At 42.1% G+C, this 569,099-nt stretch overlaps 33 protein-coding genes, 1 long non-coding RNA gene and 3 other non-coding genes across 63 annotated transcripts; 15 read left to right on the top strand and 22 right to left on the bottom strand.

The window, feature by feature from the left end:
- Window positions 1-25,940: 25,940 nt before the first annotated feature.
- On the bottom strand, window positions 25,941-47,054 carry mfsd3 (major facilitator superfamily domain containing 3). Of its 2 annotated transcripts, XM_034595098.1 has the most exons (6): window positions 46,999-47,054; window positions 45,678-46,488; window positions 36,638-36,785; window positions 32,110-32,210; window positions 29,425-29,534; window positions 27,125-27,331 (listed from the first exon to the last, which is right to left on the bottom strand). In XM_034595098.1, the coding sequence occupies exons 2-6, from the start codon at window positions 46,375-46,377 to the stop codon at window positions 27,125-27,127; spliced, it is 1,266 nt and encodes a 421-aa protein (XP_034450989.1). In that variant the 5' UTR covers window positions 46,378-46,488; window positions 46,999-47,054. The 2 variants fall into 2 exon arrangements, with proteins under 2 accessions (XP_034450990.1, XP_034450989.1); XM_034595099.1 differs by lacking the exon at window positions 46,999-47,054 and having other exon boundaries at window positions 25,941-27,331; window positions 45,678-46,377.
- Window positions 47,055-48,097: 1,043 nt separating this feature from the next.
- On the bottom strand, window positions 48,098-54,066 carry anxa1a (annexin A1a). The gene is made up of 13 exons (XM_034595096.1): window positions 53,916-54,066; window positions 53,096-53,176; window positions 52,313-52,403; window positions 51,811-51,905; window positions 51,587-51,700; window positions 51,058-51,148; window positions 50,777-50,856; window positions 49,314-49,458; window positions 49,114-49,209; window positions 48,973-49,031; window positions 48,771-48,893; window positions 48,453-48,623; window positions 48,098-48,388 (listed from the first exon to the last, which is right to left on the bottom strand). Exons 2-12 carry the CDS (start codon window positions 53,153-53,155, stop codon window positions 48,564-48,566), a joined length of 1,014 nt encoding a protein of 337 aa, XP_034450987.1. The 5' UTR covers window positions 53,156-53,176; window positions 53,916-54,066; the 3' UTR covers window positions 48,098-48,388; window positions 48,453-48,563.
- A 6,625-nt stretch (window positions 54,067-60,691) lies between these two features.
- On the top strand, window positions 60,692-68,600 carry LOC117767724 (kinesin-like protein KIN-14E). Its single transcript, XM_034595558.1, has 16 exons — window positions 60,692-60,829; window positions 61,279-61,339; window positions 61,424-61,557; window positions 62,635-62,811; window positions 62,969-63,132; window positions 63,232-63,344; window positions 63,920-64,026; window positions 64,616-64,715; window positions 64,793-64,985; window positions 65,229-65,409; window positions 65,520-65,757; window positions 66,272-66,432; window positions 66,508-66,612; window positions 67,005-67,102; window positions 67,193-67,271; window positions 67,804-68,600. Exons 1-16 carry the CDS (start codon window positions 60,692-60,694, stop codon window positions 67,852-67,854), a joined length of 2,100 nt encoding a protein of 699 aa, XP_034451449.1. The 3' UTR covers window positions 67,855-68,600.
- Window positions 68,601-69,657: 1,057 nt separating this feature from the next.
- On the bottom strand, window positions 69,658-76,403 carry LOC117767454 (cytochrome P450 1A1). Its single transcript, XM_034595095.1, has 8 exons — window positions 76,130-76,403; window positions 75,643-75,934; window positions 74,932-75,552; window positions 73,983-74,106; window positions 73,777-73,866; window positions 72,288-72,411; window positions 71,861-71,947; window positions 69,658-71,740 (listed from the first exon to the last, which is right to left on the bottom strand). The coding sequence occupies exons 2-8, from the start codon at window positions 75,910-75,912 to the stop codon at window positions 71,458-71,460; spliced, it is 1,599 nt and encodes a 532-aa protein (XP_034450986.1). The 5' UTR covers window positions 75,913-75,934; window positions 76,130-76,403; the 3' UTR covers window positions 69,658-71,457.
- Window positions 76,404-81,844: 5,441 nt separating this feature from the next.
- Window positions 81,845-88,504, top strand: LOC117767453 (retinal dehydrogenase 1-like). The gene is made up of 14 exons (XM_034595094.1): window positions 81,845-81,982; window positions 82,849-83,021; window positions 83,798-83,902; window positions 84,223-84,363; window positions 84,501-84,630; window positions 84,922-84,983; window positions 85,372-85,500; window positions 85,680-85,793; window positions 85,928-86,030; window positions 86,288-86,472; window positions 86,557-86,721; window positions 86,884-87,041; window positions 87,248-87,322; window positions 87,497-88,504. Exons 1-14 carry the CDS (start codon window positions 81,922-81,924, stop codon window positions 87,567-87,569), a joined length of 1,674 nt encoding a protein of 557 aa, XP_034450985.1. The 5' UTR covers window positions 81,845-81,921; the 3' UTR covers window positions 87,570-88,504.
- A 112-nt stretch (window positions 88,505-88,616) lies between these two features.
- tmc2b (transmembrane channel-like 2b) lies at window positions 88,617-98,734 on the bottom strand. Its single transcript, XM_034595093.1, has 20 exons — window positions 98,598-98,734; window positions 98,429-98,470; window positions 97,891-98,274; window positions 96,332-96,497; window positions 95,317-95,407; window positions 95,122-95,203; window positions 94,907-95,013; window positions 94,707-94,805; window positions 94,184-94,326; window positions 93,942-94,089; window positions 93,020-93,214; window positions 92,722-92,901; window positions 91,541-91,699; window positions 91,235-91,363; window positions 90,787-90,854; window positions 90,417-90,656; window positions 89,711-89,836; window positions 89,144-89,222; window positions 88,924-89,053; window positions 88,617-88,822 (listed from the first exon to the last, which is right to left on the bottom strand). Exons 1-20 carry the CDS (start codon window positions 98,641-98,643, stop codon window positions 88,617-88,619), a joined length of 2,820 nt encoding a protein of 939 aa, XP_034450984.1. The 5' UTR covers window positions 98,644-98,734.
- trnaa-ugc lies at window positions 93,543-93,614 on the bottom strand. Its single transcript has one exon. It is a non-coding gene; the product is annotated as a tRNA-Ala (tRNA).
- A 2,789-nt stretch (window positions 98,735-101,523) lies between the features above and the next one.
- tmc1 (transmembrane channel-like 1) lies at window positions 101,524-110,411 on the bottom strand. The gene is made up of 20 exons (XM_034595557.1): window positions 110,321-110,411; window positions 108,770-108,793; window positions 107,934-108,414; window positions 107,632-107,826; window positions 107,450-107,540; window positions 107,276-107,357; window positions 107,063-107,169; window positions 106,589-106,687; window positions 106,275-106,417; window positions 106,046-106,190; window positions 105,767-105,961; window positions 105,096-105,275; window positions 104,853-105,005; window positions 103,870-103,998; window positions 103,674-103,741; window positions 103,321-103,560; window positions 103,116-103,241; window positions 102,891-102,969; window positions 102,333-102,441; window positions 101,524-102,046 (listed from the first exon to the last, which is right to left on the bottom strand). The coding sequence occupies exons 1-20, from the start codon at window positions 110,409-110,411 to the stop codon at window positions 101,820-101,822; spliced, it is 2,964 nt and encodes a 987-aa protein (XP_034451448.1). The 3' UTR covers window positions 101,524-101,819.
- Window positions 110,412-119,431: 9,020 nt separating this feature from the next.
- On the top strand, window positions 119,432-127,706 carry zfand5a (zinc finger, AN1-type domain 5a). Of its 2 annotated transcripts, none has more exons than XM_034595091.1 (6): window positions 119,432-119,792; window positions 123,111-123,266; window positions 124,548-124,650; window positions 124,777-124,862; window positions 125,396-125,518; window positions 125,699-127,706. In XM_034595091.1, the coding sequence occupies exons 1-6, from the start codon at window positions 119,723-119,725 to the stop codon at window positions 125,845-125,847; spliced, it is 687 nt and encodes a 228-aa protein (XP_034450982.1). In that variant the 5' UTR covers window positions 119,432-119,722; the 3' UTR covers window positions 125,848-127,706. The 2 variants fall into 2 exon arrangements, with proteins under 2 accessions (XP_034450982.1, XP_034450983.1); XM_034595092.1 differs by having other exon boundaries at window positions 119,602-119,719.
- A 2,879-nt stretch (window positions 127,707-130,585) lies between these two features.
- Window positions 130,586-143,221, top strand: snrnp200 (small nuclear ribonucleoprotein 200 (U5)). Its single transcript, XM_034595088.1, has 44 exons — window positions 130,586-130,933; window positions 131,122-131,285; window positions 131,851-132,022; window positions 132,133-132,325; window positions 132,464-132,519; window positions 132,624-132,722; window positions 132,839-132,991; window positions 133,090-133,189; window positions 133,284-133,420; window positions 133,517-133,594; window positions 133,764-133,937; window positions 134,035-134,172; window positions 134,262-134,417; window positions 134,528-134,698; window positions 134,809-135,002; window positions 135,105-135,228; window positions 135,406-135,555; window positions 135,642-135,884; window positions 135,974-136,162; window positions 136,251-136,448; window positions 136,540-136,692; window positions 136,791-136,871; window positions 137,212-137,295; window positions 137,557-137,663; window positions 137,745-137,863; window positions 137,950-138,104; window positions 138,184-138,373; window positions 138,462-138,635; window positions 138,750-138,910; window positions 139,013-139,240; window positions 139,354-139,545; window positions 139,631-139,809; window positions 139,924-140,075; window positions 140,168-140,276; window positions 140,361-140,469; window positions 140,585-140,774; window positions 140,888-141,052; window positions 141,153-141,274; window positions 141,383-141,526; window positions 141,632-141,808; window positions 141,903-142,063; window positions 142,175-142,256; window positions 142,347-142,439; window positions 142,528-143,221. The coding sequence occupies exons 1-44, from the start codon at window positions 130,889-130,891 to the stop codon at window positions 142,675-142,677; spliced, it is 6,411 nt and encodes a 2,136-aa protein (XP_034450979.1). The 5' UTR covers window positions 130,586-130,888; the 3' UTR covers window positions 142,678-143,221.
- A 4-nt stretch (window positions 143,222-143,225) lies between these two features.
- Window positions 143,226-146,845, bottom strand: ciao1 (cytosolic iron-sulfur assembly component 1). The gene is made up of 7 exons (XM_034595089.1): window positions 146,455-146,845; window positions 145,152-145,300; window positions 144,952-145,063; window positions 144,722-144,810; window positions 144,428-144,629; window positions 144,071-144,140; window positions 143,226-143,624 (listed from the first exon to the last, which is right to left on the bottom strand). The coding sequence occupies exons 1-7, from the start codon at window positions 146,591-146,593 to the stop codon at window positions 143,390-143,392; spliced, it is 996 nt and encodes a 331-aa protein (XP_034450980.1). The 5' UTR covers window positions 146,594-146,845; the 3' UTR covers window positions 143,226-143,389.
- Window positions 146,846-147,357: 512 nt separating this feature from the next.
- tmem127 (transmembrane protein 127) lies at window positions 147,358-149,956 on the top strand. Its single transcript, XM_034595087.1, has 3 exons — window positions 147,358-148,170; window positions 148,258-148,422; window positions 148,521-149,956. Exons 1-3 carry the CDS (start codon window positions 147,927-147,929, stop codon window positions 148,829-148,831), a joined length of 720 nt encoding a protein of 239 aa, XP_034450978.1. The 5' UTR covers window positions 147,358-147,926; the 3' UTR covers window positions 148,832-149,956.
- Window positions 149,957-150,536: 580 nt separating this feature from the next.
- es1 (ES1 protein, mitochondrial) lies at window positions 150,537-154,236 on the top strand. Its single transcript, XM_034595086.1, has 7 exons — window positions 150,537-150,826; window positions 150,912-150,964; window positions 151,047-151,160; window positions 151,299-151,430; window positions 151,527-151,619; window positions 153,708-153,873; window positions 154,000-154,236. The coding sequence occupies exons 1-7, from the start codon at window positions 150,710-150,712 to the stop codon at window positions 154,132-154,134; spliced, it is 810 nt and encodes a 269-aa protein (XP_034450977.1). The 5' UTR covers window positions 150,537-150,709; the 3' UTR covers window positions 154,135-154,236.
- A 320-nt stretch (window positions 154,237-154,556) lies between these two features.
- On the bottom strand, window positions 154,557-183,406 carry igsf9b (immunoglobulin superfamily, member 9b). 3 transcript variants are annotated; one of them, XM_034595083.1, is made up of 24 exons: window positions 182,888-183,406; window positions 176,987-177,076; window positions 175,029-175,235; window positions 166,642-166,788; window positions 165,092-165,243; window positions 164,772-164,889; window positions 164,233-164,374; window positions 163,719-163,864; window positions 163,436-163,578; window positions 163,199-163,339; window positions 162,999-163,115; window positions 162,761-162,911; window positions 162,531-162,642; window positions 162,248-162,423; window positions 161,912-162,144; window positions 161,599-161,683; window positions 160,868-161,038; window positions 160,681-160,717; window positions 159,716-160,361; window positions 158,338-159,670; window positions 157,029-158,295; window positions 156,694-156,863; window positions 156,311-156,522; window positions 154,557-156,088 (listed from the first exon to the last, which is right to left on the bottom strand). In XM_034595083.1, the coding sequence occupies exons 2-23, from the start codon at window positions 177,039-177,041 to the stop codon at window positions 156,323-156,325; spliced, it is 5,949 nt and encodes a 1,982-aa protein (XP_034450974.1). In that variant the 5' UTR covers window positions 177,042-177,076; window positions 182,888-183,406; the 3' UTR covers window positions 154,557-156,088; window positions 156,311-156,322. The 3 variants fall into 3 exon arrangements, with proteins under 3 accessions (XP_034450974.1, XP_034450972.1, XP_034450975.1); XM_034595081.1 differs by having other exon boundaries at window positions 158,338-160,361; XM_034595084.1 differs by lacking the exon at window positions 156,311-156,522 and having other exon boundaries at window positions 158,338-160,361.
- Window positions 183,407-186,671: 3,265 nt separating this feature from the next.
- Window positions 186,672-190,630, bottom strand: tmem230b (transmembrane protein 230b). Of its 3 annotated transcripts, none has more exons than XR_004614887.1 (4): window positions 190,323-190,628; window positions 188,475-188,597; window positions 187,646-187,866; window positions 186,672-187,609 (listed from the first exon to the last, which is right to left on the bottom strand). XR_004614887.1 is itself a non-coding variant. In XM_034595085.1 (3 exons), exons 1-3 carry the CDS (start codon window positions 190,416-190,418, stop codon window positions 187,726-187,728), a joined length of 360 nt encoding a protein of 119 aa, XP_034450976.1. In that variant the 5' UTR covers window positions 190,419-190,630; the 3' UTR covers window positions 186,672-187,725. The 3 variants fall into 3 exon arrangements, 1 of the variants encoding a protein (XP_034450976.1); XR_004614888.1 differs by having other exon boundaries at window positions 186,672-187,615; window positions 187,661-187,866; XM_034595085.1 differs by having other exon boundaries at window positions 186,672-187,866; window positions 190,323-190,630.
- A 7,422-nt stretch (window positions 190,631-198,052) lies between these two features.
- On the top strand, window positions 198,053-206,971 carry adra1aa (adrenoceptor alpha 1Aa). Its single transcript, XM_034595080.1, is given in 5 exon segments — window positions 198,053-198,248; window positions 201,410-202,031; window positions 202,033-202,582; window positions 202,585-202,893; window positions 206,098-206,971. Coding segments are annotated over 4 exon segments (1,449 nt in total). The 5' UTR covers window positions 198,053-198,248; window positions 201,410-201,995; the 3' UTR covers window positions 206,652-206,971.
- A 5,011-nt stretch (window positions 206,972-211,982) lies between these two features.
- On the bottom strand, window positions 211,983-219,642 carry dpysl2a (dihydropyrimidinase like 2a). The gene is made up of 14 exons (XM_034595079.1): window positions 219,283-219,642; window positions 216,083-216,171; window positions 215,542-215,726; window positions 215,206-215,370; window positions 214,872-214,933; window positions 214,641-214,721; window positions 214,481-214,549; window positions 214,281-214,401; window positions 214,043-214,199; window positions 213,662-213,803; window positions 213,370-213,540; window positions 212,501-212,680; window positions 212,224-212,410; window positions 211,983-212,133 (listed from the first exon to the last, which is right to left on the bottom strand). Exons 1-14 carry the CDS (start codon window positions 219,322-219,324, stop codon window positions 212,042-212,044), a joined length of 1,743 nt encoding a protein of 580 aa, XP_034450970.1. The 5' UTR covers window positions 219,325-219,642; the 3' UTR covers window positions 211,983-212,041.
- A 7,172-nt stretch (window positions 219,643-226,814) lies between these two features.
- On the top strand, window positions 226,815-227,446 carry LOC117767441. Its single transcript, XR_004614886.1, has 2 exons — window positions 226,815-227,261; window positions 227,359-227,446. It is a non-coding gene; the product is annotated as an uncharacterized LOC117767441 (long non-coding RNA).
- On the top strand, window positions 226,818-226,884 carry LOC117768595. Its single transcript, XR_004615097.1, has one exon. It is a non-coding gene; the product is annotated as a small nucleolar RNA SNORD78 (small nucleolar RNA).
- On the top strand, window positions 227,066-227,138 carry LOC117768590. Its single transcript, XR_004615092.1, has one exon. It is a non-coding gene; the product is annotated as a small nucleolar RNA SNORD47 (small nucleolar RNA).
- A 2,198-nt stretch (window positions 227,447-229,644) lies between the features above and the next one.
- Window positions 229,645-230,924, top strand: LOC117767722 (homeodomain-interacting protein kinase 1-like). Its single transcript, XM_034595556.1, has 3 exons — window positions 229,645-230,031; window positions 230,176-230,357; window positions 230,921-230,924. The coding sequence occupies exons 1-3, from the start codon at window positions 229,645-229,647 to the stop codon at window positions 230,922-230,924; spliced, it is 573 nt and encodes a 190-aa protein (XP_034451447.1).
- Window positions 230,925-239,451: 8,527 nt separating this feature from the next.
- On the bottom strand, window positions 239,452-280,623 carry si:ch211-106a19.1 (uncharacterized protein LOC561797 homolog). 4 transcript variants are annotated; one of them, XM_034595074.1, is made up of 15 exons: window positions 280,145-280,623; window positions 273,617-273,825; window positions 252,176-252,426; window positions 248,403-248,601; window positions 247,131-247,251; window positions 245,952-246,018; window positions 245,201-245,353; window positions 244,869-245,114; window positions 244,613-244,733; window positions 243,949-244,052; window positions 243,289-243,384; window positions 242,723-242,907; window positions 242,370-242,590; window positions 241,236-241,253; window positions 239,452-240,601 (listed from the first exon to the last, which is right to left on the bottom strand). In XM_034595074.1, the coding sequence occupies exons 1-15, from the start codon at window positions 280,303-280,305 to the stop codon at window positions 240,459-240,461; spliced, it is 2,295 nt and encodes a 764-aa protein (XP_034450965.1). In that variant the 5' UTR covers window positions 280,306-280,623; the 3' UTR covers window positions 239,452-240,458. The 4 variants fall into 4 exon arrangements, with proteins under 4 accessions (XP_034450965.1, XP_034450967.1, XP_034450966.1 ...); XM_034595076.1 differs by lacking the exon at window positions 280,145-280,623 and adding an exon at window positions 279,972-280,115 and having other exon boundaries at window positions 240,000-240,601; XM_034595075.1 differs by lacking the exon at window positions 241,236-241,253 and having other exon boundaries at window positions 240,000-240,601; window positions 280,145-280,621.
- Window positions 280,624-282,130: 1,507 nt separating this feature from the next.
- Window positions 282,131-297,240, bottom strand: rasl10a (RAS-like, family 10, member A). The gene is made up of 3 exons (XM_034595078.1): window positions 296,146-297,240; window positions 286,324-286,448; window positions 282,131-284,198 (listed from the first exon to the last, which is right to left on the bottom strand). The coding sequence occupies exons 1-3, from the start codon at window positions 296,359-296,361 to the stop codon at window positions 283,928-283,930; spliced, it is 612 nt and encodes a 203-aa protein (XP_034450969.1). The 5' UTR covers window positions 296,362-297,240; the 3' UTR covers window positions 282,131-283,927.
- Window positions 297,241-299,739: 2,499 nt separating this feature from the next.
- ap1b1 (adaptor related protein complex 1 subunit beta 1) lies at window positions 299,740-323,293 on the bottom strand. Of its 5 annotated transcripts, XM_034595073.1 has the most exons (24): window positions 322,854-323,058; window positions 320,686-320,746; window positions 319,497-319,602; window positions 319,276-319,411; window positions 318,615-318,860; window positions 318,198-318,388; window positions 317,865-318,086; window positions 317,570-317,690; window positions 317,362-317,457; window positions 316,755-316,870; window positions 315,528-315,693; window positions 314,561-314,659; window positions 313,069-313,328; window positions 312,525-312,723; window positions 312,300-312,320; window positions 311,985-312,071; window positions 311,440-311,469; window positions 311,211-311,351; window positions 310,964-311,109; window positions 310,745-310,874; window positions 308,861-308,945; window positions 308,263-308,349; window positions 307,471-307,625; window positions 299,740-301,222 (listed from the first exon to the last, which is right to left on the bottom strand). In XM_034595073.1, exons 1-24 carry the CDS (start codon window positions 322,878-322,880, stop codon window positions 301,148-301,150), a joined length of 3,003 nt encoding a protein of 1,000 aa, XP_034450964.1. In that variant the 5' UTR covers window positions 322,881-323,058; the 3' UTR covers window positions 299,740-301,147. The 5 variants fall into 5 exon arrangements, with proteins under 5 accessions (XP_034450964.1, XP_034450962.1, XP_034450960.1 ...); XM_034595071.1 differs by lacking the exons at window positions 311,985-312,071; window positions 322,854-323,058 and adding an exon at window positions 323,164-323,293 and having other exon boundaries at window positions 299,840-301,222; XM_034595069.1 differs by lacking the exon at window positions 311,985-312,071 and having other exon boundaries at window positions 299,840-301,222; window positions 322,854-323,057.
- Window positions 323,294-324,284: 991 nt separating this feature from the next.
- On the bottom strand, window positions 324,285-348,121 carry gas2l1 (growth arrest-specific 2 like 1). The gene is made up of 5 exons (XM_034595068.1): window positions 346,807-348,121; window positions 336,866-336,973; window positions 333,008-333,104; window positions 331,401-331,707; window positions 324,285-329,099 (listed from the first exon to the last, which is right to left on the bottom strand). The coding sequence occupies exons 1-5, from the start codon at window positions 347,512-347,514 to the stop codon at window positions 327,026-327,028; spliced, it is 3,294 nt and encodes a 1,097-aa protein (XP_034450959.1). The 5' UTR covers window positions 347,515-348,121; the 3' UTR covers window positions 324,285-327,025.
- A 3,788-nt stretch (window positions 348,122-351,909) lies between these two features.
- On the bottom strand, window positions 351,910-360,742 carry ewsr1b (EWS RNA-binding protein 1b). Of its 7 annotated transcripts, none has more exons than XM_034595043.1 (15): window positions 360,635-360,742; window positions 360,164-360,200; window positions 359,454-359,505; window positions 359,009-359,153; window positions 358,405-358,600; window positions 358,047-358,306; window positions 357,771-357,927; window positions 354,563-354,600; window positions 353,964-353,993; window positions 353,721-353,836; window positions 353,505-353,634; window positions 353,270-353,380; window positions 352,991-353,117; window positions 352,539-352,895; window positions 351,910-352,343 (listed from the first exon to the last, which is right to left on the bottom strand). In XM_034595043.1, exons 1-15 carry the CDS (start codon window positions 360,648-360,650, stop codon window positions 352,307-352,309), a joined length of 1,809 nt encoding a protein of 602 aa, XP_034450934.1. In that variant the 5' UTR covers window positions 360,651-360,742; the 3' UTR covers window positions 351,910-352,306. The 7 variants fall into 7 exon arrangements, with proteins under 7 accessions (XP_034450934.1, XP_034450933.1, XP_034450937.1 ...); XM_034595048.1 differs by having other exon boundaries at window positions 351,915-352,343; window positions 358,083-358,306; window positions 360,635-360,679; XM_034595045.1 differs by having other exon boundaries at window positions 351,968-352,343; window positions 359,009-359,150.
- An 832-nt stretch (window positions 360,743-361,574) lies between these two features.
- rhbdd3 (rhomboid domain containing 3) lies at window positions 361,575-365,073 on the top strand. The gene is made up of 5 exons (XM_034595052.1): window positions 361,575-362,043; window positions 362,132-362,515; window positions 362,901-363,027; window positions 363,114-363,371; window positions 363,533-365,073. The coding sequence occupies exons 1-5, from the start codon at window positions 361,893-361,895 to the stop codon at window positions 363,699-363,701; spliced, it is 1,089 nt and encodes a 362-aa protein (XP_034450943.1). The 5' UTR covers window positions 361,575-361,892; the 3' UTR covers window positions 363,702-365,073.
- emid1 (EMI domain containing 1) lies at window positions 364,059-415,718 on the bottom strand. Of its 3 annotated transcripts, XM_034595049.1 has the most exons (17): window positions 414,975-415,716; window positions 407,325-407,438; window positions 406,347-406,450; window positions 376,947-377,036; window positions 376,769-376,830; window positions 376,521-376,653; window positions 374,858-374,902; window positions 374,650-374,757; window positions 372,512-372,619; window positions 369,931-370,020; window positions 369,528-369,580; window positions 369,351-369,413; window positions 369,210-369,254; window positions 368,930-368,974; window positions 368,763-368,774; window positions 366,714-366,798; window positions 364,059-365,306 (listed from the first exon to the last, which is right to left on the bottom strand). In XM_034595049.1, the coding sequence occupies exons 1-17, from the start codon at window positions 415,133-415,135 to the stop codon at window positions 365,173-365,175; spliced, it is 1,452 nt and encodes a 483-aa protein (XP_034450940.1). In that variant the 5' UTR covers window positions 415,136-415,716; the 3' UTR covers window positions 364,059-365,172. The 3 variants fall into 3 exon arrangements, with proteins under 3 accessions (XP_034450940.1, XP_034450941.1, XP_034450942.1); XM_034595050.1 differs by lacking the exons at window positions 366,714-366,798; window positions 368,763-368,774 and adding an exon at window positions 366,427-366,517 and having other exon boundaries at window positions 414,975-415,718; XM_034595051.1 differs by lacking the exon at window positions 368,763-368,774 and having other exon boundaries at window positions 414,975-415,715.
- A 1,490-nt stretch (window positions 415,719-417,208) lies between these two features.
- On the bottom strand, window positions 417,209-442,815 carry LOC117767712 (dynein heavy chain 10, axonemal-like). Its single transcript, XM_034595537.1, has 73 exons — window positions 442,645-442,815; window positions 442,116-442,346; window positions 441,742-441,932; window positions 441,387-441,585; window positions 441,082-441,276; window positions 440,740-440,910; window positions 440,207-440,383; window positions 439,966-440,124; window positions 439,666-439,844; window positions 437,825-437,976; window positions 437,551-437,715; window positions 437,260-437,467; window positions 436,976-437,132; window positions 436,389-436,868; window positions 436,134-436,292; window positions 435,934-436,050; window positions 435,750-435,852; window positions 435,446-435,624; window positions 435,143-435,354; window positions 434,894-435,050; window positions 434,543-434,776; window positions 434,341-434,463; window positions 434,015-434,248; window positions 433,679-433,902; window positions 433,075-433,344; window positions 432,812-432,995; window positions 432,552-432,686; window positions 432,052-432,204; window positions 431,736-431,924; window positions 431,266-431,412; window positions 430,853-431,044; window positions 430,604-430,722; window positions 430,349-430,507; window positions 430,088-430,223; window positions 429,879-430,001; window positions 429,663-429,794; window positions 429,315-429,531; window positions 428,856-428,975; window positions 428,611-428,756; window positions 428,382-428,534; window positions 428,018-428,278; window positions 427,750-427,922; window positions 427,566-427,659; window positions 427,269-427,436; window positions 426,715-426,903; window positions 426,164-426,335; window positions 425,875-426,078; window positions 425,711-425,791; window positions 425,420-425,617; window positions 425,160-425,321; window positions 424,869-425,043; window positions 424,420-424,601; window positions 424,179-424,315; window positions 423,870-424,087; window positions 423,478-423,699; window positions 423,178-423,325; window positions 422,738-423,017; window positions 422,416-422,645; window positions 422,045-422,318; window positions 421,844-421,948; window positions 421,590-421,744; window positions 421,345-421,499; window positions 420,948-421,131; window positions 420,613-420,813; window positions 419,969-420,178; window positions 419,755-419,850; window positions 419,489-419,660; window positions 419,265-419,396; window positions 418,859-419,070; window positions 418,597-418,764; window positions 417,958-418,138; window positions 417,739-417,884; window positions 417,209-417,645 (listed from the first exon to the last, which is right to left on the bottom strand). The coding sequence occupies exons 1-73, from the start codon at window positions 442,813-442,815 to the stop codon at window positions 417,499-417,501; spliced, it is 12,984 nt and encodes a 4,327-aa protein (XP_034451428.1). The 3' UTR covers window positions 417,209-417,498.
- Window positions 442,816-446,244: 3,429 nt separating this feature from the next.
- Window positions 446,245-448,294, bottom strand: LOC117768248 (V-type proton ATPase 116 kDa subunit a-like). Its single transcript, XM_034596462.1, has 4 exons — window positions 448,215-448,294; window positions 446,852-446,972; window positions 446,553-446,763; window positions 446,245-446,411 (listed from the first exon to the last, which is right to left on the bottom strand). Exons 2-4 carry the CDS (start codon window positions 446,920-446,922, stop codon window positions 446,283-446,285), a joined length of 411 nt encoding a protein of 136 aa, XP_034452353.1. The 5' UTR covers window positions 446,923-446,972; window positions 448,215-448,294; the 3' UTR covers window positions 446,245-446,282.
- A 1,424-nt stretch (window positions 448,295-449,718) lies between these two features.
- On the bottom strand, window positions 449,719-476,402 carry LOC117768249 (dynein heavy chain 10, axonemal-like). The gene is made up of 78 exons (XM_034596463.1): window positions 475,916-476,402; window positions 475,267-475,376; window positions 475,028-475,136; window positions 474,828-474,943; window positions 474,479-474,695; window positions 474,142-474,299; window positions 473,665-473,895; window positions 473,323-473,513; window positions 473,046-473,244; window positions 472,741-472,935; window positions 472,399-472,569; window positions 471,866-472,042; window positions 471,624-471,782; window positions 471,324-471,502; window positions 470,837-470,988; window positions 470,563-470,727; window positions 470,270-470,477; window positions 469,994-470,150; window positions 469,407-469,886; window positions 469,152-469,310; window positions 468,952-469,068; window positions 468,768-468,870; window positions 468,462-468,640; window positions 468,159-468,370; window positions 467,910-468,066; window positions 467,559-467,792; window positions 467,357-467,479; window positions 467,031-467,264; window positions 466,695-466,918; window positions 465,502-465,771; window positions 465,237-465,420; window positions 464,977-465,111; window positions 464,463-464,615; window positions 464,147-464,335; window positions 463,671-463,817; window positions 463,258-463,449; window positions 463,009-463,127; window positions 462,754-462,912; window positions 462,494-462,629; window positions 462,285-462,407; window positions 462,069-462,200; window positions 461,721-461,937; window positions 461,262-461,381; window positions 461,017-461,162; window positions 460,788-460,940; window positions 460,424-460,684; window positions 460,154-460,326; window positions 459,970-460,063; window positions 459,673-459,840; window positions 459,135-459,323; window positions 458,573-458,744; window positions 458,284-458,487; window positions 458,120-458,200; window positions 457,820-458,017; window positions 457,560-457,721; window positions 457,269-457,443; window positions 456,820-457,001; window positions 456,579-456,715; window positions 456,270-456,487; window positions 455,878-456,099; window positions 455,573-455,720; window positions 455,133-455,412; window positions 454,811-455,040; window positions 454,441-454,714; window positions 454,240-454,344; window positions 453,986-454,140; window positions 453,741-453,895; window positions 453,344-453,527; window positions 453,009-453,209; window positions 452,370-452,579; window positions 452,170-452,265; window positions 451,904-452,075; window positions 451,680-451,811; window positions 451,274-451,485; window positions 451,012-451,179; window positions 450,371-450,551; window positions 450,152-450,297; window positions 449,719-450,046 (listed from the first exon to the last, which is right to left on the bottom strand). The coding sequence occupies exons 1-78, from the start codon at window positions 476,142-476,144 to the stop codon at window positions 449,900-449,902; spliced, it is 13,752 nt and encodes a 4,583-aa protein (XP_034452354.1). The 5' UTR covers window positions 476,145-476,402; the 3' UTR covers window positions 449,719-449,899.
- Window positions 476,403-477,046: 644 nt separating this feature from the next.
- LOC117768242 (V-type proton ATPase 116 kDa subunit a-like) lies at window positions 477,047-488,989 on the bottom strand. 2 transcript variants are annotated; one of them, XM_034596453.1, is made up of 20 exons: window positions 488,364-488,989; window positions 488,038-488,116; window positions 487,432-487,529; window positions 487,092-487,229; window positions 486,877-486,974; window positions 485,768-485,894; window positions 484,698-484,780; window positions 484,465-484,558; window positions 483,486-483,698; window positions 482,958-483,108; window positions 482,460-482,599; window positions 482,176-482,333; window positions 481,905-481,995; window positions 480,218-480,336; window positions 479,918-480,128; window positions 479,668-479,787; window positions 479,434-479,553; window positions 479,208-479,325; window positions 478,818-478,989; window positions 477,047-478,711 (listed from the first exon to the last, which is right to left on the bottom strand). In XM_034596453.1, exons 1-20 carry the CDS (start codon window positions 488,478-488,480, stop codon window positions 478,609-478,611), a joined length of 2,550 nt encoding a protein of 849 aa, XP_034452344.1. In that variant the 5' UTR covers window positions 488,481-488,989; the 3' UTR covers window positions 477,047-478,608. The 2 variants fall into 2 exon arrangements, with proteins under 2 accessions (XP_034452344.1, XP_034452345.1); XM_034596454.1 differs by having other exon boundaries at window positions 478,410-478,711; window positions 479,918-480,101; window positions 480,278-480,336; window positions 488,364-488,982.
- Window positions 488,990-490,351: 1,362 nt separating this feature from the next.
- Window positions 490,352-495,451, bottom strand: tctn2 (tectonic family member 2). 3 transcript variants are annotated; one of them, XM_034596455.1, is made up of 18 exons: window positions 495,298-495,451; window positions 495,030-495,143; window positions 494,406-494,476; window positions 493,775-493,976; window positions 493,579-493,682; window positions 493,281-493,480; window positions 493,061-493,181; window positions 492,802-492,955; window positions 492,628-492,711; window positions 492,417-492,539; window positions 492,231-492,305; window positions 492,013-492,111; window positions 491,781-491,898; window positions 491,599-491,702; window positions 491,323-491,470; window positions 491,049-491,192; window positions 490,847-490,935; window positions 490,352-490,680 (listed from the first exon to the last, which is right to left on the bottom strand). In XM_034596455.1, exons 1-18 carry the CDS (start codon window positions 495,383-495,385, stop codon window positions 490,565-490,567), a joined length of 2,154 nt encoding a protein of 717 aa, XP_034452346.1. In that variant the 5' UTR covers window positions 495,386-495,451; the 3' UTR covers window positions 490,352-490,564. The 3 variants fall into 3 exon arrangements, with proteins under 3 accessions (XP_034452346.1, XP_034452347.1, XP_034452348.1); XM_034596456.1 differs by having other exon boundaries at window positions 492,417-492,536; XM_034596457.1 differs by having other exon boundaries at window positions 493,579-493,679.
- A 318-nt stretch (window positions 495,452-495,769) lies between these two features.
- si:ch211-225b11.4 (thyroid adenoma-associated protein homolog) lies at window positions 495,770-509,219 on the top strand. Of its 2 annotated transcripts, XM_034596451.1 has the most exons (31): window positions 495,770-495,963; window positions 496,060-496,237; window positions 496,321-496,407; window positions 497,118-497,145; window positions 497,227-497,375; window positions 497,468-497,590; window positions 497,681-497,801; window positions 497,984-498,129; window positions 498,215-498,299; window positions 498,375-498,511; window positions 499,319-499,516; window positions 499,605-500,316; window positions 500,613-500,765; window positions 500,880-500,989; window positions 501,081-501,241; window positions 501,327-501,490; window positions 501,572-501,736; window positions 501,820-501,968; window positions 502,558-502,695; window positions 502,796-502,900; window positions 502,981-503,181; window positions 503,268-503,418; window positions 503,841-504,093; window positions 504,347-504,586; window positions 504,711-504,915; window positions 505,195-505,383; window positions 506,200-506,462; window positions 506,561-506,722; window positions 506,987-507,253; window positions 507,342-507,544; window positions 507,888-509,219. In XM_034596451.1, the coding sequence occupies exons 1-31, from the start codon at window positions 495,842-495,844 to the stop codon at window positions 508,133-508,135; spliced, it is 5,613 nt and encodes a 1,870-aa protein (XP_034452342.1). In that variant the 5' UTR covers window positions 495,770-495,841; the 3' UTR covers window positions 508,136-509,219. The 2 variants fall into 2 exon arrangements, with proteins under 2 accessions (XP_034452342.1, XP_034452343.1); XM_034596452.1 differs by lacking the exons at window positions 496,060-496,237; window positions 496,321-496,407 and having other exon boundaries at window positions 495,837-495,963.
- Window positions 509,220-510,890: 1,671 nt separating this feature from the next.
- pik3ip1 (phosphoinositide-3-kinase interacting protein 1) lies at window positions 510,891-517,888 on the top strand. The gene is made up of 6 exons (XM_034596461.1): window positions 510,891-511,224; window positions 511,412-511,540; window positions 512,033-512,149; window positions 513,706-513,894; window positions 514,048-514,126; window positions 516,149-517,888. The coding sequence occupies exons 1-6, from the start codon at window positions 511,113-511,115 to the stop codon at window positions 516,399-516,401; spliced, it is 879 nt and encodes a 292-aa protein (XP_034452352.1). The 5' UTR covers window positions 510,891-511,112; the 3' UTR covers window positions 516,402-517,888.
- A 1,006-nt stretch (window positions 517,889-518,894) lies between these two features.
- limk2 (LIM domain kinase 2) lies at window positions 518,895-537,583 on the bottom strand. Its single transcript, XM_034596459.1, has 16 exons — window positions 537,206-537,583; window positions 536,867-536,963; window positions 530,564-530,699; window positions 525,562-525,671; window positions 525,135-525,320; window positions 524,706-524,811; window positions 523,741-523,955; window positions 523,433-523,619; window positions 523,254-523,340; window positions 522,861-522,992; window positions 522,286-522,342; window positions 521,838-521,903; window positions 521,297-521,471; window positions 521,147-521,202; window positions 520,710-520,867; window positions 518,895-520,150 (listed from the first exon to the last, which is right to left on the bottom strand). The coding sequence occupies exons 1-16, from the start codon at window positions 537,219-537,221 to the stop codon at window positions 519,937-519,939; spliced, it is 1,998 nt and encodes a 665-aa protein (XP_034452350.1). The 5' UTR covers window positions 537,222-537,583; the 3' UTR covers window positions 518,895-519,936.
- An 8,229-nt stretch (window positions 537,584-545,812) lies between these two features.
- Window positions 545,813-564,467, top strand: si:ch211-225b11.1 (uncharacterized protein LOC561694 homolog). 2 transcript variants are annotated; one of them, XR_004615029.1, is made up of 14 exons: window positions 545,813-546,160; window positions 547,407-547,541; window positions 552,853-553,063; window positions 553,547-553,679; window positions 554,451-554,585; window positions 555,628-555,731; window positions 555,934-556,058; window positions 559,954-560,066; window positions 560,649-560,789; window positions 560,894-560,993; window positions 561,247-561,347; window positions 561,466-561,633; window positions 562,005-562,564; window positions 564,457-564,467. XR_004615029.1 is itself a non-coding variant. In XM_034596460.1 (13 exons), the coding sequence occupies exons 1-13, from the start codon at window positions 545,944-545,946 to the stop codon at window positions 562,116-562,118; spliced, it is 1,797 nt and encodes a 598-aa protein (XP_034452351.1). In that variant the 5' UTR covers window positions 545,813-545,943; the 3' UTR covers window positions 562,119-563,259. The 2 variants fall into 2 exon arrangements, 1 of the variants encoding a protein (XP_034452351.1); XM_034596460.1 differs by lacking the exon at window positions 564,457-564,467 and having other exon boundaries at window positions 562,005-563,259.
- Window positions 564,468-569,099: the final 4,632 nt, after the last annotated feature.

Below are 569,099 nucleotides of genomic sequence, written 5' to 3'. Positions count from 1 at the left end.
TCAGTTGTGTCTGTATATAAGGGATAGTCAGGAGTTTTGAAACCATTGCAGGAAGTTGAGACAAAATTCAACAATAGAAGAAGAAAAAGAAGCAGAATGAGGTTGCAAGCTTGCATGCAGTCCTGGCTTCTGATGATATGATGCTTGGACTGTGAGGATGTTCCTTTGTGCATTCAAAAAAAAAGCAAATACAATAACCAAGCTGACAACACACTGACGTCAGATGCGTCTACAAACCAATCAATGTCAAGTATAGTTGGACACGGCCCACGTAGGTGATGACGACAGGAAATACGTACGTCACACAAAACGTTTTGGTGTGCTCCCTTAATTACAACGTGAAACCAAAACTAACCAGATCAAATGTGAACAAAGTGACAAAGACGTGAATCTTGGGCTGAACTCAGCTGTGAAAACACTCTGACTGACTCTGATACAAACACAAAAGCACATAGACAGACAAACACACAGACAGACATCCCCATAGAGAGATGTTTTTTTTACAGCCAGTATCAAATATTATGGACTGTTTCTCATACAGTATCGTCCTACTGCTTCTCAGTGTATTGATTTATCTAATTCAACAGTTAAGACAAAGCTATAACTGTCCCTTTAATGAACCCCTACAGAGAACATACAAAGCTAATAAACTATAAAATATTGTGTTTTATTTGAAATATGGAAGTTAGCCAGCACAGAGCTGATTTGATATTCTGTTCTGTAATTGTGTTAACACTGTAAACTCCATCTGGCTACTATATATACTACCCACTGGCATAATGTACATGCCTGGCCAAACATACACATGGTATATACACGGAGGAAAAGACACATATATGAAGATACACACTGACAGTTTGAGGCACACACAGGATCACCACACACTCACCAACACACGGTCTCCAAGTGAACCCCAACCTGACAGAGAAGTACATTATGTATAATTGCACTCAGCCATATGGCCATGGGGACTGTTGGCCAGGCCGAGAGGGTTCAGCTCCGAGGAGAAAACACACACACACACACACACACACACACACACACACACACACACACACACACACACACACGCTGCCGAATAAACATTCAATAGCTTTGCTGTGGATTCATTCTCTCATTCATCGATTCATATTCCTGTGTGCAGCCACAGGGCTTCCCAGTGAAATCCGGCGTGCAGGCCAGTATGGCTGGATAATGTGGTCTTTGTTAACGATGATCAGTAAATTGTGCCTCCATCCAGCAGGAGGTAAACAGGATTCTGATTAACATCTGCTGGGAATTACTCATTGATTTTGTCTCCTGTTTTTGTGGTGATTACAATGTTGCTGGAAGCAATCAATCCATCCTGTGCTGATGCAGAGACTCAGACTGTGGACCTGGTGTCCCACATGTGTAGACTAAAAGTTGTAAAGCATTGGGATCTGGAGGAGATGAAGATGAGTTTTTTGCAGGTCTCAGCCGCTCAAATTGTGTGTATGTCATATAACAGGTTACCATATTCTAACGAATGTACAATTTCAGACTTTTCAGGCAGCTACTTTTCTCTAAAAAGCTGCTTTCAGACATGCGCTGAACTCCACAGATCCTCTGTATTTTCCCCAGAGGAAGTTAATGTGTGAACGCAAATGTCGGAGTGACAGGGTCCACAGTTTCTGCTGACTTTCTCCACCCGGCCCCCAAAGTCCGTAGAAATTCTGGAGAATTGGATGTGAGAACACAGCAGGGGATCCCCCACTAGATTCACAGCGAAAAAGAGGTTTGATGACAATTCATTACGCGCAAGACACGCAAAAATTAAATAAACAAATATCTCTGTGTGAAAAAGCAGTGTGATACTCGTAGAAGACACGACAAAGACGTCAAGAGAGTTTGTGGTGATAAGAGCTGACGACATTTTAAAGGTGTGTGACATGTTGGTTTGCTGTTAACATGATCACGTGATCTCAGCAGCAGAGTTAATATGTCCCCTCCTGTCTCTCTCCCGCTGCACCCAGCTGCTCCACCTCTCGCCTGAATAATGCGGAGGATTTGCTGCTGTTGTGAACGCGCCTGCGCAGAGACCCTCCGTCTGTGTTGCGCATGTGTGAAAGGGAAACTGCGGGTAAACTCCGGACCCAGTTCTCTGGATTTTATGTCTTGTCTGAAAACTGCTTCACAGTTAACATCTGCATTATGATTTACTTCAGCAATTTTTATTTAGTTGCTATGGCCACAATCTCAAACTTTCACTTGGCTCAACCCAGGACGCCTCACCAGAGTTAGGTATAAGGCACAAAGAAAAACATGGGAGTTTGGAGGCCTGGTCAAAAACAACAAAACATGAAAAGACCATTTACTAAATACCATTTACTGTGGGGTTTTAGTGTATACTGAAAATTGCTTGATGACATGCTAACAATAATGACAATGTTAACACGCTGACATTAAGTTCGTGTCCAGAAACAGCATGAAACTCGCCCAGCATCACTTTTGATCTTACGTTAAGTGAAAAATTAATGTGGGACCATCACACAGCAGGACTTTGCGAGGTCACCCTCAGACTGACGCCTCGAAAGTTCTGTTTTCTTTGTAGAACTGAGTAGAAATATACTGTTTGTGTGTATGCAAACCCTTGAAAGTTCAACACCAGCAAACAAACAAAGTGGGAAACACTCACATTAATAGCTATCCTGTATCCGCAGAAACAGAAAAGCCAGGATGTGATTATTGGAAAGAATGAGATTTTCCATCTATGTAACTTAATGAAAAGGAAATATTCATATTAGGGGAAAACAAACTATTGAAAAGCTGCTCATTAAACCTCATAAATAAATGCAAATCATCTTAATTAGTTCAAGGACCTTGGGTGCCTCTGAGCTTCTTCTGCTCCTCTCTCTTTTCTCTCACTTGTTTTTTTACCCCGTTGTTTGTTTTCTTGCCGTTGCTGTTGTTGTTGTTTTTGAAGTCCACCCCCCCCCCCCCCCTCCATCTCCTCCTCCTCTCCATCGCTACCATTCATCTCTCTCCCCACTCCTCCCCTCCGGTTTGGTCTTTGGACTTGTGTCTCATGGTTCTTTCATCATCGCGTAGACGACCCGGTCTGACCCCTTTCTGGACGCCTGATCCAGAGGAGGGGGACTGGGAGGTGTGGGTGGAGCGCGTGGGTGGGGTGGGGGGGTGGGGTGGGGGGGTGGGGGGGGGGGGGGGTGGGGGGGGGGGGGGGGGGGGGGGGTTTTGGGATTCTGGTGCCACTTTTTGGCATCTCAGTCGTACATGAGCTGGAGCCAAGCTCTCTGAGTGAAGTCAGGAGTGCTGAAGGAAAAATAAAAAAAAACGCTCACAGTGGGCTTTGGGAACGGGATGAATTCCATGTGCTGCATCTGAGTGATACTTTGAAAGTGTAGCGTCAAATGAACACGGAGAGGAACTGATATCAGAGCATTCACTTTTACACGTTTCAAATGCCTCTTTTATTGCTAATGAATATATGGGAAACTTTTTGTGGTGTCAGTCAAGATGTGTTCATCTACAGATATGTTAAATGCACCAGTGCAGACTGGGTTTGTTAAGCACAACTCTGTGACACACGCTGCAGTGAGAGGGAGATGTAGGTTGGACGCCGGTGTTGTCGCTCGTCTACCTGCTGTTATTAGTTAAGGGACACCTAATTGGTCTCAGGTCTATCTGTGATATCTTTATGGACCACTAATGGGGCTCTTTGCTTCAAGAGGTGGACGAGAGGAGCAGATAATTGGTCCTGAGGTGCCGCACAGCCACGCGCTCGCTGCTATGCTCAATTTGCAATTTACCAGGAGATCTCACACCTTTTCGCTTTAACAAGGTGTTGTAAATCACAGGGCTCCGTGCTCGACAGGGACCACAGCAGACGTAGAAACAGATGCAGAATACAGTAGACTTGTTGTTTTCATTCATCGTTAAATGGCGATGTGTTGTTGGAACAAATATTAGCTTTAGTTTGCTCTTTATCTTCCTGGAATTGGAAACGTATAAGACTCTGGTGCTGGTATCAAGATTCCTGTGATCGTGGGTCTTTACACCTGAGAATGAACGAGTGAACAACAGCATCTGAGTGCAGAAAAAAAAAAAGGAGGCCAGTATCCCCAGGAATTACATCCACGCTGGGTGACTTTACATCACGGGATTTACCCGATGCCAGCGTTTGATGCCAAAGCAGGAAGTACAAGTCAAATTGTTGAATTGTTTTTCTCTTTTGAATAATTGCGTTACTGATGCCACACTAAATCTTATGCTAATTTGTTCCTTACAATTAATTTACATGTGCATAAAGTGTAATCTCATGCCGTTTTAACAAGCGCTCCAAAATATATGTTTATGTCAAAGCTCTCCAGCAGCCAAAACAATTCAAACTGGAGCAAAGGGGGAATTCAGGCGACGTTATTTTGAGGCAAACAAAGGTCATTTATTGAAGAGGTCAGGTTGGATGGATTTGTTTGCTTCACATTTCCAACCGGCAGTCACTGATGTGTTTTTAAAGCATGACCGCAATTGTTTAACAACGCATTTTAAAACAAACCAAGATTTTTCCCTGAACTAAACTTAGTCCTGAAACAATAAAAATGATTGATTAAAATAATAACAAAGGACTAAGTTTGATGGCTTTGTGAAGCAGCATGCATCATGGGAGTTGTTGTCCTCACCACCATTCCCTATGGAAATCTACCTGATACAACTCAGATGCAAATCAAGTTCACGGATGAGATTTTTATTCACCTTACTCAGCAAACAGTAATGAATAATCTTAATAATAAAATTAGAGATATCTCTGGGTTTGAATATTGTTGGAAATATTTTGGAAGTGCACAAGTCAACAAAATCTATGTTTTTAGACATTTTACTGAAGGATTGTAATATTATATCTTTTCAAACCTAACTAAGCATCAACTACAGCATTACGCTATCAAACAAATTCATTTTTGACGGCAATTTGTAAGTAGCAGTTATTTTGTTGTTGACCTTGGGCGACTTGTGAGCAGATATGACAGAAAAGGAGGATTTAAAAAAAGAAAAGGGCGACATTGAACACAATTCAACATCATTGTACTTGTAGGGTTGAGACAACATCCGTACATATGTTTGTTGAACCCCACATGTAGTAGGTGGTCTGACGAACAGGGTGGAGAGAGGAGAGCTATGGGATCTGCGGAAGTCAATGTGTTATGCAACACAATAGTAGGGTGTGACCTCTGGTATCGCTTACACCGACCTACATACTGCGTACAGGCCACTGACACACATACACACACTGACACAGTCAAGACTTAACCACATACACAAAGTCACTACAGGTGTTAAACATGCATGGCTGATGCTGCACAAAATAACCTGCAGTGTCCGACGTTACAGGCAACGTATCAGCAAATGTATAAAAGAAAGTGGATTTCCTATGATGACCAAACCAAGCCAAGCAGTTGATCATTTGGAATGTATTTAATCAACCAGTAAATTAGAGCTGCTACTGGTCACAGAGCTGCCTTCAAGCAGTTATGATTATTTCAATGTTACAAAACACCCAGCGGAGGTCTAATTAGATTAAATGACCAATAAGTCACACTTATTAAGAGCGCTCCTCAACCACGCTCCTCATAGACAGACCTCTTTCCCTCCATTGGCTCGGAGTGCTTGTGATTTCTCATGTTGTTATTCCCTCTACGATAAATTATTCAATATTTGTTTGAATAAATGAACATGAAAAATAATCTCCAATGGCTACAGAAGGCAATAGTTAATTGGAATTAAAGAAAAAAGTTTGAGCTTTCTTTTTTTTGTTGTTGTTGTGCTTCTTTCTTTCGCACTCTTGCCTTTTATACTTTCTCGCATTGTACCATTGGACTTTTTTCTTCTTTCATGTCAGTTCATTACGTTTAATTTATTAATGTCCAATATTTAATGTGCCAAAAATGTCAGATTCAAACAGATGAAAATGGGGCATTTTCTCCTGGTATGAGGGATGCACAAGCTGTTTGCTGCTTCTTGTTGTGACTCTGGGGGCCGAACGAGGGATGGGAGGGGAAGAAACACAGAGAGAGACAGAGGGAGGGGAAGAGAGCGGGAGAGAGTGAACTCTTCAGTCAGACCTGAAGTTTATCTTTAACGAAGCTTCGAGCTCCCAAACCACAATGCTGCTCGGTGCCAAAAGGCACAACTTTACAGAAACTAACCTCAAAACGGGGCTGGAGTCGGCGGGAGGAAGACAACTTTACAGAAGCAAACAAACCTCACAACCTTACTGTAACTCTGAAAAAGAGCAACTTTCTATGGACTAAACTTAGTGTTGCTCAGAAGAACAAATCAACTCCACTTCAACTTTTGTATTGCAGCGATAAATTGATAAATAAATAAAATAAAGTGATGCCTTACGCAGCTGCAGTTTCAACATGAAATGTTTTATTCCAGAGCAGGAAAGCACACACGCACACATACGTACCCACAAAGAGTGCAGTTGTGCATTGATCCATAAGCACTTTGTCCTTGATGTCTGTCCCACTGTCACTGTGATCGATGTCTCATTGACTCACAGTGGGGAGGGTCAGCTGACAGACACACACACACATAGATGTGTGATGTGTGATGTGTGATGCTGTGCAAGTGTGACTGTCATCACCTTCTCTGTGACATTTCTTACCTTAGAAAAGCAACAGACAGGTGTGAGGACGGACACTTCTTTCATGCAGGGTTGGATCTAACGTTTTAAATGTTGTTTTTTTATACATTGGACGTTTTTTTAATGTGTAAATTGATATGTGTCGAGGAAACTCAGAAAGTGAAATGATTTGGCATGTGTTTGAATGCCGGAGTGAAGGATGAAATAAAAAATGAAAACCTCAGAATTAATCTGTGTGTGTGTGTGTTGGGGAGGGGGGGGGGGGGTGACGTGACGGATAATCAGTTGTGACTTTTAATATGGACACATGACACACACACAAAATATAGACACAAATTTAGAGTTGCTATAGCAACCAAAGGCTAGCACACAATGTTCAAGAGGCGGTTTGTCGAACCATTTGCCAATTTGGTTAATTATGTCTTTGTGCTGGTGAATAGGCCTTGACTCCCTCCTCTCTCTTCCCCACCACCCCCCGCGCCTGTCCGGGCTCAGGCCCGAGCGCAGCCAGCTGACACACACACACACACACACACACACACACACATTGTTTGGGGGGCTGGGTCCAGGAAACTGGGAGCGGGCGGACGGAGGTAGGAACATGGAACAGCAGCTCTAATGAGCCACTGGCTGTCAGGAACGGTTAGGCTGCTGCGCATGGAGAGGCGGGGCGAGCGGAGGGGCGGGGGCCTTCACACACACACACACACACACACACACACACACACACACACACACACACACACACACACACACACTACACACACACACTACACGCACACAAAGTAATAAAGAGTGAGTTGGTCAAGCACAAGTCGTGAGAGTTGTACTGTCTCAATTCTGTTTTCACATCGTTTCACATCTGCCTCTTCTTGTCGCCCTCAGACATTCACTAGTTGTTTGCCTTTTCCCGATGTTGTCGTCATCCATGTCTCCGACACCAACCCCAGTCCGACATGTTGACAATTAATTTCATTTAAACAACACATTTCCGGAAGCAACACACATAATTCCTGCCAAATACAATTTTTACAGGAAAGGAAATTGATCTTCCATTACACAACATGTTACACATGAGTCACACAAACCTGCGTCACAACACGCTGACATGCAGCTCATATAATACTGAGCATACATGTAATTGATGCAGCCAACGTGTGTTTGGCGTGTGTTGTGAACGTGCATCATTTAGTTCCAGTGAGCGAGTCCTGCTGTCCACTACATATGTTTGCTATGTTTCTTTGCGTCCATTACATGAATGTGCAAACCAGCTCTCATACAATGACAACCATCTGTCAATACACACACACACTCACGCATGCACACCCGAAACGCTGCAAGCTCCGCCTTCTAACAATATTCAAAGCTGTCTATAAAGTCAGCAGAAAAATCAATGGAGTTCTGACAGAGACAAAAGGCCTGGGAGGACGAGCAGCTGAACTGTTCCGTTTGTGTCCACACTTTCCTCCGCTGCAGATGTCCCAGTAAAAGTTGATGAGCTTCTCGTCCATCCGTCCAGATGAGATAGCTGGAGTAGTGGCTGAGGCTAAAGGGATGTGAAAACACACCTGAGACTCGAGCACTCCACTGTCGGGTTCATTTTCCCACTTTGGTTTGGAGGTTGTTGGTGGGAAATGACCTTCGCTGAGTTCTCATAGAAAAACTGGATTTACTGCACCGGGCTGTAGTTGTAGTTGTGTTATTGTACTTCAGGGCTGCAGACGGTGGAGGCTGTTTGTCCACAGCAGGACAGAGCTCGGAGCAGACTCGCCTCAAACTGAAATAAAGGCACAGATGCTGTCAATTATCACAGGCCTCGGAGTCATTTAGTGCACACGTCTGTGCTCCTCACCCCGTCCTTTTGCTTAATTACAACTCTGTCTGGTCTGCGGTCACCATTCGTCCGGCATTTTGGGAGATAATTAAAGTCTTGAGATTTAGATGAGAAGATCGACCCTTCTCTGGGTTGTATGGTAAATATGTAAATACCGTCAGCAGCTGGTTAGCGTATCTCAGGTTATTACATCATTACATCTAATACAGTTTTGTTTTTAAACTGAAACGATCTCTGTCCACACAAGCGTTTTAGGTTCAGTGCTCATCTCCATCTTTACTAAATCACCTGAAAATATATTCCTCTTGTGGTCCCTGGTGGTCCAGTGGTCTGGATTTGGCGCATTCACCACCGTGGCCTGAGCGAAAACTTAAAAAGTATAATTTACCCATTGTTGGACGAACAAATGATTAACACATCTTATCTTACACTGGGCATGTGTGTGCTGGTGTATACAGGAAGCAGATTGTCTACTCTGCCCCTGGTTGCAGCAAAGACTCTGAACGAGAAACAGCAATGATAATAAGATGCAGGATTTATTTTCTTGTGCTGATGATGAAGAGGAGCTGTTACTAACATTAAATGTTAGCTACTTCTTTTCATCACAGGTAGTCAGGAAACAAACCAAAACTTTGGGGAAAAATAGGTGAAATGTGGAACTATTTCTTGGCTGGGTGCATCTTCTTCCTGGTGAAAAGGAAAAGGAAATTTGAAGAAATCAATCTTTTTCTTCTAACCCTAACCTAACACTAGTTGGTAGAGCTATTTTAGTTTAGCTTTTTCCAGTTTTCATGCTAAGCTAAGCTAACAAGGTGTCGGCCATAGTTTTATGTTTATTGTACACACATTTAAGTGGCATTGAGCTTCTCATCTAAAAAAAAAAAAAAGCTGCATTTCCATGAAGGTTGAACTCGTCCTTTAACTTTCCAAGTATCTGCCTGCCTTTAATCATGCCATGCCTTTTTATTGTCATTTTTTCTGCATGCCTCTCAGCATCTGTTTCTGCCTGTCTGTTCTTGTTCCAGTGACATGAGCAACATGATTTGATGATGAATGTGTCAAGGCCTATTCTGTATCTTTTTTCTTTTTTCATTTTTGCTTGGCAGCTGAGGAGCCTCTCGGTTATGTAAAAAGATTACCCCTTTGCCGGAGACTCGAGCCATCACTCCGCTGTCCTCGAGCAGGACAATGAACCCCTGTCCAGCTCCAGGCAGAGCTTCTGCACTGTCGCTCTCTAGCCGACCCTGACCTTTGACCTTTGCTGTGAAACACAAATTATTCTGCAGAAGCGAGGTCTTTTGCTCAGACTCATTTCTACGGGGATCTTTCGTGGGAGGAACAGGAGGAGCATCGGAGGCAGCCAGTTAAGTCCAGTGACAGAAATGAGAAGTGATAAAAAATAATAATGGAGTGATGAGGTGAGCTGATAATGACACCCCTGGGAAACGGAAAGAGTCTCACATCTGCATTATTTTCAAATCCACTCTGTCACCAGGTTGAGTTTGTAAACCTGACGTAGATCGAGACCGACACTCTGAATGAATGAGAGAGAAGACGGAGTGGAGGAGACAGTGGTACAGGATGAGATGGATGAACAGGGATGTAGGCGAAGACGGAGGGATGGATGAGCAGACAGAGGGATGGAGGGATGGAGGAAGTTGACGGTGGGTGAGAGGGCTGTCACTGAGACTCTGTAATGATGTACAGATGGCCTGTGAGTCTCCCCTCCCCCCCACACCAGTAATCTAATGAAGAGACGTGGATTACCGCTTAACTCAGATTAATTTTTAACATGGTGGAGGAGGCGGAGATGACAGCCATGATTATTATCATTACCATAATCATTCCCACTTTGTCTGCCACTCTGTGTGTTGGGTTTATTGAATGTGTGTGTGTGTGTGTGTGTGTGTGTGTGCATGCTCGTCGTCACGTGGCTTTGAAAATACTGTAGGCACGCTTGCGAGAGGTTTTTATGAACCTTGTTCATTTGCATGGAGTCTAGACATGACATCACGTCATCATCCTTTTGTTTTTCATAAACAATATGTATTGACCCTCAGTCAGGCCGGGGCAACATCTCTACATGTAACACCAGCAGAAAACACAACAAAACATAAAAGGCCTTTTGTCTTCAGGACGAGTGAGCGAGGAGGGGAAGCAGGAATCTGGAAAAAAACGAGTTCCCATCTCCTCGCCTCTGAAAAGGATGTAATGTGGAGTTTTATGAAGTTAAGAATGCATGGATAATGTGACGAGAGGAGGGAGGGAGGACACCGGAAGGAATGAAAGAGGTGGATGTGTGGAGGAGGAATGAAAAACTGAGGTGAAGGTTTGGATAAAGATGTTTCAGAAATTAAATAATAGTGAACAAGACTCCTATTTTAACAACAATATTTTTCAATGGATCTTGGCAATATTTCAGAAGGTTGCGCTTTTAGGTGAAGGAAAAACCATACTGAGGAAATATCATATTCATATATTAGTGTCATTTATCCATTGTCTGGTACCTGTTGGCAGGTCAGCAACAACATGATTGGTTCATAGTAATCGCATGTGAGGGGAAAAAATGTTTGTGATAGGGGGTTGGGAAAGTTTTCTTGTTTTCCTTGTGTGTGTGTGTGTGTGTGTGTGTGTGTGTGTGTACGGTTGGGGGGTTAGGCAGAGTCAGACAGTGTCTAATCCTCATTCCCTCTCCCTTACAACAACAATAAAGGAGGATGAGACAAGATAAAACAATCTCAGTCATTGTTGCCTCAGACAATGTATTAAACTGCTGTTTGTTGTTAAGCGAGGTGGGCTCACACTGAGCATGCTCACAGAGCGTTTGTTTTCAGAGGTAACATTCTCTGGGAATAAGATTATACAATGGCATACTTATTATTTTTCAACCGACACTTTCTAAAACAATTTCAGAGGTTAATCCGTAGGCTGTATTGTTTATATCAGATATATAAGAATATTTGATGTTAACTGTAGATCAGTGGTAAATTAACAAAATAACACACATAACATTTTTTTAATCTGAAAAAGAAAAGAAATTGAGACATTTGTAAAATAATGCCCAGAGCTCAGCGTTTTTTCCTCACCACAACATTTACCTCATCTCCATATACAGGCATAGGCACTGTATCACTGACACATTTAAGTATTGTTAAACATTGTTAGTGTTAGCGAGATGTCATCATCAGACACACAAACACACACACACACACACACACACACACACTAATGTGCGTGTACATTCATGATCATACACTGCCTCCCCACCTCCTTATTCGGGATCTTTGACACAGGGATGTGAGCGAAGGCATTGGGTGGCGAGAGGCAGAGCTGTCACTTTGCCTGTCTGTCTGTCTGTGTTGAGACGTCTGTGTGTGTGTGTGTGTGTGTGTGTGTGTGTGTGTGTGTGAGGGGTTTCTCTTGATAAGCAGGTCCCTAAAAGCGCACCGATTACCCCAATTAAACAGTATTCCCATCACCATCTCCGGTGCCCCGAGAGCCTGTTAGCCTGACTGAGAGAGTTGACAATAGGCGAGGCTGACACACCCAGTCAAGTACATGCATTATACACACACACACACACACACACACACACACACACACACACACACACACACACACACACACACACACACACACACACACACACACACACACACACAAAGCACAACTAAATAAAAATACCCTGGAGGAAATAAATTCTAGTAAATTCTTTAAATATTTCGTAAGAAATCTTATTTCACAAGTAGAAAACACAACTTTCTCTACAAAAAAAGGATATAAAAATAAAAATGACATGGTGTTTACAGATTCATACAAAAGGCTGATTTAAATTATATTTCTCATATTATACATTATTATATCTTAAGCAAGATGCAACTGATGCTTTCATTGTCTGACAAATCAATCCACTGTTCAAACAATATCTTTGATGGAACTGTAGCCAAGGAAGCGTTTGTGCAAAGATGTGCAGTACTTGACAGTAGTTTTCAGAATATGCTGTGGATTTGGAAAAGTCTTTTATAGGGGACACAATAAGCCTAAAGACTGCACTGAGGTCAACAGTGATGCAGGCCACCACCTGGACGTCCGTTTAGCACTGAATTGTTTGTACAGAAGATACGAGAACAAAATTCAAAAACCAACCAATGTAATGGAGTTTTTCCTTTTTTCCTCTTAAAGTAGAGTGGCAATAAGTTACAGCTAAAGAATACAGTGAAGTGTGTTTCCCGGGGGAGTTTGACCTGTACACACACACAAAAACAATTTCACACCCCCACACAACCTCAATATTACCATTCCCACAAGCTCAATTATCAAGCTCAGTGCCTGTCTTGATTTTGCACATGATACCTGTCATCAAATGGATTTTTTTTTGTATGCATCTTCAATTTATGCATAATAGACGTCCCAAATGACGCACTGTGTGTGAAGCTTTTGACTTAAATGTCACTCAAGCTTCGGTTCTACTGAAGAGACGATAAAAACGGCAGCAGACAAAAGCATCAGAGCAATGAGGAGACTCTCAACCTCACACACAATAAAATTGACTTTCCATCATGTTTTCTACATTGTTCACAGTTTGACTGGTGCAGTAATTTTTCAATAGTTTATCAGTGTCTAACTAGATAATTAATGCTCAAACTGTTTATCTCCTCCCAGGATGAAAACACACTTAATACCTCTTTTAAACCAAAATTTGTTGGTATTCACAGCATTTTTTAAATTATATACGCTGAATAAAAAATGGTCTCCCTTCCCATTGCAAGTAGAGGAGTCTCCCTTTCAGTTTTATTGTTATTTATGTTAGACGTCATGAATGCACCAAAACCAATGAGTTGAAAGCAGGAGAAACAAACACACAACAGAAGAAAGCACCATCAGTGACAACGTTACAGTGGTTACACTTTGTTATCTTTCTGAATGATTTTAGATCGATCGCATCTTTCACGATACTGTCGCACATTGTTCCCAAGATGTACACAAACGTTGCTATTTACCCGGATGCCCAGAAGTTCAATGTGCGTCATAATGTTGCGCGTTAGAAGAAATTAGCACGTTCAACCAGGCAACATGTTTTCACTACTGCCGATCGGCTATTTGACCCGGGAGTGAATGCCCGTTGTATCCATGTGTAATGTAGACAAAAGACAGATGTTAGCAGGTGTTGGTGGGTTTTTCGACCAGTGGAAAAGGGACAATAGTCTTGTTTTCTTTTGACAATTTTCTGGAGGCTTGGTTGAACTTTTCACCCCATTTGTCTCAGTTACATCACAGCTGTCACCTGAACGTAGCCCAAACACAAACTCATGTTTGGCATTCGATGGAAATCTGAAATGAAAACTACAAAGTTTATCTGACACTTGTGTCGGCGAAACTCGCAGACATTTTGACTGCCTGTCTCGTTGTTTGACTCTTTTCTTGTTTCTTCTTTCACACAGATGCATGCACATATTGCTCTCTTCCACACATCCACACACAAACACACACACGAGCGGTGTCATCTCGAAATGCTGTGGTCCCATGCTGTCGTCTGGCTGTCACAACCCCAGTGTTGGGCCTGCTGTTTGGGAGAAAAAGCTTACATTGGGCAGATCCTATTTAGAGAGATTAAAACATCCATGTCCAGCTGTCTACATCAGTCAACAAACTGGCTCCGCGATGGTCCCACCAGATTCGCTGCCGCTCTGCTGTATCTCTGCCTCTCTCTTTCCCTCTACCCTACATCCATCTCTTTTTATCTGGATGCATTACCCTCTCTGTCTCCACTCGGCGTGTATTCTCCCTCTCATCTTTGTTTTTGCTGCCATTTCCCTGTAAGACTATAATTTAGCGCTTGAAGCACAGGAGTTGCTGTCACAGGGGTTTTAGCGGTTGAATCAGATTAAGCAGAGCACAACAAATGCTGGTGGGGATGAGTTGGCTTTTCTCTGCAGCGTGGCATTGTAAGCCTTTTTCCCTCAAAGACTGCGAGAGATGCACGAGTGGTGTGGCTTTCAAGGTACGGGGTGAGAGAGAGGGGCTAAACTGTTCCTCTTTTGTCTCAGGGATGACACATCAACACTTACGTAAATCAGAAGACAAGATTACTCTCCCCGTGAAGCGACAAGAAAAAAGATGTTTAGGACCATGGCGTGTAAAATACTGAAGCGATTTCAGTGCATCGAAACAATATGTACAGTACAGATTTGCACCGAAATTAAGGCAGAAACAGTTTGAGGCACCAAAAGGAAGTGTGGATTCAGCTATTTGTTATTTAAAACTCTGCACGAATACCTTATTGGATTGGACATGGCGGCTCAGCTGTGTGTTGTGTGTGTGTGTGTGTGTGTGTGTGTGTGTGTGTGTGTGTGTGTGTGTGTGTGTGTGTGTGTGTGTGTGTGTGGTGTGCGTGTGTGTGTGTGTATAGTTGTGTCCATGTATATTCACATGTCCGCTTGTATAGCTCTAAGCACTGAAGCATGCATGAATTCATGTAGTGTCCATTATGAATGTGATTGTTAGTGTGTGTGTGTGTGTGTGTGTGCGTGTGTGTGTGTATTTGTCATGGTTTGTGTGTGTGTTGGGTGCGTGCTTGTGTGTGTGTGTTTATGTGTGTGTGTTAGTTGAGTGTGTGTGTGTGTGTGTGTGTGTGTGTGTGTGTGTGTGTGTGTGTGTTGTGTGTGTGTGGTGTGTGTGTGCGATAGAGGAAGAGGGAGAGAAAGGCAAAGAGACCCCCCCCCATTAGTGGCTCTGGCCTGAGGCTGAATCACTGATGATGTCTAACAGTGTAGTAATGGTCCTGTATCTCCCCCCTCTGTCCCTCAATCCTCCCATTTTCGACTTCCCTTCCTCCACGGATCTCCACCCTTCCTCTACTGTCCGCTCCATCACCTCATCGTTTCCCGTTTTCTCCACATCAACACACCATCATATACACAGCAGTTCAGGAGAATGGCAGTTGTTTGGAAGTTTCTGACATTGCCACACAAACCCCATGCCACCCTATACACTCTTATTTAATCAATGGAAAAGAAAACACTGGAGGTGAATCCACTTGGAACTGCCACATGAGACAATTAAGGATTTCATGTCTTCTCTAAACTGTAATTTTTTTTTAGTATTTGAAGAATTGCTTTAATTATACAGCTTCCTGTGCTTATTTGGAGATAAGGCACCATTTATCTGATTCATTCTGGTAATTTGACATGCTGTCCCTTCACTGATCATATCAGAAAGGAAACTGACTCAAGTGCAGCTCAGCTGAGCATGTTGATTTGCTTTTATGTGACCTGCTCAAATTAGTGTGTAGAGACAATTTAACGTACATTTATATTTACATTATGACAGCTTTGGACTGTATAGATATAGCTCAGCAGCTGTTACGCTATTTCTGAGTTGTGTTTTTGTGAATTATAGGACACATTGGGAAAAAATGTAATTATTACCTCGGCGTTTGTTTGTTAGTTAGCTGGATTACGCAAAAACTAAGGAACACATTATCATGAATCTTGGGTGAAGGAGTTTCAACCAAGAAACTCATGTTTCAGAGAAAAATCCATTAAATTTTGGTGTAGATCTGGATCAGGGTGCAGATCCAGGAAGTTGTTTCTTTAATATTTTGACACAGGTTATTTTTCAGCATTTTCCTTCATTTCACTGATAATATTTCATGAATCTTGATGAAAAATCAGGCATATTTAGGAGACATGAAATTTATTATTGTGTGAAATTTAGTGCATATCCAATTGGAAATCTGGATCGAGTGAATTTAAAGTTAGGGTTGGTAATCTTGGAAAATCTAGCAAGTGCCGGCTTCATAGAATAAAAAAAACCCATCTGGCTTCTTGTCAAACCTATGCCCAATATGAACGTTGCACTGACAGACAACTGCTGGACTGGATCTGACTTTTCTGTGACTCGCTCACTAATTTCTGCATAACCCTACCTGTAAATGTGGTGTTAGGGGCCTTGACGGAGGTACTCTACTAAGTGACATTCTAGTTATTAATGAAACCCTCTGAGTCTTCTATTCAGTGCTAAACACACAACAGTGTGATAATTGTACATTAATGTTGTACGAATGGAAACCGTTTGGGGACCAACAACTGTGTGCGTCGCTTCTCAACTGACACAATATCACAAACTTTTGTAAGTGATACACAAAAAAACAAATTTGACATTTCCCATTCATTCATAGCCTCAGTTTCATTCCACAGACATTCTGATATGGGATTAATAGAAACACGAGACGATCTTGTGCCGACTGCACTCTAAGAAACAACAGGGTTTGGTCTCAGCCAAACTCTGCCAAAGAATGATTTCCCTGAGAGATACTGGAAATAATAAAGGCCTGGAATACGATATGATCCAGTCTGCCAGCAACAACTCCTCAATGAACCGAGTTTCTGCTTCTATGAATGAGCAGAGACAGAACATCATTGATAGATGGATGGATGGATGGATGGATGGATGGATGGATGGATAGATAGATAGATAGATAGATAGATAGATAGATAGATAGATAGATAGATAGATAGATAGATAGATTGACCTATAAAGGCTCCATCACCAGGAGGCAGGGAGTCACTCATACAGACAGACAGACAGCCATATAGAGTTGGAACCCTTTAAACTCCATCACACTGCGCTTTTAACTCCCCCATCAACAACTAGTCCCGATGGGTCGTCCGCATGTGCAGCCAGCGAGATGAAGGAATGGAGGCGTCGGGAAATAAATGACAGAAAATGAAAGAGAAGAAGTGGGGTGTGTGCAGACGGACGAGTCTTCTCCTGTCTTGGCCCTAATGGTCCAAATGAGGCAGGGGGAAAGGATGAGTGAGGGTGTGTGTGTGTGTGTGTGTGTGTGTGTGTGTGTGTGTGTGTTGTGTGTGTGTGTGTGTGTGTGTGTGTGTGTGTGTGTGTGTGTGTGTGTGTGTGTGTGGTGACTGAGGGAAGGAAAGTGAGGATGCGGGAGGGTTGGGCTGAAGGGGTCTGAGGCTGCAGACTGAGGCAGACCAGAGCTAAGTGACTCAGGCTTAACACCATATGAGCTGGCAGCTTGTCACATCCCAGCCCGTCACTGCGGGACCAGATAACAGAGGCTGTTTCACCACAGAGCAGCTACTATCACTTCAAACATACACACATGGCTGTGATAATTTCATCGTCCTTTTGGAAATCTCTATAAAGACACGGTCACACCAGCATGTTGGCAAAATCTGTGGCAAAAAGTCATGTCTTTCAATGGAATGGCTCCAATCAGTTGATGCACTTATATATCAACTTTAGTGAAGTGTTCAGCATGAACTTACACTTTCTGCAAAGTTATGATTAGGACAATTCTTTTGAATAAGCCTCAATGAGAGACGTAATTGAGAGAGCTATATTTGCTGAACTAACCGTCCAGTTATATTTAACACTGGCCCCGCGTACGGAGACTAGAGTCCTCCTGCAGGTGCCGTGGATTTGGCCCCGGCCCTTACTGTCATTCTTTCTCCCCATTTCACATTTGCACTTTTCTAAGGCCCAAACAAATACCTTTTCTCTTTTCTCCCTTTTCTCTTCATTCCATTTACTGTTATCACAACAGAAAACAACAGCTAGAAACTTGAACTGAACTGAAATTGGGAAAATGTGCCATAACTTTGTGGTTTGTTTTTGTTTTGTGTGATTTTGTCTTATTGTTGCTTTCTCCCTAAAGAACACAATCCCCACCTTTTAAATCTTCTTTTTATATTTTTCAGTATTAGACAATTAAAGAGAATGAATGAAAAGACGTTAAGGAGATGGCATCATCTAACTGGTTTTACTTCTTTATAAAGAAGAACAGTAACATTTGTTTTGCAACACACCTTGCCTGCAAATGATTTCTTAGTCATCCACGAACTGAAACTTGCATAGTTTGCAGTATTAGATTCTCTGTTACACAAACTTCTCTGTGTTTCATGTACACATGGATTTACTCAGCAGGGATTAATGCGATTTTAAAAATAGACGATATGAAAAATCAAGTGTCATACAGTTGTTTATACTCCCAAAAAATCTGCTGTACTTTGTTTAGGATTAAATTGAAGTAAAAAGAACACCAATTAATCGATAAAGAATAATAAACAACTCTCGGTTGGTAACGATTGATACACTCTGGAAATGCCCTTTAAACCTCTCCTCATCTTTACTTTTATGCAGGAGCAGCTATTGCTCAGGAGGTAGCCGGTCGGTGGTTCGATCCCCACCACCTCCAGTCTGGATTCCAAAGTGCCCTTGGGCAATATACAGAACGCTCTGTGTATAGAAGCACTGTATGAATGTGTGTGTGAATGGGTGACTTGTACTTTGAGTGGTTGATACCTGCTACAACAGCAGAGTTTCTTCCTCAAACTACAGTGTGATAATGAAGATGAACTCTGTCTGTGCACATGTGTTTGTTTACTGTCCTGTATGTAGGATACTTTCTCTCTTTTTCTCGGAGAATCCCTCAGTGTTTACGCTGCCATCTTCAACATGCTCTTCTTTGTCTCTCATTGGAATATTCATGCCAATTAAAGCCCTGCACCTAAAAATAGACAAGTATGATTATGTTGGCAGTGAGCAGAGATCCTGTATGAGAATTAGCTGTGTATTATTAATGAAATGAGTACCGAACATAAAATGTATTCTTATGTTAAGTTATTCAGTGGGGTCATGCTTGTAGTTATTGCTCAGAGGCTGTTTTAAGGTGAACTCGTGGCATTTCTGCACAAGCTAATTGAAAATTTTACTCAGGCTCTCATCAATATGGAACGGCTGTTTCTAAATTAAGATCAGAGGATTATACATGTGTGTGTGTGTATTTTTTAAATTAACTGTATTCAAGTACTGGTAATTCCCATAAAGAAAATTTTCCCAAACGTGATTATCTGACACCCTGAAATAACAGAAAGGGATAAATGATAACATGCTGGATTCATTTTGCAAATTTTCTCTGTGTTTCTGTGTGTGTTTCAAAATTTAAGACACAAAACAGGCAATTTTTGTCTCATTAATATTTTCCGTTAGAGTTTAAGAAGCTTTTCTACCACAAAAACACATCTTACTCCATAAAACTGCCATAGAAACACAGAATCAGTATTATAGCGAAAATATAATCTTAAATCATTTAGCTCAGTAGGTCTGAGTTCGTCCTCTGCTCTCCTGAGTGCTTGTTCCCACTGTGGTGATCAGGTCATGTGATCCACAAACAGGTGTGTGTGTGTGTGTGTGTGTGTGTGTCAGTGAGCAGCAGGTAAAGATATCTGCCTGCCTGCAGTGGAAGAAAATACACCAGTTCTCCTCTCTCTGGTGGCTAAAGTTACAACTTGTTCCTTGTGTCTTAGCAAACAGCAAACTGAACCCCACTGCTCCTCTGTCCGTCCTGCATTAACACTTCCTCCATTTACCCTGGTCGACCATGTTTCTGGTTTCTTTTCCCCGTCCGCTTCGAGTTACTCCTGTGGAAGGAGCATGAGTTTCACAAATATGACTCTTATCATTCTTTACATCTGAAGTACAAACTTTTGAGTATGTATGTCCATCTTTTTTTCACAAACCATTATGTGAGTGCAACAGAAACTATATGTGTGTGTTTTCAGGTAACATTACATTACATTATTACATTTTATTTTATTCAGCTGACACTTTTATTCAAAGCAACTTCCAATAAGTGCATTCAACCATGAGGGTACAAACCCAGAACAACAAGAACAACTAGAATCAAGTGAGTAAGATGATACTGGGATCTTTCCATCATTATCAGAGAGGATTTCTCACACACTCTCTCAACTGAAATCTCTGGATATATGATTTGAGTTACTTTCTCTCGCTGTCCTACTTTCTATGTTTTAATGTCTTTTGCCTGTGTGGGTAAGCGTGAATATAATTACATTGACTGTGAAACTGCAATGTATATTTATTTTGTTTGCATATTATATTCAAAAAGTTTGAACAGAAGATGTTTTATGTGAATAACTTCCTATCTCAGAGTTTTCCTACCAACTGAATAGTAGGTGTAATATCTGCCTGTTTGAAAACACTTCCCTAAATCCACATTTAGTTTTGCATCATGATCTTTCCCACAAAGAATGAATGTTTTACATATAACTGTTAAGTCCGACCAAGTGTGTGGCAATAAAATGCAAGAAAATAATGATAAAAATCCAATACCTGTAAAAATAAGAGCTCTTAACTTAAAAATATATTTTTTTAAAAATGTAAGTAAATGTACCTTTATATAAGCCAAATGCAGAAATAAGAGTTTCAAGTTTAATTTGTCATGTGCAAGTTAACACAGGGTCAAAAAGTGCAATGAAAGGTGTTGGACGAGAAGAGACAGGTCAGCTCGGCAGTACAATAGTTAAAATAAAATTTAAATACAATACAATACTAAAACTATACACATTTAAAGGTGCAGTGTGACATTTGTTGCAAATGTGGTAACAACTTTAACTGTATGGAGTGTGTGTGAATAAGTTATTTCACATGTGATTGTATAGTTACTGCACCGTGTGTGTGTCAGTCATTTCATATTTTTGTTAGTCATGAGTTGACTACAAGTTTAGAAACCTGACGACCTGGTGGTAGAAAACATTTACATTTTATTTCATGAAATAAATATACTATATAATGGCTTGTTTATTTCAGTTTTTGATCTATTTGCTCTTTTTTGTTGTTGTTGGTAATAAAATTTTACTCACATACATGAAATGTTTGTGTTTTTTCAAACAAAAAAACTGACCCAGAGAACATAACCCAAAACAACCTTGTGCTTCTTTCATATGAAAGACTGTGGGAAGAACGAGAGAGAGCGAGCGAGAGAGAGAGACAGAGAGAGAGAGAGAGAGAGAGAGAGAGAGAGAGAGAGAGAGAGGTGTCCATGTCTCTCATTCTGCAAATAAACAAAAAGTAAACACCAGTAGAGGAAACAGTGTGACACTTGACGCTGCTGATTGCCCCTCCACCTGCCCACTCATGTTTCCCAGAAGGCCATTCTGCCAGCCACGGGACAAAAGCCGCGCAAAAAGCCAACACCTCTCTCCACCTGAGGCGCTCGGAGACAAAGGAGGGAAAAAAAGCGATACAAACACCTTGTTTGCTGAGATTAAAACATGTTGCATTCTCTCCCTCCTCTCCTCCCTCCTCTCCTCCCTCCCTCTCTCCCGGGGGGTAACTGTACCGGGCACAGCGATGTAACTGCCAGTGAACTTCCTCCCATAAAATCTGCCTCATTGTTTTTGAGCTGTATTGTTTGGGTGCCATTGTGGTGCATCTTGTGACGCAGTGATTAGCAGCTGGGTCTTGGCACAGGGTGAATGAGCCGGCCTATCCTTTTGCTGCGCCTCCTGTGTGATACGGGTATAAAGTTGGTGATGTGACCAGACTTGTGGCCCAGCCTGATTGTTAATGAGTGAAACGGAATAGCTGCGGACATAAAAGAATCCCCCACATTGGGGAATCTAACTCTGACGATAACAGCTCAGGAATTCACACATGGAGGAACATGAAGTGCCATGTGCTATTCTGTTTTCAAAGTGAGGCTTCCACTGAATAATTGCCTGATACCGTGATAACACTAAATGTGAGGGACCCGTTACGTGTGCAGCACATGCCTGATCAACAGAGCCAGCTTCAGGTCTTATGCAATGAAGTTAACAGATGACATGTGAGGGAGCACGCACATCAAATCCACTGGTAGGTGGCCACAATGGTAACCATGGCAGGGATGGTGGCCCCGAGACACGCTCAGACACTCCACAGGGGGGTTTCTGCCAATCTGGCAACCGCAGCGGGAGTTCTCACTCTCATCAGCACCGTAGGATCCAGACCACCTACCACCCACCTTTGCTCACGCTTGTGTGTGTGTGCACAGGCCTTAAAACTGCAGGCTCCCAGATGATGAACCTGCAGTTAACACATTTCTCCTTTTATTTGTTTTCTGCTTTCACAGGAATTACCTCCTACAGAAGAAAATAGTCCCAGTGGAAGCAGTTTACAGTGAGCTCTGTGGATGAACCAAAGTAATTAAGAGGAGGGACGTGCTGCTGTTCAGTCTTGAGTGTGATAGTTATTTGTATTAATCTGGAAAACAGTAAATGACAAAACAAACTCACCAGAGACTTTGTTTTTTAGTACCCACCAGTTATTTCTGATTAGAATTAACACTGTTGTTATTATTGATAAGATTATTGCATCTATAAGTAACACTATTATTGTTTTCCTGACAAGAACCAGTGTGTCAGTGCTTGAATACAATTATACAACTTTATACACCTATAAGGGTTAGGGTTGTGTGAAGATTATACAAAAACTACAGGACGGATTTTCATGAAACCTGGTGGAAGGATGCAGTATGGGTCAGGGAGCGGATCCAGAGCAGGACATTTTAATATAGAACTTTCTTTAAAGTAATGAAATGTGCGTGTGCTGTTTTCCCAGGAAATAATTCATTGATCTTGGTGAAACAAAATCAGGCACAATTTATGGGACTGATATCTGAGTGTGTCAAATTTGCTGCAGCCTGATTGAATGGAAGGAGACTGTTGGGCCTTGGTGGAGGTATGCTCTTCGAAGAGTGCCAGTTTGTTTGTGTGTCAGCAGGATAACGCAAAAACAACACACAGATTGCCCAAAAACTTAGCAATAGAATGTGACATAGGTCAAGAACGAACCTATCAAATTTTGGTGCAAATCCGGGAAAAGGGGCCGATCCAGTTTTTTTTTTTAACACTCTCTTTAACATTCAAAGCATTTTCCCCAATTTGTTAGGGAATAATTCATGTCTCGTGAAACTAATTGGGACTATTTACAGGACTGATATCTATGATTGTGTGAAATTCAAAAGGGGACTGTTGGGCCTTGATGGAGGTATGTGCTCTAGTCAGTGTCATTCTAGTTTCAGCTATAAAAGATGATAAGTCCTTTAAGTTTTCAAAAGAAAAAAAAATTGAAAATGTAATTTTCCAAATATCATCTAGTGAGGAAAAGATGTTATTATACTATAAAAAGCACAAAATCTTATAGTTAGATTTTGTCATAATCCATCATTAATTTTTCCCTTTTCCTTGGTTGAATTCTACCACATAATCATTCAACATCACTAAAGGAAAACTAAAGTGAGACTTTCAGAGCAGCTACAGGATCTTTGCACCAGCTCATTCCTGAGCGGAGGAGGCAGATGATCCTGTTGGTTGTGCAGAGATTGAGGTAATTCTGGACAGTTTGGTGTCTTTTAAAAAAATGTATTGATCTCTCTCTTCCGGCTGTCACCCTGATTATTTTGAGAAGGCCAGCATTCATACTGAAAAAGCCAAATCAATGATCAATCACTCCCACAGGATTATAGGCCCATTTCAAAACCCCCGTTCATATCCCAAATCCTTGAAAGGGTGGTACCAACCCAACTTTTAGCTGTGTGTGACAAAAATAACATTTTCAATATATTCCAGTCTGGATTTCGCAAACGACACAGCACTGAAACCGCTCTCTTTAGGATTAAAAATGATCTATTGATGTCTGCCGATGCTGGTGATTGCTCCGTCTTACTGCTCAAACAAAACAGAAATAATAATCAGCTAGCAGGCAAATTACTACAATTTCTCGGTCCCCTGGCAACCAATATAAAAGCAACAGCTAAAAATCCCAACAGCTAAACCACATGTCAATGATGTCACTAAATCCTGCTACTTCCACATCCAAAATATATATTTAAAATTAAATCAATTTAATCTCTAATCGTACATTTTTTGCCATGTATTTTGTGAAGCACTTTGTTACCTTGTTTAGATAAGTGATTTACAAATAAAGTTATTATTTTTTATGATTTATAGGATCTCACACTGCTGAGACGACTGTAAAGAAAAATATCCCCTCCTCTGTTTCGTACAGCACTGAGAGGTTTAAGGACTTGTGGTTTCATGTGCCTGTTCAAAAGACACCGAACTAAACAGACCTATCGTTTCCGACGCTCGCTCTTCTCTGAGAAAGGCGTGTGGATAAAACATAAGCCTCTCTCCTCAGACCCTCCCTCTCTCTCTCTCTCTCTCTCTCTGCCTGTGCGTCGCCGATCCCACTAAACAAACAGCCCACCCAGATAATGAGGCCTGGTGAGAAAGTATAAAGTGGAGGTGTATTGAGGGGCTATGTAAGCTGGCCTAATCCTCCTTCACAGCATTTGTTGTGTCATTAGAGCTGTATGGGTTGTAGATCCTGTGACACAGCCCCTATTCACTCCTGTAGCCCTCAGCCACTACACAGCAGAGAGAGATGGTGCTCAGAGCCGCTGTAAACCACAGTGGATTTTCAGTCCTTAAAGACCACACAGGACCTCTCCCCTGAGGACAGAGTGTGGTAAAGATGCTGACAAGATGTCTCTCTCTTACTTACACACACACTCATGCACATAAAGAAACAGACTCTAGGATTCACTCAGCAGCTTTATTTCCAATCTCAGGCGACACAGTAGCTGAGAGACAACAGATGCGCTTTGCAACATGTGGATGAACAAGTAATGACATGACATCACCAAAATTTATCATGTGGACAGCAGGTGACCAGTTGTCTTATTCCCCCTAAACTTGCACAGATCATTGCTTTTATTCAAACCAACCCATCCTCATCTCACCTGTCTTTCTCCTTTCAGCACAAATTACAATTAGATTAGATCTAATGACTTATTTTCTACTAATACATTCACCTGCATAAATTATTTAATTTGATTCTCCCAGAATGTGGTGAAAAAAACATTCTGTGCTGCTGTTTTATTCACATTTTAAGAGTAATTTAAGGAAATTACTTTCTAGAGTATACAGTACCATGAGAGTTACAGTATATTTTATAATACATATTCGTTTAATTGTACATAACACACAAATACTCAACTTACCAGTTGTTCTGGTCTTTCAAATTTTATTGAGAGCAGTGTTGTTAATGAGTTAAAAAACCGAGACAAGATGGCACCATGCTGTGTGTAAGGCTGAGGTTTCCTAAGGGAAGTAGGTTGACTGCCGTATAATCAGTACCATTTATTGCATTAGCCTTTCTTGAAACAACAATTTACAGCTAAATACCAGCAAATTTTTCAGGAAAGTTAATTAAGCTAGAAAAGGTGAGACCTGTAAAATAAAGCAGGATTTTACTCTGGAAATTCAGTGACTGATAAACAGAATAAATGTTCCTCATTCAACAACTGAAATTTTCTTTTGTAAAAGAGACAGTAACTGAAGATTTACATGGGCTACCAGCTAAAGTAACCAAGGCCTTGTTCAGACCTGGTGTTAACATCCATCCTGAGAGATCTGACCATAAGTCAACAAAGTTAAGTTCGTCTGTTCACACCTGGTATTACAATGTGTCCTGAGGGTGTCTCCTGTGAACATTTGTGATCACATGCGAATAAACACGTATGTCATTTGTGTTCCCAAAGAACGAATTATGTTTTTACCCAGTTGAATTTAAGGATGTGTCAGTTGACAATGTTTGTGTGTGTGTGTGTCGGTGTGTTAGTGCGAGCAGAAGAGAGAGATAGAGCGAGAGGGAGAGCGAGCGCAGTCGGGAGGGACTGAAAAAAATCTTGGGCAGCTCAGCTATGAAGCAAGATTTTACCAAATTGAGAAACAACGTCAGCCATTATGTGATTGTCAGTGTTGATATTGTGGCAGAAATCAACCAATCAAAGAATGGACACTGAGTGGCGTAAAAACACATTTAAACTGTAGCGGGTCAGAGACGTCAGCTGAGTAGCTGGTCCCTCATATGTGGCCTAGCGTGGAATTATTGTTTTTGAAAAGACTGTGGTCACATGCGTCCCAGACCTCCTCCATCTGTAGTGTGAGGGATCGGATCTCAGGACACATTCAGGATGCACCCAGGTGCGTTCAGACCTGAACTTAGCGCTGACCACTTGTGATCCCAACACTCTGATGTTAATACCAGCTCTGAAGTAGTATACGTATGTGTTGAGACTACTTTTTGTGAATGAGAGAACGCTCTACTTGGTGCAGTTACCGTGTAAAACATCTGCCTCCTGTGCCACGTACCATACGATGCTGATACGAGGAAGTAGAGAAGCATTCATTTAGAACTGTAAACCATAGAAACTCATGGGAATGACGCACATATTCATACAAAGCACAAAATGATAGAAGAAGCATCACAGAGTTGTGATATTGCTTTTGGCTACAGCTCTTATTGCTGACTTATCAAAACATGTAACATGGCTCAGATCATGAAAAAACTGCTTTGCTTATATTTCTTAAGGCCCTCGTACAGTATGACTGTACATCGCTGCCCCGCACATTGAACCCCAGCAGTTCATCTACCGACTGCATGTATCCTGTCCAAAAAACTGCGAACAACATGCCAACCCTCACCTACATCCGTATCTGCAGGTTTCATCGTGCTACTGTAAATATTAAGACTTTTCCAAATGTTGTAAGTGCAACACAAAATGTAAGGCCAGTTTTTCCAGTGAAATAAATAAAGAGTTTGCTCTGTAATAGAGTAAATGAGCAAATGGCTGATTTCTCCTTAAACATGGAAAACAAGAAATCTAACTTGTTCAAGTTCCTTTGTACTTAGATGATTTACTGAAGTCATGAGGGGTATGTTTGATGGGACCTCTGAGGTGTCTACATTCAGCACCTGCAGACGCCCCCGTATCACGACCTTTCACCCTCATGTCATTTGGGCTGTTCTTTGAGCTGGTGTTCCCTGAGAGCACCAGTGAACGTAGCCGTCCACACATGCAGGGCCGTCCCGGCAGAGAGGGTGAGGAAGAAGAGGAAGGCAACTTGGAACCCAAACCAATCCACCACGCCTCCAGCCAGAGCGCTGAACGTCAGCTTCCCCAGCACCTCCAGAGTCGCCAGGAAACTGTAGTGGGTCGCCTGAAGGGAGAACGTCAGCCGAGAGGAAGGAGGAGGACGGATGATGAGAAAAAGGAGTTGTTTAAAGGAGTTGGTGAAGGAGAGGAAATTGAGAGGATAAACAGGACAAGGGGGAGAAAGAGGGTTTGGGAAAGACAGAAAGACAATGTGAGTTAAAGGAGAGTGTCACATGGGTGGAGAAGGTCAAAGTTCTATCCTAACACAAAATAACTCACTCAAACCAAGGAATGTGTGATTTGAATTCTTCAGGTAGTGTAAAAAAGTGTAAAAGGGAAAAATAATACAGAAAAAAAGATTGAACAAAAAAACAAAAAGAGGGTAGCCTGAAAGAGACTGCGTGAGATCATGGCCTGAGACGATGGGAGGCGGCCAAATGTAGAAGAGTATCTGATCCCAGCCTTAAGGCTTTCAAGAGGGAATAAGAGTGAGAGAAACAGAGGGAGAGAAAGAGATTGGGGGGGGGCAGTGATTACCTAATCTCTCTCTCTCTCTCTCTCTCTCTCTCTCTCTCTCTCTCTCTCTCTCTCTCTCTCTCTCACTCTCTCTCTCTCTCTCTCTCTCTCTCTCTCTCTCTCTCAGAGGACTCTTGTGACTCTATTGATTCTGATTGGCTGATTCGTCTCAGTGGTTAAACAAACAATCTTCCCATCATACGAATATAAAAAATACTACAACTTGTTTTGAACTCACCAATTGAACAAGGCCATTCTTTACTTTGTCTACAAACAATACATAAGGCCTTCTTAAAAGGACAAATACCAAATATTAGCCGGTAAATAGAGTGGATAAAAATGAATTGGCAACGTTTGATGATTATTTAATCAATAGCTGGAATTGAAGTTGTTGTTTTTTTAGTCGAAGGACCACAGGCTTCTACAAGCACTAAAAAAAGTGTTTCGGTAGCATTTCATGACAGCCCATGAAGAACGTTTCTCACTGGAAAAGAAAGACTGGAAATGAAATGAATCCACTTCCATTAGAGTGGAGGAACTGGTGGTGAGCTGAGACCGTATCTGAGCCGTCGCTGAAGGTCTGCAGGCCGAAGTAGAGAGCTCTGAGAGCCGCTGTGACCACGGCTAAGTGAAGTGCCTTTATCCTGAGCAACTTGTTTAACAGATTTGGTTACGTTCTCCTGGGGATCGTTAACAAGCACTCACACTATCAGCTTTCTGTCATTGGATAGCGCTACCTTAAACAACACACACACACACACACAAGTTCAGGTGAGCTAATGCTCTCCCCTCCGCATACACACAGATTCACACACAGCGACACACTAAAAAACAAACAGTATTTGTGTCATGAGAACCTCGCAAACCCTTCCTGGTTCTCATCATCATACGTTGTGATTGGTTCTCTCCTCTTATTTATTTTCAGTGCAACCTGAAGCTGGTATCTGTACTGCAGCAGCCTGTGATTTCTTTTTTTCACCCTCCTCCTTCTCCATTTTGAGAGTGACAGCAATTTAAATGATAATTTGTCACCTTCAGAGATTGAGTGAGCGACGTCTGAACGGCAGTGCGAACAACGATCACCTCCAGGCAGCGATGGCCCAGTTACGGCAGGGACAAAAGGAGTTATGTCAAAGAGGAGAAAACGAAAGAGGAGAGGAAAAAGTCAGAGTGGAAAAGAGAGCATTTAAAGGACTAGAGAATGACAAAGAAGTAGAGTGAGGTGGTAGAGGAGACAATGCCACTGGGGGGACAAAAAAAGAATAGAAGCGATGAAATAGAAACTGGGTCTGCTTTGACTTTAGAGATTTTTCCGGTGGAAACAGCTGATGAGAACTGACGGGTGTAGGTGACAGAAGGTTTGGTACTGTACGCTGATGATTTCCCTCCACAACCCCCGATGAAAACCAAAGGATAAGACCTCACGATTACAAAATAGCGCAGTTAAACCGAGACAAACGGGAGGAGAAAAGGGAAGGAAGGAGGGAGAAAGAAAAGAAAGATTGTGTTGTCTGTTTGTTAAGCCACAGGAGATGAACTAAGACCACAATAATCCCTGAAAATACTGACATGAGAAGTATTATATAACAGCAACGAGGGTCTCCAGAATAAGTCAGGTACATGAGAAAAGTATTTTTTTACCTGAATGCTTTCCTCAGCTCTCTGAGTGCAATGCATCATAGTTGTAAAGGTGAGCGTGGTGATGAGACCACCCAGGAAGTGTTGAGCGCTCATGCTGAGGATGGCCATACCTGAGGGAACGGACACATGCCAATAGAGTCAATGACAAACACACGACTGAGAAACACTGCAGTAAGTTTTACTGAGAGAAGTAGAAAATTGTCAATTTTACAACGTTGTCTGCTCGAGTCAAAGCAGAGCGGCAAAGCAGCTGTAAACGGTGAGCCGTTTGGAAGCCTCTCCTCTCTCCCATCACCAGCCCCTCTCCCCCTTGTCCCCGAAACACAAGCAGTGTATCCTCTGAGGGGAAGTGGCAGTGCAGTGTTAGCGGGGGAAACACAGAGGAACCACAGAGCCTATCTGTCTCTGCTCCCGCTAACACTGAATTATTCACTCAAGCCGCCAGAGTTTTTTGCCGAAGACTCTTCAGTCAGCGACACAAGACTGTTGGAGTCACACAGATACACCGACTGATCATACTGGAAGAGTGGGAAGCGGAGGGTTATCATGTAATATTGAAAAATCGGAAACTGAATGTTTTTCACGGTTGAGTTTTCCTGAGATCTTTGTTCTGGGTTGAAAGTGGAGGAGGGAAAGGCCCCAACTTTCAGTCTGAGAGGTTTGATAGGGGAACAGACAACTCCGACAGAGATGAATGATGCGGATTTGAATCCCCAAATGCTTTGCGACTGTGCCGCGTGACAGAATCAGATGTGTCATTCAGACATTAACAAGTGAATGGCTCTCTGGAGAAAGACAGCGTGTGTCTATCAACTGCCTCTGCATCATGTACTCTTGTGCTGTATTAATGCTGAACATCTGACTCAAAGGCTTGTACTGCAGGCCAGTGGTTCACAACCTGTTTTTGGAAATCCTTTCATTCTTTATATATTTCTGTCAGTTTATAAATCTGTGTGTCTTTATACCCGTTTAAACATTATCTTGCCCCTCTTCATGTTGACAAGCTATTGTACATGGAGCTGTGATTTCTGACTCTATTCCTGTAAAGGTAAAACAAAAAAAAGTAGAGAAAAGACATTTATTATAGGTGGTATAAATAAATAAATTATTCCTATCACTTAATTTTCATATCCCTCAACAACCTCTTGGGACCCCGGCCCAGTTTGGCAACCACTGCCATTGGGAACTGATGTAACTCCACTCAGTTTTACACGTGTCTGAGTATCGAGGGGAACTATACAGGAGGTGACAGATTTACAGCTGTCAGTGTGTAGGTCTATTGTAAAGTCCTGCTGTTTGGATGTTACTTAACCTTTATATCAAATTACTCACCTGCCAGCGACACTGTCAGAAAACAGACTTTTTTTCCCCTTTACTATTAAGAATGGACAAAACAAACCTTATGTTACAAATATCCAGGGGCTGAACGCACCAAGAGAATCCCACAATGCAACAGTGCAGCAGTAAAGTTGGTGAATATCAGTGTTTACTGTAGATGCTGTCTTTGTTGAATTTGTCAGTTGTTGCTGGTGAAAGCATCATTGTGACCATTGCTCCTCTTTGCTAACACACAGTTTCACTGTAGACTGTAGAGCATTATGACTTTTAGACATTTAACAATTCTGTTGAGTCTCAATTCAAGTTCAGTCAGTGTGACTGTATTTGTGTTTCGTCAGGTTATACATCTATGGCCTAAAGTCTATTTACATGTAACAGCATCTTAGTGAGTGTGGGTGTTTATTCAAGGAAACGGTTTTAAAATGACCTTGTAGCTCTCTGTCAGAAATAATCTCTGTCCACACTAACTAACTAGAAATACATTAAACCTGACATGTTGAGGAGTTGTACTGATGTTTCTTTAAAACACTGCTCCTATCAGGCTTCTTCAGTTCTTCTCGAGTAAAAGGTGAAATGTCTTCAAGAAACACCAGCCAGTCTAGTTGTCTGTGTACTCATGTACAACTGCTGGATGATACCATGAGCTAGAGGATTGAGAATCAACATTCATGTACACAGCTCATGTGCACACAAGTTCCAGCAGGGAAGACTGACTCCTCTGGAGGGGGTTTCTTAGTTGCAGAAAATAATACTAAAAGAAAAAAAATATTTGAAAAGTACGAGCAGGGATTTCTTTGCTTGGATTGACACCAAGATGGAACTGTCACTGGCAGTAATACGTCTTTTACATCAAAATTAGCAGGTATGTGTGAGTTTTATTAAATGTGGGTAAACCTCTTAAGAAAAGACAATTGACTCCTTTAAACCCCTGTCTACTGCAGAGTCAGTGGACCTGGGAGTGAAATCCAATTGCATCCACTCCATTACAGACAAAAGTCCTATCTTAGTGGGTTTTTTGATCAGTGAAAAGGGGTTTAAGTATTAGCGATGCACCGCTGGTAATAAAGGCATGTCAAACCCAATCAGAAAGCGATGAGCGTGACTGTGTCATTATTTAAAAAGTCTCAAAAACTGTAGAGTAGAGTGGACATAAATGCAACTGTTACGCATTTTAAAAGTAAAATGCATTAGTGTGGACATAGCTTAACAGGGTCACTCCAATAACAATTATATTTCTTCACCTCCTGCTAATCACCTGACAAACTGAACTAAAGAATCATGCTGACACTGGGTTCCAGTTCAGTAGTTGCCTGTCGTCTTGTCTGTGACTGTATTTCTGTTTCTCACCTTTCATGAGTGGTGATGGTTCCAGTATGGTGAGTAGAGAGCTCTGGAAGACCATGCTGATGGTTCGCAACACAAACACACGTCGCATCAGAGCCCCGATGCTGAGGAAAGAGCAGCAAACGAGCCAAATATCAGAGAGATACTCACCAACTTTCAGGAACAAGTGTTAATGTTGAGCAGTGTGATACGTGGTGACAGTGACTCCAGGCTGGTATCATTAAAATTAGACACATTCTATGTTTCTTTTCATGTCACACATAATTATACACACACACACACACACATACGGATGAGCACACACACTAACATGCTAACATGGAAGTAAACAAGTCCCCAGACACTAATTGATCCCTGTTAGTGCGAGAAAATCATCCCCCTGTGGGTTTTGGTTCATGACGTAATCAATAACCTAAGGAGATCCCCAGCATGAGGACGATAATTAATCACTGTTAACATACATGCACACACAAACACACACACAAAAGAGCTCGCACTGTTGTGTGACATCAGGGATTAATAATGCCAATCACTCAGAGGACGCCTGCCACTCACAGGACTAAGTGTGTGTTTATGTTTTTTTTTTTGCATGTAATTATTTATGTGTAAAAAAGACTGTGAGGAAGAGAGAAAGGGCCTGACACACACAGAGAAGGATGACGAATAAGAGTAACACTATGCGAATGTCTTATTCCACGATCGAGAAGTTCCATGCTCGTCGACCAAACGCTGATATCACACTCATTTAGTCGAAAGAAAATAAACATTATAAAACCAAGTATGCCCGAGTTGAACTGCTCCCTGTCCAGCTATTTTTATTTATTATAAACTTATTCTAAGGATTGTATAAGGATCAGGTTCAAAGTTACTACAATAGTAGTTATACAAGTTGCTAAATGTGGGAAATTTCCTTTTTCCCTCAAAGAGTTTTTAAACATGTCTGCTACAACGACTGACTTGAAACAAAGGTCCCTGACCACACTTGATCCAGGGATCGGCTGGTTGATTGGGTGGTTCAGGGTTGTAATGAACTACTTTCAAAGTCAAATAATCTGCAGATTCTTTTCTAGATTAATCTTTTGATTTGTAAAATTGACCATCACAGTTTCTTAGAGCTCAAGGTTGTGCGTGTAGTGCTATTACAGCCTACAAATATTTCCAATTATTGAATTTTTGACATTTTAAGACCCCATGGAAATCCTAAACAAGCAATGAGCAAAATAGTCGTAAACCGACTGATTGATCGACTCATTATTTCAGCTCTAGTACAAACTGCGTCTTTGACATTGAGGCCACAAAGTCAAAGAAAAGTATTGAGTACACCTGATTTGACTTGTTCATAACTATTTCTATATATCCAGTAATACTGACCTTAAATCAACTGAAATCTCTCTCTCTCTCTCTCTCTCTCTCTCTCTCTCTCTCTCTCTCTCTCTCTCTCTCTCTCTTCTTCTCTCTCTCTCTCTCTCTCTTCTTCTTCTCTCTCTCTCTCTCTCTCTCTCTTCTTCTCTCTCTCTCTCTCTCTTCTCCTCTCACCATCTCTCCCTCTCCACCCAGAAAACCAATCCTTCATCATTCACATGCTAAAGACATTCTTCTCTCTGCTGCTCATTTACCTCCCTTCTCAATGACAGTCTTTCATATCACACACTCTCAAGAGATTCGGAGAGGGGTGTGTGTGTGCGTGCATGTTTGTGAGAAAGAGAACCTGCCTGGCTGCTACCTCACATGGGTCGGGCCCAGATAAGAATAGCCATCCTCTCAAGTTGCCAGTGGCAGTTGTAAAGGGGGTCAGTCACTGACCACTCAGCCGTTTCTGATGGTGGGGAGGACAAACCTTCCAACTGAGCTTTTAGAGGTGGGACCAAGCCTACTGCACAGACCCGTGTGTGTGTGTGTGTGTGTGTGTGTGTGTGTGTGTGTGTGTGTGTGTGTGTGTGTGTGTGTGTGTGTGTGTGTGTGTGTGTGCTGAGAAGAAGTAATGAAAGGAAAGTGTTCATCTGAAAATATAAGGTGGATATAACCGAAAATATAGACTTTTACACCACTGAGTCATAAATATAACATGTGCTTTTAGGAATTGTTGGACATTTCTCATTTTTAACAATTTAGAGGACAAAACAAATGTTTCTATTTTCCGGACCCAGTGAATACAAGCACATTTTCCCTTATCACACTGGATTTTAACTTAAAATTATTAAATCTGTATCCCTACACTATACCAACTGTAATATTGCACATACTGGTGGACCAAAGGGGCTTCAGTAACATGTTGTATAATTTGTCTCTTCAGATTACTCCATTAATTGTGGGTTTAAATATCTTACTATTGTAATAGTCTGATTCTGACTGTTAAGTTAGTTTAAAAAAAAGTAATTCTCAAAACATAATTAGAAACATAAACTCTATTGAGAAACAATCCAAACCCAGTGCTCCTTGTTCTGTATAAAATCTTTCAACTTAACTGGATCAATCAGAACTCATTCTAATGCAGGCTTGGAGATTTAGTAAATATTTAACAATGATGATTGGTTTAAATCTATAACCATAAAATGCCTTTTTAGTTAAACCTGGTTTTCCCACAGAATGTCTCCCCATCTTTAGCAGAACAAGATGTTTATTCAATATACTACAGAGTAGATTTCCCATCTTTGTCAGTGTGTGAACATATTACTGCCTTTACAACTGAGGGAGTCTTTTTACAGGTGAGATGGAGAGAAAGAACGAAAGATCAAAAGCCAAAATATGACAATGACATCTTTTGAGAGTGCTCTCCCTTCAAAAACATTTTGCCTTTGGAGAAATGCTCTTGTTTGCTAGTGTCACTTTACAGGAGGAAAAAAAAACCTGGGAGCTGAAAACACAAAACAAAGACTAAAAGACTGACATCAGACAGAGCACAGAGCAAGATACATGTCAACAACCGGGCAAGCACACAAAGTCACACAAAGTACAAACACAGATACCAACAGAGAACCAAAAAACACAACTTTACCTCTTTTTAACAGACAAACTGTGGCTCCCTAATCTGCCTAAGATCTTGATGTAAAGGGGCCAAAAAGCTAAATAGCTAAATGTTTTCTAAGTGTGGATGGAAGAATGCAATCATGGATGTTTTCTTACAAATACAGTAACACCCGATGAGGAAACTAACACATTATCTTCCATAAAGGCATTGTTATTTATAGTTTCCATTACATCACACTGGCCATAGGCAGAGCTGTGCTATAATGTGATCCTAGTATAAGCAGACGTAGACTTATGCAACAAAGGCTGGGCACAAACGGCACAATGTCAATATGCTGAAGGGGAAAACATGTAAAGGTTCAATTCAATCATACGATTAAGACACAGAGATAAAAATTAAACTTTTTATAGACATTTTTCTAAAGGTAGTTTTGTATACCAACAGCTTTTAAAACACTATACCAGAACAACAATATTACATATAGGGATAATATTGGTGTTTCAGCACAGTGGTTACATCTAATCTAATACAATGTAATGCAGCCATTTTAATATATTAATCATCATCAGAGTTTAACATCTTAGTATCCATCTGTAAATCTGAGACTTAAATTCAACCAGAGTCGCTTGTCTCAGCACACAAGTATGTGTGTGTGTGTGTGTGTGTGTGTGTGTGTGTGTGTGTGTGAGAGATGGATTTGCTGCTCATGCTGTTCTCAAACCACACGCCAAGCAGAGGGGGTCCCTGAGCTCTCAAACAGAGCTGTGTTTACTTAAATTACTGCACGCACGCACGCACGCACGTGCACACACACACACACACACACACACACACACACACACACACACACACACACACACACACACACACACACACACACACACACACACACACACACACACACACCTCAGCAAAGAAAGCTGAATGAATTAGAGAAGAGGAGCAGGGTGAAGAGGAGGAAGATGATGATGATAACATGATTAGAGGAGAGAACGTGTTGATGACTGCGCCCCAGTGTTTGGATTCTGGAAGACGGTCACCTCTAACCTCTTCATGCTGTTTGAAATGCTCGTCCATTACACTTAAACTGAATGACTTCTAAAATTAGGGTTTTACTTTAACTATAAAAACAAATTCTTCTACCTGGCGAAATAATTGGTTGCCTAGCCTCCAAAGTCGCTATTCGCTATTGGTTCTGCGCTGAGACTATTCATTGAACATGTGCTTGTATTTATTGCTTTCTATTAAAACCTTTGGAGACATGTAACAGAATCCCTTTTGTGATGATATGTTTCATATTTTTTATGTTTACATGTATCAACAGATTAATTGAATTATTGAGAATATCACATTTAACTTTAGGTGAATACGGGAAAATGTGGATTTGGTGTTGAGAACTTTCAGACTGTGTAGTCTTCTCCATCTTCTTAACAAATTTCACTCCGTTCCCCAATTAATTTTATACCCGCAAAGCCTGCAGAGTTGCCAAATAACACTGCCAAACCAAAAATATTGATGTCAGTGTTGACCAAAAGAGTTGGTGAGAGCGATAATGGTGGCTACCTGAACTGAGAGAGCAGCAGGCCTCCCAGGGACGACCCGCCGATGGAGAAGCCCATGGCGATGACGCCGTTCCAGAAGCCGAGCTCCCTGGCGGTCATGTGGTGATCCAACAGGAAAAGAGGAAACATGGTGACTGCACCCTGCTCACCTGCAGTGACAGGAGGAAAAAAAAGCGACAGAGAGAAGGACAAGAAGATGAAAAAGGGAAGACTTGAATGAGATATCCTGGCAAATGGAGTGATGATAGAGTCTATTGCTGCAGAGTAAAATGTGCAATTAATACACTGTGTGTTATGTGCTGTCTGTTTCTGACTAAACATTATCATTTTCCACATACAGTCTGTGAGACATCTCCTGAGTACACGTGCCTGCTCCAATCACAGTCAAATACGATGAGCATGTTGAACCAAACTGTTTAGCCTGCAAGACTGAACAACACGGTTTTCCTGAGATGACGATTGCAGAATCAAATACAGCACACTGACACGCCGCGCACCTATTCCTAGAAAGTGTCAATAATAGATGCCTGACAAGAAAAAGAATACCCTCAGTCACTTTATCAAACGGGGGCCTAGCACTTTTCCTAAAGCACAAAAAGGAAAACACAACAAAAACACAAAAACTTCCGCAGATGAAATAGACCTCACAAAGACCTTTCAGTCAAAATAAAAAGTTTCTGTCAAGCAGTCAGACTTTCTCTGCATGGCGATGAGTGTGGTGGTAATGTTCTGCTGAACACTACAGTAAAATATTCAGTGGCACTGACTATACGCCATTATTATATTAATGGAGACTGACTTCAGAAAGACAGTGGGACCAAGGAGCTGTGTGAGTGACAGCTTGGCTCCCAGACTGCTGTCAAAGACGACGCAACACAACTGACGACTCACACACTCAGTCAGCCAGGAGACAAACAAAAATAGAGAAAGAGAAAAAAAGACATGAAAGACTGAAAGAAAATAATAATAAGAGAAAGCTGAGAAGCTCCCAGTGATAGGGAGTGCAGCAGGCGGCAGAACGAGAGTGTCACCGCTGTAAAACCCAGCAGAAAGGTGGGGAAGGAAATGTGGATTCTCTGTGTAGGAAACACTTGTCTCTCACTTCTGTCACGCATGTTTCACTGATGGCAAATTACACACTGACAGGGACGACTACTAGGTTCAAGCTGGTTAAAGTCAAATTAATCAGAAAGGCTTGTGGTTACTAATCCTAAACATATCTACCTGTCTGACTTACAAATGTGTTTGTTTGTTTTCTAGATTGTCAGTCATAAGAGGAATATGGAGACAAGATCAGCCAATGCTGTGAGTTTACAGACGTCCTTCATGTCACAGAACTGAACAGTATTCTGCCTGTATCAGCCGGACAATAAACCAAATTTACCAAAAGAAGAGCTGCTCTCAGTGGAGTTCATACCGCCTTATAAACACATTTCAATTCAAAAGATCCAGATTTGTATTTGGATCTGCACTAAACTAAAAAAAACAATACTGGATCTGACCCCCGATCAGGATTTGCACCAACATTAAATGGGTTCTTCCTTGGATCCCCCCCCCATGAATTGGTGGAGCAGTTTTTGCGTAATCCTGCTAACGTACAAATAAACGCAGACAAAAACATAACCTCCAAGTCAAAGATAAATAAAACTCTGATCCAAGTTGATTCAGTACAGTTCTGTACAGACTGAATCCCAAACTGAGAATAACAACAATAAGCAGTGAGGAGGTCAACCTGTCATTGAACGCACAGTCCAGTACAGACAGACTGTGCTATAGCTGTAATGGTTAACTGAGGAAAAATGATCATCCACTTATGTATTAATAAAATGATATTACTATACTATAGAGGGGAGATTGAAAAAATAACAAAAAGCATCTTGTTTGGTATTTTTCATTTCTTTCTAACATGTTATATAGTCCAGGTTATTGATCAATTCATTACAAAAAACCATGATCATTATCACTACTTGTAGCCCTGCAGAATATAAAGACTAGATCATATTGTTGAGTATGACACATCATTTAAATTTGTAGAACAAAAGTGTTGGGAGCTACGTATGTCGATTTGACTTTAATTATGAGTCGATCTTCCTAATATAAATACATTAGCATCACTCCACACACCCAGTGGGAGCTGCACTGATACCCGTATACCCTCCCTGTGCATTATTCACATCGTAATCTGTCATCCTCGGCACTGAACTGTTTGGAGCTGCATCAACTGCGCAGGAACCATATTAGTCATAATAAAGTCAACATTGGCAACAGCAGTACCCATGATGCCTGGGTTGTTTACCCATGGTTCTGTGCTCCTGTGCCTGTCTGCTGCCTGTTGTTTAGCTCAGAGCTTTCACAGTCCTGACTTCAACTAATTATTTCTTTAAAGTGGGGGAGGGGATGGGGGGGGTTACAAACACACACACACGAACACACACACAACACCAGGCTGATTATTCCTTTCTATAAATATTCTCAAAGCAACAATTGTCCATTTCAGCAGGGATTTCATTAAACATCCGCAAAGATTAAACAAGCAGAGAGGAGGGGAAGGAGGAAAGGGTAAAACAAGAGAGGAGGGGAGAGGATGAGAGTGATAGAGCAAGGGAGAGAGAGGGAAAAGGAGGAAAGAAAGTGACAACGAGACCAAAAAGAAATAAAGAAAGGGGCAGAGGGCAGTAGGCGAAAAAAGAGGGAAGAGAAGAGAGATGTGGTGCAGGAAATGACAAACATAATGTATTCTTTTTTTTTTTTTTTAAAGATGTGAGTTAAACATGACTGGAGAGATAGGAGAGCAGCCAGGGATGGAGACAGTTGAAGACAGAGGGAGAGGAAGGGGGCAGATGAACAGAGACATTGTTAGGAGGTTAGTGAAGAGGAAACAGAGGCGAGGTGGCAGCCTCAAAGAAAGGTCTGTGTTTATGTTTACATTGAGCTCAGAGAGACAAAACTGTTTAACATTAAGAGAGCGGGAATGACAGAAAGAGACAGGGCAAAGTTGTTTTATCTTTCCCACTTATTTAAAAGGTGCTTCTTCACAACATCTACTTGGAAGCACGAAGTAGGGTCCGAGACATCTGACACAAAGACATGAAGAAAGGGGAGAGAAATAAATTATAGAATGTATTTAAAGATGGATGATGTATCCACTTCCTCCCTCCCACTATCCACAAATAAAGCCAAAATATGCCAAATAAAAACGCTGCCATCTTGCACATTTGAAGCCAGAGTCTGCGTGGTAGTGATCGCGGGATGGAGACGCAGAGGTCTCACCGACACATGCGCTCCAACAATCATGAGTTTCATCCTGTAATTATAGCATCAAATAACTATATCAAATTAAACTTACACTTGAATACAATTCAGTGTGATAAGAACTACTCAAAATGGCAGAAACCATCTTTGACAAAAAATTGAATTGAGGTGAACTATGACTTTTTTGTCTTGCCCATGTCTCATCCACTTACATGGAGGATGCCAGTTTTAAGACCATTACTGCAGCCAACCACCAGGTGGCGAATTGAGACGCATTGGCTTCACTTTTGAGAATCAGTCATGTCATCCATCTTTAAAGGCAGACTATGAAATAAGCCCATGTAGATTAAAGGCCCTGAAAAGCTTTTTTATTCATCAGCTTTTAACTATGAATAAAAAAATAAGAGAAGTTTTTAACAATTTGAGTTATTTCACATCATTGCACCACAACCACGTCGTCCTGATGAGACAGATTAGCTGAGTTATTGACCGTTACTCTCTTAGTGTAATACCTTAGTCCAGGTTTGGTAACATTAATTTCTTTGCTTCACATCTTTGATTTCACCAAATAGATATAGATCAGAGGGCAAACAGAACTAGTGCCAGTTGTTCAAAACAGGCGTCTCAATAAGCAATACACTGGGTGACACTGGCACATTTCTGTATTTTGATAATTGTTAATGTATTACCAAAACAATTATCAGTAAAACAGTTAAGATGGGAAAAATATGAATGTGTTGCGTTGCATGTCGTTGTAAATGGTGCGCCTACATTTTGTGCTGGTGATCTTTACTTCAGTATAGCCCCACTGCTACTAGTGGAAAGAGTTAGTCTGGAGCCCAGGGGTTAGATGAGGGCGAGAGGTCAACAAGGACAGTGGGGTCATATCACGACCTCCTTGCTCCAGCTTCGACAAAAGAGCCGGCGGAGCAGGAGAGATCACTGAGGACACACAGTCACCCTGCACAACATTATCACTCCCTGCTGCGTGCAAGGCAAACAGAGGCAGGTTTATACATACTGCATTTTACACACACACACACACACACACACACACACACACACACACACACACACACACACACACACACACACACACACACACACACACACACACACACACACACACACACACACACACACACACACACACACACACACACACACACACACACACAGGCCTATGTGCATACACATGTCAGCTCTTTAAGCTCCCTGAGGAAAAAACAGTAAACAGAGCCTTGTCTATACACAATTTCACAATATCCTATGAATACTAGTCTTTTGACTTACACACACCCATACGCACACACACTAGTGTGAGTCCCTGCAGATCAATGCAGGTGTCAAGATGTTCTCTGTGGCCCTCCGGGCTCACGAACATGGGAAAATTCACTTTGCAACTCGGTAGAAGCAAAAATAACCACTATGTCTTCCCGCCCATCCCAATCTTGTTAGATTACAGGGTTGATTGTTTGTTGTCTGTGTTTATTTTCTGAGAAATAGCCATTCAGGGTCTTACAGCAAATACACTGTCCCAATCATTTTCAATTATGTTTTAGATATTGCATGAACTCTGGGTTACACAAGTCTTTCCAATGATAAAAAGACAGCGCCTTTAGAAAATATTCAAACCCCTTTCCTTTTTGCACTTTATTGTTGCAGATTAAAATTTCAGATAATAAAATTGCCATTTTCAAAACCAATTTACTCTCAATTACCATCGACACATCTCAGGGATGCATCAGAACACAATATAGCATCACAGAAAAGGGTCTGAATACTTCTCTAAATTACAGACAATTATTTCAGTTATTCATTTTTAATCAAATCTGCAAAGGTTTTACACTTTATTGTGAATTATTGACAAAACTTGGCAATTTATCCATTTACGATTAAACAAAACAATAAAGAGGGCAAGAATGCAAAAAAAAAAAAAAAAACACCAACCAAAACTAGGAACACAGTGGGGTAAATACCCACGCCGGGGCCCAACAGTTCCCTATAAACTCACCCAAGACGCATCAAATTGCACACAATCATAGATGTCCCCTAAATATCCCAGATTTTTTCATCAAGATCCATCAAGATCCATGCTTTATTCCCTGGCAAATGTCAAAATTATCCAAAAGCCCATACGTTTGAGTTTTGATCATTAACTCAAACAAAACTGAAAACACTGCATTTGGATTTAGCTCATTATGTGAGATTTATGTGGCAAAGAAAACACGTTGAAAGATCTTGCACCTGTTTGTGTCAGCATGCATAAATATGTTTACTTCTACAGCCATTTTGCTCTTCGTCTCTCTCAGGGCACCATGTGGTGGTTGTTCATTAATTCATCCCCTCCTTCAGCCTCCCTCCGCGCAGTCCCTCTTTTGCCCTCTGCACCCCCTTCTGTAAGTTTGTCTCTTTCCCACTCTTCCACCACCACTCCATCTCTCACAACTCCATCACCTCTGCCCACTTGCTGTCATCCATCAACTCTTTCAACAGACTGGACCTCAGGTCTGAAGACAATACAGGGTTGATGCAGGGCAACAAACATGTTCAATATGCAGTTAATGATACTGTTCCACTGTCCTCTTTTAATGAACATGTCTACATGTACCCCCCCCCCCCTCTTTTCATCATGATGCTGTCCACCACAACAGTCCTGCAGGAAAACTTACCTTCATAAAAGGTTTTATCAGTCTTTGATGAAACGGTTGCGACCATGTGTTATTTCAAAGGCTGTAGATGATGGCGCTATTGAGCTGCATTGCCTCATACTGAGATGTGCCCCTATTATTTTGTTTACCACATTCATATCAACGAGGACCTTTACCTCTATCTAATTTAATGAGAGCATATTCTAATGTTATTATTAGATCTCCTAGCTGTCATTTTGGAGGTTAGGTTAAAGCTCAGTATTGGATCAAGGCTTTTCTCTTTTTTCTCTCCATCCACCTGCTGAGTTCTTAGAGAAAGCCACCACCTCTTCTCACTATAGTTTACATCTCTTGTCAAACATACAGGGTCCCTACTTTTAAAAAGTGCCATCACTGATGTGTGCACCACTATATCATGACCTGCACTAGTGTTTCCTTATTACAAACTATTTAGATATGGCCATTAAATAATATACATTTATAGAAGGCAATATACTAATAATTATCTTCTTCAAATTTTAAGTAATTAACTAAATTAACTAACTTGAGTTTGCACCTAAAGATAATAAGAATTGCCATTTCAGCAACAATTGCTGTGTTTTAGCTACAGGGTTGTTTCCCCATATGACGACAACAACATGACACTAAAATATTTCTATCCGTTTGAGCATATTCACAACTCAAAATTTCACTTTTTTGCCTCCGTCTGTTCCTTTTTCCCTTAATACTTTATTTCTCACCCCCTCACGCTCTCCGTCCATCTCTCAGGGACTGTACCCAGACAGTTATCCCATCTTGCACAGGGGGAACAGTTCAGACATGAGGCCCTCAATGATTGGCCGCAGCATTGGACGCGGCACAAACTCAGAGTTCATTAGTGATAGATGAGGGAGAGGGGTCTGAGCTTGGTGTTTGTGTGTGTGTGTGTGTGTGTGTGTGTGTGTGTGTGTGTGTGTGTGTGTGTGTGTGTGTGTGTGTGTGTGTGTGTGTGTCAGAAGGGGGGGGGGTTCAGACAGGCAGATCACAGTCTCACACAAACATACCCACGCACCCCCTTGAACAAAAACAATACTGTCTCACATTGACAATTATGCTGGCACATCCAGGCATAATCTAAAATATTACACAATCCTCCCTGTCTACAAAGGTGGGAAATATGTTGACGACTACAACAGGAAAGGCTAACAAGCGACAAGGCCGTCAATGTATGTCCAGAGCTCAATCACTGAAAACACTGGGAGTAATTATTGTTGTAATCATGAGCATCAGCCGATAGCGTGTGTGCTCGTGTGACAGAGAGAGTGCTGGGGGGCTGCTCCCTAGACAGATTAAGGGGTCCAGCCAGCCTTCACATTTTGTCTAGTAGTGTCGTCTGCTGTGGCTCATCCGATTACTAAGCCACCCTTAACACTCTCTCAACACACACACACACACACACACACACACACACACACACACACACACACACACACACACACACACACACACACACACACACACACACACACACACACACACACACACACACACACACACACACACACACACACACACAATTTAAAAACAAAGACATATACATTCATGGGCATACACCAATAAAGACTATGCAAATGTGAGGAGACAATTATATTCCCACCACCCACGTACACATAAACACACATCAGCATGATGCGCCGTCTTTCATTTCAGTTTCTGAACGCCACAGACACAAAGACACTAATCCTTACATAATCCCCTTCTGCTACCAAACACCAAACTCTGGTCAAATCAACTCTCTCTCCCACACACAAGCCTTAACTGTTTGAAAACTACTTAATTTTTTTAGAAACTTTCTTACTGGAATTAACTGACTGACAAATAAAAACTGTCTGCATGAACTTAAAGGTAGTGTCTAAGTTTTCCTGACTGAGGCCCCAAGTGGCCGCAAGTGGCCACAGCAGCACAGTGGTGAATATTTGAACGCAGTGTTACAGTAGCACAAGTAGAGACGAGTTGAACAAGTCAGAAAACTGACTCCATAGCCCATCAACATCTATGAGAAGTTTGCAAACATAGCTAATAATAGCCATAAGCTAAGAGGGCAAGTGAGGGTGTAGCATCAACAGCCCAAGAGTACATTCAAATGAATAAAGGTGGGTTTTATTTCTTATGCATTCAACTTTTCATTTGCAAGGGGGAGAGTCTAATTCATTCTCTTAAGAGTTACTTATTTCAAAATAACACTGTCTTCTCATCATACTGCCTTAGGTTTACACTTTATGTGACATTACAAATAACTGTTTCATCTAAGAAGGGCCTGTACTTCTCAACGTGCACACGGGACCTGTTAAGACAAGATAAACTGCCTTACAACAATTACCCCACAGTCCTATTTCATGTGCTCACTCACGACTTCAGCCTTCATTGATGTGTCAACGGAGACATCTAGTGGTGATCTCTGGGCCCTACACTACAACTGAAGAAAGGTTCACAGTGGGACAAAAGAGAGAATTTCAGGAAATAGAACTGTCCATTGCTTATGGGAAGTTGTTTTCTTTTGCTGTCTGGTTTGTGAAGAGGAAATAAAATAAAATTGATCGATTGATAAAATGGTCACCCATTTCTACGTAGATGTTCAGCAGCTGTTCCTACTTCAGTCTTTTTCTTGCTCTCTTTTTCTAACTGGGTTCCTGTGATGATCATTCAACCTGAAAATTTGATAAGACCTGCCACAATTATTCGATTAATCAACTAATAAAAACAAAAGGAATTTATATATTCATTGTTTTAGTCATTTATCAAGAAAAACCCAAACCGCTCTTTTGTTTTTAGCCTCTCCAATGTGAGGATTTTCTGTTTTCTATCCGTTTTATATCATTACAAACATAAAATATTTTGACTGTTGGTCCAGAGAAAAAAGATTTGAAGACATTTGTTTTTGCCACACTTAAAAGGTCAGACAATTAATAGTTAATTATACATTTTTGACACATTAATTGAGAATAAAAATAATTTTCTGCATCAGTCCAACAAATAACATTTTTTTTCATTGGAAAATGTTCTGAAAAACTATTAGTGTCAATATAAGGTCTAATAAGTGAAAATATTTATAATAATAATAATTATAGTTTAACCATATAGTCATTTACTCAGACTTACCCAGTTTGTATGTCAGGACATACAGGACTGTCCATGGCGTGCCAGGCACTGCAAGCATCTTCCTCCACGCCCTCCATGGCGTCATAGCATCCGATCCCTGCACCCCCCTCCTGCTGCCATCAGCCTGCTGGCCCCTCAAAGTCTCATCATCCAGCACAGGTGTCCCCCACACAAACAGAGCCACCCCTGCATACACAAACGTCAGCAGCATAAACATCCAGCTCCATCCAGCCACGTCAATCACCGCCAGCAGCCCACCGCCAGCGAACACCGACCCAGCTTTGTAGCCCACGACCTGAGCCGTGTTGCCCAGCCCCAGCTCCCCGCGACCTTTCAACAACCTCACCGCTGCTCCATCTACAGCAATATCCTGGACAGAGGCCAGGGTGTTCATGGCCAACAGGGTTCCTGCCACTCCCCAGACATGTGCTTCTGGGGCCAAGGCAGCACTGGTGAGGCATGTCAGAGCCAGGCCAGACACTGTCGCCACCAGCCAGTAACGCTTTGTACTCAGCCGGTCCACCAGCGGAGCCCAGAGCACCTTGAGGACCCAGGGGAAGTAGAGGATCTTGGTGAAGCCGATGCGGGTGAGGGAGTGACCGGCTCCACGCAGGTAGACAGGGAGCAGGGAAGACTGGAGACCGTAGGGGATGCCCTGGACAAAGTACAGCAGGCCCAAAAACACTAGTTTGTCATTCATGATCTAGCTCCAGACGGGACTCTCTCACTGTGCTGACACTGCTGAGGTCCATGGGTCAGGTCACCGTCATCACACTGATGTAAGGGGAGAACCTCAGATGGACTGACTGACCTGGAATGAGAAGACAGAGTGTGTGAGGTTCAGGGACACATATGTTAAACCTATGATACTAATGATGAAGACACAGGGTGGATCAGTATCAGTATAGCTCCTGCCTGCTCAGCATGGTTTACTGCTGCTCTGCCCAGCTCAGGTTCCTGTATCCTGGCTAACGTTAGCCTGCTCAAAGTCAAACCACTAATGCACACAGACAGGATCAATACGGAGGCGACCACACTTTATTTCATCATTAAACTCAAACACAAACGTGACTTCACATCGCTGACATCACACTGACGCGTCTGACAGCTGAGGTAGTTGTCACACTGGCTGTTCAGCTGAGGTTAGCTAGCTAGCATGCTGTCATGCTGTCGTGGTGAAGGAGCCGCTTTACAGCACATTACAACACGTCAGAATTATTAAAGGATTATTTTTACAGCGAGACAACGCGTCCCGCATCCGCTAGGAGAGAAGCATTGACACATGCTGAGATATAAAGTTGTTAGCTTAGCAGCAGCTAACCTGAGACGGTGATCCGCTTGTTTACAGTTGAGGTCTGAATGAGCTATGAGGTTGCCAGGTGCGGTGACAGCAATCCGTATTCCGCAGAGGGAAAGTCAAGGGAGCAGAGAGCGTGTGTTTTCTGTTCACTGGGTAAAAAGATGTTTTATTTCTTAGACTTTTAATCATTTACACGCCAGTGCATTTAAATCTATTTTATTACCCAACCTGGCAACCCTCGTCCAGCATACCACATGCACTCACTCTGGCTGGTGTGATATGTACTTGTGTTCATGTGTAGGAGGTTTGAGTGGGGACACACAGCTTACTGTACCAAACATTAGTGGTGAAGCAAGTACTCAAACTTTTTATTCATGTAAAAGTACAAATAAATACACAATAATGTAGTTACAAGTAAAAGTAGCCTACCATAATAACTCTTCTACTTGTACTTGCTTCTAAAAGTGTAGAGAGTAAAAGTGTGTGCACAGTCGAGCCTATTAACTAATGCAACAATCTACTGTATGAGTCTTGGCAGTGACCTCTTCCAAATCAATTTTAGGAGTTTCTCTTATTGAAGGAGGAAGGGTCAAAATGTTACCTGCCCTCTGATTGGATCAGTGGATCAATTCCCCTCTTGTCTTGTTGATTGATTACTTTCACATTTTTCAATGTGAAGATGTAAAGCAATGCACCGTAAAAAAATATAGTGGTGTAGAAAGTATAATCGGAAAAGTACCCAAGAATAAATCTACTCGAGTAAAGTACAGATACATACAAAATTTACTTAAGTGATAATAACACTAATAATAATAAACTTTATTTGTATAGTACCTTTAATAAGTGCTATACATTCAATATAGTTAAAAATAAAACATTTATGTAAATGTACTTTGTTGCATCCCAGCTTTGCCAAAGATGGGATTGTCTGTGCCTTATGAAGACTGTTTCATTTTGCAAAAATCATTATAATTTTGCATAAAAATAGGAGAATACTAAAGTATATTAGTTTGCTAAACATGTTTCATTCTCTAGCTTGTTGGCTTGTGGTTGTCTGATATGAATTGCATGTGGACAGTGTGACATTGTGTGAGGTTCAAAACAACAGAGACAGCACGAATAAGCCTTCATACCAAAAGGTTTTATTTTCAGAATATCCAAGCTCCTTCAAGTTGAGTTCTACTACTGACTGTAACAGACACAGGGGAATCTGTGCACATCAGAGACGGTATAGTTTACATGTTTTCAGCTGCAATGTGACTTTAGCTTCCTTTCTAGCATCAGATACGAGAATGACGGATCATATGTCCATTATAACACTGCTTGGACAAGAGTGTTGGGAGAGAAGTAATAACTAGAAGAGGAAATAATCTGCTGAGGCAGTGCAGTGCAGACTCCATGTTAAACTTTGACTCATTGCTGTTATTATCTTCTAAATCTTATGACAGTCACTAAGAGAAAAGGACAGTTTTTTTCAGTTCTCCACAAGAATATATGGCACAATATGTGTCAAAAGGTTAAAGGTCATTTTCCTCCACTGGTGGTGGATCTTTGGTCACATGAGATTTAATACCATTGATTGGTGTTTAGTTTTCACCCCCACAGAGAGCGAGCAGAATCTTCTCGTAGTCTCCTTTAGTGTCATCCTGAAAAACAAACCAAAAAAAGTCAGTAAATATAGTAGCTCATAGTTTATTGTATTGTGAATTTCTATATGTATATCAAAAATATGAAGAATTCATAACACAGAGGACGGGTTTATAGTCATTATCTTGGATCAGATGTTTGCTCACCAGAATATCCTGGTACAGTGCTTTGCCGTAGTTTTTCTTGTACTCGTTCTTGATCAGTTTCATGTCCAGTTCAGAGCGGCTCACCATGATGCGAGTCAGGATGTGCTTGCGGGTACCGCTACCCTGATGGGCAGAAAAGAGTCCGTCAGGAGAGGTATTTATCTCTGTACTTTATTTTATGAGTATTCTCTGCATACTGTACCTTCATGGCCAAGTTGAGCTTCTCAGAAAAGAACGCAGGCCTACTTCCAGCACACTTCACTGTGGTCATTTAAAAGAATAGGTTACATTCACAGAATAAATGTTTCAGTGTTAAAGTTAGAGTAGAGCTTTATGCCTTTACCGACTGCAGTGAGACAGCTTTCAATGTCTCCTTTCATCTCCAGGTCGATAGCCTTGGCCACGTCCACTTTGCTGTACTTTGAGTATCTCTCAAACACTGAAGCAGAGGACGAAGAGGAAGAGCGTTAGAACCAAACACGAGGAAACACGAGGAAACAGGAAAAAGACAGAGGTTACAAATGAGGCAGTTTGCCAGCAAACCTCTGCGGAGGTGAGGGGCACTCCTGGTGGTCAGGATTTCAATGAAGACAGAGCAGTCTTTGCCCTTCCTCCCCTCGCCAGCCTCGTACAGAGACCTGGCATCACTGTCGACCAGCTGCTCGGAAACTCCTTCAGTCCTGCCGGCCTGTGATGAGCCGAGACAGAGCAACTTCACTGTAGTGAATCCAACTAAAACAATTTCTGGTATCTCTAAGGAAGGGAGGGTTTGGGATGACCCAGGCATTATACTCGCCGCACTTCAGTTTGCTGTCTGATAATAGCTTGTTTTTGAAAATCTAAATTTACTGCAGCAAAAGCCTGACTGATTATAAAGCACATTGTCACAGATTGTGAATAAATAAATGCAAAATATCTATGATGTGCAAGTCAGTTATAATGCTAGTTTCTCTGTTTGACCTCAGATAGGATCTGTGATATCTTCTTATTTCAAACGAGTCCTTATTTATGCTTAAATATTGTGATTATATCATATCACAGTAGGGAGTCTCTGGCTTGTGAGACAATTCAAACATTTTAAATACTCATCTTTTCTGCTATAAATACAAACTTGATAAAATAGTTGATAAAGGTTATGTGGCGAGTGAGATGACAGAAGATGAAATCTCAATAGAAATGAGACTTTGGGAAGGAGCCTTGTTGCCGCTGCAGCACAGCTCAAACCAGATACAGTGTATCTTCCTACTCTGCAAGAACTAAACCTGTACATCTGAACATGCAGGTTAGTTTGATCAACTTCTTCAGGCATTTGACGAGAGGTTTCAGGAAGGGAGATGTAAACACAATGATCTGTACATATTGGTTAAGCAATTACATTTGGAAGCAGCTGATATGTATGACAACCTATGACACGAAATCACTGAGAAGCAAAGCAACAACAAGCTCTAAGTACAACAACCTCCCTGAGCTCGAGGAGTCGAGGTCTGTAAACTGTGGAAGGATGTTCCATTCTGAGGAGACGTCAGTGAAGTGTGCATCTCTGTTTGGGACGAGCTGCTCCTGGGAGCAGTTCTTTACATCTGACTCTTACAAAGACTCACTTCTGACCCAAACCTGGAAAACCAGCTGCGTACCAACATCATCGCTTCCATCTGACATCAGACGCCTCACCAACAAAGTTTTTCCAGCCGTCGCATTTAAGAGGCTAGTGTGATATATGTATTTAATAATATAGTATGGATTATCAGTGGCCCAAATATAAAACCCCATTGTGTTGGTATGTATAGCATGTGTGTATAGAGGGAGTGAGATTGTTTATTTAATTTGAACAACTGTTACTAGCAGCTTTTGAAGGGAGTGTTATGTTGTCACAGAAAATAAGGACATCCTGGTACTGCGACTGGATAATTGTTTGTGCTACATGTGTTTGACTGAAACACACAGTGTAAGACAAAAATAAAATTTGACACACACACATACACACACACACATAGACATAAACACACCTTGCAGAGTGCAAGGAGAGCAGTCCTGAATTCTCCACCGGTGTCAGACCTGATGTCGTCCTCCAGATCCTTCTTGTATTCTTAAGTAACACAGAAAGCATAAAGGTAAAAGTTATTAAATTAGTGCTCAAAATGAAAAATTGTGTTTCAGCTAAATCATTTCTGATGTGTTAACCTTCTTTAATAATCTCCAGGCTCCAACTTTCCACTAATTTGTGTAATTTCCAAACACTTGCTTAGTGAAACTGAAGCTTGTTACTTTAGGATTTGTAGGCACTTACCCTCCTTGTAGACTTTCTTTATATCCACGATCTCTCTGTTGGTCCGGGACGCCAAAATCTCTATGAGGGTGGACTCTTCTGTGCCCATACCCTGAGACGGGGATGCATGGATAGATGAAGTGATACAGAGAAATACAGACTACACTTCACCAGCCTAATTCAGGAAAATTCCCTGATGTTCAGAAAACAAAACATGAATATGCAGAAGTGGGTGGATATAATTGTGCATTGAAGTTTTTATATTTAACTGTGCTAATTTATTGGTTTGGGCCGGTTCAAAATGTGCCTGTTGCTGCGTGACATGGTTACAAAAAAAACTCACAAAGCTGAAATGTTACTGTGATGTTACCCCATCATTAAAGTTGGAGGGTTGAGATTAAGTTTGATTTCTCAACAATCACTCACTCAAAGCACTTGTTTTGAAATCGATCAGATGTGCAGTTATCGAGAAAATTGAACGACAGACAGAAAAACATGTTGACAGATTTTGCAGAAGGATGACAGTGTTCGACTTTTTGCATTTGTGCACCTTCATGGCCAGTTTCAGCTGCTGGGCGTCGTACTGGGCTGGTGTTTTCAGCAATGCCAACACCACATCCTCCAGATCTCCCTTCAGGGCGCTCTTCAGCGCTGTTTCCAGAGGCTAGGAGGGAACGGCCAGTGTTTCATGATCATGTGCATAACAGTTCTGGATCAATGTATGAAAAGGTGTTCTGTGTTCTTGCTGTGACCATCTTGCGTAACTCTCACTACCTTGCCACTGGCCTGCTGGTAAGCCTGTTTAATCTGCTGCCTCTGCTCGTTGCTCCTTTTCACCAGAATTTCAATGATGGTGTTTTCATCCACGCCTGCAAAAATGACAGGATATTGATTAGATTCATGATCATTTTGCATCTAATGTGTGACAGAGACACATTTTCAATTCAGCTTATATTTTAAATGGTAAATGGTCTTTATTTATATAATGCTTTTCTAGTCTTGATGTGCCACAGCCACCCAACCCTTACTTTTATTTCCATCAATTCAACCCTGGTAATATTTGTTCTACAGTGTGAGGGGCCACATGGAGCTGTGGTAACTTTCTGCTTCAGATTACAATGTTTGTAGTAGTGCTGCCTGTTGGCCAGCAGAGGACGCTGAAGTTATCATACAGAAGCTAGCCCACCATACTTGAGGTAAAAGCCACATTGTGAAAATCCAGAACATGATCACACACGCACCAAGCGCTTGCCTGTGTGCATCATTTCAACTTCACCTTTTGTCTTGATGGCCTTATCCAGGACTGCTGTGTCTCCGTTGGGGCTGAAGTTGAGTGCTGCGGTCACTGTCCCTTCATTCTTTAGGACCTAAATGACATAACACAGATTATTGTGTGTTTGGTAAATACTTGACTGTGCATGAGGCAGGTCTTAAAAGTGCTCTTTAATAAAGTCAGGTAGCAGGTTTTATCCCCTTACACATTGCCTGCTTCCATATTTAGACATTCACAGGACATAAGAAAGGAAACTTGAGACAGATTTGTCTCCGAAAACCATGACTGTTTCCTGTAAAGTGCCTGTGCACACCCCTGTTGGACTGAACAGAACAATACCAGCAGAGCAGACTGAAATCGTGCATGACGACCTTACACAACCTTCCCTCGGTTCACTTTAAGAAACAAGGGGAAGCATTTTGTGCTGCTTGCAGAGTTTATAGAGGGAGGGGCACAAATTCCGGCTTCTATGAGTCACACACTCACAAGACTTAGTTTGGTCATCATTCTTATTGCACATAATATTTTATCAGCCAGACTCCCCTTTCACTTTAATAACAGTCCTCCTCTTTTGTTTCTGCTCCACTCCTTTTCCCTTCCATCCGTCCCGACATCTCACTCTTTTCTCTCTCTATCCTCTACGCCTCTACGCCTCTCTCCCTCCCCTCGTCCTAAACTCTAAATTTTTCCACCCCAGCATACCACAGGATGAGAGGGGGAGAGAAAAAAAGGAAAAAACAGGGTAGGTTGGCCTTAGCAACTGGAACTAAACCACAGAGTACGTACTGAGTCATCGGGCAAGCCCAGATAGACCGTCTGCTGCAGGAAGGCTTGGATGAAGGACATGGTGGGACTGCTGGAGTCTGTCTGCAGGGGGAGAAGACAAGAGAAGACAAGAGAAGACAAAATAAGACAAGAGAAGAGAAGAGAAGACAAGAGAATTCAAGAGATGAGAAAACAAGAGAAGACAAGAGATGAGAAGACAAGAGAAGAGAAGATGTCAGCACCGATGTGATCTTAATATGAGTACCTAATCCAGCATGTAATGTATTATTAGTCTGCAAGTCTGTTGTGAGACAGAGCAGATGATCTGAAGATAAAACTACAAAGTGAACTCACTGTATTCAAAGGTGAAACTATCACCACTCTTTATTGACTCTTCTTTATTAAAGTTTTCACAAGCTAAACAAATTAGCAGAGGAAAGACAGAAGGAAAGTGTGTGAACCCGCTGCTGGAGAGTAAATATACTAATATTTACTCTAGGTTTATATATTGTAGTTTTTCATGACAGCAAATATTTAAAGACTGCCTGACCACACCCACGTTCACCCCTGACACAGACATACACTTTGTTCTAGGCTACATTACACATGCAGTCTCCTTTATGATTACACTTATACATAATCAACACCACCTTAACACTGCGTAAATGTAAAAAAAACACATTACTGCTACTTTACAAACCACACCCTCGTGGGTTTAATCGTTACTTTGAGGAAGTTTTAATGAGAATAAAACATCTGGCACCAGACTTCAGCAAACACTCAGCTATAAAAAGTTGGAGATCTGATTTTTTTTCATTTTAATAGTAGGAGAAGGACTTACCGTGCGGCCTTGGAGAGAAGGAGGACTGGGTGACTAAGGTTGAGGAGATGTTGGAGCGATAGAGGCAGCGTATTTATACACAGCAGAAACCCCACCTAGTAACGGGTGCAGCCCACTCACTTCTCTCAGCAGCAGGGAGTGGGTTGAACTGCAGCCACAGCTGCAGCGCGCACAGCGGAGCAGCGTCCACAGCGCGTCGCCGTGCGTAAAGTACCGTGCGCAGATCCTCCAGCGGATTCAACAGTTAGTTTGAAACACATGCTGACTGAGTGCCAGACCGTAATGTTTCATATACACTGAGATAAACTAGAGAAGATTCCTTGGATATGAGGAAGCAGTGTGTTAGGGTGAATCACTGTAATGTACTTGAGCACTTCTGTATTTATTTTGGGTTTTAGTGCCGCATTTATTTTCTGTTGTTATTATTATACATTCTTTCCTTTTTACATTTCAATACTCCAGATTTTAAGAGAACTTCCTCAACATTTAGACATTGCAATGTTGGATTAAGAAGTTTAGGTGTCATTTAATTCATGCATTATTTTTGCTATTCAAACACGTTTAGCACAAGTCAATAGTTAAAGCATTCATAAGAAGTAGTAGTTTATTCTTTTAGTTCTTAGTTTATATTTGATCACAACAGAAGTAGAGATACAGTTTCATTTATGTCAAACTGTCACAACCACCAAAATTAAAGCACAACCATTCTCCTTTGACACTGAATATATGAAACAGAACTCTGGCACTGATTGTGCCTTAAACAAATCCAGTGTAAAGAGCCTCCTATACGCTGTTGGTATCACTCAACACAAACTAAGCAAACACTTTAACAGGAAGTGAATCCTACAGTCAGCAGACCTTCTGCAGACACTAAACGTGCAGTTTGTGACTGTGACAACACACATGCAGGTGTTTTCATCTGTTCTACAGGGAATGTGTTCACTGCTGGGGTGGATTATGTGTCCACGGGCAAAATCAACAGTTTCATGTTGACAGAAGACAGAGTGAAGTGTGTGTATTGCTCGTTTGACATTCCTGCTGTTAACAGTGTTTCTCCCTTTGCAAAATTGTTGTCAGGAGAGGAGGCCTCAAATCAATCCATAGCTCATTGTGTATCTATCCGTTATCTGTCCTATAGAAAGAAGTGGACATAGACCTACTGAAGATTCCTGAGAAGAGTCTAGTTTTTATGTGGGGAGGTAATGACTTTCTCTAAGGTGTGGCATGATGTCATGACTCTACAGCCAGGGCCTGACACCACCTGCAGACTGCTTGCCTCAACACACTGGCCCACTGAGCTCACAGACTGCATGTAAGGCAGCCAGGATGATGACACATTTGACTGATGACCTTGCAGAATTTAAATGTTACACTACTATACAGTGGAATACCGTCAGGGCACGTTTGGATTTGAAAAAAAGGAAGGAGGAGGCAAAGCTGCATTTTCATTAAAGTAGCATCATATCTGGATTTATCTTTAAGCAAGGTGTGTTGAACAGATGCTCAGGCTGTTGCCCAAATGTTCCAAATAAGTATCCTGGTCTTAGAAAGGAGAAAGAAAGAGAAAATAAATTCTCAGAGGAGCTTGGCCAAGAACAACAGGAAAAAGAGAGTAGCTTATGTTTAAGACCATGAAATAGATTAGTTTTAGGGTGTATATGAACCTACCACTGTAGCAAATATATTCTATCTATATACCAGATGTTCTCCTCTTCAACTGTAATGGTCGTATCCACAGCCACACATTTCAAATTAATTTTCTCACCACACTCATTACATTGGATTTAATTTAGGTTGATGGTCTCACACACTCACATCATCGTCAGAGGTTTTGTCATTTTCTTTGCAGTCACCAGTCATCAGTTAACAAACAGTTTTTGGGGTTTTAAAATCTTGTTTATTGCAAAATGTTTTGACACTGCATTGTATTCTGAATGAGGCACGCACCTTTGTATTGTTTTTCCCTTATTTGTTGTGTTGATTCATTTTTCTTTGTATTTAAGTTATCGTGTCTGATTTGCTGTCTTCCTTCCTGGTTTGGACAAAAAAATCACTGAGGGTGGAGTCTGTTTAAATACAGAGGCCCATGGGTCAGACCAAGTGTTGCATTTGCATGGGGGTGGAATGGGGTTTCTTTGTAGTTTTAGTTGTTGTCTATTTTGTTTCCTCCCTATCATTCCCAAATGGTTTGATCAGCCAGTTTATATGTCTCAGTGTTTTAGGTCAGTCGATTGAGTTAATGTCCTGTTTTGTTAGCAGTACTTTTGAGTAGACTTCTGTATGGTTGATATATGTTATGGGCCTAGGTCTCCAATTAAGCTGCTTATTTTTCATTCCTTTGTGTTTTGATCATTTTGGGGTGAATTTGAATCCCATCTTTTCAAAAGAAACCCTGTGCCTATTTGTCCTTTAACTGCTCGGTCCCTGACAACAACAGAATCACATAAAAACAATATCCCAATACGTTTTAATGTTGTCGACCTATTTCAGGCTCATACCCTTCACCCAAGCAGTTGAGGAAAGTGTGGGGTCCCAAGGTAAACAAACAGAATGACTGTGTGTGACCAACATGTGTGTGTCAGTATGTATGAGTAAGCATCTAGTTACAATCTCTATCTTACACACGGGAAACCTGAGGACTGTTTGGGGCATCTCTTTGCCAGAAGAGCTGTGTGGGGTTTGAGCCTGTACCTGGTGAAACTCCATCTGCACAGGTTTAATATTTAAAGACTGTTGAGAGTTTGGTTCCCCTTTGACATCAGGACCGACGTGTCCTCGTCAGCATAGCAGCACTCAAACTGCACTGAATCACACGGGAGGGACCTGAACTGTTCCGAGGCCAGGTAGCTCTTCTATTGTCAAGTTTTCTTCTCTCGTGAAAGTAGATGTGTTTTCTGCTGGTTTCGTGTATTTCTGTTTTTATAACATCAGTTTCATGGCTGTGTGGCTCATTTTCCAGGCAATTGAAATAACTTTATTGTGGCATTGTGCCAGATCCTACAAAGGGACGTGTAAGATTTGTTCTTTATAGCACAGTGAAATCAGAGGAACTTTGGGATTTTCAGTTTTTCCTCTAGTGAAGCTTGCAGCTTAGTAGCTTGGAGAGTTCTGACAAGAGGATGACACTCCCTGAGCAAATCTGCTGTGTGAGCTTTCTGACATCTGCAAACAGTTTGAGGGTTGAGCGAGAGTTTATGATATAGAAGAAACATTTCTGGGATTTGCAATAGCATTCATCTATCTTGGATCTGTGTGGCTTTAAACCAAAATTAACTATATTTTCTTCTGCAGGTTCAAAGAGCAAACTAAGAAAAGTAGTGACAGCGGAAGCACAATTATACACACAATGTACGTGAACTCTCCTGGAGCTGAGAGTGGATCATATTCACTGACCTTCCTGGGAAAGAAAGTCGGGAGACATCACTCTGTGGCTCCTGCAGGCAAGCAACGTGAGTGTAAGACACAACTAACATCTAGCAAACACCTCACACATCAGCAATGGATGCATCTGTAGGATGGCGTTGACATCCTCGTGCTCATTTCTGCAGCAGATATCGGACTTTGTTTAGTGGGAGCTGCTCTGTGTGATGAATGTGTTGCAGGCAGACAGGTGAAGTTAGACGAGGCTTAAATATTTCAACTGCTTGGCTGCCTCTCTTGTGAAGCAGTGGAGCAGTGAATGTATCAGAACCAACATGCCACACAGTTCCCGGCAGCATCTGGTGTGAGATCTGGACATGACGGCCTGCCAGCCTCAAACACACCTTCCAACACACGTAGATAACTACAATATTTGCACACTTTCCTTAGAATTACAGAAGAATTAGTTGGAAATGTTTTGTGTGATTTCAGACTTTCCATACATGCATGTGTAGTCACATGGTCTGCATGCAGAGGCAGTGAGTTTCTATATGGAAAGACTGGCTTCATGCCTGCATTGTGTCACTGTAAGGTCCACCATCTTCCATCCAGATGTTTTTGTTGCCTGAAAGTTATCTGTCCTCCATCCAGCTGTTTAAAGATTATACCTTGTTCCTCATTTATCTGTCTGTATGGACTTTTTTATTTTTCTTCTCTCAGGTGCCTGGGAGACACCAAACACGTCCACCGGCCCTGAGGACCCTCTGGTGTCCTCACGGGCCACACGGGCCCCAGTGGCCCCACATGTGCTGGAGGTTTTACCAGGCAGCGTACCAGAGCTGAAGGACGAGAGGCCATGTCCAATAATCCACAACACACAGTTTCCCCAGTATGATGACAACACAGCAGGTGAGACCTGCACAGTCCTTATCCGACACATTCATGCAATCACAGAGACCTAAACTGAAGCTTTGCATAATCTCTTACTCAAAATACACGACCCAGTGATTACAACCGATCATCTGATTAATAAACCCCTCATTAAACATTTTAAAGTTTCAACTTTGTTTTTCAGTCACACTCTACCTGCTCTTGAGCTTGTGCAACAGATAACCTGAATGTTTTGTTTTTTTAATCCAACCGTCTCATCTCTTTAATTCCTCACATGATTTCTGTCTCTCCACTGAAAGGTGTTTCTGGGAGGAAAGTAACAGCATGACGACACGCCCACATTCCTGTATGACGAAACACAGGGGGGAGAGGGTGGGATGAGATAAGAGAGTTATTAAATATTCAGAGGAACCTTGTCAGGATTTCAGAAAAACTTGACAACAGTCATGGATTAATTTGAAAATGAAAAATAAACAGGGCCTAAATAATACTAAATAATTGAACTACTGACATTATTTGATTATTTGAATGAATGTATCTTGAAAAATAAACATGGGTCTGTCAACCTACACATTACAATGATAAGGATGTAAATCTGTTATAAATCTAATAAATAAAATGTTGTCTTACTGAAGTATATGTGCTTTATTGTTTGCAATCAATGCATATGTGCAAATGCAATAAAATGATGATAAATACATTGGAGAACATTACATAATTGGAGTTTTTCAGAAGAAAAACTGTGAATGAACCAAGTTGAAACACTTGATGGAACTGCTTAGTTGACTTTAAATAATAAGAAGCGATGATCTGACACACACACACACACACACACAGAGCTGAAGGAGTGATGCATCAGCTCTTACACCCAATTAAGATTATTTGAAATTAAATGGTAATTAGTGCATTCCTGTAAAACCTTTTAACAGCGGAAAATGTATGCACCTTGCACTGACAGAGAAAAATACATAAATGACACGTTTGTTGAATTGATTTAGGGCTCTATAAGTTTTTATTACTCAAGATGTTCTAAAATGTCTTATCACACAGCACATTCCTAACATTGTAGGCAATAACAGAATCTGTGAAGTTGATTCCAACTGCCCACCAACGTTTGCTTCATTGTTCAAGCTGTTGCTCTTGACAAACCTCTGTGGATGAAGAGGTGGGCTGCGTTCAGGCGCTGGATCAGCATAGATCGACGGAAACAACCTGGACAAGAGGTCAACCAAGGTGGGGTAAAATAATAACGTGGAGCAGTATGTACAATGTATGTGTCTTTACATTAAGTTGTCAGGTTTTTGGGTAATTCTGTAAGAACTTAAGAACCAATATTGAAAAGTACCGATACTGATGCATGTGTCCACAAAATTTAACTGTTACTTTTCTTATTGTTGTTGATGGAGGGCGAATTGGTTATGTCTACTGAATCTTCTTCATCTAAAAAAAAAGTTTTGATAAAAGGGTTCAAAAACTATAGAAGGCAGAGACTGGAACTTGATGAGGGCCCCAACCAGACAACACTTTTTGTAATAGGTGCATGTAACGTAAAATAAATGTAGGAACCACTAGTTGAATTTTAAACAATGACAGTTAGATTGAAAAAAAATGTCATTGTTTAAAATTCAACTAGTGGTTCCTACATTTAGTGGACTTTCACTTTCCTAAAGTGTAATGAGGTTGAAGTATGAGGTAGTGGAAATACTCATGTCAAGTATAAGTATTAGTAATCTAAAGTATAACTTTACTACACTATAGTTTATTTCCATGGTTGTGCAGTGAATGGTTATTTCTCCAGGCTCCTCAGACTCTCAGCTGTCAGACAGCAGTGATGTGCGTCAGGCAACAGAAGCTGAGAGATCACAGTGTGTCAAGATGTACATCCCGTATGAGTCAGCTGAGCTCTGCATCACTCAGGTAAAAGAAAGAGCACACAACAATTACTGTCCCACACGTCAGTGTATTTATATTAAGAGTAGAATCTATTAATCAATTTATGTATTCTAAAAAATGTACGTGGGCATCTGAAAGTTACCCTCCAACATACTGAGAGCAGACAAAATTGTATTTAATCTTGTGAAAGTGGGAATATTAGTCAGACATGTGACTACAGGCTCTGTCCAGTTGTTCAGTGAGAGGGCATGCAGACACACAATGAAGTTGTTGTTGTGTTCTCGCTAACACTCACGTGCACTGATGCTGCAACTGTAGCCCTGAAGGCATTTTATCAGTTCCATGACTACATGTATTTCGTGTATGTGAGGTTCATGCAATCTGTGCTAACACGCAGATAGCCGAGGACATGGAAGCAATGAAGAGAAGACACTTGGACATGGTGCAAGAGCTGGAGGAGAACTTCCAGATCACAGCACGAGAGAATCAGGTGTGTGTGTGTGTGTGTGTGTGTGTGTGTTTAAGTGTGTTTAAGTGTGTGTGTGTGTGTGTGTGTGTGTGTGTGTGTGTGTGTGTGTGTGTGTGTGTGTGTGTGTGTGTGTGTGTGTGTGTACATGACAGTAATGGAAAGGATGCTATGTTATCAGGAATGGACGGTGCAGAAGGTCAGATCTCATTTCCAGAACAAATTAAACACCCTGCGGAGAATCCTGGACCTGTACCAGGAGAAGGTGGAGAAGAAGAACACTGAGTGGGAGAAGCGAGTTGTGGTCAGTGTCGCTGTCCATCTCTCCTTTAATGTGTCTCTTACTTAAGTCTCAAGACCCAAACCAACCTCATGTTCTTTTTTCCCTGTTACATAAATATCTGGCTCAACTCCTGCTGGCCTCTTGTGGTACACTTTGCTCTTCCGGGACATACACTTCAGTAATCAATCAAACTCTTTCTTTTTCAAAATGAATTCATCTATAGGTGACATAACAAACAGTAATTTGTGTAATTCTCCTTTTGCTTGACCCTGTCTGCTGCAGGCCCTGACTGCTCAGAAGGAGCTGCTGCTGGAGGAGCAGAGAGCTGAGAGGAGGAGGAGTAAAGAGGAGGCCCTGCAGTGGCACAGAGAAAAGGTAGAATAGGAATGGAGCACCCTCTTCTGGTCACTTTACAGTCAAACCTCCTTTCATATTTATTACACAGACATTGCTTCTCGTTTTCATTTTAGAGCAAAATGCTGGAGCTGTTCTCCACCAGGCTGGACGCCCTGCACAGCCACCAGGCCTCCAGTGAGTCTGCATGCATTCATAAGCATGTGTAACCATTAGCCTTTATATGACACCTTTATTAATCCTCTGTGACACCCCGAACAGCACTACAGGAGCTGCAAATGGCCCGACAGGAAGTAGGGAAAGTCCAAGAACTGTTGATGGCATCATCGCAGGAGCAGCAGGAAGCCACAGAGGAAGGTGCAAGCCCCGAGAACAAAGTACAACAACAGACTGTGGTGGGTTGGGATTAGTTACTATGACAATCTGCTGCTCGTATCTCAGAACAGATTGCAAACATATCTGGATGGTATTTCTGCGAGAATGATTAGCCAGTGTCATATTTTCTCGTTAACAATGACTTTGATCACCAGCAGGGCCGTAGCAAGAATTTGAAAAATAGTGGGGAATGATAAGGGGGATGGGGGGTATGAACATGAACACTGCACACTATCACCTGCACCCAATGCACATCGAAGGCACATGTGTGTGTCTGCTGAGACCTTTATACTTAGGAGTCATTTACTGTTCAAATATGAATTTCAATACTTCAATACCACTAATCCGCAATATTATATAGCCTCTCTATCCCAGCTGCAACTGAATGATAAACCTTTCTGATATTTCATGTTATATATGATGCTGTAAACGCTGAGATTATTGTCTTTAATGATTTGGATAATAGGTGAATGGACTGTGTCATGTGACCCCTGAGTTCACATAGCAGAGCCTGCTCTACATCTTCATTTTGATTTAAGTTTTTTTTTTTTTACAATACAATACAATACAATTTTTTTCATGACTTGGTACACAGATTCACACAGAGACCAGTCCCCCCAGACATTTTAGGTCATAGTCAAAATAAATAAACAATAATAATAATAATAATAATAATAATTCTTATTGTTATTATTATTATTAGAAATATACCCAGTGGTTTGGCACTCAGAAGAGTGAACAAGGCCGAACAATCCTGCACATGATTGTCTAGTTCTTGTGTAGAAATGTAAAAGAAAACAGGAAGTGGCCTGATAACCTTCATCATTTCCCTATCCTAGCTGAGGGAAATGAAAAAAAAAAAGAGGATCCGCCCTTTAATCCGAATCCACACCTAAAACCATTGGGTTCTTCCTGGCCCAGTACCCATGCCTCCCCCCAGGTTAGGTTAGGTGGAGACTAGATTTTGTGTCGTCCTGCGAACAAACAAACAAACCAACAAACAGACAGATGCAGGTGAAAAAATAACCTCCTCAGTGGAGATAAATATGTTTTTGTGACTTGGGTGTTTTGACCCTTTGCTCTGCTTCTATTTTCAGGATTGCAGTGAGTCAGATCTGCCACTGGAGGGGGCTAAAGCCCGTCTGGAGGATCTAAAGGAGAGTTTGCACCAGAGGGAGAGAGAGATCACTGAGCTGCTGGAGGCAGAGAGGAGCCCCGTCCCTCCTCTTCCTCAGCCACCCTGCAGTGTTCTGCTCCCCACTCTCATACACAAGGTACATACACAACTGTGAACCTGCCAGTGAACTCCTCTCAATATGACATTCTCTGTTATGCTCAAGTGTGAACTTTAGTCTGTTTTCTCAGACATCAGTCTGGTTTTATGACTTTCTTTTACTGGTACCCAACAACTGCTTTGTTTTGTCTTTCAAGGCTCATGCAATCTGCTGTGCAGTGAGTGAGAGCCGAGCTCTTCTGGACCAGATGATTGAGGAGAATCGTTTTGCTCTGGTTGAAGCCAGAGACAAACTGGACAGTCTACAGATGACTCCAGAAGACAGTACTGACAGACAGGATAAGACCACTGACCTAAAGCGGTTAGATCTCATGGAAGCAAACATTACATTGATTTTTGTTTGTTGGAATAGCCAAAGCCAGCCTAATTATCATTAAAACGATTTTCTTCCACATTATAGGTCAAGTGAGTATGAATCAAGTTTGTCTTTGCTCCAAGACAGAGTGAGGGAGTACGAGGTCTCTCAAATGGCTTTAGACTGCATCAGAACTGGAGAGAGCCCAGAAACAAACGGTAAATAAACAGCTTCAATCCACTGGAAATGTTACTTAGTACCGTGTAAGAGTCAGCAAAGCAGGCAGTCATCTGGGGCCTCGAACTGAGAGGGGGCCCCTCAGGAACAGCTGATTACATTAGTGCACGGCAATGACTTTTGTGAGAACCCCCTTAAATTCTACCACAACAAACCTTTCTGCCAAAACCTTTTTAATTTTAGAAGTTTGGTTGAAAACTAGAAAGACTAAATGTGTGTGTATGATGTTCCTGCTATAGGATGGAGATTTGAACAACTGATATGTGTCTGCACAGTAGGGCCTTTGTTTATCACCTGGATTTTGGAGATTGAAATGATGTGGTTTGGCATTATATATTTCTTTATGCTTCTATTTTGGGTTAGGGGTTACACTCCTGGTTACTTATGATACTTTCTTGCTAAATTCACTCAAATCACTTTACAGGCATCCAAGCAGTCATGTCAACATGTGCAGTAATGTAATGCATCACTTACTACAGCTGTATGTTTGTGCAACTGAGTATAAGGTGCATCTGTTATATCAGTGGTTTTAAGTTTAAACAATTGTTTTACTCAGATTGTGATGCGGTCTCAGAGCTGGAGGACATTTTGGGACAAGGGACGATCCGAACCACAGAGGGAGTGAAGAGTGTCGGTCAGCAGCTTCTCCTGATGCAGGATCAGGTTGTTGTTTCTTTAATCAGACAGGTCTCTGCTCACATCAGACCTCCGGGCTGATGATAATCTCCCAGCTGTCCTGCAGTGCATTAAACAACAGGAAGAGTTGTTTCTCATCCTTCTATAATGTCAGTGGTGAATTTAAGAAACTACAGCCTCCACTGTATCATTTCAGGTGTCAACTTAAGACATGATTTAGGATGTTTTAATCTTGATTAATGAAGCATCATACATAACCCTATAATATAATGGTTTTGGTTATATTTCATGGATATTGATGAGAAAATAAGGTATTTTTAGGACACTGTTATTCATGAGCACATGTAATTTGGTGCAGATCCAAATAGAAATTCTGGATCTAGTGAATTTAAATGTGGTTTCATGAGGGGACTGTTGGACCTTGGTGGAGGTGCACTTGAGTGTCTATAGTTGTATCGCTGTCTGTGAATCAACACTTTGAGTACACTGTAGCAAAGCCACTGACCTTTCCAATGTTTTTTTTTTTAAGTTCCAGATTGATTAACTGAAATGTTTGTCAAGGAATTTTAGTAATCTTTGCATTTTCATGCCTATTTTCATATTCTCCTCGCCAAAGCTCAAGCAAATGAAAGAAGAGAATAAGAAAACAATTGAGAACTACACATCAGAAAGGACAATGAGGATGAAGTATTACAATATGGTGGAAGATATGAAAGGTACAGAAACAAACAAAAGTTTTAAGCCTAACAATTTTCAAGGTTATCAAGGTTTCACGTTTTTCTTTTCCCCTCAGGTAAAATCCGAGTGTTATGTCGGATTCGGCCACCGAGCCGAATCGAGGCTGCACAGGGCGAGGCTGTGGTTGTGGATAAAATAGATGAGTTCTCTGTGAAGGTGGAAACCGCTCGTGGGCCGAGGGAGTTTCAGTTTGACAAGGTGTTCTGTGCAGAAACATCTCAGGAAGATTTGTTTCATGACACCAACAGGTGAGGGGAGAGATTACTTCTAAAGCAAGGAACCAATGCAGTTCACAAATTTACCATAACACACATATAATGGGCATCAAATGTGTTTCTCCACCGAAAACTAAAAAAATCTAATTGATCATGAAATAAATGTAATATTAATGAAGCAGATTAATGGAAGCCCCCCGGAGAGGCGTGTAATCCCTAAATCTACAGATTTAATGCTCTCAGCTAAGTAGTTCAGAGTATTTTTTCCCCCCACAGACTGATCCAGTCAGCCATCGATGGTTACAACGTCTGCATCTTTGCGTATGGCCAGACGGGCACAGGGAAAACCTTCACCATGGTGGGCGACAAGGAGCAGAAGAACCCCGGGATCTTGCCGAGATCTTTTCATGCCATGTTTGATATCATCAGGGAGAATAGCACCAAGTTTGACTACAAGGTGACGGACAGGATCTCACTGGGAGGAAAGATTTTAGAGAACCTCACATCATCTTTCACTCTCTGTCCATGCCCTCCTCCTCCTCCTTCATGTGCTTCCTTATACCTTAGGTTTCGGCCTATATGCTCGAGCTGTACAACGACAGGCTCCAGGACCTCTTCGTGAGCCTGGCTGGTGAGGCCCATGCACAGCCCCAGTCCCATGGCCAGGCCAGGCGGGTGGAAATCAAGAGGAACAGAAAGGGGGTTGTGTTCGCCCAAGGAGCAGAGACAAAGGAGGCTTCCAGTGCCCAGGAGCTCTATGCTCTGTTCCAGCAGGCCTGCGCCAACCGACACATCTCTGCCACCAGTGAGTTCTCTGTACCGTGCCATGCTGCCTAGTTCAAACAGGGCCCTGCTAAATGGTTTGGATTAATCGTGTTAGTTACAGTCAGTGTGAGGGGAACATCAGCTCGGTACATCATTACTGGACTGGACGTTGAGTGGCAGAGCAACAAAACTGTAAATCCAGCTACAACCTTATAAATAACAGTTACAAATAAAGTCGATTGACAGTGTACACTTAAAAGTACTGATAAAGAAATAGGAATAAGAATAACGTGTTGTTATCGGTAATTATGCAATGTCTTTCACCAGAAACTTGACTTTAGCTGAAATGATTAAATGATCAATTGATTTGTTGATCATTTGCAATGTTGACAGTTGGAGTGTTGATCTGTAATTGATCAAGAAAAAGGCATTTCTAAATATTTTATTGAAAAAATATATCTACAAAATACTGAAGATTAATTATTTATTGAAAATAGTTGTTAGTTGGGGCCCTAATAATCCATACTCCTTTTTTACGGTTTATGTTTTCCAAGAAATGAATGTGGAGAGTTCTCGCTCCCATCTCATTGTTGGCATCATGGTGGAGAGCAGGAATCTGACCAATGGGAGCGTGAGCACTGGGAAGCTGAGCCTGGTGGACCTGGCAGGCAGTGAGAGAGCAGCCAAGACTGGCGCCAAGGACCACCAGCTGAAGGTTCGCTCAAACCTTATGGCCCAACAAGTGACGAGTATTTCTAATGGTCTCTTTAAATTCTCTACTCCTCTGCAGGAGGCTAACTCCATTAACAAGTCTCTGAGCGCCCTGGGCGATGTGATCTCAGCCCTGTCTGCGGAGCTGCCCCATGTACCGTACAGGAACAGCAAGCTGACACAGGTTATCTCATAAAGCTGTGAATTCAGACCAGGGCTGGGCGATGAAACAACATGAATAATTATCGTAATATAATTTTCATCAATAGCAATATAATAAAAGTTCAATATATTGTCTGCTTGTCTGTTTGTCATTGTCTGCTCATAAAGAAGAGAAGCAAAACATAAAGGAAATAATAATGTGACATTTAACATGAAAATATTGTAATTATTGATATTAACTGATATGAAATGTATATCTTGATATCATTATTGGCCTTATTACCTGGCCCTAACTGTGACCATCCAGTTTGATTCAGTTTTGAGTGAATTGAAACACTTTGCTGTCATCAGACACAAATTACAAAGACGGTAGCGGTGAACATTAATTTGCTAAATCGTTGTCCTCTCCCTCAGGTGATGCAGGACTCGCTGGGCGGTAATGCCAAAACCCTGATGATCGTCAACATTTCTCCCTCAGAGTGCAACGTCGATGAGACTCTCACATCCCTCATGTAAGAAGCACAGAGAGAGGTTCTTCCTCTCATTTATCTGTCACGTTCACAAAACTCCCAAATAACACCCGATCCTCCGGAACCCTCCAGTTACGCGACAAGAGTGAAGGCCATAACCAACAATGCTCAGAGAAACGTGGAGAGCAAAGAGATCGCCCAGCTGAAAGAGGTACAGTGTGGTTTTCTTTTTTATTATTTTATTTTCAAATTTTCAGCTTAACAAGACATACAAAACCTTAACATGGCTCCTGATCCCCTGACCCACAAACAACAGAAGGAGCTCTCTCAAAAGGAGCAGGTAGAAGTCAAAGTTAAATTGAAGGAAAAAAAGATAATTAATATATGAATGGGAAGAACATTAATGAATAAACAAGAGGCAATGTAAGTAATCCTATAGCTTACTCTGACGACCAAGGCTGTGTCGATTCTGGTTACATTTTTATATCAGACCTGATATAGGTGTCTGTAATGTGTCAATACAGGTCAAATAGGGCTTCAGGATTTTCATAAAGGTATTATAGTTATTTTCTAAAGGTTTGTGTGAATTACTTTAAAGTGGAATGCAGCTATGAATTTCCCCAAAAAAGTTTAGTTATGGGGAGATGGGAAACGGATTTCCACAAAACAGCTATGCACTTCTTGGCAATGCACAAATACATTTTTTAATTATTTCTGTTTCCTTTTTCTGTTATTTCTGACAGGTGATCATGAAGCTGAGGTCGGGACAGACTGTGGAGGAGGAGGATGTCTGAACTCTACTACTCGACAACACTGCAGTGAAGTGGTTCGATTGGATTGTCTTTCTTGTGTCTTTTATGCATCGCTTCTTAGGAACGAGGACGCACTTTTTTAACAACTTTAACATTATATTTAGTCACGTGCATGGCGGGATGGGTGACATCACTACCGGGCACATTCAGGGGATTGCGTGCAGTTTGTTAATGGGTGCTGGCTGCCAGGTCTATAGAATGAGGCCCCCCACAATATGGGGGCCCCACATGTAACTGAATAGGCAAATAGGAAGTCAGTTGGTCATTCAGTGTGCCTTCTATTGTGTGGGGTAAACCGCAATGAGTTTGTAGCCCATTAGAACCTGAGAGGTTAAGTCCCCAGGGCCCATGACCTGTCCCTATATTGTTGCAGGGTCAGGTCCCAGCTGGGAACGGACGCTCTCACACACGCAAAGGCCTTGTTATGTGCTTTCTTTTTCTAGTTAACTAAAATTAGAGCTTTATGACAAAAGGTAAACGCTGCTTAAAATGTGCCAACATTGACGGAGGACATTTTTTTGTTATTACATTATTACATTAAATGAAGTAGGTCATGCTGTCAAGCATTTATTTCCCCACATGTGAATATGCTACTGTTTCTTATATAACAAGAAGGCAATTATATGATTTAAAGTCGTGGAAAGATGATTCATTCTGCTGCTTATTGGTTTGTTTTTCTCGCACTAGATGCCTTGTGTCTGACTAAAACTGTCAGAGCAAATCCAAGGCTTCAAACAGAAAGTGTTTGAGCCAGGACGGCACTTCAGCCCTGATGAGGGATAACAGTTTCTATAAGTAGGCTGTCTTTTGTCTTCTTGGGCCTAATCTTAATTGTTCAGCACTTGTAATCTATACCGCGGGCCCAGCAAGTGCTTTTCTTTGATACGCCACGTTAAAGCCATGATTCCTATAGCTTCTGTGTTTTATTGGGGGCTTTAGATCAGAGGACGCGCAGAGCATGTTCTCATGTGATTTGTTATTCTTTAATGAGGGCGATAGTTTAAACCAGACTGTGGATGAGAACAAAGTGAGGGACAAAGACGCACAGTGCTGCAGTAAGCGAATGGAGGTCTGAGGCCGAGGTCTCATCCTCTGGGTGTGTTTGTTTAATCAATCCACACGAACCAATTCATGGTCAATGGTTCGCATACATGACCACCCACAGCTCAGCTGTGATTGATGACTTCATACAACAGGGGAGCTGTCACTGTGACAGGGTGCTTTTGAGCAATGGTGTGATGTAACAAAGTACTTTTACTTAGTCAATATATTTAAGTATTTTTTTATGTATTTGTACTTTACTTATAGATGTATTTTCAGGTACTTTTCATTTATACTCCACTACATATAACAGGAAATGACTGCTCTTCCTACTCTATACTACTATCATTTAACAATGCATTGTGTTACATTTTCACTCTGTGTTTTTAGGTTTTTATAAGTCATAAATAACAAGAGGAGAATCGGTTCACTGATCCAATCAGAGCAGTAACATTAGACCCCGCCTCCTGCAGCATCACTGGTAAAGAAGAAACACCTGAAATTGGATTTGGAAGAAGCCTTCGCCGGGACTGTTGTAGACTGTTGTTTTGGGGAACTACTTTTACTTTTTATACTTTACGTATTGCAAAAAGTATAAGTACTTTTTTACTTTAACTCAAGTATAAAAGTTTATCTGGTACTTATACTTTCATTTGAATACATTTCATTGTACTTCTTTGTATTTTTACTTAAGTAAAGTGTTTTAAAACCTCCTCCACCACTGCTTTTGTTGACAATCTGAGAATTGTTATACGTACAAGAAGAGTCAGATGACAGTTACCTGGGAAATAGAAATATTACAACAAAGAGGTTAACCATTTCCTTTTTTATTTTCAAGTTACATGTTTTTCTACAGAAAATGTGCATCATAAAAAGACATTGTTAGAGGCAGTCTATACTGTTTTTAGTGTACATATAACTCATAGCTTATGATTCCCATTAATTTCACTGTTTTCCTCATTTTAAGTAGTTTCCCCTTTAAAATATACATAATAAAAGTCATTATCAACTACAATGAGGAGAAGCAGTTGCTGTGGGAATTATTGCTCTGAGTTCATCTTGTCAAGAGGTCATTCAACATGTTTGCAGTTATAAATAATGAATAACTCTGACAGTTATGATAGCACACAACAAATCAATTGGTCCTTGCAATGAATGTGTGTTAAAAACAAGAAGGAAAAGTCTTGAAATTACATGTCTACACCTTCTCATTCAAATACCCAGAATCTATAAACATCAAGTTATTGTTCTACAGCAAATTCATCTTACTTAGTACTTCCAGCCGTTGTCAAATGGTCACTCTGCACAGTAAAGGTCAAACATCCAATTATTCCTTTTATTGTTACTTTTGAAATCTTAGACAATTTTAGTCAATTTAACACCTTTTCCTGGCTATAGAGGTTAGTGAAGATAAGAGGGTTGCCAGTTTGAATCCTTGGGACAGACTAGTGCTCGAGTGGTCTTAAGGGATTTGTCAGTTTACAGGTATGAATCTGTTGGAAAAGTATAAGAAAGCTCAGTAGACTTCCCCAAAAGTTTAAAACAGAGTTGTTGTGGACGTAACTTTCAAACTTTCATTTTAAGGATAAAGTTCGCCACAAGGATTGTGCCCAGCAACCCCTTTTGTTCAAACTGCCATGCTTCTTTACATTTATCTTATGAAAATAGAACCGCCTAATTTCATGCTTCACTGTCCTCTTTACTTCGCTCAAAGACGTCTGGGACTGTATCTAATCTGAGTGTGTGGGAGGTCACAGTGCTGATGGGAGAGGAGGAGGAGGAGGTTAAAAATGTCTTAATATACACTTTTCTCCACTGTTCCCCAGGCAGCCACTGGAGGAGACCATGGAGGTGGGACGAGTTAGCTCGGCAGTGCAGCCCTCCAAGCGACTTTAAAAAGGAGGAGGAACCAGTAAGGGGATGGGGGGTGAAGACAGGACGAAGACGAGGACACGAGGGGGATGGGGAGATGAAAGGGAATGCAAGTGATGAGGAGGAGATGGAAGAAAAGAGGCGAGGAGGGGAAGAAGAGGGCGAGTGAGAGTGAGGATGAACCCTGCGTGAACACAGTTTGAGGCCTGGAGCAATGATCATCAATCTGAAACAGCCTCTCTCTCCCTCCCTCAGTGTTTAACTGTAACTAATATCTGAAGATAAAGACTTTTAATGAGGGTCTGTTTTCAGCTAGTTTCATTATTAATGTGGTGGGACAGGAAGGCAGAGGGACTTTACGCGCCCTTTCAAAATATAGGCACAGAGGCACTTTGAATGACCCTCACCCGGCTAATATTGAGTTCAATACATGAAGTTAGTTCATATTAAATGACATTAATGTCTTACATACAGATTGATATATAAAGTATACTTCATCTTATGTTGTTCATATTTGTGCTGATTGTTTTGACCACATTTGCCAAAACAAATATTCCAATCTATGAACAAAGGGAGGTGTTGGATTTCTGAGGTGTGATGAAGGTTTGCCAAAAACAGTGGCGAATACAAAATAATTAGTATTTGTGATATTCCAAAACGTCCACACCTGATCTAAAACCTGGAGGAGATGGTGATACTGTAAGGACGTGGTTTCATCGTCAGACCAAAGTCAGTGCTGAGATCCAGCTCCTGCCCCGGGACGTTTTCAATCCGCAGCCCGTGGAGCAGCGTGGTGAGAAACACAAACATCTCCAAGCGAGCAAATCCATCCCCGAGACAGCGTCTCTTCCCCATGCCGAAGATGAGAACCTTCTCCATCAGCTCCTTGTTGAGGAGTCCTGATGGACCCAGGAATCGTTCAGGGCGAAATGCGTCCGGGTCACCCCATTGATCACTGGGACAGAGGGAGAAACATGAGGACCAGTAATGTACACCATTTCTTATAATTCACACTATACAGTGTCATGTTAAATCCAAAGTCACGATTAAGTGATGATTGCTTGTGGCTACTCACACATCATGATTGACTTGATACTGGTTGATGAAGACACATGTGTCTTTAGGAATGAAATATCCATTCAGGGTGATGTTTCTTGTGGTGCTAAAAGAGCGGAAAGCGTGAACGACTAGAATGGCACTCTTCAGCTCCCCTATGATGATCCCTTAAATTCATTAGATCCTGATTTTTACTTGGATCTGAACTGAATTGCACACACTCAGGATCCAGGAAAATGTTTCAAAACACCCTATCTCACAATGTTAAAGAAAAAGATTCCTGGATCTGCCCCTGATTTAGACCCATATCATAATTCCATGTTCCACCCCTCCACAAAATTGTACAGAAATGGGTTTAGTAGGTTTTGTGTAATCCTGCTAAACAACAAACATAACATGCTTTGCAGATATACAGACCTTTACTGTACACAAAATGTCTGTCTTACCAGTGAGGTATGGTGAAAGGGACGTAGGAAGCATGACGAAACACTTCATATATGAACGCCTCCGTGTAAGGCATCTTGGTCTTATCTGAAAACCTGGGCAGTCTGGCTGTGCCTATGTGGTAATCTGCAAGAGAAAAGAACTATTCCTATAAGTTCCAAATGTAGGGAACTGGTGAGTGTTTGCACAAACTTTAAAACAACATATTTCTGAAGGATTGTTGAACTCTGTCGGTGAATGTTGAGCAATGAAACATCGCAAATAAATATTTCACTGCAAGACAGAGTGCTTTCGAAATAGTAATATACATAGTAATCTTATGTATATGCAATAAGGATGAACAATGATACTTTTCGAGATATATTTCTTTAAGTTACCACAGGTTGTTGCAACATAAACTAGACACATTACAACCCCTCAGCTACGATGCAGGTTCAGAGCTACTGAAGCTGGGGTCTGCAATGACATCAAATCACTCTATAGCTAATTATTTCATCTGATATAACTGCATGATCAGTAGTTTTCATTTGCTCACAAGTTCTTGTATGTAAAATATAGCTGCAGCTCAGTTCAATGCTGAAAGAAAGGACTGAGTTGTGTTGTCTTATTTGAGTTTCTAATGTTTCATGAAAACGCACTTCACAATTACAAAGACATAAATATGCTCGTCTTTCAAATCAATGTTGCTCGTATTAAATCACTAATAGCTCTCCATTAAAGTGGAGAAACTGCTTTAAAGAATAGAATGAAAAGCTTCACAGTCAATGCATTGTATTCATTTTAACTTAATTAAAGTGATGCCTACAGTAGGTGAAGAGTATTAATCTAAATGTGTTCAATGCCTTGCGTGTTACTGTCTTTGTGTTGGTCTGGTTCAACTCTCTAACCTTTCTGTCTGTCTTTCTCTGGCTGTTCGTGCCCCCCTTCTCTCTCTCTCTCTCTCTCTCTCTCTCTCTCTCTCTCTCTCTCTCTCTCTCTCTCTCTCTCTTCCTGATTCAGCCTGGTTCTTCTCTAAGTGTGCCCCCCTCCAACCCATCCCACCTCCCCTCTGCGAAAAGCGCAACGTGCCTCGGAACAGAAGACAGCAGCACTTCTGTCAGCAGACTTCAAAAGTAGCTCTGGCATCAGCAAATTGGATTGATCTTTTGTGAGTTTCTCTCGTGGCTGTCAGATTCTGTCTGTGCGGGGAGGGCACCCGGGTCGGCACATTGTTGTTTTTTTTGTTGCCGTGATTTTTGCCTAAAATGTTGATGTTTGACACTTCCTACTAGACTTCTGTGCCCGGCTCCTCCTGTGATGATGATACACTAGTTAGAAAGAGATGCATTTTCACATGTTTAGGTCCTTAAAACCTCACTATTCTGTTTTTATTTTCTCTATGTCTACTAGTTTGGTATAACCAATAGACTACCAGCCACAATATTTGCTCCATTATTTTATCAATAGTGTTATATTATTCTTAATATATAATATTAAAACACAAGACAGTACCTATCTCCTGCTGGATTCTGTCCTGGACGTCAGGAAACTTGATGAGGTACAACAGGCTCCACTGTAAACCAGCAATGATGGTGTCAAATCCTTCAGAAAATAACAAAGAACACTACTGCAATGAAAATAGATCAATGGTTTCGATCAGTACGATCCATTCCATGTCATTATCACTATTTGTCATCAATGAATGTGCTGTTTCTAACCTGCTCCAAAGATGTCTATAACCGTGTGAATGATCTGAGAGTTGGAGAGCACAGACGTTTCCTTATTTTCCTCCCTGTCCTCACAAAGTGCAATCAGAGCGTCTGTAATATCCCGGATACAGTTCTGCAATCACACACACACACATTCACATTCACAGACACAATATAACAGGAAATTTAATCATGTTTGTAATCATCACCATCACCTAAGCATCAAGCTATCTTTGCTAACAACAGGGTGATTTGTGATTGTGTAAAAATGGTGGTTAAAAATTTAAAAGCAATAATTAGGGAAGAGACAGTATAATCAGTTATGGTATGACGCGTGTCTTCCACTGGGTTGCCAATTCCTAATTAGAGTGTGTGCGAACATTTTATCCACTCTGCACAAGAACAAAGGTCCCTCCCAGGGAACTTGTTTGTTATTTTTTTGGCTACAGTCGCACTCACAACTACTACTGCATGAGTGCAATGTCAGATTAAATAGTGGGCAGCAAATTAGTGCGACAGATAAAAAGAAAATAACACTTTATATTACGTTATCCACCACATGGGACCGTCCTGAATCTATAATGTTTGTATTTTATGATCACCTTGCAATAGATGGTACCTTGGTCTTGATACTCATGAGATATGTTTGTACTTTTCTTTGAAATATACATTTTCTGTTGTCTGTCCTTCAAAGATTAAAATTTTGGCTTCACTCATGTATTTTTCTGTATAGTGTCCAACAATCATCACTCAAAATATGTGATGTACGTAGGTCCTGAAACACTCAGAAGCTGATTTTGTTCTTCAAGAAATAGAGTAATGTCTTTGTTTGTAAAACAATAATGTTTTCATTTTTGCTGTAGCTGCATTTATGTGTAATCATGCATTTCTTTTGCATTGTCCTCCATCTTAACTGATATAAATGATGGTCTACCAGTGAATCTACAGGTCTCCTTACCCTATCAAAGGTGTTGATGTGCTCCTCAATGCTCCTCTCCATGAATCCATTCATCCTCTGAATGTGCTGCACCATCTTCCTCAGAGATGGACTCGGAAAGTAGCGAAACACAGGGAAAAAATCGGCCAGATTCCCTGCTGCAAAGATCCTCAGGACCTCGTTGTTGATGTGGACAATAGTGAGAAACTCCTTATCATTGTAGTCATACCTTTTCCCAAAACAGAGGGCACACACAACATTTGCCACTGAGGTTACCAAGGGTATCACTGGATCAATGCCCATCACATCTTGGCCCATTTCCCTTTTAGCAGCAACCTGCTCCCGAATCACCTCCACCATCTCAGCAGCCTCCGCACAGACATGCTCCTCCAGCAGGCAGGTGGCACCAGACCCCCTGGGCTCAGTCTGGGAGAAAGACCTGAGGGCGTTCTTGCACAGCTTCTTATGGAGCATCCAGGCCGGTCCGTACTTCTCACTGAAGGTCATACTGGTCCCGTTGGCCACAGCAGAAAAGGTGAAAAGGTCAGGCCGCCCTGCAAAAGCATCCCCCTGTCGGACCAGTGCCTGTCTGATGGTGGCGTATCCACTCAGGACCACAACAGTCAAAGAGCCCAGACGCATCTGAGGTACAGGAATGATCACGTGATAGAATGAGCAAATACCCCATCATTAGACCATCTTAAATGTTTTCACACATTTAACTCTATATACCTTGAAAACATCACCATATTGGAGCCTCAGACGTGTTAGAGAAAGATGAATCTGGTCCCCCATCTGGAGCAGGTTACCGACAAGGGGCCACGGTGTGGGGCCAGGAAGAGGAGGATATTTAGTGTGGTCCAATTGGGAGGTGTGTTGGTGGCTCTTTCGGCCCCTGAGGGCCATCAGGAGGAGGGTGAGAAGACACAGACCGACAGTGACACTAGAAATAGAAGCGCATGGGTTCTCCTTGATGGGCAGAATTCCAAACGTGGGTTTCATCTTGCTTGGTAAACTGCAAATACTGAGACATAGAGGATGGAAGTGAAAACGTATGTTTCAGAGTGGAAAGAGACCAACATTCAATTAGTTTGAAAATGTAGAGAGAATTTTTCTACAAAAGACAAAAAGTATTCCACGGAAAGAAGGATGAAAACAAAACAAATAGACAAAGATAGAAAAAAAGAAATATCGGAATCAATTTTGTAATAAAACTCACCATGTAGGGTCCTCTGTAAATTTGGTGTCAAACGGTAGAGTCAGAACCAAACAACAGAGAGCAAAGCAGAGACAAAATGACAGGCAGGAGTCTGAGGTCTGATCCTGGGGAAATCAGTGTTAGTGAGAGTGGCTCACAGTCCGGGACGTCCCTTTGAGCAGCGATCGGGCCCCCTGCAGAGGGAGCTGCTGCCCGCTCACAATAGAGAGGCAGACATGGCGAGAAACTTGGCTCAGGCCTCAGGTCAGCCAGTGACCGCATCGACCCATTTACCGCAGACCGGAACCTTTCATAACACGAGTCCCCCGCCTCTCCTGTTCTTTAGCCCCTTATAGAGGTGGAGGCTGTTTGTTGCAGAACACAATGTCTTTTCAAGGCCTTACATATTAAGGAATGTGATTTAGAATATACAGGGTTGCCTGTGAGCATCATGCAAGTGCACCACAATGATTTACTGATATTAATAAATAATACACTTTGAAGAAAGGACGTTTAAAGCTTAAATGTAAGTATGTTTTTACAGCTTGCCTCTGAATTAGTGTTTTGGAGGAAAAATAACATGAACACTTTGTTAGTCAAATACATGGTTATGAGGAAAATGCTTTTATATTAGTGTATTAGCTACTGTATTAGTTCAGTCTTGCACCACCTTTGACACTTTAGGTGTAAGTAAAACTTGAATATGGAACGTAATCATTTTACATAAGGAAAGGATCTGAGTATTAATCCATCACAGGGTCACAGACCCCATCATTTTTATGAACAGTGTAATTTTCATATTGTGTCACAAGGGGGCGGTCTCTATCTGTTTGGGTTGACTTCATGTCCCCTGCACTTTGACTGTGGTTATGCTTTGAGGCTACATATCCCCATAGTTGTGATAGTGCTGATATGATTTCACACATGATATGTATACAGTACATCATCACATCCACAAGCCCCCAGGAACAGGCATGTTGTGTTTGTCCGAAGATCAATGTCTCTGCTGACATTTTGTCTTTGGGCCTTTGGTTTTGTTGACCCCAGTGCTCTGCTATTTGTTGTATCCATGTTTGAACCTATAATTTAATGTCTTTGACACACTTACCGCTCTCCAATCTGTCCCCGTCAGATTGTTTCAACACAATGTGTGTGCGTGTGCGTGTGTGTGTGTGTGTGTGTGTGTGTGTGTGTGTGTGTGTGTGTGTGTGTGTGTGTGTGTGTGTGTGTGTGTGTGTGTGTGTGTGCGCCTCTAAACAGTATGAAATGTGGTTGGTTGGAGAGATAGAAAAATTACTGAAAACGAATTATAACTCCGCACGCTAGGTGGCAGTAAAAGCATTTAGATGTCCAGAAGAACCACAGAAGAAGACTGGTCTCCAGGATACAGAGGAAGAAGCGTCCTCTTGACAGACTGACGGTGAGTTCTGACAAAGTTAGAGAGAGCTGTAAAGAACAGACTGTTTTTATCTGACGACCCGTTTAGGTCTTTTCTATGGTTTGTAATAAATGATGCTCACTCGAACCGTGACGAATACGTTGGTGTAGCTAGCTAGTTAGCTAGCAGATACTAGCGGTACATGTGTCATCATAAGTTTCGCATCGTTACGCATCGAGTTAACTGCGCTGGAAGGTAACAGATGTAACTAAACCGACAGGACTTGTCTTCGTGTGTTTGTTCGGTAGATAGTAGCAGTGAGTTGGTTACAGGTGGTTTAACACAGACTCGTGAAGTCAGATCTAAACTCTTGTGACACAGCAGCGTTTGTGAACCTGCTGAAGCTAAACTCAAGTGAGATCTCACATTCTTCACATGATGGACTTCACTCAACACTCAGGGGAACTCATCCAGTTCTGTTTGTGCCATTCAATGGCTTATGTGCAATCCGTTGCACTGAACATATTCTGTTTCACTTTATTTACTAGTTTTTTATTCCATTTAGATTTCTTATGTTTTTATTTTTCCTTACATTTATAAATATTGCATGTTTACTTATTATTACTTCACTGATGTCTATTTTTGACTGTCTTCTTGCTGCTGTAACATGGCAACTTTGCCTGTTGTAGGACTAATAAATGATTATCTTATCTTATCTTAAAACACTTACAGATTTACACTGCATGCTTTCATTAAAATGTCACATCCTGCAATTATGCATTCAATGCATGATTTAGTGCACATAAAATGTGTCTTCCCTTTATACCATACTGAATACCACATGATAAAATGTATATATAATTTTTAAGGTATTATACAGTTAATATTTAATGATATGATGTGAACTCATACATCTGTATAAAGTATTTATTATGAGTGATCATTGTGGTTACTGTAGTTGTTTGTGTCTATAACTGAGGACACAGACCTTAAATGTAAGCGAAAAGTCCTAAATAGACAGTATCTAACATCAGTTGTGATCAAAATCTAATTCTAATGTATCGATGATGCAAACTTTTAACTGTTCTGAGTCAAAAATATACATGAATACTTCTATTATATTGAACTTGGGCACTTAGTGCGATGCTGAACCTAAAGACGGATTGTTGGAAATGGGAAAATCCTAAATATATTGCTTGTTTAAAAATATCATTTGTATACGATTTTTGCAAATTCTGGTTTAATCCATGCCTATTAAATCTGATCCTGTTTTGTCTTCCAGGCTGTGGACATGTGGAGATGCTGCCAGTGGAGCAGCATTACCTCAGACCTCAGTTGTCTCGAGCTGTCTCTCTTTGCCAAGCTAAGTGGGACCACACCGGTCTCAGACTCCTGGAAGAGTGAACTAGTGAACTACTCTGAACTTTTGACGACCAATTTTTGCCACATAGATACATACTGTATGCAAAGAAATACGCATACACACATCATGATATTTAGAATGTCAGTGTTTTCTATGTCTAATTCCCTTCATGGAAATCAAAATGTATCTCTTTTTTCTTTTCCGCAGACATGTTCATGTGGCTCTCCATGATTTAGAGGAAAGTGTCCCAGTCAAACCTGAAGTCTGGTTATTCGTGGAGGGGCAAAAGGACCAGTATGCATGTGCGTTTCAAGATGTCCTCCGCATGCTACTAGCAGCTTGCAATCACATGGGTATGGCCGCTACGGTATCAAAAAGGACCCTGCAGTCACAGAAAAGCACATCTTTACATACAGATGATCACTCTGATTAATCCGCCTACACATCGTCCATTGCCCATCCCTCCCAGCAGTGTGTGTTGGAGCCCGGATATATTATATATGACAGATTTACTCCCACACTCCGTGACTTTTCCTGCAGATTCAAACTAGGATCCTCAGTTTTATTCCGAATGATTCCCACACATTCAGCCTCCTATATAAACTTAAGCCTCATACAGGGTTGTAGTACTAGTGGATTGCACTGTCACAAGTCTTCTTCAGGTGGAGCTGGGGGAGTTTTCAGTTGTTTTCCACTGTGCACATGGAAAAGCACCTGAATGTTTTCATCTTTATCAAGGCACCCACTTGCATCATATAAACTACTTAATGTACGTTGCCAATCAGAGAAAATGTAATAGTGAATTTGGTTAATGAATTTTAGTCGGTGACCTGCTGTGTGAATTTGAGTGTAACAGTGAGTGCAAGCTATAATGTGACAAGCATTGGAGGGGTGATGCATACACTGAGAACATGTTATACCTCAATCAGACAGTGCTAACTTTATTATGTTGTGATAATGCTCCGTGAACACGCATACAATGTGCACCATGCACAGTGAGTGCAGGTTGGTCTGCCTGCTGAGAGATACAGACCTCAGCTTAACACTGGCCCTTCTCTGTAAGAGCCAGCCTCAGGTTTATAAAAACGTCCCTCAAAGAAATATATGTAAATAATGTGTGGGACAGTATGTGGATCACCATCATAAAATAACTCTCAAGTCAACAGCTACCTATATAATACCTGACAGATTAAATTCCCTTTCATTCAAGCAGCCATCATTTTTATTTTTCATCATTTGCCATGTTTACCTTGTTGCCTCTCACTGATTAGCAAAGCCCTTTGTTTCTCTTCCTTCTTGCCCCCTCATCCCTCCTTTTCCCTCCTTTCATACACGCCTGCATTACTTCCTCCTCCCCAGCTCTCTCACTATCTCTCCCTCTCCATCTTTCATTCCTTTCATTCTCCTTTCTTTCTCACTCTCCATCGAACCGTCGATTCGGCTCAGGCTCAAACGTGGGACACCCGGTGCTGTCAGGCCGAGCGACAGCTCCTTTGACCCAGTGGTCCACGTCCTCTCGAGGCTGAGGCGGTCTGGTCTTGTCATTAACTCTGGCAGACAGAGACTCTGTGGAGACGGACTAGATGCTGAAGTGTCTAGAAGGAGAACATGTTGCTTCCAGTCAGACATTAGAGCAGGATTACTGACTTAACATACATACATGACTCAAAACACTTGCGGCAAATGAAGATTAAATACAAGTTATAATCCCTCATTCAGACTTAAAACTTTGCCTTCATAGCACAAATTTCATGTCAACAAAATAGAGCAATACACATCGGAATGGGAAGACAGTTTCCTCTGTGTTTTGCAACACTCCCTGAATGCAGTTCTGCTGATCATTTCATTGTTTAACAAGGGTTAATTACAGAGGTTGCGTTGTCCCAGGGGATATTTGTCAAAGCGATGTGTGTATTTCTAGATCAAAATAGGCACATCAGACAAAGTTATGTGATCACATTGTTCGCGGGAGACAGTGAAGCAGCAGGAGGCCTCTTATCAAAGCAAACATCTTCCCAATTATGTTTGCTGCCTTGTAGATGGGCCTGTCCAGGCTGTGGGGCTGAAATGATTCATGGACAACAGAAGTAATGTAACAATTGACCGAAAGCAGCTTGTGGTTGTATGAAGTTCATGTTTTTAAAAGTCTGTACTCTTGTAGAAATACATAGACATAGACAATGACATCATTTTCGGGGGGTAAATAAAACTTTCAACATGTCACTTACTTACAACAATAAACATATAAATATATAAAAATGTGTTAAGAATTTTATTTTATTTTTGAAGTACGCAATCTTCATCTTCAAATGTAAAAAAAACAGAAAATGCCTCCATACTGCTCCTGGGGTGTCATCCAAGTGACTGTAAGCCCCGACATCCAAGTTCGACTCCAAAGAGGTAATTTACACCATGTTTTTAGCCTAAATGTCCCCTGTTATCCTTCTCCATAGTTACTACTGCAGTGAACTATCCCTTTAGATGTGCACCTTACTGAATAAGGAATAGTGCATGGATGTTGGGCATATCATTTGCCCCTTTGTTAAAATTGGAGCACCTCAGTGGCTCTCAATTTAGAAAAATCCTAGATCCGCCAATGGAATGCACCATATTTTGTATTTTGTTTGCAGAATCGTAATCGGCAAAGTAACCAGTAAGTCGAGCTGTTATATAAACAGTTTGAAGGGAGCTATAAAGTTGCATGTAATGGAAAGACTCAAGTTAGAATAATTGCTGCAGGTTAAACTCCACCACAGTAAAATGAGCTGAATGCAGTGAGCTCCTGATCACTACTCACAACATGGGTTTTTTCTTTATGATATTTCAAATTGGAAAACCCACACTGCTTTTCACGGTCACGTCTCCTGAGCGGTGTCTGCCTCGCCCCGGGGGGCACGTGGGGTGAAGTGGGATTGGTTCCGTGTGAACGATAATTAGCGCGTGCAGAGGAAGGTGTGGGGGGTGGGGGGGTCCGGTACGCCCACAGTGCGGGATGATGCGGTCTCCTCCTCTTCTTATAAAGACGCGGCTCCGCTCCAACGCCGGTGAGAGGAAGAAAGGAGCAGCCGCAACATGCCGGTGACCGGAGGGGGAATCTGCCAGGCTGGAGCCTCCTCATCAGCCTCACCCACAGGTAACAACTCCTCACTTCATCTTATCATATGATTGGATATTCAATCCAAACCAGCTACTTCATTAATGATAGTTAAAGTTAAGATTTCCTGATTCTACTGATTATTTTCTCATTTAATTGATGCTTTTTCTCCATTTATGTCAGAGAATTGTGAACAATGCTCATAAAAATCTAAAGGTGATAAATTGTGTTTGATCAATAGTCCAAAATCTATATGTATTCAATACTAATCAATATAGAAGATGAGACACACTGACAAACATTTTTGGTAAGGGGCAATATGTTGTTTTCTTTCTGTGTGCATGGGTTAAATGCAGTTTTAAGTGTATGTGTGTGCAATACTAATAGTAATAAAAGTAATGATAATAATTATAAACTTTATTTATAAAGCACCTTTCAAAACACAGTTACAATGTGCTTTATACGTTGAAAATAGAAATTGAGGGCAAACAATAGGAAATATTCTTAAATGAGCTAATTTCTGATCACAGCTTTGAGTTTTTTGGTGAATTAGATGAAGCACACCTCTGTAGTATTCAGCAGCATCCTGCTGTTCTCTGATCCCCTCAGTCCAAATGAGGTCAGTCCAGTCCACCGCTCAGACCCAGCCCGACTTTACGGTGCCAGTCGTAACCCCTGGCCCTTGTGGTGTTACCCTGCCGACAATGCCAGTACCTAATTTGGCACGGCCTCTGTTACTCCACTGGGTTGGGAGGGCATCTCGTGCCAACACGAAAGGAACTATTCTCACTCGGTGAACAAGATAACAAGATTAACTTTCACAGTCAAGGGGTCACACCAACATGCACTACAGTATATGGGTAAGCACACACGCATGCACACAAACATTTGTGTCTGTTTTTCAGAGGGAAAACATGCAAACATGAACTCCCAGCCTGACAACGACCACCAGCAGCAGTCTGGCAACGGGTGCAACCACCAGGTTCCAAACCAGAATCACAGACCACAGAGCGTGGACGGACCTGAGATGCAGGCCCTGCCCATGCCGGTCCCAGAGCCAACCATCCAACACACTAAGGTGAGATAAACCCAGAGGTGATGAGCTAAAGCAGCACACGTATAATCTTAAAGGGATATGTAAATCAACCGCTGTAAGTACATGGTGGATTCAACTTTCCCAGTTACTATTATAAGCACTGTGCACAGACACATCCACGGCAGAGGGATCTTTGTAGGTGTTTTACATTCAGATATCAAGTTTTGATCAAGTTTGGTCAAGTTGTGTTTTGATTTTTAAAATATTCCAGATTTTGGTATTTTATCCAGTGCCTGTGTGTTATCAAGAAAATCATGCGATCTCCGCAGCGAAGTTAATATGTCACTTCCTGCCTCTGCCTGCTGCACCCGGCTGGGTGATAATTGGGAGGTTCAGTTGCCCTTTAATATGGCACGTTGAAGTGTAATAATTAAGTATATTTGGTTTGTGTCCAAAATGAAAACAATAAATGTGTCTGCTTGTAATTAGAGGAGAATGGAAATGTGGATTTAACAAGATAACTATGGGAAACTATTTTTATGGGCCCTTTATCAGTAGGTTTACTGATGAAAGCTACTTCCTGAATATACTCTACATGATTTACAGCATGCAGATGCACCACATTAAAAATATCAGGCAAAACACCTCCCTCTCAATCCAGCAAGCCTGTCATTCATTTTATCAGAGGAGCTGATGCACTTCACTGTGTGTTCACCATCTGCTCTGAGACAACAAGCGGGGGAGACACCACTTAAAGGAGAAAGAAAAACGAACTTGATAATGTATAACTTCTTTCTGATTCTCCTCTGGTGTCTTAGTTGTTCATCAACAACGAGTGGCATGAGTCATGCAGTGGGAGAAAGATTCCTGTGTATAATCCCGCCACAGGAGAGCTGCTGTGTGACGTGGAGGAGGCTGATGCAGTAAGTAGCACCAGTTAAATCAGAAGTGCTTCTTAACTCTGTTTGGGCAAGAATATGAGAATTAAGGTGGCAGAGTCAGCTCATTGTACCATATTATGCCTTTTTTTTTACAAATGTTTCTGGGTCTGTAGAGTTTTGTGTCCTGCAGGAGGGATCCCTAATCTGTTACTCTTCCTGTTTATTAATCATATTTGGGGAGTTTTTCTGTATCCAGTGTCTAAAGCTAAAGGCTGCATGCTTCACAAGTTGTCAATTTGTCATTTGTGATATTGGGCTTTAGAGCCTAGAAACCGACTTGACTCAAACTGAATCTCTTTTAGGAAGATGTAGACAAGGCAGTGAGGAGCGCCCGAGCTGCCTTCCAGATGGGGTCACCATGGCGATCCATGGACGCCTCAGACCGAGGTCATCTACTTAATAAACTTGCTGACTTAGTGGAGCGAGATCGGCTTCTACTGGCAGTGAGAAACACACAGACACACCCTCACACACACTAACATATATATACAATTTTGATTTGAAAATAAAGATCAATACTGAAGCAATGGCTTTTTGTTATTTTTATTTTTTTACTGATTCTTATGTTGTGTGTTTGTAGACTCTAGAGGCTCTGGACTCCGGCAAAGTGTTTCTCATGGCGTATTTTGTAGATCTGATGGCAACAATCAAAACTTTGAGATATTATGGAGGCTGGGCCGACAAGGTTCACGGCAAAACCATCCCAGTAGGTGAGTTGTTGTCGTTTTAATTATAGATTAAGATTATAGACAGATACGTTTAAACAGTGTGTTTGTGTGTGTGTGTGTGTGTGTGTGTGTGTGTGTGTGTGTGTGTGTGTGTGTGTGTGTGTGTGTGTGTGTGTGTGTGTGTGTGTGTGTGTGTGTGTGTGTGTGTGTGTGTGTGTGTGTGTGTGTGATACTGTTACACTGTTACACTGTTACACTGTATATATTCCGTTTACAGTGTATATATATATATATATATATATATATATATAACCACATATATATTTTTTTTAGATGGAGAGTACTTTACTTACACTCGACATGAGCCCATTGGAGTATGTGGCCAGATCATTCCTGTGAGTAGTAAAACTATTCTGTCTAAAAAATAGAAAGACATATGCAGCACTTTAAGAATGTAGTTTAGGAATAGCACTGAAATATTTACATTCTGTTTAGAAAATTTAGTTTGAGGCATTAAAGTATATACATCCAGTTTTGCATTTGTATGTGCGATAAAAAGGTCACAGGGTTGTGTGAGGTCATCAAATCTGCAGCCAACAATAAGAGTGAGCTCTGACAATATCAGACTTTATCTGTACAGCACTTACAAACAATGTAACACAATAATGTAATCTGTACACACTTTAACAACAGAGAATATTGAGTCTAGTAAAATGTTCAAACTTGTTTTAACTGACATCAGTGTTGTTGCATCTCAACATGTGTGTGCATATTGGACCACAGTGGAACTTCCCATTGATGATGTTTGCATGGAAGATTGCTCCTGCTCTGTGCTGTGGGAACACTGTCATCATCAAACCTGCTGAACAGACCCCATTGTCAGCCCTGCACATGGCTGCACTCATAAAAGAGGTACTGGGATTATAACTGTTAGTAAGAGAACATGTGGACAAAAGCCATAAACTCTCATTCAGACATTGTTGAGACCTGCGTAGCTGTAAAAGTAGCTGCTCTGAGATTATGACGACTATGATCATGTGCATGTGTGGTTCCTGTTTGTTATATCGCTCCCTCCAATTCTCCGGGTTCAGGTCGGGTTTCCTCCGGGTGTGGTGAATGTGGTGCCGGGCTACGGTCAGACAGCCGGCTGTGCCATTTCTCATCACATGGACATAGACAAAATCGCCTTCACCGGATCTACCGCTGTAAGTATTCTGCTGACATGAGAAACATTTCCTCTCCTCTCCTCTCCTCTTCTCTCCTGTTCTCTCCTCTCCTCTCCTCTCCTCTCCTCTCCTCTCCTCTCCTCTGTAAAGTTACTGTGTATCTTGGTCGCTAGGTTGGGAAACTCATTCAGAAGGCTGCCGGAGACAGTAATCTGAAGAGAGTTACACTGGAACTCGGTGGCAAAAATCCAAATATTGTCTTTGCAGACTGTGACTGTGAGTATTTTTCCTTCTTTAGTTTATAGTAGTTTTTTTAAATGTTGTTATCTTGCTGTACTTTCAGCATAAACATACTGAACACTATTGAAGGGATTGCTTTTTTCTCTGCACTGTTTAAGAGAACTAGATTCTGAACATGAACATAAAATACACACAAGTATACACTCTGATGATACTGTCTAACCTTTCTTACTCAATGTCAACAATCTACCTGCAGCCGTTCAGACTTCAGTGTGTACATGTCTGTCTTGCAGTAGAGTACGCAGTGGAGCAGGCCCACAGTGGTCTGTTCTTCAACCAGGGCCAGTGCTGTCTGGCTGGATCCAGGGTGTTTGTGGAGGAACCGATCTACGAGGAGTTTGTCCGTCGCAGCGTCGAGAGGGCCACATCCAAAATCCTGGGAAACCCACTGCTGCCAGGGGTGGATCACGGGCCACAGGTATACAGGAACCCTATGAACTGATGTTGTTTCACTGGTCAGGAAGCAAAACTACTGCTGAACACTGATTGTTGTTTTCTGCAGATTGACCAGAAGCAGTTTGATAAGATAATGGAGATGATAGAGAGCGGGAAGAGGGAGGGAGCCACGCTGGAATGTGGGGGGTCCGCGTGGGGTCAGCAGGGACTCTTTATCCAACCCACCGTCTTCTCAAATGTCACAGATGATATGCGCATCGCCAAAGAAGAGGTACCCTGCTTTCATACACGTCTGCACCTACACAACCATAATTCATGATGCACATGACAAGCACCCACATTATTTGCATCCTCATTTTAACACTGTGCTCTGAAATTCTTCTCTCTCTTTACATTTGCACCTTTTCCCTCCCGCATTCACACTCTTATCCAGATTTTTGGTCCAGTGCAGCAGATCATGTGTTTCCGTAGCGTCCATGAAGTCATCCAGAGAGCCAACGGCACACACTACGGCCTGGCAGCGGGCGTGTTCACCAACGACATCGACAAAGCCCTGACAGTCTCCTCTGCGCTGCAGGCTGGCATGGTCTGGTACGGATCAGATCCTCTACAGTTCAGCTTTTAGTTGATCTGTAGGATCTGCACAGCAAATCATCACAGACGCCTTCCTTCAAGTTTTACTACACTTTGTGATATTACTTATGATATCAGTACATAATAATGAAGACCTTTGGTAAATGAGTGTCAGCCTCTGATTTTGATGCAAAGAGGAAAATCTAATGGAGCCTTTTTTCTAGGGTGAACTGCTACAATGCCATGAGCGCTCAGTGTCCGTTTGGTGGCTTCAAAATGTCTGGCAACGGGAGGGAGCTGTGAGTGTCACCACTGTTTAATCTTTCATGCAATATTCCTTTATTCTCACTGTATTTACGGTATGTCCACCACATAGATACATGTAGTAGCTCAGTTCTTGGGTACATGTTGCTCATGTAATGTGAGGAAACGTCATGACAACTCAATGTAATCATTTGTTTGTTTTATTGTAGGGGAGAATATGCCCTTCAGGAGTACACAGAGGTCAAGGCAGTCACCATCAAAATCTCCCAGAAGAACTCGTAACACCATCATATCACAGGACTGACTTTATTGTGTCTTTTAAATTCTCGATGGCTTCAGACTTTCCGCGGGGCAGTCATACAGGTGTGTTTGGAAGCCATCTTTGATTCTGTGTCACTTCATGAACATTTATTCTTCACATTTCTGCTGAGATATTTCCTGTTTTTACCCAATATCTTGTCCGTGTTACGTCTCTTTTAGTTTATATATTTCTGTGACAATTTGTGTTCTTCTCCGATGTTTTACTTTAACGGTTTTGTGGACAGTAATGTTTTCTCCAGTAGTAACATTGTTGTGAGCCTGTTGTTTTTTTCTGAAGTTACAACTTAAATAGCACTTATACCATCATTTGAATTGGCCTCATACAAAAAATAGACAAAAGACATTGAACAAACTATTTACAGGGATTTCAAAATGAAATCAATAAAACTGTTCAGCCATCTTGATAACCAGTCAACTTTACACTGATTTCAATGCGGTTAATATTCCTTGCTATATATCTGTATTACAACCATAGACTGTATATAAGCTGAAGTTTCTTGATTGCCACCTGTTGGCTGGTTGCAGTATAGGTCATAAATCCTGCCTCCTCCATATTAATGGATGGGACATGGATCCCCTGATCAATAATGTGCAGACTCTCCAAAAACGCAAGATGGCAGAGTTCATATCCATAGCTTCATTTCTGAATTGTGGGAGGAAGTAAAGACGTGTTTTCCATCTTTATATACAGTCTATGATTACAACCTGGTACTGTGTCATAACATTTGTCGCCATTTTTGCTGTAATACTAGTATTTAACATAAAGCAGTAATTTCTGTCTTTACACTTCAGCAACTATAGACTTTTCAGCTGTACAATAGTGAATGCATGTTTATTATACTAATACTTTAATGCCTCTCATATATGCAGTAAAATAACTATAATAATATAATAAATTAGTGAAACATTATTATTATCCATTGTTATTATTCCATTATCCCAGTGGTACCTCCATCCTCCATATTATCATGTATCGTCCCAGTTTTGGTCCATGACCCATGTCTCTTATTACCTTGGCCCACCCCGACCCCTTCCTCTGCCCGGTTGAGGCCCCCTGGCGTTTCCAGGGTGCCCCCCTCTCGGCCCTGGTGCGCGGGTCACTGGCCCTCTGGGGTTGGTGGCAGCCAGTGACACGTCCCTTTGCAGATTTACCCCTTTCCCGGCTGCACCTGGCTTCGTTTTAGGAGACTTGCTTCCCTTCTCATTTACGACAGCTGAGAAGACAGATTGAAAACAAAAACAGTGGCGAGGATAGTCAGGTGCAAACTGACTGATAGCATGAGCAATAAAGGAATGTGTGAGTGTGTGAGAGTACCAGGTGGGGGTGGCTCCTCCTTGACTGGAGGCGGTATGAGAGACTTGTTTGGCAGCAAGTCCTCCAGGTCCTTCATCACTTGGTTAGTGCTGTCCTTGTTGTTCCTGCGGTTCTTCTCCTCATCTCGAGCCTAAAGTGTCCATCCACAAAGCAGACCGTTTTTTTACTGAATCTTTCACAAGGGAAATTTGAAAAAAGAGCGAAAACAAAGGGGACTGACCATTTGCATCTTCCTTTTAAGGTCATTGTTGGCTTGTTGGTATCCTTTTGACACTGCGTTCAGGTAGTAGAGGGCCAATCTGTTATAGAATTACACAACACTCTTTTAGGTGAAAGCCATTGTAAACCAGTCAACAGCTTAGACCACAGTGCAGTTTTATGACTTTACGTTCTACAGGGTTTTAAAATGTCAGACTTTAGCGCCCCCTGTGGTTGAACCAAAAAAGACAGTGGTTGACAGCAGATAATATGACTACAACTACTATGATCCGTTTCCCTACGGACAATAATTCATGCCATCAAAATATTTTCAAAGATGATCAATTTATAAATCTGCATGCACAATGTGTGCAGTCAGTTCACTGAATTATAAATGTAAAGCTAAAAAATACAAACAATGAAAAAATACATTTTCAGGGACATTTTGAAAGCTGAATTTCAGAGGTTATAATGTAATGCCTTCATACATTTCCCTTCCTCTACAGTACATGAAATGGCATTTCATCTCCTATTTAGTTTTCCTACAGACATAACACAGTATTTCACCTCCTATATAAATGATACATACACCATGAGGAGGACAGCAGGCATGATGAGTCCAGGGTTGGTGGCGTACGTAAAAATGTTCCCTATGAAGGCAGGTAGATCCTGGTCTATCGTCTCCATGACCACCTCATACATCTTCTCCTGACCACTGGAGGAAAGAGTCAAATACAGCACATTGTTTGTTGCATATAATGACTGGATTAAAAGAAAGTCCACCAAACTGCATATGTAAGACAAGACATTGTTACTATACTTGAGCATAAATGACAGCAGATGAAAACTTGCTTTATCAACTTTGAAACTAAATCCATCACAATACAATACAGATTTTTTTTTTTAATGCTTTTTCCAAAAATGTTGAGTTTAACCTGCAATAATCTGAAAAGTGTATAGTATGATAATCCTGCTATAACCCAATAGTATGGGGTGATCATCCTGTTGTGTTTTTAATGAACAGAACTAAATTATATGATATGTTTAACATATTTGACATCTGAGGGGAAAAAAAGGCTTTTGTTTTCTCGAAGTGGTTTAGTGTCAAAACCTCAGGAGCCTAAACCACCAGTAAATTTGGTTGAATTCACTTTAGATGTTCTTAAATGTATCAGGTAGACACTAAAATACTTAAAACTTGAAGAAGAACTCACCATGAACTATCATTATATTCTAATTGAGATATTCAATTATATTTCATCATCAAGTAGTCTACCTCTGTCAGTGCTACTGACCTGAACGGTCCACAGTCGAAGGAAGGGGGCATGGTCATGATAGTGTAGACGACTGGCAGCAGACTGAGGAACAGCACGAGCAGCAGCAGGCCCATGTAGAAGTTGTTGGAGCGCGAGGCCTTGAAAACTCGCTCGTGAGGAACGTTACAGGACATCACCGCCCAGCACTGGTAGTACATCGAGGACAGCAGACGCAACACGTTCAGACCCACTAGACCTGGAGCGTAGAACGCTCCCATCCTGAGGAAAACATGAGAATTTTTCATTAGAGGGCAGCTTATCAAACTTTAGACCCATTTGAGAATCCCTGCTTTTAGAGGAGAAGTGTGCAGACATATTTATAAGAGACATCAAATAAAGAGTGATTCACCAAATCATTCCTTGATTGAAGACAAGCCCAAGGACATTTCCACTGATGTCGAACTCTCCATATGAAGGCTGGTGAAAACACAAAAAACAAGTTGATACACTTTGCGTTAACCTCTCTCTCTCTCTCTCACTCTCTCTCTGTCTCTCTCTCTCTCACTCTCTCTCTGTCTCTCTCTGTAATTAACTTCTCATTGCAGTGTCTTCTTTCGCTCCATGTTAGGGATCACCTGTCATGCCAGATGTCATTGTATGGTATCAGGTTGACTTCCAATACGAACCGTGCTCACTCTGTTCCATTAAAGTTAAATGACATGGTCGCAGTATGTAGGGAAGCGTATTAGCATTTCGAGAATAAAATTTAACTAAAAATCTTCCTCCTCTCATTTTGTTTCTTATGCCTGGCTCAATACTCTTTTGCACACAAATGGACACACACTGCAAGTACTCACAAATCCAGCCTCCAGGTCCCAGCACCAGCAGTAGTTGAGGAAACGCACAATGACGGCTCGCAGGAAGTCACCAACCAGGATCGTCAAATAGGTCACTTGCATGTCTGACACAATCAGCTTCACAAATTCCTACACAGAAAAAGAAGCCAAAGAAATAAGATCAAATATGAACTGGCAAATGAAAGTAGATCAGTTTGAGGAGGGCAACGTAGAGAAATGATGCTGCAAATCAAGCAAAAGTCTGCATCCAAAATTGATTGTTATTCATCATTGGACAACAGTTGTCTATATTCTGCCATTACTCACTATTCCCACTCCAGTCTCCCAGCAGGGTCCTCTGACGACATCGGCTGGGTCCACAGTCGGAGGAGGCACGTCAGACGTGTTGAAGTGGAGGCTGTAGTTTGCATAGTACTGATTCACAAGCCATTCAGTCTCATTCTTGATTGACTTCTCACTCTCCAACTAAAGAACAGAAAATGTATCAAAGAATAATCAAGGCCGTGCAAACCTTATTTATGTCGCACAAATACACTATTTACAGCATGGTTGGGGATTGAGAAGTTTCCGGATGAGAGTTAAATGAGATCAATACCACTTTTATATCTGCCTGTTAAATACAGCTACAGCCGGCAGCTCATACACAGGAAGCTAGATACTTTCAGACAAAGCCACACTGGTCCCTGTTTCCTTTGGTAACCTGCTGGTGACTGTAGCGTTACATAAAGCCAACTAACACTGGAAGTATTATCAATCTTCTCTCTGGCTGACCACCAGCAAACAAATAACCATATTGTCCAATATCTCACAATTTAAAGGAGCCATATTCTGCTCATATTCAGGTTTATAGTTTTAAGTAGAGTTTATTACTGGAAAAGATTTACGTGCTTGCTGCAATTTATTGCTGCAGCTCCTCTTATCAGCCTCTGTCTGGATTACTTGGTTTTAGCTCTTGTCTTATTGCTGGCCCACTCTGTTGTTATTGGTCACCTCCAGCAGGTTTAGGAAATGTCCGCCTCCGGGCTCACTTTACCTGGCTTTGATAGGGGGCGTGCCAGACTAGCAGAGAGAAGAATTGTCATAAGTACTGAAGAGGTGTTTCAGGAGCCTCTGGAGCAGTGTTGTCTGTGAGAGGGAGGAGCTCCCGTCACAGCAGACTTTGGGCTTTTTTACTTTGCAAACCTTTTCACACACACAAAAATCCATATAGCACACTAGAGGATAGGGAAAAACGAAAATGCATAATATCGGACAGCGGTAAGAGCTGTCCCAACATAGTAACTGAGGGTCGATGCAGTATTTTAAGAACAGGTCAGAAATGCAGACTATTAGTTCTTAAATTGTAACATATCTACAAGAATGAATTCTATAGCATATCTGAAGCCGAGGAAAGCATCTCTTTGACTCTTGTCAAGTGAGACATGGTCCATTTAAATGGGAAATATTAGGGCAATTTCATATAAATGTTTAATGATCACAGGTCATACCTTGGCATTGACCTCATCAAACAGGGCAAAGAGGAAGGTGTAAAGGTTTCCCAGGAAGAGGGCAAAGATTCGACCCAGCTGCCACTTCAGAGCGATACGAGGGTGATAATCTTCCAACTCTGCAATGGTTTCAAAGAGAGGAGGACACACCAGCCCCAGCAGAGACATCACAAACTCCACCTGATACATCGGACAAGAGAGGAGGGGTGACACTCTTATCATCAAGCCTCAGATCTGCCACATTAATAAATATCGCTCAAACAGAAAAATCAAATTTTTAAGTTTAGTGTCAGCCTACCTCGTTCTTTTCAAACCACGAGAGATTATCTGCCTTCATATTAGCAAACTCCTGAGAACGTTTCACCACAAAGTAAATGAGGTATCCACTGCCTCCCAGGCAGCACAGGATCATGACGTTGGCGAGAACCCGGAGGAACCGTCGCAGATGGATGTTCTCGTCTTTCTGGTTCTCCTGTTCATCTACTATGGATTCCTACAGGAGGTAAATTGGAGAACATTAAAATAAAGGTTCAAACCTGTTTTGTGTATCATTTTGCACTTGACATTTTTCAAATAATTTCATATTCAAATGAATACCGTACTTAATCAGTTTATTCAGAGGCAGACTTTAATATATTCTGCTCAAATGAAGAAGTCTGTACAGCATCTTACTAGTGTTGATTAAACCATTCATACAGTGCATCCATAGTTGGAGGACAACCCCTCTACCACCTGAGCCCTGACATATTATTAGCATTACTCACGTTTTACAAAAGTGTCAGTCTCAGTTCACATACTGATCTCGGACACATTAGCAAGACTGGAGATGCTGGGGATTGAACCCAGGACCTCATACATGCAAAGCACGCGCTCTACCACTGAGCTACATCCCCACATTTGACCAAGCACATGTTTTGTTAATCAGCATCACCTTGACCTTTGCTTTATGACCACACATCTAATCAGTTCATGCAGGAGTGAACATTTGTGCCAGATTTTAAGAAAATATTCATAAACCGTTCATCTTTGCAACAGAGAATTTGCAGGTGAAACTAATGTCTTATGGTGAAAACACTGGTGTCCCAGCTTCCTCCTTTAGGATATTCCCTTTATGATTATTAGATTTTGGTACAAAACGGTTACTCAAAAAGGAAACTCTTACTCTTATTATCCTTTAAACACAAATATACACACACACACACACACACACACCTGCTAACCTTGAAGCTGGTGGTGATGGAGGCGAACTTATTGTCTGCAGTCTCAGGATTTCCTATCAGGTAGTCCCAGCTGGTGAACATCTTCCAGCTGAAGGTGAACTCTCCTTCCTCGGCCCCGTCTCCTCCTTCATTTGAGTTACGGGCCATTCTGAAAAAAACGAAAACACACCGAACAAAAGAAATCAACTATTTGTGTATATTCACTGTACATCTGATTTCCTGCATGTGTGCGTCTTGCCTACGTTCTAATGACAACCATCAGGCTGTATCCAAAGATGCCAACACCCACAAGCAGGTAGGAAAGAGGGAGTCTGAACTGCAGCACTCCGATGGTTCGCTCGCTGTTGTAGAATCCGTAGAACAAAAAGGAGTACTTGCAGTATCCCTGGTGATGAGGGGTAGAAATGTCCATTCTTACAGATACAAATCACAGTCGTTCAAGCAGATACAAAGGAACTGTACCATTTTTGTTAAACAAAACTAAGAAAATGTTAAGAATAGTAACATTAAATTTTGATTTGAAAAAAACAAACAAGACAAAGCCAAGCTAAAACCAGGCTAATGGCTAAATAGAGCCATACTTAGTCTGAAATCAAAATTGAGGGACGACTTGCCATCACTTTACCCACGCCTCTGCCAAAGGTGCCAAGTATTTAAAATGCAGCTTTCATACATTGTCTTTTCTATCAAATAGATTTGTTTTTGCCGCACACTCTAAATGTCAGGAAGGATAAATAAACCGATAAATGGAGCGGAGATCCTCACACTAAATTCAAAGAGCACAGAGAAGTCCATGGCTGTGGGCTGCTCCTCTCGGGGCACAGTTTTCCTGGGAATGGAGCCATAGGGCAGACCCATGAGGAGCTAAACACAGAGGAGAGGGGAAAGGTGTATGTGAGGAAACATGTACAATGTCTGCTACATCAGGTATCATCTGTTGACTTGTATTCTGACAACGTTTGTACCTCGGGCAGCATCACCAGACCGAACATGAGCCCAAAGAGAATCAGGTTCAGACCATACATCCACCTCAGAAAAATAAAGTAGGAAGCCACTGATGACCCAAAGTGACCTAGGATTAGACAGAGAACTTGACTCAGAATTTTAAGGACAGCTAAGTAGGAAGAGCACCATCATATCTCAGTGAGTATTTTTCAGATAAAGTTGCTGTGGTACCAACTTTCTACATCTTTTATTTTCCGCTCCCAGGGTATACAGGCTGTTTTGAAGTTCTCAAAGTCACGTTTAAACTTGATCAGTTTCTGGGGGGGGGGGGGGGTTAAAGTTTGAAATGGTTATTTCAACATTTTAAATAAATAAATTAAGCAGTTCTGTATTTTTATGTGTCAACAAAGCTATAACACGAACAGATTACCTTTGTCATCATGACTTTGTATGCATACAGCTTCCGGCCTTTTCCTTTCCCAAGAGCGCCTTCAAACTTTTCAACAAACTCCTGGCCCTCCCTGTGTGACCAATCAGAAGACAACACAGGAAACCGTGACCTCTCCAACCAATGAATGCAATAGTCTGTGGTAACAGGATGTTAAAACAGAAGGGTGTAGTATAATTTACTGATTGATGATACACTACTACTTAGACTTGGCAACTCAGCCGCTCACTGCATGCATTAAACAGTGTCAAGCTCATGAAAAAACTAATGCAGCGCACTTATCGGGTTCCCTTCCCAGAGCCTTGTTTACATAGAGAAACATACACCACAGCATCACACACACACACACACACACACACACATTAACCTACAACTCCTTGACCTGAGCAAGGTGGCCTGAACTGTTCGCAGCCTTCTCACACTGAAGGTGTCTAACAGGCTGAACCACAGGCAGCCGTCTGTGTTTTCCTGAGATTTATAGATGTTTCTCTTGTGCATCTAACAGTGGAGAGAACATGAAATTTAAATTGAAAAAATTTCAAATATCTGACTGGATTAGATATCAATTTCATAGTTTTCAGGGTCTGATGAGTTATTTGCTTCAGCTCAGTCCTGCCTGTGACCAGTTTCCTGAAAGTATTGATTTGTATTACGACAAACCAGGGTCGTAGGAAACCTGCTCTGACCTCTCTCTAAAGCATCCCTGTTTTAAAAAATCCAATAGTTTCGACTGCCTGTAGATCGCAGCACTGACAATGAGAAGTATCAAACACCTAAAGTCAATGAATCAAAGTTTTAACAATGCATGATCAACATCACATGTACATGACATGAGTGATGGTAGGCATAGAGGAAAGTGTAAACAAATAAATAAGAAACAAGAAAAACAGCAAAATAAAATAAGAACAAAACGCAGGTGCAACAACGAAAACCAGAAATTACAGTTATGACGAGCGTGTGAGTTACAGTTGGCCTCTGTTTGCATATTTGTTTTTACTTGAGCAGCACGAGCCTCCTCTTCATGCGCCACGGTTTGTTCCTTAATGTAGTGATCAGTTTCTTCTTCTCCTCGACCTGTTCCTTCAGGGCTTCCATCTCTCCCTCCGAGAGCGATTCATCATCGGAGTCAGAGGAAGAAGAGGAGCTGCTGAAGGGAGAGAGCGGTCACTTTGACGAGGCACTGCACCAGAATTACAACTTATCTGTATGAACAACTGTATAAAATAGAGGAACCTAAAATCTGGATGACACAATTGGCGACTAGCTGGTGAACGAAGTCATGCATTTAGCAGATAAGGGGCTGGACATTTCCCTCAGGATGTGGTGTTGACCAAAAACAGAGCTAAAAAGACAGAGCATAATCTGATTATGATGTCCTTCTGTCCATTACACCATTAACTCTGACATTAACCCACCATGGTTAAATGCTCGATTCTACTGTATACCATTTGAGATGATTTCTTTCTAATTTTGCAAAAAATTATTTGCAACTGCATCTTATTTTTCTATCCAATGACATAAAGCTACATGTCTACATAATGTGACTAAGGTCAGAATACTCTACAGGTCTTAATTTGGTTATGCTTATTTCCATTATGACTTTATTCCGGTTAAGGTAATTGGGTTAGTATCGGAATATTGCTGTGCATGTAAATGAGTGTTGTCTTTCCCCAGAGTCGCCACAACAATACAATCATTAAAGATTTAAAACAATTAGTTTAACTAATTTCCTGAATGGCAGCATGCATTCTCCTGTTTGCCACGGGGGTCACAAAAATCAAAAAATTACAAAGCAAACGCAAATTGTTTATTACAAAAATAATAAAAATTGTACAGGCTGTGAATGAAGGGAAGCTTGAGACAAAGGTTGTGCTATTTGGATAAACAGTTGTTTTTACCCTCGAGCACTTTTACCTTCTAAGCAGCACTCTGTTAAAACATTAAAAAAAAAAACGTTTTACCCAAATTTCATTATTATATCAATAATTGTGATGCGCATTGGTCTTTGAATTATGTTCAAATCTTCTTTCTTGACACTCTATGGTCAGAACTGGTAGTTTGCTACTATTGAAAGTGCAGCCAACTACCACACACCATTAAAACAGAGGGAAGGTATCGTGTCCCATGATGTTTTGTCCCTTTGCTTTTGTTTCAATGCAGCAGTAAGAAATGGATGAGGATTACACCACAGCCAAAAATCGTTATCACCTAAATTTGCCCACCATAACTGACTTCCATCTTTTGGATGCTGATGAACCTTTTCATACTGACACAAAGAAACTTGAGCTCTAAGAAGTTTTACAGTACTTTAAATAATCCACCAGATATAGTGTAAAAATACTACATCTGCTAACTGTGTATTTTGTGTTATAATAATATTGATGTAGTTAACAGTATGTCATCTTCCTTATTAAATGACACAAACATTAGCTTCATATGACCAGAGTCTGTCAGGTATGTGGATGAGTGCGTGGAGAAAGCCTGTACATGTGTGTGGAGCGTGCAGGTATGTGAGAGGCAGCTCTCAGAGAATACTGCACCTGTTCAACTTCCCATTCTTCTTTTTCTTGTCCTTCTCAACATCTTTATCCTTCCCTTCTTTCTTTTTAACATTCCCCTTCTTCCCTTTGTTCTGCTCCTCTTTCTCCTTTTTGGACGCCGCTCTTCCTCCCTTTTTCTTCTTCTCTCGGTCGTCTTCGCTCTCCTCGTCGCTCTCCTCCTTAGCAGCTCTCTTCCTGGAGGCCTTTGATCCTTTTCTTTTCACATTGCGGTCGTCTTCCTCATCATCTTCGTCGCTGTCTCTGGGCCTGGCCTTCTTCTTTCGTCCTCTTTTCCGTGGTGCCTCATCCTCATCCTCCTCGTCTTCCTCATCATCACTGACCCGTTTGGCTCTACGTTGTGGCTTGGTTCTTCTGTTTTTACTTCTCTTCCGGGCCTCATCTGAGACACAAATATACAGTGTGTATTTGTGCACAAAAGGCAGAAGCTTTCACCCACTGACAATAATATTTATACTCTCTTACTATCTTACAACAAGTACAAATAATAATAATAATTCTAATAATGCATACAAAAAATGTCTCACAAATCTTACCTTCACTTCCACTGTCTGACACAGCATCAACCTCCATCCCAACTGGAACATTTGAACGAAAATATAAAAACCCAAACTCAAATCCAGCATTCAAATAACTACTTTTTCCAAATCATTATCAGGTCAATAAGGTGAATATTTCAAGCTGAAATAAATGTGTTTTTCTCACCATCTTCAACGTTGATCACGGTATTGTTTTTCCTCTTTGGAGGCATCCTTCTGTTTCTCCTTCAGTTGTCTCTGTCCTCTCCTGCTCACTTCAGACTCTCCATTCATGAGTCACTGAGTGTAAGCAGCTGATACACCTGTGAGGGTATCATGTCAAAAAGCCAGGTTGCATACACACACACACACACACACACACACACACACACACACACACACACACACACACACACACACACACACACACACACACACACACGGGCGTAGGCTGTTCAGTGCCCTGGCTCCTTGACAACGGTCAAAGACACTCAGTCCATTAGATGATAATCAGGAGCCAGGCGAGGAAACAGAGTCAGACAATGGTATTGTCAATCAAATGGCTGATTAGTATTTGACTGGAGCAACAAGATCACATACACAGTTCACATGCTTAATCCCAACATTTATTCAAATTCAACCTGTACCAAATAACTTTGACTCCAACTGACGGTTGGACCTTTGGAATCATTCAGCTGTGTCCCAGAAACAAGACACCAGAGCAAATGTAGACATAAAGGTCAGGTCTCATTAAAGTTGGATGGAAGCTTAAGTAATCCTGAGTGCAAAGTGAAACAAGTCTCTGTATTTAAATACAGCCCACAGTGATCTGTTAGACTTATACCGTACTTCAGTGAAATAATGTGGAACACGATCCAAAGTAACGATTCTGTGTATTGATAAAAAGTTCAGCTGGAGCTAATATGACGCTTTATTAGTCAGACTTAGTCACATTAAATGTGGAGATGTTTTGTATGGCTGTATTTAAAACAGAAAACTCAAATAGGAGACTTTGCAATGAAAGGACAATTTGGAATAAATCCACTAGATTTGACTAACTCAGAATTTATGAGTCTAAACCTGTGGACCCATGTTTATCTTTGTTGTAAGACAGATATAAAAACTGCTTTTTTAAAGCACAGGGGTGAAAGGGGACGACAGAAACGACTGTGTTTCCAGCTCTAATGCATAAAGATGCAGCTACTACCTGGGCGGTTATGGTCAAATGTCAGATCTGACCCTCCTGAATAATGCAGGAGGAAACAGGAGACGCAGGGATGCTGACACAAAGAGCAACGCTCATGCGAGGGTTATATGAATGCTGGCTCGAGGGCTTGTACCTGAGAGACAAGCTTTTCATGTCCTCCTCATTTAGCTCCTCCTCCTGATTGTGCCCCTCCACTTCCTGCAATAACACACCCGTCATGCCTCCTCCTCACTATACTGTACTTAGGCTTAAAGAAGGCCTGGACGCATTTAGTCTCAAGATACCTCACTCTAACTTCCCACCCTCAGTGCTAATCTTTGCTCTCATAAGCAAAACCTGACACAATCCGAAAGAGTTGAATCAGCTCTTGTGGCCCCACAATGTCCCACTCCGCCCTTCGGTAGTGTTGGTGAACAAGAGATGCCCGTTGTGGTACAGTTGATATTGAGATATCCGGTCGCGTGCATCCTGTCAGGGCTCAGTTTTCTGCCACTTCGTACCAACATGGAGGGAAACTGGGACAGAGCCAAAAAGTGAATCCAGTAATAGGGTGAAACAGCGGACAGATAGTTGGTCGTACCTGGGCAAACAAGAGTAGGAAAGAGTCTCCCATTTACAGAGAAGATGGACATTTATTGTCTCCTCATAGGGCCTCCTCAGTCCTCATTAAATAACGTGACTGACAATCCTTGGCTCATGGGGAAAGAATAAATCATCGGGACGTTCTTCAATACTATCAAATAACTGCAGAATGAATACTTAATGCTCAGTTGCCATGAATTGATCATGAGCATCAATGGAAGTGGATCTGATTGGCTCTGTGATTTAATGTCAGTGGCTTTATGGGCTTATTAACGTGTTGTCTTAAATGATTTAGACCCAGCACTTATTCCTCAGAGGTAACCCCTTACATTGTGTGGAGCTTCAATTTCAATTAAATATGAACTAGACTTGTCAATGACAATCAATATATAGAATTTCCAGTTAATAGAGTTTGACTAATGACACAGCACCACGTGGACTGACAGCTGAGCTAAGTGACAGGTTGACTGACAGGACCACTCAGTGAACAAGTGCAGATCAGAGTCAGCTACTGGAACACCGACGGTCATCCAGTTAGCACATTAGACGACCACGCTACATGATATGAGAGAGACCAGTAGGAGATTTACACTGGATCTTAGTGAGTCATTTACATGTTACTCAGCTAAAAATCTGACTTCAGTAAGTCAATTCAGAGATTGAGTGATTGATCTTGTCAGTCACAGATCGAGTGACTGCTGCACTCAATTTCCATGAAGCCAAAAGAAATGTATTTGTCTGTGTAGTTTAAAATGATTATAGTTTGGAATATAACTGAAATGATTGGAAATTGAAACCAAATGTAATATTATCCTATATGTCTCTAAAGACAAAAATGGAGTATACAGAAGAATTAATGCAATCCAAAATCTAGAATGTCACTGGGTAGAGTTCATACCTCCACCAGGGCCTGACTGTCCCCTTGTGAAACCACATTTAAATTCACCGGATCCAGATTTTATTTGGATCTGAACCAAGTTGCACACACTCATAAATGCTCACACTCCCCTGAATCTATCAATTAGTCTCTGAGAAATCAACAAATATGTTTTGGGGTTATTTTTTTATTCTTAGATCTGCCCTCTGATCCAGATCCACACGAACATTTTAAATTCTAATTTCTGTCTAGGAGTTTCCCCATAATGCTGTTGATAAACAAACAAACAAATGTAGACAAAAACATAACCTCCTTGGCAGAGGTAATAATAGATTTGGAGCATTGAGCTGTTCTGATATGAAAGATTAAATCCAGCAGAGTTAATGGAGACCTCTGTATTCTCTGGATGGAGGCTGCACACCCATATTTGACTTAAAGACATGCACTTTTACATATTTCAAAAATAATACTGCAGATTTAATTCACTACTGATTAGTGGTTTCAAACAACACTGACAGACATAAGAACAATTGTGCAACATTTGAAGAAAATTTAAGTTATAAAAAATTGCATCTGTATTCACAAACACTTATCTCGCTTGTCTCTCAATTGTGAATACATCCTTTCACAAAAACTAGTGTTTCAAGTCTCTTCCCTCTCAGTTTACAGTTTGCAGCTGAACATCAATTCTCAGTAAAGTGCTTTGTTTTCAGTCTCTGTCAGTGCCGTGATGTTGTCACTGCTCAGTGTCTCTGCAGGCTCGGCACCCTGTACACCCTGGGTTCACTTTGCTGAGAGAACCCAGGCAGGTACCCGGGAGTGCCGTGGTTGTCGTGGTGATAGGGCCTGGGGACGGGAGCCCTGGTGGCCAGAGGTTGGCGTTCTTGGTCTCCAACAGGAGGCGGAGGGTTGCGTCCGTTCTTGCCATGATGAGGCCTCTGACTGCTGCCTTGTTGTTCGTCTCCATCTGCTGAAAGAGAAGGTCAAGATAGGAGGCATCTCAGATGTGGGTAGGAAATAATAACGCAGTTTATTGACATTGCAGGAAAAGTGCACTGGAAGAATTAAGAACAGATGTATTCAACAAGAGCTTTGACTGTTCTAATAATCTTTATTCTACTTTATTGTAATTTGAGACTAGGGCCTAATTTGTAAATTAAGGTAAAATAAGTCTTGAAATGACAAATTAATGTCATAAAATTGAACTATTATATTTTCATATATTTATTTAGAAAAGAACAGAAGTGAAGTCTCACTCTCTTGTTGTTGCTGTGCAGTCTGTGACGTTGCATTTGTGGCCTCCTCCAGATCCATTTGTGCCTTCAGCGCTGCTCGTTTGTTCTTCTTCTTGTTTTCCTCATTTTGCTTGAAAGAGACACACAATCAATTATTTTAGTTTATAAATGTAGAAAAAAAGTTAAAGAAAATATACATTACTCGTCAGAGGACTTTTATTTAGCTTGTGACACAGTGACTAGTGATGTATTGTAAAACTCAGAAATGTTACTCTGCTGCCCTCTGCTGAAGCAATGATACTAATACAACTTACAGCAGTCAGCCAGACACCTCACAGTGCATTGTGTTTTGTTTTTTAAACCGTGTTGGAAAGTTACAAAACTGCTCAAATTATATTGGAAAAGCTAATGTAGTAAATATAATAACAAACAAGAAAGCTTCTGCGATTTTTTTTACCTTTACTTGGCTAGAAATTAAATGCCCCCTTTTTTTTCTTCCACTCTCTTAACTTAATTGTGAACCTTATGTATTCAAAAGCACATAAATCAATATTTAATAATCAATATCATTTTGGTTACCGCTTGTAGTTTTTTCTTCAGTTCCACATTAACTTCTTTGTAGCTCTTGGATGTGGATTGCAAGTAATAGATGGCTAGTCTGAAAAATTAAATCACATTAATATTGTCATCATATTATCGAACCTGAAACTATATGACTAAAAGAAGACAAGCACAACACTTTGAACTGTGTGAAAGATATAATGTATGTTCATGACGTCTGCTGCTGGGGGTTTGCTGACTCACACCATGAGCAGTATGAAGGGCAGCACCAGTCCGGGGTTAGAAGCAGAGCTGAACACTTTACCAAACCAGGCAGGGAAGTCGGACTCCAGCGTCTCAGCGATGACATCAAACATACGTTTTTTCCCACTGAGGAGAGGAGAATGATTGTGTCAGAATTAAAGTCATCTCACTGTAAAATCCACATCCCACGAAGGAGCTCAATTACCTGAAGGGGCCACAGTCAAAGGAAGGAGGAATGGTGACGATGGTGTAAATGGCGGGCAGAGTGGACAGGAAGAGGATGACCAGCAGCATGGCCATGTAGAAGTTATTGGATCCCGAGGCCTTGAAGACTCTTTCCTGTGGCACGTTGCAGCACATCACCGCCCAGCACTGCAGGTACATGGACACATGGAGCCGGAGGACGTTCAGGGCGGGGAGACAGGGTGCATAGAACGCGCCCATCCTGGAGGCCAAGGAAAAGAGGGAGTGGAGGAGAGGCTCAAAGTGCTGCTTTTCATCACAGTATTGTATCACACTGGTGAAGGCACAGAAATGAGATATGTTTCATTTTCTTACCATATCATTCCTTGATTGAAGATCAGGCTCAGGACGTTCCCACTGACATCAAACTCCGAGTAGGAAGGCTTTCACGAACAACATCAAAGAGAGAAATAACCCTCTGCTGTGACTCATCTTTTCACAGCCAGGTGCACCAAAATGATACACACCTGAACTTCATGTGCACACTCATCAGTTATAAAAGATGACTCACAAATCCAGCCTCCAGGTCCCAACACCAGCAGTAGTTGAGAAAACGAACGAGCACGGCTCTCAGGAAATCCCCAATCAGCAGCGTGATGTAGGTTGTCATGGTATCAGATATGATCAGCCGGACAAACTCCTGCAGAGGATGAAGCATTACAATCAATATATTTGATAGTAAAATTATTTTAAAGATAGAATAGATGTTTGTCTCATGACAATCAACTGGGGTTATACTTCTTTGCATGTTTCAATATGTAACATGCATGTTAACATGTTGCAATGTTTATTGTATATGTTTATTTCTAATGACACAGTGTAACTAAGTATATGTCCTACCCAATACAAAATGTATTGTATTTCATCTTTAAAGGGAAGGTTGGTAATTGTTTGGTAACTTTGTATCTTATTTGTTTTAATCCTCTTCATGTCCCACTAGCCATCAATAAAAAAAGTTGTCTGGTCTGGCCTCTCAGGATTGTAATAAACACAGCAAATCATTTAATTCTGAGTGAAAAGACGTTTGTGTTTTTCTGATTTGTAGTTTTTTATAAATCAAACATTTCTAAAAGTGATACGAATCTAAGGTCACATTTCTATTTCCAACAGAAATCATTGTTGAATACAATCTTGATTATGGTGGCAAACATTGCAATGTACGGTGACATGATAAATAAATGGTGATATAATCCATAGGTTTTAAAAAGTCGTCTCAACTAAAAATGGCTACAGACTAAGTCAAACCATGTCAGCAGCAAGTTAGATAGAAACTGCCTGTGCCATGTTAGTGCTGATTGACAGACAAAAACAGTAATGAACTGAAATGAGATAAAATTATTTTGTTATTTGGAAAATGGTGTTGGGACATGAAAGCTGTCTTTGCTTTGTACTCATATAATCAAGCAGTCACATTGAGTACCCATACCTGTGTGCTGCAACTACAATTACATCATAGAGCTACATAACAGGTCACAAACACTCCTGCACACTGACCTGCCCCACCATGGTCTCCCAGCAGGGCCCTCTGGGCACGTCAGCAGGTTGGATAATGATGGGAGGAGCAGTGCTGTTTCCTGATACGGAGCTGTTGTAAAAACTGGCTTCCCACATGCTTATATTATACTTTATGATCATTTCCTCCTCCCTCTGAGACAGAAATACACACACACGCTTTCACATCAGTCAAAATGTGACATTACAAAAGTATCTCACACGTCCCCACCCACTCCCACTCACTTTCAGGTTGATCTCGTCCATCAATGCGATGATGAAGGTGTAGAGATTTCCCAGGAAGAGGGCAAAGATGCGACCCAGCTGCCACTGCAGGGCGACGCGCGGGTGGTAGTTCTCCAGGGCGCTGATGACGTCAAACAGCATGGGGCAGAACATCCCCAGCAGTGACATGACCATGTTTACCTGAGAAACACATGGCTCTCAGAAACCCCATGTCACATGTGGCAACACAAATAGACAGCCTAGATGTTTTTATAGCCTCTTTTGAGTCAGTATATTGTTATGTTTCTAGTCAGGCTAGACAATATAAACATTTTGTTCTGTTGATTTGCAGTGCGTTTCACCGTTTGATTTTTATGGCTCAGTCTTTATACCTATAACAATCAATACATAGCGCAGTGGCTTTGTCCCAAACATATATAAATACAGATACTGAGCATATAAAGTGTAAGTTGTTTATTCCTATTGGAAAAGTAACAAAATAAATGATCGTACTAAGATGTTACGATTTTTGAGTGTTACTCAAGTAAACTATTCCACCACAAAGTAATGCAAAAAGGAAAGGACACTGAAATGTTCAAAATCATCCTGTTGTACTAATGCTTTAAAAACTATAAAGGCTACCACAGCACACTGTGTAAATGATTCCCTGTCTCTCCATCTTTCATTTCTACCTCGTTCCTTTCCCACCAGGTGTGATTATCCAGTCCGTCTAGGGCAAACTTCTGAGAGCGACGCACTACGAAGTAGATGAGGTATCCACTTCCTGCCAAACAGCACAAGACCAGGAAGTTGGCCAGCACCCGCAGAAAACGGGTCAGATGGATGTTGTCGTCCTTGTGGCTCTCCTGTTCCTCTAAGATCGCCTCCTTTAGAGGAAGGAGGACGTATATGATTGTATCATAAATGGAAACACTTACTACACAAGACAAAAACAGTAACGCTGCACTGACCTTGAAACTGGTGGTGATGGAGGCAAACTTGTTGTCTGCAGTTTCAGGGTTTCCTATCAGGTAGTCCCAGCTGGTGAACATCTTCCAGCTGAAATTAAAGCTGTTATCATCTCCAACCCCCGACTCATTGGAATTACGGGCCATCCTTTAGTAAGAGATCATCACAGGTTCAGTAGAACACAGAGCCTCAGAGAGATCTGTTCATTGTTTGTAGTCATGATTAACTTACGTTCTTATGACCACCATGTAGCTGTAGGCCACAGTTCCCACACCGACCAGGAAGTACGACAGAGGCATACGGAACTTAAGCCAGCCAATGGCACGCTGGCTGTTGTAGTATCCATAGAAAAGGACGGAATACTGAGCATAACCCTGTGAATACAAATTTCTGTTGCCGTAATATCACAGATTTTCATATTCATGGGTGTAGTTGGAACTTTGTGCTGCAAAACCTCTTTATTTAAAAACTGGCAATCAGATATATGTAACAAGGCAACATAAAATGCTGTTTAAAGTGGGCGAGGTTAGCATGTTGTCACTCACCCCACAGTCCCATAAGACAGCAAAGTCCATGGCACTGGCCTCCTCGGCCCTGGGGACAGTTTTTCTTGAGATGCTGCCATAGGGCCTTCCCATCAATGCCTGTAACAACAACAATGATAAAAGATTGTCCCCTCTTTAAAGGGAAACAAATAATTTTGAACTGTACAGTATGTGAAGCCAATAAAATGATACTTGCTTTTTCCTCAAGAGGCATTTTATTCATTTTTACTTTTGTGGAATTTTAAGAGTTGCAGCAATCCATACAGGATGAAACAAATCATGAATAACTACTTGGGGTTCAATGGCTGAGATAAATTCTTTGATTTTAGTAATAACCAATCAACAGTGTGACGAGGGTAGGACTGATTCTCAACTGATAAAAACAGGAGGGGTATTTAAAACAAGCAAAAGCCTGCAAAAATCAGAACAACAAATATAATAATAAGGACGTTTTTATGAAAAATGGCACCATACCTCTGGAACCATCACGAGGCCAAAGGTCAGACCAAACAGGATCATGTTGATGCCATACATCCACCTCAGGAAGATAAAGTAAGAAGCAACTGAGGAGCCAAAATGACCTGAGAGGCAGAGGGAATAAATGGAAGGATGATCATTACACTAATGACTTCAACACTTTAAATGGGAAACTCAATCTATGTATTGTACATATACAAACAAACCCACTTTCAATCTCCTTTATTTTCATCTCCCATGGAATGCAAACAGTTTTGAAGTTTTCAAAGTCCCGTTGAAACTTCATCCATTTCTAATAAGAAATAAATTAATTGAAAATGCATCGTAGATTCCTTTACATCATGATCTAAATGATATTGTATATAAAGGTCAGTGATTCCTTGCCTTGGTCATCATGACCTTGTAAGCATAGAGCCGTCTGCCTTTCCCTTTCCCCAGAGCGCCCTCATATTTCTCCACAAACTCCTGAGACTCTCTGTAGGCGAATGATTCACAGATTTACAGGTGATAACTTGAATTGCATTTTGGGTGAAGTCCTGTTTTTGTCATACTACAAAGTAAAGTACCGTAAAGTGACAAGTTTCTTTTTCATTGGCCAGGGTTTCCCCCTCAGACTTTGGATCAGTTTCTTCCTCTCGTCCACTGCCTCCTTCAGTTTCTCCAGCTCCTCCGGCGACAGAGACTCTGGCCTCAACTCCTTCTCCTCAACATCCTCTTCCTCATTGTCTTCATTGGCTTCCTCACTCATCTCCTGCTCTGAACTGAGACACAGAAGAGTAGTGGGTTTAATGTTGCACCTCCACATGAGCATGATCCAATAGTTTTCTTCAGTACAGGGAACTGCAAGACTTGTGAGATAATACTTTACCTTGTTTCAACTACTTTCTTGTGTTTTTTCTTCTTATCTTCCTTTGCTTTCTCCTTTACTGTGTGTTTACCTCCATCGTCTTTTTTCTCTTCATGTTTGGCACCTCCATGCTTCCTTTTTCCCTTTGCATTTCTAACTTCAGCCTCTCCTTCCTCCTCCTCCTTTTCCTCCACTTTTCTTGTTTTCTCATTTTTGACATTCTTCCTTGTTTTTGCCTTCTTACCACTTTTTATTTTGGCCTGCTCCTCCTCATCCCTCTCTCGTCCTTTTGCTTCTTGATGGCGTTTTGCTCTCTTTCTCCTCCTTTCTCTTTTCTCAAGCCTGTTCTGGGATTCCTCTTCCTCTTCTACCGTTTCTTTAGATGCTCCTTTCCTCCTCCTATTCCCCCTCTTCTTTTTCTCTCTGTCACCATCCCTTCTCCTCCCTCTGTGTCTTCCCCTCTCCAGCTCCTCTTGAAAAGTGGACTCTTCATCCTCGTCACCTGCAGTAAAACGTGAATGTTGTGTTTATTCAGTGGCAAAATAACCATTAATATGCTGCACAGATTAATGGAGTGTATTATATATTGTCTTATCGACCAGTACAAGCCACATTCACCCCTTCATACACAGGAGGACCCAGGTCATGACAGACAGGCAAATAGGATTGTCTTTATTGAATAGAGTCCCAGGTCATGAAACAATATTTATATATGGTGGCAGCAGTGACAGTGAAGCCTCTGAGAAAAGTGGAGGAAGAACAGGTCCAAGACACTGAAGACTTTGTAAAGCAAAAAGTGATCCGAAACCATGTGACGCATTAGTGATTAATGTTATGATCTAAAAAAAAACACTCACCTTTAAACTCCAGTTCAATGTCACCTGTAAAATAGATGAAATTTCAATGTAAAAAATATAAAGGTGAAAAGTGTTTTGCAAAACCTTTTAATTTTCACTTCTCTCAGCTTGTGACGAATTGGAATCAATTTGTTATTTTAGGCTACGACAACTTTTCTTTTGTCTTCAGAGTTTAAACATTTTGTCCTCCATATGTTTTAGTTTATTCTCAGAATTAATTTCCAAACCTGATAAAGATGCCTCATGTGTCACAGCATCAAATCAGTGCATCGTCTGCGTCATTATAGTCAGATTCTGAGTAGTTCAGTTAAATGAGGCGATCATAACCTCATCGTCATGGTTCATATTTTTTTTAAGTTTTAGATCGTTTTATTACATTGTTTTATATCATATCTCTGTGAAGGAAAGTGACTTTGTTTTGAACTTTGTTATGTACAAAAAAACCTATTGTTGGTATTATTAGCATTTTTAATGATTAAATAACTCCTTAAATAACTACCTTCTCCATGGCATTACCAACAACTGCCTGCTCTGATGACCTCAACTCCTTAAATCCAGTGCATTTATTATGGCTATAAAAACCACCATGACCCTTTTCACTGGCAGAGTTGAATGACTAACTTATTGTGTACCTGGCACTATTGTCCTGCATTAAAGGGGATGAAGAGGAGAACAAAAAGGACCACTGAAAGACTGAACAGATATTTATGTAGTCGGCCCTTTGATGTGTGTCCTTAGTGTAACCGGAGTGGCCAGCACACGGGTCATTACGGCCATGTGCAGGAGAGGGGCACAAAAGAGACAAACAATGGTCTAATGAAGGGAGACGGGTCGGCTGAGCCCACGAGGACAGAGGAGACAGACGAGGGCCAGAGGCCAGCGCCCAAATATGCAGCCCAATAAGGGGGACGCAAGAAAGTAGTGTATATGTGTGTTAGTGGTGGTGGACTGATGCTTTTTATCAATCATTGAACTTAGAAACTCAAACAGTAGCTTTACCATTTTCACATGTATGTTCTCTTCATATAACTGAACTTGAGGCTCCACTAAACTCAATAAATATAGCACAAAATATATCTATATCGTAAAAACACACTCAGAGACTGGTCATTAGACAACATCTTTTTTTATTTTGTATTTCTATTGTAACAATGTATTGTGACCTTTTTATAGATGAGAAAAGTCTCACCAGGGACAGGGATTGCCACTTAGCCCCGGCTAGAAATCCTACATGCAGTACATGAGTATCAAGTTCCTGTTTCTCTGAATTGTCCCAGAATAAACAAATGAATAAATAAATATAAAACTAATCGGACTTGTATATTTTTGATAATCTGTAATATTTTCTCCTAATGAAGATGTTGGCACAAACTGAAAAATTAAACAAGACATATAGCGGATTATGGGAAGTAAATCTATGAAATTTTGTATCTGAACATGTACAAATGATAAACACCCTCCATTAAAAAACGCCCCGCAATATAAAAATACGCGAAGAAGAGCATCAATTTTGTTTTTAAATTTGAAATATAAAGATGGTCCTGGTCTTACTGTTGTTCTCAGTGGTGATCAGACCGTCTCGAGGCATCTTCCTCATTCCAGCATCCAGTGGGCATGTGAGGTGGGCTCTGACCTGCTGCATCGTTACAGGGAAGGTGTGTGTGTGTGTGTGTGTGTGTGTGTGTGTGTGTGTGTTTGTGTGTGTGTGTGTGTGTTTGTGTGTGTGTGTGTGTGTGTCAAGCGGCTGGAACGATGGTGAGCAAGTTCACTTTTTCCTCACCACCCATCGACCCGAAACAGGGACAAAGACGCCATGGAAACCCTAGAGCCACGCAATTTCACTGGCAATCAATTATTCAGAACAATTATGACAGCCTTTATGCAGCTGTGAATGTGTGTTTGTGAATGTTTTGAGTGTGTGTATGTGTGGCAGACAAACTAAACTAAACACAAAAAACACAAAGGCTGTGAGAGCAGTAGGCCTAAATGTGGGTCATGGCTCTTTTGTCTTAATGGTATCATAACAAATGACTCAGCTGTTTACTAAGAAGAGATATTCATAAATCACATTAACCTTATGTAGCTGTACGTCCTTGTGATCCACCATCTGCTTTTATTCATGAAATAAGGACAATGTCTATAGTGGCTTTTATCAGTGTACAGTCATACCCACAACCTCGTCATATCTGAATCAGCCCCTATGAATAAAATAGCTAAATTAATCTAGATGATACTGATCCTTGACCAACTACTTCTTTGAATTCGCTTTTTTAAAATTTGCTTTCATTAGAGGTTTGTATATCAATAAGCAGGGGTGAGCTGATACTCGAATAGTCAGTGTGCACACCACATGCCCTGTTTCTCTTATTCTTTACGTAATGCTAACTATTTATCTGTGAGTTGTTGTGCCTTTTGTGGTTATAAAACCTTTTCACAGTGTGATGAAGAATGAGAAACTGGTCACAGATATTGTCTTAGCCTTGTGTGGTAATGAAGGTTTCTGGATCCGTTCAGTCAAATGACACATCTGAATGTGTGTTTGTGTATACGTGGTTGTATAATAACAAGTTTTAAAAAAGAGACTCGCCTGGCTCCCACAACGAAAACTATTACATATTAGGTTTAAGGTTAGTATAAGGATTGATAAAGGTTAGTATAAGAGTTGGTTCAGGTTGGTATAAGGGTTGATTAAGGTAAGGGTTGATTAAGGTTAGTATAAGGGTTGGTTAAGGTTGGTATAAGGGTTTGTTAAGGTTGGTATAAGGATTGATAACGGTTAGTATAAGAGTTGGTTAAGGTTGGTATAAGGGTTGGTTAAGGTTGGTATAAGGGTTGGTTAAGGTTGGTATAAGGGTTGGTTAAGGTTGGTATAAGGATTGGGGTTGAGGTTGCATTTTGAATGTTATTGCCGTATTCTTTTTATCCCCAACGTTAAATATATCATCTTCAGAATTTCAGGGAGAAGTCAGAGTTTAAGAAAATGTTATTCCGTACGCAGCTTGTATGTGCAGAACAAATCATGTGGCCATTTGAAACATCAATGTTAAGGGTAGTGACTAATGAGGCTTGAGTCCTGACACGACATGAACCCACAAAGAAAAGCAAGGAGGTGAGCACCAAGCCAAGGAACCTGCAGAGGGCGGTGTTGTTCTACACGATCAGTAGAAAAAGATCTCTGCCTTGTGAAAGATTACTTTTATCCCAACCACATTTGTTTTCTGCATGTGTGTCTGAGTCTGTGTACAGTTTGTGCTGGCACATGTGGAAAAAGTCTAGCATGTGACAACTGTCTGTTTGTGTATACGTGTATGAACTCGTGTGTGTTCGTGGAGAGGAAAGAGCAGGAGACATATCAGTTTCCTGGTGCTAAAGTTGGCTGCAATTTCGAGGAATCATTGAACACAGAGGTGATGAGGGTCATCGAGGCCATCTGAGCAGAGAGTAGCATCGAAAAACAAACTGCAGCCACTACAAGATGCATCTGACTGTAAATGGATACATCAATGCGGCACATAATATATCAGGATTACCGACAGACTACAAAGCGGTTAAAAGAAGCAACAGGATATTTTATAACTGATACAGATAAAACTATATATCCAGTATCCAGTCAATTAGTGAAGAATGATACGACAATACAAATTTACCTCTTGTGAAGATTTGTATAGTCCATAGATGATAAAGATAGAAGACATGAAACAAAAATTATGCCAAACCGTCTCAGTGGCTGGCTGCAGTATAGGTCATTAATTCCACCTCCTCCATGTTAGGGGATGGGACATTGACCAAACATAAAAGTCAAAGTACACGTTAAAAAATGTCAAAGATGGTTACTGTCCTTCCACAAAAACGTTTTCATTTAATCTACTTTGTACTCCAAAAAATAGTCCGTGGCAAAAGATAACTCAAAAGTATCCACTTACGACGGGTTAAATGAGAAAACTCTTTATCCTTAGTAAACTTGGATGATCAGACAGAACATTTAAAGAGAAGGATTTGTACAGGTGACGTGGCCTTATGGGCAGATGCAGTGTTTCAATACTATTCCGTCGAAGCTGAGTATGTGCACTTTATGGTTTAAACTGTACATGTCAAGTCCTTAAAGAACTGCATTTCTTATAGAACACCTTTAATAATTATAGCAACCCTACAACAAGACTAACATGTGCTTAAATTAATCTAACGTAATCTTATCAAATGTTATGTATTTGAAAGTGCACTGTGTCCCGGTCTGTTCTGACAAATGTGTCTAAGAGTACGTATGTGTTTCTGAACTGGAATTGATAGGAGTGTATTGCTGTTCATACACAGTCTGTACTGCTTTTTGTCTGTCTGGTGAAAGACTCAAATCATTTGGAGCTATCAGTGTGCAGGGGATAGTCAGTGATTCATCCATCTGTTGGCGTGACAAAAGGCCAGTGAGCCCTGCAAAGTGCCTGAATGTACTGTAATGAGTCAAACAGCCGCTCTGCAACAGATGATCAGTCTGTCACCAGGCTCCGTTCACCCTAATGCAGGTCAGAGCGGCAGGAAAAAACAGCTCCCAAACAGTGGAACCCTATCGAGTGAGATCCGCAGGAATTGTACTGTATCTTTGTTTACAATAAATGTCAGAGGTTACTTCTTTTTTTTTTTCAAAACAAAGTGTACCTATTATCAGTCAAAACAAATGACAGTGGACTCCTATCCTTCTCCACTGATATCAATCCACCAGTGAACTTGGTATAACATTAACGTGTCCTCGGCTCGTGACAGTAAATGCAAAGCAGCGGGGAGTTGTGGCCTCGAGGGTTAATACCTGGCTTGTTTTTGTCAGAGGGAAGGAGGGAGAAGAGAGGTGAGAAGAGAATGTGAGCTATACACCTGTAACTCAGAAAACAAACACAGTGTCTCACGTGCATTCTCACTGGGACACAGGCTGTTTATCTGGAAGACTGTTGATTGATTGGGGAGAGGTTAGACTTGGTTTTTTTTACGGTTTACAGGGGAAAACAGACGTCTTTGAGTATTGATGAAGTTTATCATCTAGTTCTTAAAATGAGAACAACAGTGGTAGATTGGACCAGCCACGTGTCTTTACTTGGAAACAGAGGCCCCATTTGCTGGAATTTTTTTTCTTCTTCTCTTGTTTTCCCCTTTACTCAATTCCTCCTTCCTGTTTCTACGTGTTCATGCAGAGAGCTGACTGTTGTGGTGGAAGTCGAAAAAGAAAGAAATCTCAGCCTGCAACAAATCAAGTGCAGGAGAGACCTTTTGCAAAGCGTGTGCATGATGCTGCCAGTCACAGAGAGACAGTGTGTAGGTGTGAGTGAGGGAGAGCAAAAAAGAGAGAGAGCATGGTAAGTATGCGTGAGTAAAACCGCGTCATCGAGGGGGGCGGTCCCTGTCGCAACTGTGGGTCGTGCGAAGGGCGGGGCTTGGCTTGCTGCAATTGACAGATTATACAGACGGGGGCGTGGCTTGTCCTCACAGACAGAGAAGCACGTGGCTAGGCCCGTCTGCACGAGGGAGCAGCAACAAAGAGCAGCCAGTCTGAGGAGCAGAACACAGGACATCTGCTGCACACACATGTACACACACACACTCCCTCTCTCTCTCTCCCCTTCACACATGCACTCACATTTGTTCGCCACACACAGGCACCCAAGCGCCCATGCAGTGTCATATATCAGCTGCCGAGGACAGACCCACACAGAGCAGCCTGTAAACACACATGGACACGTTGGTTAAAAGCATAGTAAGTATTACTTCTCCTGCCACTTTACACAGGAGCCACATTTGCACATACACACACTTTTTTCACACGCACACAATGTGCTAGTCCAGCAATCACCCAGATGCCCATGTAAGGTGAAGTTTGTGTGTCTGTGTGTGTGAAGAAGGGAGGAGAAGGGAAGAAGGATAGAGCTTAGACCGAGAGCGTGAGCTGGGAAAGTTTCTGGGGGGGGGGACTCCTCCCTGGTCAGAAATAACAAGAAACACATTCACCAGAGGAGTGTAGAGAGGAGTCGTGTAGCAGCACAAGTGAGGGCCTGAATGGTCAGTGGCTGCTGAATCAGCACATCACAGTGAATCAAACCTGTTTTTGTTGCCCTCTATTCATCTCTCCATCGCTCTGTGAGTGTTTAGTTTGTTCCACCTTTCCTCCAGTGTTTCATCCGTTCAACAATTACAGCCACAACAGTGTGAATGGAACTGAACATTTCGAGGAATCAAAACAAAGCTGTCCCTCTTCTCCCCCGAACCACAGACAGGCACCCTCTGTTCAAGAAAATGCTTCTTTTTACTTATGTCAACACACAAACACACACACACACACACACACGTATACACGCGCACACATATGTCGTCACTTGCCTCATAAGGGGCTGCACGTGAACTTGAATGTTGACAGAGCAGGGTGGGGGGGGATCAAGTTTTCGAGCAATGGTTTTAGTCAACCTCGGTACAGAGCTTATCAAGCCCCACACACAGCTTATGTAAATGGTTAAGCTGCCATTTCCACCACTAGCCCCTTTATCAACAGTGTCTCACCACACTGACGCCAGACACTGGCAAGCTGTGTGTGTGTGTGTGTGTGTGTGTGTGTGTGTGTGTGTGTGTGTGTGTGTGTGTGTGTGTGTGTGTGTGTGTGTGTGCGTGTGTCTGGTGGCCCAATATCTGCCTAGTAACTACAGACAGGCTGTTCCAGATTCACATAAGTAATCCTCGCACCCCCCCACACACACACACACACACACACACACAGCACAACAAAAAAAGATACTGCAAATTGTATGCATCTGTTGTCATGGCAACATTGTCACTTTCACCTGCTCACGTGTGTCCATCATGGCTTTGTAAAAAAGAAAAATGCCCCCCCCCCTTCTCAATCCCCAGCCCCCATGCAACCACCAGCACCATAACCACCCACACACACACACTCGGTGGTACCAAAACCTAAAAACACAGACGCACACATATTTTTGGAAGCCAAGCTATGACAGCGAGGGGGGATGGGTAATGATACTCAACACCTCCCACTCTCTCCTCAGCTGCCCCCTCCCTCACTGAAACCCATGAACCTTCACATACTAAACAGACATACATTTCACACACTCCTTCTTTTCTGCAAAGTACAGGGCTGCGTTAACACAACACACACACACACACACACACACACACATACACACGCACACAAAGACCTCAGTGTAAAACACAGACTAGATTCTCCCTCCCTCCCTCCCTCCCCTGTGTTTTCTTTACTCACATTTGAAAAAGCTTTTCAGCTCATGCCTGTAAGTGAACCCTACGATTACTGTAGGTGATACTCGGAGGATAAACGCATCACAAGGCCACATGATGAGTTTTTATGAGAAATATTAAAAATTTGGCCTTTAAAATCTGAAGAACTGACTGTCAGTTGTTCACTTGTTTACCTGTTTTTGATTACGTTGTCTGTTTAATCAGAGAATAATGCTCCTTGTTTTTTAAGACCCCCCCTTGATACACTGGTGGTAAATTGTATGCAAATGACCTCACTGTCATCAAAGTGAGTCTTTGTGAAAAGCTCAAGAAAAAGAAGACAACATATTAACATCATGTGCTATTGAGTAATTTGCTGAAAAGTGTGTTACTTCTCTTTCTCTTTTTGATCATGCCGCACTGTAAGAAAGAACCCCTGACTATATGTGTCTTTTAAATGACTCAGATAATCACCAGCTGTCTTTACAGTTAACAGAGATTAACAATCTGACCAAACCTGATCGGTTTGTTGCTAAGCAAATATTCCCCATGAGTTTACTTTTGATCAGTTGCCAGGTCTCCTCGACACGCTCAATGTGTGTTTCACATTTTGTAAGTTTTATTGATCAGTTTCCTTTATTTTAAAAAGATAACAAATATAACATATTATAATGAATATATTCCCCTAAAATGTTTGTATGTGGTCCAGGTATTACTCATGTTGTAGGGACCTAAATGTGCTTACATGGTCATATTATGGCGATTTGACTTCCTTATAGGGACAAACGGCAAGTCCCCAAAATTTGAAAGTGAAGACATGTTTTGAGGTTTGGTTTGGGTTAGATTAAGATATGGGTTAGGGTTAGGTCATAACTATAAATAATGTTAAGGTAAGTCTCCATGAATTGAATGTATGTCAATATAATTGTAATGTATGTGCGTGTGTGTGTTTGACTGTATTTTGCGTTTGTCTGTTGACGTTGTTTTATATGAAAAAAGAATGCTATTTTTTGTCATTTTTTAGCTGATGCTTCATAATAAAACATTTGAAACAATAAAAATACATTCCCCTACGAAACTGTACAGGTTGAAGAAAAGCAGTAGTTCCTGCTTTTACTTTCGTTTGTCTACGCTTTTTATTTTTCAGTTTCACCATGAATTCTGGTTTGAACTGGAGCAAAACAGGTTATGTTAGCCAATGGCTTCCAGACTGTACTCTTCTTTCCACGAATCCCCTCACTGACAGATGACAACATGTTCCCTCAAACACACACACACACACACTATCCCACCCCAAGTATTTGTTTTCTGCTGAGCGTGGCCTGCAGTGCCTGGGGTTGTGTGTGTCACTACACTGACGAGGTGGTGGAATACGCTGGGACTTGTTAGATCTGCAGGATGAACCATACAGCTCCCACGACTCACTGCGAGTTACACGTTTTCATACTTCACAACTATATGACCAATGCATGATATGCTCTGCTGGCTGATGGTGTTAGAAATGGGGGGGTTATGTAAAACTCGATAAAGAGAAAGTGCCCGCATGATTTGTTTAAGACTTTCCCAAGAAATATGTACACCACCAGATTTTAGAAATACTGAAGACAAGAGTCCAGAGTTCCTGGTTTTATCCAGTACATCCATTACATTTACCGAATGACAACAAAAATGTCTTATGGAAACTCTTCCAGTTTTGTTTCATTTCTTTTAAAATATGTATTTAGCAAATGTATCTACTGACACAACTGTCTAAATGGTTTTCAATATATATATATATATATATATAATATAACACTAGTCAAACAATTCTTCAGGAAAAGTACCTTCTTTTGATTCATGTTTTTGACATAAAACTGTCAAATTTAGGAGTTTTGAATATCTGCATGCTAATTATATCCGCCTTCTCTCCATATGCCCTGAAACAACACTAAGACCTCAAGCGCCCTCAGTGCAGTAAGGACACTGTTTTCCACAACAGCTCCCTTCAGAGACGTAAATAGATTTCACAACCATTTTCTTCCTACAATATAACCCGATCTACAGGTGCTGTTCAGTTGTTGTTCACGTAACTGTGATAGTTTGGGCTAAGAATGGGGCCCAAGGGCTGTAGGGATGTAAATGAGGGTCCTCAGGGGTGGGTGGCGATACCTTTAGTATTGATACTACAAATTCAAGTTCTTTATTTAAATGGAGGGTTGGTTGTTGATGTTTCTGAAAAAACTTTTATCTTATTTGTTGAAATCCTCTTCACACGATCCCGGTAGCCTTCAATAAATAATGTCTTCTGCAGACAAAAGATAAAAAGAGGGTGTCCTGTGTCCCTCAGGACTGCAATAAACACGACCCACCATTTTATTTGAACCAACATACATGAGCAGCATACACTGCTGAAGCAGAGCCGACAGCTAGAAGTTAGCAAACAAAAATCGGCTTCGACCAGCTGTCAGGCAGTTTGCGTTCATGTGTTTTGGGGGGTAGCTTTGAAGAGAGGATCCGATGGTAGGGGATGGTATGTATCTGTGTAGCCTAGCCTTGCTAACTTTTCCTGGCTGGCCAACCCTTGCTTTAAGTCTTGCTAGTAAAAGACTGGTTGGTCAAACGAACACTTCAGACAATAAACATTTTTGATGTTACCTCTTAAATATATATATATATATATATATATATATATATATATATATATATATATATATATATATATATATATTTATAAGCAGATACATAGTGTTTTAACGTGTATTTCAAATAGACCAGTGGTAATTAAACATATTCTGAAGTAGTCTACTGATAATAACACATTCATAGGTCATGTAAGATTGTCTTCCATTTAATAGTATGTAAACTATTTTGATTATATATAAGTATTGTAATCAGTGATTGTGACCCTGGTCTTATCAGAGTATCAGTTTGAAAACAGTGTTAATGCTATCACCCAACCCTCTTTTCTGTTGTTACCTGCTGGAAACAAAGTGTGAGGCAGCCACCAACAAACAGGCTTGTCTATCTTATCTAGCTATAAATGTGGGCTTGTTTTGTTCCTCTGACATTAGTAATCACACTGAGGCAGGAGGGGCGAGGCTGTTTTCCACCAAACAAAATAGTTCCTCCTCTCTCCCACAGGCACAGGATGAGACAGCCCCTGGAGATCACCCTCCTGGTGACAGCATTCTTTTTTTATCTTTTGAAATTCAGTCGTGTCAGCACCATTATTCATTCACCCATTCGTCTGGGGTGGATTACTCAATAGACAAATAAAAAAAAAAATACAAAGATTCGTGTCCTTGTAGGACGATGACGAATGGATGTGTAATAACGCGACCCCTTGGCTACGCGCACGCGCACACCCGACCACCCTCCTCCTCCTCGTCTCGCGGAACTGTACAAAGCGCTCGGGGGCTCCGCGGGCAGCCAATGGCGACACGTCGTTTCACCCGTGACATCATCCGCCAGCCCTCTTACTAAAGAAGGAAACAAACATCCATCCAGAGGGAAGAGGAGACGGAGCGAGAGAGGCAGAGAGAGGCAGGAGGGCAGAGGAAGGGAGAGGTGAACCGACCTGAGGCTGTCTGACGGAGGACACAAGGACCTAACAACCAGGACCCTAAAAACAACATCAACAACAACAAGGACCCGTCCGCCGAGACCCTATTTTTTCCTTCTTCTTCTTCTTCTGCCAAGACAAACGACCACACGTCTCGCGAGAAAAACCTCGTCGATTTCCAGCAGGTGATGATCTCGGATTATTGTTTTGTTTTCCTCTTAACGACGCGGATGAGTTTCAGAAGTTCAGCTTGTGGAGGTAAAAAGAAAAGAAAAGAGAGGGGAGGGGGGGGGGTCCAAAAAAACACAAGCTCGACGGTCGCTCATGTCATGGCGACCTTTAACTGGGGCTCGAAAGGTCAGGTGGTGTGTGCGTGATGAGGCAAAACAAGTTTTTCTCCTCTTCTTCTTGTTTAATTCGATCTGGTCACTGGTTGAACTTGTCACCACCACCTCCCTCCTCCTCCTCTTCCTCCTCCGCCTCAATGGAAATATCACAGGCGCTCGAACGTGACTCCGTGTGCTCGATGGGGGAAAACAAGGGAGGGAGGTGTATAGATGGAGAGATGGCTGCTTACTGTCTGTGTTTGTCTGCTCGCTGGGGGGATGGGGCAGTCCAAGCTAATTCCTGTCCACAAGTAGAAAATGCATAAGCCGGAATGGACAAGTAGGGCGAGAGATTTGCTCTGGAACGTCTACGTGTGTCTAAATATTAAATGAAGTGCCAGCACAGCACGCAGCCTTCTGCCCTGGTTGTTTTTTTGTTTAGTTTCGGGTCTGCTCGTCCTTTTAAAGACCTATGTGGCTCCACCAAGTCGTTCTTAAGTACCAAAGTGTGGTTATATAACCGATGCTGTTCGTTGGGAACACGCAGAAATGGTTATTAGTGGATAATCGAGAGCAGGAGGACGATGTCTAAACAGGAAGCAGAGAGAAGGCAGACAAAGGGATAAAGCAGAAACAAAAGGAGCAGGGACCACAATGTCTAGACTGTGGGTTTATTTCACCGAACATCAGTGCTGCTGTTCCCTCGCTGTGATCTCTGATTTTATGCGATATTGGGTCCTATTTTCAAACACTATAATTTACTGCCTGTAACAAAGCGACAGTGGGCCGTTTCTCCTCTGTCCTTCCTTGTGACTCAGTAGTTTTCAGCCCAGCAGGGCCTGAAATACGAGCTGAGCTTGTGGCTGATACAGGAGCTCAGTCTGCCCCCCTTTTGTTGTGTTTGTTAGCCAGAGATTGATCACACCCATGTTTTTCAGAATGTGTCCTCGCACCAAAAGGGAGGATTTCGAGTCTGATCATACATTATCCGGCTGAGTGTTTTATGTGAGAGGAAGTTGTTGGTGAATGATTGTGACTGGTGATCTACCCTGTGCTGGAAAGCCCCTGACTTACCCCGCAGGCTGTGTTTTACAATACACAACACTCCAACTGGCATATATTGGGTTGTTTCCGCTGACTGTCAATGTCAGGAATGGGACACTGGTATTCGCTTGTGTAATAGAACCTTTGATTATTTGAGGTGGTGGTGATGACAACATAAACAAAGAAATGTTGTATTTCATGGGTGGTATGTGTGGATACATGTTAGGATGAAAGCTAGGCAGGTTTAACATGGGTATCCCCCCCCCCCCCCTGTCCACCTTATCCCTGCTGGTGAGGGGTCTTGCTAAGGGTTAAGTTGAGAGTGTGGTTGTGTGTCTTGACAGCTGGGGCCAAACGTGACAGCTGAGACACCCTGTCCATTGTTCCTCTGTGTGACAACGTCAACAGCCATGGTTAGTCTGTCGTTCTTTGTTCTTTTTGGTCTCATTTGTGACATAGTCTTAGTTTCAGTCCATATCATTCCCTTTGAGGAACTGTCTTGCCCCAGAAACCTTGTCAAGCGCTTGGGGTTTAGATGTGTAGCTAAAATCCAAATGCAGACATCAATGTAATAGTAAAATTGGTGGAGCTGGGTGTAAAGATAACAATTCTGCTGATCGCTTGTGAAAAAAAAATTCCTTTCGAGCTGCAAGGCACATACCAACCTCTGGCTCAGACCTCATGTCTGGGATTTTTTTTTTAGAAGTCAGCAGTTGAACACGTGACTGGACAGGAAAGACGGTCCTTGTGGGCTTTTCCAAGGAAACCCTTTGTTGGCATGACAGTAATAGCATGCATGGGTAAGAGGAGAGGGGGGTGGAGAGGATCGGTGTTAGTGGGGGTTGACTCAAGATTTAATGGCACTTGTTTGGTGTGTTGGTGAGGTCAGTACAGCCCGAGTGGACTGACAGGACGTTCTGAGACAACTGTCAGCCTCTCCCGGAACACTAAGCTCGCCTGCCCCCTGTTTGTGTCCCTGACCAGAATGTAGATGAGTAAGCAGCTGCCATGTTATAGCACAACAGGACCAAAGGTTGTTTACAGGGGAAATATGATACTGTTGCTGTGAACACTGGTTGTGTGTGCTTTTGTTTGAGTATCAGTTTGGTATCAGTTGCCTCTTGCCCAACTAATCCAGGCCTTCTTGTCCCTCCTGTTTGTTCATTCAGCAAGTTGTTTTTGATCTGTTGCCTTAAAGGCAGCGTCTCCCATGATGCAACTTCCTGTTGTATTACATTGCAGCACAAACGGGGCGACCACGTCACAGGGCTACACACGTTTTTCCAAGTTACGCACATGCTTGTTTTTTGGGCATATGTGTGGGGAGAGATGACTCAGGAAGTTTGGAAATACCTTTCGTGGCAAGAACCACAGGGAGGGGGGAATACTGTTTGTGAAACTGCCGACCTACTTTGTTCATTCTCAGTCACTATGTCGTCACTTGGAACGGACCAAAGGTTTTTTTACACGCTGTTTGTTCTTTTGAGGCTGAGCTGCTTCTTGTGAGTCAGAGGGAGGAAGTTAAAGGCCCGATGAGGAGTCTTGGTTATTGTCAGTTTTGAGTCATGATAATCATGACACACAGCGGTGTTGCATTAGTAGTCAAAAGATTTTGTGGTAGTGAGGAGGCCCATTGTTGAGCTTTTATTATTTTCTATCACATACAACACAAATAGCTTTTTAGGCGTTGAGGAAATAATAACTGTATATTACTGTGATTAGCCCCGAGAAAGGAGAACAACTAATAGAAAGACAAATTCTCCCTAAAGCAGTTCACGGATAAGAAAAAGAAAGGTGGGTCAAATGTTTGGAAGAACAATGCAAAATAGTGAAAAGGGGGTGGAAGAGCTGGAGGGAGGGAAGGGAAGGAGGGGACACAACAGTGAACAAAGCTGTGGGGCAGAACAGAGTCCAGCTTCTGCCAAAGGTGCTGAACAGAACACAGTGAGTGTTGTTTGTCCTCCAGGCGTCCTGCGGAGTAGCGTTCACTATTGCATTCATGCTAAAGGGCAGGTCAAAACAGACGAGCACACTCATATTTTCACAATATGACTCCGCTGTTATCTGGGAGCCCTGTTGACTCTGCTGCAACAAGTTTCTTTGGGAACACAGGGAAATGTGTCCTGTGATGGAAATTGATTTCTCTGTGCGTGTTTGTGTGACCATGTCTAATAAGCATTCTCATTCTTCTCTTTCATTCTGTTAGCAATGGCCCAAGAGACGAACCAGAGTCCGGTGCTTTGTGCCATGGGCTGCGGTTTCTACGGCAACCCAAGAACCAATGGCATGTGCTCCGTGTGTTATAAGGAACACCTGACACGACAGCAGAGCAGCGACCGCATGAGCCCCCATAGCCCAATGGGTAAGACGCTACACAAAAACTGTTATTGTGCAATCCAAACAGATCACAGGGGCCTTGTGTTTATGGTGTAAACACAGAAATGTAGTTCAAGCTATATATTACCAGCTCAAGATAAGGAGGGATTCGAGGAAGAGTTCAAGTCGAGTCAGTGTTTTCTCAGCTCTCCTCCCCCCTGCCAGCCCTCTCTGTTTTTCCACCCAGTGTAATGAAAGACAGCTGTTTTTCTTCAGGACACTGTTCAGGGTTTTGGGGGGGGGTTGTTCCCTTCTTTAGACATTTTTAAGGTCAAACATGGAAGTCTCCCTCACACTGTGACGCTGGTAACCTATTAGAACTTGTTCTTCACACAAGACAAAGGCATTCAAAGTTTAATTCAGCTTTGAGCAGAGAAAATGTCCCAAGAAATCTACACGTCTACTGAAGATATGTTAGATTATTAATCTTGTGTAGATGCAGTGAATTAGTTGTTTTTCATCAATACAGTCAGCAAGGGAGTAACTTTGGGTTGAACATTAGGTGGGTTGAGGTCAGTTATTCTGTATTATTATATGTGAATGTATCACTTGATATACCTAAGAGATAATCAAATAGCATATCATACTTGCCAGATAATACAAACTAGCTAGTAGCCAAAGTAGCTACTATAAAATCGGGGTTAAAAAGGTTTTTTTTTGATGGTGCTGAAAATGACATTAAATTGAGAAAACCAGCTACTTTATCATGTTTTGTAACCATCAATATTTGTCAGTGTGACTGTATGATTATTTCAGGGGTTGTACAGCAGTGGTTCTCAACCTTTTTTCAGTGATGTACCCCCTGTGAAATATTTTTTCAGCCAAGTACCCCCTAACCAGCGCAAAGTATTTTTGGTGGAAAAAAAGATGTAATACACAGCGCTGTGCCCTCAGTGTCTGATTTATTAAACACTTATATTTTATTGAATATTTATTAAATAACTATTTTTAAATGGATGCTTATTTTAAATCTATTTTTAAAAAATCTCACGTACCCCCTGGAGTGCCTTCACGTACCCCCAGGGGTACATGTACCCCCATTTGAGAACCACTGTTGTACAGCCTGTTGTTGATTATGGGAGGGTTACAACCCCTCCACCGCAACCCCTGGTAAATTACACCCCTAGCAGTGCAAGGCTCAAACCAGTATTTGTCTCCCTTTTCGCCTGTTATTGTGCATACGTTGTACTTGCATCTTGTATTCATTTCAAACTTGATTGTTTTCTTTGAGTTTTAGTTTAATAGAGTTCACTCTATTCTCTTCCAGCCTCAGCTAGTAGTCCTACCTCAGAGGCCTCGGCCATCCAGAGACTAGAAGCCAGTCTAGCCAAGGTTGATGCCTCCCCTGCCTCCTCACCAGACATGTCTAGGTCAGTATTTGATCAGTTTGACTGTTCAAGGTAGTTCTTCAAATTGCAGAACATATGAACTGATGCTTGACTGCCTCCTTTCTCCTGCTCATTCCTCCCTTTCTCTGTTTTTATGCAAATCTTCAGAACTGTTCAAGGATCTCTTCCTGTTACTCAACAAATGACAGAGATGAGCATCTCGAGAGAAGACAAGCCAGAAACCCTAGAGCCTGGTAAAACTCACAGATGCACATAAACACAATTGAAGCAAGAGACAGGCCAGTAGACACAAACTAGAAGATATTAGACACACACAGGTGACTCCTCACATGCAGACTTCTTAAGGCAAACATTGTAGGACCCTCTGCAGCCACAGTTTATTTTTGATGCCTCACTGCATACCCTAAGCCGAACTGTTGGTTTTACTTACTGCCTTCAAGAAAGGGAGGCTGTCTATAAATAACCCGGCTTAAAAATACCTCAACACCAGAGGGCTTTCTCAGATTTGATGCAGCCTGCCAGAGGCTTTCTCAGAGCCGTGCACTATTTTCAGCCAAGAATAAGAGAGGGCAATTTAGAGATAAGGGGCACTCTAATTATCATTAGACAAAAGTACACCATTCCAGTTGCCAGCATGTTTACATGTCACACAGATCTCTGAACAAAACTCATCTGCTGCTCCTACAAGTTAAAGTGTACAGATAATTAAACCTAGTAGGACTAATATGTATGTTTTTTTCCCCCCTCCTGTTGTCTTTATCTGTAGTTGTAAGCCAACCTGCTGCTTCTAGTCCTACTCCTGTAGCTTCTTCCAGCAGTGAAGATGGAAAAGGTGACAAACCCAAGAAGAACAGATGCTTCATGTGCCGCAAAAGGGTGGGACTCACAGGTGAGAAGGGGCTGGCGTCTGATGCAACACATTCACAATCACATTTTTATCATTACTGTTATTTTTAGAGCTGTAATTGTTTTACTGGAAAGAGGAAAAGGCAGAGTTTTCTCAGCACCTCTCCAGTGTAGTTTTTCACTTCTTGTTCTGGTGTTGACCCCCATATGTTTGTGTTTCCAGGGTTCGACTGTCGCTGTGGGAACCTGTTCTGTGGCATCCACCGCTACTCGGACAAGCACAACTGCCCCTACGATTACAAGGCCGAAGCTGCTGCCAAGATCCGTAAAGAGAACCCTGTTGTGGTTGCTGACAAGATCCAGAGAATATAGATTTGACGAAATCAGGAGCAACGACATCAATGAAAAACACCTTTGACAAAGACTGGAGTATGAGTGCGAACCTTTTTGAAATGAGCACTGGCACGAGTGGCCAAGTGAGGATTGAAAGGACTTGATTTACAAAATTACAACCTCAAGAAAACAATGGGGAAAAAATAAGTAAAAAATGAAAACATCCTGTCCGAGGGAGATGCATGAATGATCACTTTTCTCCTTTTTGATTAACTCATTAGTTTGTTTTATCCTATTTTCTGTGGTGTGATTTTGCTGCTGATGAGTCCTTTTTTTTTTTTTTTAAAGAATATGTATTGTCTTATCAAAAGCAGCCCAGGCTAACTGTCCAGGATAAGCTGTGCTCCTCTCACCCAAACCAGGCGCCATTTTGTGCCAAACCGTAGACAGCCATTTTACTCGGACCCTGCCATGTGTCAGAAACTGGCGGGTCTTTCACAGCATTCAGACAACACAGTGACAGTCCACACAAGCTGTGTCCCTCAACCTTCGATCTTCTTGTCCCGCGTTCCGTTGCTACTGGAGTCAATGTTTGGAGAGCCGTACATCTGTCCCCCCTCTGTGCACAAGGGACTGTGTTACTTCGTCTCTGTCTTTCCTAGCTTTACCTACCTCACAGCTGCTGTGTTAAGCTTTGTTGTTTTCCCGTTTCTCTTTGTGTCCATCAGCTTTGACCCCAGCAGAACAACGGATCATCATGATAGGCGGCCTCAGTGACCCAGTCATAAGCAAGTCTTCACTGTGACAAGGCTGTTTCCATTATGGCTGGAGGTATCACGCTAGGCACGGACAGACAAATGACTCCATGTTTCACTGGGTATAAACGTTTTCAGTGGATATATTGGGTGAAGAGGTTTCCCCTACTGGTCTTGAGCTCAGATTGCAATCTTAGACGCCTGGTGCAGGGCTGTGTGTACCGATGAGTAGCCTGAGAGGAAGGATGGCACTCTTCCCTGGCAGGCCTGGTAGGTGACTTTAGGCTACGTTATGGTAGGGGCATGAATGAATGGGATAAATGCATGACTTACACTTCATCTGCATTTGTGTTTCAGAAAATATTTGGTATCACTCAACCTAGGGTTTCAGACATTTTATTTGCTGAGAGACAATTATCTGTTATGTTACCTTTTTTTTTTTTTTCCCTCTTCCATTGATATTGTACTGATGTTAGCGCATGTATTCAGTGCATTTGTGGAATTAGAGTACGTGAACCATTTTCTTTTCTGTTTTAATTTTTTAAAATGCGCTAACAGAACATTCATGTGAGCTACGTGTGGGTGGGAGGATGTGGATGTGTTTGGATGTGTGTGTGTGCGTGTGTGTTGTTTCCCGACCCTTTTGTCTGTGGAGCTACCCGGTTTATCAGCACATGTTTACAGAACTACAGGAGCATGAATTATGAAAAATAATAGATTCCAAGATTAGATGTAACTTCTCATCTGTCTATCAGCTATTGGTCCGTGTGTCTGCTATTGAGCACCGTAGAGAAGTGTGTGTGTGTGTGTGTGTGTGTGTGTGTATTTGTGCGCCGGCTCGTGCACTTACCTGTGCAAAAGTGTTTTCATGGCTGCCTGACAGAGTGAAGCCCATGTATGTTTGTGACTTGTGTTAATCCCCCTTTTTTTCTGCCTAAGGATGTGTTTTATTTTTTTCATTTAAAAGACAACTGTATGTATCCGTTTGAGTTTTTTCCTTTCTGATTCTTAGTCATATGCAAATTTGTACAAAAAATGAAAAAACAGCAAACTGTGTTGATATTTATGTATTACATATAATCTTGCTATCCAGCATTACGACAGAATAGTATCATGTAAATAAAACTGTACAGAGAGACATTATCAAGCCTCATTGTGTATTGATTAACACAGCTAACTGTTTCTTAATATCTTTGAGTTTAAGTGTGTGTGTAAGTTTAGGATTTGTTTGTCTATTCTGACTGTTTGTTTTCCACATTACTATGGTCTTTGCTGTGAAGTTAAACGAGGCCAAAACACTTGATGACACTAAGGTGCACAACCCAAGTCATGTCCCTAACATCCGCTGGTGGCCACTAACCCCTGCTAACATCTACTGGTAGTTGGTAACCTAAATTGTGCAGAAGACCTTCAAACAAACAAGGGACATTCAACATCTTGTCCTATATTCTAGATAAATGGAGTCAAATGGTTCATTATAGTAAATATGACGAACAGAAATAGCTGTTTGGTGAAGACGGGCTGATGATGAATCTGCATGAGATGGTTAAGAGTGAACTGTGTGGATCTAATTTCAGTCAAGCAAGAATAGAGTCGAAAGCACATGTCAGGAGCTTCAGTGTTACCCTGTAATACCTCACCTAGCCTAACCCGGCTTGTTAAGCATCCTCATGTTAATACAGAGCCCTGGCAGCACAGACTGTTAACTTCACACAGGAGACCTGTTCAAACCAAACCATGTCTGGGTCACACAGGAAGTATTAATCCTAGAAGAAAAGCGATCCTGCTCCCTTCTTACCTTGGCTGAACGCTGTACATGCAGCATGCTCATGATGAGTGTATCGGGTACAATCGTGTTTTTCTCACACACCCATCAGGAGCTCCAGGGCCTGAGTGTGTTCACAGATGGCGTCATTCATGGCAGCAGCTGCTCAAACAGCTGAGGTGTGCTCATGTGGTGTTCCTGTGACAGAAAGCTACAGAGATCACACTGTCCAGACGCAAGACTTCAACACAATGGAGGATTTGCACAAAGTCAATTTGGCTGAGAAAACATCAGATAGTTTGCTTTATGATTGTTATTTTGCTGTTTGGAACCACACACTGAGAATGTATCATGAGGCAAATGAATCGCTGATCATGTGATCCTCCTCACTGATGATCACAAGTCTGCTTGTCCTCTAAACCAGAGGCGGCAGAAGAGTACACTTCATAACTAATGAGGTGACACATGAGAAGAGGATATACACACACCAAATATGACCTGAGAAAATGTGAGGCATCTTGACTCTTACTTTGTGTGTGTGTGTGTATCACTGGGTGTGGCTGAGGTTAAAGCTGGATGTAGACGTCAGAGATGTTGTTAACAGATGTGCAGGGGGGTTGGAAGTTACATGAGGCTACAGACAGTAAATACAAACATGAAGACACTCAAAAAAACACACAAACACAAATTTACATCAACCTCCTCCTCTACTTTTTTTTTTTATTATCTCACTTTTTTTACATTGTCTGGGCTCTCATAAAACATCAGTATCAGAAGTAATTTGGGCTAAAACACCAAATGTGAAATCCTTGCTCATTCATTTGTTAGATCACTTTGTCCAATCAGTTTCAAATTTATGGAAGATGAACACCCACATTCCCGGGAGGCCTTTGTACATATTTGCGGGCAGTTGTGACTGAGGAGGTTGAACAGGTCTTACATCAATGCCTGGATTGATAGTTTGATTTCTGTCAGTGTCCCTGAGCAAAACTCTTAACTCCAAACTTAACTCAATGCTGCCATCTGGATGTGAACACTGTATAGGTGCAGTCTATTTATTGGATATCTACAAAGCATCACGCATATCCAAGTGAAACACACAACACTAAATAAATAACATCATACTTACAGCATCTACATATATTGTATATAAACCTTTGAATCTATAATAACCAGTGTACTTAAAAAATCAATAAGCAGTACTTTAAGGAGGAAAGAAATATACAATTATGTCAGATTTCTTGTAGTATACATATGTTATGCGTCAGATTTACCAGAGAGAACTATATTTTGTTTTAAATTGATGTATTTACTCACATACTTCATAGATTTACTCTATGCAAGATATTCTTAAAAGCATTTTTCCCTTTTTTCCCCTAAAGAGTGTTTGGGATTAGTTGACAGTGGACACCTGAGGGAAATGAAAAATGAAATCTCCCACTTTTTAATAAACATTAAATGATTGATTTACAAATTGTTGTTAGATTATCACATATGTTGTTTATTTCTTGGCAAACGATTAGCCAAGTATCATGCCATTTATAAAACATGAACGACTGTATGTCACCTGTGTTATGTCCAATCTTTCTGTTACTATTGAACAATATAGGTTTGGTCTTTTTTGGGGTCTTTCATACTTGGTCAGAATCACTGAACAGGCCGACCAGACACAAAACAAAACAGAAACAAAACAAGACACAAAATGCCCACAGATCACCTAGAAACACAAAAAAACACCTTCAGTGGAGATGCAAAATGGCATAACAATTATAAAGTGATACAAAACAACAACAAAACACAGACTTACTACAAATAGAAATCACAAAAATTATGCAAAAATCACTTCAACGAAATGCAAAACTGATTCAAAGAAAGCCATGGAAAAATGACTGAAGAGGTGGAAATACAACCACAGAGAGAGATGTGAAACTAACACAATGAAATGATAAAGTCACACAAAACAGCTACACATGGTTGGTTGTATCATAATCTGTCAGTGGATGTGGTATCACAGACCATTCAGAGTGCATTTGTCTTAATAGAGTTAGTTCTTTGGGGGTAATGAGTTGTATTTTATCCCAAAATCAAAACCCAAAGGCTTTTTTAGATAAAAACACAATTACATAGCATTTTAACAGTGAATCGATACTTTCATTAGATATACATAAAGAATATATTACGTGATGCTTATGATTAGTAATGAACCCAAAACAACTTATTTTGCTTCTAGAGAAAACATGTTTGTTGTTTTTGTTTCACAATAGGACAGTCGAGCCTGTGGGGGGCGCTGCTCGTTCTTTCTCAGGGACTAAATCGTGAAACCGGAAGAGGAAACCAGCAGCGGCTTGTTGTGGGCTCGTGTTAGCGGGGCCATTGTAACGTAAGGGGAACGCATTTTCTGGTGTGAAACACGAAAACAACCCGATGCTACAAATCTGAGGACTGCGCCGATGTTTCCAGCGTCTGTTTAACAAGCAGACCGAGTCACAGTGTTCAGAAGCAACACACCGGTTCACTTTGAGTTACAGTGCGCTAAAAGCTCAAAGACAAAACACGCACCATGGCGGATGTTACTGCTCGTAGCCTGCAGTATGAGTACAAAGCGGTGAGTGTGGACACGCACACGCATTAAACACGATGCGCAACACGCTGTTACATTATCGAGATAACTGTGTTGTGTTTGTAATCCAGGCCACTCCGTGTGCAGCTAGCCACTCGGCTAACTAGCAGTTAGCTTAGCTTGAGCCGTGTGCACCGCTGAATCGACTGATCACCTTGTCTCTGTTTCGTCAGAACTCCAACTTGGTGTTGCAAGCCGATCGCTCTCTGATCGACCGCACACGGAGAGATGAACCCACTGGAGAGGTGCTGTCGCTGGTGGGGAAGCTCGAGGGGACCAAGATGGGTGACAAGTCTCAGAGGACCAAACCCCAGAAGCTGGAGGAGAGAAGAGACAAGTCAGTCTCATCTGCGTCAACAACACTTTTTATTGTCTTAGTCGAGGCAAAGAAGCATATACAAGTTTTTGTCTAGTTTGACATTGTCACCACACACTACTTTTACCTCATAATTAAAATAGATGAATGATTTTGACTTGATTGTTAAACGCTTTGCTCAATGTCAAATATTGAATTACAGATGATTAGGGTTTAATTTCTTATAAATAAAGAGTAATATAAGATGTCAATCCAAAAGTTATAGCAAATTACTGGTGATTTGTCAGCTGATTTTTTTTAATGCTTAAATGACGAAATTTCTCAACAACTTACGATCACATAAGGTAACATAAAGCAATTCACAGCTTGATTTGTTTTTCTATACATTTATGTTTTTGGAAAACTTAAAGTGATATCAAAATATCCACAGTGACTAGTCAAAAGCGCAGGACCATTCTTCATCTCCACTGTCTCGTTTGAAATTATTGCTCATTCATCATTTCACACATGCTCTGTTTTATTGTTCCGGTGTCTGCCTGATGATATGAATCATTTTTTTTAACCTTGTCTTGTTCGGTCCTAACAGGAGGCGAAAAAGAGATGAGGACAGACATGATATCAACAAAATGAAGGGCTTTACCCTCCTTTCAGAAGGCATTGATGAAATGGTGGGCATCGTCTACAAGCCTAAAACCAAAGAAACCAGAGAGACCTACGAGGTCTTGCTTAGCTTCATCCATGCTGCTTTAGGAGACCAGGTCAGTGAGAACTACAATTGCCGTTTTGTTTTGGAAAGACGGCTTGTGTGTTTATATTTCATCAGTAAACTGATTTGTTAATTTGCTTGGTGTTTATATCTCATCTACAGCCACGTGATATTCTGTGTGGAGCAGCTGATGAGGTGTTAGCAGTGCTGAAGAATGACAAAATGAGGGATAAAGAAAGGCGGCGTGAAGTAGAGCAGCTTCTTGGACCTGCTGAGGACACGCGTTACCATGTTTTGGTCAATCTGGGCAAGAAGATCACAGACTATGGAGGAGACAAGGATTTACAGAATATGGGTATGTACACAGCAAGCGACTCAAGTGTAATCACAAGACTGTAATGAAAATATACAGTGCTCTTTGGTGTAGTCTCATCTTCCTTGTCAGTGTGTTGTGGAGATGTTGTGATTGCAAACAATGTTTTTTATCTTCTAGACGACAACATTGACGAAACATATGGTGTGAATGTCCAGTTTGAATCTGATGAGGAGGTAAAAATGGGTCTTTTCTTTAAGAGTTTCCACTCTGAAATGTAGCTTTTAAACATTTGTGCTAAATTGGCTGTGTTTCAAATTTTTCTTTGCGTAATGTGTAGGAAGGGGATGAAGACCAGTTTGGTGAGGTACGAGATGAACACTCAGATGAAGACAGCGAAGGAGAGGAAGCAGGTGTGGGCTGTGCTCTTTCAGCCAATGTAAGTGCAACATTTACCTCAATACTTATTACTGCTTAGCCTGTATTTAGACTGGATCTTTGCAAATCATTGCACAGTGTCCTGCATTAAAGACAAATTATTGACTCTTCATTTAGCTTGGTGCCACAGGGGATGTGATGACAGTGAAGAAAAAGGATCTACATCCTCGAGACATCGATGCCTTCTGGCTCCAGCGTCAGCTCAGCCGTTTCTATGATGATGCCATCGTCTCACAAAAGAAAGCTGATGAAGTCTTAGAAATCCTCAAGGTACGTTTGTCTCCTTATCTGTTCATAGCGTCCTGCTTAGAGAAGATGAGTCTGTGTTTTTCCAACCATCTCATCCCTCGTCTCTTTGTATACCACAGACTGCCAGCGATGACAGAGAATGTGAGAATCAGCTGGTGTTGCTGCTGGGCTTCAACACCTTTGATTTCATCAAAATCCTCCGACAGCATCGTCGCATGAGTAAGTTTGTGTTGTAGAATCACGTTGTTTCAAATTGTTGTATCTTGTGCTCTCTGGTTTTGAAGAGATTGATTTTGTTTCCTCTGACTCACAGTTCAGTATTGCACCATGCTGGCCAGCGCTCAAAGTGAGGCAGAAAAAGAACGGATCATAGGAAAGATGGAGGCTGATCAGGAACTGTCAAAGATCCTTTACCAGCTGCAAGAGACAGAGAAGGAAGACATTATTCGAGTAAGACCACTGTTCATTAAATTACCTAATCACTTTGCAATTTTTTTTTTTCCCGTTTAGTCCATTTCATCTTTTTTTGAATATGTGTTACTTTAGGAGGAGCGCTCTCGCAGGGAGAGGTTGAGGAAGTCTCGTGTTGATGACTTGGAAGCTATGGACGTTGACCATGGAGAGGTAAATAATGCATCACTGTTCATAAAGCAACTGAACGCCATGTCAGCACGTTGACTACGTATGGTATTTTGGACTATGAGATGACCTGAGATTACTACAGAGGTGATAAAATGACAACAGTGATTCCCCCATATAACCATCTATATAATCCTTTCTTCTTTTCCAACAGTCGATGGCCCCTCGGCAGGTACTAGACCTCGAGGACCTGGCTTTTACCCAGGGCAGCCATTTCATGGCCAACAAGCGTTGCCAGCTTCCAGACGGCTCTTTTCGCAAACAGCGCAAAGGTTATGAAGAAGTTCACGTGCCTGCGCTAAAACCAAAGGCCTTTGGTGATGATGAGGTTTGTTGGTTGTGTATTTTATTTCTCAATTTTAAGTTTTCACCTTGATAGGGACTGAATTGAAGTGTTCATGTCCTAAATGTTCTCATGTCACCAGGTCCTCCTTCCTATTGAGAAGCTGCCCAAATATGCTCAGGCTGGATTTGAAGGTTTCAAAACCTTGAACCGCATCCAGAGCAAGCTGTTTAAAACCGCCATGGAGACAGATGAGAACCTGCTTGTGTGTGCACCTACGGTAAGACAACTTTGTTCAACCCAAAAGCATTGTAACGATTTCCCAATGTGTGTCTTAAAGTATAATTTTGATATTCTTTGTTTGCACAGGGAGCTGGTAAGACCAACGTAGCCCTGATGGCAATGTTGAGGGAAATTGGGAAGCACATAAACACAGACGGAACCATTAATGTGGATGACTTCAAAATTATCTACGTCGCACCTATGCGTTCACTAGTACAGGAGATGGTGGGAAGTTTTAGTAAGGTAAGCCTCGTCTCACCCATCCAGAGCTTTGTTTGCATTCTTTTGAGATCTCTTGACACGCTTGAGGGACACAGATCTAAAAATAAGTTTAACTCCTCTTCTCACCTCAGCGTTTGGCAAGTTATGGCATCACAGTGTCTGAGCTGACGGGAGACCACCAGCTCTGTAAAGAGGAGATAAATGCCACTCAGATCATCGTCTGCACCCCCGAGAAATGGGACATCATCACCCGTAAAGGTGGAGAGCGTACCTACACCCAACTAGTGCGCCTCATTATCATTGTAAGTAATGTCAGTGTGTTGAGGGTTTTGTCATGAAACACACCTTTCACAAATGTCAAAAAATATATATGATGTAAAACACATGGTCACTTGCTAAATGTGTTGTGCAGGATGAAATCCACCTGCTGCACGATGACCGTGGACCCGTGTTGGAATCCCTGGTGGCGAGGACCATCCGCAATGTGGAGCTGACCCAGGAGGATGTGCGCCTTTTGGGCCTCAGTGCCACACTGCCCAACTATGAGGATGTGGCTACCTGCTTGCGTGTAGATCCTGCCAAGGGACTCTTCTACTTCGACAACAGGTATATTGCTTTTAGAATATAAAAGTTAACACACAAGCAGTCATTTTCTATAACGCTGACAAGTTTTCTTTGCTGATAAATGTGTTTTTTTTCTCCCTATAGTTTCCGCCCTGTCCCCTTGGAGCAGACGTATGTTGGCATCACAGAGAAGAAGGCCATCAAGCGTTTCCAGATCATGAATGAGATTGTGTATGAAAAGATAATGGAGCATGCTGGAAAGAACCAGGTATGTCCTGTTCTTCTTAAGTTACCTGATTCAGTGACCTTATTTCTATGAAGAAACGTATCCACAATGACTTGTAACAGCCAATGCAGTTGTCCAACTCGACCAGCTGAAATAACACTGACCAACAACAAAATGTCACTGGATTTAAATGTATCCCTTCATCCTTGTCTACAACAGGTACTAGTTTTTGTCCACTCCAGGAAGGAGACTGGAAAGACTGCCAGAGCAATACGAGACATGTGCTTGGAGAAGGACACACTGGGTCTTTTCCTCAGAGAGGGCTCAGCATCCACTGAAGTGTTGAGAACTGAGGCAGAGCAGTGCAAGGTGAGCCGAGATTCACTGAGATGAAACTGCACAGCAACAAAATAAGAAAAAAAGAGTAACATTTACACCTGAACTCTTTTGTCCAGAACCTTGAGCTGAAGGATTTGCTGCCTTACGGTTTCGCTATCCACCACGCTGGTATGACAAGAGTGGACCGTACGCTGGTGGAGGATCTGTTTGCTGATCGACACATCCAGGTCTTGGTGTCTACAGCCACTCTGGCTTGGGGAGTCAACTTGCCGGCACACACTGTCATCATTAAAGGAACGCAGGTGTACAGCCCAGAGAAAGGCAGGTGGACTGAGCTTGGAGCCCTGGACATTTTACAGGTCAGTCTCTACTAGATTTCTACCAAAATGTTATAAATACCACTGTGTAACAACACTAACAGTAATAATTCTATTATGCCTGGTCTCAGATGCTTGGTCGAGCTGGTCGTCCTCAGTACGACACCAAGGGAGAGGGAATCCTGATCACGTCTCATGGAGAGCTGCAGTACTATCTGTCCCTGCTCAACCAGCAGCTGCCCATAGAGAGTCAGATGGTGAGCAAGCTGCCTGACATGCTCAATGCGGAGATAGTCCTGGGCAACGTGCAGACTGTAAAGGTGAGAAGCTGACAAGCACAGACACTTTGTCAAAGGAGCTGATCAAATGTCTTCAGTTTATGTAATTTGTCATATTTTCTTGTATCAGGACGCTGTCAACTGGCTTGGCTACACCTACCTGTATGTACGCATGCTCCGCAACCCCACCCTGTACGGCGTCTCTCATGATGACCGGAGCGCAGATCCCTTGTTGGAGAGACGCAGGACGGACCTGGTGCACACAGCCGCCAATGTCCTGGACAAGAACAGCCTGGTCAAATATGACAAAAGGACGGGCAGCTTCCAGGTATGAACGTGTTTCAGCTGAGTTTGCGTTTCCAGCATAAATTAGTCATGAACCATTGGTTTTAATGGCGGACCTTTCTCTTTACCTGAAGGTCACTGACCTGGGACGGATTGCCAGTCACTTCTACATCACTCACGACTCCATTCAAACCTACAACCAGCTGTTGAAACCCACTCTCAGTGAGATCGAGCTCTTCAGAGTCTTTTCACTTTCCTCAGAGTTCAGGAACATCAATGTGAGAGAGGTATGTTGACTCCAGAAGGACATGATGGTTTGAATCCCCTCAACAAAACCTCATAAAACATGTTTAATTAAATAGTAACACGTAGCCCTGTATTTTAGGAGGAGAAGCTGGAGTTGCAGAAACTACTGGAAAGAGTTCCTATTCCTGTGAAGGAAAGCATCGAGGAGCCAAGTGCTAAGGTAACACACACATCAAGTGATGACGATTATTAATCTGAAATACAGTGCACAGAGCACATTGTGCTATTCAGAGCACAAAAAACGAGTTATTTTTCAAACATAAGAGAAAGTGGTTGTTTTCAGATTCCAAATAGGCAAAACATTCTTCTAAGCAAAGTAAAGTATTTTATTTGTCACGTTATCTGGGTTCAAGATCAGCTGACTGTGTGCTTTGTACGATCTAGTCCTGATGGTGCTGTTCGTTGGTTTTGTCAGGTTGTTTTTCTTGCAGACGGATTGAACAAGCAGCACCGAATTCAGTTGAATGATAAACTCTGTATTTTCTGTGTTCTTATTTCAGATCAATGTGCTGCTGCAGGCGTACATCTCCCAGCTCAAACTGGAGGGATTTGCTCTCATGGCAGACATGGTCTATGTTACACAGGTATGGCCATTCACCCAGTGCTGTCATTACTCTGCTATTTCCATACATTCCCCCAAGTATATTTGTCAATATTTTTTGCGAAACTTATGTAATCTTAAATTGAGAGAAAATTAAATCTTTTGAAGATATATTCCGTACTCTGACATGTTTAAAATACGTTTCCCTGCATTAGTGCCTAATGTAACTGTTCATGAATACTTTGTCATTCATGATAAATATAAATGAATTTTATTAAATAGTAATCTTTCCCTTTTCTTACAGAGTGCTGGAAGGTTGATGCGGGCCATATTTGAGATTGTGCTGAACAGGGGCTGGGCTCAACTCACAGACAAGACCATGAATCTATGCAAGATGATTGACAAGAGGATGTAAGTCTGACCATCTTCTCTCTTGAATTAACATAGATGTTACTGTTCCAACGCAGTCGCTGATTCTCTTCATCCCCACAGGTGGCAGTCGATGTCTCCGCTCAGACAGTTCAAGAAACTGCCGGAGGAAGTGATCAAGAAGATCGAGAAGAAGAACTTCCCCTTCGAGCGTCTCTATGACCTCAACCATAATGAAATTGGTGAGTTTTCTCCTCCACGTCATGTTCATTGGATTCCCTCCCTAGTCAGGTGAGTTCTTGAAAGACACATGCTTAATTTTTCTCAGGTGAGCTGATCCGAATGCCAAAGATGGGGAAGACCATCCACAAATACGTCCACCAGTTCCCCAAACTGGACCTGGCCGTCCACCTGCAGCCCATCACCCGTTCCACACTGAAAGTGGAGCTCACCATCACTCCTGACTTCCAGTGGGATGACAAAGTGAGTAATGAGAGCCATGATGTGCTGCACCCAAAGCATCTGTCACCCAACCCCCTGACACTTCATTTTTCCCATTTAGATTCACGGTTCATCCGAAGCTTTCTGGATCCTGGTTGAGGACGTGGACAGTGAGGTCATCCTCCACCACGAGTACTTCCTGCTCAAAGCAAAGTACGCCCAGGACGAACACCTTGTGACCTTCTTTGTCCCAGTGTTCGAGCCTCTGCCCCCGCAGTACTTCATCCGTGTGGTCTCAGACCGATGGCTCTGTAAGTAACTTGATAGAAATGTGTTGTGCAATCTATATATACACATAGCATGTCAACTCCCTACTTTATTATTCCTGTTTCTTTTCAGCCTGTGAGACTCAGCTCCCGGTCTCCTTCCGCCACTTGATCCTACCAGAGAAGTACCCTCCGCCCACTGAGCTGCTGGACCTGCAGCCTCTGCCTGTTACTGCCCTCAGGAACTCTGCTTTTGAGGCTCTCTACCAGAACAAGTTCCCCTTCTTCAACCCCATTCAGACCCAAGGTACAGAAACATTTTAAATAACGTGTCTGCTACTTATCCCCAAAAAATTCCATCAAAAGCTGTGTGCATTTTGTGTTGCTGTCTTGACTCGTTTTTGTTGTTGCTTCCCCACAGTGTTCAACGCTGTGTACAACAGTGATGATAATGTGTTTGTGGGAGCCCCCACCGGCAGTGGGAAGACCATCTGTGCCGAGTTTGCTATTCTGAGGATGCTGCTGCACAATGCAGAAGGTCGCTGTGTCTACATCACCCCCATGGAAGCACTGGCTGAACAGGTGTGAAGTCATGTGGAAGCTGAAAATGCACTTATCATTACTAGCATTGCTTATTTTTTCAGATCTAACATCATCAATAATCGCATTATCGTTCTCTCTCAGGTGTTTGTTGACTGGCACCAGAAGTTCCAGGACATCCTGAACAAGAAGGTGGTTCTGCTAACAGGAGAGACGAGCACAGATCTGAAGCTCTTGGGAAAAGGTGACATCATTGTCAGTACCCCCGACAAGTGGGACATCCTGTCGCGTCGCTGGAAACAGAGGAAGAACGTCCAGAATGTCAGCCTCTTCATTGTGGATGAGGCGCACCTCATCGGAGGAGAAAACGGAGTAAGAACACAATACTGCATCATGCTGCATTGTCATATATGCAAGGCATGTACCATGATAGACATTTTTTTAGGCTGTGCATGATGCTAATGTCCCTTGTTTCTTTTCATTAGCCTGTGCTTGAGGTCATCTGCTCCAGGATGAGGTACATCTCCTCTCAGATTGAGCGTCCCATCCGCATCGTGGCCCTGAGCTCTTCTTTGTCCAACGCCAAAGACGTGGCCCACTGGCTGGGCTGCAGCACCACAGCCACGTTCAACTTCCACCCCAACGTCAGGCCCGTGCCTCTGGAGCTACACATCCAGGTCTGTAAACACTGTGTTTAGCTAGCAAGAGGACACAAATTCCTGTTGGGTTGATTTTGTTATTAACTTTTCTATGCTTGCTCAGGGCTTCAATGTTAGTCACACTCAGACCCGCCTGCTGTCTATGGCCAAGCCAGTGTACCACGCCATCATGAAGCACTCCCCCTCCAAACCTGCAGTGGTGTTCGTCCCATCCCGTAGACAGACTCGCCTCACAGCCATCGACATCCTCACTTTCTGTGCCGCCGATGTCGTTCCTCAGAGGTCAGTCAATACACTGAGACCATGCCTCTCGATGAGAAATGGACTGTGAACCTGGTCATGTGCCACTCATCTCCACACTACTGACAAAGAGTGAATGTCTCTCTCTCTTTGCAGGTTCTTGCATTGCACTGAGAAAGACCTTGCTCCATTCCTGGACAAAGTAAATGATGCCACTTTGAAAGAGACTCTGGCCAACGGTGTGGGTTACCTGCACGAGGGCCTGTCTGCGATGGAACGCAAAATAGTGGAGCAGCTCTTCAACTCAGGTAAGACCCACCTCCTGCCCCGTACCCTCAGCGCTGACTTTAAAGGTTAATGGCTGAGTAAATCTTTTCGTTACCTTTTTTTTTTTTTACAGGTGCTGTTCAGGTCGTGGTGTCCTCTCGTTCACTCTGCTGGGGCATCAACATCTCTGCACACCTCGTCATTGTCATGGACACCCAGTACTACAATGGCAAAATTCATGCGTAAGGCTTTTACTAGTTTATTTTCAATAGGTGTGTATGTGTCTAATGTATTGTACTAGTGACATCAACCCCCTGTTTCCTCAGATATGTGGACTATCCCATATATGACGTCCTCCAGATGGTGGGCAAGGCGAACAGACCCATGCTGGACGACGAGGGGCGCTGTGTGATCATGTGTCAGGGCTCTAAGAAGGTAGAAGCATGTCTGCTGTTTCTGTCCTATTCCGTTTTGAAAACTGACCTGGATTTAAAGCTGTGACTGCGACCGTAAGAACAAACCAAACAGACTCTTTGTTTTTTCTTGGTAGGACTTCTTCAAGAAGTTCCTGTACGAGCCGCTGCCAGTGGAGTCTCACTTGGATCACTGCCTCCACGACCACTTCAACGCTGAGATTGTCACCAAGACAGTGGAGAACAAGCAGGACGCTGTGGACTATCTAACATGGACGTTCCTCTACCGCCGGATGACCCAGAATCCCAACTACTACAACCTGCAAGGTGAGAGTCATCCTAGCGTTCAATTTTCATTTAGAATAAATCTAGTTTTATTGATACTGGATTAGATGTTAGAAATGATTTCTAAATGCTATGTTTTGTTCTTACCTTGTCAGGCATGTCCCATCGTCACCTGTCAGACCACCTGTCTGAGCTGGTTGAGAACACATTACATGACCTGGAGCAGTCCAAGTGCATCAGCATAGAGGATGAGATGGATGTAGCACCTCTCAATTTGGGCATGATCGCTGCGTACTACTACATCAACTACACCACCATCGGTTTGTGCCAACACTGATGAAAATCTCTTCTGTCAGTTCCTGACTGTCGGCCAATGTTTGGATTCAAACATAACTGTTGCTTAATTTTTGTGTTTGACAGAGTTGTTCAGCATGTCCCTGAATGCCAAGACAAAGATCCGTGGGTTAATTGAGATCATCTCTAATGCTGCCGAGTACAAGAACATTCCCATCAGGCACCACGAGGATTCACTTCTCCGACAGGTAAACGCAGCACACTGACAGTTAACCAGCCATCTTTACACAACAAGCACGTCCCTCCTGAGTCAGTAAGATGACATTTAAATTTGATTACTTGTCTTTGCATTACAGCTGGCACAGAAAGTGCCTCACAAACTGAACAACCCTAAGTTCAACGACCCCCATGTGAAGACCAACCTAATGCTGCAAGCTCATCTCTCCAGGATGCAGCTGAGCGCTGAGCTGCAGTCGGACACCGAGGACATTCTCAGCAAGGTACAGATTAGTGGTGATCTTACCACTGAGGATCTTGTATGTTAATTTCTCTGGATTTCATTCCATTCTACATATTTAATATTCGTGTGTGTGTTGCATTTGCAGGCGATCCGACTGATCCAGGCCTGTGTGGATGTGCTGTCCAGTAACGGCTGGCTGAGCCCTGCCCTGGCAGCTATGGAGCTGGCACAGATGGTCACACAGGCCATGTGGTCCAAGGACTCGTACCTCAAACAGCTGCCCTTCTTCACCTCGGAGCACATCAAGCGCTGCACAGATAAGGTACATCACTGTTTTGTCACCAAATGCATTTGTAACTAATCAGGGATCGTATGCATATTGAAACTGACCACGTGGTCCCTGCTCTTTTCATCAGGGTGTGGAGAGTATCTTTGACATCATGGAGATGGAGGATGAAGACAGAACTGCCTTGCTGCAGCTCTCAGACGCTCAGATGGCTGACGTGGCCCGCTTCTCTAACCGCTACCCCAACATCGAGCTGTCGTACGAAGTGGCAGAAAAGGACAACATCAAGAGGTACAGACTCTTTCTGTCGGCAGAATCTTTTCTAGAAGTCACAGATTGGATTTTATAATAGTCATAATGTTTTGTACAATTGTGAATGTGTGCTTCAATGTGTGTTTGCAGTGGGAGTCCAGTTCTGGTTCAGGTTCAGCTGGAGAGAGAGGAGGAGGTGACTGGGCCTGTCATCGCACCTCTCTTCCCTCAGGTAAATCCACTGTTTGTGCACTTCTTAAAGTCTCTGACATTTCTTCACTGAAAATGCAATAACTTTGCTATCAACTTTTCATTGTTACAGAAACGTGAGGAGGGCTGGTGGGTGGTGATCGGAGACCCCAAGTCCAACAGCCTCATCTCCATCAAGAGGCTGACTCTTCAGCAGAAAGCAAAGGTCAGTGTTCTTCTCCCACCAGAAGCATTCTGTGGCTTAAAATGCTCTGGACACCCTCATGTTAATCAGTCACGTTTCCCCCCTGCAGGTTAAGCTGGACTTTGTTGCCCCGGTGATGGGCGTTCATAACTACACCCTGTACTTCATGAGCGACGCGTACATGGGCTGTGACCAGGAGTACAAGTTCAGCGCGGATGTGAAGGAGGCGGACAGCGATGGAGACAGTGACTCAGACTAATCAGATCACTGCAGCCTCTGACATTTTGTTTTATATAAAGGATCAGTAGGTAGTTTTTCCTTGTTTGTTTTTACTGTAGATATTCAGCATGGTTCATGTCCCATGTCTTTGTAAGCGTGTCATGAATCATCATCTATGCTCTTGTGATAAGAAGTGTCATTTTAAAATCATCTGAATGATGCACCTCAGTCCAGATCAGTGTACAGCAGCCGTTTACAGCTAACATAGTCAGACATGTACTCGAGATACATGGTCAAACGAGGCCAGTTTGGGTTTTCAATGTTTTAAATCTATTACACACTGTGCTAGCTGATCTACTGTCAGTTTTCAGGTCTGACTGAAATTAAAAGAAACATTTATTAAGCTGGTTGACCAAATTTGGGTGTTACACTATTCTTTCAGATTTGAAATTTAAATTAAAAAAACCTCCACTTATATTTTTCGACTTTCTTTGTTTTCTTATGAAATCTACTTCTGGAACTTGTCTAAATGTTTTTACATGATGTTCTGTCTGGAATATTTTTTTGCAATAAAGAGAAGCCACATACTTGTTTTAAATTTATTTATATAAACATCATGAATGAATAATTTCTCAATTGGACAGTTATAAAATAGACATGATAGGTGATGTGGTTATACTGCTGAGCTCTAAAAGTTGACCGGACAACAACGCTCCCCGTTGTAACTTGGTTTTGTTCAGTGAGAAACACATTCACTCTTCCTCCTGGAACCTCCAGATGGCGAAGTCTCCGTCATCACTGCAGGTGGCCAGCAGTCCCGCCTCCTTCGGGTTCCAGGCCACACAGTTGACATCCTGATCGTGAGCCTTGGTGACCTGAGCAGCCAGCGAGAACACCGGCTGGTCAGGATCAGCCGACTCGTCCTCCTTGAAAACTCGCACTGCGTCGTCACCGCTGGCGGTTGCCAGGGCACCGGTCAGCCGACACCTGAACAGATTAAATTCTCAGTTTGATCTAACAGGATGACAAAATAAACTAAGTAAAGCTGTGAATTTGTACCCTCAAATCCCACATCCCTTGATATAACTGGATTCAGCCTATAGTAGATAAATATATAAATATTGGTGCTAGATCAAAGGTTCTCAGGTTTTTCTCAGCCTAGGGTCCACTTCTAGACACAGAACATATTCTGGGGACCCCTGTGTGTATGTGCTATAAAATAATTTGACACTTCTATTTATACAATCGAAAGAATAGCACAATAGAAATGTCTCAGCACAGAATACCCATATGATTATTTGAATGCATCAATCTGGAAATCGATTACAGACACGGCCGACCCTCATTTGAGAACCACTGATCCTGAGGAAAGAGCAGACTGATCCACACTGAGGTTACCATCATGGCTGTGAGAACATTGAGATGGGTCTTACCAGGCAATGTCATACACTGTTCGTGCATGGTACCCGGACAGAGTGCAAATACATTTCCAAGATGAGTCTCCTGTTAGACAAAGCAGTGACGAAAAATAATCACACTTCTTATACTGACAAAAATGCATTACATGTAGGTTTGTATAAACTTGGACAATCTAATTACTAAGTTGACAGCAATGATTTTATTTATTAAAAAATGACATAAGCTCAGGAAATCTTGAGACTTAGATATTTTCTTTGAAGATTGTAAAAGTGGCCAAAAGATGCAATGTTGTCTAAATCAATTAAAGTATGTGACAGCAAACTATGCTCTTTGGACTGCTCAGTTTTTTGTTTCTACTGCCAACAACTCACCCTGTCCAGCTTCATTTGGAAACTCTTTCCAAATCTTGACCGTGCGGTCATCGCTGGAGGAAGCCAGTCTCTGTCCAGTCCCATCAAAAGCCAAACCCCACACTGTGGATGTGTGTCCCGTCAGGGTCGCCCGACACTCCCAGTCATCGTCTTCCTCCCTGTAAATGCAGATGTTGTTGTCGTAGCTGGCTGAAGCCAGGAGCTGTAAACGCACACAGTATATTCACATAGTAAAGCAATGGTGTGAGAAATTAAGAAATCCTTCATGTGCATACAGAGCAGAGAATCACCTACCTCCTGGGTCGGGTGCCACACAACGTGCTTGACGTCTTGTGTGTGAGAGTTCACGACAGTAACGCACTCGTACTCGTCTTCTTCATCCACTGTGAAACCCAAATGAAAAGAAAACATTTGTATTACAAAACTGAGCTACAGCTCAATGATACATGAACTGACTTCCTTCTGTGAACTGGACTGAAGCCATGACTCTGAGGTGGTCACACAAACTGAAGCTTCACACGAACCTTCCCAGACCCAGACGCTCTTGTCTCTGCTACATGTCGCCAGCAGGTTCCCTGAAGGAGCCCACGCTACACATTTCACCTCATTTTCATGTCCTTCCAACACAGTCAGACTCTGGGGGAAAAGGCGAGACTCAGGGTAAAATCTACAAAAAGGTGCAGCATTGCACAAACATTGTGAAGATTTAAACGTCTCGTCTTACCTCAAAGTCGTTGTCCTTCTTTTTCCAGATGCATGTGGTCGCATCGAAGCTGGCAGATGCCAGATAATTTCCACAGGGAGACCAGGCCACCTTCCTCACGGTGCGCTGGTGTCCATCCTGAAGCACAGTCTTACAAATCCAAGAGTCACCTGAAAAATGGAAGGTTGCCAGCCATCAGAGAAGTTCATTGTTTTTACCTCCACAAAGTCAACGATGAAGTCGCACTTGTCTGTTTGTTTTTCAGCAGGATTGTTGAAAAAACTGAACAGATCTCCACACAACTTGGTGGAAGGATGGGACATGGGCCAAGAAAGATCCTATTAAAATTTGTATCTGGACAGGAACTTTGTGAAATCAGCCATTTCTATGACATTTTCACAGATTTTCCAGGGAATCATTTATGAATCTGGATGAAAAATCCGGCACATAAAGGGAACTGATATCTGTGAGTGTGCACAATTTGGTGCAGCTTGACTGATTTAAGGGGACTGCTGGGCCTTGGGAGAGGTATGTTCTCTACTGAGTGCCGTTCTAGTTTTCATTTTATACTCATTGACTTAACCAAAACAGACATTGCTATCTGATTATTATATGTCAGGGATGGGAGGCTCCATTTTTTAAAGAAAATAATTGTTCTGGTGTTGCCACTCTGATAGGTGTACTGCAGGCTGTGCTCTGTGAGCATCTTGGTCTGTATGAACACCTTAAAACCTTAAATAAAAAGATTTGATCACAAGAAATTGTTTCTCTGTTGAATTTCCAGATATCATATTGTATCAAGATATATGACTACGCACCCAACATGTGCCAATAACAACTCAGTTACTATTTGAACACAACCAAATGTTGAGATGTGCTTTAAGGCGATATCTCTGATCTTTTAATCTTCTGTAGTGCTCTTTAAATGAAGTTATGATTATTATTATTATTAGTAGTAATATTATTATAATTACAGGTTATTAGTAGTAGTAATATTGTTATAATTACAGGTGAACCCATTAAATAAAACCCCTCTGTCTCCAGAGAACTAGGTCCCATTCAAGTAACTGTTTGTTTTACTCTCATGCCACTGACTGAGACTGACGGTGAAGAGGATTTTCTCTGGTTTGACAGGAAACCCCATCACTGTCTGTATTTGATCATCGCTGAGGGAACAACTGTCTACAGCTGCAGGAGGAACTGAAGCGAGGAGATCAGCCTCGTGTTTCTGTTTGAAGACAACACACCCCTTCACACTGTGCTGGGCTGTGATGGTGTTACCAGACCGTTATTCAGGCGATGTCCCCTCGTGCGGTGAACTCACCCTCTCGTCCCCATATCCGGATGGCCTTGTCCCCGCCACACGAGGCCAGCAGCGTCCCTGACGGGCTCCAGCTGACGAACCAGCAGCGGGAGTCCGGGTGTGCGCTCTGTCTGTGGAGCAGGGTCAGAGCCTGCTTCATGTCTGAGCCGCTTCCCCCGACACTTCCTGACGGTTCCTGAACGTCTGACAGATCCGGAAACAACAACAACAACAACAACCCGCGGGTGACAAGCTGCACAAACAAGCAGCGATAAACACGGTCCTCTAACTCCACACCGGACCTGCTGCAGGTGCACTAATGGAGGCCAGTTTACACCAAAGTACCAAAGTTCACAAAACCATGGACATCACAAATACCGCCGCCATCTTTGATTATCCGGTGCTTCGCGCAAAGCATTGTGGGATTCGTTTCTCTCCGTGTTTTTTTTACTTTTTCATCCTTTTTGCTTTAATTTGAGAATATATGTTAGAGAATATATAAAATAAAACACATCAACACGGAAACATGTTCATTTCAGGATTGTAAAAATAATCATTTTAACCGATGATTAATATCTTCCCCATAAAACGTTTGCTTCTTGTGTTGTAGGTCATTCTTATTTTACTGATTGATTGATTTATGTTTTTTGACATGCATGATTAATATTTATTATTTATATTTGTTTGTACCTTGTCCTTAGCATGCGACTTAACATGTTTATACCTGTACCCACCAGTTTACATCATAACCTCAACCTTTGTTTTTATGTGGCTCATAAAATTAAAATAATAATAATAATAATAAACAACTACTGCACAATTGCTTCGAAAGAAAACTAGCGTAAATAAATAAAATATATAAAATAAGACAGCAGAGTATATTCACTTCCTTTGTTTTGAAGAGTTACCAGTAGGTGGCAGCACTGACTGCCACTCGTGTCTACGCTGCAGCTTATTGAAGCCGAGAAGAAGAATGGTGTGAACAAGGAAGTTGAGATATTTTTTACAGGAAGCTAGCGTAAGCTGCTTTTTGTTTTGTTTTGTCTTTGTTTTTCTGTAACAGATTGGTGGTTATTTTTCACCCTATCAGTTTGCTAAATTATTCAATATTCTTTAATTAGTTTAGTTTGCCTCTTTTAAGTTTATTTGTGTACGACGCGCGGCGACTTTTGACGTTAGCCGTGAGTTAGCTTCAGACGCTAACAACAGAGCGAACAGGCCTGAAGGCCATCTGTCCATTGTGTTCCCGTCAGATACTCGACCGGATTTTATCAAGAGGATAGTTGTTCGGTTTCGCCTCGTTCGGACACATTAGACACCGAAGTGACGGCCGCTGTCACCCGCCCGACGCCCTGGTGCCGTTAGCTCTGCTGGCTAACAGCTTGTATTGTTGTTGGTCAGTCGATTGACCTCATCGTCGTACAGGGAGCAGTTAGTGCAGCCACTTCACTGACAGTAAAGGGACTCACTGCCGCAGACCAGAAGGTGACTGGATGACCATGTATGCCCCGCCGGGTTCGACTGTTCCGGGAGGCCGGAGAAGGAGAGGGGGCACCTCCCTGCCCAAGCAGCCGGAGCGGAGCCTGGTGTCGGCTCTTCCCGGAGCTCTGTCCATCACCGCGCTGTGCACGGCTCTGGCGGAACCGGCCTGGCTCCGGGTTCATGGAGGCACCTGTCCCAGACAAGAGCTGGGGGTGGCAGATGTGCTGGGATATATTGACCCCAAGCTTCTGGACGGTGAGGACCAGCACGAGCTCGTTAGAACCTGCATTAGAGATTCATGCACTAATAATAATAATACCATGCTGTCTCTGTGTCCCGCAGATTACTGTGTGAACCCGCAGACCATACTGCTGCTGAGGGTGATCGCTGCCTTCTGCTTCCTGGGCATCCTGTGCAGCCTGACCGCTTTCCTCCTGGATGTGTTCGGACCCAAACACCCTGCGCTGAAGATAACACGCAGATATGCATTTGCACATATTCTCACAGGTAGTAGTCTGTCAAACTGCAGTTCTTTTTCCAGGTGGTTTCTTTGTCTGGAGAAGAAGGTGTCATTTTGACCTGTTTTCTCCCCTCTGTCTCCTCAGTGTTGCAGTGTGCCACGGTGATTGGCTTCTGCTACTGGGCCTCGGAGCTCATCTTGTCACTACAGCAGCAGCACAAAAAGTACCACGGCTCCCTCATATACGTCACTTTCGCCATCAGTTTTTACCTGGTTGCGGGCGCAGGTGGAGCCTCTATCCTCGCGACAGCTGCCAACCTCTTGCGCCACTACCCCACAGAGGAGGAGGAGCAGGCTTTAGAGCTGCTCTCTGAGATGGAGGACAGCAGTGAAACATTTCCGGCTGATTATGACATTGCCAATCAGTTTCAGCCACCGCCTGCATACACGCCCTAATGCGGCAGGACTGGCCCCTCTAACATGCGCTTCTCTTTCAGCACGGCTTTTGGCTTGATGAGCAAACCCCGCTCCTTATCAAATGGGTATCTTTGCAAACAAGCCGGAACACGGTGTGTTGCACTGTTGGTGCAGAAACGGTTTGACTGACAGTGCATGAAAGTTGTCTTTAGTGGTGGCAGAAATTTAGGAGATGATTCTTTCTTTAACCACTGAAGTTGTTCGTAAATTGCATGTAAATGGCTTTTAGGATTTGGTCCTTACATGTAAAGCAAACTTAACTGCAAGGAGGGCTCAACATGGCTCACCACAAGTAATTGATGAAACAGCCGCAGACCGATTAATGCCATTTATTGAAGCTCTTCTTTGGACATGGATGGAGCTCTTTTAAGCATTGTATTGATTTTATTTTTTAAGCTTGCCATATGTATGATTTTATTTTACTGATTCATCTAAAATGCAGAAAAACACAGAAGATTGTTTGAGACTTTTTTTCTTTTTTTTGTATAAAATATCAAATTGACTTTATTTATTATTTAGTCGTTTGTGCTGTGTCTTCTTTGCTTTCTTTTGCTTTGCAGACATCTTTCACTGGTTTAGTCTTATTTAATTACATCTGTACTTGAAATAACACAAGGAAGTTGTCCAGAATATAGACAGATCTTTGTGGTGTTTTAAAAAAGGATTATGTGATGTGTCGTGTGTTTTAGAGCTAGCAGCCACAGAAGAAATGGAGAAACATTGTTTTTGTATGTTTCACAATCGGAGTGATTCGTAGGAAGAGAAATCTCCCCACATAATTTGGTCATTTCATGTTCCTTGTATTTGATTTTTTTAAAAAAAGAACCCTTATTTGTACTTTGTGATTTCCATATGTGACCGTTTCATATGTGTTTGCTCTGCATGTGTGCAGATTTTCAACCTCCTGTCGGAACAGCTCATCGTGAGGTGCCCGCTGAGGCTTAAAATTGTGATTGACGTGGTGATTCTAGGTGGTTGTATATTGTTCTGTTTGCACCATTTTCTCCATTTTGCCCCTCAGACCCGTCACTATACTTTCATCACCAGTGTGTAAATATTGATCGTTTATACATAAAAAGTGGTCATAATAAAGTAAATGCCAAATTTTGTCTCACGTTTGTCATCTGTAACTTGACCCTGAATCTTTGGATTTTCTTCTGCCATGTGTAGCCTATAGTGTGGAGGTGTAGTTTTGATTTCACAGTATATTGACTTTGACATTTCCGTCTGACCAGGGTATTTCTGGGTTCACTGTCTAGACGTCGTAGACGCAACTTAGCATTACAGTGAGTAAGAGCCTTACAACCTAATGGACTTTACAGGGCATGCAGTATGCCTTGCATTGTATATAGATGAGATGTATAGTTGGAAGCAATATCAAAAACTCACAAATGCAGTGTTGCATAAAAGCCATTATCATTATTACATGATTATTAGAGCATTACATACAAATTAAAACTATATTCTAACAGGCATTTTGCATTAAATTCTTTAGTCTCCATTCAGGTACAATTCCAAGAGTTAAATTCTAAAGGGGTCAAGATATTTCACGAGTTACAGCACTACATGTGGAGCAATACTCTCCCAAAGCCGAAGGGTCACTCTGCTGCCAATTTACTTAAGCTAATCAAGTGAATAAACAAGGTATTAATAGGGAAGGGTGTTCGGGAGGGAAAAGGTCAGTGTCGTGTCTCTTCTCAGAAGATAGAGCTTACGTGGTAACGTCACTCGGCCGCGCTCTGGTGGTATATATACAGACTGCTACAGCAAGATCAATATTACAACCATTAAACCAGGCTCAGTGGTTAACTGTGAACTCTTGTATTCCTCCGGAAACAGTGAGACTGAAGAGAAATCATGCTGGCCACCAGGACTTTGCTGTCAAAACAAACGCTGGCTGTTATTTCACGACAGCCTGCCTGCTTCGTTCACCACGGTGACCAAGGCAACTGGGGAAATACTAACGTGGCAGTGGTAAGTGAGAGAAGTAGAAGTATCAGTGTGGGCATCATTGTGCTTTGTGAGTCACATTTGGTTTGTGAATCACGATGTATTCCAGGTTTTCTCAGGATGTGGCTGGTGGGATGGGACTGATGTCCACGAGGGAGTGTAGTGAGTATATGACCCAGGACAGGAATGTTGCATTTAACTTGTCATGGTGCAGAGATGGTTAATTCACAACTCTCGTCTTCAGCACCATGTACCACCTCAGCCGCAACGGGGCTCGCTTCCAGATGTTTGCTCCAAATCAGCAGCAGATGCATGTGATCGACCACATGAAAAAGCAGCCGGCCGCTGGTGAGAACCGGTAAGCTTGTTAGGAGACACTCTCAAAAGGATCAGGCTCATCGAAGGGTCCACTGACTTAATTAACTCTGTATGTTACTCACCTGACATGACTAATTACACAAGGTAGTATTTATGATTATTTCTGCCCTTTACATAGGAACATGATGATGGAGGCGGCCCGCTTCAGTCATGGTCAGGGCATGATGCAAATGCAGGACCTGTCCAAGCTGGACGTGAACAGCTTTGATGCTATCATCTTTCCTGGGGGTCAAGGCATCATCAAGAACCTGTGAGGCATCATTAAATATGTAGTGTCAGACATAGAGGTAAAGTGCAAACTAGCACAATGGAGCACTAATATTAAATCCTCTTCTCGGCTCTTTAGATCCACTTTCACGAAGGACGGCAAAGACTGCAAGCTGCATAATGATGTGGAGAGGGTGCTGAAAGATTTCCACCGTTTACGCAAGCCCATTGGGTATGTATCATCTGATCACTATTCAGTCAACCGGTGCTGAAGGATCAATGCTGTAGAACTTCTGACCAACAGGGAGAAAGAAGTTCACAGTTTAAATTCAAACATGAGGCAAAGTTGAAGGCTCTCATTGATTAGTGCCGGACGTTAAATCAGATTACATTAGATTACATTGGACTAGATGAACGCAAGATTTAACCAATCCCTGTAATGGAATTGGGACACTGGAGCTGTAGAAAGGGAAAAAGTAAGACGTGGAAAACTGAGATTTTTAAGATGAACAGAATTTTGTCTATATTTATATTTTTTGTTAAAACTGCTGCAGACGTGGATATGAAAATACTAAATTTTTGGTTCACGTGGTCAGTGCAGTGTTTCTTAGAAACCAAGTTTAACAGTCTCACATATTCCCCCCCTAAAAACTATTATGTCAATAGTCGTGACATATACATCACCGGAATTTGCATTTGCATTTGAAATTATCAAAACTATATAGAACATTTACAAAATGTTCAGGAAAATAGACAAAAAGGGCAAATCTGAAAATGAAAAGTCTGTGCTAAATAGCTGAAATATTGTTAGGGAAGAAATTCAAATTGGAGCTTTTCTTTTCTTCAATTTACATCAGAAAGTTTGTGCGTTTTTGAACTGTGTGAAACATATATTTCTCCTGTAAGATGATGGGCCATGTGAGAGATCATGTGGTTGAAGTCTGTGTCTCTCACTGTTCCCAGCAGACACAAGAGGAAGAGCGGGTGCAGAAAAACTAGTGTTAGAGTCAGGAACATGAATGTAGTGAGACCAGGCAAACTAATCCACAGGGTGAGAGACGGACATATTGACACTGAGGAAACTCAGTTTCTACCAGTGTGATCTGGTGGAAAGTGAACGATCCTTCATCCACTATATTGGTACGTGGGACTGATGAGGGTCACAGGGTCCTGTGAGGTGACAGCCGGGGCTCAGGTGCATGGCGAGTCTAACATGTAGGTGATGCAGGATTATACAGGAATTAGAGAGTGGAGTTTGAGGCTGAGGAGGAGGAAGAGGATGAGACGGCTGTCACCATGACAACACATGGTTATTTGACCGTGACCCAGCCATCATTTAAAGGATAAAACCCCAGTAATCCCTCCCCATTACCTTTAATGCCTTTAAATAGTTGGAGCAGTTGAAATAATTTGATTAAGATGTAGAAAATGCAATGAAAAAATTATTGAGAAAAATGACAGTAATGAAAGGCTGTAAGAAGATGTGCTAAGTGGGTGCAGCTGTTTAATGTAGGATTTATGAACGACACCTTCCACTGTGGTTTTCTGTCAGTGCTGTAAATTATATTCTGAAACTAATGTTTCAAAACAAAACAAGCGTTGTATGAATTTACGATAAAAGAATTAAAGGATAAATTAATAGATAATGAATTTGTCCCTAACATCTGCTGGTGGTTGGCCACTTATCGAATTAATGCGGAAAACATTCATATTTCGAGATATTTAATGTTAATATAATATTAATATATAATCCATCTGAAAATAAGCGAGCTTGCACATGAGCTATGACCAGCTTATCAGATTAAACTGCTGCTGGTTTCCAATCATCGACATTGCTTTGATTCATCTTCATGGAGTTGGAGGAGCCAACATTTAGCTTAGATTTGATGAGCTGCCTTTTCAACATCACTGTGGTTTGTTTGCTCAGTGTTGGCGACTGATAGCACTGTGTAGGTGATGGACACCAGTGGTGGAGGAAGGTTCAGTGTCTGGAACATGCTTTAGAATTTTAAAACTACACAAAATGTTTCCTAATTTAAGGTTAACGCTCAGAGTACCTGTCATGATTGTAATCATTGGAAATTGTTGACAACAAACTGCCTCATATGCATCTTTTTCTCAGTGATAGTAGTTAAACATGTTCACACTAAGAAGACTTGATTTGTTCCCATGGATTTATGCTTGGAGAGCTTTTCTTTTTCAGGCTTTGAATCTCTCCTTTTTGATACCTGCAATGCAATTATTCTCACATCCTGATTAGACCTGCCTCTTGATCTCGACTTGATCACAGCCTTAACTCACCGTCCACTCCTGTTTCCAGACTGGCCAGCATGGCCCCTGTGCTGGCCTGCCGGGTGCTGCCCAGCATCGAGGTGACCCTGGGCTATGAGCGGGATGAAAACACCCGCTGGGGGAACTGGCCTCACACAAACATGGTGCAGGCTGTAAAGAGCATGGGTGCACGCCACAATGTCCGTGAGCCATATATATCCTTTCAAAAGTCTCAGTTTAACATATGTATTAGTTAACAGCCTCTACACAGATCTGTGTTCATTTTGTTATTATGCCTGTTGTGAAGTAACTCCTGCTTTGACCTTAACCCTTTGTTCTACGAAGCCCATGTGGATGAGAAGAACAAAGTGGTCAGCACCCCGTCGTTCATGTGGGAAACAGAGTATCACTATCACTATATATTTGATGGGATTGGAAATATGGTCAAACATGTCATGCGTATGTCGACCAAGTGAGCTGTGACGACGAGCCTGAGAAATCAATAGAAGAAGTCGGTGTTGATGTACAACATACATGACTGTACTGTGATGACTTCTTACCTGCAACAATAAAAATGCTTTAGTTAACGAGCAAATGTGTTGTTGTGTTTAATTGATGGTGTTATAGTAAAACATGCTATGTATAGTGCGTAGGCCAAATGAGTCCAGATAATATTAATAATAGTAATACAGTAAACACAATGTGCCAACCAATGTGAAAGTGACTGTGATTGAAATAAACCAGCCTGTTATGGCACTTTGACCCACATCCACTGTTGTACTTACATATGGGATTGGACAGGGGTCACATGATCATATGGTTGGAATGACGTTAAAATCAGTGGACGTTATTAAGTTCATTGTCACATGTTGCGAAAAATAAACACTATTTCTGTATGTTACATTAAGAATAAAGCAATTTATTCATTACAAACTTATCAAAATGACAAACAACCAGGTGGCAAGATATAAAAATTTGCAGTTTGTATAAAACGTCATCAGAAATGCATACTCACTCCACAGGAATATTCTCATCTGGGTTATAAATTAATCTGAAACAAACGTTGAATCTTTCCTAAATACAGCAACAAAGATATTCTTTACACCTCTGTGCGTCAGGCGACATATAAAAACAGCTTTTGTCTTTTTGCAGTAGAAAAACAAATGGTTAATGGGCACAAATTTTATAACAGACTTGTAATTCAAATACAGAATCAGAAGTCAAAATATTCACAGTGCTGCCGTCACATCACTGATGTGAATTGTAAACATTTTTGCATATCGTAACTCACCTCAGTAAATATACAGAAATACTTATCACGTGAGCAAAAATTCATTTCAAACATTTTAAATCCTCTAATCAGTTTTGTCTGACAAGCTCGTCAGCTCAACCCTTTCAGGGTCAATCATCCAGTGTACGTACGACGTTAATAAAAATAAGGCAAAAATCTTTTCCCCCTGTGTTTTTTTCCTATTTGACCGCAGGGTAAAAGTTTGACAGAATCAAGTGGAGTAAAGTTACATGTTTTCATCTGATGAAATGAAGAAGAGGAACAGCAGGGAGCATTCACATTAAGGTTCATATAAACATTTGTACATTATGAACAAATATGGGCTATGTTAGGTGATTTGGTGAATTAAGTCTTGACAGTTGAACATTACTGCAGTAAGTCAGGTATCAAGTAAGTATGAACGATTTCAGGGAACCAACAGGTCATGTCAAATAAACAAGCTCTTCTTTTAAATATAGAAAATAAATGTTTGGGGGTATTAAAGGGAGCATGAACTGATAAAAGCATTTGTAGTACACTTATCAGTTACCTAATAATGTGATCTTTAAGTACTATTAGTTAAGTACTTGTCATACACAGAGGAGGATGGTGGTGAAAATGTTGTGAGCACAGGCAACATTTTCTACCTCAAACAGATCATCAACACGAACCTACGTAATTGTCATTAGCATCATTTTATTATTAAAGGGAGGTCTTTGATGCGACTGACATTAAGATGAAATTCAGCCCTCACTATGAAGCACGCTGCTGCTTTTATAAAGCAGGGCTTCCTCAACTCTCAACAGGAAAACTGTCTTCGTAAAGTGTGAACATTTCATTCCTCAGGGGGGCGCTGTGTGCCTGATTGTCATGGTATAAAAGCAAACTCCCCCAAACAAACATGCTTCTCAGAAAAATAAATAATCCCTTCCTGGCTTCATTTTGTGGAACAAACATGTCATTGGATATAAACTGAGGCGCTGCAGTCCATCACATTTGATGCAATACAGAATATATAATGTCTGACATAACAGTGAACAACAACTATAGACAACGAATGTTCTTTCACATGAGAAAGCTCCAGCGAGGTGTGAATATCCAGGGCCTCAGTGCTGTCGTCTGTTCATTAAACTGCTATTTACGATCTGAGTTAGATGTATCTGTGAAGACAAAGGCAGAGAGCGACGCAGCGTTAAAACCAATGCACCCTTAAAAACGGGTTTAAACAGTTTTAACTATAAAGTGATCAGCTCACATTTTGACAGGTACAAATTCACTGCACATAGATGATACAACAGCAGGCAAGAAAAGGATGCAGGCAGGCGAGCAGTGACAGGTGGAAAAATATGGAAAGAGGTGAGAGGGCAGGCAGAGTAACGGACCAGGTCAAACTGCTAGAGCAGTGCGGAGTTGGAGTCAGAGTCTGAATCGTAGCCAGTGGTGAGACAGGGCTCACGGGAACAGACGGATTCCTGAGCCCGCCTGTACTCTTGGTACTCCTGGCGGAGAGCGTTGAAGCGCGCCTCGCTTAGGGAGCGGCTGAGCCGGCAGCGAGGTGGGTTGGAAACTGGCGGGCTGAGTGAGGGAGGTGGGCCTGGGGAAGGCATCGGGAAGAGGAAAATGCATGGATGGGCACGTCATGGGAAAAGCTCACAAATAATCACAGCACGAAGGCACAGGAGGAACACATGCATCATCAAGCGTTACACTCACCATGACACATGCAACATCAAAAACATCACACAAAAAATAAATAAATGATCACCTTTCTGTTGCTGGTCCTGGACGCCGCCTGCTTGATCATATCTGAGCTCGCCCTTTCCTCTCCGTGAGCTCATTTGTGACTGATCAAACCTCATGGCGTCCAGGACCTCCGAGTCCACGCAGGCATCAGCAGAGTCCCATTCATAACTTTCATCTACTGATGTGTTCCTTCTAATGAGATAGACAAAATAAAGAGGTCAGAAAACAGTCATGACAAAGAAGAAACAAAAACCACTGAACCAAACGACTAATTTGGAAACACAAATGAATCCCTCTGCCAAGGAGACACTCCAGAGTGGTGGTTGTTATTGTCCAGGTGTGGTGGCAACGTTTCACCTTTTCGCTCTCCTCTGTGGCAGATCCATCTCAGCTCTGTGCCGCTCACCCTCCTCCGTCGTCTCGGGGGAGCTGAGCAGTGTGGGAGTGATGGACAGGGAATGTTGGAAGAGACCAGCGCTGCCTCTACCACTGCTCTGACTGGCATAACTGGCCCTCCCGCCCTCCCTGATCTCAGCCTCCCCTCCCCTAGCCATCATCCTATCTGGCTGTCTGTAACTCTCTCCCTCCCTGGGCGGGAGGGGGGCATAATAAGGGGAGGGCCAGCTGATGCCTCTGGGCAGGTAGGACCTTGGAGGGCCCCTCCTGGGGTCCATAGGTCTCATGCTTTCCCCTCTGGAGCCTGGCCAGTGTTGGTACTGGGGCACAGGAATGGAGGACGGCATGGGGACATATTTAGGCTGGGAAGACCTCAGAGTCTCTTGGTAAGAAGGAGACCATCTGGAGGACTCGAGGAAAACAGTGGCTTGCCGTCTTGGATCGGAGGGTTCCAGCATTGGGGAGATTGAGGTGTTTCTAGGTGGGTACATACCAGGAGTGAGGTAGGAGGGACTAGCTAATGGTCTTTGTGTGTGATGAGGCCTCTCTAAGCTCCCTATGCTGGGCCGTCTGAGCGGGACATACTCCCTCCATGAGGGGCCAGGCCTGGGAAGGTAAGATGGACTGCGGCCCAAACTGTGGGACTTCACCCTGACATCTGGGTTTGGGAACTCGTCCCAGTAACACCTCTCGGAAATATATGTCCTTGGGCTCTCAAAATGCTCCCACCTCTGTGAGCCTAAACTGATGGATTTCTTTAGGAAAGGACGAGGCGGTCCCATGCCTGAGAGCGTCCTACAAGGGCCAACACTTAAAGATTTCCTAAGAAATGGCACAGGGGCTTGATTTATCCGGGACGCAATGTTATTAGTCCTGCTGCCCTGAGGAGCATGTCTTTGGGATTGCTCTGGTAAAGACTCACTACTGTCTACAAAACCCCAGGAATGTTTTGACACTAAATCTGCCATGCCTTTTGCCGCACTGAGCAAGGTGTGAGCTGCCCTGGATCCAGGTCTGGATTCAGGTCTGTCTGTGCTTTTATTTGCAGCCCGAATTTGTGTTTTCTCATCATAGAGCTGTTTGCTTGTTTTCTCTGGACCATGTGATGAAGGTCTCATCTCATCAGGAAATCTCACTCTGTGTGAAGAATCTCTAGTTTCAACATGGAGCGAGCGTTTATAGCCTTGTTTTCTACAAGCATCAATACCGGGCTCTGCACCCCCACCAGACTGAGTTCGTTCAAGGCAAACCTTTTGGTTTGAGCTCATTTCTTGGATTTCTTTAACATGAACCTCCCAGTTTTTAGGAACTACGTCAGGCTTTGTCAACAGAGATGTTTCTGCTTTTAATGCTGAACTTTGTCCAGCAGTGTCTGTCGATCCAGCTTCTTCCACAGGCTCATCCACGCTCATTTCGATGAAACCTGGGAGGCTCAGGTACTCGAGAATTGCACTTGTCTGCAGTGGGGGCACTTTGGGCGACGGGGCAGCAGGTTTGACATTGAAGGACTCTGACATTCTAGGCACAGAAATTTGGGACTGATCGCTCTCTACCTCTTCTACGAGGCTTAGTGTGGAAAGAGGGCTGGGACTATCAGAGAAAAGACATTTGTCACTCCTCCTGGAGCGTGTTCGGACACCCTCTCTTTCTAACTCCGAATAAAACCCAGAGCTCAACCGGCCACGAGTCTCTCTGTCTTTGGCCTTTGCCCCTACGTCCTGGTGTTCATAGGGTAATGTAGAATAACTCGAGGGACTGGAATCCCTTTTGGCTGTGTAGTCTCTAGTTCTGTCGGGCTGATTATATTGTGGTGAAGCTGAACTTTGCGGCCTCTCACTGTCGCCTATGGGACCTCTGGCAGCAGAATCCCAGGGCTGATTGCCTGCATAAGCATATGAATGCCTGAACCCTGAGGAGAAACCCCCCGCCTGCGTCCTTTCTTGTAAGCCCTGCTCAGTCATGGACTTTCTGCATATAACCAGCTCTCTCCGAGGACTCAGTGACCGGGCTCCGGTTGGTGTTTCTAAACACAAAACGGTTTTTGAGGCGACATCAGGAGAGAGCATGGGGAGGGAGGTGTTCTGGGTGACCGGGGAGGATGAGGAATCAACGATTTCCCTACATGTGCGAGGATGCTGTGACATGGGCGACGTGGTCTCTCGGGGGCTCTGTGCAGGAACGAGGTTGGTAACAGAGGTTACAGGACTGATGTCCCACTGTATGCGAGATGTAGGGAGCCGGTCCATGGGACTGCTGCTGTTCCCGAAGTAACACGCCTTCCGATAGTCAGATACCCGACTTGTCTGGCCCGAGGGCCTGTGTTTCTGTCTGATACTAACATCTTGTGGCTTCCATACTGGCTCTTCCTCTGCATCCCTCTCCGTTGTCTCTCGCTCTTCTCTTCCCCGGCTACTGCTTCTCTGATCGGCTGTATAGCTCTCTAGCTCCCTCTCCATTTTCTCTCTCTCCTTTGCCAGTTGCACACACTTATTAATGTTATCCCTCTCCAGCCCACTGTCTAGCTGTGAGACCAGGGTGCTGTTATTAGTCAGCTGACTTTCCATTGGCTGGTAGCCTGAATGGTGAGGTCTATCTTGATCTCTATCCAGGAGCTTTGTTCTATTGCCCAAACCAGAGAACAGATCTTCGTGGCCAGGCATGCGATGTCTCCTGAGAGAATCGCTGGGTTTTTTCTCGCTGCTGTCTGAATAGAAGCTGGCTCTTTCAAGTAGAGCCTCTGAGCCTTGTTCATCGTCCGAATAAAAGCAGCCCTGACGGGAGAAGTTTCTGGCCATGGCCCGTACCCTGCCAGGTGAAGAAGGAGGTCTGTTGAGCTCTGAGACGTCCACAGTGAAAGGAGGATCCTTCCTCTCCTCCTTCTCTGAGATCAGTATGCGTGACTTTGGTGAGTCCCTGAATGACGTCCGGTTGCTCCCTGAGCCACTTGCCCCACCATTCATTTGCAGGACATCCTTCTTCAAGTTTTTATTATTTAAATGACTGGAACCCTCTAGCAGTGGTTGGATAATGAAGCGTCCGTCTGGCCCCCTGGAAATAGACTCCAAAGCAGTTGGTGAGGGAGCCTGAGACCCCAAGTGACTCTCAAAAAGTGTGTAATGAGGTGGTGGAGACGGTGTGGAGAGGAGTTGTTTCCGCTGGTCATGATATTCCCCACGGCTGCCTTTATCGAAGGAGGAACGGTCAGACTGTGAAGACGAGGTAGGGAAGAAGGGAATTGGTGGACACAGCTTCAGCTTCAGGACACTGTCTGGGCTGCGAGGAGGCGAGCGAGCTCTGAGAAAGACGAACACAAGAAAAGAGCTTAATACAACTTTATAGTACTGTGGATTATCACAAAAAACAATTCAAGTTCCAATTTGTAACGCATTTATACCACACTACGCATAGTAGAGATTGTAATGACAATTTTCAGTCAAAATGTAATCAACAACATGACACCTACAATAACAATTCATTACATTACATACAACATTCAAGCTTAAATATTTATAAACAGAGCTGCAAATACAGTGAGTAATAGTGAGAAAATCACATTTTCAATGAGGTAACAAAAATGTTGAAAATATACAGGTGTATTTAAGAGAAGACTTACTCTAGAGATGAGTTCTTCCGGAAGGAAGATGGCAGATCTAAGAACAGGTGAGGAAAAGATACAAATTTCAAACAGTTGCACAGTTGAAATTATCAAATCAATATGTATTTAATAAAAACAATTTCCTTTTTCTGGACACCAATACAAACAGTTACATATCTTTTTGCATTGTGTTCTGATGTTTTACCTTTTCTTCTCTTCCTGTGACGCTGCCGTCTTCTCTGACTCATAAAGCACGCTGTCACCAAGGAGAGGATGATGGCCACAAACAGGAAGCACACTCCTCCTAACACACCAGCCAACAGGGGCTCAGGGATGACCTCCAAGAAACTGGGGCGCAGAGGGTAAATCTCCATTCCTGTAAATAGACCAGAGTCAATAATGATACTCGAATTAGCACCTCACTGCTTTGCACCTCTGCCAACCAGTCAGGCTGCAGTTTACATGCATGTCTGTCCAGACTTATAATATAGAGAATTATATCATTATAGTATAGAGAATTTAATGAAACGTTGTTTAGGGTTTTATGTAATTATTAGCACTAGATTAATAGAGTTATGGCCAAAAATGTGTTTAAAAAATATTCCCTCCACACATTCCTTAAATTTTCCTGTTCACAATAATTGGACAGACATGAAGACACGGTGACCTTGACCGTTCACCAAAATCTAATCAGTTTATCCTTGAGTTCAATAGAGTGCTTGTAACATAATTTTACAAATTCCCTCTTGGTGCTCCTGACAATCAGACAAACAAACATGTCTATGTAGAAATATGGCTGAAAACATATTGTCTCCAGCCATATCTGTTGCCAGCTAATGTTTAAAAAATATCCAATAATAAACAGTATGTATGTCAAAACTGATGTTGACTCCACATGCATATAATGCTCGTGGTTATTCTTACAAAGCCACTTACCTATGGTGGATACATTGACAGCCTCACTGGGTTCACTGAGTAATTTGTTGCTGCAAGACATCAGCCTCAAATCATAACTAGAGTCCTGAGGAGAAAGAAATATGAGAGGTTTAATTTAACTCCTCAGAATGAAAGTACGGACTAGCGTTGAACCTTTTCATTATTAATCATAACATTAGTTTGATATAAAGGTTTCAGCACTAGAGCTGTTTCATTTGCATTCAACCAGGCTTTGAAAGCAGGAAACACGGAGGGGACACTGATCGATCTTTGGAAAGTACAGATTCAAAGTAAGATGAGAACATATTATTACCCGTATCAGTCCTTGTACAAGTAGTTCGCTCTGATTGGCACTGATGTTGTTGCTGAGGATGACCCAGCGGCCCTGATCCCTGCGGACCTGTAGCACATAGCCTGTCAGTGGAGAGGATGGAGCCTCTGGAGGCGACCACTCGAGGAGGACGCCTCGTTCAGTGCAGTTGGCTGACAGGAACGTGGGAGGATCCAGGATTATGCTGACAGCCGTAGGAGGTTCTGTGGGCACAGCTGATAAGAAGACCTGATATAAGTTCATACTGATATAAAAAAACAAAAGAGTATCATTTAGAGCAAAGGAAACTGAGGGTGTAACACATGTACTTGCACAAACCTTGTGTTCGCACAGAAACAATTTCGCTAAAAGGTCCAGAGCCAAGTTTATTCTGAGGTAGAACACTGAACTGATAGCTGGTGCCAGCAAGTAGTCCGGTTACCAGAAGGTAATTTTTGGATGTGGGAACAGGCAAAGAAGCCCATTCGTGTTTCCCCCTGGATGCCTGCTTCACCCTGAAAGAAATTTAAAAATAGACTGAATCAAGACCGAAACTATAAATAACAATGAATAAATAAAAAATACAATACTACAAAATTAAAGCATATTATATGTCACTGACCACACTGTGAACTTTTGGGTGTATCCTCCATCAAAGCCAGGCACCCAGGATACGTTGGCCTGGTTCATCTCCGTGGTTACAGATACAGAGAATACAAGATGAGGGCTGGTGCCTGAGGAACAGAAAAAACATGTTTGTAAGTTTGAACTGTTGACAATGCACATGAATACCTTCAGGTTAAGGGTCATAAATCAACAAAAAAGTTGTAGAACTTAGGTCAGACCACTCACCCAGCACCATGACCACAGTGCCTGCACTGACAGTCGCTACGCGGTTAGTGACCAGGCACTCCCAGCCCCCCTGGTGATCTTTACTGAGGGGCTGCAGCAGGAGGGAGCCATTGGCCAACACACTGAATGGAGATCGAGGGGTTGGGCCAATCTATCAGGAAAGACCACCACCAGTTAAATAATGAATAAGTAAGATGTTTCTCTGGAGGACACTAGAGTTGGAAATCTCCTCCTGTACCTTGCTCCATGTTATGTTTGGAGTGGGGTCTCCATTGGCGTCACAAGGGATGATCAACTCTCTGCCCACCTCCTGGACATACTCAGGTTGAGGAGGCAGTCGAAGCGATGGGGGGTCCTGAAGGAGGGAGGGGGCCTTGTTATATCTGTGCACTGATACTTCTTGTCAACCTAAGACAGAGACAAGAAGTCGAGCCTTACCTTTAGAATGACTTGTGTGGGTTCAGACTGGCCCATGGTGCCATAACTGTTATAGGCAGTGCAGGCATACATGCCAACAGCATTATCGTTGGCTGTTGCTATGAAAACGGAGCCCTCTGCGTTTACCATCCAACCTGGGAACTGGAGGAAAAAGGAGATAAAGATACACACAGTGACTCCAAGACATCCAGGCATTTCCCCTCTGGGATGGTTTTATTTCTACGGCACATAACTCACGTTGTCAAGATTTAAATAGTTTCCATCTTTGGTCCAGTTGACATACAGCACAGGTGGATCAGCCTGGACAGGACAGACAATGACCCCCTCCATGCCCGCAGGTAAGTATGTTTCCCGGGACATTCGGCCAACACGTGCAGGGTCTGGGGTAACGGAAGAAATGTTAATCACAAGATGGAAATACAAATATTTTATTTCAGGGCATGCTGGGAAATGCTCCCACCTAAGCAACCTCAACTTGCAGGGTTAAAGAAAATTGGTGTGTAATAGATTTAACCCTTACGTTTCACTTTCAGATGTGCAGAAGCAGAGGGTGGGGTCAGTATCCCATTAGTTGGGGTACAGGTGTAGTTGCCAGCATCTTCTGGGATGAGATTAGGGATGAGAAGAGTTCCATCCACCAAAATCTTCACTCTGGATTTAAGGGACCTAAAGTCAAAAGAGGGAATATCTATTGTTAAAAATGTATCATCAGAGCTTTACTTTGGTAGATCTTAATCTGAACGGCAAGATCCTTATCTCGGGGGTTACAATGTGCTCATCACCACACGATTTAATAGTCTTATAAATAATCTAATTAGAATTGATTGCATTAGCAGCATGCTTTGGAAATACATCTACTTATTCCATTGTGCCTGGCACAAGTTTAGCAGCACCAAGTCAGAAGATCTCCCTTTAAAAACAGCTCTTTGTGTTCCATTGAAGTAAATGTGTCTCACTATGTTTTACATCAGACAGAAGAACGATGTGTGAAATATCTTCTGCTCATGATACCGATATCTTAAACTTGGACTCACTCAATATGGTAAACGTTCTGTCCGTGTTTCAACCACTCATAGGTGAGATTGGAAGGGTAGGCATCAGCCTGGCACTGCAGAACTCCATCCTGGGACATGTTGAGAGTGGTGTCCTCTGGGGAGATGATGATGATTGGAGGACCTTTTTGGCAAAGGAAAAAAAAAAAAAAACACGGATGTAAATAGTATTCCTGTCTATAGAGATATAGTCAGTAATGACCAAGATGAGTAGAAATATAATTGTTGAGTCTTGTTTTAAATTGCAAGGCAGGTAATAGACTGTAGGTGGCAGTATAGACTGAGTAATCATCTGAGTAATTATTTTAACTGTAGCGGGATCAGAAACCCTTAAAGCAGACAGAGATGAGAAGACGGGTTCATCTATCTGAAATAACTTGTTCCTGGAAAATATGTGTGTTTGATGTTATTTTCAAAAACCCAGGAGCTGTGTTTTGTTACCTGAACATCACAGTACATGTTTAAACATGAAATAACCCAGGATTCTTTCTCTCCCCGATGATTGACACTTCATCACTGACCTTTGACCTGCAGCTGCAAAGAGTGGGTCAGGTTCCCCTCTGAGTTGGACACGTGACACTTGTACACTCCTGAGATATTTCTTGTGACAGAGGCCAAAGACAAGGTACCATTGAGCACCTAAAACAGGGGGGGGGGGGGGGTAAGGAGGAAGAGGATCAAAGAAGAAGAGAAAAGTTAGAGGAAGATTATGGAGCAGTCATGGAGAGAACAACGAAGCAGTTTTCTTTAAAGGTGCATCAAAGCTACTGCTGCTACAGGAAATGCTAATTAAAAAGAATTTAGTTAAACACAGCAAATGCCATCTGTTGTTCCTCCTCACTTTTATTTTTTCATGTTTCTCAATTGGGCTCTCGTCTTTGTGCCAGACAACAGTTGGCCGAGGGTTGCCATGGGCTCCACAGCTGAGAGTCAGCGAATCTCCGAGCAGAACCTCAACAAAAGTTGGCGGTTTCTTGATAAACACAGGTGGAGCTAGAACAAAGAAAGAAAAGATGGAATAGTTATTTTTATTTACATGACATGAAAGACAGACACTAACACTAACTTGATTTTGAGCTCTCAATGCATAAATTAACAATAGAGCCCAACTAAATCAGCTTATATGAGCCTTTCACAGAGATATCTGTATCTGCGTTTATGTTATCCTATATCCACCAATATGATTCAAACATTTTACAAACATGCATCCATGTGTACATTGTTTTAAAATGATGTTTATTGTCTTGATTCAACTTATACACATTTCGATGTATCTGCTTTCCTTTTATTTATGTTATTTATGAAAAAGTTAATGGTTAAACTCTAAAATATCAACCCTCAGTGGCATTTCTTTGTCATAAAGGTTTGATAATGACATTGCCATTTTTTAAAAATATATATATCAGCCAAATATATCCGTATTTGACATTTTTTTATATTTATTAAGAGTATTGGAAATTTTTTACTCCCCATTATTGAAATTCACACCATTCAAGCTCTAATCCCCAGTCAACCACATCATTGCCAAATTGGACAATATCTCAATAAATTATACAATTTCCTGACATTTGGTAAGCAGATTAAGATCAAGTCAGTCTATATCAATATATCTGGAAGTTGACACTTATTTCAGAATGTGGCATTTTTGAGGATCAGAAATGAAAAATGGAATAAACCTGAGGAACCACCAAACCTCAGCAAATGATATGTCATTGTGAGAGTAGAACACAGACCCAACACTGCCATGGTTGGTGTTTTATCTCCAGTGAGACCACCCATGATAAAAATACTGTATATGCAATCATTGAATTGGAGAAAGCTTAGAACTAAATATGTCCTCCCTGTCTATGCGCCAGGTTCAAGTTGGGGGTTGAGATTACTGGGTATATTCTTCTCATTTATTGTGATGAAATCCAATACATGCACTGATGTAATGCAACCTGATGCAACACATGTAGGCCTTTCAGTCACTGTAGTTCAATTATATCATATCCCTGCTTTATACTCTATATAACTCTGTTGTGGCTTGACCAGTGTGTGTGTGTGTTTGTGTGTGTGTGTGTGTGTGTGTGTGTGTGTATGTGTGTGAGAGAGAGCGAGAGACAGAGCTATTGACATTAATCTTTAGCTCACACAAGCAGCATTTACATTGTCCTGCTCCTGATATTCTTAAAACCAACTTATTCATCATCCAGGCTCTGCACAGACAGAGACAGGATGATGACCTCACACAGAACCTCCTCATACACTGCAATGACATTCAGCGTGCCAGGGCCTACAGAATGGCAGCCAACCCCATGCTTTGGCTGTTCTAAAAAAGGGGACAGTGCCAGTGATGACCAGCGAAAGGAGCAGCTCCTACGTCTCTCCCAAAACCCTGTAGTGCTGCACCTGTGATGGAGAGGAAGGTCCATGTGCCATTTCGAAAGTCGTCTGTCTTGCTGTCCAGGAGTAGGATGCGGCATTCGAACCAGCCCTCGTCCTCAAGGGTCAGCCGTTCCACCAGCAGAGAGGCACCCCGGGTCAGAGACACGCGACCTGTGGGTGGAAGGGGTGAGGGTGGGAGGGCCAAAAGGGGGAAAGGCCGGAGAGAGAGAGAGAGAGAGAGAGAGAGAGAGAGAGAGACAGAGAGAGAGAGAGAGAGAGAGAGAGACAGAGAGAGAGAGAGTCAGCACACAGACACACACAGCCAGACAGGCAGAGTCAGCACATGCAGGAAGAGGGCTTACCACGCAGCGGACACAAGCATCCACTGTCACAAAAGGCCACAGTCAAAGTCATGGACCTAAAGCTTGCAGACCCCTCCACACAGTGTGAACATCGATTGGAGCTCTAATGTTTGTAGCTAATAGCCAGTCACATAATTCAGATTCATGAAAATAATAGAGGTGGCGGACAGATGATGCAGTTCAGAGGAGGAGACGTCAGTGGCTGTAAGTTGCGGTGAAAGTACGCATGAATCACTCGAGTGATGATCGTAATGATATGCGAGATTACTGTTGAAGATGGTGTCCTGTCATTTCGGGTTTGGGTGGTGGTGGAGTGGAAAGCTAGACTGTGCATGCCAGGAATTCCTGAACGCGGCTTTATTTAATCACCAAAATAGGACAAAAATATGTTTTGAGTCTGTTTCCTTCTTTTTATTTTCTACAGAGATTTCTACAACACTTATATAATGAGATCTGTCCCCTGTTTTTGTTTATCAATGAGAGGTAATTGGGCAGAGATAAACAATAATTCATGAGACCATCTCAGACATATCTGCCAATTTGATAATGCCTAAATTACTACTCAAGATGGACCATGTGTGTGACACACATCAGTTTACCAGGCAACATTTCATGTTCATTCACATTTGTTTCAGAGGGATTTAAAGACAGACTCTGTTCTTCTATACTCTGAACAAAACTCCTGTGACATCGGTGATAGGATTTTTCAGGTGACTTTTTGATGGTGAAGAAAACGTAAATGAACGTTTCAAATATAAAACAAATTGATAAACAATGTGTGTCGTGGCAGATGCATGCTCAGAACTGGTGTGTGAACCCCCTCCAGCATACAGACGCACGATCACACACGTTTCCCTATCACACACACCTATATCCCCCCTCCTCCTCCTCCCCCTCCTCCTCCTCCTCTCTGTACTTCTTACAACTCCTTGTCAAGCTTTGAAACTTGATCTGTTGGTTGCCTGGTGACTACAGCCCGGTACTTTTCATGGTACTGAAGTTACAACCCCCCCTCTCCTTTTATTCTGTTTCTCAATGACCCCCCCCCCCCCTTCAATCTCAGAGCTTTAAACGACAGGAAGATGTGTGCAGGGGTGGGGGGAAACACACACATTGCTCATACCAGGACCTGGCAAAAGCAGTTTGAAAGTAAACAGAGAAATTAGAAGTTTCCGGTATCCAGTCATTCTCGCTGCCAACAAGTTGCAAAGAGTTTTTAAAAAAAGTAAAGCTGCAAATAGAGAAAACCCCTCTTCAGTAAATTTTTAGGTTGAGCACAGAACATCGATTCCAGAATTTATATTTTGTATATAACACAAGATAATTCTTGAATGCGCTGCAACCTCGAAGCAACAATATCACAAGAAACACAATATGCTCACTATTCACACGGTTTCCCTCCAGACGGCTGTGACGGGAGCAGAGCCTGGGAGCTAGGCAATTCATACAACTCTATACATGCCCCTAAGACAGGGTGAAACACACACTGAGAGTAAAGGCAGACATCAATAGCTAACAATTAACCCTGCATTCCTGACTGGGGCTGTTGCTGTGTGTAATAGTTAGGCTTAATGATTGACTGACCTACAAGACAGAGCAGAGTTTGATGGGCGGTGCTCACTTAGAGTCTCCATAAAACGAATGCCACTGATTTCAGGTCAGCATCTTTCAAACTAGTGGGTAGGGCTCGGAGAGAGGAAACGTGCAGACGGATGATAACAGGTATGGTGATAACTATAGGCCTTTTCCTTTTATCTCGCTGTGAGGGATCCTCCCTGAGGCGTCCGTTTCCTATGCAACCTTTTCCCATCCTATGCGGAATTCCCTGCCCACTGGCAGACTCAGAGGGAAAACACTGTCATGTGCAAAATCACACAAACCCTCTTTAACACACCTAATCCTCACGCGGCTAAATATTATGGTATGCTTAAAGATCACAGTGGCTAATAGCACCTCTTATAATATTTTATAACATGAATAAGGCACAGTGTGTGAAAATCCCACCGACTGACCGTGTGGCACTGGTCTCGTGGGTTCAGAACCATGTGGGTGTGCACACATGTTGATTTTCAAAACTTGTGCCCTGCCCCCTGGGTCTCAATGAGGGCAATTCGGTTTTTTCGCTGTCAAAACACTTAACCCTTTCCCGAAGCCTGCCTCTTGTCCATCACTACAAAGAGACTTCAGCCCCCACTATTCTCATTCTCCGAGGTAACCATAGTGATGCGACCAAGAAAAGCCCGGGCTACAGGTTTAGGTTTGAATTCAGTTGCTGCAGAGACGCGGAGCGGTCAAACATGGTCAGGGGCGGGTCGATTACAAGGGGGAGGGGTGGGTTTCTTCTGTCACATATTTGAAAAATTCGAAGAAGGGGAAAAACATAAAAAACAGCCTCAGTGTCGTATCCACAGCACATGAGGCAGCGGAGGGAGAGAGAGATGAATGAGAGGCAGAGAAAGAGGGGACTTTGTTTTCCTTTCAGCCTGCGGACGGACAAAAGGCCGACGCTGGGTGACAAATGTTGCTTTATTTAAATTTGAATGTCGCATCCCTGGCCTGGAAATGGCCTCAAATATAGCACTAGGCAGGTGCTCTGCCCTGAAAGATTGTTCACTAAAAAGGTTGTTTTCCTCTCTGATGCCCTGATGCACAGATACAATGAAGATATGCTGGAATAATTGAGCACGAGTTGAAAAACCTGTTTCTCAGACCAAGAGGAACTGAATGAGAGGTTACTGAGAGGTTACTTGTATTGTGTGCATCGATAATCCACTGACAACAAATGAGAGGTTGACCTTTCTGACCTCTGAGCCTCGTAACTCCCCACCAGACGCATTCATCACTCCCCTTGGTGCTACATTAGCACAATGTCCACGAGTCCTCCTCTAGAGACAAACATTATTAGTTTCTAAGGCGAATAGAGGATGGCTGAAACAATAGCTGCGGCTCCTTTCTCGCGTCCGCCCTCCTACTCCTCCTCACAGTTTTTTCTCCAGGAGCTATCACATGACAGCTCCAGTCTACCTTAAAACGAGCCCCTTGTTTCCTACAGGTCAAGCTGGTGCAGCCAAGGGTAGCAAATGGAAACGCTAATCCATCAGAGCTGTGTGAACCCTCTTCATTTTAGAGAGAGTCAGGTTCTCGCCCAGAGGGTGGCAGGTTAGGAATAACTCAGTTTTAGAGCCGTGCCACTGGCCCGGAGCTGGTCTCGTCTCACGCTTTCTGATCTTCAATGCTTTTTTTTTTACAGACAAAATTGATGTGGCTTCTCTGCAAGTGAAACCGCTGCAAGTGAAACCACCGCAATGCAACCGAGCTGAGGACACCACACCACATACATTTTATAATGTAGATCATTTTTTTTATCTTGTAGTACAGTATGTGGTGTATTTGTATTTATTTGTGATGCTACTAAAGCTGCCGCACAAGGCTTTTGTCCTTGCAGTCAACATGTGATTTTTGCATGCAGGCTTCCCACTGGTAAATACTGACACAGTAATACATGGGGTAAAGTGAATTGCATGTGATACAATAGCAGGGGAAACAGTGGAGGAAGAAAGATTATTCTGTTTGGAGAAGCATCAGCACTGCTTTTCTTTGTCCATCATTATGTGCATAAGAGAGCCAGGCAGCGGTGCATTGTGGGATGTGTTTTGATTTGAATACAATCATAAGTCTGGGACCGGCCCCCTTCCTCTGACAGCTCACCCCTCCCACTCCCCCATATTTCTCTCTTCAATCCTCCTGTCTCCCTAATCAGTTTAACCCTCTTATGAATAGCTCTTTGTCGTGAGATAGATTACAGTTAACTCTGTCCCTCTCGCTCTGTCCGGCACAACCCCTGCACCAGCAAACACACACACCTCACGTGCCAGATTTCACCACAGCGGCAACTTAAGTGACTGCAGGAATTAGCCCTTATACGTGATCGCAATCGCAAATCAAAAGTATTAATTTTAATATTCTGTGAAGTGAGGTTACACTACAGCTGTTCTTAGACATGCATTGAACTCTGGGCATTTTGCAACAAATGAGTCAGTTGCTCCCAACATTTTCTGGATACTTCCCTGCCAGCCCCCTAGAATGCAGCCGGAAAATGTCGAGAAAAATTGCAGCAAACGAGTGGGTGTGTGACGGACACTAGAAGAAAGAAACTATATAAATATAATATTTAGGATGGAAAAGATGTCCCATATGTGTAGAAGACATTAAAGATGTCAACTTGGAAAGCTACTGAGATTCGAGAGCTTTTGGTGATACAGGCCGACGCCTGTGTCGATGAGCTGTAAACAAAAGCATATGATTTCCACAGCAGAAATTATACTTCATGTCCTGCTTCTTGCCAGGCGCCATCCCAACAACAGGAGCATTCAGGCTGACCTTGACAATCTCCTGCTACGTTTCTTAAAATAAGCTCCAGAAAATAAGTGAAATACAGTGATACATTTAGTGACAAGTAAAATCTGTGTTTGAAGTGTTTCCCAGAACAGAACTCTGGCTTTGTTTTCTTGTCATAACAGTGACATTAATAACTGTCAGTTGCCTGAGGGTTTCCTTGATTGAACTGACCATTAGGAAAAATGTGCCTGTAAGAATAACACACATCATAAGAAATGATCAAACTTTGTCAAAATATTGTTGGAAAAGTTGCAAGAAATGAAGCAGAGTTTTTCTAAACTCTTCACTCACAGAAACTAATCTTAAAACAGTGGATTACGTCAGCTACTGTTCACACAGACCACACAAGGACTACACCTCCACAGTAGAGCAGAATTTAATATGAGACACTGACTCATGCTCTTTAAATGAAATCTGGCCAGCGACACACCTACGGCATGAGGTAACAGGGGCCTTTTGTAAAAACTTGCTGGCTAACATGAAATTCCCAAGCTGCAGCCAGCTATTCTTCTTTCATTGGCTCATTGTTTGCTGCTGCACATCACTCTGGTCCAGTTGGAGCAGAAAAACTGGTTGGAGATCATAAAGTGAGTTTCACCTTACAACCACTGGAGTCACCAAATAGACTCATGTTTGCCAAAGCGTAGCTGTTAATTCCACTTTAAGCTCCCGAAAGGGAAGTTCGTGTGCAATGGGAGATTTAAGTCTGTGTGTGTGAGTGTGTACGTGACTTGTTCATGTGAGAGACGAATGCAGCCCTTAACTTCTCCAGTGTTCAGAGGTCACACTGAGAGCGCGATGGAGGCCTGCTGAGATCTAGGGGTTTTGCCCATTGTCGTTCTAACCTCAGGTCGGAGTCCCCTTCTCACAGTCTCTGCTGATTTACTTCAGCACACAGGAGACATTTGATCTAGCTCTGCAACAGTAAACCATCCTGACACTGCTAGACTTCAACATATTGTCTCAACAAATACACCTCAAACAGACTATAATAGTATGTCAGTCAGAAATTATTCGTCTGTTTCCTCTTTGTTGTGAGTTGACTAATGTTCGGCCCTGCAGGGCATGCTGGATGTGAGAGCGGAGAGGAAGAGGGATGAGGGGCACTAATTCCTTCCTGATTCACTTCACATAGACAAGAGAAAGCTCTCTGAGAGCGAGACATGCTGGTGTCTAACAGGTTCAACAGAAGGACGCCGCTCTGTAGTTCTGACACTCCTCAAAAACAAAACACAATCTCCAGCACACCTGATATCATATCAAAACATTATTTGTTTAATGGACTGAAATAGTCATCCAAGATATCGCCTGTTTCTTTTCTTTCATGTCAGCTTCTAAAAGTAGCAGACAGCATCAGTGTGTTTGAGACAAAGCAGCAGACCAATGGCAGACAGCATTTTGGAGTGCTTTTTATAGGTTTTTTTAATCTACCTAAATGGGAATCCACAAAAGGAAGAGCAGGACAGACTTTGAATTAATATTACATATTCATGTCGACACCCTACTTAGCTTTATTGGAAGCAGCTATTACGCTGTAAATCCACCCCAACAGTGAACCCTACAAGTCGCTGCAAATACCCATAATTCATTTCCTTTTAACTGTTTCTTGATCTTAAACCTTGAAATGTGTATTCATCTCTGCTCTCTTGTTCCGTTTTAAGACAAGCCAAGACAAATATCTGAAAATGGCTGCCTACTTGATTGTCATGTGGGTTAAATCTGAAATCCCCCAACCTTTTAATTTGAGGGTAGAATACATTAGACCCACAGCGCTGACACGCTTCACATGCTGCCATCTGCCTCCAGTGGGAGGGGAGATATGAGGATCTGAGGCAGACAGGGGTAAAGCCCACACCAGACAAGTACACATAAGGAAAATGGATATGGTTTTTCCATATCCATTTTCCTTATGTCGAGGTGGGGACATCCCGAGCAATCTTCTACTCTGCTACATCCCTGCAATGTTGTTTACTTCATTATAACTGCCTATACATCAGATGACTGCCCCGAAACAATGACACGGTTAATGGCCTACAAGGATTTAACATGCCAAACACATGTAGCCCAACTGTGGAGGCAGTCTGTTTGTGGTTCAGCCCCTGTAATCCTTAAATGTGGTTCCTGAGTTATCATGACACTGCAATCATGTTTCGGAATAAATATCTTTCGTTCTCTGTGGGATCTCCGGTTAAAAAAAGTTCTAATGCGACAAATGTAGGGGGTGTGGTTTACGGATGGTTCCCTGTATATTTCAGTGACCTAGTTGGGACAGTATGGGATTTTGGGTGTCCCAGTAGCCAGTAGCCCTGTTAGCTTTGGCAAAGCAAGGCGAGGTTGTGATACCCCTCTTTGTCTTTTGTCCTCTGGTAGACAATGACAGGATTATAGGGCTCCAGCAAGAAAACTCCCATTATTCCCAATGCTTCATCCATCCTCCTTCCAGCACAACAATCTCCTCTTACTGGGTCACCCCTCAGCATACTAATAAAACACTGTCATCAGACCCCCAGGCCCCCACCTAGACTCCTAATCCCCCCATGGACAGCGTTACTGGTACCCCACTTCTTCTTGCTCAGCTACCCCACCCCCTTTTCACTGCCTCCATTAAAGCGGATGCATTCTTGCTATTGCCCTTCTCCCCCGCAGCACTAGAAACAGTGCAACTGCAGTCTAGAAGCAAACAGACTGAAAACAGGGATTGGGGGTTTGGGTCCCTGAGCCAGGTCTTTACAAATACAATGTATGTATCCTCCTCATATCTATCTTTGCCCACACAAGACAGATGCTTGTAACCCAAAGTGAAAGAGAATTGCTGCCACATGTACTCACCCAGTCATCAAAATCTACTGAACTATAATTACATAAATCAGTCAATTGGCAGTCAGCCTTTGGAATGCTTTCAGAAACGCGCTGGTATGATACTGGTATTTCAAAGCCTGCTTTTGGGTTTATGTGCCATCAGACTGCTAAAGCAATCGAAAAAAGGATTCAGCCAAAAAAAAAGGGTCCAACAGGTTTTCTGCCTACTACTTCTACTCTGTCCACACGAGCATTTTGGCTCTGTATCAGTTTTAAACCCCATCCATACTAACACGCCTGAAATCATGTGACCACTCACCTACACTGGGCATGTGCAAGCCGGTGTTAACAGGAATTGCTCTAATAGTAGCTCGTCTCCTGTGTATCATTGTAAAATGCAGACTTTCACTGCACAACAGCTGTTAGCAAAGACAACAGAGTCAACAACACTTGTAATTGATTAACCATGTTGCTTTCTACACTGTTAGCCGAGGCAAATGCTGGTTGTTTTCTTCTGGAAGGGGGTCATGTTATAAGAGCCTGACAAATTGCCAGTTACGTCAGGACTGAAAAGACCCAATCAGCAAGCGGTTGTGAGTTTCTACATCATTGTTTCAAAATGTCTCAGTTTATGCCCGTCCAGACTAAAACGCTTTCAAAGTAAAATGGGGCCAGCAGCGTTTCCAAATTTCTCAGTTTTAGCTACTGTAAAACTCTGCGCATCTGTAACAGAGTTTATGCATTTTCAAATGAGTCATATGGGTGTAGCCTTAAAGGGAATGCACTTCTAGTCAACTAAAATCGGTTTTCTTTCAGCAGATGTGTTACTGAAAACATCTGTATAATGCTTACCCTTATAGTTTGGATGAACACGAGGCGCATACACTCCAAATTTGATGAGGATGGGAACGCTGTAACCAAGGCGCACCCACTCCACCACATGTAGAGGGAAGAGGTTTGGGCTGGTGTCTTCTTTGGATGTTGGAGTGAGATTGCAGGCCAGCTCTGCAGAGCCCCCCACCCTGGCACGAACCAACGACGACACACCTTGAGACACACCTGTGTAGACAACAGCATAACAGCAAGATAAAGTTTGAGAGTCACTGTAGAAATTTGCTAAAACAGAGAAGTTAATAACCAGTACGCATGTGAGAAAAACACATAAATCAAGTTCTATAAGGCGTTGCGGAATATCAGCCTTTTAAAAAGAGTTTCGGCTGCAAGAGAAACCTCTCTGGAATTTTGGGGTTATTGATTCCTGTGAAAATTGTTCTCTTTGCTGGGAATAGTTCAGAAATGTTAGCAGTAATATCTTTGGGGTGAGAGGAGGGAGCTTGACCACAAAGGCAGCGAGAGATCAAGACAGAAATGTTGGCGGGAAACTAACAGAGAAAGAAGCAGCAATGGATCCATGAATGCTTTGTTGAACTGGAAAAGCCACACAGCCACACACTATGACTTCCACAGAGAGTTGCCTGTTAAACGCTGGGCCATCAGAGGGCGTGTAAAACAATCATTTGCCATTTGGTGACAAGAACATGGAGCTGCAAAGCCTGCAAACACACGGCAATCCCATTAGTGACACCTGGAGCAGCCTCTCCTCTCCTTCGCTGCCATGTGCTCACGTGGGTGTGAGCACAACTGGGTGCCAGTGTTTGCTCTGCTACTCATCTGGCCTGGTGATTACTTTAATCTCAGATGGGGGGGGGGCTGATACTCTGATGCAGGACAGCAGGATGCTCAGTGCTCTCTCCAGCCGACCTCCCACCACCCCCTGGGGTCCACACATGGTCTGCGGACCAGCACAATCAATCCCACCACCCCCCCCCCTCACAAACACATGCACGCACACACAGACGCGTGCCTGGGGTTGGGGGTAGCATAAATCCTGGATTGATCTAAATCCACACCCAGATATTATTTAAGTTGGATTTTGGCCCCATTCTCCGATGCCCACTCATGTGCTGAAACCCCTCCTCTTTACTTTCACCAATGTAAGGCAATGGGAGCTGGGCCAAATTCATTATGACTGTACATAGGCAGCTAAACAGCGACATATGCCAACTGCTTTGCAATGCTTGACCATAACAAGGGACATTGGTCTTACTGATGTTAGTAGACAGTCAGCTTCTGGTGAAGAAATGCAAACAAATAGCAGACAAATGAAGAAATACCAACCAAAAAAAACAGGAAGTTGTTAACTTCTAGTCAAAAAATGTTTGTGACTTCACTGAACAAGTTTTTACTTTTTAATATCATTTCATGCAGTTAGTGAAGCAGCAAACTTTACAGTTGACAAAAATGAGGTAAATGTGCAAAAATGGAATTTAATTGAAATTAATTAAATGAATAATACAACATATTGTAGTGAGTGTTTTGAGTAAGTCTTGATGGATTAATATAAACAGTGACATATTATAAAGTGACACCGTCATGATGATGTAAATGTGATCATACAAAGCAAATTTTCCGAATGTTACATAATTGAAATTGTGTCCCCCTCAATGTGTATTTGATTTGCAATGATTTGTAAATTACTTGTTTTATTGTCCGTGTCATAATATAATGATAACTCCAGGATGACATTCTTTTTCTGCAAAATGTCTTTTGTTTTAATAATATGAATTGCATTTTGTGAATTGACATTTTCCTGAAAAGCATTTTATTGTTAAGATGAGCAGCACCAAGAGCGTTGATGTAATGAGCTGTATAACAGATACATGCCTAAAACAGTTTCAAAAGGAGAGATGACTTGTGGAAATGCATTGTAAATCTATGCGATGGATCCATATTTGCATTAGCATACTTACTTAGCAGACAGATGGCTACTGCAGTGGTGACAAGCCACCGTCTCTCCAGTCCCATGGCCGTCCGTCACACTTCTTCACACATCTCCCGACCTGAAAGAGACGACCACACATCCCGTTTACTCTTCAGCACAATACTACTGTGCCATTCACAGATCCACCACCGCTGCACAAGGACATCCCTCACATCCCCACTCAGACAAATGTAATCCCTCAAGTTAACATCAACTCATAATCCAACAACTACACTACATTCCAGATGCTTCTTGGTTAATAAATAACTGTATTCTTTGAAAACGGTTAATCCTCTGGAAAATTGCATGTCTGAGCTGTGGCTGGATTAAGGCAAATAAGCTATTGCAACATGTGCTGCACATAGACAGTAGGGCACGAGATTGCAAAGAGAGTGCATCCTGTGGAAGTTTGCTTGTGTTTGTGTGTGTGCATGCACGTTTGGAGTGTGTGCACGTGTATGTTTGTGCATGTGTCCACACAGAGCGCCTATACAAGGCTCTACGTGTATGTACAGATTAACCTGGTGCTTCTGATTGGTCCAGCTCATCCAGAAGGTCTCGGCTCACGCTAAATAGGCCAACAGCCATTGACAGGGGACACGAGCAACATTCACAGGTGTGTGACCACGACACCAGATGTTATCTTATTACGTGTGCTTAAAAAAGTGACTTAAGTGCCATAAGTAGACTGCCATTAGATAACTTACTCAAATGAAACGAAAATCAAGACATGACCGTACATTTCAAGCAGCCAACAGCAGCCTATGTGGTTCACCTGACTACTCCACTAAATACACAAAGAGCTCATGCGAGCGCACCAGCACGACCCACTGCTTCTCATCTACTAATGAGTCCCACAAACAGGAGACCACTTACCTAAATTGTGGACCTACTTCACAGACTGACCAGTAAGAACAGCTGCGGCAACCCGTGAGGCCCTCCACCTCAAATTGGATTAGAGGCACAAGTTTAAGTTTTTACCCTTCAGACATAATAGAGTCACTCCATTTAGTACCCGTAATACCAGCTTATTACTTTAAGATCATTTAGGTAATATAGGAGGGAGGCTATTCTTGGAAAACAGGTAGGTGTTGGTTTTAAGAGCTGATATAAGCACAGATGTGCTGCAGCAGCACAGGGATCAGTGAATTGTGTTTAGTCTCTGAGAGGAAATGTTTGTACTCGAGTAAACACACAGCCCAGAATAGAGCAGGAGAAAAGATGCGTTTAATTCCTCTCACTTGACCAACACAGGGTGGGGACTGTTACTGTTGGGGCTGGCTGTTAAGGACAGTAATAACTTTAGTTTGGAACCTTTCCAGAACAAGCAGAAAGATGAAACTAAGGTTAAACAGTCACTGACGAAGAGTGGGACAAAAACACATTAGATAGGGGTAAAGCTGGTGGAGAGGGAAGGACAGAGGCACACAGAAAATGAAAGTGCAATGTTTATAATGAGGAAAGGATTATTCCCACTGAGCAAACATGAATTACTCAGTTTGAGTGTAAGAATAAACAGAACTCTTATAATAGCATTCCAGTCTGATCATTAGTGTGACACCTCACTGCATCATCTCCGCTGTCGTCTTCACAGTCTTTTTAATGACATGTCAGAAATATATCTATATAAATTCTAACCTATATCTAGACCTGAAGTAACTTTTGACAACCACGGAACATAACAAACCTTGTCTTTGCTCCTGCCTGCGATTCTGTGCTTCCACACCAGAAATGACTTGTGGGAACAGACAGACAGAGCAGCGCCCACACTGAGCCGGCATATTACAGAGGAAGCCTGGAGGGGCTTTGTCTGCAGGTGCGGGAGCAGACAGAAGACAACCAGGTTATTTCCTCAGGCAGCAGAGCAAAGCAAGGGGCCATTTAATTGATATGTGCACAGAGACGGCCTAAAAACAAAAGTCCAGGTGTTTAAGGTGTAACTGACAAGTCAAAGAATAGTCAAAAGCAGCATCTTTGACTTGTCAAAGATTTATGTGACTGCAATCAAACAATATCACTTACTGAACTGTAAGCAATTATGATCTACGTCTCATAATTAACTTACAAAGAAAGAATAAAGTGGATTACAGCTCCCATTTAACAGTGAGGGCATGCACCATACATACTGGTGCATGTGAGAGGTGCGAGGGGTTTACTCCGACACGCTAATCTTCTCACAAGGGTAACTGAGGGGAAAGTGGACATAATTACAGCAGCTGTTTGCAAGTCACACAGCAGTAGTGGGAGCCAATCACATTACAGAACAAGTTGTAGTTTGTCCATCCTTCACTTGAAACAAAGATGTGCAAATAGACACAACTTTGATAAGTATCAGATTACCGGGATGTGATTTTCAAAAGTAAAATGTGACAACACAAAAACAACACAGAGTGACGACTAAAAAAACCCAACATGACTGCAGAATGGCACCTTCATATCATGAGTTAAGAAAGGTGATCACTGTTATCTAAGCAGTAAGTCCCTGCCCCAGCACACGACATTTGGCTCTGTGAGGTGTGCAGCAGACGTAGCTGACTGCAGCGATGTTACACTGGATTTCATTGACACAAATTGCTTTGGATCTAGTCATGGCTTTGCCTTCTGGAGGGAACATTTGTAACACCCAGACTAATCCTGCTGCTTTGAGTGTTAATAGTGTAATTTAATTAGAGACCAAATTGGTGAGACAAATCAAGGACACTGTCATCTGGATGTGCAGTGATCAATCACTGGCAAAAACCAGTCACTAAAACACTTCAGATTATTCTGCCCACTGGAATTGCACAAGATCAGCTGGTGGGGATAGATTGGTCAAACTAGCAGTTTGGGTTTTCCACATTTTACGGAGGACACACGCCATAGCCAACAAAGACAACTTGGTTCTCAAGCCAATAAAATAAAATGATGTATCATGCAACCAGACATTTCTGAGTCTGGTTCTCTGATCCCCACGTCCTTAGAATAAAGGAGAGAGACTCACTTCAAAATTCAAAAGGCCTAAAAATATTTTTGCAATACAGGGGTCTCCAGAATCATACCCTAAATAGATGAACTTGTCTTGCCATTGAATTAAATTTGTTCACCCCCCATTTCAGGCATTAAATCCAAGTACAAAGCTGAATCCAAGCTGTCAGCTGCAGCAGCTGGTCAGCCTGATCTCTCCATCTCCTCTGTATCACATTGGAATAAGCAGATCAGGAGGCATACATTGAATAATGCAAAACTTAAGACACACTTTATAATTGTTTACACAATGCAGGAGTCTTGTTTTTCAACTATCTTGTCCACTTGATACGTGACAAGTAAATTGTCAGTTTCCCCTTTTAATCTAAATTTCTTCTCTGAAACACAGAAAACTCATCACAGAAAGTGAACTTTTGACTTGAGTGTGTGAATTTCTGTGAAAGTGTGTGTGATCCCCTCAGTATATCTAAGGAGAGCCACCGGTGATGCTGGTGACAGATACAAGTCCGATAAGCAGTAGCATTACTCTCTTAATAATCCTTGTTAATCCTGACACAGGCCGTAGCTTTAGTGCGAACCAGCCTGGGGCAGGAAATACAAGTGTTTCTCCAGCATAAACCTTGCAAAGAGGTGCACAGAGGAATCCAAAACAGATAACACAACCAATCCACAACTTAGACAACAGGTCTACATAAATGGTACATGTGAATCACAACCATTAGCCCAGGAATAGATTGAAAACCACCAATTCAAACATGACTGGTTAAACCACCCTTTACAGCACAGGGATCAATTCATGGATTTTGTCCCTGGCACGGCAACCTAATTTAGAAACTGCATTGACTTTTGCTGCAAGTAAAGGAAATGAGCTGGGCACGCACTGGGCATGGGAGCGGAGTAGTCTCGTGAGGGGAAAAGCCGGCTGTATATGGATTAACACACTGATCATTGGTAACCCAACACATGGTGCTACAGGGAATAACGATATTGACTCCTGGCCGGTGGTTGAATGTTTACTCACACTGAGCAGTCTGGAAGCGAGCGAATGCCGCTGCAAATGAGTGAATCACCAACATGCTTAAAGCATCAGTGGAGTGATTTCATGTTTTTTTTCTCTCCCGTGATGATTTAATGTAGCCCAGACGTCTCAGGGGAGCAGAAGATGACTTGAGTCTGGTGAAAGCTAAGTGGCTAACATCCCTCTTGCAACTCCTGAGGCTTCCCTGCCCCCAACTCTCAGGAACAGGTCAGTCCCACAAAGCTAATTTCAAGACAAGACACAGAGAGGACCTTAAGGTCAAACGTTAAAGGTAACAACCTCGAGAGCTTAACCCCAGTGTTGAAGAATGGCACTGGGTTCATTCTTATATGTTACAGTCAATGAGACACGATCTTAAATGACCACAACAGACCCTTTTAAGTACTAAAGCTAAACATGTTCAGACATTCTCATTTCTTTATTCAGGAAATTTACTGAGCAGATGTGAGGGACTCTTTCAGACAGGACTCCACTGATGAGACATGTGTTTATTCTTTAGGATCCCACACGCTTTAGGATCGTGTCACTGACATGCATTCACCTCAGAAAAACTACAGACTACATTTTAAGATGTACAACAAAGCAATCTGGAGAAACCACTTTCAACTCATGAATAATTACTTTCCCAATGCAATCAATTTCCTGCAGCATGACAGGGCCCAGTTGGCGGCATGGTGTTTTGAACAGCGCAGCACGGTAATGAAATGTCAAGGCCTGATGTAGTGTTGATATATGCTGGATATAACTGTGTGGCATGACACCTGAGCTGAGCCCTGACAGAAAAGACATGGAGAGGATTCTGCCAGAAAAATACAAACCAAATAAATTAATCAAAATCTATAACAAAAACAGACTTATTATTTTGCAAGGAGCAGAATCGAAGTAGATATTTGACACTTGTGTACCTTCGTGACAATATAACAAGATGTCAAATGCAACTATAAACAACCGACAAGCTGATGAGGAATGGAGGAAGCTTCTGTTCATGAGCTGTGTCCATGTCCACATACAGTCAGATGATGCAACACAAGGGATTACAGGCATCATGGTGTGTGATGTGTGCCTCTGTGCTCCTCGTGTCCAGCCAATCAGAGTCAAAAAGCGCAGCAAAAACAAAGAGAGACGCTTGAAACCAGTAAACAGCAGAAGAAGAGGGCTGCGCTCCTCTGCACCAAAACACCCCAGAATGAGGCTCAGACCAGCACATCGCAGCGTGTGGAGCAGCAGGCGAATACACAAACAGTCTGGTGCACATGCAACAGACTCACGACATAAGCTACACGCTGTCCCAGTGAGCTGGGACGCTCCCCCCCCCCCAGCAGAGCTCCTGTAAAAACAAAACAGGTGCATCTTTTGTCTGACAGCGAGTCAGATACAGGCAGAGAGGAGAGAGAGGGAGCCCTTCATAAAAATAATACAAACACACACTTTCGACTGACTATTGTTCTGACTGTTTTAATCCAGGGAACAGAGTTCAGGTTTGGGCCATTCCAGCGTGTTAAACCTATTCACTGTGGTTTAACGCGAGAGAGAGAGAGAGAGAGAGAGAGAGAGAGAGAGAGAGAGAGAGAGAGAGAAAACACCCACACTCACTAGGGGGAGATTACAAGTGGCACATGTGATACACAAAACGTAAACAAAGGCAAAATGCGTCATAGTGTTACCAAAGTGTATTTTTATTGGAGGACAGACTGATGTCACAGCAATAGTGTGAGTAAATGATAATAAAAGGCCCGAATCACACAGGATCACTATCACAAGAGCAATGTGGCAGAGATGTGTGTGCAGCGTATAACTGATCTATAATCAATATCTATCTATATGACAATAAGATGTGTTGTGTGTTTAGTAGAATGGACCGGGAAAGATGCTCTGGCAGCTTCTTACCTTACTTGAGGCACTTTTCACTCGCAGCTGAAAGTACAACCTCTCAATCCATTGGTGCTCCTCGTTTACCCTCGTTCTGCAGACCACATCTAGTTCGCTCCCAAGCAGACGACTTTTTAAATAAATGTAAATAAAGGAGGCGGTTCTGGAGAGTGAGGAGCAGGTTGGTCACATCTTCGTTCTCAGTCCGTGCGTGGAGGAAAAGAGGAGAATCAAAAGTGAGTCCCCAGCGTCCACGGGTTAAACGACGTCCTGGAAGAGACTTCAGTAGAATCCATGAAGCCGGGACACCTTCACCGTTTAAAGGCCAGTTCAACTTTCCTCTCCGTTACTCGTCTTTGTCCAAACTCGTCCAAAGTACCTTCAATCGCAAGAGAGTTTTCTGTTGACTTCGTGGATGAGTGTAAAGCTGTCTGTGGGTCAGAACATCTCTCATGTAACGGCAGCAGGTTTGACCACAGGGCTGCACGTTTAGTTAGTGCCCTGCTCTTCACACTGTGTCCCTCCTCCTCCTCCTCCTCCTCCTCTTCATCCACCCCTCCTACGAACTACTACAACAGGAGCTGCTGGAAACACCGCGAGTAGAGCTAATTCAACCACTACACTTCCGGTTAGACCTTTCAGCATAAAGCCCCTGCTGTAGGATGGGCTCTGTTGTTAGAACTGTATCTGAAACGATTAGTCAGATTAGAGCTGGGCAATAAAACAATATAGATAATATTCGTAGTTTAATTTCAATCAATAGCAATATAACAACGGTTTAATATATCAAAATAATGCTCGTAAATATAGGAAGCACTGTGCGTGCACGTGCTACAGTGAGAAGGTCAGATTATGTAAAGGTAGATAAATTGTTTTGTTGTATATTAGCTGTTTGTTGTTGTTCTCTTATCATAAATAAGAGTTTAAAAATACAACCTTCAACCTGGAGCAAAAAAAACCCATCAAAGATATGACATTTAATGTCTAATTATCTAGTGATCATTTTAATCTTAATATATTTATTGCCATATGGTTCAGCCCTAAGTCAAATTGAAGTATTATTTCGTCAACTACTCAGTTTTATATGTAAATTTAATAGCTTTTAATTTCTAACTGCAAAACAGTCAATTTAAATGCATTACCTTGGGATCTGGCAGATTTTCAATGGACATTTTCACAAATCTTCTGACATTTCATGCATTACTAAATTTATCAATTTAAGATTATTTGTGTTAAATACAAGTAGAAATGCTACAGGTGAACATACCCAAATACAATTCATGTAGTTGCTTCAGTTTTCAGTGTCCTGGTATTGTGCATGCTGCTGTTCCACTGGCACACGGGTTAATAAAACACTTGGACATTGACTCAGGTTAATAGTTAAACCAGGTTGTGGTCAGAGCATTGATCGTTAGACTGAAGGGTAGAGAATGCTTTTATATTGAAGGAGCATGTATGCGCTTCCTCTTCTCTGCCACCTGTCTCCATGTGACTTGATGCTGCTGGTGTTTTAGCGCCTCAGACAAAAGCGTCTTTTCGTGGGAAAAACACGAGGATCGTAACAAAAGGCAAACACACACAAGTCAAGACAACGTGTGACCGTTTGGTAGATCGTCCAGCAGACGTCCCACAAAAACACCCACAAACACCCAGTGAAGTCAAATACAAGGCTAGTGTGTAAAGTGGGAAAAAACGGGTGTGATCTAAGTGGTATAAATAATTGATGGAGGTTTACCTCCACCCACCACACCCACACGCGCACACCCACACACGCACACACACACACAAATTACCTAGGAAATGTTGATATTCTTTCTATAAAGACGATAAAAAACACAATATATATATATATATATATATTCCTTGCAGCTTATCCGTATCACTATAATAATATACTAAAAAGTACTCTTGATTTACGGTGGTATTGTTGGAATAACAAGACTATTACGTTGTATAGTGACTACACTGTAAACTGCAGTAACAGACACTGAAAGATGATCAACAGGTAACCTTTACTTCCTGAAACAAACAATCACGGCATCAGGTTAAGTGGTTATACAGTTTCTTTAAGTATAAGAAGTCTTAAATCTGCATTAAATTTGTACCGAACTAATTACCCCGCTCTTACAAACTTCTACTTCCCGGCGCATTCAAATTTTAAGCTAATGATAGCCTTGCTAGTTAGCTCGCGGCTGAAGCTACAGCTATTATTCCTTTCATAAATGGTTATTTTAATGTCAATTAAACATTTATCACCATAAACCTAAAGCAGCTTTCAAGTTAGCAGTGGTGTTTTGTTAATTTGACGTGAAAAGACGTGTTGTTTTGCCCTTTATTAAAGTTAAATTAGCACATTCATTCATACCCACTGATTATTTACTAGCATCAAGTCTCTTTGTTTTTCGTTTTTAACCATAGGCTCTCAGACATAAATGTATGCGTCGTCTTATTGTGAAAACTGAGTTAGATAACTATAAATATATAAATAGAAAAGAGTAGAAGGCACTAATTTCCATCATCTTACCTCCAAGGCTCTTTGTCTAAATAAGCTGCACATGAGCAGATCTACTGCAATACATGTGCTGATGATGGATGAGGTCATAGCTGGGATACATTTTATATACAGTCTATAGCTGGGACACTTTTTATATACAGTCTAAAGTAGGGATGCACAATATGGATTTTTCCGGCCGATACCAATAATCATTTCATGTTTCTTAAAAAGAAGTTCATAGCCTGTAGTTTATGCACATCTGAGGGTTAAATAGCAAAATATAGTAAGCAAATAGGGATGAATTAATATTCCATTGTTAAAACAACAAAAAACGTTCTGACTCAGTTCTGAGTGTTTTAGTTTTTTTAGTGAAGAACATCAGAAAACTGCAAACAACTCTAGGTGGAGGAGGAACATTTCATGGTCAAGTCATGGGATTCAAAAGAAATAAATTAAATTAAATATTTTGACATGTTAAATAAGACATGTCAATGTATGAAAATAGTAATTCAGATGAAATAATGTGCATTCAAAAATAAAGGCTATTATAGAACTGAAAGCCTGATAAAAAACTGTCCATGTTTTGCATAAAAATTCAAAATAAATTAAATGACAATATCTCTGAACAATAATGTAAATTATTAAACACAAGTAGTTGAAACAAAATATAAAGTGGATCTTTCATTAAAGAATGAAGGCTCTTGTAGGGGAGGCCGCATTTTTGTCACTCAGAAACTGTGAAAAACTTCCACACCAGCAACGCAGTCTTCAGTTCCGATTTTTAATATACAGTTTACAGTTCCAACATAAACACATCATGCTGGTATGGACAGGCACGGATGTATGACGTCAGGAGGACTTTATCGGCTATAAGTTCTGATTTCGATAAATAAATAACATAAAATTCCCATTATCGGGCCGATAATATCGGACTAATATATATCTTGCATCTCTAGTCTAAAGCTGGGACACATTTTATATACAGTCTAAAGATGGGACACACTGCATTGTTCTGTTTACTGTTGAAACAGCCAATCCATTGCCTGACAGTCTGGATCACCACAGGGGGGCGGTATTAGTACTGGATCAGCGGAGACTGATCAGGTTCATGACAGTGACAATTAGTAAGAAGGGTTTAACATGACAGAGCAAAGTGTATTAATGTGCAGTGGAGAAAATAAATTAAAACCCTAAACTATAGTTCACAATGATTTTGCCTTGATGGCTTGTTGTAATAAAACAAGATTAGAAAAAAACATCATCTCAACTATGGTTATAAACCATTAAAGTAATACAATACACATAGAATACCATTCATTGTCATTTATTATGTCTGCTCAACAGTTGTTTCTCAATGTCTTATGTCCCTATACTAGGATTTATGGTTTTCATATAAAATTATTTCTTAACAGCAATTCTTGTATATCTGTGCTTTAACGCACAGTCATAATTAATACAAAGTTAAAAATCAAAGGTCGATAGAAAGCACAAATTACAGAGGTATAAATGGTTAATTGCAGAGGCGATAAATGTATAGATACCAGGGGCCGTACAGCCAATCTCTATCGTTTCTGTGATTTTGGATGCAAGTGTGAGAAGGTAGCAAGTACCCAGAATAGCTACTAAGCTGTTTGATCTGATGTTACACAAGATAGTTTATGGTTAGTGGCGGATTCCTTGTGTAAATTTAGTAGCAAATCATAAAGCTGACAAGACTGCTATGTCCTAGTGTAACCTTTACTGACCACGTGTTTTACATATGACATTATCCTGCAAAGGAAATGGAAGCGTTCATCCTGCCGTTGACTCACACACTTTCAAAGGATTTAAACAGAAAAAGGTTTTTGACACAGGTTAACAGAACGTCAGGTCTTAATTGCATGCTTCACTGTTGGACAATGTTTATTCTCACAGGACAAGTGCACCATATGGAGAGCGGAGGATCGGCATTAATCACTTGAAATCCTCCCTAGAAAGCACAAGTCTGCAGAGTAAGGAAGAATTAACCGGAGGGTAAGGCTAATTGTGTTATACAGTCTGCTGACCATTTTGTGGAAAAACCAGCATTAGCTTTTAATTCAATTATGAATAAATTAAATTATCATTAAAGGACTCATCAAATCACAGTTGTATTAATGAATCAAGCTAAGAAAACAAATATACAATTCAAGCAATATCTGACACTGATATGGCTTCATAACAGCAGACTGGCATTATCAGATTAGCAAAGTTGTTTATAGCAACGATTAGACCTCATTTTCTGTAAGAGGTATCACTACTTGAAGTCCCGCCCGCACAAGCCCTGCTGAGTATGTGTGCACGCAAGCACAGTGAGACTCTCTCTGAAGCTACAGTGTATAGATCAGTCATCAAAGTCTGGGATATCATCATAGGAGTAGCCTGGGTAGCCCTTCGACGCAAAGTAAGCTATCCGGAGGTGGTAAATTCCAGGCAAGAAAACCAGGATCCCAATGATGAGGACAGGCACGGTCCGGTCTGAGTGCTGAAAGAGAGAAAACATTTGACACATTTATTCAATCAAAATAAAAATCTTATTTGTTCTGCTGTTAAAAATAGTATTAGGGCTGCTTTGAACTAAAAAAGTGAAGAGATCTCAAGAATAAAGTTGTATTTTTAGGCTATGTGTCAATTTAGAGGGGGAATATCAGAAGATCAGTACCACATTATATCATGTCATCATATACTTAAAGAAACTGACAGCTCATATCAAGTAATAGGACATTAAAAAGGAACAAGAAACTGCAATAAGCTGAGTCCATTCTGAAGAAGGAACCACACAGACATGGAGGAAATGGCCTCTTTAAAGGAGGAAGACATGTTTGGTAGTAGTCAGTCATAGTTTCTCAAGAAACAACGTGAATGGATCAAGATTTTGGAACCAGGAGAAGTCGACCTCCAGCGAACACTGGTTCTCCTTGCTGCTTATTTACAAAAAAGTGATTTTTCGGGAAAATATTACAACTTTTTTCTCAAGTACAACTTTATTCTCAGAAGATTATTCTCGACATCTCCGATTTCTTTTTTTCTCCTCATCATGGCCCTAATTAATACATCACAGTTAAAAATACTCTGCTTTGAAAAAGTACTCACTGTGACTCCAAAGTATCCAGCCAGGAGAAGGGCGCCAATGATGATTAACAGAGAGCCAATTAAGAAGAGGACTGTGGCGAGAGCAATGGCTTTGTACGGGACTTTGGGTGGGCTCCTTTTGAACTGGAGAGGAGGAGAAATATTTAATTAGAGCACATTTCTCAGACACAGCAAGCTTTGTGGAGCGCTGCCGGTTTTCCCACTTATATTGTAGAAAGGCAAATTTAGTCAAGCTCATGATGTACTGGAGATTCTGAAGTACATGACTGGTTGTCAGATATTTGTTTTTAAATAGGGAACTGACTTCATACGCAGTTTTTACCCCTTTCCTTTGTTTTAATTGTTCTAATATCCATAAAATGATATATTTGTGATTTTAAGTACCAACAACCATCTCAATATTGTTTTACATTCTCTCTGATGGAGCAAACACATATACACATCACATTTACTTTATTATCTTTTCATGAGCAGTGTACTTATACATTATTTATAACCTGTGGACATTTATCCTGGACTGTAGAGTGAACAGCTCTGCCAGACAGCTCCAATCACAAAGACCCACTGTTGTGTACAGGCAGCTATTTGAATTCTCCTTACAGAATCTATATTTGTCTACGTGACAGGCCATTTTTTTTACAAACGAGCAGGGGAATGTGAAAAAGATAATTTGATAAAATAAGAAGCAAAAAAAGACAATGCACACAGCAGCTTTAATTATTCATGTCAGGGGATTTCTTTTTTTAACAAATATAATTTGTGTTTTGGTCTTTTTTCACATTCAAACCTTCATAGAGACAACTCGTTCAAAATTGAAGCCTAAACGCACCAACCAAAGCTCAATATATTAGTCATCCTGAGTTATTATTGGCACGTGAAAACATGAAGACACTTATATAATGCTGTCTGTAACTCTACAGGAGTTTTTTTAAGTATGAGAAGAAAAATATCCTGGTGATGTCAATAAGGTAATCTCATTCTATGCCTGGGGACTATACATTTATAACAAAATAACCTGTGTTACAAACCGCGGGGCTTGGAGTTTGAAAGAAGTGGACATTAACCAATTCTAAAGACCTATTGGAGATTGTGGGAAAAGTAGGATCATTTGGAGCTAAGGCTGGGCAATAAAACAATATTAATAGTTATCACATTACAATTTGCATCAATCGTAACAAAGGCTATATATATATATATATATATATATATCATAATAAAATGTGTTTGTGACACAGGACAAACGCATCCAACGTGTTTCCAGAATTAAAATATCATTTATATCTTACATAAAGTTTTTATCTTACATTATTCTGTTTTAGATATGCTGCTTGTCTGCCAGATAAATTATAGTTATTTATGAGTTTTATACATGGACAGCCAATGTCAAAATTAAGACTCGTTTTCTTTCAAATTAAGATCAACACATTGGGGAAATCTGCTTCTCTAATCTCTTCCTCTGCATTAATGAAATCAGCCAGTTTCCACAGTCAAAGGTAAAACTCCTAATCTCAGCTGTGCACACTGAGATCTTTGCTTTTGAGACAGATGTCTGGAGAGTTCCCTGTGTTCTCTGCGGACAGAATCACTGAAGTCAACCTCAAAGTTAATTATTCATCACTTTAAGCCTAGATTGGCTGTTTTAAACTTAACATGATGATAAAGTGGATGAACTTTAACCTTCAGTCAATCATGACAATGAGCCAATCATTGCAGATTAAAAACAGAATCATGTGGGAGTTAAAAATGTGTAAAGATATAAAGGATGTAATAATTCTGGACGCACTGATTGTGTTTGTCCTGGGTCATAAACACAGATACTCGTGTCCAGCACCATGCAGCGGGTTTTACCTGTAAATCAGTGTAGCCGTCATCGTCAGTGGCTAACCTGGAGTACCTGACTTTGTTGTCCTGGGTCCCGTTGGACACGATGTTACGAGCGGGCATCTTTCTCTTATTACAGCTTCACAGCTTCTCTACAGATGCATCAACGACCCTGCGGCCATGCCACCGTCCACTAACAAGCTGTCGGTGTTAGAGTCAGTCAAATATTACACCAGGGCCGCTGCTGTAGACTAAAATACTATTTATGAAGAGATTACACGGGGTGACGTCTGCGGAGCTACAAACATGGAACTTCCGTGTTTTCAATACGCATGCGCACAACGAAGCGCGACGCCGGAAATGGAAATCTCACTTCAGTGTTTATCCAATGTTATATTTTAAATGTTCTCGATGCGATTTACTTTAAATTACTTTAAATGTGTCATATAAATAAGAATGGATCAAATATATTTCACTGACGCACCGACTGGATTTATTTCCTAGTGCTGATTTGCACGGCTCCACATCGGCCACAAGGGGGCGCAGTCGGGTGTTATTAAATGACCAGTGGGTCAGAGTGAGCAGCAGATGTCAGTCTGGTGTCATCTCACTGTGGATGTTCATTTCCTCAGCTTCATAATCACACTGTGTTCTCACAGGATTAAGTTTCTGTCCAGCCTGCAGATTTTTGAAACGATTTCATGAAACAGAAGCGGGCCCCACACACACACACAGACACACACAGACACACACAGACACACATACCCACAAAGGCTTCCCGCAAAGGCTGTTTTTAGCCGCAGAGATTCCATCTGATATTTCACATATAACGTAAAGTCTGCACATCTGTCCTTTTTAGGACTTTACATTGACTTCCATTCATCAGCCTGACCAACACCTTATCCTTAACCTTAACCACGGCCAATCCACCACAATCTGACCTTTAACCTTAACCAGGTGTTTGGTTCCCACGAGCTGTTCTGATCCTGACAAGCAAGGTGTTTATGCTGGTAAAGGTCCTAAAGAAGTAACAAAAACGACTACACAAACACACACACTGTTTTCCTGGAAGGTTGTTTTAGCCACAGAGATTCAGTCTGAAATTTCACACATTTTTTTTCACTACTTGTGCATGGACATTTCTTTAAACAGAAACTGTAAGTATTCCAACACCGGGTCCACGAGATGAAAATCATACACCATTATATCAAAATACTTGCAAAATCAGCTATTTATCTTTTCAGTAATGCGCTTCTTTGATATCCATTAGCAGACCGCATTCAATAATAATAGACTAAACCTCTGTTTGTTTAATATTTAAAGTAAATCAACCATTTGGAATAGTGGCCTCAATCGTTGGTATATACCAAGTTTTCTGGAATTGGTGGCTTTACTCGTTAAATCAGCAAAAAATGAAACTTTGTAACGAGGCCTTGATCGTTTGTGTATAGTGAGTTATCTCTGCCATGTACTGTCATCTCTCTGTTCATGCACGGCAATAATCTGGCCCGTGAACAACTGACCATGATATTGACAGACCAGACAAAAATAACATTCGCTAACAATTCCCCTGAAATGAATAATTAAAGCTGTTGTGGGAGGTATAGTCTTTTTTTTTGCTCTCTTTTTTCAAATTGTGTTTCTCACTTTCCCCTGCTGGTTTGTGGAAAATTGGACTGTCATGTAGACAAATATAGACTCTCGTGTTGGCAGAATTCAGATCTCTGCCGTGCCCTGAAGCTACCCAACAGTGCATTGTTGTGATTTGAGCTTCCTGGCAGAGACATACACTCTACGTTGAAGGATAAATGTCCACAGGTTGTGAATAATCCATAATTACACTGCTATTTTCATGGGCAGTAACAATAAAGTAAATGCATATTCTTATTAGATGTGCCAGCAGCATCAATAATACCCTCTTTTTGCTTCTAAAGAACTTGTTGGCAGAGAACAAGTCTCGAGTGATCGTTAGTACGCTGACTGACCTTGACTGCTAGGTGCATTGATGTAGTTTAAGGCCATGTGTTGCTCTCGGGGGGATCTAAGGCCTGAAATCATTCATTTTCCTGTTGTTTCTCCCTGTGTGTATGAGTCACCGTGCACTACGCTGCCCTGTTCTCTCTCTCCGCTCAATTTTCAGATGCATAGTTTCAAATCTATCCGAGCTTCTACAAAGAATAATCTTTATAAATCTATCCTGGATGCAGTTTTTTTTTATGTTTTAGAGGAATTAAAGTGGGGATTCTTTTATAGGCTGCATGCTTTCAAATGCACCAGTACCGCAACTGTGCACCGATGTGGAGTGCATTTAGCTCCCACGTACAATATCTCCTCTTGTCCTTATCTTTCCAGAAGAAACTCATCACAGAAGCCAACTTTGCCCCCTGACATAATTGACTGTGAAACATTTTTGCATGTGCATGATGACCTTTTCATTATGCCTGTTACAGACGATAATAGAGTTTAACTTTACCCTTTTATTATTTTTTTTAATTCCAATTTCCTTGCACATACCTATTTGTGCTAAGCTGACACCAGGGTTGCATCGTTGATACGTATTGGCCGTCTCCTCACCTGGATGTTCAATATCCACAATCAAGGTCACCGTGCCAGCTGCTTCCCCTCCCTCAGTCTGAATTCAGAAAATGTGGCTTTTAATTTATCTGACCTTGAAACAATCTCCAGGACCGGATAAATCTGCAATTATTTCACATTCATGAATCAAAGTGAATGGGCTTAGAAGGACGCTACTGATGGAGTAATCTATCTGGAAGTACCACATGGCCTCATGCATTGTGTTGTTGTGTAAGTTGTGGGTTTAAGGATTTCAATTGGATTTCCCTTTTAAATATTGGTGCAATGTTCTACACAGTACAAACAATAATGCGGCTCAAGTGACATCTGGAGTTGTGATTAATTAATCAGATGATCGGCAAGATGTCACTGGTATGAGGGGAGTGTGTTGTCTTGTTAGGTAATCCCGGCCACTAGACCATAATGCCTGTTAAGAAGAGCATCAGAGCAGCTGAGCACACTGAGCCCTCGAGATGTGTGTGTGTCTGTGTGTTTGTAAGTCTGTGTGGTAAGAAGACAGCAGCAGTCACTCCCTCATAACCCCTCAGTGCCACGCTGAACGGTAAGAGGGCAGCATTTAGGCCATAATTAGAGCCCAGCTCAGAGTGGAGTTCCGTCTGCCGAGATAATTAGGTCTGTCTTCATCACAGAAAGGCAGATAGCTCCAGAACTGGAGCCAATAAAGGGCAGAATGATTATCCCTCTTCAACATCATGCAATTATCGCCAGAAATGGCCGCATGTGGCATGTGAGTGGTGCACAGCTGCTGCTGAACGACAAGCTTTTCCAATTTGAAAATAATCTCACAGAAACAAACATGATTCTAATATTTAGAGCCTGTCGAGCAACACACGGTAAAAATGAATGTTTGCGTTGCTTTGTGATTTTGTGTTTTGCTTGCATCTGTGCTCATATATTGAACATTCGATGAACAGTAATACATGTGGGTGGAATGTGGGCTTGGTACAGCTAGAGGTTTCTCTGTGTTGTTATTAATAGTCATGCTAGAGGCACGGCTCAGAGGAAGGCAGAGTGGGTCAATCGGTCCACTACTTTGGTCCAGACGGAAACAATTCAACAATGATTGCACTGACTTTTGTAATCCTCTGACTTTTCATCTAATGCTGCCTCCACTAGGTCAGAATGATCACGTAGCAGGGAAAGATATGGGAAAAAAGGGATTCACATTTTAATACAGACATTCATGGTTCTCAGATGATGAATCCCAGGAGGTTTGGTTTACTTTTCCTGTAGTGCCACCATGAGGCTAATAATTTGGTGCAAACTTTCATATTTCCCTCAGGGGGAATTGTCGCAACTTTGGTGACACCCTGATTTCTCATCTAGCGCTACATGTCAAATATATTTTTCTCAGAGATGGTTTCTGTCATTTCAGTTTGTTGTTATCACACTGATGTATGTCCAAGTGTTCATTTAGCTTGATTTCTGGATACTGGGAGGAAGTGGAGACGCGTCATAAATCTTTATACACAGTATATATATATATATATATATATGATTATACCCATTAAACATGAGCACGTTAGCATTGCCACTGTTAACATATTAGCATGATGAGGATCTGCTCAGAGCGCAGCCTCCCATCAACAACAATGGCTGTAGACTTTTAAGTTTTATGGTTTATTGTAGGAGAAGAGAAAACATGACACTGAAATCCTTCTAATGTGTTAGAGCCATACGCCATCTGCCCAGTAATACAGCAAGTACTTCATGCTAATGTTATACAATCACTTTTTAATGACTGACTTCTTGCTTCATTAAACAAAAACTCTGGCATTTGGGAATCTATAACAATATTGGATTCATGTATCTGACTGAGGACAGAAGCATTTGTCAGTTTTGATTGATTCCCAGAACATTCTCACCTGGACCAGAACACGAGGAGCACAACGGTGTGACATTGATACCAAACAGAGACGATGAAGTCATGTGTAATGCTTTGCTCATACCATTGCAGGTGCTATATGTCATATAAATGGATGCAGTAATATTTCTTGTAAATCCCTGTGTGGCAGTCGAGTGATCATTTTCCTCTTTAATCTGGATTTCAGGTGCAAGGCTCTTGCTGGGTGACGTGTGGGCGGACAGCTGACGGCCGCAGGACACTCCACAAGAGGAGCTTCAGCGACGCTGCCACGAATTCTCTCACCTTTATTTCTCAATGTCAACTCAGTTTATGAAAAAAACACCAACCACAGTGGCTTCAAGTATATGATGCATGTGACATGTTAAGCTTTTTGCATCAGTTTTCTTCTAAAGCTGTAGATAAAGTCACAACAGCTGTCTGCACAAGAGTAAGCTGTGAGTGTTTCTCTTTTTGAAGGGAATTTGGTCAAAGTCACGACCACAGGAGATTCATCTAATGTCACTGTAAATGCAAACATTATCGGTAATGCTTGGCTCAGGTCTGTTGCCTCCATGATTGGGAAACGTTTCCTCCAGTGCAGAGGTATTGATTTCAGTATCTGTCAAACTCAGCAGCAGCCTGCTGCACTGCATGGGCGGCTCATACAGATAATTGCTTTTCCAACAGGTCTTACATAGCAGGATAGACTCTAACTAGATGCAAAGAAACAGAAATCAATAAGCACAGGAGAACCACATGAGTATCATTTTGCTACTTAATTATTTTGCAGTTTTTTTCATTTCGTGTTTAATATCGTTTGACTGACTTGTTTTTACTGCATTCATAATTACACAACAATTAATCTGTTGCTGCGATAAGTACTTGTTTTGAAAGTGGTCTGTCTGAGACAGTGCAAGGCAGTTATACGTAATCACTCCATCTGTAATATTGTCTTCCATAAAATAATTAATTTACTATGCACCAACAAAAACATGTTTTTCCCTTTTGCTGATGTGGAGGCACTTCAGAGGTTATTTTGTTTTGCCTCTTGACATGGCCATGTCTTTTTAAAAGTCAGATGTTAACTCTACGGATGTTCTGACCATCTCTCACTGTGAGACAGCAGCAACTACAAGTAAAACTCTAAAATACTGTATTTACCAGAAAGGAAAAACAATACACACCAACCGAATGAATCGAGAGGAAGAAAGGAATCAGCCCAAGAAAATCGATGTGGGTGTTTTTCTTGGGTGTGTTAGTGTGCTTGTTTCTGCTTCATCTGTCCGTGAAAGCTTGATTGAAAAAAGGTTTTTTAAAAATGTACTGGCACAATCATTTAATGACAAAGTCCCAGATGAAACTGAAAAGCCAGATTAATTGCAATTGACTGCGCCTCAGTCGTTGACAAATGTGTATTGACTGAGTTGTACAAAACACAGACCAGAGTCTTACAACTATATAATGCATATGCTATGTTAATATTCTCATTATGACTTTATTCTTAAAGAATAATAATCTTTCATGTCAAAGCACAGGCCTGTGTTTAAATGTGCATTCATTTCTTAGATCTGTTGATAAGATCAGGATGAAATAGTCTCAATTACTGCCCACAGTACAGACAGTGTAATTAGTCAGGATCAATTATTAAGTATCACTGGGCACCACTACCCATAGAGAAGGAAGGTAAGTATAATTAATTACAGGCTACAGTTATAGTGTGATTGAGGTTATATTGTTATTAACAATTGAGCCGATACTTTGATACTATATAAAAATACAATACACAAAATACTTTGGTTCAAAGATTTTTAAATCTTTTTCTAACAGTATACATTTTTGCTTTTTCTGGGGAACAAATTATTAGACTAAGCTTTTAAGGGGGGTTTACTAATAAAACTATATGATAGTCATCTGTAAGGTATTGGCTTTTATGTCCTTAAGCATCAGATCATATGATATTATGATTCGTGGGCTGTAAAATAAAGATATTTTCCATTTTCCAGTCAGTATTTCATAATTACCCTTTTCTTCTAACGAACACAAACATCATTACATTTAATCATGTGACCAAATACAAGTCGGTCTCAGATGTCAATCATGACATCTCCCCCTTTAGTTAAATCATCAAATAACTACTTAAAACCAAATTTACCAGAAAAATGAACATTTGAACGTGTGGAGGGTGAGAAGAACTACCTAAAATCACAGAAACCATCTGAAGAAACTGTACTTTCACTTTTTAGTTTGGTGCATGTCCCATCCATTAACATGGAAGAGGTGGAATTTATGACCTATACTGCAGCCAGAGACTAGGTGGCGATCAAGACGCTTTGTTTGAATTTTTGGGAGTTTTTCTTGTCGTCCATCTTTACAGTCAAAGCTGTGACCATGTTAGCATGATGATGTTTAGGTTGGGTAAAATATGTTGAGAAAATAGATTTTGAATAAAGCACTACATGTCAATTTCTTAACCAGTAGCCTTTGTTAACGCAATTTCAAAAAATACAGTAAGTGACTATAAGTCACATATTGCATCAGGCACTTTACCCACAATGCCATGCAAATTGCGGTAACTAACTCCAAATATGTTAGTTTTATGGTACTTTTGCTGGGTATTTTGTGGTATTTAACTGTAGAAAATAGAGCTAAGGTTAATCTTTCTCATACTACTGTAGTAAACAGTATTGCTGTTGTTGGAGGACAAAGTGTTGGGCTAAGCTTTGGAAGGAAGGTTTACTTTTACAACTAAAAAATAATGATCTGTGTCTTTATTTAGATTATGATAAAACACAGGCATTGGCTTTATATGTCCTGTTATAGCATCAGATCATAAAACAATAACTGGGTATGTGGGCTGTAAAATAAAGTCATTTTACTCAGCATTTCATTGGTACCCATTATACACTTGACACTGTAAATTTCTGACAGACACTTACATGACAAAACTGTTATAGTAGAAAGAATCATTACCTTTACTTCAGTAAGTAAACTAAGAAAACCATTCAAATGAATTGTTCTGGATGGATAATAGAGGGACACAGAGCAGGCAGCTGAGATAATCCGGTTTACTGAGTGAAGGAGCGACTGGTCTGAAACAAGAGAATAAACATCTGCAGCCACTGTCTCTCCTGCAGTTTGACAAGTGACGCTCGTTAAGGAAACACCTCAGAAAGGAAAAGTCCTTTAGGGCGAGACAGTGACGGGTCGTGATGACGCACGGGAGGGGTCTGATGCCGGAGTGAGAAGTGGGGTGATGTGAGGGTGGGGGGGTGGGGGTAAAGGAGGAGTGAAGGTGGTAGAGGAGGAACCAGTGAGTCATTTGCTGCTCCGCGCTCCGCACACGAGGAGGAGACTCGGAGCACCTGCGGGATGTGTCCGTGATGGAGAGGAGCGCGCCGGGCTCGTCCCCTCAGCAGAACCGCACCGTCCCCCCGGTGCGCGTCAGCGGCCACGGCTCCATGTGCGGCTCCGGAGAGCGGCTGTCGCGGTGTGAGGATCCAGCTGAAAGTTGGGTAAGTGTGGGAACATTTTTAGATTTCACACCTTTAAGTGACGCTTTTATGAAGTGGATCGTGAATGGGTTTTGTCTCTCTCTTTATACTTCTTGTGCTGTGCGTGTAGTGGAGAGATTGGAAGGGTTTTTTACCGAATTTAAGCCTCATCCGAAACTGATGTTGATTTAATTTATATTTCAAATCTATCTTTGGGTTATAAGCTGTAAAGTTGATGAGTCACATTATTTATGCACATCTATAATTGTCCAATCTGGAGTTGCCTGTAAAATACTAACACTGGACTGATCTATAAATAGATGTTTTATACAAAGCTATTCCTGTTGCTTTAAAATCTCTCCCTAGTTTATTAATCCTAAAAATCCCGATAGATGATCATAAACAGAGAAATGCACTAGGAGGTCTCCAGGGACATTTGAGCTTAACAAGTGTCTACAAGCACCCGTCTCTGTCATTTCACAAGGTGGGTGTCACTTTTTGTCAGGGAGCCTTTAGCTGTGCAGCTGAGAGTTACCCCCAACACACCAGAGAAGAGGCTGAGATTACATCTAAGCCACAATGGATGTTTTCTCCTGACCAATTACAAAATTGCCGACACAGAAAGGCTGCCCTCCACATCACTGTGGACACCCTCAGCTGCAGCTGCACATCCACACACTGTTCAGTGTCTGCCTGGAAAACAGCCAAGATCACGCAACCCTGTGTACGCAGATTATTAAGCCCTATGAGACAAATTGTGATTTGTGAATATGGGCCATACAAATACAATTTCATTGATTGATTGACTATTCTGTAGTTGAGGACATGTATTTAATAGCGAATTGAAAAGTAAGCGAAGACAAATAGTGTTCATGCCAGTGAGCAAACTACGCTCCTGCTCCCCGCTGCCCTTCTGTATGTCTGTTCTTTCTCTGGGCAACCCCCACTGTAGATGTGTGAGACTCTGTATGAATATCAAACAGATCAGTGCTGGACAAGGACCAGTGGGCCACCTGGATCTATATCCATCCCAGCTGAAATCCCATAATCCTCCAGCTCATACTGCAGTTTAGTGAAATCAACAGGTCTTTTATCCGAAGCTGTAAAAAAATAGTTTAAATCGGGAGTTTAAGGTTTGTTATATGAGCTGAATGATTGAATGTTTTGTTAGGCTCATTGGAAACCTCCCTGTCAACTCTTAACTAAAATGTCTTTCTGTTGTCTGAAATGTTTTTTTTAGATTAAACAGTCAAGAGGATAAACATGATGATTAATAAGCAATTCAATTCCAACTCCCAGACTCTAGTGTAATAGAGTCGCAGGGGAGCCACAAATATCATATCTTCATCTTACTGGCACTGCAGGTAACTTTATCTATTCAACAGTGCAAAGTAATGATGATGTAATGAGTTCCTGTAATGCCCCTGTGGATAAACATGTAACTCTTACTTTCATAATTAACTTAGAGGCATCAGCCCCCCCACCCCTTTCCTCTACTTGTGGGGGTGGAAGAAGCTCTCAGGTGCTGCTTTATGATGGCTGCTGCATGCAGGCTTTGTCACGCCGTGCCAGCTCAGACACATAACGCTCACGACCGAAATGTTAAACAGCTGTACATCCAGCGTGGAGCAGGGGGTTGTGGGCTGCAGAGGAAAAGGTCATCCATTGGTTAATAGTGTGAAACAATGGAGGGGGGGAAGGGGCTAAAGACGGGAGGAGACTGCATAATGCTTTTCCCCACGCCGATGTCTTTACATAGTCCTTTGCACTGTTTTTGTAGAAAGATGGATAGAAGAGAGATAAAAGAAGAAAAGAGGGCAACTCAGATGAACTTTTAATAAATAAAGCAGCTTAGCAAAATCCGAAAAACCATCAACATGGGCGCACTACTTTTACTAGTCCCATCTAATCTACATTCAGTTAAGCAACATCCACATTACAAATGCCAGTAATCTGCACAGACAGGATTTATTCCACATCTGTCAAAGTGAAGGAGTTTGCGTGGCACTAAGACATTGTTTTGAAGTCAAAGGAAGAAGCATTCCAAATGAAATCAATTCAATGCATCAGAGTCGGAGGGAAAAATTCAGGCCAAAATGGTAGCAGAGCGGTGCTCAATGGAATCACTTAGAAATTCAAGTGAGCAACTCACTCTCTCATTTAACTGATCTTATATATAAACACACTGGAAAGAGCCCATTAATCTGGCTTGACACATGTTAATGGTGCAGTACGGCTTTTTGGGAAATATTCACATTCCCTGACAGAGATAGATGAGAAGGTTGATCCCACTGTCATGTCCGATGTGGACCAATCTAAAAAGTCAAAAATGAATGTTGAAAAAAATGTTCTCAATTTTTTTTTGTTTTAATCAGTAATCTAATGCAATAAAAATAAGGTGAAATGTCATGATTGACAGCTGAGACTGACTCGTGATTGGTTGAGTGGGTGGATCTGACTCCAAACGGGAGACGGCAGCTTTCGTATCAGGCTTATTTTAGCTGTATTTCTGGATAATGGGAGGAAGTGGAGATGCGTTGACTATGGTCGTATTTGATTAGTATGTACAAAAATGAATTTAAGACATAAGCTACACCCTATGTCTTGGCCATTGGTCGGCAGATTTTGTTAATCTAGCTTGTCTTTGTCCCCTTTTTGCAGTATTAAGTCATGTCAAATCTAACTGTGTATTGTTTTGACCTCCAGCTGCGTGGAGGCTGTAGTGTGTAGATATTGGTTTGTCTAAAGAGAGATTAAGTGAGGTTAGACTCATCTCGGTGAAGGTCAATTGAAGATCATATTCGCACCACATTTTACACTGTTGACTTTTTCTCCAGCTATTCTGATTTGGCTCAATGCCATGTAGAGTCTAAATTGTGCTACGTCTCTCAGACAATTCAGTGAAACAGGCACCTCGTCAGTCCTGCTATCAGTTTCTTTATTCCTCAACCTCACATTGTGTTTAGTCAATAAGCGGAGGATGAGGCTGCATGCGGTCACATTAATCTGACAGCAACTGTGACTCAGACGTTGTCTTTTACCCACAGTCTTGATGGGTCTGAGTCCATCTAACATGGAAACGAAAAAACACTTAAAAAAAACAAGGATTAATGCCGTTGTGTTTTCATGTATGAGATGATCCAATTCTCTTAAAGCAGATTCTTTTGTCTCTCTTTTCAAAGGCTCTGGACATTGTTGCTGTATCCATCTTGCTGAGTTCAAGCTGAAAATGCCCCCCTGCGTTCAACAGGAGGAAGCTGCCGACTGGTCACCAACCATCCAACCCAGAAAAGTAGTTTCTCGCTCCAAGTTCTGAGCAAATTAACTCTAATTTTGTGCCCGAGCTGCAGTTTTTGGTTCAGAGAACAGGCCGAGGGTTGCCCAGATGGTGATTACAACCATCTATCCCATCATGCAACTGTTTTTTTCAGAGCAGCTGCATAATACATTTAAACATTTTCTAGATGGATTCACTGATTTCAGCCTTCTAGGTTTTGTCTGCATATATTATACTTCTTTCTCAGTGTTTTTGCTGCGTCCTGCAGTTTATTTTCTTTGATGCATCTCTATGTAATGGCTCATTTGCCAGAGGCAGCATTTTTCAAATTTTTTTTGACAAGACTGACTTAATGTGACCATTACTTTAATGGATTTTATGAGAATTCCATGATGTCCCCTTTCTGCTGTGGTGAACTTAGCTAGGTGTGTGTATCGGCCTACCTTTGCCGCACAGAACAGTGTCAAGCATCATTGTAGAATTGGAGCGAGATGGTTCCTGTCATGGACATCATGACCCCCAGCTCCTCTGACACAGAACTGCTCCAACTGCAGCGAAGTTTTCGTCCCAGAGCTCAACATTGTCAAGGCTGTGACTTTGGGCTTGATCCTTGGTGTCCTCATTGTGTTTGGAATTGTGGGAAACATCCTGGTAATCCTCTCTGTAGTTTGTCACCGACACCTGCGGACGGTCACACATTATTTCATAGTTAATCTGGCGGTGGCAGATTTGCTGCTGAGCTCCACTGTACTACCCTTCTCTGCCCTTTTTGAGATCCTGGATCGTTGGGTTTTTGGACGGGTCTTCTGTAATGTTTGGGCAGCTGTGGATGTGCTCTGCTGCACTGCCTCCATCATGAGCCTCTGTGTGATCTCTGTGGACCGCTACATTGGAGTCAGTTATCCTCTGCGTTATCCAGCCATCATGACAAAACGCAGGGCTCTGCTGGCGGTGATGCTGCTGTGGGTGCTATCTATCATCATATCTATCGGACCTTTGTTTGGCTGGAAAGAGCCTGCTCCGGAGGACGAGTCCATCTGCAAGATCACAGAGGAGCCTGCCTACGCTATCTTCTCTGCTGTGGCTCCTTCTACCTCCCTCTCACCATCATACTGGCCATGTACTGTCGGGTCTATGTGGTCGCTCACAGAGAGAGCCAGGGCCTGCGGGAGGGCCACAAGACTGAGAAGTCCGATTCGGAGCGGGTGATACTCAGGATACACAGAGGCAACGCGACCGTGACAGAGGACGAGGCCCTTCGCAACCGCACACACTTTGCACTGAGACTGCTCAAGTTCTCACGTGAGAAGAAAGCTGCAAAGACCTTGGGCATCGTGGTGGGCTGCTTCGTGTTATGCTGGCTGCCCTTTTTCCTGGTGCTACCCATAGGTGAGTATCACCATGTTTATATTATATGTGATTCTTGATTGGGCAATATGGTGTTCAAGACATCTGTAGCATTTGCTAGAACACAATAGTGAAACACATGAAAGCATACGACTCATATGAATATAATTTTAATAATGTGTTTACAGTGGTATGGGAATGGTTCTATAATTGCTGTGAGTTAGATCAGAGGATAGATACCACACGTCTGATAATTATGAAGGCTTGGTTATCTTAGCTTGGCACCAAGACTGAAAACCATAAGCATTAATTAATTTCTTCCAATCTTTTCATCAACGTATGCCGCTGACAGGTTTTTAAGCGCTGGCTACTTTAATTGAATGGCTGTTCTGTGGTAGCACACTGAAGCTACTACCATTCAGAGACTGGATGGTTGGCCGTTGAGTGGCCTCTCGAGCAGCGTAGTAAACGCTTTGACTCGGCCAGGTAGACGTCCTATAAATAGGCTCAATAAATCTTTTAGATCCGTGACGGGCTCCAGTGCTCCCCTGTCTGTAAACATAACCACAGGGTTTCAGACCAATATATATTTTAAACCAAGACCCTTGAACTAAGTATCAAGCCGTTACTCTGCCCCTTCCCCTCTGTCCTTTGTCGCTAACTCACTTCATTACGATGTCTGTCATGGGATGACCGAGCAAACACATCACACTGGTGTTCGACCAGGATGTTCCCCTTTAGAACACTACCCAGCCTGATAGAGACAAGCTTGGGGGGGGAATGACACAGCTTGCCAACCACACATGCAATTTATACGTTGGTGTCAATGTGGAGGGAATGAGAGAAGGAAATCTGAACCAAGTAAATATGAGCTAGGGGTAAAACTTCAAAAATCCCTCTGGGTATTTATTTATTCCATGCTCTCATGCTTGTAAATTTAGCCGCTACCAATCGTCCGAGTTCTTTCCTGAGTGGGGAAATGACGAAAAGCCTCAGCTTACCAATGCTCCCTTACTAATGCTGGTGTCGGGCTGCATACCGCTGCCTCATATGTCTGAGGACAATGACAGGTTTAGCAGTGAATCAGGGTTTTGACATATATAGCACCAGATAACTCACGATTTTCTTGTTTGGTTTATTGGAGTACACAGTACTTTGCCATTCGAGAAATCATCGGAAATTGATCATTTCAAAACATCTTAAAAAGAGTAGTTGGCATTTTAGTAGCTCTTCTCAGAGACTATAATAAAGTATGAAGCTATCGTATAAATGTTTGACTGCCCTTGTGCCGTAAGATTTTAAAACACTGACCATAACCTTGAACTGTGTATTTTGTCCTGTCCTCTCTTTTGCATCACTATCAAATAAAGGTATAGGAAGTACCCAGAAATAGCGCAAAACCTCTTCCAAGGCCAAACAGAATATATAAAAGAAATAAAAGAAGTGGTCTGATAACCCTAAATGATTTTACATAATTTAATAAAGCCTGGATCTGGCCCCTTAATCTTGCATCTACATCAAAATTGAATGGGTTCTTCACAGGCTAAGACCCCACCCCTCTACCACGTTTTGTCAAAATCGGTTGTGGATTTTTTGCGTAATCCTGCTAACAAATAAACAAACAAACAGACACGGAGTTAATAAATAAATACTAACTTTGTACCATGTTTTTTTTCTGTCAGAACTGTGCCCCTGACCACAACTAGCAGCGATATTACAGTATACTGACACAACTTTGTATACACTTGTTCTCCACAACACAAGGGTGACCAGTTAAACCGCTCAGTTCTGCTATGATCAGATCACTGTTTGGTTTTATGTCCCTCAACCAAATCTCCCTCACATTCTGGTTCACTCTTTCAGCTTTCCCCTTGTGTAATACGGCTGCAGGATGAGTCAACAAGCCAAGTGTAGAGTTTCCAGATTGTTCTACCTGCCGCAAATGACCAAAAACCAAATTATGCTGCTTTAAAATGAAGTTAGCACTAAGATGTTTAAAGGCGGCAACAGACAAGTTTTTCCCACCAGTTCCTCTCCCATGAATGTATCATGTTGTTGCTGTTTGATCAAAATCTACAATCAAACAAATCCAACAGACTTTGACATGGTTCCAGAATTGTCATGTAACGTTCCCAACCCGAAGTTAAAGTTATATTTAGAGGTAGCATTGCAAAACTGAAGTTACACAGTTTGTACGTTTGTAGCTTTCTTTTTTGGCTCAAAAGTGAATGTGTCAAGGCTACCTGCAGTTTTTTGGCACCGCTGGGAATAAAACATATGAGCTGCACAGTCAGGCACAAAATAATTTTCTCTCAAACTCCTGCACCTCGTCTATCTATCCATCTCGATGTCATGGTCTCATTTTTCAAAAGCCCACGTTTGAATGTCTCCAGCAGCTCGTCCAATAAAGGATTTCACGAGACAAGAATCTCCCCCATTCTACCTCCGAAGATAGATGACAGAAAAACTAAGATAGATAGATAGATAGATAGATTGCAGCCATTTAATAATTTTAATGTTTCACTGGCAGCCACAGGATATGTGAAGAGTCACAACAGGCCTGCACGTAATGTGCCCGTCAAGCCTTTTTCTCTGCTTCTTCATCAAGGATCCCGCTCACACTCTGTGAATGCTTCCTCTAATCACAAGCAGCACAATTTATGGAGCCAGTTTTAACAATACTTTCAACCTTGGAGGCAAGCAGGGAGCTTTGGTTTATGGGAACTGGATAAATCAATTAAAGATTAATGGTCTTCAGTGGATGTTAATGAGAGCAATGACATATGGAGTAGATAGTCAAAAAAGTAACTGGATCTCAAAAAATGAAACTGTTCGATTGGTTCATTACTTTATTGTTTTAATTCAGACTCAAATATCTAAAATAGCTGTTGGATTGTCTGTCTTTTTTTGTATGCTCATGGCCCCAGAGGTTGACTCCTGGTGACTTTAGGGATCTATTGATATTTGCAACAGCACCACTGGAACGTCGAGGTTTTTGTCTTGCCTTATTCTATAGTAAAGTAGAATGGTACTCACACCTCTGAGTACAGCCTCCTTATAAAACCACATTTAAATTCACCAGATCACAATGTTGAATACAGTGAAGTGTTTGAGTCCACGAAACACTTTTGGAGTTTCAGGGGTAAACAGTGTGGCACATTATGACTTTATCTTTAGACCCTTAATTTCTGACATCACATTTCATGTTTCAGTCGTATCTGACTTGTGTATCTGATGTTCCTTCAGGCTCCATATTCCCTGCATACAGACCTTCTGACACAGTGTTCAAGATCACCTTCTGGCTCGGCTACTTCAACAGCTGCATCAACCCCATCATCTACCCGTGCTCCAACCAGGAGTTTAAGAAAGCTTTCCAGAGTTTACTTGGAGGTCGCTGTTTAAGAAGGACTCCCAGACCACAGCATCAACATCTGAGTGCAGGTCAGAGTCAACCACAAGGTCACAGCAAGCCCCTCACGCTGGGCCCAGACAGCAGGGCGGCTCCCTGTCAGCTCAGCCCCTCCTCTTCCATGGCCTTGTCCAGGACCCCTTCCTCCAAGGACAGCAGGGACTGGAGGGTCTTTTCTCGAGGCTCCGCGAGCGGCTCGGGACCGGCCACGGCGGGCAGGGCTAAAGTGGCCAAACTCTGCAGCAAAAGCTTCCACCAAACCTGCTGCTGCATCCTCAGCAGCGGGACCCCCCCGCAGGAGTCAGACTGTGCCCAGCCCCCCCCTGCCGGAAACCTTCCCACCATTAAAATCCACCAACTGTCCTTGTCGGAAAAAGGAGAGTCTGTGTAACCGCTGTAATCCTTCATCCATTAGTAACGACTCCACTTTCAATGTCACAGAAGAGAATATATATCCTTTTTATCCTGTTGACATCACAACTGCTGCTTTGACGTTTAACATTTTTAATGTCACTGCCTTGATATCATTCTGTGATTTTTGCTTGATGTGAGAAAATCTTCCAAAGAAATATCATAAGCACTATATGTTTCCTCTTCAAGAAGAAGGCTGTCTCAAAGACAAACTACTGCAACACGCAGCTTATCACTGAACTAAAAATGTCTTCTTTTAAATCCTAATGGCAAAGCCAATGTCTACTCAGTTTTGGAAACGACCCTGATGTGGACCAAATTTAAAGAACCATATGGAGAAGCTGTGAATTTTTTTTTTCCTAAAGAGGACCAAAATATTCCTGGATGTTTACATGTTTATATCACAGAGGAGCCATTTAAAATGTATAAAAATGTGAATAGCAAAGTTTTATATATATTGCATGATTTCACCAAATGTTACAAAAAAGTGCTGGTCTGTGGTGCTCCCGTCGTTTGCCTATAACTCTGTTCCTGAGACGCTGTGTGCTTCCATGTCACATTACAATAAATTTGTATGACAAATTCCTAACATGGGCTCATTTAAAAAAAACTCTTTGCTGGTGTTTCATAATTTTTTGTGAGGGGGCTGATTCACTAAATATACGGCCCCTCCAAACTTTCTCGTTCATCCATCCACATTCCCACAGTTGCGTCTACCTCCGAGCAGTGCCAGATGGATGTCTTAATGTACCGGAATTTTAACTGACCTTGTGGTCGCTGACCTCAATCCTGACCGGCCCCCAAGCCTCTTAAAAAATCCTCTAGATTTAGAGATGTCAAGTTAAGTAACAGTCTCAGACATTCTTCTCTCAGGCCGCACACTCCTTGCGTTTCTGTCTTTTTAAGTCACCATCCGCGCTCGGAGCACGCAGAATCTTTATCACGGCCTCCCTAAAGATCTGTGCCGTGTTTGCAAGTGCAAAAAGGGTCGAACTGAGCGTGTTTACTGTGAGTTCAAGACCGCAGTGTCTCTCTGTTTACGCAGATGCATCAAAGGGCAAGAGGACAACCTCTAGCAGCCGTATTGATTTATTTTCCCTTGGCTACAACCTCTGCAGGACCCAGATGTACTCCCTTTGTGAGTCTGAGAGAGAGGGGCATACAGTCGACATAATTAAACCAACATCCTCCTTCAGCGCATTAAGTTCAGAGGTAGAAGTGAATTCGACAGCTCTCCCATGGGGGGCAGTGCGCTGTGCTTTGTCTGTATCTGCGACTGGTGTGTCTGTGAACCTGTAAATCACTCCATCTGTGCACGAATGCCATTAGGAGAGGAGCTAAAGCCGCCGCAGCAATAAACTACAGATGGCCCAGACAAGCTAATTCACCCGTCCCTCTACTTGGGCTGCAAATACCTATGCACCAAGTTTCATCAAGATATATCATCTTCCAAATGCAATAGCTGTAATGAATCCCATAATCTGATATGCAGCCCTGCAGGAGGCAGGTATAGACTGGAGCAGAGCAAGAACAGCGCCACCGTGTTTCACTAGCATTCCCTGATTTGATGTATTCACAGTGAGATTCTAAGTGTATAATCTACACCTCCTCTGTATTCTTTTGTGATGCATTTGTTCTGATGGATGGAAACTGAACCCACAATCCCTGATTCTCCACAGTCGCATTTTTTAGACGCTTGAGCCTGATCCCTCACAGTTACTTCTCCATAGGCGAGAGAAAGAAAGGAAGAAAGATGGTATCACTAAGCTTTACAACGATCACTGTAAATCACCACAGTCCCTACATCCCAGAATAACAATACATTTTTTTAAATGTATAACAGTAGCTATTGTGATACATCTGCAAGTAGGGATACATGGAAAATAATAAAAACAGTAATTAACCAAAAGAAAAGAAAAAAGAGAGATTTCTCCTTTTCCTATATATCATATATATTTTTGTGTGTGTGTGCACTTTTTCTGTTTTTATGCTTGTGAAGCACTTTGTAAACTTGTGCTATATAAATAAAGTTTATTATTATTTATTAGATATAAAAATGAAAAAAGGGAAAGGAGGGATAAATAATTAGGTTTGCATTAGGTAGTTTTGTGTTAGGTTTGGCTAACACAAAGTAAAGCTATCCCAAAGTATCCCAAAGTAAAGCTATCGGCTATTTTGTTTCGGTTTTTATTTCTGAATAATGTTTGTTTTCTGTATCTTGTTCCATATTTTATCAAACTGTTTCCAAACCTGTGATTTACGAACTCAATTTTTTGAGGTTTCTCCAATCCTGATTTCCTTCACTTGAGGTGCCTCTGGTTTCAGCCTGTTATTTCTTATCTACTTAAGATTCTACACATTCACATTTGATCATAAATGTACACAGTCATAAACAAGTGTTCACGATGATGCTGAAGTGATGGCAGATCTGAGGACTCTTGCTCTTACTAAAGTGGTGTCTGTGTCACAGTTGATTGAAAGCACTGCTGGTGACTCATGTTTGAACTCTTCCCCAGAGAGGATTTATTTTAGCTGAGTCGTCCCGAAGCTTTGTTTCCTCTTGTCTTTCTAAAGCTCTTGTCAGTGGACGTTGACATTGTAGGATTCCCCCTCTCTGGTTTCATCAGTGCACTCATCATATTAACTCCTAATTGTACAAGTATCCAACAGCCAGGGGAGCTTCATTCCAACTAATCACGGAACTTCTGTTGATGTGTGCACTCACTGTGATGTAGTCCTTCTCTCCATCAGTTCATTTTACCGGAGGCGTCCCCCACAGATGAAGTGACTAAAGAGATGGAACAACAGAATGTTCCTCTCTGGCCGAGGCTCCACATCACGACTCTGTGCCTCCACCTAGTGTCTCTCTGCACTTACTCCATCCACTGCTTGGATGATACACTTTACTCTGTCAAATAATTAACTGATCTGCTCCTAAATGTTTAGATTCTTAAGAAGGATCTTGGAGGGGACTGTGCAAATTAGTTTGTTTACTAAACTTCTAATGAACTAAATCCAATTAATTGCTTTTGGTGATCCAAGAGAATCTTTTAATCAGGGATGGACAAAGTCAAAGTAGTTAAGCCACAATGTAAAAATACTCACATGTCGAAGTCCTTGACAATTTCCCCTGAAGTATGTAAAAGAATCGCTTCATTTAGGTCTGAAAATGTCTTTTGAGAGAATAGTTCAAAATGGAAATTCTTCAATGTACTTCTACACCAAACTGTAAATTTATATGTGCTGGAAATATATGATGCCAAAATTGCAGTAGGATAAAATAGAAAATGCAAGAGCAAGTACCTCTGTAATACTACTTGAGTACAGTACTTGGGTAAATGTACTTTTCAATCCTGCTGTTAAAAAGTTGTGTAGTGGGTTGCCAGAATATGCAAACATGTAAAACGTGTATTACCTCTGTGTTCTCCTTAACAATCCACAGATTAGTTTTTTCCAGGAATATTTTCTATTCAACAATAATCACAGGATAAAATGTTTCACTCAAATTCTATATGGTTTAACAGTTTGTATTAAAACAAGTGGCATTAGTTTAATTTTTTATTATTTTAATCCACTGAAGTCAACACAGATAGGGTCAAATGCTGACAGGACCAACGATTTCCCCCGAAACCCTTGTAACCTACAAAACATACACTTCTGAGAGAGTATCACACTTGCAGGGAGAGGGGCAACAACAGTGCTGAACATCACAACTCAACAACCATCACCATGAAACGTCCCCAAATGTCAATCACTTCACATTATAGCTTGGCATACAAAACCTACACTTGACAAAGCAATGAGGAAGAGAGAATCCAGTGTTTTACAGTACTGACGACCCGTGGTTTATTCGGTGAATATAGTTAACGACCTTGAGTGGCTCTGGTGTCTTAGAGGGGAAGGAAAGAACAACTGGATATAATTCATTCACAACACTAACACCGAGAACAGTGGACACACTATCTGCACACTGTGAGGGATTTCATACACATACTGGAGCATTTTTCATCAGGTCTCGAGAGATCGCGGTTCCACTTCCTTAAAGAGGCCTTCATAGATACAGTGTGCTGTCAATATCTTACAGAGGAGGCAAGCAAGGAGTTCAACTCAACAAATATCCAAACACAAACAAAAAAGTTGCAAGCTCACATACAGGTTTACCATTTAGTGCAAAAACAAATTCTGTGAATACTAGTAAAGGGGTGGCTCGTACCCTGGCTGCTGTTATTACAAAGCTTACACCACTGTTGTTTGTGTGTGTGTGTGTGTGTGTGTGAACATCATCTGCACGTATACAGCGATGGTCTAATAGCACCAGGTGCAGAGAGGTTGTCTGCAAATCCAGCTTCATCTTAGTGCCCGTCTGCATTCTCAACAATATACACCGCTCTGATTATTGGAAGCTTGGCCTGACAACCTTTTCACAAACATGAGGAAAACAATAAAATGAGGTGGAGGTGGGGGGGGTTTTATGATTCTCAGACAAAATATAATGTGCAGCCATTTCTCCTCCCTATTCCCATATTCAGGCTGAAACTGAATGAGTGGTTTACCTCTAAAATACCCTTTCTTTTCCTTTCAGTGCATTCAGCATATTCAAAAAAAAAACTAAACAACTTCATAAAAACATAAAACATCAATTTTAAACAAAATAAAGAAATGAAGAAAGTGCAACTATATCATCAAAAGGAAGACCAAAGTGAATTGTTCAGCTCATACTGCAAACGTCAGAGATGTAAAAACAATATTCTAGGGTCTAATCTTTCATTAGTATTTTGGGGATTTTTGTATTAACGATGTCACATTTGACTACTGGAACAGCAGCGGAGCAGCGTTACAACACGGAGAGTGGAGGTTTTACTTTCAGATAAAAGGTGATGGTGCTACACGACCACCAGCACATTCTTGTTCATATCTTGGAAATAAGCAAGAAGAGAAACTGTAAACGACTGTTTCTAAGTTGCCTGATCTTGGAATCGACCGCTTCTTAGGTCAACTTTTCTGTCAACGTTCTGAGCCAAAGGAGCAACTCGACAGCTCAAACATGTACAGCAAGAAATTATACAACAAATGCAAACAAATGTAAACAAATTACCTCCATCAATAATCAAACTGGGCTTTAAAAAAGCTGTTTCAATTCACTTGATCTTTCCTTGAAGACTGGAATATGGCAGGAAAGATGGAATGGAAATAATGCTTTCTTTTCTTTCTTTTTTTTTTTGAACGAGGTGAAGTGGTGGTAGTGTGTGAATAAGAATGGATGGAGTGATTATGGGTGGAGTGTAGAGGGGGAGGAGTCAGAGGAGACCAGATGTCATGCGACAGTGGCCTCTTGTCCCGTGTGGCCCTGCACTCAGTCTTGGGACGAAATTAGCCGAGGTTGGTGATGTTGGCTTTTCCACCAGGAGGAGCCACGATGCGCTGAGTGCTGCGACGAGGGATGTTGTCGTCAACTTGGGCACCTAAAAAAACCATTAAGATAGAGTACGATATAACTTCAAACTTCGAGTTGCGACAGAGGACCACGGAACCTGTGCTTTGACTCGACTCACCTGACAGGCTGAATCCAGACTGGTGAAGGTTGCGCATCGGCTGTTGAGTAGTCTGCTGTTGCGGCTGCTGCTGCTTGGCAGGGGAGGTCTTCACCGAGGAGACTGTGGACAGGACCTTGGGAGACATTGTCACTTCGCACACCGGCCCGTCGTACTGGCCCCTGGGTACTCCTCGCAACTCTGTGAGCTACACATGCAGGAAAATACATCAGACCAACCAGCTCCCTATACTGTTAGAGTTGAGTTCCTCTGCATGATGGCGTCTGCTGGGACTCACCCTGCTGCGAGCCTTTATCCTCTTGTACACGTTGTCAGGGAAAGGTTTGCGGCTGATGTAGCGCCCACAGCCTTCAGTGGTGTGAAGGTTGCCCTCCTCCAACACAATCTTGCCCTGGCTGATCACCACAGACGGACCTCCACGCAGCTCTGTGCCCTCGAAGATGTTGTACTCCACAGCCTGAAAGATGAACGCATAGTGTGTCTTATTACGTGTTTAACATAAATTGTGTTTTTCTGATACATTTTGATATAAATATGTTCAATAAAAAGGAAGGATGGTTTAAATATATTTTCATAAATATTTGACAAAGGTATAGCAACACATCTGTTCTTGTTTTACCTGCTCCAACAGGACACTGCTTACTGTAATTTACATTTAAAAAAAATCTAGAACAAATTACATTATATAAGATTATACTTGCAGTTCCTCAGAATAAGTTTACTTTTAAATGGTTAAAAAAATATATATATATATATCTCTTACTTCCTCTGATTAGCTGCTCCAGAGATTTGGAACAGTTCACCATGTATAATTAAGTGTTCCCATTTTTGTAGACATATTTAAGGGTAAAGTGAAGGCCCACTTGTTTTCACAGGCCTTACTTCTCTTTATGTTATGTAATCATACAGCACTTTAGTCAACTCTGGTTGCACTGTACAGTAAACTTTGAAGCTGCTTTTCACCTGCATTCTGTATTATTAGGTTATCTTACTAAATCTGTTTTTGCTATTGTAATAAAGTGCTAAAACCTTAAACTGCTACCATGCCTCTCTTCTTAACAGAGCTGCCGTAGAGTTATAATATGAAAAGTGAATTGCCGCCCACTACATATAGTTTCAAGAATAAAGTCCCAACATGTGACTGACCAGGTTATGACTCTTAGCTGAGATGATCTTGATGACATCTGGGTCCCACAGCACGAGGTCAGCGTCAGACCCCACAGCGATGTGGCCCTTGCGGGGGTACAGGTTGAAGATCTTGGCTGCGTTTGTGCTGGTCACTGCCACAAACTGGTTCTCATCCATCTTGCCAGTCACCTTTTGGGGACGGGACAAGTGATCACATACAAGCATCTCAACAGACACAAAAGGTTTACAGGGTCATTTGCTCTAAAGTTCTTCGTGATAGGACTTTTTGGAATGTGAGAAATTAGCTCACCACACATTTGTCCCAGATTAGGGACATCCTCTCCTCGGTGCCGTTGGTGCCCTCTGGGATTAGGGTGAAGTCATCTTTTCCTACTGCACGCTGAGAAGTCTGGAAAGTGCAGTGAGCACTGCCAGTCACCTGCAAGTCCCCGCTAGATAAGAGAGAAAGAAAATTAAGGATAACCTTAAAAAATTACACTATCATCTTTTTACAGTTTGTAAAAAGTGCCACTTTAAGTGCCACTTCAGCATCCCTTCTCCACAAAGGACATCTCCTAATGAGATGTCACAAAAAGAGCTACAGCTGGGTAAAAATAAAATGCTTCCTAAAGCAGTCACACATGTCAAACTGTGTTCCTGCCATTTTTAGGTCCTGTCACAGAGCGCCTACCATGATAACAAGGAGTTGAGGTAGTCGGGGGTGGTGGGATCAGGGCTGAGTGGTGGAGAGGTGACATAGGCTGCTGCCTTGGCCCAGTTCTTGCTCCAGTAATGGGTACCATCTGTGCCCAAACTGGCAGATATGGGCTCTCCATACACCACGGCACCTATGGGAGACGACAGGCTGGTGTCAGTGTGAAGTAGAAGTGTGTCGGGACAGTGAGAAAGTTCAAAGTGTCTCTTCTTACCCCTTTTCCTGGCGAGAGCAATGACATCAGCGGCGCTCTTGCTCATCACCTTGGTGATGTAGAGGGGGCAGTTGGTCTGATTGGCTATGGTGACAGAGCGATTGACTGCCTCGGCCTCCACCTGCAGACACACACAGTCAGATTCATCATCACCACTCCAGCTCTCTCTTTTCTTTTTTAGCTACAGTCCTCTGACTCACCTCCTCTGGGCGGCTGAGCACGTGACCTTCAGGGCCAGTGATCCCCAGCTCTAAAATACGTCGCTGCTCCTGAAACATCCCCACAAAAACAGTATGAGCTCAAATTTTAAATAAAATAATGAAAATAAAACTGACCCAACTTTGTCAGTAGTTTTGTTACCTCTGCAATGATGTCTCCGTTCTCAGCATGCACCTGTGCAATGGCTCCGAGATCTCTGATGACACTGAACACCTCGTAGATCTAAAGAAAATATAACATACGCTCATCAGCTAAGAGGTCGGGTTTCGACACCAAAGACATTTAACATCCTAGTAAACATATATGCTCCCATATTCACTGACAGATGACAGAGCAGAGATCCCTGCAATATTAGCTAGAAGCCAAGCATACCTGAGAGTCAGAAAGTTGGAAAACATCCTTATAGGCCAAATAGACCAGGAAAGAGTTGACACCTGAAGACAGAAAACGAATGAGAGAGAAGAGCCGAAGGTGGAATAAAGAGAGCAAAAGAGGGGGAAACCCAGAGTGAAAGAGAAAAGTTAAATCAAAAGGATAAAAAATGACAGAGCCGTAATATTGAGTTACTGTTTAATGATTCACTCAGTGAGGATGTGTTGATGTTTCCCCCATGCAGTGCCTAACAAACCCTTTCTACTGTACCAGTAAAAGCAGCAGGTAAGTCAGTGATTTTAACCTGCATGCAGGTAGGCCATTGACCACATACCATGATCCTTCACCAGGGCCTCCATATCTTCCTGAGTGCCTTTGTTCCAGTCAGTGATGTCCACATGCAGAGAGTAGTCACAGCAGGACTTGCTGTCAGCCCACTCCCTCCACTGCTTGAAGGCAGCAACCAGACCGACACCAGGCTCCGGCAACACATGGTCGACTACACAACACAAATAAACAGGTTAGATTTAATGTGCATAAACCGACTGCTTAATTAAATCATATGCTTGACGGCTTGTACATCTGCAGTGTTATAAACCCTGCAAGAGGGTTTACTGTGCTTTTAAACCCGGTTGAAAACATGTGGAAATCTGTCTGATATGATAGATACCGATCATGGTTGTTCCCCCAGCCAGGGCCGCCCGGGTGCCCTGGTAGAAGTCATCTGCCGACACCATGCCTCGGTCGGGCATCTGGAACCGGGTGTGCACGTCAATACCCCCAGGCATCACCATTCTCCCATGAGCCTCTATGATCTTAACTCCCCCAGGAACAATGAGGTTGTCTCCGATTTGCCTGTAAAAGAAAAATGACAAAACACACAAATTACTCAAGAGAACATGATAAACACTAAAGCGGCTTTCAGACATGCGCTGAAGTTGCGTCAGTCAGTTGCTCCAGACATTTTCTGCCAGCCCCCTGATAAAATGCACATAAAATTTCTGAGTGAGCCTCTGTGAGAATACAACAGGAAAATATGGGGGAGTGGGTATTTTGATAGCGTTTTTTTAAAGCGTGACTGACGCAAAACAGAAATAAAGAGGTGTCATAAAGATGTCAACCTGGAAAGACAACGAGAGCCAGGAGCCAACTTGAGTTGCTAATATAAAAACTTAGTTAATCTTAACAATTAATCTTTAAATTGAACTTACTTGATAACTCCATCTTCCATGTAGATATCAGCCAAGAAGGATTGGTCATCGTTCACGATCTTCGCTCCTTTGATGAGGAGACGATCGCTCTGAAACAAGGAGACAACATTCACATTTAGCATAATTTTTTTTTTCAGTGATTAGTTATCCTATATGTGATTTATGCACATATAATAGATATGTCATTTTAAGAGAGGAAGCTATTCTTGATCAAAACCTTCAAATAAAGTGTTGAGTGTCACATGAGCTCCACCTGTATGAGATGAAAGAAGAGTGTAGTGCGTTGGCCTACTTCTCCTACAGGCTTCCTGAGGTCTCTGAGGACAGTACAGAGAGCTAACGAAGTCACAAGTGTTTTACTGCAGCAGTCACTCTGTTTCTCATTTTCATGATGGGTGGACGCAGACTGAAGGAATGCATTATGTATACAAGTCTTGGCTGACTGGCCTGATCTCTCAGGCCATTACTCTCCTATAATGGGGTCATATAACCTTGTGTCCTCTCTGTACCGGAGTGCTCAGCGATGAGGTCGTCATATTCCTTCGATCAAACAGGCTCTCATTTTGCAAAAATAGCTGTAGTCGTAAAGTCCCTGCGTATATAAGAGAACATAGAGGATATATAGACCTACACACGTCTCTGCTGTAAAAATAGATCCTGTAAACTCCAATTATAAAACCGAAGTGATTGCAAAAAAAAAAATCAATGTACTGAGTAAAGGGCTAAGTGTGAAGCAGCGTAGGCTATTCTATAAACGGAAGTAAGAATACTGAATGTGGTGCGTGCACACACAATTTAATAATAGGTTGATAAAATCAATTACGTCTAATACACGACTGCAACTAACAATTGTTTTCATTATCGATTAATTATGTTTTTCAATTAACTGATTTATCATGTAGTCTATTACTTCTTTTTTTTTTTGAACTTTTATTAGAACAAGTTCCTTGACAGTGAGTCTCACACAACATGTCATACAATATTACAAGTGTAGACCAAATAAAAAGAAAACACAAATGGCAGAAGGGTTATCCCAATGGGTTCACATAGTTTCATATTCAATCCAGCTTGTCCAGTCAAATGTCAACAGAATGTTCATTTTAACAGATACATTATAACAGGTGTCCATTTTGCTTAGTAAATGTCCATCCGGAGTCGTAGGCTTGCAGTTAAACTTTCCATGCAATTCACAGCCTGGAGCCTCTGGGTCCACTGGATGTAGTCTATTACAAATGTAAAAGAAATGCCCATCACAACTTCATCGACAAACATGACGTCTTCAAAAAAAATCATTCAATCAAAAGTCCAAATATCCAAAATTAATTAATTTACTATGATATTGGACAAAGGAAAGCATAAATCAGAATGGATTATATATTTATTCACGATTTTTTGTTGAAAAATTACTCCATTAAAAATAGTTAATTTTTTTCTGTCGATCAACTAATCGATTAATCGACTAATCGTTTCGGCTCTAATTGATTACAACTGTCCTGCAACAGATCTGACTTTCATGAAGGTTATTTTGTTCACTTTTTGTTAAAAGGGTTTCAGGGAGGTACGGATTCCTTCAACTTCCTTTTGGAGGATGTAGTTAGTGGTGCTGTTTATACTTCTTTGCATCTGCTCATTAATATAAACAGGATGGACAAATTCAAGAAAAGGTCAACAGGGACTCGTTGCAGATACTTGAAGATGTTTCACTTCTCATTCAGGAAGCCTCTTCTGAGATCTGAAGGAGTATGAAGAAGCCTCTGAGATGTGAGGTCAAATGTCTTCAGGTATCTACAACCAAGTCCTGGATGTCGGAGACATCTTTCCAAACAGGGTGAACGAAATAACGGGAACGCGTCATTGTCATCTTGACTCACAGAATATAATACTTTTCCAGAATTATCATCATTACATTGACGAACTGCTGCAACTGGGGATTTTTTTCACACTCATTTAATGCATTCTTTACTATTTTGTTTAAATGGTCTATAAAACATTAAAAGTCAGCAACTAAATAATCTTCAACAATAAGACACAAAAAGAAGTGTGCTCATTATGACTGTATTTTAAACTGATCTAAACGATTAATAAATGTAATCATAATTTATATGTTTTTGCCATAATGCTTATTAATAAATTGACCATGTCTACATGTGTAGATATGACAGTACAGTAAATTGAAATCAATAAAGAAAAAGAGGACATCCTTGACACAAATACAGTAACTATTATTCAGGGACAGAGCCTAATCTTGGTGTTTTGTGAAAATGTCTGCAGTGAGTGAAACTACCTGCTTCCTTCCTCCCTGGTAAGAGGTGTGTGTCTGTGACTGTGTGTGTCTGGGCGCCTGAGGTTCCTGCTGTCTGCATGTTGTGTCTGTGATGTCAGGGCTGCATGTTTACAACCCTGCCTTGACCTGTGACATGTGACAACTACCTCCATGACTGTGTGTACAGAACGCTTCACAAGACAGCTCTGTGCCGTCCAATGATCACAGTTACAGCGGCTGCTGAGATGTGTCTGAACTATCTGGTTATAGCAGCTGCATGATGAAAGCTTAGAGGGAAAAAACACGGTTTGGATGGGTGCTGTCCAATGACCTACTTTACCAAAGAGGGTTTACTTCTAATAACCATCACGGCATCTCTACTGTCGATACTGTGCTTTCTGGTTTAAAGGCTGCAGCACACACACACACACACACACACACACACACACAAGCACTTGACAGATCCTCAAATCAACGTTTAAAAGAGTATTTCACACGATCAGGGTCAAATAATCCGAGCTGGTCCTGGCTGCAGGATTGGAAGAGGATTGGGGGGGGGGGCTGAACGGGCTGAAGGAGGCAGGAGAAACCGAGAGCATGAAAGATGAGGAGACGACAGTAAAGTGCAGGAATACGAGGACTCCACCCTTGGAGATGGAGATGAGGAGAGCACGGATGTGAGAGCTAATTATAAAGAAAACTCATATCTACACTTTAAACAGAGGGATGCAGTGTGTGTGTGTCTCATTGTTCGTGCCATGCTGACAGTGTGGGGATCTGCTGCTGCCGCTGGTAACAGGCTCGGTGGAAATGAATGGAAACGTCAGCTAATCACTGGCTAGCTGCTGCTCTAATCTTGAGGCGTTTGACGTTGAAATACAAATCACTGAATGATACATTTGATGATTAATTCCCAAAGTGATCCAACCATACTCACTGTGATTCTTGGGATGTTCTTCTTTCCTTGGTAACCCGACATTTTAGCACCGCTGTCCCCTGCCGCTCGCTCGGCTAACGCTAGCTAGCTCGCCTGGAAAAGCTCAGCTGCCCCTGAAAGGATGAATGGATGCTGCTGCTTGTTGGCCGGTCGACGCCCCGGGCGGCTCCCGACGACAGTGAGTGAGGTTTGCACAGAACAGCCCGACAAATAATCCTGGGTGAGCAGATGTGCGGTCGCCGGAGAGAGCTTTGTTTGAATGTACAGCTGGAGAAGGTCCCTGAAGACAGGACAGCCACCAAGACGAGAAGGGCCACAGAGGTACCGCGCATGCGCACTGCCCCGCCCTGCACAGCGCCAGGCTCCTCTTGCGTGAGATGAAAACACTTTATATAAAGTCTGTGGTTCAACATCATCTCGTCATCTTACTTACTGCGTCTACAGGCTCCTGACCACTGCAATGATTACATCCTGATCACTGCAACAATTACATCCTGACCACTGCAATGATTACATCCTGACCACTGCAATGATTACATCCTGACCACTGCAACAATTACATCCTGACCACTGCAATGATTACATCCTGACCACTGCAACAATTACATCCTGACCACTGCAATGATTACATCCTGACCACTGCAACAATTACATCCTGACCACTGCAACAATTACATCCTGACCACTGCAACAATTACATCCTGACCACTGCAACAATTTCATCATGATCACTGCAACAATTACATCCTGACCACTGCAACAATTTCATCATGATCACTGCAACAATTACATCCTGACCACTGCAACAATTACATCCTGACCACTGCAACAATTTCATCATGACCACTGCAACAATTACATCATGACCACTGCAACAATTACATCCTGACCACTGCAACAATTTCATCATGACCACTGCAACAATTACATCCTGACCACTGCAACAATTACATCCTGACCACTGCAACAATTTCATCCTGACCACTGCAACAATTACATCATGACCACTGCAACAATTACATCCTGACCACTGCAACAATTTCATCATGACCACTGCAACAATTACATCCTGACCACTGCAACAATTACATCCTGATCACTGCAACAATTACATCCTGACCACTGCAATGATTACATCCTGACCACTGCAACAATTTCATCCTGACCACTGCAACAATTACATCATGACCACTGCAACAATTACATCCTGACCACTGCAACAATTACATCCTGACCACTGCAACAATTACATCCTGATCACTGCAACAATTACATCCTGACCACTGCAATGATTACATCCTGACCACTGCAACAATTTCATCCTGACCACTGCAACAATTACATCATGACCACTGCAACAATTTCATCCTGACCACTGCAACAATTACATCCTGACCACTGCAACAATTTCATCATGACCACTGCAACAATTACATCCTGACCACTGCAACAATTTCATCATGACCACTGCAACAATTACATCCTGACCACTGCAACAATTACATCCTGACCACTGCAACAATTTCATCCTGACCACTGCAACAATTACATCATGACCACTGCAACAATTACATCCTGACCACTGCAACAATTTCATCATGACCACTGCAACAATTACATCCTGACCACTGCAACAATTACATCCTGATCACTGCAACAATTACATCCTGACCACTGCAACAATTACATCCTGATCACTGCAACAATTTCATCATGATCACTGCAACAATTACATCCTGACCACTGCAACAATTTCATCATGATCACTGCAACAATTACATCCTGACCACTGCAACAATTTCATCATGATCACTGCAACAATTTCATCATGATCACTGCAACAATTACATCCTGACCACTGCAACAATTTCATCATGACCACTGCAACAATTACATCCTGACCACTGCAACAATTACATCCTGACCACTGCAACAATTTCATCATGATCACTGCAACAATTACATCCTGACCACTGCAACAATTTCATCATGACCACTGCAACAATTACATCCTGACCACTGCAACAATTACATCCTGACCACTGCAACAATTTCATCATGATCACTGCAACAATTACATCCTGACCACTGCAACAATTTCATCATGATCACTCCAACAATTACATCCTGACCACTGCAACAATTACATCCTGACCACTGCAACAATTACATCCTGACCACTGCAACAATTTCATCATGATCACTGCAACAATTACATCCTGACCACTGCAACAATTACATCCTGACCACTGCAACAATTTCATCATGATCACTGCAACAATTACATCCTGACCACTGCAACAATTACATCCTGACCACTGCAACAATTTCATCATGACCACTGCAACAATTACATCCTGACCACTGCAACAATTACATCCTGACCACTGCAACAATTTCATCATGATCACTGCAACAATTACATCCTGACCACTGCAACAATTTCATCATGACCACTGCAACAATTACATCCTGACCACTGCAACAATTTCATCATGATCACTGCAACAATTACATCCTGACCACTGCAACAATTTCATCATGATCACTCCAACAATTACATCCTGATTACTGCAATTATTACATCCTGACCACTGTAATAATTACATCCTGACCCCTGTTATAATTACATCCTGTAATGGCAGAATTTGCATTTGTGTAATGTGTATGTAGAAGAAAGTATGAACAAATGTTTTCTGTGACTTAACTACGAAAGTTGCAGAAGGAAGTGTTTATGGCCCCACATGTGTGACTTGGCAATTGCTTCACAGCAGGGTTTACTTAGTGTGTCTGATATAGATGGGTGAGGGGAACTCTGCATTGTATACAGGACTGGGGTCTTTTGATGTTGTAAATGAAGATAGAGGATCTCGGAGACAGATTGTCTCACACCAGAAGTCACACCAGGGGTCTGGGACGGAGATCTGAGACAGGAACTCTGCCCAACCTGGTCAGAGATCAAGAGGCTGAAGAATACCATTTGCTCCTCGCAGGGAGGGGCTTCTGATTGTATTAGTGAAGTGATTCTCCTATGCTCTGGGCTCATTCTATACACGTTACAATAGGTGGCTGTGTGGGGTGAGCCCACCTGCAGGTGTTAGAATTGAACTTTCCGAGAGACAATGTTATGTGTGTATTATTATACAATAGAGTATCATTATTAAATAGAAATTGCCACCACAATTTTGGCGTAAGTCAGCAGGTTCACTCGTGTGAGCAGACACTCTGGATCTCAACGCTGAAGGAAGGTCTGGGACTCATACCTCAACAAATGAGGGCCGAATGCTTGAGAGCCAGGAGTGCACTCACTGATGTGATCCAACGGACCTGGTTTGGCAAACAAGCATTGTCTTTCGGGTGAGTAAAATTAAAAATGTTATGATCTTTAGGAAAAGGTCCACAAAAAAGAGATTCACTCATTCATTGTATTGAGGGACAGACGTGTCTGCACGGCTAGGTTTTGGAAAATCGGTGTAGGATCCATGAAGCTTCCTTGTTTCGATCTTTAGGAAAAGGTCAAAAAGATTATAAATAAGATTGGGCTCTGATGTCGGGCTCATGATTAGTAGCTATTATTAATATATAGTAATATTATTATTTTGCAATAGAGGTGTAGCTGGGACGGAAGGACCAAGGCCGAGTCCGGATCGTCTCAGTACAGCAATCTGTTGAAAATGTTATAATTCCAGTACATTTTATACCTGCATGTGTGGTGCTAAAGAGAAGTGTGGCTATGAGATTTCTCTAAGGCATTATATCAGGCAGAGTATTTAAAATGTATTAAGGAATCAAAAACTTAGGAACAATAATTGAGAAATTTGCCAAGTGATCAGGAATTACAAGAGGTAATTACAATTGACAACATTATATTGGAGATGGTTTTTATTGTTCCTTACAAAAGCATTTTGGTGTTGGTTGAAGGTTTAAGGTTACTAACACTAAAACACTAATAAACTAAAACTTAACAAATTTTGTTGATGGATATGAGTGACTGTGAAAGAAGAAACATGGAGAATTTGATGAAACTAAACTGAGTATTTAAGAGTCTGAGAATCCTCAAACTGGAGAAAAAGGTGAGTATATGTTTTAAATATATTTGGGGTATAATTGGGTTTTAAAGGCTAATAGTAAAAGGAAAAATAAAAAACCTCTAAACAAATCTTAAAATCATTTTTTTAAGAGATAGAGAAAAATTAAATTAAGAGACTTTTAAGTTATTTTCCCATATAAGCAGAACTTTATTTTCGTATTCTGCTGAACAAACCAGAGTTTAAATTTATAAAATAAGAGTCGGGTTCACAATTGCTGAGACAACCTATTTGAGAAAATAGGTTTAAAAATAGAGAGGATGACTGTGTCTTTTCCGAGCATGGGAAGTTTGAGTTTAAATTATCTTTGGTAACTCAAAACTAAACTGCGTGTGAAAAGAGAGAAATAAAAAGAATAAGAACGAAGTAGAGAGGACAAAGAAAAAGGAAAATTAATGTAGGGATATTTGTGCTGGATTGAAGAGTGTATGGATGTTGTTTAACTGAAGTGAATATGCAGGAACTGAAATAATCTCCAGTCTCAGTGTCTCCGACTAGATTCTGATCTGGACTCAGCTCCACCAAGAGCATTGGGCAAGAGAATGCCCTGGGAAGCAGCGCACACAGTGCGATTGATTAGCGGTGAGCTGGGGAAAGTGAAGGAATTCATCTGGTGAGGACACTGAGATGGAGGGAGAGAGTTTCAAGCACGTCACTATAGTAAGAACACGGTTACACACACACCATGTGAATTAATGTTAGACATAGAACAGATGATTAAGATTGCTATTGACCATTGTGAGCGTAATCAGAAGATCAGTAGAGAGAGGCCACTGTACTTTATGCTAAATATTTTCACAATGATGTGTATAAACTAATGCCCGAACACACAAATCACAGTGAGTGGTAGAAACATCACATATATTTGTAGATTCAGGAACCGGAATCATTTTGGCCATATTCCACATTTTTACTGTGACGTACTTGTCCCAGGGCTTTCATCAGATCAACTTCAAATTGAGATGAGTGTCATCACAACAAGACGGAGATAAAAAACAACCCAAAGATCGATTTTTCGTCACACGGTGTGACGTGGCGTGGCGTCAAAGTTTGATTACACGCCATCAAAACACGAGGTTCTGTATCTCGGACATACATGGTCCAATCGAGTCCAAACTAGACATGTAAGACAAGAGTCCCGGCCTGATGACATCTGCATAGAAATCATGACTTCAAATCACAGCGCCCCCTGGTGGCAACAGGAAATGTCTTGTTTTTGGAACGTCTTACACATGGAGGTATTCTTCCTCAGCCACTGCCCACAGCCATGTCAAACCTGTGTCAAATGGGTCTCAAGACATTGATAATGAAGGCATAAGATTACTGTGACTTTTCGTCAAACGCCATAATAGTGGCGTGGCGTCAAAGTTCATCAACTCGCCTTGACACACGAAATTACTATAACTTCGATGTTGGAGGTTCAACCTCCCTCAAACTACATTTGTGTAGCAACAGCCCCCCCCTGCAGACATTCAGATGGTTTTAAGAAATGGGCGTGGCATAATAACTGACTAGCACCTCACTGGAGACATGCCACGTACCAGCCTGCTTCAAGACCTCCACCATCATCCCTGTCCCCAAAAAAACTAAGATCACTGGACTCAATGACTACAGACCCGTCGCCCTGACCTCTGTGGTGATGAAGGCATTTGAGCGCCTTGTGCTGCTCCACCTCAAAGCCATCACTGACCCTCTCCTGGACCCCCTGCAGTTTGCCTACAGAGCCAACAGGTCTGTAGACGATGCAGTAAACATGGCCCTTCACTTCATCCTCCAGCACCTGGACTCCTCAGGAACCTACGCCAGTATCCTGTTTGTGGACTTCAGCTCTGCCTTCAACACCATCATTCCGGCTCTGCTACAGGACAAGCTCTCCCAGCTGAGTGTGCCTGACTCCACCTGCAGGTGGATCACAGACTTCCTGTCTGACAGGAGGCAACACGTGAGGCTGGGGAAGCATGTCTCTGATTCCAGGACCATAAGCACCGGTTCCCCTCAAGGCTGTGTTCTTTCCCCTCTACTCTTCTCCCTGTATACCAACAGCTGCACCTCCAGTCATCAGTCCGTCAAACTCCTTAAGTTCGCGGACGACACCACCCTCATTGGGCTCATCTCTGGTGGGGACGAGTCCGCCTACAGGTGGGAGATTGACCATCTGGTGACCTGGTGTGGTCAGAACAACCTGGAGCTCAATGCTCTGAAAACAGTGGAGATGGTTGTAGACTTCAGAAGGAACCCAGCCCCACCCACCCCCATCACCCTGAAAGACTCCCCAGTCGACACTGCGGAGTCCTTCCGCTTCCTGGGCACCATCATCTCCCAGGACCTCAAGTGGGAGCTGAACATCAGCTCCCTCACCAAAAGAGCTCAACAGAGGATGTACTTCCTGCGGCAGCTGAAGAAGTTCAACCTGCCAAAGACAATGATGGTGCACTTCTACACCTGCATCATCGAGTCCATCCTCACCTCCTCCATCACCATCTGGTACGCTGCTGCCACTGCCAATGACAAAGGCAGACTGCAGCGTATCATCCGTTCTGCTGAGAAGGTGATTGGCTGCAATCTGCCATCTCTACAGGACCTGTTTGCCTCTAGGACCCTGAGGCGGGCAGGTAAGATTGTGGCCGATCCTTCCCACCCGGGTCACAAACTCTTTGAGGTACTTCCCTCCGGCAGGAGGCTGCGGTCCATCAGGACCAAAACCTCACGCCACAAGACCAGCTTCTTCCCGGCTGCAGTTGGCCTTATCAACAAGGCCCGGGACCCCCACCTGACTTGGACTCTTAACCCGCCCCCACGCCTCAAGTCTGTGTTACATAAACACACATTAAATCGCACATTGCACATTCTCATTGCACTCCTGTTTTGCATTTTGCATTTACTTTATTTTTTTTTTCTATATATATCTTTTATATCTTTTTATTTATTTTTTTATTTTTTCATGTGTGTAGTACTTATTGTGTTTTTATGTTTTATGTTCCTTGTATGCACCTATATACAAATTAGGTGACCGTGGCGTCAAAGTTTGATTACACGCCATCAAAACACGAGGTTCTGTATCTCGGACATATTTGGTCCAATCGAGTCCAAACTAGACATGTAAGACAAGAGTCCCGGCCTGATGACATCTACACAGAAATCGTGACTTAAAATCACAGCGCCACCTGCTGGCAACAACAACTTGGTTGGTTTTAGTGAACCTCATGATCCCTGTAGTCTGACCTTGTGATGACTAGATGACGACTGACTTGAAACCATGGAGTCTTGTTATATTAGCTCTATCTGATTTGGTCAACATAGAAAGCTTCACCCCATGTATGTTGTGCATACTCATCTTATGCTGTTCTGTCATCTGCAGGTTCTGATCGCTCTCTGAGATCCGACTGAACGGCCAAGACGAGGTTGACTGAGGTGAGAATTCAGAGAATTGCAAAATGACTTTTGCTGGTTCAGTGATGTCTTTAACAAATGTCTGACCTGAACTTGTAATGTGGACAACATTGTTGCTGAGTAACCTGCAAACTTGAAGCTTAATAGACCAATCACTGACTTGTAATAAGGGTATTTCTGTCTCTTCTCCAGGAAAAGGCTGCATCTCTTGGGCTGACCGTGGTAAGTATTTCAAAGTCTATGACAAAGTGCCAATGTTGGTTTGATAGAAAATATTGACGTGAAAATCTGCTTAAATGGACCACTACCTGTGATGACAAGATTCTGCCAAATGATATCTCTTGATTATACCTTACCGTTCCATATTTCTCTGAGGTTGTGGTCTAAAACAAATGTTTTGTTACTTGATACCTGGTTTTATTTTAAAAGACTTGTTTCTTTCCACAGAAAGCAGATGTAATGTCCTCTGGCCCTCAGACAGCCTGATGTTTTACTCTAAAGGTAAGTACAAGCCTGCTAGAGTACAATATCTGAGTCGTGATGATATCAAATAGACTTTATTGTTCTGGATATTAAAACAAAGCTGCCTCTTTTTCAGATTCTGTGGTATTATGGCGACCGGAGTTTGACCTGCAGACAATTTAATATCTCTTGGCAAATGTGTTTTCAACATTGTTGCAATAAAATACTCAAAACGAAATATTGATGTTGTTTTTTTTGGAAAAATATGGAAATTGTGTTTTAAAGTATAATTGACTCAACTACAGAGCTGGTCAGTGATTGGAAGTCTTCATTGTGCCAGAAATCAATGATAAAATGCAATGTGATTGCAAAAATGTAAACAAGACTCATTTTAACTTAAGTAGGTTACTTAAGTCAGTTTGTAGGGATTATGCAAAACCTCAACTGATAGCCATGAAATAGTGTGGGGTCAGGCATGTCTCAAAGAACCCGTTACATTTGTGTGGATCTGGGGTATTTGATATAACGTTAGGAAGTTTTTTTGCCTCTTACTGATCTCAAAAGAATTTGGCTATGGGGTAATTTGTCTGATGTGTGGGAAATGAGATTATTTTTTTTATATTGAATGTGCTTAGTTTTTAATCAGTTACAACCTAAGCCTTAAGCTCATCTATTGAATGGGCCTTGTTTTTCTGTTTAATTTTCATGTGCACTTTCAGGTTCCAGCTTTCAATTATAAAAATAGACATGGCAAGAAATCAACAGCATGAACAAATGCGTGATTCTTAAACTCTTCAAGCTAACAGCTACTCATAATGAACCCAACATTAAATCAAGGTCAAATAAAGACAGTAGGCAAACTGATCCCTTTTTTTTATTGCGGAGAACATTTCTTGAGTACGTGCTCGTCTCTAGACTTCTGAGGACACGCATTGACATGATTCATTCTCTAACCTTTACCATTGCAACTAAATACCTAACCTGAATCTACTTATAGCCCAAATCTACCTCTAACTCTAAAATCAAGTCTTAACCCTCAAACAACCCATTGACTGTGAGGACCAGGCAAAACCGCCCCACAATGATGAATTGAACCAAGATGGGCCATTATAACTAGATAGACATGCACACACACACACACACACACACACACACACACACACACACACACACACAGAGCTATGCTTCAGACTTTACCTTGACTTCCATTCATAATGGACAGCCTAACGTAATCCTTCTACCTTAACCTGACAACAATCCACATCTGATCTTTAACCTTAACCAGGAACACAGAAATGAAGTTTGGCCTCATCAGGACTGAGCTTTGGTCCCGTCGGGTCTACTGGTCCTGACAAGGTCAATGTTTATACTGGAAAAGACCTACAAATTTGTACACACACAAAATCACATATTGATTAACAGACATTTTCTGAGATAAGATTGTATGTGTGTGGGTGTATTAGCTTAAAAAATATGTTCCAGTAAAAAACATACAGGAGTGAGAACTACCATTAAGGCAGTTTTAGTATTTCAGCCGGTGTTTGTGTCATTTCGCTGAGCAGTGTTTCACTTCGCCCACCCTTGTGGTCTATTTGCGGGTGGCAACCGACATCAAGGTGCATTAGCGCCATCTACTGTTTAAATCATGATGGTTGACAAAGATTAAAATAAAAGAATTGTGACGAAAAGAAGAAAGAAAATTCACATAAAAGAAAATAAATCACTACAAAGGCATGAAGTTGATTGTGTGGTTTTATTCTAATTAGACATCAAAGCCGTGTGAGAGGTATATAGGCCGTGTGAAAGGTATATAGGCACACACAGCTTCATCACTTCAGTCACATTAACCTATTGTGAGGAGCACTTGGCTAAAATCTTTGCGTGATTACAGAGATTAACACTTTATAAAGATTTTAACATTTTGCCGAAACGGACATCAGCTTCCCTGGATCAAACCTAAGTAAGTTGAATTTTTTCCAGCTGACACTTGTTGAATTAAGCAGATTAAGTATGTTATTACAATGTTGTTACAATTTGAGCTTGATGGGAGTAAAACGTTGAGAAAAGATATTTTCATGTGTCATTAGTAGTTTTATCTTCTATATATTTTACTTAGTGTACAATGTGGGCATGATTTTGAATCGTGAACAATAAATATGTAGATATAGTGTTAGGATTATAGTAATAGAAGAGAGAAATATTTATCGGCCTGTAATGAATCTTTGATTGAAGCAATACTTTTAGTATTGGCTGATTTTCAAGATTAAAACGACTGAGGTTGATGAACTGGCTGTAAACATTTCTGCTACATACATGGGAACTGTCTGTTTGTGTGAGAGCATATGTGGCTTTGTGTCTAACTTCCTTATTTTCTATTCTCCTGACAAGTGTGAAAAATCAACAGGAGAACTATTCTGTCACCATGTCTCAAAACAGTGAGTTAGAAATCAGTGTAGGAGACCTGATCCCCTCCCCCACTACACAGTACCAGGCACAGACAATCCTGGGCAATGGCGTCTATGGAGTGGTCATCCAATGCAGGAATGTGACCACCGATGAAACGGTGGCTTTAAAAATGATCAAAAGCATGGAAAACATTGACTGCGCCAAGGAAGAGGAGGTCACCCTTCAAACCATGAAGGCGCTCCACTCAGACAGGTTCAACATCGTCAGATTCATCGAGTCATTCACCTACAAGGGACATTACTGTCTTGTGTTTGAGCACCTGGATATGGATCTGCAGAAATTCAAGCAGATCAGCCCGGGTCAACACCTTCAGCTGAAGCAGATCCGCCCCATTCTACAGCAGGTTTGTTTTTTAAACTCAAGCTCTTACACTAACTGCTTTGTAGGGTGAAGGGTAAACTTGGTCGCTAAAATGTGTCTGTTATGGTTGTTGTTGAGGAAATAACTCTGTAGCTCATGATTATTATTATGTTTATCATGATTTCAGCTGGCTACATCCTTGGAATTTCTGAACAGCGCAGGGATCATTCATGCAGATTTGAAGCCAGATAACATCATGTTGGTGGATCATGTCAGGAAGCCACTCAAAGTTAAAGTCATTGACTTTGGTTTAGCCTTCGATGATCCTGAGGAACAGATCGGTGATCTCCTCCAGCCTTTGTGGTACAGGTAGGTAACTGACAGCACATCTGTATACCTGGGACAGCTGTGTTTGCTGTAATTAATTAGACAAGTCCTGTACGCTGGCATGTCAGGTTTATGTCTCAGAAACGGACAGTAACATATTGAGAGTAACAAGGAGTTTAGTACATTTTAAAACCTCAGTAATATGTTTGTGTTTCTTATCCTAAGATCTCCTGAGATTCTATATAAAGAGCCTTTCAGCGGGGCCATCGATGTATGGTCTCTCGGCTGTATTGCTGCTGAGCTGTCTACGGGCAGACCACTGTTCCCAGCCTCTAATGAGAATGAATTGGTCAGTATCTGCACTTAAATCACAACAAACACGTACAGTTCTGCCGTGATGTTTGTGTATTTTTAAATCCACACACTTGATTATTATAGTGAGAGGGTTTCCAGTAGAAGTTCACTGATTTCTACTATTTTACTAATGAGACAAATCAGAGACACTTCATCCATATGTCTCAGTAATAGAAGTGCACCTGATGTACATGATCAACAATGTAAACTTGAAGTTAACTAACTCTCACAATGTTGTGTTTTCTCCACAGATGAGGCAATTTGCGTTTGCAATTAGAGATCCAGAGCATGAAGGTAACTTCCTACCTCATGCGTTCTGGCCAAGACGCTGGATGGAAGGCAGATTTATGGTAAGAAAGTAGTTTACAACCACTTAGCTGGCTCCACTAGCTCACTAATTATGGTGTCTTTCCTTCAGTCTGTGTTTCTTTCCCCTGTGCCATCCACTGCAAACTATCTCAATGAAACAATTCTTCATTTCAGTCAATAGTTTCAATTCTCGTTTGTGATCAACAGCCTGGATGAATTTATAACAGCACAACGTTTTCATAATCCAAACACGAGGACATGTAACAATGTTGGTTTTCCTCATCTTGTTAAAGGGGACTCATCCGCTTGGGGGAGAAGACGTCCAAGCAGAATACTGTGACCTGCAGTGCTTTTTGGACCTGATGACTCAGATGCTGATGATGAGTCAGTTAAGAAGAATTACCCCCAGCAGAATTCTCCAGCATCCTTTCATCACGATGAGCCACCTTCAGGGTTCATTCAGAAACAGCCTCTAGTAAGTTTGTGCTTAGATGGTCTGTGTAAGTCTGTGCTGATAGACATGGGTAAAAAATATCTGAGATATAAGGTGATTAAGGTGTTTGGCTCAGCAGTTTCATTTGTCTTCCAGTGTGAAGTCATGTAAGGATCTGATGGACATCTGTCAGGATCCAAGCTCTGACGATGGAGGACATGGAGACCAGGTGATCCTTCAAATGTCCCTGAAAGAGGACGCCTCCAGCAGCACTGCCAGCCCAGCCAAGGAGCGCAGCCCTGCTGGGATGACAGATGAGAAGCATTCAAAAATGAATGCAAAGCGTGGCACCATGTGAGTGTTTGAAATATCTTCCTGTCTTGATCATTTTATATTGTAGAAGAACAGTTCAACATTTTGGTAAATATTCTTGTTTTTTGCTCAGAGTTTAATGGGAAGAATGATAAAACTCTCATTAACTATGGATCTGCAGCCAAGTGCAGTTTAGAATGTGCATTTTTAGAAATGTCAAATCACTGCTTTAAGATCAAGAATTAAATTATTTTCTTATTCACATTACAGACCAGAAGACTCCCAAGCAAAGGTCAGAAGGAGTGAACGACTGGCAGCCATTCGAAAAGGCACAAGTGGGCAAACGGGCCCAATCAGGATGAGGATGAGAAAGAGACACGATCCCACAGGGATGGGAACCCCTCGACAAAGAAGACAAACATGAGCCAGTGTTGGACAAAACCTGCTCATGGAGAGAAGGAAGGTAGAACTTGCCCGTTCTAAAGACTGGAATAGTCTGCGAGTCAGCAGCTTCAGGTTCCTCGGGGTCCACATCAGTGATGACCTGACCTGGACCAACCACACAGACTCCATCAGGAAGACGGCCAGACAGCGGCTCTTCTTCCTCCGCAGGCTGCGGAGGCTCAACATGGATGCCAGGATTCTCTGCAATTTCTACAGGTGCACCATAGAGAGCATCCTGACTGGCTGCATCACCGCCTGGTACGGCAGCTGCACCACCCTGAGCTGTAAGGCTTTGCAGAGGGTGGTGAAGTCTGCCCAGCACATCACCAGGACGGAGCTACCATCCATGGAGGACCTCTACACCCAGCGGTGTAGGAAGAAGGACAACCGGATCATTAAAGATCCCTATCACCCCAGCCATAAACTGTTCTGCCTGCTGCCGTCTGGCCGACGGTACCGCAGCATCCGGGCCCGCACCACCAGGCTCAGAGACAGTTTCATCCCCCAGGCCATAAGACTTTTAAACTCCTCCAATCTGTCATAACTCTGCACCTTAGCATATTTGCACTATTGCATATTTGCACTATTGCACACACTTGCACTATTGTTTTTCTTTTTTTCTTTAGGTGTATATATATATTTTAGATATGTATATTTTATTTTAAATTTTAAATTTTGATTGAGCATTGTTATAAGAGAGCCTGTGACCCAAGCATTTCATTGCAAGCGACTGCTTAATGTTATCGTTGTGCATATGACAATAAACTCTTGAATCTTGAATCTTGAATCTTGAATAAGGAGACCGAACTGGACTGTCAAGATATTAATTTGTGTTTTATCTGCTCTTTTTAATCGATGACCAAAACCTTGCGCCACCTTAAGGAATGGGCGTGGCAAAATAACTGACTAGCGCCCCCTAAAGGGCAGCCCCGGCACCATGATTGGCCGACATGTACAAAAATCGATGGGGACATGTGTCTTTTCATAACAAACAAATAAGTCTCTTGGATAGATATGCTCGACCAAACAGGAAGCCCGCCATTTTGACTTTAGTGGCCATTTTGGCCATTTTCCACATTTTTACTTTGAAGTACTTGTCCCAGGGCTTTCATCAGATCAACTTCAAATTGAGATGAGTGTCATCTAAACAAGACGGAGATAAAAACTAACTCAAAGATCGATTTTTCGTCAGACGGTGTGACCATGGCGTTGCCTCAAAGTTTGATTACACGCCATCAAAACACGAGGTTCTGTATCTCAGATATATTTGGTCCAATCGAGTCCAAACTAGACATGTAAGACAAGAGTCCCGGCCTGATGACATCTACACAGAAATCATGACTTAAAATCACAGCGCCACCTGCTGGCAACAGGAAGTGACATGTTTCATACTTTGATCCCATACAGAGAGGTCAGCATGAACACCAAGAGGGTCAGCAGGAAACTGCGGTGGTTTGCCTGTCCGACACAGCTGTTAAAAATGTCAAAATGTCGCTAGAAAGCACCTAAAAACTCAGTTTTGTATATCGTCCAAAATATGAGAAAATAAAATGAAAAAAAGTCATACTTTGGTATGTCGCCCAAAATATGTTAAAAACGTCAAAATGTCGCTAGAAAGCACCTAAAAACTCAGTTTTGTATATCGTTCAAAATATGAGAAAAAAAAATGAAAAAAAGTCATATATATAAGTAACGTAACGTAACGTAACGTAACGTGAAGTAACGTTAAGTAACGTAAAGTAACGTCACGTAAAGTAACGTAAAGTAACGTAAAGTAACGTAACGTAACGTGAAGTAACTAAAAGTAACTAAACGTAACGTAACGTAACGTGAAGTAACGTAAAGTAACGTAAAGTAACGTAACGTAACGTAAAGTAACGTAACGTAAAGTAACGTAACGTGAAGTAACTAAAAGTAACTAAACGTAACGTAACGTAACGTGAAGTAAAGTAAAGTAACGTAAAGTAACGTAACGTCACATCACGTCACGTAAAGTAACGTAAAGTAACGTAACGTAACGTGAAGTAACTAAAAGTAACTAAAAGTAACGTAACGTAACGTGAAGTAACGTAATGTAACGTGAAGTAACGTGAAGTAACTAAAAGTAACTAAACGTAACGTAACGTGAAGTAAAGTAAAGTAACGTAAAGTAACGTAACGTCACGTCACGTAAAGTAACGTAACGTAACGTAACGTAACGTAACGTGAAGTAACTAAAAGTAACTAAAAGTAACGTAACGTGAAGTAACGTAATGTAACGTAACGTAACGTAAAGTAACGTGAAGTAACTAAAAGTAACGTAACGTGAAGTAACGTAATGTAACGTAAAGTAACGTAAAGTAACGTAACGTGAAGTAACGTGAAGTAACTAAAAAGTAACTAAAAAGTAACTAAAAGTACAAAAGTAACTAAAAGTACAAAAGTAACTAAAAGTACAAAAGTAACTAAAAGTACAAAAGTACAAAAGTCACTAAAAAAATAAAATTGATACTGACAGACGGACGACAAATAAAATTAAAATTCCGTCCGTCTGTCCGTCCAAAAAAAAAATAATTTATACGGACAGACAGACGGACGGAAATCCGTCCGTTTGTCTGTCCCAAAAAAAAAAATTATTTATACGGACAGACAGACGGACAAAACATTTTTTTTAATTCCGTCCGTCTGTCCGAAAAAAAAAATAATTTATACGGACAGACAGACGGACGGAAATCTGTCCGTTTGTCTGTCCCAAAAAAAAAAAAAATTATATGGACAGACAGACGGACGAAAAAAAAAAATGTAAATTGCGTCCGTCTGTCCGAAAAAAAAAATATTTATACGGACAGACAGACGGACGGAAATCCGTCCGTTTGTCTGTCCTCCAAAAAAAATAATTTATACGGACAGACAGACGGACAAAAAAAAAAAATTTAAATTCCGTCCGTCTGTCCGTCCCAAAAAAATAAAATTTATACGGACAGACAGACGGACGAAAAAAAAAAAAAATATGCCGTCTGTCCGTCCAAAAAAATTATAATTTATACGGGGCGTGTTTCATAATGCCCCTTGAGACTTTTTTGTTTGTCATGATACACCTGGGCTACGATTTTTGTGAAGATCGGTCAAAGGGAAACCTAGGGGCTGCGTTCCAGGTGGCGCTGTTGAGCCATTTCACCACGCCCATTTCAAATTACTCCAGCATACGTAAATTTTCACCACATTTTCTGCAAAGTTTGGTAAGACTTTGAGCATGTTAAACCCCTCAAAAAGCCAATTCATTTCGGTCATATTAATAATAAGAATAATCCTTACAGTTTCAATAGGGCCTCCCACCGTTCGGTGCTTGGCCCTAATTAAAGTGAACAAATGGTTGATAAATATAAAAGAAATTATTGTGACGATTGCCCTATAGTTCTTGTATTTGTGTAATTATTTTTCCACCTCAAATGTAAATGTGGATGCTTAAACTATTAAATACCTGGGCAATAGAATACAAAAAACATATATTATGTAAATACAAAATTATAATAAAGATTGCACTTAAAATAAATTGCAGGAATATATATAGAACTCCCTTAAACTACCGAAGTAAAAATTGTGTTTTGCATAATCTTTTCTTTTCTTTTTGATGAAAAAATATTGATTATAAAGATAAAGAAAGATACTACCACTAGTAAATTGTTAACCCCTGCTAAGAATACAGAAGACACAGCCAGTGCTGCCCTTACTAGTAAGCCCTGACAATATATATAACATAAGATAGTAAGATAAAAAACATGGCCATCATAGAGTCCTGAGTTTTCCCTCAATTTAAAGAAATTGAGTGTGCCATTGCATGTAACTGAATGTTTTTTCTATAGGGCTGAGATATAAAAACACTAATATAAGGACAACATTCATTTAAAACCTGTCACAGCTCCTTCAACAAATGTATGCAAGCCTTTTGTAATATGCTGTTTTTATTTTTGAGTCATCCCATTAAAGGTGTACAGTAGTTGTAGTTCTGGGAATTGTGCTGTTACAGTGAGAGACAGTTTTTCATTCTAAATTCTCACATACACCAAATATATTGATCCCATCTTCACACTTCCACTGAAAGAAAACCAAGCAGACAGATATTCAGTGTCAACAATAACAACTTTATTATCCTCATTTTCCATTATTGTGTCTTTGCTGTTTAAAGACGATGTTACGAGTATAAATGAAGGGAGAAAATGCACAATAAAAAAAAAGAAGGAAAAACCTCAGTTGAATCAGCAGTTTCACCTGAATACACTGTCGTGTATTTGGAGATAGTGAGTAGTAGTCAAGGCAGGTCAGTCACCTTGGACCTCCTGTGCCAGGCCGCTGTTGTGACACGTTTCATAACTTTCATACAGATTTTTTAACCCCAGTCTCACCACAAAGCTGTGAGTCACAGTCTGAGAAGAAACAGGGTTCAGTTTAGACGCCGTGAGGAAAATCTCCCTCGTCTTCATCAGTGAACGTCTGCCTCGAAACTGAGCTTGAATGAGAAGATGTGTGCGGCATGTGCACACAAATCTTACTCATTATCCATACAAACAGTATGAAACATAAGAAAAATGGCACCCATGAGAAGATAGAAAACATGGCAGAAAAAGAAAGCATAAAAATTAAAGCTAAAAATAAAAAAGATCACACCACAGTGAATTAAGAGTCGGGTGGGATGAAATGTGAAAAACATTGAGGGAGTGTTTACATTAGATCCCTCTGAGATAGGGAAGGCAGATGAAGAGCTTTTTTTAGTCTCAGTACACTCTCCATTTACACTTTGGTTGTTTTTCCCCATTCTGCATGAGGGAGACAACTGTCTGAAGCAACAACAGCCATTATCTAACAAATCTACACCTCACTGCATTATTGCTACAGCTGTCCGAGACTGTACAGGCCTCAGTGGGGCAACTTCAACAGGCGAGTCACCGTCACGCACTGAGGTCAAGTTATTTGAAAATATATTGACTAAAACGTATGATGAGCTCTCGGTTATCATTCAAAATATAATATGTATTCTCAAGTATAAAATCATCTCAAACACAATATATTAAAGTAAATCTCTAGTGAACTTCATATCGATCGCTGAAGAAAAAGGAAAATCACAAACCAACTCTCCAGTTGTACAGTTTCCTCGGCACCACTCAGCAGTGATAAGATGTCATGACTGTGCCCGATGATACAGAATTAACTGCACGATGATGATTTCACAAGATAGCAAAAATAAAACATCTCGCTTGATATGATTTAAAGTGTGCACAACCTCGACATTTTGGGAAATAAGCTCAATTGTCTTTTTCTGCTAAACGTTACATGAGGATTAATACCACGCTCATGACTATTTAACATACAGAAAAGACAGCAGCTACTTAGCCTAGCAACTGGAAACTAATCTGGTATGTCCAAAGGTTTAAAAAAACTAAATCCAGCTTTATTCAGGTCTAAATCTGACAAATTAACATCTCATCTTTGTTCAAAACACAAAGTGTGAGACTTCCAGTGATGTGAGTGGTACGAAGGCCCTCTGCTCCGATGCACTTTGATACTTTCTGCCGCTAAAGCAAACCTAAGGCATTAGCCGACAGTCTTTCTGAACTCCTTAATGTGCCGAAAAAAGGCCGAGATTCTCAGTGAGCTCCAAACACAACGTGTAATATGTGAAAATATAACGTGTTTGTGAGCTTGAGAGATGCTGGTGGGTAGATTCTTTAACTTCAGACAGTACCCGGGTAGCTGTTTCCCCCTGTTTCCAGTCTTAATGCTAAGCTAAGCTAAGCTAACCAGCTGCTGGTTGTAGCATCAGAAATGACAGAGGTGAAAATCTTTTCATGAAAAAATCCCAAACATATTTCCTATAAATGCTAAATTACTTCTTTTAGCAGGATGTTTCAGACAAGAGATTTAGTGATTGAGCATCAAACTGGGCTCTTGACAACCACAAATCAAAAATGCATTAAAACCGTTTATGTCAATGGGTAAAGAAGCATCTATTGTGCAAAAAAAAAAGCATCAATCATCTCATCAAATCATTAACATCAGTGAACATTGTAAGAGCTCATAACATCACACTCTTTCAGCCCACACGGAGGGGCACTCTATTATGAATGAATCTCTTTTCCACTTCATTTTTCACATCAGAGGAAATGATAACTGAACCACAGTTACTAATGTGCTAGCATAAAGGACTCTATTAAAATGATTTTCAGTGTGTTAAGACAGTTTATGGAAATATAAAAGATGAATCGCCACACGATTAACTTCCATCTTCACGGAATTAATCTGGTTTAAAAATTAATATTTCAGGAAACCCTTCAGGCTTATTCAGTCAATTATGTCAGATTTGAAATATTCTGTACAGAACTTAATACTCAGATTAGTATAGTTATTCTTAAATTTACATTACAGTATCATTCTTTTATCACAAAATATTCACAGAAATAGACAAACAATAGATACAATACCTCCAGCCTTGAAGTCTACATTCCTAACAATAATTACAAAAAATACTAACTGGTTTTCAAAACTCTTGTCACTGTAGACATGTAGTGCACAGGTCAGAGGACTCTTTCCCTTGTTCAGTCGATTTAAGGCAAAAGACTGAGGGTACGCTTGTGAGCTGATCCCAGATCAGCGTGTCCACAAACACTGAACGAGAGGACGACATGTAAGCTGTGGTGAGTCTGGAGCAGCAACTGGGGGAGTCCTCTGTGGCTAAAGCTGACAGACACAGTGGTGTGCTACAGGAACCAGCCCTGACCTCCCGTCAGCTGAAGCCACTCCGGACCCCTGAGAGAAACCCCTCCAGTCTCAGGTAGAGTAGTCCTGCTGGAACCACTGGTTAGTGACTGATGGGAGGCTGTGGAGCTAGTGCAACGTACACTATAGAAACCAACAGGATGCCCTGGGTGGCAATGACTGAATGCCTCATTGGTGATTTGGCGCAGAGTTAATACTTTGTACAATCACTGAGAATGATGTCACTCAAAATGGTCACCAAGGATACGGTATGTGTTGCTATGGGAGAGCACCAGAGGACGAGGTAAAGTACATGTACGAAGTGAGATCTTTTAAAACATCAACACAGAGATATGTTCTAATCTATGGCCAATCACAGTGAAACGTGCATGTTCAGGTCTTTGATGGTGATTCCTTTAGTGATATGAATGTTTTACTGTTGCGTTACAATTAAAGGACTGACTACTGTAGAAATCCGACTCCAGAATTACAGATGGACGATGTCTAAAGCATGTTTGTACGACTGAAATGAAGCATTAGACACGTTTCATATTCAAAGTGTGAAATGGGCCAGCAGCTATATTACCACTACACGGACTACAGTCTAACTGACTAGGGAACAGAATAACTACGTACTTGTTTGGAGCTGGAAGGAAACCCCAACATTCACACCAAGTAAAACACAATTCTACATCGCTGCATGTTTTATCAGTTAGGATGAACCAGCCTCTAGTGTATAAGAACAAGATCATTTTCTCAGGCAAATATTAGCTGTTGATTATGGAGAACTGAAAATTAAATAAATATAAAACTAGCAATCATATAAATGAACACAGATATAACCACAGCTATATATCTATAATTTTAATTATTTCCAAATTTTATGGTTATATTTCATTATTGTTTTGTAATTATTAGTATGATGTCTTTATTTATTTGATTTGACACTTTGGGTCTCCATAATAAATCTTTTAGACAGAAATCTTTTAGACATGTTCAGGCGTTAACTTCCCTCTTTAAGAGAAAATGAGCACTTGAATTCAATCCTGCGAAGGAAAAAGTTAACTAACTTATAAAGTAGCTTAATATCAAATGTGTTTTGAAAAATAACTGACTGACGTGTATTCAACACTTGTGTTTCTATGATTTTGTCCCTGTTTATAGTCGATAGTTGTGAGCTGCTTTGATATGAGTTTCTATCCAATTGGTAAAACTCTGTGATAGGGTGATCACAAAAAAGTGCATTGTGGGTAGCATTTAGGGAGCACCTGATTTCAGGAGTGTGCAGGTGCCTTCATTGTGTGATGTCACAACCACACTTTACCTCACTGCTGTTTCAGTATGATGTCAAAGTGGAGGACTCAGGGAATGCCCCTTCTTCTCCCCCAGTGTAAGAACAGAGTGAGTGTATACATTTGGAGGTACAGTGTTATCCGAGAGCGTGTGAAACAAACACGTTTGCATCATCACAGAATGTCCAAATAGTGCTCATGAGCCAGGAGCAGAGGCTGAGCCGTTTCCTGTCTGCTGAGGTTGGCTGTGATCTGGGGTCAGTTCCTGGGTTAGAAGATGTCAGGGCTCATGTTCCAGTCCTGTCTCTCCTTGGTCTCCCAGTAACCTCCCTTGTACACAAAGTTTGTCTCTCCAGTTATCGAGTTCCTCCTCTGGTGAAACCACAGCGGCTGGTAGCCTTCGTATTCTCGACCTGTGGGAAGAAGCTCAGGTGTCAATTCAACCACCAACATTTAAATTGCACCCTATAGTGGAGAAGCCACACTTGCAGGCAATTCACTGAGAAATCAATTCACCTTCATGCAGCTCTGAACTTGGGATAACTAAAAAAGTGAGCTTAACACTTAAAACAATAAAGACATAAGTATGTGTAAGCGCAATGCAAAACCTAGATCACTGGCATCATGTCACTAGCATCAAGCATAATGTTATCTTGGTTTAAAGTAACTTCTGCTGGTAAGTATATCAAAGTATAAAGTAAATAATAGCGTTACAGAACAAATTAATCACCTGCCAATGTGGCTTCACACTGAGAACGTTTGTAGATTTTAAAGTTTAAATGTGACATGTAATATATTATTGAGGCCGGATCTAATGTGCAGGAAAAAGTATTTTTTCCTTTTCCTCCAGGATCTGGAGAAGTTGACATGAGAGGGGCATCATGCAGTTCCCACACAGAAGCAGACCACACAGGGGACATACAGAGGATGGAGTGTATTGTGTGTGTGTGTGTGTGTGTGTGTGTGTGTGTGTGTGTGTGTGTGTGTGTGTGTGTGTGTGTGTGGGAGTGATACACAACAGAGGGGCATAGGGCAACCCCCACTCACCAGAGTCATAATCACACTCTGATCACCAATAGAGGGAGGAAAAGAGAGACATGTCATGGGTACATTGAATACAGTCTAGCCTACGCACACAACACACACACACAACACACCACACAACACACGCACACACACACACACACACAACACACCACACACACACACACACAACACACAACACACAATGATGAAACGTTTCTGCTGAGTTCTCTGTAAAGTTCAGTCTGGCTTCTTTTACACCAGACTCCTCTGAGCTCATCTCTGCCTTCTGACCTGCAGGAACTGTGGTACTAATAGGAATCAGTAGGGCTTCCTGAATTTTGTGAAAAAAATTATAATATTACCAAAATTGAGTCATAATTTTAGACAATTAAGTCGTTTTCTTACACCAAAAAGTCAAGATTCATGGGGAAAATGTCATTATTTTATGAGAAGAGAGTCGTAATTTTAGGCTACGTGTCACTTTACAGGGGGCATATTAGAAGATCAGTCTGTTGTCTGAGGAATATGGAGCAGTAATAAAGTAATAATTTGCTAAAATTATGACTATTCTCTGAATATTCTGACTATATACTTTATACTATGAGTTTCATCTAAATTATTACTTTTTTCTCATAATATTACAAGTTTCTCCCCTTCCGTTTAAAGTCTTCCAACTTCTTTCTTGAAGATTATTTCCCGCCATAGCTGCAGAAAATGTTTTTGTTGCAAACAAAACACTGCATCATAGTTGCAGAATTTGTATACCCAGAATCTAAAAGCAAACTGATTATAACTACCTGATGTATTATTATGTCTGTTGAAAGAATAATATTTAGCTTCCACCCAAGATAATTTCAGGTACATGACTGGTGAACCAAATGCTCTTTGTTTGATGGTTAATTCTCTCCTACTGTTTATTACAGATTCTTTTATCTTTGGCTTTTCAAACCACAAACCAGGTATTTTAGGATTATGTCACAGCCAGTTATTGTTTTGTTCTGATATAAACATTAATTAAAACGCCTAAGCATAAACTGAATTTAAATTTGACTCTGCGCCCTTTGCCTCACTTCTTTCTTTCTACTAACTCTGCTCGTCTCTGTCTTTTTTACTCTTTGCTTATCAGACATCACACTTGTGTTTTCAATTTCATACCGTCATCCAGAGCGTCTGAGGCCTCTGCTTCCCTCCTCCTCCTCACAGCTCTTTGCTTCTCCTCTAGCCTCTGTTTTTCTGAGTTTGCTTCATCCCATCGCCCTTCCTCCATCAGCCTCTGGTCGGGTCTCAGGCGGCTATCAGTTAGTCCCACTCCGTCCTCCAGCTCATTCAGGGTCAATGCCAGAGCAGAGAAGTAGTACATGTTCTCTGCGTTCTCCCTGAGATAGCAAGAAGTAGACTTAGTGTGTGATGATCAATAATATTGACTGAACATTGAAGCTGTTATACAACCACAATGACTCATATATTGCACTGTTTTCCCTTATGAAGCTGTTGAGGTAAGTGCTTACGGGAGAGGGTATTTCTTCCACAGCAGTTTGGGGGACAACGTCTGATAGACGGTCTTCTGCTTGCCCTCTGATCCACTTCCCCCTCGGCTGCTCTGAACGATCTTGGCACTCTCCATCTTATCATCCCACGTACCAGAGAGGATGTAGTGGGCCTGGCCCCCGCTGTCTGACACTACACCTGTCACCTGAAAACAGCAAAAAGAAATCAGAAAATAGGCTTATTCAGACACTAAAGCCAGTCATCTTACTGAGTGTATAGGTAGAACCATGGTCTTTAGTCCTAATGCTTAGCTCCACAGTCCCCCTAGGTCAGACATAGGTACATTTTCAATAGCTTATCTCAAATCAGTCACTACCACGTTCCCAATTTTAGGAGACTGCATGTCTCCAAAATGTGTAACTGCACTGAGATGTAATATGTTCCTCTGGATAACAAATAAACTCAATATAATAAAGAAACAATATTTGGATAACAATATATTTCACGGTACTGTCCAGCAGGAGGCAGCATTTCACAAAGTAACTATGCACTGTATGACATCATACCAAGGTCAGAAATCATTTACCTTGCGTGGGACGTCCCTGGAGAAATAACTGTAGGGAGAGAACTTGAGTTGGCAGGTCTCCTTGGTCCTGTGATTCACAATCTCAATGTCCCCCGACTGCACAAATACAAAAATGTTTCACGAGTGAGAGAGACAAACACACACACACACACACTTAGACAGAATGATATTTGAGTGAGTGTTAATAGGAGAGGAAAACATTCCTGAGCAAGAATAAGAATGAGACTGACGGGTGCCGAGACTGACAGATAACCTGAAAATATAATACAATGCCTCTGGACATGGCCGTCGTGGACGCATTAAAAACTTAAATACAAGGTAGAGGAAAAAAGAAGAATCACATTCTGAGGAGACAGAGAGATGTGAAGCCTTCCCCTCCTCCCCATGAATAACTGGGCCATCACAGAAAGAGGAAGCTGTTATTTTAGGGTGTTATTGGAGATCAAAGCTACAGATAAATCCTTGGAAATTGTGAAGCTCCTTATTCGTGTGCTGGAAGGCTTTGCTCTGATTCCCCTCTTCACTGAGAGGAATGAGAGCTCTCCTGGACTGTACCACTAAGCTTGTCACACAGGGTAAAGGCCAGACGTATTAAAGTAGGGCTGCGGGTTTGGAGCTGTGGCTGAATAGTAACCAATGAGGAGTCTCTTGAAAACAAACCTGGTCAATCCACAGCTTGCCCACGATGATGTTGTGCACTGTGGAGGTGACCTTTCTCCAAACATAGTGGTTCCCACTGGAGTGGAAGTGCAGGTGAATGGCACCTGGCGAACAACAGGAACAAAAGGGTGTAAGAGAAATTAAATATCACATCTGCCATTGTTCCCAGTCTGTCACTGCAGACCTGAAGGTGATGTGTTGGACTGTGGGTTTGTTTTTGTGATTGTAAATCTGTTTGTGAACATGGTCAATTCTACCTGCAGCTTTATTGATAACATGTATTCCACCATTGAGACTTTCCACTTAACTTTATTACAGCTGTGTGACAAAAAGTGAGTTATAGTCAGAATACTATCCCTGTGTCCCTTGGTGGGCCTGTATGTATCAAATCTCTCATTTATCTAAACCAACAGACCACTGCTTGCTACTGTCCCACAGCTACAGAGACCTCCATTTATACCCATATTTTATGTGCACGTCAAAGGGATCATAAAACCCTCCTGATTCATTCTCACACGCTGTTCTCTGACGTGAGATTGTGTGGGAGGCAGATCAGTGGTCCACTTCTCTCAGGTCTGAGACTGTGGCTTTTCAGTTTGTATGATAGAGCCTCTATTTACAAACGTAGTTTGCTAGCTTCCCATCTGAATGTGAAATGTCTTACCTAGAGGCATAATAGAGAGGTATTTTCCACGGAACTTGCTGGCAATGGTGATTTCCTGCCACAGGGTCCAGCCTTGTTTGGAAATCACATGATGTGCAGCAGCAGGGGGGTGATGGCTCACCTTAGAAGATAGAGAGACAAAAAAGATAAAGTAGAAAATAAGGAATAGGTTCATATAAGCATGGAGAACAGTCAGACCTTGTGCATGCACATCAGTGCCTGTGCTAACAAAAACTCCCTGTGGCCGCGCCGTTACCTGCTCACACAGCGAGCGGTAGCCGAACTCTTCCAGGCGATCGAGCTCGTAGGTCTCGCCCAGGAGGGGGTTGAAGGGCTTCGCTGTCCGATGGACCGTGGTGGAGTAGGAGGAGACGGAGAAGGCAGCGACCAGGCACATCTGCTCCAGAGAGGAGTCGCAGCGCGCCGCCTTGTCCAGGAGCTCGTGATACTCCAGGTCCTCGGTGAGTCGCTGCAGCATTGACAGCGGCTCATTGAAGTTCACCTGAATGGAAGAGAAAGAAGTGAAGATGTAATAAACAATTTCTGTCAAGCTGTCAGCAAGAGGAGCACCGTGCCTCAATCACTTACAGGCATGGGGATTTTAGAGAGCTCCTTGCCAATGCAGTTCTTCATAATGCTCCATAAATTGAGGGAGTAGTTGGGTTTGTCTGGGATGCGAGTCCGCCTCTGTCTGCGGGGCTGCAGCTCCTTCCCTGACACATCGTTACAGCCTGGAGACATCTGGGATTAGGTGTGGGGGGGGGGGGGGGGGGGGGGGGGGGGGGATGAGGAAAGTGGGATTGTAACTTTGTGTAAAAAGAATATTTGATGTATAACAGTTAGAAGAAAGGCTTTCAACTTCTGCTTGGTAGCACATCACCAGACACAGTGACAGAGCGAGAGAAAGACAGGAGGAGAGGGAACAGAAGACGTGTTTGAGAGAGAGAGAGAGCGAAGCAGCGAACAAGGGCCGAGGGAACAGGAGAGCAGATGTTTGACTGGTAATTAAGATTTAGTGGAAAGATGCAGCTGTGTATCTTTGGCACCGCAGGGATGACAATGAGACAACAGGAAACACAATCAAAGGCTGTGTGTGTGTGTGTGTGTGTGTGTGTGTGTGTGTGTGTGTGTGTGTGTGTGTGTGTGTGTGTGTGTGTGTGTGTGTGTGTGTGTGTGTGTGTGTGTGTATGGATAAATGTAGGGTAGGGTGAGAACAGCAAGTAAAGATGGCTGCATGAATAAAGCAACGGAGAATGAGTCTATGTGAGATCAGAAAAGTCAGCAGTGTTCACAAATGTCGGTCCTATTGGTCAGATTTGTTAGGAGGAGAGACGCTTACATGGTCGTCCTGGATCCAGTCACTGGGGTGACCTCCGCTCGCTCCGCTCAAATTACTCTGAGATCGCCTGGAACAGAGTGAAAATGTTTTCTTCCGTGGCTACTGGTCACGTACACATTCACACATACATAGAGATACAGTATATTTCTCTACATCCTTTACCACTTCCATACACACACAGTGCACACAAGGGAGCTGAGGGTTATGTTACAAGAGAGGAGCCATACTAATGAGTTGCCAGAACAAGACTGAGTCCAATGCAGTAAATAAATATGCTCGAGAGCAGAAACAAGAATAGGAAATTGTTTTTCTTTGCTACAGGAAAGCAGAAGCTCTTTTCATCTATCTACTAATTCCAGAAATCTCTGTATCTCAAGAACCGTTCACCTGCGTGACACTTGTCATGTGTGTTGTTAAGGACCCAAGGAGATGCAGTGTCGAAATTGGTGCTAATTGGACAAGTGATATGTGTAATATTAATAAACTCTGAATAACAAAGCAGAGTAGCAGCGGCGGCTGGGAATCATAAAGTAATATTGTCAATCTCGACAACAGCACTTTCAGGACAACGGCAAACACTTCTGGATTCTGCTGAAACGAGCTTCACGGAACTTTGAATATACAGGTGAACAGATCTTTGTGCAGCAGCGGTGAAACAGCTTCAGGGTTCTGTGCACTGAGTCCTGCAGTCTGTCGTTACAGTTTCAGAAAGGAAGCTGCAACCAGCATCACTACAAGCCAAGCAAACAGCCCATTTTGGCATGAACTGGTCCTTTGTTTAAAGACTGAAGCTCGGCAGAAACAAGTAGAGTTGCCAGCAAGAGACAGACTCCAATACAATAAAGAAACATGCTACATTTGAGAGCAAAAACTAAAATAGGGAATTGGTTTTCACTGCTTTAGGAAAGCAGAGGCTCTTCTTTATCTGTAAAACAGAGTAAACACATCTACCAAAATCCCAAAGTGAAGGGGACACCAGTATATGATGTGTGTGTGTGTGTAAGTTGTCACATCATGAGCCATCAATAGAGCCTTGTTCAGCTGTCAGCCACAGTCAGATTCACTACGATGACAAATTAGACCACACACAGAAATAATTTATAGCAACTTTCTTCCCTGTGTTTGTCAGTTGTCCTTGTCCTTCAGGAAACAAAGAGCATTGACCAGACGAAGACTGACCTGTGCTGTGTGTTGTCAGTGGCAGTCACTGTGATAAACGCAGGGGAATCCTCCATGGCATCAAAGTACTCAGTATCCTCATCTTCATCACTTGCCTCTTCTTTGAGCGGCCTCTCGCTTCCTTCATTCAGGACATATGCATTGAGTGAGTACATGCAGTCATACAGAGAAAATGCAGCACCAGGAGAACCATCACATGTTGTTGACTTTCTAATCTATAGAGTTGAGGAGGGAGCAGCATATAATCACATACCCGTGGCAATTAATTAAAGGAATAATAAGCTTAGTGAAATTGGCAATGTGCCTGCTGGTTAACGAGCCTGAATGATGCAGGTTCCTCAGGGTGCTCTTCTCATATTCTGTATCCAACATTCAATATTCAGGGACCGGTCTAAAAGTGGAGCTTCCAACAGAGCAGCACAAATCCTTATATAAGCTTATTTATATTGTTTCTAATGAAAAGTGATTGTTTTACAAAAGGAGGGTAAACTATGACCTTCATAAACACAAATTTGCATTCCTTTCCATCAACCATGAAAGTTACACTATTTCCTATTTTGGCACTAGATGCCGAACCACGCCCACTAATCACGCATTACGCTCCACGCCATCAAGTGCAGACAACACGGTGAAAATGTTATGTAAATTTAAATAAAGTTGTAAAACAAGGCTTACTCTCTGTTGCCAGTAGGTTGGGCTATATCACTACATACAGACGAATCGATCTGTTCAGGTCGGGGCTCCGATGAAGAGTGAACAATTTAGGGCCGATTGGACAATGTACAGTGGAATCACAACAACTTCATGTTCACTCTGATCAGTAGGTGGTGCTATCACTATCACTACATACAGACAAATATATCTGTTCAGGTCGGGACTCTGATCATAGGTCAGAATTTTGGGGCGGGTTGGACAATGCACAGTGGAGTTAAAAAACGTCCTGTTTCATGGCGAATCAGTAGGTGGCGCTATGACCCTGAGGTAATATTGACACATGGAGCTGTTCAAGGCGGGATTCGTAAGTAAGAGAAAGAACTTGATGAATAGACTGACTACAGAGACCGCAGAGACCAGATGACCTACAGCTCTGAAGATAATTACTATCTTTAACATAAGTATAATCTAATTTAATCCTTCCTACTTAAATTTTCCTTCCTCCACACGAGGAATACCCACAGTATTGACCCTGAGCCACACATGACTTTTAGCCGATAGAGTGAGGCCCACACTGAGGCCTGCAGGAGTATGCAACACACAGACAGACATTCTCACCCTTGTTGGTGGTCGGGGCACTGGGCTTGTTGGAAACAAGCGTGGGTGCTTCTCTCCACGCTCGCTCCAGGCTGTTATGCTGCTTGGCTAACTGCTCAATGGTCTCCTCTAGGTGAGTGCGCTGCTCTCGCTCATACTGCAGCGCCCGTTGCCATCTCCTACTGTGAGTCTCTGCTAGGTCCAAGAAGTCTCGACACGCCTGAGGGATCACATTCACACAAGTAAGTATTGTCTCTAAAGGCACGGAAAGTTATCAAGTTTTAAGTTATTTTTCATTTGTAATGACAAACAGCTCAGATTTTTGCAAAATACTTCTCTCAGAATTTTTAAATACGTTGGTCAAGGGAAGTTCTTTTTTATTTTGGTTCATGTTCAAGTCTAAGATTCCTTATTTGCAATAAAAATATAATTATAAAACCTTTATCAATATTTAAGTCAACAAATAATGCTATACTGAAAAATATCATCAAGATGTAACTTTTACAGACAGCTGACAACTAGAGAGGGATAGAAAGGTTTAAATATATCTCTGTCAATCATTGTAATCAAGGCTCTTAATCAAATCTTTCACCACAATCATCATTATATTAATTAGCTTTCTGTGGCACATTGACTGGGTCTCCCTGCAGTGACAAACGTTTCCTCAGAGCAAAGTGAAAACACAGAAAACAACTGTGAGCAATGAGCTGATTACATAGCAGATTATATTGGAGTCAAGAGGGGGCATCATTGTTGCTGCTTTGGTTTTACTGCTGAGACTAGGAGGTTACTTCAGATCAAACATATATGTGGGTGTATCAAGTTTCAACTCAAAGGTCAATGAACCTAAATAACATAGATGACTCCATGCATGACGGAAGTGTCATGGTACAGCCACTGAACTGTCAACAAGTGGACTTCCAGGGGAGGTTTTTTTTAAAATAATCATTACTATCAAGTATTTTGGGAACAAAAATGTGTGGGAACAGCACATGATTACATAGTGTCCACTATCTGCTGCAATTATCTCTTTGGTCCCAGAGCCAGAGGGGCTGTTCAGCGTTAGTTCAAGCTAACTGGAGCTAACACAGCTAGATAAAGCTGTGACTGCAGGCGGGGAGCTGGAGGGATTTAAGTACCGCACAGCTCAAATAATCTCTGTTCTCTGTTGAGAGAGCAGTCACGAAGTACGACAGCATCTGCAGGCAGCCGGAAGAGAAATAAGGATGAGGTAACATCAGGAAACAGGATATCTATCTGTCGGCTGAAGAAAGTCCTCACACACACACACACACACACACACACACACACACACACACACACACACACACACACACACACACACACACACACACACACACACACACACACACACACACACACACACACACACACACACACACACACACACACACACACAGAGAGAGAGACACACTAAATGATACTCTATTCTCAAAAGTGATATTCTTTTGGTGAAATTTGAAAGCAATTTCCCCAAATTACACTATGATAAATAATAAATGTTTTATAAATATTTAATCTTATTAAGCAATTAAATGAATGCTTTAATTCTAAAAAATGTCTAATTCATTGATCAATTTCATGATAGCTACGATTTATATTTTACTTTATTGATAGTAGTAGTTAATATATGAAACCTTGATAAATTTGCTTGGGATTCTGTGGAAAAGTATATCAAAGAGAACATCTTTTATATCTTACACCATTAAAATGAAAAGTGACTATCTCAAAATCTCATGTAAGGTAAAGATTTTAAGGCAAAGCATCATGTCCCCGATGTTCACGTTGTATTTTCAAATAAAAAATAAAAAAATGGAATAAAACAGATTAATCTAATTGTTCTAGTTTGGCAAATACAAAAAATTCAAAATGAAAAAATTACTCAATTTAACTGAAGATACTTAGTGGAGCAAAGGATTTTAATTCTACAAAATATTTCAAGTTAAGTCAAGTTGTATTTTAGCATAATAAACTTAGAATATCAATTCCTTACCCTTTATCAAAGTAATATTTCAATAGCTTTAGGTGTTTTTGGACCAGAAAACTCCACTGAAACTGCATTTTGTTTAAGAAATCTCTAACACGGAAAAATGTCTCCAATCAATCCCTTACCTTCAGCTGTCTTTGATGAGGGGTCTAAACACCAGTGTCTGTGCATTAGTTTAAATGTTTGCTGTACACGTGACATTGCCGTCAACTTCCTCAGACATAATCATGATATGAAACTCAACACCCACTTGAAAAACTATGACAGTTCCACTTTTTTTGTGCTGACTCTCCGGCACAAACTCAGACTGCATGTGATGTCCGGCCGTGGGGGGGTGGTGAGAAAAAAAAGTTAGTGGGCCTCCAGGAGTGGATGTGTAAGTCAGTAAGAGGTGGCAGCTACAGATGTCAGCATCAGATTAACTGTGCGTGTAAAAGTATGCAGAATGACTGAATGAAATAAATGTGCATGCAGACACAAACGAGCAAGCGCTTGGATTCTTGTGAAAAGTTACATCACCACTAAATGAACGAGAGCAACCTTCTCATCAGGCTGAGAGCATGCAGTACTGTGTCGTGTCAGTAAAATGTACAATAGATGTAGAAGATATCATCTTAATGTTGACCTCCTCTCCGCACCTTACAAGTAATAACCCATAAAAATGTAATTTATATTATAGAGCAAAGAACATGTCTTTATAGTGGCTAAACATGGCCAGTGCTGCTCTACACCTATCAACCTGACAAGCAACAGAAAAAACAATCACATGCACTTTCGGCAAAAAAGGCATTCTGAACTCAAGAATACACAAAGCTATCAACTGTTTAAAGTCAACGACAAAAGCAAGAAGGAAAACAAACCTTGTCTGGTTTTAGTCAGAGCAGGTCTGTGTGTCTGTGTCCCTGTTTGACTGTTGGAAGGCTCTGACATTCCTCACCAAGCAGGGAGGGTCAAGGGTTTGAGAGGAGGTGGGGGGAGCAGGGGCTATTCCTGTACCCCCCCACCCACTATCATATCTCGTATCACTGCCGCAGGACCTCAACCCTCCATGAACTCTCATCCACTACTGACATACTGCAAAGCCCATGGTATTTACCATTGAGGAGGATGGAACGGGGCCAGATACACTAGAGGATTTCATATTATGATGCTTGTACTCAGAGCCGAAGCATTTGATGTGGTGGAAACCTAAAACCTGGTCCTGTGGGTTGTTGTGTTTGTTAAATGTTGATAAGAAAGTGACTCGACCAAACAGCAGTATCTCTGTTTGGGGGACGAGTAGTCTTCGTGTCGTATATTCGGCTGTATTACTAAAATACCTTTACTTGACTCATTCTGACAGAGATGTTAGTATTCTTAATAGAGCCTGACTGATATTGATCTTTGCTGATACGATATTAGGGAGTAAAAAATGTTCTATACCAATATATCAGCCAATTTGTCATTTGTCAGGCTCTAATGCTTAACAATAATGAGATGCAAGCACCGGGAACCACCATCACCTCTGCAGTTGTAGATTTTAAACATTACATTATAGACAGTAATGTTTAACAGGATCTGGTGTGAAACGGCTTCTTTAAGCCTGTAGTCTTTGAGCCTGCAGCTCAGTGGCTCTGCTTCAACATACCAAAGTGTGAAGTGATCTCATCTCTCATCACTCCCTAACCAGAACATTATAGATGTCTGACATTCCTGTCATATTAATCATGGAACACCATGCAGAATACATATTACTCTCTGCTCACTGCTGATGTGTCTCACACCCTGGTCTATACGAGCTACTTACATTGATCATAGCATTGGAAGTGATTCGGAAGAGTGTGGCTCGCTCGTTGACTGCCTTGATCTTCTCCCCTCCCTCCACAGGGACCTTCAGCCCCTCAAGTTCACTCAGGGACCGCTGCAGGGCCGCGCCATGCTTTGCGATCAGGTCATTACACGTGCTGAGGTCATCAAGCTTGCTGACGAGTATTTTCAGTGTTCCCTGAACCTCGCTGCGGTCTGATTGGGAAGTGGGTTCCTCGTCTCCTGAGTCATCTGGAAGGAAGAGGTCAAAGGTAACACAAATGATCTTTAAAAGGAGAGGATTATGGGGACAAATGCAAAGTGCATGGCTGCGGAATCACAAAATACATGAACACACCTTGCTTTTTTAAAGCAGACATCTCAGGGTCCATTTCTCAGTTACCCCCACTGACCATTAAAGTAGCAAACTGCAATGAATAATCATGATCCATTATGAGTGACTAATACAAACAGTGGAAGGAAAAAATAGCCGGCTGGCTAACTGGCTAGAACTGTTTTTTTCTTCGTCATATGTCGTTTGCCCTGGAAGTTATTGCAGAGACGGGCAAATTAATACACAAGTCAACAAAATATATAACATAGGTCTAGTTGTTTTTAGACATTTTAATGAAGTGTGACATATTATATCTTGAACTTGACAACGATGGAAAGCCACAGTATTTTGTGTTTCTGCATTGTGTTAATAAAAGGATAAAAAGACTCCAAAAAAAGATAAAGAGAAACTCTTTAGTCGCCATGACAACAAACCATTTAACAGCGATGAATTCAAATGATGAAGTTATTGTTAATACAACAGCTTCTAAAGTCAGATTTTACAGATGGCTTCTTTGACACACATCAATTTACCCACAACAGCAGTGACACACCAACCACACTTTGAATGCAAAAATCCTTGAAAGCTCATCAAACACAAATGTGAGCGGTGTGAGGACGTTTGGATTCAGGCAGCTCATCCATTCCCTCTGAGCATTTGCAGTAGCAGCTGTCTTTCTGTGTGATGTCATACTTACAGTATTTCTCAAACTTTTTCAGGCATGATCTCCTTCAAAAGCCTCAAAAAGTTACCCCCACCACACACTCACACACAATAGTTATCTAATAAAAGCGAGCGACTAATAAAATAGGATCCAGGTTGGATTTTAGTAAAATTAGAGTCTGCATAATAACATCGGCAAACTCTCATTCATTTGTTTTCTCTGCATAAATGATTCATTCACTAAATTCTGCTGAATGGTCATCTGTGCCCCCCCACATATGGTGGCTCTATGCCCCTCTCCCCAGGAGGGCCCGCCTCCCAGTGCGAGAACCACTGCACTAAGCAGAGGTTACTCAAGGTTGACAGAACACACGAGAACAGTGTTGCAGCGTCAGCTCTAGATTACATGCGCAGACACACACACACACACACACACACACACACACACACACACACACACACACACACACACACACACACACACACACACACACACACACACACACACACACACACACACACACACACACACACACACACACACACACACTGCAAGCACGTAGGCCAGTGACACACAGAAGGACATAAATATAGAGAGAGCAAGACCCAGGTCCATAAACTGCCAAAAAATAAAGCAGAACTACTCATTTTCTGAACTTAAGGGGATACACAAACTTTCTAGAAGAAAATAATACTCTAATATAATTTTGTATCCTAACACATGCTCAAACAACCACATGTTGAATTTTGAACTCAAGAAATACTTGCACACCAGTGTATCAAATCTGAACTGACACAAAAGAATATTTTCCCAAATATAAGCATTTGCGTTTCTATTTTAACTATAGTGGCCTCTGCCAAAGCCCAACAGTTCCCTTAAATGCAATCAAGCTGCATCAAACACATTCATAATTATTAGTTACCCAAACATGCCTGATTGTTTTAAATCAAGATTATTCCCTTGGAAAACAGTGAAAATGTCTAAAACCTTCTATCGACCAATGTTGACTGTCTGATGCTTGAATGTCTAGAAAGTGCTGTTTTCTGTCTTGTACTCTGAAGCGTGAGGATCATGCTCTGTCAAGGTGAAAACGTGTGTTATGTAGCCAATAGAAGACATTGTCACAATTGTTGTGAGAGGGAGCTCCGTAGCAACACTTCCCACTAAGAACATGGCAGATGGCCGTGACCTTACAGTGGAAGAGACTATCACCTCTGTCAAGCCTATTTACACCATGCAAGTATAACATTGACATATCCGCCTGGGGATGCTGGTAGAGCTTGGAATACATCATGTAACAGCAATATACTGAGGTCAAACTTAGAGGTAGGTCCAGCTCCACTGAGAAACAAGCAGCACACACACATTCACACAGGACTAATCCTTAAGTTCCAAAGCTGGTGGAATACTTTTCAGCACAGACGTTGCAAGACTCGGTGCGTAGTGTCAGCAGCAGCACTTTATGTCAGAGTTGATTTGCGTACATGTATGAAAGCAAAACACATTACTGTACTTCAACATCACAGTCATTGAGGATGGAGTTAATTTAGATAAGGGGACCCAGGAAAGGTGAGCAAAAAGAAGGTAAGAGAAGGGAAGAAAGAAAACAACCTCTCACCATATTTGCATTTCTGGTCATTCATTTCCCCCAAAGGTAACCACAGTTCAGCCAGGAAGCAGCAGCAGCACACACACACGAACAGAGGCCACTGAGCTCTATCCTGCCAGGTACCGTGTGAACATGTTGAACGGGCTTTCCGAGAAAACGCACGCGTCTGACTATTAGAAGAGACAAAAACAAAACCGTCCAAGTAAAGGTCAACCCAGCAGCCTAACAGCGATGCTTAAGAAAACCTATAGATCAGAAAACAACACCACTCAGCACCTAATACCAGCCAGCATTAGGGAAAGACTCAGAATACACAGAATTTCAATTAAGTCTGTGCAGAAAGGGAAATGTAGAGGAGGTGAAACCGCTGACGACGTAAAGACAGAAAATTGACTGGAGTGTGTGTCATGAGACAAGCAGCTGGAAGAGAGTTAAAGAGGTGAGGGAGGAAACCAAAGAGTGAGTTCAGAGGGAGCCGCTAATGGAATAAGCCTTAAATTGGCAAAGTATGACAGATAAGTTAGTTGGCAAGTTGGGAGGTTTTGAGCTTCCTCCCACAAGGCAACAATGAGCCACATTTGATTGGATGAATTTAAGTTGATGCCCCCAAACTAAAAAGAAGTCACCAAAATATTTCAATAATTAACAGTAAAAGAAAAGTGGAGATTCTTTTGGCATTTGAACAGTTTTATCTAATTTGAGCATGCAGCTGCGGATATGGCCAATTATTTATTTTTTAAAAATATTTTCTGTGCTTGTCAGATGGAGCCAATTAGTTCCAGTTTTCAAAGCCAGAACACAGTGGTGGAATGTACCATAGTAACAAGTTTCCTCAAGGTCTAGTCAATGTTTACAGATTATGGATCAGACAAAAAACTAATCAGTGTATATTTAATCTAAAATGACAGAAACCTGCAAGTTGCTTTCTCTTCAGATAGCAGATCTGTGCAATAATAGACCAAAGTCATGAGAGTGAAAGTTATGACACATGACCTGTGCTGTGGTTCAACTTGCCAACCTTTTAATAACTAGTTTACTTTTCCACAGGCTAGAGCCACCGTAGAGCCACATTACTTCACAGGTAACAGCGCTAACTCAAGCACAACATCAACAGTGGCAGACTTTTCTGAGCCTCGCTTTGCAAACTTACATTGGCATTGATGACCACAGAACAAGGAGCGGTCCATTTCCTCCACGGGACACTGATGCTTCACTTTGGCAACCTTAGTTAAAAACATTCAATCTTCTTTGCAGGCTACACACAACAAGGTCTGTTTTTTTTTGATTTTTTTAATGGTGGTCACACCATTTTGGTTGGTCTCATTGGTCTCATTGGTCATGATAATCTCACACCCAGCCCTGAACATAAGCGGTTCTTTCTTCTAGACCAGGGGTCGGCAACCTTTTTGACAATAAGTGCCAATGTAACATTTTCTTGTGAATTAGTGTGCCATATCAACATTTTTTTATATTAAGTTTTATTATTGAACCACATTAATATTTCCAACAGACATGTCATTGTATTCCATCCATATTGGCTATATATAGAACAACACTTTAAAGAAACATGTTTATCTCATTGCAATAATAAGTTTGTCATTAACCCCACCAACCACACTCATATTCAGAATTGCAAAAGCTTGCTTCAAAGACTTTGAGAGAATTGGCTTCTCATACCTGGACACTGCACGTTTGATTGATTCTCCCCTGTCTGCCTGATCTTTGAAACTTCTTTCGTGCCTTGTTTCAAAGTGGCGCTTAACACTGGACGTTCGGCACACAACATTTTCAAAACATAACGCACACAGCACGGTCCTTATGAAAAACAAAGCCATAGTCTTCTGCCCATGAGGGCTGAAATGCCCGTGTCTTCGTTTTTTTAGCTAGCGGGCATGACATCACCAATACACCTGAACGGCTGCACTTCACGGAGATTCATGTGGGGAAACGTGAGCAGCGCCGGCTGGGAGGCTTCTTCTTCTTCTTATTTAATGGCGATTGGCATCGAGCCTATGGCGCATTACTGGCACCTAGTGGCTGGGAGGTGTTAAAATCAATCAAGCTAAATAATACAGGCTGCGTGACGGCAAAACCTTTGAACATTTCTTTAACAAGTGTGCCAATGATTATGGCACCGCGTGCCATAGGTTGCCGACCCCTGTTCTAGACCAACATAGTGTTGGTTTCAGGGTCAAACCAGTTATCTTTAGCTGTTGAAACACAAAGAACTGGTTTGAGATTAGGCACTGGCTCAGAACTGGCTCTTGAACTACCATGGTGGAAATGGGACAGTTATCTGTTAAAGTTACAGTAGGTCTTTCATGGACTTCAGGATCGAGTGGAGAGCAAAGACCATGTTAGAATATAGGAAATAACGTATCCTGCCCTCAAGTCTCTTAATGTGTATTTTTAGTGTAATCCATGGCCCATCCACTAACATGGAGGAGGCAGGATTCATGAGTTAAACTGCAGCCAGCCATGCTTTGGCTTCACTTTTGGGGGCAGTCGCGTTGTCTGTCTCTATATACAGTCTATGATTAGAACCAATTAACGCTATTAATGTGGCTGATCGTGGTATTCTCTTTCCATAACCTCAGAGAATGGATTTTGCTGATGGATTCTCCTGAGTAGACGATTTGAAATTTCAGGGAGACACCAGGACACTTTCTTCACTATGTCAAAGGCAAGTATGTCATAAATGTCCTTCCTGCTCTGATATTTCAGTTCACTGAGACAGATCCATACGGCATCGACAAAGTGTCAAGGACTCCCCAACAAGTTTGAATAGTGGAGGTGAAAACCCCTCACAACATCCAAACACGTTCTGTCAACGGTATATCCGTCAGACCTTCAATAAAATGTGGATGAAGGTGGATTTCACACCTGTAAGCCTGTGACGATAAATAACCTTTTCATGGCATCTGCATCAGCGTCACTGCCTAGATCGCCCCCTCACAACCCCAACCCACAGCAGATGTGGATGAATGGGTTTCCGTAGCAAAGTCAACATCACGAGGCAAGGCCAGGAGCCCATTACCACCCAAGTCATGCCTCAAGGGTGGATTACCTCCCCCCCATCCCCTACATTTGAAGAACACTCTGCATCGACACAGATGCAAGTGTGTTTTCAGCTCCTGCCGTGTCTCTGCTGCACTCTCCTCCCGAGATGATAAAATTTTCAACAAATACACATCTGTGTCTGAGGCAAACAGAGATACAAGCTTTGAGGTTGCAGCTATACGAATCACTACATATTCTCAACACATAAACGCTTCATCCACAGCATGTTCACAGCTTCCCTCCTTCCTTGTTGTCCATCTCAGCATTGAGCAGTAAAGAGTGAGTAAAGGATGGAGACAGCAGGAAAATAGGCAGTGGGAGACTGTAATTGGGAAAGCAGTACCCTGCTATCCCACTGTCAGGGCTCGTCTCTTTGCCCGTCCCTGAGGACAGGCTGTCAGATCAGGGGAGCCGGGCCTCTGGCTGACAAGACGTCACCCTGTGGTAGAGAGAGACGTGCATGCCCAGCAGCCGAGCACAAGGGAGAAATGTACCAACCCTCTGGATTAAAGATGTTATTTAAACACAGTAAAAGGCTAAGATATGAAAACACTGTCAGAAGAATTTTCAGCAGAGAGGTTACTTCATTTCTAATATCATTACAGTAACTTTTTGAAGGTCAGAGTCAACATGGCGCTGTAAACTGTGAAGCAAATTCATATGTCAGCAGCTGTGAGGCAGTTTAATGCTGTTAAATCTTGTTATGATTTACAACATAATTTCTATTTATTATATCTCTGCTCTTTGTTAATTTACTGGAATACATATTATCAGCACTAAAGCAATAAAACAGATGCATATACCTTGTTATCCTTTGTCTGTAACCAAATGAAAACCTAAGAGACATGATTACAACATATCGATTACAATGAGCCTGCCTTAATGCACATGTAATCTGAGATCATTCTAGTGTGTCTATAACTACAGCTGGAAAATGATTCTTTCAGCATTGATGGCAAAAGACAGAAGGAGATAATTATTCTGCAGCTCACTGTTTTGATATTGTGCAAGAGAAGGGGAATATATGAGAAGTTTATCAGAGAAAGAAGCCTGAACAAGCTAGGTGTGTCCCAAAGGAACATGTGTAATCCAGGCCAGTAATTGCTAACTGGCTCCATACCTCCCCTGAGATACATCACGAGGAGACAAACACAGGAGACAGCAGGTTAAACCCAGTAACAGGGCGCTCCGCTCCACACAAGTAAATGAGGAACTGTGCAGTGCAACTCATCACTGTCCCCAAAGCTCTGCAGCACAGCTCCGGCAGTGTTTCCAATCGAACGCTCTCGGTAAGCAGCAAACAACAAAAGAAAAGATTAACAGAAAACTGAGCGATGGCTTTTAACTCAGAAACATTTTATAATGTGCTGGGATAGACAAAGAGAGAAAAACTATCAGCAGGCTGTCTGCTAAACTGCAGATTTATATTCTGCTGTATGCTGAGTAAATTTTTATAAACTCCCAACTGATGCATCAAACCTGTGAAAGGAAAATGGCTCTTGCTTAGTGCATAACTCCTGCAGTCTGAAGGCTGAGGTCATAAATCATCTGACAACCTCAGAAAACAGACTGAGCTCATGTACAAACAAGTCTGGTCACTGGGACAGGATTTCAATAAGAATTGTGTGAAGAAGTGTGAAGACAGTATCAGTGTATCTAAAACCATCTGCAGTGATCTCTCCATTGTCTAATGTGCACTATATTCATCAGAGGTTTGTTAATAATATGAAAAACTATAAGTTTAATTAAATCACACTTACACAAGGCTGGTAAGCATTCAATAAATGCCTGCTGACATGCATACATTTATCTTTTACATGCAACATCTGTTCAGGCTGTGACGTCGAGGCTCTGCTGACGGAGCCTGTTGAGGTTCATGTAGAATGAAAACATGAATATAATAATATTTATGCTACTGACAGACTGGTCGCACACATTAGGTGTAATTCCACAACATATATGCAACATTTCCAGATTTATAATCTGCTTGTGTGTCACAATTCTAAAAAGTGACACATGCATACAACAAACAAATATGGTAGGCATGGTATGATAAATATTCAGCAACACATGTTTAAGTTGCAGTGTTATTAATAACTTGTTCTCTTAGGTTTTCATGATACCAGACCCTGTTTTTGATTTAATTTGTGTTTGTCATTTCGTCATAAATAGCCATTCAATGTATTGACGATATGTGATTGCTTATCTTTATGACAGTTTTCACTTTCGGTTACAGTCTGCAAATTCCGTGCTCGATTCAAACTGCCTTCATAACACATTGAATTCTCAAGAATCAACAGCAACATGCACAATAATAAATACCTTTAATCTCCCAAAGTGAGTTCAAGGCATCCAGATGATTTCAAAATACCAAGGTTTCAAAGTATCAACCAACCAACTAACCAAGCCACCAAGAGACTTCAGCCCTATACTTTCTTGATCTCAATAATCCCAATATAATAACTTCTCAACATGAAATTAGAGTAATATTTTATATGTGTTGCCTTTTCAAACTCAACAAACTTTGTAAATTAGAATTAAAAAGGTTGACAAGCATCTTTTGATCGAAATGCATAGTAACTCACTACTGAATTACTGTTACCATGTCTCATTGAAGAACCTGATAAAGTAGAAAGATTTAGCAAGATCCTAATCCATGAGTCAGTAACCTCAGAACACAGCCAGATTGAAATCCATTGGGCTAATTGTCCAGGTGCCAGCTCCGCAAGACAATGAGCCATGAAGGCGACCGAGCTGAGGTTACTGCACCTCAGAGCTGTGGAGGTGTCTCTAAAGTACTCTTTAAGTTATGTGCATTAATATTTGAAAATTTAAACATGACGAGCGCTCTGCAGGAGCTCCAGGGGCTGACCCTGCACTCTGACCCCTCTTAAAAATGAATGCAGTATTTTCAGGGGATATGTGCATTTATAACCAAGTAGAGGTAAGAGCTTATTGTCAACTGTCTGTGCACACTGACAGTTTCTACTCTATTCTTCTCCGGAAACCGTCTCAGAGCAGAGACTCAGAGTTCAGTGAGAGGTGATTATCAAGGTGATGTAGAATCTCACGTGGTGGTGCAGCTTTAGAAGAGGTTGCACATGCCAACAAACCAAAGTACTTCTGTTCATCATGGCAGCCTCCATATACACCAAGCGTTTTCTACTGGGAACTGACCACATCTCATTGTCCCAATGTGCTTATGCCACTGACTACCAATGACTGCAAATTCATAACTATAGTGTGTCCATGGTCCATACATGGCTATAACAGTTGACCAAAAATTAGATATGAATGAAGTGCTGTAGGCCTGTGAGATCTGCAAAATGGGCAAAACTGCAGAAGGAAATTCTGTATAATATATTACAAGAGGCCGACAGTGACTGTAGTGCAGACACAGGATTTTAACAACGGCATGATCATTTACATTTAATTAGACAGAAGTCCCAAAATGTTTCAGAGGCTTGTCAAGTGCAGCCAGGTTTGGTATCCTCCTTACATTAAGGAATTATTGAGGACATTTTTGTACTACCCTCACACGGCCTTCTTAAATTGCTTTCTATTTTTGATAAATCCCAATGCCTGCCTCAATCTGCAGCACTGCCTCCATGACAGTGAAAATGACATAACCAGATATGACTATCTGGCATGTGTGTTTTTTTCAGAGTTGAGTTGTGACACTGTGGGGCATCTTAATATTTCAGGAGCATAGTTGAAACAGTGATTCTCCAGTTTACTGAGTTCAAGTGGTTTATACATCATTCAACTATTGTTATTGAACTCTGCTCTACTCAGAACTAGTCTTTTTCATTGGTACATATAATATATTAGCCATAACTTTCTCATTATTGTTTTTATGATAAGAGAACCAGCTTTCAGGCGTTTGCTTATTGGATAGAAGTTGTGATGATTTGGGTTGAAGTAACTTCAACACATCCCAACATTCATATTGCAGGAGCCTGCTCTGAACAAGCTAAAAACAACATGTCCTATAATACCTTTGCCAAACTCATTTCACTGAGCAAACAGCAAAGTGAGGAGACTGGGAGCTCGGGGCTTCAGAGCACAGCTGTTCAACTCAACATTGTCCAAGTCTGCCACCGGCGACAAAGTGATAGATGACGTGAGAGAGGTGGGAAAATAGAACAGGATGCACAGAGACAGTGAGGGGAAAACACAAACACATTTTTCATTGTTCCTCTGATGGTGGCATAAGAATATACAGAAAACAACAAGTACACTGTTTTCGACGCAATTAACCTGCCACAAGCAGTAATAGAATATAGACTTTTTGTCTGTGCAAAATTCTTTATCATCCGAACTACATATGCAGGCTGCTATCGCTCGTGAGAGTACAATGTAAAAATCCTATTAATCTGTACTCCTTTCCGTCCTCACCGCTCCATTTTATGAAGAAATTAAAATTGTCCTGTCCTCACTAAGACAGGTTCTAGGACCCTGGGATACACAGCATACCTCACTCTACAGTTTATAATAGTGCAATAAGCTCTCCACACATAATTTGCATACACAGATGCATGATGCCAACATAACACGTAGGCCTGGCAGGCTCCGACTCACCCATATGCAAATGTGAAGTGGAGCAGGCGCACAGGAGAGAGAGAGGGGAAAGGAGTCTGGGTGAGAACTGCACAGGAGACCGAAGGAAAAGAGGGAAGGTGATTGCATGCAGTGAAGAGTGCAGGAGAGGAGAGACGCTGGCACTGCATTGTTAAAGGAGGCTGCAGAAATGTGATCATCCACAGCGACAGACGACAGACGCCACAGGGAGAGAGATGGATGGAGGAATGACAGCTACCTCTCAGGCGTAGGATTAGGAGGAGATGGCATGATGAGGGAGGTTTTGTCATGGGACAGATGGACAGGAGTGTGACAGCTCCGTGCTACTGTGCTGTAGCTTTCGCCATCGTGGTACTGACCCTGGTTGAGTTTACTCAGGCAGCCCGAGTTGCAGAGGGAGCGCACCGTCCCTGGGTCCCAGCAGCTCCGGCCCTTCATCCCACTCTCTGTGGGCCAGATCCCACTCCACGCTCCCTGAGACACAACGCTGCCCCTGGGCCGCTACATCATCCCGGCGAGGGGGGGGCTGAGGCAGCGACTTTCTCCACTCAGCAATGCAGCGTGCACACACAGACATGCATACTCACACACATACTTACAGCACATACATACAGTGATGTTGAGAGCACTGCAGGTGCATCTGCATCTCCTCTCCTGCATTGCTTCCCTAACACACCCACACACACACACGGCATACACACATTCACAGAGCTCGGCACATTTACAATTCTCCGCCACATGCTTCTCTCAGTGCAGTGCAGATTGGAGAGAGAGGAAGTGAGTGAGCGAAGCAGAAAAGACACAGGACTCAGCAGCCAGCAGTCATCCACACAACTGACTGCTGGCTGCACCGAAATGCACCGAAATGCACCGATTCCACCTTTTTACCTCGCATCGGATTCTTTCACAGCTGGATGGCAAAAGTCAAATATTTCATGATGGTTAAAAGGCAGAGATTGACTATGTCTCCTCAGAAATGACACCATGAGGTGACATGAGGGATGAAAAGATTTCACATTTATTTATTACATCTTAACTCAGAGTGGTGGCACTTCACAAAGGGCGAAAGGTCATTTATTTTTTGTTTCCTTTCACACTGATTGATGTATCCTTCCTCTGTCATCCTCGCTCTCAACTCTGATCACCAGACTCTGATGTCATTTCAGATCCCACCCCCCACAGTGAGGTCAGGGTCACTGTACCACACACCTCAAGCTGTATCAGCCCTGGGCAACAATAACAAGCCTTACTTTTCTCATTTCAAAATTACTGCCAAAGTACATATCACAATGTACCACACTGTACTCTCAAGGTCACCCTGGCAACCTGAAGCCATGCTCCTCCTCTTAGCAATGACGCTACGGCCTCTAGGTCGGACTGGAAAATGATTCAATATATACGTCATTCAGTTTCATGAAGATCACATTGGGATTTACAGTATGACAATATTCTGCTATCCCCATTATGATTCAGAGCTAACCTTTATGAAAATGATAAATTACTGTTCTTTTTGTTTGACACATGAAAGACTGGTTTCCTCTGATGCAGGGCAGTTAATTACCCAGGCTAAGTTTCATTGGTTCCTGTCTGTCAACAGGATTTCTGATTCCATGAAATCTTGTGGAGGGCTGAGGCATGACGCAGAAGAAGAATTGTTATCCCTTTCCTTTAACATGGCGAATTAGGGTGTTAGCCTTAGTGGAAGTAGACACTCTCTGAGCAGTGAGCACCCCCATAGTTTTATATGCGATTGTATGTCAGTTTCATGCCATACTGCTATCTGAAAATGTCCATATTATTATAATTTTGGCAATGTATATGAATAAGTATATCACACAGACATGAGGTTTGATGATAAACTGAATGCTCTATGAATCTCTTATCAACCTCAATGTTCTCATTACAGTTTTCATAAGTAATAGATAAATAAATAATCAGATTCTCACATGATTGAAATGAGAATAACTACAACAAACATCTAATTTCATCTGACAAACTTAGAGCTGATCAACTAATCAACTAGTCTCGATATAATAACACCATAATCTCACTGTTCTTTCTGTAATAAGCAATACATGTGGCCATTTACCGTTTTTGATTATGTTTTTTATTTATCTCTTAAATGTGTTTGAATATGTCATGAGCCAGGGTTCTGACCATGGCTGTTATCAAAGTGTCTCTTTTTTTAATTACCTGTAGTAATAAAACATTTTGCTTTCTAAACATGGTCTCCATAAACTATACAGATATGTTTAAATAATCTAATAATGTGATGTCAGTGGCCTTCACACACTCTTGAGTGTATTTAAAAAGCACCAACTGTTTATTAGTGTTTCATGATGCAACACTAATTCCTTCTTTCATAGGTCATAGCATGGATAAAATACACAAAAACATATATATATATATATATATATACACATATACATATCGCAGTGATTCTGTATTTAAGAAAACAAAGGCGGGTACCAGAGGAGGGTCTCTGTGGATTGTATGCAAGGTTAGACAAGTGCTGACAGGGACAGATTGTGGAACGTTTAATAAATAACACTGTCTTAATGCCCTGGGGCATGTTCGAGGGGGGAATGAAGCATGAAACTTCAATTAATTTCATATACTTGACCTTCATTATTTCTTTTCTTCACTGCAGTCGGAGTAACCATACAAAGAGAGAGGTGGAAAACACCAGGCTTTGTGTCATACAACTGTTCATTTTGTCATCTCTATAATATTTTTTTAGGTATTTCCATATTATTTAAACAGTCCTTCACCTCCATGAGATACAGCCAGCAAGCTTAAGAAAAGCTGAGTGAAAGACTGACTTTTTGTCAATGAAGTGATTGAAAAAAACAAGTGTAGACAAGTTCAGTGACACGTAAAAAGCCAAGAGAGAATTTAGAATTTAAGACAAAAACAAACAGGAATACAATATGAATCTAAATAAAACGTCCAGCAAAAAACCAGGATGCAGATGGATGTGTGTGCGTGTGTGCCTGTGTGTGAGCATGAGAGCCACAAAAAGCTGTGTCCCCAAATGGAAAAAATCAGAATTTTGTGTCAGTGGTTAAGGTTGGTCCCAAACTGGTGAGCGGAGAAATGATGGTGCCGCTGTGGAGTTTTCAATTGCCAGTTGATATTCAAAAGTTGGGGCTATTAATCCGCCCTGGGAAAGTTTAGAGTTTGGGGTAGGGTTAGGAAAAAACTATAATAAAATACAGAAAAGAAAAGAAAAAATAAGAGGGATAGGACATGCAGTATATGGTCCCTGCTCATGGCGTTTGTGTCCATGTGTTATGTGTTGTAACCACTCAGCTTTCAGGTCAACACTCACTTTCTAACTCTGGGACCATTTAAATGATTAGGCTGTGTCATTTCCTACAGCAATAGCCATATACATGTTAATGATCCATGTCAAAAGACCTCAATATGCAAGACACTGTCCTTTTTCCATGGAAGAAGCAGAAAGACAAACATCGACTGCAGTGAAACACAAGCTGAAAATGAGGAATCCTAATGGACCCCGTCTGTGGTGATAATAACCCACTTATCCAAAAGGATGTGGAAGAGTGTTCATTAACCACAAATGCAAGAGTTCAGAGTTACTGCTTCCTGCCTCAGACTGCGCTGGTGAAGCATAACATTCGCACAACATTCACTAAGTCATTACTGACAATGACTGACAGTTTCAAGTTCAGGTAGAATCTTTACAAGGCAGCCGATAAAGATGGAACCGTAATTACCTCAGTTAAATGTGTCTTTATAGGGGAATGGCTGTGTTTATTAATGTGGGCTCAAACAAGTACCGATGGATTTGGGAAGCTGCCTTTCCAGATTTTAGTCCCAGTTTGCTTTCAGAACCTCCACACTGGTGAGAGGATGAGGAGTCTTAATATAGAAATGCATTGGTCCCCTTGACAGTTTCGACGTTTGAAGAGTCTATTGCTGCACATGCTTTGAAGCATGTAGAAGTAATGGTAGTTAAAAAATATATTTTCTCATTCATATGGAAATGAAGACACTCTATTTGAACTGACAATCTGCTGCACATAACAAAAAGATCAAATCACAGATAGAAAGACTTCATGGAAATATAATGTCTGACAAACCATGCATCTCTGAAAAATGTTTTATATGCCAGCAGCCATGGAGACCACAAGTACAATGGTCTTTTCCAAACCTATGACCAATGCCACCTAAAGCAGACTGTTACCAACCACGATATAAGCAAAGACTAATGTTAAAACAACTTAAATACAAGGAAAATAAATAACTACAAAATAAAGCAGTTACATAATGTTCTAACCCTCCCCCCTTTTCTTATATTGTAATAATCACCGTCACTATATTGACCTCTTTCACACCAAAATAAGCAGGTATACGCAGGTTTTTTGAACGTGGGTAAACCCACAAAAAAAAAGCAGATTGACTCCTTTCCCGTTGCAAACTCCTCTACTCTCCCATAGTAGAGGAGTTTGCCTTTCTTTCTTTTTTTCCCCCGGTGCTTCATGTTTGACGTCAGAAATGCACAAACAACTGCTGTCTTGCCAAATTAGCCTTTCACCTTTCAAGAGTCAAGTTCCAACACGGCCGATTAGAGCCGTAGCCGATAAAAATCTGTGTCTACTCCAGAGTCATTTGACCCGGGAGTGAATGCTGATTGAATCCATTTCCATTGTAGACATGCAAGTGAAAGAGCCACAGACCAGACGACTCTATTGAAATGGCAGCAAATGAAAAATGAAGGCATTCAGACCCACAGATTGCACCAATACAGTAAAGTTGTGAAGATCGTGTTCACTTTAATGAAGCTGAGCTGAGATGAATACTTCATTGGAAAAATAAAAACTGAGAACTGGGCCTTAAACAGTGGTGGCCTTTAAACAACAGCAAAATAATATCACATCCAAGTCATAGTGTGAGATTGCAGCTGAGAGTAAACACTCTTGGCGGACTGTGGAGAAAAGACCAGAAGTTGGCACAAACACGTTCACCTGACCAGGCGAGAAATAAGCGGGGTTACAACACAGAAACCCACTAAGCGGATGAAAAAGGAGGAAAATGAATAACTGAGCCTGAGAAATGAACCACTATTGTCCTAGCTGACCGCCTCGCACAATGTTCGACTAATTTATATTTTAATAGCCTGCCTGTATCTGCGCTCTCTATTTCTCGACTTCTCCTCGCTGCTGATAAAGCAGAAAAGTGACAGGAAGAAAATGTGCGTGTCAACTGGGACACAATGTGAGGTTATTAATGAATTCAGCTTTCACGCCGCATATAGCAGGTTACTGTAAACACTCAGAGCTGCACACAGCAGACAAACCCTAGTAGGACAAAGACAGTACAATACAACACCAGTGATGTAGTGGGCTTGAACAATAACACTGTCCATTGACTGGAGTCGCGATCATTTATAGATACATTAGACTGAGTTAACTAGGGTCTAACACAAAAACACCCAAGTCAGACACAACCCCCCCAACCACACACACACACACACACACACACACACACACACACACCCACAACACAATTGTTACTTCTATGGTAAAAAAACAACAACAACTAGAGCGCATACCTCCACAAAGGCCCAATTCAATTCAAATCAAGCTGCACCAAAATTCAGATACTTAAAGATATCAGTTCCTTAAATATGTCAAAGAACAAAGAAACTAATAAACCAACAAATAAATAAACGGACAGTGGAGAAAATATAATGTACTTGGCAGAGGTAACAATCACATAAACTTTCATCTAATCAACCTTTCGACGCTCAGATGCTTTCCCTCTTATATTTTCAGCAGACGTTAATGTATATGGAACATTTTATTCCTTGACTGGTTCTTTTAAAGAAAATAATGTGGCTGTGGTCAAAATATCCATCCCGACTTTTCAAACCACCTCTGCAGCATTATAACAGTACTCCAAGATCGATATGTGCGCATTGTCAACAAGGACGTGCATTTCATGGAAGGTACAGTAAAATCCAATCCACTGTGACACAGCAAAGAGACACTTTCCCTTTATATTCACACATGAAACACATGATTTTGAAGAGCATCCAAATTATCATTTTTAGTAGGTTGATTACTTCAGCAGCCTCAGTATCTGTGATCTCTGTTAGGAGCTTGGCTTCATCCAGCAGTGACGTTTTATATGTGACAACTCTGAATCTGACCCTGATAGCTTTGTCTCCATCTCACTTGTCAGTGGGAACCGGGCTGATCGAGCAAATTAACCTCTGCCGGCAAACGCTTTTACATCCGAGACAAACAAGGACAATTGATTCGATACACGGCCGCTGCAGAACTAATTGATGAGGATGATAATCAAGCCATTCATGAAAGGATGTCATTTCATAACATCCTTTCATGAATTCAGAGATGGGTGCTATGGATTAAAACTGCATAAATATTAATAAAGTATGCTTGTTTGCATTTGTTAAAAAAAACTTTAAGATGCAGCTTTTGGTTCTACTTTGATTAACAGAGTAGACATGAATATTTTCCATAACAGTTATGAGTGTTACAGATTTTTTATTTTAAAGAAAAAAATGTTTCCCTTTACTGGTAAATCATCGAAATACTTTGTGAGCCATGAATGTATTGATGTAAAGGAAGCTACAGATACTGTTCACATTACCTGAATTTATCGCCATGTAAACACATGTGTAGTATAACTATCACAGGCATTATAAACTTTGTCTTACAGTCAGAGTCCCCTGCCCTGCACAGAAAGATCCAATCACCCTCTCACAATACAAACAAAAGAGCAAAAAATATATATACACAGTACTAAATGAATGCATAACAAATATTTTCTATTTTCTGCTGATTGTGAAAAAAGTCTCTTCTTTGCTCTAATAGTTTCAGTGGCAAACGTCAACTGTACACCATCTCTGAAATGTTAAAAGTACAGATCCACTTGTTTTATCCACTATAACTAAGCCAACACACACATATATGATAAAAAACAAATATACAGCAGCATCTAATCATTTTAGCAAGGTACACATGTATGCATGCAAACACACACACACACACACATTCCTGAGCACAACACAACTGGAAGAAAAGCCCTGTACTTACAAGGAGACTGTAGCTTATCTTTCTTCTATTTTTTTCCACAGACTATACAGGACAATGTTAGAAGCCAAAGAAAACGGTTGAAGAGAAGAGGAGAGTTGGACAAAGCAGAAGGTCAGTATATTCAGAGCTAAAGCCCTGGCAGAAGAAAAGCGGAGTAAACGGTTTACTGCGAGAGAGAAGGGGAAAGAGAGGGAGAAAGAGGGAGGGGGGTAGGAGAATCAGAGAGCGAGTGAGTGTTAGAGGGAGCCTGGAAGAGAGAGGAAGAGCAAGTGCCCGAGTGAACATAGGGAGGGGGGAAAAAACATGGAGCCAGTCGGGACTAAGAGATGGGGAGACAGAAGGAAGGGTGGAAACGAATGGTGCGTGTTTAAGGAGGCAATCCCAATCTGTTCTCACGTCATCCTCTTCCCTCTTATATATCCCTACTGCTTCAGGACCATGGACAGAGCAATACCTGTCAATGTAAATAGGGAGCAGCAGCTGAGATGTCAAAATAAAAGTCAAAATAATACAAAACAACAATAGCACAAAAGAATAACACAAGGAGATGATTGTAAATACAGTATCTATAATAACTGAGCTGTGACTTCCAGTTTACTCACATAATCGACCAGAATCATTTCAGGAAAAAATCTCACCCCCTCAGTGTCTGATTCACTTACTGTCAAATGGGGATGCTGATTAATGCGCTATTGTTCAAGGAACTCAAGATAACATCAGCTTCCATACTGCGCACATCAAGGTCAGGCACTGTTACTCTCCTGCCTGCCTCAGCTGTATCTGCATGAACTCAGCTCGACCCAGACAAACCACTGATTGGATGATTGGTTCCAGCATCTATGAATAACTCAAATTTGTCACACAAATTTCCACTAAATCTTCACAGTTTCCAAAAGAAATCACCTTTAAGGCAAATATTCACTTGAGTTAAATTCAAACAGGAGAGCGTCTCATGCTGGCAAATTCAAGCCACCACTGAAAAAAGCAATTCAACGGGCTATGATCACACTTTCACAAGCACTGGGAGAAAAAAGGCAGGCATAACCACAGAAGAAAGGTCATGTTGAAGTGAGGGGAAACACTGCCACCTGCTGTTTTTATATGAATCAGACTACAACGACTAGCTTCAGTGAACTGTCACAAATCCAATCTGAGCCTAAATTGATACAAGATGCACTCATGGGAGGACAGGTAATTTACAAGAGAGGGCTTAGAAAGGCTGCAGATGTGACAACACTACTAATGAGAAATTCAAGTAAGTGATTCAAGGCTCTGGTCAGTTGTACACAGAAAGAATCTCATGGCTGTGGAGGCAGTAGGTGTATCATCCTTTGTCTTTCCTCTGCCTCTTTTGTTTAATTCTTTGTTTTATTGGGTTTTTCCATAAACAATGAAAATGATCATACAGGACTTAGAGTGGAAGACAAATCTCTCTGAGCTGAGTTTCTGTAAGATTCTTTCTAGCGGAAAACAGTCATCTCAAATTAGAATAAAAAGTATGCCGCACATTTGGACCGATAGAATAAATAAAATATGCAAAAATTTGTATCTAATATACAAACATAGAAAACCTAATCTGTCCAATAGATTAACAATGCATTTCAAGACTCTACAAATATCAATGTGTTCTGAATTTAAATGGCACCAACATAAGGTCACAAGTGATAAGTTTGAACAGTATCGATAGACATGATGTGTCCACAGTTTGCACAGTGCTCTCCTGAGGAGATCAATCAAAGCTCTTTGTTCCACTGACGGAGAGAGGAGTGGATGGGTTACTGAATGGACGCACCCTGTCACTGTTTGTCGAGCCCTGTGCTAAAAGAGTGAGATGCTCTGAAGGAGCCGGATGGTAAAATTATCCTTAAAATTAAATTTTATAAGCACAGTGACCTATTCACTGACATATTAGAGCCCCAGTGGCCCCTTAGTGGCAGGTGCATTAGCAGATATATGATTTTCTGTAGACAGACTCACACTGTGTCCCTTTCTCACATTCTCCTAAATCCTCCTCCCACAGATCTGTGAAAGGAAATGTTAGGAAAATACAAAGACTCGTTCTTTCTCTAAGCTTTAAAGGTTTTACTAACTCAGAGCTTAAACAAAGAATTTACTGCTTCATAAAATTAAAGTCTAACTTATAGCAGGTAATTAAAGCAATAATGCAGTAAATACTGGACTATTTATGAAACAGTTTGAGAGGTTCTGACTTTCAGACTTACTTTAGACTCAGATACTATAACAGAAAGTTTATTAAGTGGAAGTGAGGGTCTAAGGAAAGATGCTATTGAGGTGCAATGTGGGAATTGTAGGATCCAACATGATCCAAAATGTAAAATATCATGGCCTCTGCTGTCTCCAGCTTTACTGACAAAAGACCCACAACAAATGTCAGCTGTTTAATGAGAACTGTGGGATACAGAAATACTTTGACCTCGTTCAAAAAGGACAAGCACCAATTTTTCATCCAAACATGCTTATCACACATGTAAAGGTCAGAGCGACTGGGGAAGCAAACTTTTCTCAGCAATGAGCAAACATACAAATGGAAATTGAGCTTGAGAAATGAAAATAAATCAAACCTGTAACTGAGATTCTTTACTTTAATGGAAAGATAAAACGTGGTTATACGGAAGCTTACATACCGATATTTTTTAATATGACATTTATGTTCTACTATAATGGAAAATCTAGCCAACTTTTACCTAATACCCTATCTTAATAGCATCTGATTTGAAAATCAATCATGTTATAACTTCTGCAAACTTAGTTAAGCTGTAAAAACTATTGCAACTGAGGTTGCTCTTGACTTCACTATGTTTCAAACAGATACACTTTTATAATTAAAATGCAAACATGGATCTTTGCACAAACCGTGAAGGGAGCATTTCTGCCAAACAAAAAAAAAGATACATATATTAGATTTTTGTATTTTCCTTACTCTGAATTGTGAACTACTTCTCATGTAACATATCAGGCAAAAGTTAAAGTTCTGAAAATTATAAGTTGAATACACAAAGAAAGCTATGTTTTAGCAAGAGACATTAAATAATGCAGAACATCTAATTGTAGTGACACAAAAGCTGAACCTGACAACAGACTGTGCTGCTGAAAATATGCACAAATACAACACACACACACACACACACACACACACACACACACACACACACACACACACACACACACACACACACACACACACACACACACACACACACACACACACACACACACACACACACACACACACACACACACACAATCCTGCAGGCAGCTCAATAGTCTAACCTTTTCAAAATAAAAATATACCAGCATTCCTCTCCCACTTATTGGAAAAGGCGAAGGTAAAATGCACCTAGATTCCCTATCAGTCTATATTTAGTGATCTGACGTTCAAATGGAGGCCAGAGGAATATTTAGCCTGTCTCAGTCTCTGTGCTTCCTCTCTGCAAAAAGACTGGGGCAGAGAGGCTTTGGGTGAGTGAAACGTGAAGAAAACGGCTCTCCCAGGCTTTTCCCACAGCCTTTGACCAGCATCACCTCATACAACCATACAAGAATAAGTCCCCCTTGGACAGGAGAGTGTTATGTTGTTAGGGGGAGGATGAATAGAAGCTCAGTTCTCACGGTACCATTAGCATACTCTTTCTCCAACTGGACTGACCAGACAGCGCTGCCCTCTCCTGGCTCGAACTGGAATCTAAATAACATGAAAGCAGGAGGGCGTGAGCTGAAAACACCAGCTGTGCTGAATATCAAATGCCAGGCGACACTGGAGCCCAGTGGCTGGAGGAGAACCAAATGTTTGCCTGTTCTGAGAAGTATGGTGAACTTGTTGAATCAGCCCTGAGCACACCTTTCATACACACAACACAGGGATCGTAATCTTTCACTATCTTAATAGCTGCACTCACAATTCAGTCCAGAAGGTAAACACACTCAGCCAAGCCTTTATTTAAAGATAGATTATGATCTTTAACATCTTGCAGCAGTGCCTCAATGTTTGCATGATGTTCTTGCAGCTTGAACTAAATAAGTAAAATAAAAGGGATCTCATGCAGCTTATATTGTCCATATAGTTTCCTTGCTTCATCTGCCCTTACCAGACTGATCGTTCATCATGCGGATGGCTTTAGCTTTGGCCAGCTCCAGCGCCGTGACCCATCTCTGCCGCTCCACTTCTGTGCTCGCCTTCAGGTGGTACGTGCGACCGCCACTGCTCAGGACAATGTTGCAGGCGTCCTCTGTGTCGATGTGCGCTGTGGCCAAGTTTATTGTTCCGCGACACGTATGGGCCATCTCCGCCTGCGTCCTGCAACAAAATACCAGGCAGAAAGAGAGACAGAGACCATTGCTCACAGTGTCCGTCCAATAAAAACTGTCTATTCATAAAAATATGATTGTAAATTACTAGCATAATTCAGCAAGGTGGTTGTAGGATAATGCAGCTGACATTCCTATGGCTCATAAGCACAAGCAGGGAGGCAAGGAGGGACAGAGGACTTCCTCAGTGGTCATGTCACAGTCTCCTTGAAAGCCAAGCAATGGAGAAAGTACATATGTCTTTTGACTAAACACACACTTTATCTGAAGCGTATTGACTAATACAGCCCGGAAAAACTAATTCGCTCAGTGTGACCCGCCTGCCCTGCTGTGGGTGTGCAGAATTGTGGGTATTCTATATGGCCTCCACTAAGACCAACTGTTGCACATTCAGTGGGCCACAGTAGTCTAGATAACAAGGCCATTGTCTGGCTCCAGGCCTGTTTAGTGAACAAAACCAAACAATGAATAACAGCCTTAACAAAGAGAGAACAGAGTGTGAGAGGTGGTAAAAAATGAGAGAGAGAGAGAGAGAGAGAGAGAGAGAGAGAGAGAGAGAGAGAGAGAGAGAGAGAGAGAGAGAGAGAGCCAAAGCAGCCAAGCACTGTGTAGGTCTTAAACAAATATATGTATTAATGTGTATCCACTGACAATATATTTTCAAATAAATTAGACAAGTACAGTGGAATTTATTATTTGCTGATGAGACAGTCTACAGCCTGACGTGTTTTAGAAAAAGGCTCTTGTTAGAACAGCATTACTGCTTCTAATTTGATTAACTGAATTCAAGAAGAGTCAAGAGAAGGATTATATTACAGTTCTGTGGTGGAAAGCTGGAGGTCTGATGTTCAGTCACAGTTAGAAAAGCTAAGCCGCAGGGCAGGGATGGACCATTACGTCCTTCAGAGAGCTGAGAGTATGCAGGTTTTCAGTCTAGCCACAGACAGCGGATTTTGGCAGCAATTAATCAGCAAAAATCATGTGCTGTAGTGGCTGCTTCAGATAAAACATCCACATCCTCAGCACCGACATGTCACAATTTCCAGTTCATACCCTTGGAAGCAACCACTTTGAAGCATGCAGCCATGCAATCATGTGGATGCTAAACTCCATTCATTCATTCTCAGTTAGCCCTCACTGCCACATGCAGCTGTCCCTCAGCGGCACTAAGCTCTACACCAGCTCCAGTCTATGTTGACACTGACATGGTGGGTGCCACCCTGTTTACTGAGAAGCATATTTATGAGCTCTGCCAAGCATTGTCTTGCCTCTAACTGCCTCCATTGGCTGAAGTTGAGTCTTGTTGTGGTGTCCAGAACAACACTTAAGTGTACCTTCTGCTAGCACTGTGCTCGGCTGTGCAGACGAGATCGCACTGGGCCCATGCAAAGCCGTGAGGCAGGTGTTCGGAGATCCTGTCCGGCCCAGTAAGCAGCCTCGCCTAGCAGAGCTGAGCTGCGGTGTCCTGGCTGTAACTGGGTCAACAAACTGAATGTGCTGCTGATGAGTGAGATGAGATCCATGCGGGGAGGCGAGGCCATGCAAAGGCCACGATATTACACAGTCAAGGAAATTACAAAAGCTGGCAAAGAGAGATAAGGACAACAGGGGCATTAAGGATCTAGCAGGAGAGGGTGGGGAAGGAGAAGGGGCGGGGGGGCAGCTGAGGGCATGAGAGAGGGTCCTGCGTGTTGCACTGAGCCAGGAAAGAATGGCACTGCTTTTACCTGTCAGTCCCCTGTGAACATATCCTCACAAAACACAAATCCACCGATCTGGAGCATGTAATGACAGAACAACAACCAGTGAATAACACAGAACGGACAGCCATGCATGAGGACACATACACACACAGGCAGGCAGGCAGGCAGAGGAAATAGGCACTCAGAGGAGGAGAGTGTTTGGTTGTGGCTGGGAGCTGAAATATCACAAGACATGGAGAGAGAGAGGGCCGGAGAAACAGAGTTGACGACAAAAAGGAAACATAAGACAAGAAAACCAAAGCAATGATTGTGCAACATGGACAGCATGACATGACCTGCTCAAAGACTGAGGCAACGGGAGGCTGAGAATGGGGCCTGACTCCCCGCTCTCTATAACGTCAGTCAGCTGCTCTCACCTTCACATAAAAACACTGGACCACACGGACATACTCAACAGACACACACGGTAGCCTGGTGCTAAGACCAACAAAGCGCCCATTAACAAGATTAGATCAGAGCATTCACATTTCTTGCCCCTGTCACTCTGCTGATGTGCCAGACTAGTAAACAGGGTTCAGGCTTTACCCTGCAGTTGGGCCCAGGGTTGGCCCTCACTCTACCCAGGAGCTGCTGGCAGTAACACCATAACCTGACGTTCCAGAGGGACACGAACTGTGAAAACCCCCCCACTGACTGAGCACTTAAATTGATACCATCTACTTACTCTGCTGCAGAAAACCTGGCAGATCTATTCTACTGTGAAAGACAAGGCCGGATTCACTGATACAGCAGCTCCAATAGCACTCAAAGCTTTAATGTCCTGTAATCTTCCCAGCAGCAAAGTCGCATTTACTTTAGGAGGTGAACAAGTAGTGCTGAGAGCATTAAAACTGTGAGGAAAAGTCAATTAAGAAATTAGAAATGAGAGCCGTTCAGTGACAGAGGAAGATCTTGTCACATGTCCTGGTGCATGGGAACGGCACAATGGAGCTCTTCAGGTGATTTAAACTCAAAATAAAAGACATAGGGCCGACATGGGATAAAAGACAGTCATCCTTGCAGCCTCAGAGCCAGAAGTGATCAATAACAAGTGCAATGTTCCATCACTATAAAACTCATTACATTTTAACAGGCGTAGGTGCTGAGTGTGAGAGTTTGACCACAGAGCATTGATTATAGTCCACTGCCCTTTTCCAGCTGCAAGTTAGAGTTGGTCCTGTAGGTGTTTGCTTGTGGGCCGTTTCCATTGAATCATATCATACACTGATTTTTCAAGGGAGCCGGCACGTTTCTTACAATACCTCAACTTTGATTGAAACAAACACAACCCTAACCCATTGATATCATTCCCCTTAATCAATGTCCATGAATTATTTCCTGGGAAAACAGTGAAAATGTTGAAAGAAATAAAAAAAAAATCCTGGAACAATCCAGATCAGTAACAATATGTAATGGGTTCTTTCCTGACCCGTACCACATCCTTCCACCAGGTTCCGTGGAAATCAAACCAATGGACAGGGGTGAAAACAAACAACCTCTTTGGTGGTAAAAATGTGCAAAGGAGGTATACATCTGAGATGCTACATAATTATCGCTTGTCACACAATGAAGATACATTAATTAACACGCAGTCACACATGACACGTTTCCATTCTTCTTCGTTCACTATAGAAGTGCAGACAGTCGGCCAGACAAGGCAAAGTCAGACAGACAGCGTGTTGTGCCAGGAAGACATCGGTGGAGGGGGTACACCTCACTGCCTCTGTGCTCAGGTGTCGCCGGGCTACCTTTACCTCGGGGACAGCAGGCACCTTACAACATAATGGACTATTAATAGAGGGTATAGAGGCAACAGGCATCTTTCCTTTCACCGGTAGTGTAGGCAGGAGTAGAGGGCCTTGGCTATCATACCCCTGTGTCAAATAACACTTTGCTGACAACCAGGCTGCTTTAAAAAAAGTGTGGCAGTGTTCCTGCAGGTTTCAACAAGTTAAGACCTTTTAAAGATCATAATAAAAGATATTTAAGACTTGTGTCAAGTGCGACAGATACAAAGGAATATCAGAGTCTCGGTTTTACTTACACTTCCCCATCTTTGAAGATAAGGTGAAGTTGCAGATTAGAGAATTAACCTCTCAAAAGCCACATCATCTCTCAAACTACAGACAGAGGCAGTAGTCTTTCCAACAGACAAGCTGTGTCTACTGAGATAAATGCTGACCGGGTTGTTTGCCAATGTGCATGCCGTTAAAATCTTTTTCTAAAAGAAATGTATTCAAAGCTCAACAGAAGTATCATTTTTAACACATACAAGACTTTTTAAAGCCTAAAATTCAGATTATTAAATCGTAGACGTTTTTTTTTAGACTTCTTAAGACCCGGCGTAAACCCTGGGATGAGATGAGCTCCTGATGTGGGTTTCTACAAACACAGTCAGTAAAATATGTCCTCTATCCAATCAGAAAATTCCATGTATGACTTTCAGAGATAATGGGAAACATCATGAGTCAAAGTTCTGCCTTGCAGTCAAAGGGCACAGACTCAAACCCTCATATTGATAAAAATTCTCCCTGCAGAGGAGCCTTTAAACAAGGCACTAAATCCCTTCCTGCGTCATCGCCAATTTTTGCCCTCTAACCTCGCAGTTAAAGATGACATTGGAGAAGATAATTTTCCTGAAGGGATCCGCTTAGTGTCACATTAATCATTTTCATTACTCTAAGCATTTATACTTTGCATTAACACATTGAGATGGTTGTTAGAGGCTTGTTTAATGACATCTTGTGAAGTCATTGACACTTCAGTGTCTCAGCGTTGACTAATAGTGCTGTTGTGTGTGCACCTTCATTCTGCTGTGAGCAATAAAAAAAAACTGGGTCAGTCCGGGTGAACAACTGTCGCAACTAATATTCCAGGTGGTTCAGGGGCTGAGCCATCATTAATTGCTTCCGGTGAAAAAGGTCCAAATGTTGAGTCTATTTATTAATAGGCTTTCTTGACAGGAGGGACCTGTCGGAACATAACAGGAAGTTTAAAGTGAGTTTAAATTAGTAAATGTGCACCAAGGGCAGTGTGACCTAGAAGGCGACAGAGCACAGTATTTCAATGTGGACAAAAGCAGTCAAGCGGCAGTGAGCAAGCTGGTTAAACATGCATGAGCGACGCAATGAAACCCGAGGAAAAGAATCCAGATCTTGTAAGAGAAAAACGGTCACAACTCAAAGGTCCACTTTTTTTAACAGCTTTTAGCCGAGTCTCAGCCTCTTCTTCAGTGAATTAATCTGGCTATGTGAATGGTAGAAGTAAATGGTAAGAGTTGAGCTCATTTTTTCACCATAAACTGTGAAAAGGTCACAAGTGAAAGTCCTTCGACCGGTCCATGTAACAGTTAATTCACTCATTAGCAGGGTTTTGATGAAACAGTTAAGTGACAATGAGAGAAGATGTACTAGACTATAAATAACTACCTGTTAAACTATTTTAATGAATAAAGCTAAGCTGTATTTATGACCTTTGACAACTCTGTGACACGTTAAAACCTCTGTGTTGGAGTAAACTGGATATCTGCATGAAGGACTTAATATTTGTCATGCAGGAACAATAATTATAATAAATAATAGTATTTATTTAGCAGCTGTTACCAAGTGCTTTACAAAAAGGACAAATAAAAACAAAAAATACAAAACATCAAGAGCAAATTAATAAAATATCATTCAAAATCAAAGACAGAAAACTAAATAATACTATATCTAAAAACAAAGACAGTGGATAAAATAATACATCAACAAACAAACAATCAAGTAATGATTTGGACATTGTTTCCGTGTTGTGCCTGCGCGCGCGCGCGCGCGCACACACACACACACACACACACACACACACACACACACACACACCTGTGGAAACATGACTCCCTTGGAAGGAGCACCTGAGCCACAGGTGTGAGTCTCACAGCCTCCACCTGTGTGATCCCACTGAGGACAGACTGGGGACAGACTGAGGACAGGCTGGGGACAGACTGAGGACAGAGAATATATCTGGAAACATGATCTCCTCACAGAGATCAACGTTTGCTAAAGTGATGAATCAATGAGTTTCTTGGTTTGTGTGATATGACGCTCAATCACTCTGAATAATATTTAGAAAACAATGACATTGAGATATTAAAAAGGCCAAAACTGCCACGGTGACTAAATTGAGATCCTGCTGTGTCTGTCAGTGAGGAGCAGCTGGATCTTCAGCTGTCACTCCACTCTACGGAGGCTAGTTTAGTTTGCTAGCTAACACTTGCTGTGGCCACATTTCTGTCACTTTACTGAGTCAGGAGACTTAAAGCTGTGGCTGTTGTCAACCAGTCTGTCTGTTGCCTGTCTGTTGTCTGTCTGTTGCCTGTCTGTTGTCTGCCTGCCCACGTGTCTGGGTGTGTTGGTACCTCTCCTCAACCCTCAGCCAGCCACAGGGAAGCGGACCCGTCCTGTCCCTGTCAGCCCGAGGTAAACACGCATCGTTAGCCTGCCGCTGTTAGCTGAGGCTGAGGCAGCTGTGGTGATGCACCGTCACTGAAATAAAGATAAAATGCTCCCGCTCTCCGTCAGTAGAATGTACCTGTAATACGAGAGCAGGCCGTTGCTGAGGACGAACCACCGCCGCTGGTACCCTTTCAGGTAGTTGGTCCATTTAAAGAGCCAGCCTTTGTAAGTGTCCGAGCCCGGAGCCGCCGGGGCCGCGGCAGAGGCGGATGCCGAGCCCTTCCCTTGCTCGCTCATCCTCCACCGCTGCGCCGCACGCACGCCGAGAGGAGACCGGAGAGAAACCGCGGGGCTCGGGGGCGGGGGACAGAGACACTACCCCTGCGCGGAGAGCCACCGGGCGGGTGCGAGGACGTCAGCGCTGACGAATGGGAGTGACGGAGGGACGGAGGAGGGTCCGGTCCGGTCTACGGAGAGAGACAGCACCGTTCACATGACTCCGGAGTGGACAGCGGAGGAAGGAGGAGAAGTGACTGGGAGCTGATGATGCGGAGGAGCCACAGCACAGAGCTGCGCTGCATAGACACGAACTCCCTGTGCCAGGCCTCCATGTAATGTGACAGGGCTGTCGCCAAACCGACCGTGGTCTCCATGACGACAGAGAGGTGTGTCTGTGCGTCCGTGCGCGCGCGCGCGCGTGTGTGTGTGTGTGTGTGCGGGTGTGTGTGGAAATTGCTTCTCTATCATTTCAAGTCTATGATCCAGACCTGAACCACGTGATGTTGTTATCTCAACATTCCCAAACATTGGACATGCGGTGTGACTGCTGATTGTAGACCTGACACACACACATGCACGTCTCTCTATAGTTGTGAGGACACTCATCGACATAATACTTTCCCTAGCCCTTTACCCTAACATTAACCATCACAACTAAATTCCTAACCTTAACCATCACAACTAAATTCCTAACCCTAACCCTAACCTAAACCTACTTCTAACCCTAACCCTTAATCCAAGTCTTAACCCTCACATGTCCCATTGAATTTGTTATCCTAACCCTAACCCTATTCGTTAACCCTAACCCTAACCCTAATCGTTAACCCTAACCCTTAATCGAAGTCTTAACCCTCAAACGTCCCATTGAATTTGTGAGGACCAGCCAAAATGTCCTCACGTCAAAATGTCCTCACAATGATGGTATTTAACCAAAATTGGCCTTTATAACTATAGATAGACATGCACACACATGTCTGTACTTCTATCTTAGTGAGGACATAATACATTCTCTAGCCCCTTACCCTAACTTAACCATTCAAACTAAATGCCTAAACCTTACCCTAACCTTTCACCTACACCTAAACCTAAACTAAACCTATCCAAAATCCATGTCTTCACATAAAAAAATTCTTGATTTATGCAATGGGGACTTACTTTTTGTCCCCATTAGAAAGACAAGTCCCCACAATGTAACAGGTTTAGGTCCCCACAACATGAGTAATACCTGGACCATATAACAGGGCAAAGTGCTGATAAGCTTCTGGCTCCCTGTCACTTTCATCTTATCATTAAGTATAAGGAAACCTGAATTCGTTGTGGGGTCACTTCAGTGTCAGGTTATGTTTGATCGCTGTGATCCATGTCTGGATTACCCACAAGGCTGGATTACCAAGCAGGGCCCCAGATCTCCAGGGGCCCATGTGCCACTTGGCCATTGCTTGTTGATTAATTTTTAGTAGGTTCATGTGTAATTCATAAGGCTCTGTCTTGTAGAAGAGATTATTTTGGTTTATAATCTGCACATATGATGCAATATCTGAAGTGAAAGTTTGCTACATTAATCCATAGTATATCTAGAATTGTCATCACCACAATGCCACCTTTAATTGAAAGTAGATAAGTTATTATTTAAAATTACTAGATGATCATCTAAATTTGTTGCATATACTGAGCATTTTAAGCAAGACCAATAACTGTAGGAGGTTCATGTGTGATGCCTGATTCATTGTCTGCCTCTGATTTGGCTCCTGATAACATCATGTTACCACAGGGTGGCAATGTTGCCAAATGGTCTTAATGTGGAGTGTTTGTTGCACAGCATTGAAAAGTGACCAGAGAAATGTTGCAGTTCTCAAATGCATTTAATAATTCAAAAATACTCACATATACTAGCACAGTAAAAATAAATACAAGTAATGTCTCTGTTAAAAAACTGTAGCCCTTTTTATTTGGAAATGCGCACACAAACAAACCGATGAGAACTCATGCTACACACAGTTGCTTTCTAGTGTATCTCTGCTACATATTTCATTTTTTTAAAGTAACCCAAATAAAAAAATAACACATCCATCTGCCCTGATTGAAGGGTTTCGACACTACATCTCGGAGAGAATCATGAGCTTGTGCTCTCACATGCCAGTGAAAAACGGCCACATTCACTCCACAAAGCTGGTGGTTACGGTGTCAGAAAACCATGTATTACAAAAAAATAAACACAATATCACATTTTCACATCAGTGCAATTAAACCCTGACCCGTAGCCTCTACCAACAAAAGCATGCAAGTCACTTACTCTATAAATCACTCTTATGTACAATGGGTCTGCTCACTGCCAGTGCAGCTATTCACAGAGTACCTATAGGTTTAATCAAATGAAGAAGCTCACAACGTTACCAATTAAATACTATTTAGATACTGATATGAATCTTTATTAAGGTTCCCTGTGTCTGTGGTGCACTCATGGGGTGTTTAATGGAAGTAGTCAAGCTATGCTTCCTTATGTCTGCAGGATGTCTGAGGACATGTAGATTACATCTACTGTGTTTGAGGCATTTTCTGACATAATATGGTGGAACATGTAGTCAGGACATCGCTGTGGGGTTCTATTGCTCCTTCCTAATCCAAAGCTTCAACACCTGTCTGTTCTTATCTTGCTGTGTCTGTCCTTTGCTTCCCTGAATGTCAGCTACTAAACCTGCCCCCCCTCCGCCTGCCCCACCCACCCACCCCCTCTCCCTCTCTCTCTCACACGCACACACACACAGAGATCCACATTGCGTGCACAGGTTCTCGTGTCAGGCTCTGCAGCCTCCTACAGGTCCCCAGTTCTCTGGATTTAATGTATTCATCAGAATCAGACACTGAGTGAGGGGAGGGATCAGATTAAAAGTCCTACAGTACATCATGATAAGGGACTGCAGTATTTTCTGCTGCAAGACAACCTTAAAACACCCTTCGCCTGCACAATCCACATTTACCCATGGGCCAGGTTTGGAATGGGGACAGGAAAAGAAGAAAAAACATGGGCTACGTCTCACAATCTAAATTTAAACACCATCTAATCATATTTGTACATTTCCAGATATAATCTCCCCACAGATTAATATTTTTTGCTATTTTGTCGATCCTTACTCTTAGATAAATCCAAACATGTCAGCTATGAGTGTCTGCTGTTGATTCAAAGGAAGACTCGATGATATTGCTGCCTCTCCATTTTGAGTCTCACAAACACAGCTTCCATCATTTCAGGCCCTGCTACAGTCACAAGACAACCGGCAGTGAGACCTGCTGCATCCTTTTTGGGGCAGCACAGCCTCAAATGCCTAACTGGCTCGTTAATGTGAGAGAAAAAAGAACTGTGCTATGCTAAATGTATTGGTTTTCACCTATACTCCCTCTCACACCTCTCTCCTTGCATTTACACATTTAGGCAGAATTTGACGAGGAAGTGGTTGGATGACCATGTGTGAATTTAAGTGTCTTTTACAGCGCAAGAGTCTAATAAACCTCATTTTGAAAAATCAGCTCAGTAAAGCAGGAGGCCACGGGGTAGGTTTATCCAGCCATTTTGATAAAAAGTCCTTTTTCTCCACTGCTGCTCCACTCCTGAGGTGATCGGGGGTGGAGGGAGCTCTTGGGGTCACATGATGGTGCAGCGATTCCTCTGTAGTGCCCCCTGCAGACGGATGGAGGTGTGGTTGTGGCGCATGCCCCGTGCCACTGCGATGCCCAGCAGCTCTTTGAAGAGCAGCACGACGTGCCAGTTGAACTTGGCAGAGCACTCGACATAACCGCACTTCCAGGTTTTCTTCACCAGGACGGAAACTGCCCTGCGAGGCATGAAGCGCTGGCGCTGCAGATCTCTTTTGTTGCCCACCACCAGGATTGGCACCTCACTGCTGCTGCCTTCCCTGCAGGTAAAAAATGGGGGAAAAAATCTGAATTTCAACATGCACAGTTTAATCATCTTGATGTTTGTCACACGGTGGTTGGCTGGGCTTGTGCAAGATGTCTGCATGCAGTATTCCCTTCCTTCTGAGGTGTGCGGGGGTGGACTGGAGGATTAGAGCTCACAGGCTCAAGGGGCCTCCCACCACACTCACTCTGCAGTAGCTGGTTTACAGCATTATGAGGTGTGAAACTGTATGGCAAGCCAGTGGTATAGGCGTAAATTAGTGGCCCAAGACCGCTGTTTGTAATTCTTACTCCCACTGTGTTAAAAGTAAACATCAACATTGAAGAGGAAATCGAGTCCAAGCTTTTTCCAATGACACATGATTGGTGGGGGCTTGGAATTCAGATCATAAAAAAGAGAAAATGATGGTTTACTACCACACTCGAGAAGAAAGTAGTTACCAGAGGAAATCAAATTGGATTGTTGTGAAAGTACTATGCAGGAAAACAGGCTGATTATATATATTTTCAACAAGTAGATATTCTTTTACGATTTAGTAGGAAGCCAAAGCCACTGGAGCTGGAAGCTGTTATTATGGTTTTTAAGAAAAATAATAACATTAACATATGAGCTGTATAATAACAATGTGGCAAGTCAAGTTGAATTCACTGAGGGCGGATAAATCAAGTGCATTATGAAACTTGAAGGAGCAGTGATGTGTGCAAGCACAAGACATCTGCTCAGTGTCGGCTCAGGTATAAATTGTTAAAGCTGTTGCGTTAACTATTCATCTCTTTCTCTCATAATGAATAAAGTTTTCTTTTAGTTACAGTCGTGTCTCATCTTCTGACGAGGACATTTTCCCGTCTGCCTCCACAGATGTACAGAAAGCTCAACAGAGGAGACGGAGAGACACACACACACACACACACACACACACACACACACACACACACACACACACACACACACACACACACACACACACACACACACACACACACACACACACACACACACACAGACAGACAGATGTGTACGGTATTTCCTCCAGGTTCAGTGTTTCAGCAGAACAACATGTACTGTATGTGTGAGAGTGTGTGTGTGCATCTGTTGGGGGAAACTATCCGGAAGTAATGAAGGGACACAACACTGTCCCAGACTTCACTGAGCTGAAGGGCTAAAACAAAATAGAGCAGAAAAAACGAGATTATTCTGTTTTTATGTATTTTGTCAGAGGAACTTTAAGGATACATTTTATAGTGTAAAGACTAAGAGTAAAATAAACAGCTTAATTCTTATACTTGACATTTACACTACAGCCACCCCCGTTCTTCAATGCCCTCTATTATTTATGAATTCAGTTTATATACAATATCTGTTGTTTTACCGGTTATTCCTCTCCTCCTCCAGCCCGGGAACAGATCCCCCCCCCCTCTATGATTACAAATATCTCCTCTTTTCCATTCTTCTTGCAATCACCCTTCCTTCCCCCTGCTGCTGGTGGTAATGGTTTTTCTGTCATGGGTCATAAATATTTGTGGGAACACATTCAGAGCTTCAGGATGGTGGGGATGAACTGTGCAGTGGAAGCTTGGCCATGTACAACACAGCAGAGCACATGAAGCCATGCACTGTATCTTTCATGTAAATATGTGTAGGTATGCCAACAGTGAAGATGACAGAGCGTGTGGAGCCTTTTAAATGTTTATGACAGTTGTGTTTGTTAAAATGCAGCCAGGAGTCTTCTGTGTTATCTCCCTCTGGTCCTCAAGCCTCCTGTCTTCTACGTCTGTTCTCCGTCCAATAAAAGCTGAAACATGACGACTCTCTCTGTGCAGCTCTCATTCAGCGATGCCAGAATTAAATGTCATCCTAAACTGTCAGGATGCAGGGAGCAGTGTGCGGAATTAAAATATATCACCACAAGCAGACGATCCATCACTGTCGCGCTGTCACAGACGTGTAATTGTGCAGCTTTCAGGACCGGCTGAGAAATTGCTATTCGTCTCCAGATGGGTGACAAGGGTGGGGGGAGGGTTGTCGTTAGGAATCACCAGCGAAGGTTAACAAGCTGTGATGTCAGCACATGTGTGTTCAGGAAGTGTTTGCTCGGCTGAGAGTGAGAGGCCCGACTCTACCTGTGCTCCACTATCTGCTGTCTGATCATCTTGACGTATTCGAAGCTCTCCACGCAGCAGATGTCATACACCAGGATGTAGGCGTTGGCGTTGCGGACGCCTCTGCAGCGCAGGTCCAGCCACTCCTTAAGAACAGACACAGAAAGATAAAAACATGAGTAAATAATAAATACTGTATGGACAAGACTATTTTAGTCTCCAGGGACAGAATCCGTCCGTCCAATTCATGGTGCCCAGCAGTGGTGGGATATAACATCCCTAACATCTTGTGGCTCAGCTGGGATCTTTCCTCCTGAAGCTTTCTGCAGTGTAGTAGTGACACATGTAAAGTGTCCTTGGGTCTCTTGAAAGGCACCAAATAAATTCAAGTTCTTCTTCTTCTTCTTCTTCTTCTTCTTCTTCTTCTTCTTCTTCTTATTATTATTATTATTATTATTATTATTATTAGCGTGTGATGTTTCTTAAATGGTCTGGTGCTGGGATTGTCCGTGGATTCCTGACATACGTATTTACTTCTTTTACTCAAGTACATCTTTTTGTTGGACTGCATCCTCCCCCACTTGTGTCGAGAGGATGAATACCAATGACTTTGGTGATAATTTGACATTTTCATGAGAGTAACTATGAGGTTATTTATGGTTTTGAGTGAAGTGTCTCAACAGGTCGTAGGTGGATCGTCAATAAATTTGTCGACCTCCTGTACCGCTGCACAGTCACAGGCAGCTGTGTTCTGGCGGTACAGCCTCTGGGATGGCTGGATCATCCAGAAACTGGAAGGTTGTTATTTCAATCCCCTATTCTGCAGTGTCTTGGGCTAGATACTGAACACTAAATGGCCATGTAATTAGTGTGTGAATGTGATAGAAAAACACTGCATTAAGAGCTAAATGTGTGTGTGAATGGCTGAATGTGTGCTGTAAAGCGTTTTGACTGGTTGTTAAGACAGGAAAAGCACTGTATAAATGCAGTGTGTTTAATTGTGCTAGAGGATGTTGGCTCAATGTCGTCAATTTGCTGCTTATCCTCTGAGAGAAAGTGCAGAGTCAACAGCGTCCTGGAGGTTGTATGACTCTGGGTCTCACAGCCCAGAACAAAGTCATAAAATACGGTGACTTCCCAGCAGAAAGCACTACACTGTGTCTTAGCTACACATGTTCAAGGACTGCGACAGAGGTTACAGCTTCTACTGTGGGAGATAAGCAAACACAGACGTCTCTGTGAGGACAGAATAAAGGAACACACACAAGGCTACTTTGACACTTTTAATGCTTCTCTGCGAAGTGATGTGAAGCACGTGCAGCAGTGCAAACAGCAGCATTTGTTTGATGGCACCGAGTTCGGAAATGTAATAAAATTACATGGCAGAAATGGGTAAAATTGCACCTCACTGGGGGACAGTAGCTCCAATAGAAACACAGTGAACCATGCTCCTGTTCATGCTGTGTTTATCCCCGAGGTCTCACTAACCCACCACCACCCTCACCACCTCGAACAGCATGCAATGGATTTATGAGCATTTGATCTGACAAAAAAGAGCGAGAGGAAGATGGAGGAACTTAAGGGGTTGGGAAGACAAGATGTGTCCATGGAGGGAAATGAGAAAACAACCACGGCCCAGAGGGACAGTCAAAGAGATGAAAAAAAGGGAGCAGCGGGTCAAGGAAATGTCGACCTGGTGCGTCAATGCTAATGAACGGTCTGGAGACGGGGGCTGTCAAGAACTGAACTCTATTCTATTCTATTGTGGTTCAGTCGATGCAATGTGACTGATTTGATTCAATTCAATTCATTCCATTTACTTTCAGCTCCATTCAATACAATATCAGTTATCAGGCACCGTGGACACGAAGCTCTGTCCAAGAAGCAGTTATGTAAGATGAATGTAGCTCTAAATGCTGTAATGCACAAACTATATGGCAGCAGCACTGAGTTATACAGCGTGACAGACAATATAACATAATCCTTTCATCACAGGAGGAGGAGGAGTTCAACGGTTTGAGAAACGAGTCTGTTCACTTCCGTTGCCAAGACTCGACTTCATCCATACTATTTAGTCTTTGTTTAAAATGAATTCAAACTAAAATTATATCTGTCAACAAATGTGTTCTGGCTCTGCATCCACACGCCTGAAAACCCGTATCACGAGACCAATCACGTACGCTGGGCTTGCACGTGCCGGTGTAAACAGGAGGCACCTGGTTGAATTGTCGAACAAAAGCTCGTCTCCTACACATGTCAGCAGTTGTATCATTGTAAAATACTGAATTTAACTCTACAACAGCAGTGCTTGTAAGGGATTATCCATGTTGCGTTCTACACTGTAGCCGAAGCTAATGCTGTTTCTTCTCAAAAGAGGGTCATGTGATAGGAGCCTGACGAATCAGCGAAAGCTACATTACTAAAAGACCCAGTCAGCAAGCGGTTGTTCGTGTCTATGTCATTGTTTTCAAACATCTCCATTTTTTCGGACTAAAATGCAGCCCCCGGAGTTTTCAAACTAAAACGGGTCCAGCAGCATCTCAAAGGTTTTTCATTTTAGCAATTTTAAAACTCCGGAGTAACGTGTGGATGCCAGGCGAATCCATAGCAGGTAGGAAAACGTATAGTACAGATGAAGCCTAAGAGGAGAAGATCAATTCCAGACGGCTATAAAGCTGCAGCCAGCCAGCTAGTTAGCTTAGCCGAGCATAAAAACAGGAAACGAGGGGAAACAGCTGTCAGGGGTCTGCCAGCACCTTTAAAGCTCACTTAACAAAATGGTATATGTCAGTTATTTAATCCGTTCCACAAAGGTGTTACATTGCAGCCACAGGAAACCAGCAAAGGGAGCTGAGGAGTGGAGTAGTGTGAGTAAGTGTTAAAAGTGAGATTATGTGCTATTTCTAAGCCGGAAGCAGTCGCTTCGTCACATGTTGTCAGGATCTTCAAAGATGTTCTGCTTGATTCAGAAAATAATGTTGTCTTTTTATTTTTGACTGATGCACCTTCGCCTCAGGGACAGATTATGTTTGTTACATCACGTTACTTTGAAAACTCAGCTTTATAAATTCTGTTGGCCAGACATCTTTCAATTTTTCTGCTTGTTATTAAAATCCAAACTAATATGACCCTGGTTTGTAGAAGCTGTTTGCAACGTTGATTATGTGTCAAAGTCATTTTCTATGTGGAAATTCTTCTACTTCTGTGCAAATAAAACCAAGTGATGAGGGAGCAGGCGATGATCAGTGTAACTTCTAATGATTAGGACATTACCACGTCTGCGTCTGTGAGAAATAATTTCATTCAATATGGAAAATGACATTTGTGTCTACAGGTGAGTTGTGAGGAAGAAACATTAGCCTCACACATCAGCGGGGACATAATGAGGCCGATCAGGCGTGGACATGAAGATCGCTGCCATCCGAAGTGAGAGAGAAGGCAGATGAAGGGGGGAGGTGTGTGTTGTGAAAACTGGAAGAAAGTGTGATTATTTTCTTTCTCTCCAGGTTGAAATTCCAAAAATAAAATGTCACAGATGTTATGATTTCTGCTTTTTCATCTCTGTTGTCAAGTGTCCAATAAAATTTGAAGACAGGCCAAGCAAGACTCGGAAAAAACCTGCACCTATTTTCATCACCAAACAGATAAGACATATCTCCTGTCACAGCAGCTCATCAAGACGGCTCACTCTTCTCTGATAATTGAGGCAACTGGTGACGTGAAATGCACCGTGGCTTCACTTGCAGCCTCATGTCCCTGGAGCTAAAAATAGCAGCTTGTTCTCATCTCATATCTCTTTGTCATCCGAGTCCTGTTTGTAAATGTGGAGGAGGGGATTAAAAACACTATTTCTCCAAAAAAACACAAACAAAAAGCACAGGCACAACAAGCGAACGAAGAAGTACACCGAGGCCTGGGCAGACAAGAGAAACTGAAATCAAATGAATTTAAAATGCATGTGTGGGCATGTTTATTTGTGTGTGTGCGCTGGCAGGATGTGAGAGTGTGCTTGTGGGAGCGTGACTGTGAAGTGTGGTGCCACTGTCTGTGTCCTCCAGTCGGTCTTCGTAACACGGCACACAGGGGGGGGAAAAAAGAGCATCTCATCCTTCGCTCCTCAAGAGCCAAACAGAACACGTTTCCCTGACAACGGCAGGCTGCGGTCAGTTTTTAACAAAACTGTCGTGAATACTGACATGGGGGGGCGGGGGGCTATCTTAATGTTAATGAGAGCAGGTTGTGATGGATCAATACTCAACTACAGGATGCAGTGTGATGAGTAATTAGAGATATATCACACATAGGCCACGCTGGTTGATTTGCAATTAAAATCTATTACATTCCCGGGGGGGGGGGGGGGGGGGGGGGGGGTATTACCATAAGTCAATGATGGCGTGCAACGTTTGAGGTGACATGGTGACTGATGGTCTAACGCTGGTTTCTCACACTCAAGAAGTAGTCATGAACTATTCATTTCTAACATGAATTTTATACAAGTTGAAGCAGCTTAAAGAAAACGTTTGGCATTTTAAATATGCTTATTCACTTTTAGCTGAGAGTTACATGAGGAGATTAATGCCACTGCTCATAAATACAATGTAAAAGGGGGCAGTGGCAGGTTATCCAAGCTTAGCTTAGCCTACAAAGACTGGAAGCAGCAAGTGTCTGAAATTCACCCACCTCCATCTCTTGCTCACTATATAATTATCAAATAGAATCAATTATATGATATCATATCTTCTTTTTATTCATTTGAATCTGGACTAAAGATGATACAACTATATGTCACAATATCCACACTGAGCTATGAATTTGTTATAATTAATATTAATATGTAATATTTTCTATTCTACCAACACAGAATTATTTCTAACACTTTAAAACAACAATGTGTCTAACTACCTCCACTAAGGAGGTTATGTTTTCACCCCTGTCCATCTGTTTGTTGGTTGGTTGGTTTGTAAGCAAGATAACTGCAAAACTTGGTGGAAGGATGTGGTATGGGTCAGGGAGGAAACCACAACATTTTGGTGTGGATCCGTATCAGCGGGTAGATCCAAGAAGTTTGTGTCACTTAGATAACGTTGAGACGTTTTAGAACATTTTCACTGAATATTGATGAAAAGAATCTGGCACATTTAGAGGACTGATTTATATATGTGTGCAATTTGGAGCAGCTTGGTTCTACTGAATGCTATTCTAATTCATATGTGGTTTACTTTAAAAGACAGGAGCAAAACTTTGCCTCACAAACCCCTAAATGTCTTGTAAACCTCATGCGGACGCACACTTCTTATTTCCACCACGTCTGCGACAGCCAAAATTACACAATGTGTGACATGTAAAACAATCATTTCCAGCCTGTTATCACAGACTCTATCGACAGAGATAACTGTGAAAAATGTCCAGAGAGCAGGAGGAGAGAGAGGGAGGAGAGAGAGAAGGAGGAGAGAGAGAGAGAGGCGAGAGAGAAGGGGGAGAGAGAGAGAGAGAGAGAGAGAGAGAGAGAGAGAGAGAGAGAGAGAGAGAGAGAGACAGAGAGAGAGAGAGAGAGAGAGAGAGAGAGAGAGAGAGAGAGAGAGCATTCTGTGTGGGAGGAAGTCATGGAGATACATTATGGCAACAAAAAAAAGATGGAACAAGACAAACTGTTGCAAAATCCACTGTCAGGCTTAAAATAATCTGTCATCGCATCCTATTGACACTCTGTGACAGATGCTCTCTAAATGCCATACTATCAGCATCCGACAGATATACTGCGAAGCAAAGAAATCATTACACCATCACAGCCTCGCAGTAAAATAACAGAAATCGTTCCTGTCTCCAATGCTGGGAAGTGTAAAAATGGCCGTGGTTGAAATGGGGTCACGAGTAGCCTGCCAGAACATCCCTGTTCTCCTTTCAAATATAATCTGAACTGATGAGAAATGGCCACGCTGCACAAGCATGGAGGCGGACTGACTCACTGCGCTCTGCAGCTTGTTCATCATAAATTTCAGTGGACTTTATAAAAAGCTCATTTGGTAAACCTTCCTTCGACAGTGTCCATTAAACTTTGCGTAACCTTTCTAATTGACTGAAGCAAATTCCTACTGTCTCCTCTTTATTCCCGACTGTATTCATGGAGGGAACTGTGCTGTAATTCAATCTGCTCTGTGCTGCAAGTAAGAAAGACGGTTTCTCTGAGCTGGAAGTGCATTGTGTCCACTGCCCCTCACCCAGGTTTCCTTTCTCTGCCCACTAAGCCCCATGTCTCATGGACATTGGGGACTTTACTAGTTAACTGGTAAGCCGCAACATGCTGCCACTAGTGTCACTAGTTGCAGTTTGTCATGCCTCCAAATAAAGCAGTCGGGAGAATGACAAAATCCTGAGTCCTGATTGGTGGACATTTGTTTTTTTTTTTAACTGGAGAGTGAAAACACTTCTACTAGTGGAACCAGCAGACACTTTAGCCTCTACCAGTTAAAAAGTAGTTAACTGGTAAGACCAAAACACCTTCGATAGTTAACTAGCAGACCCCTTGAATCTTTATAGTTAACTGGCTTTTACTAGTTAACAAGTAAATATTATCCTCTGACGTGCCGTGTCGGTGTGCTCGGCTCATTTCCCCACAGACTCTCAACCTACAGCAACTCCTCATGGATACAGCTGTTACACACTGCTCACCGCATGCCTACACGGTACGTCATGCTCGACATCACAAATGCACTGAAAACTGACACACTCCCTCACTTTGTGTCCTGTCAAATTAGCACATTGTTTCCAACACTGCTGATTGGAGCTGCAGCCGATAAAAACCTGTGTCTGCTGTGGAGTCATTTGATGTGGGAGTGAATGCTGATTGTATCTATTCCCATCAGAGACAAAACCCGGATCTTAGTGGGTTCTTTGACCAGCGCAAAAGGAGCTAAAGACAAAATTCCAAACTAGTGCGACCAAGACTCCGACAAAGACTGAACTAGTTAAAGAAACCGCCGTCTGATGTCGAGGTTATATATTAGGTCTCAAACGGCTTCACATGCATGTGAGCAAGCTGCAGAACAAGCAGGACATGACAGGGAAGGAGAGGGGGAGAAGTACAGCCGGCCTCGCAGGGTCGTGCCTCAGCAAATGAGCGACCATAAACCTGTCTGGTAGAAATGTTGTGTTAGCACTCAGCTGATGGTTTTCCTTCCACAAAGAACCTGGAAACACTTGCCTCCTCACTGTTCCGCCACTAGAAAATGAGTATGAAATGTTCTCACAATATGGTACAACATGATATCCAATGAAAGCTGTGCGAGCTTAGTAGCTTTTTCATGTAACTCAACCTCAGGGACATCCGACACTCGTAAACTCATGAGACACGTCCTGTCTTATTCTTGCTTTCTGCTCACACCTACCAGCTCATTCCCTAGTGGGGGTTAAGCATCATTTAGCGGAAGAAGGGGGGGGGGGGGGGGGGGAGAGAGGGAGAGAGAGGGAGAGAGAGAGAGAGAGATGGGGTCTTTAGAGAGGGTCTTAGTGGGCAGGAAACAATGAATCACTCTGACATGATGGAGCAAAATCTTAAATCTCTGGTAGAACAGCTACATGTTTTTCCGCGGAAGCCTGACAAGATGATGGCTCCGGCGTCTCAGCTCGCCTGTCAGATGTTTTCTGTGTTAACGCCGGGGTTTCAGAGCGTACAGCAAACCAGTGCTGCTCTGCCTCCTCCCCGGCCTGATCCTTATTTTTCTCTGTGGCACCTTGTCTGTGTAGATAACCACAGCTGTTCTTGGGGAGGGCTACATGTGACACCAAAGGGGGAGAAGGAGGGAAATGTTCAGCTACAGCAGTCAGCTCGGTGTTGTGACCTTGGAGATTTCCATCTTGAAAGCGTCACATCCTGGCTGAACGGGTGGAAGTCAAAAGCACAACAGAGACTTGGGGGTCAGGCATTTTTCTTTCAATACCTAAGGACCTTTCACACTCAAACAGACACCAAATCCAGACTTTCTTCTGCTGCTGAAGAGAAGAAGAAGAGTTTCACTGAGAGGTGTTTTTGACTTCACTTTTAGGTTCATATTTTTTTCAAGTCTATTTTGAGAACAATACTCAGTCATGTTGTCAATGTAATATCATAAGGGATTTCTTCTTAGAGCAATTTCAACAGAAGTGTTTATTGATCTCCATTATATGAAATGTCTGTTAAAAATCCAGAATGGTTCTGGTGCACCGATGATGACAGAATTGAACGGTTGTTTAATTTTAATGACTAAAGTTTGTTTCTAAACCTTGGTTTATTATTATACATTTTTTAATACATTTTTTCTCCCATCTCTGATTGCAAAATGCAATAGGGAATCTCTCTGGGGACAGTATGGTTATGAGGAGCAATTATAGCTTCGGATCCAGCATTTAATTAGTATTTTATAACCTGTTCTTTACAGAAAAAACTTTCAGAGAGGAAAAAGCTGCAGGGACGTCTGAGATAATTCCTCAATATCCTAGATTCTTGGCAAGAGAGAAGCCAAAGCTGCAGATCTGCTTCACGAAGTGACTACAAACCAGGGACGTTCTGAGCTGAAGTGCATTTGTGCCATGATTCTGCAGAAAATCTGATGTTTCTCGAACTAATGAGGAGTGGCATATGACCTGTGGCCATGAATAAAAGGGCAGTCTGTTCTATTTTTAAACTGGGACTTTAACCAGGTGGCGTGGTAAAAGCCCACAGCACAATCCTGCGATTATTTTCTGTGCGTGTGAGCCAGATTCAACACAACCGCCACTAGCAGCAGCAGAATATAGTGTAATGTGATAATGTGATCAACTCACTCACACTATTTGATGCTTTGCTGTTCGTCAAGGAGTCTGAAGAAGACATGTTTATGATGATTTTATAAGAAGGAATGCGTAATTGGCTGCAGTGGGACACATAAACCTGCAAATGTATATCATAACATCATCAACTTCATGCCACCATCCTACTTTGCTTACTTTATATGTTGTTCTTATTAACTATTGTTGCAGATGGAGATTTTTTTTTTTTTACATTGTTATTTATTCTATGATATTGTGATTGTCTAGGCCTATATCTTAGGTTGTTGCTTTGGCCACACACAGTAATGTTGTGACAATAAAGCTTACTGAAATAAAAAATTTAAAAAATGTAGAGAAGGAAGCGAGATAGATAGAAAATTCAACTAATAAAAATATTAGGAAGGAATTCTACATCAAATGTGAAAAATATTACCCTGAATTTTTAAGTTTTCATAAGTTTGACACAAAGGGAGAAATGACCGTGACCATGAATACCTGTCATAACTGGGGACACCAGAGGGACACATACATTTGTAAATATGTTTTATAACATTATCAACTCCATGCCACCATCTCCATTTTATATGTTGCTATTGTTGTTGTTGTTTTTCTTTGACATTATTGTTTAAATATGATTCAGTGATTGTCTTCAGTATTGTATTTGTGCCAATAAAGCTGACTGAATTAAAGAAAATGAACTTAAGAGAGTGAGTGAGAGAGCGAGAGAGAAAGGTAGAGAAAGAGAGGGGGAGAGAGAAAGGTAAAGAAAGAGAGGGAGAGGGGGGAGAGAGGGGAGTTTACAACGTCAAAGTGAGGCTCTCCATGGCTTTAAATCAGTCGGGTCTCCATAGCAACTAGTAGACTAGGGACATCTGATAGTGATAGAAGAATAAATACAATTGATGGGTTCGTCTTTGAGGGACGCCATTGGCTTTGAACAGAGGGACACTAGTAACATGAAGTATGAGATTTAATAAACGAGATTTGATCTGAGAATGAATCACCACACATGTTGAATAAAACCTCCTATATAAGTTAGACGGTCTATGAGCAGGATACCTGGCTTGAGCTGGATGGAAAAGAGGAGATTGGCGGGACGTCCAGAACCTTCAGCTCATACATGTTCCCGTTGAGGATGACGGAGGGTCTGTACACATATCGGCTCCTGGTCGGCGTGTACACCTCCGAGAAATCGTTATAGATGAACTGGCGGATTATAGAAGTTTTGCCCACTCCGGGAGCGCCTATGACCGCGATACTCAGAGTCTCCACCATTCCTGGAGCGCGAGTTCAGCACCATGGACAGCGGCGCCAGATGTGACCGTCCAGAAAGCACAGCTGGCCGCCGCTGTTGTGCCGCAGCTCTGATGGAATTCAGTCCCGCCGCAGCCCCTTTAACCAGCCGCCTCCGAGTCACCTCAGCCGGGTTCAACTGTGCGCAAATGAAACCAAGTCAGTGGCTGAACAAATGATCCGGCCCTCGAGCACAGAGGATGAAACTTTATCTCCAGGTCTGGAAGGTGGGGAGAGAAGAAGAAGAATACGCCACGCAGCTTGGAGAGCGCGTCAAAAACAAAGCTGGATGCAGACGGGGGGGATTTGTTTTCTGCTGCCTCCGCAATCCAGCACACACACACGGAGAGACTCCGGGTTTTCAGGGGACATCCCCGGGCGACCTCGTCCCCGAAGAGGAAGCGTAAAAGTCCGTCCTTGTCGTCCCCACATGGATATAATCTCATCCAGGCTAGACTCTGACCTTGCCCGAATAACGCACGGGAGCCCTCGGTGTCTTCATTGATTGTCTCCTCTGCACCTCTCACCGCACATTTCCACCGATGCACCACCACGGCGCGCCTCCATCACAGGGAGGACGGGCGCGCAGCAAATAAGCTTTCCACGTGTTCCGAGGTGTGATACAAACCCAAAATCTCCTTTTGTCCTCCGATGGCAGAAAGATCAGTTTACATCTGCGTGATTCGGGAGAGAGGAGGAGATCCACGCAGCCCGCAGACGTGCGTTTCCACTGAAGGCATCTGGAGCCTATTAACGCGCACTGTGTGTCTGCTCTCTCTCTCTATCTCTCTCTCTCTCTCTCATCACTTGCAATATCCCTTGCTCATCCAATAGGATCGTCTGAAAGGCTGCGCGCTCTCCTAATGCGCCGCGAATAAATGGCAAAGGAAGAGGCCACACACACGCCACCATCATCATGCATCATCTCACGGAGACGCGGGCGCACATAAGACCGTAAGGCATCATAAGACAGGGTCCCCGGGCGGGTCAAGGGCGGCGCGCGCCATCAATCACACGGTGGATGGCAGCAGGTTCCACATGTGGCCACAGGTCAACCTCAGTGACAAAGCTGAGGACCATCACACTCACTCTACGGCCCCTGAGAAAAGTGGCGATGAGCTGATGACCTCTGGAGCTGCTCAGCAAGAAGAAAGTGTCTTATAAAAGGGTTTAGACTTAAATTGTTTGTGTATGTATTAATACTGTATATAAGCAATTAATAACAATCACAGTTGGGAGTCCAGACTGTGAACAGTTCTTTTAGCATCTGTCCTGGGGTCTCTCACCCTCAGGAGCCCCCCCCCCCCCCCAATGATTCAGTGTGAGGCAGCTACTTTCTGGTGGTTTAATCAAGTGCATTGATTTGGTAACTTGCACCATTGAAGCAGAAAGTAAACATTGAACAGGGGTGCACAGCCCAACAAAGGGTTTATCCAGACGGGATTTTTTCCCCCGCTATGTGTTTGGTGATAATTTGGATATAAATGTTGTTTCCCAGCTTCCATAAGCCGTCAGGTTTTCCCTTATGAATGTTAGTCTGATGTTAATAATTGTTGTTTTTTACAGTAATCCTGAAATTCTGCGGTTGTAAATGTTCAATTTGGCTTTAATCATTAATTTTTGACTGGATTCTCGGCAGCACTTCTCCAGGGAGGTGATCAAATAGAGGAGAGGTCATTTTGATGAGTCATTTGCTATCCATCAAGCATTAATAAATGTGTGATTGACTGTTTAAAAAGCAATTGGTTCCAATGTATAAACCTATTAATGATGGATGCCTTATTGAAACATGACCCCATCTAAATGTTGCTCGAGAACAAACATGAGAAGCCTCATAATGAAAATCTCTATGTGTCAAAGTAAGAAAAATGTATTTGATTTCTTCTGATGTCAAATCTGGTGAGAATTTATGAGCTAACTTGTCCGTTCCTTCATGCATTTGGGTTTCCTTGAAGTACTTGGCAGCATCATAATGTCTTGATCTAAAACTAATTGAGTCCTGAGTAACACTGGAGGCCATTAAAGACACTGAGGTCATTTTCTTAATAACTCTAATAAAAATGTGTCGTTTAACAACCTGGAGGGAATTTACAGTGCTTTACTATAGTGGGTCAGGTGTTACTGTAAATGTGTTTACTTTTAGGCCAATAAATAAACGTTAGTAATTATATAAGACCCTGAATGTTTTTTTACCCCCGTACATCCCCTCACTGCTGTCTTTTAATGTGGGCTCTCAAATGACTGGATCACACTGCAGGTTTTTTCTCACTGTTCTTTACTGAGCTTTGTAAATCCTGTTTTTCTCATCATGCACCAGCAACATCGAAACTTACAAGTCTAACAATCTAAAGCTCAACTCATTTTTATCCTCAGGGCAATTTAAGTTTTTTTAAACTCAACCTTATTTTCCTCCATCTGTTTTAATTGATTAATTTGCTTTAAATACATTGTTTTCTTTTTCTGTTGTAAATATCACTGCTTTTTGTCTTTTTTTGGTGTGTTGAAGTATTTTGTTTATTTTCTATACTCGGCCACATTGTAAATGGTCTTGACCTCAATGTATTCAAGTTAAAAGAAAGATTTAATGAATAAAACAGTTGCTCTTCGTATTATACAAATATTAAACTGTATTTATATACTTGAATGACTAAATAAAATATGTTTGGTGAAATATTTTTGGGATTCATGGCTTTTTTGTGACCTTGGTTATAATATTGTAAATCTATATTACAGTACAAAGCAACAATTACTTTCCTCTGAACAACAAGTGTTCCTCGGGGCATAGCCTTCACATTAGTGCAATGTAGTAGCGCCCCCTATTGGAATGCATTTATCACAGGATCAGTATTATAGATCATTCATTAGAAGACTAGTCTCTTGTCAGTAAGTCTGGATGTTTGATCATTGCCGACCTTTGTAATGCACCGTGGAACAGAGCCGAGGTGTTTGTGTTCCACGTTAAGGTCACGCAGCTGAAATCCTGGTTAAGCTTTGACGAGCAGGTGGGACTTTAAAAAGCTGCTCTGACTTAAAGATGCACTGGACTGTGGAGGAACCTCAGACTTCAGTCGAGGGTCACGGCTAAATGAGAGAGACGCTGCTGTGACGGCTGTTGGATCTATAACACGGAGCAGAGTGAACAATTAGAGAACACGTGAAAACCTAAGAGCTCATCAGTGGATAGAAAGTCTAGTGTGTGGACTCAAGGCCCACTGGGTAACAGGGACTTTGGGCATGTGGACTTTAGACAGCAAATAAAACTGAGATAAGGTTTTGAATCCAGTGACACTGAGACTTTGGAATCAGCAGAATGTGCCACCCGAAAAAATCTCTAAATACTAACGAAAAAACCTAAACATGTGAATTTATCAAGTCTTTTAATAGTTGTTTTTTCAAATGATGCACACAGAATGAACAAAATCATATCAATCAAAAAAAACCATCTGATTAAACACTTCACTTTTTTTTTAAAACAGCATTTCATATGAATCAGCCGTCACCACACACAAAGACACACACTCAGAACACACAGCCACCTCTGTTGTAATCTGCGTGAGGTGTTACCGTAGGTGCATACATCCCGCAGAGTCGATAAAAAGGGCTTGGGTGTAATGACTCGAGAAGGAATACAATAAATCTTTAGAGTCTGTGGGTACAACAGGGTTACTGGATGTTGTTCTAGCCTGGTTTCAGCTAAGCCAGTGTGCGCTACCTACATGTGCACTCACAAGTGTTACAAACCAGGACGTCATAAGTTCTCACCTGAGCCTTCATCTCAGGCTGCCATGGTGCTTGAAAAGCTGCGATGAGGATAAAGCGATAGCAAAGTGGCAGAGAGAGCTCGAGTGGCTGCCACTGATGCAGGCGAAAGCCGCAAATACAAAATCCTTTACGCCCAAGGCTCTCTCCCGGTTTGCCGCACTAACAAGACTATAAACACAACGAGAATACGGACACAAATCAAACCATGGAATGACTAAGTAAGAGAGCAGTGAGTGGACAACTGCTGCTTGTCTATAAACTGTGCAGATATTGATGTAAAAATAAAAAAAAATGGCCACACAGACAGCTTCCATGCACACAGCACATCAGTCGTTCTGCTTTCAGGGGACAGCAGAAAAGAAGGAATCTGATCCAAACACGGATACTAAAGAAAACTGTAAAATGACAAAGACGAGGATAGTGTAGTTTGTAAATATTTGGCCCTGACAGCCACCTTCCACGTCACACACGCAGAGGGATGAGGAGAGTTAAAGCTTTGTGTTATGCTGTGTTTAAATAGAAAGTACCCAAAAATAAATATGCCCACAGTGTTGATTCACCTGCTGATTGCAGATGCTAAAAATAGACTGCAGTTTGCAGAGAAGTGGGCCTAGATCATGATTGAAGAGCCTCATGCAGAGAAAACAGTCACGGGAATACAAGTGTCACAGCCGTCTGTCTGCAAATTAATTAAGGTTGGGTGGGGAAGAGTCTCAAATATGTTCCTTCACACAATTCATCACAACATAATGTTGTGTAATTTATGGTTTGAACAAAGTGAACCAGACATCTCTATAGAAAAAAAACAACATGGTTCAAAATGAGACAGTAGGTCATTAACCAGCTGAATGAAGCAAAGAGTGCAGTCTCCAGGCCCGACGTGGCAGGAGCTGGCTCCTGCACTGCGGCAATGGTAATATGGTCCGGGGGTCAGGTGAGGGCGAGCAGGAGGAGGTGACATGGAGTCTGCTGAGGGCGGCGGCCGGGTCAAACGTACTGGGGTTCTTCAGTTCTTCAGCGCGGCCTCGTAGGTCTGGAACACACACTGGGAAACTTCTGGAGCTCTGCACTTCAGAGAGACCTGGAGGAGGAGAAGAGGTTTAGAGGGACACGTACAGACAGAGCAGGTTTAAGAACGTACAGTACACACGTTACCACAGGCAACACACACAAACCATTAACAGCAAACAACACACAAGCTGATATATTGAATTTTAAATAGCCATATTACAAAAATCTATATGAACAAACCCCCACCAACATGTACAACAAACATGTTAACATGTCCCACTTGAATCTACCACTGTGTATGAAAGGTGCTTTACAAATAAAATTGCCTTGCCCCTTGTGCCTTTATACGATAAGAGAAACGTTTTGAGCAAAATAAGCAGTCAGCACCATTTTCCCCCTTATAGCAACACTAGGTAGATTTTATACCTTAAAATAACACCTTTAAAATCATGTTGATGGTACACAAACTCATGATAGGGAGAATGGCACATCGGTCATTGTTACAGCGCTGTTACATGCTGGAACATTAATGCCTGCTTTGTGGCATACATCAAACATCAACAATCAGAGGTGGAGCTCATCAGTCTCAGTGTGGGCATCATGGCAGAGCCACTGAAGAAACCAAAGAGGACATTGTTGGAGGGAATGAAAAAAATGGAAAAGAAAAAGTGACAGAGTAAGAAACCAATCATTAGTGACATATCAGGTTTTCACGTTTACTGCCAGACCTGAGAAAACGAATCAGTTGATATGATTGTTTGGCTTCTGAGGTTACCGGTTGCCAGTTTCTTCTCCGCCAGCTTGACAACAAATGCCCATGTGTAGAGCTGTGTACATGGGGAGGCTCAGACTGCAACTTGTATTTATGACAGTGAATTACGTATCCCAACTGTAGGAGGAGCCCAGTATATCTGAGAGCCAATGTTGCCTTGTGTCACTTCAGCACTGCTAAAAAAAAACTGAGCCAAACAGCCAGGGTTTGTGATGTCACAAACCTAAGGAATGAATCCTGTCAACTTATGGGTGGGGCTCCTCACCTGCAGGTGAGCTGTGTGTGTGTGTGTGTGTGTGTGTGTGTGTGTGTGTGTGTGTGTGTGTGTGTGTGTGTGTGGGGGGGGGTGGGGGTGGGGGGGGGGGGGGCACAAGGGCAGGCCTATGCATAGATTGCAGTCAGGAAATGAAGGAAGGACACAGTATTCACGAGAGACCTTATGAATACGTAATTCTGAGGAAAATAATAGTTTTAGGAGGTGTAATAAGCTCCTGAAGTGAGACTTTCATAATAGTATGAAGAAGTAATAACAGGCCTTTTTTTTTGTATTTATTCAAAACCTTACTGGGCTTTATGACTGAGAAAGACTGGCACAATGAAAAAGAGTAGCAGATTGCACCCTTTAATCTGCAAACCTCCACAAATGTAATGATTCTACATTTAACAGCTGCAAGATCTTCAGACATGAGTAACATCTGCAATATTGCATTAGATTGATGGTACAAATGAGATCACAGTGAGTAAATAAATCGGAATAACCTCCCTCGTTTCCAGGAGACAAAATTCATTATTTTTCCAGACATGAAGAAAGAATCTCTTCTTAATTGAGTCTTATCAGATAGAGACAGAAATACAGACACACAAATTCACTTGAGAAAATAGAGAAAGCCTCTTCGCTCTTTGATGTTAGTCCCAGCTGGAGCCGGTTTAGGATTTGATACAGAGTCTCAAACCGAGTTCTCCTCCATCACACTGCAGTGGTTATTTCCAAAAGGAAGGTAACACACGGCAGCTGGAGCTTTGGAATAACTGTATCATTGATGCTTAATGCTTAATCAGAATTAATATCATTTATATTAAGTCATATTTCAAAACGTTAGATAAAATAATTGCTGTATAACAGGCTGTGAATTCTGCTGCGAGAAATGGAAACCACTTGTCTGCAATTACAGACCATCCATGACTGGTTTTCACTGACAAGTACAGACAACGCAGCAAGATGCTAAATCCACAAATATGTGGCGTTTGTTAAAGTTGTGTAATTACCTGTCAAGTTTGATATAGCTCTACTTTCATTGAGTGATTTCTCTTTTATTTCCTCGACTTTCCAGCGAACATTTTGAGCATTTTCTGCCAATTATCAGACAGCAGAGAGTTGACAGGAGGAGAAAGAAGCTCCCTGGTCAGTGCCTTAACCCCAGTGTCCCCAGAGAAGCTTTAATTTCTTCCAGTTTTCATTTCAATTAACTTATTTGTGAATTTGTGTTTTCTTGGTTTTTGTCACTATTTTTCCTTTGCACTACCCCTTAAATTTGTATTTATTATAAATTTTAGTTTTTATTTTACAGGAAATTGAATTTAATATCAATATTTTGCAACATACATTAGAACTATAATTAGAGCTCCAACAATGTTTCTGTTGGCCAAAAAAACCCCAGCTGATTTCTTTTATCTGCGCCAATACGAAAACTTAGTTTACAGAATCAACAATTTAGAAAAGATGTGCATGTTATTTTCTTAATTTAAGATATATATATATATATATGGATCTAGACATTTTTTCCTTTTAGTCATAGCTATTTATAATAAAGTTTATGGTTAAACTAAAACATGAACCCTCAATTACATTTATTTGTCATAAGGGTTCGATAGCATCATCTTAGGAATCATTGCCAATTTTCAATATATATATACTGATATTATCCATATTGGTTATCCATATCAAAAGATCAATATCGGTCTGGCTCTTGACCAGCTGACCAGTTATTCAGCAGAAATGCAGTGAGTCATTGATGTGAATGTCCCACTGGCCTCAGTGAGGAACAAGTGAAGGTCAGGGATTGTGCTGTGGTGGATATCATGGAGCTGCAGTGAAATACAGCACTAACATCGCAGCTCCTTCAGTGTTTCCTCTCTACACTCGGGGCTCTTTACTAATGCAGACTGCTGATGGCAACATTTTAGGCAGCCACGCTCCTGTCAACAGGGGGTTAGATGTGAGGAAATGCAGATGCTACCGCCGGAAATGCGGATGCCTGAGCTGCACTGAGTGCAACCTGCTATCAAGAAAGCTAGAAACTAGAAAACAAGAAAAAGGGAGCTACATTAATGATGGAGGAGAGTCCCCTGAAGGTGTGTAGGAACATAGAGACTAAATCTTATCAGTCTTTGTTCCTTCATCCCATGACAATGAACTGCAAAGGTTATAAAAATGAGACATGTACGTGGGGGACATATCTCTCATCTTGCAAGAAATGAAGAAGCCTGACAACACTGCATGAGTCAGAGTCTGTGGAAATGTTCTTTTGTGATGCGCAACGCAACTTTGGAACAGGGTCGAGCAAATATAGATGCATCTTAATCATGAATATAAAATACTTAAACTCAACTGTGTTTACAAGGCAAAAGCTGTTGATCAATTCAAGAATGAGTCATGGTTAGGGCTTGCCCCTTTGTTAGATTCATTTTTGTTTGGCTCATCAACTTTATGTGTTAACAAGAGATAACATTTGACTTTTTATGAATAGAATGAACAAACAGTTAGTTTAAGATCTGACAAATTAAGTTAATTCATTAAAAACCCTGTAATAGTTTACAACAGGGCTTCTCAATAACATGCAACACTACCAACAAAGGTCTAACTGAGAAATTCACCAATCTATAAACTGTCTCATAGAAAATACAGTATGTTCCATATTTTCACCCCAAAATAGAACTTGTGAAGGAGTATGTGAGACATCTATGTTTGAATTCACTTTTACCAAAACCATCAGAATTAACAGCACAAGATATGGGAAGAGAAAACAAGGCAACACCACTGGTCACACAGTTGCCATGGGGACAGGAGATGGCAGATGAGCACTCCATGCTACATATCAAAAGGATAAGAGATCTCCCCATTTTCAGATAAAATTACTTTAACGTATAGATGAGTTAAGTGCAGGGAAATGAAACGTTTTAATAGAACAGAATTTTTACATGATACCAGCTAGAGGCAGACATAGGTCGCTTTACTTAACCACAAGAAAGTGTTTGTGACAACATGGAGAACACAAAAACGCATTCAGCAGCTAACAACATATCCCTCAGGAGTTTGTTGAGACCAAAACCAGAGCAACACAATGTTGACTGCTCGATAAAAACTCGGAGGGGATGATATATCATTTTGTGTTCACTAATTGTTAACAAAGCCTTTTCTCTGCATTGGATTAGCAATGTTAGGCCTAGTTACAAGTTTGCAGCTAAATGTCGCTTTACTGCACCACATTATCTGCATTCACAGGCGTCTGCCTCGCCCAATATTATTTGGATTTTCTACAGGCCCGGCATGCGTTTGTAGAAGGTTTTTTGTCTCGTCTGGATGGATATCATTTGTAATACGAAGGACATTTTTATTTTATTATTTTTAAGTGGAGGAGAAATATTTGGCCAAAAAATATCTGCAGTAGTGTAGACAAGGCAATAGTCGGACCAGGCTGACAGCAGTATGGAGTGTGTAATTGGGGCACTGCTATAATTCTCTAATATAAAGTAGTGAGGCATCAAGGGAGAGCTGAGGTCAATCAAGTTCGGGAAATATATACGAAAAATAGGCCAAGTCATGTTTACACCTTAAAACAGGTGCTGAAAAAAAATGCATCTCCACGTCATGGGAATGAATAATAATCTTTTTTTAATGTTTCGTCTTCTGAAGCGAATTAAAACCCCAGAAAGCGAGCGCTGGCAGGGCTTTACTTCTTCATGTCTAAAAATAGCTGCCAACAAAGGGCTACGGCAGCTTGGCTTTAATGTGCCAGGAGAGTGCAGGGACCACGCAGCAGCCAGCAGCTCACAGAGACGTCAGAATACACACCGGGCATGCAGCACACAGCTAACTTTAAAGTCGAGCTGTGTCTTCACTAAACAATTTATGACCCATCTGCAAAAAGTAGGGGAGCCTTCTCAGCCACATTGAGGAATCATTTGGACTTAAATATCAAAAGGGAGGAGCAAGTACAGTATCAGCTGATGGTGGCAGAGAACGACCTCCTGAATTAATGTTACATCACAAACAGACACACAAGGGAAATATATAACAAATCTAGAGCAAGGGATAAAACAAATGTACCAAACCTCCAGCAGAGTAAAATGGCACACAATAAATACTGTACCAATAATTTTTACTTAAAAAACAGTGCCAGGTCAGGCTAGGTGACTAAACTGATGAAGGTCAGTGAAACGATTTAAAATTCAGAAGATTTAATGAGCGAGGGCTGGGAGACTGACAAATTGCCTTGTCTAGACGAGAGAATACAAGAAGACAGTTAATAGCACCTTATGAATAAAAACATGATCTGAAGCAGTGTGTGAGTGATGAGCGGGAAGGAGAGACCCGCCAAGGTCACCGTTCTGGACTGGTCAGGCAGAAATTCCCCGCCAAACAATCCGTGACCGTGGCACCCTGACAAAGAGGAGTGACGGACGACAAAACCATGGAGACGCAAACAAATACATGTGCACGCACACACACACTTCAATCACTGCACAATCAACCAGCCTGGCCCCTCCAGCACACTCATCACTCAATACTTCACAGTAATCTCTGTCTCTGCTGGTTCAAATCAGTCACTGTGATGTCATGTATCTCCAGAACGACAGCGGCGTGTGTTGTAAAACTGCCTTCTCTTGTAACGCTAATATGATGCAGAGGTCTTAAAAAAGTAGGAAACACAAACAAGGTGTTCTGTCAAATTAAATATGGGGATATGTAATTAATTAGCCAGAAAAATGGAAATTTTAAAATATTAAAAAACATCTATTTTTATCATATAAAAGCATCATGTAACCAGACAGAAATCAGCCTGCTTATTACCTTTAAGACTTAGATTCATTTATCACCCCAGGACAGGTAAAATCAAGTTTCACAACTTCTAGTTTTTAATAATATTGTCAACACTAACAATGGTAACAGATCATATTCCCAGTGGTGTCCACAGGTCTTTGACCACTTTCCCTGAATCGGATCGATTAACACCAGAGTGCTGCTCAGGCAATAAATTTCCCTCCGAACCTTTCAGAGCCTGGAAAAAAAACGAACCGGCCGACCCGAACCCGACAGACATTCTGTTTTCATGTACAAACCAGCCCCCGAGGCTTTCAGGATAAACTGTTCTGAGTTTGTGTTACACTGACACACATTACTATTGATAAGTTTCCCTGATTGTGCATGTGCAGTGTAAAAACAGTCAAGTAACCTTGCCCAGCTTTTGTTTATTTTGGCAGCTAATAGTTAATACAGCAACTACAACAGTGACAGGACTGATGAATTCAGCTCATGCAGTACTCACCGTGTAGTTTGGGTTTCCTGCCTGCACCCTCAGCTCGGCCAGCACCCAGATGCCATTGCTGAGTTTCATGGACTGATACAGCATGTCCTGACCCTCCACTGTACGCTTGGCTATGGTGAAGATGTTACTGCCCTGCAGTTTGTTAGAGGCTGCGTCTGTTGAGAGGATAAAAAAAGTTATTCATTTTAATTGTAGAAAACTGAACCTATCCTGTCTTATCTGAATGAGCTGCTCATTTTTAGTATTCAGTTTCTGTGAATGTCTGTGAATTAACATTGTTATTATCCAGTATGAAGTGTCACTTACTGACTCCTGTCATGCTACCATTAAATGTACAATAAACCATGAAGGATTTATTTTTCAACTATCATCCCCTAAAATGTCCCTGCAGGCTGTCTGTGCACTTACAATACAGTCGCTAATTTGGAATGAACTTTTCTCCTCAGCGTCTGTCTTACTGCTGCGCTCCAGCAGGATGGGAAACGTTCGCTCTCTCTGTTCATGAAGAAATTTAATCTGTGGGGGTAAATCTCCATTAAGCTGTCATTAGGAATTCTTCTCCAGTTCAGCTGCACTCACGCTTGTGTAAAACTAGATTATCACACGTAAATAGGGACTACAGCTGATGAGTTCTCATCAAATGCAATTTGCATCCGTAACGAGGGCCTGAGTTTGCCCTCTCTGCTGCTCTGCTCGTCTGTCTTCACATCTAAAAGATGCTGTGGGAGATGGTGTGTTGTGCAGGATGTGTTCTTCAGCTCAATCACCCTCTGTTCTCTGTGGCGTTCTCACCTGAGTTGAGATGGCAGTCTTTGATCTGAAACTGGGACTCATTGTCATTAGGAATGTCTTTCCAGGTGGCGAGGAACACCTGTCGCTCTGTAGATGAACAGACAGTCATGAGATTAGTCCAAATACAGAGCACATGCTGAAATGTACACATTATGTACACAGTAAATTAATAGGATTTATGCTAAAGATAAATGTAAACTGTGGTGTATTCGTGTTTGTGAGTTTTTCTGATTCCACACTAGAACACAAGGTTTCCTGCTGTGGCTCTGGAGCATTAGTTTGCAGCTTTTGGCAGCAATCCTGCTGCTAGCCCCATTAGGAAGCTCTGCAGGGTGAACTGCCAACATGTTTTCACAGAATAAATCAAACAGCAACATGAAAAAAAAGGAGAAAAATAAACAGCCCAGAAATGGCATTGTGTACAAAAGAGCAAGTGTGCAGCCCCCCCACACACACACCCCCTACGTCAGACCTCTTCACAGGCTCAGATCAGACACAATGATGTACACTCATGGAAAGACTGACGTATGAGAGTGCCATTCACGTCAGACGAGTTTTCAGGCTTTTAAATGAAGAGATCTAGCCGAGACCCACTCACCCATCTTCCCGTCCTCTACAAACAGCATGTTGATGGGGTACTGGCAGCTGAAGTAGAATACGTCAATGTTGTTCTTAACAGCCACCTGCGAGAGTAAACATATCCAAGATGAGTAAGGAGGAGGAAAACGACAGCGGGAGAAACAAAAAGCAATTCACGGGTAATTACTTTTCAAGTGCCCTTCAAGGATGGGCACTGATGGTTTAGATTTGCTGTTCACTGAACGAGAGGGCTCCGGTCAATTGGGAATCTTACTCTCTAAAGCAGTTTTCAGATATGATATGACCTGTGTGTAAAATACGTAGAATTGGCTACGGAGTCTACCCAGGGTTTGCCTTTCACACGTGCACAACACAGTGGGAGGTTCTCTGCACAGACGCGTTAACAACAGCATCAAATCCTTGGCATTATTCAGGCGAGAGGTGGATCAGCAGGGTGCAGCAGACAGAGGCAGGAAGAGACAAATTAACTCCGCTGCGAATATCACGTGATTTTCTTGACATCACACGGTCACAACTGTCGACTCTTATCACCACACACTCTCTTGACACATTTGTCGGTGTCTTCTACTTGTAGGACACCACTTTTTCACTGGGAGATATCAGTTTTTTTCAGTTTTGCGTCCGTTGCACATGAAGCGTTATCAAGCAAGTTGCACTTGTTGCAAGTGGCAGGCAGTAATATTGATCAGGCTACTGAACAAAGAGGAGCTGAGAGAGGGACAGTGAGCTCAGCCAGAGAAGAAGTCAGACTTATAAATTATTAATTAGGGCATCTTATTCCTCGGTGCAATGCGGGACTACACAAACTATAATAGATAATCTATCTTTTTGTAAAGCATATATAAAATTATAAATTAAGAGGGAAAAAAATCCTAGTTTTCCACATTTTGATTGGCAACATTTTTTAAATTTAATTTCTATCACTTTTGATAATTGTCATTTTTAAGCAAGAAATTATTTGTTTCCAGTTTCCAATTGCCTGAGTATCCTATGATAGTAAATTAAACGTGTCGATTTTGGACTGCTCGTCAACTTAATTAAGCCAGTGTTTTCCAGAGTATTAATTCAATCTATGGCAGTAACACAGGATATGCATGTGCACATATTAGATGATACACTGATCAATCAAATCAAAATCAAAACTGCAACCACCAATCACTTGTTAGAAGAGCACTCACACTGACAATGTGGAATATTATGCTCCAACAAGACAAAAATAACATGGACCCTTTCAAAGTAGAGTAAAAAGGTACGCAGGGCTGCCGAGGCCAGGGGAAACAAAGGCGTCATGTGCTGCGAGACCACTAATGACCGCCCCCACCTCCATCATCCCTCGACACTCTTATCTTCTCTCTCCAGCTGCACAGAGCAGCCGACAACCATTCTGCCCAGTTAAAAGAACCACCCTGATCAAAAACAAGCCCGCCTCTGCCTCTCTTTATTTACAACTTATCAAAACCGCTCTGACGGCTGTTTCATGTTTTAATTCCGTTTTATTCACTGCCTGAAAATTCAGCAGTATTGGTGAATAGTGGGGAGGATGAGAAATTCAGTCATATTTTCAAGACAACACATGAGATGCAGTCAGGTCCAATAATATTGAAATATAGGAAACATTTTGGTTTTATTTATTATTTTAGTTTTAGTTCTGTAAATTGTTGATATGCAAAGACAAATTAAATGAGTTAAAACACTGTCAACTTGAATTAAGACTTACACAAATTAAGCAAAGTTAAGTTTTTAATTTAAGTATTAAAAACTTAACACAGCCACATCTCACAGCTAACTTATACTCTGAGAGCTGTCCTGGTTTTCAAGGCCCTGGGCTCAGTAGGAAGCCATGAAAGATATAACATATGAAGGGAAACAAACAGTGTGTTACCTGCAGGTTATTCAGAGGCTCCATCTTCATAACAGGGCCCACAGTACTGAGGGGAAGGGCAACTTCAATACTCTGGTTTGGGCCGAGAGGAGTGAGAATCTGGAGTGGACCAGCTGGAGCAAGACCAAAGCTGCAGAGAAACACACAGGGGGAAAAAGTGTCAAAAACTTTCTAAAAATATAAAAATCTCAGCTTCCATTGCATCCAGGTGGTTTTTACCTGTTTCTGTTGAACTGGATGGCAAAATCAGTCATGATACTCATTGCTTTGTTATTGAGGGTCATCTCCATTTGGATGACCCCGGCACGGCGGGCAAAAGTGCCTGTTATCTCCAGACCTTTGGCCTTCATGGCAGGAAGCCAAATCTGAAGAGGAATAGAATCAGTTTTTTAATTATGGATACATCATGGACACATATGGTTACATCATTCTGTCATATGTCTAATCCTAGCTTTTCAGAACTCACTGTTTTAGGTGCGCTGTTCACCCCCGTAGGAATACCAACTCCTCCACCGAGATCAAACAGGTCATCCAGACCACCGCTAACCGGGGCATTGAAAGAGGCAGGCATTGCAGCTGGAGCTGGAGTGCCAAAACCACCCCCCATCTGTGAGTAACAAAGCAACACGTTATCCTAACACGTTCAATTTCACAGTGAGTTGCCCAAAAAAACCTTTGTAGAAGAAATGACTTACAGCAGGACTTCCTCCAAGGTCTCCGCCAAGCTGGGTAGAAGGTTGAAGCAGAAAAAAAGTTATGTTGTTGCAACATTAAATCATCTTTGGGAAGGTTGGAAGTGGATGGAGGGCGGGAAGTGAGGGTCTAAAACGCTGTTCAGTGATTGATGACATCTATGGGGTTTATACTATTAATAACAAGGATGCACCATTACAGGAATGTTTCTCATTTTAGGTGTCTATTGTAATACAGTATTTTTTTTTCAAGTGCTATTCACTACATTCATCTCTTGTGATGTTGAAAAGGTTGGGGTACGGTGGAAAAAGAATGTATTTATATCCGCAACTGCTGAACTACTGTGTATGAAGGACAATTTCTTACAAATAAATAAATCACACATAAATGGAGCAGGAAACGTAAACTGTGTAATACAGTGCAAACAGGCACAGATAAACTGCTAGGGGGAGGACTACTCAGAGGACAAGGTGGTACACCAGGGGACAAGAAAGGGATCTAGGCTGATGCTGGCCTTTACTGGTCCAGTGTGGTCTCCTGGACCAACCTCAGTGGGGCTGTAATCTGGGGGCGATGGGGACTGATGTGGGAGCTGAGGTGACTGAGGAGTGTCCGTCCGCTGGGGAATGGGCGGCTGATTGAAAGACGAAAACACATCGCAGAGCCCAGAGATAAGAGACGGACTCCAGGATTTAACAGCATGCTTACTCTACATGTCACTGTAACAACTGACGTTAAATGATGAATGAACATGTCAGACTGATGCATGAGAACTATAGTAAAATAACAGTGGGTAAATTAATCCTCTAAAATGGTCTGACATGGTTTATAAATGTGGTGCCCTCTCCCTCCACGTAGTTACCGGCTCAGACTCATCGCCCATCTGCAGGTGCAGCGTTGAACAAAGAAAGGAAAACACACAGGGGTCAAGAGAGAAAAGAAAAGAAAAAGCACCAAGAGTAAAGAAAACACGAAAGAGACATATTACCGTCACCAGGTCCCACTGATAAAATCAAGTAGGATGTGTTGTAGCAGCTTTTCAGCACCGGGAAGTTTATCTCAAACTGTTAGTGTGTGGAACACCTACCAAGCTGTCCAATCCTCCTCCAAGTAGGTCCATAGCACCCATTTGCATGCCAGAGGAGGGGGGTGGTGGTCCTGTGGTAGGAGGCGTCAGGTCCAGATTAAGCAGATCTCCAAGGAGGTCTCCCTGGGATGGGATGACAGCAGGAGGTGCCTCAGAAACCCCGGCAGCAGAACCTGTGTCTGGGCTCTCACTCTCACCACTAGTAGAAATAAACAAAGACAGGAACAAATAGAGTGCCGTTAATTTTAATTATGTATTTAAATGGTGATGTCGTGCCTGATATCTGCTGACTGGGATTCAAACAAAATGTATGCCTTATGTGTTGTTAAACTGCTGTCATAGCTCCATCTAGTCAACTCAGTCTGAACAATGGAAGTAAATGTAATGAGCTGAAGGCACAAAGCAGCACGACATGACCCTGCTGGAAAGTGAGTTGCTCAGCAGATCTAAAGGGAAACAGCAGAGTCAAGAAGCTAGGTCAACTTAAGTAAGCACAGCCCTTTTCCTGCAGTGTTAAAAAAATAAAGAAAAGAGGATGACTCACGATCCAACACTGCCAGTGATCCTCTTGTGCTGAACGCCACGGCTGCCCTCCACGAAAGCACTCGGTGGCTTGTGGTAGACAGAGGCCAGAGTACCGATGTGGCAGATGAGCTCCTCCAGCAACGTGGGCTCGATCAGATCCGTCTCCTCTGAGATCAGGGGCTTCTCAGCCAGCACCACCTCCTTAGCGGCCACAGGGTCTGTGGAGAGCAGACGCCAGTAGATGTAGCCGCGGTCCCTGAGGTCTGGGTTATCAGAATCCTGCAGTAAGAGACGGAGCCATGAGGATGAGGGATTGTTATTTATGGAGCATATTTAATACATTCTTAATGTTAGACTCTTTTCTGTCTTGGCCTCGATATGAGAGACTGAACAGTGATTCAAAAGCCGAGCCTTGGGGTAGATCTTGAATTTGGATGATGTGTGAGACAACCTGAAACTATACATTTTTATAAAGGGTGTTTTCTTCCTGTTGTTGCTTTTTGCCTGCAGGAGCAAAATGTTTTTACATCTGTTGTAGCTAATGCTGTTGCACAAATATAATATATCTACACACATAAATTAAACACCACAGAAAAGCCTGTATGTGTGAAGCTTATGATGGGTGTTTTTTTCGATATCAATCTCTAAGAGAAACTCTGCCTCAACCCAAGTCATTTTTGAAGCCACAGTTGTCGGTGCCGTATCAGACTGCAGCATAATGAGGTGTTCCTCATGTTCCATCATCCTTGTATAATTAATGATGAAAAACAAACACTTCAACATCCTTTCCATGATGATATTTCTCGTTAAAGCTCTACAGGATATGAGACAACAAACAGGGATAATTCACAGCATTACACTTTTTACTCAATTATGTTGTTTTATGTTACTGATTAAAGCATGCACATGGTTGAGTAGTTCATATATCATTATGCAGTTTATTCTAATTTGTCTGCTGAACCTCACTTAAAAAATGTTAACTGTTAAAATGCTGGTTGGACCACCTAGAGAATCAAGCGTAGTCTTTAAACAATCACACATACAATTTACAGCGATGCTGCACATGTTTTGGAATCTTTAGTTTGGTAACTATTGACAGACTGAAACATACCAATATTATTGTGGCTGAAATATGAGATGGACTTTTTTTTTCTATCTAAAACAATTAAAATGCAGTCTTTGTACCTGCAGAGTAAGCCAAGACCACTGCAGTCATTACTGTGGTAAGTGCAGGGTTTGGTTTCATAAAACCATTACAATACTCCTGTGTCTCTAGAATGATAAAGTAATGAAAAAGTCTTTGGAATAGATACAAAAGTAAAAGCTAAGAAGTAAATTCAGAATCCATGTTGATGAGAGAGCATTACTCAGACCTCAGGAAGAGGACATGGATGGTGTGTTCAGATTAGGATAAAGCAAAGTGAGGGCTGTCACACATCTGTACACAGAGGTGATGACAGGAATGTGAAATGTATGCATCAAACTATGTGTAGACATATTTTTTCCCTCACCTGTGTGGCCAGACTTAGAACCTGCTGCACCAGCTCCTGGGTCTCAGTGGGCTTTTTCAAGAACAACTTGACGATTGCCGTCAGTAGCTGCAACTGCACCTAGAGGGTTGAGTGAACACATACAGAATGTTAAGACTAATCACATGCTCATTTTAAATACAGCTAGTGCAAATCAATTGTGGCTAAAAACAAGGGTTAAACTTATTTTAATTCTCAGGGTTTAGGTTTCCCATGGGTGCCACACCCTGCTAAAAACTAAAACCCCGGCACAAAGGGACCATTTGATGCAAATGCTTCTCCTTATACCCACAAACATCACTTAATATAAATCTGCTAAACCTCTTCAAAGCAATAACATGAATCTATTACTTAGGTTGAGCCTACACAAGCAGTTTGGTTTAAACCAATAAATGACTCAGGAAAGATGCTCTTCAGTGTAAAGGTTTGTGCTTCTGAGCCACATATCCTGTGGTGGCTGTGGCTCGGGAAGCAGAGCAGATTGCCAACCAATCGCAATGTCGGTGGTTTGATCCCCAGCTGCTCCGGTTGGCACTTGAAAATCTGCAAGATACTGAACCCAAACTGGTTGTACCCTCAGTGAGTGAGAATGTGCATAAATTAATGAATGGCAAGTAGCTTTAGGGGGCAATCAATTAGACTAGAAAAGCATCCATTAAGCATAGTCAAAAAAGATTTAATCATCTAGGATTTCATTTATCCTGGTTACCAAAAATTATGTCAGTTAAATTAAACCAGTTCTCTGTAGTACTCGGTGTTTCTGTGTGGCATGTCACTTCCATATTCAGAGCTTAGCAGCAGCCACCCGGTGGCTTTAATTATTTCCAGCTCCAGAAACCAAAGTGAGCTACTAACTGCCAGCACCGACTTCAAATAATTGGGGCCACCTCAATAAAAGGCACTTTTATGTTTTCGAAAGAACAACCTCCTTGCAATCTCCTCAACACACCTGAGTGCTTTCATCGTGGAATCCCTCCAAGAAGCTCTCAAGCAGCTCATCAGCATTGTCAATGCGCTCAGCGTACTCTCCCACGATCCAGATCATGGCGGCACGGGCCTCCGGCTCATCCAGGGAGTCCAGGTTTTCACACAGAGTGGCAATCACACTCTCATACCTGGAGAGAGACACATGTGACGATTTTGCAAATGTTATAGTAGAAAAAACATTACATAGTAAGTAAGTAATTGATTTAAGGCTACATGAATATATTTTTGACCACTAGAGACAGCAAAAGCATGAAGAGCAGCAGACAGAGAACAACATTAGCATCACTCTGTAGATCTGTTTTCTGGAAGCCTGACAAATCTAAATCCAATATTTACTGTCGTTTTACAACAGATCTGGTGCTTTGGGTCCTTTGCTTGTGAGATGCTCAACCAGCTGCTGTTTCTGAATAAAACGCTTGATAAGAGCCAGTTCCTTTGACATAATGCACTTCTTACACGACATGTCACAGAGGAAAGATTTAGTTGGAGTCTAATTACCAGAAAAGACAGAAGTTTGACTGGGCAGTGAATTGTGTAGCTTAAGGCCTAAGGCATGGTGCGGAGTAAGCTTTGCAAAGCCGCTGCCTTAGAGACTCATGACTGCGGGGTGATGGTGCACTGCTGTGTGGCAGAGGTGTCTGTCTGGCACATGAATCCACTCTGTTGGAGTCGCTCCAGTGTAATGTGCCTGACGTTTCACCAGGTGCAATCACGAAAAAAAGTTAAGTGGTGTCCACTGCAAATCCCACACTGTGCTAGTAAAGACATTTTCGTCTCTGAAAACTCTCCTGCAAGTCATTTAGGATAAAGGCCAATCTGAAAACACTTTGTCTGTATAATGAGCTTTGCCATTTTAAAGAATATAATCTGAGAAGGGCATATAATCTGAGAGGCGGTGAAGTGGAACAGTTTGGGCGACTGCTTGTGAATAAAACTATGCTTGGGTAAGTAAGTCTAAAATGTCAACATCAGACAGCTATGCAAAGCATTTAATAGGTCTTACAATGTCATACATCTAAAACTGTCTCTATGTGAATGGCCAGCCTATTAACAAAGTGCCACACTTTAATGAAGGTGCCCAATTCTATGGCATTTACATAATAAAGCACTCACATTATACATTTTTAGGACTGAAATCAGACAAAATACATCAGGTGCTGATAAATGTAATGTCAAGGAGGGAACCTACTTGTTGGGGTACTTGCGGAAGATGTCCTTGATGACCACGATGGCCTCCTGCACCACATAGTTGACCTTAGTCTGGATGAGGTCTAACAGGGTGCTGACACAACGCTCCGCTGATTGCTAATGAATGGAGGGAAAAAACAAGTTGTCATTATAGGTCTATATAACCAGAATAGACATATAATAATAATCTAGACATATGTAAAATCTAAAACACTCTAATGAACAAGATATAGCCGATTATTATGTACTTGTGTTATGACTAGAGGAACTGACAAAGTTGTCTGAATGTCATTTAACTGCAGTGTTTAACAGTCACTTAGGTCCAGGTTTTAAAAGCAAAAAAAAAGTAAACCTTAAAGTACACTGGGTTTTTTTCTAAGCATTTTTTGATAAATCTATTACAACGAAGTCATAAAATCATGATATACAACTGTAATTCATTGAGGCAGTATCAAAAAAGCCCTGACATGATGACAGAGCCACCTTTGGTTCATCATATAAACACTAACTAGAAACACTAACTGTTGCTTTAACGTTGACCTACATAGTTGCCACATGGATGTAAACAACAAACCATCTGATGACAGTATTACATCATGTGCACGCACCTCTACTTTGATGGCACAGCGGCCAATGGCTCTGACCGCTTTACGGACAAAGTCCACATCCACCTCGGTGGCGTACTCCTTCAGCTCAGCCAGAACCTACAGCGAAGCAGACATGTATCCATGTAACGCAGATTATCTTTTCAACATTATATTTTCTTTCTTAAAAAGCGCCATAAACAACAGTGTATTACAGCTGTGGATGTGTTACCTGAGCGATGTTGGCTTGAGATGCTAGACGAATCATGATGTCCAGCTTCTCCAGTTTCACATAGATTGGGTCATTGTACTTTACAAAGAAAACCTTCATCTCGTGCTTCAGGATCTCTGGGCTAAAAAGGGACATGAACATTTGTTATTATCTGTGGCAACTGACTTAGATAGTCATACAAAAGCAACTGAAATGTGCCATGCTACAGTAATGCAACTTTTCCTCAGGCTAGCAATAACCAGAGTTTTAGGAGTAGTGAGGACACCTTCTCCCCAGGTTATCTCCCCGCACTTACCGTCTCTGCACGATGAGATTGATGTTTCTTAGTGCCACATACTGCAACTCGGGCTCCGCAGAAAGGAGAGTGACCAGAGGAGGAGCCAGTTTCTTCAGCAGGGTGCCATAGTAGTCCAAGTCCTTGGGTAGCATCTCCATGAACTTCATTAAAACCTTTACTGCTGACAACACCACTGCCGAGTTGGCATGCGAGAGCCGTGGGGTCACACGTTCACAGATGCTAGTAGATGTTAATGATATGAGGAGGGAGATAGCAGAAAATTAAATGGAGTTTACTGGGAATAGGTTTTAAATGATATGCAGTGTTAATGAAGCCAGCGTTTGCTTTTACCTTTGGGACTCACGGTCATCACGAGGTGTGTAATTGGCCAGGCAGTCAAGGATGAATATCTGTCCCCACTCTGTGCACTCATTTAAAGCTGTCAGCAACTTGTTGATGGTCTGGGGGTTCAGGTCCAGTAGATTACTGTTGGGATGAGACTCTGCTATCTCCGACAGAGCCGCCACTGCGTTTGCTACAACCTTAAGATGAAGACAAGAGAACAGATAAATGCTGACAGGAAAAGTAAGAGCCAGCAGTTATAAATAAAGACACAAAAGAGACGTCACTGTACAAACTCCAGTCTGGCATCAGGTTGGAACATTTGTATGCCAGCACAGAGCAGAGTTTGTAGCCAGCTCGGTCCCCCTGAGTGAGAAATCTGGCGAGCTCAATGGCAAGTAAGCAGGATGCCTGAAGAAATCATACCATGGGGTTGGAGTCAGAGATGAGGTCTTTGAGGGTGTCCAGGAAACCTTGGTCCTCCACCAACTGGGCGTTGATATCATGGAGCTTCGCCACACACACAGCGGCTGTCTTCCTCACGTATGGGTCTTCGTCCTTCAGACATTTTCTCAGCGGCTCACAGAGGTACTCCGTGATCTTGTCCACGCGGATGCAGCCCATTGTGCGAACAGCGAGGGCTCGGATGAGAGGGTTGGGGTCTTCACAGTCCTGGAATACGTGGATCAGAGAGGTGATTATTCTTATTTCACAATCCTTAATTTATTTCTTCATCATCCGACAGATATTTTGATTTTCATTCTGCATTGATATTCCGTAAAAAATACAATGTTTAACCTAAACTGACACCTTGAGGTTTGGTTATTATATCATTGATGTCAGAGATTCAAGAAGAAATTTACAGCTGCACAAAAAAGCATGCATGAGTTGATTCTAATTAGTGAGGAGAAAATTTGTCCTTCAAATTATTCAATAAAAAGATATATATATATATATTCCTGATACATTTCAAGTAAAACTTACTATTCCTATTGAGTTCACATTTTGCACATGTTTTACAACATTGTACTAAATAAAACAATAACTACAAAAAGTTATTGCACATTTATGGCAGATTGAGCTTTACCTTCACAAACGTGTTTACAGCCATGATAGCCATGTCTGGCTGACTCTTGGCATAGTTCATCAGGTAGAGATAGACCAGCTTTTTCAGTTCAAGGTTGTCCGTCTGCATGCAGTTCACAACATCTGGGAAAAGAGCGCTGAGGGAAGGACAGGGTGGAAGGTGTTGAGTCATAGTACATAATTACACTGTGGATATTCCTGAAATTATTTCTCCTTTCTCACCTTACATCCTTGCCAACTGTCATGGACGCTATGACCTTCTTTACAGCCTCTTTCTTCTTCTCTTTCTTATCACTGTTCAGCTCTGCCTTGAGCTCAAAGATCTCTCCTGCATACACAAGAGGAAAGAGGAATCATTCATCATGTAGCCTGTTTGGCTTGGAAAGGAGTACTGTACAGTACAAATACTTCAAGACAGTTAATACTGGGAAAAAATATTACCTGGGATTTGTCAACATTTAATAGATTCTTTCTGACTTTGTACTGTCAGTAGAGATACTGAATAAAGTGTCATGTTATGATGTGAACTTCTCGTGAAAAATGACAGAGGATTTTCTGTTGTTTATTTATCAATGATTGTGTTTTATAATAAACTGAGCGAGATCATCTTCATTTGGTTTATTCCTGTGTTGCTATAGTGTTTCTGCATGAACTACACCATAAAGACCTACACTGTCAATTTTAAATCTAGCTACTTAGAGTTTCCCAGGCACCGTGAGCCGTTAATCACCCCCAATCTCCTACAAGATTTTAGCAACACTGAGCAAAGCCACAGGAAAGGCAGACACTGAAAGAAACATGCTCCTACACTTGAGTCTCAAGAAATCCTAAATAAACAGAGTGTAGACACCATCACTCATAAGTATCCGTGTGTGGGAACTTGCTTCAGGGATGTGTGAGGAAATCAAAAATACAGCAGTGGGGCCCAGCAGGACAGTTAAACCTCTGAGAAGTAGTGCTCCATATGTTTAATCTGATCTTAAATAACCAGAGCTGTTAAGTTAGAGGCAATAATGTTGGCATAAAGCAGGGTACTAACATTTTTCTTTGTATTTTTTTCCAAGCTGTAGTTGAGTCAATTCAACAACAGTGTTTATTAAAGGATACATATTGAACCATTCAGCTTGAGCTAAAAAAAGCATCTCCAATTTAATTGACTGGATGATTGTGATTGTGTAACACACTGTGGTGCTTCCATCACAAATTTATTTTTCTGAAACCACTGAACAGCTTTCAGTTAATTGGACACTATCAATGTGAATCTAAAAAAAAAAAAGTCCAGGTCCCTCTTTGCAGAGATAATAATTCAGCAGAATCCAGTTAAGCATGCCACAAAATACAGAAAGCACTGTTACGTTAAACATGTTAAAACCATTTATCGAACAAATTGACAAAGAGTAAGCTATCAGACCTTTCTTGGTGGTGGTGAAGTACTTGGAGTCCGTCATCTTGGATCCAAATTGTCGATTCTCCTGCAGCGTACAGAAAGAGAGAAAACGATGATTGTGTCTTTTTCTGAAGCTTGGGACAATCACAGGAGCAACAGGAAACACTAGAAGTGCAAGCATAGGGAAATTAAAGGAATTCCTGTCTTCTCCTGGACAAATGACACTCATCTATCAAAATACATAACAATGGATTCTGGTGAGAAAACGGACGCTCACATCTCCTCTTTCTGGGTCAGCAATATCTCTTTTACTGAGCAGTTTCCTGTTGATCCAGTGCCTCTCTTTAAACAAAGTTCTACAACAGTGACTGGTCTCCCTCTCCTCTTTAAGAATTGTGAAACTTTTTTACAGGAACACCTCATGTATTATCAGAATCTATACAATAATTTGGCAGTTTATTCAAGTACACAGGAGGTCAACGTAATACAAGAAAATCCTACCTTTGTGAGGTTTGTGGGTTATACTTATATTTTAAAAGTGTTTAGGAGTGGGTTTGATAATTACATTATACAGAAAGGTGTTTATGTTATATAACCAACCCTCATAGATAAAAATTAAGTTAAGAAAATAGTATAAACATCTATACATTCAACAACACCGCAATTTGCATCCTCCGTTAAGTTGGATTTCATGCCTCTTTTCTGCGAAAACCTGAATATTATAACCCTTTATGAAAGTAGGGTTTAGTGCTAGGATTGTTGTTTTAGTTTGTGTACCGAATAAACTGCTCACTGAGATCATATGAATGAGTATGATACTTTGGTAGGATAGTAGAAATACTGATGTAGTCCCTGGAATTTGTCTGTACTGAATGTAACAGATGGCTGATAATTGAATTCATTTAAATGACTTTCCATTCAATCATATGACACTGTACTGTTTGTCAGAGGGGATTTCCCTTGACCAATATCCACATCTCTATACAACATGAGCTGTGTTTTACTGATATTATTAATGAACATTGCCTTAAATAGTCCGGATGTTCGTTAACATTACAGCGTTTACAGTAATCAAATGGGATTTATTTATAAAGAAATAACTTGGAGGAATAATGATGCCAGCAGATCGTAATGTTAACTGATATTTTATATCAAATGTATGTGTGGCTGAGGCTTGTCAATGTTACATCACCAGTAGTAACACTGAAATTAAACGATAACATCTCAATAACTTAATCGTGTTAGTTTCAGTTACTGTTGAGCTTCAGGCAGCTGCAAACATCAGACAGGTTTTTAGACTCAAGTCAAAAAGACACAACTTTCAAAGCAGCAAGTATCGACACAGAAGACAAACACTGATTAGAGAGCTGAACAAAACTAAAAGTATTGATCTGCACTTTATGCAGTTTTCAAATGGGTTAAGACGTAGTAGTTAGAGACTGTTTGGAACCCAGTGAAAAGTAAAAACTTTATAACAAGAAAATAGCATTTTATTGTCCACATAGGACCTGGTCTAGACCATAAACCACTGTGCACTGGTCAGATCTGGATTACATTCTCTCAGACAAACCAGAGACTGTTTAAAACACTGTTTTCGATTTAAGAAACGTTTTACTCCATTTGTGACATTAAACAAAAACAAGACTCCAGCACTTTTTCACCTCTAGGCCACAAGATCTCGAGTCTAATTCAAACCCCTGTGCTTGGACTTCGTGTCCAACATCCTCCCACAACATTAAGAGAAGCAGGAAACTGTCAGTGTCTGATTCTCTTATCGTCAACTCAATCCATCCGAACATTATTCAACTATTCACTATTATCACCAGTGGATCAGCATTTAAGTCAAGTTACAGGTAACCGAATGGGAAGCTAACTTCAGCTTCCTTTAGCAACAATATAGCCGATTACAATGTGTTACGACAATTCGCGCTGCTGCCAGGCCAGCGTGAACATGATGTGCTCTCATATAGTTTATAAACCAACAATATGAGTGAGTCACAGCAGCTGACTGTAACTTAACACTGCTAACTTAGCCACAGGGTACAGCAACGTTAGCTGGTTAGCATCAGGCTACATCGACGTTAACGCTAGCATAGCTGGAGGTGCATTAAAATACGTGACGATAACGTAAGTTCAGGCCGTTTAGAGTCGATAGTGATATCGTTAACAGCGCTGCTCGATCGGTTACTCACGCAGAGCTGATTCGCCCATTCCTGCATGTTGGCAGTGGGGTGGTTTTATGAATGAAGCTGGTGCTAAATGCTAGCGCAGCGGTGCAGGCTGCCTGTCAGTGTCAGCTAGCGCCCCGGCCACTTCTCCAGCTAGCGCCGCTGAGGCATGACCTTCTGAGCAGCGGCTTAGGGAAGCCTCTGCCGGGCTAGTTAAGCTCTTAATCTGTCTGCCAAGTTTAAACCTTCCCCCGTGAATTAGCGTACCTTCTGCGGTTAAATTTAGACGCGCCACACCATGAATTTGCAGAGAAAATGTCCACAGACATCTTACCGTGACAGGCGAAGCAGGAGCTGTGATGGCCTTCGTCCCCTCCCACTTGATTTACTTCCGTCTTCTCCTCTAAATATCGTTTGCAAACAGACGGAGCAACGTCAGCTTTCATTCAGAGACCGAAGAGAGGGAAGTGGTTCAACCGCTCCATCAACTACATGCTGCTTTAAATACTGTCCACGAGACAAACATAAACACAACTTAACATAAACATTAACATTAACATTAACATAAACACAACATAACACAACATAACGCAAACATAACACAACATAACATCAACATCAACATCAACATCAACATATACATAAACACAACATAATACAAACATTAACATAACACAACATAACATAACATAAACACAAAATAAACATAAACACAACATAACATAAGCACAACTTAACATAAACATAACATAAACATAACACAAACATACACATGAACATAACACAACATAACATAACACATCATAACATAAAAACAACCTAACCTAACATAACATAACATAACATAACATAACATAACATAACATAAACATGAACATACTGTAAATAGACATTGCACTGTAGAGCTTGATCAATATCGATTTTTGGGGGGGATGATGTTGAATCTGATATAAGGGAGTAAAAAAGAGGTAATGTATATATATATATATATATAAATTATATTGGCAATGATTTTTTGGTAAGTTTTTGTATCTGCAAACAACAGGGATACCGATGTGTCTGTGACAGCCTCATATCAGCCAATGCGTGAATTGGTTGGGCTTTGGTTCAAAGCCACTGCAGAGCAAACCCTGAGAATCTAATGTAGACTTAAATGTGTTTCCATCATTTAGTCTATGCTTTGTTTTTCAGTTTATTGTGTTAAGAGTAGGTGTCTCTTCTTAGGACAGAAAAATCTACACAAAGAGATCAGCGTACTACACAAACTGGAGGATTACGCTCAGTATGTTACATCTTAAGTACAAAATGTTGGTAAATCACATTGTGCAGGAGGAATATTATTATTATTTATATTCAGACGATGCAGGACTTTCCCAAAATCCAACTCCAGTCTGCTTTCCACACTCCTGTGACCAAAGGCCCATACAAAAAATTGACGAGGGCTCAGTCATGAACTGCAGAGGAAAATATTTATTACAAGAACAACTTGACAGCGTTTTCAACTTCCAAAAACAGTGAAATCTTTCAGTATTGCTATAATCATACTGTACAAATTCAAAAAAATGTCAAGCAACCTGTACATTTAACTGAACGTTTTAGTGAAAGTAAGATTAGCAAACAAGAAACTATCTGATCGTGAACATTCAGATTTTGTTGACTGGGGATAGCGACTGAGAGAGTTTCATGAAAGTTGTGCAGAACAAAGAACAGACAATGTGAGGACAATCTTCCAATCACAGTTTTTGTAATCGGTTTACAAATGTAATGTCATGTTTGTATGAAGTCACAGTTTATATAATTGGTAGAATTGAAAACCAATTCATCAAAATGCAAATTTAGGTTTAGGCCCAAAATAAATTTTAACTTAGCGCAGAATACATGTAAATATCAGTTAATACAGAGGAAACAAGCTACATATTGGATCAATGCAGCTCCATCAATACTGATACATCATAAGTTATGTGTTGCAACAAGGAGCCAGTATTAAAGCAAATTTCTGCATCTCTGAATATTGCAAAAGAGCCAAAATAAAAATGTATAGTTTGTGTGTGGGATCAGTTTTGAAACGGCCGTTTTAAAGAATCGTGTCTGTTTACATTATACTGTTGAGAAAATTGAAAAACAAACCTGTCCCCCTCCTCATTTGGATCACCCTAAACACTTTGCCACTTACAGTACTCGGGACACAGATGTCACTTGAGCCCACTAACACTCGATTTCATAAATAAATAAATTAGACCAACATCACTCCCCTCTTCACTCTGTACATATTCTCAAACAGTATGTACAATTATAACTCATTCAGTGTCACTGCCCTGCAAAAAATGATTTTTTTCCACAAATGTTTTTTTATTTGCCGCCACATTTTCTAGGAGAAATATTTCACCTCTGAAAAAGTTTAGTTTTATGCCTGTGAATCACTTTCCAAACAGTTTTTAAAAGATGCAACATAAATAAAGATTAGTTTTAAAATTAACAAATGGCCACCGATTTCTCTTAAATTGAGGAAAACATGTGGGTTTTTGTGGTTGTGGCGTTTCTGCAGGGCATTGACACAGTTCCAACTTTTCCACTTACAAATATATTTTACAAACTCCAAACCTGATAAATACCAAATACAGAAGAGCTGGAGCTGAAGCCTCTCATACTGATGCCAACTGTGTGAGAGCCTAACAGGAGAACCTTGATATCCAGTTACAGTATCTATTATTCATGCACTGTTGCACTCATGCAGTCACTCAAGTCCAAATCATTCTTCATCCATCAAACTTCACCTTAACGTATCATTGTTACTGGTTCTAATCAGCATCAGTTCTCATTATTCTACAAGAAACTGTCTTTTTTTTTACTGAGTAAAATATGTCTTTCTTTAGCCACTAGATGTCCCCATACATTGTGTCATGTCTTTGAAATCCTTCTGCTAAGGTCATGTGGCTTCTCGAGTTTCAAAACAACCGGTAGGATTCAGAGGCAATAAATGATATATCTTTATAATGAATTATACACCTACATCAAGTATAATTTAGAATAAAAATTGGCAATATCCCTCATTTTTTTTCCCACATTCACACTCTCCAATTCCTATTATTATAAAGAGATAATGACGGCGCTGGCAAGTGTTACCAAATAGATCTTTGTGATGTGGAGCAAGAACATTCAAAACCTAACCTGCGAATAACATTTAAGGCAAAGGGGGAATTGTCAAGGCATTTCCAACACCCATATTGCATAGCTAAGGCAGCACAGAACTTAATACAGTGAATATGTACATTAAACTGTATATCCAATGCCTTTTTATATACACAAAACACCCACACCTCTCACCAACACCTTATTTACACATTCATTCTTCTTAGCGTTTCTATGCTCATTTCTATGTTAAGCATCGTTTTCCAGAGTACAGTTTGGTCGGAGGAAGAACTCTCAACATATCAGTTTCAGTGACAATGACACAAAGTGATATACCCCTCACTGCTGCTCAAATTAATTCTTACACTCAATCCACTTAAAAGCAGAACGTAAAACATTTTACTGCATTAAACAAAAATCTTAAAAACCTGTAACACATTTGAATTCATTTAGAGATCGGTAGTGCGTGTTGTGTTTATAAAGTCACGAGGAGGACGGGGGGTACCATTGTCTATGTGACCTACTGGCGAGTATATTGAGTCGTAAATGAAGACCACTAGCGTGTAAGGGACTGGAAATGTCTCAGTCGTCTTATCAGCAATCAAGGCAGGCGGAGATTCTATGGCAAACCACAAGAGGGAGCTAATGGATCTGACTAAAGGTTTAGTGTTTACACTGTGTTCGGTTGCAGCTTTGAATCTCTGGCACTTGACCATGCCCCACAGTGGGGCACATGGCAGCACATATGCTCGCTCTCTCTCTAATTCCGGGTACCAACCATGGGAATTTCTTTTCGGGTGTTTTGCTGAAAAAACACCTCCTGATTGGCAAAAGCATTCCAATGCACACATTAAAACAACAGTTAAAGTATTAAAGACCATTCCTTTGGTAATAAATAATTTGGCTTGAGTGCAAAAATAAAAAGCAATGTGAACCCCCCCTGCAGTTATTCAGGCGATAGACTAAATGTAAAAGGAGTGTTTGACATGCAATGAAAACAGTCTATAGCCCAGTCTTATTTTACACAGTAGTCAAAATCCTCCACGTCATACCCATCAGTTCATGTGCTACATCCAAGCTTCATTATCGAGGCTTCCTGACTGTCCAGGGAAGGAGCAATCTTTGTTACCCATGGCTGGGGATCGCGGCTGAGGATGGATCATGTCCGCAAAAGCGTGGTGCAGGCTCTTGCATGTAGCAGGATGACCAGTGGAACGGGAGGTCTGAGGGGACAGCGGTGGGGTGTGGCAGGGTGAGAGTGGGTTGTGAGCCTGCAGATCTCTGTAGCTGACCGGGGTGGGGATACGCGAGGGGCTGTTCTCCGGCCTGTTGTCAGTGCGAGGCCTGATTCTGGTTTTCAGTTTGTGCTTTGAGATAAGGGCCGCCCTGTCCGCCTTCCTCTGCCCTTTCTTAGCCTGCAGCACTTCTCCGTCCGTGTCCCCGTTGGCCAGCGGGGAAGTCGGTGGGGGGGAATCGGAGCGAGATTCGCTCAAACTAAAGCACATGGAGGAGCTTTCACTAGAGGAATCCTGGAAGGAGCAGTCTTCAGAAGGGGGAAGGTGCACGGGTGATGGACAAGCCTCTGGAGGTGGTAGGTCATCACTCCCTTCACCATTTTCAAGGTTATTAGAAAAGTTTGGCTGGTGATTCTCCAGAGGGACACCTCCCTCAGGCCCTGTGCCCCAGCCAAGCTGACCCTGCTGACCTGTCAGCCCCCCTGTAGGAGGACCACCTCCAGGGTCTCCATTCAAATTCCTACAGTGGAAAGCTGGTTGTGAGGGGGGCTGAATAATTAAACTGTCGGACTCTGGCAGGGATGATGAGAGTTCCCTCTCCTCCATGGAGCTAGAGATGGCCGGGAGCTTCCTGAGACCCCCTCCCCGCTCCCCCCAGTGTTCAGGCTCTCCCTGACAAAAGTTGTGTGGTCCTCTAAAGTTGTGTCCGTGAAGTAAATGTAAGGGGTCCTCTAGAGAGAAATGACTGGGATTTGTTCTCTTGGATTCCCTAAGGTCAGGCAGAGTTCCAATCTTTGACCCCACATTCACAGAGGAGGAGGAGGAGTTAGAGGAGGAATAGGCAGAGTCAGTCACATTAGGATCAGCGAGCGTTGGCACCAAATGTGTCACAGCTCCCTGCAGAGTCGCTCCTCCTGGAGCTTTACTCGACACTCCTCTAGCCTGCTGCGTGTTGGCCAGAAACTCGGCCTCAAAGCTGCGATACAGGTCCTGCTCCTTCTGGGGGTCGAGCACAGGAAGGATCTGGAAGCCAAAGCCTATTCCTTCCTCCTCAGGATCCTGCCGCTCCAGGCCTGAGCTGTTCTTGTAGTGGCCACGACCAACAGAGCGAGGGCCCTGTGACACCCGAGGGGAGCGAGCAGAATGATGGTGAGAGTTTCGCGGAGATGAGTGTGGTGAACGCCGACCTCCTGAGGTTACTGGCGGCAGTAGTCTGCCTTTCCCTGTGGAGGGTGAGCGAGGGGCAGGGGGTCTGGGGGTAGTTATAGTCTTCTTGTGGGGGCTGCTGTTGTTGCTCTGAATCCCTTTAATAGGTGAGTTTGAGCATGAGGACGATTGCCTCTTGGAGAACCCACCACCCACTCTAGGAGAGGAAGGGGGCATTTGTTTGGCCCGAAGTTCCTCTCGTCTGTCAGACGGTGGGGGCTGAGGGTCTCTGTAGCAGTGAGCGGGACTCGGGCTGGCATCACTGGCCCGAGTACGGCTCTGTACCTTACTCTGGCTTTGGGAGCGTGGAGCGTTGAGCCTTCTGGCGCCATCGTTTCCGAGGGAGCGTCCCCTCTCTGTGCGAGATGTCCGAGTTCCATCAGAGGATCCTTGTGGTGGGTTGGGTTTGAGTATTGGAGCGAGTGCAGCTCGTTCCCGAGATTGACTGCGTGCTCGGGGCAGTGAGGGACGGAGGGACGGGGTCTTATTTCCTGCTCCGGGCCTCTCGATCATGTGCTTCCCCTCTTTGCGATTGACAAGCAGGATGACCTCTTCACCAGAGCGCCGTGACGCACCACCAAGAGAGTACCGCCCCCCTCCCCCTCCTCCTCCACCTCCTCCTCCTCCCTTAGATGATGCTGTGGAGGAGTCACTGTCTCCAGACAGACGTCTTGTTACTGGCAACATTGTCTCCTTATTCCTACAATGTGGAAGAGACAAAACGTCATTAATATATTCATTTATATGAACATCTCATGGTCAGTTTTCTCATGGATAGAAAATGTACATTTATTGGAATCCTCTGTGTCATTGTCCATGTACAATGCTCTGCTGTTTAAACATTGGATTTGTAATGAAAATGAGCTATTTTAGATTCTGTTATTGATACTGTATTTATAGCATATATTCTCCCCTCTCTGTATTTCTATTCACCTTTACTAATAACCTATATTGAAGATTTTGTATGTTTTGTATTTCATATTTTTGTTATTTTTGGCTGTGGTTTTCATATGAGCCATTACTGGTTTTTACCACACCCCACATTTCATTTTTGCATTTCATTTATTTTGAATATTTTGTATTTATGTTGTGTGAAATAAACTAAACTAAACTAAACTATAAAATAATACCAGAACGAGCATACTGAGCTTATCCCAGTATGCCCTCTTTAGTCATATTACTACAACAGGGACAGGATGCTACCTCTGACTCAGCTCTGACAGATATATATATATAGTAAATATTCTCTTCCTTCGAACCATGAGATGACATGTAATGTGCAATGCTGAGTATTTCTGAGTATTTCCCAAGCAGCTACTGCGGCACTCAGACAGTGTTTGTGACCTGAGGCTCTGTGCTTCTTGGAACAGTGGACAGTGACAGCCAGGGGGATTACAGGAAAGTTAAGAACAAGTGGGAGCAGGATTAGAGGTCTTGAAGATTTTCTAACCCAACACACAGCCGCACTGCCCTTTCTCAACCAGACTGTCACTGTCACGCACCAGAGGGACCATCAGGTTTAACTGTATACTCAAGTTCCCTTACAGGGGGAAGAAAACCTAGATATCTTTTTATGAGGACAGATCGATCGATTGTGTACTGTTAAAAACATCAGGTGTGCTGAAATATATAATCTTATATGTAAAAGATAACTTGATGCAAATATTATATATTAAAACAGTATATCTACAATGCCAGATTCAGTAGAGCACACACCTCAACAGAGGCCAGAATGTCCCCTTAAATTCAATCAAGCCACACCGAATTTCACACATTCAGTCCGTTAAATATGTATAATTCTTTGTCATCAAGATCCATGAATTATTCTCTGGGAAAAATGTTGAAGATGTAAAGATTGCCTGATCTCACAATGGAAGGTGGAAAACAAAATTTCAAATAACAATAGAACATATTGACCAGTTTTACACAATGGTTCTGTTGTAACTTAAACTTTAAAGCGTAAGAAAACTGACTTGCTGTCTGGAATCCGTGTCTTCATCATGTCAGTCAAATTAGAACTAACAGCATCCTTCAGTCCTGTGTTTTGTTTTCATTTAATCGCAGGTTGTGACTTTAATTAGTGTTTTAATTAAACTGGACTTCTGAAGTTATCCTCAGAAATTAGATTTGCACATATTCAGACGAGGTAAGTCGCCTGCATGGAACCCACCTGTTGACCTACTTCCCCAGTTAGCTGTAAACAGTTGTCTGTGAGATTAGTCCTTATCTAGTCTGGCGCGCTTGTTAAGGGATGCCGCACCCACACAGGGTTAATTCAAATGAGCCGCTGCCTTGACGTCTGATCCGAGCCATCACTCAATAAAGAAATGAGCCACCCGTTGGCTGATGGCCAAAGTAAACCAACATTCTGCTCCTAATTATGCTCAACAATGGTGCTTTCACAATTTGGCATAGAGGGAAAAGTATGTGACCAACTAAACCTTTTCCAGGCTTCATGGAGAGTGGACGTAGTTTTGAATTGTCCTTTAAATCCCATAGAAACAGTTCCTGATAAAGATCTCAACATGCTTCCTCTCTGGCTCTGATTCATCCAGCCTGCTCACAACCTGATCACTGATTTACCACTTTAGAAGCACGTCAGAGAAAAAGGATGTTCAGACCATGTAAAGAAAGACTTGCCCTCACAGAATCCCAGCCACGATCAATAGTCAATTGTCTAATTAATTAAATGAAAGTAGAGAAGAGTGTGGAGAGCTGAGGAAACATGTTTGGTGTCTTTCTTGTAGCCACTAGGGGGTGCTGTAGGGTGACTGTGTGAGACGGATTTGACAGAGCAATGTCACCTGAGATTAGTTCAAATCTGCTCTGGTCTAATCTGTGGTTTCCTGGCATGTGTGTGTGTGTGTGTGTGTCCTGTCTGTCTGCTGCCTGGGCATGAAAGAGCAAGTGGCAAAAAACTAAGCTCGCCCTGCCAGTCTACTTGTGAGGGATTCATTTCATCCTCACACATCCGCACACCTGCGTAGGAACACACACTCGCCTGAGAGGATTAAAGTGTCGGGGTTCTGAACGGTCCCGTGGCGGCCGTGGAAGCAGATTCCGGGCTCCGCCAGAGTCAGGCTCAGTGTGGCCCAAAGTGTTCTGGGTTCGGCTCGGCCGTGTGGAGGAGGTGGCACAGGGAGCAGAGGGGGGCTCCGTGGGCCGCCTGTCTGGGGGCTTGTAAGGTGCAATGCCATCGTTTCGCCAGTGTGGTCCTGGGCTGGTGGAGCGAGAGGAGTGGGCACTGGAGGACTTGCTGTGGGTCCCCTGACCTTGGCCACTGGCTTTAGCCTGGTGGTAACGGTGGGCTGTGGAGACAGAGTGATAACAAGCGGTTAAGACCCAATGAGTCTGTTTAAGGTTCATAAATGCATCATAACTAACCACATCAATGCCATCAAGCATAGCAGCAGTCGAATAAATACACTTGCTGCTTCCTTTAGAGATGAAGCTTTACTTTTCAAACAAGTGTATAAGAGAACTGCCGATGATCCCACCATTTAGGGAGACCATTTATAGAACACATATTTCCATAAACACTGTGTGATCTTCAGCGTGGCCTATTGTGGCTTGAAATGTAACACCAATTATGATTTCAGCCTGTGTCAGCTGTCCAGAGTTCACCCAGACGTCACCGCCTCAGCAGCAGTTTGGATAAGGAGGGGCCGTCTCACCCAGCATAGTTATGAAGATGTGTCACTGCGCTGCTTATCAGAGGGACTGTAAAGATTGAGTGGTTCCGTTTATGAGCGGGGGAAAAAAAGGTTGTGTGAGTTGAAATGAGCTGCTACACTTATGTGTTCAGGTCGGGGTCGAGGAATTGTCACAGTGACCACACATCATTTCAATATCTTATATGTGCAAACCTGTTCACGCTGTCTATATTGTGCTTAAACTGTAGTATTGCAATTTTTTTAAATTTCCTTGCATTTATATCTGTTAACTTGTTTATCCATATGTTCTTACTGATGTTTCTATTTTACTGCCCCCCTCGCTGCTGTAATGTGGCAATTTTCCCTGTAATGCGACTAACTATGGAATTTCTTATCTTCTATTGGTTTAGGATTTAGTAATAAAGACTGATTGTTGCTATCATCTATCCATACATCCATTATCTATACTGCTTATCCTTAAAGGGCTGTGGGAAGAGTTGGAGCCAAGCCCAGCTGACGTGAGAGGCTGGGTACACCGTGGACAGGTGTCCAGCCCATCACAGGGCCAATATACAGAGACTAGCATTCACTCTCGGATTCACACTTACGGTTCAAGTCTCCAATTAACCTGACCCAAATCTGCATGACTCTGCACTGTGGGAGGCAGCCGGAGAAAACCCACACAGACAAAGGGAGAACATGCAAACTCCTCCCTGAAAGACCCCTGGCCCAATAAAATCATGTCACCAGCAAACATTGGGTAAAAAAACAGAGTTTATAATTGTATAAATCATAGCTACATGTCTATTCCTCGAGGACTGACTGAGAAACACACTTTAGTCTGGAGCTGCTCCTGGCCCCGAATCTAACACACAAGACCTGAATCTTTTATTAAGAGACACAACAACACACGTTGTTGTGTAAGGGCCTGACGAGGAATAGTAAGTGAACTCACCAAAAGCAGCACAGCGACACGGGTCATGCTTGTCCAAATAGTGCTCTAATGTGTCCCAGCCCCCTCCGACGCGCACCATCACATGAGTGCGCAGGACCTGAGGCAGAGAAAAGGGAAAACAAGGCTTCAATAGATAAACAAGAGGGTGACGTACGAATTCATGCACAAAAAAAATGTGGCTCCACACAACCACACATGTTGCACAAGTCAATAGATATTCAAATTCCAGCAGCGGGGCAGCCTGCCGAAGGCCGGCTATGGCCCTCAGTGTTACATAACATCTAGATGCACCCCTGCCTGTACCCCTTCCCCTTCTCCCTCCCCCATCCTACCCTTTCTCCCACATCACCCCCCAGCTGCTGCCATTATGAGGGCTGTCCATTGCCATGCCAACTCATTAAACAAGAGTACGGTAGCATAATAAAGAGCCAAAGTGCTGTGAAAGACTTTTTTTAGGCCTCTCTCTCTCTCATGCCTCTCAGCTGGCTTCCCTGTTTTCAGAGGGCAGCAGGGTGAATTAGCATGGTAACAACTCCCCCCCCCCCCCCCCCCCCCCCCCCCCCCCCCCCCCCCCCCCCGCTGTCCTCCCTGCTCCTCAGCTGAGATTTCAGTCATCGGTGAGAGGAGCAGAGAGGAGGGAGGGGGGGTAGCCACAACAGAGGGGGGTTGGTGGATATGTCACTTCTTCCTCTCCTCTGCTTTCTGAGGCACACACATCCACAAGATCACACCGAGGAACCTCGCTCCCTCCAGGCAGAAGCTGCCGTCACCGAGGCGGCACACTTGGCCTGACGTGACAGCCCCGTGGATGTATCCCCTGCCTCGGGTTGTGTAACAGGGTCTGTCGGCCACATGTTTTAAAGGTTGTTGCCGTGTCTCTGAAGGGCGTGCAAGGCAGAGCAATAATGGTACATCCGAGTGGGCTAGCACAGTTGTTTTCCACTAAATCACACGTGGCATTGCGACTCATCCCTCATCTGTTGAGGTCCCAGACTCGCCCCGTGTCTGACCTCCATCTTTCCTCTAAGAAGAATCCACTGTGAGTCTCTTCATTGACCTTTCTCCTCTATTACATCAAATTCTTAAAAACAGCTGATCTGCTTATCTCTACCAGACCTGAGAGTATAAACTGCTGATCCTCTCCACTGCTCTGGTGTTATGTCAGTGACAGGTTTGTGTTTTACTGTCTGTGTGAGGGTCATAAGGCAGCAGTGAGAAGCAGGGCTCATATTTGTAGCATCAAGAAGCAACAGGGGGAAGTGATTCGATCTACTGACTCTAATTGTGACTGCTAATTGTATCTGTTTTATCTGTAGTGTTTACCACGACTGAGGTGTTGCTGTGACATAAAAAGACTCACATCCCCCTATAATTCAATTTTGACAGTAGAGGAGCAGTAGGTTCCATAAAAACAGCCACTGGGAATCCAAATAGTCAAATGTCTTATTGCAGTGTGATAATTGCATGACTATAAAGATAATTATCAAGGGTCATAAAATGCTACTTGCACAGTGTGAATTTCCAGACAGTCAGCTCATATAATCCCTTGCAGTCATATAACAACAGACATTCTTTGTTAATGATTTTTAGCCCCTGTTTCATTGCAACACATTTATTATAACGCATTTCATATATTATGCATGATGCTGCGGCACATCTGTTGAGGCTGAACATGTTTTGGGACCATTTCTCCCTTTTGAATCTGTGGCTAAGCTTCCAGATTTCCAAAACCTCTGAAGGGGTATCACAGTCTTCACCAGTGTAATAGCGAGAGAGAGACCCAGTCCCTGTTTCTATGGCAACAGTGAACAGAGAGACTTCTTGTGATCATTGCGTGGGCGTGTTGAACAAATTTCTCCTTGAACCTTGCTGGTTCGAAAATTAAGCTCATGGTTCATTTCAGCTGTTGTGCCCCACGACTGAAGGCATCTCTCCCCTTTAGCAGAGATGCCTCCCTGGGGACAAAGACGCCTTATTAACTCCCTCCCTCTGTTCGCATGGCGCCTTCGACCATTTGCTTTCTCCACTTCATCCCCTCGATCAGCCTGAGCTCCTTGTAGCAGCTTTGGCAGCTGAATAGGGGTTTGTCGGCTTTCAAAAGCGGCTGCCCGCTTCCTGCCCTTTGGAGGAATAAAGGAAATGTGTTGGGTGCACTTGTAGCGGCTCAGGCATATGGATGGCCATCGTCATCCCCCAGTGAGGCATCAGGAGAGGGCGGAGACAGAATGAAGAGAGCTAATCTGACAAGTCAAATGCTCCCTGACACAGACACACGCACACACACATATACAAACACTGAGTCCTGCCCCAGACGGGCACATTCAAAACAGTCTGTGACAAACATGTTTGGCTGCTCCAACACACTCACTCCATTTTATGGCTGGCATGATATTTCTAAAGGGTGGAGGGAGGATTATGTATTTTTATAATATAATGAATGCTTATTTATTTATTTCCTTACTCTGGCAGGATGAATCTTTTAAGAGGGAACAATTAATGGCTTTTTTTGTGGGGGGGAGGCTCCTAAAGGACAACAATCCTGTCTCTGTCTCAGGACTTTATTTCTCCCATGGCAGTTACACTAAAGATCAATATTAATCTTTCATAAAGAAAGGTTTAGAGAAACACACTACATGTATCTCTTAATAGTGACTTATGTCTAACATAGTGATGGACTGTATTTCTTTAATTAGTCTGCATCTTAAAACAAAATAAGTTAAATGAGTCAAAAGAGTTGATCTACTTTACAAATCAGGTTTAATCTATTACTTTATTATAAATTATACATTTTCTTGGATTTGCCATAAATTTGGAAATTCCACTTTAAGTCTAATGGCGGCTAATGTGAAAATGATTGTTCTACTAATGGTTAGATACCGGCATCTTAAATTATTTATGCTTTTGGAGAAGACAGTCAAATAGTGCAAAAACTGGGTATGACTTCCCATTTTAAACTACAAAATGGAGAATGTTATTTTTTCTATGTCAAAGGGAAGTTTCCAAAAAAATTTATAAAATTCCCACTACAATAATTTTCAAACTGTCCCTTACCATTAGTCATACTAAATTCAGTTCATGTGACTTTAGCTTTTGGAATAAATGTGCAGTTCCCTATGAAAAAGAAGTAGAAAAATACACGTGTGCCGTATACTTTAGCATGTTGAACGTATCACGTCTCCCTGTCTGGGGAAGGTGGCGCTGCTCAAAGTGAAGAAATATTGACATTACTGGGCAGTCATGCAGCCCAGTCCTGTCCATGAAACTTGGACAGCCAGGCAAAGAGTCCATTAATCTGGCTGCGGTACATTTTCGGTAATTGAGACCAAATCGATCCCTGGTATCATCCAGCCTCCCCTCCCAGTCCTCTGAGGCCTTCTGTGGGTACGGTGGCGGCTCTCAACCTTAAACTGAGACAAGCAGTCTCGCCGAAACAGGCTAGAGGCAAGATAAGGGCCGAGTCAGGAAATGACCTAAAGCTCTATTTGTGTCTTAGTGGAAAAAAAGTCCAGTCCTGGGATCGAGCCATGAGAGAGAGAGAGAAATTATAATGTTGTTCCATACACTGTTGAGTTCTCTAGGTTGTGATGCAGCAGAGTGGTTCATCTGTTGATACCGTATATAACCTTGCCCCTGTTGAAACATATGATGCCATATGTCTGCACCATATGGTTCCATACAATTACAGGCTTCACGCTCTTTTATGCTATTGACCAAAGTAGCCTGTGTATATAGAGCTGAACAGTTATAACTGACTTAAAGGATCATTAAGGTTTGTATCAAAATAAAAAGTAAAGCATACACAGACATGTAACACAGTGACGGGTAATCAGCTTGATGTTTGTGGTGATGACAGCTCACCCTAATGAAGATCAGTGCACTGGAGTCTCCCACTTTGTACTTCCCCTCTGACACCTTGATCATGGGAAACTGAGCCGGACAGGAACATCGGCCCAGGATCTCTCTCACCTAAAGAGGACAAAACATTTCATCAGTCAGAGCTCACAAACATGACTCACACATCTGTAAGGAACCTAACAGCATTTCCTGTTCCTGAGGTCAGTGCCCCCATTTGAAAACATGAAATCATGTATAGACACAGAAAGCCCTATGGTCCTGAGCCCTATGTGTCAGCAACACAATGACTCGGTTGTATGGTTTGAGAAACGAGCAGTTAAATGGGATATATGAGGTCGATGCAGTGAGTGTGCGTCATCTTCCTGTCAACTCCTCTGCTCTCTCCAAGCACCTACCCAGTGCTGAAAGGCCCCACCCCACTCTCTGACCACATTAAAAGCCCTCATCTCATCCCTCCAGAACATTTTGGTAGTTTAGTTCACCACAAAGTGCCACAAAAGCACAAAAATACATATGTGCACGTGCTAATGAAACCCCTCCCTCTGCAGCTCCCTGCACTGTTACATGACGACGTTCATGCTGCATCACAAACATCACAAACTGAGGAGAGGGAGAGAGAGAGAGAGAGAGAGAGAGAGAGAGAGAGAGCTCATAAACCAGACCGGCGGTGCTGATGATGTCAGCAGGCCCCCGTGCTGCCAGCTGGGTTTTGAATCGAGGGCCCCGTGCCCTTGCTGTGGTCGCGGGTGCTTATTAGCCAACTGGAGTCAGACACAACTGCAGGGTGGAGCGAGACCCGCCTGTGCAGCGCAGGGCCCAGCTCATGCAGGACTGGACAACTTTCATGTTGTTCTTGGCGTCTCTCTCTCTCAGACAAAAGCGTGTGAGTACTTGTCGGGCCGGGGAGGGAGAGAAAGTCGAGCAGCACAGTGACGGAGGAAAAAAGAGGAGGATGAGAGCGGCTACCTGTGTGTGTGTGTGTGTGTGTGTGTGTGAAAGGGTGGCCATTACAAAGGGAGGGAGTGCATGTTATTACTGTAACAGCCATCACATGCCGTGTTAGAGAAGTATTTCAGGTTGTGAGCTCCCTCCCTTAGATGTAGAGCATCTTTCAGGCTGCCAATACAGCTAAAGGGATGTAGCTTGTTTGTAGTGTGTGTGTGTGTGTGTGTGTGTGTGTGTGTGTGTGTTTGGCCTACAACACCTACATTAAAGTGAGCTCAGAAGATTAGGGAGGCACCGTGTTATTTTCTTGAAATAGCACCCCTCTTCTCTGCCGTGTAAATTAAAGGGGCAGGAATCAGTGATAAGCCTCAGCAGCATCTCACCTGCCTCTCTGTTCTCCCCCTCACCTGCCTCACCCACCTCTTTCCCCCCCTCTCCTCTCTCAGCTGCTTTTTGTTGCCTTTCAGTTTTTTTTATTTTTAGCCGAGTGCACGAGCTGACCAGCCCTATATTTGTCTTTTCTTTGTTTTGCTTACATTTCTACATCTGCTTGCTCGCTCTGCCCTTCTCTCTCCGCTCTGTCAGTCCGTCTGTCGTTGTGTCAGTGGGTGGACTACAGCCCTGTTTGGAAAAACCCCAGCCTGTGACTTCATGGAAAGATTGCTATGGCAACAGACACACACACACACACACACACACACATAGCCGTACCCTTCCCTTTTTACCCGTGCAGTTTTCCTTCTTTTTTCATTCTTAGTATAGTGAAGCTATTCTCTCCGCACCAGAACACCAACTCCCCCCAAGAGCTGAGGTCATAAGTTTTCCTCCAGAGAGGAGGTGTAGCGCTCACACACCGTCTCTCACAAGAAAGACTGAGCGGGAGACATAGTCGAGCCATGAGGTGTTTTAATAAAAACTTAATCAATAGCAGACCTGACATTTGATCTATTTACTCTGTCGAACATCTCACATGAAATGTGTGCACTTCCCATGCCGTTACTGTGTCAACAATGGATACACACACTGAAACTAGAATACACACATGAACTCTCTCTCTCACACGCACACACATGCTTATACATACACACAGTGGTGGGATGTAAACAAAGTACATTCACTTTGTTACAGTACTTGAGTACATTTTCCATGTATCTGTACTTAATTGAGATTTATTTTTGGATACTTTTCACTTTTACTCCACAAAATATATCAGCTACTATCTGTACTTTCTTTACAATGCACTGCATTACATGTTCACATGGTTTTTACATATTTTTAAAAGTAACCAATGACGAGACCGGAATTGGTCCATTGATCCAATCGGAGCGGGCTGGTAACCTTAGAGCCCGCCTCCTTTAGAAGAGGCCACTGCTGAGACTCATTCATAAGAGAGTCTGCATTATTCTTACATTAAACAGAATGTGCAGTCAAGGCACAGTTGATGATGTCTTAGAGGATTGCATAAGGAAACATACTACACTCTTTTTACTCTTAATACGTCATAATGTGGCACTTTTACTTGAGTACATTTTTGTTAAGTAAAATGTTTAACTACGTCCTCCAGCGCTTGCATAGACACAGTGCAGAGAGAGATAGGCCGGGAGGAGCGAGACAAGGTCACGCAGGAAACATGCGGAAGTGGAGCCAGAACAGTGAGAAAAACTGCAGGATGAATTATAGATGCGTGCAGGTCACAAGAGAGACACTTTCAGACCGAGCTGCAGATGTTTGAGAAGGAAAAGAGGGAGAGAGAGAGAAAAGAACAGTGACTGAACAATCCACAGCGTGCCCCTATACTGGGAATGTGCTGCATCTGTCTTCAGAGTGGAATGCAGAGATGCTTGTGCAAGAGCAGCAAGAGAAACATTTTCATTATTAAGAGACCGCTGTGACGTTCCCCATGAAACTGAGAAGGTGGGTTTGTCTCCGTGCGGCTTAATGCACAAGAAAATACACAGAACATATTCCTTTAATGCCCCCCCCCTGCCCAGATCGCGTCATGTGCTCAGTGTAAGTCAACAATCTCTTCAGTCTTTTCCTTCCTGACCTACAAACATCTTAAAGGACTTTCGTGGAGGAGATAGGCTGAGACGGAGGGCTGCCCAAACCCTGGGGATGTACAGAGGAAATGGGAGGAGGAGAGAGATAAAGATGTTTAGGTCCACATTTTCTTTACTGTTAAGTGATGTGGACTCCCATGTCACACTGTACAAGACTGTGTACTGTAACAATGATATCATAAAACAGTGAATGTAAAACGTTCCCAGTTTTGTGAATTTCTTCTTAATCTATTGGCAATATGAGAATACACAACAAATAGTTCTGAGTTTCACTTCCTCATTCAGAAAGTGATTTTAACTTCATAAATGTACACACAACTATATAAATATCTGTCTGTTCTCCTTGTGACTCAACAAGCCGTGTACAACTAGTGCTCTCGTCAAACAGAGGTGTGCTGGCTCTAACAATAAAAAGCTGATGATTACAACATCTCACTCCGCAGGAATTTACACGAGGGTGGTTTCAGCACTTACTCCTGCGCATTTCTGTGAGAAAATTGGAAAGAGGAAGAGGTTTATGACGGGAAACAAAGTGCTTTCAAAGAAAAGAAAAATGCGAGGAATATCAGCACAATCAGCATAATCATTGGGACTTTAAAAATGTAACCCTGTTCTTTGATGACAGAGGATCTTCTGTCATTACTTGCAACTTCCCATGTTGAAACAACCTCACCATCAGATAAGCACAGAGGGATATGAAAACTAGGCCACAGGGGGCGACTACTTGGCGGGGTGGAGATTTTTTGAATCTTGGAGAGGTTACAGCTCCACCACCCACACGTAAACATTCCTAGATCCTGTGAACACACACTGAAAACAGCCACATATAAGACTCGATGCTCCTATAACCGCTGGTCTGACAGCCCGGATAAACATCTCCTCTGTGGACGACCATGCTACATCTCATAAACATGAAACTGCCTCCTTTGCACAAATGATCTCTTTAGACAACCTGAGGGGTGAAGGGAGGATATGAACGACTGAACGTACGATAATTATGTTTTCTAATTAGGTTGGACCTGCAGCCTGAGGGGAGGAGCTGGAGAGAAACTGAAGTATTTAGAGGCTGTTAGCAGCTCGACCAACAGGCCGGACGAGCTGAGACAAGATGGATAAACAGAGTATGATCAAGGTTGGGTTAGTCAGTTAATGCTGGTAACAGAAGAGAAACAGAATAATAACAATATACTTTGGAAATTAAGATAAATGAAGAATGCATTAAAGCTGTAGTTTGACATTTTGGCAACTACTTTTCTTGCAGAGTTTGATAAGAACGTTGAAATCTATCTGATAAATTAAACATAGTTAAGTTAAAACGAGTCTTATAGCTGAGGCCACATTAGGTTCTCAGCTACACATTGGTGCTAGTTATAGGTTTCTATCCTCATTTGTTACTGTACAGCGGCGGAAAAAGCTGACACCCCTCATGAAACCACATTAAAATCCATTAGATCCCGGTTGGTTTTTCATCTGCACAAAATAAAAATCGATATAATCGAGGTGGATTATATTATGATGGATTATGTTACCTTCATATTACCCATAAACTGAGCTCGGGCTGCATGTTTTCCCTTGTTTCCAGTCTTTATGCTAAGCTAAAATAAGCAGAGGCTGGCTCTCTAAATATTTACCAAACAGATATGGGTGTGGTGACGATCTTCTCGTCTAACTCTCTGCAAGATGTCGTCTTTCCAAAATGTTGAATTATTCATCCAAAATAACTGTTTGATCAGGGCGAAAAAAAGCAAATCATACTGGGCCAGACATCATCGGAGAGAACCATGCTCTAAAAAAATCAATGTCTGTCTTCTGGCCACATGACAAACAGCCCATCAGGGGCTGGGAGGATATCTATAATCTAATGGACATCAAGTGCTGTAAGGTGAATAATTCCATCATTCATCTCTTTCAGTCAGAGAGCAGTGTAATCAGTGGGTGCAGGGAGCTGGATATCACGCCGGCGTCTAACTCATTTGCCGCTTTGTTTTGATGAGGCTCCACAACACTCAGCACTCTCCTCCTGACATGCAAGGTTAGAGGAATGGATGTCCGTCTGAGGACTCTCTGTCATCCTGACAGTCTCTAGCTGAGACCAGCTCAGAGTCCGAGGCAGGCAGGAAACAGCCAGATCGCTCACACAGACAGTGGCCTGCTCAGATACACACCAACTTCACTGATAATCATGCAAAAGATAAGTAAATGGCACCAAAACACTGCAAATAAAGACATGAAGACGTGCAATGTGCAAAGCGTGGAGTCAGCTGTTTCCCCCCATGGAAAACAGTGACGCAAGATCTGCTCTCTGCTGTCACTGAGAAAATAACCTGTAAAACACGAAAGCCACACAATTGCTTGTGACATGTGACACAAGAGAGAGAAACAGTGAAGGATGCCACGCTCTCTCAGCAAAGCGTGTAAGTGTGACCCAATGCAGAGCTTGATGACCTACTTTTCCCCTCCACTCTCTCTACTGTAGCTCTGCCTCCCACAGCCACATTCATAGCAGTCAGGTTCAACAGAGTGTACAGTAAAGTCACTCTAGGCACACGATCTGTCCTCCACTCCCCTTTTCTATTCCATGAATGCATGTATTGGACCATAAGGTTAATGGCCGAGAGTGGCCACACACACATAATACACACATTCTTTGCTTTATCCCCTCTGCTCCGCTGGTGTTTCCATCCAAAGACGGAGACGTCAGCCTTTGGTTACCTCGCTGCCAACGGTGTCAGTCTATTCATTTCCTCTCCTCCACGCCAGCAACAAGACATATTGTTCTGCTCCTTGCTATCATCTCCAGTGGAGACAGGAGTGGGGGATGGTGGGGGGAAAACAGGACTCGCGCATTTATGAACTAAACAAGCACTGAATGTTGAGGCCGCGGGTGAGAAGAGACGTGAAGCAGTAAAAATGAGTGAGCAGGAAGAAGGAAAAGATGATGAACGAAGGGAGACGACAAAGGCTGTGAAGCTCTTCTGGTCTGTTGTTTATGAGCTCAAGTATTGTTCTCTATAGATGCCGATATGCATGGAGTAAACATGTGAACAATTAGAGTATGCATTAAGGGGTCAGTGGGTTGAGTTTTAATTATTATATATATATGTCAGTTTGCCCAAGGCCTAATTGCAAGACCTAGAAAATACACAAAAAGGTTTGTGTAGTTAGCTAACCATGCTCCTTTCCCTAAGGCTCAAAGCAGCATATAGGAAAATACTGCTTCAATCAAAGTCACTGATATAATCCCTCTCCAATGGAAATATTATAGAAAATCCCCTAATGCACAGGATAAATGTATATGTGGAGTATACAGTGATGTGGACCAGCTGCTGTCTGTGCCACTCATGAGGAGAACAGATTGCATGAATGGGGGGGGGGGGGGGGGGGGGGGGGACCTTTAGACTCACAACAAATCACCGACTCAAACTACGTTGAAGGAAATGAGATGCCGGCCACTTCCTTAACTCTGGAGCGGAAAGCCGTCCCACTGTGAGATGAGTAAGAACATACGCAGAGGCAGATCAGAGGGAGACAGGAGGTGAGTATTTACATGAGGGTGTGTTTCAACCAGGAAAGTAAACCTGACAGACAACGGCTTTAAGGCAGTGTAAGATTAAAACCTATTATATCCAGCGGGTAGTTGATATGACACATCACAGAGTTTAATGAGTCACTATAATGTTACATAAGTGGTCTGGGTGAGGGATTATCATCATGTTCATTATTGTGAAATTAACCCCAACAGGGTGATGCAGCCCCACGACGAGAAGCAGACGAACAACTGGTGATAATTGGTGATTATTGTGATTCTTAAAGAGTCACATATCCTGAGAGCGAGTTGCACTATGAGCGATCACTGTCTGTTAGTTTATACTCGTTAGAATAACGACACATAATCCTGTTATCATTACGCTTGTATTGTCTCAACAGGAAGATTAATGTGATCACCCAACCCAACAATGTCTAGAATAATGCAGAGTTGGTAAATGTACAAATCTCATTGAGATGTTTTGAACAGCAAAGGAATCAAGTGCCACACTCTTCACTCACTTTTCTCAGTGGAGCACTTGGGGGGATTAGCACCAGAATTAACACACTCATAAATATCAGTGGCCTTAACATGTCTGGTTGATTCCATCAAGATCCATGAATTATTCTCTGAGAAATCAAGGAAAATGAAAGAAAAAAAAAACCCTAACCCTATCTCGTGATATTAAATAAAGTGAAAGTAAATTCCTAGATCTGCCCACTGATCCTGATGCACACCAAAATTGAATGGGTGCTTTCTTGACCCATACTGTATCCTTCCGCCAAGTTTTGTGGTAATCTGTCCAAATTGTTTTAGCGTAATCCTACTAAATAACAGAAAAACTCGGACGAAAACATAACCTCCTTGGTCGAGGTAATAACACACCAGAATTTAACGTACTGTTCATATGTGTTTCTGAATATTTATACATGAATATGATCCTACAAAGTGTAGCTTGTCAGACTAAATTGTATTACTCCTACTAGTTGATACACTGCGCCATAAAACTATTTGGCGGTCACGCATACACTATATAATTCACATTTACGACGTGAGGTTTGATATATTGGATGTAATCACAATGTACTGGGTTCACGTCTAAAAAAATCCAAAGTACAAATGGAATCTCAACACTTGCAGCATTTCAGCTTGTGCAGGCATGTGAGACACACCTCAGTGGGAGGTGATGGCCTGATAAGTAATTGATGGCATTTGATCAATAATGGCAGTGGATATGAAAAGGCAAGCAGATCATGAATAAGTGAACAAATTATGTGGGTTTTTTTTTTTTAAAGCAGCTCCAAAACTAAGCCATCATGTCTCTAATCTCTTGCCTAATGCACCAGACAGAAATACACAGAAACATGTGCAGGTTTTCTGCAGGTTAAACTTGACACTGATGCTATAGGAGACAGAAGCCTGGTGATCTGCAGCAGGAGATGAGCGGGCAGCTGATTGAGCAGATATTGATCAAACTATTTAAAAAGAAAAAGGAATTCATTATGAGTATTTTTTCTGGTAAATACACACATCAGGCCAGGATTCAGTGGAATTATGTCTCAGACAGTCTCAGCCACAAAATGGGAACTGGACCACAGAGCTGGAGTCATTAGACAGGATGTCTTAGTACAAGTAGAAAAACTGCGAAACACTCATAATAATAATACTGCCCTATTTTACCACTGCAGCCATTCATCTTAGTGCCACTGTGGTGTCTAGTGTGAAGAGCCTCATGTTGCTGATAAACATGCAGCCATTTCCTAAGGTTTGACATGGAGGATGGAGACTTTTATTCACCAGACGCATGACGACTGGAAGTGCCACATCCTAAATCAGTCAAAGTCTGCCACCATGCAACAGCTGAGGGATCTATGTGTTAGCGTGAACGACAGAGAACATCACAGACATACGCTCTATGGCTCTCCTGTGATCTTTCCTGTCCTGAAACTCAGTCAGGTTGTATAATCCTCAGTCATATGAGTGAGTGTGTTGGACGCATGTCTGAGTACGGACAGCGCACATCCTCTGCCACATGCTCTCCTATTTCTGTCTGCGGAGGTCACACTTAGAAGCTCCTCGCTCCAGTGTGACTGTCAACTGTCTTCCACCCAACTCCCTCTCTGCTGTCCCTCACATCTTCAGTGTCAAAGACAGACATTGTTCTTCTCACCAGCATGAAAATATTAACTCCCCCCCCCCGCCTCCCGCTCACAACCCAAGCATGTGTTCTTCTGCTGGTCTGTCTATCTGTCTGTCTCCTCTTGTAAACTCATGTCCGGCGGGGCCTATAGCTGAGGTCAACCAGTTCAACAGGGCCAATGGCAAGAGTTGATGGTTTGAATTCCACAGGACAGGACACGTAAACGAGGCAAAATGCCAAAGGACATTTTTGGAAGTGCTTCAGAGGACAGCACACAATTATTTAATAATTCATTAATCCATCTCTTCTTGTTTGATGTTGTATTGATTATTCCTGGTGGACAAAGTCAACTAAGAGGCTGAAGATGACCATCAACAGAAAAACATGTCTCTTGCAACCTTGTGTAGAGGCAGAGCTGACCTTTGTTACTTAGAGCAAGCAGGTCATGTTCTTTTAGCACGATTATGCAAAAGCTTCTCAACTGATGTCCATGAAATTTTGAGGGGGTATGAGACATGACCCAAAGAAGAAGCCATCATTTTCCTTGATTTCTCAGAGGATAATTCATGGATCTTAAGTAGGCATGTTTAGGGACTGATATTTATGAGTGTGCACAATTTGGTGCAGATCCAAAATGATAAAACACTGGACCTAGTGAATGTGGTTTCATAGGGGGGCTGTATTGGTGGAGGTATAAACTCTGTTGTGTGCCTTTCTAGTTCAAGAATGCAGGTAAAATGTCACAGAGTTGACCTGTGACATTTCAGAGCTCCGAGAGAGAAACAAGAACTCAGGTGTCAAACACACACCGGCCCTGACAGGTGGGCAGGAATCTAACAGCACAGCTTAAAAACTGAGTTATGTGTATAGATGCATGTACACACCCACACCACAGGGAATCTATAATGTGCCTGTGTTCGTCATAGCATCGACATGATGTTTTCAGAGAGGGTGTTTGACTTTTGACACATGTCTGTGTTTTAGAGTATTTGAGTTTGATGTGCTTCTATCAGCTGATCCTGATACTGTTTACCCCACTGGTTCTGTGGAACCAAGGCCTGGGGGTGAGAAGCCTGTGGGAAAGTGGATTCATCCTGCAGGGACCTTGACATTCCAGTACATCTGTTGTATGAAAACTGAGCTGGAGGATCATAGCACTCGTCTAGGTTGACTTTCATGAATCATAATGTAGTTATGAAACATTTTGGGTAGCAGCTGGGGTCAGAGTATTAAATCACAGGCTAATACGTGGCTCTATTCAGACGGAACTCACCAGCTCATCCAAATTTCGCATGTCACATAACACTCTCTTCGGCTGCCAGACGAAGGGCTCTGGTTCGGGTTCAACTTCGTCCTCCTCCGCACTGTGGTGGCTGCTCTCCTTCCGACTGAAGCCCCTGGTGGGCGCGCTCTGCTCGGCCGGCTGCACCGCTTCGATCCGCAGGCTCTCCTGGTCCCGGATCTCCTCCTCGATCTCCTCCTCCAGCTGGATCAACATGGGGGCCAACATGCCAAACTTGGAGCCGCGGCGCGCCACCTCGAGGAGGCACAGGATGAAATTCTTCTCGTTGCACCTCTCCACCAGGTCGTTGGTCTCGAACATGAGCACGTCCTTGATCCAGAGCTCCTGCCGGCACCAGCTGATGAAGTTGGACACGTTATCCCGGGCCAGGAACGAGCCGGGCACGACGTTGCGCGACTGGAAGCCCACATCCTTGGACGGCACCTTCATGGACCGCGCAGCCTCCGGGCACTCCAGCTGGAAGTCCTGCGCGGCGCGGTTCACGTTGTTGGCGTGCCGGCACAGGGCACAGCCGCTCTCCAGCCCGTCCATGAAGGTGTCCGCGGTGACATCCAGGTCGTACAGGGTGTTGAGCCACTCAGCCAGGTCCTCCTTCATGGCGTACAGGTACTCCTCGCTGGATTTAAAGGGCCGGATGCTCTTGGAGGCGGAGGACTGGATGTTGCTCTGATCAGCCATATTGTCGGATTATGTATCGATAAAGTCTACTTGAGGATTCCGGATTGTCTCATTGCACGACTGCGCTCCAAAGCCTCGCCCGCGGGATGCAGCGAAATAACCGTGTTGACGCACCCATGCCGATGTGCATGTGTGGTTTCTTATCGCAGCTCCTTGAAGCCTGGCTTTGTGCTGCCACGAGCATTTCTGGATGCGGACTGGCCCACTGGCCCTGGCGCATGGATGCGTTTTCCGGATGTCTCTGCGCAGCCAGTTTCCTTTAGAGAGCGCATTGCCGGGAGCCGGAGTGGGAATGAAACGTGTGCGCTCCCGGACGGTGACACACGCCCATGCGTCGAGCGCGGCGAATCCACCCGGTGTCCGGTGGGTCGTCTCGCCCGCTATCAAAATCCACGTGTCACCACCATGTCTGCGCGTCTGCTGGCGGTCGGATCCTTCTCTTCCCTCAGCGGTGAAATCACGACCAGTGTGCAGCAGCAGCACCGACTCCACAGCTCATCCTCCCCTGCAAATAGGCTCAGCCCATGTTGCGCCGCCTCTCGCTGAATATGTTGACCCGCTGTAGCTTAGAGCAGCAGAGCGACTCGGTGGCACATCCCATTATGAGGGATCAACGCTCCGCACAGAGGAGGGGAACTTAACCCCATGTTCTCCAACTCAGCATATGCCATAATACTCCCCCCTAAACCTGACGTGTTGGTTATCAGGGAACAACATGAATACATAAAGTTCAAATACTCATCAATTAAAATAGACCCTATTCTTTTTTTAATTTGATATTACCTTAACCCCATGTTCTCCAACTCATCATATGCTCTTATACAACCAACGAAGCTGACATCATAACCCACATTTTATCACTGCAGCCCCCAAAATACCTAACGTTAAATTAAAATACTAAACTATTCAAAACCATCGTACAGAAATCAATGACAACATAACACTGTGTTCACTAAGCACATGCTCTTATTTCCATTGAACCTGATATGTTTGATACCATAACCCACTGTTATCACTGCAGGCCAACAAATAGTTAACAATAAATTCAAAAACTACACATATAGTATTGTTTTGAATTGTTATGTTAAACTTAACCCCACCTTCACCAACTCAGCACAGGCTCTCTTATACCTGCTGAACCTGATATGTTGGTTATCATTACCCACATTTACCACTGCAGACCCACAAATACTTTACATTGAATTCAAAAACGAAACATTTGAAACTCGGTTCTAAACTCCAACTGTACTCTAAATAATTAAACTAGAATATCACTCAGTAGAGCGCTTACCTCCGCCAAGGCTCAACAGTTTAATTTAAATTCACTAGATCCAGATTTCTCTCTGGATCTGCATCAAAGTTTCATGGATTCAACCTTGGGTCAAATATAATTAAGGTAACAAAAGTAAAAGTACTTATAATTCAGAAAGGTCTTTATCAGGTTGTCTTTTACGTTATTGGACTATAACTCTTTGCATTAATGTGTAATTGTATCTTGGAGGTGGAGAAATGATTAATTTAACACACTCCTTTTTAAAATATTGATCAAATGTTTCATGTAATCAATGCTGTCAAATAAGTGTAACACAGTAAGTAAATAAAAGTACACGATTTCGCAAATGTAGAAGTGAAATTGAAGTACTCCGCAAAGAAGAAAAAATACAATGTGTGTACCTCCAACAAGCATACATTTTTTGAAGTTTATTTCGATTGCTGAGACTTTTACATTTTTGTATTTTGAGTTCATAACGTTGTTGATTATATATTCATGCAGTTTTTTACACCCTGTTTTCACACCATTTTTTTATTTACTAGGACTTTGCTCACTGAGGACGTCTTTGTGTGGCCTCTTTATACCAAGTAGCCTCAAGTGATAAAAAGCATTTACAGCTGCATCTCAGTATCACGAGACAGCCACTGTGATCAGTGCAAGAATTTCCATTCCCACTCTATAATCTCACCAATGATTAAAGGATAAAATGAAGAGGGAACTGTGGTACGTTAGTTAAGCTTGAAAAGCTTTGTTTCTAAAACTTTTGCAACTTTGTGATTGATTTGTAAAAGACACTGAACAAATCAAGGATCTCAGACCTGGGAGACAGAGCCTGTAAACCCTGAGACAGCAAAAGATTAAGGATTCAAAGGGGAGATAGTGAGATAAACAAGAGATGGACAGGGTTACCCAGTCCACTCAAACAGTAGTCTGCAGCACAAGACAGTAACTAACTCATGATAAGAGAATCTAATGATAACAAAGAGAAATGTGTGTTTGTCACAGTGCACAGGTCTGTTGTTAGAGCGAGGGAGAAGCAGGATCTTTCTATAACAACTTGAATGTTGCATTAACGTGGGAAAAGTTGATTCCTCTTCTTATTCTATACATCTGAAAAACGATCAACGACCAGCATGAGAACATACGAGCAGCACAAAGTCACATAAATGATACAAGAGACTTGTCTTGATGCGAGACATATTGACTCCTCTGGAACAAACTTCAGTCAAATGTTGATGTTGAAACCTGATTTTCAGTTTTTTATGGTAAAACATCAGCAAAACTTGCCTGATGGCCTGAGGCACAGTCAGTGAGCTAAATTCCAAACAAGATGGAAGCCTTACAAGTCATATCTGAAGCACGTGATTAAAAACTAATGAATCCTATTGGCTATTTGAATACAAACTTAACCAAACCTAAGCTTTTTTAGGACTATATGATTATCTCTAGAGGTTTTAATTCTGAGAATAGTTTGAAAAGCACTGAAATACACATTCTCTTCAATTATATTGTATACCTGTAATTTCTATCTTGAAAAACTTCTGGTTGTGCCTTTAAATAAATCTTTCCACCTTCTCATTTCCCTCTTTCAACGATCCTCCGTTGGAGCGGCTCATGTACTCCCCTAATGTGCTATTGTTTGAATTAAAGCGAAGCCGGCTGCCAAGAGGGTGGTCTTGTTTTCATTTAAAAAGAGTCATGTGTCTGTTTAAGAGAGAAAGAAAGAGCATAAGAGAGAAAGAAAGAGCGAAAGAGAGGAAGGAAGGGAGGCAGCAGAGAGAGATAGAGAGAAAAAAAAGAAAAGGGGGCGAGAGGGAGAAGGTGGGGGCTGATGAGATCATTTTCTGGGCTGCGATGAATCAGCTTTTCTGTCGGTAAAGAGAGAGGGAGAGAATTCAGGGCTCTGTTAATCCACACAAGCAACTGGCCGCAGTGAATGAGAGGCACTTCAAGATCTCAGCTGTGGCAAAAGTAAGTTACAAATAAAAAACAAACCACACATGGGCATGAACCATGATGACTGTGTCTCATCGGTCTGAGGATTGTAAGGTGAGATGCTGATGTACATACACGAGCTGTTACAGAGCAACCTCTCTGTTTTTTAAATGTTCCCCCTGTGCTCTGACAGAGGTTGCCACAGGAAAGTCAAAGCTAACGTGTTCAACTGAAGCAACAAACAAGTGTCTCAACTCAGTCTTCATCAGGTCACAGCATTTTTGAACAGAATCCTAACGGCTAAACAGAGAATGCTGCAGAAGACGTTGCACAAAGGTCCAAAGGCACCAACCACACCAAGGCAATTTCCTGTATATGTAAATATACTTGGCAATAAAAAGAATTCTGATTCTGATTCTGAAAGACGTGATGTAAATGCTATAGGTAACCAAAAGAAAACATCCAAGAGCTGTAGGATGGTCTTAGTCACATGTTCGACAGATGTTTAAAAAAAATGCCATCTGTGATTAATAACAGCACTTAATGCAACTTGATTACCTTATAGGGCCATACGGCTCAATGTAAGAGGGGAATGAGAGCCATACCTGAATGAAAGTAAAATTCAAGATAAATCTTCAAGGCATTTGTGATAGCTGGGATTCCCACAAGGTCATTTTGTTGTTGTCGTCTCAGCTTATGACGAGTCTATTGGTTATAAATAAATCATGGAAGGCAGAAAATATCAGTGCCCATGTTATTTAAATCCAAACGGTAAAATCTAAAGATTCTTTAGAAACATTTGAAGTCCTGTATGTTACTGCTGTTTTGTTACGTCACTCACTTCAGTGTTTTGTATGAACAAGGTCAACAGTGTCACTGAGGCAAAGCTCCTGTGGAGTATCAATCTGATTCCTGAGCTGCAACCGCACAAGTTTCAGTCAAACCGGCACCACCTACTGGCAGGAAGAGCAACTGCAGCAGCTGTGCTCCACCTAAGTCAGTACCTACACACCAAGTATTCAACTGATCGAATCCTGTGAATGGGACAGAGGAGACTGCTTCCATCATCTCTTATAGTGAGATTCAAGGTATGTGACACATGGCAGCATGTAACTGTAATGACATTTACACACAACTGCTTTTTGCACAACTTCCAAAGAGACTGATTAAACAAACCCATTCAGGCATTTTCCTTTATGAATTTATTTTGTAAACTTGAGTATATTTAACATCACAAAGACGTCAAAATCGGTAAAATTTTATTTCCCAAATTTGCCATAATACAATTGTCACTTATGGGAAAGGGGAGGCAATTATGTAAATGAATGAAAAATATTGCAGTTTACAATACAAAGTGAAAACTAATATCCATTTTAAAAAAAGCAACAACAAAAAAAACATGCACAATACAAGATGCAGCATAAACATGGAATACTAAACTTAAAAAAAAATATATGGAAACAATTTGAAACTGCACAGGATGTTTGACAGCAGTTCTATAACCATTGGAATATGGAATCATAAATTAAAAATCTGCGCCTTAAAAATCAAATTCCACAAGAGGAACGGTCATGAAGTTGTCCTTCAGTAGGGTCGTTCTCTGCGCTCCGGGCGATGGTCCCTTTAACAAAGTAAAGACAAGTGGTCAATGACAGACCTGAGCAACTTGCATGACTGGTTTGAACTCGGTTTTGGTCAGACATTTTCATTCTGGCTCTCTTTTCCCAATTGCATCTAAAATTATAATTGTGGCCAGTCATCTTGGCATTACTAAATACTGACAATTATTGAGTAGTTTAAAGGAACATAAATCTACCTCATTTCCATCTTGCCACCTGGTGGGCCCATTCCTCTTCCACCTCTGCCACCCATTCGGTCCATGGGCGGTCCTCCACGCCCAGCCCCACGAAAGCCTCCCCTATCCATTCCACCGCGTCCTCTGAATCCACCACGGTCGCCTCCCCAGCCTCCACGGAAACCTCCAGGGCCACCTGGGCCCCCTGCTCCTGCTGGCCCACCGCGGTCCATACCTCTGCCTCCACGCATTCCCATTCCACCTCTGCCACGGTCTCCACCAGGGGGAAATGGAGGTCCACCGCCTAACCCTTCTGGTTTGGGAGCTTTGCACTGGTTACATTCCATTCTCCAGGCAAAGTTCTGGTTACTACAACCCCTGAAGACACAAAAAAATTACATTACAAACTTATCTTCGTAACAGGGGAGGAAAAAGGTTTAAAGTGGACTTTGAACCATGAAAGGAATACATACGGGTTTGGACACTCCCAGTCGCCAGCTCTTTGCTGCATGTTGCCTCCTGTGGGTCCACCTCTGCCCATTCCACGTGGACCACCTCGTACCCCGAACCCTCCACGGTCTCCTCCGCGGCCCATCATACCTAATCAGATGAGGAAATTACGTGATTTTCAAAATATTATTGCTGTATTGACACTTGCTACAAACTAGTAACTGAAAGTTGTTTCCAGCAGCGAGAATATCCCCCTAAATAATCCAAAACCCGAAAAACTACATGAAACAAAAGACAAGTACCTCCACGGCCCATCATGCCGTCTCGCATGGGCATGCCCCCTCTCATTCCACCCATCATGGGTTTCCTGCGTGCCATGGATACCTTGAGCCTTCTGCCTTGGAACTCCTTTCCTAAAATTAAGAATATGAAGATAAAAAAATAAACAACCATTCATAAATCATATTTTTGGTGCAATCACATTTATGTATACTCAATGTTTTTTTTAAAGTTTGATGTACAGTCATTCAAACATACCATCAAAGTGCTCCACTGCCGCTTTAGCACAGACCGGCTCCTCGTAGGACAGAGTGGCATCTCCCTTGGGCTTTCCCGAGTCCTTGTCTGTGTATATGTTAATGGCTGGCTGGCCGAGTCTGCGGTTCATCTAACACACAATGACAATTTGGTTTTAGTTTCCACATTATTTTGCTTCCATCAACATTCAGGGTGAATGTGTGTGAATAATCTTACCCTGATCGGACCGACGTGTTTGAAGAATTCGGCCATTTCCTCCAGGTTTGCCTTCTCAGACAACCCTGTGATGTAGATGGTGCTGTTCTCAGAGTCATCCTGCTCTTCAGGGCGTCCTACATCATATACAAAACAAAACAAAACACAATGCAACCGTTTCCTAATATCACTTCAAGAAATGTGTTTCAGTGTGTGAAACACTAACGTCAAGAGCAACAAGGGGTTAAGTGAGAGACAACTCACCCATTTCACGCTCGTCGCCGCTCATTGGTCCTGTAGTCCATCAATTCAGAGGGAGAGAAACAAATTGAAAGAAGTCAGTGTGTGCGCATCTTCAGTCAACACCTCAGTACTACAACAGATAATCCAGACACCTTCTTATAGACTCCGTCAGACGTATTGGGAAGTTGATCATGGCTCCTTATGGTACACCACAATTCCCAGTGATATATTGAATCGAAAAAGAGAACACCTCAGACCCTTTGGCAAATAATTGTGTGTCATTTGAAAAGCCTCTAAGACCAGTACGAAATCCTCAAAAAAGAAGAACAAAACTCAGGCTTGAGATTTGTCAAAAGCAGTAACGGACATGTTTGAGCGAAAATTTCTCATTAACCTGTCAAAAACTTGCTGTCAGACCATAAGCAGTGATTGAATTATACCAAGTACCCCAGAGAAAATGGTCACAGGCTTTGAAATAAAAAAAATTGCCCCAATATTTTCAGACGTGTTCATAAATTTTGAATACCACAATGTAAAAGACACATCAATACTTGAAGCATATTTGCTCAAAAAGTGTAAGGCTTTTAAAGGACTAACCAGTGTGATACTCGTTAACTTACCACCAGGCTTACTGAAGCCACCTCTGTCTCCAGCGCCGCTATGGGGGAATAAATGGAGATATGAAGGCGTTTTCCCCTTTTACAGCCACTTCCATGGCTCGAGCAAAGTGGCTTGATTGAGGGAGTAATCATAACATTCTAGCTAATCGAACAGCAGCTAAAACCCCCCCCAAAATCATAAATACACAGTTTAATTGAAGGTATATGTATTACGTATGTGCCATTCCTTTACAAGCTTAGTACAATCTAAGTGACAGTATATTAGTGGATACATCTGTGCAAAAAATATATATTAATGGCTAACATTGTTTTTTACTACCTTTGAAAATGTAACAAAACCCAAACATTTGTACAGAGAAATGATTTCAGATGCATTGATATTTGTAGTCGTGCCCAGACCCAAGCAAACACCCCAATAACATTAGCTCTGACAAATGTTATACCTCATTCAGAAATGTATACAAAAAAAAGGTAAAAATACAATGCATCTGAAATTTCACAACAATATCAGGTGATCACATTCACCAGGTAATTAAATAAAAAATTACAATTATACAATGTTCAAGAAAAAACACCAAAAATTATTTTTACTGCGTTTACCAAGGTTATGTTAAATAAAAGAAAAACAAACACTGGCAAACCAATGAATATCACCATCATGCTAATAAAAACCACCATCCTCAGTTCTTGAAAAAAGGCAGACCCCCGAATCTTTGTTTAAGCTCCCTCCTGTTGCTTAAGCGGGCGGCTCTGTACTCAGTACAGATACTTTTTAGAGAAAAGATGGTTTTAAATGGCTCTCAGTGTTACCTGTACGGTATAAATGTGACAAAGCATGTTAAAAAAGTGCTCAAAGAATGTGATCAAACATTTGTATTCCAAACCACAAAAAACAATTTTAAACATTTCAAAATGACATGTGCACCCCCCCTCCCCCCAGAAAAGAAATACACCTGTGCAAATCTAAAACTTTGCTAAAATGCTAAAGTATAAAAGCTTCTATGCTACAGCTGCATTTGTTTATTAATTCCTATTCATGCCATTTGTTTTTATGTATTCTGGTTTACAACTGCTTTAGTAAGTTAGTTAGTAACGAGTTACTTCGTTTGAGTACTGTATTGTATAAAATTTCCGGCAGTGACTAAAAACGGCCTACCTGTGTGTTCACTGTACCAAAAACCATAAGATACAAGTCATCTCTGCGCCACCAAGAAACCGTTGAACCAGAAAAGTCTAAAAGAACGTGAGGAACCGATGATTCAAGGACCCTTTGACCAAAATCTCAGCCAAGACTTAAAAAAACAACCTTTCCCAGTAACAAATCTTAAAAGATGTAAACTTATGTGGTCAAGTGCTTCTGTACACTTTGAGATGTCAAAGTTCCTTTTTCAACCATATAAAATGTTTTCATGTTTTAGTTTTACATAAGTCCTTACAAATATAAACCAAAGCAAATGCCCAATACATTCTGATCACCTTAATACGTCTGGACTGTTACGCAATAATTAAAATCCTGTTTATTGAGTTGAATGTTAGTCAATCTGATTTGGGGTTGGGTCAAACCTTTGTTTAAACAAACTATTAAAATGCACGATATATCAATTTGACTGGCATCTCAATAAGGGCACCCGAGTGTCAAGGACCATCTCAATTGAGTTCTAATTTCATTGTCATGAGGGATACACATCTACATAAAATACAAAAAAGGTGCTATACACCTGAAAACCAGTTTGGTAGCCAGTGTGAGATTAGATTGGGTCACACTACACCCAGTGTGGAGGTCCCTTCACCAATAAAACCGCTAAGATATTGTGACAGTAAACATATTCTCTGTCAAGTCACGTATTTTCCCATGTTGTTTGGCATCACTATAACCGTTTTTACCTTTGAATTTTGTCATGGAGGTGATACACCACAAAACACTGCCAGTACATGGTTGGCAAATATAGAAACGGAATGTGTTAGAAAGACAAATGTGATTTATATCAAATTTGCTTTCGATTTCTATTGACCTGAATGTTACATTTACAGTTTCCACTTGAGAATTTTAGCTTGGCTGAATGTTGAAACTTCGACCACAAAAACACATTTAACAGATTTCACAACTTCTTTTAGTACAATAGATGGTATAAATTGATGTCTTGATATCTTCTAAGACCAAGGTTGATGCAACAGGCACAAAATTCGTTGAGAAACTTAAAAACGGGCTAGTTCCTCATTATCTTTGCCTCTTTGTAGTTGATGTGCTGTAATAGCACATCCGATTCCACCATTTCCATGGTGCCATTATTCCTTGTTGTGCTTCTTCCTTGGGCCACTCAACCAAGAACAAATGCTTATTGCCTGTGACAGCCTCCCAAAAACCAGACAAAACAAGTGAAGGTGTCTGTAAGTAAAGAAAAACCTTTTCACGGGGAAATAATTTGACTCAAATATTGCACTTGAGTAAAGATGCAACAAAAACGCCCTGTATGAGGTCTAATAATAAATTATTTTGAATCCAAATGCTGTATGGTTTAGTTTTTCACAACAAACTAAAATTAAAGGACTTTAGCACCACAATAATTGAAAAAAGTCTGCAGAACTTCTGCAACACCTGGTTTCATTCTCCTTTAACCATTGGTTTGTGAATAACGCAACACGGTGAAAAACTGACCTGAGGGGGTATTGTTGAATGTTTGAACCTTCCTTAGTAAAAACCCATCATAATTTTGATTTAATAGGATACACTTCCCTTGTAAATACAGTTCTATCACATTTCCTGACCAACCATGGATCCTTCTCAGTAACCCAGAAACTATTTAAATTATGTTCTAGGAAATAAGCTATTCAATCTAAATGTTTATGCACAGGAATCTGATAAGATTTACAAAGAGAGACAGACCTTGATCTTACCTTCGGCCAAATGAGAGGCAGGGTTGAGAGAAACTGAACGACAACAGCTACAATTTCTGCCATCGACAGCATGTACTACATCTCTCAGTCCTTGGACATTATAGGAGAGACCCATCATTTACCAGCACTGACTGCTGGCAAATCATTATTACCTTTCCATTTTTAGAAGAATGAAGTATAATACATTGAATGTTTATTATTTTGATTATTCCAACTGTTTTCATTGGGAATTGTCTCAACCCTGCCCCAAATGGCCACAGCACCTGTAGAGTTAAAATACATTTGAGGTTAGGTGCTAAGGAAATACACTTACCCCATGCCACGACCCATGCCGCGCCCACGGTGCATCATTCCACCACGATCAAAGCCTTCCCTGCCGGGGCCCCTGCTCTCCCCTGAACCTGAGTACCTTGAAGACTCAGAGCCAGAGTAACCAGAACCACTACCCTGGCCATCCTGTCTGTAATTATCTAAAAAGAAGAGCACAAAAGCATTAAAACTAAGTCAATGGTTGTCTACAGTGAGATATTAATGTATGAATGCCCATTATAAAACCACAGTTCAGCCAGGTGTGAAAAGCAAGGCGTACTGTAATGGTTGGACTGGTTGTAACTCGGTGGTCCACCTTGTTGGCCATACTGATTGGCTGGAGGTTGTCCGTAGGAGCCAGCAGCCTGCGGGGGGTAAGCAGGAGGAGCCTGTGACTGCTGCTGGGTCTGCTGCTGGTACCCTGGCTGCTGGCTGTAGCTTGCCTGCTGGGCCTGGTAACCAGCCTGTTGCTGCCCATATCCTGCTGGCGCGGTGTAGCTACTTTGGCTGTAACTAGCCGGCTGGCCGTTAGCATTGTAACTGGTAGAGACAAAGCAAGACAGATCATATGTTTAAGAGCTATGGCCATACTTGTGGAATGTCTGTTGTAATTTAGTTCATAAATGGGGAGTTCATACCTCTGTGGTGTAGTGGGAGCGGCCTGCTGGCCATAACCTGGGTAAGCAGACTGGGCAGTATAGCCTGGCTGAGAACCATAAGATTGGGAAGCAGCTGGAGCAGCAGCAGCTGGAGTGCTATCATAACCACTTGCTCCATAACCCTGGGCGGACGATGAGTAGCTGTGAGTGGTAGACTGAGCAGCAGGATAGCCAGCTGTGGAAACCACAATTAGAAAAAGATTGTTAAGATTTCTGGGGTGTGACAAACCGATGAACCCAAAACCTGCTCACATCGCAGAGAATCATGATGGCGAAAGAGAATTTACTGTTCACATTTTCTAGTAGACAGGTTAGACCGGCTTGTTCAGATAAATATACAAATGCTGGTCAGTTAAGCAACCTCTTTTACATACAAAACTGTATGTATAGCAGCCACACAATAAAAACCCATTAGTAGCATATGACTTTGTTTTAATAACTTCTTGTATGCTTAATAGGCATCTATACTTGATTAAATAAATAAAGAACTCATGAATGGGCCTGCCACCTATTTGTCATGTCCAACACAATCCATACCATGTATTTCTAAGCAGAGCCACGTCTCTCTGCTTTAATAACTGACCTGAAGCTGGTTGGCCATAGGAGGATCCATACTGCTGTTGCTGCTGCTGAGGGTAGCCTCCAGCAGCAGGAGTTGTCTGGTGTAGCTGCCTGTCAGCCGCTGCAGGTTGGGCATATGATCCATAATTCTGCTGGCCATAGCTCTGCTGAAAAGATAATTAGAGTATGTTAGCTGACAGGTAGAATAAAGATCTTAAAGACAAAGACTGATACACAATACATTTCACATTTGTACACACTGTACAACTTGAACATTGTAGATGGTTGTGTAAACTTCTTTTATCCACCCCCTTAAATATGAGCACAGCGTCAATTTATATATACATACATATATACTTTTAAATTATTTTGTGTTTTAAACAAATATTATCACAATATTAACAAATTCGCTTGACACATAAAAGCCAGCTACAGTCAAACAACTACTTAGGCATGTAGAATCTCACCTGTGCAGACTGTCCATAAGTTTGTGAGGGCTGCGCAGCATAAGATGCATACCTGTAAAAACACAAACCACAGAGTTAACTCACCTGCAGTAGTTGTGGAGGAAGTACTTAGGAGTAAAAATACCACTACAACTCAAAGTGATGTACACAAAAACTCAGTGTCTGAGCTACTTTTAACTACTTCATATATAGTTAGCTAGTGGTTCCTTATCATATGGGATATAGGTCACTGTGAAAGGTCAACACACCGACTCGATGGTAGAACTTAGAGCAGTGCGATAAGGCTAAAAGCTTTATCGAGATTAAACTATACAGATCAGTCAATGCCAATTATTATCAATGTCATCCAGTTTTTTTCCTGTTAAACATTTTACAAATCTGAGGATGATCACATGTGTTATAGATCCTCACTGCCCATGTACAATAAACCTTTATTACTATTGATAAACTTGCCCAGCTCTAGCTTAGATTCATAAATCTGTTTTCAGTTTGACCTTCTGGTGAAATATTGGGTTAGTCACTAGAGGCCACCACCCAAAAATGTTAGGAACGAATATTGAAATCTTAACCTATGGAGCTCTTTTCCTAGTAAAATCTTACTCTGACAAGTAACTAGTATATAAAATGTATATTATGTAGTGGAGTGAAAAGGACAACATGCATCTTAATTGTACTTAAATCCGTGTAACGAGTGAACGTGGTGATCTTACCCCTGCTGGGCGCTGGTCTGGTTGTACGAGCTGTAATCTGGAACAACAGAGGACATGTTTGTTAGCTCACCACATTCAAACAAAGCGCTCTGAGCGCGCCACACACACACACACATACCGGTAGTGAGGTCGCCATTCAACCACAGCACCGCGACGCTCACCAAAACAACACTACGCTTCGAAACCGACTATAATGTGCGGTTAACAGATACATTTGCTCAAATCTGAAAATAATCCGCGTCTGTTTGCAGAAATAAACAGACAGAAAATAACCGCGACGACGCGAGGAGCTAGCACGACTAGGCCCCTGTGCCTGGCGCTAGCTAAGCCTCGCGATGTCCCATTTTACATCATCAAAAACCCGGATTACACACATTATGTCTTTAAATTAACCAAATCATTTCTTTAAAAATACATCGAAGCACATGATTTCTTTAAACTCCGTGTAAAATTGCACAATTGTTCCCTCACCTGGAGCCGACGCCATTTCAGTGTATCTGCGCAGGACGACTGGACAGAGCTGAGTGCCGGGAGGAGAGCGTCTCTTCACGAGCACCGCGAGATATCGCGAGAGTTGGGAAGCGATGTGGCGTCACAGGGGCAGGGAGCCGGAAGTGTTTCCAGTGGTGATGGAACTTCAACCATTACACAACTTCAGCCATTCATAATAATTGTTCTAAAAATTCTTATGATTATGTTCGTTATCATTATATTATTTTATTTAATTTGTGCATAATGTGCCTTGTTATTGGGTTTATTTGTCATGATTTCAACGCCTTGATATTTGTACGATTCAAGTTTTAAAAAAAAAACCGGCCAGGTTCATCACTTTTTTGGGTCCCCTTAAAACATAAGAAATTAAATCAATTTTTTTTTGCATATTTCTCGAATACAAAGAACCCCCAAATCCTGATCATGTATACCCAATTTTGAGTTTAAGTTGATCGTATTTTTAAATCCTTGGTACAGAGTTTGAATTTTGTTTTTTCTACAAGCACAAACTTTGAAGTGAAATTATTATATGGTAGTTATGCCATTATATGGTATATTACAATGTTAATTATTGGTAATTATTATAATTGCCCGACTATAATAAAAATAACTCAAATAAATCCTAGGCAAACTTTAATTTAAAGGGTGATCAGTGTAGATTCAGGGTGATGAAATTAAGTTCTTGTATCTATTAAATTATAAACATGACATCCTGTCTCCTTGCTCTCATCCTGCAGGTATCAGAGTTGTACGGCCACTCTACTATTATTATTATTATTGTTGTTGTTGCTGTTGTTGTTAACGAACAGATTTAACAACAAATGGTTACAGCACAAATAATAAAGTGTTGACCTACCTGCAGTGTGTCCAGTAGGTGGCAGTAATGCGCCTTTACGCTAAATTGCCAGCTGCTACACAAAGAAGAAACGTAACATAGTCAGGAAGTGAACGTGTGTAAACATTTCCACACTGGGAGGTTTCTTATTTATAACATTTAAAACATTTATTACTCTAGTTTCAAGGATTTTATCATCGCAGAACACAGTTGTTGAACTCGGAGACTCTTCTTAGGGGTTCAGTACCGTTGGCAGAGAAGATGTGACGAGACATAGAGGACTTTTCATCCAGTTGTAGTTTAATGAATATTACTGAAGAATACAGCTCTTCATCTATAGCTAGCCTTTCCATTTCTGTATGAGGACCAGTGAGAGGACAAACCCCAGCTGATCTTTAAACCATGTGGTCAGTGTGGTTCTGGTTTGGATCAGATCGTCCTGGTTTCTGTGTGGGAACCTGCTCATGGATAATCCTCATGCTGCTGCTGTATGCTGGGGGCATCCAGGGGAGTCTCAGCCCGGGTCCCAACGGAGACTTCCCGAGGCTCAGAGGTAAATGTCCTGGCTGGTTTTTAATCATAATGCAGACCTGATGTTTCAGTGTTGATGAAATCACGACACATTCTCTCTTTCTCCTCAGATGTGTTCCTGTACGCCCTGAGTCACGATGAGCTGCCCTCTCTGCTGGTCAGTGTGGCTCTCCTGCTGCTGTGTGGACCCAGTCAGGAGCGTCGATGGGGAACAGTCACCTTCCTCGCCCTCTCCATCCTGACCATGACCATATTACCTCTTCTCTACACCCTGGTCCTCTTCGTCGGTGGCGGAGAAGCGAGTAGGATCTGTGGTTACTCCGCCGTCCAGTTGACCCTGTTCACAGCTCAGTGTCGTCAGGTGAAGCAGAGGAGGGTGCTGAGGTTTTTTCCAGTCTGGTTTCTTCCCTGGATCATTCTGCTGGCTGGGTTACTGCTGCTGCCGTCAACACCTGCCCTGCTCCACTTCTGTGCAATATGCATCGGACATAACTGTATCCTTTCCTTTTCAGACAAAGTTAACCTCACTAAACCAAATATAATACCCTTTTCTTTCCCTTGATGGATGCCTAAACAATTAACAATTTACAACTTTATCATTGTTATTGGGAAACAGAAATAAATGTTTAGGGGACTGGTGTTTGAGTGTGTGCAATTTAGTGCAGATCCAAATAAAAGTCTGGATCTAGTGAATTTCAATGTAGTTTCATAAGGGGACTGTTGGGCCTTGGCAGAGGTATAGACTCTACTGAATGACATTCTAGTTGATATGTTGTAATTGATTAAATAACCCATATATAGGTGTCATTTGTTATTAAGGGTTTGAGCCAACGTGTGCACTTATTCACCAAATCTATGATTACTTAATACACCTCTCAGATCGTCAGCCCTTCATTGGGACGTTACAGGAGCTGGAGGAGGCCCAGGTCTTGGACTTCATTCCTGATTGGGCCTATGTTTCCACATCAGCGAGGTTCAGATTACCCACCTACACTTCCTCACCGAGGTGCGATTCATCTCATCCATAGCAAAGTCTCACTGAACATCAGCAGTTGCAGATTTTTAAGATTTCATCATCCTCTGTTATCACGGATCTAGATCCCCGTCTCGGATCCCACCTGTAGATCAGGCTGCTGCTGCTCCCCCCAGGAGGGACCCCGCCGCTCTGAACCACCACCCCTGGAGCCAGCCGTTGCCTCCCTGGATAATAGAGGAGTCTGCTGCACTGTCTGAAGCAGAGGTTCTGGAGGCGCAGATGCTGAGAGCAGGGATACTGGCCTCCTTACAGGATGCTCCTGATGACCCTGATGCTAAAGTGGAAGTTCCTAAATCATCCGTCTCCTCGTTGCGGTGAGTGAGAATTTAATATCCTCATGTATATCATGTTAAATGTTGTGTGAATTGGCAGGTTTATCTGTTTTTACACTTTAAACCGCTCACATAACATTGGAAATACATTTTTAATTTGTGGATTAATCCTCATTCACTAAAACACCAGTGTTTCCTCTCAGACTCCAGCAGCTGGAGAAGATGGGCTTCCCCACAGAGAAAGCTGTTGTTGCATTAGCAGCTTCAAAACAGCTAGATGGCGCCATCTCTTTGCTTATTGATGACAGAGTCGGGGAACAAGCCGTGATGGTTTCCAAGGGGAAGAGTCCTCTGCCTCCACAGAGCACCTAGACACCTCACACTCCCGGACTGAGTCTGTGACACTATTTGCACATATGCAGTGAACTTTACATAATAATGCTTGGGTTTTGCTGAGCTTCAACATTGTTTAATTTTCCCTGTGGGCCTCTTGTTGAACTGTTTTAATGATCGGATCTCCAGTGGGTCTGTTTTAGTGGAGTTGTTCTTCCTCCACAACTGTGAGTTTAATTTAGTGTGAATGCAAATGTGATGATTGGACAGAACTTCTGTATTTACACATAAAATGCACATTGGAGAGAGTGGATGTAATTTATCAACATTGTGATGGTGTGTGAAAAAAACATTGTTGAAACACAAATGAAGATGTGACCCAATTAAAAAAAAAACAACAATGAACATTATTTTATTACACCGATCATCTAGACAGGATTATCTTAACACAATAACACATTTGCATGAAAATAAAGTTCAAAAATATGAAATGGTTACACAACAGTATACAAAATAAACTACAAATGCTCATTATTTAAATAGTTTCACAATAAGTTTGATATAAGATGAAAAAACAATTATCAAGTCTTTTCATCAGGACAGTTTAAGCAGTTTACCAACACAGTAGTGGTAAAAACAGGTTCAAGTTCCAGTAACAGATTTGCTATTTTCTTGTGTGTGTTAAAAGAGGGTGAAATGGACAGTCAGAATGCAACATCATGATCGTTTCAATTGATATGCAGCCAAATTCAAATGCTAATATTTGTGCATTTGCAAAGATTAAATGCAAATATATTATTGTTTATTGATCCACTTCATCAGTGTGGACTTCAAGGGGGAAAAACACTCACACCAGAAAACCACAAATCACTGTCAGCAACATGTATCTCAGTTAGAGTAGAGATGACTTCATTTTTTAGTGCACTACATAACATTGAGTTAAACAATATGATAGAAGTATAACAAAAACTAATACTAGAAGAAGAGGTTTGTTTATGTAATTGTGTCCTGCAAACTGCACATGCTCAATACACTTAAATAATGGAATCTCGTCAGGTTGCAGTTACATAGAGAAAGCATTAGAAACTCAAATCCAGTCTCTTTGCTCACATCTGATTCCTCCTTCAAATTATTACTCTAAATGACCCTTATTGTCCAGAACTGTGTACTCGAGGAGCACATCAGATTTTCCTTTTCAAACATGATCTGAGGCTTCAGTTCTGTAGCCAAAGAAAATGAGACACCGAGAGGGGGCTGCTGGGTGTATTTTGTATAGATAAAGAGTGTAGTTATGGCAACAGGTGGGTGGGTGGGGGGTCAAGCTAGTTCTCCAGTTCCCGATAGAGGAGGAGTATTGTGGAGTATCAGTGGAGTTTCCCTGAGGTGTCCCCCCCCCATCCTAAATCTGACGGTATCAGATACGGTCTAAATCTGTTGAGTGCCGATGAGACCTATAGGAGGGGGAATTCAACCCAGCCCGTGATCCTCAGGGTGAGCGGGGGGGTGGGGGCTACTTCCCTCGAACCTTGGTGTCGGAGGACAGAGGAGAAGCGAGTCGATATGGAAGCGCACCTGCTCGTTTATCTCTGTAGAAACTAGGGGAGGCTGTGCCAAACGGTCCATCCCCAGACCCTAGATCAGGCTCTGTTGAAGAAAGACAGCAGTTGGAACGGGGCCTCCCTGTCTATCAGTGTGTGTGTGTGTGTGTGTGTGAACATGTGCACTGTGTCGTCCTGAGTCAAGTCTGCTCTAAAGTATCTACAGTGCGTCATGAGTGGGTGCTTTGAGATGCCAAGATCGTTGACTGCTTGATATTTCTTTCTTGATAAATGGCAATTAATTGATCATCAAAATTCTGAATTATTTTCTACAGTTTGATTTCATTGACTAATCACTACAGCAGTACTGCTTCGACTAACATACTTTACATCTATTGGTACATGTAAACCTACAAAACATGATTACGCAAGATTTATCTTGATCTTAACATTAAAGCCTGTAAAACTTGGTTTAAAATCTTAAAAACATTCACGACGATATAACAAAGTTAAAAACAATCTTAGGTTTAATTAATTTAAGGAGTTGAGTTTATTTAGTGTTGATCCTCTTCAGCAGGTCTGTTTGTGTTTTGTTTGATCACATTGAATGGATGGTGTTGGTCATGTAAGCAACCAAACAACACTGAAAAACGAAAATGATTTGTCAACTTGAAAAACTGTTAGTAACACACAAAATAATTAATTAATTTGATCAACCTAAAATTAACAAGTTATATTAACACAGTAAATAAACCTTTGTTGTTTTTTAAGGCGGTTCTTATCAGTGGAGTCAACTATCATCTGATTTTAGCTAAAAATCTTGCCATGGCCTAATTTACTGCTTGGAAGCAAGTTTGTGATATCATCTTTTCCCAGCGGAGCCTCCTCCACTGTAAACTAGTGAGAAGAGCAAAGAAAAATGCAAAAATACAGAAATAGCTCATGTGAAATCACCAAAGATGTTCCGACTTTGGCAGGAAGCCTGTTCATGTTCGGGACCTTTGGAGTCATATCTGTGCTGCCATGACATTGAAGGATCATCACAACCAAAACAATTCAGACATAAAACATATTTCTAAAAATTCATCTATTTTTCAGCAACCAGATCAGCATTCAACAATCAGAAATGTTGCGCTTCTAACGCTCGATCAACATTCTTTAAATCTTGTCAAAAATAAAGTCAGTGAGGGCCGGCAGAGCTGTGGGTGGGGATGTGTCAGCGTTACCTGGCCAGATGATAGCCTCCAGCAGTGTCACCCTGCGAGCCAGAAGCTCAAGGTCTGCCTGCAAGTCGTGGAACATCTGCAAGCTAACGTCCTATCAGAGAGCAGTGACAGGGGGGACTGTGTGAGGGGGTGGAAACACCAGCCCGAGTCCTGGGGCTGCTCGTGACTGTTGCCACTCCCTGTCCCAGTGCAGTGAGGTGCGGTGGGAGTTTGAGCACCACCACCCCACAGCCCCCTCACATTTGACCCCTGCTTAAAGCTGACCCCGCCTCAGGCCTCCTACTCACCATGAATACCGATCATAGTCTCGAGGATTAAAACCCTCTCGGCTAAGATCTTCAGCGCCTCTCTGATCTGATGTATTCCGTCCCCCTGTGAAGATAGATACAGCCGTCAAGGTAAAGAGCACAAGCCGAAGAACTGCTCGCCAAGATGCAAGGCATTTGCCTCAATACAGTTCAGCAGTTAGAAGGTTAAAACAGTCCACACATCTGCCCAGCTCTTCAGACACAATCTGCTCCCTGGATTTCTCTGTATCTCCCTCATTCTCTGGCCATGCTGCTGTATGAAGTCACTCTCTGTCATGCTGGGCTGGGCAGCGTCAGCATGCACATTACACACCAGCCTCACTTTGGTGACATAACACAGGTGTATTACACTCTCCCAGGATTTAGACTCCATCATGCCATCTACATTCCTTTATGTCTGGTATTGCAGTTAAGCCAGGCAAGTATTTTTCAGTTCATTCTTAAGGCTGTGGTCACAAATGCTAACCAGTCTTTATCTGACAGAAGGAGCAGCATAGATTCACATTGAATTCTGTTTGATGTTAAAGGATAAGGCATTGGCTTCAGGAGTCACACCTTCAAAAGCAACACAAGTAGTAGAACAAGAGAAGTAAAGCAGACGACGGAATTGGAAAATATTAACTTTACAAAACAAAGCATGCAGAGAAAAAGCTATTGGTGCCCAGGTGAGTGATTCCACTAGGAAATGCTCTGATTAGTAAGACAAGGACATAAAGAGAAAAGGCAAAGTTTCACTGACTCACAGCTACATTTTTATTTTAATGCTGCAGGGATGACAATGGCCTAAAATTACATCAAGAATTATTTTTTGACATCAGCAGATGTTGATAATTATCACAATAAATGTCAGATTAAGTTTAAAGGCAGATTTTTGCTCCTGAGCGAAGGTTGTGGTTTTAAACTCTTCATTATGAGCCGAGGATGACAAACACTATAAATCTGAGGTAGATCACTGCTTTACACCTCTTCACTGTGCTTGCACAATGCATATTGAACTTTTGTTCTATTGCTGTTGATGAAAATTACATTGATATTGTTTTATTACCCAGCCCTTTGACAAAGTCAGGGCAGGTATGGTTTGCCTGTATTAGGCCTTGTAGCTCTGTATAAAAGGTATGAACATGGTTTTGGATACCTGCCAGATTAATGACATTCCAGATTAATGACATTCCAGATTAATGACATTCTCATAGGGAGTTAGGAGAAACTTTTCCTTTTTTCCTTTTTAACAGAACAATGTTATTATACGAATTACATTCACATTGTAGTTGACTTTCACATCCAGAGAATAAATGAAATGGTGCAGCACAGAAAGATAAAGTCATGCAAGGTTGCATTGTGGGATTAAAGAGGATAGCTGTATCCACTCACATCAGAGCACAACACCTCTAAGCCCAAACTGGACCCACCACTGACACATATGGAGTGATTTGGCATATACATTTGTGGATCATAGAAACTTTGTGGATCTTACAAAATCAATCAAACTGATTAGATGTAAGACAGAATAGCTGAGGTTAATTTAGACGTTTAGGGTTATAGTTTATTTTTCATTTGACTATATTCCACATTCTTTCACTCCGTCAGAGTTGGTGCATGGTGTTGTTGCACGATTGTTTTTTTGTATTTTTGTATATTTCTATGTATATGCCAAGGTCAGATGCTGAAAAGGTGACTGTGAAAGGTAGCCATGGGGACAGCAGCTTGCAGAGGGAGTCAGACAGCTTTAGGGTCAAGAGGACAGTGTCGTGACAGGGGACAGCAGTCCAGAGCACACCCCAAGGACCAACAAAAACAAGAACACATTAACAGCACAACATTTCACACGTAAAACCACACGGATCAACACAAATCACATATAATCAAACAAAAATCACCAGTGAATAACAGACACTATACGACTATCAACAGGTCGGAAAGTATGGACTGGAGAGAAACTATCCTGCGATGAATGTCATGGTTAGATTCATTAATAGATTCATTGCATCGCAGAGTGAACACATGATTACATAAATAAAAATATCTTACATTTAGATTGCTCTTGTTAAATGCGAAAGAGATAAAAGGAAAGTAAGGGTTAGAAAGACACAGAGAAAACATTAAAAACACAGCAGAGGAATCTTAAAACCTTTTGTTTAACTAAGGGGTAGTTACCCAGTCACCATCATGTGAACTATCACCAACTACTTTCTTACCGGCAAGCCCTTCTCTCCTGGCTCTCCTTTAGGACCTGGTGTTCCCTGTGAAGAGATTTTAACATAATTAAAAAAAAAAAGTTTCAAGTTTACTGTGACTTCAAACCATTAATAATTGCAGTGCAGCAGTTTACACCAACAGAACGAGCTCTGATTCTGTGGTGTCTCTGTGTGGCGCTGCTGGGTAGTGTAGTTTACAGAAGTATAACCAGCTGTGACATGTGTTGATGTTTCACCCGTTTACTCAGGCAATAATCTTAACAGGGTGGAGGTATCTTACCGACTCGCCTCTGAAGCCCCTCTCTCCTGGGTAACCTAAAGGACCCTGAAAAACCAGAGGCATGTCTCAGAGATTTGTTTAAGGATGTGGAGTGAAATGCAGAAAACCTACTACATGTTATCAAGCTCTGAGTGCACTCACTCTCTCCCCACGCTCTCCTTTTGGCCCCACGGGGCCCTGTGTTCCAGCAGCTCCAGATTTACCCTGCATCGAGTCAGGTTAGAAATTCAAAATGACAAGGACAGATTTGTAATAATTCTGGCAGTGTTAGAGTCAGTATGTGACTTCAGTGCACAACTGTAATGTGAGGGAGCTTACATTCTGTCCTGATGGACCAGGAGGTCCTACTGGGCCTTTGGGACCTGAGGGACCTGCAGAATAGACAGAAATATACGTAGTAGCACAAAGTACCTTTACCCACTGAGAGGAGGTGCTGCTACTTTTAACAGTTTTTTTTTTTTGCCAGGTTACAGGTTACAACTTTATGGCTTTCAACTTTGAGCTTTGATTTGTGTTTGTTGCCCTGGTTTAAAATCAAACTGAACCTAAAACCCTCTGACAGAGTAAAATGAGACTTTAAGTCCAAATAGCGCTTAAAACATTGAACGAAAAGTGATGCAAAACAGTATTCACTAGATAAAACTGGACTATCAACACTGACTCACGTCCTGTGTGCAGTTATAGGTAAACACAATAAAGAGTCAGATAAATAAACACTCACCGACAGGACCGGGGGGGCCCTGAGGTCCTGGAACGGGCGACCCTTGTGAGTCATGAAACGTGTTGGTGTAGAAGAGGTCTTTTCTGCGAGCTGGGGGGGAAACAAAATGTGTTATTTTTATGGGATGTAGAAGCAACAGTTAAGGAAAGTATTTGCAAACAGGATCTAAACTGACGACTGTAATTTTGTGATAATAAAATTGGATCTAGAATAGTAATCAGTCTTTACACAGCATGGGGCTGCTTCATTGACAGGAAATGTAGATTCACTATCCATAAAAATGTTCAATTACTGCACGAGGTATTGTTATGTTATGTTATTGTCCTTCAGGGAATCACTGGGACTTAAACCTCCGTGTGCCACAACAATCAAATGGGTCCATTTTGGTTAGGTCCATGTTGCCGTTTGGAGAGACACATTTCTCCAGCAGGAAGGCTTGATTTGTATGTGGCCTGAGAGAACGTGGTGTCTGAGACGTGAACCTTTTGTGGCAAAATGCATTGTTCTCTATGAACTACTGTTTCACTTTCGTGTTTGTTGCTGTGTGCTCACTGCTGCCTGAAGCAACTGGTGAACTTGCCTTGTTGACGTAAAAGATCCTCTCAGGTTCCTAATTCACAAATTAGATTTACCACTAGAGTGCAGTGTTTTCCATCAAATACTCAAATTCATCCCACAAGTTCAACAGAGGAGGAAACTCTAATACTACTTTTTACTAAAGAGTAAAATCTAAATCACTATTACAAGTAGATCAAACTTTTCCCCCAAAAAGTTGTGAATCATTGCATTAAAACACTTGCATTACATATCCACCATGTAACAATACTGACCAGGCATACCTGACTACCTGACTAGAGAGAAAACACAAGAGGAAGAGGGTGGTGAGCGTGCGAGCCGTAGAGGAAGTGTGCGGTCATTGGGTCATTTTATACTGACAGGATACGCAGATCCAATCACAGCGTAACGCTTCAGGAGACACAGGGAGGAGGAGCCAGTAACATCCTCCAGCTGCCAGATCGCAGCACACCGCCAACAGATCAGGACCAGAGGTGACATCCAAACCTCTGTGTCTGTGTCTATTTCTACACGCTCTCTTCATTTCCTGGCCACGTGCGTGACATGAAAACGTGTGGAGGCACTAAAATCATACTTTTTACACAACTGCACAGTCTCTTCACAGCTTCAAGTCCTGGCTGCTGCTGCTGCTGGTTACGAGGAGCCTCTCCTGATCTGCAGAGGAGAATTCCATCCCCCTGATGCAGATGTAAAAGCCAAATAATCCTGTGTTTTCCAAAGGAAGCTCGGCACAGGACCCCCCCAACCCCCCAACCCAGCCTCTAGTGCTCCCTGGTGTTACTTTGATGTGAAAGAAATGGCCCACTATCTTCATGTCTACGCGCCCACAGCACCTCTCCACACAGGAACCCGGGGCTTACAAACCTGCGCACCACATACTTTGTTTCACCACTGAATCCACCTATAAAACCCCAGCGATGTGTTGACCTTGTACGAGCCGGTGCAGGCCCCCATCTCTCTCTCACCCCCCCAAGCTGTCTGAGCGGCCTACATCTGGAAGTTGTTGAGTGACATCAGTGGTGGACAGGTTCTCATCCCAGCATGTGAAGTCTGTGTCAATCTCTAAACGTCTCTGCCTCCCTTTAATGCTCTTCGACTCTGTTCTAGTTGGCCGATAAACAATACGGAGCAAGTAGCAGTTAAAGGATTACCGTCATCCTGTCTGTTTCTCGTTTATCTTGTTTACCATTAGTCCTAAACCCTGTGAGAGCTCTCACGCAGCACGAGAGACCAAAATGCTGAGGCTGCAGGCATATAAATATCAGTGGTGTCAAGCTAGAAGTCAGTAAAAAACCTACGTCACGCTGCCTCAGAACAAAGGCTTTGATTGAATTTGTGTACAAGTACTCATGCTGGGTTCATGGAAAGCTGTTTTTGTTTGAACATGAGATCACATTGTCTGGTTTTAGCCATGAGGGAAACTTTTCCGTACATGCATGAGGTGGTGAAGTGATTGTCTGACATGGGTGTACTCTCCATCCGAGATTGTGACCTTTGGGACACGTCCAGGTCCATAAAACTAATTGTCAGAATTCACAAGCTGTACAAAAGCGTCCTTCCAGGGGAAAAAAACTAAACATACAGCCAAATATAAAGATCAAAAGCTGCTTACAGGTCTTGAGGAATACTACTGTTTATATGAAAACACGTAAATATTCACAGTGTTGGATGGGGGTGAGGACAACAAGATCTGCAGATGTGGATTTAGAGAGAAGTGAGTTTACAAGACCTCTAAGTGTGAATGTAAGTGTGGATGGTTGTTTGTCTCTGTTTGGCCCTGCAATACGCTGACGACCTGTCCAGGTTGCACCTCGCCACTCGCACGATGTGGTTTGGATAAACGGACAGATGGATGGATGGAAAGCTCAAAACACCTGGATCTCTGATTACACTGGTTGCATTATAGGTTGTATGGACTACTTTCAAGACAAATGCAAAGAGTGCTTTTAACTATTTGGTGTGGAGTGTGTGTCTGTATAAGTCTGTTGGTGGTCCAGGGTCTTACCGTTGTCTGGCTCTGGGATGTGGGCACTGGCTGGTGCTGGAGGCCCCGGAGGCCCAGGCGGCCCTGGTAGACCCCTGTCTCCTGGGAATCCTGATGGACCACGGGGACCTGAGGGAACGGATGACAGACACATCACTGCAGTGACAGACACACAATGACTACATCTTCTGGAGAGGAAAAGCAAAATGTCAGAATAATAATAAATGACCGTGGGAGATGTGAGGATGTGGAGGATAAACTATGACGAAGAGCAGAGAGGAAACAGATTTAAAAAAGTGCTGATTGATACATTATTATAGTGTGTGGTAGGAGTGAGTGTCTTTGTATGTGCATGTGCACATGTGGAGTAAAATCAGCAGCTGGACCGAGGAGGAGAAGTGAACTGGCCAACTCCTCTCTGTAATTAACAGGAGGAGGGTCTTTAATGGCTTGGTGCTGGGAACTTACTCAGGGACACGGGAAAACTCAAATAAACACCATTACGCTCTGCAAAGTGTTACTGGCACCGTTTCATGGTAAATTAAATACTCCCTGCATACACGCTGCTAGCTTTAGTACGTGTGTGAACCAGTAACAGTCTGCGGCTGGTCCGTGTGGGCCGATCACTGAAAGTGCCTCTCCTCCTCCGGCAGACAGGGTTTTTTTGGAGGTGGGAAAAAAAGCATCACCACGACTGCACCTGACCTCATTGTGTGGGTGCTGCCCCCTGACCACCACCCCCCCCCCTCGCCCTCCGACAGACCAACACTCACCAACTTTCTGTTTATACACGGATGCAACTGACAATGGCGGTCTGCTAATTATTACTCAGCAAGGTAATGTTATTACAGCTCTGATTTGACACCTCCGTGGGCCGTTTTCACTTAGCCTCGATAAACACTGCAGCGTGACCAGCTGTGTTTTGGCTGCGCTGGAGAGATTGTAAGCGGCAATCTGCAGCAGAGCGGCTCAAATGGCCTGTAAAAGTGGCCTTTTAGAGTATATGTGACATATTTGAGAAAACAGTTTTGTGTTTTTTTTCCCGGCAGAGTAATGGTTCCCTAGAGCAGCCGGGGGGATACCCCGTCAAAATATGAATCACAGTTTGTAATTCAACTCTGCTGTAACTTATCAGGACTTATCATAATGTACAGTGTCACTTCTCCTAACATCACAAGTTATTTCCCCCCCCCCCCCCTTCAATCTTTCCCATGACCCCAGGCTAAAACCACATTTGTCTACATTTTGCTCTGACGTTGGACACGTTCCAATTCTGTGTTTATCTTTGTCTTTAAAATTAAATTAAAAAAAATCTGCACAATAAGGAAAACACAGCTTTGGATGCGAGACGTAGCTCTGGCTTTGGGTACTTATGAAGTAATGGAGATAGAAAAAACAATAACACCACAGGCATATGGAAATCATAAGAACCTGGGATTTGTGTATATATAACTCATGTTCATTTCAGATTGAAGTCACATGGCGTGGGTTTGCAGTTAAACTCTTTTGCTAAATCTCGTCTTTACCCAGCAGCAGGCACCGAGCAGGGGTCATATGTTGGCCTGAAAGGAGAGGCACTCCCTTCATGATCCTGAGCAGAGGAATAACAGCCGATAGCGAGAGCAGATGTTGTGACAAACTTATACCGCCATTTACTTTATTATCATTCAAGTCACAGCTGCGTGTGGATTTACTTTATTACCCAACAGGTCATTTATTATTAGTACATCGAGGGGTGAGCTCTAAATACATATACATGCGTCTGTTTCTGTTCTGGTTGGTGGCCATGAGCGGCAGTGAGCACATGTTGGGGAGTTTAAAAGCCAACCAGCACAATGGCCACATTCCAGTAAGTTACCAGCGCCGATATTTGCCGCAGGAGGGTCTGTGGGTTGTGCTTTTCAGAAAAAGACAAACACTCTGCAGCAGGACGGCTCAGGCTTTTGTGAGAGATCTCTCAGGTTTTTTCCACAAGTGTTTGGTCAATATTGTCCCATTGAAATGTCTTGTTCTACAGACAATCAGCTAAGTGGATTGGCAAGTATCCAACTGTCCTGCAGTGACACACACACATTTTTATGGACAAACTATGCCAACATCCAGACTCAGCTGTTGGCCACCAGTCGTCTGTCTGGATTTTACTTTCCATCCACTCTTACCTGCTGCTCCGTGGGATCCCTTTGATCCAGGGGCTCCAGATGGGCCCCTTGCCCCGGCCTCCCCCCGAGGCCCACTGGGACCTGGCAGCCCCCGAGACCCTAACTTCCCTAAGAGGAGGAAACAGTCATGAGTAATCACGGAGCCTTAACTGGTTTACATCTTAAATGGTTTTACATCGACTGAAAGGCAACTACGATTACAACTTACCATCTCTGCCAGGAAACCCATCTCTCCCCTTTTCACCCTGAGGACCTGGAATGAAAGCAGAGATGACTTAATTGAGAGATATAGCTCCGTGAACAACATCTGGACTCAAACCACTTGGAGGAGAGGGAAAGTAAAATCCACTGAGGGATGAGCTGCAACTCTCTGAATCCAAGTAATAGAGCGTATTGTGTTTATACTTCATTAAGTCTAATTTAAAGCTCTGTTCCAAATTGATAAATTAACTTTGACTCAGCCAATAAATTCCTGAAAATGAAAATGTTTGTTTAGTGATTTCAGTTGAATCAGGCCTTAGTTGGACCTTTAATAAAAAGTTAATCAGAGAGCTCCGGCTACAGTGATGTGAGGAAGCCTCTCTTTGTTAAAGTGGAACACCAGCAGTACACATTGAATTCTGTTTGTAGGACCTGGGAAATACCACGACACAACTTTGTTGAAAAGAAGGAACGTGGCGTTAGAAAGAAATGATCTTCGCATGCTTCTTACCGAGGCTCAAGGCTACATTAGCCTCTACAGGCATAGCATAGCCGAATCTCCAACTTAACTGACGACAGTCAAGTTGCATTTTGGGTATTATTCCAAAATGCAACTTGACTGTATTTGTAAGTTAACAGAGTGATTCAAATCCAAAGGGTGTGATTCCCTGGGGACCATGAATACACTCTTGTGTGCACAGCTGCACTTTGGCCTGAAGGTGGCACTAGTGGAATAATCATATAGTGGCAAAAATGGAAAAACGTTTATCCTCAGGGGAGAGTGAATGCATCAGTAAATTTTATTTTTCTTATTTACACGTGTAACTTTTGGCAGAACTCAGTCATGATTAATGGTAAACAGAACTTAAAGCCACTTTGTAAGATTACACACATCAGGTTTTGTTTCCTTCTAGTGGTCGAACAAAAAGACACGTTATCAGACAGAAATGAGTGCCACCTATCTCTGTGATGAATAGGCTAATTCTGAAAATTAGTAGTATAACATGCACTAGTTTTTACCCTCCATCATTTTGTGTTTTATGTGTTCAAATCATGAATGTGAGTGTCCACATAAATTCCACTGCGGAGCATCCATGGTATGTACTCTTCTTTCTGCTAACAATCCAATACATCACATTTTACAGATACAAATTGATCACACCTGTTTTCACCAGGATTGTCTCATTTGTCCACATCTGAAAACTTCAGCCAAAAACTTTGGAGTAATTTTGCACGGAGTGAAAGATTGTACAAAGATAATATTAGAACAAGAATCCTTCTCATAGTGGCTACGTTTTGGTGGGACAGGTACTTTTGAATGCGTCTGACAACGCAGCAGCGTTGATTAACCTTTTAGCTGCAGAGAGTTCATCAACTTCTCTGCTGCTCAGCTTGACGTCAGGGAAGGAAAGGACGCTCATGCTCTAAAGCGTTCACTTTTCACACAGCCACAGAGAGCTCACGGAGAGCAAAGTGCTAAAGGAAACGAAATGTGGGTGCAGAGGAAGAAAGTAGAGCAGAAGTGAGCAGGTGGAGGGGAAACGGAGTTGCTGCTCGCAGAGGGAAGCTGCGAGAAGGGATTTCTAACTTAATTATCAAAACCTTGGACTCCCTCAATGGAAGCATACAGTATTTTTACTTATTCATACAAGACAGCAAAATGTATCTACCTGCAGGTCCCTGCTCACCAGGAGCCCCCTGAGCGGGCACAACCCCAATTAGGGATGAGGCCTCTGGTGCAGTTTCTCCTTTACCCTGAGGGTGGCGATGCGATATGGAGGATGGGGCAGTGAGTAATTGGACCTGGTACAAGGAGAAACAAGGGTGGCCACATAAAAATACAATCGTGTTAAATGCAGGACTGTGGTGTTTGTCAGTGGTTAAGAAACTGTGGCTGACGTCAGACATCAACTGTTACCTTCGCTTCCACTGAGTTCAGCCTGTCACTCAGAGCTGTGATTCTGCTGCAGTTCAGACAGCCTAAGAAAAACAGAAAGTTTCTTGATTCACCTTCAGGATTCAGACACATAAACGTGATCGTTTATAAAATTGTTTATAGAATCAAAGTACAGTAGTATCATGTCCACAGTTCTTACTAGAGGTTGGTTCTGCTGTGCGTACAGGCGGCCGGCGTAGCGTCGATGGTTTCCTCACAGCCTCCTGAGCCACAAGCTGGTTCCCTGCATCTGTAACAGAAGATAAAGTGAAAAAATTGTTATTTCTGTACTTAGAATTTTAACTTATATATATATATATATATATAACTTATATAATTTAGGAAATGTCATTTTCTGTTATTAATTAATTAAATTTAACATTGTAGGGGTTCGGAATATGTGTCAGACAAAACAGGAACTTTGAAGACATCAACCTTGGTTCTAAAAATTATAATGTTTCACTCTGATGTTTTATAGACAGAAATAAGTAATGGAAGTACTGAGGTGAAGCAAATTAAATCTATCATCTAAAATACCCCAGGAAGACTCTGGATATTAGTTTGAAGTGACATGAACAGAAAGAAAGAGACAAGAAAAAAATAATGCTTCTGATCAAACTTTTTAACAGTCATTGACCATTGAAAGGCTGCAGGTGTATTATTACTGTTAATGTCATCACTACAGAGGCTGTGGGTTGTACGAAGAATTTTCACAAGAAATCTCTCTGTCTGTCAATGGGTTGTCGTCCTCCAGGATAGCTTCTTATTATCAGGCAGAAAGAGCTGATAAAAGGTTAACGGCGAATAGAGAAGACAGAAATGGAGATCAACAGTTGCACATTTTGTCTCGCGCACACGTCCAAGAGAGAAAACACTGCGCACGCTGCGTCTTTGCCAAGTTGCCTTCCTTTCACCTTGTTTCTTTATGGAGTATAAAATCGCAAGGCCTGGGAGAGAGGGCGTGTAAAAGACAAACAATAGTTTCCTTGTGTGGAGAGAATGGGCAGCCTCGGCTCACATTCTGTCTTGCCTTCACTTTATGAAGTGTGGGAGTTTGTGTCTCTGGACTGTGGATGTTTTGAATGGGCAGACTTTGGTGGAAATGCGAGACTGACTCCTTTGTCTGGCCCGGTCTGGCTCTGCTCGGCCCAGGTGCTCCTGGTACAAACGAGGGGCCGGGTTCAGCACCTCATTAGCCACCAGGACGCACGCCTTTCCATACAGTGGCCAGCGGCCACGGCCAACGCCAAGTGCTGCACTAAAAAGAAGCCGTGAAACAGCACCTGCAGCACAGAGGCCGGAGCAGGAGAGAGGTGTTCTTCTTAAACAGCCTCATTTGTTGTAACATCACATGTCACGATCCGCCTCTACTCACTGGAAAGGAAAAGAGCTTACTGTCACCAAGGAAAATAAACGATTGGGAATTTAAGACAGGAGAGCATAGCGGGTCGAGTGATTACCCAGGGAGCAGGGAGAGCGAGAGAGGGCAGAGGAGGAGAATGAAAAGTGCAAAGAACACATGGTTATGGGTAAATTGAGACCGCTCCAATAATTCCTCCTCCTCAACCTCTGTGCTCATGATTTCACTGTTTTGGGTTGAGGGCATTTCTCAGAGGATTAAAAGTGTAGATGGAATCAAACCATGTAAGACCTGACAGGGAAATGTTATGGCATGAGCTGGAGGTTGTAGAAAACTCTGATAACAACATAAACCTGGCACGAGGACGAGGAGAACACACACTTTGAACCTGCTCGTCTGTACCGCTCTACTGTCCACTCTGGGAGGACGGCAGAGACAAAGAGAGAGAAGTGCATGTGTGCGTGTGCATGTAGTATGTGCACACGCTGGAGTTCGATGGCTGCATTCAATTACTAAAAGGGGCTCTGGATAGGAAATCTAGCTCTCGCCACTCCCGGCCCGACGGCACCTCTTCTCCCTCAAGAGAAAAGAACGTCTAAGTGCCAAGATCCCCTCACCCACACATGAGCTATTGTACGAAGCTTTAAGCCAGCGCTGGCGCAAGGACAACTGTCTCCCACACACACCTCATACACACTCCCTCTGTCTGACTTCCAACAACAAATTTCAAATCCTGCAGGGCCCCGCTGATATTCTGCTTTCTCCAGTGACAGTGTCTGTTAATTACAAGGCCTATGGTGTGTGTGTGTGTGTGTGTGTGTGTGTGTGTGTGTGTGTGTGTGTGTGTGTGTGTGTGTGTGGGTGTGGATCCAGGCCGTGCTGAGGTAAAGACTGAGGATGACTTTGATGCCTCAAGTGTGATGCATTGGTCCCGCGTCCAACAACAACATCATCACAGCTAACGAACGCCCCCCTGATGGACACGGTTCACTGTGTCCCACTCTTTGTTCTCAGTGGGCTAATTGCCCCAGTGGGGGAGTGAGGAGGGTGAGGAAGGTGAGTGTCAAAGCAATGTGTGAATGTATTTGACCTGCTGGCCCCGTGTTGCACTGGGCCCTAATCAGTGACTGAGTCAGAGCTCTTCATTAGAGAAATCTCCCCACAGAGACTACAGCCAGCCAGAGGCCGTCCTGACATCAGCTCTGTCTCTCGTTCCATTTTTCTCTGTCTCTCTCTCTCTCTCACACACACACACACACACACACACACACACACACACACACACACACACACACACACACACACACACACACACACACACACACACACACGTACGAAGTTTAATTATCTGTATATAAACACTCTTTGACCAATATTTGCCCCTGCTGGTGCCAAAATCTCACGGAAATACGAGGAAGATATGGGCGAAGGTCACGAGAGTATCTTTTTCTGATCTTTGTGTGTTTGGGGGCCGGAGCATGAAGGATTGTTTTTGCTCGAGCACGTGATGATCTGCTCCATATATTGTATGTAAAGGTGTTTTGTAGCAGGAGGACTTGGGGGTTAGGACTCTAAAAAGGATTTACATTTTGCAGAAAATCTATTTTAGACTGAATTTATCATATTAAAGTTTATTACAGAGCTCTGAAGCCTTCCAAACATCTTTGTAAGCATGTAGCTGGTGGCTTTGGTTAAACACCAATGAAACTGCTTCCTGAAATCTGGGCAATAGCTGTGCCAACCCAGACAGGACTTTCTCTCTGACCACTAGCCTGTAAAACAAAAATAGATAAAATAAATATAAAAACTTCTGAGACACCACAATTCAGTCAACAGCAGATTGAATGTGAGCCAACATCAGAGTTTTATTTTTTACCAAGAGTGAACTGTGCAGAAGTGGGACACCCTTAACAACTGAACTGACTGCTCTCGACGGAATGCCGCATTTTCATTTTGGATTCCACAAAAGATTACGAAACTGCTACTATCGATAAATTATGTTATTATAGTAGCGGCTTTATTCCAAAGCTGTTATTATTGGCCTTAAACCCCACTTGGAGCAGTGCTGGTACCATCAGAGTTAGAGCCAAGCTCACAATGACCAGGACTGCAGCTGCACCGCTCACTCTACATAAGGTATATGTGCTCCAGTAGGGTTTTGCCTGTGCATTTGTGATAAATACACACTCGCACTGGTTGTATTATAAATGGGCCAAGGTCATTCCATCAGTGATTCTCTCCTAGTGAAAATAAACCTCATGCCAAAAGCCCAGTTACCTCTGCCAACCAGAGGCCTCTAAACACACAGCTCACACTCAGCGGCCTGATCCACCAAGCTCATCACCTATTGTTGTTTATTTATTCTCTACTTCTGCAGAATGATCCAGCAGCGTGCAGACTGGCCGGACTAAGAGAGCTTTGTGAATGTACCAGTGAGAGTTTTGTTGTCCTGTCATATTGTCTGCAGCAGAGTGGATGGATATGTGAAGACAGGGCCGAGGCAGACATTTGCTACACGTCCTCTAAAAGCTCACCCGGACAGTTTTCTAGAGTGTAACTATGTTATGTTTGAAGTTCTTGTGGGGAAGTACAGTGCAAGGCCTGGCATAAGCTGCACGCAAAACACACACACACACACACACACACACACACACACACACACACACACACACACACACACACACACACACACACACACACACACACACAGCAGAGTGCGAGGTCCTGATCCATCTCTGTCTGGTCAATGAGCTGAGCTCAGCACTGCAGCATCATTAGTGACCAGGTGCTGACAGCCAACCAGGGGAGGTGTTTGTCTCCGTCTGCGCTGCCTCGGACAGACTGAAGACTGCTGCCTTTAGATGAACACACACACACACACACACACACACACACACACACACACACACACACACACACACACACACACACACACACACACACACACACACACACACACACACACACACACACTCCTCAAAATAAACCAAGCCAAGCAGAACAAGGTGGCTACTCGGAACATGTGTTTGCTGAGCTAATCATTTCTTGTGTCTACTTTTGATTCAGAGGGAGACATATTGAGGTGATGTGAACCTGGTCTGGTTTCATTCTGCTCTTCTCCCTCTCACGCTCTCTTTCTCTCTCTTTCCTCTTCTTAAACTTAGTTTCCAGAAAAGAACTGCATTGAACCCAGTTATTGTGCAGAGCTGCAAAAGTACAGATGTCAAGAAAGACAGTGAGGTGCAGTGAGGTGTGAAGATTTACAATTTGGGGGAAATAAAGTGCTGGTATCAGAGCTGAGGTATTTCAATTGGTATCAGGGCTGAAAGGGGGCAGATCTGTGCATCCCTGTCTTCGACACAAAAAACGTTCCCCTGATCTACTAAAATCAATCATAACAAAGCAGGATCATTAGCAGTTTCCACTTCCCATGCAGCTGATGGGTCTCAGTCTGGTCAGTGCCCTGCCCAGTTCAAACCTGCATCTGAACCCCAGTGTTTATTGTGCTTTCCCAGGGTTGCAGGTTTCCTTTATTAGGTGACTGACTTAAAGCGTGGGACACACTTCATCATTTCCTTCCTTTGGAAATTCCACTCTGCCTCCCTGCCTCTCAGCCTGGAGAGCGGGGCAGCCCACACATTGCACAGGTTCAACTGTAATTACAGGTGAGCGGGAAGTGCGGCGTCGCTGTAGCAATTGGTCAGATAATTGATCCCAGAGGAAAAGCGATACCGAATCCTCCCCTTCATACTGTGTTTAAGTTGAAAACAAGTGCACTGAGGCAGCCGGTCTACATCTGCTCTGGTTTATAAGTCTTGCTGAGGTGTCGGAAAGACCTGCTGCAAATGAAACCACGCTGCAGCCTCCGGGACCCTGAGGTGAGAGCACGAAGGGTCAGAGAGGTTCTCGCTTAATGCACACACATCTCACCTCATCAATCAGAGCAGACACTTGAGCCAAGGCAGCGTAGGGCAGAGCGCACACTCGCTACAACAACACCCTGACCACACTCTCCACAGAGCGAGACCTCCATCGGTGATGACCAAGGTGACAGTAATGAATCACATTTAGTCTGGTTACTGCACCGGAGGAGATGATTTATATACTTGTACTTTCTGGAATAGTTTTTAAGTCAGTGATTTGACTTCTTGTAAGCTTACGTGAAGTTAGGGCAGAAAATGTTATCATGAGAAAAGTTAATTTTAGCCGATATGAAGTTGAAATGTTGTGTTATATTGCTATTAAATAAACTTGTAATGCAACAATTATTACCTCTGCAGGGGAGGTAATGTTTTAATCTATGTTTGTTTGTTTGATATATAGCAGGGTTACGCAAAACCTGCCTAACGGATTTCAGTTTTGTGGAATTCATTACATTTTGGTGTGGATCTGGATCAGGGGGCCGAGCCAGGATTTATTTTTCTTTAACATTGCAACACAGGATTTCTCAGAGAAGAATTAATGGATCTTGATGTAACTAAATGTTTAGGGGACTGATATTTTTGAGTGTGTGCAATTTGGTATAATCTTCGTGCACAGACACTATTCACACGCACACACAGATAAACGCTTCAGAGGCTAGTCCAGTGTCATGAGCAGTGCTGCATCACTAATCTTCTTCAGTTTGGCTCTGGCTCTGCAGATTCTCACACAGTCCTTTCAGCTCCTCCAGCCCGTCCAGATGCGCTCACGCACACAGCCTCTAATCTTCCACAGGAAGGAGGAGGGTCTCCCACCTCTCAGTCCCAGACAGGGCTGTCTTTACCTCACCGTCCCTCTCACTCACTCTTCCTATCTCTCACTCTCTGTTTTTCCAGCACATGCCTGTAGTGATGCTGAGGGGAGTGACAGGGTCTGCACCTCAGTCAGGCTGCCCCCCCCCCACAGCAGGAGGTGGTGTGTAATTACAGAGCAGCGCCGGGCTGAATGGTCGGACCTGTGGGGTGACTGCGGTCTGCTGACAGAGGTGTTTGTCTGGCCTAAACACATGTGCTCTCCCATTGGCATTCTGGGATGGGAGACTGGCCTCACTGGGTACAGACATCTGTGTGGTAGACCTCTGTGCACAGGATGCAGCACTCACCTTCCATAACCTCCCTCCTGTCAGGCTTCCTGCCTATTGTCTTTTCCAGAAGGTTTTATGAGAGACCCACAACTATCAACCCCACAGAGGCCGGGTCCAGACTGACGAGAATACCTGGGAGGCACTCATATATAATAATGACAGGAAAATTGACCTCTGCTTCACAATCACTCAGCACCTTCGCTGCTAATTACTGAGCAGAGCAGGTCTGCTTCTACTGTTTGTTATCCGTGGAGCATAGTGGAGCCAGTGGGACTGATGGACATCTACGCTCTCTGTCCACAACAGCGAGGGGGGCAGTTTGTGATGGAAGAGAGAGCCACAGAACAGAAAGAGAATGTGGTGTTTACTCAACCTTGAGAGAAGAAGAAAAACAAGTATTTTAAGTAAATTAAAAAATGTAATGTCTCCAACATGGTGATTGTCCCAGGATCATCCAAGAAACCCTCCAAGTATATGGAAAATAATTTTCTCTTTGCCATGTAAGCAAACAATGCTGCGGTCTGCGTAAAGTGGCTAAAATTAGCAGCGGGCACATCTGTCGAATTGCAGCGCTCTGATTTGAGATAGTATGTGGTCGGTACTGGCTGCACTGCAAATCCAGCCAGCAGTCTTTAAACATTTCCACCACTTGAAAGCAGCAGATGTCTAATAAAATAGCGGCAGAGGCTGACGATCCTGCTCACACCCTTCACTTTTATTAAGAGAGACACAATAACACGGAGGCCCGATGAGACACGGCTCCTCCCTGATGACCCCGGTCGACCCGAATAAAAGCTGCTTTGTAAACTTTTCCTTGGCGACGCTCTCCCTTCCAATGCACTCGGCTGGCAGCCGATCCTGTGATGTGCAAACGTCGTCCCTGTCTCTCGGTCCCTGTCTCGACTGGTGCCGCCAAGGAAACGAGTAAAAACAGGACGGTGGAGCTGCAGTCCAGGACTGACTGGATGAAACCCCACTCTCCTCGGTCACTGCTTTAGTGCGGCAGGGAGGGTCCCATCTTGTCTTTGACCTCTGCATATAAAACACTCCCCACACACCGCAGGAATTGAACCCCACCGCTCTCAGCCAACACGCTGCCACAAGTGGCTAACAAACAATAGTTCTAAAAACAACCAGCAGCAGAATTAGATCTCCATGCGCACACATACGACAACATACTAACTGAAAGTTATTGCTGCTGACTACACAAGTTTTAAATATCGCACGCTGAGCTGTTTTACAGTTTGCACTTTATAAGCGTTTGGGACTAAAACTGGCAGATTCTCCGGACTTTACGTGCAGTTTGCCTTTCACACATGCACAACGCAGCGGAAGGTTTCTTTGCACAGACGTGTTCACAACAGCAACAAATCTGCCGCATTATTCAGGCGAGAGGTGGAGCAGCTGGGTGCAGCAGACAGAGGCAGGAAGTAACGTATTTATTCTGCTGCAGAGATCACGTGATCGTGCATTAGAAGCTTCATCAACCCCAATATCTAAGGCCATATCCCTTTGTGGAGGTTAGCTTCATTCCCCCACCTTGGGCGGCTGTGGCTCAGGAAGTAGAGTGGGTCGTGCACAAACCAGAAGGTCGGTGGTTTGATCCCCTGCGCCGCCAGTCCACATGCTGAAGTGACTTTGGACAAGACACTGAAACTCACATTACCTCTGATGGCTCCATTTAATGCATTAACTCCATCCTTCTCCTGATGAGACTGCAGACAAGCAGACCTCTAATATCTCCAACTCATGCTGTATTACTGGGATTATTAGATTTCAAATTGCAATTCTTTACTTATTAGTATAAAGTTCCCACATTCTGCCTAAGAATGAATAAGACGACAGTTATTACGTTTTAAAGTGGAAGATGAGATGTTACAAAAAGAAAGCTGTTGGGAGGATCAGACATATCCAAACAATAGGTTGCAGAGACTAAACAATAAAAAAAGATGTTGAACCGGCCAACTGTAATAGGAACAGCAGTGGAGAGGTAGAGTTAACACACTGCTGCTCTGTGCAAAAACATTGCAGCTGAATTCCTGGTCAGCGGGCCCTGGACTCTGACCCTGTTCCAACCATACAGAGGCTGTCGAGCGCTCCAGCTCTGCCCAAAGCTGCAGCCAAGCAGAGCTGCAGGCCAATCCACAAATCTTCAGCGAAACATCCTGCCCCATGTTCTCACTACACACACTCAGTGCTTGGTGAGTAAATGCTTTGCCCTCAGTGTTTGAAGGACAAGGTTATTGGTCCGACCGCTCACTTATGACGTCTGAGAGGCCCGTTGACACACCAGCCTAATGTCATTTCCCTACTGTGTGAGCACACGTGACACTTCTTGAGAGGGTTTAAATCACATATGTTTTTCCATAACCACCGATGTAAACAATAAAAACAACCAAGTCCCCTCTAACAACCGTGCAGCAGGATCCATAACAACCAAACAAAAAAAGCTCCAGTCCAACACAATGACTGTGTGATAGTGACTGCACTCGTTCGCCCAGAGCCAAGACTTGATTGCCAGACTGCAGCCATTCCAGCTCCCCTTAGGACAATATTTTTGCTCCAATATCAAACCATAAACCTGCCTCACTCTCCCCAGCTATAAATGAACTGAGAACAGCAGACATGTGTGGTAATAAGGAGGCCAAATCTTTCTTCACCATTGTTTCAATTTTCCTCATGATTCAGTTTCTCTCGCAGAGCGTTGTCCATTTCCTCCATCATAACAAATCATTTGACTTGTCACTATCCTCCGGGACCTCTCATATAACACCCTAATCTCCATTGCGCCTTCATAAGCTTGGATCATTTTACCTCAGAGTATTTGTCCCTGCTCAGAGGGTTGTCAGGGAGAAAAACGCTGGATAGCGAAACAGCGGAAACCAAGTGTTTCAGCACACACTGTTAAATGAGACCGGGTCAGAGAATTCTGTGAGGAGACATTTTTTATCCGTAACCTCTTCTCATCACATATTCCCCTTGTCATTGTAAATATGCTCGACTGCCAATATAAACGGTCTGTGGAAGAATGAGAAAAAATTCACAGTTTGAGTGTCAATGTTTCATGAGCCATTTATTGTCTTTTTAAAGTGTTGATGTAGAAGGAATTGTGTTGATCTCAATTTATAGAAACTCAAAGGTGAACGTATAAGATTTCCGGTTTATAGGTAAAGTGAAACTTCTCTGCTAAGGCTCAGCAGTTCCCTGAATTGACACAGACACAAATAGATCAGTCCCCTAAATATGTCTGTGACATGTGTGAAAATGTCCCAAAAATCCCCCATCTCGACATGTTACAATCAGGCCCTTTGTCCTAATCCAAGCCCAAATATAATTTATTCTTTCTTGGCCCAAGTCCCATCCTTCCCAGATGAGTGAAATTATGGAAACGGAATTTTAAATCCTCAGTCTGCTTATGTTTCTTGTTTATAAAATTGACAAAGAATTGACGCCCTCAAGTACAGATCGTCCCAAAATTTGCAATGTCATAACCATTTGAACCCAAAACTGTGGAATTGATCCATGGTAACGAGGCCCTGCTGATACAAATACAGTTCCAATCGTGAGTCAGTCTTGGTTGCCACCAAAAAACATCAAAACATCAAACTTGCTGAAAAAATGAGCACTCGGTCTTACACCAGTAGGATACGAAAAATGTGTTTATTTTATGTTTAGTTTGGTCCATGTCCCTTCCACTAACATGGAGGAGGTGGGATCCATGATCTATACTGTAGCCAGCCACCAGCAGCCGATTGAGACACTTTGGCTTCACTTTGGGGAGCTGTCATGTCGTCCACCTTTACAAAAAGTCTTTACATGCTCACCGACTCTCAGATTTCCCCCCCCACCATCCTGAACAGCCTTGAACAGCGCTCAGATGACATATTGTACAAACTGGTTTGTTTTAAACATATGGAGGCCTTCAGAGTTCATAAGCTCTTGCAGTATATCCCTGCAGACACACTGCACCGTATCTTACTTACACTCAGTCCCCATGATAGGTTCCCTGACAGCAGATATGTTCATGCATGAAAGAGAAGCAGACATGGAAGTCTGGCTGATAAAGGTGCAGCCGGCTGTGTCTGTGTGTCCGTCATGCTGCTTGTTTGAAGAAGTTCTTTGTTGTGGACCTGGCTGTCTCATACAGTCTCTGAGCGTGGACGCGGAGGTGACTCGACAGCAGGGTTTCTAAGCCCCTGAATTAGACGTCTCATGTTCTCTCCTTCAATTAAAAACTTTGCTCTGAGTGCAGAACACAAGAAACTGCAGGATGGAGCAGTTACTAAGAATAGTCAAGGTAACAGATATCACATGCACACCCCCCCCCCCCCGATCATATGGAATGGACCTACTGATGCTCTATCACGTACAGCACCGTCACATATGGGTAAGCTCTCACAGCAGTGGCAGCGGGCCAGGTTAAACATCACTCCCTCCACACTCCAGGTTCAGTGTGAGATTGATGAGTCTGCCGCACACTGCTGCCTCATTGTCTTCACCATCAGCGTAGTGCCAAACCTGAGCATCACTCCGAGCATCATTACACATTTCTGTGCAACTGTGCACCTGTTAAAACACACACGTACAGGACAGGGACTGACCACGGTGCTGTGCATTTGAGACATGAGTATGAATAACATTGTCGTCCACCTGATACGACTGCATCCCGCCTCTCTGCGTGTTGACAGACGGGGCCTCCGCGCTCCGTATTTCTTGCAGACACACACGATCCCATTAAACTTTAACAAAAGGCAGAACGCTGGTGCTTTCTGTTCTGAGCTTCCTCCTGCAAGGACGAATAGAGTTTTCAGAGATTCTGTTCAGAGGAGTGTCGGTTTGATCAAACCAGATGGTGACTTGCTGCTGTTGATTTCTGGGTTAGAGATGTTTATAAAACTGCTTCAAGTTCCAGAATGACAAATTAAGAGACACTTGTTTGATTACTGGGGGAATAGGGAACATGAACTAGAAACAAATTCCGTAATGTTCTCATTGCTCCTTGTAAATATTTGGCTATTTTTTCATCATCTGTTACAGAGCTGCACTATAATTCAATGACATTGTACTATACCAGCTTTCAGTGGACGCTCATGACGTTTATCATTTATTATTCGTGCAAAGTCGCTGGTATTTTTGGAATTTTTGGAAAAAAATCTTATTAAGAGGATACAAACAGTTCTTTTGTCACCAAACCCCAGTTTAAAGGCAGGTTTACTTTAATATGTATTTTAGAGCAAAGTATCAAAGAGCTGATTGCAAATGCTGCTAATTAGCATTTAGCCTGATATGACCTAAATTTCTGGCAGCGTTAGCAAAGTCCTCTAGAGGTTTTGAGATTGTTTTGTCCACATTGTTTGCATGCGCGCACGCAGAATTTGCATACATGCACATACGCACGCACACACCACAAACCCACACGTATGTATATAAACTCCCACAGTGAGTGGAGTAAATGTCTGTGTGAAGCTGAGCTCCTTTCAGTCTAATCCCTGGGTGAATGGTGTGCTGTGTGCCAGGCATTCCTGTGTGTCTTTCTGAGGCTTTCTGGGGATTAGACCCCACTTACTTCCAGGGGCCGCAGGGCAGGATCAAAGCTGATTGGGCTTTTTGGGTTCGTGGGTGATAGCATGTGGAACAGCAAGCCTTGACTCAGGTGGAGTCGCAGGGAGGCATCGGGGAACACAACACCTCGGGTGAGACGCGAGACGCTGACACAGGTCACACACACCTGGTAGGGTCAAACCTGTACTAATCCAGCGCAGGGCTAACCCGCACTGTGCTGATTGATGGCTGGCCTGCAGGAGGTGAGGCTTTAACTCCAGCATTAATGCAGATATGCCGCACCCCGGCTCACCGAGGTTACAAAAACACAAAATGCAAATCACACAATGAAGCACATATTAACTATGGGTTTCCCCTGTCATGCCTATACAGTTTACACAGTATAAGGAACCTTTCATGAGGAAGACATCAATGAAACATGCATGTGCAGCAATCTGGACTTCATTTTTCTCATCACGTGCTCGGCACTGAAGGCTTTACACCGGCTAAACTTACATCCAGCTAAACAGAGGACAGTCAAAACAAACATGACGACTGATCTGCAGTGACCTCCACAGACGCACACAGCGTCTGACCTTTACCCTGGAAGGAGAAACAGGAGGTATTCTATAATCCAGAGGAAGTGCAGAGAGACTTCCATCGTGACACTACAATGTGTAAAGTATTTGAATTACCAAAATAGCTCAGAGCAAGACAAATACACAGAGATTGTAAAAGAGCTCTGAGCTCTGCTCCTCTGTCAGAGATACAGCGGCAGGATTAACATGGCGAGATCCTCTGGGTGCACGAAGAATAAACAGAGCAGATCCTCAAATATACACAGATATTAATGAGAAATGTGTGTGTCTGTGCGTGTGCAGGATTCAGGGAGAAAACTCACACCAACACACAGATCAGGCGCTGAATGACACTAAAAATAGCTCGTAGGAATTCCAAAGGCTAATCTGCGTGCAGCAAAGCTATCTTCAGCATCTCAATCCTGATCACAAACACTGACTTACACCATGTTTTGGAAACTTCCTAGGAAATAAACAAAAATGACCTTCAGAGGATTTGAGCACCCGGCAGATAAACATAATCATGACAGGAATGGTCTGGAAAACAAAACAAAAAATAATAGATAGTGCGGGCACGCCACTTAAGCTGCAGTGCGTTATCTTGATGTCATATTCCCGCTCTTTGTTCTGTCAGTACAGATGGAAGGTTGTTACCCATGAAGGACCTTTGTGCATGTCATGGGTGTCTTTTTTGCATCTACGTTTTCTATCTCAGCCCTGTCTGGAGCAACGGCAGCCCCCACACCTACACACCCAAACCCAGTGACGACACCTCGGGTCTGGGCAGCGTTACTCCAACATGTGGTTCTGTCTCACGTCTGCTTCCTCTGACAGACAGAAATGAAGTGGGCCCCCCTACACATGGGGGCTTTGTTTGTGTTTTGCACCATTGGAGATAATCACACATGCTCTGTGTGCTCCACAAAGGGATGATAAACTAAAGAGGGGCATCCAGAGCAGAGGAGCAGACGATCAAATCACAGACAGTGTGGAGAGTGGGTGTTTTTCTACAACTCAGTCTCCAAATCGGGGTCCTGGAGTGTTTGGTACAAGAGCAAAAGACAAGACAGGAAAAGAAAAGAGAAGAAAAGAGAAGAAAAGAAAGTTGTCTGGAACAACTTCACCGATACTTCCAAAGTAGACATTATGGCTTGCGGTGTTCATTGTGGTCATCATACATCATACACACTACAAAGAACATTGACATCGGGTGCCATGAAAGAAAGAATTTAAAAAAGTTAAATAAATATAAAAGAACATACCAAGCAAAGGGCATTCACACATGGTTGCGTAAGAATGAGAAGTATATGACAGAGGCCGTTCCCCAAAAATACATGAATGAAAAGCATAAGAGGGGTGATAGATACCCTGCTGGTGGGCTGTATATACCCTATTCATAATGACATCATCTAGATGTCATTCATACATACGATTAAAAATGATGGGTTGATGTAAATAAACTGTAGATTTAGCCTCTAATCTTATTTGTTGCAAAAGATGCATCATTTTCTGACTTGATTGTTCTTAACAATTTTTTTCCCCGATCTATATAAGCTTTCAGTAGTGTCTCTAGTTCTATAAGATGCAGAGATACCTCAAAAACTGAATTTTTGAACGATGCAATGACGTCATTTTCTGACTGTGACGTCTTAATGACATCATATGATGGGGAATAATGCTTTGATCAATATAATGTAACTCTGTTAATTGCTGGGGGAAAATATAAATCACATTGACACATTTTTTTTCTAAATACAAAGACTGCTGATAAAATTTCAATATAATCCTAATAGTTTGAATGTATTTTGTATCATTAAAATGTTTTTATATTTTTTTCAAACCAGCATCAACATACCTTCATACCGCGATTAACAAAAAAAATTGTACTTTTAATTCTATATGATACAAGTTCAGCAGCACTGATTGATGTAAAAGTTGTTTGTGTTTTACCTGAAGTTATTGTAAGTTTCATCTGCAGAGTGAATGCTCTGTGTTGAAGAGCAGATGTGGGATTTCTCTTGTTTTTTGGCCACAACACTGGATGATTCAGTTGAGGGAAGCTTTCTGTTATTCTGTGTCCAGCTCATGTCTCTGCCAAGGCAGAGATGCCGATGGAGTGCTCCAGTGTTAATATGACATCCATTCACCATCGCTCTCTGGCTGAATATCGTGATGGGGACACAGAAAACTCTCCCACAGTGCAATTTACTGCCCTGTGCTACAGATCACTCAGAGAGGAAGATGAGCAAACTGCTGGCACACATGAAAAAGGAATAAAGATGAGAACAGGAGATGAAAAGGGGAAACACAGGGAGATAGAAGCAAACACTTCTATTCACAGCATTTTTTAACTCCCTCATCCTCTACCCCTGCTGCAAGTCACAAGCGAATGAGGGTCTTATCTCTGAAAGGTACTTGAACACAACACGCCCGCAGATGGAGCTGACTGTGTGAATACACTCACACGAGGATGAAAGCACACACATGCAGGGGAGTGGAAGCAGATTACAGGATCAGAGGAGTTGGGAAACACATCAAAACGTAGCAGAACCGTCAATGCCTTTACAGCACGGAGAAACAACAGGCCAAACGAGAAGCTAACAATGCAGAGCCATCAATCATGTCGCTCCTGTCGGCCAATAAAACAGACCGTGTGATCACAGTTTGGGGTCGACAGGGGTCGGCCGACCCTGCGGGGCTCCAGCAGGGGCTGACGTGGTGGATGTGGCCCTAATCTCAGCGCCGCATTACAAAGGAACACAGGCTCGCCTTCAAACTCCTCCCCGCTGGCATTCAGAAAGTTTCTCAATAACGGCCTTGCCTGCACTCCCTCACTCCCACACTGTAAGAAAGTGCTGATCGACCAAAGGGAAAACTTCAAGAAGTCCACAGTAGACACTTCAGTAAGAGCAATGTTTTCTTAGGCCGAACCTCTAAAAGACTGAGGCTGTAAATAATTACTTTTCATGGTTGGCTGAGCAAAGAATTGTTTTGTCAATAAAATGAAAAGAGCAAAGAAAGTTCCATCTGAAGTTTACAGAGCACAAGTGTCACTGTCTTAGTCTTAGAAATAACACAGATATTCACACACGCAAGGTAAAGCACCTGGATTTAGCTTAATGATTCATCCAAGAAAAACAACACGTTTTTGAATTTGATTGATTTGGAGGACATTTACAGTATCGTTCACATGTTGTGACCCATTTAAAAAGTCTGAAGAAGGAATAAAATGATGTTTAGATGTTGACACTACAGCATCACTAAATTAATTAAACGTATTAAAATTAATTAATTAAAACGTATTTCTGAATTATGATTTATGTGTGATTTCATTATTTGGCCTTTTAATCTCCTACTGTAGCACCACAGTAATAATCATCATATCAATGTATTTTTTTTTCTATTTCAGTAACTATATAAACATTACACCAGTATTACAGTGATTTAGGGATGAGTGGTCATGTGTCGACCAGCAGAGAAGCTGAAGATAAAGTTTTGTTATCGCATTTCAGAAAGTGTCTCACAAGAGAGAAGAGAGAAAGACTTATCCTGTTCGGGGTCTCGTATGCTGTTTCTGCTCTAAATCATGTGCAGGTGAGACCCCCCATGGTCAGTGTGGTGTCTTCTATCTGAGCGGCCCCGGTCACAGCGGCCGTGGCAGCGGGCCGAGCCCCGGACATTAACACCCCTCCGTCAGAGTGAGTGCAGCGCTCTGACACATACACACCCAGATAAAACATCTGGCCTGTCTCAACTAAACACATCCCCCATGTGTATGTGTGCAGTGTCTGTATCTGTTGAGAGTTTACATGCATGTGTGTGTGTGTGTGTGTGTGTGTGTGTGTGTGTGTGTGTGTGTGTGTGTGTGTGTGTGTGTGTGTGTGTGTGTGTGTGTGTAGTCCAAACGTGATGCGTGTATCTTCTCTGTCCTCCCCTCGTCATCGCTGATGTCTGGCAGTGTGAGTTGTGCTTCGGAGCAGACGTGGAGGTCTTGGCTGAGATTGACCTGATCTCTCCAGACATTTAATGCTGTAGTAAAAACTGGATGGATGTGTCCCACTGTCTGACTCGGAGCCCAAACACGTCTAAAGCACAGTATATCAACCTGCTTGGTATGGAGAAAGAGAGAGAGAAGGAGTGTGCTCCCTCTTTATCTCCTCCTCTCATAGTAGCAGAAAACAGACAGAGGTTAAAAGTACAGAGCAGCAGCTTCTTGAGGACTTCAAGATGCAGCGGTCGACCAAAACCATCGACGGCACCTCTGAAGAGCCCCTTATCCTCTCATCCACCCTCTCTGCATTGTGTTTTAATTGATTCATAAAGTCACTACTGAGACATCAAGTTTTACCACCGACACATGAAACACGGAGGATAATTGTGCTGACTTAGGAGACTGTTTTCTGTTTCATCTGCCGAATGTTTAACTACTTATGAGAGCTGTAAATATCACAAGTGACAATTTAGAGCGATTCAGCCTTTAAAACTCATTATACACCCATCTACATAAAACTATACACCAGACCGCTATAAAAATAAAAGTATTTAAATTTAAAGCTCGATGAAAGCTTCAGAATTACACATGACGTCATTCGGCAGTGAGATGTAAAGACTCTGTAAAGACAAGCGGAAAATTTATTTGATGCTGTTTTAGCACTTAAGTCGCTATTTCTGTGAAGTTACGAGGGTGAAAACCCGGAGAGAGCTACTAGTTATCATAAACCAATCATCACCCACTCACTCACACTGCACAGCCAGAAAAAAACCAAGCAACAACTCCGGGAAGTTCTTCATCTTGGAATATGGAAGATAAGGTATTCACTCTATGACCTGAACCTGGACCTCCAAGCCGAGCATTCCTTGGCCTATCAGTGCGTCTCTCTTCCCACGCCCTGTGCAGAGTGAACTGTACCACATTACACCTCTTTCAACATCCACAAAGAAATTCAAAAGAAATTTTATGATTTTATGAGTAAATATGTCACAGTCTGTAGATGGTTGATGACAAGATAAGTTTGACATATGCACATTTGCATTTGTGTAATGTGTAGTTAACTTTGTATGTCCCGTAGACTGGATACAAAGATGGACGACATAAGAGTTCCCCTAATGTAAAGCTATAGTGTCTCAATCACCCTCTAGTGGCTGGCTGCAGTATAGGTTATAAACGCTGACTCCTCCATGTTAGTGGATGGGACATAGACAATATAAAAAGTCAAAGTTCAGATTGTTCCCATCCTTTAGGTAGTTCTTATGTATTAACTGTTTTAAGCAGTTTGGTTTTAACTAGATATTTGCTGCTTTAAAAACTGGCTGAAACGTCATGATTGACAGCTGAGACTGGATCACGATTGGTATCAGCAGGACTACCTTCTGTATAGTGGGAGGAAGTGGAGATGCAACGTCCATCTTTATATACAGTCTATGGTGTGGACTAATGTGTGTAATTTGTGTGTTTGTTTCACTAAATGTTTTTTTCTGGTACATGAATATTTCCTCCATGTGTTTTCTCTTGTAGACTGCTATTTGTTTTTTTTAAAATTCAATAAAACTGAATGAAAAACCATCTCTATTCAGTGAGTAGAGTTAAATTGCTGTTGATCAATGCTCCGCCCGTGCCCGGGCTCTCAGATGGATCCTTCAGGCTCTTCCAGAGAGGAGGCCCCGGCTGACGGCTGCTGACAGAAAACTGCCTCGTACTTGACTGAAAACCTCCTGAAAAGTTCCAGCAAACTCAGCTGCACTTCTGGAACAAAAAGCGAACTGGCGGCGGCTCGGGCTAAGGTTTCTGCACTGTCAGGTGCAGCCAGGGGAAAGGAATTCCAGCTTGGCCAGAGGAGCTGCTCTGATGGATGAATGATCCTGAGCAGTGTTTGTAATTCATCTCCCAGCGTGCCCTCTCCTGTCCCGATGAGGATCAGGGAGTGTGTGAGGCCCCACACATCACAATCACACATCTACAGTGAAAGTCTTGGTGTGAGGCTGAGACTCCAGAGGTCATCATGAGCGGACCTGGCAGGTCGGTGTGTCTCTGGCAGGTCAGTTTTCAGTCCAATAGTGTAGATGAAGAGACACCAGGGGGACAGATGACAGTTACACCACAAAACTACAGAAAAAAGAGCGAAACACAAATTGCTCTCAATTATCCTCTTTTGATTTACTGATACTCGGGCACTAAAAGGAACACATTGTGCTGCCTTAGCATGACCAGCTCGCAACATGCAGCTCTGAAGTGTCCCTGAAATTTAAGACCGACGCCGAACAAGTGTGTCAGGAAATTTCCTATGATAGCCTTGATACAGTGCTGCCACTTAAGGAACAATACTTGCCATTCTTCTGCAGCAAAGCACAAACCCTGCGCCCCTCAATTCTCTGCCCTTTCACCCCTTTGGCGTCCCTATGGCTACCCACCCAAACCCAGGGGGTAGCGGTGCGCGGACCGTGAGAGCGCCAGGCAGAGCATACAAAACCGTAGCAGCCTCAAATCTAATTTTATTTCAAAAATTCAGTTACATTGTGAGAAGATAAATTACTTCAAAAAGAACATTGTGGTTATGGCTCACGGAGAAAGTATGAACGATGCTCATCATGATTATTGCTTCAATCTGTTCTTTGTCCTTTTCACAGTAACATGAACAGACCTTTCCAGTTAAGAAAACCCCTCCATTTCTCCCGCTCTCTATTTCCCTTGTAATATATTTCCTCGCTCTGGCTTAAAACAACAGTACCATCTCATTTCTTTGCAACTGTCAGCTTATGACAACAGGAGAGGAAGAGAAACTACTCCTCTTCTCATTCTCGCTCTTGTTGTCTTTCCTGCCGGCAGCACTTGGGGGAAACGTGTCCCACTGGAGCCGTGCCACAGTTTCACTAGTGCAGCCGTTCTCGTTTTACACGCTCATCTCTCCCTCCAGCTATGAGCGAGCCACATAGATTATCCCTGCCTCCGAGCCAGGCCAGAGGGATGAAAGGGGGCGAGAGCCGAGCTCGGACTTTCAGGACAAACTGTAATTCTCCACTTTGTCTCGGGGACGAGAATCCATCTGCTCGCAGATTTAGTATCTCTGCTTTAAAGGGGCTCTGTTTACTCGAGTAGCTAGGTTTACACAGGCAAAGTGAAGAGTTCATATAAAATGCATTAACTGAGAATAATCCTTTTGGTCTTTTGTAAATAGTAATGATGTAATGATGGGGGGATGTCCAGAGAGGGTAACCATTCTGAAAGAGGCTCAGAGAGGCCAATTTGTGTGCAGGCAGTGATTTGGATACTCAGGATAACCACAGGAGTAGGACTGTGGTTTCTGACATATCAGTATCAGTATTTACCTAATCTCAGACAGATACTGATGTAAGTACTGTTCTTTCATTCATGAGAAAAACTACAAACCTATACTTTCCTCCTCTGTTTTTTTTTAGCTCTATAATGTGTGAAACATGTCATTTATCTAAAATAGCAGTTGTGTGTTGTTTGTAGTACACTACCTGCCTGGTATAGAGCATTTTACAATTTCCTAAAACCAAAGCTCATATCTTCAAAGAGCTGTTTTGTCCCATCAATAGACTGAAAGCAATCGAGAAGCTTTGGCTTCACTTAAACTGTCATGTCGTCCATCTTCATACACAGTCTACGACTGCAGCCCCTTGTGACCCTCAAAAAACAAGCTGTATAGACAAAGGAATGGAACGATTACATGGGGGGGAAATAGAGCAAAATAATATAAATCCACACTAACAGAGTACACTGAAGTACACGATAGCAACAGAACTTTAAAAGTTTGGAGTTTGGATTGTGGAATCATGGCTTATAGCCCCAGTGTCTCCACAGAGCTGAGCAGACATGGCCTCATGGGGCCACGTGCCGGCCCCATAAGGTGAGACAGAGCTTTAGGAAGACAACGTGGAGGGCAGCCAACAGAAATAAACGCTCCATGACATCATCCTCTGTCCTTCGACCTGCAGTCAATGACGGCAGCAGATAGAGCTCTGACTCTGGCACAGTAGTGAGTTACTGCCCTGTCAGTCTGTCTGTCATAAAGGCACACATGTAACTGATACACAGTATGAGCGGACACAGAGACAGTGAGCAGGCGTCTTTGTCCTTCATCAAGTCTACTAATTACAGCGACTCAGCAAATTCAGCTCACTGGTTCTGTCGAATCATGTCTGGTGCAGAAATATAAACTTTATTGTCTGTCTGTACAAACTTGATATATGTGTCTGTGCTTTGTGGCGGCAGGTGTTTTTGGTGTGTGAGCGTGCGTGTTTGTTTGCTGCCAGGCTCCGGCTGTGAGCTCGGCATGAATGAGTGAGAGCCATAAACACCTGAGGAAACAGGAACACACAGACACTCTCTCTGGACTGTATTTATGGTCCTGATTGAGACGGGGGGGGGAGAAGAGTCGTCATGCACAGCTCAGCTCTGGTTGTGGCGAGGCTCCAACCACAACACCGGGGCTGTTAAAGCCCCCCCCCGGACAAGTCCCAGGGGGCACTGGAGCGGACGGAATGCAGGCCTGGGTTTAGAGGTTCAGGGGTACGTCCTGTTGTTAATGAGCCCACCTCGCTGGGCCTCTCTGGCTCTGAGCCCCCGACACTGCCTCACCAGCCACACCAGCGCTGCCACAACCACACTGGACCTGGGCCGCTGATGCATGCTACACTTCCTGCTCCCACTCCGACTCTGTGCCCCTCAGATGATCTCAATGAGCTGTGCGTCTCCAGCAAACAAGAAGAGTGTGAAGGAAAGTGCCTCGCCACGCTGAGATGGTCTGTAGAGCGCTGCAGGTGAGTGGATGAGACGTCACCCCAGACGATGCAGGGATAAAGGTGTTTTCTAAATGATGCTCGTCTTACACGCTCGACTAGTGCAAAGTAAACATCTGCACACACACACAGTCTTTCTGTGAAACACAGCCCTGGTCTCCATGCCCTTGTCTCCTGCTTTGTTTTGCTGACTTCCTGGTTACTTAATTTTGTTATTCTTTTGAATCCATTAAAAAATTAAATCAAGCTTTCTACCAGATCAGATGAATAACAACTGGATGACTTTTTCCATGACTAGGTCAAAAAGTAATTACGGAAAAGCTGATGTTGCCGCTCAAAGCTTTCTATAAACTCTTGTGTGACTTATTTTACAACTTTTTAATCATATGCTTCACTATTAGCTTACATGCCATTCAGGAATCCGTTTTTGGACCACAGACTGTATCTAAAAATGGACGATGCATCTCCACTTCCTCCCACTAATGAAGCTAAAATATCCTGGATACAAACGCTGCCATCGTGCACATTTGGAGCCAGAGTCTGTGCAGCAGTGATCGGGTGATGGAGCCTCGGTTGTGAGGTCTCTTCCATACACACGCTCGACCAATTGTGAGAGAGTCTCAGCGTCAATCATGAGGTTTTCACCCCATTTTAGCTGGGGCTCAATGCAGTCTAGGCTCTAGGTCCTGGGCCTAACTGAAGGAAGAAGTATGAACCACTCAAACTCAATTCTGGTTACCTGCCGTTTGGATTTGAATGTACGACTTTGACTTGAAGTTTGATAACTATGGAGTCTTGTAATCTCTGCTCGTCTGTGACACTAAGATCTCTTCAGCTTAAGGTGCCAGCTGTGTATGGCTTCGGCTTTACATATCATTTCATCTCCAGAGGCCAGCTCCATTATCCTCCTCTGTTTTCCTCTTCCAGCCAGTCAAGTGAGGTCATTTCTCTTTGGTCAAGGTGATCAGCTCCTTGAGGGAAATGCCTGCTCCTCTGTCAGGTTTGAGCTCTTAAAGCCGACCAGGCATGTCTCTAATTAGACCGAGTGCCGGTCCCGTTCATCCAAACCTCCTCTCCACTCTCGTCTTCAGTCCAGAACTAATCACAACCATCAGCACCACTCCCCTCATGCCCGCCGAGCACGGTATCAACTACATGAGCAAATGGAAATATATGCAAAGACCAGCTCAAAGTGGAGCTCAAGAGTCAGACAGGGGCAACGACTTTTAAATCCTGCACCTTATCCAAAAGTGCAGCCTTTAATGGCGGGGAAACTGAGACTGAAGGATGTTTGGGAGGTCTGTGATATGTGAGGCCGTAAATGATGTCACCACAACACACCACAGTAAGATCTCTGTGATGTGGTGGTCTGTTTGTGGTTTGGTGTACATGGGAGTGGAGGAGGGTCGATGCTCCAAGCTCCATGAAATCCCCACCCACGGAGCCACAACACTGGAGCGCCTTTTATGTGGTGTTGTATATGTTTATGAACTCATAACAGAGACAAATGAGCAGCTCGATCATCAGGACTACTGGGAGGGTGCAGAAACCATGGACTGATACAGTGTGACAGAAGAACTTCTGACCTAAAAGCAACAGTTTTCATTGTGTGTTGATGCGTTTGTGGTTCTGAATGTGGATAGAACTGGGAATGAGTTGGCGTCAAGAAGGAGACATGAGGGGTTTTACAGGGGACTCTCATGACTGGAGTTTTTTTTTTGGAGAAGAAGGCGCCAGCCCCCCGCAGGATAAGCGATAGAGATAATGGATGGATGGATTTCTGAAGAGTTTAACTTCTTCTTATCCAAATGAGGGAAAATCAGTCAGCAACAACTGATAATCACTTCATTATTAACATGTGACGGGTTCAACTTCTCCTGTTTGATAATTTGCAGTTTCTCTTTGTTTCAAATGAAACTAAATGGAACATCTTTGGGTTTTGGATATTTGGTTGCAGAAAACAAGACACGTTAATCCATCACCATTGCATTGACATAACGATTCATCAAATAGTCTTCCGAACACATTTTTCACTTGTGGCCTGGTTTAGGAAGACAGCTTGGACAATGTAGGCCGTGTCCCACTGCCATTGTAAGATGTTGTGTCTCAGCTGGTGTTACAGTATTCTTTGTTGTGTTGCTTGTTGTAGCTTAGAGGCTGAAAGTGGAGACAAGCCTTTATGCTTTAATGTGTTTTACGTCCATGATGATGTTACATGTGCTCCAACACTACTGTCTTTGAAAACTAAACTAAAAACATACATTTTTAGCTGTGCTTGTCTGGTTGACCGGTCTAAATGATTTTCATTTTTTTATCGTTAATTTCTTTTATTATTAAAATGTATATTATTATTAATTCCCGATCTATTTTTTGATTGTATTTTATCTTTCATTACAACTAATTTTAATAGTTTTGTATTTTTAACACTATTTTTTGTCTTACTATTTGTTCCACATGGTTTTGTGGCTGCTGCTTCTGTGGTAGCTCACAATCTGTGCAGCACATTGCGCGTCCACCTGGAATGAAATGTGCCATATAAAGATGTGCTTGCGTACATTGTCTTTTAAACCATCAATAAAATTAAAAAATCAATCAGTTCATCAATACAATAGTTCTCAAGTTAAAACTAATGAAAATAATCTGTAGTTGCATCTCTATGTATTAGGATGAGGCTGAGTTGCTAAAGAAAAACACACTGTACAGTTGTATGAAGCTAAATAAAGATTAAGTAAGAATAAGAATAAAAGTGTGCAGGTGAGTGGATTTCTGATAGATTATTGAGATGGAGACTTGCATTAGATGAGGCCCTCAGGCAGCAACTGGGTCCATTGAACTCATCACAGCAGTATGGAACCTACAGGATCCAGAGCGCACCAGCTCCATCAATGCTGCCATTGTCTCTGCACTGACGTCACAACACCAAATATGCTTCATTACCTTCTACCTTGAGACAGTGGCGCTGTGTTGTACCGCACAGTGCCTCCCTCCTGCCACTCTATACCTGCGAGCTGAGAGATGGTGATACGCTGAAGGGCAGGGAGCAGACAGGTTAAAGCAGCTTCAGTCGCTGAGTGGATCAGAGATGAGAGAGAGGAGATAGCGCCCACACCTCTGCTCGTGAGGAGGATTTAAAAAAGGTCAGGATTTTAACGGCTCGTCTTTATCTCTCTACATGATAAAAGCGCTGTTACCAGTTCACTTGGCCTTATCTTGTCTTTCTTCCCTCTGCTCATGATTGCGTGACCTGTTGGGCTGTGAAGAGCCTGTCTGTTTGTGGGTCACGCAGTCAGCGCAGCAGTCCACTTAGTCCAGCACTGGGTGAAGGGAAAGGCCTCAGCTTTATTGGGGACAGAAGAACACTCCAGCTGCCAGGGCTCGGGTGTGTGTGTGTCTATTTTCAGGCTTTAAAGTTGTTGTTGCACTGCGCAGCTGGCACACTTCATTTCTCTCAGACTGCAGGAAAAATTGTTTTCAATGCTCTCCCCGGGGGAAGTTTGGGGAAATGATAAATAAATCAGTAAGCAGAAGAGGCATTTCCAGTCCAGGAGCCAGAAACATAAAATTTAACTCAGATTCAAGGTTAAGCATGTATGAAACTTGAAAAAAAGAGAAAGAAAAAGGTTCAGCGAAAGAATATGCATCTGTGTTTCTTGACGTCCACGTCCATTTATTTCAGATTTAACAGACGAAACACCAGAAGGTACAGGTCGAGAAATGGAGCGTAAAGCATTAAACCAAATGTGGCTCCTTATGTATAGGCTCAATAGCACAGAAATAAAAAGGAACTTATGATAAATAAAATTTACAATCGTATAAATAGGTACGTATGACTGAACTTGGCTGTGCTGGAGAAACATGAACTATAAAGACGCAGGGAGTTATAATTATAATCCTTGTGACCCCATCATTTTTATTCCACAGTCTGAAAGGCTTCTGCTGCTCAGTGTGCCCTGTATGTGGTTTGAATGGAACATTTCAAAATAATGTCATAATAATATTATCATAATTATTAGTATATATTCCAATTTAAATACCTGACCCCTCTACGAAGTATAATTTGGGGATTTTTCATAATCCTGATGCACATACCAGCACATGCTTACATAAGAGCAAGACAGTACGAAGGAGAGGCAGACAGGAGGAGAAGAAGAAGAAGAAGAAAGCTCTCCTCCATTGTTTGGTTTAGATAATTTTAGGTTGGCTACAGTCGGTATTTTCAGTGGTGTTGTTTGTTAATTAATGACTATTATGACAGTTCCCCTGAGAGGAACAGCGTGGGCTGCAAAGGCCTGGGCGCTCCCATGTCTAATCTCATCTGGGGCCCTCTGCCCAGTTCGCCTTAACTTCATCTGCTTCCAATTTGGGCTCAGCATTTGTGCATGAATATCAGCTGCTGTGGCCTTTTCTGCACGCTGGCTGCAGCTCGCCACCCTGCAGCCCGCCATCCTGCATGTATGCATGCATTTTCTGTGTCTTTGCAGCTCTCGTCTCGTGAATGCATAAAAGCAGCGGGTGTGTGGATGCCGCTACATCAAATCCATTTTTTGTGAATGAGCTGGAGCAAGAGAGACTCGCATTTTTTACATCTGCCAATGCAAACACAGGGGAAACCAGAAATGCTGCTGAAAGAAAAGAGGTGGGCTGAATGTAAAGGTGACTGTGATGTGTGTGGCTCCGTCTAAGAGGAGTGGGAGTGGAGGTCACCTGCTCCAGTTCAGCCCCATCCTCTCTGACCTCAGGCTGGGGTCCCTCCACTCACAGCTAAAGCTGTGCCGCCATTAAAGCAGCTAATCACAGTGAACAGCTGCATCCTTCACTATACAAATTCTCAACACCTCTCTCTCCCACCCACACGTTCATTCTGGCAGTCAGACAGACACATGCACCGACGTCCGTGCACTCCCACTCTTCCTTCGCTAATGGCAAGCTGCAGCCGACTGATGTTTAAAGCGTGGGGTTTAGCGTGTAGGCCTGTGATAAGCTGCGCTGAGCTGTGAAAACACAGATTACATTTCTGCGGCTTATTACAGACAGCGCGCCTCTGCCTCCCAGCCATACCGTAATTGCAGCCCAAAAACCGCAGCCTCCGCTTGGCTGCGAGATATGGCTTGATGGGACCCCCCGCGGCAGAGTTTTGACAGCCGTGCTAATTCAAGTCTACGTCCCCCCCCCACATGTTTTGCTGCACGGCGGCCCCCCTCCTGTGATAAGCCCCAGCCGTATTTTCTTTTAAGTGCCTTCCTCCGTAAATAAAATCAGGGCCGTGATGTCAACTGTCAACTAGTGTCATCTTCATACGTTTAAGACGCCGTCAAAATTAGAAGATAGAGGGCGAGGGTCCAAAATGCAAATGAATGTTATAGATTTCCAAGACTGCTGAGTGTGCAATCACATTTCACTGCGGTACTATATGTGGATGCTGATGCAGCCTGTATGAGACAGCTCTAATGTAATAATCTTATATTTAAATGTTACATTCGATATTCTCATGTCAAAGAATTACCTCCAAATGATATATAATTTTGATATCTGTGTTTAATGTAACGTAAGTTGGGATATCCCATCTGAAAACAAGCATTTACTTACTTGGAAATGCCAAAGCCAACCAAGCATACATTAAATCCCTGTTTCTGGCAGCCAATGAAAGTGCCTACATCTGCAAATACTTAGCCCTTTTTTTTTTCTCAGGCTCAATCAGAGATAAAGCCCATTGTGTTCCAGGTCCAGAAGTAAGACAATATCTCCCAAACCTCATAGAAAACAATTAGGACTCAGTAATTACACCATTGGCCTGGAATTCCAGCCAAAAAGAGAGCGAATGTGAAAGGTGCCTGTCTGATGCAGTGTTATCTTACTCCGCTTGGACTCTGATGGAGAACGTTTGTTTATCAGCCTGGGTGTGATGTCATGTTTTGCTTTTGAAGCCTTAAGTTTGAACAAGAGAGGCCAAAAAAATCCTCACAGGAGTGCGACTGGATGACAGAACGGCCTGATCTCTTCCCATAAAGTTCTCTCATTTATATCTGCTGCTTTGTGTCTGGAAACGCATGATTCCAAAATTTAAACAGAGACACGTTATCTTAGGTTTAGACTGGACCTGTTGATTTACAGATGTTGACCTGTCGGCTGGCAGGCGGAGGGGTGAGGACAGAGGGACAAAAGAGAAAACAACTCTCTCTTCTCCATTTAAAATGTAAGCGCACCAATAAACATGCTCTGGGTTTATAACGCACTTCCTTTCCCTCCCTTGCACCTTAACGCAGCCTCAGCCCCAGAGTCCTGCTGGAAATGGATGTTATTGAGATCTGCTGTAAAGCACAGCGGCCTTGGGAGTCAGACATGGCCAGGGGCTTTGGAGGTGGCCTGGTGAGAGAACCGTGGAAGTTAAAGTGGAGCCGCATAAGTAAATGAACGGATCATACACATTTTCCACAGTCTGAGCAGAGGAAAAAGGAAATGGTGAGAGCAAAGGTATATGACCAACACCGGAAGTCTTAAAGGGCATATGTATCTGGCTCTGGCTTTTATGAGATTTATGAGATTAAAAGCAATACTTTATTAATGTCAGATCTAGACAGTAGATTTCAAACAGTGCAGGAGGATGAGAGACGCTTTTATATAACAGAGATGCTTCATTTACCATGCCTTTGTAATAAAGCCATACTCAAGGTCAAACAAGTGCTTAGAGCCGTCTGAGAATCTGCAAAGAAATGTGTAGAGATTTGCAGATGGAGCCACACACAGGTATTAAGACCCTGGATTTAAAACTTGCACCCACTGAACCGTGAACGCAGCTTTAACTTCACTTTGCAACACTACAGCAGCAGATTTATGCACAATCGTGTTTCCAACTTTGCCCGTGTGGCAAGATTTTACTTCTCCTTAAAGCGCCGAATGAGGCCGACAGCAGCGGGATATCAGGTTCTGAGCTGGCAAGAGGTTCCGCTCACACGGCAGCCGCAGAACAAAGCGCCGGTGGCCCTGGATAGCATCCATGGTGCCGGAGAGTAAAGGCCCCCGTGAATGGGACCTGTCACTTCCACTCAGCGCCGTCTGTGATCTGAGCCACCCGTAACGACGCTCAGATAAGTGGCTAATCCAAGCATCCCTGTCGGCCTGTCAGCCCCCCAATGCCATGACAACCGGAGGGGAATCTCCTCCAGCAACAACTTAATTGGATAATTTCCTCCCATGTTTGACTGTGTGTTCCTCTGTCTTTGTTAAGCAAAGTCTGGTTTGTGCTTGACTGTGAATGAGTTTCTTGACTTTGAGCGAGAGGAAGGACTAAGACAACCACCATATTCATGCAGTCCTGATGTGTGTCATGTGAAAACAAGCCGGAGAATTGGAGCCATTTCTCCAGTTGAGGCCACAGTGAAGCACACGACAGACGGCTGAGAGTTGTTCTCTGCTCACCGAGGAGGGAGAGCATTAAAGAGAAGAACGGCCTCTGCTTTCAGCACCACAGAAAGTTGACCACTCGTAACTACTGTAAACATTTATTGTCCTTTGTGTCGCAAAGCCCGGTGATTTATGTTACACCCAGTCAAGTCCTGGGTCCCGGCATAAACAGACGCTCCACCCTTCTCCCCAGACTGCTGAGACCCGGGGGCCAGTGCCAGGGGAAGTCATTACACACTGTGTGTGTGTGTGTGTGTGTGTGTGTGTGTGTGTGTGTGTGTGTGTGTGTGTGCGTGTGTGGTGGGCAGCTACTGTAGTTGAAAAATGAAAACAACAGTCGGTACAAGCAAGGGATGAGAGCCGGGTTGCAGCTGGACCATAAAACTCCAAACCAACCACACAAAAGAATCAACCCTCGCACTGACTCTTAGAAGGAACACATTAAAACTGATTAATAAAGTGAAGGGAAGCTGACTCACCCCGAAGACGCTGAGGGATCTTGTTTCTTAACTTCATTTTAAAGACAGAGGCAGCCTTATGTAAACCTAATGGGAATCACTCCTGTTTGTAAGTATTACTTGTACACGTGTATTGGAAGGCACAGCGGCAGGCTATAAGACGGCAACGCAAAAGAGAGCGATGCAGATGGTGGTAAATGAATAAACTGAAAGATGTAAAGAGTGATAAAATGAGGTAATGGAAAGACAGGAAGTGGAGGGAGGACAGAAGACTGAACAATTTTGAGGTAACTTCTTCCTCTGAACAATTTCTTGGTCATAGATTACAATGTTAGCCCCCTGTGAGAGTCCAACGTGTCTGTAAATCCATGAAAACCCTGCTTCTCTCCTGACTTACCTTCTTCACAGGCAGCGCCGCTGAATCCTGGACAGCATTTCCACTCCAGAGAGGTCACTGTGCGGTACACAACTTTGTAGGAAGGTCTGACAACGGTCCTGTAGCTGCAAAAATAGACACAAACTCTCAGGTTAGCTGTCGGATGATGATGCGAATGATTTTTCGGACTCACTCGCCCTTATATTCGGTCTTAACAATATGACTGTGGCATGAACTGGAGTCACTTCAGCTGCTTTCAGACATGCACTGAATTCCGGATAACCTCCTGATATTATCCGCAGAGGTGCTGTAGGTGAGAACGCGACTGTCCGACGCCGAGGGATCCTCCTTAGTTTTTCCTGCCAGCCCCCAAGTGAAAACGTTGGATATTGTCTGAGTGAGTCCATGTGAGAATGCAGCAGAAGATTATTGGGAGGATTCATAGAGAGCGGAGGATTCAACGTGAGCAAGTGGGACTGTAAAAGAATACAAATAGCTTAGTAGAAAAAAGAGATGTAATACAAGACAAATATGTCAACTTGTAAAGACTTTTACAAATTGACATATTCGTCTTGTATTACAGCTCGTGTATTACAACAAAGATTTTGGGAATAAAGGCTGACGATGTTGTAAACTAAATTTCTAGAGCTGAATTTATAAGTAATGTTCTGCCTCAATGCTCTGGAGATTTCCTGATAGTGTGAACACGTCAGAAGTGTTATTCTCTATTATTTCCAGAGTTCATGTCTGAAAACGGCGATACAGTGAAGCTAAGAGAACACACTTCAAGTCACAGAACAAATTATTTTTTTTCTAGAACATTGGTTTGGTTATTAATGTCCTCTTTGGTTAAAGTTTTTTACAGGTGCAAAATATAAAACCCCAAAGGTCATACTCGCACATAATGTTTTAGGTGTTTTAAAGTTGTTTCCCCTCGTTTGAGTGTTCACATCTCAGTGGTATGTATGCATTAGTGGTACATTCCGTTGGCCTCCTCACCTCCCTCCTGTACATCCCTGTGGCCAGCGGCATGTCTGGTAGACTCGCTGGAGAATTGTCCCGTTCTGCACCTGGCACGTCACTGTCTTGGTGACCGTATGAGGACACCAGTTCCTGACGGGAGAAATAAAGGGAGAGGAAGTCAGTAATCCGGAGTTGAGAATAAAACAACAGCAGCAGCGTCAATTTGTTATTCTTAGACACAGAGGGAATAAAAGCCAATTTTCAAAGTAAATAATTCAAGGAAGAGCCGTGTATATTTTATAAACACCTTCAGACAAGTGCACTCACACTACAGCACTCTCATAAAAGTAAATTATCCATGCAGTCACAGTCAATGCTCTGTTGTCTCCTTGTGGGATCTGATTCTTCTCTCCTGTTTCCCCACCCTTTTGTTTTGAAACTTCTTTATGGTGTTTACACAGTTTTTTATCAGCCGCGAGATTTGCAGGAGTGCATTGTGGGCAGTATTTACATTGCAGCATCTCCTCGGTCAATACACATCCGTTTGCACTTGGCTCTCAGGGGAGGTAAAGTCTCGCTGGAGGGAGCACAGAGGAAGACGAGGTCTCGTAGGGGGATTAAAGCTTTTTATCACCGGTTAATGTTGGGTCATGAGTCCACTCGCTTTCCACAGAGGACCTGCGAGACATTATGAGGATTCACTGAGGCTGTTAAGAGCCTGACCTGCTTATGTAAAGGTCAGAGATCTGATAGTGAGGATATAAACACTTAGAGCAGGCAGAGTCATGTGTGCTCACCTATGGCCACAAACTCTAGAAGAAGAATTTGATATATTCTCCTCCTTTTTCCACATTTGTGAAACCATGAGGCTAAAAGCACCACAAATGAGTAAGGGAGGAGATGACCAAAGTTTAGCACCAGAGGCAGGTTTCATCTCATCCCTCTGAACGGCTTTAATACATGGAAAACAAAATATACCCTTATTAGTATTAATTTGTATGGATATGTTGGAGGAGAAACAAGGAGAACCATTACTATAGGCTGTGTTTACACAATCAATAAGATGTATGGAAAGGGGGCTCTAAGTCGAAACTACAAAGGAGGCTTGTTGTGGCTTGTAGCACAAAACTGCACTTTGTGTGTTCCAATGCCAATGTGTGTGCAAGAGAGGGAGGGCTGTTTGTCAATATGTGAGACCGTGTGTGTGTGTGTGTGTGTGTGTGTGTGTGTGTGTGTGTGTGTGTGTGTGTGTGTGAGCAGTTTACAATAAAGGAAAGTGCCAAAGGCGGAGGATGCGGAGCAGCCCAGAACCACCTCACATTAACAATCTGCACATGTTGCAGTGGCCGCACACACACAAACCTGAAGCTCTGAGAAATGTCTGTGTATGACTGCACTTACTGGTACTTTTTGACAAAGGTCTCTGTCCCAGATAAGATACAGATAAAGAAATAAAGACCACTTGATTCTATCAGTGGCTTCAGAACTCCCTTCTTTGTTCTGCACCTTCGCCCTGAGTCCTGGGTTATTTTGGCCATTTTTTAAATTCTATCAATTTTGCTTTGTATTTCACAATGTAAAATGTTTAGCGTGCCAATTTATTTCAGCACAACATTGCCTACATTTTTCACTTTAACAAAATACATCAACATATTCAACAAAAAACACAAGACACATCACGTGATTTGATCACGCTGGCGTACAGCATGTATGAAATGTGTCTCGGACCGTGATCGGGACAAAAGGACCAAGGTTTGGTCCGTTCAAAAGAGGGGGTCTTGGTCGGAATCAAACTGAATCATTACTAGTTTGTTTGCAGTGAAAACACTTTTTAGGATGGTTCAGACGTTTCACTTGAAGTTGACGAAAGCTTGTTACCCATTAAAGAATAAAAGGAGAAAAATAATGACAAGAAAAATAAGAATTAGTTGCTGTAGAACATCTGGAGAAGAGGATATGAACTATTGCATTGTAATTTGGTTAAATGGGCCAACTTGAAAAACACTCTCTGAAACTGAGAGAGTGAGAGGATCAATGTCAAGTGAAGGGAGACGCAGCACACGAACATGATGATGACAGGACGTAGGTGTGTCATGCTAAGAGTTCACGAAATTGCAATGTGAAACCAAAACTGAGTGAACATGATGTAACAATAACATGAACCTTGGTTCAGTCATTGGTTCTTTCAGGTGTGAAAACAGCCTGAGACAATATATCCCACTAACAAGTCAAAGGAACTCTGCAGACACAGTTTGAATTACTCAAATATTTGTCTAGAAAAGTGAGCGGGCAATTCATCTGCCACACATGCTATCTAAATATATATATATATGTATATTTATTCATCAGCCATAAGGCAACAAACACAGATTTATATGATCTGGTTTCTGTCCCTTGTCCAGAAAGACCTGCTCTGATTGGTGTAAGGTTTCAAACACCGAAGGAGCTGTGGTCAGGTGGAGCTGGACACTGGGTACCAACGCCTCCCCACCACCCAGCAGACTAACATCGGAGGTTCCCAGGCTGAGAGGACGTTTCACCTGGGAACAGCTAAGACAGTCACCAGGGGGTACGAGGAGGGAAGTGAATTGAGTTTTATGGTCTCCCCCTCTCTCTTTGCATTGTACTTATGCAATTACCAAAGAGGAAATGCCAACCACCGCCGCTGCCGCTACTGCTGCAGTGAATAAAAGAACAAAAGCAGCTGGCATTACAGACTTCACCGTTTCCCAGATGGCTTTGCAACCAATACCTGCATTACCTACATAACTTGCTAAAGCTGAGTCAAAATAATTACAAGGCAGCTAAAACAATACTTTCTTTCACTGCAAAGGGGACGGAGATGATGATGTATTCCTGGTATTACCTGCGGGCACAGGTCACACCATTATCACCTCTGGGATGTAAAAGACTGAATATTAAATATCCGTCTTATTACAGAGCCCTGAAGCAACAATCCCACTCATATTGTTCCTGAGAACTGCTACACAATGGACTATTGAGTATTGAAATGATAATAAAGCAACGCAGGTGCATGGTGCGCCCAGTCTTTAACTGTCAAATGTTTCCTAGTCAACACCTTCTTCTTACTGCAGGCGCCCCTGTGTTATGAAGTGTGAAACCCAGCGGCACCGTGCTGTTTCACTGGCAAAGGCACCAACGCGGGCCCTCGGTGAGTATCAGGTCTCTAAGCACACATGGCACACACTGAATTGCCGGACCCAAGCTAAATAAATCTTCAACCATCTCTCAGAGTCACACATATCCACAGCCAACAGTTAAGACAGAAATCCACGATTTTAAAGGGACGGAAAAATCACAGCTTTGGCCCATCTGTTCCTCAACGCCACGGACGCCAAGACAGTAAAAACGCTGGAGAGCAACAAAAAAACTTTGCTGAAGAGTAAATGATTGCAAATGCTGACAGAGAGCTTGTGAACTTGTCAAAAGGGTTATGTGGTGTATTCTGGTTACTGAGCATGCCCTCATCGTGCCCTGCTTTCTGTGCAGTCATTCATGATCACACTACTGAGTTGGTGCACTTTCAGCAGCAGACTGTGTGGGGAGGAAGGAGCTGGGAGTTGAGCCGTGTGAACTCACAAGAGGGCTGACGAGGGTAAAAAAAAAAAAAAATGAAAATCTCAGTAACTCCCTTTCCTTCCACCCATCCATTCATGTTCTGTGGGAGGAGGGACCTACAGTCAGAGAAATGTTTGAAATGCAGGATGGATATGAATCTAGAGGAATTTCTGTAGATCTCTGTCTGTTGGAAAAATACTTGGGGGGAACAAAGGACAAAAGAGATGTGGCACACGACCAGAGGAGAGGAGAGGAGAGGAGAGGAGAGGAGGGGTAGGAGGAGAGGAGAGGAGAGGAGAGGAGAGGAGAGGAGAGGAGAGGAGAGGAGAGGTCATTTTATCATAAAGGTCAGATAAGGGAGCTTCCCATGGGAAAAGGGAAGAGAAAAGAAAGACAATTATGAAGCAGTGTTGGTCCCGCGGGGGAAAGAAGAGGCGTAAGATAAATGTGCTGCAACAACAAAAGACAAAGCGGGAAAAAAGACAGAGAGTAGAGTCCCTGTGAAATTAATGACGAGAGGGGGATACGACATTCCTGGAGTCCTAATCTGCAGCTTTTAGGGAGAGCAGAAAGAACCAGAGGAGCCTATGAGAGAGCAGCGTGAAATGAAGTGTGACAGAAAATGAATAATCTATCTGACAAGAGTTATGTTCGGTTTGCATTTGAAGAATTATGAAGTAAGACAATAGAGAAGATTAGTGCTGGTGGGATACGGAGCTGCGTGTTCAACGCTGTGCTGTGTTTTCCTTCAGCGGAGGACACTGAAGACCATGAAAGCACCTCGGTGAGGCCTTGAAGGTCAGGGCTAAGTGACTCTTCACAGCAGCCGCACAGGAGCAGGACAAAAACTCTCATTTGTCTTTGTCTGTTTTGAGCTTTCAGGCCTGGACACCTGTGAGCTTTAAGTGCGTCACTGTGTGTAACGGGTACGTGCATCTTTAAGTGTCTGAGGCAGTAAACACCTGCTCTGCTCATCATGAATGAGATTCTGCAAAACGTGTCACTCGCAGAGTGTGAGTGAGACACTGGTGCAGGACTGAAACTGACGGTTCATTTCTCGATTCATCCTTTATTTAATGAAATTTGAGAAAAGAAAATCCTAAAATATCCATCACAATTTCCCAAAACCAAAGGTGACGTTTTCAAATGTCTTGTTTCATCCAGCCAACAGTCTTAAACCTGAGTGAAACCTTTTACAATTAGAATGTCACTCAGTCAAGCGCATACCTCCTTCAAGGCCCAACTAATTTCCCACACTCACAGATATCAGTTCCCTAAATGTGCTCTGGGAAACCTGTAAAATGTCGAAAAACATCTTTAAACTTTAAAGAAAGTGATAAAAGAATTCCTGGATCCCTGACCCCTGACCCAGATCTGTGCCAAAATTGATTAGGTTCTTCCCTGATTCGGACCACATCCTTGGATGTGGTACGAATCGTTGTTTTTGTGTAATCCTGCTGATAAACAAACAAACAAATCAATTTAATTAACAGTTTGGTGTATAAAACATCAGAAAATAAACAAAGAAAAGAGTGCAAGGTGTTGTCTTACAAGGTCTTATTCCCTCAGTCAATGTTTTCACCGCTGTCCATTTGTTTGTTTGTTTGTTTGTCAGCATAATTACTCAAAAACTAAGACTTGCAGGAAACTTGGTGGAAGATCCTTTTAAATTTTGTTTAAAAAAAATTATTGTAATCTCTTTCTTCAACATTGTGAGAGCATTGTAGGCATTTGTTTCCGAGATTTGTATTGATTTCTCAGAGAACAATTCATTGAATCTTAATCAAAACAAATCAGGCATGTTTAGGAGACTTAGAGAGAAGGTATATTAGCTCTACTGAGTGCCATTCTAGTTTTGTCCTGCCACTCAGTCAAAAATCAAACCTATGTTACCATCATGTAAAATCATATTTGAAATTTGTTTCGCTTTAACAGCGACTCAAATTAATCTATCAATGAAATAGTTGCAGATTATTTTTGGTTTCTAATCAATTAATCGTTGCAGCTCCTCACTGGTGTATGGTCTCGCTGTGTACGAATAATCCCAATGCTGGAAATCAGCCATCTCGAATCATGTATCTGTACAACTGGGAGCTCATATCCTGCATGAACAAGTTACCTGAACAAACATAAAGTGAAGTTGCCTAAGCAGTCAAATCCAAAGCCAGTTTTAAGCAACTCAGGACCCAGCCGAGTGGAATTGTCCGTCTTCATTCCCATGCTTAGAGAAAATGTGGATATGGTTAAGATGGGTGAGGAATGAGGGCGGCCACAGGGCTCAGACTGCCTGTCAGACCATGACAAGTCCTCTGAGGGAGGATAAAGAAGTGGGCGAGACAAAAAGTAAAGAAGCAGCTCCCTCAGTAACCCCTCAGCGTACTGAGCTCATATAGTCATTAAGAACACCAAGGGTGAACGAACACTTTATCAGCTCCTCCACAGAGCGAGCGCTACAGTCCAGAAATTACTCAGGAGCTGTTAATCCCCTTTGATTTGGGTAATCACTGTGTGAAGACAGGCAGGTATGGGAGGATGTTCACAGTGATGTTTTTTTGTGACAGAATCCTTTCCCCCAGTTTGCTAAAATGAATATTTATTTCCTTTCAAGTGCCTGAGCCACAATGACAAGTTAAGTCTCTGTCATTGAATGTCAAGTTGTTAATGCCGATGAGAGCCTTCTGTTGTCTGAAGTCCCTCGGCCACCGGCTTTGTTGACACACCATAAACTGATGCTCTCACAGATCGGGCCACACAGCAGGTGGATCGAGACTTCCAGCTCCTCTGGTGTCACCTCAAACCCGCTGACCTCTCCGCCTCCGGACACGGCGGTTGACTCACAACCAACAGCAGCTTCTTCTCTGTCCCATCCCTGCCATTCCTCCTCTGCCGCACACAAACAGCGGCGAGCCGACTGTAAACTCACATCCCCTTCCCCAAACAAGCCCAGATGCAGCGGAGTCCCAGCTGCCTGTGTTTAGTAAACACGTTCCACAAACCTCTGGCCGTGAGTGACAGGGGGAGCTGAGTGGTTGAGGTGATGTGAGCCGGTGGAGCGAGGCTGCGGGGAGCTCTGAAAGCCACCTGGACACACCCAGGAGAGAGGGGCCTCCTCAGAGGGGTAGGGGGTCTCATGCAGGCTCCAGGACCAGGCTTAGCCCACACACACACACACACACACACACACACACACACTCACTCACGGCCTGACAGCATAAATATTTGCACGAAGGTAAACCTCCTCTCATCACTAAGCACTGGCTGGTCTCCGAGCTAAACACTGGCCCTGTGCAGGAGGGAAGCAGAGCTGGGTGATGCTCTCGTCTGTGTTTAGTCTCACGATTGTCTCCTTCAACATACGTTTTTTTCATGAGTCTGTCTGAACCCCCTTTCATTCAGTGACCTTTCCTGTGCACTATAGTAGAGGCGCATGAAAAACTCATTGACAAATTCAGGATGCACCCTGGGATCCACACAGGTTCTCAGAGGAGCAGCAGATGTTGATGCTGCTGCTGCTGCTGCTGCTGCTGGGTTAAGAGACAGAGGCAGAGGTGCTCTTGGGAGCCTCACAGAGAAACGTGGGTGAGCTGGGACGACAATGGGAGTCAGCAGAGCTATGTGTACTGCCAGCACAGGAAAAAGGAAACCAAGTGTCGGGAAGACAATAGGAGCTGCTAGATGGATGGAGATGGGAGTAACTCTGCAGAGTCATGCATTAAAGGGCTGCTGGGGTCAAACACACACTGTTAGAACAGATAAAAGCAAAACATGATGCCCTACTACTTACTTCAGGATACTCTCTGATCCAAACTCGATACACTTATATTTCATTTATTCATTTCATTTCTTTATTTCTTTATTTTCATTAATTGTTATTAATTAAGGATGATGGGACTGTGATGGGATGTGGAGATTCAGTGAAGTTATTTTTCTATCTCTCCTTTGGAAGAGTAACTTCTGTAAAGGATGATATTCTAAGAAATAAAGAGCATAAAAACATAAAGAAGCAATAAAGACGGTTTGTGTGCATGTAACAGGACACGAGTCAGGATTAACATACAAAGCAGTGTGTAGGTATATGGCAGTACGATGACTGGATGCTTTCTTTACCTTTTCTGGTAGACGGAGGTGTGGGAGGCTGCTGAGTAGGTCTTGTAAAGTCCCGTCTTCCAGGTCCCGTCCACGGCCGCGCTGAGCCAGAGCAGCAGCACCGTGCACAGCAAACTTTTCCTGCAAAGCGCGGACACGCTCTCCCGTTGGCGCGGTCCCATTCCCGTGGCATCCACGGCCAAACGGCCAGAAGAAAAAAAGTTTTTTCTATGACGAGCCCAACTTCCCCCGGTGAGAAAACAGACCGGTGAACGGATCCAGCTCTCGGGGGGAATCTGTCAAACAGCACCGGGTCGGCAGGAGAAGACACGCATCCTATTCACCACAGAGGCAAACGCGCAGTTAAGTTGAAACACGATTTCTGGCACTAGTTCGTGCGTAAAAATTAGCTTTGGTTAAATCCTGAGTGCGCCAGAGGAAAATGCCACCCCTGAAACCCCCGCCTCCCGTTCGCCTAACACAGATCTGCAGTTTGTAAAGCTTGCGCACAGTGAGTGTGTGAGTGTGCGTGTGCGTCCTCCTCTCCCTGCTCTGCCTGCCTCCGTCTCTGTGAGCGCGTAACGAGCCGAGCCTCTGCAGCAGCGGGCATGACACCACTTTTATAGTCTCCTCGGGTCCTTTGAAAAGCGCAGCCTGCTGGGTCTTCTCTCCTTTTTTCCACCCTCCCCAGTTTCTACCTCTCGCTGAGGACAATGCGCGCTTAAGGCGACGGCACGTTACGCACGGCATTTGTTCTAAACGAATTATGAGCTGCAGCTTCTCAGAGGTTCTTATGAAATCCCTGGAACTGAGCCCGAGATGAGGAACTGCTTTTTAACATGAGAGGATATAAAACAAATCTATCCATCTATCTACCCATCCATCCTTCTATCCACCCATTCATCCATCCATCCATCATCCATCTCTAAGTGTCAGGTTACAGTGACCTCTCTCTACCTGTGCATTGGGGACATGTAGGTTTGCATTCATTAACCACAGAGCTGCTCCTGCTCCAAACTAAATATCTGGCCCTGCAGCTGAGAACTCAGGCCCAACATGTTGATCTGTGGTTTGGGGATGACTACAGCTCTCAGGGCCCACGAGCTGAGCTGCAGGTTTCACCAGCTGTGATGCTGTGGACTGCAGAGAGAACTGGTTGGCTGGTGAGGTTCTCAGCTGGTGAGAGATGTTAACATTCAGACTGGCACAAAATCGCCACCTCACTTGGTGAATGGGGGGGGGTTAGCAAATGTATGACTGAGTGAGCCCACCTGCTCTCAATCACAATAAAAGGAAACTAGGATTTGGGGGGTGGGTGTGGAAAAAGATGTGCCAGAGTTTTTTGTTTCAGGGCACCCTTGGCATTTTATGAGGCCGTTCGGTGCAGAGCAGGAACTGGAGCAGTGTAGGGTTCATGTAAATCCCACAAGCAGCTGAAAATAATTTGACCTCTGGAGGAGGGAGACGGGGTTGGTTCCATTGAGAGGATTTCTTTCTCCCCTCATGTCTCTCCTTTCTCTCCTACTTCCATGAGTCCCTTCCCTTTTATAGTTCAGACAAAAAGAGCAGCATTGCCTATTGTCTGTGTAGTTTAGTGATCTGTTCACTCATATAAAGTGGTAGTGACTTAAGCAACACACCACTTTCCCTCTTTTCAGCAGGGGAACATAAGTCACCCCCTGCTGTGTTTGGTTGTAAACATGCTGCAATCCTCACTCTTTATGATTGTCATGCTACTACTCTACCACTGGGCTCTTTTGGCCTGCACAATACTGTAATGAGAAGCATGATGATGATCTCAAATGAGGGCAGCGACCTTTAAGAAAGAGACTTGAGTAAATTTAACATATTTTCATGTTGCTGGTTGTTTAGTCAAACCTGCAGATCCCTGTTTACAGCTGCACGACTCAGGCTACATGATATATGTTGTCGACGTTATGCCACACCAGTTCTCCAGAGGCTGTCTGATTAGTTTTTTAGAATAAACATCACCTGCTTTAACATGCTGACCTCAGCAGCCTCTGTTACTCAGTGCTGCACTAGATCTGCTACCTATTCTGCAGAGAAGACTTGAAAAAGCTACTTGGGCAAAGTGGAAAACTTTAGCAACCTTTGCTCGTGTTGTATTTTCCACTGTAGGCAGAAGCTTATGTTTCCCATACAACCTCAGCTGAAATGTTCAGCCTCGGCTGTCCTTTCAAACAATGGACAGAATTATGAAAGATTTTCTGTAGAAAGAGAAAAATCAAATGTGATTGAACAGAGTTGAAAACATTTATTCTTAACCAAACAATAGAAGACGTTTAGACCTGAAAAATCCAGACTCACTGTAGAAAACTGACACTTAGCCCATTAACGCCAAAGACAAATCCCTAGAGCTACTGCCCAGAGTGGGAAGCTAAGTACTGTTGTATGCTGCCATCTAGTGAGGAGATAATGAAAGGTTTGAAAAAGGCAATAACTCGAAATATTTCGTTTTCAAATAACCGTATGAATTAATACAAAAAATCAACTGTTGGAAGCTCAGTGAGGCTGTGTCCTGCCTTTAGTCTGCATTGAGGTATAAACAGACACCCTGGAGCACCCATCGGGAGATGTCAATGGTGGTGAACAGGTCCGCCTCAAAAACCAACCCCACACCCATCGCATTCCTCCGCAAGGACGTGGTGTACACTGGTGTTCGTAGTGTATCCTGTGGTGAAGAAACATACAAAAAATAATCACAACTTTTCGAGAAATTATCAAAAAAGTTTAGAATGGATCGAGAAGTTCCTGTGGTCCACACCTGTAACCTGAGTTGGCGTGCCTCTATGGGTATGACTTTGAGAATGGGCAGTTCAGCAACCAGAACCTTTGGTTTACTCCTCACCAGGCAGCCCTTCTCCATGTCCCAGTCTGCTCCCTCCAGATACAGGCCGGACACAAAACAGCCTGCAGGGAAAAAGGGGATCGGTCTTAACTCAATTCTAATCACGCTGCAAAAGGATAAAAGTAATTTCATTACCTTGTCCAGATCTGTCACTGACTTCTTCCTCGCTGCGGTACTGAGTCACTTGTGTGTACAGGGTGGAAAGATCCAGAGGCCAACCATTTGTCCTGCATGAAGCTTGGACCATGGCAGTCAGGTAGGACTCTGGGATATGAAGTCCTGATAGCCACATTACCTTGGGCTCTCCCTCATCCACCTGATGGACACAAAGACACAATTTGACTTAAATAACTATTCTCAACTTGTTCCTTAAATATTCAGTTTTTATCACTTCAAATGAGGTTATGATTTCATTAGTTGATTTTTTTTGTAGTAGGATTATGCAAAAACAACTGGATGGTTTACCACAAAAATTGGTGAAAGGATGCGGTATTGGTCAGGAAAGAACCCACTGAAATTTGGTGCAGATCAAGGATTTGTTTTTTCACCTTTTTTGACAGTTTTACTGTTTTCCCCAGAAATAATTCATAGATCTTCTTGTAAAAAATCAGGTGATTGATATCTATGAGTCTGTGCAATTTGGTGCATCTTGATTGAATTTAAGGGGACTGTTGGGCCATGGTGGAGTAAGGTGCTCGACTGAGTGCCATTCGAGTTCCACACAGAAAGCTACATGTAAGAGATTATCTGTAATAGGGAGTGTCGGATCCTCACCCAGTGGCTGTACTGTTCATAACGCCTCTTGAAGTGGCTCATCCAGTTGCCAAGTGACTTGAGTGTATCAGGTGCCAACTTCTTCCACATGGCAGGAATGTGTCCATTAAAAAGGGACTGAGCGACTTCCTCCAACTCACTGCTCATACCCACCTCGCCAGCCAAAGCCTGTGGGACAGAAGCGAATTAGAGCAAATACTAACCTGTGTGAAGCACAATGATTCAACACCTGTCTGTTTGTGTTCTACACATCTTGTCTCACCCTCTGCAGCTCAGCCAGGGACCGCTGCATGCGGACCACCAGTTTGTTGAAGCGTTCTAGTTCCTGAAGCAGCACCACTGACGTCGGGGAAATGTCCGTGCCAATCTTTTTACGAATCACGTCCATGTCGAATAATTGTGGAAGCTTACTCTGAATGTCCTGGGCCACCTGGCTGATGTATTGATCCCGACTGATGCCTCCACCAGATTCACCTGAGGCATACGAGAGTGAGTAAAGACAGTAAGAGAGACAGCAAACAGCCTTTAACAGTATGGAACAACTTCTTCTGAAAAATAATTGATGTTATGACAAGGGACTCAGAGTTGGATGTTGAGTTGAGAAAAAAATCTTCTCCTTGAATCAATTAAGAGACGAGAGAGATGACAGATGCCAAATCATACAATACCCGTCTGAGGCTGCAGGTATATTAGGTGGGTCCACATGTCTTTAGCTGCTTGTGTGTAGTATCCTATCTCTGCATTAGAATGAAGGCCCAACACCTCTGGCGTATTTGCCAATGGCAGCGTCTCAATCTCATCTGTAACACAACAGTGTAATCTGTGAGTGGTGGCACAATATTCACTTCACCTTAAAGTAAGGGAATGAAATAAAGTGAAAATAACAACTGACCAACATATATTGTCTTGGGTCCGTTTGGAGGGATCTTGTAATCCACATCTTTGTTTTCAAAGAAGTGGAAGCGGCGGAAGGTGTAGAAGAGGAAATCTCCAAGGTACTCATCCATGTACACGCTCAGGATCCTGCGGTCAAAGCTATCTATGGCTCGTCCACCATACATGACCTATAAAAGATTACACACGCATATTGAACTTACAGCATCAGCTAGCAGGATGATACAGATACAATCTATTAAAACAAAAGTCATTTAGACTAACCTCCCCAATGAGGTATTTAAGACTTCCCCAGGGAATGTTGCTGTCTCCCTGGTTGTGAGACTTGGTCAGGTAGGTATTCAGGATCTCCATACACACCTGTTGAGCAAAGTTACAATGTTAATAGAATGATATCACTTAAGCAGAAACAAACAAAAAAGTAATATTAACAAATCAATTTTTTCCAGCACATTGTAAATTAATCTGTGGCACTTACAAAGAAATCAGAATCGTTGAATTCGTAGGAGACGTTCCAGCCAATCTTCCCGTACTTGCGTCTCTCTTGCACCACAGCATGGAAGAAGGCCAGCACATACAACAAGCTACGGAAGGCAGGGTGTGGGCATTCGGTCAAGGTCTCATGGGAGATTTTGGAGTACGTGGCTCTCAAGTTGAGCTTGAGTCCATTGGGAGGCTCCGTCACCACCTACATGCATCATTAAATTACATGTAAACACAGTGATTCCTCTTTGAAATCTGTCTCTTTAATTATAGTATTTTCTGGATTAGATGTACCATGAGAACAGCATTTTGAACAAATTATGTGATCTCATATACAGCTTTAAAACTCTTTATACAAAAATATCTATATTGACAACTAATATGTTCCTAGTGACGTTTCCTTTAAAAAAATATTATTTACGTGTCTATTTGTTCAAATAAAACAGGTTAAAGGAGAGTATCGCTATTGCTGTATAGAAAATCAGTGTCTTTCCCATTACATAGAGTAAAACTATTTAAATTCAGCGCCTATATGTGAAAATCCTGGGGCCAACTATTAGATCCCTAGAAGTTAACTCCACCGTCTTCAAACACTCTGAAGAAAACACTACTGAAGGCAAAGGGACACTTTAGTTTTACCTTTAGTGACTTTTGCAGTATGCCAATGGGGAAATCCTGAATGGGGTTGGTGGTGATCCACAAACGGAAGTTGGGATTGGGCTTGGTGATCCTCTCTAGGGACTTCTCTAGATCCTTCAGCCATTTCACCAGCAGGTGGCAATTCTGTAGCATCAGCCACTGACCACGGGAGGCTGCATTCTCCAGCAGCTGCAGTGCAACCTTTGTTAGAGGAACAGAAGACGATTACCCTCAACATCTTTACTTTCTATACTTTCTTATTGGGACTACTCCATATACATATTTAATTTGGCCACTGTTTCATAGCAGTGATATGTAAAAGAGTGATTCAGTACCTTCTCTTGGCCTTGGCCCATAGCAAGGAACTTGAACTTGCTGCCTCCAAAGCCTGACCTGTCAGCTAGTTTCATGAGGTCACCGGCTGGGTCAGAGCCAGGACTCAGGGTGAAGATAATGGGGGAGGAAGGTGTACTCTGTTCATAGATTGCATCAAAGTTGATCACAGGCGGCTGAACATACCTGAGCAGAAACACAAGATAACATGTGGAAACTCTTGATAAGTCTTTCTGTTAAAATAATCACATGTTCTGTTAACTTCATAAAATAATTGTGCCTGGTCAGCCGCAACCACAGTGATGTAATTGTGGTGTATAAACATACAATGTATATACGTATATAGACACATATATACTGTGTGTGTGTTTATACAGAGAGAGAGAGAAACAGACTCACTTCTTGCCCATAGTGACAGTGACATAGTCGGTCACAGCCCTGTAGACTCTGTCAACACGGAAGCAGCGCAGCAACAGCAGCTTCTGAAAGGCTGACAGGTTCTCCTGATATTTCATAGGGAACGGAGCCTGTTCTGGTCCATCCAAGTCATACCACTGAGGTGGGGGAAAAAAGAACGAGTTTTAAACACGTAACCAATTAATCAAAACACCCGCAGTAAGACCTGTGTCACTATGTTCACTTACAGACTTCCAGTCAGCAGATTTTTTCTCCACGTCATCAGGCAGAGAACCAAACTGTTCAGGAAAGAGCTCTGCGAGTTTCACGATGTCTTCCCAGCCCTGGTCTTGGAGCCAGTCACAGGGCTTTTTGCAGTTGCTCTTTTCCAGGGATAGATTACCTTTACACAGGAGGTGGAAAAACGTCAAAACATTGTCTTTGAACATTGGGTGCATACACATTTTTGTGCATCTGAGTTCAACTTCTCTGGATATCTCACCCTTGATGAAGAACTCCAGCTCTTCCTGCAGTGCTCTCCCTTCTGCCTGTTCGATCTTGATGGTCATGTTGAAGGAAAATAGCAGCTTGTGTCTCTCGAACAGACCTAAGGATATGCGGTCAGTTCAGGTTATAAAATAATAACAAACCGTATGCTTTATCAATTGTTTCTGTAATTTTGTATCATTTCCAATTACTTTACCTGTGCAGCCATAGTTATAAACACTGTATGTCAGAGTGTTTATGATGTTCTTCAGTCTTCGGGGCAGGACAGAGTCTGGCAGAGATTTGCGAAGTGAAAAGTCAAACAGTTCCAGGTAGGAGGCCAGAGAGTACTGGTACATGCTGTTCACCAGAGCCATTTCTGTCAGCACAAAGAACAGGATAGCACCACGCTTGGCAGCTGGTCGGTAGCCGTCTCTGAGTTTATCAACGTCCACAGATGTCTTCACAGCCAACTTGAGTTTCTCAAATACCTGATAATCACAACATCAAATAAAGAAATTAAATAAGATGAATGAACTCAGTGAATTTGCTGTTCTTCATTCCATTGTTTGCTGCAGCCGAACTGACCTCACTGGCTTTTGACTTTGTTTTCTCCAGTGTGGAAACCAGCTCAGTGTTATCCAGTATGTTGCCTGTACACAAGGCCAGCTCTCTGAGCAGGGAGTCCCCAAGGTTCTTCAGCAGCTTCTTATTGTTGCTCGTTTCCTGGATCAAACTCTCACGCTGCTCCTCCAGCTCCTTCTTCTCAAAGCCCATGATAACACTCAGCAGCTGGTCCTCCAGACCCTTCAGGGTCACTACATGAAACACAGACAGAACAAGGGACTTTCATACCTGCTGTTCACATCTTACAGACAAAAACTATGGTTACAATGCCAAAGGATCTTACCAGTATAGTTAATGACCATAGCTTTTCCAAACACTGATGGGTTATATTTGGGGTTTGCCAGTTTGGTGTTGAGATAAAGTTTAAAGTTGGGATCATAGTCCACCTCCTTGTCACCCAGCATGATGACCTGTCTGCCCTCTGCTCCTTTGACATTCTTCTCCAGGACATTGTCAATCACAGGGTCAATGTACTCGTCCACATCTTGGAAAAGGAATGGGAAACCATATTTGACGGCCATCTCTAGCTGCTTCAGGAAGTCTGGATCATTAAAAGATGAGATCTGGGGAAAATATGATCACAGTGTCAGGACCACATGCTGGGATTCTTTCCAAAATGCTGACTCTGGGGCTGTCAGCTGTGGAAACCTGTCTAAAGCAGTCCCTCAGGGACTTGTCAGTAGTAATAAGACAAAACTTCTATTTGCAGTAAATCTTTTGTACCTTGAGTTTGTTGTTTTCTTCTTTCTTCTTGATCCAGGAGAGGGCTTGCTGTTGAGGATCAATACACATGGGAAATCGGCTCCCTCTGGTTGTGAGGATCCCATTCTGCACTGACAGCTCATCTGGAGGCAAGCCCTCAGATCCCCATCTGCAGTAGCATAAAGGGTTTATATGAAACCTATACACTTAAACCCACAGCACCGGTAGTTGGAGTCAAGTATAGTTAAAATAAAGACAAATACACCCCAAAACAATTCAAGTTTCAAGTTGCAAAACCTGAGCACACAATCTAATTGTCACCTGCTGATTTCTACTTCATCAGTAAGAAGGCTTTCCACTTTGAAAGGCTGGCTCAAGGGGATGCCTCTCTCTTCCACATCCTTAACCCATACTTGGTAAACCATCTCATTCCTGAAGTCCCAGCTGAAGGCCCCTTCATAGCTCAGGAAAGCAGCAGAGATCAGACAGTCGCCAAGGAGACGCACGCGCCTCTGCTTCAACTCCTCCAAATCTTGTGTCCACCTGAGTGGGGATAGTAGAGAAGAGTGGGTTGTAAAGAGAGATAGGTAGAGATACAAAGATATAGTGAGAGGGACATTTGAAAGAACCAGATAAGCAACTCTTAGCAGGCTAAGTTAGTCTCATAGAGGCAAGTGATGTAACTTCCTTTGTTGCCTCTTTTACAGTCTCACCGTTCATTCTCAGAGCTCAGGCCGGTGATGAGTTTGTCAGCTGATATCAGCCTCCTCTCCATGACTTCAGCCTCCTCCTGAAGCAGCTGTTTCTCCTCAATAGCAGCTTGATACTTATCTCCCAGAGCCTGCAACTCTTTCTGGATATTGCTGAGCTCACTCTGAATGCTTTCCAGCTCCTTCTTACTCTGAAAGAAGTTCTTCTCTAGAAGTGCCACCTAGAAAAGTAATGGAAGAACCACTGTTTACAGATTACTGTGTTCCTCCTTATGGAGCATGATGGAATACCCGTTTCAAACTTCGCATTACCTTCTCTCTCTTAGGTTTTATCTCCCTGGCAACCTCACAGAAACCCATGATGGCCTCAACAAACTTGAGCATTCCTGAGCCAGCTCTACTGATAGCCTGCATCTCCTCAAGGGTCGTATGGAGGTTCTTCAGGAAGCCTGGTCAAACAAAATGACAAAGATGTCGCAAAAAGTCACGAGTATTTGTTATTATTTGCATTTGTTTTTAGGGTAGTTTTCCATTGATCATGAAACTGACTTACCTTTAACAGTCCTAACCTGACCGTTACTGATGGAATCACAGTCCATCTCCATCAGTGAACGCAGGAAGTTAGCCTCTGACATCATCCCCTTAGCTGCTTGCCAACTGATCTCCTTGTGGCCACGCAGCACCAAGATGCACTCACAAACCATCTGCACCTGTTTGGGAGGCTTGGCAAAAGATCTGCACGAGGAACCAGTGAGAAGGGCAGACAAAAAGAGATATAAATAGATGGTGTACATTTCTTGTCAGATATGTTTTGCAAAATTGATTAGTCTGCAATTAAAGATCCTAGAATAATAATCAACTCCCTGTACAGCATATTTTGGGTTATCATCTATCTTCTTCACAAAGTTTTAGTATGAGTTACAGAGGTCATTGTCTTTCTATTCATTTATGATTATTGGTAGCTTTTTCCTCTGTAGAATGAAACCAAGGAGGGGAGTTTACCTGATCTCTGTGACATCAGATTTTTCGAGGTCCTGAAGGGCGTTGCGGGCCGCCGCTAACGCTGGCAGAGCTTCAGCAAGGGAACTTTCAGCTTCTTTCTTCTCAACAGCGATCACTTTGTTCTGCTCTTCAATCTCTTCGGCTTTGTCTTCTGCCAACTTCTTTTTCTCCTCAGCTAAAAGGAGAAGTTATTGATAAGTGGTTTGTACCAGCTGTTTCTACTTTTGGTAGCTTACAATGCACTGTTGTTCTGTTCAAACCACGAGATAAGAGATGCAGTCAGTCACTGACCTACAGTGGTGTTAGTGACGATCTCATTCAGCAGGGTTTCACAAGCTATTGACTTCTCAGCAAGGACAACCTTCTGCACTGCTAGCTTGACATTCAGCTCAGCTAGCTGCTCACTGGCCTCTTTTAGTTTATCCAGACCTCCCTCTAAGTGCTTGCACTGACCTAAAATGGAGAGAAAAAGTTAACAAAATAAAAGTCTCTCAAATGATCACAAACATGCACATGAGGAACAAATTGTTTGACGTATTCCATCCTCTCACCCAGGATATACTGGTCGTTTTCCTCCAAGAGTTTAGAGTAGGTGTTAATGAAGTCCAGGTAGTTCTTTGGAGTAACGTAGTTACTACGCCTGAGTTTCTGCAGGAACAGCTTGCTGTAGTCACCCACAGAAGAATGGACCATGCATACATGATCTATCACGTCTGCAGAGTGCGCCTGAGGAATCATGGGACTCTCACCTGTAGAAAGAAAAAAAAAGTGTCTGAAAAGACTGAAAATAAATATATCCACAACAAATGCATTTTTAAAAAGATGTGAGTATTATTACACACCAAGGAAAGACTGAGCAACTGCAAGTAATGCCTGTGGAGGCCATGGCAGGAACCAGTCTATCACAGTGTTGTTCATCAGTCCTGAGAAAGAAAGGTAAATATAGTTGGCGAAATAAAATCAGAAATTATATTACAATTAAGAGATTACTGACAATATATTTCACCTGGGAAGTTCCTGCAGCGTGTCCTCAGGGTGTCTCCCACTGGGGACATGCCTAAAACAATGTGCAGGTTGTTGGCACTCTTGTTGACAAAGTACTGCCACAAACTTTCTTTCGAAGGACCTGTTCCCATCTTAAGAGCCTCGTCGCGAAGCTGGTTGACAATTGAATCCTTCTCATCATCAGGGAACAATGCTGGAACGATGCCTGTTAGGACAGAGAATGTACTACAGATGAAGCTTTTAAGAAAGACTAATGTACTGTGAGCCAGGACATAAGAGCGACAACCAACCTGAAGTCAGCATGTTGTTGATGAGTTCCAAGAAGCCCTCCTCAGCAACATGGGAATCAGTAAAGAGGAACACTATCTTCTTATTTTCAATGCCGAGCTTCAAGTACAGTGTTTTCAGGTCTTCACGGAGGTTTGACTCACTGTATCCTCTGCTTAATATTATCTCAAATACCTGGGGAAAGCAAATTTCTATTATGGTCTGCTTCAGATTACTTTACAGATATAGTTTAATGCTGCTTAACCCTTCAAACCCAAATCTTCCCATTGAGTTTCTCTTTTAGCTGCATTAAATAGACGACTGTTGTTTCCACACTTTCTCAAGCTTCACTGAAGCTATCACAGTACTAAGATAAATATTCTGAACTGAGATGTGACATTCTTATGGCAGTGAATGGAAATACTAGACTTTTTATGTCTTGTGTACATTTCTCCTATTGTGTGGTGTAAAACGATTGGTGGGTAGGTGTTGATAAATATGTTTTTTTGCTGTGTAACTCTCCATCATTAGGAATCATTCAGCCTTTACCACACCCATCATAGATTTTTTCTACCTCACATCCAGCAGTGAAAGCAGCAAGCTTGGTGAGGGACTGCTTGCCAGAGCCCCCCACGCCGACAAGCAGTGCATGGCCTAAATCGACACGAATAATGCGGTGCACCCGGGTCAGATGTTCCAGAGCGTCATCAAACAGTACTAGATTCATCCTCGACTTGTTCTCATTGTATTGCTCTAAAATTTCCTGCAGAGACAGAGAAAAAAAACAGAGTGGTCTTTCAGTACATCAATCCATCCATCAATTATACCAGTCAGCCCTCAAAGGGCTGGAGCCAATCTCCGCTTACAGAGACCCAATGCCTGGGTTTCTTGCCGTGGAGATAACTCGCAAAAAATGTTTTTGCAACCATTTTGATGACCTTGTCCTTGACCTTTGATCGATCAGCTCCATCCATGTGTTGTTGAGTTTTTTTTTACACACGAAGAAAGGAGTGAAAATAATTTGTTTGTGTTTGTGTGAATTGTCTGCTCTCAGGGTAAATATGGGAGTAAATGACAAATAACTGTCAAAATGTACTGTTGTAGTATGCTATTACAACTTGGCAATACCTGAAACAGGGCTTTTGAAGCATCATAGTCATGAATATCCTCATAGACTCTTGGTTCAGTCTCACTGAGGGCTGTCTTGTAGTCTCCAAAAAGAATTGGGTCCTTGATTACGACCTCAAAATCGGACATAAAATGCTCCTCAACCAGCTTCTTTATGTGGCCTTGTACCTGATAGCAAAAACACACATTTGATACATTAAATGAAACACTACACTATTTTTATACAGTAGAATTTAAACCAGGAGGAACAGTTACACGCGTTATACTCAGTAATTATGATATATTATCAATTATTACCAAGGCTTTGTCAGTCTCATCAATGAGTCTGTCATGGAAGATTCTCAGGCACTCGTTCCTCCAGACTCGCACAAACTGAGTGACAGTCAAAAACCTGTAAAGCACAGACATTTTGAAACACAGCCCTTTTAGTGCAAAGTGGTAATCTATTAAGTGTTAAGTGAGTGAATGTTCTTGATCAGACCTGTCTGGTTTGGTGAGCGTTAGTCCATTGTAGACCCGTGACAGGTCCCTCAGGTTGAAGATGTAGTGGAACTTGGACGGAGTGGGAGGCAAATTTTTGATGATGCTGTTGTAAAGTTCCAGTGTGCAGAACGTGACTTTATCACACACCTTCTGTATGGCCTCCTCAAACGGCTAAAATATTAAATCAAGTTTATTCAATTTGAGTGATTATGTTTTTATGACTGAGATTCAGATTTTGTATGTTCATGTGGAAAAGAGAGACTTACTCTGGTGTGGCCTTTGATAATAGAAGCGTATATAAGGTTGAGTGACTCCACTGCAGGGAAGGGGATGCTGAAGACACTGAAGAGCGAGATGAAGCGAGGATCCACCTCGTTCCTCCCACCTCCTGCTTTTCCCATGGAAGCAACAAAGCCGAGGTCTTTCAGGAGTTTGTAGTTCAGCTCCTTCCCTCGGTCATACATGCCTCCTCGATCCAATAACAGCTTCAGAAGTGCGATTGGCTGCTGTGTGTTATAACTATCCACCTGGATGAGCATATAGAGTATTAGAATAATGTTGATCATGAGAGTGCTGTCATTCTGCAAAGCACAGGAGTTAAAGACTTGGTTGAATGCTTAAAGCAGGAACCTTTGGCATATTCATGTCATCCATAAAGATCAGCAGTCTCTTTCCCATAGGAGGCCCGTAGATCTCTTTGGTCCTTTTCTCCACACTGGCCTCTAGGTTCCTCTGCACGTCCATTGAAGTCGTTCTGGATGAGAAGTTGATGATCAGAGTAATCTAGAAACAGAAAGGAAGATAAGAGTTTAACCTCAAATATGATGACATTGGATGAAAAGTTGGACAGCAAACGTACCTTTTTGTCTGAACTGAGGTTCTTGAGGAAGTTATGAATGGTGGCAGTCTTAGAAGTGCCAGACTCGCCAACCAGAAGCACTGGCCTTTTTATTTTCACCATCTGTTCCAGGATCCAGCTGGCCCTCGTGGTGTCGACAGTTGGCACTAAAGCAAAGGTGGAGAGGGAGGAAATCAAAGTGGAGGAATTTAAATCAATATGCACGTACGCTGGAAGCTTGATTTGTCCTCAGAATTTATCTTTACCTAGTATATCAGAAAATTTCATTTCAGGGTTGTGAATGTATTTGGTGACCAGGGAACTCCAGGGAACCCACTTCTCCTGTGTGCCATCAAAATGGAAATCATACAGAGTCTGCAGGTATCCTGTATGGATGGAGACATTTTCTTATTAATAATAGGACACAATAGAACCCAAATGCAGAGTAAATCTGTCATAAAGTTTTACTTTCATCATATTGATTGATTGAACCTAAAACCATAAATCAATCATGTCCATTGACTTTCAACAGTGACATTTATGACAGGCAAGGATATTTGTATAATCTCATATTATATGTACTCAACTCTTAACCCTGTTTTCTCGTATAAAATAAGACATGTAACCCACAATCAAACGGTTCCTAAAAGGGTATATTTAAATTCATAATCTTGATGATGCCTGCTAACTTCATAATCATCTACACAAAAATCCTTTCTTCTTACCTGGGATCTCACCAGGTCCAGCCAGGGTTTTCTCGTCGTGTACGACAGTTAAGCAGGAAATTGTCTTGATTAACTCATCAAACTTGATCCTGCCACTCTCCAGCAATGTGGCCCCGAGTGAGCAGTACAGAGCTTCCAGGAAGTAACACTCCAGGACTTCACCACTGCTGTTTTCACCCTCAAGCAGTGCATCCAGTGTCAAGCACAGCTGAGTCACCTGGACATACCACCAACACAGGCACAATCAATATAAGTAGTCTGAAGATGTGAATATACTGATCTTCATTCAATTATTTATGTATAATTACAACACAGGTACTGGAGTGAGATAGAAGGAGATTAACCCACCATGTTTAGATCTGTCTGTGGGACAATAGTCTTCAGTTTCTGACCTTGTTTCCCATCAACAATACCATCCACAATCATTTCAATACAGCCGTGCACATATTTCTCAAACAGTTTGTTTAAAACTTTGTGTTCCTAGAAAAGAAAAAAGGACAGTGTGAGATTTTATCAAATTTCAAACAAGTAAAATTATTACATAGTGCTAATTTGTTCCCAAACCTTTTCAGGTCTGTTGTTCAGCCATCTCTGCCAGTATGGGGTGTATCGCAGGTTTTTAGGGTCAACATAAACCATTCCACAGCGGGAAACAGTAGCAGGGGAAGCGTATTGCAAATCTCCCACCTGTAATGGTAGAGTTTTCTTATAATTTAAACATTGACATTTGGGAGAGGTACTCTGCTGACAGCAGTCTTGAATTTTAGACAAACCTCGAAGAGCAGAGCACAGTGATTCTGTAAACGGATCCGTTCTCCATTGGCCAGCGTGAGGAGCTTGTTGTCATCCATCACTGAGTTCATATTCTCGACCCACAGAGCATCCACATCACCGTCAAACAGGATGTACCTGTGAGTCAAAGGTTATGTCAGTTTGTTATGTTGAAGGACTTATCTCTTCCCTCAATTTATGCATGAAAAAAATAATATCAGATCATTATGAATAAGTGCATTTCTTAATCAGCAGTTTTTTACCTTCGCTCTTCTTTGTCAGTGGGTTTGTTGATGTCACGAAAGATGTTGGATAAGATCCCATCTGTCCAGTCTCGAGTTTCAGGATCCAGAATACCGTAAAGTTCAATGACACTCATGGCTTTAGGGTTCAGTGGATACATCTTTGTTTGTAATCCCAGTCTAGTGATGAGATATAATAAAGGTTAAAACATGATATTTTCCACATGAAATATCAGGAAGGTGGCACAAATGTAGATGATGTAAATTGACACTGACTTGGTCTGAGCTTGACATAATGTGCTGATGACAACTGATTTTCCTCCACCCGTTGGTCCCACAATCATAGTAGTGTGTCTCGTCATCATTGTCTCATAGATCTGCACCACTTTATCCACCTGAAAGCATAAAGAATAGGGCATGACGACATCTAATAACTCATAGGCTGGAACCAAATATGTGTTACTGAAATGTAGAAGTCTAACTTGTGTATCTGAAAGAATTAAATATAAAACTCAGATCAGACACCTGGTTAGGCATTATGACGTATTTGCTTTCATGCAGAATGTGTTCCACAGCGTCGTTCAAGCTGGGATAGCAAACACGAGGGCAATCCAGCTGAGGGAACAGGTCTGAGATCAGCCCGAGAAAAAGAGGCACGTCCTCAAACACAAACTTTGGAAGGTTCATGTCCCGGAGAGCACGCATCAACACCACATCCTGCAGAGTGGACATGGAATCTTCGTCATAAAATATCATAAAAAAATATTGCAGTCGGTAATCTAAACAAATGTCCAGCATTCTCCCAACATCAGTCAAACATCATTCTATACCTGTAGAATTACAAATAATTCCCTGTTTTCATTATGAATTTAAATCCAAAGTAGAAGTTTTCTTTTCACTCTATGAAAATGAAATATAAAATTGTCTTTGGTCTCTACCTCATTGATTTCTGGCGAGTCTCTCTTCAGCTCTCCTGCCATCACTAGGACAGACTTCAGAGCTCGAAGACCAAAGTCATAATGAGACTGCTTGGAAAGCTGTTCACGAGCCAACTTATACAGTACTGTCATCTTCTTTGCCAGCACCTGAATCGAAAAAAGTGAAGAGATAAAATCCTTGTAAGAAATGTGCATGTGTAGGTAAACAGTTAACCATTATAGTGTAGAGTTAAAGATTTATCTATGTTTACTGTAGATGAAAAAATGTTGATTTATGCTTCAAAGTATCAAAGAATCTTTCCAGAAATTCATTATATATTATCCTTGTAAATCCAATTTACCCAAGAACACATATATAAATATTTTACATTATATTAACATTGCTTACATTGGAGGAATACTTTGTACATAACTCAGGATGAGAGTATCACATAAATAGTAAGAATTTGTTTTTTGTGTGTGTCCATCACCTTGGCCATTAGGAAGCCCTCAGAGAAGAGCATGATCTCACAGATCAGCTGCAGGTCAGGCACAATGACCACCACAGGCCTGAAGAGGGCTTTCACTGATTCTGGCAGCTCTGTGCGTCCTGCATAACCCGGGTTCATGGTGATGAAAATCCCCATGCGGCCATCCAGGCTGATCTCCTGCCCTTCAAACTGATGTGCAGAGGAAGAATGTGAGAAGAAGGTGGTGAAATTAATCCCTCTAATCTCTTATATGTTTAAACTTATAGGAAAAATGTAATAATGCATTACTGGCTCTGTGTAGCTACAACAGCCTTACATGAAATATTTTAAGGTGAAGAATGAGAGCATTGCGGATGGTCTGGATTTGGGAGGAGATGACTGACAACACAGAGGCATCGATACGATTGAACTCATCGAAGCAGCCCCACGCTCCACACTGGGCAAGGCCAGACAAGATCTTACCCACAGCCTGCATGCAAAGACAGAGATGAAGGAAAACATTTAAAGAGTCACAAATTATAATATATGTGTGGGTTTGTTTATATTTAAACAGTATTTTTCCAGACCTCACTGAGAAGTGCATAAGAACACATGTCTGCTCATTATAGATACCCACTATTAATCAGGGAGTGTGGTTGCATTTTAACATGAGACATAAATAGGAGAGTATGTTTTATAATTTAAGATATTGGCTCATCATTTTGTATAAAGCTATGTCTTAAAGGTAAATTAGAATGTAAACAATTTGTTGTCCTTTGTCACAGAACAGGTTAAATGTACTTATTAGATATCATTAGATAAGTGGTGGCTTCTTACCATGTAGTCCATGCCCTCACCACAGTTTGTTACCACACAGAGCAGACCTAGAGCCTTGGCCAGATCTTTGGTGGACTCTGTCTTCCCTGTACCAGCTGGTCCAGCAGGAGCTCCACCCAGGTACATGGAGAGAGCCTGCATCACAAACACACACAGACATCCTGGCGTCAAACACCAGCTGACAGAACAATTTACATATGTCTGCTTGTTCATTATATATTATTTGTTTTGTTGGTACAAACATGCAGAAGTTCTCAGACCTGGGTGAGGGTGAGGTAGATCCTGTCTGTCAGCGGGGTTATAACCAATCGACCATTCAGTCCCATGTATTCGTACCCGTAGGAGAAAGAAGCACTGCACTGACGCACAAACAGGTCGTCTTGTTCCTGCACCCAGTAGAATCTTAGCTGGCTTTCCCACTCAAACTCTTTTGCATCCATTATACTGTAAAGAATTTTTTTTATTAATACATTATTTATATTGTCATATACAATAAATAAAGTAAAAAGTGGGAAAGGTTTACCTGTTAAGAACAAAGCTGTCCACAATGTCTCTTGCATGTACGTTGATGATGAGCACAGAGTTGAACTTCCGTCTGTCATTTTTATTCATAGGTTGTGTGATGCGTGTTACGAGCTCGTCAATCTGCTGGTGCATTTTCTTTGCATAGTTCTTCAGTGCACACTTCTCTCCTTTCTTGACATTTTTAAAGACGTCCTCTACCTCCCAGGTCCACCACACTTGATTGACAGCCAGCACCACCATGCCCTGGTACAGCAGCATCCAATCCACCCTGAGAAACACGGGAATGACAGATTCACTGAAGGTCATTCGCACACAGAACTTATCACAGCACAACAATGTAAATAGAATGGTAAATGGACTTTAACTAATACACATTAATACACTACTTCTATGCTTTCTAAGTATACAGCTCTTCTCTATTATTCATACATCCCATTCACACACTGCAGGCCATTGTCAGGGGAAATTGGGATTTCAGAGTTTTAGCCAAGGACACCTGGACATGCAGACTGGAAGAGGCAGGGATCTAACCTGAAACCCTCTGATTAGGGGATAACCAAATCTCACCCACCCTTCTGAGCCACAGTCTCCTATACACACACCTGCTCGTGTCTACACAGTAGTAGAAGATTGCTTCTTTTGTAATCAGTCTATTGGTCCTCCTCATCTCCAGTAGTACTCCTGTCATCCATTCCTCCACTCTGCCCTCCACTGGGACAGGTTTCCTCAGCTCCATCACCTCCCCCTCAGCAGACACCAGGGCTCCAGCCACTGTCTCACCGTGGCTGTCCACGTCAAACCGCAGGGATGCTATGTTGTCATACATCTTGTGGACCAAAGAAAAGAAAAATTGAGGAAGGCCTTTCACACACATGGAAAGCATTATTCTACTTCCTACTTTGAAAAAAAGAATAGGTTAAGTGTCTTGAGGATAATACCTTGATAATGTGCTCCTGGACACAGGCATGGTCACTACTCCCCAGAATGCTGAGCAGTTCATCATCAGAGATGAAGAAGAAGCGAGGAAACACGTTCCGCTTGGAGTCCAGGTAGTCACTGAGACTCTTCTGGCACCTCTCCAGACCTTCACTCAGGGCCTGCAGGTCTGTTAGCCGGTTGGGAACCAGGCAACACCGTTTAATGTTTGGGCTCTTCACCGTGTCACTCATTATCTAGACAAGAAATGAAGAAAATCATATTATTTTGAGATGGTTAGTAACAGACTACTGTGCTTTCATCAGGCTAATATTCTGACAACACTCACTTCTTTAAACTTTTTGTCAATGTTGTCAAATTTCTTGGCTTCTTCGGGTAACTGCGAGCAAATATCTCCTCCAATGAATATGCTCTCCAGGTACATCCATTTCCGTTGTACCAGCAACAATACCTGTGAAAGAAATATTGTTTGAGTCGGAATTTTATGTATTAGCTAAAGAGTGAAGACAGATTTGGTCGCTCTCACTGACCTCTATGGTCTCACTAATGAGGGACAGGTCTTTTTCCCATTGTTGTATGGTGCCAAGGAAGTGTCCAACAAATCGGCTGCCTGCCATGCTCTGTAAGTTCATGGCATCGTTTTCCACACTCAGTAGGATCTCGTCGACTGCACCCAGAATAGACCCACGTTCCTCAGTCCCTTTGAAATAGGGCAGAACACTGAACTTCATGCTTTCCCAGGTCTCCACCACCTCCTTCACTCCCTGGAAGCACACACACAACAGATGGAGAATAAGTCTTAATGATTTTACTGATAAACTGATAACAACTGATCCCTGACTCCTGACTGTTAGAAGTCATTCACCAAGACAAATGATTACCTTCTCAATACTGAGCTCTTTCACAGCAGAGGTGACAATGTCACCTATCACATTTACATGTTTATGCAACTCCATAGCAAACATGTTCTCCAAAGTGAAAGTGCCAGGGTTCATCTCAAAGCTAGTGCCGGTCCTTTCCATCAGTTCCTTCCAGTGTCTGTGGTCCGAAATATAAAAACACATTTGTTTATATCCTGTGAAAATATATCATCAATATTTCAAATGGCAGTTTGTTTTCTGAAGACCGACCTGTCTCTGATGGCCTCATTCTTCAAATCCAGCAGAAGAGGCAGAGACTCTCTGAACTCCTTCATGTGTCCTTCGAGGAAAGAGGCCACAGATAACGCCCTCACATCTTTGGGCAGCTGCATCAGGTTTTTGATGAAACCCTCAATGCCCTCCTGGAGCAGCTGGATGTTTAAATCCACCCACAAGGTCTGAGACCACTCTGTCTTTGCATCCTGGAAGATTTCAGGACAAACATTTTACACATGTTGACCAGAATTGTGAGCCAATACGAAACTTGAATTTCTAAAAGCCAACACATCCCACCTTCTGAGCTTTATACACATCATATATTTGTCTCAAGCCTTTCATATCCTTCTGCATGGTGATAACCTCTGGGTATACAGTGATTGGTAGGTCCAACAGCTTCTCAGCATTAGTTAGCTCCTGGCGTCCTCCCAATATCTTGGCAAGCTCTGCCTCATATATTACCATAACGCTCAATCCTGCAAGGACAAAAGGAGAGACTGGGGTAAATACCCTGCACTTCAGATAAATCTGGGGAATCACACAAACAAACAATTTATATAGTTTTTTCTTGATATAAACTATAACTGCAATCTTTAAGTACCTTTGTCCAAATCAACTCCCACAGCTTGAGGACCATGCATATTGAAGCTCTCAGTAAAGACGGACAAGTCCTGTGTAAACTCTTCCATCTTCTCCTTTGTAGTCTTTGGAGAAAAATAGGAAGTTAACCATACATGCAAATCTCTATTAATTTAAATTTTCTATTCAAGTAGAATGTGTCTTACCTGAGTAAATGATTTCTTGACATCTGCCAAACTTCGATCCACTTGTCTGGATTCTTTAAAAAGGTCACTCCACATCTGGTCAATACCGACTTCCAGCTCAAGTTCATCGTCTCCAACCTATGCACAGAATATAGCGTATGAGACGTTCAGCAAGGGAAACCACTTGTGTTTTTAGGGGATAATAATTTAACATACAGTACCTCCACTTTGTACATTGCCAGTGTTCTGTATCTTTCCTTGATATCCCTGAATCTCAGCTCGACCTCCAGAGACATGTCCCTGATGCCTGAGATTGTAGCAAGGACAGACTTCAGGTCTTCAAAGGTTTCAGGACTTTGTTTCAGCTTCGCAGAGAGTTGCTTTTGTAGAAAATAACAATAAAGATTGCTGACATCAAAATCAAAGAATATTTACATCTAAAACACATGCATAGACTGTGAAGGGCAATTCAGTACCATGAGTTCATCTCTCAAGTTGAAGAGATCCTCTTTGGCAGTATTGTTGAGCTGGCTTCCAAGTGAACTGATCCTGGACTCAACAGTCTTCTGCACAGTGTGAACCAGAGGCTCCAGGTTTAGATGGATGACGTGCTCAGTCTTAAAAAGTGGTTCCAACATAACCTCCTGACTGATATGAGAAAGGAACTGCAGCTTGTCATCATACATGACAAAGGAGGGTTTTCTTGCTGCAAATGTTTCATTGACCATGATTTTCTTCTTTTCCCAAAGAGGCCGATAGCGATTCCAGTGGCTCAGGTACTGATCCATAGAGAGGAGCAGCTGCTGGACATTCTGGGAGACTGTCATGGCACTTTCATTTATCTGAGGATGCTGACACACATCGCTGTAGAAGCTAAAAGTCAGCAGTTCATCTTCACCTTCCACACGTTGCGGAGGACACTCAATGCAGGTCCCGCGCATCCAACGCACAAATTGCTGAAAGACAAAATTTGGCCAGAATTAAGTTTAGCTGTCAGTATTAAAGCATCACAAATTATTTTTTTATCAAAACGTGACACACTAGAGAATCATGATGATCACACCTTGGTGCTCTCTACACAGTCTCTGATGCTTTGCATGATCATCGTGTGGATTATTTTGCTTTGGGGCTGCAACACGATCTTTGAGGCATACAGGATGGCATCAATTTGGAACAGGGTGGTACTTCCCATCAGTGCAATGTTGAAGGCCTGAATGCTCCTGAATGTGAAGGTTATCAAGAGGGATGTTACAGGGGATGAGAGATAATGTACTGCAATTCAAAGGAGCATTGATAAAAACTGCTCACTAAATAATGACTTCAAAAACATTGACTATTTGTATTTACCTCATCATCATCTTTACAAGGGAGTCGAACACTTTGTCTTTCCAGTGCGTGTAATAATCTGCCATACTTGTGGCTTTGCCACTGCTGCTTTGCATGATCAAGTGTTCTGTTTTAGTGATGAGGGGTCCAATGGCAGCATACTTCCTACTCAGCAAATGCACAGTTTTTACTCGCTCTTGCTCAATACGTTCACAGAACTCCTTGATGCCTTGGAAAAAAACAACATGCATTATGTCAATGAAAATAAGTTTGAATTATTTTAATCAAAAGATAATATTCAGTTTTTTTTACCTGGCAAATTGTTAGATTTATCTGGGACTGGACATTTTAGCAGGTTAGTCATCACCATAGACTGCAGCTTGGAATCAATGTCTCTCTCATTGTTCTGAATCTGACTGACAACAGACTCAAATTTAGTGACAGCCTGGAGAGCTTGTTTGATGAATTCAGGAACACCTAAAAGCAAATAACACAGTTCATCTGAATTATTCATTTCATCTGACCACAAGTGTGCATAAATAAGCATTAAAGGGATTAAACATTTCAGGCTCTGTATGAAACGTACCCAAGGAACTCCACTTGAGTCTTTTGCACCCAAAATCCATCACTTGTTTGACCTCTCTGATCTGTTGAGCCAGCATGGTGAACTGTGCCTCACTCAGGCTGTCCATCACAGAGTGGTAGCAGTTGACAATTTTTTTCAGATCATCAACATACCTAGGTACAAGGATGAAAAAGGCAATTGATTGTTTTTGTTGTTTGGAAATAAATTCTGCTCTCAGCTACAGAGAGTTTGTCTTTCTTTTACCAGGATTACACAAACAAGTACTGAGCTTATTTCTTAAGTTTGGTGGAAGGGTGGGTATGGGCAAAGGAAGAACCCAGTAACTTCTGGAGTACACACACACACTTTTTGAGAGATTTTTTCAACATTTTTGTGAATTTCTCCTGATGAAAAAAAGGAAGACTATTATCAACGAGTGCTAGCAATTGTGTTGCTTTATTTAAGTGGTGTTGGGACCTGGTATTTGTTTGGCCTACATGTGCCGTCAAAAGCCTGAAGCCGCATGTCCCTTTGTCCTGGAGAAAACCAGACCCTCCAGGACTCAGTCTCCCAGGGGCCATCAACTTCACACAGAGGTGTGAAAACCCCCCAGGGACACAGGTTTCAACTCCTATTGGTCACTTTGGGCCCCATGACCTGTGAGGTCACCAGGCCAATATAAGGCCTGTTCCCCCTTTCTTCTCTCTCTTTCTACAATCCTTCCGAGGGGAGAAGGCTGTCCAGCCTCTTTCCATCCACCTCTTCAAGAGGAGCACACTGCTCTTTCCCTGCAACTTCATGGAGGAGAGTTGCAGCTTCCAGCTCATCTCACCAAGGAAACCTCCTCGCAATCCAAGCTCTACCAACCTCCTAGCAGCGACGCGATGTCCTGCAGGAGAACTTCAACCAGCAACTGAGCTGCACAGCTCAACAGACCCACAAAGGCAGGAGCCACACCACCAGCAAGACGATTTCACCGAACTGCGAACTGCACAGCAACCTCTTTTCCCTTTCCAAGGACGGGTAACACAACTGGGCTTAATAATTATACTAGGCTAAGCAAGACTGTTTATGCGATTCTGTGGGATGTTTATAATATATAATATAATATTTGTGTTGTGATATTTTGGTTATAAGTGATTCGAAAGTAATGTTAGTTTGTTATGCTCTTCACAGTCTTTTGTTGCATCCACTCTACACTCTTTCTCTAACTTGGAATCAACATACACAGACACACGCATGTCTCTTCACCTAATTATCTCTACATGTCGTAAACATTCCAATAGGTGGGGAAGGGTGTTATCTCTTTGGCCAGCCGCCATTTTGGAAGCACGCTGACTCACACAGACACACACACACATGCATACTCACATACCTATCTTTGTTTAGTAAGTACACTGTTAGTAATTTGTGTTTTTATACTTTATTATATTCATAATAAATGTTTTCCTTTCACAAATGTTATTTCATTAATGTTGCATAAGTGAATTTTGCCAACCTCTACACTGTCAAGAACTCCATATCCTTCAATTTAGCTAACTATCTATATGGTAATTTTGGTTATAGTTATTAATTTAATTGTTAATCAGAGTTCCAAATTTGTAGTTAGTACTTTTATGAGACTTAACCAATAAATTGGCTATCTTTTCCCTTCCTTTGAAGGGTGGTGCCCCGAGGTAACTTTAATCAATTAAAGTTATTATTTAATATTAATAATAAAATATTTATATTTTATATTTTATTTTGATAACCAAATTTATTGAATGCCGAAAGGCACACCATTTTATGGTATCATGTTTAATGCATTATTGCACAACAGGGGACTGTAAGGTATGCACTACATTGAGTGCCATTCAAGTTACCTGAAGAATGTGTGCCACTGTAGAGTGACATTTTGAGCTAGATTAGGTAAAGAGAAGCCCATTAACTCCAGGTGTTTTGTCTCAGAAATGATTTCCCTGAGCTCTGGAGCAAAGTTCACACGGTATTGCACATCCCTCTGTAATCTTCCTTCCTTTGGGGGGACATCCTTAGAGACAGCCTGAGAATGAGAAAAATCAAAGCAAACGGTGAGAATTAGAAACGAGGAGTGTGAGACGTTAGTGTATATGTATTTTACAAAATACAGAGCATGAGTCAAAAGTGATGAGAGAGATAAATACCAATTCGGCTGGGATTTGGTTTGGAGAGGTAATCATGACCAACAGGGCTTTTTTCATTAGCAATGGCAATCTGTGTTCCGTCTCTGCCAGCCAGTGCTCATACTTCTTCAGCTCATAGTCCCTGAACTGCATTGCCATTTCCACATACTTGTCCTTGGCCTGAGCAGAATGCAGCAAAAGTCAAAGATGGGTTTCAATAATATTTTGGTGTTTGTCACCTTGCAACAGTCAAGTAACTCACCACTTTGCTCTGCTTACTCTCCCGCGTCTCTGGCACCTCCAGGAAGGTAAGGATGGTGTGTTTGATGCGGTACAAAAGAGATCGGACCCAGCTGATGGCTCCTGCCACAGGAGGCTCATCCATATTTAGCGGTGGTTTATCCTTGTTTGCCTTAAAGATTTCATGTATGTTGTCCACCTACAACAAAGACAAAAAGACTTAGGCACTCTGCATGTGGCAGACATTGATTAATCTCTTCGAAATTATACCAATAGTATATTTTTAGTTGCACTGTAACTTCCAGGTTTTATTTTCATTAATAAACTGAACCTGGATCTATCACAGGTATATAAGACACATGCCATAGTTAATAACAAAATTTTGTTTGTTGCAATGCAGTGTAACGTTGCAGGTAATTAAGGTTTGAATCATTCTTTGGTTTTGTCACTTTACACAACACCTGCATGGACTAACTGTTCCTCCTTTCTAATGATCTGATATTATCACATGTTATCACATGCAAGTTATTCAATCACAACTTCATGGCAAAATACCTCTTTGCAATACTGAGCCAGTATGTCATTGAACTTTCTCATCAAATGTTTACTGATGACCTCTCTGGAGCGGATGTGCTTGAATTTCAGGAGCATGTCAAAGCCGGCAGCTGAAGAGCGAAGTGTCTTAAAAGACTGATCAATAAAGTTGATGGCCTCTCCCTCGATAGCCTGTGCAGACATATGCAAAAAGTAAATCAGCTTGATAACTAAGGGACAGCATACAGAAAATTATGCAATGTTATTGGTGCAAAATGACAAGTGCATTGATCCTGCTGTGTTTAATTACACCTTTGACTCAGAACATTTTCATGGCTTCTGCATAGTAGATGCTAAACTCACATGAGCTGTAGTGTCGAAGTCTTTCATGATCGTTTTCCAGCTGCTCTTCTTACACATGTTGAAAGGATTAAAATTGACCCCCTCAATGGGCAAAACTAGACCATCCACTCCGCATACCAGTTCATCGATTCGTTTGTAGTCACCGGTCACATTTTTCAGCTCTGGACCAAAGATGTTATAGAACTCCTCCAAAACCTGCACCAAACAAATCCAGGAGAACCATCAAAACTAAGGCGCTTTTTACACATTCAGCCGTTCAGTTACTGAGTGAGGGGTAAGTATTTATAAAGTTTATGTTCACTCACCTGCAAAACATTGTTCAGATCCTGGCAGATGGAAGCCATGTAATCAGTCCTCTCAAACAGTCTCTTGCGGTCAAACTCCCAGCGTGGATCTCTTGCAGATTCTTCAATTTCAGCGCGCACCTCAAAGTAGGTCGACTTCCATCGGTCCAGAACCTGTTTAGCATCACGCATCTTGGATTTGGCTACTTCCCTCTTATCTCTGTCCAGGGCACAGCACATTGTTATACTCCAACTAATAAACAAACTATTTGAATAAAGGATTCTCCCTGAAATCTCAATGATATTGAAATTATGAAATATTGTATTGTAAAATGTATCTAAGATTCCATGTAAATTTAGTCGTATCCGTACATACCTGAACAACGTGTTGACATCAATTACTTGAGACACAAGTTCGCACAGCTGCCAGGCAATACGCTCCATCAGAGGGACCATACGTTCATTTGTGTTATAGTGGGAAGAGATTATCCACACAATTTTCAGGCTGTCCATCAGATGAGGGATTGTCTCTAGGATCAAAGCAAAATTTGCTCCAAAGGCCAGATTCTACAAAAGACAATGGTAAAATAAGATAAAATGTTAAGGTGAGGATAGAAGATTTTTGTCATCAATATTTTTTTATTTCAAAACATTCTAGGCAATTGTGTTTAATGTAACTACCATTAATGATAGTACACTGTCAATGTAAAAAAAAAATTTAATAGTATATTTCTAAAATGTGCAGCTCACCATGAAGTGTCTTTCCAGCGTGCTGAGGAAACGTAAATTATCGTCTGACTCCACACGGTATTTATTAAGATCAGCAACTGTTCCTTCCAGGGTCTGAACGATGCCTGCATCTGCTTTGGTTATCACCTCCAAGATTTTCTCTACCATCGGCTGTTTGAGCTGCTTGAACAGAGCACTCAGGATGGAGGCACGCTCCTGCCAAAAAGTTATCTCAGCCATAGGGCCCGGTGCCTGGAGGAAAAAGGAAAGACATTGATTATTCAGACTCAGGTTCCAGATAAAAGACAAACCCAAATACACAGAATAAAATTCATATAGAGGCATAAAAAACTGATTTCACATTGGTATATATTTTCCTTGACCTAATAATTTAATTTTGAGCTGACAGGGATTTAATCCTGTAGGTATTATATTAAACATTTCAGCAGCAACTACACGTGTAAATTCTGGTCTTGACCTCAGGTTTCTTAACTTCGATACCACCAAACCCGCCTGAGTTGAAAATCAGAATACAAGAGGAGTCTCAAACCTGTGGCTTTTTGTCTTGCTGCTCCTCAATAACAATGGTAATCTGAGTGTGCCAGTTCAGTACACACTGCTCCAACTTCTCCACCATCTCTGGATTAGAAAGAAGCACATCCACCTCTGGCTGTAGGTCAAGCTCCGGAATGTCCAGTGTGACCTCATCTGTGACAAACATGGTGATCTTTAGATGTAATTATTAGTGAATGGTATGAAAAAAGTTTTGAAACTGAGCAGGTGTAGTATGGCTGTAGTATATCTAAGGCATCCTAGAATATGTTCCACAGGATCAAGCTGGAGTTGTGGGTGTGTCTTGGACTCCAGCTCTCCTAAATAAAAAGGATCCTTTGATCACATGAAGAAGGCTCACTTGCTGACATAGAAGATGTAACATAGAAGAGGTTATGTCATCAAAGGAGACATATCAAGTTGCAACTTGATCATGTGGAACATAGTCTAGGTCAGTGGTGCTCAACCTTTTTTCAGTGATGTACCCCCTGTGAAATATTTTTTCAGCCAAGTACGCCTTAACCAGCGCAAAGTATTTTTAGTTGAAAAAAAGATGTAATACACAGCGCTGTGCCATCAGTGTCTGATTTATTAAACACTTATATTTTATTGAATATTTATTAAATAACATTTTTTAAAGGATTTATGAATGGATGCTAATGTAAAATATATATTTTTAAATCTCACGTACCCCCTGGAGTACCTTCACGTACCCCCAGGGGTACTAGTACCCCCATTTGAGAACCACTGGTCTAGGTCATCAGCATCTGAGATTTCAGACTCGGTATCAATTTCCTCCTTATCTTCCTCATCCTGTTCTTCATGCAGCATCTCTATGACCAAACTTGACTCCAGTCCCACAATATAAGATTTGTCAATGACCTACATGTGTTGACTTTTCTTTGGACTACTATTAATGTCCATGGGTTTAATTTATTCTAAAAGATACATCAACTCCAAGGCCCTTTCAATTCAAATTCAACTCAAAACAACCATATTTGTCCCCGGAGGACTAAGACACATCTCACTCTGAAATGATATGTCAATTTAAAATTTCAGAGTTAAGCTTGCCAAGTACATTTTCCTGTATGAGTCATGTATGTAATCTGACAAGATAGAACCTTTTGAGAATACTGCAACACACTTCCGAAATCATGGCTCAACAACTGGAAGTCATATCAACAGATGTACAACAGTGCAAACACAGCGTCGTATAAGATATGAAATGGCAGTTTGATTCTCCCTTCTTAAAACTGCCATGTAATAAATTTTCCACTTAATTTCAATTTGTCATGCTAAATTAATTACATTAAGTTAAATACGTGATATACTGTGCACAAGGACATTTCAATATGTTCTCTCATTGCATCAAAATGTGCTTTTATTCATACGGATTTTTCAAGATCCCAATTTTTAATTGTGCTGTAGCAAAGGAAAGAAAAACCTTTAAAAAATATACTTTGACATGAACTGTCAGACAATCACATTGTGCGAAAGGGAAGGTGGCTTATTGATTTGGAACAAAACCTGGTTTATGCATAAGTTTATAAATTCACTTTGTGCTCAGTCTGTGGTTGACAGGTTTGAAGGAGGGACAAACTACCTGTGTGTTGTAATGCAAACCTCAATACTCACGGGCATGCTTTCCCACTCCCTGTGTTCTGTTTACTGTTTTATTTTGTAGGCTTTTGTGTGTTTTCTTTCTTCACTTCCTTTCTTTGTGATTGTCTGCACCAGTCCTCATGTGTTCCACCTGTGTTCAATTGCCCCTGCCTTCCCTGTGTGTATATAAATCTCTGTGCTTCCCTTTGTCCTTGTCGTTTCGTTGTTGTAATCTCCTGTGCTTGTCGTAATGCCTGTCGTAAATGCCTTGTCTCCTGTGCTCCCGTCCTCTGCATCTTCTCATAAGCTTCCAGTGTTTTCCCCTGTGTGCTTTTTGTTTTTTCAGTTTTTACTTTTTGAGATTCTCTCTGTTTATTGTTTTTGCCTGTTAAAGACATTTATCATTAAAAGGACACTTTTTGTTTAAAACTCTACTTCTGGGTCCACCTGTTTAACCAAACCTGACAATAGGAGGCTGTGTTTGAGATGTGTTGGGACATGGTTTTTGTGAGACCAAAGTTCGGCCTATATGTGCAGTCAAAAGCCTGAAGCCGCATGTCCCTTTGTCTGGAGAAAACCAGACCCTCCGGAACTCAATCTCCCAGGGGGCATCAACATCACACAGAGGTGTGAAAAACCCCCAGGGACACAAGTATCAACTCCTATTGGTCACTCTGGGCCTCATGACCTGTGAGGTCACCGGGCCAATATAAGGCCTGTTCCCCCTATCTTCTTTCTCTTTCTACAATCCCTCCAATCCCTGTCCAGCCTCTTTCCCTGCATCGCCGAGGGAAGAAGCCTGGCTTCTCCAGCTCACATCTTCTCTTTCCATCCAACTCTTCGAGAGGAGCACAAAGGTGCAGCTTCCAGCTCATCTCACCAAGGATACCTCCTCGCAACCCAAGCTCTACCAACCTCCTAGCAGCGACGCGATGTCCTGCAGGAAAACTTCAACCAGCAACTGAGCTGCCCAGCTCAACAGAACCACAAAGGCAGGAGCCACAAACCAGCAAGACGACTTCACAAAACTGCGAACTGCACAGCAACTCTTTTTCCCCTTTCCACGGACGGGTAACACAACTGGGCTTAATAATTATACTAGGCTAAGCAAAGACTGTTTATTCGATTCTGTGTGATGTTTATAAGTTTGATTTTATGTTGCTGTGATATTGTGGTTACAAGTTATTTTGAAAGTTAATGTTAGTTATGCTCTTCAGTCCTTCCTTGCATGCATCTAGTAACTTTCTCTAATTTGGCACACACACAGACACACGCATAACTCTTCACCTAATTATCTCTACATGTCGTAAACATTCCAATAGGGGGGGAAGGGTGTTATCTTCAAAGTGGCCAGCCGCCATTTTGGAAGCACACAGACACACAGACACACACACGTATACTCATATACACATCTTTGTTTAGTAATTACACCGTTAGTAATTTGTGTTTTTATACTTTATTATATTCATAATAAATGTTTTCCTTTCACAAATGTTTTTTCATTAATGTTGCATAAGTGAATTTTGCCAACCTCTACACTGTCAAGAACTCCATATCCTTCAACTTAGCTAACTATCTATATGGTAATTTTGGTTATAGTTATTAATTTAATTGTTAATCAGAGTTCCAAATTTGTAGTTAGTACTTTTATGAGACTTAATCAATAAATTGGCTATCTTTTCCCTTCCTTTGAAGGGTGGTGCCCCGAGGTAACTTTAATCAATTATTAAATATTAATAATCAAATATTAATATTTTATATTTTATTTTGATAACCAAATTTATTGAATGCCGAAAGGCACACCATTTTATGGTATCACGTTTAATGCATTATTGCACAACAGACACATCCCAGACAATACTCTATAGTGTGGTTGGCCTGATGCAGGAACTCATCTGTAAGGCCAAATTTCACAACAAAAGTAAAACTCAGCATGACTGACAGAAACCAGTGGAAGAAGAACAACATTGGTTGCTTTTAATTAAATGGTTATAATGCAGTTTTTTGCTGTGCTGACCTCTTCTGTCTTGTGCTCTACACTTGTGGAGAGATTACGGTGACTGCTGCCCTCTTGTGAAGCCAATAAAGGAAGATGGGTTTGCCCAGGAGTAGGACAGGCACTGAGAGAACAGCAATGACCACTCGAAATACCTGCAGGCCAGCCTGAGGAAGAAGCAGCAAAAAACACTGCATTAGTCAGTGTGAGTAAGTGTATTTCACTTGACATTTGATTAAATATGTTCAGCAAGAACAAGGACATAAATTACTCTGATGCAGGAGTGGAGCTTTCCATTGGATTCTCACCTGTCCTGGGTAGAGGGGCGACACTGTGTCACCCTGCATGAGGAACATATTAATGAAGTGGATGAGGATGCTCGGGGCCTCTCTGGAGTCCTTTGCAGAGAATACCAGCCACTTGTAGAAAATCATGAACACCAGATAGCCAAACAGACACAGCAAGAACAGCAGCTCAGGCAGAAATACCAAGTACAGGTTGTGCTTTTTCCTAAAGTGCCTGTTTTTGTTGACAAAAAGAAGGCAGGTTATTAAAAACTAACATCTAAAGAAAAAGATAAAGAAATAAGAAACAAACTGGTACTTACAAGTGATTGTAAGTGCTGAGAATGATCCCAAAGCTCATGTGTATGACGCCCACTATCACTGACATCTTCATCTTGTAGGAGTTCAGAAATGTTAGACGGTTGGAGGCCAAGTTCCAGATCTTTGCAACAGAAACATGACAATCTATTATACAATGAGTAGTTTTGAAACGAAAAAACGAACGTTGAGTATAAATAAAACAATCAATGAAACCTAACCTAATAACCTTATTTAATCTTATAAAGAATAGCTATGTAACTGTGGTATTATTGTTCCTGAGGTAATCTAATGTTATTTTTATCAAGAGGATCCAATCTTTTCTATTCCAGGAACTCAACCTAGTTTATTTTTAATCACACAATGTGTGTTCCTGGAACATTACCACTAATCAAACAAATAAATATAAGTGACGAGTTCGACAAACTGATCCAATTTACTCTTTTGGTACAGAACCTATGTCTGCACGATATTAGGAAAACTGAAACACTGAATGTTGTGATGACGATATGATATAAATGAACAAATGCTTAAGTGTTACAAAGAGAGAGATAACAGTTTAACATTTATTATCTAGGGCAGTAAGGCTTTATCTGATTGGCCAATATTTTTGACATGCAGAGCGTGAATGCATGGGCAGGGAACACCATTTATCGCAGTTAAAGCAGTCTTTTGCGATACACATGTTGATATCGCGATGACAGTACATTTTCGATACATTGTGCAGCCCTTTATGCTAGGGCACCCTTGGCATTTTATGAGGCCGTTTGGTGCAGATCATGAAACTGGAGCAGTGTAGGTATTGGTGAGGACTTATTTAAGGACTTATGTTAGAAACGTATACTGTTTAGCCGATTCTGCTTCCCGCTTCTCTCTCTTTAAGTTCCTGAGCAACAGCACAGTACAAACCTATGCCTAAGAAAGGATGGGCGGAATGTGCGTGGTGTGCGTGTGATTCTACAAGAAGAAATGATAAGATTTATTTAAGTGGTTAAACAGTGCCACTATATAACCAAAAGAGCACACTGTACACATGCAGGCTAAACCTACACAAATACGTATATACACACACACATGTACATTACACACATATAGATATGCACAATATACAATATACATATATACCATGTATAAAAATTTTGATGGAAACCACCTTAACCTGTAATTTTAGCCCAGTGAAACTACTTAACCCACTGCAATTAGTTATATAAACAGAAAACAGTAAAAAAAAAAGGCACCCAGATATACATGACGCACACAGACAATTAAGTGCGCTCGAGCTGACCGTGTAGCACCTAGCAGCGCATACTAACTAATTAAGAACTTGAACCAATTTAAATAACTAATAACACAAAGTGCGCAACTCACAGGTATCAGGGACTCACGCGCACAACCGACAGCAGTCTCTCTCCTCCCCGTGTCTCCGTTCCTCCCCCTCACGCGTCGCTCCACGTTTCTCCTGCGTCACTCACTAGCTGCTCGCGCTCCACCCGCGAATCAGCGTTCCCGCTGCAGGTGTGCAGCGCGCGCTCCCGTCGACGCTCTGCGCGCACCTTCGCTGTCCGCTGCTGATGGACAGCTTATGTACAGGAGGAGGGTTCATGTTCATCATTTGACCTCTGGAGGAGGGAGACGGGGTTGGTTCCATTGAGAGGATTTCTTTCTCCCCTCATGTCTCTCCTTTCTCTCCTACTTCCATGAGTCCCTTCCCTTTTATAGTTCAAACAAAAAGAGCAGCATTGCCTATTGTCTGTGTAGTTTAGTGATCTGTTCACTCATATAAAGTGGTAGTGACTTAAGCAACACACCATTCTTTCCCTCTTTTCAGCAGGGGAACATAAGTCATGTTGTAAACATGCTGCAATCCTCACTCTTTATGATTGTCATACTAATGAGGGCAGCGACCTTTAAGAAATAGACTTTCTGTTTTCCTGATGATATTTTTGTTTCACAAGTTTAGTCAAACCTGCAGATCCCTGTTTACAGCTGCACGACTCAGGCTACATGATGTATGTTGTCGACGTTACGCCAGTTTGCTTTAACATGCTGACCTCAGCAGCCTCTGTTACTCAGTGCTGCACTAGATCTGCTACCTATTCTGCAGAGAAGACTTGAAAAAGCTACTTGGGCAAAGTGGAAAACTTTAGCAGCCTTTGCTCATGTTGTATTTTCCACTGTAGGCAGAAGCTTATGTTTCCCATACAATCTCAGCTGAAATGTTCAGCCTCAGCTGTCCTTTCAAACAATGGACAGAATTATGAAAGATTTTCTTTAAGAAAGAGAAAAATCAAATTGAACAGAGTTGAAAACATTTATTCTTAGCCAAACAGAAGCAGACGTTTCGACCTAAAATCCCGACCCACTGTAGAAAACTGGCACTTAGCCCATTAACGCCAAAGAGAAATCCCTAGAGCAGGGGTCTTCAATGTTTTTCAGGCCAAGGACCCCCAAACTGATGGAGAGATGGAGCAGGGACCCCCTACTATATATATATTGTATAAAATAGTGTTTTATATTAAACTGGGCCTAGTGCCATGTATAAACATAGCTACCCTGTTATTGTGCATTCAATACTAAGCTATTCAAATAATACACAGGTTCATATATTCATGTTTTTATTATTGTGTTTCGCTGAATGTGTGCATTGCTGACTGAAAGATAAAGTCTTCTGCCTCCATTTATCCGTTCGCTACAATATGTTGGATTCATGTTAATGTGTATTTAAAGACATTTTTATTTGTGGAAAAAAAATTGTTTGAAAAAAAAATAAAAAAATAAAAAAATTTAAAAAAATTGTCTAATCAACCAAAAATTCCGCGACCCCCCTGCAGTACCTCCGCAGACCCCCTAGGGGTTGCGGACCCCCTGTTGAAGACCTCTGCCCTAGAGCTACTGCCCAGAGTGGGAAGCTAAGTACTGTTGTATGCTGCCATCTAGTGAGGAGATAATGAAAGGTTTGAAAAAGGCAATAACTCGAAATATTTAGTTTTCAAATAACCTTATGAATTAATAAAAAAAACACATGTTCAGCTCAGTGAGGCTGTGTCCTGCCTTTAGTCTGCATTGAGGTATAAACAGACACCCTGAAGCACCCAGTGGGAGATGTCAATGGTGGTGAACAGGTCCGCCTCAAAAACCAACCCCACACCCATCGCATTCCTCCGCAAGGACGTGGTGTACACTGGTGTTCGTAGCGTATCCTGTGGTGAAGAAACATACAAAAAAATAATCACAACTTTTGGAGAAAAGATCAAAATAGTGAACTTAAGTTTAGAATGGAAGGAAGAAATTCCTGTAGTCCACACCTGTAACCTGAGTTGGCGTGCCTCTATGGGTATGACTTTGAGAATGGGCAGTTCAGCAACCAGAACCTTTGGTTTACTCCTCACCAGGCAGCCCTTCTCCATGTCCCAGTCTGCTCCCTCCAGATACAGGCCGGACACAAAACAGCCTGCAGGGAAAAAGGGGATCGGTCTTAACTCAATTCTAATCACGCTGCAAAAGGATAAAAGTAATTTCATTACCTTGTCCAGATCTGTCACTGACTTCTTCTTCGCTGCGGTGCTGAGTCACTTGTGTGTACAGGGTGGAAAGATCCAGAGGCCAACCATTTGTCCTGCATGAAGCTTGGACCATGGCAGTCAGGTAGGACTCTGGGATATGAAGTCCTGATAGCCACATTACCTTGGGCTCTCCCTCATCCACCTGATGGACACAAAGACACAATTTGACTTAAATAACTATTCTCAACTTGTTCCTTAAATATTCAGTTTTTACCACTTCAAATGAGGTTATGATTTCATTAGTTGTTTTTTTTGGTAGTAGGATTATGCACAAACAACTGGATGGTTTACCACAAAAATTGGTGGAAGGATGCGGTATTGGTCAGGAAAGAACCCACTGAAATTTGGTGCAGATCAAGGATTTGTTTTTTCACCTTTTTTGACAGTTTTTTACTGTTTTCCCCAGAAATAATTCATAGATCTTCTTGTAAAAAATCTGGTGATTGATATCTATGAGTCTGTGCAATTTGGTGCAGCTTGATTGAATTTAAGGGGACTGTTGGGCCATGGTGGAGTAAGGTGCTCGACTGAGTGCCATTCGAGTTCCACACAGAAAGCTACATGTAAGAGATTATCTGTAATAGGGAGTGTCGGATCCTCACCCAGTGGCTGTACTGTTCATAACGCCTCTTGAAGTGGCTCATCCAGTTGCCAAGTGACTTGAGTGTATCAGGTGCCAACTTCTTCCACATTGCAGGAATGTGTCCATTAAAAAGGGACTGAGCGACTTCATCCAACTCACTGCTCATACCCACCTCGCCAGCCAAAGCCTGTGGAACAGAAGCGAATTAGAGCAAATACTAACCTGTGTGAAGCACAATGATTCAACACCTGTCTGTTTGTGTTCTACAAATCTTGTCTCACCCTCTGCAGCTCAGCCAGGGAGCGCTGCATGCGGACCACCAGTTTGTTGAAGCGTTCTAGTTCCTGAAGCAGCACCACTGACGTCGGGGAAATGTCCGTGCCAATCTTTTTACGAATCACGTCCATGTCGAATAATTGTGGAAGCTTACTCTGAATGTCCTGGGCCACCTGGCTGATGTATTGATCCCGACTGATGCCTCCACCAGATTCACCTGAGGCATACGAGAGTGAGTAAAGACAGTAAGAGAGACAGCAAACAGCCTTTAACAGTATGGAACAACTTCTTCTGAAAAATAATTGATGTTATGACAAGGGACTCAGAGTTGGATGTTGAGTTGAGAAAAAAATCTTCTCCTTGAATCAATTAAGAGACGAGAGAGATGACAGATGCCAAATCATACAATACCCGTCTGAGGCTGCAGGTATATTAGGTGGGTCCACATGTCTTTAGCTGCTTGTGTGTAGTATCCTATCTCTGCATTAGAATGAAGGCCCAACACCTCTGGCGTATTTGCCAATGGCAGCGTCTCAATCTCATCTGTAACACAACAGTGTAATCTGTGAGTGGTGGCACAATATTCACTTCACCTTAAAGTAAGGGAATGAAATAAAGTGAAAATAACAACTGACCAACATATATTGTCTTGGGTCCGTTTGGAGGGATCTTGTAATCCACATCTTTGTTTTCAAAGAAGTGGAAGCGGCGGAAGGTGTAGAAGAGGAAATCTCCAAGGTACTCATCCATGTACACGCTCAGGATCCTGCGGTCAAAGCTATCTATGGCTCGTCCACCATACATGACCTATAAAAGATTACACACGCATATTGAACTTACAGCATCAGCTAGCAGGATGATACAGATACAATCTATTAAAACAAAAGTCATTTAGACTAACCTCCCCAATGAGGTATTTAAGACTTCCCCAGGGAATGTTGCTGTCTCCCTGGTTGTGAGACTTGGTCAGGTAGGTATTCAGGATCTCCATACACACCTGTTGAGCAAAGTTACATTGTTAATAGAATGATATCACTTAAGCAGAAACAAAAAAGAAATCTATTCTTTCCAACACACTGTAAATGAATCTGTGGCACTTACAAAGAAATCAGAATCGTTGAATTCGTAGGAGACGTTCCAGCCAATCTTGCCGTACTTGCGTCTCTCTTGCACCACAGCATGGAAGAAGGCCAGCACATACAACAAGCTACGGAAGGCAGGGTGTGGGCATTCGGTCAAGGTCTCATGGGGGATTTTGGAGTACGTGGCTCTCATGTTGAGCTTGAGTCCATTGGGAGGCTCCGTTACCACCTACATGCATCATTAAATTACATGTAAACACAGTGATTCCTCTTTGAAATCTGTCTCTTTAATTATTTTCTGGATTAGATGTACCATGAAAACAGCAGTTTGAACAAATTATGTGATCTCATATACAGCTTTAAAACTCTTTACACAAGAAATATCTATATTGACAACTAATATGTTCCTAGTGACGTTTCGTTTTTTAAAATATTATTTACGTGTCTATTTGTTCAAATAAAACAGGTTAAAGGAGAGTATCACCTTGCTGTATAGAAAATCAGTGTCTTTCCCATTACATAGAGTAAAACTATTTAAATTCAGCGCCTATATGTGAAAATCCTGGGGCCAACTACTAGATCCCTAGAAGTTAACTCCACCGTCTACAAACACTCTGAAGAAAACACTACTGAAGGCAAAGGGACACTTTAGTTTTACCTTTAGTGACTTTTGCAGTATGCCAATGGGGAAATCCTGAATGGGGTTGGTGGTGATCCACAAGCGGAAATTGGGATTGGGCTTGGTGATCCTCTCTAGGGACTTCTCTAGATCCTTCAGCCATTTCACCAGCAGGTGGCAATTCTGTAGCATCAACCACTGACCACGGGAGGCTGCATTCTCCAGCAGCTGCAGTGCAACCTTTGTTAGAGGAACAGAAGACGATTACCCTCAACATCTTTACTTTCTATACTTTCTTATTGGGACTACTCCATATACATATTTAATTTGGCCACAGTTTCATAGCAGTGATATGTAAAAGAGTGATTCAGTACCTTCTCTTGGCCTTGGCCCATAGCAAGGAACTTGAACTTGCTGCCTCCAAAGCCTGACCTGTCAGCTAGTTTCATGAGGTCACCGGCTGGGTCAGAGCCAGGACTCAGGGTGAAGATAATGGGGGAGGAAGGTGTACTCTGTTCATAGATTGCATCAAAGTTGATCACAGGCGGCTGAACATACCTGAGCAGAAACACAAGATAACATGTGGAAACTCTTGATAAGTCTTTCTGTTAAAATAATCACATGTTCTGTTAACTTCATAAAATAATTGTGCCTGGTCAGCTGCAACCACAGTGATGTAATTGTGGTGTATAAACATACAATGTATATACGTATATAGACACATATATACTGTGTGTGTGTTTATACAGAGAGAGAGAGAAACAGACTCACTTCTTGCCCATAGTGACAGTGACATAGTCGGTCACAGCCCTGTAGACTCTGTCAACACGGAAGCAGCGCAGCAACAGCAGCTTCTGAAAGGCTGACAGGTTCTCCTGATATTTCATAGGGAACGGAGCCTGTTCTGGTCCATCCAAGTCATACCACTGAGGTGGGGGAAAAAAGAACGAGTTTTAAACACGTAACCAATTAATCAAAACACCCGCAGTGAGACCTGTGTCACTATGTTCACTTACAGACTTCCAGTCAGCAGATTTTTTCTCCACGTCATCAGGCAGAGAACCAAACTGTTCAGGAAAGAGCTCTGCGAGTTTCACGATGTCTTCCCAGCCCTGGTCTTGGAGCCAGTCACAGGGCTTTTTGCAGTTGCTCTTTTCCAGGGATAGATTACCTTTACACGGGAGGTGGAAAAACGTCAAAACATTGTCTTTGAACATTGGGTGCATACACATTTTTGTGCATCTGAGTTCAACTTCTCTGGATATCTCACCCTTGATGAAGAACTCCAGCTCTTCCTGCAGTGCTCTCCCTTCTGCCTGTTCGATCTTGATGGTCATGTTGAAGGAAAATAGCAGCTTGTGTCTCTCGAACAGACCTAAGGATGTGCGGTCAGTTCAGGTTATAAAATAATAACAAAAAGTGTGCTTTATCAATTGTTTCTGTAATTTTGTATCATTTCTAATTCCTTTACCTGTGCAGCCATAGTTATAAACACTGTATGTCAGAGTGTTTATGATGTTCTTCAATCTCTGGGGCAGGACAGAGTCTGGCAGAGCTTTGCGCAATGAAAAGTCAAACAGTTCCAGGTAGGAGGCCAGAGAGTACTGGTACATGCTGTTCACCAGAGCCATTTCTGTCAGCACAAAGAACAGGATAGCACCACGCTTGGCAGCTGGTCGGTAGCCGTCTCTGAGTTTATCAACGTCCACAGATGTCTTCACAGCCAACTTGAGTTTCTCAAATACCTGATAATCACAACATCAAATAAAGAAATTAAATAAGATGAATGAACTCAGTGAATTGCTGTTCTTTATTCCATTGTTTGCTGCGGCCGAACTGACCTCACTGGCTTTTGACTTTGTTTTCTCCAGTGTGGAAACCAGCTCAGTGTTATCCAGTATGTTGCCTGTACACGAGGCCAGCTCTCTGAGCAGGGAGTCCCCAAGGTTCTTCAGCAGCTTCTTATTGTTGCTCGTTTCCTGGATCAAACTCTCACGCTGCTCCTCCAGCTCCTTCTTCTCAAAGCCCATGATAACACTCAGCAGCTGGTCCTCCAGACCCTTCAGGGTCACTACATGAAACACAGACAGAACAAGGGACTTTCATACCTGCTGTTCACATCTTACAGACAAAAACTATGGTTACTATGCCAAAGGATCTTACCAGTATAGTTAATGACCATAGCTTTTCCAAACACTGATGGGTTATATTTGGGGTTTGCCAGTTTGGTGTTGAGATAAAGTTTAAAGTTGGGATCATAGTCCACCTCCTTGTCACCCAGCATGATGACCTGTCTGCCCTCTGCTCCTTTGACATTCTTCTCCAGGACATTGTCAATCACAGGGTCAATGTACTCGTCCACATCTTGGAAAAGGAATGGGAAACCATATTTGACGGCCATCTCTAGCTGCTTCAGGAAGTCTGGATCATTAAAAGATGAGATCTGGGGAAAATATGATCACAGTGTCAGGACCACATGCTGGGATTCTTTCCAAAATGCTGACTCTGGGGCTGTCAGCTGTGGAAACCTGTCTAAAGCAGTCCCTCTGGGACTTGTCAGTAGTAATAAGACAAAACTTGTATTTGCAGTAAATCTTTTGTACCTTGAGTTTGTTGTTTTCTTCTTTCTTCTTGATCCAGGAGAGGGCTTGCTGTTGAGGATCAATACACATGGGAAATCGGCTCCCTCTGGTTGTGAGGATCCCATTCTGCACTGACAGCTCATCTGGAGGCAAGCCCTCAGATCCCCATCTGCAGTAGCATAAAGGGTTTATATGAAACATATACACTTAAACCCACAGCACCCGTAGTTGGAGTCAAGTATAGTTAAAATAAAGACAAATACACCACAAAACAATTCAAGTTTCAAGTTGCAAAACGTATAATGAGCACACAATCTAATTGTCACCTGCTGATTTCTACTTCATCAGTAAGAAGGCTTTCCACTTTGAAAGGCTGGCTCAAGGGGATGCCTCTCTCTTCCACATCCTTAACCCATACTTGGTAAACCATCTCATTCCTGAAGTCCCAGCTGAAGGCCCCTTCATAGCTCAGGAAAGCAGCAGAGATCAGACAGTCGCCAAGGAGACGCACGCGCCTCTGCTTCAACTCCTCCAAATCTTGTGTCCACCTGAGTGGGGATAGTAGAGAAGAGTGGGTTGTAAAGAGAGATAGGTAGAGACACAAAGATATAGTGAGAGGGACATTTGAAAGAACCAGATAAGCAACTCTTAGCAGGCTAAGTTAGTCTCATAGAGGCAAGTGATGTAACTTCCTTTGTTGCCTCTTTTACAGTCTCACCGTTTATTCTCAGAGCTCAGGCCAGTGATGAGTTTGTCAGCTGATATCAGCCTCCTCTCCATGACTTCAGCCTCCTCCTGAAGCAGCTGTTTCTCCTCAATAGCAGCTTGATACTTATCTCCCAGAGCCTGCAACTCTTTCTGGATATTGCTGAGCTCACTCTGAATGCTTTCCAGCTCCTTCTTACTCTGAAAGAAGTTCTTCTCTAGAAGTGCCACCTAGAAAAGTAATGGAAGAACCACTGTTTACAGATTACTGTGTTCCTCCTTATGGAGCATAATGGAATACCCGTTTCAAACTTCGCATTACCTTCTCTCTCTTAGGTTTTATCTCCCTGGCAACCTCACAGAAACCCATGATGGCCTCAACAAACTTGAGCATTCCTGAGCCAGCTCTACTGATAGCCTGCATCTCCTCAAAGCTCGTATGGAGGTTCTTCAGGAAGCCTGGTCAAACAAAATGACAAAGATGGCGCAAAAAGTCACGAGTATTTGTTATTATTTGCATTTGTTTTTAGGGTAGTTTTCCATTGATCATGAAACTGACTTACCTTTAACAGTCCTGACCTGACCGTTACTTATGGAATCACAGTCCATCTCCATCAGTGAACGCAGGAAGTTAGCCTCTGACATCATCCCCTTAGCTGCTTGCCAACTGATCTCCTTGTGGCCACGCAGCACCAAGATGCACTCACAAACCATCTGCACCTGTTTGGGAGGCTTGGCAAAAGATCTGCACGAGGAACCAGTGAGAAGGGCAGACAAAAAGAGATATAAATAGATGGTGTACATTTCTTGTCAGATATGTTTTGCAAAATTGATTAGTCTGCAATTAAAGATCCTAGAATAATAATCAACTCCCTGTACAGCATATTTTGGGTTATCATCTATCTTCTTCACAAAGTTTTAGTATGAGTTACAGAGGTCATTGTCTTTCTATTCATTTGTGATTATTGGTAGCTTTTTCCTCTGTAGAATGAAACCAAGGAGGGGAGTTTACCTGATCTCTGTGACATCAGATTTTTCGAGGTCCTGAAGGGCGTTGCGGGCCGCCGCTAACGCTGGCAGAGCTTCAGCAAGGGAACTTTCAGCTTCTTTCTTCTCAACAGCGATCACTTTGTTCTGCTCTTCAATCTCTTCGGCTTTGTCTTCTGCCAACTTCTTTTTCTCCTCAGCTAAAAGGAGAAGTTATTGATAAGTGGTTTGTACCAGCTGTTTCTACTTTTGGTAGCTTACAATGCACTGTTGTTCTGTTCAAACCACGAGATAAGAGATGCAGTCAGTCACTGACCTACAGTGGTGTTAGTGACGATCTCATTCAGCAGGGTTTCACAAGCTATTGACTTCTCAGCAAGGACAACCTTCTGCACTGCTAGCTTGACATTCAGCTCAGCTAGCTGCTCACTGGCCTCTTTTAGTTTATCCAGACCTCCCTCTAAGTGCTTGCACTGACCTAAAATGGAGAGAAAAAGTTAACAAAATAAAAGTCTCTCAAATGATCACAAACATGCACATGAGGAACAAATTGTTTGACGTATTCCATCCTCTCACCCAGGATATACTGGTCGTTTTCCTCCAAGAGTTTAGAGTAGGTGTTAATGAAGTCCAGGTAGTTCTTTGGAGTAACGTAGTTACTACGCCTGAGTTTCTGCAGGAACAGCTTGCTGTAGTCACCCACAGAAGAATGGACCATGCATACATGATCTATCACGTCTGCAGAGTGCGCCTGAGGAATCATGGGACTCTCACCTGTAGAAAGAAAAAAGAAATGGTTAAAAAACATGTCTTAAAAGACTGCAAACAAATCAACAACAAACGCATTTTTAAAAAGATGTGAGTATTATTACACACCAAGGAAAGACTGAGCAACTGCAAGTAATGCCTGTGGAGGCCATGGCAGGAACCAGTCTATCACAGTGTTGTTCATCAGTCCTGAGAAAGAAAGGTAAACATAGTTGGCAAAATTAAATCAGAAATTATATTACAATTCAAAGATTACTGACAATATATTTCACCTGGGAAGTTCCTGCAGCGTGTCCTCAGGGTGTCTCCCACTGGGGACATGCCTAAAACAATGTGCAGGTTGTTGGCACTCTTGTTGACAAAGTACTGCCACAAACTTTCTTTCGAAGGACCTGATCCCATCTTAAGAGCCTCGTCGCGAAGCTGGTTGACAATTGAATCCTTCTCATCATCAGGGAACAATGCTGGAACGATGCCTGTTTGGACAGAGAATGTACTACAGATGAAGCTTTTAAGAAAGACTAATGTACTGTGAGCCAGGACATAAGAACGACAACCAACCTGAAGTCAGCATGTTGTTGATGAGTTCCAAGAAGACCTCCTCAGCAACATGGGAATCAGTAAAGAGGAACACTATCTTCTTATTTTCAATGCCGAGCTTCAAGTACAGTGTTTTCAGGTCTTCACGGAGGTTTGACTCACTGTATCCTCTGCTTAATATTATCTCAAATACCTGGGGAAAGCAAATTTCTATTATGGTCTGCTTCAGATTACTTCACAGATATAGTTTAATGCTGCTTAACCCTTCAAACCCAAATCTTCCCATTGAGTTTCTCTTTTAGCTGCATTAAATAGACGACTGTTGTTTCCACACTTTCTCAAGCTTCACTGAAGCTATCACAGTACTAAGATAAATATTCGGAACAAAGATGTGACATTCTTATGGCAGTGAATGGAAATACTAGACTTTTTATGTCTTGTGTACATTTATCCCATTGCATGGTGTAAAACATTTGGTGGGTAGGTGTTGATCAATATGTTTTTTTGCTTTTCTATAACTTTGTAACTCTCCATCATTAGGAATCATTCAGCCTTTACCACACCCATCATAGATTTTTTCTACCTCACATCCAGCAGTGAAAGCAGCAAGCTTGGTGAGGGACTGCTTGCCAGAGCCCCCCACGCCGACAAGCAGTGCATGGCCTCTAGGGACACGGATAATGCGGTGCACCCGGGTCAGATGTTCCAGAGCGTCATCAAACAGTACTAGATTCATCCTCGACTTGTTCTCATTGTATTCCTCTAAAATTTCCTGCAGAGACAGAGAATAAAAAACAGAGTGGTCTTTCAGTACATCAATCCATCCATCAATTATACCAGTCAGCCCTCAAAGGGCTGGAGCCAATCTCAGCTTACAGAGACCCAATGCCTCGGTTTCTTGCCCTATTGTTTTTGCAACCATATTTTTGATGACCTTGTCCTTGACCTTTGATCGATCAGCTCCATCCATGTGTTGTTGAGTTATTTTGTAAACACACAGAAAGTAGTAAAACAATACCTTGTTTGTGTGAATATGCCTGCTCTCAGGGTAAATATGGGAGTAAATGACAAATAACTGTCAAAATGTACTGTTGTAGTATACTATTACAACTTGGCAATACCTGAAACAGGGCTTTTGAAGCATCATAGTCATGAATATCCTCATAGACTCTTGGTTCAGTCTCACTGAGGGCTGTCTTGTAGTCTCCAAAAAGAATTGGGTCCTTGATTACGACCTCAAAATCGGACTTAAAATGCTCCTCAACCAGCTTCTTTATGTGGCCTTGTACCTGATAGCAAAAACACACATTTGATACATTTAATGAAACACTACACTATTTTTATACAGTAGAATTTAAACCAGGAGGAACAGTTACACGCGTTATACTCAGTAATTATGATATATTATCAATTATTACCAAGGCTTTGTCAGTCTCATCAATGAGTCTGTCATGGAAGATTCTCAGGCACTCGTTCCTCCAGACTCGCACAAACTGAGTGACAGTCAAAAACCTGTAAAGCACAGACATTTTGAAACACAGCCCTTTTAGTGCAAAGTGGTAATCTATTAAGTGTTAAGTGAGTGAATGTTCTTGATCAGACCTGTCTGGTTTGGTGAGCGTTAGTCCATTGTAGACCCGTGACAGGTCCCTCAGGTTGAAGATGTAGTGGAACTTGGACGGAGTGGGAGGCAAATCTTTGATGATGCTGTTGTAAAGTTCCAGTGTGCAGAACGTGACTTTATCACACACCTTCTGTATGGCCTCCTCAAACGGCTAAAATATCAAATCAAGTTTATTAAATTTGAGTGATTATGTTTTTACGACTGAGATTCAGATTTTGTATTGATCCATGTGGGAAAGAGAGACTTACTCTGGTGTGGCCTTTGATAATAGAAGCGTATATAAGGTTGAGTGACTCCACTGCAGGGAAGGGGATGCTGAAGACACTGAAGAGCGAGATGAAGCGAGGATCCACCTCGTTCCTCCCACCTCCTGCTTTTCCCATGGAAGCAACAAAGCCGAGGTCTTTCAGGAGTTTGTAGTTCAGCTCCTTCCCTCGGTCATACATGCCTCCTCGATCCAATAACAGCTTCAGAAGTGCAATTGGCTGCTGTGTGTTATAACTATCCACCTGGATGAGCATATAGAGTATTAGAATAATGTTGATCATGAGAGTGCTGTCATTCTGCAAAGCACAGGAGTTAAAGACTTGGTTGAATGCTTAAAGCAGGAACCTTTGGCATATTCATGTCATCCATAAAGATTAGCAGTCTCTTTCCCATAGGAGGCCCGTAGATCTCTTTGGTCCTTTTCTCCACACTGGCCTCTAGGTTCCTCTGCACGTCCATTGAAGTCGTTCTGGATGAGAAGTTGATGATCAGAGTAATCTAGAAACAGAAAGGAAGATAAGAGTTTAACCTCAAATATGATGACATTGGATGAAAAGTTGGACAGCAAACGTACCTTTTTGTCTGAATTGAGGTTCTTGAGGAAGTTATGAATGGTGGCAGTCTTAGAAGTGCCAGACTCGCCAACCAGAAGCACTGGCCTTTTTATTTTCACCATCTGTTCCAGGATCCAGCTGGCCCTCGTGGTGTCGACAGTTGGCACTAAAGCAAAGGTGGAGAGGGAGGAAATCAAAGTGGAGGAATTTAAATCAATACGCACGTACGCTGGAAGCTTGATTTGTCCTCAGAATTTATCTTTACCTAGTATATCAGCAAATTTCATTTCAGGGTTGTGAATGTATTTGGTGACCAGGGAACTCCAGGGAACCCACTTCTCCTGTGTGCCATCAAAATGGAAATCATACAGAGTCTGCAGGTATCCTGTATGGATGGAGACATTTTCTTATTAATAATAGGACACAATAGAACCCAAATGCAGAGTAAATCTGTCATAAAGTTTTACTTTCATCATATTGATTGATTGAACCTAAAACCATAAATCAATCATGTCCATTGACTTTCAAAAGTGACATTTATGACAGGCAAGGATATTTGTATAATCTCATATTATATGTACTCAACTCTTAACCCTGTTTTCTCGTATAAAATAAGACATGTAACCCACAATCAAACGGTTCCTAAAAGGGTATATTTAAATTCATAATCTTGATGATGCCTGCTAACTTCATAATCATCTACACAAAAATCCTTTCTTCTTACCTGGGATCTCACCAGGTCCAGCCAGGGTTTTCTCGTCGTGTACGACAGTTAAGCAGGAAATTGTCTTGATTAACTCATCAAACTTGATCCTGCCACTCTCCAGCAATGTGGCCCCGAGTGAGCAGTACAGAGCTTCCAGGAAGTAACACTCCAGGACTTCACCACTGCTGCTTTCACCCTCAAGCAGTGCATCCAGTGTCAAGCACAGCTGAGTCACCTGGACATACCACCAACACAGGCACAATCAATATAAGTAGTCTGAAGATGTGAATATACTGATCTTCATTCAATTATTTATGTATAATTACAACACAGGTACTGGAGTGAGATAGAAGGAGATTAACCCACCATGTTTAGATCTGTCTGTGGGACAATAGTCTTCAGTTTCTGGCCTTGTTTCCCATCAACAATACCATCCACAATCATTTCAATACAGCCGTGCACATATTTCTCAAACAGTTTGTTTAAAACTTTGTGTTCCTAGAAAAGAAAAAAGGACAGTGTGAGATTTTATCAAATTTCAAACAAGTAAAATTATTACATAGTGCTAATTTGTTCCCAAACCTTTTCAGGTCTGTTGTTCAGCCATCTCTGCCAGTATGGGGTGTATCGCAGGTTTTTAGGGTCAACATAAACCATTCCACAGCGGGAAACAGTAGCAGGGGAAGCGTATTGCAAATCTCCCACCTGTAATGGTAGAGTTTTCTTATAATTTAAACATTGACATTTGGGAGAGGTACTCTGCTGATAGCAGTCTTGAATTTTAGACAAACCTCGAATAGCAGAGCACAGTGATTCTGTAAACGGATCCGTTCTCCATTGGCCAGCGTGAGGAGCTTGTTGTCATCCATCACTGAGTTCATATTCTCGACCCACAGAGCATCCACATCACCGTCAAACAGGATGTACCTGTGAGTCAAAGGTTATGTCAGTTTGTTATGTCGCAGGAATGATATCTTTCCTCAATTTATGCATGAAAAAATAATATCAGATCATTATGAATAAGTGCATTTCTTAATCAGCAGTTTTTTACCTTCGCTCTTCTTTGTCAGTGGGTTTGTTGATGTCACGAAAGATGTTGGATAAGATCCCATCTGTCCAGTCTCGAGTGTCAGGATCCAGAATACCGTAAAGTTCAATGACACTCATGGCTTTAGGGTTCAGTGGATACATCTTTGTTTGTAATCCCAGTCTAGCGATGAGATATAATAAAGGTTAAAACATGATATTTTCCACATGAAATATCAGGAAGGTGGCACAAATGTAGGTGATGTAAATTGACACTGACTTGGTCTGAGCTTGACATAATGTGCTGATGACAACTGATTTCCCTCCACCCGTTGGTCCCACAATCATAGTAGTGTGTCTGGTCATCATTGTCTCATAGATCTGCACCACTTTATCCACCTGAAAGCATAAAGAATAGGGCATGACGACATCTAATAACTCATAGGCTGGAACTAAATATGTGTTACTGAAATGTAGAAGTCTAACTTGTGTATCTGAAAGAATTAAATATAAAACTCAGATCAGACACCTGGTTAGGCATTATGACGTATTTGCTTTCATGCAGAATGTGTTCCACAGCGTCGTTCAAGCTGGGATAGCAAACACGAGGGCAATCCAGCTGAGGGAACAGGTCTGAGATCAGCCCGAGAAAAAGAGGCACGTCCTCAAACACAAACTTTGGAAGGTTCATGTCCCGGAGAGCACGCATCAACACCACATCCTGCAGAGTGGACATGGAATCTTCGTCATAAAATATCATCAAAACATATTGCAGTCGGTAATCTTAACAAATGTCCAGTATTCTCCCAACATCAGTCAAACATCATTCTATACCTGTAGAATTACAAATAATTCCCTGTTTTCATTATGAATTTAAATCCAAAGTAGAAGTTTTCTTTTCACTCTATGAAAATGAAATATAAAATTGTCTTTGGTCTCTACCTCATTGATTTCTGGCGAGTCTCTCTTCAGCTCTCCTGCCATCACTAGGACAGACTTCAGAGCTCGAAGACCAAAGTCATAATGAGACTGCTTGGAAAGCTGTTCACGAGCCAACTTATACAGTACTGTCATCTTCTTTGCCAGCACCTGAATCGAAAAAAGTGAAGAGATAAAATCCTTGTAAGAAATGTGCATGTGTAGGTAAACAGTTAACCATTATAGTGTAGAGTTAAAGATTTATCTATGTTTACTGTAGATGAAAAAATGTTGATTTATCAAAGTATCAAAGAATCTTCCCAGAAATTCATTATATATTATCCTTGTATATCCAATTTACCCAAGAACACATATATAATAAATATTTTATATTATATTAACATTGCTTACATTGGAGGAATACTTTGTACATAACTCAGGATGAGAGTATCACATAAATAGTAAGAATTTCATTTGTGTTTTTTGTGTGTGTCCATCACCTTGGCCATTAGGAAGCCCTCAGAGAAGAGCATGATCTCACAGATCAGCTGCAGGTCAGGCACAATGACCACCACAGGCCTGAAGAGGGCTTTCACTGATTCTGGCAGCTCTGTGCGTCCTGCATAACCCGGGTTCATGGTGATGAAAATCCCCATGCGGCCATCCAGGCTGATCTCCTGCCCTTCAAACTGATGTGCAGAGGGAGAATGTGAGAAGAAGGTGGTGAAATTAATCCCTCTAATCTCTTATATGTTTAAACTTATAGGAAAAATGTAATAATGCATTACTGGCTCTGTGTAGCTACAACAGCCTTACATGAAATCTTTTAAGGTGAAGAATGAGAGCATTGCGGATGGTCTGGATTTGGGAGGAGATGACTGACAACACAGAGGCATCGATACGATTGAACTCATCGAAGCAGCCCCACGCTCCACACTGGGCAAGGCCAGACAAGATCTTACCCACAGCCTGCATGCAAAGACAGAGATGAAGGAAACAAATAAAAGAGTGAGAAATTAAAATATATGTGTGGGTTTTCTTCATGTGATTTGTTTTTTTTTTACAGTATTTTTCCAGCCCACACTGAGAAGTTCATAAGAACACATGTCTGCTCATTATAGATACCCACTATTAATCAGGGAGTGTGGTTGCATTTTGAACATGAGACATAAATAGGAGAGTATGTTTTATAATTTAAGATATTGGCTCATCTTTTGGTATAAAGCTATTTCTTTAAGTTAAATTGGAATGTAAACAATTTGTTGTCCTTTGTCACAGAACAGGTTAAATGTACTTATTAGATATCATTAGATAAGTGGTGGCTTCTTACCATGTAGTCCATGCCCTCACCACAGTTTGTTACCACACAGAGCAGACCTAGAGCCTTGGCCAGATCTTTGGTGGACTCTGTCTTCCCTGTACCAGCTGGTCCAGCAGGAGCTCCACCCAGGTACATGGAGAGAGCCTGCATCACAAACACACACAGACATCCTGGCGTCAAACACCAGCTGACAGAACAATTTACATATGTCTGCTTGTTCATTATATATTATTTGTTTTGTTGGTACAAACATGCAGAAGTTCTCAGACCTGGGTGAGGGTGAGGTAGATCCTGTCTGTCAGCGGGGTTATAACCAATCGACCATTCAGTCCCATGTATTCGTACCCGTAGGAGAAAGAAGCACTGCACTGACGCACAAACAGGTCGTCTTGTTCCTGCACCCAGTAGAATCTTAGCTGGCTTTCCCACTCAAACTCTCTTGCATCCATTATACTGTGAAGACATTTTTTTTTATTAACACATTATATATTTTTTCATAAACAATTAATAAAGTTAAAACTGGGAAAGGTTTACCTGTTAAGAACAAAGCTGTCCACAATGTCTCTTGCATGTACGTTGATGATGAGCACAGAGTTGAACTTCCGTCTGTCATTTTTATTCATAGGTTGTGTGATGCGTGTTACGAGCTCGTCAATCTGCTGGTGCATTTTCTTTGCATAGTTCTTCAGTGCACACTTCTCTCCTTTCTTGACATTTTTAAAGACGTCCTCTACCTCCCAGGTCCACCACACTTGATTGACAGCCAGCACCACCATGCCCTGGTACAGCAGCATCCAATCCACCCTGAGAAACACGGGAATGACAGATTCACTGAAGCTCATTCGCACACACAGAACTTATCACAGCACCAACATTTAAATAGAATGGTAAATGGACTTTAACTAATACACATTAATACAGTACTTCTATGCTTTCTAAGTATACAGCTCTTCTCTATTATTCATATATCCCATTCACACACTGCAGACCATTGTCAGGGGAAATTGGGATTTCAGAGTTTTAGCCAAGGACACCTGGACATGCAGACTGGAAGAGGCAGGGATCAAACCGACAACCCTCCGATTAGGGGATAACCCACTGTTATGGGTCCTGCAAGTTTCTGAGCCTTATAATATATATTAAAGAAAGTCATTGTTTTTACTATGTTGACCTGTGATGTGACAGGAAGTTGAAGGTTAAAGAGGAAGTTGAAGAGTAAGCAAGAAGTAGGAAGTCCACTTGTTGAGCCATGCATCCCAGCCATGCTGAAGCCCCCAGCCCTGTATGCTAATGCTGAGCACAGCCTGTAAGTTGTCTAAGTAACATATGACTTTTAGAACATCATTTGGTGCATAAAAACACTACATTTAAGCATACTTAGTTGTTAGCATAATGGCGCTAGCATTTGCGCGCTCGCTCGGTAGTGTAAGCATTAGCATGTATGCTTGTTAGCATGTCTTGTGTGTTAGCCTGGTGCTCTAGCTTAGCGGGTTAGCTTATTTTGCGACATGGGGAATGAACAGTTAATTTGCTTTATGGGGAATGGGATAATTTGTACCCTACTGATGGTGGTTTGTATTTTATCTTGCCGTTTTCAATCTGTCTAATGAGTGTCAAATGCGAACAAAGTTCAGAGAAGGAGAACTACTTCAACGTGTTATTAATTGGACGCAGTGAGGGCAGAATACCCACTTTACCTCCTGAGCCACAGTCTCCTATACACACACCTGCTCGTGTCTACACAGTAGTAGAAGATTGCTTCTTTTGTAATCAGTCTATTGGTCCTCCTCATCTCCAGTAGTACTCCTGTCATCCATTCCTCCACTCTGCCCTCCACTGGGACAGGTTTCCTCAGCTCCATCACCTCCCCCTCAGCAGACACCAGGGCTCCAGCCACTGTCTCACCGTGGCTGTCCACGTCAAACCGCAGGGATGCTATGTTGTCATACATCTTGTGGACCAAAGAAAAGAAAAATTGAGGAAGGCCTTTCACACACATGGAAAGCATTATTCTACTTCCTACTTTGAAAAAAAGAAAAGGTTAAGTGTCTTGAGGATAATACCTTGATAATGTGCTCCTGGACACAGGCATGGTCACTACTCCCCAGAATGCTGAGCAGTTCATCATCAGAGATGAAGAAGAAGCGAGGAAACACGTTCCGCTTGGAGTCCAGGTAGTCACTGAGACTCTTCTGGCACCTCTCCAGACCTTCACTCAGGGCCTGCAGGTCTGTTAGCCGGTTGGGAACCAGGCAACACCGTTTAATGTTTGGGCTCTTCACCGTGTCACTCATTATCTAGACAAGAAATGAAGAAAATCATATTATTTTGAGATGGTTAGTAACAGACTACTGTGCTTTCATCAGGCTAATATTCTGACAACACTCACTTCTTTAAACTTTTTGTCAATGTTCTCAAATTTCTTGGCTTCTTCGGGTAACTGCGAGCGAATATCTCCTCCAATGAATATGCTCTCCAGGTACATCCATTTCCGTTGTACCAGCAACAATACCTGTGCAAGAAATATTGTTTGAGTCGGAATTTTATGTATTAGCTAAAGAGTGAAGACAGATTTGGTCGCTCTCACTGACCTCTATGGTCTCACTAATGAGGGACAGGTCTTTTTCCCATTGTTGTATGGTGCCAAGGAAGTGTCCAACAAATCGGCTGCCTGCCATGCTCTGTAAGTTCATGGCATCGTTTTCCAAGCTCAGCAGGATCTCGTCGACTGCACCCAGAATAGACCCACGTTCCTCAGTCCCTTTGAAATAGGGCAGAACACTGAACTTCATGCTTTCCCAGGTCTCCACCACCTCCTTCACTCCCTGGAAGCACACACACAACAGATGGAGAATAAGTCTTAATGATTTTACTGATAAACTGATAACAACTGATCCCTGACTCCTGACTGTTAGAAGTCATTCACCAAGACAAATGATTACCTTCTCAATACTGAGCTCTTTCACAGCAGAGGTGGCAATGTCACCTATTACATTTACATGTTTATGCAACTCCATAGTAAACATGTTCTCCAAAGTGAAAGTGCCAGGGTTCATCTCAAAGCTAGTGCCGGTCCTTTCCATCAGTTCCTTCCAGTGTCTGTGGTCCGAAATATAAAAACACATTTGTTTATATCCTGTGAAAATATATCATCAATATTTCAAATGGCAGTTTGTTTTCTGAAGACCGACCTGTCTCTGATGGCCTCATTCTTCAAATCCAGCAGAAGAGGCAGAGACTCTCTGAACTCCTTCATGTGTCCTTCGAGGAAAGAGGCCACAGATAACGCCCTCACATCTTTGGGCAGCTGCATCAGGTTTTTGATGAAACCCTCAATGCCCTCCTGGAGCAGCTGGATGTTTAAATCCACCCACAAGGTCTGAGACCACTCTGTCTTTGCATCCTGGAAGATTTCAGGACAAACATTTTACACATGTTGACCAGAATTGTGAGCCAATACGAAACTTGAATTTCTAAAAGCCAACACATCCCACCTTCTGAGCTTTATACACATCATATATTTGTCTCAAGCCTTTCATCTCCTTCTGCATGGTGATAATCTCTGGGTATACAGTGATTGGTAGGTCCAACAGCTTCTCAGCATTAGTTAGCTCCTGGCGTCCTCCCAATATCTTCGCAAGCTCTGCCTCATATATTACCATAACGCTCAATCCTGCAAGGACAAAAGGAGAGAGACTGGGGTAAATACCCTGCACTTCAGATAAATCTGGGGAATCACACAAACAAACAATTTATATAGTTTTTTCTTGATATAAACTACAACTGCAATCTTTAAGTACCTTTGTCCAAATCAACTCCCACAGCTTGAGGACCATGCATATTGAAGCTCTCAGCAAAGATAGACAAGTCCTGTGTAAACTCTTCCATCTTCTCCTTTGTAGTCTTTGGAGAAAAATAGGAAGTTAACCATACATGCAAATCTCTATTAATTTAAATTTTCTATTCAAGTAGAATGTGTCTTACCTGAGTAAATGATTTCTTGACATCTGCCAAACTTCGATCCACTTGTCTGGATTCTTTAAAAAGGTCACTCCACATCTGGTCAATACCGACCTCCAGCTCAAGTTCATCGTCTCCAACCTATGCACAGAATATAGCGTATGAGACGTTCAGCAATGGAAACCACTTGTGTTTGTAGGGGATAATAATTTAACATACAGTACCTCCACTTTGTACATTGCCAGTGTTCTGTATCTTTCCTTGATATCCCTGAATCTCAGCTCGACCTCCAGAGACATGTCCCTGATGCCTGAGATTGTAGCAAGGACAGACTTCAGGTCTTCAAAGGTTTCAGGACTTTGTTTCAGCTTCGCAGAGAGTTGCTTTTGTAGAAAATAACAATAAAGATTGCTGACATCAAAATCAAAGAATATTTACATTAAAAACACATTCATAAACTGTGAAGGGCAATTCAGTACCATGAGTTCATCTCTCAAGTTGAAGAGATCCTCTTTGGCAGTATTGTTGAGCTGGCTCCCAAGTGAACTGATCCTGGACTCAACAGTCTTCTGCACAGTTTGAACCAGAGGCTCCAGGTTTAGATGGATGACGTGGTCAGTCTTAAAAAGTGGTTCCAACATAACCTCCTGACTGATATAAGAAAGGAACTGCAGCTTGTCATCATACATGACAAAGGAGGGTTTTCTTGCTGCAAATGTTTCATTGACCATGATTTTCTTCTTTTCCCAAAGAGGCCGATAGCGTTTCCAGTGGCTCAGGTAGCGATCCATAGAGAGGAGCAGCTGCTGGACATTCTGGGAGACTGTCATGGCACTTTCATTTATCTGAGGATGCTGACACACATCGCTGTAGAAGCTAAATGTCAGCAGTTCATCTTCACGTTCCACACGTTGCGGAGGACACTCAATGCAGGTCCCGCGCATCCAACGCAGAAATTGCTGAAAGACCAAATTTGGCCAGAATTAAGTTTAGCTGTCAGTATTAAAGCATCACAAATACATTTTTTATCAAAACGTGACACACTAGAGAATCATGATGATCACACCTTGGTGCTCTCTACACAGTCTCTGATGCTTTGCATGATCAGCCAGTAGATCTCATTGCTTTGGGGCTGCAACACGATCTTTGGGGCAGACAGGATGGCATCAATTTGGAACAGGGTGGTACTTCCCATCAGTGCAATGTTGAAGGCCTGAATGCTCCTGAATGTGAAGGTTATCAAGAGGGATGTTACAGGGGATGAGAGATAATGTACTGCAATTCAAAGGAGCGTTGATAAAAACTGCTCACTAAATAGATGACATTGACTATTTGTATTTACCTCATCACCATCTTTACAAGGGAGTCGAACACTTTGCCTTCCCAGTGCGTGTAATAATCTGCCATACTTGTGGCTTTGCCACTGCTGCTTTGCATGATCAAGTGTTCTGTTTTAGTGATGAGGGGTCCAATGTCAGCATACTTCCTACCCAGCAAATGCACAGTTTTTACCCGCTCTTGCTCAATATGTTCACAGAACTCCTTGATGCCTTGGAAAAAAACAAACATGCATTATGTCAATGAAAATAAGTTTGAATGATTCTAATCAAAAGATAATATTCAGGTTTTTTTTACCTGGCAAATTGTTAGATTTATCTGGGACTGGACATTTTAGCAGGTTAGTCATCACCATAGACTGCAGCTTGGAATCAATGTCTCTCTCATTGTTCTGAATCTGACTGACAACAGACTCAAATTTAGTGACAGCCTGGAGAGCTTGTTTGATGAATTCAGGAACACCTAAAAGCAAATAACACAGATGATCTGAATTATTCATTTCATCTGACCACAAGTGTGCATAAATAAGCGTTAAAGGGATTAAACATTTCAGGCTCTGTATGAAACGTACCCAAGGAACTCCACTTGAGTCTTTTGCACCCAAAATCCATCACTTGTTTGACCTCTCTGATCTGTTGAGCCAGCATGGTGAACTGTGCATCACTCAGGCTGTCCATCACAGAGTGGTAGCAGTTGACAAGTTTGTTCAGATCATCAACATACCTAGGTACAAGGATGAAAAAGGCAAGGGATTGTTTTTGTTGTTTTGAATTAAAATTCTGCTCTCAGCTACAGAGAGTTTGTCTTTCTTTTACCAGGATTACACAAAAAAGTACTGAGCTTATTTTTTAAGTTTGGTGGAAGGGTGGGTATGGGCAAAGGAAGAACCCAGTAACTCTGGAGCAGATTTGACTTTTTATGAGAGATTTTTTTCAACCTTTTTGCAAATTTCTCCTGATGAAAAAAAGGAGAACTAATATCAACGAGTGCTAGCAATTGTGTTGCTTTATTTAAGGGGACTGTAAGGTATGCACTACATTGAGTGCCATTCTAGTTACCTGAATAATTTGTGCCACTGTAGAGTGACATTTAGAGCTAGATTAGGTAAAGAGAAGCCCATTAACTCCATGTGTTTTGTCTCGGAAATGATTTCCCTGATCTCTGGAGCAAAGTTCACACGGTATTGCACATCCCTCTGTAATCTTCCTTCCTTTGGGGGGACATCCTTAGAGACAGCCTGAGAATGAGAAAAATCAAAGCCAACGGTGAGAATTAGAAACGAGGAGTGTGAGATGTTAGTGTATATGTATTTTTCAAAATACAGAGCATGAGTCAAAAGTGATGAGAGAGATAAATACCAATTCGGCTGGGATTTGGTTTGGAGAGGTAATCATGACCAACAGGGCTTTTTTCATTAGCAATGGCAATCTGTGTTCCGTCTCTGCCAGCCAGTGCTCATACTTCTTCAGCTCATAGTCCCTGAACTGCATTGCCATTTCCACATACTTGTCCTTGGCCTGAGCAGAATGCAGCAAAAGTCAAAGAAAGGGTTTCAATAATATTTTGGTGTTTGTCACCTTGCAACAGTCAAGTAACTCACCACTTTGCTCTGCTTACTCTCCCGCGTCTCTGGCACCTCCAGGAAGGTAAGGATGGTGTGTTTGATGCGGTACAAAAGAGATCGGACCCAGCTGATGGCTCCTGCCACAGGAGGCTCATCCATATTTAGCGGTGGTTTATCCTTGTTTGCCTTAAAGATTTCATGTATGTTGTCCACCTACAACAAAGACAAAAAGACTTAGGCACTCTGCATGTGGCAGACATTGATTAATCTCTTCGAAATTATACCAATAGTATATTTTTAGTTGCACTGTAACTTCCAGGTTTTATTTTCATTAATAAACTGAACCTGGATCTATCACAGGTATATAAGACACATGCCATAGTTAATAACAAAATTTTGTTTGTTGCAATGCAGTGTAACGTTGCAGGTAATTAAGGTTTGAATCATTATTTGGTTTTGTCACTTTACACAACACCTGCATGGACTAACTGTTCCTCCTTTCTAATGATCTGATATTATCACAAGTTATCACATGCAAGTTATTCAATCGCAACTTCACGGCAAAATACCTCTTTGCAATACTGAGCCAGTATGTCATTGAACTTGCTCATCAAATGTTTACTGATGACCTCTCTGGAGCGGATGTGCTTGAATTTCAGGAGCATGTCAAAGCCGGCAGCTGAAGAGCGAAGTGTCTTAAAAGACTGATCAATGAAGTTGATGGCCTCTCCCTCGATAGCCTGTGCAGACATATGCAAAAAGTAAATCAGCTTGATAACTAAGGGACAGCATACAGAAAATTATGCAATGTTATTGGTGCAAAATGACAAGTGCATTGATCCTGCTGTGTTTAATTACACTTTTGATTCAGAACATTTTCATGGCTTCTGCATAGTAGATGCTAAACTCACATGAGCTGTAGTGTCGAAGTCTTTCATGATCATTTTCCAGCTGCTCTTCTTACACATGTTGAAAGGATTAAAATTGACCCCCTCAATGGGCAAAACTAGACCATCCACTCTGCACAGCACCTCATCGATGCGTTTGTAGTCGCCGGTCACACTTTTCAGCTCTGGACCAAAGATGTTATAGAACTCCTCCAAAACCTGCACCAAACAAATCCAGGAGAACCATCAAAACTGAGGCGCTTTTTACACATTCAGCCGTTCAGTTACTGAGTGAGGGGTAAGTATTTATAAAGTTTATGTTCACTCACCTGCAAAACATTGTTCAGATCCTGGCAGATGGAAGCCATGTAATCAGTCCTCTCAAACAGTCTCTTGCGGTCAAACTCCCAGCGTGGATCTCTTCCAGATTCTTCAATTTCAGCGCGCACCTCAAAGTAGGTCGACTTCCATCGGTCCAGAACCTGTTTAGCATCACGCACCTTGGATTTGGCCACTTCCCTCTTATCTCTGTCCAGGGCACAGCACATTGTTGAGTTATACTCCGATGAAATATAGTTTATGTCAAATTTATATACCTGTACATACCTGAATAACATGTTGACATCAATCACTTGAGACACACGTTCGCACAGCTGCCAGGCAATACGCTCCATCAGAGGGACCATACGTTCATTTGTGTTATAGTGAGAAGAGATTATCCACACAATTTGCAGGCTGTCCATCAGATGAGGGATTGTCTCCAGGATCACAGCAAAATTCACTCCAGAGGCCAGATTCTACAAAAGACAATGGTAAAATAAAATAAAAAGTTAAAGTGAGGATAGAAGAACCATTCTGTCATCAATATTTTCATTTCCAAAAAGTGTGTTTCATGTGACTGCCAATAAAAAAAAATGTAATAGTATATTTCTAAAATGTGCAGCTCACCATGAAGTGTCTTTCCAGCGTGCTGAGGAAACGTAAATTATCGTCTGACTCCACACGGTATTTATTAAGATCAGCAACTGTTCCTTCCAGGGTCTGAACGATGCCTGCATCTGCTTTGGTTATCACCTCCAGGATTTTCTGTACCATCGGCTGTTTGAGCTGCTTGAACAGAGCACTCAGGATGGAGGCACGCTCCTGCCAAAAAGTTATCTCAGCCATAGGGCCCGGTGCCTGGAGGAAAAAGGACAGACATTGATTATTCAGACTCAGGTTCCAGATAAAAGACAAACCCAAATACACAGAATAAAATTCATATAGAGGCACAAAATCAAACAGATTTTACATTGGTATATGGATATTACCATTTATGCTTTTCGTGATCTAATAATTTCATTTGGAGCTGACAGGGATTTAATACTGTAGGTATTAAATTAAACATTTCAGCAGCAACTATACACAATACAAGGAGTCTCAAACCTGTGGCTTTTTGTCTTGCTGCTCCTCAATAACAATGGTAATCTGAGTGTGCCAGTTCATTACACACTGCTCCAACTTCTCCACCATCTCTGGATTAGAAAGAAGCACATCCACCTCTGGCCGTAGGTCAAGCTCCGGCATGTCCAGTGTGACCTCATCTGTTACAAACATGGTGATCTTTAGATGTAATTATTATTAAATGGTATGAAAATAGTTTTCAAACTGAGCAGGTGTAATATATCTAAGGCTTCCTTAATATTCTGCAGATGTGAATAACCTTTTAACTTTTGTTGTGTTTTCTTGATGACGATTTTCTGATAAATTAAATAAAACAAACCTAGAATCTGAAGGTGTTGGAGAGTTGTGTTGATTAGTCCCAAAAACTTGTGTGTCCTGTTGAGCAACTCGTCCCTGATCATGACTTGCTCACTTGACTTTGCTAAATTCTCCTCTTCTCCCTCTCCACTGCCCTCCTTGTGAGAAGAAACAGCCTCACTGTGATAACCGGCACCAGTTACCTCCATCCGTTTCACAGTAAGCAAAGGTATGTACATCTGAGAAGAAACAGACACACAGTTATCATCCTGTACTAATTATACAAAAAACAGTGAGACTTTTGGGAAATATGTGGATTTTCTGTTGGATTTGGAATCTAGTGGTTGTGTTTGGCTGTTGAGGAATTTTACATTTTCAAGTTTGTTCCGCAGTACAAGAAGGGGGTGTCCTCTGTGCATGCCGATGTCAAACAGCCTGGGCATCAGGATATTGGCTTCAGTCATGTCCAGTGGTTCAACAATGGTCTCTAAAACACAAATAAGAATCTCTTGGTTCAGACTTTTTTAAAAATGGAATAGACTTCAACATGCTCTGTTGGATTCATTCTCACCCTTTGTGTTCCTGATGAAGTAGAAGACACTGGATTTCAAAAATCTCTCCAAGTAATTGTTGACTGCTACATGAAGCTCAATGTGATAAACCACTTGAGCCTCAGTCCTCTGAAAACTCAAAAACAGACACAAGTTAAAACTTTGTTTTTATCTCTTTTCTCCTCGTTTTTATTACAATTAAAATGAATTACATGTTCACACAAAACTTTATTACATTTAATTGAAAGTTTAATCTCACATGGCTGGGACTCTTTTCATCTGTCTCCTCTGCGCCTGTGGTTATCTCTGTGCCACTTTGAATCCCGGTGTCATTGCCACCATCTGAAGGGTCGGTGTCTTTCCTCCTCTCTGAGGTAATAAATGTTTCACTTATTTTTTAGTATTTAAAATACAGTACAAAAACCTTCTTTCTGCATTCAATATTTTACAACATAGGACAAGATGGTGAATATCTCGCGTACGTTTGAAGGTCTTCTGCACAATTTAAGTTACCAACAACCAGTAGATGTTAGCAGGTGTTAGCAGCCACCAGCAGATGTTAGGGACATAACTTCAGTTGAGCACCTTAGCGTCATCAAGTGTGTTGGCCTTGTAGTCAACGATGCAGGCTGAACTTGAGGGAACGCTGAGGCTAAAGGTAAATCTGACTGGCTACTGGCTTGTATGGCAGCACAACAAAATGTATTTAATTTGCTGCAATGTATTATTATTATTTTATTTATAAATTGCTTTATCTAGTAGGCTACATAGATATAATTTGTATTAGATAATGCTGGGGCAGTGTTTGAAAATCTTGTTCCGTGTGCCCCCTTGGTAACACCTGACCCTCCAACAGCCTCTGCACGGCCCTGCACCAGTGAAGGCTAATAACACTGGAGCTAAGTTACCTGCTGGAATTTGAACTTCCACTTCCTCCTCTCGAATAGTTTTGAAAAACAGGAGACATGAGGGCGAGTCTTCCTCGGAGAGCACGTTCAAGTAGCGGATGATGTTCTGCTCCTCCTCTCCGTCTCCTCGGCTCAGCAGCTCGTCGAAACACTCGGGACACTTGTACAAGTTGAAGCCGGCGGACACTCGCTGTCGGATCCACTCCACTCGTAAATCGTCGTGGACCATTTTTCTCTCTCTCAACAGCCAGACGTGAACATTTAGAGATTCACACACCCCCCCCCCCTGACACCTGTCTGGCTCACAGGTCGTCCACAAACTTTACCAACATCAACTACTAACTACAAACCATCACTGCGACGCTGTTGTAGTTTAGCGGATACACGTTGCCTTGGTGACCATCAAACCTCCACCTGGAGTTTGCTTCCCAGAGAGGAGACTGGAAGGCATCTGCCTGCCTGAGGTGCCTGACCAGTCTTTTTAACTGAACACAGCTTTAGTGGCGTTTTTGTTTTTTATGTTTATTATTTATTACTTGCTTTTTCTGACTCTTGCTGCTGTAATATTGCAAATTTTCCCATTGCGGGACAAATAAAAGGATTATCTTATCTTATTTACAAATGTCTGTATTTATTTATATGCCTTGTAAGGTGACCTTGAGTGCTGTGAAAGGTGCCTATACATAAAATGTATTATTATTATTATTATTATCAAATGCAAGCTGTGTCAATATCTCAATCTTTTTTCACTGGCATGTCTCTGTAGCTGCATTTTGACCATGAAGACAGTCACACCATTAATGGAATAATGGAAAAACTTAATCTGATTATCATTCACAATCAAAATAAGTTAGCACAAAAAAATATTCAATTAATACATAATGAAAACAGTTTATATAATTTGCAATTTAAAACAAATCATATTAGAATTAGGCAATATTAATAACAATATGAATTATTACAATGGGCATCTCCCCAGAAATGGAATTTGTGGGTTTGTAGACACAAGATTTAAGTGAGTTAATTTGGTCATATTTAAGATGTAAAATGCTGCAGCATGAAGTGGTTAAAATGTCTTGTGTGAACAAGTAACTGCAGTTATGGTCTCAACACGAAACAATTCAAACAAACAGATTTTATTATTGACATGATGATGAAAATAGGATTTTCTCAAAACAACTGGATCATGGAGTGCTTGGAAAATTTTGACTGAATTAGAGGAAATAATCACAAAATGCCTTCAACCCACCCACAACACCTCAGCGTTAATTAAGGCAAACATCTCTTGGCCCAATAATTGAGACACCATATTTTATCCATTTTAGAACGTGCTACTAAAGGTCATGACCTTCAAACACGTGACAGCACTTTACTAAAGCAAACTTTGTTGCCATTGAAAAAGTGCAGGTCAACAATTAAACAATGATAACATTTAGTCTCCCTCGCTTAGGAAAAATCCCAATACCAGTTCTATATAATACTTACAAATTCACAAAATTAGAAAATACCAGTCTGTTATTGGTATATCATTCAATCTTCTAATAACCAATCACCGTGTTGATTATGTATAGAAGATCCTTCAAAGTAGGGGCTTCTAACAAGCAGAGCTGAGTCAAATAATCAATGATTTTAGTTTTTCATGCATGGAATGTTAAAATATACAGGAAGTGGACGCGTAGGCAACACTGTGAATGCATAAAAGTAAAAATCTCTTGACATTAATAATCATCTTTAATTCTGATGCAACATTTTAAAATAAATTAAAAAAGACACATTCTGCAAAAGTATATACACCTCAGCACTTTTCAATACTAAAAAGTCAAAAATACTTTGCAGTGTTTTGGTACCACAAAGTAGGAATACGAGAGGAATCTGAAGAATGATACAGTCATTTGGTTGTACTTAGATAAGGCAATCAGTGCACCTAAGAGTTGAATAAGAACTATGTGTCTGTTAGGAGGCTCTCTGCCTAGTGTAACGAAACCAGATCAGCAAAAAACTAGATTGAAAATACTAGAATTAAGATACAAAATCATGCTGAAATTAATTATCAAAAATAACAAGATGTAAAAGAAATTGAAGAACCCAGAAATAAATAAAGACAAGATATTCTTTTATCTTGGTTAATCAGCAAATCCCATGAGAGGACCAAAAGAGTATCCTGACAAGTGTTGTCTGAGTACCCAAACCTCGGGGCCAACCATTTACCCATTACTGTTATCTTAACTAAGTTATCTCATACTAAAATCACATGTTTTTGATCATTAATTCTACGTTTGGGGGATGTGTTTCTCCATACAACTGATGTGAACAACTGTTGATGAAAAACCAATACTACCTCAAAAGAAAACTGATGGTTTTCAAAATACCAATTGCATTATATATTTGACACTCGCGCTTCAACAGTGACGCATACTGATCCAGGACCAAAGTGCCCCCGTTATATACATTTGTAATAGGAAAACTGTATTTTCTCAACAGTACATTCTGCACAGGCTGTCTGTTTTTAAACAGTTTGGGAAATCCACAGTTTGTGAGGCTCAACACAAGATGTCTTTACTAACTAATTAAAGAAGAACAGAAAAGTCTAAATCACTTCATGACATCGCTGGAACATGTCTGTATGAGCACAGAACCTGGTTTGCTTGTTTTGGTTCTGTTTACCAAATCCACAGTATTACAAGGTAGTCCTTTCACAGTAAGCCCTCATGCTCAAAGCTGGAGGGCAGCAGAGAGAAGGTGAAGGGGCAAAACTTGACTCCAGTCCCACCGTAGAACTTATTCTGAAACTCCACCCTGAGGAAGAAAAACAGATGCTATCAAAATAAATAAATAAAACAAAAACACTCAGGTAATTTAAATGACACATGTGGGCAACTTTAGGAGTTAGGGTTATTCTTACCAGTGCAGCCGGAGCGCATGAAGGAACGCAGACAGACTCTCCATTATCAGGAGGATGGACACAGTGAGAACGGCGAACAGGCCGAACACAGGCACCAGGAATAAAACTCCAATACGGGTGTCCGTTCGAAGTCCTACTCGCATCACCATGGCCCACAGCACATCTGACAGCTCTGTGAAAGCAGCATCCATTTAGAGAATTGCAAAAGAGACAACAGGTGTATGATAACTACTATTATTCATGATATATATAATATAAGATCTACATGTGTTGGCTGTCCATTGGACTCCTCTTAATGTTTTTAAATTCACTTTGTGCTCAGTGAGTGGTTGACAGGTTTGAAGGAGGGACAAACTACCCGTGTGTTGTAATGCAAACCCCAATACTCACGGGCATGTGCCAGGCTCAGAGCCCAGAGTCTTAGATAGGAGGCTGTGTTTGAGATGCATCCCAGGCAATACTCTATAGTGTGGATGGCCTGATGCAGGAACTCATCTGCAAAGTCAAACTATCACAACAAAAGTAAAACTCAGCATGACTGACAGAAACCAGTGAAAGAAGAACAACATTGGTTGCTTTTAATTAAATGGTTATAATGGTTTTTTGCTGTGCTGACCTCTTCTTTCTTGTGCTCTGCACTTGTGGAGAGATCACTGTTACTGCTGCCCTCCTCCATGTCATGATCCCTCATCAGGTATAGCTCCTCCTCACTGTTACGCCGCACACGCTCGTATCCCTGAGCACACACAGGCACAAACTAATCAGATGTGCATATTTCCAGTCAAAGAACAAATATTTGGAGACGGTTTTTTTTTCCACTCATTCATAGACATGCATTTCAAACCCTCACCCTGTACATTCCTAGTCGGTGGCTTCCCTTGTGAAGCCAATAAAGGTAGATGGGTTTGCCCAGGAGTAGGACAGGCACTGAGAGAACAGCAATGACCACTAGAAATATCTGCAGGCCAGTCTGAGGAAGAAGCAGCAAAAAGTCAGTGTGAGTAAGTGTATTTCACTTGACATTTCATTAAATATGTTCAGCAAGAACAAGGACATAATTTACTCTGATGCAGGAGTGGAGCTTTCCATTGGATTCTCACCTGTCCTGGGTAGAGGGGTGACACTGTGTCACCCTGCATGAGGAACATATTAATGAAGTGGATGAGGATGCTCGGGGCCTCTCTGGAGTTCTTTGCAGAGAATACCAGCCACTTGTAGAAAATCATGAACACCAGATAGCCAAACAGACACAGCAGGAACAGCAGCTCAGGCAGAAATACCAAGTACAGGTTGTGCTTTTTCCTAAAGTGCCTGTTTTTGTTGACAAAAAGAAGGCAGGTTATTAAAAACTAACATCTAAAGAAAAAGATAAAGAAATAAAAAAACAAACTGGTACTTACAAGTGATTGTAAGTGCTGAGAATGACCCCAAAGCTCATGTGTATGACGCCCACTATCACTGACATCTTCATCTTGTAGGAGTTCAGAAATGTTAGACGGTTGGAGGCCAAGTTCCAGATCTTTGCAACAGAAACATGACAATCTATTATACAATAAGTAGTTTTGAGTGGTAAAAGATAACACAGTCAACATTGTTGTAAACGAGGGCAACCTCAACGAACGTTGAGTATAAATAAATAAATCAATGAAACCTGACCTAATAACCTTATTTAATCTTATAAAGAATAGCCATGTAACAGTTGTATTATTCTTCCTGAAGTAATCTAATAATGTTATTTTTACCAAGAGGATTCAATCATTTCAATTCCAGGAACTCAACCTAGTTTGTTTTTAAATCACACAATGTGTGTTCCTGGAACATTACCACTAATCAAGCAAATAAATAATGAGTGATGAGTTCGATAAACTGATCCAATTTACTCTTTTGGTACAGAATATGACTGCTCCACATTAAGTCTGCACGATATTAGGAAAACATGCGGTAATGTTGTTGAGGGTTGCGATGACGATATGACTTGCAATAAATAAACAAATGCTCAAGTGCACAGTTTTAACAGACAGACAGACAGACAGACAGACAGACAGACCCTAGACCCCAGATCCTAACCCTAACCCTATTATCTAGGGCAGTAGGGCTTCATCTTGGCCAAATACGTTGAAATGCAGAGCGTGAATGCATGGCACATGTAACACCATTTATCGTTGAGGAGATTTTTGAGCATCCTCACACATTACTGTAAATGCCTCTGTATATTCTGTATATTGTATATTACACTATATCTGTACAGGAGAATAGTGCCTGTCTAATTCCACACACACTCCCTTCTCTCCAAGCAGTACCCAAGGTCAGGTTATAGATAAAGGGCCAACCAACAGCACATTGTAGTGTCTACACTTCATATCTAACTCAGATGCCCCACACAGAGAGGCACCAACTCCAACTCTTTTCTAAATTACACCAGTGGCAAGATGTAAGGACACAATGTGATTTAGGAATGTATACTTAACTATCGTATAGGGGTATATGTGAACACCTAAATGTAACATATAGAGAGTGACAGCAATTCTAGCCATTCATGGACATGCTGTTGGAATGGGTGACGCAAGTAGAGGGAGATATATGCGAATGCTGTGGGAGACATCTTCAGTCTTGCTCATGTTACTCTGTTAGAGTTTGTATATTGTTTAACCTTCTGGTCTCCTTGATGCATCAAGTCTACATTAAAATATTCTGCATAACACATCAGCTGCTGCCTGAGTTCTCCTTTCACCAGCTTCCAGAAAACTTCCATAACAGCGACGACGGTCAATATTTGAAATATCGTGCAGCTCTACTCCACATCACTGGCACAGTACTCAAAGAAACACAGTTTGATGCACCTTTTCAAACAGTTTACAAGCCTACCAAAAAAGTTTTAGTGGGAATGCCCGAACTCTTAGTTAAGAACTTTCATTTATAACACATGTTGCCTTGCACACCATAGGGTGATCCTAATCAGTTGCACACAGTGACATAAAAGATTTTAAATTCCACAGAGTATCCAATCATTAATTGGGATTAACCAATATCCTGTCTTTGGGAATCAGTGTGATGCATGATGACTCCTCATCAATACTCTCTACTCACCGGGTCGATTCCCAGAGGATATGGTCCTTTGAAAACTCCTGTAATATTTGGATCCAGAGTAAGAAAACGGTTCCCAGTGAGATCACCTTTCCTGTTTGTCACAAATAAAGCCACCAGTTTGTTCAATGAATGTGATGACAAATCAAACAAACATCTCATCTGTAAATATTTAAACATGTATAACAGGTTGTTCATTACATGTCATAGCTGTAAGAAAGCTGGAGCTGGGTTTACTATAATGATAGAGTCCATTTTGTAATGAATTACTTACTTCCACACCTCCGCTGTGAACATGGCCTTCACACTCCATCCAGAACCAAAGATGTTCAGGGACTTTGAGAAGCAGTCATTGTATATCAGACCAGTGTAGATGGAGAACAGGCCCATCATCAGGATGATATAACGGCCCTCAAAGAATGTGTTCCAGATCTGCACATACACACATCCAATCACTCACTTACACATCAGACCTGCTGTTCAACACACACTCTGGTTATACCCTGGTTAAATGAGTATTAGGTAAAACATTTTCTCAGCTTTGGAGAACTCACTCACCTCATTCCTGGTGTTTTTAAGTTTGCGGTTGTTCTCGTACAGCACCATCCAGAAAGCAAAGAGAGCCATGATGAGTCCGTGACCCAGATCCCCGAACATCACAGCAAACAGGAATGGGAACGTGATGATTGTGAACGGAGCTAGAAATGAGCAAGAGAGAAAAAAAACTAAACTGCAGCACTACTAAAATCAAAAAATCAAAGTATAAAAATAACTTGATATTAAAATCTAGCAATAGAGCAAAACACAAAAAACAACAATGACAAAATATTTAATTGCAAGTTAGCATTCATTTGGATTTTTGGTTATATCAATAATCCGATGTCACTTTTTCTTTTTCAAATACATATGCATGTTACTGTCACATCTCAGACTTCTGATACACTGTAGAGAGACCTTGTAAAATGTTTAAACTGATAAATAAAGTGCCCATGCACATTTTTACTTTCTAATCTCATTTGATGATAGATATGTAAACATACAGAGGGAAACACTCACCAGGGTTAACCTCCCGGTAAGTTCCCACTCCGTAGGCATCTACAATGTTCTGGAATCCAGAGGTAAATTTGTTGGTCCTAATAAGGGTGGGGGGAGTGTCGCTGGTGGGGATGCGATTGACAAAGGAAGGAACTGTCGCTCCACTTTTTCTCTGAAATATCAACGTTAAAAAAATCACAATCTCAGTATATTAACACATTTTAACATCTGACAATCACCACAAAAAGTAGGGGAAAGGGACAGTGGATTGTAACATCAGCAAATGTGGCATAATGCAATCATTTAAGTGCTAGCTAAAAAAAAAACACTGTAGGGACACTTCAGTTCACCCATTAGTGTGTCTGTGTGTTTTTTGTCATCCCAAATACAGGGTGGTCTTTCAGTACCCTAACCGGGGCAAAATAAAAGCAATGCCTAAATACAATACTTGCTTTTATGACAACAGTATCCCAATTCATGAAGTGTCTGCCCCAGTTAAATAAACACAAAGGCAAAGCCTGCAGTGAGTCAAAAATAGAATTTCCTCACCGATCCTTCTTCCAGGGCCCTCCGCAGGGTGGGAATGTCGTTGACAGGACACCACACCTCAGCAATCAGACACTTGTTCGTAACATCAAAACTACACAGGTTCAGAATGTAGTAGATGGCTTTAATCTTCTTGACCTGGATGACCCAGGTGTACACAGATTCTGAAGCCTTCATCGAGACCTGTCTCAGGTAGTCCTCTGTCCTATGAAGTACCTGCACACAGGAAGAGATAACGCAGTGTTTTAAAAAATATATTCAAGACTTCCAAGAGAAAATAAAAAAACATTTTTGGAATTTCTATGATTGTCAATGGAACATTACCAAAGAAAAATATTTATAATTTTAAACAAGAAGCATTTCAGTGTTTGTGAGTGAATAAGATACTAAGACATAGGAAAGACATGAGAATTTGCAGGACAAAGGAGAGGATGAAAACAAGAATGCATGAAAGAGAGAAAGAACATCCTGCTGAGGCCTCGTGTTGATCATGTGCTCCAGGGAGTGAGTGGGTGCAATCCTACTTTTCAGTTACAGTGGGTTATAGCTTCCAAAAGATTCACGGTGCACTGCCCCACACCAGAAACTCACCTGACCCCATGACTGCGAGGTCTGGCTCGCAAGAACAACAGTTGGGTTAATCTTTTAGAAAATAAATCAGCCATTTAATTTTGCTCTTTTTACACAAGAAGACTGGCTCAAAAGAAAAACCCTTGCTGTACGTAATGTGACTCACTGAGCACAAGATTTTCTGCCAACTTGTTTTAGAAAATGTTAAAAGTATTGTTTTCCTTTATCCTAAAAATCTATCCCCGAGGGAAAAGAACACCCAGACAACTCGTGTTCTAAATCATCCAGGTTGCATTTTAACAAGAGACAAACAGAGAAAGTTAATTTTTAGTGAATGGCAAACAGAGTAATTTCATTTTCTGTCACTAATTAAAAAGGCATATTTAGACACTAAAAGAAATATTTCACATACTGTGTGTAGGTCCTGAATGCGAGTTTTAAGTCCTTCTACAACATCATTCCTCTCGTCATTGCTCGTGGGATAGGGATACAGGTGACAGTGGTAGCTATGGAAAGGAAAAGATAATATTATTCACAACTACAAGTACAGGAGAGTTAAAAAAAAAAAAGCAAACCTAATCAAACCATTTTATGCCATAAATACGTGTAGAGCAGCCACGTGATCGTGTGTTGCAGAATAGTTACCAGTCACAGATCTTCTTTACTTTCTGGCCAATTTGGTCTCCCCAGTAAGAGATCAGAAACACCATCCTTTTGGTTGGCTCCCCCTGCAAATAAGAAGAAAACAAAGGGGGATGTGTTGTATATCAAAGATAAGACCGGTTTCCTCTATTAACAACAAAAAGAAGTGTCACTTAAAGTCCAGAGTTCATTTTATGTTCAAAATCTATATTTAATTAAAAATTGACTTATTTGTACCAACCTGTTTGTTGCCAAAACAAAACAAAAACAATAACAACAAAACAAAAAAGTACTTGTGATTGAAAGTTAATTCTTGACTTTGGAAATAGCAGCATTGCTCTCTATGTGGTTTTTGAAAAGCATGACTGGTGCTCCTAGCTTGAAGTCAAGCCTCCTCTTTTCCAACCATTCAGAGACACATGTTAACATGGTTGTACATTTTCCAGTAAAGTATGTCCTGACATTCCACCAGTGATCAGTTTCAGCCCTGCATGCCTGCCTTCTGGTCAAGCAGAGGAAAAGGATAACTGGATTAGTGCTGTCACTCAGTATGAAAGAACACGATCACAGCACTCATTGTGTATGTGATCAGCAAGGGGGATGAGAACAGACTTCACAGCAGCTTCACTGGTTTCATTTTCAATGTTGTCACTTTGTATTGATCACTGTTTCAGGACTGTCTTTTGCTTTATGTCATTTTCACTGCGCTACAATACTCTGCCCTCTGCACTGCTGCTACTTCACTATATCTGTTATCAGAGATGACCTGTTGCACAACACAGTGGGAGGTTCTCCGCTCAGATGCGTTCTCAATAGAAACAAATCCAGAAAGTCCAGAGGCTCTGACTCAGACATTTGCCTTCACACATACACCTCCTCCAGAGAAACTGCAGAGAATCTCTGAAGTTCTGTGCATGTCTGAAAGCAGCTTATGAAAACAAAAACAAAAACAAAAAGTAAATAGGGGAGTGAGTATATGTGCTGATATCTTAATCTAATGGTGTAATGCAGGGAAGACATCAAAAAATGCAACCTCAGCACAAATGGTGGACAGTTTTCCTTGAGAAACCTACTGTTTCAGGATCTTCCAGATATTCCTCGACCTCAGCGTAGCTGAGGATGGTGTAGCCTTTACAGACTCTCCACAGCATCCGCTCAAAGGCTGCGATCTTTACCCTCTGAATGAGCCCAGAGATGAAACTGCAAGAGAATGATGTAAACATTTACTATCAGCCTAAGGTATACACATGCGCCTATTAGGGAATATAAACCTTTATCCTAAAGCTTATGAACAGTATATGAGATTTTAAACATTAATATAGCAGCCAATGATTATTTTCTATGTAAAATATATGGTGCAAATGAGAATGAAGTTTGTGTGTGTCTGGTCCATGTCTCAATGGTACTGTTGCTTTTCAGAGTTGATACGGTCACAAGTGATCAGCTCCACGTACAGGTGTTACTGCACTCAAGATGCATTGAGATACGATCACTCATTACCACACTAGGAAGTGGTACTAGGTCACATGTGAAGGACGCCTACTCAGCTGACATCCTCTGACACGCTACAGTTTCACAATTAACTAAAATAATTTTAACATGTCTAGGTTTTTCACATAGGGTTTCATCTAAACAATCTTCATCGTTAATGTTGCAGTTTTCTCAACTTAACATAATTCAGGCTGCCTGCTGTAGCTGTGATACTCTCTGAGTTGTGACTGCAGAAACATGCAGCTGTGAGCTCAGCTGTCTTTCTTTTGAGACTTCACTCTTGCTGCTTATTCACAATCAACAAAAACTTGCATTCAGCTAAATAGCTGTCCCCTTCACTAAATACAGACTATTCCCACAAAACTGGTTCTGTGAGCAACAATATCTTGTCTGTTTGGGTGTGTGTACAGAGTATATAGATTGTAATGGACAGACAGGACACAGAAAACCATTTAAGAGAAACTAAAAGTGCAACTTGTCGAAACTTTCTTTAAATGTGTATCAGAGGCTGCTCACCTCATTTACTTTTTCCTCATTATCCCATGATATTACGATTTCACACTTTAAAATGCCATGAGGATTTTGACAGAGCCAGGGTCTACTGTCAACTCTAAAATAAACCACACTCCATGTCGAAAAAACACTAACATAAACATAACGCTGATATGGCCAACCGGATTTCATTCCTCACCCCAGTTTGGCTCCTAGCCTCTGCATGCTATTGTAATCCATCAATGTGTCTTTTTCTAGGAAGGGGAACTCCTCATACTGCACTTGCAGGGGCTCTCGCTAAAAAGTAAACAAGACACACGAGGGTTAAAATGAAACTCAAATCAACAGATTCCACTTGAAACGGTGTGAATGTAGAAAATCTGGCCACATTGTGGCACAAGTCGACCCACTGACCTCGCACGTTCTCTGTACAAAGCTGCGGGTGACGTGCAACATGTGTGTGTACTCCGTCAGCTCCAGCAGATTCTTCTGCAGCTTCTCTTTATTCCTAGTGACTTCCCCCAGCTCCACTTCTAGTCTCTGTAGCTGCTCCTGTGAACACACACAGACAACCAGTGATCAGCAGCATGACTACAACAATTATTTTATTTATTTGTTTAAAAATATATTTGGTGTCATCTTCCAAATTTATACAGACTGGAGGAGAATATAAATAATTAGATCAATTAATTTAGTTTCGGTGGCAATAACTCAACACAATAAATTCAAAATGATATGTGAACAAGTTACCAACCGTTATAGCCATGATGTGCTTCGGTAAGGGAGCCAATGGGTTCACGTCTCGTTCTGGCAGTGAAATGTCTGCTTTCTTAATTTCCCTCAGAAGGTATCCTGTTAAAAAACATAAAAAGCAGTTGTTTCTGAGACCTTTACAGCGTTTCCAAATTCCACAACCAGCCTTTGAACAGCACTGGATTCCAAGCGGAGTCCAGCACTGTGGTGTTCTCTTCTCTTAATCTAATAAGAAAAGAGTTTAGTTAGCTAAGGGTGGCATTTCATTCAAGTCAATACAGAACCAGCTGACAATTCTCATGACTGCAGGGTCACTGGCTGTCAATTCAATGAGAAAGGCCCTCTGCGGCTTCATGGACTCACAGCACATTGTTTTGATCCTGTCCAATGCTCGACTACAACTAACTAGACAGAGTAGGAACTTCATAGAGGGCCCTATTGTTAATTTGTAAATTAGCTATAAATGTGATCTCACCAAGAATGCTCTTCACTTATTAATGACAGCTTTGTTTTGATCCTGTCTAACACTCGACCACACATACCACTCAGTGACTAGATAGGGGGCCTGATTGTTAAAGTGCGTATTAGAAAATCAATGTGATCTTACCAAGAATTCTCTCCATTTCTTCACATTTTTTGATCTCGTTGACATGTCTTCGCTGGAATGTGTTCACACTGGGATTGAGCTGAAAAGGGTATAAGACAAAGTCAAATATTTAATGATTAACAAAACACATCATAAACCCTTGTGTAAGCACCTGTAAGGCCACATTACAGGAGGATTAAACCACTTATAGCTGGTAGAAGAAACCCCAGATCTGCTGTGTTAGGAATGATAACAGACTCTAAGAAGACAGATGCGTGCACTTTGTCCACTCAGCAGTGACTTTCACAGTGAGAGATGAGTGGACATCAGGATGTGTCTGCACTCACGTCTCTGAACTCCACCAGTCCCAGCTCCCCCAGCTCACTGATGCAGTCGTATGCGGACCCGGACTGCAGGAAGAGCTGGGCCAGACACATCTCCTCCCCTCGCAGCAGGGAGCTCATCGTGACACTTGGCTGTGCAGTCTCCCTGCTCAGCCGGCGGGCTAATGCTAACAAGCGAACTACTGCGGTTTGAGTAAAGTCAGCGGCGGCCAGTCGAGTCTTTCTTGTCTTTCTTGGTCTTTTTCATGTTTAGCCTCCGGTGACGGTGTCTGACTTCACACAGCCAGAGTTCACAGGCTGCTCCTGGAAGCTAACGTGGGAGCTAACCAGCCGAAGAAGCGCCGCCGTCACCTGGATGAGAAACTCCTGCTCGTCACGGCCGGAGGTGGAAACGGGAGGTCGCCGCCGCTACAGCCGCTGGGGTCGCATGTCCACAGGTGTGCTCGCCGCTCTGCTCCGGGTCTGTGAACTTTGACAAATCGTCCTCTTGTTGTGTCTCCACTGCTCCACGTCACTTCACCTCACACTGTTGAATACGATCAACTTCCCCAGCACGGAACGAGCCCTGCACCAATGAGCGCAGCCCGCTGGAGTCTGCGCACTGCGGACTGGCTCGCAGCCCTCAGCGCTGTCTGAAGGCTGCAGGTGGAGGCCTGACTTTCAGGGAAATCAAACTCCCAGAGAAAACTTTTTTTTTTTTTTACCAAACATTATCTTACAGAAATACCAACTTGTGATGCAGATATTTAACACCCCCCATCCATCCATCCAGTGACTTGTTAAATGGGAGAGTTGACCCAAAAATTTTAATTCACTCAGTATCTACTCACTACTGGAGGGGCGAGTGAAGTGTTGGAGTCCACAAAACACTTTTGGAGTTTCAGGGGTAAACAGCGTTGCAGCCAAAGCAAATACAGTTGAAAAAATGGTGAGCACTTCTTCAAACATATAAAAACAACAGAAAAATGAACATAAAATGCCTGTGGTGTCACCCAACATTCAAATCCACTAGAAAAAGCCTCCTTCACTCCATGTGTTTAGCCTAAATACCCCCTGTTATCCTCCTCTGGGCCACATCCGCCTGTGGATCACAGTGGACACTTAGGCTAAAAACATGGTGTAAATATACTCGTTTCGAGTCGAATATGAATGTTGGGGCTTGCAGACACTTGGCTGACACCACAGGAGCAGTATGGAGGCACTTTATGGGGGGGGGTTTCTGTTGTTTTTTTTACATTTGAAGAATCGGTCACCATTTTCTTCAACTGTATTGGATTTGGCTGCAACGCTGTTTACCCCTGAAACTCAAAACACTTCAAACACTTCACCGACCCCTCCATCGGCATAGTCGGTGAACTGTCCCTTTAATGCTAAAGTAGAAGAGCCCCAGGCAAGTGACCAGCACATTTCACTTTTTAAAATGAGTACTAAACACAAGTCCTGCAGCAAAAAGGCATTAAAAACAAACCATCGTCAAATGTTGTTCAAAGCAGAGAAAAAATAAAGTCGCTGTTTCCTCAAACATTTACACAACTACCATACAAAGGGAAAAGACAAATTAGATTTATTTGACTTAACTCTAACCTCTAGGACTGAAACTTCCAAAATAAAAAATAAATAAATGTAAACATTTATATATAAATAAATGTAGAATTACAATCTCGACATAGAAGGACTTTTAAAGGATTATGTTATCTTAACTTATGATTGAGGTAGTACAGGGGTCCAGACCCTTAAGGAGCACCAACAGCTTTGTTTTGTTTGTTGTCATCTGCACAATAGTGAATCAATATTGTGCTTGTGGATGATAACCCCCCGTGGAGCGTCTACAACCTGAATAAACAATGACTCACAGTTGAACCCTGAGGCAGGAAACTAACTGATGGGTGGGACTGAAATCAGATTACAAGTTCTAACCACCTTTCAAACCATGTCTGACAAGGTTGTCCTCAAAAATATGATGGAAACAAATATTGTGATTGAGCCTGACATAAATAATAGAAAAATATTTTATTACAAAATAGTGTAGCAATACAACTATTTACATTCCCACAAACATATAAAACCTGTATTATAATTAACAATATCTAATGGGGAAAAAAGGTGAAATTACATTTTATTGACCTTAAAATAGATACTCTAGTTTAGCTGGACATTCTCTTGTTATTCCGCCAAATATTTTTCTTCCTCTACATTTTTCTCTTTCAGAGAGCGTTCCATGCCTGTCGGATTTGTCTCCATGGATTCCCAAGAATCGAGGCGGCGATGAAGAAGAAAACCAAGATAAGGCCCTTAGCCAGTGACTGAGAATATGGCTCACCTGGGGAGGAGAAAGGTAAAACAAATCAGAGGTGGTACAATCAGTATCCATTTTCCTACTTTGTGTTTTTTGCACGTTGTACTTATTCACAGTATTTACAATTTTTTCTAGCAGTTTATTATTTACTAAAGTAAACAATAAAATACAAAATTAGACAGATTCCTACCTGTGTAATACGTGGTGAGTGGAAAGGCAAGCTCAGGCCAACACACATCATTCCTGTTACAATCATACTCTGTGAAGTTGATCTGAAACCTAGGAGAGGGAAGTCAAAATGCTCTCAGTTAGGATCAGTCAGGCAGCCGATACAAAAAATAATAATTAAACGTCTCTCCTTATAAGGGGAGTCTCAGTGTTTCAGGAAGCACCTGGTTTTTGGTGGTTCTGTGTTGACAGGGATGTCTGTAAAGGTGACGGAGGACGTGATGGGGAGTAACCAAGTTTCCTGGGGGTCCAGGCATGGAGAGATGTCCCCCCCTCCACAATCCAGAGACCAGGTGGACATGCTGTAGCTACAAATGATCAAAATAAGATACACATGTTGGTTTACAATGACATTTTTCATTGGACTCAGGATATTTGGTGACTTATACTGACTGTGAATACAATTTATTTTTCATTGCGGTGCGCCACCTGACACACCTGACTTGCAAAGCGCGGATTTCCCTCTGAGGTCTGCCCTCTATCGTGCCATCGATAAGACTCCAGACATGGATATGCTGGTGGGATTGAATCCCATAGCAGGAACTTGTGGTGTCTTCTATGGTTGTGCTTGAGTTCAGCATCACAACTGGAATTTAGATGTTACATGTCAAATTTAGCTAAACCGAAAATATATCATTTGTTGAATGTGCTTTACAAGTTAAAATAAAAATGTATCAAAGGTTGATTTGAATTAATTGTTTCACATTCACTTACAGCTTATGTTGATCCAGTCTGTCCCAGTTAGTGGATCTGGGTTTCCAGTCCTTGCTACATATGTGGCTGTAGTCAGAGCAGCTGGGAGAGAAGCAACTGTCTCTCTAAAGGAAAAAAAAAAACTTACATTTTATCTCAGGGCAAATTCAGACATAGACATCAATCAAACATGAGCTACTGACCTCAAGAGATCACACTGAGTCAGATTCTGTCGGCTGACTGGCAGCAAACATCCTGATGTAGAATTCTCCCCAAATAGAACTGGTTTCTTCTCAACGTCGAAACAGAGTCCATCCCCCACTGTCAGTTGGATCAGAAAATGGCAGTGTCTTTAAATCAAGTTACATTTATTGAAAAATGGATAATTAACTGTTATACGCTTGCAGTGAGCCAGTAATCAACATCCCTTTTTACCTGATTTCCAAAGATTGATTGACGTCCTCTGTATTGACCCTGTATTGTTGTCGAAAATGTCCATGATTCCACCAATAACAGGCCTTCCCACCTGGTAACCTGTCAATGAAAATGTCAGCGTTACTCACTACAGTTGTCATAGTGTGCACTATTTTCTACTAAACAGTTCACTACTATCACAACCGCTCTGCGGATTAGGGGGTTTATGTCGCTCTCACCTGGGTTCCCTGAATTGGGCTCACTCATGAAGTCCCCATTGAGAAACACAGCAGAGTACCTTGTAGTTAACACCACTGTTCAGAGGACAAATGCAAATGTTACTCCAAACTCCATTTTACATATCTCTGAACTTGCACCTGGTGATAAGTCAAATCATGGGCGAGATACAGTATGTGAACACTTACCACTACCATTCAAAGGGACGGTCCCAACAGTGCGTGTGAGTGTGATATTTGTGATGCTATTTTCTTTCCAGTAGAATTGATAATCCAGTGCTAAGGTCACATTCTCACACCACAGGCTTTCTGCTTGAGAGAAATGTTAACACATTAACATTAAAATTAATAGACAATTAAAGTTGTTGATTGTAGTAATGATATGTTGTTATCCACATACCCGAAGACGCTGCACCATTTGTGCTTGAAATACTCTGACTCGGGTCGGTGGCCACTTCATCAGTTACCTCCACTATAACGTCACCTCGAAGGACAAAATAAACAACATTTTAAAAACACACAGATTCAAAGATGTTCAGGATGTACCAAAACATGTTTAGCAGATAAAACATACCCCCTTCGCCATTCTTCACTTCAATCCTGAAATCCCCTGGTAGTGTCTGTAAAGGAGGTTCAGTTGGACAGGTGCGCAGTCGAGTTACACACTCGACTTTGAAATTCTTCAAAAATGCCACAGGTGCATTATTTACACACTGGCCGAACAACTTCTGCGAAAGACGAATAGACAAGATGTTAGTTGCAACATAGAATAAAAAATATAATCTAAAAACACTGTACTGTATTGTGGTGTAAACAACATACACACAACTAACCTGGGGAATAGTTAAATATTGATCATTTAATGTTAAAATGGGACTTCCTTCAACATAAACATTAACTGGCACTGGGGCTGACAACACGGACCTTTGGAAGGTTGGACCAGGCTTGGATTTACTAGACAAGAAAAACAGCAAAAGATAAATAATAACGTGAAACAAACATTAATAAAGGACACAAAAAAAACATATATTTAGATTCACATTAATAACTCACACTACATTTCCTTGGTAAAAGAGCCCAAGGAAAGGGTTGTTTTTAGGTGGTGAATGGACACATAAAAATGGAAACCAATCTGGGGAGTTTTCAGCGGACTGCACAGAGCACTGATAATCTGGAGGAGGAGAGACTTGTCCACCAAAGGGACCAGCGAGACAGTGGGATGCAAACAGTGTCAAATCTTCATTGGAGCAGTCCTGATAGAATGAAAAACATATCAATCATTGGTAATCAATGGAGAAAGAATTACATCTGCCAAAGTGAAGTGTTGTTGAAAGACTACAGCAACGAATACCTTGTCACAGCAGCAGCGTACATCACATGCTCTGAATGTGAGATCACAGGGACAAGGGCCCAGTGGTTGGTACACCTGGTTTGGAATGCTTGTTTTGTTATCTGCTGTGGACAGGAGATTTATAGTTATTAGAAATGTAACCCTCTCTAAGTGCGTACATCCCATAATGAATAGACATTCTTTCATTTAAAATTACCTGGTCCAGCATTAGCAGGAAGCAGCAGTGCATGTATCTTGGCCTGGATCAGCAGTGATGCCTGAGGTGTGTCGCCCACACAAGCAGAAACCTGAAGCGTCTCCAGCACACACAGTGGATTAGAGCAGCAGTCTGGGTCCGTCTCATTCTCACCACACAAATGCAGACTTCTTTCCAAACTCAGCTGTACTCGTACCGCAGTCTGGGGCAAGAAATAAAGAAACGTTAGGAAAATTGTTTGCATGCTCTCCCCGTGTCTGTGTGGTTATTCTCTGGGTACTTCAACTTCCTCCCACAGTCCAGAGATGTGAAGAATGGGGTTAGATTAATGGGAAACTCTAAATGAAATGTGTGAATTTAAGAGTGAATGATGATGGCCCTGTGATACGCTGGAGTGTATCCCGCTTCTTGCCAAATGTCATCTGGGATTGGCTCCAGCTCCCTTTGCTACCCTCAAGGGATATGTGGTAATGATAATGGATGGATGGATGGATGGAGTCACACCATAATATCCGCTCTGGTAAATGAATTGCGGTGTGTATTAATACTATAAACCCTGTTTAAGTGCCGTATTTGAACATCATTGGTAAATATGATTAAATTAGTGTGTAGTGTAAGGTTTGATTCTCACCTTTCCCACCTGCTCTCTGGTGAGCACCCACTGCGTTACCTCAGCCGCACATGATGGAGGACCGATGCTTCCTGTGAAAGAAAACAAACCAAATCTGTCCAACATGACCACAGACTGCATAATCACAAGGGAGACACATGGCTGCCTCCCCTCTCTCTGTTTGTGACCCTAGGGTTTATCCGAGTAACAAAACACCACTCATTTCAATTCGTAATAACTAGATAGATCAATCTGAACAGTAATTCCCATTTTCCTCCGAATAAAAATTTGCACATCTATCCAAAATAAATACGAGTAAACAAGTGGTCTTCAGGTCAATCTGAGGGATCAGGAGAGGATTAACGGGAGAGAAGAGAAGAGAAGAAAAAAACAAGGTTTTGTAAATTCTATTTTAAGGACCATAAATACCCCTATCTACTTTTAAAGGATGGAAAGTCCTTATGTTCAAACGTTAAATCCATCTGTCCATAAAGCTAAGACTAAATAAAGGCTGCTAGTTAGTAGTCCAAGTCAAATAGGGAGTTACTATGAATTTGGGTAATTTCAAGTAATGTGTTATATTAAATGTGATCATATTCTGGTAAAATAAGCTGCTACAGAGGCAGAGTCTCCTCTGGCTGGTACCTGTGGTGTTGGACGGAGACACTGTCCTCACACTCAGGGACATGTCCGACGAGTTCCCGAGCAGCAGAGCAGAGACCACTGGGCCAGAAGCGGTGAGATATGAAGGCTGGAAAACTGTAGAACATCATTTGTTAGCCGAAGCTGTACAGTTGATTCAAAACGACCATTACTGCCCCAACTTGAAAAGGTTAGCAAGATGCTGCTCTAGCTAAGGAAGCAGCTTTAGAGTACAACCGGAAGAATGTGCGAACATGTACCAGTGACTTACCGACGACATTTCGAGTGTGAGCCAAGGTGAAGAGCATGAAAACACATAAGAGCTGATGGGAGGTGGACACACGCAGCACGTTAGCCATTTGCTTCCCTTCAGAGAGTCGCCATGTTTGTAAACTGTGTCCTGGCAACGCACCTCAGTCTTCTTCTGGAGACAGATGGGAGACAAAATTAGTCTCAAATGAACCACAGCGACCTCATCTGGTCTGGATGGTAGAAATGTCATCATATCAGATCAGCAATTAGGGTCATTTCATTTTTCAAACCCAGCTTTTTAATCAAATGCTGATTGTTTTTTCTTTCATTTTGTTGTTTTAGTTATGTTAGTTCTTTTTTTTATTTTGGTTCATCAAGTCTTGAACAAATGTTTTAAATTATATATGATCTGTTTTTCTGATCCATGTTAAACCTGCACACTCCGGCCTCTAGGTGGCAGCGTGTCGCTATGATTCCACAGTGACCACCGAGTAAGAGTCATGTGGTCACGTGACCAGCAGCAGTATGAACGTGTCTGACAGCATCTGAAGTTTTATTCAACAATGTTGTCGTGTGAAGATCTGATGCAAAGTCTGCAGGAGTGTGTGATCAGCGGGGATCGAACTCCCGAACATGTCCGTCACACACTCAGGCTCTTCACTGACAAACTGTCTCAATCCTCCAGGTTGGTGAATAGACATCAGGGTGTGTGACAACTTACAGTGACTCTCTCTCTCTGCTCTGTGTGTGTGGTGATGGATAACGGTGCCTTCATGAACAGGAGCGGTGTGAAGAGATGCAAGGAGCGCTGTTTGGAGGAGGCTGCTCAGCTGCTCAGAGCCCCGGAGGCTCAGCTCGGGGGTTTAGAGGAGAGCCACCTCCTGCTCCTGGTCAAACTGCTCCTCTCCATGCAGCTGCAGACGGCCAACATCTCCTCAGCCTGTCGCAAAGTGGACCAGGTCAGTCCCTCTCTGGGCTTCTTCACTGTGCAAGTCTCATTATGAGGTGGGGAGGTCACTCAAACCGCATGTTTGCTTTGCAGATGCTGCAACATCTGGCCAAGGTGGACCACCAACTGGTGTTTAGAGAAACTCGCCACTGTTTGCTCTCCATAGTCCACACTGACCAGGTACAGAGATCAGTCGTTGTCAGGGAATTTGTATACATTTTGATACCTTTTAATTGTATAAAAGATTTAGGTGAAAGGGATTCGTTTGCAGAAATTGAATATAGAATGATGGGCTACTTGTACAGTAACCCAGACTGGACAAACTAAACACCTTTTGGGTTTTTATGACAACTGAAGGCTGCCACAGGTTCTCTTTCATGTTTGGAAGAGGTGGGTGAGGCGAGGGGTATTCAGCATATTTGTACTTGATTGTACATCAAGTTTTTTGGTTTGACCGTTCAAAGTGTATACCTCCACCAAGGCCCAGCAGTCCCTTATAAAATCATTTGGATTTTTATTTGGATTTTATCTGCACCAAATTGCACCCTCTCATAAATATGTCACAATGTTAAAGAAATTGAAAAATCCACAGCGAAATTGAATGGGTTCTTCCTTGGGTCACACCCAACCCCTTCACAAAAGTTTGTGGAGACTGGTTGAGTATGTTTTGCGTTATCCTGCTGACAAACAAACAGACAAAAACATAAATATGAATGCACAAGTGAGGCTCATCGAGTAAATCATTTTATAATAACACCAGTTAGAAGTTCGTCCATCTTTCATCAAACATCTGTGTAGATCACTTTAATTATAATCATATATTATTATTTATATGATATCATATTTGCAAAAAAACACTGCAGATAACTTTGAACTCGTCTTTGTTTCAGATAATGTCCATTGAGGATTTACAGAGAGGTAAGTGCTGGTTAAAGATGATGCATTATTACAGTTCGGGACTCATTTCATATATACGTTTTTTATCAATCTGTTTTTCAGCCTGCATGTTCCTGGAGGACAGCAGTGTTGGTCGTGAGGTTTGGCGAGAGTCGTATCTGTCCTTGCTGAACAAAGTGTCCGAGTTATTTCCTGTTGTATTGCTACAAGAGTCCCTGAGAGATGGACCGCTGTGTTACACTGCTGTGAAGGTACATGCAGAGCAGTGTCCTTCCTCCCTCACATTCATTTAAGACTTTCTGTGTGATCTCTGTTACTGACCTGAGAACTGTGATCTCTGCAGTTGTGCCTGCAGATATTCCAGCTGCTGTCCAGTGAGCTGGCTCCTCTAGTGTGGGAGAAGACACACAGCAGCTCAGCGGTGCAGACGATCCTGCAGGCGCTCGTGGACATTATGCTTGGACAGGTTTCTTATTAACTGACAAGCTCAAAGAACACGTATCAGTTGAGTTATTGCCTTTGTTTTCATCTCATCAGCCAGTGTGGTGTCTTGCAGTGCTGCAACAGGGACATTCGTCTTTTGGCCGGCTCTGCTGTGGCCATGCTGATCAACACAGCACCAGAGAGCAGAGCTGGGGGAGCTGCTGCCTGGAGTCTGCTGCAGGTCTCTGCCTCAGGTAGGTGACCACCAACACTGCTGGACTAATACTTTGAGCTCGTCAAATCTCCATATCGATTTAGTCTTTTTCATCCCATTTCTTTCTCCGTTGTATCAAATACTCAAAAAAGCTATAAGCTACAAATTCAAGAGTGTGAACAGTTTCCTGACAGATGAGCTGTTATTCCTGTTGCTTCTCAGAGCCCTGGCTGCTGACTGTTGGCGCTCTCCAGATACAGTGCACCCTGACAGGAAATGAGGCAGTGGCGAGGCTGGCTGTGAGCAGGGGCCTCCTGACCTGCTGTCGACCTCACATCTTGCTCAGTTCACGCGTGGATGCCACAGAAGTAAATCTACCTGAAGCTCACATCAAAAACACGTTTCACTTTAGTTCTTCTTCCTTTAAGCCCATCATTTCCTTTTTTTCTCCAGATGTGTTTACTGCTGAATGGTTTGTTTCCTCTGGTCTACACTTTGTGTGAGGAGAAGCTGGATTGTCACCACTTTGCCTTCGAAGGTGAGTAATGTCCAGGTCTCATATTCACGTGCTTAACTGCTGATGTCAACCTGCATATCTGACATGTTGTTGCAGTTTTGGCATTGTGGCTGAAGAGGGTTAAAGAATGTCTGGCTGAGATCTGGAGGATGACGGGTGTCTCCCTTCTGCCGGACAACAGCAGCCTGCAGCAACAGCTGGTTCACACCATCTGGACCAATGCAGAAAGCCCAGTGAGTCGAGTTAACATCATTATATTATTGCAAATCAAAAAACGTAAGAATACAAGTATGTACAAGGACATTATTTGACTTTGTAAACTGAGTGGACGACCGAATACTGCAGGGTATTCTATACAGTATGCTGAGAGTTGTTGCTTGACATCGTTCTAATCGGAACCATAGACTGTATATATAGATGGACGACATGACAGGTCACCAAAGGTGAAGCCAAAGTGCCTCAGTTGCCGCCGCCCCCAAAAATATCCAAAGATGGTTTCTGTCATTTGAGGTAGTTTCTATTTATCCAAGTGTTCACATTTAGTAGTTTAGTTTTAATTAGTTATTTGATCATATAAAAACAGAGTGAAACATCATGATTGACAGCTGAGACTCATGATTGGTGGAACGCGTTTATCCCACGAGACTTCGATACCGAGGGTCCATCCCCCGATCGCTACTCCGCTTTCGTATACGGGATATTTGGGCCTACTTTCTGGATAGTAGGAGGAAGTGGAGAAGTGTCCTCCATCTTTATATACAGTCTAGGACCCAAACACATACCATGACTAAATAATCACAATGCAATGTTAGATAAAATAGTTACAATTTTACTCTCAAAAGAAGTATAATATTCATTCCTTGTGTGTAGTTTTGCTCTTTTCTATCATTAAGACATATTCAGTACCACCTACATTAACAGCCATACTCTGAAAGGATCATCCAAGGATCCAGATATTGGTAATGCCACAGAGTGGACCTCATAATAGCTGCTTAATTAATTCGAAGACGTATAAGATATCTGTTACTTTTCTTCGGCAGGTGGAAGGCGTGTCTGAATTCGTCCGCGGTGCCTTCTGTCTGCTGCTGGACGTCTACGAGAAGGACTGTGAACACTTCTGTGACACAAAGAAGATTCTTTATTCTACTTTACTTCAGCGAATAATTGAACTGCCTTGGGAAACAAAAGCCAAATATCATCGCCTTTGTGCCCTGCTGCCATATCTGGGTACTGACACGGTGAGGGTCGAGTGGTATTCCAGTGTTGATGATGTTATTATGTCAGGAGAGGATCATGATGACTTTGCCTGTTTCTTTAATTAATCAGGTGCTGGATCAATATGCTGCAATACCCAATCATCTCCTGAAGTGCCTGTCAGCCAATCACCTCTCACCGTGTGGATCGGAGCTTTACAAGTGTCTGATCCAGCAGCAGAGACGGGAGCTATGTGATGGCTCTGAATCACGCTCCGAGCTTTATCTGGCAGATCAGTGGGCGAGGCGTTGGCGGCCCATCCTTCACGAGGCGATGACTTCTGATGTGCCTCTTCTACAGAACAACAGCTCGTCGCACTTACTCCCCTCCACCTTTCAAGTCTTCCCCTCTGCTGTGGATCATCTACTGGCCGCTCTGGACCCGTTCGCCCCCGGCCACCTCCACGCCTGGGCCTGCGTCATGAGCTCCTACCGAGCCTCGACTGGAGGTTCTCCCTGGGCTCTGCAGGGCAGCTCAACCCTGGAAACCCTCCGGCTGGCTCTAGGATCTGCAGAAGACAAAGTCCGTCTCGCTGCTCTGAACCTCCTGTGCTGCAGCCCAAAGACCAAAGAGACTCCAACCACAGAGGAGATGTCGCTAATGAGGATGTTTATTCCTCAGAACCTGAACTGTGAGTCTTCGCCGTTTCGCCAGCATTTTCAGGCTGGAGTCAAGAGGTTTGTGGTTCGTATCAGAGACAGCTGCTTAGCACGTGTTAGAGGACAAAAGGGCAAGAAGAAAGAAGAGGCCACCCACTCAGAGGATATACTGGAGCAGGGAATAGGTGAGACCATTGATAGCTGATGTTTTTCATCCTTAATGAAATACTGATTTACTATAAACTCTTGAAAACTTTAAACTCAATTTCTGCACTGAGTTTTTCAAGTTTGTGTATTCTCATTCTGATACAAAATAGTTACCCACAGGGAGTACCCACTATTTGTGGAAAAAGACTTGATTAAAGTGACGTATATTGTTTAGATTATTTGCCTTTGTTGCTTTGTTTGTGATGTTACATGTTTCCCGTTCAATCTTTTGTCTAATTTCTGTTCATCAAAATCTTTTTTGTGTGTCATGTAGGGTTTGTGGAATGGCTGGGTCAACTTCCGTACAGTTATCTGGCCCCAGGACACAGTTATCAGAGGAAGAAGACTGTGCTGCTGTTGCTGTCTGTGGTGCTGGAAACCTGCACAGACACCTGGAGCCCAGACAAAAAGAAGGGACAACCTCCAGGTAGGTTTAGCAAACCAGTCACTGGACGAAATATTAAACACTAAAATGTGGTTTCCATGCCAAGCTTCTGTCATATTTCTAATTTTACTACTTCACTTATTCAAATCATTACAGCAAACATTGGGTCTCTTATTGAAAATGCCAGACAAAGAGGACAGTGGGATTTCTTCAGCAGGACCAAGCAGCTGGTGCTTATCAGCTGTTTAGAAGATTCTACCAATGAGGTAGAGCTCCCTTAACTCGCCTCGTATTTCTTTGACATTGCCAAAATAGAAAATCAAAGAACATAGATGATGGATTTCTTTTCTCTTCCAGATCCGGGAGCTCTCAGCTGCGTTACTGTTGAGATTTTTCCCGCCCAGTTTTCCAGACGATATCGCCACAGTGCTGCTCATTCGAACCAAACAGCTCCTGTGCAGTCCTCGGGTGCAGGAGAGTCAGATGGGAGCACTGACGATGAAGCTCCTCCTTCTGAAGTAAGCCCTGCCTCCTACAGCACATGCGTAATGATGTCTGCTTTCAATGCACAGGATCAGCAGTGATCAGTTGTTCTGCCTGTAGATCACAGCAGCAGCCTGAAGATGGCAGACTGAACGGCGACGTTAGTGTCAGCAGTGGAAGTGACTCCTCCTGCATGATGAGGTTCCTGGTGAAGGAGCTGGAGGAGCACTATCTGACAGCTAAGGCTGATATGATTCTTGCTGCCAGAACCAAGCCCATACATGGTGAGAAATAAGATATACAACACTGACGTTTATATAAAGGATGTTACTTGATGTCAATTTCTCATGGATTACTTTCCACAGGTGTTGTTAGTGCCCTACAGAGGTGTTTGGTTGAGGCAGGCAGCAGCGTCCATGACACACTCGACCGCAGTCTGACAGCTGAGCTGCTGGTTCTGCTGGAGAACATCTCCCTGCTGCTGCTGGGCGTTCTGTACGGAGACCAGGAGGCTTGTACCACTGAAAACGGTAATGGAGCAACCTGGAGAAACAACAGTGATTTCTGGATGAAGTGCATCATATTTGACGCTAATCACTCCCTTTTGTCTCAGATGCCCCACCTTCTTTTTGTGAAATGGGAAACGCCATCAGCTCGCTGATAGCCCAAACATCCGAAGGAGGCCAAGTGGATGAAGAGGAGTGTGTCCTGCTGTCTGTAGAGCACAGCCTCGTTCTCACCTGCTGCTGGGTCTCACTCAAGGTAAAACAGAACCAGATGCATAATTTAATATTTAAACATTTGGGAAGACGAGTGCAGTGCCTGTTCTAAACCTGCCTGTTGGCTTGACCTGTGGTAATGCTGGTTTCTGCCTGAAACTGTAAAAGTTACCTGCATTGAGCCACAGAAAGTAAAGACAGAGTGGAGGACTAAGTCCACAGAACCCTGAAGCCGCTGCTGCACAAAGAGCTGTTCAACTGTTTATTCCAAGTTCAGTGAACTCAACTCAGTATGCAGGACACAGAACTGGAGGATCAGTTGTTGTGAAAGGGTTGTTGATGTGAACGACAACATCACTTAGGTTGATGAGTCCCAGCCACCACTGCTACAGAGCACTGGCCAACTGATATTATCAATATTGAACATATCGCATGTCCAAATAGCACCACAGTGCACTTCCATGGACTCTTAACAGTTCGCATGTCAAATTTGAAGCTGATGAGATGAACGGCTCTCAAGATATGTGTTCCACAGACAGAGATTTCTAAAACTATTAGATAGATTTTAACAACGTATTTGCGGCTGGTGCATTTTGTCTAAATATAATTTAATAACATTTTTTTCATATCAGGAAATAGGAATCTTTTTAGGTTTTCTGGTGGAGAAACTTCTCACCGAGTTCAAACCCAGCAAACACCTTCTAGAGAAAGAAGATCTGATCAGAGCATCGAAAGTTTTCAAGAATATTCTTCTCAAATGCCGTCACTGGGTAAGTTTTATGAATCTATTTACTTAGAGGTGTTGAGTTTGAATATCCTCAATTGTTATGTTCCTTTTTCTTTTTTTAAACACACATTTCTTGTTACCAGGGGGCAGTAGAGGGATGCTGTATTGGCTTCACTAAGTTCTGTGCCTCTCTGTTGAGCAGCAGTGACCCAGAGCTCAGAGATATTCCAGCCCACATGTTGAGACAAGTGAGTACAGATACAGACTCATATGACTCGTTTCATTGATAAATGGAGATGCTGGACTTTTCTGGATTCTCTCTTGACAGGGATTGCAGGTCGTGCAGTGTCCTCGCTCTACGTCGGTGACTCGGCGGGCTGCAGGGTTGCCAATGCTCATCCTGTGTGTTGTATCTGCAGAGGAGGCCAGTAAAGCAAGGCCACTGTTAGCCCACAGCATGCAGACCTTGCTGGAGACGGCCAAAACGCCTCTGCCGCAAAACTGGGACCAAACTCTGGACCTGCCACAGGTTTGGAGACACAGTGAATAGTAAGATTGAGGGAATTGGTCTTCATAACCAGACACGGTCCCATTATCGTCCTCTTTCTCTTACAGGTGTGTGCGGTTCACACGCTGCAGGCGCTGGTGCGTGGCTCAGGTCTGGGAGTAGCTGTGCTTCAGTTTGCTCCACCTGTAGCCATCGTGTCACTCACTCTGCTCAGCTCTGCGTGCTGGGCCATGAGGAATGCTGCGCTGCAACTCTACAGTAAGGAACAACACATTAAAGAGCTTTACTCTGAGTCTGCATTTGCAATTTGAAGGGTTGCAGTAGGATTAGGGCTCATTGATCAATCTGTCTAGTATATTCGGGATGATTTGTTTAGTTGTTAAGTCACTAAAATGGCATTTATTTACAAATCTAAATTAACTGATTATAATTCCATGGTTTATCTGACTGATCTAAAACTAAATAATGAATTATTATTTATTCACATGTTCAGTTTATTTTTACTCATTTTTGAAAAACACTGCAACTTTTTAACCTCAAAATAGCCATGTGTGGTCAGTAACAGTGTTGCTTTAAACAATTTGCAGATTTTTGAAATAGTTTCTGTCTTTTTTTAAATCTATTGATCTGCATTGTTCGGTGCCAATTAACACTTCAGTAATTTAAAATCCTGTTTCCAGGTTCTCTGTGCTCACGAATGCTCGGCCAGAGGCCAAGCAGTGAAGAAAGCGGCCCTACCCAGCACTGCATGTCCCCCGCCGCCTTCTTCCTCCACTACCCCGCTCTCCAGCCCTTCCTCCTCGGCGAGCTGAGGGGGGCAGCACAAGACCTGCAGACTCAGCCCAATGAAGCCAAGCTTCACCTCCAACCCTCGCTCTACCCTGTGCTCACGCTGCTCGCTCAACTCCAGCCTGGAGTGCAAGATTCAACAGAGTGATTACTGTTCATTTATCACTAAAGTTTGATCAGGTCAACTACTATACTTTAAAGTCATGGTTTCCCTCCTGTGTGGGTTTTTCTCCAGTCAATGTGAGACCAGTGTTCTCAATAACTTTACCAGTGAAGGAGGAACTGAGCAAAGAAACCAGCTCTCAGTTCAGTAGAATTAACATTAACATGTGTTTTGTCTTCATCTTGTGACTGAAGATGATTAGTTGAAGAAATCTCTGCTTTTCTGTCTTTTCAGAACTTTGTCGGACTTCCTGCCTCCTCTGCTCCAGCTGGCTGCCAGCCCAATTTACAGTGTGAGAGTCATGGCTTCTAAGGCTTTGGTTGCCATGACTCCCCCCTCGGAGTACATGAACATCCTCGTCAAACTGGCAGCTCAACTGCCCGGGCCTCAGGAGCGCTGCTGTCACAACCGGCTCCACGGACAGCTGCTGCAGATCAAAGCTGTTCTAGAGAGAGCTCTGATCCCTGCAGACAGGTGAGACTTAAAGGAGCTGCTCATTCATTCACTCATCACACTCTGAGACTTTTAAAATCCTGTTCATTCATTCATCCATCACCCACGCTCAGACTTTGATGTCCTGCTGTGTTTCTGTTCTCAGTGCTCCTCCTCCCGCTTTGTCCGAGGTGCTGAGTAAAGTGGATGAGTCGCTGTGGCTGGTGACTGAAGCCCAACGCTGCCCCCTAGTGAGAGCGGTCTACCTCGGAGTGGCAGACTCGCTCAGAAGATTCTGCTGTGAGACCTTCCTGTCAAAGATCCGTGACATTCTCATGCACGACCTCCAAACACCCCAAACTGGGCTTCAGGTGTGTTTTACAGTCACATATTATAACAGATCTGTGATTAAAATATGTAAAGGAGAGATGATGTGATGCTTTACATAATGTATTTTACTGCCCATTGTTCTTTCTAAAGGCTGAGCACCCACTGTTTGTTGGCATAGCTACAGCTGTGGTGGTACTGTCAGCAAAGGAATTTGAACCCACGGTGCTTCTATCAAATATGTAACTGATACACCACAGGAGCTCAGGAATACAGTCTTTCTCAACAGTTGAGATAATGGTTTATCTACATCATCTCCACAGGTTGGTCTGTCGTCCTTCCATCAGCGAGCCATCCACTTTCTATGTGCGGATCTGAAGTGGGCGTGCCAAATCTGGAACAGCTTCCCTGCAGCGAGCCCTGATCTGAAGCTCTCTCTGGTTACGTGGGTGGCGGATGGGCAGGGTTCGCAGCAGACCAGTTTGAAAGAGGTGATGCAGAGGGTGTTGCAGGTGAGCCATGATATGTTCCAGAGACTTCGGTGTAAAGAAAACCTGTTTAACAACTTTCAGAATAACAAAGTCCCTAGAGAGCACAATATGAGGAAGCAGAGAAAGACTCAAATCTGATGCAGTGGGAGGCTGAAATCTGATTGGAGATCTGTGTCCCTCTTACATAAATAAGAGTGTAAACTTTTATAAGATAGGGACTGCTGATTATGTGGCCTGGCTATTTATTTAACATCACTTGTTTACCTTTATTACGTCATTTAGTTTGACTAGAGCACATGTCTTTATATATCTAGTTCAATTTATTTTAGTTGTTAGTACTTTTGGGGACACACACTGTACACTGTAATCTTTAAGTAGTGCATGATAAGAGAGATTATCATTTTAACAAGAAAAACAGGTTCTGTTTTGATTTAAACATATGATAGAAAATACAATATACTTGGGCAGATATACATTTTAACATGGTATTTGGGTTATTGGAACTGAACTAATGAAAAACGATCAATCAATCAAACTTCATCTATAAAGCACCTTTCAATTAATTCAAATTTAATTCAAAGTGCGTTACAGGTGATTCACAAAGATGAATTAAAAACATTCAGGTCTAGAGACTAATGCATACCAAAGTAATAAATAATAGAAAAGACAACAATAAAAGAAAGTTCAGATAATTGAAAATATATAATCAACATCAAAATCTTAGTGATAAATGAAATAGTCCATTGTGGTACCCGTGTTGTTGCTGATATCCAGTCAGATGGTATGTTTTGGTATGTAAAAGCACGCGGATCATTTGTCAGTGCTCTGTATCACCAGTCAAACCTGAGGGAGGCATTGTTGAGTCACAGCGTGGAGTACCGCAGGACCTACCTCACCGCCCTGGTGGCAGTGATGGCTTCTGGAGCGGAGTCTTCTTTACCTCAACATCTTCCTCAGTCGGCCTCTCTTCAGGAGCCAGATCTGTCCGAGTGTGTGGATTTGTTGCTCGGGGACCTGGAGGAGCAGCGAGGTGGTCCAGAGTTTCTGTCCCAGGCTCTGTGTGCAGCGAGTCTGCTGCTTCCCCAGCGCTCAGGCTCCAGGTTACCACACGTCTTTTATTACTTCATTACACTGTCACAAACAGGAACACTCCTCCCTGCAGCTCTGACATTATTTTCCCTTCTCTTGTCCACATTAGTCTACAGATATCCACGCTCCAGCGCTGGTGTGGCATCTTGGAATGCCACCGGTGCCCAGACGCCCCTGAGGTGCTCAGGATGGCGTGTGCTGAAGCTCTGTGCGTGGCTGGAGTTTCCCTGATGAGCCACAGCCTGAAAAAACACAGTACTCTCATGATTAGGTATAACTAAAGTCAAATGGTTTTTGATTATGATTTGTATTTTATATTTACCTCCACCTAGATCCAAATAATAATCTGGGTATAGTGAATTAAAATTTAGTAACATAACGGGTGCCATTCTAGTTTAATATGCGATTACAGTGTGTATTTTATATTTTAAGTATTTTTAGAAAATCTATGTAAATAAAATGTATTATATAATTATTATCAAGTGCTAGACTCTGATGGAACAGAAATTCAAAGTGTTGTCTCTTTGTGGTTTAGGTTGATCAACACAGGCCTTTACTTGCTGCAGGACCAAGACCAGCAGGTGAGATTAAAAGCAGCTTGTTTTACCTCCATGCTGCACCATGTGAGAAGGGGAGAGAGCCAGCGGAGAGTGTACATTATGCAGGTGAACCAGGCCGTGCCGCTCCTGCTGGAGCTGCTGCTGGAGGATTGCTCTGATGCTCCCGGCACACTGGAGGTGCTGCTGTGTCACCTGCCTCAGTCTGACCTCAGACGTGTGCTGACAGAGGCCTCAGAGAAGGGGTACGTCGCCGCCTTGCTGCATCAATACACTATAACAAACAGCGATATTGACTGGGTGCTGTTTAACTGTTCTCCCTCTCTTATTCAGGTGTTTCAGTTTGTATGAGCAGGATCAGGCCAACGTGTTTGCTGAACCCTCTGTGATGTCAGCACATGTGCTGCCTCACCTGCTGCAGGTGGCTGTTAAACACTCTGAATCCTCTGCTTTGGCACAGAGCCTGAGTGCCTGGGCAGAGCACAGTGTTGAACAGGTGTCTGACAGCCTTGCAGTGTGCAAAGAGCTCCAGCCAGGTACTGCATCAGCATGTCAGTGTGACTGTGAGAACATGTGTTACTGTATGTTCCTGGTCCAGGGGAAACCTGGACCAGGAACATACAGCTCTTAAACCATTAACAAGTGTAAATCATTTGAAAGGTAATCTATCTCTATTCACAGTTTACATTTAATACTGAATGAAGGCTGGGTCCTTTGTTGGGATGTGGGAAGGAGGACAGAGAGGTTCATGTCAGCTGCAGTTTAAAAGTCCTCTGTTGGGCAATGTTCCAATCCAGAGACAGCAATCTCTGCAAACCAACCAATCACAAATGTTGAATATTTCCTGTGTTACAATGTGATTGTTTATTCTCTCTGCAGCGGAGATATTGACCCCGGCCTGGCTGTCTCTCCTCATGGACCACTGGTTTCACAGCACCCTGTGTAGCCTGTTCACCAGGGCGGCCTTCCTCCTCCGACTGTTGGAAACATGTGATGGTGCACGACGCCTGTGTGATCCTTCGTCCCTGCGTACGAGTTTACAGCAAGTTTTGAGTCTGCTCGGTCAGAACGGTGTCCACTTTCCCTCTGCTCTAACAGCTGCTCTGGCTGGAGAGCGGCCACTGTGACAGAGGGGAGGAGCTGTTTTCGTGCACTCGACGAGCGAAGTCTTTTGGCCGGTGTGGCCCTGGATACAATTACTGTACCTCATGACAGCTACATGTGCAGCTGCAGTCTTGAATGAGTGCTGCAGTTGCTGATGCTGCAGTACACTGGTACTTGGGAGGCTAACTGAGTTATGTAAGAGCTCAGGGGCTGAAGCTACTTGTTTCCATCATCATATCACATACACAGATAAAGGGAACCAATGGGTGTAAAGTGCCATGTGAATGAGGACAACAGTGAAGTAAAACAGTTTTTCCTCATAACCTCAGGAGGTGTGTTTTTTCTTCAATGAGTTTAAAATATTACATTTTCTGCAGCTTTATTCATTTTGAGAATAAAGCTTTTTATGTCGAATTACAGCCTGGCTCTGTCTTTATGATCTCCATCACCCCACACACTATGCTCATTCTTATTCCCAGAGCAGGGCTCCTGTCCTCTGTTGTTGTGAGTTGTTTGCCATGTCTCAGCAGCAGGAGCGAGGCTCAGTCTGACGCAGTGATGTAATGCAACAGCATCTGGAGATATTGGCTGCTCGGTGCCCAGCAGGGGAATAAAGTGGACGCGTTAATGCTCCATTAGAGGCCTTCTGCCTGGATAAGTGTCCACTTTCCAACCACATGAGGGCTGAGGATGATTGACTGGGTCTGATAGAGAGCAGGCGGTTGCTCCGCAACACACCACACACTAGAGCAGTCTGACATCAGCAGATAGCCCACTGCTTGTGTTTGACATGGGAGGCTCTAGGTGTTGGACAAACATGGCAGAGATTATACATGCTACGGTTGATCATATTAGATAATTAACTAAACATACATGGACGTTTTTATTATTGTATCCTCACAATGTAACTTTATGGTTTCATCAGATAATTAAATCCTCAGAATTGTTCCAAACAACAGTAAACCAACAGTATCTGTATTTTTACTGTTTCACATTCCTCAATGTGAACATAAGGTGGATCTATTTCAGCTAATGTTTCCACTGTGTATGCATGAAGCATTGTTCTTATGAGTTATGCAACAGTTATGACATGAAGCTTATTGATGATTCATGGCAGAATGAACACCCGGTGTGCAGGGCTCTGTGAGATGATCATGTGCCTCAGGTGAAGCGACAGGTGGATCCTGTCAAGAACATGACAAACAAGAAGAAGTTAAAATAAGTTCATGTTCAATATTGAAAATTATAGCAAAAAAAGTGACATACATCAATATTTTTGGACAAATCTTGAATCAAATAATTTTACTTAAGCATAAACTATAATTTCACACAATTGTGTGTGTGCACACATTCATACAGACGTGCACCGCGTTGGGCACAAAAGAGTAATTTTACACACTTCATAACTAACATGGTCAAAACTTTTTTATTCTACAAATAGAATCACAGTAAAAATCATGATTGTATTTGTTCAACTGTGCATTTAGATTTTTCTAAAGAATGTTTAACAATATAATTCACTATTGATATTTCATCAGTGCTGTTGTAGGTTGTTTTATTTTTCAAAGCCTTTGCAAATGTGGAAATTCCCAGATAAGTTTACAGGAATTTAACTATTGTGAAAATGTGAATATTGTCGTCAGGTATGTCCCATATGTGGTCGGCTAAACTATACCTGATAAACTCCGTTCTTCAGCTTCTTCACTCAACTGCAGCTGAGTTTGGCTACATATATAATAGTATAGTATAAACATTTAAAAAAAAGTTTGTCAAATTATCAAAGTTTCATGGAGTCACACAAGAGACATCTTCACTGAATCATGTGCTATTAAATCAGGTAGTAGTTAATAGGTATTTATAGAAGTCTATTTCTGCCAGGAAAGGAAAAAAATATGAAATCTGAGTTCTCACAGTAATTGGTTTGCTCCGTCCCAAATGTGTTCACCCTTTAATGGTGTAGTGACCTATGATTTCAGCCAGTGCATGCTGGGAGAGGCTCCAGCCCCCTGTAGCCCTGAATAAGCAGAGTGTGGTGGAGAGTACCAGACCAATGCTGCATGGTTGCTCTGGTAATTCCCTGAAAACTGTGTGAGTCACACGTTGGCTGCCCTCTTTCCCCATCAGCCCACAATGACACAGGGCCTCACTGCTTTCAGCGTACAGCTCCCTGTCAACTCTCTGCTGACCTTTACCAGCCTCTGCAGAGCCCACATCAGACCACCACCACCACCAGCACAGATCAGGCCTCATGGAAGCCTGGGAAACAGGAAGAAAAAAGGGGTTTGGACCAAAGCACCAAGCACTTGGAACCAGATAACGCAGGGGATCATAAACGAAAAAAGTAACGACTCGGTGTGTTTTTAAGTGAAAATGAAAGCAGAGAGCAGGGATATTTACAGACAACCAGAAAACATGGGATAAGTTTGGAAATGTTCAGGGATAAGGAAAAGTAATGAAAAGTTAAGAGGATGAATTATAGAGGAAATTACCTTTTTTAATCTTAAACAAAAATGGGAATGATAATACTTTCATTTTTGTTTTGACTGTACAGAAGGCTGCAGGGTTGTTTTTCAGCTGATGTTCTATCCACCCTGTGTGTGTGTGTGTGTGTGTGTGTGTGTGTGTGCGCGTGCGTGCGTGCGTGCGTGCGTGCGTGTGTGTGTGTGTGTGTGTGTGTGTGTGTGTGTATGTGTGTGTGTATGTGTGTGTGTGCGTGCGTGTGCGTGTGCGCGCGCGAGGGAGTTTGTGTGGGTGTGTGTGAACCTGGTGAGTCTTTAGGACCTTGAGGTCTGTGCAGCAGCAGCTCCTCCTCCCACTGAGGCTGTTTATGAAGAAAGCTGAGCTGCTCTGGCAAAAACAAGGGCTGCGACTCCAGAGGAGAGGAGCAGTGTGTCTGAAGCCCATTCAGCACAGGCTCTTCAGCCATTTTGCTCAGCCCCTGTGCGTTTTCTTTTCATTTCACTCTTCGGTTCTGACAGAGAGGGAGCTCCTTGACGCAGCATGGTGTCGGTCGGTTCAGCTCGCCAGCTCCGCAGAGTGCTCCTGCCTCTGCACGTTGTTTTCCTCAGCGTGTGGATGGTGGAGAGCAGTGCCTCAAATGGAGACATAAAAGGTAAAATCATAAATTTGTATGCATTTGATTCCTCATAAATACATAAGTTATGCTGTTTACTTCAAATTACATGCATCACAACAATATTTTGGAATTTCTATTATTGACTTTTCTTTTTTCTGATTGCACAATACCTCCTGTTCATGTGTTATGTGGCCACATGATATTTTGTTGCTGTTGTTGTCAGAATGCATCAGATCCAATGGTGTGGAGTACAGAGGAGAGCAGCTGAGCTCCTCCTCAGGTCTGACCTGTCTCAACTGGACCAGCACTGACAGAGACTATGATGTTCAGGTCCATCCGGATTCACTCACAGGTAAAATACTTCTGCTCTCTTTTTCTTTAAAGTTCGGGCCACTGAATATCTTATGAGATAATGAAGGGTAAAATTGTGATTGTTTTCTCTGTTCTTTTGGCATCGCGGTGAAAACAGGAAATGGGGGATTTAAATTTTTAAATGTCCCTGAGGTTGATGAAGAGAAACTCCAAACACATTTGAGGGGGTCGTTTGTAATAATGCACGTTGACACAGAGGGATGATTTTTACAGCACACACTGATTTGTATGTTTACAGGTATTAATAACAGCCCCTTTTATAGAGCAGCTGCTGTTTCCTGTCTTTGTGCTCATGGCCGCCTGTTCATTGTGGTGTGATGAAGTAGTGTTAATGATTAATGAATCCAGTGGTTTACTCCACAAACAGCAGGGACAGACAGACAGGCAGACGGAGACAGGCCGGCAGTGTTTCCATGAGGCATCAGTGACAGACAGACATGTTGTTTCTTTTTGTTTATCGTCCCTCCTGTAGGTGTTGGAGATCACAATTACTGCAGAAACCCAGACTCCTCTCCGAGGCCCTGGTGCTACATCGTGAGCCCAGACGGGACAATCCAGAGACAGTCCTGTGCAATTGAGACATGCAAAGGTTGGTCAACACTGCACGTAACAGTATTCATTATCATTTGTCACAGTCGTAGAGAAACTTCAGCTGCAAAAGTCAAACTGGGTTAAGATAAATATGCATGTTCCAAAACAACAAAACTCCCAGAATGCTCTGGAAGTTTTTTTTTAGACAGCATTCTCTCGACGCTGCTGGCAGCTTCCTTTCCTTCCCTGTAGAGCTCTCATTGTTTTTTAAAAAGTGGGCTGCGCTCTGGAAAAATAATGAGGTGACATTTTTGTAGCTATGCAAATGTCCTAATTGCTCGACAGAAAATAGAGCCCTCGATTCTGAGAGAGGATGCAGCCAAGTTTGGATCTTTGATGGGCCCAAAAAAACTTTAAACAAAGTTTCCTCTTGTCTTTTTCCCACAAATGAACCATGTGCAATTCATCAATAAAGAGTTGGATTACTGACATTTTCCTTTTCCCAGTTGAGAGTATTAGTCTGCAGTAGGTCAGTTGGTCCGTTTTAAGCTTATAGGAGAAGCCTTGCACACTTTGCTCCTTGTTTCCTCTTTGTTTCCCAAGTCTCACAACAACAAAGCCCTGCAGTCACATGTCAGAATGTTCACTTTCTAGACAGACGCTGACCACGCCCTGAAACGGAGCTCATTGGCGGAGACGAAATGTCTTCCCATGGCGACAGCAGCTAACTGGCTGTTTGAATTTATGACTCCGTGCAGTTAAACTCCAGCCGAGCGGGTAAACAACAACCTGTAGGAAGGAAATGGAAAAAGAAAAAACAAAACAGTTAAAGAGCAGACGTGAGACATCTGCAGCTGAGCCCTGCTGTCTTCTGAGAGAGGCGAGCGTACAGAGCCTGTATGTGTGCGGCACATATGATAGAAGCAATTCGAGCGCAGATACTCTACTAACTGATTAATGTCCCAACAACTTACTGAGAGCAGCGTCAGGGCGCTCGTCCTGCGTCTGAGGAGGTTTCTGTGTCAGTACTAATGGCATTGAACCCACAGTAATTGGAAACCACAAGGTCAACATGATGCATCTCTATTAAAGTCAAATGAGACAAGGTTTACTGTTTTCTAATTATATTAAGTGTCACCACACACACAACAGTAATATATCACAAAAGAAAAGGGCAGATAAAGATAAATCACATTAAGTAGATGAATGAAAACTTCCACTGTTATCTAATAATGTTTGAGGGTTGAACTGTTTGTATTCATACTTTATATTATTTTAATGTGCTCCAGTTGGCATTCAAGGGAAATCTGTGAGATTTGATTATAGATATGGATAAAATCTGTCATAACATATGGATAAAATCTGTTGATTAACACTTTATCGACAAATTGACTTGAAATAAACAACCTTTATGTCTAATTCAACAAATGTAATCACAGACCAATAAAGACACTTCATTTTATTCATATAAGAAATTATATAAAAAGCCATAAAGTTAATTGCTTTGCAATGTAACCCACATTGGTCTTATACACCGCACAACTATGCAGCTCAGATTTTATAGAAAGAGATGAAAAGTCATTTAACACCAGCATTGTTTTATTGTGTCTTTAGAACAAGCCTCTACTGAGCCAGCAGAGGCCGAATCCCCCGACCCGACAGGAAGCGCCCCCCCCACAGAGAGCTTTCAGCCGGCCAAGTCAGGAGCTTCTCAGGGAGAAGTCGCTGCTGTGAAGCCAGTGATTGGAATCATCCAGCGAGTGCACACAGCACCCAAAAAAAAAAAGGACCTCGGCACAACTGGTATGTTGTAGCTATTTCTCTGACAGCATATATGATATTATTTGTGGTACACACTATCCTGCTGTTTGACTTATTGTAGTTTTAAGTCAAAATATCTCTTGTGATGCACTTGTAGGTTCAGTTTTTAACCTTTTATGTTCTTTTGTTTTCCAGGCTACGTCCTGGGCATACTCATGATGGCGATTATAATCATCCTTGGAGTAGGCATCACAGTTGGCTACTTCTACAAGAGGTCAGTATCTAAACCCCACCAAGATTATTTTGTCATTATCAGTTTGGGTCAGAGGAGCCAGTGTGGAGCATTTATCTCGTTTCCAAGGTTGTCATTATCGTGAACATGCAGACATCTTGTGTTTCTGTTTCCATCAGCACATGTTGTGTTGTTAGTAGTTTTGAGATGTCGTTCATATCCCACAACAATGCTCTCTGTTTTTCCAGTTGGATGTAATGCAGCCATTTTTTAATGCCTTCAGCACAACAACCACAACAGAACACCGGCAGGAAATGAAATGCCTGCGGTCTATTTTGAGCGTTTTAGAAAGAGAAGAGATTGTGGAGGAAGACTTGGATTGGACGGAAAAGCCCCCCCACACAATTGCTGCTGTCATGTAATGCGTATAATGACGGCCCTGTGTTGTAAAAGAGGGGAGGACTCTGATTCCTTTTTGGCACTTCACAAAATGCCCGAACAGTTCTGTGATACGCCGTCAGATCTGATTAGCCGTGCCCCTGTCTTTATTTTCTATTTTTAGATGGAGATTATTAATAAGGAGTAGCAGGATGTTATGTCATAGGGTTCATACCTGCGCCCAGCCCTGTGACATCACCCTCAGTAATGTGATACTGTAGATGCATGCGTGACCATAATCTTGGTAATTCAAACGCCCTCCACTGGCCAGGAGTGGTCGTAAAACTACTATATTCCTCCTTGAATATAAATCACTCTATGAACTCTGTAAACCAACCAGTAGGTGTAGGCAACATATCGCAGGGAACCCTAATCCCCTGCAGGCGTCCCCTCCATCTGAGCATGTGTGACCGGTGGTGTCTATCGTTGTGATTCGATGAAAAGGGCCGGACTATGAATATCTTCAAATATCAAGTACCTCTCGTACAACAGCAAAAAAGGGAAAGACACCTTTTTAAGGATGGGTCCTCCAAAAGTGAACGTAGGGGTAACGAAAACTAAAACATACCACGATTGACTATGGAGGCCTTTACATGTCATCATTAAATATTACAAATTTACAACTCTTTTACGTATACAACTGCTGTATAATGTGTATTTTTACACATGTAGAACACTGAAAAGCCAGAGGCTCTGGAGTATTTTCCCCCTGATTTCATCTCCCTTTAACTCATCACTGAGACTGGAAATGGCGAACTGTAGTCCTGTAGCTCCAGGAAGTTTCTGGTTCTGGCCACGAACTAAATAATGTAAAACGTTAAGTCATCAGGATACGAGGAAGGAGAAAACTTTTGTGGGAAACATGAAAAAGATTTAAAACAACACCAAGAACAGTTTGAGCTGAAATGGACCTGTAACCCTTTTCGGTCAAGGATATACAGAACATTTTCCTGTGTTGGCTCCGGATCAGTCGAAAAGGCTTCATGCTGCCTCCCATCACTGTGTTGCCTTGGAGCAGATAACTCCCTGTTCCCTTTCACCATCTGTCCCTCGACTTTGTCACAGACCAGGCTCTTGTTATAACAGACTCTGCTATCTACATGTACTACAGCTATCAGGAGCTCCTTATCATGAATATTTGGCGTGGGTGTCTCCAAAACAGAGCTGTGCATAGTATCGGCTACAAGGCTACGCAAGGCATCACTATAATCACTGTTTTTATTTTACTACTATCAAATACATTTTCACACTGATTTCTTCATGACAGCTTTTATGTTTAGCTCCGAAATAATGAAAGAATAAAGTATTACTTCATTAACAGGCGCACAACTTTGCTAGTATTGAACTCATAATTTTGAATGCCATTCAGCCCTACAGACTGTTTTGGCTTCTTTCAGCTAATTGTTTTAGTTTTCCACAACTTTCATTCACCCCTCTCAGCTGTTTCTGGAGGGAAATCTCAGATATACACCACATTAACTTTAAATAGCAGACACAGTTAGCTACTTTCTTGTAGTAGCACCTTTCAAGCCGGACATTTCCTTGGTGGAGACCAAAAGAGAGTTAAAATGTGATGATACGTGTTTTGTTCACAGCCTGTTTCCTCTGTTGTGTGTTGTTGTGTAGGGGTCGCGACATAAAGAAACAGCATGACCAGCGGGTGTATGAGCGCGAGATGCAGAGGATCAACCTGCCCCTGGCAGCGTTCTCCAACCCCACCTGTGAGCTGGTAGACGAGAACACCATCGTGATCACAGCCGAGCACGAGACCACCCCAGTCCTGGAGGGTTTGGAGGGCATGGAGGGCATGGAGGGCATGGAGGGCATGGAGGGCGGTGACCCCCTCATGGGCCAGCAAGCCGTTACCCCTGGAGCCTGAGGAGGAGTGCAGTCATCAAACGGGACTGTGATATGTAATTTTGGACCAAAACACTCCCATCTCCCAGTTTCTCCTTTTCTGCCTCTCTGAGTAACTTCTGCTTCTTAAAAAAGGAGGAAGGGAGCAGTCTTTGCTCCAAAGACTTTAAACTGAATGCTGTGTCCTTTGTGTCCTTTTCCCTTTGGGTTTTATTCAAGAGAAGCTGACACACCATGGACACTATTTTAACAACTAGGAGCCATCAAGGTCCATCTGTTGTTAATGAAAAGGTCTTTAATATTCATATTTGATACATTTGATGGCCAAGAAGAGAAGGTCATGGGCTGCCCCCTTAAACAACAGTATGAATAGTGAGGATAATATGTAGTCCAATGGACGTTGATGAGTGTTACTAATGGTGTATAAGGTTTTTTATTCCATATGGAGATTGTGCTCTCCGTGGTAAGCGTGGTTACATGGGGAATATGAAGTTGATTTCCATATGTGTTGACCCACTGGCTGTGTTGGCGAAATGTGTTAAGACTGGTTTGTTTTCGGGACACACTGGTGACAAGTATCCAAAAATACTCCTCGTCTGAGCGCGATGAGGGATCATGAGGTAAAACAGGCCCACGCAAGACAGGGGAAGGCCTTCAGCTCAAATTGCCTTAGCATGATACTTCTGAATGTATTGGCCTATGTTTGCCCTGGTTATTGTTTTTTTTCTCTTTTTGTACTTGACTGACAGGCCAATGGTGTTATAAAGCATGACATAGACATTGGCAGACATGAAAGAGGACTTGCCCTTTTCTTCCACAGGTTAAGGAGTGACAGGAAACACAGAGTGCTCTCAGGAAGCATGAGAGGCCGTAGTTAGTCCTAAGGACAAAATAGCACTGCCAAAAACGCAGAATAGACGCAATCAGACAAGGAAAAAGCCTAAAATACTGTCTTTGCAGAGCAGGACTGTGCACGTGTGTGTGTGTGTGTGTGTGCGCATGTATGTATGAGTGAGTGTGTGTTGAAGTTCTGAAGAAGCCTGGTGCCTAGATTAGATTCTGACATTTGAGTTATGCACTTGATGCTTCAGGGTAGAGACAGGGATGGAGTAGAATAGAAAAAAGTCCAAAGTTCGGTGGTGTTCATTGAGAAAGGATGAATGCATGTCCATGTTTACCTGCATGTTTGTAAAAATAACATTTTTAGAGCAATCCTGCCTGAAAACAGAAATCATCGTATGTTTGTTGATGCACAAGATACACTGTTACTCCCCAGGTTGTTTTATCACTCCTGATGATCTTTGCTGTGTGATTATTGCTGGAACTCCATCATCACTGTTTATCTTTGGTTAGTGCTCCTCCATTATGGTCACTGTCTGTGAGCTGGCTGATGTTATTTTTCTTCTTCATACATGCAATGGCTCACAATGCAGCGTTTGGATTTAGTACTTGTATTTGTATGGATGCAGAATCTCACTGCCGAGACTGAAATAAAACATCAAACACACATTGTGGAGTGATGTTATCTGTATATTTAAAACAATAAGAGGTCGATGGACCCCATGAACCCCGCTAGATCAACATAACACATCAGGACTGCTCGGGCTGTAGAAAGTCTCCTGGTACTCTAAGGTTTGCTCACAGTAGGGACTTTTGTTTCCACCGGCTCCCTCTGTTGGCAGCTCTTAAATAATACACTTCGGTCATTGCCAGAGAAAGCAGGTTAAAGGTTTGTAAGATTTAGGTGAAAGGGATCTATTGGCAGAAATTGAATATAAAATAATCCCAGTGATGTTTTTAATAGTTTGTTTCATCTAAATTGTATGAATTGTTTTTTTTTACCCTAGAATGGGACGTTTATATTTAAACATGCCATGTTTTTGACAGTAGCCATGACTGGACAAACTAAACACTGCCACAGGTTCTCTCTCATGTTTGGAAGGAGAGGGTGAGGTGAGGGGTATTTAGCTGCAACATGCAACTTCACCACTAGATGTCACAAAATCCTACACACTGAACCTTTAAGAAGAAGTGGAGCAAAGAGATCTGAGGAGGCCTCTGAAGACGCAACACAACTAAGAAAAACTAAAGAAACAAATCAACCTTGGATCTCTGGATTTCAGACTTTAAAGACCCCAAGACCTCATTTGACTATTGACCATTTTCTGCTGAGGTTCTAAAAGAAAAGATATAGACTACGGTCAATGAGAGAATCTCCTTCAAGGTTACAGGTGACTTACAATTTAATATTTTGTCATTACACTTATTTATCATTTGTCAAAAATACAAGTATTTATCTATTAATTTGTCAGAATCAGAACTGGGTCATTAATGAATCAATCAATTGAAAATATGATCATTTCAGTTGGTCCTGTGAACTCTTGAATGTCAGATGCCTGCAGTGTACTTTTTAATGTTAACACAGATCCAAAAATTATTTAACAGTGGTCGTTTTGACAGAAGATGATTCTTCAGTTTTCGTGAAATGCAAAACAGCAATAAAAACGACAATTGGCATCTTTCTGAAGGTTTATTTATGAAACACTAAAGTGATATAAATAATAGTGGTTACAACAGGTCGTAAGTACCTTTCATGATGAGACCAAAAAGGCAAAAACGTTCCATTGTTGACGAAATGTCTAAAAATCTAGAGTTCCCGTTAGAAAATGACATCCAATTAAAGGCATATATACATATTTATACACATTGCTTAAGGAAAAAAATCCAGTTTTCTGTACAAGTACAAATTTTCATGGTCATGGTTACGTCTAACAATCATTAATAAAAGCTCTTCTGTTCCAGAGGAGCTTCTGCCCTGTTTCATCATGGGTTTGATAGAAACAAGACAAAATCTAAATGCTGTTCATACATCATTCTAAGAAAGGATCATTAAAATCATTAGAATACAAAAAAAACTTGTAACCATTTCGTCAAAACAAAAACAAAGATCTATCAGTTGTGCTAAGTTGTGCCCATAGTCATCTTGTGCCAAACCTCAGAGTGACGAAACTATTCTGGATCAGTGTTATTTTTTGCTTTGACTACAGTCACTCCGGTTTTCATTGAGCCCTGCCTTGACATGTTGATCAGATAAATCGTAACACCTTTATGTTGTCTTTGCTGCTGTGGAGGTGAAGGGAGTTATTTTATTGGCGAGGAATGATCTGGCAAACAACAACTTCCCAGGCAGAAAAACAAAACTGCAGTAACACGAGGACTCATCGTTAATTTCCACCTTACTGCTCGTCCTGTGTCGGAGATAGGGTCACAGAAAGTTGTATTTTGTCTTTATACACAGTAAACATTAGTACAACCCTGCGTGTGTTGAATGGGACTGAGAGGGGTTAAATAAAAAAATCAGTAACTAACACTCGTCTTTTTGAAAAGCATCTTTCCGCTCACACTGCAGTTAACCTCCCACACGGGGAGAAAATTGGTCCAGCTACCTCAGGTTATCCAGTTCCAAAATGGCTCGGGTTCAATTCAGTTTTCCTCTTTTTCACATCCACAGTATTAGTGCAGCATTTCAGAGGGGTTAAACGAGGGAGACACAGGTACTAGGTGCTGTTGTCTGTCACGCTGGAAGATTCTGGAGAGGCAGCTGTCGGGGTTGACGGCTGATCTGTGCTCGGCGATGGAGAGCTGTCTTTAGGCCAGTAGAGTTGTCTCAGACTTTGATGCACTTCCTCAAGTTCGGCTGGCAGGGGGATCCCGAGCTCCTGGTTGAAGAACATCGCACCGAACCAGTCCTCCAACTTCTGGAAAGGTGGACTGAGGGAGGAGGAAACAGAGAGGAGGGCACAGAGGGATTTGAGGTTAAAACCAGACTGACAAGGTTGAGAGAAAACATGAGGGAGGAAGGAATCTGGCAGCAGAGGCGTGAACTTGTCAGACAGACAGGCAGACAGGCAGACAGGCAGACAGAAAAAGAGAGCACACACCAGAGGAGAAAACCTGCCCTTCAACTGATGTTTTCTCATCTTTGTGACATAGTCCACAGAAGTAGACATTTTAACTATTGTTAAAGTTGGACTGCTGCTTGTATGATGTTAAAATGAGCATCAACAGATCCTTTTCATGGTCTACTTTGCTGTGAACTGACCCTGAATCTCTAGAGGAGCAGATACTATGTTTACATGGTACATAGTCGTTAGAGGAGGATTTACAGCCCTAATCTACACCAAAATGATATTAAGTTATTTGCAGACCTGACCCTTCACCACGTTTGATGAAAATATGTTTACTAGTTTTTGTTGTTTGTTTAATTCCTGCTAACAACCTCACTAACTAACAGACAAGGGCGAAAGCTTTGGCAGCAGCTGGAGCTCACCGGTTGTCTGGTGTGAGGTCGCAGCAGGCCGCAGCCAGTGGGAAGAAAGCTGCTGGGCAGTCGTCAGGGAGGAACTTCTCCACAAACTTGCCAACATTCAGGCCAAAGTCCAGCGTCCGGGGGAGGCACTCGGGGTCTGCATAGACTTTTCCAATGATCTGGATCATAAGACAGAGGAGGAAGAAAGGGTCAATCATTTAACAGACAGTTTGGAAATAGCAGGGTGGATCGACCCAAACATGAGCACCTCAGCTACAGTGGAGTCTAATATATGTGATGTCCTGTTCTTTTCTAAAATATATAGTTGCACTCTAGATCTGTAACTACTTTAAACTTGCTAAGTGTTGAGTGGCCTTCCAAACAAGCACTGCACAGTTAGAGGCTCTGTAACCAGACAATCAGATCAGATAATCTACGTAAAAGCAGCATGTTCTCACCTCACAAAGCACAATTCCAAAGGAGAAAATGTCCACCTTCTCATCGTAGCGCTTACCTGAAATAACATCAAGTAAAGATGATTAAATACACTTTTTAATCCTCTTTAATCATCCTCAAGTTGGTTTATATGTTTTTTGTAAGCAGCTCACCATTCAGCATCTCTGGGGCCATCCAGTACGGGTTTCCCACAACAGTGTACCGCTTCTTTCTGTCACTACGCCTGAAAATCCTCTTTTTATTGGACGTTTTTTCAGATGGGGGCTTTACTTTGTCCTCTACAATGAGTCGAGAGAGTCCAAAGTCAGCAACGACCACCGTGTTGTCCTGTTGAAAGATAGAGAAACGTGTTTATGGTTCTCTCTCAGCTCAATTTGAAGTTAAGAGCCACCTTATTATAAAAATTGAATTTTGCTGAGAAGTAAATTGATGAACGACCGATAGGAGTGAATTAGTTTCTTGTGGAAATAGAATAAATGCAGGTAAAGGAATCATTAATATAGAATTAACTTGGAGGCTCTGTTAGTATCTGTTTATATAATATAATATTGTCTTGTGTTCACATATACATTTTACAACTACAATTATATTTATAGACACAAGTGTCTTGGCAAATCACAGGAACAGAAAACTTTTTTTTTTTACAAATCATTCCCACCTCGTATTCTTACTGTTGCACCATGTGGCACTTACCAGTTTAACCAGGCAGTTGTGAGAGTTGAGGTCTCTGTGTATTATGCTCATTGAGTGAAGGTAGGTCTGAAACACAGAGAAAAGTCAATGAGGGTAAATCTCAAACACATGCAAAAAAAAAAATCACTTTCCACATATCTATGAATGTAATGGATGACTTCTTTAATTTTGGTCCTGCAGCGCAATCTCAGAAAGTTTTCCAAGGCCTTGCATGTTAATACTCTACAGCAGTGCTTCCATAAACTGTTTGCATATGAATACTTAATATAAATCCATTTCCACTTAAGAATAACCATAACATAACACCCATTCCAATCTAGGAATCATTTTAAGTGGCCTTTTACAAACAAATTATTGCATCATTTACTATCCCAGCAGTCATCTGCCATTCCTCAGATCGATCTCAGAACACCTTGTGGTGGTTCTTTAGCTCTAAAGCACAACTCACCATGCCAGAGGCGATGCTCTTTGCAAAGCTCACCCTCTGCTTCCATGTAAATGGGTCCTGTTAGTTCAGAATAAAAAAAAACATGAATAAATGAGAAATTAATTGAATGTTGCTCAGAGATTATTCATAACAGTGGTAAAAACAAAATGATATGTACTGAGGTAAAGACAGGGAAGCAGTGGTCAATATTAATAGAAAATAAAATCATAAATTTAACAAAATTTGAAAATCTCCCTGTCCGACATTCTTTAAAGGAAATTAGAGGTAAAAAAGACAAAAAACCCTTGTGCCTCGTGCTGAGTTGAATTTCTTTCCAGAAACAGTTGGCAGTGGGAGAAGGGGAGCACAGCTCTTTTAACTTCACCTGGGAACACTTTCTACAACTTATCTCATTCCACATCGTAGCCAGTTGACATGCCTGCCAGCCCACAATAAAGCCGTGAGGCCTCTATCAGTGTGGAGTTTAATTCAGGTCAGCCCCCTCCTACACTTTCTGTGGCCACTGAAGGGTTTTTTGTGCCCCGATGTGGAAGAGGAGAGGAAGAGACTTAAGTGAATAAACTAGTTTAACTCACAGTGTCTCCGATGAAATCCTTCAGGGTGCCTCCCTCGATAAACTCAGTTATCAAATTGAGCCTCTTGTCCTTGTACAGCACGCCGATGAACTTCAATACGTGTGGGTGATCGAGGCTCCGCATTACTTTGACCTGGAGATTAGTCGAGTGACAGAAAGAAAGTCGTTCAACATTGTGATTGCCTGCAGATTACCCTGTGAAATTGAATTCATGAGAAAAAGCATTAAATGCAATAAAAATCAGGCTGATGTTTCCTCACGAGACTGGGACGTATTCCACAAAATAACAAGGTACAAAGAGGTAACTGTTGGAACATGTGGTGTGCTTTCAGTTCTGAGGAAAATAAATCACAGCTCCATCCAGAGCCAGAGGATCCGGCTACAGATTACCAACCTCCTTCAGGAACGTTTTCTGCGTCTCCTCATCACAGCGGAGCAGCTCCTTCATCACCATCACCTCTCCTGTGGCTTTATGAGTCACCTGTTAGTGGCACAAAACCAGACATGACTTTAACCCAACTGAAAGAGAAAAAAAAGTTGAATGTGAAAAGGCAATGTGAGATGGAGGCTGACCTTGATGGCCTGTCCGAAGAAACCTTTTCCTAAGATCTCTCCGTGGATGAGGTCACATGGGCGGAAGATGCGATGAGAGCAGCTATTGTACGATCTCAAGGACTCAGAGCGACTGATGTCTCGAGCAATAAATGACATCTCCTTGGGAGAATTTGGTCCGGGTGACTTACATATGCTGTTGCTCCTCCTGGAGTAGAGAAAAGTGCAGATTTTTAGTGCAGAAAATTACATACACTCATCTCTTCTTCGTGACTGACGCATATTATGTAAGCTGTATGTTTTTGGCACCTTATTTAGGCCTAACATACCTCAAAGATCTCCTTTTCAGCGTGCCTTCATCAACTACATCCGTTCTCTCCAGGACTGCATCAGAAGGTGAGGACAGACGCATGCGGGCGGTGGCGGGGACTCCCAGTCGGCTCCGGGGTGATTCCAGTCTGAGGCGATCCAAACGCTGCCTGACCGGGTCGTACTCGATAAGCAGCTGCAGAGTTTGACTGGTGCGATGGATAAGATCGTCAACCTATACAGACAAGGAGATTTACTTCCCAAGAATATATGGCGCAACAAAGTTTTGGACGTTACTGCAAATGTTAAAACAGCATTTCACACACATGACCTACACAACCAGCACAATTTGTCACCAATTCAGTACCTGACCAAAAGGGAAATATGTTCAATATGTCTCCTTCTTTAATGCTGATGAGACATGACCATAAAAGTGTTTTTGTCAAATAGTATGATGTAAAAGAGAAATTGAGCTTTGACCTTTTGGATAAACAATGTTATGTTTTGTCAAATTATATTCCGTTCGTACGAATTCCATTACGTATGATTATTTGAGTTCTGGCCAAAAACATGTTGTCTGAGGTTACAGTGAATCAAGTTATCAGGCTAAACTAATTGAACATCATGAGATGGGATGAAAGATTGAAATACTTTGTTGTGAAAACCGGACAGGTGGGAATTTCAAAACAAAACAAAAATCTCAGCAGTGACCTATGACTGCGTTGGAATGCATGTCATTCTGTGAGGGTGAGGTTGTGGGAAAGAGCCCTTAAGTGCAGTCAGTCCACATACCATCCCACCCAGCTCAGGTATGCATAAATGATGGAGGAATGTGAGGAATGACAAAAATCACATGTTGTATGTGAACATAGCTTCGCAAATCGCACTCAACTAATTGATTTGCACCTTAATGAGAACAGTAATTAGCTTAATTTGAAAAGCTTCAGATCCCACATCTCAGTGATGTACTGAGGCTTGAACCCACCTCCTCCTCCAATAACGTCCCGACTGGAACGCCATTGATCTCCAGGATCCTGTCTCCAACATGGATGGCATTTCGGACCTCTGGACTAATAAGCATCCCTCTGACCCTGGAGCAAAAACAAAGTACCAACACTAGTATGTGAGTATTAGTATTGTAGAATGAATGTACTAATTTGATGTCAGCAGATGAGGGACAGCTTGCTCTGTCTCCAGGGCAGCCGCTAAACCAGGACTGAGGTGAAATTAGTGACTAACCCCCTCTGCATCAATTTGAAATGATCACTAACTACCTTTTTGAACATTGGAACTTAAACACACACTAGGGCTCTGCTGTGTATCAAGCCTATAATCAGTCTTACGTCAAAGCATTACTCATGTGTCTCCACACGAAACAGGCACAGAGATCAGCCCTCTAACATGTGACACTCACTCTTTGACTACAACGCTCGCCAAACCGTTGACGTCCCTCAGCACTGAGACGGAGAAGCCCCTCTTGCCGTTGGCTGCGGAGGGCATGGAGATTAGAGTCACGGTGTGGGGCAGGGAGTCGAGCACCGAGTCATGTGAACGCTTCTCCAACATTGGCGTGAGGACCACCTGCTTGTAGCACTTTCCACTGCAAACAACAGGAGAGGGAGTGAATGGTTACATGTCAGGGCATGTGCTCTCTGTTCAGTTACAGTTGGAAGAACACAGTGTTGTGTAATAACAAACAATTATTGATGGCTATGAACATTTAAGCTGAACATTGTTGTTACTACTCTTCATGTACATCTTTGAAAAATAAACTGAAAAAAACACATGTCATGCATGAGTGCGATCAGTGAGTGTGGTACAGGGCTGCGCAGGTGACTTACCAGTAGAGTTTCGATCGTTCCACTAAGGCGTAGGTGTCCCGGTCTTCAATCACCACCATGCACCTCAAACATACAAAGCACTCGGGGTGATACTTGTGTTCTCCGGCCACCTGGAAATACAAATAAACTGATCTTCACAGTGCAAAGCACAAAGTGGTGATGTGTTGACGGTGAGGCTGCTCTCCTGCTGCGCTGTGCTTTGCTCTTCAGAGTCGAGTGTGTTGTGCTGCGTTCTTGTTTTCTGCCCTCCTCCCACTGTGAGCGGTGACACAGCCGCAACACCTGCTTTACTCTCAGTCTGTCTGGAATCTGCTATGATGTCACCTCTCCCTGACGTTCTCGCTCTCAGCAATCAATCATGCGCTTCAAGTCTCATCTACATCTCTCGATTTCCCCTTTCCCCTCGATTTCTGCAATTTGTCACACTAGCGTGTCATCAGGCTTCTTTCCTCTGCTTCTCATGCAAGATGAGATCATATGTCCGGCCTCCAGTGAGCAGGTGATCTAACTTACAAACACCTGAACGAGAAAAACTTTGAGTTCAGGTTCGATCATTAAATTAAAGTAACAAAAATTAAGTCTATTTAATGTGGTTCGGTGGAAAATCTACTTAGGCAACTGAATGATGTGTAGATTACTTCAGGATGCTGTTTCCCACTTCCGTAATACATACCAACAGTGTTCAGTTTTTATATTTAAGATACTACATTATCTGGAAAAAAGAGATCACTCAGAAAAGCCTAAATGTGTGCAAGTAGCATCCAGAAATAGTTAAGAAAAGCTTTTACTGTGTAATCACTTTTCAAAGAGTCAGAAGCTGATAAATATCTTTGCAATAGAAGTTATGTCAAAACGTAGTATTACTCTATCTTTGCTCAACTGTTAGCCATCAAAAGGATAAAAAAATAATCATGATTGCATCCCAAAAAATTTAGCGAATCTATGCCAGTAAACTAAGGAGGGGTGCAGAGGTAATTTCCACAGTCTCAGACTTTGAAACCTCCCTGTCTGTACTATACATTAATCTAATAGAAAACAATTTTTGCAGTTTTAACACATTTAACACCAACAGGTAAATATACAATACATATAGTGCTGGACGTCAAAATAAGGTGTTTCTTTAAGAATGCAACTGCTGATTTTAGGTGACAAAGAGAAAGCAAGATGTTGCTTTTTTCACAAATGCAGAGGGTGTTTTTGTTTACTTCATTTTTCCAAAAGCTCTTATACCACCAGTGTTTGTTTAAATGTTTTCCAGCTGTGGGCAGCTACTCCATCTTTTGTGCTTCATTGTTGGAGAATAGGTTTAAAAATCAAGGGTCAAATAAAAATATTTTGAGAAAAAATTTAAAAAAAAATAATATATATATATATATATATATATATATATATATATATATATATATATATAACTACTTTTGTCTTTTGTATTACTTAAATCTGTCACTCTTTGGGTATCAATACATGATGCTCAATATTCTTACAGAATCCCAGTTACAAACAAAAAGTGTTTAGAAGGATTTTTTCCCACAGCTGTGAGTCAGTGAGTCAAAGCTGGGGAAGGCTTCCCTGCTGCTATGGAGAGATTAAAGTGATGTCAGCCAAATGATTGTGACACCTCAGGAGAGTCTGTGTGTAATTCTGCTTCAACGCCAAGAACAGAACAACCTGCCCCAGGCTTAAACAGCAAGACAGAGCTGTAAAAACAAAGTTAAACAGGACTCATTTTGGAGAGGCAGAGAATGTACCAGGACAGCAAAACTGAGAACATAAATTATAAGACAAGGTCATCGATAACAGTTGCTTTCGTACTTTTGAGTGCATCTGTGTGTTCCCCCTGACTAGAAAGGAAACATAGTCACTCAAAATGGTCGAAAGTTGACTGTAAAGGGACGAGTGAGAACTGATTCTCACCCTCAACTGTCACGATCTTGAGGGTTCACAAAAGTATTTTTAAAACTTGTGGTAATGGCGGCAGAGGAAAGAGAACATTAAGTCAGAAAAGTAAAACATGAAACGTGAAATTTGAAAACTTTTAAGCAAAGTTAGCAAAGCAATCAGTGGACATTTTTTGCAAGGAAACAATCGTGGTCACATGTTCGATCCTCATTTCTGGTGAGTGCACGGCAGCCTCGGTAATCACGCACTATGCCAGTGAGTACACTGTGTGTACACAGAGTACTATCTGTGAGTGCAGTGACTGATGTGTCCAATCTGAGACACAACAAGTATCTCAAAATACAACAACCATCTTCAGTGAATCAATGCACTGAAAAAAACCTGGACAACCATAATACTGTTGTGGACTTGAGCGCCTAACAAGAAGCAGCAGTTCTGCATGACCCTCCTCTGCTGATGCACCACAATGATTCTCTTTCTGGCTGAGATGCTGCTATGCCAGTTCAGCTCTGCCAAAAACACTTGGCTTCACAGGCTGATGGAGCTGGATGCCAATACTAAATAGAAGAGTCCATTATGTGTGTTGCTTGGTGGCAAAAAGAAAAAACTTCAGTCTGGCTCCATGTTAGACAAGTGACCCCAGTTGTGACCAGCAAGAGCTGCTGCCACCTGAATTTCATGTTTCAATTTGTAGAGGCTACAATCAAAGATGGCTGCCAGGGAATTAATTGAAATTACCATTAGTCCCTGGTTATTTAAAGCCTATCTTGACTTGTACAAAAACTACTCCTCTAAACTTGGGGGAAGAATGCAGTGTGGGTCATGGAAGAACACCTTACATTTTGTGCATTTTTATTACTTGCCAGATAAGGCACTTTCTTACATTTTCATTGATTTACCACAGATTTATTCATGGTTCTAGGTTTTTTCTTTTTTAAATCAGACATGTTCAGGCAAATGATTTCTATGAGTGTGTGCAATTTGATGTGGCTTGATTGGAATTATTGGCCCTTGGCGAAGGTATGCGCTCTATTGAGTGCTATTCTGGTTCATAGTCTGTGTCGGTCTGAAGGCACAGCCAATCTGTGTAAAATGAATAATTAAGTTTGCTATGTACTAAATAGACTGTTCAGTTCGCTGGAACTTTACAAGGACAAAAGTGAGGTGATGGAAATGAGGTAAAACATAAAAACTGGTATTTATTCTATAGCTAGACTATAACTTCTGCTGAACCCCGGGCACAGTTGGCAGGTAGAGGATGTTTTAACAATGGCATACCAGAAGCAGGACTAGAGAGGAGTCATAAAATTGACTGAGCTGACACAGTAAAGTCAGTGACATAATAATATCTAGCTAAAGTTTGTAGCATTAGCCAGTGAGCTAATGGGCAAAAGTGAGCAGTTTTACTGCTTTTCAATTATGCTTTCATTTTGTAGAGTGAAGAATGTGTTATGTCCTCATGCTTTAACAACAGGTCTCTGAGAGCCCGTCAGCACAGACACATAATATGAGTAATAGACTGGATAATAGAGCTACCGCACCACAGACGACTCAACATGATGAGCTCCTAAAAACATGTTCGAGTCTTCCCACCAGATCCTCTGTGTGCTGGAGGAAGTGAGCTGTGGAGCGCGTCAGTACAGAGTGGGAACAGCGAGGGGCCTCAAAGAGGGAAACTAATTCACAAGTGAGGTCTAAGGTTAAATGTGCTATGTTAAACTGCAGCCTATGTAAAGTATCAGTCAGCTGTAACTGCCAAAACACCCCCCCTGCTTTTTTAACGCCTGTTAGTATTAATGTGGAGCAGCAGAGAGAATCGGGTACACACACAGAGCACTGACACGCTCTGTGGGCACTCTGGTATTATTTAAGTACGGGGGGGGGGACTGTTAGCAGTTGTTATGTGAGTCATAACAAGGCAGACTCTGAAACTTGGTAATGACATGTAGAAACAGTGATCTAATCGTCTTAATCCGGTGTTGGATTTAGGGCTGGGAATTAAAACAATATCAATAATTATCGCAATATAATTTTCAATAATGCAATAAAACAAACACTCGATATATACCGATATATTGCTTATGCATTGTACAAGCACAGTGAGAAGGAAGAACACATGATGGTTTTAATGTTCTACCTCAAATTTGTAAGTCTTTGTCAATCTCTGCTCATTTAAGATTTAAAACCACAACCTTCACTCAGGGGCTAAAATCTGTCTTTAAATTTAAGAGATTATAATGATGTTTTCCTGATAATTATCGATATTGAATAAAATGATTTTTTTTCTCTTGATATAATTTTTTGCCAAATTGCCTAGCACTAGTAGGATTTTGATGTTCAAAACATAATGTATAAACTATTATAGCCAAGCAAACATGCTGACTGGTTGTGATGCTCAATATACATGTAAACATCAACAACAGAGAGAAATAACACAGACAACTGAGTTTCACTTGAGGGCAGTGCCAGAGAATGAGCCATAGTTAGCTTGGTGATATTATTTCAACCGTACTCCAGGAAGTTAATATAGCACTTCCATAAAGCAGGAAGACTTGCAAAAATTTGGATGATCATACCCTCAGCAGTGACAGCCGAAATGTCCTGACCTTTAGTTACTTTTAAGGATTAAATACACAGGATTCTACACTTAACAGCTCTTTTTCAGGCATTTTGCCTTTATTGACAGGATAGTAAGTGTGAAATGAGGAGATAGAATAGGGAAAGACACGCAGCAAAGGGCCGGGTTGGAACAGAACCCACGGCTGCTGCAGGACGACTCAAGTCTCCGTATACAAGGCGCTCGCTCTACTAGGTGGAAAATGCTGATGTCTTTGTTCTACATGCCCCAGCCCCAGTTTGTAACTTTAAATTTCTGTTAAAATATACAATCTTCAATCTAGAAAAGACACTAAAGAACTTCGAAGAACTGATGGTAAAATGTATCTAAAGTCAAATCCAGTTGCCCTTTTTAAATAACGAATGAACTGGATGACTGAGAAAGAGGTTTATAAGACTTTGTGTTTAACCATGCAAAGAATAGCCCTGCCTCAATCATTTCTTGCCGATGAGTAACAGCATTGAAAAGTGGGAGCAGCAGACGTACCATGGCAGGTCCAGTCATGAGCAGAGAGCAGCCGTGGCAGAGCTCTCCAAACTTCTCCCAGTAGTGTTTGCGACAGTACAGTTTTCCATCCTTCTCGTAGTACCAGTTAGTCAGGTGGTCACAGCACACGGAGCATCTGGGAGGACAAAAAACAGAGCTGGTTAAATTTTTTAACCAAGTACACGAACAGAGGAGAAAGAAGAGATGAAGGCTTTCACGGGGGTTGTTAAAATCAAAAGGCATCTTTGAGAAGATGGTGGAAACTAAAAACAAAACTGACGTAATACTTCAAATCCCTTGATGACTTCAAAGGTGTGCGGGTGACGCCTGAAAGATTATCATGAAGCAATGATTCTACTGCTATCATAATAAGACCTCTGTGTCAGACACTCATTCTGTCTTCTACAGGTTTAGAGGATCCTCTCCTATATAAAGGATGAAAGTATATTGATCAATTGTAATTGTAATCTATGAATCTTTCATCAAGTTGCCAGAGCTAAACAATATTACCTTCAAATATCTTTTGTCATTAAAATAAATAAATCAAAGAAAAGTGCCTAGTTAGATCACAGTAGAGAAGCTTTGACAAGGACATGTTTAGTATTGTACATAAATTTGATTAAATGTTAAATACCCACTTTAAAATAAGCACATTTGTTTTATTAATTTATTATTTGGCAAAAACGTAATTAAGAGGCTTGAATTATTTTTTTAACGTGTTTCCACAATATTAGGAACAGAATCAGGGAAAAGCTGAAAGCAGCACAAACACAGAAACAGAAAAATCCAGAGAAGCATTTGCAGTTTGGTAAAAGTTAAACATCAGAACCATCATGCAAAGTAGGTGAAACTCATTCCTCATATTCCATACATCATGTTCCAGTGAACCGTGTGGAATAATGAAAGATAGAGATCACAAAGATACCATCAAAGTGATGAGAAACATTTCTTAACTTAATGTTGGATGGGATAGGAAGGAACATTTGCTGGGGGCATGTTCACAATCACAACAACATGTACTTTTCTATGTGCTTAACAAGGTTTAAATACCTTGTTTGTTTGAGTTGCTGCCAGGTCTTGTGTCTATGTGTGCGGTGTGGTATAAGAAAAACAGACGGCACAAGTGTTGTTCCACTTATTAGCCTCAGCACATGACCAATAAGGAGACCAAAATACTAATGGGTTTAATAATACTAATTCAAATTAGTAAAATAAGTTCATTTCTGGCACTTTAAGAAGATCCACAGGTTTGAGAAAAACTGAATCAACATTCTTACCTCTGTTAAAACAGGCTAAAAAATCTCTACAAATTAAGTCCTCATCTGGTTCTTTATTGGGCAGATTTTACTTCTCACTATTTAGGCCACTGTAAATAATAAGGCTTCTCATCAACCTTGTGGTCAAAGGTGCAAAACACATTAAACAATATCCCAAGTTAAGTTAAGTCAGAAACCTGAATTACATGGTATCCTACACTTTCTCTCAATTCTGCAAATACAACTCTTACAAAATAAAATATTTTCAAACTAATTCCCCTTTAAATTCCAATAATACCACTCTGACAGCTGACTGGTCCAAGCTGTCACCTGAGAGGATACTTTGTAAATTAAGGGAACTTTATGGCTGCATCTTTGGGACAAAGTGTTCAGAGTGAGGAGCATTGAAGTTGCCAGCAGACAGGGAAGCACCTGCAGGCTACGAGTGTTCCTCAAACAAGCTGCACTGGTTATGCAAAATGGTGGCAGCAGGTTCGACTGCCAGAATACAATCAAGGATGAGCCACTCCGACAGAGATTAGGTTTCTGAAATGTCTGCAGCCTAGATTATATTTTAAAGCCGCTGCTGCCATTCAGAGTTTGCAAATGCTCAGACTGTTTCTCAAGCCTTTTTGTTTTCGCCTTGGTTTCGAGGTAATTTGAGCAAAGCTGCGGGAGGCTTCAGATTGAGGTGATGAAGTGCAGGCACACGAATTATAATGAATTAGATGTGTCACTACTGTTTGGACATCGTTTTGTCATTGAATAGGAATGCAACACAGTCCCCGTGAGTTTTAACTTCACCTTAATACAGAGGTTGAGTTCAGGATTGACTACAGTAACTGACACTTCCTGGTTAACAGCTATTTCCAATTCACAGATATAATTTAATCAAGCGTGACTGTGAGAGCTCTGCTGATGCTTTTGCCATTTTGAAAATACTCTGAAGGATCAAGTTCAATGTCTTTGATGATATCAGGAATATCACATTTACCTCTTACACAACCAGTGTGCATGATGAAATGACATGTTAGACATATTATTTTGAGAGGTAATCTGATTTTAATGCATTTCTAATCTTTCGTTGAAGTGCTGGCAGCAGCCTTCAGCAGAGCCTCATGCATCACGTTGCTCTCTGCACTGCAGGTATAGTTGATCCAGGGTTATTGACTTTGGCAAAGAGTCCAGATATTTAAAAGTTTTCTGGCATAACTTAAGAAGGAGAGAAGACCACATGTCTGTGAGTGAGTCTAGGAGCGTGGGGGGAAACAGGCAGGATGATGTTTCAGTCTTTAACATCAAGTGGCATCTTTGACAATAGACTTATGACAAATATGTGAAAAGACAAACAATGACTCCGGCCTGATTCATCACACGACATGCCGAGATAAAATATTTCATGAGTGATGGTAGCCGACTGTGCTGCTGTGGCCACAGCTGCACTAAAGGCCAAACATCTGATAAAATGTTTGTTTGAAGATACACTTAAGCTTTTAAACATTTATAAAAGACCCTAGACATTTTAATCATTTGTAAAGCTTTGTGAATTTCTACACAACAGTAGAGCCCAACCCAGTAACCAAACCAGGTAGCTGCTGTTAATTTAACACAGATATTGGCTTGAAAGCTAACAAGAAATTTCATTTCATTTAATGCATTGGTATCCACCGATTTGCTAAATCCAGATATCATAAAGGGTATCAGAACATCTCTAGCTGTATTGAGTATCTTAATCTCAGTCTCAATCTCAGGAGTGCAAGTGTATTTGCTGTTTTAACAATGTGGGTGCTGGATGGGTAAATAAATGCATTGGCCTGAAATTGTAAAGACACATGTGATCCACACCAGATATAAGATCAGCCTCAGTATGTTTTGAGTAATTTAGAGGCCGTGTTGGCATTACACAGTTTATCCAGCTGGTAGCACTGGAATGTTTTTATTTCAACAGCGACAATTCCTTTTCCACAAATAAAGTAAACTGGTCACAATTCTTTTATAGGCAAATTTTAGGGGATCCTGATAAAAGTAATAAATTATGTTGGTTTATGTCTTTGTCAACTCTCAAAAATGATTGCCTTCAAAAACCCAGCATTAGTTGAGTTACACCATACAACGTACTGGTAGGAGGAGTATCAGTATTGTCTGGTAGGAAGAGAAATAAAAGTGAAAAGTGCAGCACTTCATCTCATGCGTCATACATGACTATCAGTATCTGTCCAGGTGTGTCATGAAAAACAACTTCCACCTTGTCCGCCTTGTTCTGAACAAAAAGCATTCCTAGACCAAACCAGCTGATAAACTATAATTATTGTCCATTATGTCCCTATAATATGTCCAGATAAAGTGATGCAGGGCTGCTTATAAAAACACCTGACTTCATTCTTTGCACGCTGGTGAATGGGGGGCGGGCACGCTACACTCAGGTGGTTCTTCAATGAACAACACAATGGTCCTGCCTGCACAAACACCACAAAGTAAACATTACTCATTTCCTTAAATCCACATTCCTGCTGGAGTGTATTCTTCTGTCGGACCATGAAGTAGAGATAGTTTGTAGTGGCCTTGAAGAACCGCAGGGTGAGTATTTTACTTTCAGCGAGAGCTTATCTCAGGGTGTTTGACTGTTATGTTCCCAGTGTTCTTCACAACAACCTCTTTTCAAGAGCCACAATTATTTCTTCATTCATATAACAGTTCTGTTGATCAGTTACTTATTTTAGCACCATGTGTTTGACACAATATTTCACTTATTATGGTGTAGAATGCACAGGTCGTAAGAGGTGCCACTGTAGACTGTCTCTCTTGTCTATAAATACAATGCCACCAAAAAGTAGAGTAAGGAAAAAAGAGAGCAATATCAAGCCTCTAGAAATGTATCTAATAGTTTTGTAATATTAGTCTCCATTTGTTTCTGTGGATATTAATGTTCATATGCTCATATTTCCAATATATCTGGAATTTAATAATTTCCTGCAGAGAAATGAATTGAGGGAATAGATGAGAAGTACTAAATATCACCTGATCCAGTATTGTAGAAAACAATATGACATACAATACTGTTTTTGTGGCTAAGTTCTACTAGGATATCTGAAGCTCTGCACACCCCCAGTGAAATCCAACATGGGAACCTCTAACTTTGTTTGTCAGTGTCTGACACACTGTGCTCATGCCTCTGAATCGTTGTCTAGGAATGCAGAACATGGCGGAGTCGAGCGTGCTGTTACCTATAGGAATCATCAACACTGCCAGGTTTACTGGAACAAGAGTGACCTCAGCTTGTAAGAATGCTACACAAGGTGGAGGTACACGGATGCCTGAGTGGCAGCATGTGGACAATGGACAATAGCAACACTTCTGAGGGTACTGCAATAACAAGGACATTTTATTTTCACTGTGGAATTTCTTTAAAGACCTCAGGGATTCAGCTTTTTAAGCAAAATAATTGCCTTGCAAAAAATGCAAGCTGTGTTTAGAGCGTCACAGCTTATAATAAAAAAAGAAATTTGAACTCTCTGAGAGACTAACTGCAGCACAGGTATTAGCAATGGAATCCCATACGCATGGAAAACATCTAACATCTGCAAGATTTTAGGGGTGTCACTGAGGAAGGGAGAGGATCAAGACTGAGTATCGCAGCGACAGCAGAGACTCTGCCTCTGAGATGATTCGAGGAGCCGTATGCGTTTCAGAGGAGTCAGTGCAGGAAAAGAGTGAAATCCGAGGTTATGTAAGGACGCTGCTACTGGCGTAAAACCCAGAAAGAGATCTATTTCAGTTTTCAGAAACAGGAAACATAGTCAGCGTTAGATTTTCTCTATTCTTTGGGCTTTTAGGACTCTGCAGAAAACCTTTAAGAGCCAAACTCCTGTCATGAAAAGAAGAAATATTTGGGAAATAATCCAAAAGTGTGTGCGCTCTGAGAAAGGAACCTGTGCTCCAGTCAGCTGGATTCGGTTTCAGACACTCAGTTCTTACTCATCTAATTTATGATATTAGTGTCTAGTGATTGGCATGGTGACTATTGGACACACTCTTTTATTCCCTTCACAAAGTTATGTTTTTGTCTGTATTTATTTGTCTGTTGTTAGTTAGCAGGATTACACAATAACTACTGAACGAATTACCAGGGAAATTCGGTGGAAGGATGTGGTATGGGTTGGGCCGAAGTCAATAAATTTTGGTGACGATCCAGGGAATTTAGTTCACTTTATTTACCATTTCCAGATGAATTCCAACATTTCCGTCACTTGATGGGAAAAAAATAGGCTCATTTAGGGGCCTGATATTTATGAGTGTGAGCAATTTGTTGCAGACCCAAATAAAAAAATCTGTGTCTAGTTAGTTTACCTTTGGATTCATAAGGGGACTGTTGGGCCTTGGTAGAGGTACATGCTCTACTGGGTGTAATTCTAGTTATTAATACAGATGTGGTCCTGCAGTCAGGTCAACCCTCACAGACAGTTTGATCAGCATGTGTCATCAGCTGAACCATCTTATCTCACATTACATTAAAGTACTGCTGACCAAAGAGAAACCCCTGAGTGTTATATCATGTTCGAATTGCAAAGCCACAGGTTAATTGCCCTCCCCACACAGACATATCTCAGTATGGGAACCTGAGAAAAGCAGAGAGCTCACATCAGCTCCAGTGTGGCAATCACTAAGCCCCCGAGCTGAGGGTCAAAGTCCTGAGGGTCAGGACCACTTCACTGACCAATCTTGTCTCTGGAAACTAGACCCGTCCCCATGCAGAGGGCCTGTAAAGCAGTGACAGTGCAGGAATGACACCCTTCCTGGTGCATACAGGGAGCCTCTAATACAATGAGGAATTGTTTTTAAAAAAAGAGAAAACACAACCCATGTTCAGGCTACACGGCCGAAGCTTCTGGGATCATCCACCAGGGCCATTTGTAAGTACACACGACTCATCGTAACACAATTGTATCCATGTCCATGCAAAGGGTTTGCCCTCATCTTTCTATGAACACACGTCAGACTGACAGAAGGTGTAGTGTACGGGCAGGCGTGTCTCAGGGCAGACACTTACTGAAAGCAGGCGTTGTGCCAGATGTCCTGGAGCACTTTCATGTGAAAGGAGTCCTGGATTTTTCCTCCACAGCCCACACACAAACCATTATCTGTACCTGCGGACAGAACAACAAGAACACACGGTCTTTGATTAAACCTGGAGAAGAACCACCGGGATAAATCACGGTGAAAACACGAGCAAGTGGTCAAACTGAGGAGAAGCGAGGGAACAACGACAGGTATGTTGTAGCCTGCGTAGTAAAGTCCCCGCGTTTAAAAAACACTAAGAAGACAACATTTCACTACGCAGAAACAACAGAATGTCTGTCTCCCCCCCCTTTGTAAAGTTTCCCCTCACCTTCTGGTCCCTCCATCTATTTTCTGAGTATCGTCGATTTTCAGATATCGTCTGAGGCTTCTCGTACTGAGGCAGGAGAGCTGCGACACGGCTTCATTCCTCTCCGCTGTCCGACCGAGACTCACACACTCCCGACAGGAGACAGGAGACCAGAGAAGCAGAGGAAGCACAGAAAGGAGTTAAGAGGCTCCGCAGCGGAGGAGCAGTGGACGGAGGTGCTCTCGGTCCTATGAAAGCCTGAACTGACGTAATGCTCTCCGCACATTCCTATACGGAGAGCGGGAGGGATCAGAGCAGCACCTGGAAACAGGAGAGGAGCGAAGTCTGCGCCCAAAGCGACAGGGAATAACAGCAGCGCCATCTACTGTCGAGGCGACCACTCTGCTGCTGCTGCTGCTTCTCCTTGTTTTCTCCCTTCTCGTCTTCACATTGTCCTTCTTCATCTTCATCTGCTGTACATTTTAACATCTTCTCCTTCTCCTTCTTAATTTCTCCCGTTTCCTCTTCTCCTTCTTCATCTTCTCCTTCTCCTTCATTTCTTCTTCTTCTTTTATCCATTTTCTTCTTCTCCATCTTCTTTACATTTTTTAATTTTTGCATCTTCTCCTTCTTCATTTCTCCCTTTTCTTCTCCCTTTTCTTCTTCTTCTTCTTCTTCTTCTTCTTCTTCTTCTTCTTCTTCTGAAAATAAAGGAACATGAGATAATGTAAAGGGAGCTAAAAATGAACGGTTGTATAGGCTTTTGCCGTTTCATGATGGACTTCAACTTTGTTCATTTTTGTGTTGGGTTTTTTAAAACAATCAAATTCAAATACTGTTTACTGGGTGTGGACAGGAGTGACACCTCGCAGAAATTGTGTTTGTCTCCTTTGTCCCAAAACAGCGGTACCACCTAGCATTCCACTTTATCAGTAACTCTTGATACATTTTGGGGTTTTGAATGTACTGAGTAGTTCAACATAGTGTGAGTAGTTCTTCATTTTCATCGTTTAAACACCAGCATTTTTTATTTCTTTCAAGGAAGGACTGGGACCATGTGTAATTGCGTCCCTGTTAGTCTCTAAAGCCAATTTATTAGCAGCCTGTGACTTTCTTCACACTGAAGGTTTTCATCTGTTAATGGAGATGCAAAATTATGGAATAGGTTTAATAAAAAACAGGTGTTATTAACACATGTCTACTTTTAGTCAATGATGTTTTCCATTATTTTCATGTTTTATGCTCAGTGAAACGGTCTCTTCTTCTTCTTCTTCTTCTTCTTCTTCTTCTTATGTTTAAGGTGTATTACCGCCACCTACTATGCTGGAGTGTGGGTCAAAGTATTGGGTCTGCCGAAATACACACATTAAAACATCTTTTTAAATAAAAAACCTTAAATCCTCTTCATTAATCCAGTTTCTTTTAAAAACTCAAACAAGGCTTTTATATTTCCTTTCCTTAATACTGAACAAATTCTTTAGGTTTAACACTTCCATCCCACATTTCCTCAGCTTCTCCTTTGTTCTCTGGTGTTTTTCCCTATTGCTTTCATTCCTCCCACTTTTTGCTTTATTTGATATAGATGGCGTCCTTTTACTCCCTCATCCCATTGTATTTGCCAGTCAGTCATTATGTTACTCCTAATTACTGCTTTAGCTTCGGCCTTACTGAAAGCTACTTCCATAACTCTCTCCTGTTTTAATGATTGTTTAGCGAGTGAATCGGCCATTTCATTGGGATCCACATGAACCTGAGTTCTGTTTGTGTGTGATGTAGTCTGAATAGTGTCTTGTATATTTCATACAATATATCTGATCTGCTCTGGGATGACATGGACTGTAGTGATACCAATGCTGATAGTGAATCTGAACATACTATAACCTTTTTAATCTCGTTTTGCTCTGTCCACTGTAATACCATTGATATTGCCAACATTTCTCGACTGTATATACTGTTAGGTGATCAGGTGTTCTTTCCTTTATATTTATGTTAAATGGGATAACAAAAGCAAACCCAGTCTTTCCATTCTTTGGCTCCTTTGATCCATCTGTAACCTAATCTCTTTTGCCATTTTACTTGCTGCCCAAACATAACACTCTATCTTTGCTTTCCCACTTTCCCAGCATGGACTACGGGCCCTCACAGTTGGGAGATCTTCTTCCTTGGGTCCTTGTAGGTTTTTCCAGTAATTTAGTATTAGTTGTTTTTACCTAATATTCAGCTGCATTTCTCCCATCTCCACTTGGACAGCTATAGTTGAAGAAGTCTTAATAGCCCCACAACATAGTCTCAGTGACTGATTTTGTATTATTTCCAGTTTTTTAAGCAACATTTTTGCTGCTGACCTGTAAACCACACTTCCATAGTCGATCACTGATGTACTTAAAGCAATATCCCTCAAATATTTTCTACTGGCTCCCACTCAGACCCTTTGGGACATCTCATTACATTAACTGTCCTTCATTTTTCCATATTTCTACCACAATTTCTTCTTCTTCTTTCCCTTTACTGACAACTATGAATGGCATATTTTCCTTAATAATGTAATGCACCCTTCTCCTACCCCCTCTACCCTGTCACACCTAACCGCAGTATAATGAGGATTCTAAAATCCAGATTTATTGCATGTTTCTTGCACACAAACAATGTCTGGGACACTGGGTAATTGATTAATAAAGTTTTTAAGCTCTTGTCCATTTGCCACCAAACTCCTTGCATTCCATTGTAATATTAAAACCATGTTTTATCCAACCCATGCTGCCTCTTGGCTTGCCTGTGCACTGAGATCATTTCTCACCTCCTCCCATGTCAGGTAATTCATGTTCAGATGATTTTTAGCTGCTTTTACTATTATTTGTATTCTCTATGTTTTTGAGCATTTCTGACTCCTGCTATAAAAGTGACTAGTTTCTAGTTTCTGAAATCAATCCACACTTTGCCCTCTTTTGGTTGTTCTTGCTGTTTAATGTGTTGTTCTTCATTTGTGTATCTTGAATCTCTACCTCTCCTCTGGTTCACCATCTTGACAGCATCTGCATATGTGATTTTGTTTTGTACCCTGTCCTCTTGAACCTCTACCCCCCTTTCCGTTACTTCACATCACCCCTTTGCCCCACTATGGTTTCCGCCACAGTTACAACATTTTTGTTGTATCCCATTCCCACAGTGCTCATACTCATGATCCTCACCACAGCTAGCGCACCTTCTTTTTCCTTTAAATGTCTTTGACAGTTAAAGCATCTTTTTGATTCTGGTATATATTCCCTCACTGTGCCATGTATCCCAGCACTCTCTCTTTGGAAGAATTTCTTCCTAAAATTCAAGCAATATGCTTTCACTGTCTCTCTTCACCCCTTCTCTGAAGACCTGTAATCAATTTCCCATCAGATTGGCCCTTATTTCATCTGTGGACACCTCAACTGGTATTCCCCAATTCACTCCCTTATTCCACCTGTTTCCCTTCTCCACTCAGCTTGTACTTGTCACTTCATGCTTTCCCACCTCATCCTACATGCTCTTTCTCTCTGTTCTCCATTGTTGCAAATGATCATCAGATTCCCATCTCTCAAGACTTTGGCCATTTTAATCTCACCTACTTGATTTTTTTATATTGTGGTTAGCTTTACTGGGCTCAAAGAGTGCAATCCATTCTCCTCACTAAATCTGAGTATTACCTTAAATCCGTTCACTTCCATTTTACCACTTGCTCCCTCAGGATTAGTAATCACTCTCATTTTCCCCCCTATCTCCTAATCTGTCAAAAGGATTTCCTTGTTTCTCTCTTTTCCTTTTACTCTCCTGACTGATTTCCATACTATCCCTACTCTCTAATTCGTCTGACTCTCCACACTCTGGCCCATACACATTATAGCTGTGCTTGCCCACTGCCGTATTCACTTCTCTGTTGGATCTCACAATTCCTTCCAGACTGATCCCTTGTCACCCGCAGTTTCCTGTCGAGTCCACTCACACGTCTTTACTCACTCTCACTTGTGAACTTGAACAATAAGTCAACTCCGTTTTGCAAACAAATTTCGTTCCATATCAACTGTAGCTTCCGCATTTTAATTAAAAGGCCAAAGCACCCAATGACATTTACACAACTGATAATATGTCCCTAACATCTACTGGTAGTCGCTAATATCTGCTGGTGATCCCTGATATCTGCTGGTGGTTGGCAACTTAACTAGAGTGGAAGACCTTCAAATTTATATGAGGGATTGTCATCATTTTGTCCAATGATCTAAAATGACAGTTTGGTCTTGAATGTATTCTTTCACAACCCGGCTCAAGGCTGGACAAAGTAGGGAAGACCAGCATGAGTATTGACTAAAAGTAGGTTTATTTTAAAGAGTTGGAAAAAGATAGTAAATGTAAAAATCCGATTACAACCAAAACACTAAATGGTGTGGGAGCCATGGGGAAGAGAGAAGAGAGACACAAACTGAATGCCACCAGCTTATGTAGTTTGGTCTTGGTCTTGACACTATTCTCTGCCCTGACATAGTATATGTCATGATTTGGTGCTATATACAAATATAACAGAATTTCTTTTCAGGAACATGAAGTTTCCTCCTTTAAGATCCCTCTCAGCTGTAACATAGATCCAGTCCATCAGTGCCTGGGTAACTTTCGTGTTTGAGAGAGTTGAAGTTGTTGTCAGAGTCTTTCTTCAGCTGTGATTCATTTCACCAGACAAACTCTTTTCAATGAGGCACAAACAGGCAAAACCCCGAAGGTCAGCACAGCTGATGCAAAAAGTTTCCAACAGCATGGCAGCAGTCACTTTGCATATTTTGTTTCCATATATTTACATAAGATACTTCAAGGCAAATTACATTGCATGTGAATATTCTATTAAACAATTGCGTCTACACAATTTAAAGGCCAATTTCATAATTTGAAATGAAAATATTTGGAAAAACCTAGTGGATACAAATCCACTCCAATTTATACAAATAAATAAGGGAAAATTTATAAATGGTTCACAAGATGTAATCGAGTCCCTTATTTGTGGATAATATACTGTTTACTAACACTTTATTATAAGCCATAAATATGGTCCAGGTGTGTGCTCTTTTTGGCACTTCCTATGGTGGCCCTGAGAGCTCAACGCACTGCAACCTATGAAAACACATGCAAGTGGACAAAACACAAGCAAAGTAAGAAAACTTCTTCATCAATTTGATAACACACCACAACACATTACAGAAAGCGCAACAATTGCAGAAATGCGCTGCAAATACAGAAACGCGCTGCAAGTACAGAAATGCGCTGCAATAACAGAAAACGACAACGGAAGTGTTTCCAGAGGACACTTAAAAGTGATGGACACGTCTGGTTTGGAGTTGTTAAAGTTGGTGTCCGTCAGTGATATTGGAAAATTTGCTAAACTGTAAACGTTTTTGGTTTATTTTAATAAATAATAAACTTTATAACTGCAGATGTCTACTGTTAACCCTCTGAGACCCACTGGGCCATATACGATCTCAAATATCATGTTGTCTTTAGAGCGTCATGACTCCTCAGCTGGTTTGAGCTAGAGACATGCCGTTTTCCTCTTAAACTGAATAAACAGCACTAACAAGCAAGCCCCTGTTTGTGAGTAATTTACAGCACTTAGCATTCACATTCTGCCTTTTCTCCAGGCAATGTATTGTCCATATTGTGGAACCGAATTTGTTGGACGTATTGGACGTTTTTGTGGCTCCTGTGGCAGCAGTGTCCATCACTTTTAGGTGTCCCCTGGAAACACTTTCATAGCCGTTCTCTGTAATTGCAGCGCATTTCTATAATTGCAGCGCGTTTCTGTATTTGCAGTGCGTTTCTGTATTTGCAGCGCGTTTCTGTAATTGCAGCGCGTTTCTGTATTTGCAGCGCGTTTCTGTAATTGCAGTGCGTTTCTGTATTTGCAGCGCGTTTCTGTATTTGCAGTGCGTTTCTGTATTTGCAGCGCGTTTCTGTAATTGCAGCGCGTTTCTGTAATTGCAGCCCGTTTCTGTAATTGCAGCGCGTTTCTGTAATGTGTTGTGTTGTCAAATTGATGAAGATGTTTTCTTACTTTGGTTGTGTTTTGTCCACTTGCATGTGTTTTCTTAAGTTGCAGTGCGTTGAGCTCTCAGGGCCTCCACTGGCACAGCAAATCAAGGAGTGGCAAATAAAACCCTGAGCAGAGCGTCAGCTGTTGCCAGTGGGCCAAGCGCGGTGTGAGAAGCTGCGTGTGGACTTACAGTGTGCAGTAGTTGGTGTTTCGTTGTGTGTTGTTTACAAGGTTCCTCTTCTTTTCGTGGATATTGTTTTCAGTTGGGGGTAAAATACTGGTTTTCTTTGAAAGCCTCCTGCTGGTTTCTTGTTTTGTGCCCGGTTTATTTTTTAATTGTTTGTCCCTCATGAAGTGGTCATTTATCAGTACTCTTGGTGATAGCCTTTGTTGATAAATAACATGTATAACTGCAGGCTTGTTGTCATGGAGGGGTTCTCCCTGATGAATGCAAGTGCCACCCTGGAGGAGGTTTTTATCCCAGATGTTGTTGTTATTAATTGTACATCATATCTATGAAGGTAAAACATCAGTAAACCATATATTAACAATGAATAACCAAAATTATGCAAAAGACCTTCAAATGTACAAGGGATATTCAACATCTTGTCCTATAGTCTAAATAAATGAAGCCAATAATCAAACCTTATAACATCTTTGCACACTGTGTCTGTCTCATCAGAGCGTGGCACTGATTTTACTGGGTGCTTATTTATAGTCTGTGGTTGTAATTCTGCTGGGACTCACTATAGGACCCTACAGAGCATCACCAACACCACCAGCGTCTATAGAAACCACACTGCACTTCAAAATAAAAGCACCAAACTCTTGTATGGCAAGCGTTCATTTTCTCTGCCCACATAAGAGCTATACTCATCTTTAGCCTCACTTCACTTCATGTTAAGGTGAGGTTAAAGTACAACGTTTACTGCAAACCTTTAACTTTCATTGTGATAGATTAACTTGGCTAAATTGTAAGACTAGGGCAGGGGTAGTCAACCTTTACTATCAAAAGAGCCATTTTGCCCCCTCTTCCCCCAAATAAAATTTGTCTGGAGCCGCAAAACATATTTGATCTAACCCTTTTTTAATTGTTTGTCCCTCATGAAGCATACAGGTAAGCCAGCATCGTTGGCAGTGAAAGCGAATGAATTTGTCCACGCAGAATTAAACTCTCAATTTCCCCCCGAGACTTTTCTTTTTTGGGATTTATCCATGGTTAGCTTACCGAGGCCGGGGGTCGGCAATTCAAGATTAGCCCCCTGCAGGGAAAAGCGCCGGGCCGTAGACGTAATGGGACGTGACGCATATTTTAATTGATGAATTATTGAAACAAATAGTGAGAACCGGTCAGACTTGGAAGCGGACACGCAGAAACTGCAGCTTCTGCTCTGATCAAGAAGCTGCGGCGCTGATGTCTGAGCAGCTGTGTTTTCACTGTTTCCACTGTTAAGAAGCAGCCGGTCAGTCACTGACCGGCTGCTTCACGTGAACGAGCTCTGATCACACTGTGTGTGTGTCTCTCTGAGCGAGTGTGTGTGTGTGTGCGCGCTGTCTGGGAACACACACACACGCACGCACACACACACTCTCTCACGCACACACGCACACACACACACACACACACACACACACACACACACACACACACACACACACACACACACGATGATGATTTACAAAGAAATGAAAACTGATTCGTTAAGTTCACCGTTCGCGAAAGATATGCGCGACATGCACAACACTGTACAGGGAGCCACTGCAGAGGGGCTACTACAAATATGAGTCTGCTTGGGGCCCTATGATTAGTTAAATAGTTCAGTTACAGACATTACAGGACAAATTGACACCTTTTACTGATATACACTGATAACAACAATTACATTTATAATTGTACCTGTTCCTTTGGTTTGCCACTGACCTGGTTACTGTGTAAAAAGGAAGAGATTGTTTTGTTTGTTGTTGTTTTATTAAAATGTAAATAAATGATTTATGTATTTTGCAGGGGGGGTATGTAACGGAAAATATGAACAAAAATATGAACTTGCACTTTAGTTGCAAAACAATTTCCAACTAAAATAAAACGCAAAAACAGAATACAACTTTGTGGTCAAATACAAAGGTAATAATAACCAAATATACTTGTCAAACATTGAACCTGAACTTAATAAAGACATAATTTTGTTACCAAAAAAAGAAAAATAAGAAACCTTCCTGCAGTTGAACATGATCTCTCCTGAAATAGAGTATTGTGTAAAGCGAAAAAGATGCAACGTCATGTCCAAAATCAATGTGTGTTTCCTGTTATGCAAACAAACGTCCCCCCGTTACGCCTCAGTTTACACAGTGAATCCCCAGTCAGCTTTTATTTTGGTGAAAGGCGTATCCCATATCCTTAACACCCCTCTGCATGTTTGAGTGGTCCAACCAGAGGGGATGTAAAAGGACATCTGCAGTTATGTCACAGTACAACAAGTCAGTGGCTGAACTGGAAACAGATCGTGGTGGGTTTTGAATAGCCATTGTGTTGTAAGGGCTTTGTGTGCTGCGGTCTTAATAGCGCGTGTAATGTGCTTTTATTGATAATCACCCGGCGTGTATTTAATGCTCCGGCGGAGTCTTTGCGTAGCGGTGCTCCGTATCTCGCGTATTTTGGCTGAAGTAGCATCGTCTGAGAATAGCCACTAGACCCACCACTCTGCTCTGACCATCAGCCACGATGGAGGTCGACAAGTCAGAGACAGCAGCTGATGAGCGAGACCGTGCGGCTCTGAAACCTTTGGATCTCAAAGTGATCGCCGAGAAGAGCGGGGATGCGGAGCCGCAGAGACCCACGTGGAGCAGCCGCCTGGAGTTCATCCTGGCATCGGTGGGCTACGCGGTGGGACTGGGCAACGTGTGGAGGTTTCCGTACCTTTGCTACAGCAGCGGCGGAGGTGAGACTCTCAGGCTTGAGGGTTTACTCTCCCCCCCCTACACACACACACACACACATGGCTCTAACCTGGGGTGACTCTGCCGCTGTGCTTTGTGCATGTGGTCAGATGAGGGTGGTGCTGTTATAGCCTAATAAGAAAAAAGGAGAGGAAAAATATGTTCATGTTTAAAATGAAATGGTCTTATTCAGTTTTTGTTATATTTCCTTACACTGTCCTTTAAGGTTGTAGCATCACGAACAGTCAATGCCTCCTCATGGAAAGACAGTCTTTACACAAAGGAACAGCAAAGCAACTGTGGAGAAAACTGAAGAAATGTCAATATGTGCCTAATTAAATAACAACAACAACAATAATTATAATTTGGCTATTATTGTTATCATCTCTCTCTCTTACTCGTTTTGGGAACTAATAGATTTTTCTCCACTACATTGTATGGTCTTGACACTATTCTCTGCCCTGACATAGTATATATTATGATTTGGTGCTATATGCAAATATAACAGAATTTAATAAAAAATACTTTATCTGGAGGTAGAGTATGTTTTCTTCAGCCTGTGGACGGGTTTCTGCAGCTGAAATAAGTTAAATATTAGACTTTCATAACTTTTGTAAAACCCGAAAGTAGCCCCCACCCCCTACACAATATACATGAAGCACAGTAACGCTTTGCAGAAATGTAAAAAATGCAGTTAGTGTAAAACAGGATTTAACTGCTTTGTGAGAGTGACTGAGCAAGGTTTCGCATCTAAATTATCTAGCTGTCGTTAAGCGAGGGCCTCAGCAGATGACCGTTTTCTTTGAACTGACACAACAGTCGTCTTTTATTATTTATTAAGGCATGGATATAAAATAAAGTAATTTATAAATAACAGGGGGCTGGATCTGAGTATTCTTCCTGAGTAAAGAGGGTTATGGGTCGTGTTTGGTTTAAGGACGTATGTCTACAAAGACAAAGACGGCTCTGTATACATGGAGACAGGCTATTTTCCTTGTGTGCTCAAAACCTGGCCCCCTCCAAATGGGTTTGTACCAATATATAACCCCACAATACAATCATGTTATTAGTGATTTGTTGCACATTATTAAAGAATTCATCACCCAATTATAATAACTCAAGAAGCTGTATCCAGGAAGTCTTCTTTATCTAGACAATGATACAGCAGCTACAACATCATGTCCATCTCCCCAAGCCACATACTTGCAAGCTACTTATTATCTGGTTTCTACTGTTCTTCTAATTCAGGGGCCTTCTTGATCCCGTACTTCACCATGGTGCTCCTGTGTGGCATGCCTCTGCTCTTCTTGGAGTTTTCTATTGGGCAGTACACCCGTTTAGGACCAGTGCATGCTCTCGCCAAGATTTGCCCCTTGTTCAAAGGTGAGTGACTCTCCAGGCTAAAGGCTCTCACGTGAGTAGGGCTGAGCATCCTTCATTAACACAGACAATGTTTTTGTTAGGTAACGTGACATGTGCTGACACGCCTTAAAGTTTCACAGCAAATTGTACTCTAATTATGGATCTAGCATACATCTGTTGATGCACTTGAACACATAATGAGTCATAGTAACTGGGGTTACAGGTGTTTCGGGTCTTTAAACCCAACTCACTGTCATCCGGGCAACCCGACCATGAATGATCACTTCCCAGCCTTGTCCAAGAGGCATTAGTCGACAGGTTGTCCCTCTTGATCCACAAACCCCTCGAGGGTTTCTCTACTATCTCTGAAGATCTGCTGGTGGCTTCTTTTTTTCATGCGCTGGTGATGCACTTGAGGTATTCGGCACTGCACGGTGAATTTCCTGTGCAACCACTGCCCACTACGTTAATGGACATGCACCTTGCACACCACTCCTCCAGCAGCTCTGCATTCTTACTCTCAAGTATGCATGCTGACGCCAATGACACATTGTCTGTTCCAAAGGCGGTTTCTTCTATGTCTTCTGGGAACCTGTGTTGCTTTCCCAGGTCCCCCCTCAACTGCCCTGTCATGTGCTGTTCCAAGAAGGCCTGCTTAGGTCCCTTCAATGTGACTCTAGTCGTTGATGGTCTGAGAAGCCTAACTTGGTTAACGATGTGGCAGATAAACTCAGCGATTAGCTTCAGCCCTTGGTTGTTGCGCTAGTAATAGTGTCCCTCTCTGACAGCTGCTAAGAAAGTGCCCCAGAGATCCTCTTTCAACCTTACCCCAGCACTAGAGGTTAGATGGGTTGGGCAGAACATAAAGCACAGATACGTTAAAGAGTTCAGCCCCCCAACAATTACATAGCTACACATAGCTCGTCAACCCCAGCCCTCACTTCCTTCCAGACCAGGTCTTCTCTTTGTTCTTGGTTCGGTTGTAGTGGAATGGTGCCCAGACCTGCTTCCCTAGGGCCTACTACTTTAATTAAAAGACAAAAAGAATAAATATACATGTGTTTGATGTTCGAGATCCATACTAATGTTTTGAGGGTTTAATATTGAACCCTGGTGAAGGCATGCTCTCTCAATCTGTAATAAAATCTGCATTCTTCTATGTGATAAGTGAATTGTTTTCACTTGTTGATGGATGAGATCTTGTTTAGCAGAATTTACAATCAGTGTCTTTTTTGATTTCTTAAACTGTTTTTAATAGCACATGGAAAGCATTTTAAATTCACAAGAAAGAGATAATCAAATAATTCAAACATGAACCAATATTATACCAAAATCTGCTGCACAGTTGAATGATAATTAATGGATCTGTTGGTGTGCTCTTACAGTCGACATTTGTTTGTTTCAACAATTCGCAAACATTAGTTAAATTGTTGCTCAGCATAATGGGTGGTTTGTGTAAAGGTTTACCATGCACATGAACAAAAAAACCCCTCATATATTTTGTATTTGTAAAATTGTACATGTGAATGATCGGGGATGTGTGGACTCGGACTCAGAGAGCACCGACAGTCACTATGCAGCTCTTCAAAAGAATCACTTTCCAGATCAAACAAGAGCCCAGCCATCAACAATCAGTGCTTGTGGGTGTGAATTGAAAATGCTGTTTCTCATGTTCTAACTCAAGATTTTTCTCCATAGTTTTCTTATCTCCTTAAAGACAGAGATTATCTACCCGGTCAAAACGTTTGGGTCCTTCACTTGATTTATCGCTCATTTCTTCCTGGTTATTGCACTGTGCTAAACAAGGGCCAAAAGCAGGTAGTTGTTTTCTGTATGTTCTTCTTGAATAATTTCCCTGTGCAACCCAAGTGCAGTTTACTGTGATGTACCTGTGATCAGTGATTTAGATGCCCACAAATATCTACCACAAATCAACACATATGCTCATGATTAATTCGCTGCGGTAGACTTAATCATGTACGGATGTATTATTTCAACTGGTTACATTCTCTTATACTTCACATGTATGAATTAATTCAGTGATGATAGTGGTGAGGCATGACCGGACAATAAACAATGAATTCAAGATAAACCAGCCCGTCCACCCTTTCCCTATCCACTGCCTATCCTGACCACCCAAACAAACATTTAGTCTTAAACTGCTCAAACGTGATAAGACATTTCTTCCTTAATACAGATGTTAATAAAGGTTACATTGTATTTAGGGTCAAATAAATCCTTCTCTTGAAAGACAAGAAGATGTTTACCAAAACGCAAAGCTTTGGTTTGATTAGGAAGTAACCATGGTTGCAAACTGTGATGACAGTTGCTGTTTCCGCCGTATGGAGGGAAGTAAACCCTCAAGCTTGCCACTGTATTTAAAGAGTGTGTTTGGCAACAAACCAAGTCACACACTGATGTAGTGGGAGTCGTAGGGTCCAGTTTGAGAAAAGCCCGATAGCTCCAACTGAATGACGCATCTTGACATGATCTGCTTTGTTTTTGATTCCGGTAGACTGATATATGCTTTGGCAGTTTGAAATGAGCTATCATTACACCACTCACAGGGTGTCTGGTGTAACAGTGGAGCGGTCGACCATGTAAGCTAGATGAGTAGAGTGAAAGAGGCAAACAGGCCATAACAAAGGAGGAAGCGCTTCATATGGACTATGCCCAGTGGTTTTAGCTGATCCTGGAGCTGAGAGGGGGCTTCCTTTGCCTCTGTCATTATGTAGACACAGAGCTGTTGTTCAGCCGCCTTTCCTTCCATTTTACCAAATAGTGACATAGGATCTAGTGGAGCATGGCATTCCAGGCTTTCCACAACTAGAACAAAAATGTTTTCGGGAGGCAAAGTTTTTATATACTGTACCTCTGAAAAACATCAGAGAGACATTTGCTTCAGGGATGGTGCTGTTGTTGCCGTGACTGGTAAAACATTTGTTCTCAAACATACCAGACCGCACAGACGGCAAAGACAGGATGACATTTAAGATCAGTAACAGCAATAACAGTTAAAAAAAAAATGAGATGAAAGGTTTGATGCCTCGCTGACGTATACACAATCAACCTGTAGCTGGAACCAGCAGCCAGTTAGGCTAGCTTAACACAAAGACTGGAAACATATGGGTTATGGAGACTCCAAGAAAGTTCCTGATCCCAGCCAAGAAATAGTCTGGTCCATAATCCCTGTATAACAAGTTGTTTTTCTTGACAGTTTTTTTCCCCCATTAAAAATCACAAATTTCATTATTGCCACATCAGCTGATTAATCTTAATTTGACAGCCAGAAGATATGTGCTATTCCTGAGTCAAGATGTCTTACACATAAAACTGGTGCCTTGGGGAAGACGTTTGACAATGCGCATATAGCAGAGTGAGTGTATGTTGTAATCAGATTTGATCTGGTCTTTGTTTTGGTAGCCAATCCAAGTGTGCATGCATGTTATTGTGTTAGGGCATGTGCATTTTAGTGCATGTGAGTCCCCTCCTCAAAATAAGTTTTAGAAACACACATTTGCTGGCTTAAGCGTCTAACATTGACAGCAGCACCAACACTGACAGCAGCACCAACTTGTGGATGAGACACGACTCATCCATTTGACTAGACATTGCATTTTGCTGGATTGTTTTGATGTCTCTCCTTTACACAAGGTATCTTTATTCAGTCATTCATGCTCTATTCCCCCTAGCATTACCTTGCGAGGGGGAATAGAGGCTGAAGGGAGGTTGGAATTTTTGCCAACGATGCACTTGATTTGGTTTTATATATTCGACATCAAGTGGCAGGGAATATTGTAAAAATAACATTTAAGTATCTTTACAGATTCAGAGTGGGGTACACAATTGAGGGGGGCCCAGTGTTGAGGAGCTTGGGCCTATCCAGCAAGAGACTAATACCTAGCACCTAAAGTTTGTCAAAAAGTTGCAGGGGCACAATGGTGTTGAGTGCTGAGCTCAAATTGGTAAACAAAACACTTGCACAAGTGGCAGGGGTTGCAGGATACTGTGAAGGCACAATGACACATTATCCTCTATTATCCACTATCCTCCATTATCCTCCATTATCCTCCATTAGATCAATGGGATAAATTATTACAGACCAGTCACACAAACACGTTCATAACAACAGATGTCAGAGAAACAGACATTAGACTTGTGTACGTTAATAACCAAAACAGATTTAAAATATACAGGCACTTTACATTGCCCAAGAGACCGGTTCAATTATCTAAAAAACAAAGGGGTGTTTGTCAGTGCGGTAACTGCTTCCTTTTTCTGCAGAGCTATAACCTCAGGCTCACAAAATAAGGGATTGCAGGCTCTGCTTGATCCTCTGATCTCTCTTATTTATTAAACGTCAAGTCAAATCATGAATTCAAACGAACGTCTGACTTCAAATCGTAACTGCAAAAGAGTTTATTCGACTTCTCAACATGATTTGCGCCTCAGGAAGATTTTCAGCGGAAAAGGTTGTGGAAACAACTGCTTCATAATGTCATCAAACTAGGTCTTTTGTAATTGGTTTGATTAAGCCATCCCTTGTGGCTGAAGTTACATGTTGTTTGTTAAAAGTTGCTAAGATGTGATTTAGTTACCTTTGGCTGAAGGCGGGCTAGCTATTTCTCTGTTTCCACTCTTTGTGCTAAACTAATTAGTTTACTGGCTGTAAGCTCTACATGATTAAAATGAGAGAGGGGTGACATTTTTTTAATAAACTCCTTAGAAGTTATTTTGTTGTCCTAGAAAGGACAGTTTATATAGAATAGGTGTGAAATATATTCTCCTTTATACTTATAATGTAGCAGTTCTGTTCCCAATGAAGCTGCACCTGCTCTCGATGCCGATGTCTTTATTGAAAACACACACGGCAGCTAGCATGAAGACGCACACACACCCCAACCTGAAACCTGACACACAGCTCAGAAGGTGCTAAAAGACTGAATAATTGAATCTGTCTGAGCTTTGATCTCATCTTTGCTCACTCTGGCCAAGAGCCGGTTTTATTCACCAGCCAAATGTCACAGTGGAATTTCTAATCCATGGCTGCAGGAATCCCTTTAATCATTAGCTCCATTTGCTTGACTTCATCTTAGCCGCCACATCCCATGATAGTGGCTCTTCTGTCGTCTATATGTGGAGACGAGATAATACTTGTAATTTTAATCCTGGGCCCAAATCATTGACCACTCACTACAATGAGAGCAGTTTTACAATAGTTTGAAGAGGTGAAGTGTCCAATTTCTCCCCCTACAGTTTTCCAGGCTGGACTTGTCCAGAGTCGTCTCTCACTTTGTGTCTCCCTCCCCCCCTGCTGCATGTCATTCCACAGGTGTTGGTCTGGCCATAGTTGTTCTCTCCTTTGTGTACTCCACGTACTACAATGTGCTCATGAGCTGGGCTCTTTACTATCTCTTCAACTCGTTCGGATCCACGCTTCCCTGGATGTCCTGCAACAACACTTGGAATGTCGTCGGGAACTGTTCCAGTGGTTTCCATGGCAACGCCACCCACCTGCAGTCTGCCAGTCAACAGTTCTTTGAGTGAGAAGCTTATGTATTTACAGTATTTATATCACTCTAGCTGTTTAAAAAAAAAAAAACATGTCTTACACATACTGCGGGCGCAGCCCTCACAAAGAACAACATTTCAAAGTGGCCATAAAAACTGAATCATATTCTCGCTATCGTTTTAGTCTGTGTTGGGCTAAGCGACAAAAACGTGACAACACAAACACAAGTCAGGATTTAGCAACATGTGAATAAAAATTGTTGCAGGATCATTTCTTTTGGCCTGTGTCATACAAATATCTGATCAAACGTCACCCTGACAGTCCTTATGAACCACATTAGCTTTGTTTTGGGGTATAAACAATAATGTCACCCAATCGTTTGTTTTAGTCTGGAAACATTTGGTAACGAGTGTTTGATGTCAAAAATTGGACTTGAAAGTTTTTCATAGCTTTATGGACTGAATCACTGAATCGTTATTTTTACATTCTCACTCTTCTATTTTCACTTTTCCAGTCACAAGCTTTTGCAGAAAACCGATGGCATTGAAGAAGCAGGTGGCATTCGCTGGGAACTCTTTGGCTATCTTGTTTTTGCCTGGGTCATTGTGTACTTATGCATATTTAAAGGAATCAAATCCACTGGCAAGGTAAGAATTACGCTACTTTCCGGCAAATGTTTCTACATTGTGGTGGTTATAGTTTTTGTCCTGTTTGCATTCTTTGAATTTATTGTTTGTCCTCTTACATTAATCACAGTTAGTGCCAGAGACAAAGGCAAGAATGTTACATTGGACAGTATATAGTCTGTAAGATATGTTTTATTTTCTGTAGTCTACAATTTGTGTTATCTCTTTTGCAAGTGGCATATCTTTGTTGACAGTTTTAGAAAGATGACATATACACATTTCAAAATGCAAAACAAATGTTCGTTCAGACAAATCAGAATAAGAACACGATCAAATGAAACAGAAGAGTTTTGATGTGATACACTGTAAAAAATATCTGACTGTGTTTACATGGACAGAAATATTTTATTTGGCTTTTGACCTTATTCTGAGACACTATCTTGATTCAGATGTTTACATGAGTTGCTAATAGAATATTCCATTCATATTCTTGTTTAAATGTTACAGAGCATAGTCCAATTATGAGTCACGTCAACATCACATCCTGCCACTTGTTTACACTCCAACCCAGGTCATGTGTCGTGAAGCATTTGGTTGGTTGTCTTTATCGGGTTCATATCAGAAAATTGGTATTTATGTTAATTCATTTTAAATGAAAAAACAGATCATCTTCACTGGCGTCACTGGAAACAGGTCCACCATCGCTGTTGCAATCTTTCACAACCTCACCTCGACAGCAAACTCCAACATTCACGTGGTTCTGCGTCTCACTGTTTGTTTTGTGTCACACAGGTTGTGTATTTCACTGCTGTATTTCCATACTTCATTCTGTTCGCCCTGCTCATCAATAACCTGCAGCTTCCTGGAGCCAAAAATGGTATCCTCTTCTTTGCCACACCTGTCTGGAGCAAACTCTTTGAAGTGAAGGTGAGAGTGTGTTAATATATAAATAGGTCAATAGAAATGGTGGTGAAGTCTTAGGACCTTGGTTACACATTACCATCAAGTTTTAGATGAAGTCTGAAGTCTTTGTTTTGAGATTAGAGGCATTCACCTTTTGTTTGCTCAAGGTTCAGAAGCAACAAAAGCAAGAACAGCAAAGGATAAAGGGGAAGCGGTCATTTCAGGAATGAACTACAAAAAAAAACAACTCATCTTTCTAATCACAATTCAATTCAATCAGTGGAAAATTTGTCTTTGAATATTTTAGGGAAAATTGCCAAAAGAAAATTAGAAATCCAGTGCAGAGGCTTGAAATGTCCCAGAATAGTCTGGTCTGACTACAGCTGGGTGTCTCTTGACTCCTTAGTACCACAAGAACGGGAACACTGAATACTTAGTGCATTGAGAATAGTTCAACTTAGGTTAATGTGAACCCACACAGGACACACCAGAACACACATACACGTATATCTTTATCTGAGATCTTAGGTGGTTCTCTGTAACAATGAATATGCTATACTTAACGTGCCAGCTATACCAAATAGAAAAAACAAATACAGAAGTTGCTCAATGAAGACCAGGGGACTTTAAACACTAAATTAAAGTAGAATGACACTCCCATACCTTGGCCAAGGCCCAACAGTCCACTTAAATTCAACTGATCAATTAAATTGCACACACTTCTAGAAATTAGTCCCCTAAATGTGCCTGATTTCTTTTCATCAAGAGCCATGAATTATTCAGTGGTAACATCAAATAAATCAATCAATCAATAAACAAATAACGCCCTATATCTCCCAATGTTAAAGAAAGTTAAAAAACTAAATTCCTGGATCTGTTTCACATCAACATATTTTATGGGTTCTTTCCTGACCCATACTGCATCCTTTAAGTTTCGTAGTGATCCGTCTAGTACTTTTTGTGTAATCTTGCCAACACACAAACCAACAAACTAACAGGGGCTAAAACATAAGCTCCTTGGCAGGGGTATTTAAACAAATTGTATTCTTCTGTATCTCCATCAAAGGTTTGGGTTAATGCAGCTGCTCAGGTGTTTAACTCCATTGGAATAGCATTTGGGTCCATGATTTCGATGGCTAGTTACAACAAGTTCAACAACAACATTCTCAGGTAAGAACTGAACATTTTGCTTTTGTCTAAGATGGTTACTCCCATCCTGCAGAGAACTGAACTGAACCCTGTCTGAAACTAGTACCTGCCAGAGACAGCTGTCTTGATGATCTAATGGCTGCTTGGTATCCTAGAAATGTTGTTTTCCTGGTTTCCTGGGAACTGGATTGAAATTGCTTATTTTGTCTTCCCTCTTTCCCAGGGATGCTCTTATCGTGGCGGTTACCAACTCATTCACTAGTATCCTGGCTGGCTTTGTGATCTTCTCAGCCATTGGCTACATGGCTCATGTACACAACCTCCCAGTGGACAACATAGCCACAGGTGGTAAGCATCAAGCCTGGAATAATTATTGCTCCACAATAACATAGCTTTGTTTTATTGTAAGTATTTAAACAAAAGCACCACAGCATGGGGTTGATGTGGAATACATACTGTACATTCCAAGATGTTACAGAAACAGAGATGGACATTTTGTATATATATATATGATACCAAACTCTAGTGTCAAGTACAAGAACTGGTTTTTGTTTTTAACCTCTGGGAAGGATTTCTTTCTTGCTTTCATGATATAACTAAACACAGATGTCAAGAAATTCATTACTTCAATGGTCTGCACAGAATAAGTGTGCAGGTTATATGAGGACAACTTAGTGGCAATTCAAGAAACAATCCACCAGGCTTTACAGCTAAGTCATCATGAGGAGTACTACTCAACATGCAAAAACAGTTGTATAATGTCTTCTTCAGCCCTGGAGAAGATTTTTTAAATTTAGAAAAATAAACCCAGATGATGACAATATGAGTATTATAGTTTTTTTTACAGAAAACCTGCATTACAAACTGTAAGGGGCAGCACAAAGCTTTGACCAAGGAAAACCTGTTCTGAAGTCACTGGGGCAATGTTTCACTCACTTAAGCCGATTTCAGACATGCACATAATTGCGGAGATCCTCCTGTATCCATCCTGTATGTGTGAACGCAAATGTCCGATTTAGAGCCTTCCGAGTATCTGGGGACATCTCTGTCTGGGGCGCCCAAGAGTCTCTAGGCCGCAGGAGGAGCCGATGTAAGAACCTGAAAATCTCCAGCTGAGTTGTGCATGTGTGAAAGGAAAACTGGAGAAAGTCTGGACCCAATTCTCTGAACACAGCTTTTCGGGCTCATTGTCAAGCGAGAATATGATTTCCTCATGTGGGAAGTAAAACCCTTTACTCTGCAGAGAAGCATTCTTTATTACTACCTCGAAATATAATAGCAATTAAACCGAGCACTTAGTTTACCCTAGCTGTTATGAGTTATAGTGAAACAGCTGCAACATGAACACAACTTTGTGTGTACTGTAAGTGTGAATGTTATGTGAATTATATTAACAAAGCTGGCACAGTCTAGTCGGCAGTGAGGGTTTGAGGTTGAAAAAACTGGACTTCTTTGTGTGACATAAACCCAGAGAGGGTTTTGGCTTCTGTAACTGGATGTTTGAACAGCATCTGAACAGGAGCTTTGTCAGTTCAGTAATGCATTATTAAATACTGAGACATCATGTGTTCAGCCCCTGGGTCAGATCAGAATCCCATGAAGTGATGAAAACACTGCCTCTGTCCGTTAGAATCCCTCTGCTAAATGATGACTTGTGGTCTGATCTGATTCTCCCTTGTAAAACTGGTCTTTAATTCTCCTCCAGAATTATCTTTAATGAGCATACATACATGGTCGGCCAATCAACAACACCTACTGAACTGAAATCATAGTTTCAAGACTATCCATATGCCTCTTTTAAATCAAAATGAGCAGGTATATGTGAGTTTTTCAAACAAAAAAGTGCCTAAACAAGGTGATTGAATCCATTATCATTGCTAGTCGAGACATTGGCCTTTCTGTTTTTCTAACACCGGTGTCATGTCGACGTCACAAACTCAACCACAACTGGTGCGCTATCTCACCGTGCTATCTTGCCAAAACAAGGCATTCAAGTTTCCATCACTGCCGATCGGAGCCGATTAAAACCTGCATCTACTGCTGAGTCATTTGACCTGGGAGTGAACGCCAAAGTGAATTTCCAGTGGACGAGGGGCTTTAGTGATCGCTGCTGATTTCTTGCTGCTATCTGCTGCCAGTTCTCCTGCATGGGGGTGGGAGATTATTGGGTTAGTTAATGATTCAGCCAAAGTTCAGTTCATTAAAGGTAATTACAAGAATTAGCTTATTTTGAGTTCTGCAACCACACAGCAGCAGTGTCACTGTAATAGGTTCAGTGAACTCTTTGTCAGTCTCTCTCACAGCGAGAATGCTGTCATTTCTAAATCCATTTGGATTAAACCTGGCAAGTTTGAACCTATGATTTTTTTTTTTTTCAAATCCATCAAAGATCAAGGTCAAAGCATGGGGCTCCCATTTTTAGCGCAATGCAAACAATTAAATAAATGGAACCTTTTTGCATTTTGACCAATCTTGGTATGCAGCCTACGGGGACGGAGATACACATCCATCCATCATCTATATCCCAGGTCCCTCTGGGGCGAGAGGCGGGGTTCACCTTGACCAGGTTGCCAGTGTATCACAGGACCAACATACAATCAACCATCCCTGCTGACATTCTACAGTTAATCCACCTAACCCATGTCTGCATGTACGGAGCCCTCAAAGAAACCCTACACAGACAAGGGCAGAACATGCAAACTCCACTCCCGGCCTAACTGGGATTCGAACCACATCGGCAGTGCTACCTACTGTGCCAAAATCGGCCATCAACCAAAATATCCTCGGGACTTAGCGTGTCCTCTCACATCTTAGTCATAACTCAAGGAGCCTTGGATCAACAGATGAAACTCCCTGCTGACATGTTGTTCTATCTTTTGAACATACACACCAAGTTTCCTTCACATCTGATCAAGCAGTAATAATGAAGGAACACCGAGTGCACAATGATGAAATAGGTGGGATTGGGTTCACATCGGTCTTTAAACAGAATGAAACCATCTGAAGTGACTGATTGAGCTGTTTCCTCTGTTTAACGCAGAGGGTTAGAACGCACATATTGTGGCTATAATTACACATGTTGTTCTATAGAATTGATATTACACCATACATATGCCCACAAACGAAATATATTACCTAATCAGGTCTCAATCTCATTGTACAGTAGCATTATAAATGTATTATTATTTTGCTGACCTGCATCAGTCTTATATTATATATATATTTCATCATTTTGTCAAACAACAACATTCACCTGTGCTTGATAATGAAAACATTTGATACTAAAACATTGTAACAATGCCGCACACATTGAATATTAAAGACGTCTGCATGCAGCGTGGGTGGAGTGTGACTGCAAAGAAAACATATGATGGCATTTCCTGAATAATTTATGAGGTTTAAAGTATCATGTTCTCCATCTTCCGCCACTGGCAGCAACGCTCATCACTTTTCTTGTTTATTGACCGTAGAGCTCTACAAAGTGTTGTTTGGCCTGATCCCATTCACCTCCCTAGCAATAATATCCTGCTGTTCTCTTTGACATGCAAACTGGTCTGTATGCATCAACAAGTTACTGGATAAAAACTAGATGTTTGTCACTTTGCTGCACAGCAAACTGGTTTCACTGGGTCTAGTAGGAGGTCTGACCCACGGTGTGCAGGTTCAGTCACACTTAACATAAGATGAATTAAAGTAGACAGAGTGGTGCGTCCGTGTTAGACCTCAGAAAGCTACTGCATTCGCTCCTGCAGCTTGGTCATTCGTTAAGATAGGAGCGATTCTTCAGTTTGTTTGAGATGCTCTTTGGATGGGATGCATGCAAGGCAACAATTAAAATGCTTTTATAATCATGGCATGGTCATATTAAACCCAAACTCAGACGAGTTGCAATATAAAGCCTTCTTCAGGGGGTAATTTCATTGATATCACATTAGTTGAATCTGTACAGAAATCTGAAATCTGCCAGGCAATTTGTCAATAGGATTTTATGGATTTAAACAAAAAGAAGAGATATAACCACACATCAATGGATATAACATGTTAAAGTTGCAGTAGACAGCTTTTCCACGTCAAGTGGTTGCTATCACTCTATTTCACTTTCTTTTCCACCTCCAGCTGTTCTCTTATTTTCCCTGGTGGCTTTTAGGGATAAAGCCACTGTAGAAGCTACTGTGGATAATAAGACAGCTTTTGTTACCTGTTCTGTAGAACTAACAACCTGTGTGTTGTATCATGTTTTCAGGACCTGGTCTCGTGTTTGTCGTGTACCCTGAGGTCCTCTCAACTATGCCCTTCTCCCAGCTGTGGGCCCCTCTGTTCTTCTTCATGCTGCTGTGTCTGGGCCTCGACAGCCAGGTAAACATGTCTACCTCTCACAGAATCGTGTACTGAAGAGGGAGGACGAAGCAGAACACTGGAGCTCTGCAAATGTGAATCTGTATTTTTAGGAAACAATCACATGCACATATCAATGAACCTGAGATCAAGGAGATTTTGTTTCTAACTGGTTTTACTTTGTCAAGAGGAAAGTACACATGAGGAATCTTCGTCAAACGGTTGTTACTAGTTACTAAACTAATGTAGGCAGAACAATTACAGAAGACATCTTCCCCAACTGTGCACATTCAGGCTCAGATTTTTCTGTTTATAACATATAACAATAAAATATAATAACTTAATAATATAGTATGAATTAAATGTTACAATGTAACACTTAATTGTGTAATATTAATATTATGTGTAATATTACAGATCTCTGACAGTAGGGGTCGTATTTAAAAAACAAAAAAAGAAATGTGATCCATTTGGTCAGTTTTATATTCACCATAATAAACCTTTTAGGAGAAAGGGGTCAGAGATGTTATGGGTTCAAACCAGTTCTACACATACAATGGAATTACTGTTATACAGTCTGCATATGTTTTGTGTTCACTGCAGTTTGCCACAGTTGAGGTGAGTGTGGCGTTTCTAAAAGACCAGTTTGGACCTAAACTTCTGCCATATCTGAAAAGAGAAGAGCTGATAACCCTGGGTGTGTGTATCGCCTGCTTCCTCTTGGGAATTCCTCACATTACTAAGGTACCCTAAGAAACTCCCAAACACATTTTTTTGAAAACATGGCAACAGTTACATCACTTGTGGCAGTGGTTTTGTGTCTCATTTTCTCCTGCCTTCTTGCACAGGGAGGTATCTATGTGTTCCAGCTGTTGGACCACTACACCGCTATGGTTTCCCTCATGTTCTTGGCTTTCTTTGAAGTCGTAGCTGTCTGCTGGATCTTTGGTAAGATCCACGTAAAGTTCATGAGTTCAAACCATGGACTGTAGATACAGATATATACAGTAGAGCCTACAGTTCTAACCTTGATATCCTGTTTATGTGCTACATGCTTTAGACTTGTAAGCCCCCGGGACTTCACGAGGCTGATTTATACTTAAACTGAATTATCAACATCTTTGAAACCACATAAATTAATTGGAATTAGTGGTTTGTGGTTATTTAAAGTGTAAAATCAGCACATGTCATTTTCCATCAGGCGTCCGACGTGTCTCCTTAATGATCAAAAGGATGCTTGGAAAAACTCCAAACATCTACTTCCGCGTCTGTTGGATGTTCATCAGTCCTCTGTTGGTGATGGTGAGGTTCTGTCCATTCTAAGCTAACCAGTCTAATTATTGTCCTGTAATGATCAGATTAATCACATTAATAATGAGGTTTGTGTATAGGACTTGAATGTTTTTCCTTTTTCTTCCAGTGCATTCTGATCTCCAGCATTGTCCAGTACACTCCTGTTCACTATGGGAATTACAATTACCCACTGTGGGCTGAATATTTGGGCTGGTGCATTTCACTGGTCTCTATAGTGTGGATCCCACTCTGTGCCATTCAAGAGATCTGCAGCAACAAAGGCTCACTTCTTCAGGTGAGTACAAGGCACATTGCTCAGACTGCTAACATTAGCATGCACCCGTCTTAACTTGGGTTATTGACATTTCAGGAGCTTCAGGAACAGTGTTTTCAGTGGTGGAGAGCAGCTTTTCAGACCTTTTACATAAAAACAAAAAACTATATAACATTCTAGAGAAGAGGGGAAACGGAAGAAGCATAATATGTCTCCTTTTAATTTTGATCTGATGTTGGTGGTTGATCTTGAGGAGAACATGTCTGTTCCCCACTTAAATAGCCTGCAAAATCTCATGGTGGTTAAAATAGCTGCCTCTCTGTTTTACTGCTACAGACCGGACGTGCTTGAAAATGTTGCTTTTCTAAAAATAAAACCTCTCTAACCCCCAGAGACTGAAAACAGCTGTGACTCCGACAATAGACCTGGACGCTGAGGATCCTTTACCAGAAAAACAGGCTCTAGACCAGCAGGAGTCTGAAACCTTGTTCACTTCAGGGGTCTGACCAGAGAGGAGGCCAACGCCGCGTATCAAAACCACTGTCTGTGGTACAGTTCATCTTCTAATGAAGACCGCTGTTTAGTGATGTGTTTGAACTGGATTTGAGATACAGTCTTTACGTTCTGGTCATAAAATGATTATTTTATTCTATTTGTTCTACCAAAGGATGGGTCTTTACTGTACCTTAGGCCAACTGTAGTGCTTTAATACCTAAACCGCTTATTCTTTGCAGTTGACTTTTGCACCTTGTACATAGTGTGAGACATTTTGTCCAGCGATTAAAGGTTAATTTAATTTGGCTTAGGAAGAAGTTGACATGTTCACTTTCTAGACAGTGCAGGTGTTCATTCACAACTAAAGATTAAAATGTTAAGGATTATGTCCTTCACATTGGTGGATTGATAGGTATGTGTATGCAGTGACATCGTCTGATTAATGTGAGTGAGAAATGTACAAGTGCAATTTTATCCCTGAGCAGGAAAAGCAGTTTCAGGACCCTTAGGTAAAACCGCAAGAGTCTGACCTACAAACTGTGACACCACTTGTTTCTAAGCCCGAAAAAAAGGGAGCTGCAAACATGAATGCTTCAGCCTTTGGGTTTTGGCCTGCTATTTTCAAAAAAATATGTCTCCAGTGCACAACACCGTGCATCGTTAAAAAACACACATGAAGAACTGTTGCTCAAATGAAAATGTGTTGGTTTTTTTCTACTCTCCTCAGGTTGAGGAATGATTTTATATTATTTTTCAGTTTTGTTTGACTTTTTTTTTTACTTAATCTCGGAGCAGGTTACTCACAAAAATGATTAGCTGTGCCTTTGATCTTCTGCCATGAAGTTGAATTGAGCTGATGAGGATAGTTAATCTTCATCGGGGCAACGCTCACTGTGTCTGGTACAGCTCGTGCTCTCTATTCTATTGTGAGACAGTTTATCACTGTTTAACTCACACTTCGTGACCCTTCCAGCAAAATATGTTGAAGAGTTCAGTTTGGTTGAAATGTAACAGATTTTAACTCAAACTTTAACTTTGAGAATCTTTTGTAATGTTGAGCTTTGGGGTAAGAAGAACTACCTCACCTTGAAAAAGACCAGAGGAGAAACAGCACAGCCATTTTCAGATGTAAACTCTGCCTTTCACTTATGACCAATGAATGCAGCAGGAGATTCTCTGGGTCAGATGTGTTTACAGCAACAACAGGAAAATCTCCGGATCGTTCAGGCGAGGGGTGGCGTCTGGGTAGAACATGCAGAAAGCAGGACATGACTGGCAGGACATGAATCTGCACATCAACGCTGGCTTCGGCCCATATCACCAACAGCTCTTGAATCTCGTTTTCTTTCCAAGTTTACATCTTCAACGGATTCCTGAGATATTTGTATTGTTTTGGTTTCACATTCGTGGCGTATTGTCATCAACTCGCCCACCCGCTTGTTGTGAATTCTCCGGACATTTTCCTTCTGTTTTCTCACATAGGCTCACTCGGACATCCTCAGGAGTTTTTACTTGTAGACTGGCAGGAACTACTCTGGAGAAAGTCCAGAGCAGCTGACTCACATACAGCCTCTCCGGAGTCTTTTCAGGGGAATATCAGTTCAGAGTTCAGTACATGGCTGAAAGCAGCTTTTGTGTAAGTGGTACAATCACAGTTTTGGGTGAGATGAGAGCATTCAGCCTTTTTTTTGTCTGATCAAACAAACCATTATGTAGGAGTGCCTTTTATTCCAAAGCACTGAAAATAAGCTCTTGTCAGAAACAATTCAAGGTATTTATTCGAGAAATATTTATGCATTAAATTGTGTTTGCACAAGAAACTAACCTTTTGGGTTGGAAAATATTTAATCTGTTGCCATTTTTAAAGATTACACAAGAGAGGCTTAAAGAGTCATGTTACCTGCCTCAACTGTTTGTTGTGATTTCTTTTCGATAATCTGTATTTAATTGGACAACCAAAACCTTTGTGTAAAATGCTGCTGTAAAATGTTGTTAAAAGCTGAATTATTTTAGATTTGTCATTAAGTGTATTAGTAGTATTTAAAAGTGTAGGGATGATACAGAAGCATTTGTACAAGTCCCTGCTTAGTTACACCTTTTTTACGCTCAACACTCAAATGTATTTCCATGGGTTTCATGTTTGTTTGTTAAACAAAATCCATCTTCACCAATTTGAATGCTGATTTTTCATATCAATGACTGTTTAATTTTCCTACTGTTATTGTCATATTTGAACTGGGTTGTTATGTGGGATGTTGAATAAAATGCCTTAATTTTTGCTCTGGTGGAAAACACTGTCATCTGGAGTAGAGCTTCAGAGGGTCACTGGGGGGCAGTGTAACAGAGGAGATTGTGAAATGTTTGCATAACTGAATTGCTTCACTCTTCATCAGAAGCAAAACTGCTTTCTAAATTGTGCCACATCCATTTGAAATGAATTATTTTAGTGCAGATCTTTAATTAGTTTTGTGACAAAATGTTTAAAAAGGAAGAACATTTGAGCAACACACACTTTGTGTGATTTGCTGCTGTGACTGTAATGACAAACATATTTTTAAAATTATGTATTAGATGTTAATTATTTCACTGAAGCTGCCTACAGTACATACATTTCAGAATGGATGAACCCACTGGGAATTGAACCACATCTTCTGGTGTCACTGGTCCTGAAGGAGAGCATGGATGAACGCAGTGCTGTAAGAGGTTTGGAAGTCAATTAGACCCCTGTTGTAGAGTGCTGCAGCAACGCCCTGAGCAGAGCTGCACGTTAATCAATACTCCCTTCCTGCTTCCCCTCATGACAGAATGTATCATTGGCACTAAATTAGCACTGGGACTGCTGTTTGATCAATAGTCATAAACAGTGCAGCCCAGGGGTCAGTAAATTACTGGGTATACATGGCAGAGGGAAAGCAGTGAGCCCGGCTGGCCAATGCAGGGGGAGATGGGGTCACTGTCTAACTCCTGGCATGGTGTGGGGTTGTGAAGACATTTATCTGTGGCGTGCAGGCAAAGAGTTAAACCTGCAGCTGATGCGGAGCTGTTTCTGATCCTGTCTGACATTTCTTGAGAAGAAGTGAATTGTGCAGTGGGGCAGGAAATCTACTGGGGCGTCTGACCATCTCTGCTTCACACTCTGTAATAACTGGGCCCGGACAGGAGATGAAAAACTGGCACACTGCCCGGGAAGAAACTTGGAATTTCACTCCCCTCTGACCATTTACAGTTTCTTTTTACTCCTCTTCTCTGTTGTTCCGCTCTCTTGTTTTTCCGTGTGACGGGGAAAGGATCACAACTGTTTTCATTTGACTGTGCCTGCGTATGTGTTTGTGTTCGTGTGCGGAGATGATTAAGTGAAGAAAGCAGAGATCAAGGTTGATTACATTCTGCTACTGGTCTTGGGTGTGGAGTCTGTGTGGAGTAATAACAAGCACCACATCCATGGAGAAGAGTTGTACCTCGTCGTTGACCACTCCACTTCACTGTGATGATCTGGGACTGCATCCCTTTTTCATCTGAGGAATCCACAGCAGCTATGAGGTCCCTTTTTTGTGACTTCTTAATGACATCACTTATCATATGATACTTTATAATGTGGAATCATTTTCTGAAGCTTGATGTTGTCTCCCTATTGTTAGTAAAGATCTTTTAAAAAATTGTTTTTCAGACCATATTGTTATTGACCTTGACCTTTAATTGATCCGCTCTGCACACAGACAGGGACACAAACAACACAGCTTCCAGCTATGCCAGAGCAAAGGGTAGTAAACAACAAACCAGAGCTGTAGTCAAGATGGCTAGTGATAAAACTTACAAAATCTAAATCTAATCCTCAAAACATTTCTGATTTGGCATATATAGCTGTTTACTCCAGTGTTTCTGGCCTAGAGAAACTAGAGTTATGTTACTCAATCCTTTAGTGCTTCAGGTCCAAACACCAGCTGTTCAGTTTCATCATCATCTAACATCTGAATCTATTTTACTGTGACAAAAAAAAGGAAAAGGTTTCCTGCAGGTTTTAACAAGTTGAATTAATGATAGTTCTTCTTTGCACTGAAGAGGAAAGCAGGGATCAAGGTTGATGACATGAACATTCAAGAGGTTTCTTCAGCTCAGTTCTTCTTTTAAACGAGGAAGCCCTTTGGATGAGAGGTGTGACATCTTAGTGAGTCCAGTTGCTTTTATGTACAGCCTCGTACAACACCTGTAGAAGGAGTCAAGAGGAAACACATTTTTAAGAATTTTGGACAGACATGTCAACGAGACTGTTTGTAAATTCTAAGGTAGGTGAATGACATCATGTTTAAAACAAGCTGTTGGTTGCTAGACAAGACCTGATGTCGTTTTTTAGTCTATATGTTGCTCTCTGGTTACTTATTAAGATTTGAACTTAAACCAGAACTGAGCTTTAACTTTTGCTTTTCTAACTCTGTATAGAGTTACCAGTTCTTCTGTGCCCAGACCAGCAGGGGGAGCTCTAATGGGAGCAGAGGAGAAGGAATCTGAGAAATGCCTGGCAGTGAGGTGTGTAATAGACCTTACTGGGGTGAACTGAGGCGAATGACCTGGAAGTATTGAAGTGGCAGCCACGATAAGGGCTGATAAGAGTCAAATTCTCAAAATAGTGAGGAAAGGAGCGGTAGTGGTTCCTATGGTATCTCCTTTAGCTAGTAGGATACACTGGTCCGTCCTGGTAAGGAAAAGAGAAAACAACACCATCAATGTCTTTTCCCAAGTCCGTGAATTCACACCTTTCCTTGACCTCATGACCTTTTCCATCAAGGTCAAGGAAAAGGGATGAGGAAAGGAGACTTTTTTGACTTTTCAAATGCGGCCCAAATAATTTCCTTGTAAAGTGGGTTTAGAGGTCTGGCAGGGAAGCAAGGTGAAAAATATTATGGGTAAATAATCAGATAAATTAACACTGTTTTCCAAGATATCCAACATATCACAAATATTAATGTTCTATTTCACTATTTCACCTTTTATTAGTTTGAATTGTAAATTAATAAAATTCATGTTCAAAAAACAACTTCTTAAGTGTAAAATAATCACTAAGATAGAAAATTTTAAGATATATGTTGCACTGCAGCTGTTATATGTTCACCATGCAGTGCATTTAGCTTTGTATATATAGTAAACCCTTTTCCTGTGACCTAAGTGGAAGTTTCAGATCACACTTCTCGTGGTTGCTGACTCGCATCAGGCAGGTTTTCACTTTGCAGAGACACTTCACTGCATCTGCACTGCTCATTATTACTTTGCTCTCTGCTGTGGTTTACTTCATGTGTATTTAGCTGCAGTCTCCATGCAGAGCTGATACATCTGGGCAGTGTGTGGTGGCAGTAATGAGGACAGAGAGGCTGTGTAGTCACGAGAGGAAAAACATGAAAAAAAAAAGGTTCAAAGGTTTGTATTTACATTTCAGAGGAGGGGGATGTAAACTGCTGCTGCCTTGATTTGCAATGGTTTTCAACCTCATCCTTTTCAGAGCTTTGCCATGGTAGTCTTTATATTCAATTCATACCTGTTTTGTCCAGTATATTTGAATAAGCATACTTATTTATTTTCCATTTCAACCTCTTAAAATGCTAATGAGTTTGTCTTGCCAAATATTCATATGCAGATAAGAGCTTGGCTTAGATGCTGCAGCGTGTCCCTGCTGCACAGTTGTCTTTGTTTAAATGAGGATTGTTTTTGGGGTGGGAGCTTTCTCTCTGGCTGTTTGGGATGTGCATACATAACAGGTCCTTCCCTGAATAGAGCTCACCTCCTGCTGGTAATGAGGCCACAGCTCACGGCATTCGAAGGCCTTTCTCTCAAATAAGAAATGCTGTTACACGCTCGTGGCGAGTCACTTTTCTTTTCAAGAAACAGTGGCGATGCCACATCTCGCTTCTTCCTGGGAATTTATTTTCACTATGCAAAGGATTCATCAGTGTCACCAGCTTTTCACAGAGTTAAGGGCTAACCAAACTGTACATCATCGCCACAGCCTAAATGATGTTGATTTTAAATGTGTTTATATATATATGTAAATATTTTGGGAAATGTTCTTCTAATGATGGGTTATTGTTTAGTTTAATCTATTTTGGGTTCATGAAGTTTCAGAGACACAGAGAGTAGACAGAGAACAGAGGGTCCAATAGCCTACAGACCATTCTCTCATTCACTTGTATGGGGAAATTGTCTCATGATTGAGCTCAAGGCTAAATGTGACAGAATTTGGGGTCATGTGGTACAAATCTCATACAACTTGCATGGTGTAATAGCTCAGAATTGATAGTTTTCCAAATAATGGTGTCTTGCTTTGTGCATTCTGGTTAAAAAGATCTTCCACCCATTCAAAAGAACTAGTAAGGCTGGGATATATGTCATAGAAGAAGTTATGCATTTGAGGGAATTCTGTCTTTCATAGCCTAAAATGTCAGATTCGTTTTCTGTATATCACCACGATGAATAATCTTTTTTCTTTGGATGAATCTTTTATCTCTTTGGAGGCAGGAAGTGCCATGCTAATCTAATGAGATTGCACAGAAATTTCAATATGTCTGCTCTGCTTTCATAAAGCGGCTGGAAATTGAATCTGACCCTGGGGTTGATAAAGCTTCTGTGTGCTGTTTCTACATTTGCACCCCTCTTCGATTTGTTGCATGTGCCTCTCTCCAATTTAAATGGGTTTTTGCAAAACACAAGTTCAATCTTGTCTTGTTCTTTTCCACCTACAATTTCCCCAAATATGGTCCCTTTGCTTTCCGACTGTTATTAACTTCTTCATTGTGATTTACTTTGATTGAAATTGAAAGAAGTGCAGGAAAACTGCCTACTTTATTAAATTAATTTGTATTACTCACATCAACATGCCTACAGCTGCTGGATTACTTATATTGGTATTAGTGGACAGCTCGTAACTGAGATTATCTTTTGATTTATTTAATAGAGATCATGACTTGTGATATGCATGAACACCTAATCTCACCAATGATGGCACT

Source organism: Hippoglossus hippoglossus, chromosome 9 (assembly GCF_009819705.1).
Source record: "Hippoglossus hippoglossus isolate fHipHip1 chromosome 9, fHipHip1.pri, whole genome shotgun sequence".
NCBI lineage: Eukaryota > Metazoa > Chordata > Actinopteri > Pleuronectiformes > Pleuronectidae > Hippoglossus > Hippoglossus hippoglossus.
The sequence above is the reverse complement of the archived record's forward strand: the minus strand, read 5'-3'. Positions and strand labels throughout refer to the sequence as shown.

Excerpts from the sequence above, each read along its gene's own strand:
- mfsd3 (XM_034595098.1), bottom strand. The coding sequence starts at position 46,377 with ATGAATGACAAACTAGTGTTTTTGGGCCTGCTGTACTTTGTCCAGGGC. Across the intron at positions 29,535-32,109 it reads ACCATCACCACTCATGAAAG|GTATGGCCATCCTCAGCATG; the intron begins GTGAGAAACAGA and ends CCGTTCCCTCAG. Across the intron at positions 27,332-29,424 it reads GAGCTGAGGAAAGCATTCAG|GCGACCCACTACAGTTTCCT; the intron begins GTAAAAAAATAC and ends TTCTCCCTTCAG.
- anxa1a (XM_034595096.1), bottom strand. The coding sequence starts at position 53,155 with ATGTCCTTCATCCAAGCCTTCCTGCAGCAGACGGTCTATCTGGGCTTG. Across the intron at positions 50,857-51,057 it reads AAAGAAAGTCTACAAGGAGG|AATACAAGAAGGATCTGGAG; the intron begins GTAAGTGCCTAC and ends GTGTTACTTAAG. Across the intron at positions 49,032-49,113 it reads AAGCTGTCTCACTGCAGTCG|TGAAGTGTGCTGGAAGTAGG; the intron begins GTAAAGGCATAA and ends AAATGACCACAG.
- LOC117767724 (XM_034595558.1), top strand. The coding sequence starts at position 60,692 with ATGCTATGTTATCAGGAATGGACGGTGCAGAAGGTCAGATCTCATTTC. Across the intron at positions 64,027-64,615 it reads TTCTCCTGATGCAGGATCAG|CTCAAGCAAATGAAAGAAGA; the intron begins GTTGTTGTTTCT and ends TCCTCGCCAAAG. Across the intron at positions 66,613-67,004 it reads GGAACAGCAAGCTGACACAG|GTGATGCAGGACTCGCTGGG; the intron begins GTTATCTCATAA and ends CCTCTCCCTCAG.
- LOC117767454 (XM_034595095.1), bottom strand. The coding sequence starts at position 75,912 with ATGAAACCCACGTTTGGAATTCTGCCCATCAAGGAGAACCCATGCGCT. Across the intron at positions 73,867-73,982 it reads TATAGACATCTTTGGAGCAG|GATTTGACACCATCATTGCT; the intron begins GTTAGAAACAGC and ends TATTTTCTGAAG. Across the intron at positions 71,741-71,860 it reads TATCAAGTCAATCATGATGT|TGATCAATGGGGTGACCCGG; the intron begins GTGAGTAGCCAC and ends CCTCTGTCCCAG.
- LOC117767453 (XM_034595094.1), top strand. The coding sequence starts at position 81,922 with ATGCCGGTGACCGGAGGGGGAATCTGCCAGGCTGGAGCCTCCTCATCA. Across the intron at positions 84,631-84,921 it reads CGGCAAAACCATCCCAGTAG|ATGGAGAGTACTTTACTTAC; the intron begins GTGAGTTGTTGT and ends TATTTTTTTTAG. Across the intron at positions 87,323-87,496 it reads TCTGGCAACGGGAGGGAGCT|GGGAGAATATGCCCTTCAGG; the intron begins GTGAGTGTCACC and ends GTTTTATTGTAG.
- tmc2b (XM_034595093.1), bottom strand. The coding sequence starts at position 98,643 with ATGCCTCCAAAGAGGAAAAACAATACCGTGATCAACGTTGAAGATG. Across the intron at positions 98,471-98,597 it reads CGTGATCAACGTTGAAGATG|TTGGGATGGAGGTTGATGCT; the intron begins GTGAGAAAAACA and ends CAAATGTTCCAG. Across the intron at positions 98,275-98,428 it reads GTCAGACAGTGGAAGTGAAG|ATGAGGCCCGGAAGAGAAGT; the intron begins GTAAGATTTGTG and ends TTTGTGTCTCAG.
- tmc1 (XM_034595557.1), bottom strand. The coding sequence starts at position 110,411 with ATGCAGCAGGTCAGAGCCCACCTCACATGCCCACTGGATGCTGGAATG. Across the intron at positions 103,742-103,869 it reads GGGACCTGGAGGCTGGATTT|CCTTCCTACTCGGAGTTTGA; the intron begins GTGAGTCATCTT and ends TGTTCGTGAAAG. Across the intron at positions 102,442-102,890 it reads TGAAGAAAAAACTACAAGCG|CAAAATGAGGAAAACAAGAA; the intron begins GTAACCAAAATG and ends GTCTCTTTCAAG.
- zfand5a (XM_034595091.1), top strand. The coding sequence starts at position 119,723 with ATGATCTCGGATTATTGTTTTGTTTTCCTCTTAACGACGCGGATGAGT. Across the intron at positions 124,863-125,395 it reads GCCAGAAACCCTAGAGCCTG|TTGTAAGCCAACCTGCTGCT; the intron begins GTAAAACTCACA and ends CTTTATCTGTAG. Across the intron at positions 125,519-125,698 it reads CAAAAGGGTGGGACTCACAG|GGTTCGACTGTCGCTGTGGG; the intron begins GTGAGAAGGGGC and ends TTGTGTTTCCAG.
- snrnp200 (XM_034595088.1), top strand. The coding sequence starts at position 130,889 with ATGGCGGATGTTACTGCTCGTAGCCTGCAGTATGAGTACAAAGCG. Across the intron at positions 133,595-133,763 it reads TGGACGTTGACCATGGAGAG|TCGATGGCCCCTCGGCAGGT; the intron begins GTAAATAATGCA and ends CTTTTCCAACAG. Across the intron at positions 138,911-139,012 it reads TGGAAGCACTGGCTGAACAG|GTGTTTGTTGACTGGCACCA; the intron begins GTGTGAAGTCAT and ends GTTCTCTCTCAG.
- ciao1 (XM_034595089.1), bottom strand. The coding sequence starts at position 146,593 with ATGAAGCAGGCTCTGACCCTGCTCCACAGACAGAGCGCACACCCGGAC. Across the intron at positions 144,141-144,427 it reads TCCAAATGAAGCTGGACAGG|GAGACTCATCTTGGAAATGT; the intron begins GTGAGTTGTTGG and ends TTTGTCTAACAG. Across the intron at positions 143,625-144,070 it reads ACAGTGTATGACATTGCCTG|GTGTCGGCTGACCGGTGCCC; the intron begins GTAAGACCCATC and ends TAATCTGTTCAG.
- tmem127 (XM_034595087.1), top strand. The coding sequence starts at position 147,927 with ATGACCATGTATGCCCCGCCGGGTTCGACTGTTCCGGGAGGCCGGAGA. Across the intron at positions 148,171-148,257 it reads TGACCCCAAGCTTCTGGACG|ATTACTGTGTGAACCCGCAG; the intron begins GTGAGGACCAGC and ends TGTGTCCCGCAG. Across the intron at positions 148,423-148,520 it reads ATTTGCACATATTCTCACAG|TGTTGCAGTGTGCCACGGTG; the intron begins GTAGTAGTCTGT and ends CTGTCTCCTCAG.
- es1 (XM_034595086.1), top strand. The coding sequence starts at position 150,710 with ATGCTGGCCACCAGGACTTTGCTGTCAAAACAAACGCTGGCTGTTATT. Across the intron at positions 150,965-151,046 it reads GATGTCCACGAGGGAGTGTA|CACCATGTACCACCTCAGCC; the intron begins GTGAGTATATGA and ends TCTCGTCTTCAG. Across the intron at positions 153,874-153,999 it reads ACAATGTCCGTGAGCCATAT|GAAGCCCATGTGGATGAGAA; the intron begins ATATCCTTTCAA and ends CCTTTGTTCTAC.
- igsf9b (XM_034595081.1), bottom strand. The coding sequence starts at position 177,041 with ATGGGACTGGAGAGACGGTGGCTTGTCACCACTGCAGTAGCCATCTGT. Across the intron at positions 158,296-158,337 it reads TCATGTTAAAGAAATCCAAG|CTGGTGGGGGTGCAGAGCCC; the intron begins AAATGAGCTCAA and ends AACGAACTCAGT. Across the intron at positions 156,864-157,028 it reads CCACAGAGGAGAGCGAAAAG|AAGGAACACATCAGTAGATG; the intron begins GTGAAACGTTGC and ends CTATCTCATTAG.
- tmem230b (XM_034595085.1), bottom strand. The coding sequence starts at position 190,418 with ATGCCCGCTCGTAACATCGTGTCCAACGGGACCCAGGACAACAAAGTC. Across the intron at positions 188,598-190,322 it reads ACGGCTACACTGATTTACAG|TTCAAAAGGAGCCCACCCAA; the intron begins GTAAAACCCGCT and ends CCTCCTCTCCAG. Across the intron at positions 187,867-188,474 it reads CTGGATACTTTGGAGTCACA|CACTCAGACCGGACCGTGCC; the intron begins GTGAGTACTTTT and ends TCTCTCTTTCAG.
- dpysl2a (XM_034595079.1), bottom strand. The coding sequence starts at position 219,324 with ATGTCGGGTTACCAAGGAAAGAAGAACATCCCAAGAATCACA. Across the intron at positions 214,402-214,480 it reads TGCTCAGCCGCCCAGAGGAG|GTGGAGGCCGAGGCAGTCAA; the intron begins GTGAGTCAGAGG and ends GTGTGTCTGCAG. Across the intron at positions 213,804-214,042 it reads CTCAACTCCTTGTTATCATG|CGGGGACTTGCAGGTGACTG; the intron begins GTAGGCGCTCTG and ends TCTCTTATCTAG.
- LOC117767722 (XM_034595556.1), top strand. The coding sequence starts at position 229,645 with ATGTCTCAAAACAGTGAGTTAGAAATCAGTGTAGGAGACCTGATCCCC. Across the intron at positions 230,032-230,175 it reads TCCGCCCCATTCTACAGCAG|CTGGCTACATCCTTGGAATT; the intron begins GTTTGTTTTTTA and ends TCATGATTTCAG.
- si:ch211-106a19.1 (XM_034595074.1), bottom strand. The coding sequence starts at position 280,305 with ATGAGCGAGCAAGGGAAGGGCTCGGCATCCGCCTCTGCCGCGGCCCCG. Across the intron at positions 247,252-248,402 it reads TGCCCCGACCACCAACAAGG|GAAGCGAGAGGCCGCTCAAA; the intron begins GTGAGAATGTCT and ends TCCTGAATGAAG. Across the intron at positions 244,734-244,868 it reads ACCGCTCGCTGTGTGAGCAG|GTGAGCCATCACCCCCCTGC; the intron begins GTAACGGCGCGG and ends CTATCTTCTAAG.
- rasl10a (XM_034595078.1), bottom strand. The coding sequence starts at position 296,361 with ATGGTGGAGACTCTGAGTATCGCGGTCATAGGCGCTCCCGGAGTGGGC. Across the intron at positions 286,449-296,145 it reads TTCCATCCAGCTCAAGCCAG|GAGTGGCTGGACCTGCGCTG; the intron begins GTATCCTGCTCA and ends TCTGTTCTTAAG. Across the intron at positions 284,199-286,323 it reads CAGCAGATAGTGGAGCACAG|GGAAGGCAGCAGCAGTGAGG; the intron begins GTAGAGTCGGGC and ends TTTTACCTGCAG.
- ap1b1 (XM_034595073.1), bottom strand. The coding sequence starts at position 322,880 with ATGCAGGAATGGGCGAATCAGCTCTGC. Across the intron at positions 319,603-320,685 it reads CTTCACCACCACCAAGAAAG|GAGAGATCTTTGAGCTCAAG; the intron begins GTCTGATAGCTT and ends TTGTGTATGCAG. Across the intron at positions 308,350-308,860 it reads TGTAGAGGACGGGAAGATGG|AGCGACAGGTGTTCCTCGCC; the intron begins GTGAGTGGGTCT and ends GTTCATCTACAG.
- gas2l1 (XM_034595068.1), bottom strand. The coding sequence starts at position 347,514 with ATGGCTGATCAGAGCAACATCCAGTCCTCCGCCTCCAAGAGCATCCGG. Across the intron at positions 333,105-336,865 it reads GTGCACTGATCTTCATTAGG|GTCCTGCGCACTCATGTGAT; the intron begins GTGAGCTGTCAT and ends TCTCTGCCTCAG. Across the intron at positions 329,100-331,400 it reads CGACACTTTAATCCTCTCAG|GAATAAGGAGACAATGTTGC; the intron begins GCGAGTGTGTGT and ends TCCACATTGTAG.
- ewsr1b (XM_034595042.1), bottom strand. The coding sequence starts at position 360,219 with ATGTCCTCTGTTGTTCCAGATTACAGCTCGTACAACCAGACCAGCGCC. Across the intron at positions 359,506-360,163 it reads CAGACCAGCGCCCAGCAGGG|GTATGCATCTTATGCTGCGC; the intron begins GTAAGATCACCA and ends GTGTTTTTACAG. Across the intron at positions 353,837-353,963 it reads CGGCGACGAGCGTGAAATGG|GACGCCCTGAAGAGCAGGAT; the intron begins GTGAGTTGTCTC and ends TATATGATGTAG.
- rhbdd3 (XM_034595052.1), top strand. The coding sequence starts at position 361,893 with ATGTGGTCAGTGTGGTTCTGGTTTGGATCAGATCGTCCTGGTTTCTGT. Across the intron at positions 362,044-362,131 it reads AGACTTCCCGAGGCTCAGAG|ATGTGTTCCTGTACGCCCTG; the intron begins GTAAATGTCCTG and ends CTTTCTCCTCAG. Across the intron at positions 363,372-363,532 it reads TCATCCGTCTCCTCGTTGCG|ACTCCAGCAGCTGGAGAAGA; the intron begins GTGAGTGAGAAT and ends GTTTCCTCTCAG.
- emid1 (XM_034595049.1), bottom strand. The coding sequence starts at position 415,135 with ATGGGACCGCGCCAACGGGAGAGCGTGTCCGCGCTTTGCAGGAAAAGT. Across the intron at positions 376,831-376,946 it reads CACAGCAGAACCAACCTCTA|GCTGTCTGAACTGCAGCAGA; the intron begins GTAAGAACTGTG and ends TGTTTTTCTTAG. Across the intron at positions 374,758-374,857 it reads TGGGTTTCCTGGCAGAGATG|GGAAGTTAGGGTCTCGGGGG; the intron begins GTAAGTTGTAAT and ends TCCTCCTCTTAG.
- LOC117767712 (XM_034595537.1), bottom strand. The coding sequence starts at position 442,815 with ATGTTTGTCACAGATGAGGTCACACTGGACATTCCGGAGCTTGACCTA. Across the intron at positions 440,125-440,206 it reads AGAGTAAGCAGAGCAAAGTG|GCCAAGGACAAGTATGTGGA; the intron begins GTGAGTTACTTG and ends CATTCTGCTCAG. Across the intron at positions 423,326-423,477 it reads GATGAAGTAGAAATCAGCAG|ATGGGGATCTGAGGGCTTGC; the intron begins GTGACAATTAGA and ends ATGCTACTGCAG.
- LOC117768248 (XM_034596462.1), bottom strand. The coding sequence starts at position 446,922 with ATGAAGATGTCAGTGATAGTGGGCGTCATACACATGAGCTTTGGGATC. Across the intron at positions 446,764-446,851 it reads CTCAGCACTTACAATCACTT|GCACTTTAGGAAAAAGCACA; the intron begins GTAAGTACCAGT and ends CAACAAAAACAG. Across the intron at positions 446,412-446,552 it reads CGCCCCTCTACCCAGGACAG|GCTGGCCTGCAGGTATTTCG; the intron begins GTGAGAATCCAA and ends CTTCTTCCTCAG.
- LOC117768249 (XM_034596463.1), bottom strand. The coding sequence starts at position 476,144 with ATGGTCCACGACGATTTACGAGTGGAGTGGATCCGACAGCGAGTGTCC. Across the intron at positions 454,715-454,810 it reads CAAAGTCAAAAGCCAGTGAG|GTATTTGAGAAACTCAAGTT; the intron begins GTCAGTTCGGCC and ends TGTGATTATCAG. Across the intron at positions 452,076-452,169 it reads TTAAATACCTCATTGGGGAG|GTCATGTATGGTGGACGAGC; the intron begins GTTAGTCTAAAT and ends AATCTTTTATAG.
- LOC117768242 (XM_034596453.1), bottom strand. The coding sequence starts at position 488,480 with ATGAGCTCCCTGCTGCGAGGGGAGGAGATGTGTCTGGCCCAGCTCTTC. Across the intron at positions 483,699-484,464 it reads GCATTCAGGACCTACACACA|GTACTTCATAGGACAGAGGA; the intron begins GTATGTGAAATA and ends TCCTGTGTGCAG. Across the intron at positions 478,990-479,207 it reads TCTGAGCCTGGCACATGCCC|AGCTGTCAGATGTGCTGTGG; the intron begins GTGAGTATTGGG and ends CTGCTTTCACAG.
- tctn2 (XM_034596455.1), bottom strand. The coding sequence starts at position 495,385 with ATGGCTAACGTGCTGCGTGTGTCCACCTCCCATCAGCTCTTATGTGTT. Across the intron at positions 493,683-493,774 it reads TCCTGCTAATGCTGGACCAG|CAGATAACAAAACAAGCATT; the intron begins GTAATTTTAAAT and ends TCCTGTCCACAG. Across the intron at positions 491,899-492,012 it reads AATCAATCTTTGGAAATCAG|TGGGGGATGGACTCTGTTTC; the intron begins GTAAAAAGGGAT and ends TCCAACTGACAG.
- si:ch211-225b11.4 (XM_034596451.1), top strand. The coding sequence starts at position 495,842 with ATGTTGTCGTGTGAAGATCTGATGCAAAGTCTGCAGGAGTGTGTGATC. Across the intron at positions 495,964-496,059 it reads AAACTGTCTCAATCCTCCAG|GAGCGGTGTGAAGAGATGCA; the intron begins GTTGGTGAATAG and ends CTTCATGAACAG. Across the intron at positions 496,408-497,117 it reads CCATAGTCCACACTGACCAG|ATAATGTCCATTGAGGATTT; the intron begins GTACAGAGATCA and ends TCTTTGTTTCAG.
- pik3ip1 (XM_034596461.1), top strand. The coding sequence starts at position 511,113 with ATGGTGTCGGTCGGTTCAGCTCGCCAGCTCCGCAGAGTGCTCCTGCCT. Across the intron at positions 513,895-514,047 it reads AAAGGACCTCGGCACAACTG|GCTACGTCCTGGGCATACTC; the intron begins GTATGTTGTAGC and ends TTTGTTTTCCAG. Across the intron at positions 514,127-516,148 it reads GTTGGCTACTTCTACAAGAG|GGGTCGCGACATAAAGAAAC; the intron begins GTCAGTATCTAA and ends GTTGTTGTGTAG.
- limk2 (XM_034596459.1), bottom strand. Across the intron at positions 530,700-536,866 it reads TGGCACAACGCCTGCTTTCA|ATGCTCCGTGTGCTGTGACC; the intron begins GTAAGTGTCTGC and ends TTGTCCTCCCAG. Across the intron at positions 521,203-521,296 it reads GGCCCCAGAGATGCTGAATG|GTAAGCGCTACGATGAGAAG; the intron begins GTGAGCTGCTTA and ends ATGTTATTTCAG.
- si:ch211-225b11.1 (XM_034596460.1), top strand. The coding sequence starts at position 545,944 with ATGGAGGTCGACAAGTCAGAGACAGCAGCTGATGAGCGAGACCGTGCG. Across the intron at positions 554,586-555,627 it reads GCAAACTCTTTGAAGTGAAG|GTTTGGGTTAATGCAGCTGC; the intron begins GTGAGAGTGTGT and ends TCTCCATCAAAG. Across the intron at positions 561,348-561,465 it reads TCAGTCCTCTGTTGGTGATG|TGCATTCTGATCTCCAGCAT; the intron begins GTGAGGTTCTGT and ends TTTTTCTTCCAG.